This window comes from Moschus berezovskii, chromosome 16, assembly GCF_049115385.1.
Source record: "Moschus berezovskii isolate FMDL1 chromosome 16, NW_MosBer_1.0, whole genome shotgun sequence".
NCBI classification, from domain to species: domain Eukaryota; kingdom Metazoa; phylum Chordata; class Mammalia; order Artiodactyla; family Moschidae; genus Moschus; species Moschus berezovskii.
The window spans coordinates 68,247,053-68,823,768 of record NC_142475.1 but is presented as its reverse complement, the minus strand read 5'-3'; the positions used below and the strand labels follow the sequence as shown (position 1 = coordinate 68,823,768).

Genomic DNA, 576,716 nt, shown 5'->3' with positions numbered 1-576,716 from the left:
ATCATTTTCAAAACCTTTTCTCTGAAGTATTTCTTTCAAAACACGTACTCTTAAAAAGGAGGGTAGATAAAGTTACTTTCTCACTCATTGCTTCAACTTTACCTTGAAAGGAAAGTACTAATCCCAGAAAAGACAGGGGAATTTGGATTCCTTGTATTTTCATCAGAGGAAAATGCATCATTCATCTGGATATTTAACTACTCCATGGTGGCTCAGATGGTAAAGAATCTGCCTGCAATGCAGGAGACCTGGGTTCTGTCCCTGGGTTGGGAAGATCCCCTGAACATGGCAACCCACTCCAGTATTCTTGCCTGGAGAACCCCCATGGACAGAGGAGCCCCAAGGGCTACAGTCTATAGGGGTCACAAAGAATTGGACATGACTGAACGACTAAGCATAGCACACTAAGTAATAACAACTAGAGCTTATGTAAAGCTTATTTTGGTGGTAGATTTATATATTCTCTGTTCTGTTCAGTCGCTCAGTCATGTCCGACTCTTTGCAACCCCATGGACTGCAGCATGCCAGGCATCCCTGTCCTTCACCATCTCCCAGAGTTTGCTCAAACTCACGTCCATTGATTTGGTGATGCCATCCAACCATCTCGTTGTCTGTCATCTCCTTCTCCTGCCTTCAATCTTTACCAGCATCAGGGTCTTTACCAATGAGTTGGCTCTTCACATCAGATGGCCAAAGTATTGGAGCTTCAGCTTCAGCATCAGTCCTTCCAATGAATATTCAGGGTTGATTTCCTTTAGGATTGACTGGTTTGATTCTCCTTGCAGCCCAAGGGATTCTCAAGAGTCTTCTCCAGCACCACAGTTCAAAGGCATCAGTTCTTCAGTGTTCAGCCTTTTTTTTTATTGTCCAGCTCTCACATCTGTACATGACTACAGGAAAAACCATAGCTTTGACTCTATGGACCTTTGTTGGCAAAGTGATGTCTCTGCTTTTTAATATGCTGTCTAGGTTTGTCATTGCTTTTCTTCCAAGGAGCAAGTATCTTAATTTCATGGCTGCAGTCACCATCCACAGTGATTTGGAGTCCAAGAAAATAAAGTCTGTCACTGTTTCCATTGTTTCCCCATCTATTTGCCATAAAGTGATGGGACTGGATGCCAGGATTTTAGTTTTTTGAATGTTGAGTTTTAAGCCAGTTTTTTCACTCTCCTCTTTCACCTTCATCAAGAGGCTCTTTAATTCCTCTTCATTTTCTGCCATAAGGGTGGTGTCATCTCCATGTTCGAGGTTATTGATATTTCTCCTGGCAATCTTGATTCCAGCTTGTGCTTCATCCAGCCTGCCATTTCACATGATGTACGCTGCATATAAGTTAAATAAAGAGGGTGACAGTATACAGCCTTGACATACTCCTTTCCCAATTTTGAACCAGTCTGTTGCTCTGCTGAACTCTAACAGACTGGAGTTCAACCAGTCTGTTGAACTCCATCGGGTTCAAACTGTTTCTTCTTGACTTGCATACAACTTTTGCATATACGTAAACTTATTGCACCCTCAGTACAACCCAGTACAGTAGATATTATGATGATCTTCATTTTACAGATGAGGAAACTGAACCCAGAGATGTGAAGTAACTTGCTCAGGGATACATGCCTGATGATGGCAGAACTCTGGTCAGAACTAGACTGTGTGGATCCAGGAGCTGGACTTTTAATCCCAAGCATCCTGAAAACATTGATGGAAGATAAAGAATTCTCCATGATTAATCCCCATCTCAGTACAAAGTACTATATAAAGTACTCTATTGAGAGGATCTGTTTTTACAAAATTAATCATATCAATGACTTCCGATAGTGCACAAAACTGCAACACACTGATGGTGGATGAATGAGAGTTTCCATTCAAGTGGAAGCCCACCCTTCTCAGGATACCCTGCAGAACAGAGAAATGACTTACAAAGGACTGTATGAGCACGCTAGTGGTAGTGTGTATGTTAAATAAGCGTAAGCGTATAAGTGTTAATCGCCCTGTTGTGTCCAACTCTTTGCGACCCGGTGGATTGTAGCCAGGTAGGCTCCTCTCTCCATGAAACTCTTCAGGCAAGAATATTGAAGTGGGCTGACGTTCCCATCTCCAGGGGATCTTCCCTGGCCCAAGGATGGAAACAAGGTCTTCTGCATTGTAGGCAGATTCTTTACCATCTGAGCCACCAGGGAAGCTGATATATTAAATAATAAAGCTTAATTTCTTCCTTTTTAGGTAAAACAAATACAGATGGTCCCTGACTCACAATGGTTCATCTTAAGATTTTTCAACTTCCAGATGGAGTGAAAGCAATACGAACTCAGTAGAAATCAAACTCTGACTTGGGAATTTTCGTCTTTTCCTAGTCTAAGGATATGCTGTATGATCCTATTGGTGATGGCGTACAGCAGTAGCCAGTGACAGCTTCTGAAGAGTCATGCGGTCAGAAGGGTGAATAATCCATACCAATCTGGACCCAGATAAGTATTTGCTTTTCACTTTCAGTACAGTGTTCAATAAATTACATGAGATATCCATGAAGCTTTGTGTTGGAGAATTTTACCCAACTGTTCAGTTCAGTTCAGTCGCTCAGTCGTGTCTGACTCTCCGCGACCCCATGAATCACAGCACACCAGGCCTCCCTGTCCATCACCAATTCCCGGAGTTCACTCAAACTCATGTCCACAGAGTCGGTGATGCCATCCAGCCATCTCATTCTCCGTCGTCCCCTTCTCCTCCCGCCCCCGACCTAAATGTAAATATTCTGAGCAGGTTTAAGCTAGGCTTGGCTATGATGTCTAATAGGTAGGGTGTACTATGTGTTTTCAACTTACCAGAGGTTTACTGGGGATGTAATCCCATCATGAGTTGAGGAAGATCTGTTAGACACTGGGATATTTTCTTTCTCAACTGTGGTAGATTGTCTTGAGTACTCCTAGGATGTGTACCCTCTGCTTTGGATGTTTTTGGTCTTAAAGAATTTGATAAAATTTAAAAAAACATCGAGCCGATGACTTCCCTTGTGGTCTAGTGGTTAAAACTCTGCCTGTACTTCCGCAGTGTAGGGGGCCTGGGTTAGATCCCTGACCAGGGAACTAGATCCCCCATGCCACAGCTAAGACCCAGAGCAGCCAAATAAATAAATAAATATATATTTTTAAATCATAAAATCAGGAAAAATAGAGGTCTGGTAAAACAGGTGCAGAGGAGTGCAATAGGATAATCAAAATAACCCCTTAAATATAATTTGAGAAGTTATAAGTAGGCTAAACAAACATTTAGAGTTCTGATTTTAGTCTCAGTTCAGTTCAGTCGCTCAGTCATGTCCGACTCTCCGCGACCCCATGAATCACAGCATGCCAGGCCTCCCTGTCCATCACCAACTCCCGGAGTTCACTCAAACTCATGTCCACAGAGTCGGTGATGCCATCCAGCCATCTCATTCTCTGTCGTCCCCTTCTCCTCCCGCCCCCAACCTTTCCCAGCATTAGAGTCTTTTGCAGTGAGTCAACTCGTCGCATGAGGTGGCCAAAGTATTAGAGTTTCAGCTTTAGCATCAGTCCTTCCAATGAACACCCAGGATTGATCTCCTTTAGAATGGACTGGTTGGATCTACATAATATTAAATGTGGTGGCTCAGACAAGAAAGAATCTGCCCACAATGCAGGGAGACCCGGGTTTAATCCCTGGGTTGGGAAGGTCCCCTGGAGAAGGGAATGCAACCCACTCCAGTATTCTTGCCTGGAGAATCCCATGGATAGAGGAGCCTGGCAGCCACAGCCATAGGGTCATACAGAGTCGGACATGACTAAGTGACTAACACTTCACTTCAATTTTAAATATAAGAATAATTCCAAATTGCATTATAGGAGTGTGAACTGAAAAGCTGAGAGAAAGCTCTCATATGTTACCAGTTTGCCCGATCATTTCCAAGAAGATTCCATGACTCATAATGGCATCTCATCTAAAATAGAAAGTGGAGAATTTGGAAAGAAGTTGTATGAGCGTTGTAAAACATCAGAAAGAGAAAGAGTAGAAAAAGTTAAAATGGTGTTTATTCTACAAAACCTAGGGAATTTAAGGGTCTTTTGGTATCTGAAGAGTTATAGTCCCTTAAGTTTTATTAAGCCTTTGACACAGATTCCTTGGAGAACTAGGTGAGGAAATGACAGCTCCTCCTTAAGCCAAAGGCTATGAAGCCTTTGCCATCTGAAAGGGGTTCAATCATTAATCGCACATAATTGACAGTAAGTAACTGAGTCACCAAATGAATGGTGTTTAAGAAAAGCTATTATTCCATACTGATAAGTAACTAAAATAATTATTATCTTCAAAGTTCACCTAGTAGGTTGGAGCTCAAAGGCCTAATACGATTCTCTGAGGAACATAGGAACTGCTGACTGACTTAACATAAACAAGTTATGGTCAACTATTAACAGACATGGTTTACTGTACATAACAGACTATCCAAACCAGAGACATAAATAAACGAAGAGAAAAAATGAGAAAGAAAAAGGAAGCAATTTACATTTTGTTCTCGATACTCACAACTAGATTGGAAGGCAATGAGATTTCCTTAATAGGGGAAGATAATAGTCTTACTTCAGATAATGAATGGTCTTAGCAGGGTTTAAAGCAATTTCTAGCAACTTTTTAATCAAAAAGCTGATGCTAGCAGTTTAGGGAGTTTGATCTGACACTTCCCCTTAGTTTTTCTCTTGAGTCTAATATAGAAAGTAAGAAAGTTCTGTGATCTGGAAGCTTTTTATTTATCCCCCATATAGTCTTTTAAAATAGAGTTTTCTCTTTATTACCAATACAAAACATGCCTGAACATCAGGTATTTCAGTTTTGAGTTTGAACATGGCCAAAGTACTCTTGCCTGGAAAATCCCATGGATGGAGGAGCCTAGTAGGCTGCAGTCCATGGGGTCACTAAGAGTCGGACACGACTGAGTGACTTCACTTTCACTTTTCACTTTCATGCATTGGGGAGGGAAATGGCAACCCACTCCAGTGTTCTTGCCTGGAGAATCCCAGGGACGGGGGTGGGCTGCCGTCTATGGGGTTGTACAGAGTGAGACACAACTGAAGCGACTTAGCAGCAGCAGCAATCTGGCCCAAGAAAGACTTTGAGCTTTGAGCCACTCCCACCTGCAACATACAAAATTATCATGCTCTGAACCAATTTTCCAGATCAAAAGTGTCTGACTCTTTGCCACCCCATGGACTGAATTCTCCAGACCAGAATACTGGAGTGGATAACCTTTCCCTTCTCCAGGGGATCTTCCTAACCCAGGGATTGAACCCAGGTCTCCTGCACTGTGCGCAGATTCTTTACCAGCTGAGCCACAAGGGCTCAAGGAAACAGGGTAATTCCGCTTTGTGCTAAGGCAGGATAAACCAGTCTGTTTCAGTTCCAGTGAGTATTGGAGTTTTTCTAACTATACTTGCATTGCTGCTGCTAAGTTTCTGCTAAGTTGCTTCAGTTGTGTCTGACTCTGTGCGACCCCATGGACAGCAGCCCACCAGGCTCCTCTGTCAAAGGGATTCTCTAGGCAAGAATACTGGAGTGGGTTGTCATCGCCTTCTCCATAATTGCATTGCTTTGTGTTTTATTAAATTACTTTACTCAGAAAATTCAGTAAGTTGGTCACTTTAATTCTCATATTCTTACCTATTTTTACAGCTAGCTTTTCTTGTTAGTTATTTTCTGAACCAATTCATGGCTAGGACTATGCCTTAAATTACTTTCTCAAAAAAAATGGTTTTTCTCTTTACTGAAGTTGTGGGAGACTGTAATTGGCTTGGGGCTTCCCAGGTGGTTCTAGTGGCAAAAGACCCGCCTGCCAAAATAGGAGACAAAAGAAACACAGGTTTGATCCCTGAGTCGGGAAGATCTCCTGGAGGAGGGCATGGCAACCCACTCCAGTATTCTTGCCTGGAGAATCCTATGGACAGAGTAGCGAGCAAGCTACAGTCCATGGGGTCACACAGGGTCAAACACAACGGAAGGGACTTAGAACGCCAAGCACAGAGATGGTTGGTATATCAACGGATAAACATAGCTGGAAACTATAGCAACAACTCACCATGTCTGACCCACTTAAGTAGATGAGTATGTAGTAGAAGGAAGGAAAAAGTATAAAAAATTTATATAAAAACTGTACAAATAACATGCATCTAGAACATCTTTCCTTTTCTAATCATGTAGTTGGTAGTATTATTTTTACATCTCTAGTCTTGGTGAGTTTCCTGCTATAAAACAAAGATTCTAATGAATACTGGCCCTCACTTCCATTTCCAGCTGACTTATGAATAGAGTCATTCAGGTCCTGTGACTGCCTATTTTATCAATTTTTTTTCCCCTAAGGGAAGTGATAATCTTGTATTGTTATGCTCCTCATGGTTACAATAAAAAAATTATAAATAACACAGGACTTTATTATGATATAAAAAGTCATGATGGTTCCATATCAGACACTCTATTAGAGAAAAGGCTGTCCATTTTGAAAAGAGGATGAAAACCAGGCACTCATCTTATCAAAATATATTATTTAAAAAGAAATATTGTATTCCCTGGTTGGACTTCCCTGTTAGCTCAGTTGGTAAAGAATCCTCCTGCAATGCAGGAGACCCCGGTTCAATTCCTGGATCAGGAAGATCCACTGGAGAAGGAATAGGCTACCCACTCCAGTATTCTGGGGCTTTCCTTGTGGCTCAGCTGGTAAAGAATCCTCCTGCAATGTGGGAGACCTGGGTTCAATCCCTGGGTTGGAAAGATCCCCTGGGGAAGTTCTACCCACTCCAGTATTCTGGCCTGGAAAAGTAAAAAAGAGTCAGACACAACTGAGTGACAAAGCCTTCCTTCCTATTCCCTGGTTGCTGCTGCTGTGTCACTTCAGTCGTGTCCGACTCTGTGCGACCCCATAGACGGAAGCCCACCAGGGTCCCCCGTCCCTGGGATTCTCCAGGCAAGAACACTGGAGTGGGTTGCCATTTCCTTCTCCAGTGTGTGAAAGTGAAAAGTGAAAGTGAAGTCGCTCAGTCGTGTCTGACCCTTAGCGACCCCACGGACTGCAGCCTACCAGGCTCCTCCATCCATGGGATTTTCTAGGCAAGAGTACTGGAGTGGCTTGCCATTGCCTTCTCATATTCCCTGGTTAGGTAGGTTTTTTTAAATATATGGGTCAGTAGTTTACAGTATGGGAGAAGGCAATGGCAAGCCACTCCAGTACTCTTGCTTGGAGAATCCCATGGATGGAGGAGCCTGGTGGGCTGCAGTCCATGGGGTCGCTAAGGGTCGGACACGACTGAGCGACTTCACTTTCACACACTGGAGAAGGAAAAGGCAACCCACTCCAGTGTTCTTGCCTAGAGAATCCCAGGGATGGGGGAGCCTGGTGGGCTGCCATCTATGGGGTCACACAGAGTCGGACACGACTGAAGTGACTTAGCAGCAGCAGCAGCAGCAGTTTACAGTATTGCCAGTCCAATTTTCTAAAATTCTGAACATAACTATGTCTCAATATTTTTCTTTTTCTTTAATGTGAGACCCTTAATCTATTTTTATTTATTTATTGGAGTATAATTGCTTTACAATGTTGTTAGTTTCTGCTGTACAAGGAAGTGAATTAGCTATATGTGGTTTTTCCAGTGGTCATGTATGGATGTGAGAGTTGGACTGTGAAGAAAGCTGAGCGCCGAAGAATTGATGCTTTTGAACTGTAGTACTGGAGAAGACTCTTGAGAGTCCCTTGGACTGGAAGGAGATCCAACCAGTCCATTCTAAAGGAGATCAGTCCTGGGTGTTCATTGGAAGCACTGATGCTGAAGCTGAAACTCCAATACTTTGGCCACCTCATGTGAAGAGTTGACTCACTGGAAAAGACTCTGATGCTGGGAGGGATTGGGGGCAGGAGGAGAAGGGGACGACAGAGAATGAGATAGCTGGATGGCATAACTGACTTGATGGACATGAGTTTGAGTGAACTCCGGGAGTTGGTGATGGACAGGGAGGCCTGGTGTGCTGTGATTCATGGGGTCGCAAAGAGTCGGACACGACTGAGTGACTGAACTGAACTGAGCTGATACATATATCCCCTTCCTCTTGTGATTTTTTTTTTCCTGTTACTTTTTGGACTTCTACAAAAATCTCAAAGCTCTAAAAATTGACCATTCTATATAGTGGTGGTGGTTTAGTCGCTAAGACATGTCCAACTCTTGAAACCCCATGGACTGTAGCCTGCCAGGCTCCTCTGTCCATGGGAGTCTCAGACAAAAATACTGGAGTGGTTGCCATTTCCTTCACCAGGTGATCTCCCTGACCCAGGAATCGAACCCAGGTCTCCTGTATTGCAGGCAGATTCTTTACCAACTGAGCTACATGGGAAGCTCCATTCTTTATAGTAGTGCAAATAAAATATGAAAATTGGCATTTTTATATCTGTGTTAAAGCTATAATAATGTGAAGACAATCATCAGTCAGTTGATAATATCTTCTAGCCATTCTACTAGGTTCATTTGATCCTGATAGCAATTTCATGAGATAAGCACTATTACTATGTATTTTGGGCTTCCCAGGTGACTTAGTGATAAAGAATCCGCCCACCAAATGCAGGAGTCGAAGTTCCCTCCCTGGGTTGGGAGGATCCCCTGGAGAAGGAAATGGCAATCCACTCCAGTATTCTTGCCTGGAGAATCCCATGGACAGAGGAGCCTGGTGGGTTATAGTCCATGGAGTTGCAGAGTTGGACACAATTAAGCATACACACATACTATGTGTTTTACTGAGGAGAAACAAGTACTATCATCATCCTTAAGTTTTTGATGAAACCATTGTTCAGAGAGGTGAATTTGAAGTAGAGAGTGGCAGAGCCACAGCTTAAATCTGAGTCTGATTCCAAAGCTTGTGCTCATAATTTCTACATTATAAATATAACAGATGAACAAAATATTTGCTCTATCTCATGAAATGAATCATATTTGCAAACAAAATATTGGAACCCAGAGTCTAACAAAAAAACTATATTTTAAAAAAAACTCCTTACTTGAATGTACATGAAACCTTTTATAAAGACATAAACATCAGCTAGATATTGCTGAAAATTCAGTGTAAACTTGGAAATTGGAAACGTAAAAGAAAATGGAGATATGACCTATATCTATAGGTGAATATGATTAATCAAAGCGATTGGCCTTAAAGTGTGTCCTTTTAATTAAGTGAAAGAGTCCTTTAATAGTTCTTGAATATAGGGACGGGGGACCTGGTGGGCTTCCGTCTATGGGGTCACACAGAGTCGGACATGACTGAAGTGACTTAGCAGCAGCAGCAGCAGTGTTCTGAGACGGAGCAGGCAATGGCAAGCCACTCCGGTACTCTTGCCTAGAAAATCCCATGGATGGAGGAGCCTGGCAGACTGCAGTCCCTGGGGTCACTAAGGGTCGGACACGACTGAGTGACTTCACTTTCACTTTTCACTTTCACACATTGGAGAAGGAAATGGCAACCCACTCCAGTGTTCTTGCCTGGAGAATCCCAGGGAAGGGGGAGCCTGGTGGGCTGCCGTCTATGGGGTCACACAGAGTCGGACACGACTGAAGTGACTTAGCAGCAGCAGCAGCAGTGTTCTGAGAAATCAAGCTATTAAATTGCGGCTCTCAGATTGTAAATGCAAAATATCCAAAGTCTTATTAGCTTATCAGTTGAACATTGCCCACAAACCTTCCTGTCTTGGAATGTTTGTGGAAGATGTGTGTGTGTGTGTGTTGTGTTCTTCACAGTAGGAGGACAAATTTCTCTTGAAAAGAGAATGGTTCCCAGATGCTTGTTTTTCAAACAAAAATTTTAAAAAGTTGAAAAATAGTAATAGCTAGGTATTTGTCTATCATCTCACTTGGAGTTCATTGTCACAAAACTTCCTTTTGTCTGAGAAATTTTTCAGTCCAGTGAATATAGCTTTCATTAAGAGATCACAGTGATCACTTGATTTTGTTACCAAAGGAACTTCTTTAGCTTCTCTGTGCTTTATTGTGTGGATTGCTTTGTGTGGACCACAGAAAAAATATACAAAGGACCACTGGCGATATGTTGATTTGTATCTATTGGATTTTAATATCTACTGTACTTTATGCCCATTTTCCCAACATATACATATATATTGAGAGAGAGGGATCCAAAAATAGCTGTGGAAAGGAAATTTCTCTGTACACAGGATGTGCCACTTTGTGAAAGCGCTCTCCCGTCTTACAAAGGCCAAAACTCTGCTGATGAAAAAGTAGAAAATTGTGCAAATAATGCTAAATGAAGCACAGCTTTTCCCCTAAAATTATCTGGATACTTCTGCATTACACCCCTACACATGCCCACCTGGCCATTCCCGGGTGGCTCTAGGGGAGCCTCCGGGGGTCGGGCGGTCCTGCCCTCTGCGCGCACCAGGGTCAGAATCCCCAGTCGGGCCGGGCAGGATGGCCCACAGCGCTTCTAGGGCCCAGGGCAGCGGTCACTACAAGCGGAGCAGCGGAAAACCCCGGGGAGTCTAGGCGGGTTACCGCGGGGTCCCCCGAACTTGGCGCCCCGGGCGAGGCGGGGGGCTCTCGCGGGGGTCCTCGGGGAAGCGGGCGGAGCGCGGGTCTCCGCGGCTGGGGTCGCGGCTCCGGCCCGGGGCGGGCCGCCCCTCAGCCCGGAGCTGGCGCCTTCCCCGCGCGCTGCCGCTCGCCCGGCTTCGCCCTGCGGGAGGAGCCGGCCGCCGTGACGCGTCTGGGAGGAAACGCCAGCGCCCGGCGGCCCTGCCGGGAAGGAGGAAGCACGAGAGCGCTCGGCTCCGCGACCGCCGCGCGGGGAGGCAGCACCGCGGAGCCGGGTAGGTGCGGGGCGGCGGCGGCCCGGGGCTGCGGGGTGGGCGGGCGGCCGGGCCGCAGTCGGGCCCTTGGACGGGTGGGGCCGGGCGGGGCGAGGGGACCCGGGCCTCCTCGGCTGCCTCTTTCTGGAGCAAACGTGACTTTCCCGGGTCCCGTGGCGGCGCCCCCGTCCTTCAGCCAGGAAACCTCCGCTTTGATCGGGTGGGAGAAGCAGTTCCCTTGCCCAGCCCTCGACTCTGAGAGTTTGTGGTCTTTGTTTCCTCGAGGTGAATTCGGTTTCTGCTTTCCTATTTCTAAACGCCCGAGGGGTGTCCCCGGGGACGGATGTTGTTAATCCGAGTGCAGCTTCGGAGCCAGGAACCGGGAGGGTGGGAGACCCCGGGAGAGTGGGAGACCCACCTGAGTTCGAAAGTGGGTGCAGGTTACCTGTGAGAATCTGCGAGGGCACGGAAATCCTTAACCTGTTGTCAGCGAACCTGCCGTCTGAGACCTTAATGCGTGGCTGTCCTTTAAGCTCTCTGTGGTTTGAAACCTTTTCTGTCCCTTTTAACGTGCATTTGGTTCTGTTGATTCCCAGTTGAGCATTGGTATGTGCCATCTAGAAATGCTTTGAGATTTTTAGATTTTGTCATTTTTAGTGGTGGTTACAGGGAGAGACAGAAAAGAGAAAGAATTCATCTGTTGAAACTTAAACTCTTAGGTTATTTAATTTAGTAGTGATTTCTGAACCACGACTAGCGTTTCAGTTCTGCACAAGACTGTACAGGGTACACTTGAGATGCAGAACACGACAGTTTCTAAATCTTTCTCAGGGTAAAAAAAAAAAAAAGAGTAGACCGTTGTGTGTTTTGATTCTCTACTTTGTCAGTAGGTTGATCATTGACCCAGCCAACCTCGGAAGTGCTTTTTTATTTATCAAACACTTAGGTAGCTCTGACATGTGTTAGGCTCTTTCTAAGTGTTTTATAAATATTAACTCAAATTATTAACTCAAAATGTTAAATTATAGCAGTTCTAGCAGTGTCCAGGCTGTGCATACTTCAGTTCCTTGAATGTCATTGCAAGAGCTTTTAGAAACAGAGGAAGTTTCAGGCATATTTTAGGACTGGGTGTGCCTTCTAGCCGGCTTGGCTTCCAGTCCAGTAAAGCAAGCCATCACCCATCTACTCCCCTGGGGGAAGAGAGTCTGGAGAGAAGGGAGTGAGAACTCTTCTTACATATTTCTGGCCAGATCGCTAGCATCTTCAATATCATGGTCCTTCTCAGCGGACAGAGTGCCCATCCTTAACTAACTCTGAGGAGACCAGAACTTCCCCTTTCTTCAGTTGCCACTGCCCTGAGCGTAATTCTGTTTCCTTCCTAATATATTTGACAATTAGTTTGACTGTAGTTTAGGTTTCCCTGGTGGCTCACATGGCAAAGAACCCGCCTGCAATGCAGGAGACCCAGGTTTAATACCTGGATCAGGAGGATCCCCTGGAGAAGGGAATGGAAACCCACTCCAGTATTATTGTCTGGAGGATTCCATGGACAGAGGAGCCTGGCAGGCTATAGTCATGGGGTTACAAAGAATCAGACACGACTGAGCAACTAACATATACACACAGACATGACTGTAGCTTAGATTTGAGGGTCAGACTGAACTTGAAATGTACTATAAAACAGAACATTTTCCTTTGAACGCATCCACATAACAAACAACACTTTGTAATTTTACTACCATTTGCTGTAAACTGTAAAACTCAGGTAACACTGAGTTGATGGGTCAACCTTCTAGGTAACCATTTTGTGATTTGCAGATATATTGAGAGAATATTTTCCAGAGTTAAGCACCTTCTTCAAATGGGTGCCTTAGCCTGATGGCCAGATGGAAACCCAGAACAGTGACTGAAATAAATATGGTTCTTGTCATTATGGTGATTATGAATCTAATGTCAAAATCCGCACGTCATACTAGCTTTCTCTGTTTCATATATTTAAATTTCCAGGGAGATGATGAAATGACACTCTGAGCCTTATTTAATAAGATTATGAAGTGTCTTCTGGAAGCAAGAAGGCTCACTTTCTTCTGATATAATTTTATGGTACATAGACATTCTTGAGTTCAGTTTAGCCAAATGGCAACCAACACTTCCATGGGTTACAGAGTGCTTCCGCATATACTTATTTGCTCTTCAGAGAGACCTCATGAGGTGGATAGCCAGTTTTCATTCCTGTTTTTACAGATGAGGAAACTGAGGCATAGAAATATGAAAGTGCTTTAGCCTGGATAGTACAGCTGGTAAGAGGCAGAGCTTGAATGGAGAGCAGTTGTGTGATCAGTGCCTGGCACGTGCCAGCCTGTAATAAACATTTGTGGAATGAATGACTCCCAATGACTTCAAACTTCTTGCTGTATTTAAAACATTATGTGTTGAGTTGTCACACCATAGATGAGTTGTGACTAACGGATTGCCAGGCCTCTTTTTCAAACAGTATCTGCTACAACATAATTTCTATAAAAGGGATGAGCTGGAAAGCCCTTTGAACTCATTTCTTGGAACTGATCATCTCTGGTGTTTGAAAAAGCAAATAAGTTGGTTATTTTTTTCCCTTTTTCAAGCATCCTACTTTCCCCGCCTCTGATTTGGAGTTGCCATTGGACACATGGTTCTCATGGTTGTGTTGACAACTTTCTTGTCTCTTCCTGATCATTCGAGATCATTTTTAAGGACTGCCAGTCACTGTAGGTTTTCATTGTAAGTGAACTCAATTAAGCCACCTGGGTTTATGAGCAAGTTCAAACACAGAGATCATAGGTATTGTAATTTTTTTGAAGTGTTTGACATCACTGCCATGTTTTTTGAAGTGTTACAATTACCGTAGTATTTCAAAAAACAAACAAAAATCCTCATCTTTTCTCCTTCAAGTGTAACTGTGTATCCTAAAGTATGTTTCCTCTACATGGATAACCTTCAGTGAGAGAGGAAAATATGGCTATTACCTGGTGGGAGGAACTGGGAAGGGCTATGGAGGAAAATGAGAGATGGGGTGGGCTTTCCCATGAGGAATTTTAGGTGTTAAGAAACCCTTAATGAAGCCAGACTGAGTCATCTGCCTGTCAACGTTCTTTTGTATGGGGGTGGAATAAAATACTTTTGAAACCTGCCTCGTTTCAAAAACTACTTTACCTTTTCCAATCCTCAGGGATTTTTTTTTTTTTCTTCCCTTTTTGAAAAATTCCTGTAATTACAGGCTAAAATTGCTGATTCATGAAACTCAAATTATGTAACATGTTATTCCTGACAGAAACAGCCCCCACATTATGTTAAGGGACTTAGTGTCTCCGTTTTCCTTTACCTGTTGCATTCTTTATGGTGGAGTCTTTGTTCTCATGTCACTTTTTAAAAAATTTAATGGAGAAAGATAGTACTGATTCCACATCTGGGAGCTCATGTCAAAGAAATTTTAACTCCATACTAACTCTGAGTTGTCATTGCTGAAGAAGACAACATGGAAATCCGATGTTGGAGGCTGTTTCAGAGTCTCAAGAAGTAAAATGTTATTGCCTGTCTGAAGCTGAGCCAGAGAGTTTTCAAGGAGAACTAGGCAGGGTCAAATCTTCTTGCCCTTGACCAATTTCTCAGGGCCTTTCCTGTGTCTGACAGGTCCCGAAAACCTGCTTTAGTTCATCTCCTTGTAGCCACAGTTTCTTCCATTATTCAACACAGAAAACTGTTTTCCTTGGGTGGGCAATGAGGGTGAGTGAAAGAAGGGTGATTATGTAAGGCAAATTGTGCCGGCTTCCCTGATAGCTCAGTTGGTAAAGAAATCACCTGCAATGCAAGAGACCCCGGTTGGATTCCTGGGTCCGGACGATCCGCTAGAGAGGGGATAGGCTACCTACTCCAGTATTCTTGGGCTTCCCTTGTGGCTTAGCTGATAAAGAATCTGCCTGCAAAGGGGGAGACCTGAGTTCAAACCCTGGGTTGGTAAGATCCCCCAGAAAAGGGAAAGGCTACCCACTCCAGTATTCTGGCCTAGAGAATTCCATGGACTGTATAGTTCATGGGGTTGCAAAGAGTCAGACAAGACTGAGTGATTTTAAAAAGAAAAAAAGAGAGGGATAATATGTAAGATGGAAAGTGAGCTTCCCTGGTGGCTCAGACGGTAAAGAATCTGCCTGCAATTCGGGAGACCTGGGTTCCATCCCTGGAAGATCAGGAAGATCCTCTGAAGGAAATGACAACCCACTCCAGTATTCTTGCCTGGGAAATCCCATGGACAGAGGAGCCTGGTGGCCTACAGTCCATGGGTTTGACACAACAGTGCGACTAACACATCTAATATATTCAGATGCACAATTGAACTCACTGATGGACTAGCCAATCTACTGGCTGCTGGATGAAAAGTCCTCAGTCCAGTGGGGTTTCACTAAGGACTTGACTAACTGCTTCCTTGAGTTGAAAAATGAGAAGGAACTTTATTATTCTAGTTATTTACCTCCTTGTTTTTTAAAATAAAAATAGGTCAAAGTTAAAATAATCTGATTTCCAACTCAGCATCCACACATGCAGACAAATGTGTATAAGGACCAGTATATAGACTATATAATCTAATGCACATATATATTACACACGTGTGTGTGTGAGTTGCTCAGTTGTATATGGTCAGCTAAAATGGAATATAGACATGCTCTTCTTAATTTCTTAGTTTCCCAAGAAAACACTGTATGTTGTCTTTTTTCCCATTTTTATTTTAGTTTGTCTCATATTTTCTAAATATCCTTTTTAATTAAAAATGTATGCCCTTAAATTTAAGCAGTTGAGAAGTGTGTGAAATAAAAAAATAAGTCCTCTTCACTCTAATCTTACTGACGAAGGTAACTGCTGGGTTTTTATTTTCTTCTAGTCTTGAGCCCATGCTTAAATAAGTATGTATATCTGTAAATATACACAGAGTTTTTTTAAAATGGGATTCATTCTATACAGTTTGTCCTTTTATCTCTTATTTAACACCTTATCATGGACATCTATAGGTCTGCACCATTGGTTTTGGCAGCTGGATAATATTCCACTTTGTAATTAATTTATCCATTTTCTATTTCTCTTATCTATATGTTCACTCTTTTGTATCTTTTAAAAAATATTAAATCACCAAAGTAATACATTTTTAAGAAAAATTAAAAGAAGAAAAAGAGGAAATAAGAATCATCAGTAAACCTACCACTCAATCACTGTTAGCATTTTAGAGTATATTTTGTAAACTTTCATATCTATGTGTATGTCCATATTTCCAATGCCGTTAAAAATTTCCCTTATACAGGGTTGTTTTGTTGCTTAGAGAATCATGTTTGTTTAGTCAGCCAACGTCAGAGATTCCAGGCACTTTGGAGCCAGTTATTTTACTGTATTTCCTGGCCACCTGCCATTCCCCAAACCTGAATAACACTACTGGAAATTCATACTGGTGCTCATAAAGGGGATGAGGTGAGGGTGTGGGATGGACTGAAATACCCATCCAAATCAGCATAAAGCATGTATCCTGTTGATGGAGGTGAGTCAACATTTGTGTTCTGTGCACATCTAAAATACAAGATATTTAAGAAGAGAAATGATAGAATATTCATATATCATCAATTATAATCATAAAAGGAAAACCTGAAATAATGGGCCTGAACCAAGGGAAAAGTGTTGAATTCAGTTGAAGATTAGAACAGTTGAACTTTAGATGTTTTGAAATAGTTTCCTAATGATAAGTACGTTGTGTGGAGTAATTGTCTTAACAGAGCTCCCTCCAATGGTAGGAATAGGTGACCTTGAAGTTTCTTGTGATCCTCATGCTTTAGGCTGTCTTAGAGTTAGTAACAGTTGATTTAGAATAATTTCATGCATACAGCTCTCTAGTTACTAACCCCACCAGCTTTTCCAGACAGTGTCTGTCTGGGCTAATCTCTCCACCCTCTTTTTCTCCTACACAAGCTGTGACCCACACTTTCCTCCTGTATCCTTCTGTGGCTTCCCCCACTTTCTGAGAGTTTAGTCCCTCTTTTAACCTTTTTCTCTTTATTCTCTTTTCCTGCTTTTGCTTTAAGAATATTTCTCTCTGTCCTTTCTCCATTCCACCCTCTTTATTTTGGTCTTGAGCAAAAAAGATACTAATCATGGTGATGCTGTTAAGAACAAGCCTTTAATAAGGAAAAGGAAAGCTTTTAGTTTGGGAAGAAAGGTAGACATTATAAAGAGCTAGTGTTTGAGAATACCCAGTAATTCCTTCCAAAATTTCCACAGAAGTCTCCACCTACCTCTTCGTCTCTAAATAAGCTGTTTTTTTCCTTAAGCATTGGCATGTATGATAAAATTTAAAACTATTTATAATTTTTTTTGATTCATGTCATGTCAGTAGCATTATTTTGTGCTACTTTTTTTTTCTCATTGAAGATGTTAACCATGTTATAGATTGAGTAGAGAGTGTTTTGGTCTTAAAAGCTTACTTCTAGATAAGACCACTGTTCCCTTTAGAAAATATTGGGTAGGCCAAAAATATTGTACGGGGTAAGCTTAGACATCTGGTTTAAAAGCAACCTCTTTGTCTTTAAGTAGAAGACGAAGAAGGCTCAGTTCAGTCATGTCCAACTCTTTGCAACCCCGTGCAAAGAATGCAGCATGCCAGGCTTCTCTGTCCATCACCAACTCTTAGACCGAAGGTTAGCAGTCTTTGAGAAGTGTTATGTCAGGGTTCCAAACTCTTTTCTTCATCAGCAGAGAAAGGCATTGGTGAGAAGCACATGTAGATCAGCCTTCCATTCTTGGGAGTTAGAGAAGTGGTGCTGGATGCAGGAATATCCCTGGAAGCTCACTTAAGAGATACATGTGGGTGATTAAGCCCAGGTAGCTGACTTCATAGCAACTTCAGCTCACCTATAACGGGACCTGAGCCAAATATTATAAGGAGCTCAGGACCAAGGCAATAGCTATTTAGGCTGCACTGAGAATTAAGACCTATTTTTTCATAAGCAGGAATGAAAAAGGTTTTTAAAAAGATATTTTTATCCGGCTTCCAGACAGCCTGGTGGTAAAATTGATGATGGCTTAAACATGAAAGCACTGTTTTATTTGCTTATTTGAACCTGGACCACTGTAATAAACAGTCAGAAGTTAAGACTTTACTGTAATTTTTAAAAAATGGTTCTTAGTTTTATATTTCTCAGTGTACATATTTGTTCATAGTTTACATTTTAGTCCATTTCAACATCAGTACTTTTCTTTTTCTTTCTAATTTATCTGCTTTTACCCCCTACTCTCTCTTCTCATGAATTTTTGGTTTAATTTATTTTTTGTTTGTTGGGAAATGATCTTTTTAATCAATTAATGAAAGATAAGATGCTCCTGTGTTTGGCTGCAAAGGATTTTTCAGAGATTTATGAAACTATGCCCCCTTCCTTGAATTTTGTGTCTGCCATATGCTGGGCTGTGCTTAGTTGCTCAGTTGTGTCCAACTCTGCAACCCCATGGACTATAGCCCTCCAGGCTCCTCCGTCCATGGGAATTCTCCAAGAAAGAAAGTATTCGGTATCCAGGAGTATCCAATAGACTGGGTTGCCATGCCCTCCTCCAGGGGATCTTCCGAACCCAACGATCGAACCCAGGTCTCCTACATTGCAGGCAGATTCTTTACCATCTGACATGCTGCTGCTGCTGCTAAGTCGCTTCAGTCATGTCCGACTCTGTGCAACCCCATAGATGGCAGCCCACTCGGCTCCCCCGTCCCTGGGATTCTCCAGGCAAGAACACTGGAGTGGGTTGCCATTGCCTTCTCCAGTGCATGAAAGTGAAAAGTGAAAGTGAAGTTGCTCAGTCGTGTCCGACTCTCAGCAACCCCATGGACTGCAGCCCACCAGGCTCCTCCCTCCATGGGATTTTCCAGGCAAGAGTACTGGAGTGGGGTGTCATCGCCTTCTCCGCATGTCTGACAGATTTTCTTTATTTCTAATTCCTACTAACATTAACGTCATTTATTTCTGTTCCTCCTTTTAAAAGTCCACTCAAGTGTGAACAGAAGCCCCTGTCCCATTTAATTTATTTGTTGCTTTAATCAGTCTACCACAAAGAGGTAGGTGACTTAGCCAGCAAAATCAAATTCATTCAGGCATAGCAAAGGAATTTTAGTTCAGGAGACCTGGATTTGATCCCTGGGTTGGAAAGATTCCCTGGAAAAGAGAATGGCTACCTACTCCAGTATTCTTACCTGGGAAATCCCATGGACTGAGGAGCCTGGCGGGCTACAGTCCATGGGGTTGCAAAGAGTCAGACACGACTGAGCGACTAACACACTTTATAGTTCAGGACATGCAAACTATATAGAACTGCAGGTGAGTCCAAAGACAAAGGAAAAGAGAGGTCTTTTCTCCAGAAAAGGAAGAGAAGTTGAGAGGGACTGTTTTTGAACAGAAGTCCTTTGGAGGAGAGAGAAATCAGGGTTATGGCAGCCCCTTATTGGCTTAGTTGTTGACTTCTCATTGGCTGGGCTGATGCTGAGCAAGGAGAAAACTTCCTTCCTCCTGCAGGGGTATATGAAGTAAGCATCCTGTTGAGGTCTGCAAGCAGCCACCACCAGGATAATGTGTGAAAGCCCCCGCTTCAGGGCTTCCTGACTATAGTTTATCTTATTTTAAAATTTTATTATTTTTTTAAACAATTTTTTCCCTATTAAATTTTTTAAATTGAAATATAATTGACTTACAGTTTTATATTAGATGTAGGTATATAACCTAGTGATTCTATATTTTTATACAATATAAAATGGTCACCACGGTAAGTCTAGTTACCATCTGTCACCATACAGAGTTATAGTTTTATTGGCTGTGTCCCCTATTCTGTACATTACATTCTCATGACTTATTTTATAGCTGGAAGTTTGTCCCTTTTACTGTTCCTCACCTATGTCACTCATCCCCTCACCCTCCTCCCCTTTGGCAACCACCAGTTTGTTCTCTGTATTTATGAATCTGTTTTTGTTTTGTTATGTTTTTCGTTTGTTTTTTAGATTCTACTTATAAAAGTGAAATCATATGGTATTATCTTTCTGTCTGACTTATTTCACTTAAGCCTAATACCCTCTGGGGCCATCCATGTTGTTGCAAATGGCAGTGTTTCATTTTTTGTGACTGAGTAATATCCCATTTGGGGTCACAAAGAGTCAGACACGACTACAACTTAGCAACTAAACAACAACAGCAAATTAGGGTTCCAGCGCTGATCTGAAGCTGGTCTGGTCTACTTAGCTTTACCAGGGGGTCCCCTCTGCCTTTGAGAAGGGGATAAAGGCTGACTCCTTTCAAAGACCCTCATCAGAGAGAACAGGCAGAATTGATTTATAGGTAACTCTGATTACCATCTACTGATGAGGCTGTGGTAAATGAGTTTTGAAAACTGGCCTTTCATTTTTACTGTATGGTTCTGATATGGTATTCATTTTTCATCTAGAAACTGCTGCCAGACCTCAGGAAAGAAGAGGACTGAAAATGTTTTAAATATATTACTTCCCTAATAGGAGCTAAAATCCTAAATTTAATTCCTGAATATGTTAAATTCTGAACCTACAGAATTTGAATGTCTTATTTGTGATCTGTAGAGTTGTCAAGTTTCTACTGTTAGCAGCCAATATCCAATGAACTTTACCAACTCTAACAAATGCTGTTGCCATATTCTAAAATCCTGTATTGGTGATAGCCAGCACCATTTATATTAATCCTTGGAAACAGAGCCATCCGCAGATACCATCTATCATTTTGCTGATTCTTGTTGGGTATTAGCTAATGCAAAAATACTGTGTCTTGGCAGAAAATATTCTTTAAAGGATGAGCTCCTGTTAACTAGTAGGAATGAAAGAACATTTTATATTTCTATTATCTAATAAAATATACTTATGTTTTGAACAAATGGTGAGAAAGACACTGAGGAAATTCACATGCCTAGAAAAGTTTAAAATGTCACAGAGGTGAATGGAGAAGACAGAATAAACCCATAGCATATTCTCTTACATTTAATATTTTAAAGAGAAAAGCAGCTTTATTGAGACTTAATTGATATACCATCAAATTAATCACTTTAAAGTGTACAATTCGGTGCTTTAGTCACAGAGCTGTGCAGGCATCATCACTATCTAATTCCGGAACGTTTTCATTATCCCCGCCAAAACCCTGGTCTCATTAGCAGTCTCTCATCTTCATTTCCTGCCAAACTCCCCCCACTACCCCCCCCCCCCGCCGCCGCCGCCGCCGCCGCCGCCGCCGCCGCGCCTCTGGCAATGATCAGTTTACTTTCGGTAGGTGTATGCTTAGTGGCTAAGTCGTGTCCGACTCTTTGCGACCCCATGGACTGTAGTCCTCCAGGCTCCTCTGTCTCTGGGCATTCTCCAGGCAAGAATACTGGAGTGGGTTGCCTTGCCCTCCTCCAGGGGATCTTCCCGACCCAGGGATCGAACCCAGGTCTCCCTCATTGCAGGCGGATTCTTTACCACCTGAGCCACCAGAGAAGCCCCTTCGGTAGGTGTGTTTGCCTATTTTGGATATTTCATAAAAAGTGAAATCTTACAGGAATTTGCTGGTGTTCCAGTGATTAAGACTTGGTGCTTTCACTGATGTGGCTCGGGTTCAGTTCCTGGTTTAGAGAACTAGGGAGTGCCTAGAAAGTTGCTTGGAGTGGCCAGAAAAAAAGTGGAATCTTAAAATATGTGGTCTCTTGTGACTGGTTTATTTTACTTAGCATAATGTTTTTGAGGTCCATCCACATTGTAGCGTATAGTACTTCATTTATTTTTATTGCTGAAAATATTCCAGTTTTTCAGTATATCATATTTCGCTTATTCATTTATATATTAGTGGATAGTTGGGTTGTTTCCACTTTTTGATGATTATTAATAAGGCTGCTGTGCATATTCATGTGCAGGCATTTGTATGAACATGTATTTTCATTTTTGGGTGTATACCTTGCAGCAGAATTGCTGGGTCATGTGTAACTCAGTTTAACTTTTTGAGGAATTGCCACATGGTCTTCCAGTGTCTGCACTGTCTTCCAGTCCCACCAGCAAGGTTTGAGGGTTCAAATTTCTCCGCATCCTCACCAACATTGATTATCTGTCCTTTTTGGACTTTTGTCATTTTAGTGAGTTTGAAGTGGTATGTCACTGAGGTTTTGGTTTTCATTTTCTTAATGGCTAATGATATTTGTAACCTTCTTCTGAGAAATGTCTATTCAGTTCCTTTGTCCATTTTTTAATAGGGTTATTTGTCTTTTTTGTGGAATTGTAAGAGTTCTCCGTATATTTTGGATGCACAGATTATATGGTTTACAAACATTTCTCCTATTTTGTGGATTTTCTCTTTTACTTTCCTGATGGTTTTCCCTTGAAGCACTGAAGTTTTTAATTTTGATGATGTTCAGTTAATTTTCTCTTTCATCACATGTGCTTTTGATGCCATATTATTCATCTAAGAAATTATTGCCTAGCCCAAAGTCACAGTTTTACTACTGTGTATTCTTCTAAGAGCTGTTTTAGTTCTTACTTTTAGGTTTTTGATCTGTTTCAAGTTACCTTTTAGTTATGATGTGAGGTAGGGGTTCAACTTTATTCATTTGCATGTGGATATTCAGTTGTCCTATGTTGGCATTCATTCGAAAATCAAATGACCATAATTATAAAGGTTTATTTCTGTACTTTCAATTTTATTCTACCCGTCTTTTTAAAATTTTTATTTTTTGAGGTATAGTTGATTTACAATGTTATATTAGTTTCAGGTGTACAACATAGTAATTCAATACTTTTTTAGACTATACTCCATTTAAAGTTATTATAAAATATTAGTTATATTACCTGGGCTGTACATTACATCCTATATCTTATTTATTTTATACCTAGTAGTTTGTACCTCTGAATTCCTTAATCCTATCTTTCTCTTCTTCCACTGTTCTCTCACTGGTAACTAGTAGTTCTGTGTCTATGAGACTGTTTCTTTTTTAATTGTACCCATTAGTTTTACTTTTTATTTTTTTGAGGGAGAATACTTACAAGTATTTTACTTGAATAAAACCATTATAATGGCCATTAAAATGATGGGAAATATGGTGCTCATTATGAAAGGAAGTTACAGCATCACTGTATTTACAGAAGCGGAGGCAGCAAAGGTGTACATCTGGAGGTGAAATAATATTGTAAACTCAACCCACATTAAATGCCATAAAAGTAAATAGAGTCAAAACACACCATTATTTACATGTGACTGAGAAGGAAGAGAACATTACAGAGTTAAACTTTTGCATAACGTGTAATGTTTATGTTAGCAAAAGACTTTGAGTTTGTGTAAAATGACTGTATTCCTTAATCTCACCCACCACTCGATTGAGACACTGAAACCAAGATTGAGTCCTTCCTGATTTTACAGCTTTATTCTTGATATCCCTCTAAAAAGGCACCAATATGATTGTGAAGATGACTCATACCTATAGAGTAATTACCAAGTACCACACTCACATAACAACAGAAGCCAAATGAAATATACTACGATTGTTTTACCTTTCAATTACTACTGTGTACAGTACATCATAAGTAGGCATAGGGGTGCATTTAGGAGCTGATTGTACTCCCTGTGTAAAATTGTAGGAATGAGCACATCCGAGTGTAGGGATACTTCGTATCTTACAAATTAAAAGCAAGCATTTTCTACATAAATTTTTTATTTCTGTGTAAAATAAAGACAACTCCTGAAGGTCTAACAAGGAAAAAAATAGACAACATTCAAAGCACTATTAAGTCATGAAACAAAGACAAATCTGAGGTAGAAGTCAAGCAATATAACACACAACCTTTTTAGGGGAGTATTTTTTCCCAGCAACCATCATGTCTCTCCAGTAAGATGTAATTTTTAAAAAGTCCCAAGTTCCAAAAAAATAATTCATTTTCTACAATCAGATGTAAAACTATGACCAACAGAAAATACAACACAAACTTTTGTCATATTAGCAGAGTAAATAATTTTACTAAAAGTTGCTGACACTTCTATCAGTAGTTGCCACAGGGAGGCCTTTGGTTGTAACCATAGTGTCCATATTGACGGAGGTGGTAAGGTTCTTGTCTGTGCTGGGGGTAATTGTTACCCCAGAATCATCCATGCCATTTATTGGATCGATTGTCACTTAGCCATCCCTGCCTACTGTCCCTACCTCTAAACTATTATCTCACAGCCGATTGCCTCTATTTCTCAGGTTGCCACCAGCTCTGCTATTCCATTCCTCAACCATCAGAGGAGACTCAGGAGGGTGTTTCAGGTATTCTTGGTATTCCTTGTCATCTTTTGTGAATCCGTTGGCAAACATCTCTTCAAAATTTGGAACAGCTTCAGAAGTGTCAGTCATTCTGAAATTCCCAGGGATCTGAGGTGGCTGTTGTGTTTAATGTTTAGATTGTGTAGATCTCTGGTCCAGGGTGCTGGCACAGGACCTCTGTGTACACTCCTTCAGCTTTCCCAGGTAGCAGTTAGTTTTACTTTTTAGCTGCCACATATAAGTGGAAAGCTCTTTTTGTCTTAATGCCGGTGCCACACTGTGTTAACTAGCTTAGTGTGGCTTTGTAGTAATTTTACAAACAGGAAGTATGAGTCCTCCAACTTTGTTCTTCCTTTTCAAGACCACTGTATTATTTTGGGTCAGTTGCATTTTCATATGAATTTTAGGATCAGCTTGTCAGTTTATGAAAAAATTGGCAAGGAATTTTGACAGGGATTGAATTCACTCTGTAGATCAGTTTAGAGAGTATTGCCATCTTAACCGGAGAAGGCAATGGCAGCCCACTCCAGTGCTCTTGCCTGGAGAGTCCCATGGACGGAGGAGTCTTGTGGGCTACAGTCCATGGGGTCACTAAGAGTCAGACATGACTGAGCAACTTCACTTTCACTTTTCACTTTCATGCACTGGAGAAGGAAATGGCAACCCACTCCAGTGTTCTTGCCTGGAGAATCCCAGGGATGGGGGAGCCTGGTGGGCTGCCGTCTACGGGGTCGCACAGAGTCAGACACGACTGAAGCGACTTAGCAGCAGCAGCAGCCGCCATCTTAACAGTATTTAGTCTTCAGATCCATGAACCTGGGTTGTTTTTCCATATCTTGAAGTCTTCTGTAATTTTTAAAAATTTATTTTTATTTTTGGCTGTGCTGGGTCTTCTTTGCTCTGTTTGGGCTTTCTCTAGTTGGTGAATGGGGGCTACTCATTGTTGCAGTGTGTGGGCTTCTCATTGTGGTGGCTTCTCTTGCTGTGGAGCACAGACTCTAGGCTGCATGGGCTTTAGTAACTGCAACACACAAGCTCAGTGGGTGTGGCTCGTGGGCTCCAGAGCACAGGCTCAGTAGTTGTGGCACATTAACTCAGTTGCTCCATGGCATGTGAAATCTTCCAGGACCAGGGATCAAATCTGTGTCCCCTGCATTGGCAGTTGGACTCTTATTCAACAGGGAAGTCCTATAATTTCTTTTAACAATTTTCTATTGTTTTCAGTGTACAAATCTTGCACTCCATTAAAATTTATTCCTAAGTATTTTATTCTTTTTGATGCTGTTGTTAATGGAATTATTTTCTTAATTCATTTAATGTTTACTCATGCTACTGTACTTAATTTTTTGAGTATAATTTATATAACAATATATTAGTACAATGATTTTTGAATATTGAACTTGTGTTCTTCATTCTTTAAAAAAATTTTTTTATCTTTAAAAACTCTTAATTGGAGGATAATTGCTTTATACTGTTCTGTTAATTTCTGCTGTAAAACAATGTGAATCAGCCATATATATACATATATCCCCTCCACATTGAACCTCCCTCTCACCCTTCCATCCCACCTCTCTGGGTCATCACAGAGCACTGAGCAAAGCTCCTTGTGTTATACAGCAGCTTTCCACTAGCTATCTATTTTACACATACTAGTATTCACACCTACTGAACTGATTTATTAGTTTGAATAGTTTTTTTTGAGAATTGATTAGGATTTTTTATACAGTCAGTCCTCAATATCTGGGAGTTTTGCATCCCCAGATACAGAGGGTGGACTGTATTCATGTACTGTTTTATATAAGGGCTTCTGAGTCCAATTTGATATCTGCAGGGCCTCCTGGAACCAATCCCCTATGGGTACTAAGAGACAACTGTATAGAAGATCTTATCATCTGCTCATAGAGATAGTTTTGCTTCTTCCTTATCAATCTTTTAATCAAAATTTTATAATTTTTTCTTTTTATAATTTTTTTTCTTGCTTGGTTGCTCTGGTTAGAACCTTCAGTGTTAAAGAGAAGCCTTGTCTTATTCCTAGTCTCAGGGGAGGAGTATTCAGTCTTTCACCATTACATGTAATGTTAGCTGTGGTTTATTTGTAGACACCTCTTATTAGCTTGAGGAAATTCTATTCTATTCAAAGTTTATTATGTTTTTATAATTAAAGAGTGTTAAATTTTGTCAAATGCCTTTTCTGCATCCATTGAGATGATTATGTGGTTTTTATCCTTTATTCTGTTAATACAGTATATTACATTGATTGGTTTTCAGATGATAAACCAACTTTGAATTCCTGGGATAAATCATATTTGGTCATGCTATATAATCCTTTTCATATGTTCCTGGATTTGGTTTGCTGGTATTTTGTTGAGGATTTTTGCACCTATATTGATCTATAACTTTCTTTTTCTTTTTTGTGATATCTTCATTTGGGTTTTGTAATATCTTCATTTGGGTTTTGTATCAAGATAATACTGGCCTCGTTGATGAGTTCCTTTCTTTTCTTTTCTATGGGTGGTGGGAGATTTTGTGAAGGATTGGTATTAATTCTTCTTCAAATATTTGGTAGAAGTCACCAGTAAAGCCATCTGGACTTGGGCTTTTCTTTGTGGCACTTTTTCTTTTTTTAAAATTACTAGTTCAGTTTCTTTACTTGTTATGTATATATTCAGAGAAGTACTATTTCTTTTTGACTTAGCATCATAGCTTTTTTCTTCCAATGAATATGTTCATCTGGTTATCTACCAGATAATTTGTTGTATACAATTGTTAATAATATTCTTTTAAAATTCTTATTTCTGTGAAGTTGGAAGTAATGTTCCATATTTCATTCCTTATTTCACTTCAGTTCAGATGCTAGTAGTGTCTGATTCTTTGTGACCCCATGAACTGCAGCATGCCAGGCCTCCTTGTCCATCGCCAACTCCTGGAGTTTACTCAAACTCATGTCCATTGAGTCAGTGATGCCATCCAGCCATCCCCATCCTCTGTCATCCCCTTCTCCTCCTGCCTTCAATCTTTCCCAGTATCAGGATCTTTTCAAATGAGTTAATTCTTCACATCAGGTGGCCGAAGTATTGGAGTAGTCTTCTTTCTTTTATTCTTGATCAGTCTACGTAAAGATTTTCCAATTTTGTTAAAATTATCTTGAAGAACTAGCTTTTTGTTCCATTGATTTTCTCTGTTGTTTTTCTATTCTGTATTTCATTGATTTGTGCTCTAGTCATTATTACTTTCTTCCTTCTGGGGTGGTGGGGAACAGCAGTTCAGGAGAAAGCATAGATCAAAGAACAGACAACAACTACAGAAGAATCAAAAAGAATGTGAGAGTGGAAAATGTATAGAAGTAGAAGAAGGAAGAGGAGGAAGTAGTACTGAAGTCTTTATCGGTCCTTGGCAGAGAGGCCAGTAACCAGAAATGAACTCCTAGGCTTTCTAAATCTATATATGCCTCTGGAACGGAAATTCCTGAGCGTAAAGTGTGTTGTTGGAACACAGCCTCTTCTGTAGTGTAGTTATTGCAGTAATTGAATTACCTCTTTCCATTTATTTCCTGTAGCATGCTCTGTTTTGGCAACACTGGATGTCCAAATGAGAAGATGTGATTCTTTTATTAAAATCTTTTTAGCTGACTTAGGGAATAGATAATAGATGTGAAAATGCTTGCCATAGTTAAGGGCACAAAGTAGGCACTTGATAAATGTTGGGTGATATTAACTTGTCCATAACATTCTATAGTATTTAATAGCCTACATTAGGGAATTTGCAGTGCCTAGGTTATAGTGTTTGATCTACCAGTAATTTATTAAATGATCCTTAGCAAATGACTTTATTTTCCTTGACTTTAAATTACTCAAAATTCTATCTACCTCTAAAATTTTACAGTTCTATTCGTGTAGAAAAAAAGCTTTAACTATAGATTCTTCTTTTAATAGAGGTGGAAGTTGTTATTTTTGTTCTCAACTTTTACAATTTTGACTAGGGTACACTGTGTGAATAAGATTCTTTATAGCATTATCTAAAGCCAACCACTGATTTGTTTGAAAACAAAGGGTTTCTTTGCAGTGTCATTTAGCCTGGCATTGCCATGAATCCAGGAATTATTCTACACTAATCAGAGAACAGTAATGTAGTTGTATTTAAATTTAGAGTTCCACTGTCATTCACGAAGATGAATGGAGGTGAACAAGTACTTCTAACTTAATTTGCAAAAGTTCTAAATGTATTGGTGGAATTTTCTGCAGGAATCATAGTGAAAATCAGATTGGAAGCTTGGCTGAGGTCGTAAGAGGCTGTTGGAGAAACTGTTGTTACTTTTGTTGTATTTGTTTCTGAATCTGTGTGATTTTTAATTAAAAAAATTCATGGTCATGTAGATTTTAAATGTTGATATATGGTGTGACAGAGAATGAGACTGTGTGGTTGGTTACCTTAGCTTTTAAAGGAAGCCAGTGCCTGACTTTCAAATGCTGTGCAGAATCAAAATCAAATCAAAACTCCCTTGTTATCCTTTACACTCACTGCATGTGATACTGACACTTGTGTATTCTGGTTCCTACATGGGTGCTAGTTTTTCCCACACCAGCCAAGCCTGAGACATGAGCTGGATGTCCTACAGTTTAACTCAGTATTGACACTGTCTTCTTGAAGCTCCCACAGGTTAAGGGTTCAGTTCTGTATACCTGCACTCCCACCTTTCAACTGCCAATTGCGAATCCAGGTTGTTACCTGGGCTTCTGACCAGAGGCTATAAGTTGTTTTTCCACCACTCCTTTAAGTTCAATTAATTTGCTAAGTGGCTCTCAGTACACAGGAAAACAGCTTACTTACTAGATTACCTCCAGGTGCACCAACTTGGAAGCTCTCCGAACCTTTCCTGGGATTTTTTTGGAGGCTTCATTGCGTAGGTGTAGTTGATTAAATCATTGACCATTGGTGATCAACTCAACCACCAGCTTCTTTCCCCTCCCAGGAGGTGAAAGGAACTAAAATCTCCAAGTTTCTAATTACTCAGATTGATTGTCCTGGAAACCACTTCCCAGCCTTAAATTACCTAGGGGCTTTCTAAGAATCACTGCATTAATATAAAGTCAGGTGTGACTGAAAGAGACTTATTATATGAATAACAAAAGATTCCTATTTCACCTTTATCTCTCTTATCACTTAGGAAATTTCAAGGGTTTTAGGAGCTCTGTACCAGAAACAGACGAACCGAGTGTGTGTGTGTGTGTGTATATATATATATACATGAAAGTGAAAGTTAAACACTACATTTTATTTATTTTTTTAAAATTTATTTATTTTTTATTGGAGGCAAATTATTTTACAATATTATATTGGTTGGTTTTGCCATACATTGACATGAATTCGCCCCGGGTGTACATGAGTTCCCCCTCCTGAACTCCCCTCCCACCTCCCTCCTCCCTTTATCCTCCCTCTGGGTCATCCCCGCACGCCAGCCCCGAGCATCCTATAACATGCATCGACCCTGAACTGGTGATTCGTTTCACATATGACAACATACATGTTTCAATGCCATTCTCCCAAATCATCCCACCCTCACCCTCTCCCACAGAGTCCCAAAGACTGTTCTATACATCTGTGTCTCTTTTGCTGTCTCGTATACAGGGTTATCATTTGTATCTTTCTAAATTCCATATATATGTGTTAGTATAAACACTGCATTTTAAATTGAAGTGACGTGTTCATCACTCAGTCATATCCAACTCTTTGTGACCCCATGGACTGTAGCCTGCCAGGTTTCTCTGTCCATGGAATTTTCCAGGCAAGAATACTGGAGTGGGTTGCCATTTCCTTCTCTAGGGGATCTTCCCAACCCAGGATTTAATGTGGGTCTCCCGCATTACAGGCAGATTCTTTACCATCTGAGCCACCAGGGAAGCCCTGTTTATCCTGCAGTATAATTAAATAAGAGCTGTAACCACCTTATGTGACGCACATTAAAATATATCAATTTTTATATTTATTTGTATATATTATAAATATGTAAATGTATATTTATAAATCTTAATAGAAATCACAGTCTCATAGTACTGTACCTTGCTTAAAAAATTATTAAAGTTATGAGAACTAAAAGTTTTTTTTTCTACCTCTATTAAAGAAATACAATTTAAATATCCATTTGAGCTTTCATTGGAAAACCAGGAGGCAATCATCCAAGTGTAACTGTGGGTTTTTCTTTTTTTTAATTTTAAATTCTTGCTATTAAAGTTCATTTACCATAATTCTGTGTACACAGAATTATATTCAAACTTAAGTTCAGTTTTAAAAGGAGGGAAAAGTGGAAAACAAGTTGCGAAACAGTAACTTAGGTAATGGATGTTGGTAATGAGTCATTACGGTTGTTGTGTAAGTATGTACAGAAATGGGAGGCTCTATCAGGCATGCATCATGCATGCTAAGTCGCTTCAGTTGTGTCCAACTCTTTGCGATCCTATGGACTATGGCTTGCCAATCTTCTCTGTCATGGAATTTTCCAGGCAAGAATACTGGAGTGGGTTGCCATGACCTCTTCCAGGGGATCTTCCTGATGCAGGGATCGAACCCATGTCTCTTTAGTCTCCTGCATTGGCAGGCAGGTTCTTTACCAGTAGCTCCATCTGGGAAGCCCCTATCAGGCATACAGCTCTCCTAAAATAACAGATTCCCCAAATCCTTAGTGAAAAGGACTGTGTACACGTTCCATGGAAGTCACTTCTCATGCACTTTCTAATCATTAAAACATAAAGCCTGGGTCACTTGGGAAAGGTTTTGTGTAAGTGGTTGTGTTGAAAACTAGGTATTTGTAGGGTAATTCTACTCTGCTCTACCCTGGTCACCACTACCCACCTGATATAACCCTGTCTTCGTGGGTAGGATTGACTTTCAGACTTGTTTTTCTTGGTTAAAAAAAAGATGCAGGAATAATAATCAAGGAGCACTTTCTCATTTCCTCTGAGGTATTTAGCTACAGACTTAACATTTTCAAGTTAGAAAGCAATTTTATTTTATTGTCTGTCATTAAAGTTTACCACTCAGGTTTCAATTTTTATGTTTCTCTTATAATTAAAGCAGAATGAGTCTTTGGACTGTGGTATTTAATAGAACCTTTAATTGAATCTTTAAACTTTAGTGTAATTATATGTAAAAATAGAATGTTTATTTAAAATGGGTATGTTATAAAATGGAATGAGTGTCATTGACAGGCATTGTTGTGTACAGAAGTAGCAGGTTGCCTCTGGTGACTCATCTATTTTCAACTCCTATGACAGATTATACTAATAGTGGCTAAGAATGGGGGTCTGGATGACTCCAGACCGTAGTTCAAATAGTGGTTCATCGGTCACTTAGTGTAGAAACTAACTGAGCCTTTGTAGTTGACTGGTCACCTCACATCTTTAAAAACAGGCTAAAAAATGGAGGAAAAGAATTGCCCTTATTCTATCCTGCATACCAGGAGAGGCTAATCTTCTCAAAGCTCTTTTTAAAAATTGCATGCCTACATGTCTTAACCTACAATAGCTCTTTATGAGTTCAAGTCCAAACTCCTCACCCCATCCTGCCTATCTAGACTGATTTTGGGCAGCATTTCTACAGAATCAGTCTGTGCAGTTAGATCAGTTTACTTCATAGACAGAGGAGGCAGGAAATCTGGATTAGTTGTTCTCCTTTGGAGCAGATTTTGACTTTTCAAATCTAGGCTTTAGCATCAGTGTATAAATTTTAAAGGTGTGTGTTGGTAAACTAAACAAAATCTTTGTATTCACTAAATATTTATTGAATCCTGGACTGTGAAGTCAAGTGGGCCTTAGGAAGCATTACTACAAACAGAGCTAGTAGAAGTGGTGAAATTCCAGCTGAGCTGTTTCAAATCCTCAAAGATGATGCTATTAAAGTGCTGCACTCAATATGTCAGCTAATTTGGAAAACAGAGATGGACACAGGACTGGAAAAGGTCAGTTTTCATTCCAATCACAAAGAAAGGCAATGCCAAAGAATGTTCAAACTGTCATACATTTGTACTCATTTCACAGGCTAGTAAGGTAATGCTCAAAACCCTTCAAGCTAGGCGTCAACAGTAGTGAACCAAGAACTTCTAGATGTACAAAATGGATCTGGAAAAGGCAGTGGAACCAGAGATCAAATTGCAGACATCCGCTGAATCATAGAAAAAGCAAAGGAATTCCAGAGAAACATCTACTTCTGTTTCATAGACTATGCTAAAGCTTTTGTGTGGATCACAACAAACTGGAAAATTCTTAAAGAGATGGGACTTACCACACCACCTTATCTGCCTCCTGTGAAACCTGCGTGAAGGTCAAGAAGCAACAGTTAGAACCATAAATGGAACAATGGACTGGATCAAAATTGGGAAAGGAGTACATCAAGGCTGTATATTGTCACCTTGCTTATTTAACTTATATGCAAGCACATCATGTGAAATGCTGGGCTGGATGAATCCCAAGGTGGAATCAAGATTGCAGGAAGAAATATCAGTGACCTTAGATAGGCAGATGATTCCGCTCTATACCCTCAAGATGGCAGAGTGGAAGGATATGTGCTCATCTTCTCCTGCAAGAACTCCAAAATCACAACTAGCTGCTGAACAACCATCAACTGGAGACTGTTTGATCCCACCAAAAAAGGTACCCCACATTCGAGGGTAAAGGAGAAGCCCCAAAAAGATGGTTCGGTTCAGTCACTCACTCTTGTCCGACTGTTTGCTACCTCATGGACTGTAGCACGCCAGAACTTCCGTGTCCATCACCAACTCCTGGAGTTTGCTCAAGCTCATGTCCATTGAGTTGGTGATGCCATCTAACCATCTCATCCTCTGTCATCCCCTTCTCCTCCTGCCTTCAATCTTTCCCAGCATTAGGGTCTTTTCTAGTCAGTTTTTCGAATCAGGTAGCTGAAGTATTGGAGCTTCAGGTTCAGCATCAGTCCTTCCAATGAATATTCAGGACTGATTTCCTTTAGGATGGACTGGTTGGATCTCCTTGCTGTCCAAGGAACTCTCAAGAGTATTCTCCAACACCACAATTCAGAAGCATCAGTTTATGCTGGATCTTAGTTCCCTGACTAGGGATCAAGCCTTTGCCCTTTATAGTGGCAGCTTGGAGCCTCAACCACTGGACTACCAGGGAAGGTCCCTCATTATTTTCTTAAAAAAAAAAAAATCGTATTTTTCTTTCATGCATATAATATTTTCTGTCTCTGTGAAGTTTTTTTTTTTTGTAAATAAAAACCTTTGTCTATTCCTAGTATTCTATTTCCTATTTTTAATGTATTCTAGTTTTTTTTTTTTAATTTTTGTCCTTTATGTTAGTTCAGTTCAGTTCAGTTCAGTCGCTCAGTCGTGTCCGACTCTCCGCAACCCCATGAATCACAGCACGCCAGGCCTCCCTGTCCATCACCAACTCCCGGAGCTCACTCAAACTCATGTCCACAGAGTCGGTGATGCCATCCAGCCTTTATGTTAGAGGTTTCCTTTAAGAGCTTGATAATTATTTAAGAGTAAGACATTACTTTTTCAACAAGGTCCATCTAGTCAAGGCTATGGTTTTTCCAGTAGTCATGTATGGATGTGAGAGTTCTACTGTAAAGAAAGCTGAGCGCTGAAGAATTGATGCTTTTGAACTGAGGTGTTGGAGAAGACTCTTGAGTCCCTTGGACTGCAAGGAGATCCACCCAGTCCATCCTAAAGGAGATCAGTCCTCGGTGTTCATTGGAAGGACTGATGTTGAAACTGAAACTCCAATACTTTGTCCACCTGATGTGAAGAGCTGACTCATTGGAAAATACCCTAATGCTGGGAAAGATTGAGGGCAGGGGGAGAAGGGGATGACAGAGAATGAGATGGTTGGATGGCATCACTGACTCAAAGGACATGGGTTTGGGTGGACTCTGGGAGTTGGTGATAGACAGGGAGGCCTGGCGTGCTGCGGTTCATGGGTCGCAAAGAGTTGGACATGACTGAGCGACTGAACTGAACTGAATTGAACTGAAAACACTAAAATAGGGGCTTTCATGGTGGCTCAGACAGTAGAGAATCTGCCTGTCAATTCAGGAGACCTCAGTTTGATCCCTGGGTCAGGAATACATCCTGGAGAAGGAAATACCAACCCACTCCAGTATTCTTGCCTGGAGAATCCCATGGATGGAGGAGCCTGGCAGGCTACAGTTCATGGGGTCACAAAGAGTCTGACACGACTGAGCAACTAACACTTTCAAGACACTTACAGAATGTATTAAAAATGGAATAAAAGTTCTGTGATCTGGATGGAACTTGTTAAAGATGGAGACCATCACAGATTTCATCGGCAGCCTCTCTTTTCTCAGGACTGTACAGTTTTCCCAGGTAAGAAGCCTCCAGAGCCTGCCTGTTGTTGCCCTAAAGCCTGAGCCTCTTTTCAGGTCCTTCAGGCTAGGTCATTGCCATCCTGCCTGGCACCCCTCTCAGGCCCTCAGGTTTCCCCTTCTGCCATTCTACCCGCTTCCTACTCCTCCATAGGCTTTCTGTCTTCAAGTAGGATGATGTTTGTGTTGTGTCTTCCCTATTTTGAGGTGATTTCTGAGAAGACGAGGTGAGACATCTTTACACCAACATTTTAAAACCAGAAATTCCTTATTGAACTTTTCAATTCACAAGTTTCTCCATATACATTATTTAAAAAATGGAGGGAATATGCTATTGTTTCTCCCACATGGGGATGTTGAGACCTAATCAATGTTAGTGCTTTTATAAAGATGAAATCTTCTCAAAAGTATTAACTGGCATGCTGTTTCCCGAGAGCATAGATGGAATGCTATATATATTTTTAGATTACCTTATGTGGTTTACTATTTCAAAAAAAAATATGAAAATTTAAATTTTCGTAGGCCAGTCTTTGTTGGTCTCTCACGGTCAATTCAGATATCCAGTGTATGACATCAGGAGATGATTCGTAATATGAAACATGCTGAATCTTTGTGAAAGTTGTTAGTTCTCATGATTTTAAAGTGTGAAGTTTACTTTTAAAATAGACTGCTTTATTCCCTAACCCCATTTTAATATTCTTATTCTTTTTGAGCATATGACCATGGCTTTTCCTCTCAGTAAGTTCAGTAAGATTTCTTACAGAGTAATGCTTACAAATAAAAGACTGTTTTTAAGTAATTTAAACAGCCATACAGTTTTTTAATTAAAGGGCACAGAATGCCTGTTTTTGAAAGGCCAGGTCTTGACTAGTAAGAGAATGGGGGTGTAGCAGGGAGACTGAAATCCAGTATGATGCCATGTTATGGAATAATGGTCTTAAGTTCTTTGACATGTGTGCTCTTTTAGGATAAAGCTAAAAAGCCTCTTGTCTTTCAAACTTTTAGCCACTTAGCAGTTCAGTTTTTTAAAAAGCTGTTATCAAAAATTAATGTGGTGTGTTTTACAGCATAATATAGACAGAGCAGCCAGGCGGGCTACAGTCCATGGCGTTGCAAAAGAGTCAGACATGACTTAGCAACCAAACAACAACAAAAAATGGCAGATAGAACACAAGCATAAGTATTGGACTTGAGCCCCAGCACTGCCAATTGATACATGAATCTGAACAAGTCAGTATTTCATTTCCTGGATCTGTAAAATGGAGTTTATAAGGTTTCCTCATAGGGATTCCATGAGAGAATGCATATGAAGTCCTTAGTACAATGGCAGCTCGTTCTGTTGAGCTATGTGAAGAATCTGGCAAGCACCCTTTCCTCCTACTGTGCTCCTACTTACTCAGGATGTTCTGCAGAGTCAAAACTACCAGTAGGAAGTTATATAATATAGATCCTTTCTTCTACTAATTCATAGAAGATTTAATTTGGAGATAGTTTCGGTAAATTAAGAAAACCACTGCCACTAAAGTAATACTTATGCCCAGAGCTTTCTAAAGAGTCACTCCTGTATGTGCTGAATGAGCAACCTATAAAAACAATAGTGAGTTGCTGGAGGAACTCCAAATTTTTGGAATAATTTATTTCTGAGGCTACTCAGGATTTTGGGGGTTACCAAGGAGAATTTATCAATATGTCAAGCCTTGATAGATTCTTCCTTTTTCTGTTAATGTACTGTAAGTATGCTGGGCTCATCCTGCCTGTGGGGCATGCTTTGTTCAGACTGTTGTTGGTATCGCCAACACTGCTATTCCTCTGGGCCTGATGTAATGCCTACTCACGCTTGTGACCCATAGGACCAGTCCAGCCCTGCCCTGACTTGCATTTTCCTGTAACATCACTGATTTTAAGATCAATAAACTCTCTATTCTGACAAGTAAAAGGAGCACACTCATCAATTTTAATTGTGAAAACTGCCTACATACTATGGTCATTAATTTGTCTGGGTTACTTTTACAGAGATGATAGACTCATCAATTTGAAACCTGTCATGTCAGAGTTGGCCATTAGGGATTTCCGACTTTGCTATTAATTATTTCCAGTGAAACTCTCAGTAGATATCCCTGTTGTATGAATGTTTATATGAGAGAATGGTGAAGAAAATATGAAGTGAGGGATGGATCTATTTTATATTGTTCAGAAAGTTATTCTGAATAATACACTTTATGAAATTAGTTACCTTTGGTCACCATACAACTGAATGGGCAAAATTTTATTTGTTTCATCTGATAGGAAAGTTACTATTTCGGTTGTTTCTTTTATTTGGAAGACTTATTCTAAATTTTGAAGGTAGATAATACACAACTTTATAGATCCATTTCTTATTATACTATCAGTCTCCTTGTATGCTTTTTTTATTTAAAAAATAAAAGATTTAATATTCAGGGACATAGTGGACTTAGATTTGAATTATTTAAAATATTTTTGTAAACTGTTCATTCCTTTAACATACTTTTAAACATATTAAGAAGCAATCTGTAGCATGTATACATAGTATAGAGAAACAGAATATTAGCAATCTGTTAGTTTCCCTGTTGCCCTTCCCCAATTCAGTTTACCTCCCTCTGTCCCTCGAGTAACCATGACCAAACTTTGTATTTGTATTTGTGTTGTCCCTTGACTTTTTGTAAAACTAATTCTTGTTTATCCCTAAACAATAAATTGTTGAACTTTTTCATTTTTGAAACTTAAACAAATGGAATGATTTCTCCTGATACTTACTTTTAATGTAATCAAAGTAACACGGTGATGTTCACCCATGTTGATGTATACAGATATTCATTAATTTTCAATTCCGTATAATATTCCACGATTCAGTTACCTGTTCTTCCCTTGATGGACTTTTGAGTCATAGCTAGATTTTGGCTAGTACAAACATTAACTTTTTAAAGAATTTGTTTGATATGGATTTTTTTTAAAAAAAGACTTTATTGAATTTGTTACAATATTGCTTCTGGTTTATGTTTTGGTTTTATTCATTTTTTTGGGTATGGGATCTTTGCTCCCTGAGCAGGGATCAAATCTGCACTCCCTGCATTGAAAGGCAAAGTCTTAACCACTGGACCACCAGGGAAGTCCCAAACATTGACTTCTTATACATGTGCCATGAGCCAAAGCGGAATTGCTAGGCAAATTGCTTAATCTTTGAATTTCATGAAAAATGCATTTGCTTTTCTTTGAACTTGAGGATTTGCGATTGAGATCATTTATTTCAAATCAAATAAATTGGTATAATTTATTTCAAAATTATACACATTGATAATTTTATCAACTTTAGCAGTTTTTCTAGGAAAATTGTTTGCTTTTAAAATTAGAGATAATTGATTTATTCAAAAAGGTCAGGAAGTGAGAAATTCATGATTATTTAGATATGTTTATATTATAGATGTGAGGACTTCCGTCCAACATGGCACTAGTGGTAAAGAATTGCCTGCCAATGCAGGAGATGTAAGAGACATGGGTTCAATCCCTGAGTCGGGAAGATCCCCTTGAAGGAGGGTATGGCAACCTACTCCGGTGTTCTGGCCTGGAGAATTCTATGGACAGAAGACCCTGGAGCGACTTAGCACATACATAGTTGTGGAGATATAGATTATATAAATAAAATAAGATAGAATCAATTTCAGAAATCAGAATGTAATATTAATAATAATGGCTAACTTGAATATATACAAAACAGAATGACTGTCCTTGTGTGTGCCACATGAATAACTGAATATCAGCCACTGCCTGGAAGTAGTTTCTTTTGTGTGTGTGCATAAATGTCTGAATATGGAAAGTGAAAAAATTGCCTTCAGACTTCTTGATTTGGGGATAAAAGGAATTTTCTGTTTATTCAGCCTGTTTTGATTCCCAGTGCATCTTCTACTGTCTGGAAGTAAGATGGGCTATAAGAGGCTGAATTAATTCTTCACGGTGATGCTGAAAATGATACAAATTCAGGAAAAGATGAATCAATAATAGCTATCATAATTGTCACCTTCACCATTAGTGTTTATCGCCAGTGCTTTCCTCTGTATATATTTGAGAATGTTTTACAAGTGAAATTTTGCGCATTTCTGATATAATGTCCTTGCTTCTGAAAAGTCCTTGTTTTACAACAATGTAAAATTCACTTTCTTTCTAGATTTCTTTTCTTCCTCCCTGCCTCCTTACTTAAGACCTTATGTTTACCCTTGCCTGGGCCAGCTACCTGTTTATGTAAGTAGCAGAGATGCAGTAAGAAACAAGATCCAATCCTGCCTGCACAGAAGTAGGTAGAGCTCATTGGAAGAGAAGAAAAGCAGGTAGTTCACAGGCATCTTTTTTTTTTTTTTATGAGTTGGTTCGTATTTAGTCGTAAGGGATGAAGAAAAGCCTCCACTATTAAGATATTTTTAAAAACTTGTTCTTTAATTAAAAATAAATACTCAATAAATTTTAAGTACTTGTTTTATTTTTTGGGGGTCATTTTTATACATATATTTTCAGAGCTTGAAAGAAAAAGAAAAATCATTATGAGTTTCCTAAAATACCATCCTGTATTGTTTGGATTGCACTAGAAAGAACTGCTTTTCTTATTACTTCAATAATTTTTTTTTAATTCCAGGAGTCATGACTTCTGGAAACTTCTTATTTAGAAGACATTTAGTGGTCATTGATCATTTTGTGTGTGTGTGATTATTTTTATGAAATCATAAGTATGACATGCCATGTGGAACTATATAAAAAACACATAGGATGGTTTCCTGAATCCATGTTGTACTCAAACACTTAATAACACAAAAATGGGCTGTGGTTGGGGAGGAGAGGGCAGAACAATTCAGGCAGAGAAAGTGTGCAGCATGCAGTCTATAGAGAAACACAACTAGCTCTTTCCAGAAAGAGAGGAGAATGTTGCTGGAGGGCTGGGGGAAGAAAGCCCAGGTGCTCCCACCACGGGGATGCTGGGGGAGAGGAAGTCTGGTGGCCACTCTGTTTTAGGTAAGACTGGGGGCAGTGCTGAGGGAGACAGAGAAGAAAGAGGGGTGAGGGGGTTGAGGTGAGTGGGAATCACAGGTTTCTGAGATGGTCCAGCATGGAAAAAGCTCTGAGAATTACACAGCATTAGAAGAGATAGCTGGGCTTCCCTGGTGGCTCAGACGGCAAAGAATCCAACTGCAATGTGGGAGACCTGGGTTCGATCCCTGGGTTGGGAAGATCCCCTGGAGGAGGGCATAGCAACCCACTCCAGTATTCTTGCCTAAAGAAGCCTGGCAGGCTACAGTTCATGGGATCTCAAAGAGTTGGACATGACCAAGTGACTAAACACACACACAGAGAAAATAAATAGCTAATGCTTACTCAGGGCTTCCTTTGTTTCAGGTACTAAGTATCTTACAGATGTTATCACATTTATTATCGCGGCAACCACAAGAGATAGATACCATTATTTTCTCATTTTACAGATGAGGAAACAAAGAAAATGATACTTGGAACATCCCTGCCAGTCTAGTGGTTAAGACTTTGCCTTTCAATGCTATCCCTGGTTGGGGAGCTAAGATCATACATGTCTCGTGGCAAAAAGTCGAAAACATAAAACAGAAGCAGTATTGTAACAGATTCATTAAAGACTTTGAAAAATGGTCCACATTAAAAAAATCTAAAAAAAACAGAAAAAAGAAATTAATACTTACCCAAAGTTACACAGTTCCTAAGAGGCAGAAGCCAAAATCCTGTAGTTCCTATGGAACCCTTCACTCTTTACCTCTGCAATGAATACATTTCTGCCTGTGACTTCACGTGACAGTCACAACCACCTCTCTGGCATTATTATCCCCAGGTGAGTCATGTGATGGTCAAGATACATGATTAAGCAATGTGTAGGAGAGGGCAACTAAAGATTTAAAGATTATAAATTGCTGAGTCTTTCCCTCCCCATTACATACTTTTCTGACTTTAAAATAAAAGGGAAAGATTGTGATCCCACCCCTTCTCCATATCCCAGAAATAGTCTAGCCATTTATTTGTATCTTCGGTTTTTTAATTCAAATGCACTTTCCATAGAAGTGGGTTGCCATTTCAGAAGTCATGGATATCACTTCTTAATTCCTAACCAATTTGAAAGACAGTTATTAATAGTGGGCCTAACCCGTTGAGCTCCAGTTGCTCTCGGAGTCTCTGAGGCTTTGGAAAGTGGGAATGACTCTTTAGGGCTTTCCTGGTGGCCCAGACAGTAACGAACCACCTGCAATACAGGAGACCCAGATTTGATCCCTGGGTCAGGAAGATTTCCTGGAAAAGGGAATGGCTACCCTCTCCAATATTCTTGCCTGGAGAATCCCATGGACAGAGAAGCCTGGTGGACTATAGTCCATGGTGTTGCAAAGAGTTGGGTATGACTAAGTAACTAAGCACCCAGTGACTCTATAAAGTTTTGTTTAGTTAGTGTGAGAAAAAACTGTGGAACCCTGGCTCTCTCAGAGCTTCAGTAGAATTGGCTGTTAAAGGTGGCATTGACCTTCCCATCAAAAGCAGACAAGGCTCCCAGTAGCATGGGGCAGAGTTGGTTTGTATCTTTGGGACATTCAAAGATCAGGGTTTTTCCATGTAAATTGTGACAAGTTTTGACTTTTAGATAATTTCTGCATTTACAGATGAAGAATGAGAGATTAAGCGAAAGAAAGAACATTGCCTCATTTTTATATTGCTAGTTAATGACTGGACCTAGGGTAGAGTTAAGTCTCTGCCCCCTTATCCTAGCGCTCCAGTGGGATTAAAGCCAGTGAGACTTTACTGCCTTTTTCTGGTGCATCATGAATGGCAGCCGCCTCAGTACTCAGAATGCTTCCCAGGCAGCCTTGTAGACATGTAGCATTCATTGGTGATACTCTGTATGCTCTGATGCCAACAGTGTTCCCTGACTCACTCTTTGAGGGACCCTAGGATCTCAGGCATGCACAGTCCCTGCCCCGAAGTACTTAGAGTTTGGTGGGAGAGACAGTCATAAAACAATTAATACTGTGTGTTTAATTATATTTGTGTGATAAACAACACATAGGATAAGTTGTTGTTCAGTCGCTAAGTCATGGCCGACTCTTTGTGACCCCATGAACTGCAGCACACCAGGCTTCCCTGTCCTTTACTATCTCTCGGAGTTTGCTCAAACTCATGTCCATTGAGTCGATGATGCCATCTAACCATCTCATGCTCTGTCTCCGCTTCTCCTCCTGCCCTCAATCTTTCACGACATCAGGGTCTTTTCCAATAAGTCAGCTGTTTGCGTCAGGCGGCCATAGTAGTGGAGCTTCAGCTTCAGCATCAGTCCTTCCAATGAATATTCAGGTTTGATTTCCTCTAGGATTGACTGGTCTGATAGGTAGTGGATGCTGGTTAAGTGTAACAGCATTCACTTAGTTTAGGGCTGTAAGTTCTAACCTAAGTCTAGGTTCAAGGGCAGCTTCTCTAAGGAAGTCTGATTCAGATTCCCAAAGGGTTAGTGGGAGGAGTTAACCAAGTTTTGTGCACTGAAGTATGCCCTCCTCTTCAATTCGTATGCTGAAGACCTAACTCCCAGTACCTCATCAGTTCAGTTCATTTCAGTCCCTCAGTCATGTCCGACTCTTTGCGACCCCATGCCAGGCCTCCCTGTCCATCACCAACTCCCAGAGTTCACTCAAACTCATGTCCATCGAGTCGGTGATGCCATCCAGCCATCTCATTCTCTGTCGTCCCCTTCTCCTCCTGCCCCCAATCCCTCCCAGCATCAGAGTCTTTTCCAGTGGGTCAACTCTTCACATGAGGTGGCCAAAGTATTGGAGTTTCTGCTTTAGCATCAGTCCTTCCAATGAACACCCAGGACTGATCTCCTTTAGGATGGACTGGTTGGATCTCCTTGCAGTCCAAGGGACTCTCAAGAGTCTTCTCCAACACCACAGTTCAAAAGCATCAATTCTTCGGCGCTCAGCTTTCTTCACAGTCCAACTCTCACATCCATACATGACCACTGGAAAAGCCATAGCCTTGACTAGACAGACCTTTGTTGGCAAAGTAATGTCTCTGCTTTTTAATATGCTATCTATGTTGGTCATAGCTTTCCTTCCAAGGAGTAAGTGTCTTTTAATTTCATGGCTGCAATCAGCATCTGCAGTGATTTTGGAGCCCAAAAAGTCTGACATGGTTTCCACTGTTTCCCCGTCTATTTTCCATGAAGTGATGGGACCAGATGCCATGATCTTAGTTTTCTGAATGTTGAGCTTCAAGCCAACTTTTTCACTCTCCTCTTTCACTTTCATCAAGAGGCTTTTGAGTTCCTCTTCACTTTCTGCCATAAGGGTGGTGTCATCTGCATATCTGAGGTTATTGATATTTCTCCCGGCAATCTTGATTCTAGCTTGTGCTTCTTCCAGCCCAGCGTTCCACTCTGCATGTAAGTTAAATAAGCAGGGTGACAATATACAACCTTGATGTACTCCTTTTCCTATTTGGAACCAGTCTGTTGTTCCATGTCCAGTTCTAACTGTTGCTTCCTGACCTGCATACAGGTTTCTCAAGAGACAAGTCAGGTGGTCTGGTATTCCTATCTCTTTCAGAATTTTCCACAGTTTATTGTGATCCACACAGTCAAAGGCTTTGGCATAGTCAATGAAGCAGAAATAGATGTTTTTCTGGAACTCTCTTGCTTTTTCCATGATCCAGAGGATGTTGGCAATTTGATCTCTGGTTCCTCTGCCTTTTGTAAAACCAGTACCTCATAATGTGACTTTATTTGAAGAGAGGCTACTTAAAGACGTAATTAAGGCTACATGAGACCATTAGGGTGGGCCCTAAGCCAATATGGCTGGTGTCTCTAAAAGAAGAAATTAGGATACAGACACACAGAAGGAGGACCATGTGGAGGCACAGGGAGAAGACATCTGTCTACAAGCCATGGAGAGTTGCCTCGGAAGCCACTAACCCTGCAGTCACCTTGATCGTTCACGTCGAGCCTCCAGAATCGTGAGAAAAGAAATTCCTGTTGTTTAAGTCACTCCATCTGTAGCGCTTTGTTACTGCGGCCCTGGTTGACTAATAGGCAAAAAGCAGGTTTGCGAGGCTTCAGGTGGAGTGAATGTAGGGTGACCTGGGGAGGACTGCGGTTGGCCATTTCAGTATTTAACATGACTCAATCCATCTGCTTCCCTGATGCCTCAGATAGTAAAGCGTCTGCCTGCAATGCGGGAGACCTGGTTTGATTCCTGGATCGGGAAGATGCCCTGGAGGAGGAAATGGCAACCCACTCCAGTACTCTTGCCTGGAAAATCCCATGGACAGAGGAGCCTGGTAGGTTACAGTCCATGGGATCACAAAGAGTCAGATATGACTGAGCAACTTCACATCGTCATGGTCACTCCATCTGTTTGGAGCCCAAGAAACAGGAGAAGAATAGCATGTCGCCCACATTCACAAAACCAAACAGCTTTTCAAGTTCAGTTCAGTTCAGTTCAGTCGCTCAGTCGTGTCTGACTCTCCGCGACCCCATGAATCACAGCACGCCAGGCCTCCCTGTCCATCCCCAACTCCTCAAGTTACGCAAAGATAAATGAAGAGTTCTGAAATTGAGTCACACATTTACTGTTTTAAAAAGATAATACTATGGGACAAACTGAGAGAGTAGCATTGACATATATACACTGCTGCTGCTGCTAAGTCACTTCAGTCGTGTCCGACTCTGTGTGACCCCATAGATGGAAGCCCACCAGGCTCCCCTGGGATTCTCCAGGCAAGAACACTGGAGTGGGTTGCCATTTCCTTCTCCAATGTGTGAAAGTGAAAAGTGAAAGTGAAGTCGCTCAGTCGTGTCCGACCCTTAGCGACCCCACGGACTGCAGCCTACCAGGCTGCTCCATCCATGGGATTTTCTAGGCAAGAGTACTGGAGTGGCTTGCCATTGCCTTCTCCGCATACATACACTACCATTTGTAAAACAGATGGCTAGTAGGAAGCTGCTGTATAGCATAGGGAGCTCAGTTAAGTGCTCTGTGCTGATGACCTAGAGGAGTGGAGGGGAGGGAAGTCCCAGAGGGAGGGGATATATGTATACTTTAGCTTATTCATGTTGTTGTAGAGCAGAAACCAATACAACATTGTAAAGCAATTATCCTCCAGTTTTAAAAAAAGAGATCATACTAATTTGATATGTGAAATTCCAAGTTTATTGGTGTCCCACTTTCCCCTGACCTTACTGTGTGTAGACCTGCTTCTTGGTATGTTACATGCTCACAGGGTTCTTTTGCCAAAAGCATCTTTCTCAGCCTTTTCCTGCCCCTGAGAATCCAATATATAGTTCAAAATACCCAAAAGTTTACATATGTGATACCTCTGACTATTCAGGTCCCTAGTTTGTCCCTTTTACTGATTATGTAAACCAATGGTTTTTCACAGAAAAGTCTCAGAACCACTTACACTCTTAAAAATTTTTGAGGATCCCAAGGAGTATTTATGTATTATGTTATTATGTTATATACATATATAACATATATGTGTTATGTTAGTACTTATGTATTAGATATGTATTATATATCTATATTATATATCTACTATATAAGTTAAAACTGAGAAATTAAAAATACTTTAAAAAGATACTCCCATTACATATTATATAAAACATTTTTAATGAAAAATAAATTCCCCCCACCTAAAAAATTAGATTAGCATAATTTTACATATTTCATATCTTTTTAGTGTCTGACTTGATAGGAGACAGCTGGATACTTATACCTGCTTCCTCATTCAAAACATCACAGTATGTTGTTTTGATTGAAGTATGTGTAAAAATCAGGCCTCACAAAGCTGTGTAGTGAGAAAAAGCAGGGATATTTTAGCCGCCTTTTCTGAAAAATATGGAGATTCTTCTTTGATGCTATACCAAGACTTGGCAAGTGGTAGTTTCTTAAAGATTAGATGTAGTGTGCGTCCATATCAATAAACTTTTGTATTCAGTTATATTAAAGTCCAATGGTCAAAAAAAGGGGGGTTGGCGAGTTCCCTGGTGGTCCAGTGGTTAAGACTTCGTCTTCTAATGCAGGGGGTGCTGGTTTGATCCCTGGTTGGGGAGCTAAGATCCTACGTGCCTCAGGGCCAAAACCCCAAACATAAGACCAGAAGCAACAAAACTTTAAAATTCAACAAAAACCTTGAAATACTAAAACCACCTTAAAAAAGTCCAGTGGTCATTATATTATTTTCCTACGACTGCTATAACAAATTAATACAAACTAGGTGTCTTAAAACAACAGAAATTTACTCTCTCACACTTTTCAGGCTAGAAGTCTGAAATCAAGATATGAGCAGGGCTACATTCCCTCCAAGGGCTTGAGTGGTTCCTTACCTCCAGGGGCTGTCTACCTCTGTCTGTCTTCACATGGCCGTCTCCCCCATATGTCTCAGTGTTGTCTCTTCCATCTCTTTTAAGGAAACGTGTCCTTGGATTCAGGGCCCATGTGGATGGTCCAGATGATCTATATCATGATCCTTTTGGGACCCACCATTCCACCCATGGCAGTCCTCTTTCATTTTGAATAGGTCCTTGATGCTTGCCTGGTTTTGTAACTTCATGTGTTAGTCATTTGGAAAAATACTGGCTCACTGATTTATGCAGATCTTCCAAATGTTGACACATTTTGTTTTAACAACATGTTAAAAAAATCATATTTGTTAATATCACCAACCAAATGAATCAGAAAGCTCGTTCAGAGGAGAAAAGCAGTCAGGCTCATGGTGGCAGAAACAAATTTTCCCAAACTCTAAGTTTCACTTGAGCTCTAGAACTTTATCATTGCCAACAAATACATTGAGTTGTTTTCCTTGATGTGACAGGCTTACTTTGTTCATTTCCAAGAAAATGTCTGCCAAGTACCCAAGTTTGGCAAATATTGTCGTTTGTTAGTTGTCCTTTTGAGTAAATATGGTGTTTTATGTAAAAGCAGCTAGTTCAGCTTTTTGAACTTCAGCAACCACTCAGGGATCGACTTTCCGTCCAGACCATCTTTATCATACAGCAGATTGCCTTATGCACACTTCCTATTTTGTCACAGAGAAAGGTACTCAAAAGTTGAGATTCAATAAAATTAATAATTTTTACTGCTCTGTCGGGGCCATCCTTAAATGAACTAGAGAATGCAATGCATACTAGTACAGCAGTGTGACTGCCTTAACTCAGGCCAGGGCACCAACCATTCTAGCCATTATATTACTTTTACACCATCGGTGCAAATAGCAACACAGTGAAAAAAGGCAAATGACACCTTAGTGTTAGTATGAAAATAGTTTGAGCTCACAGACCCCCTGAAAAAGTCTTAGCACCTTCCAGGGGTCCACAGACTATACTTGGAAGTCTGGTGTATTCCATTCAGTTACAACTAAATCATCATGGACTGGTTAAAATTTTAATGTATGGGTATTTCTTACATCATTAATAGAACTGGTTCCTTAGAAATGAAATATATGCATGTACCTAAAAATAAATGTAAAAGAAGCTTATAATGAAAAAGTCTCTCACCTCAGCATTCCTCTGAAGCAAATACTGTTTTAGGGAAAACAACCTTTTTATTATAGAAAATTTCAAACATAGACAAAACTAGTGTCTGAGTTGTATAGTTAGCTTCCATAAACATGTTGCCCAGTTACAACCATTGTCTACTTATGACTAAATCTTATTTTGGCTAATCACTATCCCATCCCCCCATGTACGTAATTTTGAAGCAAATCTGAGATATCAGGTCATTTCACCATAAATATTTCAGTCTTATCTCTAAAATATACACTCTTTTAAAAAACGTAACACAGTAACATTATCATACCTAAAAGGAAAAACACAGTGAATTCTTAATCAGATGTTTGAATATCCCGAGTTGCCTCATAATTTTTTCAGTTTGTTTAGTCCAATCCAGATAGACATACGTAGAATAATATGCATTCATTAGAATTGTAGTTGATACACCTTTTTGTCTTTTAATTTTTGTTTTTTGTCTTTTTTTTTTCTTTCACAAGTTGTATAATAAAGAAACAGATCCTTTGTCCTGTAGAATTTCCCACTAAATTTTATTAATTGCATTCCTGAAATATCATTCACCTCTGATACCTTTGTTGCCTATAAATTGGAAGTTAGAGCTAAAAATTTGTGAGATTTGGGTTCAGGTTTTTTGGCAAGAACACTTCATAAGTGCTGGTCTGTTTTTCCATCAGAAAGCTTGAAAGATCTGGCTGGTTTACCTTTTATGAGGTGAGTAGCTGTCAATGCCCGTTGCCTTGATGCATTAACTCGTTGCTGTGGTTATAGCCTCCAAGTCGTGTCTGACTCTTTTGAAACCCCATGGACTGTAGCCTGCCAGTTTCCTCTGTCCATGGGGTTTTCCAGGCAAGAATGCTGGAGTGGGTTCCATTTCCTTCTCCAGGGGATCCTCCCCACCCACGAATCAAACCCGCATCTTTTTTCTGCATTGTCAGGTGGATCTTTATCACTGAGACACCTGGGAAGTCCCGCGGTAACTCATTAGGGGTTGCAAAATGGTATTTTAATTTGGTTCTTCATTCATTAGCTGGAATTCTATAAAGAGAAACATCCCCTCATCAGCTCTTTGGTTAACTTAGGGTATAGTTTGTATCGGAAAGGCATGACAAAGGCTTGATTTTTATTCTCTATTTACCAGTTTTTTTTTTAATGATTTAGTTCCTTAGCATCATTCAAAATTAATCCTTAAGGTTTGTTTTGTATTTTTTAGTATCTTTGTAAACTCCCGGACTTAACATTCAGCGTGTTTCAGTTCATCATTGTCATTATTATTGCTTAGGGTCTATTTTCCATCTTTGGTTAACTCTTTCAGTGACCTCTTGGGGCTTTGATGTAACTCTAGTAATCACTGACATCATACCAGGGAATAAGGAAAACCAGGCTCGTCTGTACATAGACTGTAGCCCACCAGGCTCCTCTGTCCTTGGAATTCTCATCTGTACACTTCCTGGTCAGCCAGTTCTACAAGGAGTCTTAACTCATTTTATGTGTGTGTGTTAGTCACTCAATCATGTCTGACTCCTTGTGATCCCATAGAATGTAGAATTCTCCAGGCAAGAATACTGGAGTGGGTAGCCATTCCCTTCTCCAGGGGATCTTCCCTACCCAGGGATTGAACCCAGGTCTCCCAAATTGCAGGTAGATTCTTTACCATCTGAACCACCAGGGAAGCCCTAACTCATTTTAATGGTAAATATTTAGACCACTATCCAGATGCAGGTGGTGCTCATTTCACTGGAATGGTCATTGATTTTAGACGTTTTCTGCCAGAGCTGAGTAATACTATATATATATGTGTATTTTACAGATAAAATACAAAACAGAATGTTACTTCCAACTGAAAATCAGTACTTTAGATTTGTTTTTTATTTTAAATCACCTAGACCTCTTTTTTCCCAAGAATCAAAATTCTTGATTCTACACAAAGGTAGTTACTTATTTTATTTACCCCACCGACAGTATGATTGCTCGAATTTAAGATTTTAAGGTTTTTTTTTTTTAATTCCTTTTGTCCTTAGGGTTTACCCTCCTAGAAATATACTTTTTTTAAAGTCACTTGAAATAATTCCTCTAATCAGCTTAGCTAGGTCTCTTGAGAAGGTCTAATCTTGAGAAGGAACCATATTTAATCTTCTCTGCTTTTAGTTGCTGTTTTATCCCTGCATATCTCTAGATAGTGAATGTATACCTTTCTTGATTTTTGTCAACTTTGAACGTACAGTTACATATAATAAATAAAACTTGAACTCCTCCCCTCACAGTAGTAAGGTCACCATTTAAAAATACTCCATTTATCACTCTATAACTTTTATATTTAAAAACATTTGTTTCTTTTTCTATCAACAATAGATGGTGGAAGTGAAAGTTTTTGAAATTTTATACACTTCATGTACTATCCATAGGGCCCAGTGGAGAGCAGTGTGCATATTAGGTAATCAATACTTACTAAATTGAGTATTTATTATACTGTTTGCCAAAAAAAAGTTAGTCTTTAATTAATGCAGATATTAGCTAAATTAATAATTAGTTTTATAACTCATGATGTCAGATTAAAGAATTAGAATCAGGAATAGTCATCTTTGTCGCCTTTCCTTTTTCCCTCATTCTCTGTAAATGATTTGGATGTGGCGTCGCTTTTTTAATGTTTGTGTTATTCTGTTTTTAAAAGATATGTTATTGTGATGCAAATTTGGTATGAATAGAGAAAAATTACAAAGGAAGAGAACTTGGAAATGTTTTAATTAGGTAAAAGGTTAATCTACAATAAAATCTTAGAAAGTAAATTCATATGAATAAAGTTGTTAATGCTGAACTCTGGGACCCAAACTGGAAAAAAGCAAAAAACTTTTCCTTATTTATAACATAATCTATTGAATCATGAAAATAAGGTAGTAAATTATTTCCCCCCCTTAGCATATAAAAGAATGCATAAAAATGACCTTGTGATCTCTGTGTCCATTAATGGAATCTGAATTAGGCAGCATTTTAAAGGAAACATGGGTAATTAATCATGGATTAAAACTTACTGACCATATCATATAAATCATTTTAGACAAATTTAAACCCAAAGGCCTACTCCAAATTCCAGTGTCAAATAAAATTATAGAGTACATTATTAATAAGTGACTTTCTACATGCAAGATTAATAGAAAAGACTTCTGAGAGTTGAGAAAATGATTTAATTGGATGTCGAATTCAAAGATTTTATTTCCTAAGATGAACAACCTCTAATTGTTATTTTGGTCCACTGCTATATGAGATGAATGTAATTACATCATAGGTTACTAATTCTCTTTTATAGAGTTAGAGTCCTTCACTATAACATTTATGTTTATGTAAACCAACATGCATTTAAGCAAAAAGATACATACTCCCTGTTTTACACAAGAATTATATTGGAATTTGAGATACAGAAAATCACACTTTACAATTATATTGTCAGAAGTCTTTATCAAATTATCAGGCTCCTTTATATTTCAGTGTCTATAGTCCCATTGTGTACTTATACTTTTATTGTGTTCCTTTATTATATACAGTTCATCCAGTTACATCTTTAATCGTGTGTTACATTGTGTTCTTGCTTCAAATTTGTTTCTCAGTCAAAATGCTTTCAGTCTTCCCTGATTGCTCAGATGGTAAAGAATCCACCTGCAATCAGGAGACCCAGGTTCGATCCCTGGGTTGGGAAGATCCCCTGGAGAACCATATGGCTACCTGCTCCACTCCAGTACTCTTGCTTGGAGAATTCAATGGATAGAGGAGCCTGGCAGGCTACAGTCTGTGGAGTCACAAAGAGTTGGACATAAATGAGCAACTAACACTTTCACTTTCAAGAGACTTTCAATACAGTGAAATCAAATGTAGTTCTAAAAGTTATCAACCATCTCAAAATTTCAAACACAGTCTGAAAAAAAGTGAAAGTTTCATATTAACCTGCTCTGAAATATTAGGAAATGTTTTATTGGACACTCACTGACCTTTCCAAGCCATTTTATTATGCACAGTAAAACTCCTATTGTAGAGAGGTGACAGGGCATAGTAGTTAAGTGTATGGACTCTGGGGGAGTCCAGTGGTTAAGACTCCATGCTCCCAATACAAGAGACACAGGTTGGATCTGTTAGGGAACTAAGATCCCATGTGCAGTGCAGTGCAGTGCAGTGTGACCCAATAAATAAATAAATAAAAGCGTGGACTCTGGAACCAAAGTACCTGGGCTCTGGGACTTCCCTGGTGATCCAGAGGTTAAGACTGCACTCCCAATACAGAGGGTGCAGGTTTGATCCCTGGTCAGGGAACTAGATCCTACATGCCACATTTAAGAGTTCATATGCCGCAACTAAAGATCTCATGTGCTGCAAGTAAAAAAAGAAAAAAGATCCTGCGTGCCACAGCTAAGATCCAGTACAGCCAAATAAATAAACATGTTTAAAAAACAAAGTACCTGGGTTCTAATCCCAAGCATACTAGTTACTGGCTAAGTGACATTTGGCCACGTTACTTGACTTTGTGTTTTTTCACCTGTAAAATAGGGTGATAATTTTATATAGCTGCTCTATATATAAAGTGCTTGGAGAGTGCAGCACATATGTGCTATAGAACTGTTATTAATGGAAATTATTATCATGACTTGTACTGTTAGCATTAGAAATTATTAAGGATACAAACAATTCTAGTTATTTTATGTTAGTGTTCAGAAATATTTTAATAACCATTTCATCAGGAAATTGTAATATTCTGTGTAATTGTAAAATCATGTGTAATTTTCAAAGTGTTTTAGACATTCTGGAGCCAAATATATTCCCAGGAAAACACATCTCTAGTCTTGTAGTGAAAGCTGAGAGGATTCATATGCAGAAATTCATTTTCTATTCATCTTTTTCCTTTAATAAGTATTTAGGTGTCTTTTCTGTGTAAGAGTGTCCTAAGGATCCTGGGAATAACAGGGTGAATCACTTATGGATCTTGTTGACAATTCCTGGATAACAGAGGATATATAGATATAAAGAAATATGCTGAAGTGGAAAACAAAAGGTGCAGATAAATGCTCATAGGAGCTTACAGAAAAGAGAGCATCCCCACTAAAAGATTAAAAAAAAATCCTTAAAGGAGCTTGTATTTGAATAATGCCTTGAAAAATCAGTTATATATAGAGAGAAATGAAGTCTATGTTGCATATAAAGGAAAGGGCTTGTTTTGCTTAGAGCACGAAGTACATGAAGGGGAAGTAAAGGTCACATGATAGTCAAAATATAGAGGATCTAGGAGCCTAAGCTGATAAGGTCTCATTCAGTCATCATTAAGGTTTTTTTTTTTTTAATTAAAGTGAAATCCATGTAACATAAAGTTAACCATTTCAAAGTGTACAGTTCAGAGATATTTTGATTATTTACACTGTTTTGCAACCACTACTTCTGTCTAGTTGCAAACATTATCATCACCCTGGAATTAAACCCCATATGCATTAATGAGTTATTGTCCAGTCCCTCAGCCCCTAGCAACTGCCAGCCTGCTCTCTTTTCCTTTGGACCTATCCTGAATATTGTATATAAGTGGATTCATTCAGGTTGTAACCTCTTGTGTCTAACTTCTTTCACTTAGCATGATGTTTTTGCATTCACCCACCTTGTAGCATGCATCAGTGCTTCATTCCTTTTTATGACTGACTAGTATTCCATTGCGTGTATGTACCACAGTTTGTCTATGTGGATGGACATTTGGTTGTTTCCATCTTTTGGTTGTTGTGAATAATGCTATTAACATACATGTATAAATATTTATTTGGGTAACTGGTTTCAGTTCTTTGGGATATATATCTAGGTGTGAAACTGCTTGGTCACATGGTAATTCTATATTTAACTTTTTGATGAACTGCCAAATTGTTTTCCCCAGCAGCTGCACCATTTTACTTTCCTACCAACAATGTACGAGGGCTCCAGTTTATCCACATCCTCACTAACCTACTAAGTTGATTATTGATTATTGTTTATTATTTTTACCCTAGTGCATGTCAAGTGGTATCTCTTTGTAGTTCTGATTTCCTTTTTTCTAATGACTAGTGATGTTGAACATCCTTTCATGTCCTTATTGGCCATTTATATATCTTCTTAGGAGAAATGTCTATTCAGGCCCTTTGCTGACTTTTTAATTGTGTTATTTATCTTTTTGTTGAGCTGTACAACTTCTTTATCCTGGATACTAGACTCTTATCAGATATTTGATTTGCAGTTGTATTTTCTCACTCTAGATTGTTATGTTAATTTCCTGATAATGACCTTTGATTCACAAAAAGTTTTAACTCTTTTTGGCATCATATCTAAGAATTGAAGTCTAATTTACCTATTTTTTCTTTTATTGGTTGTATTTATGGTGCCCTATCTAAGAATCCATTGTCAAATCCAGTGTTGTAAAAATTCACCCCTGTGTTTCCATCTAAGAGTTTTAATAGTTTTTAGTCTTTTAAGTCATTGATCCATCTTCAGTTAATTTTTACATGTGGTGTGAGGGAGGGGTCCAGTTTGATTCTTTTACATGTGAATAGCCAGTTGGCCAACAACCATATGAAGAGACTGTCCTTTTCCCACTGAATCATCTTGGCACTCTTGATGAAAATTAGTGGGCCATGGATGTACAGGTTTATTTATTAACTCTATTCTATTCCAGTGGTCTATAGAGCTATCTTTATGCTGAGATCATGCTGTTTTGATCATTATAGCTTTCTGACAAAATTTGAAATCAGTAAGTGTGAGACCTTGTTCAGTATTGTTTTGGCTATATGGCCCCCCTGCAATTCTATATGAATTTGAGGATTGGTTCTTTCATTTCCGCAGAACAACAAAATTATCAAAGATTCTCAGAACCTAAATGGGAAAGGGAAGGAAGATTTAGGGAGAAATCCAAGAAGAATCCAAGGTTTTGTACTAGTGTGACTGGGTATGAGGAGGTACTATGAATAAAAGATAATTGAAGGGAAACCATTAACTTATTCATTTATGAGGGGAGATATTTAGCAGGTAGTTAGAAATTTGGAACTACAGTTGAGAAAGAGGTAATGATTCAGATAGACTTCCCAGGTGGCACAGTGGTAAAGAACCCACCTGCCAATGCAAGAGATGGGGGTTCAATCCCTGGATTGGGAAGATCCCCAAGAAAAGGAAATGGCAACCCGTACCACTGTTCTTGCCTCGAGGATTCCATGGACAGAGGAGCCAGGTGGGCTACAATCCATGGGTCTCAAAGAGTTGGACATGACTGAGTGGGTGCGCGCGCGCGCGCACACACACACACACACACACACACACACACACACACACACTTTCCAGTACCAAAGCAAGATCTTTCTGAATACTCTCCTGATTGAATTGAATTGGGAGGTTTTCTAGTTGGCCTGGTGTGAACAGCCACTATTCCTGGCCCTCTGTGAGTGCTCAGTATTGTTCCTTCTGATGCTTCAGTGGCTTGTTCTTTCCTCAACCCCGAGTATAGTTTCCTTCCATGCATGCACTGACCAGCTCTGCTGAATTCTCAAGGAGGACCCTTTGCAGATCTCTGGGATTCTCTGTTGTTTGTCTGTCTCCCCGACTTCGTCCTGTGAATTCCAGCCATCTTGTTCTCCCTGAACTCACAGCTCTGTCTCCTCAGCTCAGGGAATCTGCTGGACTTGCCTGTGATTCTCCTTTCCTTTCCATCGCCTGTAATTTCTCTGAAGGTTATAAACTGAGGTAAACTTTGTTCACTTCCCATCCATGAGGGCTCACTCTCCTTCACTGCCTAATATGCAATATCTTAAGAACTGTTGTTTTATATATGTTGTCTGTTTCCTTGTTGTTGGTTTATATGGGAGGGCAAATAGGGCCTTTGTTACTCCATCTTATTCTTCTGGATTCAGCGGTTTCCCCAAGGCTCTGCTTTTTTTTTTTTTTTGCTGTACTGGGTCTTTGTTGCTTTGCACAGGTTTTCTCTCGTTGCGGTTAACGGGGGGCTACACTGTTGTGTTGTGCTGCCTTCTCATTATTGTGGCTTCTCTTGTTGTGGAGCACAGGCTCTAGATGCGCGGGGCTCAGTAGTTGCAGTTCCCTGGGCTCTAGAGCACGGGCTCAGTAGTTGTGGCACATGGGCTTTGCCGCTCCACAGCATGTGGAATCTTCCTGGATCAGGGATCGAACCGTGTGCCCTGCATTGGCAGGTGGGGTCACGAGGTAAGTCCCAAGGCTCTGCTCTTAATAGTCACCTCACACTCTGAGGAGAGGAAAAGTTCCAAGAGTCTATAATAAATAGCCTCTGGTACAACCACTCTGTAAAATGAAGTGTGACTGTTGTTTAGTCTGCCTGTTTAATACTTCTTAAATCTCTAGAATATTAGAAAGGTTTGCTGTGACTGGTGATTTATAGATGTTTAGGCCAGACTTCAGAGCTCTGCGGCCTCCCTTAAACATGCCAGTGACATTTTCAAAACACAAGGAGCCATTGATAGATTGCAAATCAGTTTTCACTCTTTTACTTGGTATAGTTCTGCAAACTTGGTTCTGCTTCTACTTGTTTCATGTGGGTAAGGTTGCAGTGAAGGAAATTTTACTTTCTAAAGATCTTGATAGTACCTAGGGCCCCCTAACACAGGGCAGTTTACTGTGAATTGAGGGTTTATTTCTGGAATACTAAAACCTTTTCTAGTCCAACACCAAGAGGTGCTGTGTGATTCTTGTTTATCTTATTCTTGAAAGTTTATTTGAAATTAGAAAGGGAAACTCCTTCAGCTTTATTTGCATGAAAAAGAAAAGGCCAGTATTTTAATTATAGCAAGCGAGGGAGAGAACTTAAGAAAAACTGAAAATAATCATAATCTGATGAATATATTTTTAAGCACTCACTATAGGGGCTTCCCTGGTAGCTCAGACAGTAAAGCGTCTGCCTACAATGTGGAAGACCTGGGTTTGATCCCTGGGTCGGGAAGATCCCCTGGAGAAGGAAATGGCAACCCACTCCAGTATTCTTGCTTGGAAAATCCCGTGGACTGAGGAGCCTGGTAGGCTACAGTCCATGGGTTCACAAAGAGTCAGACACGACTGAGCGACTTCACTTACTCACTATAGATACATTGGGCTTTCCAGGTGGCAGTAGCAGTAAAGAATCCGCCTGCCAGTGCAGGAAATGTAAAAGGCATGGGTTTGATCCCTGGGTTAGGAAGATCCCCTGTGGTGGGCATGGCAACCCACTCCAGGATTCTTGCCTGGAGAATCCCATGGACAGAGGAGCCTGGTGGGCTACAGTCCATGGGGGTCACAAAGAGTCGGACACAACTGAAGCTACTCAGCACACACACAGAGAGGTACATCACTTATTTGGCCATGGGGTGACAAAGAATGGGTAGGCTACTTTTTGTTTTTATGTAGCTCCATGAATCTCAAAGATTTGGTCTTCAAAACAAAGTCTTATTTAATAATAATTTATTTTCCTGTGTTTTTGATCAGTCACATATAACTGCCCATCAAAGCTTTGGTTGTTGTTGTTTAGTTGCTAAGTTGTGTTCAATTCTTAGACTCTGTGGACTGTAGACCACTAGGCTCCTCTGTCCATGGGTTAACTTGAAGTAATTGTGTAACTTCAGCATTGTATAATTTCAGACAAAAACAGAGAATCTTTCTGTGATAGGTAACCTGAATAGCTTAATTGTAGATGAATATATAGTTTCTTTGAGGATGCCAGCAGATTTGGAAAACTCAGCAGTGGCCACAGGACTGGAAGAGGTCAGTCTTCATTCCAATCCCAAAGAAAGGCAATGCCAAAGAATGCTCAAACTACCACACAATTGCACTCATCTCACATGATAGTAAAGTCATGCTCAAAATTCTCCAGGCCAGGCTTCAGCAGTATGTAAACCGTGAACTCCCAGATGTTCAAGCAGGTTTTAGAAAAGGCAGAGGCACCAGAGATCAAATTGCCAACATCCGCTGGATCATGGAGAAAGCAAGAGAGTTTCAGAAAAACATCTATTTCTGCTTCATTAACTATGCCAAAGCCTTTGACTGTGTCGATCACAATAAACTGTGGAACATTCTGAAAGAGATGGGAATCCCAGACCACCTGACCTGCCTCTTGAGAAACCTGTATGTAGGTCAGGAAGCAACAGTTAGAACTGGACATGGAACAACAGACTGGTTCCAAATAGGAAAATGTGTACGTCAAGGTTGTATATTGTCACCTTGCTTATTTAACTTATATGCAGAGTACATCATGAGGAACGCTGGGCTGGAAGAAGCACCAGGGGGAATCAAGATTGCTGGGAGAAATATCAATAACCTCAGATATGCAGATGACACTACCCTTATGGCAGAAAGTGAAGAGGAACTCAAAAGCCTCTTGATGAAAGTGAAAGAGGAGAGTGAAAAGGTTGGCTTGAAGCTCAACATTCAGAAAACAAAGATCATGGCATCTGGTCCCATCACTTCATGGGAAATAGATGGAAAAACAGTGGAAACAGTGTCAGACTTTATTTTTTTGGGCTCCAAAATCACTGCAGATGCTGATTGCAGCCATGAAATTAAAAGACGCTTGCTCCTTGGAAGGAAAGTTATGACCAACCTTGATAGTATTTTAAAAAGCAGAGACATTACTTTGCCAACCAAGGTCCGTCTAGTCAAGGCAATGGTTTTTCCCGTGGTCATGTATGGATGTGAGAGTTGGACTGTGAAAACAGCTGATCGCCGAAGAATCGATGCTTTTGAACTGTGGTGTTGGAGAAGACTCTTGAGAGTCCCTTGGACTGCAAGGAGATCCAACCAGTCCATTCTAAAGGAGATCAATCCTGGATGTTCATTGGAGGGACTGATGCTAAAGCTGAAACTGCAATACTTTGGCCACCTCATGCGATGAGTTGACTCACTGGAAAAGACTCTGATGCTGGGAAAGGTTGGGGGCGGGAGGAGAAGGGGACGACGGAGAATGAGATGGCTGGATGGCATCACCGACTCTGTGGACGTGAGTTTGAGTGAACTCTGGGAGTTGGTGATGGACAGGGAGGCCTGGCGTGCTGTGATTCATGGGGTCGCGAAGAGTCGGACACGACTGAGCGACTGAACTGAACTGAACTGAACTGAGGCTTTTTGAGATATTGAAAATAGCTTTTTCTTCCTGGATTGGCTGGAGCTTGGGGACATTCAGTAAATAGCTTATGGTTTACTTTTGAAGATAAATATGATAAATTACAGAGAAAACAAAACAAGCAGTTGTTGCTGAGTGCCAAGTGGAGCAGTACAGATTCTAAGCACTGCAGCCATTTTATTACATAGAGAAGTTCCTGAGCTGAGCTATTGTAGTCCTGACAGGTAACTAGGACTGAGGAAAGGTATTCTGAGCAGGGAATAGTGGCTATAAGTGTGCCATGGCAGAAGCGTTGGCTGTTTATTGTGTGTACCATACAATGAGAAGACAGTCTGTCAGACAAATGTGTACATACACAGAGAACAGTTGGAGATTGTAGGTGGAAAAAGTAAGTGAGGGTCAGATACAAGATTCTGAGTTCTTTGCATTTGTACTCTGTACAGAGATGACAGTGAAAATGAGAGGGGTCATTGAAGAGACCTTGAAATGGAGAAAATCAAGGACCTAGTGACTAGTTGTGAGGATTAAGAAGGAAGAAGCCTCTAAACTTTTGAGCTAGGACTGGAGTGTTACTATTATAACAAATAGAAAAGTCAGAGAGGAGTGCTTCAGTGAAATGATGCCAGAGATCTCTGAGGCCTTTTCTAAAAATTCTCAATTTCTCTGTGTGTCTCCTAACTGGACAGCACCTTTCCCATGGCCCTTCTCCCTTAATCACTGAGCCTGGCAGGATAATGTGGAGTGAGGAAGGATATTTAAGAGATCATGAGGTCTCTAGGCCTAATCACTTCACCTTACAGATAAGGAAATTGAGGACTTCAGATATTGTGACTTCCCTTCAGGCCACACAGCTAGGCTGGCCTCTTGGCACTATTTTCAGAAAATCTTCTAGTAAAGGTTTCTGTATATCATTCCTGTTTGTGGTAAAGTGAGTTGTGTGTTTCCCCCCATAATTCCATTAGTTATTGACTTGATTCCTTAAATCGTTTTTTCACCTTCCCAAATCAAATAAATTAGTAATTAAAATAATTCCTTTCCAGAGGTCTGATTTTTTTTTTCTCTTTATCCATACACACCATGGCAAACTTCATAGTAGTACACAATGGGCATTAATGCAAAACTCGGGTCTGCTCTGTTTAAAAGTTGTTTGAGGGGAGCTGTTTGAAGGGAAAAGGAATGATTAACATTAATTTAAATCTGGAATGATGGTTGGATGGCATCACCGACTCAATAGATGTGAGTTTGAGCAAACTCAGGGAGATGATGAAGGACAGGGAAGCCTGGCGTGCTGCAGTCCATTGGGTCGCAAAGAGTTGGAGACAACCGAGTGACTGAACAACAAATCTGGAGTGAGAATTTTTTCTGGGAGTCCTTTCCACAATTTTTAAAACAAGGAGGCTGTGTGATGAAGATCAGTAAAGGAATTGCTTCCTTTCTTTGCCCCTCGAAAACGTTCCCTATGACTTCTCACGCTTGGAACCCAGAATTCTTGTGACTGTCCGAAGAGAATGAGATTAGCCAATGCCCTGAATAAGTGAACTCTTGTTATGTTACGTTGTCTTACCCAGTCCAACACCTTAGCTGGAGCCCGGGCAGAGTGGCCTCTCTTCCCTTTCCCAAGCCTCTTTCCTCATCCTACCCGCCAAGGCTGTTTCTCTCCTTTCACCTTTTCCCTCTGCTAGCGTCCCGCCCTTCCTCCCTCGGGGTCGGACAGCCCCAGGCCCTCCTGGGCTGCTACCCGCCTACAGCTCCTCTTGGAAGCTCCGCCCCCGGAGGCTGAGAGGGTGGAGCTGAGTGGGCAAAAGCCCTGCCCCCCGCGGCTTGGGCGGGGCTAGCGGCCGAGACGGCGCCGTTGATAGGTGGGGGCGTGGCTTGCCGCGGGGGCGGGGAACGCGGCGGGGGCCGCTGGGGGCGCGAGGCGCGGCGTGGAAGCCTGTGGAGTGTGGCGCAGCTGTGGCCACGCTTCCCGCTCGCCACGCGCTGGGCGTCTGTCCCCGAAGGTAAGCGTGGGCAGGCGGCCCGGCGCCGCGCCGACCCGGTGGAGGCACCCTTGCGGGGCGCGCCAGAGGCAGGTGTGGTTTGGCCGGACGGGTCCCGGTACCACTTCCGCGCGGAGCAGTAGCGCAGGGCGCGGGCGGGCGGCCCCGTGGCGTGAGCCCCGGGAGGGAGGAAAGGAGGGAGACAGGGTCAGGCTGTAGCTTCGGAGCGCGTGTTAACCGCACTAGCTCCGGGCCACGAAACTCTTCCCTCCACCCACCACGCAAATCTCGAGAGACCTCAGGTACTGCAGAGACTTTATACTTTGTAACGTACATGTCTAGTTCGTGGTTCAGAAACTGTAGGAGAAACTCGGCAGAGAGCTTACTAGGAGCCTTTATTTTGACTTCGTGTTACAAAGTTTACAAGAAGAGTGCGGCTGGTAATGGGGCTGTTATTTCAACAAGGACACGGAGGTTTGCACAGGCAGTGGATTGTGGAGATTAAGCGGGCAGGCTTTGAAGCTGGAATGTTGGGGTTTGAATCTACTTATTAATTATGAAAACTCCTGCAGTTTGCTTGACTTTTCTATGACTTTGTTTTTGCATGTGTATAGTGAGAATAATAATAGATCCAGCATTATAGGATTTTTTTCCTGAGGATTAAATGAGTTACTACTTAGTAGTGTCTGGCTCACGTTAGTCGCTCAGTCGTGTCTGACTTTTTGAGGCCCCATGGTCTGTCCATGGGATTCTTCAGGCAAGAATTCTGGAGTGGGTTGCCATTCTCTTCTCCAGGGGATCTTCCCGACCTAGGGATCGAACCTAGGTCTCCTGCATTGCAGGCATAGTCCACAGTAACTTGGGCCGTTTTCTTTATTATGCAATCAGATGGGCATTCATCTTCAAAACAGTAGAAAGAAAAACCTTCCTGCAGAACCATTGCTTGGAGGTTGCTTTGGAACAGTTTTCAAAGACTGAATCCCACTGGAAAAGGTCTCATTACTATTCTGTCGTGCTAGAGATATGATCATCTGCTGCTGCTGCTAAGTCGCTTCAATCAAAACCACTCTCGAATGATACTGAAACCTCAGCATCTTGAGGGTTGTTCTCAAAGAGGCATGAAGAAAGGCAGCACTTTTTCAGTGAGTGTAGCCTCATTTTAAGCACTAAACTCTGGTGCTGAAAAAGAAGTTCATCTCACTTTATACAGAACTTATAAGTTGTACTCTTTTTGGTGGGTACTTATTTGTAATATTATTGCAAGATGAAGTAAACCAGAGTACATAAACTAGCCATCATAAGAATCCTAACTTGCCAGGTTGAAACTCAGTATTGAAAGGAATCTGAAAAATCAGATGGGCTGCCCTTCATAGATGAGAATCAGACCCAAAGATCCAAAACCAGTAAATGACAGGGCTTAGACTAGAATTCAGCTCTGCTGAGAAGCAGATTATAAAATCAAAGGATGATATTACTTCTGGTGTTGATGATAGTACTATTTTTATTTTTGACAGTTTTATGGTGCTGTGAATGATTTTTCTCAGCAATATCCTGCTTCATAGCTTAATTGCATGATTCATAATCATTCTTTAGCACCTTTGATTTAAATCACAAGTCTCAGAGTTGCCACATCAATGATTGCTTTGAGAACAAGATGATTGTCTTCAGCTTTGTACAAACATGTTCTAACAGCGCTTTGGTTTTGTTATTTTATACAGCCCTTTTCTCTCATGTAAGGAATGTAAACAGCCAGTGTAAGCACATTGACCTTCTAGGCAGTTTATTATCATTGTGTTATTGGTGAAGTTTCCTTGGTTGAGTAAGATAGTTACCAAATGCTAGCCCAAGGAAATCAGACTTGAGTCCCAGTCATGAAAGAGATACGTTGCAATTGCTGCTAACTTCAAAAGCATCCTGAAGTGAAATTATTTGGAAATACTGGTCTGTTGCTTGCTGACACTTCCCTGGTTCCTTGTCAAGTCCACTCCCTCACCTGTAGGTATTTGTTCAGATGTTGCTATATCAGTCAGACCCTCCTGTTTAAAATCCCATTCGGCCCTTCTCTTCCAGTAATATATATTTGCCTATTTACTTAGCTGTTATCTGCCACGAGACGGTAAGTTCCATGAGGGCAGGGGTGCTTGCCAGTTGTGTCCACTGCTATTCCCAAAGCACCTGGAAACAGTGCCTGGCACCAGGGAGGGTCACATGCAGGCATTTCCAGCTAGGACTAGTAATTACTTAAGCCAGTTCACCATTCATTTTGCCATGTTCCACCCTCCCCCCCATTTCTAGTTATTTGTCCTGTTGTGTTAGTCGCTCAGTCATGTCCAGCTCTTTGTGATCCCTTGGACTGTAGTCCATCAGGCTCTTCTGTCCATGGAATTCTCCAGGCAAGAATACTGGAGTGAGTTGCCATTTCCTTCTTCAGGGGATCTTCCTGACCCAGGGGTCAAACCCAAGTTTCCTACATTGCAGGCAGATTCTTTACCGTCTGAGCCACCAGGGAAGCAAAACCTGGAGGCAGTGTTGATTCCTCCTTCTCCCTGGCAGTCCATGTGCAGATAATAGCTACTGACTTAGTTCTCTTGTCAGTTTTTCACAATCCTGCCGTTCCTATTGCTGCCACGTTCCCGTGTCTTCAAGCCCTCCTGCATTCCATTTCGTCCTCTACACCTTCAGCTCTACTAGCTCCCTTCTCGTTTGCCTTCACATCCTTACCTGCAGGGTGAAATCCAGAGTGAGAAGGCTGGCGCTGAGTTCTCTGTAACACTATCTCAAATCCACTTTCCAGCCTGTGTCTCCCACGTAGAAGAAAAGTGATTTCCAGCCTATACTTGTAAATGTGAAAGTAAAATAAGGCTTTGATGGTGATTCCCTATAAAATTCCAGGGTTGCCTCACAACAATTTCTCTTTCTTTTTTTTTATTAATAAGTAGGTCTTTTCCTCCAGGTGGGCAGGAATTATGACAAATGGGACTATATGACTGTTACCTGTTTGTCCTGAGGATTTTTGCTGCTGTTTCTAAGTGCCCAGCCTTCAAAATCTCTCACGTGTTACCACTACTGCAGATACCTATATAGGTTTCGTTGGAAAATGTGTTTCCTGCCTCTGAAGTCTAGTGACTTTTCGTGATTTTTAAAGAACTTACCACACTCTTGATTGTAGTTCTAAGGACATTTGTCTTTTCTTTTTTGGTACATACATGCTCCTGGAGGATGGGAAGCATGCACACACAAATTCCAGTTACTTTTTTGAGGAAAACAAGCTATGCACCCACTTAGCTCTTTTTTAAATAAAATAAAGTTCACATTAATAGGTCTTTAAATCATGAAATATTGAGCCTCAGCGATCATTTCTACAAGATGGACACTCCAGGAAGAAGGCAAAGGAAGCTCAGTTCTAGAAAAATTGTTAATGAAGTACTGAGGTCTGGATTTTTGGAAGGGAGAGCAACAGACCCAACACTCATGTAGGCGGCCAGGCCCAAGTTTAAAAAAAAATACACAGGCTCACTCAGAAAACCATTAGAACAAGATAGATTCATGGAGCCATCTGCAGCTTTGGATTTTCTTGTGAGGAGTAATTCCTAAGTTGTATTTTGTGTTTGCATCTCTTGACATGAATAATACTGTCTCCCTTTGTTTTCTGAGCTGGAAGACTGAACATTCTCTTCTTTCTGACCTGCAGAGAGCAGTTTACCTTCTTTTCCTTCATTGTTTCATAAAATGTTTGTGCTTCTTTTGTTGTTTATTTTCTGGATATATAGAGAGGATATATGCCAGAAGCTTTTAAATTCTTCAGAGAAAGGTGATAGATACAAGATTCTTGAATTTGTTTGTTATTGAAGCTTCCGGTTTTATTAAGTCTTCTCTCAGCATTTGGTTTCATATATTTAGCTTCATTTCATTATAAACATGCCCTTGCACATATTCTAGCTGAGTGATTGCTTTTATTTTACATGTGATTTTTTTTTCCCTAATAGATTAAAACTTGTTTACAGAACTTGTGTAGACGTTTCTGCAGTTTAATTTTCTTTCCTTCTCTCTTGCCTCTCAAACCTCAACTGGAGTTTTTCCATTCTAGGGCACTCATTAGCCTAATTTATTTTCTTACAACTGTCTTCTGAATTTATTTTACCATTGCTGGGATGAATCTGTAGTTTCTATTGACAGGAAAGAGTTGGTAGGGAAAAAAAATACACGTATGTTAAGTCCTAAGTTTTGTGGATTTTAAAAATAATTATTCTTGGAGCATAGCTGATTTACAGTGTTTTATTAGTTTCAGGTGTACAGCAAAGTGAGTCAGTTTTACATATACATATATCTACTCTTTTTAAGATTCTTTTCTCATATAGGTCCTCACAGAATAACGAGTAGAGTCTCCTATGCAAAACAGTGGGTCCTTGTTAGTTATCTATTTTATATATAGTAGTGTATGTATGTCATTCCCAGTCTCCCAGTTTATCCCCCTTCCCTCCTGTAGGTTTGTTTTCTGCACCCGTAGGTTTGTAGGTTTGTTTTCTACACCTGTGACTCTCTGTTTTGTAAAGAAATTCATTTCTACCATTCTTATAGATTCTACACACAGGTGATATCATATGATGTTTGTCTTTCTGTGTCTCACTACAGTCAGTGTGACAATCTCTAGGTTTATCCATATTGCCGTAAATGACATTATTTCATTCTTCCTTATGGCTGAGTAATACTCCATTGTATATTTGTACCGCATCTTTATTTACTTCTCTCTTGGAATTTAGGTTGCTTGCATGTCTTAGCTATTGTAAATAGTGTTGCAGTGAACATTGGAGTGCATTTATCTTTTTCAATTATGGTTTTCTCCGGATATATGCCCAGGAATAGGATTGCTGGATCATATGATAGTCCTATATTTAGTTTTTTAGGAAACGTCCATACTGTTCTCCATAATGTACCAATTTACATTCCCACTAACAGTATAGGTGGGTTCCCTTTTCTCCACACCTTCTCCAGCATTTATTTTTTTGTCAATTTTTTGATGATGGCCATTTTGACCAGTGTGAGGTGATAGCTTTGATTTGCATTTCTCTAATAATTAGTGATATTGAGGGTCTTTTCATGTGTTTATTAGTCATCTGTGTGTCTTTGGAGAGATGTCTGTTTAGATCTTCTTCCCATTTTTTGATTAGGTTAAGACCTAATTTTTTAAATGTTAGAACTTTAAGGTAAAAATCTGCATCTTTACTAACAACAGCTAATTTAAGGTCAGGATTTAAAACAAACATGCTACAATTTAAATTGAAAGTGTACTATAATTTAAATTTGTAATTGAGTGTAAATTTTGTCTTTGGGAAATTTCTTCTAATGTGCTAACCAGTGAAATTTTACTGTCAGAAAAAGAACCTTGAAAGCAAATATTTGCTTTGGAGTAAAGTATCCTTTATCACACTGTATAATCACCTGTGTTTACCTTGAGTTTTCTTTGTTTATAAAACGCCTTAGTTAAGGGTGTTATCAAAATCATTCATGCAAATATTGAAAGTTGTAGCATAGACTAATTATATATCTGTGGCACTTGGTAAGCACTGTGTAACTATCTATTAAATTAAGTAAATCTATATGTTTAAGGAAAATTTTATTAAAATACTGTAGTATATTAGTATGTATGGTAATAGAATTGATCTAGTGAAAGGGGAGAAATGGGTGATTCTGGAGACTGATGAGGGAATAATGAGGCCATGGCTGCTTTGAAGATCTTACATTCTTTGGCAAATTGGAATTCCCAAGTGTTTCTTTCCACACGTTTGTTGAAACAGTAAACAAGCTAATGTATATTGGGGTTTACTGAGTGCATGTAAAGAAGTCACAGTTTTTGCACTATAGTCAGGGCTTCTCAATAAACAAGTCACATGCTATCTTAGATGTAAATACAAAAATGGAAAGCCCGGGATGATGACAGGAGATTAATTTGGGGAAGGAGCACTTTAGTTAGGGTGATTGTGAAGGCTTATAGGAGAAAGTGACCTTTGAACAAAGGCCTCAGTGTAAAAGGCTGAAGAGAAATCCTTCCATCCAGGCAGAGGGGACCCAGGGACCAGAGACCGGAGTTAGGAACATGCTCAGTGAGTGTGAGCCCTGGGGAGAGGCTGTTCTTATTGGAGTCTAGTGACCGCAGGGGTAAGAGCCCTGGTGCAAGGCAGCTGGAGAGGTAGGAAGTGGTTAGGTCACATGGGTGCTTGTAGGCTGTTGACAGTAATTCAGAGTTTGGATTTTATTCTAAGGGCAGGGAAAGAGTTTAAGCAAAGGAGTGGAATTATCAGATTTACAGTGATTTAAAAAATTGCTCTGGTTACTGTGGGAAGAATGGATTGAAATGAGGTTAGAGCAGAACAGAGATACAAAGCTGAAGGTGTTCCCAGGACGCTCTGAGATATGATGATTATCGTTGTCTTTGTGGGGGTTTTTTTGGTTGGTTTTGTTTTCCTGTGTGGTTTTTTTGGAGTTTTGGTGCTTCCTCAATCTGAATTCTGCCAGCCTCCCCAGTCAGAAGCAGCTTTATCCTCGGCTTCCTAGGGCCTGCGGCGTTTTATTACCACTGCTGGTTCCTTGTCAGTTGAGCCTGCACTTTTCTCTTGCCTCATGTAGGCACCCATCTACCTATTTCCCTGCCAGTGATCATAGTCCCCCAGAGAATTATCTCTGGAAGTGTTCTGGGTGGGAATGTGCCCCCCCGCCCCAACAGTGCAAAACCATGGGAAACTGAGAATAGGGCAGGTGTTCTGGTGATGGGGACACCAAGATAGTGGCTTTGGGAGGCTGATGAGGGTAGAGCAGAGCATTGCTGCTGCAGTTCACATCCTTGCCCTGTCAGTTCTGGAACCAGTGAAGGGACATGTTAGTTGCCTTGAGTTTAAGGCTTTCCTCTTTCTCCTAGCAGTTTTGATTTTAATACTGGAGAACAAAGGACTGTCACTCAGTCCCTTCCTTCAGTTCAGTTCAGTTCAGTCGTGTCCGACTCTTTGCGACCCCATGAATCACAGCACGCCAGGCCTCCCTGTCCATCACCAACTCCTGGAGTTTACCCAAGCTCGTGTCCATCGAGTCGGAGATGCCATCCAGCCATCTCACTCTCTGTCATCCCCTTTTCCTCCCGCCCCCAATCTTTCCCAGCATCAGAGTCTTTTTCAGTGAGTCAGCTTGTCGCATGAGGTGGCCAAAGTATTGGAGTTTCAGCTTTAGCATCAGTCCTTCCAATGAACACCCAGGATTGATCTCCTTTAGAATGGACTGGTTGGATCTCCTTGCAGTCCAAGGGACTCTCAAGAGTCTTCTCCAGCACCACAGTTCAAAAGCATCAATTCTTCGGCGATCAGCTTTCTTCACAGTCCAACTCTCACATCCATACATGACCACGGGAAAAACCATAGCCTTGACTAGACAGACCTTTGTTGGCAAAGTAATGTCTCTGCTTAAGTGTCTTTAATAAAATGCAGCCAGTTTCAGAAAACCAGCAAATTCGTGTAACTTTTGTCCAGATTCTGGAGCACTCCTATCGAATTGCTGAGTGCAGACTACTCTGTATTGTGTCTCTACATTGGATAGTGTGCAGAAACTTTATTTCTGATTCTTGTATCACTGCTCTTTATTGAGAATTAGGATAAAAGGTGTCTCAAATAAGAGTTGCAGTAAACCTAGGGGAAACTGGGACTGTTCTGTGACTACAGAATGAGAGCAAAATCACAGAGGACAGTGGGGTGGAAATTAAAGTAGGAAAACAGGAAAAGTTGTAACTGATTCATCATGTGTTAGGCTGGGGAGGTTACCATGTATCTTTCATTGGCAGATCCTGTTAGATTTTCTTAGTTCTTCTGCAATTAATTTATAGATGTGACAAAGAGGTGCTTTGTTTCTGTTGAAACATTTCCAATATATTTGGAGCTGGTAGTCTATGAGGGGGAAGTAAACAGATTTAGATTATATACTCTTACGTAAACTCAATGAAGTAACCAGTTGGCTTGGGGTAAGAATGTTCTAGGAAGGTGCCTTTAATATAATTTAAAAGCAGACCTACCCACTTGACCTATAGCCTTCTCAGGAGTAATTCCTGCCCTCATCCCCTAATTATTTTTCTTGAATTCTCTAGGTAAATCCCCCTTCCCCAGAGCAATTCTCATACCAGTCCCCAAGCCATGCCCAGGGTCTGCATGATTTTCTCTTTTCTCTTCCTCCACCATTTCTGTCAGTTCCCTCCTTTGGATCCTTGTTTCCAAACACACAGTGTCCAGTCGTGTCCCTGCTGATGAAGAAAACCTGTAGGTCCTCCAGGCCTGCTCCTTCTGCTCGGAACAGGATCATTATTACATTCCCTTTGTGCTTTGGTATGAATCACTGACCCCTCTCTGCCGTGTTGAGTTGAATGGATGCTGATAGTTATGAATGCACCTACCTTGTAATTTTGGGTAGGGCCCATTAGTAAATACTGAACAGTCTTTGTGATTGTGGAAGAAATGAGTTAAGAAGGGCTCTGCTTTTATTGTAGAGAGAAAAGCAGAAGACTCTTTTGACTTTCTTATGAGCTTGGTTTTTTTTTTTTTTTTGCTGTCTGAAACAAAGATGGACACAATCCAGGCCAGTAATTGCATACAGTGGACAAAAAAGGTGAACGTGGTGATGAAGGGGAAAATAAGTCTTAATTAGTATCTGTCTATTTTAATCAGTATTTATCCAACATTTTAAATATAACTTGAATTTGGAATTTTCTATCATGAAATTTCATCTTTTTTCATATTTATGCTTTTTGTAGGCCCCAATTTTTTTAAATTTTTATTTTTTTAACACCAAAAACATTGTGTATTGGGGGTATAGCCGATTAACAATGTTGTGATAGTTTCAGGTGGACAGGGAAGGGACTCAGCCATACATATACAGGTATCCCTTCTCCCCCGAATCCCCCTCCCATCCAGGCTGGCATATAACATTGAGCAGAGTTCCATGTGCTATACAGTAGGTCTTTGTTGGTTATGCATTTTAACTGTAGCAGTGTGTATATGACCATCCCAAACTCCCTAACTATCCCTTCCCCTGCAACCATAGTTCATTTTCTAAGTCTCACAGGCCCAATATTTTAAAAAATTGAATTTATTAATGCTCAAAAAAAAATCCTGTGATAAGATCTATTTTGGTATTTTCTTTATTTCATAATTTAGCCCTTGATTGTCCTAGTGATGGGACCACCCCCACTCACAGCCCACTCTGTACCAGACTTTTGATTAGATGTTGAGGTGATGGTCTCAGCAGCACTCCCTGTTGCCTCTTGGTGGCAGAGTTGAAAGCTGCTTTTCCTGTGTGCGGCTCTCTTTCTGTAACTCCATGGCTAATGGGCACTTGGTGCTCCCTTCCTTTGGCTCCAAAGGTGATTTAGAAGGGATGTGTGCAGCAGAACTGTAGGAAATTGAGAGGCAGCGTGTGCACACTGGGCTCTTGGTTAGAGATGTGTTCACATCACAGTGAGCTCTGTGAGGATGTATACCTGGTAGCCTCAGTTTCTTCATCTGTAAAATAGGAATAATGACCCCTGACTTCTTGGGTTGCTGTGAGAAGTTATGTGTTGGATGTGAACACTTGAAACAGTGCCTGGTGTTAGCACTCAATAAACATTACTTTCTCACCCTTAACAGTATTGACAGTGTGGGCCAGGTAATTTTTTTTTTCCTGGCTAATGCTGCCCAGCATGTGAGATCTTGGTTCCCTGACTAGGGATTGAACCTGCATCCCCTGCTTTGGAAGTGCAGAGTCTTAACCACTGGATTGCCAGGAATGTCCCTTTTATTTATTATTGTTACTTATTTGTTAATTTTGTTGGGGAGGGGAACCAGGTAACTTTCTGTTGTAGGAGCAATGAAGGATGCATGGCATCATCCTTAACCTATAGTCACTAGCAGCCCCCCAAACTATGACAACCAAACATGTCTCTATTCGTTGACAGATGTCCCCTGTTGAGAACCACCATACATACAACATTTACTAGCTGTGACACTATCTTGGCAAAGCATTCTCACTCCTAAGATCCTCTGAAAGTTCTGTTCTCATCTGACCCACTTCGTTTTGTTATGTTGAACATGTCTGAGCTCATTCACTGTGTCAGGGCTTCCCAGATGGCTCTGTGGTACAAGAATTCGCCTGCCAGTGCAGGACACACAGGAGACGTGGGTTTGATCCCTGGGTCGGGAAGTTCCCCTGGAGAAGGGAATGGCTACCCACTCCAGTATTCTTGTCTGGGAAATCCCATGGACAGAGGAGCCTGGCAGACTGCAGTCCATAGGATCCCAGAGTGGAAATTGACTGAGCAACTTCACACACACATCTGAACTAAGTCTCCTTAGAACCATGTGACCTCCCTTAGGCAAGCCAGCTGCCCCTGGGAACCAGTCTGCAGGATGATCTTGTGACTCTTCAGCAGAACGAAAGCAGACTCTTTTCCTGTTCCTTTTTGAGAGGCCCTCCATACCTCTAAACCTGCCCCAAAGTTCCAACTTTGAGTCTCAGTGAACACACAGCTCTTTGTTCTTTTCTTTCTTAGTGTGGGATTCCTTTTTTAAATTAAACTTCTAATTTTAGAATAGTTTTTTTTTAACTTACAAAACTGTAACAAAGATAGTAGTACAGAAGTACCCATGTACCCAACATCCAGTTTTCTCTATTAATATTATTATTTGGCTGCACCCTGCAGCAGGATTTTATCTCCAAGATCAGGGATCGAACCCACACCTTTGGCAGTGGAAGCACAGAGCTTTAACCACTGGACTGCCAGGGACGTGCCCAGAGTGAGATTCTTATATCAGTCCTCTTCTCACTCCATTTTATTGAGCTGCCTGGCCATTAGATTTTTAATTGCTTCAGTTTTACAGAATGAATACACTTTAAGTATACAGTCATAACAAGATTGCTTTTTCAAAATTTTGCTTCTGACCATTTAAAAATGCGTCCATGAATCTTCTTCATTGCTTCCCAGAGGGCTCTTTAGAGCATACATGTGTTGTTGAGGTAGTGTGGTTTAAAGGATAATGGTCCTAAAGTCAGACCATGCTGGTTCTAACCCTGACTCCACCGCCTCAGGAGGTTACTTCATCTTTTTATGCTTCAGTTTCTCCTTGGTTTCCTCTCAGTGGAGCTGTTGTAAGGAGCAATCAAATTAACACATTTAAAGCACAGTCTGGGTTATAATCTTGTTTAGACACTAAATATTAAATATTGTTAGGTTGCAGGTTTGACTCAGCTTAAGGAGAGCCAGTGTGGTATAGCAAATGAATACATATAGATTTGGGGAGTCACAGATTTGAGTTGGAATCCTAGCTCTGTCACCTGTTTGCTGGATACTAGCATGGACAAATGATTTGATCTTTGTATGATTTCTCCACAGCAATAATTCCATGATTCTAACTCCCTTTTCCAGAGAAAATTGAGGCAGACAAGTGTGATATCTTTCAAACATCTGTTCCCATACATACCTGCCTGGCTTTATAATTTGAAAAATAAATTTATTTATTTGGCTGCACATGGATCTTTAGTTGCAGCATGGGAACTCTTAGTTGTGACATGTGGGACCTGGTTCCCTTACCGGGGATCAAACCTGGGCCCCCTCCATTGGGAGCTCAGAGTCTTAGCCACTGGACCACCAGGGAAATCCCTGCCTGGCTTTATCTTTAACAAGACTGAAGATCCATGACAGTCTGTGTGCATGTCCCTTTTGTGTGTTCTCAGAGTGTACCATGAATACATCTAAAATCATACTTGACCAACTATCCTAAATTCTGTATTGCTTACCATTCTATCCCATTAGTCAAGTTCCTTGCAGGTAGAGTTTTCTCTGTCTTTGTGTTGCTTCGTGCGCAATGAAAGCTTAATAAGTATTTGTTGAATGAGGAAATAAAAACTCATTTGAAGCAAATTGTAATGTATTTGATCCAGTTTACTGGCTGACTGACTGACCAGTGCTAGGTTTTTGACACTCCTCGCAAATCCTTAAAACAACCTTATGAAGTAGGCGTTGCTAGCTTCATCTGCCGGATTAGGAAATTGGAACTCCGATCATTTAAACTTATGTAAGGACTCAAGGTAGAAAATTGTGCATTTCATCCCCATAAGAGCTGTGGTCATAGAAGAAAGGATCCCCCGACAGGAGCTTCGGCCTTAAGAGAGAGAGGAGCATAGCAGCTGCTATGCCACAGCCTGCCCAGGAGGGAGCAGGGCGAGGAGATGCATGTCCTGATCCCCTTCTTTCCACCCCATGTCCTGCCAGTGCCTCTCTGGATTAAATAAGCCGGCAGCCAGAGGGCCAGGGAATCTGTGTGGTGCGGGCTGTGGTGGTCCCTGTCCTGGGTTATGGAGTGTGGTGTGGAGCAGGGTGGAGTCTGGAAAGAAAAACAGAGAATGTCAGTGCAGTCTTCCTCTTTCTGTCCCTTAGCATTCGCTCACACTTGGCGCATAAAGCTTCTGTTCCTAACTCAGGAAACTCAAGGTCCTGTAGTCACTTCAGCCAGTTCATTCATGTTCCCATGTGGAGTCACTGCTAGTGTTCTTCACGTAAGGTGATAGAAAAAAAGCAAAAATAAAATGAAGCCGCTGTAGTCTCTAGTCCTCTGGCTCAAATTGCTCATCATTCCTTTTTTTCTTCTAGTACTTACTTTCTGTTCCCCTTACCCTCTGCCTGGTCAGTGGTTATTTACCGGATGTCAAGGATTGTGCTCATTTTCTCCAGCAAAAACATCCCATTGACATCACCATCTGATTAAATTTAGAGTCATCCATAGTCGTGCACTAAGATCTTTGGGCCAGGTAAACAGACTCGTAAATGTGAGTGTAGTAGGAATCAACACTCATATATCCTTCAGGTTTTTGACAGTGGCACTGGTTTCTGAGCTTCTCCAGGGATGTGGTGTAGTTTTCGATTTGCTTTCTTAATGGGGAGACGGGGGAGAGGTCCAAAGATTCCTTCACCTTTTTTTCCATAATGGATTTTATGACACAGAACAGGGAGCCAGTGTGGGGATCTGGCCGGTGACTAAGTGTATCCTTTTCCACTAAAATTCTAAGACTAGGAAAATAGCCACAGGACAGGCCAGTGCTCCCATTGGACCCACCATGCAATAGATACCAGGGTTGACTTTATCTCTCACCTGCTCTCTGGAGTGAGGTGGGTGCTCTGACTGGAGGGCCATGTTTTTTTTTAGGTCTCCTGGGACTAGAGTCACTTCAGAGCTAGTGTCTGGTAACCTTTGGAAAATCCTCGCTCTTCTGTTTCCCAGTAGCCAGTCACCCTTGTGAATGGCTGCAGGTGCTTCTTAAGTAAGGTCTGGAGAAAGTGTGATGGGGTGCATGCGTGGGTGTGTCTAGGGCCACAGTAATCTTATGTTTAGATTGCTGTGAATGTACTCCCATATGTGTTCCTCAGACTCATGGTAAAGTTGTTGAGATTCTGCACATTTTTTGGTGTAAAGTTGATCTCCTCTCAGAGTAGGGTTTGAACTTCTTTCTGAGCTCTTTTGGCGTCTAATTCCCATTAGGAGGCAGTGAGGGATGGTGGGGTAAAGAGAAATTGTGAAACAATTTGAAAGGGCTTATGGGAGGGGAATTAGGAGGCCGTGTCTCCTCAGAGGGCAAGTTGCTACTTTCAGCTGAGATGTTTGGCTGGATGTTAAACACCCTTGTTGTTGTTCAGTTGCTTGGTCGTGTCCAACTCTTTGTGACCCCATGGACTGCAGCACACCAGACTTCCCTGTCCTTTACCATCTCCCGGAGCGTGCTCAAGCTCATGTCCATTGAGTTGGTGATGCCATCCAACCATCTCATCCTCTGTCATCCCCTTCACCTCCTTCCTTCAGTCTTTCCCAGCATTAGGGTCTTTTCCAATGAATCAGCTTTTTGCATCAGGTGGCCAAAGTATTGGAGCTTCAGCATCAGTTCTTCCAATGAATATTCAGGGTTGATTTCCTTTAGGATTGGCTTGTTTGATCTCCTTGCTGTCCAAGGGACTCTCAACAGTCTTCTCCAACACCACAGTTCAAAAGCATCAATTCTTTGATGCTAAGCTTTCTTTATGATCCAACTTTCACATCCATACATGACTACTGGAAAAGCCATAGCTTTGATTATATGGACCTTTGTCGGCAAAGTAAATGTCTTTTTAATATGCTGTCTAGGTTTGCCATTGCTTTTCTTCCAAGGAGCAAACCTTATCTTTATCTGCCCAAGTGCCTGCATCTATGATTTAGGGTCATTCACCTTTCCAGCTCTTGCCTTCATGTTAGCATAAGAGATTTTACAGCATTGCCTATTTAATTGGTTTTGCAACCCTTGTCATCAAACCATGCCTTGATTTTTAGTTGTATGAGATTAGCAGCTATTAGGGGAAAAGGACTCATTTAGAACAGCCATAGATCTTCCATTCATCTATTTGGGAATTCTCAGCTTTCAATTGGTTATTTGTTTTGTGCATATTCTCAGGGACAGTCCGAAGCAGCTGCAGTCCAAGTCACTATTTTTGAAATCAATATTTTCATCATATACTTGATCTTATGGCACCTTGCTCACCACCTGTACTTCATCCTGGGGCAGGAAGTTTGAATGGTCTTGGTATCACTGTGTGCCAGATTGTCAGTTTCCCCTCCCCTCCCTCCATAGTAATGTTATCAGGATATTGATCAAGCAGGCATTTCATTTTTGAGGGTCAGTTTTCTGGGTTCATTCTTGGTGCAATTACTGGAGTAGAAGGGACTCGAATTAAGGGACTATTGACTAAGCAGGTGGGGGCAGAGGTGAGAGAAGCAACAGGACATGGGGAAGCACCCCTTCTCACAGTGTTTGGAAGCTGTTACTGCTCCCAGGCCTTCAGCTGTAGCTTGGGAGAGGGGTCACCTGGTGGGAGCCAGACAGCCTTGTTTCAAGTCCCTTAACCTCTCTGTGTCTCAGTTGCCTCATTTGTAAAATGGGAGTAAATAATTGGTTACTAGACAGGTTCCCAGTCAGAAAAAAACTTCATCAGTTCCTCGTGATGCTAGGAACTTACCACCCTTTGAAAACCCTACTCTCTCAGTCCATCACAATAGAGTCCTTTCAGGTGAGAGTTAACCCTTGGTCCATAGGAAATGTGGTGCAAATGCTCCCAGAAATTCTTAGTAGAAAAGAAGGTAGATGGGACCTAAATGCTTGATTGTGATTTAGCTACTGAAAGGGACATAACAGAAACTATGTCTCTAACCTGGGCTGAGACTTAAGAGCAAAAGTTAAATTCCTGCAAGAAGGAGGATAAAATGGGTTCTGTGAGCCAGGAATGACAAATCAAGTTATTTTAAAGTCATTTTGCTAATCAGTTCTTTTTTTTTTTTTTCTGTTGGTTAAGGTTGCATGATGGAGTTTGAACATTACCTCAAGAGGTTTTATGTTTTGGATTAGCTAATTGTGTTTGTCCTCTGCTGACTGTTTCTTTGGACTCACTTCTTCGTGTCCTTCTGAGGCAATAAACTCAAACGGATTATACCATGGACTACAAGGAGAGCTGTCCAAGTGTAAGCATCCCCAGCTCTGATGAACACAGAGAGAAAAAGAAGAGGTTTACTGTAAGTATGTAATGTGAAGTTCATGAGACAAAATTGAATGTAGAGAATATTTCCATTTCTGCTTTTCTTCCTGAACCTAGAATGGCCTCCCCTAGACTTGGAAGCTTATCTTTCAAATGATGTGTCCTCCATGGTCTTCTCTGTACTGTGATGGAATACAATTTCCTTTTCAGTGTAGATTTTTTCCTGTTTCCCTGTCCCTTCAGAGATACTTGTGAACTGTCCAGTAGACCCTCTCAGTCAAAAATGTGCGTACGCATGGTTCTGTGACACATGCGCTTCTCAGGATCTGTGGACTCTGAAAGTCATTGATTCCATGTGAAGAACCACTGTCTTAATTTCCATGTATCTTTCTTAAGAGATTTGTCATTTTAAGGTTTTTTTTTTTGATGTGGATCATTTTTAAAATATTTATTGAATTTGTTACAGTTTTGTTTCTGTTTTATGTTTGGGGTTTGTTTTTTTTTTTTGGCCCTAAGGTGTGTCAGATCTTAGCTCCCTGGCCAGGAATCAAACCCAGATTTCCTGCATTGGAAGGTGAAGTCCTAATCACTGGACTGCCAGGGAGGTCCTGACAGGTCCGTCTAGTCAAGGCTATGGTTTTTCCCGTGGTCATGTATGGATGTGAGAGTTGGACTGTGAAGAAAGCTGATCGCCGCAGAATTGATGCTTTTGAACTGTGGTGTTGGAGAAGACTCTTGAGAGTCCCTTGTACCACAAGGAGATCCAACCAGTCCATTCTAAGGGAGATCGATCCTGGGTGTTCATTGGAAGGACTGATGCTAAAGCTGAAACTGCAATACTTTAGCCACCTCATGCGACGAGTTGACTCACTGGAAAAGACTCTGATGCTGGGAAAGATTGGGGGCGGGAGGAGAAGGGGACGACGGAGAATGAGATGGCTGGATGGCATCACTGACTCTGTGGACATGAGTTTGAGTGAACTCCGGGAGTTGGTGATGGACAGGGAGGCCTGGCGTGCTGTGATTCATGGGGTCGCGGAGAGTCGGACATGACTGAGCGACTGAACTGAACTGAACTGAACTGAACCTCATTGGAAAAATATCTAGTATTTATCTCTTTTTTCACCATAAAGGCAAAGTCCATTTCTAATTTTACTTTTTATCATCATGGTGGTGACTCAGTGGTAAAGAATCCACCTGCTAATGCTTGAGACGCAGGAGATGTGGGTTCAGTTCCTGGGTTGGGAAGATCCCCTGGAGGAGGAAGTGGCAACCCACTCCAGTATTCTTGCCTGGAGAATCCCATGGACAGAGGAGCCTGGCGGGCTACAGTTCAGGGGGTCACAAAGAGTCAGAAACGACTGCGCAATGTATCACCTTCTCCTTATCATCTACTATAGGACTTTATAAAGAGCAAACAATGGGTAATTGGCTGAGTCAGTGTATCAGTGACTGGTATTGGGAAACAGTCACTTTTCTATTTAGTGTAATGCCACACTATTAGTATTTAGTCTAGTAGTCTTGTTAGTATATACAGAGATCTGCTGTCTTCCTTTTCCTCAAAAACTGTCATTTATCTTGTCTGTAACAGATCTGTTCTTCCTTGTAAGGCCCCACTCACTGAACACCATGAAGAAACTCATTTAACCCAATCCTGTTTAACAGTTTGACTGAAAATGTAAGCAGTTCTTTTAAGGAGAAACTGTCTTCTTCATTGTGATCTCTTTCTCTTCTGTGAACACATGCTCATTCTCCAACTTGGCATTGTGGTTTGTGACAGGAGAGGTGTTCCCTTTCATAGTGTTTGTTCAGTGGATAACTGACCTCATGGTAGCCTGGCAAAGGTCGGGCATTCTTGTCATCTTCTAGATCTTTACCATTCCAGGTGTATAGTGACAGGTCTGGTGGATCTCTGGCTGTGGTTGACATGATCCAACCCTGGGCTTCATGCCTGCATCCACCACTGGCATCCACCGTTGATGGACTGATCTGTAATCTGTTCTTTGTTGGCTTGGCGAGTGGGGGTGACTGACTGCTGATTCAGCTTCCCCTTGGCCCCATGATGGCTGTGGAGCCCACTGAGGCACAGGGAGTGTGTGCCCTCCACTGCTTCTCACTCGAGTGGTCTGCCCTGGGCTCTGACCACTGGGTCACCTGGCCCCTGCCAGAGTCCACATCACAGGAGGGGTTGAAGAGTTAAACTAAACCCTCTGACCACTCCAGTCTGCCTTCTTAACTAGATCAGTTCAGTCACTCAGTCGTGTCCGACTCTTTGCGACCCCATGAATCACAGCACGCCAGGCCTCCCTGTCCATCACCAACTCCTGGAGTTCACTCAAACTCATGTCCATAGAGTTGGTGATGCCATCCAGCCATCTCATTCTCTGTTGTCCCCATCTCCTCCCGCACCCAATCCCTCCCAGCACCAGAGTCTTTTCCAGTGAGTCAACTCGTCTCATGAGATGGCCAAAGTATTGGAGCTTCAGCTTTAGCATCAGTCCTTCCAATGAACACCAGGATTGATCTCCTTTAGAATGGACTGGTTGGATCTCCTTGCAGTCCAAGGGAACCTCAAGAGTCTTCTCCAGCACCACAGTTCAAAAGCATCAATTCTTCGGCGCTCAGCTTTCTTCACAGTCCAACTCTCACATCCATACATGACCACTGGAAAAACCATAGCCTTGACTAGACAGATCTTTGTTGGCAAAGTAATATCTCTGCTTTTTAATATACTATCTAGGTTGGTCATAACTTTCCTTCCAAGGAGTAAGTGTCTTTTAATTTCATGGCTGCAGTCAGCATCCATAGTGATTTTGGAGCCCCCAAAAATAAAGTTTGACACTGTTTCCACTGTTTCCCCATCTATTTCTCATGAAGTGATGGGACCAGATGCCATGATCTTCGTTTTCTGAATGTTGAACTTCAAGGCAACCTTTTCACTCTCCTCTTTCACTTTCATCAAGAGGCTTTTGAGTTCCTCTTCACTTTCTGCCATAAGGGTGGTGTCATCTGCATATCTGAGGTTATCGATATTTCTCCCTGAAATCTTGATTCCAGCCTGTGCTTCTTCCAGCCCAGCATTCCTCATGATGTACTCTGCATATAAGTTAAATAAACATCCGCTGGATCATGGAGAAAGCAAGAGAGTTCCAGAAAAACATCTATTTCTGCTTCATTGACTATGCCAAAGCCTTTGACTGTGTGGATCACAATAAACTGTGGAAAATTCTGAAAGAGATGGGAATACCAGACCACCTGACCTGCCTCTTGAGAAGCCTGTATGCAGGTCAGGAAGCAGCAGTTAGAACTGTACATGGAACAACAGGCTGGTTCCAAATAGGAAAAGGAGTGCGTCAAGGTTGTATTGTCTTAACTAGATAGGGGCCCCCTAATGGTGGTTTTCTCCCAGAGTATCATACAGGGAGCTGGGAACAGCCCTTCCATTTTATGTTCTCCCTTCCTTAATGAACATGCTTCCACAGCCTGCATGCAAGCCCAGAGCAGAAAGATTGCAGCATGGTCTGGCCATTTGACTCTCCTCCGACATTGCAGCATTATCTTCAGTGTTTATTTCACATTCATATAAGCCAGTTTTAGAGACATCATACTGGATTTCCCTGGTGGTCCAGTGGTTAAGAATCCACTTGCTAATGCAGGGGAGAAGATTTTGATGCCTGGTCTGGGAAGATCCCACATGCCTCAACAACTCAGCCCTCTCTCTGGAGCCCACATGCCACAACTACTGAAGCCCATGTGCGCTAGAGCCTCTGCTCCGCAACGAGAGTAGCCACGGCAGTGAGAACCCCATGCACCACATCTGGAGAGGAGCCCCCACTCACTGTGACTAGAGCAAGCCCGCGCACAGTGATGAAGACCCAGCATAGCCAGAAATAAATGAATATTAGAGGAAAAAACCATCATATTGATGTTAATCCAGAGATCGGTATATTTGGGTAGCAGAGTGGAATGTGTAAGGTTTTCATTCCTTCCGTCTCCTTATTTTTAATCTTTGGGAAGTTCTCTCCTTCAAGGACAGAACCTCCTGCTGACTTTGTTGGAAGCTCATCCATAGCAGATACACACAGTAGGTTATCTCAAGGGTCCTGTTTTTCATGGTAGGAGTATTTCCTTGTCTTCTGTGAAAGGGTGAGGGAGGCCTGTAGCGTCACTCTTACCAGCTGTTCCCAGAGCTGTCCCTGGAGTTCTCCGAGGCTCCCTCTAGATCACCTTGTTCACTGCCTTCTATCGGATGCTCAGATGGTACCTTGTCAGAGAGGACTTCACTGACCACCTGATATACAATAGCACCTTCACACCTCACCCTGCCCCTCTCACACTCTGTCCCACTTACCCTGTTTAGTTTTTTAATAGCAATTATCACCGCCTGACATGCCTTTAGGTTTTTTTATGTGCACTTCTCCTGAACTTGTTCTTTGAAGCAAGAACTTCCCTCGCTATCATTTCACCAGTATCTGGATCAGACATGGACATTTAATAAGTGCTTGTGGCATTGAAGTTGAATGAGAAGGAGGGTTAAGTTCATGTGTTTGTTGCTGACCACTGTAGTACAGTCCTCGGTCCTCGACAAGCTTGGTTTTAGTCGGCGCAGATAGACCTCACCCAACCCAGCACAGACTCTGTCCAGCTTCAGCACGTCTCTGTAATGCTTGGGGACAAAAATAGGCACTGCATTAACTCTTCAATAATATTTTTATGAATAGTTCTCACATGCCTTTTAAATGACTTTATTCAGTTCAGCTTCTCCCAGAGAAATGCACTGCATTCTAGAATGTCTTGACTTAAACTAAGTCTAAATTATACTTTCATTTATCCACTCAGAGAACTGTCCTTGAGCTTTTCTCTTATGCCAGCTGCTGTTCTAGGAGTTGGAGATAAGTGGGTAGCAAGCATGATGGCAGTCCTTGCTCTCAAGGAACTTACATTCTGGTGCAAGGCAGACAACAACGAAATCTTTTTTTTTAAAAAAAAGTCATATAAGATTTATTGTACTTGTTTTTGTTAAATTCTGTGTATTTTTGCAAATGGGAGTCTCTTTTCAAATTTGAAAGCGTTTTTTTTCCGCTTACTGGTATTTTATTAGAACTTACTTAGTAAGCTCTTGTTCATAAATCATTCCTGCTAATGAGTAACTTCACAGGGCTTTATCTCAGCTCCTATAAATAGGGTTATAGCAGAGCTGCCTCAGCCTGGAACCTAGGTTTGGTTCCAGTCTTGGCTATACTCGAGTATCCATGGGAAGCCACCTTATCCTGCCAGGAAGTCAGCACAGACAATGTTGTTTGTTCAAGAAGCTCATAATCATATAAAGCTAAGTCTCTGATCCTTTGGTAGGAGTGCTGCTTCCAGGCCCATCTGATGCTGACTACCATGGGAGATAAAATCTGTAGTCTGCTTTTAGAAGCATGGCTCTATTTTGCCGGCACTCTGGTTAGGTTCTTCTTCCTCTGCTTCTGCAATCTCTCCAAAGGGAGCCATGTCATCTTATAAACAATTCTGACATCTTACACCCAACAGCTTCCTGTAAGACAACTTACTGTCCTCTTGGTTAACACCAGAGGTAACACCAAAAAGCTCTCTTACCCTGGAGGTCATGTAAGGTGCCTGGCTGGTCTTATTCTCTCTGCCTCAGTGATTCATCACTTATCCAAGTAACTAATGCAGTGGGTTGGCTTCACCTTCCAGGTGAGACTTTGTCCCCTTTCTCATGGGAGGGAGGGTATGGCTTTATGTTGTGGGGCCCTTCTTACTGTGGGTCTGTTAATGTGACCTTATCTTTAATAGTACTGCAGAGTTCATACTTCATAAACACACACAGTGTCAGAGAGATCTTTGCTCACAGTATTATCTAACTATGAAGTGGCGAGTGGAGCTTTCCAGTCTCTCATGGGAAAGGATAGTTTGTGTAAATGCTTGTCTGGCTATTTTCTGAAATAAATTTACTGTGTTATCTACAGACCGTGGACAATTGTATTGTAAACCTCTCTTTCCCCTAATCTTCACTGTAAAATAGTGACTTTGATAACCCAAGACATAACATCAGTTGGGTTTTTCTTCATACACCTAGATACTTGTTAATTTTAGAAATGATAAAAAGATCTTTGGGGTCGAAATGGTTTTCTCTGTGTTATGTTGAATTATATTCTGAGCCTCTCTGTGGGATGGACTATGAAAAATAATTCTGTATTATAACTTGATTTGATTCTTGTTCTAGTGCATAAAAGGTTAGAATATTTAAATTTTAGTCTCACAAATCTGTGAACTTGGGCAAGTTATTTAACTTTGTGGGGCCATCATTTCCTCCTGTCTGCAATAGGGGTTGTAATATTTTTTCTGTTTACTTCATAGGGTTGTTGACTATGGTTATATGAAATTATGTATGTATGAAAATGTTAAATGCAGGCAAGAAAGTAGTAGGAAATATGAGAATAAAGGCTTAGTTTGAAAAATACTGTGTAAAAGATGCCCTGAAAGGGGGAGAACTAATAACTGAGTATTTACTATGTGCCAGGCATCACTTTTGAAAATACTTTTATCATTTCAGAGTAGTGGTTACCTTTGGGAAAGAAGAGAGCAGGGTCATCCGTTGAAACTGTGTTTTATTCTTGGGCCAGGAAATCTGAAACAAGAATTGCAAAATGCCAGAATTCAGAAGATCTAAATGAGTACACGGGTGTTCATTATGTTACTCTCTGAAAACTACAGAAAATTTTTCCTACCATTTTAAAAATAAAACACCTTTCAACAAGATAAAAGAAGTGTTTGAGTTGGTATACTTGTGTATCTTGGAGGATCGTGTATAAATATTAATGTCTAATTATCAATTTCATAGGTATGAAAACATTTTATTTCCATATGTAAATAGCTAATGGGGGGTTTCCCTCAAATTTTATTTTGTTATTTTTAATTTCCACAGGTTTATAAAGTTCTGGTCTCAGTGGGCAGGAGTGAGTGGTTTGTCTTCAGGAGATATGCAGAGTTTGATAAACTTTACAATACTGTAAGTAACAGTCTACAAGATTTTTACTTAAAACATCTGAGAAAACTGGAAGCTGAGGGAATTATTTGATAATTAAACAATACTTACGTGTATATCAGACAAGCGGAAAAGAGATTCTTCAAAATTATCCTAATTTTGGAATGCTTACTAAAAAGGGTGAGAGAGGACTTCAGATAAACTACTGAAGATATAGATGTGTATTCTAAAATACATTTCAGTGTCATAGACTATTAGAAATAAATCCTTTTCTATCTGCTGTTCTAATAATTGTTAATCATCATGCTATTTCTAGTTAAATTGCCCAACTCTTAGCTTTAAGTGTTAGAGCAGGGAGATCGCAATGTGGGTGTGGCCATTTTTGCAGCAGTGTCTTCAGCATTTATTCCACGTTCATGTAAGCTAATTTTAGAAACATCATGTGTGTGCGTGCTAAGTCGCATCAGTCGTGTCCAACTTCTTGCGGCCCCATGGACTGTAGTCCACCAGTCTCCTCTGTTTATGGAATTCTCCAGGCAAGAATACTGTAGTGGGGAGCCATCCCTTCTCCAGGGCATCTTCCCAACCCAGGGATCGAACCCATGTCTCCTCCATTGCAGGCAGATTATTGTCTGATCCACCAGGGAAGCCCATTTAGAATAAAAGGGAAGAGAAAAAGTAACATTTTCAATCTGTAAACATGTATTTTTTATGTCTGTAGTTTACATTTGGAAGCTTTTTATTATAGAACTTGTTGAACAGTATGGAACTAGACTAATACAGATAGAGAACATCATATAATGTACCATCCATCTTCAAGAATTATTGTACATGGTCATTCTTGTTTCATCTCTATCCCTAGCCAGCCCACTATAATTATGAAGCAGATCTCAGACATCATATCTTTCTGTTTGTAAATATTTCTGTGTATATCTCGAACAGTATCTAAAAAGATAGATTCTTTAAAAATATACAATGTCATTATCACAGTAATTAATGATAATGCTTTAATGTCAAATACTCAGTGTTCATATGACTGGCTGATAATCCTGTGAAGTCTTTCTTTTTTTAAAACAAATCATTATAAATTTTATTTTTTTGTTTTAACTCTTTTCAAAAGTTTTTATTGAAATATAGTTGATTTTATGAGTTGTCTTTTAATCACTTAAGTTTCCACCTCTCTTTTGTGTACAATTTTTTGTTGGAAAAGACAGGGTCGTTTGTCTACAGATTTTTTGATCTGAATTTTGCTGACAGCCTGCCCATGGTTTAGACTGATTAATTCACTCTCCTGTTCTTTGTATTTCCTGTCAGTGAAGGTATATTTTTATACTCTCACACACACACACACTCTGTGTGTGTGTGTATACATAGTATGTGTTTGGGTTTTTTTGTTTGTTTCTAAAACATTTAAAGTTACTAGAGGAATGTAAGGATTGGTAAGACTGTGTAAAGACAGTGTATGTGTGGTCCTTTGATGTCAAGTGATGTCAAGCTTACAGTAAAAATAAGCATTTACCCATTTTTATGGCCTTACTGCCCTAAATTGAACTTCTTCAGGACCAAGTTGTTCTTCTCTGGGGATAGGCAAATCTGAGAGACAGATGTGTTAGAATATTAACAGGAGGATGGATTGAGCAGAGGAAACTGAAAATTCATCAGCTTTCTCAGAAAACAATTGCCAGTCTGTTAGAACACAAAAGTCACATCTCCTGACGTCATAAACAGGGAGTAACAGGTATTCAAAACCTGTACCCCAGGTTCTTGTCCGAGTACTAAACTTAAACGATTTTAAGCCTCGCATTAAATCTGTGAGTGCTAAGATTATCCCCATTTTCCGCAAGAAAACTGAAGCAGAGAGATGTTAAGTAGCTTATCCAAGGTCACAAAGATACTAATTGTTTTACTGGGACAAAAGTGGATTAGCCAGATTAATGGTATTTTATTGGCATAATTTAATATTGTATACTTAATCATGATATACTTAAAAGTATGATGGATTTTTTTTGAAAATTAGATTGTATTTTATTTTGGCATGTGCATAACTAGAAGACCTATGTAATAAGTTTATGTAATATTATTTTTTTCAATTCTAGTTAAGGAAACAATTTCCTGCTATGGCCCTGAAGATTCCTGCCAAGAGAATATTTGGTGATAATTTTGATCCAGGTAAGCAGTAAATTCTTAGACCAGCCATGAGTAATGTTAAAGTTTGAATAAGCAGTTAACATATTCATTGCCCTGGATAGTAGTGTAAGTCTGCAAAGCTGATGGTTCTCAGGCTGTATGCCTGATTACCAGGCATTGTTTTAAACACTTTATATGTTTTAATTCATTCACTCCTCACAGCAGCCCTTGGAGGTTGGTATTATCATCATCACTATTTTATAGATGAGGAAGCTGAGGCACACGTTAGATAATTTGCCCAGGCTCACATACAAATTAGTAAATAGCAGATTTGAAAGTTAAATTCAAGTGGTCTGACTTCAGATAAATCTGTTGATCATTAAGGATAATGTTCAGTACTTTCCTAACCATGAGAGGCATTCCTTGTTATATCCAGAAACATTTACTAAATGTATGCTTGTACATGGCACCTTTCAGGCCTTTGAATGGGATACCAAGTATCCTATTGTTCATCTTTGGGAAGCCTAATGTCACATAGGATCTCAGAAATCTGGAGGCTGTATGTATGTCTGAAGCCTCAACTGCAAAGAAAATTTTTTTACTAGACTTTAACAAATCAACCTAGTACACAAATGTCTACTTATTAGACATAAATCTCTATCCACTAGAAATTCCATACGTAAATTTATCTATCTATGCCACAGGTGGATCCTGACAAGCTGTTGAGTTTCTTCCCTCCCCACCATCTTGCCTCCTCAGCTAATTTGCTTGTAACCATCAGACCTGTGATTCCTGAGTGTCTGCTTTCTTGGTTGTTACTCAGGATGTGAGCTCTCAAACCACTTATCTTGCTTCCTCTCTGCAGCCTGATCTAACACTGTTCCTTTGTCTCCCTGACCTTTTCACCATACCTGGTGCAGTTCTGCCCACGATGAACAAACTCCTTTACCCTCCATCTTTTTCATATTTCTTTCACATTCTTGCTTTAATTAAAACTAACTCCCCCCTCCAGCCCCAGGCTGCTGGAATCTCCTGTAATCCTCTCAACTGAAGACGCTTTATTCTTTTATATTTTCTGAACCTTTTGATTGGAAAGGATTCTCATTTCCCCAATTTTTTTTTTCACTTCTCCTATTTTATGTAGATTGTTTTCCTCTTGGCACACTTAGCACACTTTATTGTCCTACCAGTCTGTTTTATCTGGATGTAGATTTTACGAAAGTGGATACTTTATCTTTTTTATTTATGGTGCCTAGTAAATATTTGGTTCTCAATAAATATTACATGAATTCATTAATAGAAGATTGAGTTGGCACAACACTGTCAGGTTACACATTCCATGGGTTGACTCTGTAGACCAGTGACTTTTGAGCTCTTGTTCTCTTGTATTCTATTTAGCTGCAGAATAGTGAAATCGTATGCAGAAAATGTCATGTGTAGAATAAATAAAAATGGAACTGCTTTGTTGGTGCAGCAGTGTATGTCTGTGGAGCGTGGGTTGAAAAACATTGTGGAGGGCAGCATGGGGGCCTTAGAGTTACTTGAGCAAAATGGCAATATAATGTGAAACCCACAGTGTATCTATAAATATGCACAGCAGAGGGAAGACAAGATAGAGACTGGGAGGCTGGTGAAGGAAATAGTCCAGGAGTCCTCCAGTTAGATAATGAGAGCTGCAAGTAGGGTGGAAATGGGGCTAAAACTTGAGTCAGATGTAAGAACTCTTTTAATGAGAAACCTATAAGAAATCTTGGTGATTGCTTGGGTACACCAAGCAATAAAGGAGACAGAGTAGAATCAGAGACAACTGATGTGTCCGACCTGGGGGAATGAGAGAATTAATTAATTTGAAGTGACAGACACTTAAGGTGACTCAAACCACATATTAGTGATTAATATGAGACCAGAAGTAGGTTTAGAGTTTTGTGGAGCCCTCAATTAAACCCTGAAGTCAGAATCATTTTATCCAGGGAAGAAGGCAAAGGGATAAAGACCTGCAACATTGCTATTTCATTGTTAAAGGCAAAATACCAGACAAGTTCTTGTGGTATTGATGTTTTGTGGATTAACTATTTGACACTAAAAATTGATTTTTATTGAACATTTGGAAATCAGTCATGAGGATATTTTATATGACTTGGCAACAGTTAAATAGACTACATGCCATAGATTTTTGGAAAACCCAAGTTATACTCAACAAAGCAAAGATTGATAGAATGCTCATTTAATTAGGCTTTAGGGAAACAGACATTCTCATGTTTTGCTGGTGGGAATACAAAGTGGTACAAAGCATATGAAATTTGGTACTATTTAGCAAAACTATCATGCATTTCACTTTGATCAAGAAATCACATTTCTAGGGATCTGTTCTAAACTGCATAGGAAATGGTGTATGTATAAGACTGTTGATTGTGGCACTGTTTTTAATAGTAAAAACTGGAAACAACTGAAATAGCCTTCCAATATTGGAATATGATGCATCTGGGAAAAGGAACAAAAAACTCTTTGTACATTACTGTGAAGTGATCTCCAGAATACCTGGTTAAGGGGAAACAACAAGGTGCAGATGTGGACACTGTATGTTTTTTGTGAAGGAAAGGATGTGAATATTCAAAAGGAAATAATGGAAGAATAAATCAAAAACTGAAAACTGATGACTTCAAGGAGAGGTCAACTGAAGACACCAGAGGTGGACATTAGACACACCTGGATGAATCTTGTTCATAGCTTTGCATATGTAAGCAATTTAAAAGCAAAAATAAATGCAATAAATGTCTCTAACAATTGAAAACAAACAAGGAAAAAAATCTATAACCTAATTGGTGGTGAAACGCATGGAGAATAAGTATTTTAAATGACTTTAAAACATGGGCATTAACCTGTGTATTCCTCATGGGACATATGCTGAGGGCAAAAAAAGCACACAAAGCAGTTTTACTCTGCATTCAATGGTCTTATTGTTAATTTGTATAGAGTTGTTCTTTTGTGATTATGTTAGTGTTATGAGAACCAAATTTTTAAGCAGAAGATGAAAGAGATACAAATATAAAACCAGAGATTTTCAGTTAAAAAAATCCTGTGATTTTTAAACTTGATTTGGGAATATAGTATGAAGTCACAATTTATTTTTCCCTTTCTAAACAGTACACATTTAGAAATGTCTAAAAAGAGTAACAAATAAGGAGCAGCAAACACCCTTCAGTTCAATCCAGTTCAGTTGCTCAGTCGTGTCCCACTCTTTGCGACTCCATGAATCACAGCATGCCAGGCCTCACTGCCCATCACCAACTCCTGGAGTTCACTCAGACCCATGTCCATCGAGTCAGTGATACCATCCAGCCATCTCATTCTCTGTCATCCCCTTCTCCTCCTGCCCCCAAAATCCATCTAAATGCCATTTCCCCTTTAAAGGAACCAGAGTTCCATGGAAAAGTGCCATTTCCAGGTGCTGGGCAGGAAATGTGCAAGATATCCTAGGACAGCTTGCCAGAAGCTATATAAGAATACTGACTGAGGTTTTATCAAAAGGACACAGGAGCACAATTGATGGGGGCTTTTACTAGCCAAGGAAGTGAAGTAGCTCAGTCGTGTCCGACTCTTTGCAACCCTGTGGACTGTAGCCTACCAGGCTCCTCCCTCCATGGGATTCTCCAGGCAAGAATACTGGAGTGGGTTGCCATTTCCTTCTCCAGGGGATCTTCCCAACCCAGGGATCGAACCCAGGTTTCCTGCATTGCAGGCAGATGCTTTAACCTCTGAGCCACCAGGGAAGCCCTTACCAGCCAAAGTTGGGACAATAAAAACATGAAAAAAGAAGTTGCTCTTTTAACCTTGTGTTTGACAGCTACCATGTAGATCAGTCCTGGGTGTTCATTGGAAGGACTGATGCTAAAGCTGAAACTCCAATACTTTGGTCACCTCATGTGATGAGTTGACTCACTGGAAAAGACTCTGATGCTGGGAAGGATTGGGGGCAGGAGGAGAAGGGGACGACAGAGAATGAGATGGCTGGATGGCATCACCGACTCAATGGACATGAGTTTGAGTGAACTCTGGGAGTTGGTGATGGACAAGGAGGACTGGTGTGCTGTGATTCATGGGGTCGCAAAGAGTCGGACACGACTGAGCGACTGAACTGAACTGAACTGATGTAGAGTTTTCCCCACACATCTTTCTGAGTTCTTATGCTGCAACTTTTGAGTTCATATGTGTCATTTCCTTTTTCTTTTCACTTTATTTTGGTGGTTACCAACCTCTGTAAGATAAGTTTTACATACCTGAGGCAGAATTTAGGATTGTTTCTGCCAATACTTCATGGCAAATAGATGGGGAAACAATAGAAACAGTGAGAGACTTTAATTTTGGGGGCTCCAAAATCACTGCAGATGGTGACTGAGGCCATGAAATTAAAAGATGCTTGCTCCTTGGAAGAAAGGCTATAACCAACCTAGACAGCACATTAAAAAGCAGAGACATTACTTTGCCAACAAAGTGCAAGCTATAGTTTTTCCAGTAGTTTTGTGTGGATGTGAGAGTTGGACTATAAAGAAAGCTGAGCACCGAATAATTGATGCTTTTGAACTGTGGTATTGGAGAAGACTCTTGATAATCCCTTGGACTGCAAGGAGATCCAGCCAGTCCATCCTAAAGGAAATCAGTCCTGAATATTCATTGGAAGGACTCATGCTGAAGCTGAAACTGTGATACTTTGGCCACCTGATGCGAAGAACTGACTCATTTGAAAAGACCCTGATACTGGGAAAGATTAAAGCAGGAGGAGAAGGGGACAACAGAGGATGAGATGGTTGGATGGCATCACTGACTCGATGGACATGAGTTTGAGCAAGCTCCAGGAGTTGGTGATGGACAGGAAGCCTGGCATGCTGCAGTCCATGGGGTTGCAAAGAGTTGGACACAACTGAGTGAACTGAACTGCCTATACTTTTCAAAGTTAAAATTTCACTTTGAATTTGAGGATCTTTCTGTAGAGTACACACAGTTAGGTATACTTTTTTATATTCTGAATAGTTTAATATCAAACCTTTTGCTGATTGAATCTTGGAGTCAATATATAAATTACTTTTGGGGATACTTTTATAAAAAGAAGGATATCTTTACCACTGAAAAATAAAATTACAAAGGAACAAAAATGATGTAAGTTAGATAAGGATTGGCATATGAAATTTAGAGATGACAAATGCTAAAGTGTGTAATCATTTGTTTGGTATTTTATTTATTCATTTGCAAGCATCAGTTAAGTATGTTCCAAGACACTGTGTTAAGGGCTAAAGTTAAAAATAAATTTAAAGGCATGACCCTTGTCTTCAGTGGCTTACATGGAAAGCACTTTTATTTCTCAGTTTTAACCTCTGAATAGAAATAGGTTTATACAAGATAAAAACCTATTTTTAGCAGCAGAGTTTTCATAATAGTTAACCAGTTATTCATCATTCCCACTTGCACGGTTTTCGGTATTTCTTGATTTTACTTGTTTTTGTTTTTTGTTTGTGTGTATTTAAGTTAGTATGACTTTTCAGCCATCAGTATCATAGTTTTAATTCTTATTCATTATTTGAAAGTATACAGGGAGTTGGACAAAGCAAAGTGGTGACTCCAGGTTTTATAGTGAGTCTGTTTAGAACCTAAAATAGGCATTTTTGTGGGGGAGAATTTTCTTCTGCAAAATATGTTACCTGCTTTATTTTAATGTGTTAATCATATTTATAGATTAAAATATATTTGTTAAATATTTATTCCTTATTTTATATCAAGAAGTATGAATTAAGAAATAACTTCTTAATCAAAATTCATTCTCTTGTGTTGGTCTATTCTTGTATAACTGTATTGATGATAATTACAGTCTGATGTAAATAATCCTAATAGTATCGTCTCTCTTAACAGATTTTATTAAACAGAGAAGAGCAGGACTGAATGAATTCATTCAGAACTTAGTTAGGCATCCAGAGCTTTACAACCAGTAAGTAATTGTCATTGTGTTCTGAGGACACACTGAAACCCAGCCTCAGATCTATGGAATGTTATTTTGTGCTGTATATTTTTGTGGAATCTTCCTCAGGCGTTTTTCCCCTGGTGTTTTTAATCCTCTAAGAGTTTTCCACCTGGTGTTCTTACTTTTCTTTTCCCTCCGTCAACTCAAGGTCCTAGTTACTTTCTTTCTTCCTACTGTACTTGTATTTGTATTATAGATTTAGCTTGAAAAGACTTTGCACAGTTAAAACATCTTGCTGATTATTTGATGTTATATTTATTCATGCACTGAGAAAGCATTTCCTCATGTACCTCTGTGTGGGAATTAAAGAAGAAATGAGAATAAAAGGAGAAATGAGTGTTACCCTTACCTTCCAGAGGCATTGGCTCCTGTGCTTTTAACAGACTTTTCAGTCACAACACGGGAGGACTGTATTTTTTAAGTATTACCCTCGTAACAGTGATTACTATTTTACAGTTCTTTTACAGTTTATAGAGGATTTCTATCTTCTGAGCAGGTGCTCTGACCTCCTTTTTAACTTAATTTACTAAATTAGTAAAATACTGGAGGTGGACCTCCTCTGACCAAGGTCTTCGGCCCAGTGCTCTGGATTTCCTTTCCCCTGGTGCTCACAGATAAGATGAGGGTCCGGGGAAGCCCAGCCCCTGCTATAGCTCTGAGATTGGCCTCTGCAGGGAGGAGCAGGTGGCGGAGGGGCACAAAACTGGGTAGGATCCTTGAAATCAGGATTCCTATGTGTCTTGTGTGTTCCTCGGCAAAGAACCTTTTATCACTTGGCTCTTTGTATAATTATTTTTTAAACATTATGCCTTTTCCCTCAGACAAATTCCGTGTTATCTTCAGCTTAGATCATCTACCCTTCTAAATAAAAACAAAATAAAAATTAGTTTTTATTTTTTAACTTGTATTTATTTATTTATGGCTCTGCCGGGTCTTCTTTGCTGCAAGGGCTTTTCTCTAATTGTGGTGAGTGAGGGCTCTAGTTGTGGTGTGTGGGCTTCTTGTGGCAGTGGCTTTTCTTGTTGCGGATCACGGGCTCTAGGGCATACAGACTTTGGTAGCCAGGCTCCCAGGGTCTAAGAGCACAGGCTCAGTAGTGTGGTGAGTGGGCTTAGTTGCTCCATGTTATTGTGGGTTGTTCCTGGATCAGGGATCGAACCCATGTCTCCTACATTGGTAGGCAGATTCTTCACTACTGAAGAATATTTAATTATTATTATATGTGCTTGAGATTACTTCGAATTGACATATTTCTGACTTGTTTGAAATTCGTATGCTAAGAGCTTGAATTTGTCTCCTTTGACAGAACTTCACATGAAGTAAGTATAGAATAGATGGTGGTGATGTTTATTATTTCTGCTGGTATTTTGAATGCTGTTACTCAGAACTTCTGACAGTGTATGTTAAATTTTAAGTATTCATTTTGGATCTGGAAGTATGGTATTATAAAGATGTTACATTTGGTATTGAAATTTAACCAAAACCAATTTGGTTATTTCAGTTTAACATTATACTATAAAATACACAATTCTTAATTATACAGCCCAATAGATTTTTGCGTATGTATGCACCTCTTCCATTTAAAGTAGAAGACTTTTCCAGCACCCTCAGATTAAATAGCTAAGAGATTTTTTTTAAATTTTCAATTTAATGTTTAACATTTTCTTTTTAATAAAAAGTGACATTTCACGTTTTCTGGATCTCCTCTGTTAATGGAACTTTGTTAGTTTTCACGTTCTCCATTTGAACATCAAACTGTTTATAAAAATAGTATAAGTTTAAGAAAACAGAAAGAGAAGCCAATCAGCAAATGTATCTTGAACACCTACTATATGCCTATTCTTATTATGTGTGGAAAAAGCACTTCAAAAGTAGCTTTCCGTTAGTAGAGAAAAGGTTATTTTTAAGATAGCGTCTATTAAAATGGAATTTTAAAACTCAAATAAAATATTATTGTTTCTCTGACCTGTGGATAGGAAAGGGTTTTCTGATCATATTGGCAGTGAGTGATATGTTACAAAGTAAAACACTGATAAATTTGATTAATAAAACCTTTTGACCTCCAAAAATTACAAGTGAAATTTAAAACCAAAAATATAAAAAGTTTCCCATGAATAAAGGACAATAGATAAATAGACTTCCTAAAAGAGCTCATGTAGATAATACACTCTTAAGAACCTCCCCCAAATAGAGCACATTAACAGATGCAAATAGCTGATTAATTACTAGAGAAACTGAATGTTTCCTTATCTATTTAAAAAATGCAAGTGAACAAAAATATTTTAGCTTTATTGCAGCATAACACAAATAGAAAAGAGAACAAATCGTGACTGTACAGCTTAATGAATTATGAGAATGTGAATATATCTGAGTATCACCCTCTCCAGGCCAAGGAATAGAACATTATTAGCACCCCAGTGTTGAATATGGTTCCTTGTACTATGCAGTAGGTTCTTGTTGTTTATCTTTTTATATATATAGTAGTGTGTATATTGGAAAAGGAAATGGCAACCCACTCCGGTGTTCTTGCCTGGAGAGTCTCCGGGACGGGGGAGCCTGGTGGGCTGCCGTCTATGGGGTTGCACAGAGTCGGACACGAGTAAAGCGACTTAGCAGCTGCAGTAGTGTGTATATATTAATCCCAAACAGTATGGAGGTTTCCTTAACAAACTAAAAGAAGTTAGTTCATGATCTACAGTCCCACTCCTGGACATATATCTGGAGACTAATTCAAAAAGATATATGCCGAGGAGTCGATCTGGGAGTCAAGTAGCTGACTTTGAGGCCTCCTTGTTCTCAGCCCCACCGCTGAGCCTGGATGAGAACAAGGTATCCGAGGATGTGCTGGGGTCCACTACACAGTCCAGCTGTCAAATGGACGTGGCAACCCACTCCAGTATTCTTGCCTGGGAAACCCCATGGAATGAGGGGCCTGGCGGACCACAGTCCATGGAGTTGCAAAAGAGTCGGACGTAACTTACTGACTAAGCAACAAAAATGCAGGACTTCTGTGATGATCCAGTGGTTAATAATCCTCCTTGCGATGCTGGAGACACAGGTTCCATCCCTGGTTGGGGATCTGAGAGCCTGCAAGCCTCAGCTAGAGCGAGCAAGCCGCATTCTACGGAGACCACGTGTTGGATCACAACCAAGAGAGGCCCATGGGCCAAAACTAAGGCCCGGTGCAGCCAGAAAGGAACAAATAGTGAAAAAAAACAGAGCGATTCACAAGTCAGTTCTCTAGAGTCTCAGATTTCACTTCAGGATAATTACCTGATCAGTTACAAGATTCAAGGTAGCCATCATGGAAAAACCTATAAATGGTGTAAACAAAGAGTCACAGACTTTTCCTGTTGGTCTCCCTGGAAGATAGCGATAGTCATCTAAAGGTATTTTCAGAGAAGCAAGACCCAGCAAGCACTGGGTAGCGTGCATTCAGAACTGCGAGTGACACATATAACTATACCCCTAGAATAGACAGGTTGCCCCGGGACCTCTCCTTCTGTTTGATTGACATACGGCCAGGTCCACTTAGGGAATTTGGGTTACCCCCGAGGAGTATTAAAGCGCCCCAGTCTCCGAGCCATTGGGAGGATGTGCTCAAGGCAAGAAGCCTCAAACATGATCACACTGTCAAAGGGCTTTCAAGCCCTGGTTTTGGGGTGTGTACACCATCTTTGCACCTAGTCTGCCTTCATTTTAACTTGTCCAAATTCTGAAAGTATTATTAAAGCCGTGGGTCTCTGGAATTTTCTCCCAAGACAGGAAGAAACATCTGATTCCTATGTCCATGACAGAATCACACTATTTTTGCCAAACTCTGAAATAAAGGTAATGTTAAAAGATCCAGTAGCCTTATATGCCTATAGGTGGCTAAAAGAAAAATGGGCAAGATCTTTTTAAAGGGAAAGAAACTTCTTGTTACTTGGTTGAATGTCTCAAAAAGATCCAGAAACACTGTTTATGTGATTTGAGTGTCATGTTCTTGAAAGTTCTATACACACACACACATACACACACTCACTCTCCCTCTGAGTCTCTGTCTGGGGTTTCTTCCAAAGAAGTTTGTCTAGACTATAAGAGTTGGCCATCTCCGTGGCCAGGCATAGCTGCAGGATCGCACCTGGGGTTTCCAGGAGGAGAAGAATGTTCTAGCTCCATTCAATCCTCAGGTCCTTGTGGGAAAAATGGGGAAGGCGGGACGAGTGGCTAGGAGGGCCCCATCTCTTGTGGTCCCCACAGGCATGAACAAGGAGGACGGGTCCAGCGTTAGAGGAACAGCCACCAGCCCCTCACTATGAGGTCGCTGCTAGAGAACATGGCGTTAGAATAGACACGGGATTTGTGAGCTGACTCCTTGGAGTATCAACCATTCCTACAAACTTCTCTGCTTTATTTTCATAGTGCTAACTCTCTTTATATTCTCTTATATCCCGCACCACTGTAGGAGTAAGGGTACTTATTTAGTATTTATTAAGAACTGGAAGATAGCTCAGTAATATGATATCAATTCAACTTGACAGGTAATAACCATGTTGGCTTTAATAGAGGTTTTCTGATTTGAGCCAAGGTTATCTTTTATGTTGGAGTAAATATAACTGCATTACCCACGCTAGCAGAGCACGGTAGTTGCTACAATTAAGAATATTTTTTTCCTCCAGGTATGAGGTTGACCTTACCTCCCTCCTTTTAAAAAAATGGACTTAGAGGAAATTCCCTGACAGTCCAGTGGTTAAGGCTTCCCAGATGGCTTAGTGGTTAAGAATCTGCCTACCAATCCAGGAGATGCAAGAGCCTCAGGTTCAACCCCTGGGTCGGGAAGATCCCCTGGATAAGGAAATGCCAACCCACTCCAGTATTCTTGCCTAGGAAATCTCATGGACAAAGGAGAGTGGCAGGCTACAGTCATGGGATCACAAACAGCTAGACGTGACTGACATGCACACCAGTGGTTAAGACTCTGCTTCCGCTGCAGGAGGCACAGGTTCGGATCCCTGGTCAGGGAATTAAATCCTTCATGCCTTGCAGCAACCCCCTCCCAAAAAAAAAAAAAATTACACTTAGAGAAATAGCACTGGAAAGAGGAAGGAATTAGACTTAAAAATCAGATTTACCTGGATCTGAAATCCAGCTCTAAAACTAAAACCTTCATGATCCTGAACAATTTTCTGGGATTCAGTTTATCCGTAAATAACTAGAAACAACAGCCTCCAAGTCATAGGATCATTGAAAAGAGAAAATGATCTACAACATGCATGCTGCACTGGAGATAATAAATGAAAGCAAACATTAATTATCTTTGAAAACTTGAGTGCAGCTCTGATGGGTCATCTGCCCAGTCCATTTAACTTACTTTCCATAAAAGATAGTTTGGGAAATGAATGGATGGCTAACAGGAGAGATATCCTTTCATAGCACAGACTAAATTAAGCAGTAGGATTCATATTGCGGTCACTACCGTTGGGCTTTACGTAAACCTTAGGAGGTGAGTAAGGCCCTGGGTAAGTCAAGCCCATTAACAGTTGCTAGCAATTAGAATGTACATACTTCCCCTTAGAAAACAGTTGTGTTTCTGAATACTGTGCCTGTCTGATGTTTATATATTTTAAAGCAAATCATGCTGTAAATGTATGCCAGGAACTGGCTAGTTAAAACCCAGCTGTGGTCGGTTCTAGAGTGGTGTGAAGAGTCTCTTTAAAAAAAAAAAAAAAAAGATATATGCCCCCCAGTGTTCACAGCAGCACTATATACGATAGCCAAGACATGGAAGCCACCTAAATGTCCCTGAACAGACGAATGGATAAAGAAGATGTGATGTGTGTGTGTGTGTAATAGAATATTACTAATCCATATAAAATGAAATAATGCTACATGGATGGACCTGGAGATTATCATATTAAGTGAAATAAGTTGGACAAAGACAAATACAATATGATAGAATTTATATGTGAAATCTAAAATAGTGATACAAATGAAATGATGGCAAAATAGAAATAGACAAAACAAACTGATGGTTACCAGAGAGGATAGCAACAGGGTAGGGAGTAGGGGGAAGATAAATTAGCATTTGGGGATTAATATATCTCAAATTTTTAAAAGAAAAAAAAGGAACAATTTAGGAGGAGGTACCCAGATGTAGAGATTTAACCATTCCTCAGGATCGTCATTAATCTGTGCAGTCTTATTTCCTCTTTATGGGCTTCCCTGGTAGCTCAGTTGGAAAAGAATCTGCCTACAGTGCAGGAGACCCCAGTGCTATTCCTGGGTCAGGGAGATCTTCTGGAAAAGGGATAGGCTACCCACTCCAGTATTCTTGGATTTCCCTGGTGGCTCAGCTGGTAAAGAATCCACCTGCAATGTGGGAGACCTGGGTTCTATCCCTGGGTTGGGAAGATACCCTGGAGACGGAAAAGGCTACCCACTCCAGTATTCTGGCCTGGAGAATTCCATGGACTGATAGTCCACGGGGTTGCAAAGAGTCAGACACACTGAGTGACTTTCACTTTCTTTCCTCTTTATATCCATTTGTTCATACCCACTGTTGATGACCGCGTCAGCAGGTTTGTTATGTGTCTTTGGGTATATACTGATTGACTGTTGCTTTGTGTCTGAGTGTTTAACGTGTACACATAATGGTGCTTTGCTGTGGTTCCTTGTTTCTGACTGCTGACTGGTCAGTGTTCTTTGCAGCCAGTTACCGTAGCTTGCTTACTCATTTCCCTAGTGGTGGATGGCTGTTCTGCTTCTGATTCACAGCTATAGAGAGTGTAACAATGAGTCTCCTGGTTACATGTCTTTCGCTGAACTTGTACATAATTTTTCCCTGTAGTTGATTCTTAAAACTGAAATTTCTGGCGCCAGAGAAAATGTATACTCAGTTCAACCAAATATTGCCAAAATGCTTTTCAGTAAAGTTGCCTCATTTTACATTCTTGTGAGCAGTACATGAGAGTGTTCCTTTTCCTTCATCCCTGCCAACTTGGGGTTTTATTTATCTTTCTAGATTTTTCTGGTTAGTGGATGTAAAAGTGACTTCTCACTGTTGTTTTGTTTTTTCCTGATAATTAGTGAAGTTAGCCATCTTCCTAAATTTCATTACCATTTGGATTTTTCTCTTCTGTGAACCTTTGCCCATTTGTTTATTGGACTCCCTGTTTTTAAAAATTAATTTGCTATTACAATACAATAATGATTATTATTGGATTTGGTTTGCCTTTCTTACTATAAATGCTACAATGCTTACTTTTGTTTTCATGTTAAAAGAGAGAAAAGGTGTAGAAATGTAGTCATAATGAAGTTAATTTTTGTTTTTAGTCCAGATGTCAGAGCATTCCTTCAAATGGACAATCCAAAACATCAGTCAGATCCATCTGAGGATGAGGATGAAAGAAGTACTCAGAAGGTAGTAAGAGGAATTGTATTTTTTAACAGAAAAAAAAAATACCATTCCCCAAAGATGAAATTATTGGCAACTTTAGGAGTCACATTTACTTAAAATAATTTCCTCCATTGTAGATTTTCTACTCTGTGGAAAACATAAAAACAAATATGTATACTTCTAACTGATCACCATTTCTTGTAAAATTGATAAAATGAGTACTTTTTATAACAAAAAGTAATACAAAGATTTGAAAATAGTAAGTTATAAATATCCATATTATCAACAACCAGACCTATTTTTAATATTTCAGTGATTTTTTTCTAATATATGAAAGATTTCTTTATATATGAATTTTTAAAATTAACTGATTTTAATTATAAGGCATATAAAGGTTTGTGTTCTGCTCTCTTAACTGTACATCATACTTTTGATCATCATGTTATCTTCATCAAGATCACTGTAACTTGAAATGGTGAATTTTGACCAGCAGAAGAGGGCTTTTCATCCAGAACACTACATACCTCTTTCTCTGCTTTGTCAGTTTTTGATGTGTACAGCAGTCAATATACATGTGCTGCTTGGTGTTGACTAAGTTTTATTGCTGTAGTTATATGCACATAATTAATATTTATTCTGAATAAAAAATAGGTATTCTTATTTTGTTAATGAATTGTGATATAGTAAGTTTGTGCTTTCTTACGAAGACATTTTCAACATATACTTTAAAAGGTTATATTAGAAAAGTAAATTACCATAATTTAACTCAGGATTATTATGTAGCAGTTAAAAGTACATTATAAAAAAGTATAATTGCAAGTATTTATAAATATAATGCCTTTATAATTCAAAATTGATTCATACTATTGGTAAACACATACATGAAAATGAGAGATGTACAGTTTTGTCTTTATAATGTTTTAATTTTGTCATGGTGCTGTTTTTCTGATTTAAAAGGTAATGTCATTACCCACAGCTAAAATCTTCATTTGAAAAATAGACATGACTACTGGAAAGTAGTTCTGATTCTCTAAGAGGGACCTCAATTAAGAGAATAGGTTTAACTCTTTACAGGTGTGACAGGGTTGCTCTAGGACAACGTAAAAGGATATTTTAATTTCATATATGTGCAGTTAGTCAAAAGAGAAATAACCAGCTGGGAAAACATAGTAAATAAAGCATAAGAAGCAAAAATATCTGTGTAAAAAAAAAAAGCTCATACAAATGGATTTTTGAAAAGAATAATATTTAAGACTGTAGTAGATGAAAGTAACAGGACCATGAAGAAATAACTCGGTAAACAAATATATGGGAAAATGTTCAACCTTGATGCCAGTAGCAAATAAAAGTTTTAAATGACAAGTTTTTTTCCTTTACCAAATTAACAAAAATGTCAAGAAGCTGAAATACACCATAATTTAAGATGGGCATCCTTGGGCCTTACTGGTGGTATCATTTTATGCAGCTCTTGGAAAGCAATTTGGCAAAGTGTATCAAACATGAAAATAATTCATGTCACTTAGGAGTTGATGTAAATGAAACAACCCTTCTCACAGAAAAAAACAAAGATGTTCACTTTAGTATGATTTCTAATGAAAAGTTAGAATCAGTTTGAACATTCATCAAATAGTGATTGTCCCTATATATTGTACATTTAAAAAATATTTCTAAGGATGATATTATTTAAAGTTTCGACATACCATTAAATGAAATCAGGGTATAAAACTTTTTATGCAAATTTACAGTGTGAGCACGGTCAGTTTTTAGAAGTTAATGCAAAGACTATATGGAGGTGCTAGAAGTATTTGTAGTCAAATTACTTGTTAGTATGGATTTTTAAAGACAGCTTACTACTATTCAAAAAATATTTTAAGGAGTAAAATTTATGTAACCATGATTTTCTTTGTTAATCATGTTGAGCATGTGTAGGTGTACGTCATGTAAAGAATATCTTGCACTGCTGTAGGAAAATGCTTTTTGAAGAAAGAACCAGACTAAGAGAAATTGCTGGGTTCTGGCTCCTGTTCTGTCTCTGTTGACTTTAGATCCAGATTTTGTTTCTTGTTTCATCCATAAAAGTCTGGAACTTGGACTAGGATCTTTTGCTGTTTTAAAATACCAATAGAAAGAACCTCTCCAAAAAAAAAAAGAATCCTTGCTTCATCTTATACTTGTAAATATTTATTTTTTTTATTTTTTAATTAAAATTTATAGGAAATTATCAGTTTGGTGCCAACATTGTTACTTTATAAGAAACATATACTTTAGACCTTTTGCCCTTAATTTAAAAAAATAACTTGTTTTCTAGAGATTGTAAGTTGCAAATGAAGTTAAGTGGGAATATATGTGACGTATGTCTCTAATAAGAAATTTGCTTAGATGAAATTGTTGATTCTGATTAAAGAGAATGTTTTTTAAAACTTATATAATCTTATATGATGTATAATTGTATAGGGCTCTGTAAATGTGCATATTTGAGACACCTCTGATTTAATTCTTTGACTATATTAAGAATTTCATAGTGTATTTTTTGAAGCAGAATTCACTTCCATTTGGCTTTTGTGAAAAGTGCTCACTGTAAAAGGATCACTAGTTTAATCTTTTGGGATTTTGAGTTAAATTTCTAGCTAATTATTAGTGAGCTAGAATTTTATTAGTTAAATTGCTTTATGGTATACTATATTAATAGGTGAGTAAAGATTTGCTTCTAAGTTAATGGGAGAGATTAAAGGTACTTTACTAACTGTTATAATAAGAGAAGCCTATCTAAAAATTAGGTACTATCACAGTAGTGGAATTAGGTAGAAAAGCAGTCTTGGTTTTATGTGCTTGCTTTAGAAGTAAATTTACCTCCTCCCAAATTAAAACTTTAATCCAGCATTTTCAGTTATAATCATCATCACATTATCATTTCTTATCTTTAATTATAGCTTATTAAAATATTTCAAAATTAAAAAACAAAAGCTATCTTAACCAGTTTTTTAATGTAAAAAAAATGATTCCTCTTAAATTATCTCAGTGCCCACCTCTTCTAAGGAGCTTTCTGCAGTTTACTTCATTTATTTGCCATCTTTGAGCTTGATTTTTGCCTTACCTTTTCCCTTACAACTTCTCTTGAAATTTATCATTAAAATGATTGCTTATATTGATTGTGTATCTTTCCAAGACTCTACACATTTATTGAGAATTAAAACTTTGGGTTTAATGTGGAAAATATCTGTGATACAGTTATGTGTATTTTACTTCAGAAATATTCATTGACTGATAACCTTTGAAACTCCAGTAAGAATGTTAAATTCTTTTCTTTTTTTCCCACCCCAACAGCTACTCTCTACCTCACAGAACATCAACCTGGGACCATCTGGAAATCCTCAGTAGGTTTAACTTGTTTCAACAGTCTAAATGGATTTGAGGAAGATCTTTTTTGGTTACTGTGCAGATGTACACAATTATACCAGTTTAACTGGAAGCCTGTGAAATAGAACTGTGGTTACAGTGACTGTCGTACTGTCATGCGCTTTTCTGATTCACTGCTCTAGGTTCTCTTTGTTATAGTAGAGCTGTGAGGAGTTTTTAATCCACACACTGTTGGTTGAGTTCTGCTGTTTTGCCATTGTCACTTTCCTGGGGGTGTGTGTGTGTGTGTGTGTGTGTGTGTGTGTGTGTGTGTGTGTGTGTGTGTGTGTGTGTGTGTGTGTGTGTGTAATCCACACACTGTTGGTTGAGTTCTGCTGTTTTGCCATTGTCACTTTCCTGGGGGTGTGTGTGTGTGTGTGTGTGTGTGTGTGTGTGTGTGTGTGTGTAATCCACACACTGTTGGTTGAGTTCTGCTGTTTTGCCATTGTCACTTTCCTGGGGGTGTGTGTGTGTGTGTGTGTGTGTGTGTGTGTGTGTGTGTGTGTGTGTAATCCACACACTGTTGGTTGAGTTCTGCTGTTTTGCCATTGTCACTTTCCTGGGGGTGTGTGTGTGTGTGTGTGTGTGTGTGTGTGTGTAATCCACACACTGTTGGTTGAGTTCTGCTGTTTTGCCATTGTCACTTTCCTGGGGTGTGTGTGTGTGTGTGTGTGTGTGTGTGTGTGTGTGTGTGTGTGTGTGTGTAATCCACACACTGTTGGTTGAGTTCTGCTGTTTTGCCATTGTCACTTTCCTGGGGGGGTGTGTGTGTGTGTGTGTGTGTGTGTGTAATCCACACACTGTTGGTTGAGTTCTGCTGTTTTGCCATTGTCACTTTCCTGGGGTGTGTGTGTGTGTGTGTGTGTGTGTGTGTGTGTGTGTGTGTGTGTGTGTGTGTAATCCACACACTGTTGGTTGAGTTCTGCTGTTTTGCCATTGTCACTTTCCTGGGGGTGTGTGTGTGTGTGTGTGTGTGTGTGTGTGTGTGTGTGTGTGTGTGTGTGTGTGTGTGTCTCTGTAAGATGACAGAAGTGTGTGTGTGTGTGTGTGTGTGTGTGTGTGTGTGTGTGTGTGTGTGTCTCTGTAAGATGACAGAAGTCCTGGGAGGCACTTGGGAAGTACTCTGGCAAAAACATGTCTGCAGGCCTAATTGATATTCTCCTGGTACCCGATGTCATCGGTACAGCCCTGGTTGTTAGCCAGCTTGGTCCAGAGGAGACGATGGAAATCAGCATATGAAAAGCTATTAAACTTTTTTTTTTCAGCTTTCTCCCATAGTCCCAAATTTATTTGAACCCAGGGGAAACATTTTGGAGAACAGCAGGAGTGGCAAATGTAGGCTTCACTTTAAGGTTCAACTCTAGCAGTTCATTGGGATACAGAGGAGTCCAAGGCCACTTCCTGGCTCAGTTTGAGGAGGGCCCTGACAGATGAGTGATGACTGCTGTGGGTTACAAGAAGAGTGTAGTGTGGCCTTCCTCATAAGTATCCTTTCAGGCTTACCAGATTAATTCTAAAGAATTCTCTCTTAGCCCAGCACACTGTGCTGCTTCTCTTACCCTTTTGGTTCACGTAGAGAATGAGTATGAAGTGAAGTGAAAGTCACTTAGTCATGTCTGACTCTTTGTGACCCCACGACTGTACAGTCCATGGAATTCTTCAGGCCATAATACTGGAGTAGCCATTCCCTTCGCCAGGGGATCTTCCCAACCCAGGGATTGAACCCAGGTCTCCGTTATGCAGGTGGATTCTTTACCAGCTGAGCCACCACGGAAGCCAGATGAGCATAGACAGGAGAAATGATAAAGGAGACTAAAGAAAGAATAATTAGTAAGGTAGGAAACCAGCAATGTGGTGTCACAAAAGCAGATGAAGACAGGGACTAAATAACTCTTGCCATTGCTGATAGGGTGGGTTAGATGACAGTTGAGAATGGACCGTTGAATTTAATGTCACCGGTGACTTCTATGAGCAGTTTCAGTCATGTGCTGGATACAAGAGAGTTTGTCAGGCAGCACAAAATGGAAATATGCTTCCAGTTAGGGTTTATCACCAACAATTACTATAGGATTATAGTAATTACAACAATTATAGGATTATAACAGTTAGAACAATTAACTATAGGACTTTGGCTGTGGCCTCGGTGTGTTTACTGTGTTTGAAGGATTTGCGTGTTTTTTCACTGTTACATTTGTTCAAAAAAGTATTTAAGTATTTCAGCATATCATTAGAGAACAAAATAGTTCAAAGAGCAAGTTCTAGAAGAAGAAAAACACCTAAGCTTAGTTAAGTATTTATCTCCCTAATCCTGACCTGTTATTATTTAACCCAGACCTGGTATTACTCTCATGTTTGTATTGACTTTCTTTTGGTAATTAATTGAAGGACATTTAAAATGTGAATGGAGTCATTTTACTCTCCCTAGTCCAATTTAGGAATTCATCCTCTGGTAAAGAAAACAACTCTTCTGGCTACTCAAGTTCAACTTTGTGCTGCCATCTGTTTTTGCTTCCATACAGGCAATACTGCTTTTAACCTGCCTTTAAGATAAATAAAAAGGCAGTCATAGTATTCTTTCTGCCTTCTCGACTCCTGGCTTTTCTACATTACCATCTGTTAGAATAAGGAGAAGGCAATGGCAAGCCACTCCAGTACTCTTGCCTAGAAAACCCCATGGATGGAGGAGCCTGGTGGGCTGCAGTCTGTGGGGTCACTAAGGGGTCGGACACGACTGAGCGACTTCACTTTCACTTTTCACTTTCACACATTGGAGAAGGAAATGGCAACCCACTCCAGTGTTCTTGCCTGGAGAATCCCAGGGAAGGGGGAGCCTGGTGGGCTTCCGTCTGTGGGGTCACACAGAGTCGGACACGACTGAAGTGACTTAGCAGCAGCAGCAGAGAGTTCTTTTATGTTTGCTGCTGCTGCTGCTGCTGCTGCTGCGTCGCTTCAGTCGTGTCCGACTCTGTGCGACCCCATAGACGGCAGCCGACCAGGCTCCACCGTCCCTGGGATTCTCCAGGCAAGAACACTGGAGTGGGTTGCCATTTCCTTCCCCAATGTGTGAAAGTGAAAAGTGAAAGTGAAGTCGCTCAGTCGTGTCCGACTAGTAGCGACCCCATGGACTGCAGCCTACCAGGCTCCTCTGTCCATGCGATTTTCTAGGCAAGAGTACTGGAGTGGCTTGCCATTGCCTTCAGCATGCAAGTAATGTGTATGCAGAACACTGTGGTGACTTTTTCTCCATCAGAAAATTTTCTCAGTGACTTCACCAGGTATTCCTACTAGTAATTTTGTTTTCATAATAATTTCCAGACTACTTAGTCCTTGAACTATATCACTGTTTTATGTAGTCAGTTTCCTCATTAACAATATTGTGAGGTTTATGGTTAATAAAAGTGATTTGCTACATTGAGTTCAAAACGACAGATCATAGATAGACAGACAGACCTTTTTCTCCCAAAAAGTCTATTACTGAAGCCCTTCTTAAACCAAACTTAACAAGGCTTAAATAAAATGACAAAGTCTCTTATCTAACCAGAAAGTAGGTATTATTACTATTCATTATTACCCACTCCAGTATTCTTGCCTGGAGAATTCATGGACAGAGGAGCCTGGAAGGCTACAGTCCATGGGGTCACAAAGAGACACGACTGAGTGAGTATCACTTATTCACTCATTACCTTTCTTATAGTAAAGATGAGATCCTACCAGTGTAAAGGCTGGAGTTCTCATGCTGAAGTGTACCCCAGATTTACTTATTAAGGAGTGAAGTATTAAAAACTGTTGAAAAGTTAGCATCTTATCAGTTTTCTTGGAGGCTAATTCTTGTCATTTTTCATTTATTTCAGTGCTAAACCCACAGACTTTGATTTCTTAAAAGTTATTGGAAAAGGCAGCTTTGGCAAGGTAAGAGTATTTTTATTTTTTCTTCAGTAAATTAATACTTAAAAAATGCATGCTTTTTAAAAATTAATTGTAAAGAGTCCGCCTTCCAATGCAGGAGACACAGGTTCAATCTATGGGTCAGGAAGATCCTCTGGAGTAGGAAATGACAACCCACAACCCACTCCAGTACCCTTGCCTGGAAAATTCCATGGACAGAGTAGCCTGGTGGGCTATAGTCCATGGGATCACAAAGAGTCAGATGTGACTAAGCACACACACATAGTTGATTTACAATGTTGTATTAGTTTCTTCTTTATAGCAAAGTGATCAGTCAGATAGATAGAGATTGTGTTTCCATATAGGTCATTACAGAATACTGAATAGAGTTCCCTGTGCTATACAGTAGGTTCTTACTATCTATTTTTATATAGTAATGTATTTATGTCAATCACAATCTCCCAATTTATCTTCCCCCACCCTTTCCCCACTGATAACCATAAATTTGTTTTCTAGATCTATGACTGTTTCTGTTTTGTAGATAGGTTCATTTGTACCAGTTTTTTAGATTTCACGTAAAAGTGATACCATACAATATTTGTTTTTCTCTCTTTGACTTATTTCAATCAGTATAACAATCTCTAGGTCTTTCCATGTTGCTGCAAGTGGGATTATTCCATTCTTTTTTATGGCTAAGTATTATTCCATTGTGTATTTGTACCACATCTTTTTTATTCATTCCTCCATCAATGGGAAAGACATTTAATTTGCTTCCATGTCTTGACTATTGCAAATAGGGCTGTAATGAACATTAGGTGCATGCATCCTCTTGAATTCTAGTTTTCTTTGGGATAAATGCTCAGGAATGGGATTGCTGGGTTATGTGGTAGCTCTATTTTTAGTTTTTAAGCAATTTCCATACTGATCTGCATAGTGGCTGTACCAGTTTATAGGGAAATGCATGCTTTATATATGGGATACCATGGGGCTTCTTGGTATGCAGGATATAGAATTAAGATGCTTTCTCTACCTTTAAAGAACTGACGGAATAATTCAAGATACAAGGCATCTACTCAGATTCTGACCTAAAGTTTGTTTGTTCAATGAGTATTTTGTTGAGCACCTATGTGCTAAGCACTGTTCTGGTCCCTGTTAGATAGTATTAAACAAAAATGACATGCTTTGTACCTTTGTGATGCTTACATCCTATTCAGGGAAATAGTGAATTAAAAATATGCAGTCAAGTAAATAATTACATGTAGTAATGGAGCTGTGAAGGAGATGAAGACTAGAGTGAAGAGACAGGACAGTAGGCAGTCGGGGGAAGCCCCTACTTAGGTGAGTTAGTCGAGGATAGCTTTATACATATATGTATACACATACAGATATATTTTGGCTACACTGACACATGGGGCCTTCTTTAGTTGCAGGCATGGGCTCAGTTGCTCCATGGCACCTGGGATCTTAGTTCTCCAAACTGGGGATTGAACCCCCATCCTCTGCATTGGAAGGTGGATTCTTAACCACTGGGCCACCAGGGAAGTCCCTAAGGATGACTTCTTTGAAGAGGTATTATTTAAGTTGAGGCCATAAAGACATCAGTGAGCAGCTGTGTAAACAGCAGATGGAGAAGGAAAGGGAAGTTTGAGGCCCTTGTCCCTCTTCATGCAGTGAATACTGAGTGAATCACGAAACTTGACAGTGTGCCACAGCAAGCAAGAAGAATCCCTAAAGCCAGAAGCATCATAGATGGGAGTTGTCAGAATCATCAAATGTATTTAAGTTCCTTTTTTGCATTATACTTCAATCTGTAGTAAAAATAAATATGTATGTGGTTAATTATAGTGTGCTATATTCATAGCTTCCAGTATCTAGATCTGGTTTGTTTTCTGAGTTCCCTAGAGACCAGAAACTGTGACCATAAAATTAAACCCTTGTGTGTTCATTAATTCAGCAAATATATGTTTGCCACCTGCTACATGCTGGGCATTGTGCTAATATAAGCTATAGAAAAGTAGAAGTGCATCTTGCTTTCAAAATGCTCACAGTCTGTTCGAATGTTAGAGATAGTCCGTTGTTAAAGACAGAGAGCATTATCTTTCAGAAAGCTCACGTTTGGACCTAGAGTCAAATAGATCTATCTAAAGCCTCCTTGTCCATCACCAACTCCCGGAGTTCACTCAAACTCGCCTCCATCGAGTCGGTGATGCCATCCAGCCATCTCATTCTCTGTCGTCCCCTTCTCCTCCTGCCCCCAATCCCTCCCAGCATGAGTCTTTTCCAGTGAGTCAGCTCTTCACATGAGGTGGCCAAAGTATTGAAGTTTCAGCTTTAGCATCAGTCCTTCCAATGAACACCCAGGATTGATCTCCTTTAGAAAGGACTGGTTGGATCTCCTTGCAGTCCAAGGGACTCTCAAGAGTCTTCTCCAACACCACAGTTCAAAAGCATCAATTCTTCAGCGATCAACTTTCTTCACAGTCCAACTCTCACATCCATACATGAACACTGGAAAAACCATAGCCTTGACTAGATGGACCTTTGTTGGCAAAGTAATGTCTCTGCTTTTTAATATGCTATCTAGGTTCGTCATAACTTTCCTTCCAAGGAGTAAGCGTCTTTTAATTGTGATTCATGGGATCGCAAAGAGTCAGACACGACTGAGGGACTGAACTGAACTGAACTGAACTGAATGTATCTAATGTGAGGCATAGGGTCACACTTCACTTTTTTTCTCATAAATGTCAGCTGGTCCTACACAGTTCATTGAAAAGATTTTTCTTTCCCTTCTACTCTGCAGGGTAACCTCCATCATAAATCCAGTATCCATATATGTGTTGGATCTGTTTCTATATTTTGTTTTATACTTGTTTCTAGATTTTATATTTTGTTTCATTAACTGATTTGTCTATCCTTGCATCAGTACCACATTGTCTTGAAAATGAAGGTTGATATTCAATAGAACATCTTCTCTCCTTGCTCCTCTTCAAGAGACTCTTCTTAACCCTTTGTGTATCAGTCTTAAGTTTTAGAATTAGCATGTCAAGATCAACAAGATTCTTTTGGATTTTGATCAATTGCTTTGAATCTGTAGATCAATTTGGAAAGAATTGTCATCTTACCAGTATTGAGTCTTCCAATCCATGACCATGGCATATCCCTTTGTTAATTTAATTCGTCTTAAGCTTTTGTTGGTAGTGTTTTGTGGCATTCTGTATTTAATTTTTACATATCTTTAATTGAGTGTGTTCCTTTGTGTTTCATTTTCTGTGCGGTGAGAACTGGTGTTAAACCTGGAAGCTGAATATATGCATTACCTGTGACACATTGGTTCTCCTACAAGCTATGTAGCCACCAGTAAAACTTGCACATACCCACTAGGAAAGGCATGTGCCAGAATATTCATAAGCTTCATTGTTCATCATCTAAATGTCACTGAAAGAGTGGATAAATTGTGGTATGTCTGTGGAATGCAGTACTCTGCACAGTAATGAAATATGAAAACAGTGCTGTTGGGTTGGCCAAAAAGTTCATTTCGCACTTCTTAACCAATCCAATACATGTCACAATGTGAACATGTTATATAGAGTGAAAGAAGTCAGGCAGACATAACATTATCTATGTGACTCCAGTTATATAAAATTCATAGACGAAACTCACCTGTTTTACTGCAAGTGAAAATAGTGGTCATCTTTGAGGAACAAAGGGGATGAATCATTTCTGGAATAGGGCAAATGGGAGGCCTCAGGCTACTGACAGTGTTTGGGTTTTTTGACCTGAAAGTGATTATATAGTGTGTCCGTTTTGTAATAATTTATTGAGCTGTAATGTTTGTGAGTTTTTCTACATGCATATTATGTTTAATAAAAGCTTTAAATCTAGCAAAATGTTTAGACACCAGCAAAGTACAATAAAACAAAAGCAGAGTACACAAAAGAAAAAAAAAGCAAGCAGAAATGCAGATTCACAATGAATGTGAAAAATAGAAAAATATGTATGACAAACTAAAATAAATAATGGGAATCTCCTATTCTAAGCTTTTCTGCAAATGGTGGTCTTGGTTCCACTTTCCATTTGCCCATCTGTTTCTTAATTGTCTGTCTATTCTCCGTCTCTACTAATCTGCTAAAAAAATGCCTGCCATCACGGTACTTCCTAGTTGCCACATTCTTTGAACTACTTTCTCAGAACATACTTGAAGATGAACCAATCAGAGTAGAGAAGGGAAGGTCAGGTGGGTGGGAGCTGTCAAGGAAAGAAAAAAGAAAATGTAAGAAAGAAGGAACATTCAGTGGAGTCAAGTATTGTAGAGAACAAAAGCCTGAGAAATGAGAGAGATGCCAGCAGTTGAACTGAGGAAATGTATACCCTGAAGGTATTTTTGACTTTGTTTTTGTGAGTAACAAACATTTCAATCAATAGACTTTATTTTTTAGAACCATTTTAGATTTACAAAAAAACAAAAACTGTGTAGAGAGAAAATTCGGGGGGACTTCTCTGGTGCTCGAGTACCTGAGACTCCAAGCTCCTAATGCACGGGGCCTGGGTTTGATCCCTGATCAGGAAACTAGATCCCACATGCCATAACTACAAATCCTACATGCCATAAGAAAGACCCAGCACAATCAAATAAAATAAATACGTAAAAAAATTTTTTTAAAAAGAAAGTTCAGAGAATTTCCAAACCACCACTTTGCTCTATTTAGTAACATTTTACATCAGTATGGTACGTTTGTTCCAAGCAATGGGCCAATGTTGATCCATAATTGTGGACTCAAGCCCATCATTTATTCAGATTTCCTTAGTTTTTACCCAGTGTCCTTTTTTTTGTCCCATCCAGGACATTTAGTTGTCATGTCTCCTTAGGACTTTTCTTGTGTTTGAGGGCCTTGATGGTTTTGAGAAGCACTGGTTAAGTGTATTGTAAGACGTCTGTCTGTTGTTGGAGTTTGGTGTTTTTCTCAAGACCAGACCGTGATTACAGATATAAGCGAGGAAGACCACAGATGTACTGAAAAGTAAGGCCCAGCATTGTCTCCAGTGGCAGATAATCTCAAGACGTTTTGAAATGTATCAGCTTATAGTTACACAACTTGTAGGGTGTCTTGAATTCCTTAAAATTTATTTCTAAAACTTTGGAGTATGTCTGCCTTTTTTCTGGGGCAAGATCTTCTAAGTTTCTTCACATCCATGAAGTGTCTGTGTACACCGCAGCCTGTTATAGAATCTCAGCTACATACGGTGCTTGTTTCTCTGAGTGCTTCTAAATTTGAAACCTATAAGAGAAACCCAAATGTTAAAACAAAAATGGATTTGATCACTGAGAAACCATTTTCTTTTCTCTTTTTTTTTAATGTAGCCATGGAATTTATAGCCTTAGTATTTTCCAAAGACACTTTGGGACTCAGGGCTAGCATACACACACACAAACACACACGTTTCTCAAGCAGCATAGATTTTGACACTTAAACTTAGTAAAAACCTCAAGCATTAGCATGTTACATGACAAACGATGCCCGGCTCATTAAATCATCAACATTTCTTTAGTTTTAGTAAAATATCTAAGGAAAAGTGGAGTTGTAGAAACAAATTAGGAATTTTCTGTTTTCAAAATAAAAACATTACATTATCTAGGTCTGTTGTGGCCTTTATTTTTATAAAAATTTAAGTATTGACTTAGTGGTAACTGAATTATCTCTTTCAAAACATTGATACTTCTAACAGCACAATCTTTAAATATAACAGGTTCTTCTTGCAAAACGGAAACTGGATGGAAAATTTTATGCTGTCAAAGTGTTACAGAAAAAGATAGTTCTCAATAGAAAAGAGGTAAAATAAAATAGCTTTGTTTCCCCTATATCCATCTTCTCAGTTAACAGAATTGTTTTCTGGTGTATAATGCAAGTTGATTTTTTTTACCTTTTCTTTTTATTTTTTTAAACAGCAAAAACACATTATGGCTGAACGAAATGTGCTCTTGAAAAATGTGAAACATCCGTTTTTGGTTGGATTACATTATTCTTTCCAAACAACTGAAAAGCTTTATTTTGTTCTGGATTTTGTTAATGGAGGGGAGGTGAGTAATTTGTGTTTCATTATTGATGATGTTTAGGGAAAGAAAAATAGAATTGAGTTAGTTTTTCTTAGCAGTTTTGGAAGCAAAGCCCAGCATAGACAACTATTTGTTGAGTAGCAATAGTATATAAGATGCTGGCTAATCAGCACAGTGCAGGATGTGGAGAAGTGAGACATAAAGTTCTTTTCCTAAGCAGCTTACTGTGTAGATGGGAAGCTCATAAAAACCTTGTTATGAGCTATGTATCAAGAACGTATATTGAAACATTGGAATGAAACTTGATTTGTAACTTTTGATAATTAACATTTCAGCAGTTGCATATAAACATTAGTGTGTCATTTTCCAAAATGTGCAACTATTAATCAGATGAGATGATCCTGTAATAAAGGGTTCTGTGGTAAAGCTAGTTTGGAAAATGTTTCATGTTATGGCCCCTTGGTGGTTTACAATACATTTCAGCATATTTGAGACTTTGAGACTTTAATACCTTAAAGACAGCCAGGATTTATTTTTTTAAAACTTTTTTAAACCACACAGTCACCTTTTGTTTGTTTGAACTAAATCTAATAATAATATTCCCCAAAACTCTGAATCAGAGGGATATTGAAATACATTTTTGAGAAATGCTTCTGGCCAGTGTTCTTGCCTGGAGAATCCCAGGGACGGCGGAGCCTGGTCGGCTGCCGTCTATGGGGTTGCATAGAGTTGGACACGACTGAAGCGACTTAGCAGCAGCAGCAGCACAGCTGGTAAGATAGTAATTCCAGTAATAGCTAACTTGTATTGAGCATTCTTATGACTCTTTATACATACTATTTTATTCTCACAACAATTGTGTTGTATAAGACAAAGAAATTTAGTGAGGTACAAAGAAGCTAATAACGTGATTAAGTCATATGGGTTAGTCCATGTGAAAGACATCCACATAAAGGTGGTGGTTAAAGTCATTGGATTGAGTTAGCTGGGAAGGTATCCAGAGAAAGAATAATAGTGGAGAAACCGAGGACAGACACCTTATCAATCCTTGAAGCATTGGGGGTAGTAAGGAGCAGAGGTGGAACTCTCCAAGGTAGAAGAAAGCCCAGTGAGAGAGATCCTTGTTTTAGAACCTAAAGATTTAGAGTAAGAACCTAGGGCAAATTTTTCCTAGGCAGGTAACCTGATGACTAGAGGGTGGGTTGTAAGAAATACATGAAGAATTAGGAAGTGTAAGAAGTGAACTGAAGAGACATCCCTGGTGATCCAGTGGTTAAGAGTCTGCCTTCCAATGCAGGGGACACAGATTTGATCCCTGGTCAGGGAACTAAGATCCCACATGCTGTGGGGCAGCTAAGCCCATGTGCCACAAGAGAAGCCTGTGTGTACCACAGTGAAGACCCAGCACAGCCAAAAAGTAAAATTAAAAAAAGTGAACTGGAGAATCCAGCTGCCACTGAGCTTCAGCCAGTTGCTACCATGCTGAATTTAGGCTTAATGGTTCAGAGACCTGTCCCCCCCACCCAATTTCCCTTTGCCCCCTGCCCAAACTAAAACTATGAATTTTTACCCAAAAAAATTTTCCCAGTTTTTAAATGTTACCAGTTATTTTAGATTTTTCTGAAAGCAGTATTTGGTTCAAACAGATTATATCTGTGGGTTCTGTTTGGCCTGCCAGCCAGTAGTTACCAATTTCTGAATAGTATTTGGTTTAATTCAAATAATAGTCCAAAAAGATCAAGTAAGGTAATTAACATGGCAAAATCAAGATCATTGATCTTGATTAATAATCTTTTCTAGGGGGATTGCCTGATGTGATGAGGATACTGCCACACTTGTGGATTGAGGGGTAAATAGGAGATGAGTAAGTTAGCAAGAGCAGGGAAAGAGTTATGGTTGAAAAGAGAATGATTGCTGGCCGGATGGGGGACACAGGCAAGGGAGTGTCAAAATTCTGTACTTTGGTGCTTTTTTATCTCATGTTCAAAGTAATGAAAATAAATCCTGTTTTTATACCTACAGAGTATATTTGTCTCACTTTATGTGTGAATTATCTTAGTATTCTTTTTTTACTTCAATTTTATAGCTGTTTTTTCACTTACAAAGAGAGCGGTCCTTTCCTGAACACAGAGCTCGGTTTTATGCTGCTGAGATTGCCAGTGCATTGGGTTACTTGCACTCCATCAAAATAGTGTACAGGTAAATTTTTAAAATTGCACTTCTGAAAATCTTTTTATTATTTTGTTTCAGTTCAAATTGAGTTTTGCTTTTCTTTCCTTTTAATTTCATAGAGACTTGAAACCAGAAAATATCCTTTTGGATTCAGTAGTAAGTATTGGCTTTTAAAAATCTGCTGGTTCATGATTCTTGTTGATGTTATGCTTAATGGAAAAGAGTCAGCCTCAAAGGTTCCACACTGTGTGATTCCATATAATGGAACACATGTTCCATTCATACATGAGTGTTTTATATAACATTCTTGAAAAGTCCAAACCAGAGATATGGAGAACAGATTAGTAGTTGTCAGGGTACCAGGGACTAAGGGATAGGGGAGTTCAAAAATAAAGCGGTAACATAAGAGAGTTCTTTTGTTCCTTTGGGTTGATGAAAGTTTTCTGATTGTAGAGGTAGTTACACAAATCTATATATCTCTATTGCTTAGAGCTACACACAGGGCTTCCCTGGTGGCTCAGAGGTAAAGAATCCACCTGCAGTGCAAGAGACGTGAGTTTGATTATTGGGTCGGGAAGATCCCCTGGAGAAGGAAATGGCAGCCCACTCCAGTATTCTTGCCTGGGAGATCCCACGGTCAGAGGAGCCTGGCAGGCTATTTTCCATGGGATCACAAAAGAGTTGGACACGATTTAGCAACTAAAACAACAACACATACACATACACAAATGCATACATATGGAAGAGTGAAAACTGAATAAGGGTAGCAGTCTAGCTAACGGTATTGTACCAATATCAATTTCCTGATTCTGACACTGTACTACATTATATAGGATGTCAGCCCGGGTTGGGTGGGAGGAGGGAGAAGCTGGGGGAAGGGGACGTGGAGCTTTGTGTACTATTTTTTGCAGTTTCCTTTTGGTCTATGATTATTTCAAAATCAAATGGTCTTTAAAAGTGTCAATTTATATCCATGCATTGTTTTATTTTACTGCCCCTGTATTTGTCAGGGACATGTCGTCTTAACAGATTTTGGGCTTTGTAAAGAAGGAATTGCTATTTCTGACACCACAACAACATTTTGTGGGACACCAGAGGTAAGAAATTTATCTCATTTGTCATTCACGGAATCATATGTGAAATGCAAAACTGAATCACGAATTGTATATATAAAATTTGAAATCAGAAAAGTAAAGAGACTTCTCTGGTGGTCCAGTGGTTAGGACTCTGTGCTTCCACTGCAGGGGTCGTGGGTTCAGTCCCTGCTTGGGGAGCTAAGATCCTGCATGCCTCATGCTGCTGCTGCTGCTGCTAAGTCGCTTCAGTCATGTCTGACTCTGCGACCCCGTAGATGGCAGCCCACCAGGCTCCCTCGTCCCTGGGATTCTCCAGGCAAGAACACTGGAGTGGGTTGCCATTTCCTTCTCCAATGCGTGAAAGTGAAGTCGCTCAGTCCTGTCTGACTCTTAGCGACCCCGTGGACTGCAGCCTACCAGGTTCCTCCATCCATGGGATTTTCCAGGCAAGAGTACTGGAGTGGGTTGCCAATACCTTCTCCGACATGCCTCATGGTGCGGCCACCAAAAAAAAAAAAAGGAAAGAAAAGTAGAATAAAATGTTTTCAGCTTCCAACAAGCTGGGAATATCTGATAATCATCTCTTCTTTTAATAAACAAATATTTAAATAATAAATAAACATTTAAAATTTATTGGTAGTTTTTTTTTAATTCTGATTTTGTGATACCACCAGTAACCAACAAAGATAAATTACACTTCTTTGTGCTTATTTGTTTTTAATGTTAAAAGTTTATCTTCGATTTCTTCAAGCATTTGATTATATTTCTAATCCTTAAGAAAAAAATCATGAATCAGTGATGAAAATGTTCACAAATTAATTGTGGTAATTTTGGACCAACTCTGTAAATATATTAACAGCCATTGAATGGTACACTTTAAATGGGTGAATTGCTTGGTATTTGACTTAATAAAGCTGCTTTTTTTTTAAAGGAAACAAGCTAAAGCAAATATGGCAAAATGTTAGCATTGCTTATGTTTGGACGGCAGCTCTATTGGTTTCTATGACATATTTATAGTTTTTATATGGTTAAAATATTTGATAACGACGATATTTAATGTAAGAAAAGAAATCATTGTGTATGGGGGGGGTGGGGATTACAAATCAGAATTTATTAACCAGAACATCCTATTCTCTAATCATGTTAGCTAGCAGAAAATGTATCTTTCCATTTGAGACAATAATAATAATCCTTAAAATTTATGTTAAAGCCTTGTTATTCTAATTTTACACATACACACATTTAAAATATTCTATCATGATCTTAAGTGCCAGGTAGTTTTTTTTTGGTCATCTAAATTTTAATGTGATTGGAAACTATTAAACCCTTTTTATTTTCCCATTTATTTGTATCACATAAAAAAGCTGAAGAATGTATCTCCTTGTATATATTTCATGTGGGAAGAGGAAATATATATTTTTGAATCTAAAATTCAAATTCACTGTTTTATATGTGCAAAATCATGATGCTTAAATGTTTTATAAGTTGAAGTGTAAATAGCCATCTAATAACTTACACAACTTTTTAAAATAATACATTAAAGAATTGCTGTCATAATTCTTAAGAATATAGTTTATTATTTTTTCTTTCACTAAAAAGAAAAAAATGAATTATAATTGTCATATTAATTCTTTCTTCAGTAATGACTTGTTTCTTCAAGAGAAACAAGAATAAAGAGAAATAAGATTTAATTAATTAATCTAAAATTAATTTTGTGAAAGACAACCCCCTGCAAAATACCTACTTTATTAGGGTTTCTATACTTGTCATCCTTTTCTGTCTTAACTGCATCATCATTTCTGGGGAAAATATTTGAATATGTGGTTTTTGAAAATTATCCCAGTGGACTCTCAAGTACCACTGCCCAAGAACCACTGATAATACCAAACCAACTGAAAATCTAGATAAAATATTTCATTTAGTGTGATATAACACCTAAGATTTATTAAATTTCTCAATTATTCCTAGGTTTTGTCTTGATTTGTTTCAGAGTTGTTCTAATAGTTAATCTTTTCTGTAGTATCTAGCACCTGAAGTAATCAGAAAGCAGCCCTATGACAACACTGTGGATTGGTGGTGCCTTGGCGCTGTTCTGTATGAGATGCTCTATGGATTGGTATGTGTTTCTACTCTGTCGTTATGATTCCAGTACATTGTAATCGATTTGAGTTTTCTCTTTTGCCTTTCAGTAATCTTGTGGACGCTTGTTAACTAGATAACACTAACAGAACAGTAGTAATCTGGTTAAATGAATCCAGAAACACATTAGGGGTATGAACAAAAAGAAAACCTGTCATTTTGTTGCTGATTTTTTAGAATTATTTCTTTGCCACACTAATCACTACTTCAAATAGTCTCATCCCACTAGCATTTTGCAGAAATAGATACCTGGTTATAACATTAAAATGACCCACTTTCATTCAGTTTACTCAGGCTATTCTGCCTAATTTCTAATTTTCTTAATTTCAAAAAGATAGAAAAAGATTTTATTTATCAGAAGATAATAATACCTTTTGGTTTTTGCCTTGTGTTTTGTTTTCATAGGATTTAATTAGGTGCTCTGCTTTTTTTTTGTCACTGGGAGTCCTTTATTCCCTTTACCATAAACATCTTGTCTTGAAGATTTCATTGGGAAAAAAGTGATGTTTAGTATGTAATCAGTTTCCCCAGTTTTTATTAATTAAAGACATTATCAGCCAAAGCTTCTGATTAACAAGTCAAGTTGTTTTACTGCATTGAGTTAATATCATTTCAACCAGAACAAACGTTTTTAGGTTCTCTTTGTGGTCCTGTGAGTGGCCAGCAGCCTCCTGCTGGGAACCATGCACTCAATGCTGCATGGTTGCATCATGGCCCTCGATGCTGCCCTCACGAAGCCATGCCCACCATCACTGAGACCTGAGGTGGACGTGGCTTTTCTGTTTGCTGTGTTTGAGTGTGTGTGTCCCCTGAAAACAAGGGTGATGACGTTTAACCCCTGAGGTATATTTTCGAGAATTTGTCTCATGTTGTTAAGTTTGAATGACAGCTGCCTACGACAGCCAACACTCTCTTCTCTGCCCTTGACCACAGTCCGCTTGTTAAAGAGACTCAGTTTTGCTTTGTTAACACAGGGAGCTCACCTTGGTGCTCTGTGACAGCCTAGAGGTGTGGGATGGGGGGATGCTCAAGAGGGAGGGGATATATGTATACTTACAGCTCATTCACATTGTTACTAATACAACATTAGAAAGCAATTATACTCCAGTTGAAAAAAAAAAAAGACCTAGTTTTCTGTTTATGCTGGTAACTTAGAAGACCTGCTAACCACATTATAGCTTACATTCTTTAAATGTTGAGTGTTTCTCATCCTGATATTTTCATTTCCTTTTAATTTCTTTAGAAGTCTTCGAGAGTATAAAATATCATTGCACGTAAAATGCAACTGACTCAATAGGGAATATTTGAATCACATATTTTATTAATCAGGCTTATATTTAATGATTCAGAAACCAAGTTATATTTTAAAAACTGAAAAATGAAGTTTTTCTTTCCTGTACAAAAGGGGAAAAAATGACAAGCCTGTAACTTCTTTAACTTTAAAAATTATTTTTCCTTTAAAACTTTTAACTAATGAACTGGCCAATCCTCACATTGAAGCTGTACCTCAGGTCTTTAAGCTGTTACAGCAGCAGGACACTGCCACTGCCACAAGTTCTTAGGAAGAACACTTTCTAGAAATCCGTTTTAATTAGTATATTACTGTGTCTCAAGAAATCATTTAATGTTTCAGTTCAGTCATGTCCGACTCTCTGTGACCCCATGAATCACAGCACGCCAGGCCTCCCTGTCCATCACCAACTCCCGGAGTTCACTCAAACTCATGTCCATAGAGTCGGTGATGCGCCCTGTGTCAAATCTCTGTTTCCAATAATTCTATCATTATGTCTTATGATGAAGTTGGAGGTTGTTTTCTTTAAAAGTTATTATTACCTTTATGCAATTCACACCTGTCTGCCCAGTGTTATTGAATAAACCAGCCCTTATTTATTCGGTGACCATGAGTGTGCTGACTTTTAAAATCTCTTCCCATGGGAGGCCTTTCTGCAAGGGTACACAGGCCCAGAGATGCCAGTGCTTTTCTGAAGCTGCTGGACACAGACTGCTCTCTTGAGGTCAGGGCCAAATCTATCAATTTTAAACCCCATTTGTGCATAGTTCAATTAATACTGACTGACTTTCTCTATCTTGTTTTTGTTTTAAGCCTCCTTTTTATTGCCGAGACGTGGCTGAAATGTACGACAATATTCTTCATAAGCCTCTAAGTTTGAGGCCAGGAGTGAGCCTCACTGCCTGGTCCATTCTGGAAGAACTCCTAGAAAAAGACAGGCAAAATCGACTCGGTGCCAAAGAAGACTTTGTATGTACATCTTTCTCAGTACCCTCTTTATTTATTTATCATTTGAAGAAAAATCCTTATTTTATGTAGTATTTAATGGGATGAATACAGCTTCTAAAGAATAGTACCATGATAAAGAAGCATGCTTGTCTCCAAAATTTTCACCAGGGTTTATATAAAACTGTACAGTGTATAAAACTCCTGCACGTGCATTTTTTTCATTTGACCTTCAGAATAATTTGATCCTGTCTTTTTCATCCTCCATATCCAGCTTTCATATCCTGTTATTTGATTTCATTTATTAGCATTTTTGCTCCCCGCCTTCTTCCTAAAAAAATAATGTGTGGCTTGCTTTTTGTGATTGCCTAAACTTTTAGCTCATTTTGTTTAGGAAGAATTTAAGTGCCTCTTGACTGCATGAGGTAGTACCTTTTGCTTGAACTATTGTTCAGTGACTTTTTTTCCTGAGAATGTAAATGTGACACCTCCTTGAAAAAATTATGGGATCTGCAGGGGTTTTTTCTTTTTTGTTTTTCACTTCAAATCAGAATAATTTAATTGCTAACAAAGTTACTGGTGTTACATTAGTGAATTCATGAATTACTGAGGAACATGAATTTTAAATTCATTAAAAGTTCTCAGGAATTCTTGAGGGCTGTTTGTCAGTCTTGAGCTTGAACTGTGAATAGTGAACTCCCAGGTGGAGTGCAGGACTTGGGCTCCAGAGTCCACTGTTTCAGGAAGCCTTGCTAATGCTCCCTCCCTCCTTGTGCCTCAGTCCTTTTGTTGAATTCACTGGCAGGAATTGGAACCCTGGATGAGTCAATCCATCTGCCATCCCTTGGCTGGTGGACGGTGCTGACGGAAGTTACACAACTGATAATATTAGAAGCACTGTGAAGTCTAGTCATTAGACTCTTGGATGCCTCTCCACCTAATGCTCCTGCTCTCTGTAGTGACTATGTTAGGCTTTCTCTCCAAATTTCTGGGCTTCACTGGTGGCTCAGATGGTAAAGAATCTGATTGCAATGCAGGAGACCCAGGTTCGATCCTTTGAGTCAGGAAGATCCCCTGGAGAAGGGAATGGCTACCCACTCCAGCATTCTTACCAAGTTTTTATGTTCTTTTCCTTCTTCACTTTTAGCAGATGCTGTTGCCTTCTGTTTTATAGCGAAAATAGAATCAACAGAGACAACGCCTCACGTAGACCTGGTGTTGTACAGCCCATTTACCTCTTGAGCTCCTCTGTGTGTGACAGTCCCCATCTTTTCCTCTACTGCCGCCATACTGGGCTCTTGTTTTCTTTACCAAACTAATCTCTCTGCCACCTCAGGCCCTTTGTATGCCGCCTGGAATATTCTCCCCTCATTCTTCTTTGTCTGACTCCTTCTTACTGATCTTCCAGAACTCTGGTCAGATATCACTTCCCCTGAGAAGCAGGATAGGGATCCTACTTTTTATACACTTTGTGGCTCCTTGTAGGTATGAGTACTTTGCCAGCTTTCAACAGTAGTAACCCAGAGTGGAATTGTTTTTGATAGTAGAGCTTGTCACCTGAATTTTACCTCAGCCTCACCATGTAAAAGTCTCATTCGACCGACGTCTTTATCTCCACATTAAGTAGTAATAATAATTCTTTGTATCCAGGTAGTACTTTATTTCTTTCATACCACTTTTATTTCCATATTTGCCAATGATTCTTACAACAGCCTATGAAATATATAGGGCAGAAGTGTTAACCTCACTTTACCTGTGAGGAAGCAATGACTTGAAGAGGACATAACTTAAGTTGGTCATTCTGAGTTAACTCTCCCACGCCTCCTCTGGGCGTCTGTCCACTACACTGTTTTGCCACATTAAATGACATGAACATGTGCCTAGAAAGAACTTTGGAAAGAGTGGGACCAAGTGGGAATGGTTTGGCTTCCTAAAATTCTTCAGTGAGTACTCAGTATATTTTTTAGCATTAGTAAATAATAAATCTGTTTCTTTACAATTCTAGCTTGAAATTCAGAATCATCCCTTTTTTGAGTCACTCAGCTGGACTGATCTTGTGCAGAAGAAGATTCCACCACCGTTTAATCCTAACGTGGTAAGGTTACATCTAAGTCTTTCTTTCTAAATAGTGAAGTGTGGGACTATAGCTCCTAGTAATTTTAGGACTAGATCTCAAAATCTAACCTGAATAAAACTGAATCAGTGCTGAAATATTTATGAAACAGGTCAGGCACAACTGGTAACTTCAAGATGATTCCTAAGATTTTAGTTACATTAGATTGATACAAATATCTTCCAGCCCAGTATCTGTGAAGTGTTTTCTTTAAAGCATATGTGAAAAAGGAATGAGCACAGTAGGTTAAAAAAAAACAAATTAAAGTGACCATGAGGTATCAAATTCATATCTATTAGAAAAAACATTTTAAGTAACACTAATGCACTTTTTCCTAGATTGATGTAAAACCAGCTACAGTCAAACATTATTAATTATAATGTAAATTGTTACATCCTATTTGGAAAACAGTAAGACATTATTATAAAAATGCTTATGTTAGCTTGACTTGTTAAATCTACTGATGGAAACATTTTACTTAAAGGATTAACAGTGTTGAAATGTTTGGAAATAAATATATAATGATAGGGAGATTATTAATAAATCATGAGAAGGCCAATAGTGATGTTACTAGTGATAGCTTCCTATGTGTAGGCATATTATACTTCTTAGGCATTATAGCATGTAATTTATGTGTCAAATAAGCTGCCAAGTTACTGCTATTACTGTTCTTACTATACATGTTTGATAAATGAAGAAATGGAAACTCAGAGATGTCATGTAGCTGGTTAAAAGTAGTAGAGCTGCGATTCAAAGTTGTGCCTGATTCAGGGTCATTATTCCTTCTATGCTTTCGTACATGGACAAAAGACACAAAAAAGCAATTACAGAAAACTAAATACAGATGGTTTTTAAATGTCTGAGAAGATGTTCAAACTCACTGACATTTAAGGAAAGCAAAATAAAACCCTAACATGTTACTGTTTTTCACCTAACAGATAAGCAAAGATTAAAAAATTAGCTCCTATACTGTCCTCAATACTAGTGTCTTTTACTCAAGCCTGACAACAATCCTATGAAATAGTACTGTTGTTTTCCATATAATACATATGAATTAACTTGGGCCCCAAAAGGTTAAATCACTTGCGAAAGTTTAAAATTAAAATTGTAGAAGTAGAACTTGAGCTTGGGTGCTTTGAAAAGAGTCCTTTCTCACTCTTGACATGAGCCATGCAGTATTATCCCTCTCAATACTAGCTATGAACCATCAGGGTACTCATAAAATATTTATAAAGTCAAGTGAAGGAACATTTGTCATCATTTATTGAGCACCTTCTACGTGTCAGATTTGGGAAATTTTATGGATTAATTCATCTAGTCCTTACAATAACCTTAACAGATTTATGGTAATATTTTTATTTTACAGAGAAGAAACAAACTCACAGAGATAGGTTAGTTTATATAAGGAATTATAGCTAGTAGCCTTCATAGCCAGTATTCAAACCTTAGTCTTGTTCCAGAGTCCATGCTTCTAGGGTTATAAATGAGAATTTGATGACTTTTATATACATACATGAATATAATTTTTAGCATTCTTCTCTGTTGGAGAATCTCTCATGTGGAAGGATCTAGCATCCTGGATTTCCCTGGTCTCTGCTCTGCTTGTTTGTAGACCTGCTGGGCTAACTCTATCCTTGACTTCCATATCTGCTGTGAATCCATTTACCTTGGTTAGAGTTGGTGACTGGGACATTTTAAGGATTCCATTCCCCCGAGTGGAAGATAACCCAGAGTTTCAGGGATGGGCTTGAAGAGTGAACCACCTGAGTTTGTATCCCAGTTTTGATCTGTAAATACATTGGAAGGCAAGAGTCCATTAGCTTGTATCAGCTTCCTGAAGGAAAGTTAACCACTGCCTTTGAGCCTAACTAGCCACGATACTTCACTTCCCAGGTTCCAGTCCCCTTACGTCTCCAGAGCTAAAGGTGTCACAGCCAGATGTTGAATGAATGACCTCTGTAGAATCACCTTTCACAATTTTACTTAATATTCATTTCTTCATCAAAAGGTATCAGCCTCCCCAGAATTGAGAAACTGGATGGGCAGGCATTTTATGGAAGAGCAGATGCAAAATGCTCTCTTGAAAACCTCCCAGAGCCCCTTTTCTAAACTTAGAGGTGATGGTGGGTAGAGAGTAAGCAGGTCAGTTACAGGACCTGAGAGTCACGTTAACAGAGGCAAGGACTCTGTCTTACTGGCCTTCCTCACCCTTCTGTCCCCTCCCCCTACCCAACAACAAGAACCTTAACTGTGAGAAGGGCATGAATAATGAAAGTCAAAAAGGAAAAAGCAGGAAATGTTTCAGAGACATGATAGAGTAGGAAGACATCTAAACTTGCCAGGAATAAACAGACAGATGCCAAAGGGGGCTTTTATGGGTGACTACATTAGTGGGAAAAAAGATATGGTGAATAATGGTATGCTTTTCAATGTTTTAGGTGGGACCGGATGATATCAGGAACTTTGATGCAGTGTTTACAGAAGAAACAGTTCCATATTCTGTCTGTGTGTCTTCTGACTATTCTATAGTGAACGCCAGCGTACTGGAGGCAGATGATGCCTTTGTTGGTTTCTCTTACGCGCCTCCTTCAGAAGACTTATTTTTGTGAACAGTCCACGCTCCAGAAACCGTTAAGCAAATAGAAGCCTACAGATGAGACGGAAACTCCTGTTTGTGTGAATATATTCAAATATGTTTAACTAGTGCCTCATTTTTACATGTAATGTTTAAAACTATGAAAAATGTATTTTCTGCTGTATGCAAGAAAATAGGGCATTTCAAAGAGCTAAGTTTTGGATTAAAATTTGTATTCTTGTTTATTAAGCTTATTTTTAAACAAATTTTAAAAGCTATTGTTCTTAGCACTAACCTATTTTTTGAAAAAAAACTTTTTGCTAATGACTGTTTTTTCCCCTCTAGGTTTACACTAACATCTACCCAAGATCGGCTGTTTTTCAGCAGTCTGTTTCAGTTCAGTTCATATATATTAATGCCTTTGTAGCTTTCTACTTTGACCTTTGTTCTCTGATCACAACTATGCAATAGGTACATGGTTGTTTAAGAAAAAAAACGTATCTTTCCATAATGAATCACTGTTTGACATAATCATTCCTTGGTAGGATTAAAATATAAAAGCATAGTTAATTCATTGGCTGCTAGCTGATGCTTTGGATAACTGTTAATTCTACAGATCAAAATAAGAAGTAACAAGAGGAAATTCTATGTTTTTGAAATACCAGTTCAAATTTGTGAATTATTTTTCCTCTGGAGGAAAAGTGAAAGTTTAATAGTTAGAAAATTTAAATATTCCCAAAGATCTGAAGGGAAATAAAGTAACTGCTGGATTTTTTTTTTTAGGTGGTGCCAAAAATGAATGTCTCTGTTTCATGTATTTATATTACCAATACATTCTATTTATGTTCTTTTTGCTCTTTTGAATATTTAATATATTGTTAAGTAGGTCTAAATCTTGGTATTTGCTTTTGCAAATAGCTGTTCGAAGCTGTCTTCCTAATTGGTTGATAAGTAACAAGAATATTGCACTGTCTGTTTACCTAATTGGGAATTAAAAGAATAGCAAATTATGGGTCAGTATAAATCTATACAGTTTTACTACAGTGTAACAAAAGTTAAAGATAATTTAGGCAGATACATAGTATCTTATTTATCTTAGAAAAAGTACAAGAAATTGACCTTTAAAATCATACTAAAAACGAACTTGTGTACTTGTAAAAAAGGAGTATCTACAGAAAACTAAAAATTATGCTTACCTTGGGGTTCTGATTCCTAGTTTAGAGATTTTTCAAGTCTTGTAGGAAACTGTGAAAGAGTTCAGTGACACAGTTTTGATGCCTCAAGAACAAGCGTTCTTTCATGTAATTTTCTCTTGAGAAAGAAATTCTAGAATTCCCTTTAGTTTAAAATTATTCAGCAAAAGTGGGGATGGGAGAGTGTACTTTTGTTAGATTAGTAATATTTGCATCCAATACACTGAATCTTCCTTTAGAGGTAAGACTTTAATAGCAACACTGTAAATATTTGGTTTATTTGGCACTACTGTAAGTTCTGCTTTTATACAAAGCTCTTTGCTTATTGTAAAGCAAAATAAAAACTGTAGTTTCTTGTATGATTTTTTTACTCAACCGTTCCTTAAACTGCCAAAAATTAAAGTGCAATATTGTATGTTTTTAACAACAGATTTTAAATAGAATGTTGATGTTTCTCGGGTCACAAGAAATGCAGATCTTATAAGTATAATAAAAATTAGCAAAAAGATTAATGATCATCTAATGCCTGCCATTATTTTAAAATTGGTCATGGTTACGATAGTCATTGCAAGCAGTAATTATTCATATATGTAAGGGAGAGAAGTATGACATTTTAAATATTTGGGCCTACACAGGAATTCCTAGATTATCTTAGGCTGACATGTTTAATATTCAGTGAGCAAAATCTCTTCCACGTTTCAAGATTATCTTTTTTCTCAGAGCATGCTGTCTTTTAGAAAATGTATGCCATTTGAATAGTTGAACTATTTCATGGTTATCGCCAAAATAAACTCAAAGGTTAAAATGAAGAAGCCCCAACATTGTTCATGTTATACATATCTCTTATTTTATTGCATATGGTAGAGGGTAGAGCTTCCGAACCTTTGTCATGTTACAGCACAGACTGAAAATTACAGAATTTGGCACACCCACAGGTAGGTGTTAACTGACACAGATACTGGCAACAAGTACTCTGCTCAAAAGTTTTCTATGCCAAAATAATTTTTGAACTTAGGAGCCAGCAAACACTGTCAGGATATAATTTCAGTAAACATTTGAAAAGTGATTTAAATATTTATTACTATAAAATTTTATCACTATTAAAATTTACCATTACCAATCTCTTATCACTATAAAAATTTACCATTACCAATGCCTGTAACTTTTGTAGTGATTTATCCATAGACGTGCAGACCTTTACACAGATATTTTATGACTCATTCTTTTGTATATCACATTCTGTATGAAAAGTGGGAGTAGTTATAAAGAACATTTTTGGTAGTGCCGGAATGATTTTTAATGAAGTGTGTTAAAATTAATAACTTATTTCCTCGTGTGTGTAGTTTGGAAGTTAGCTGTTTTTTGAAGTGGGATTTTCTGCCACTTACCTGTAATAGCAGTTTCTACTTTTACTTACAGAAATAAAAGTTAAGTCATTATTCTGCCATCTTTAGTATTTCAGCCATTGACCCACGTTACTGATAAGTGAATCAGGAATTTGGACCAAAGAGAAAGTGGAAAAGAGATAGAAACAGCATCACCTAAGCAATGCAAGTGCACAGGAATGTGTGGTAGTGACTTCCGTTTTCCCAGTTCTGCATGTATGGAGCTTAGAAGTTTCCTAATAAAAAGCTGAGCAGACTGAAACATCAACAGCTTTTGTTGTATACACATGACAGTGGAGGACACAGGGCAAACGGCTGCCCCTAAGACTGGAGAGACAGATGGCTGAGTATAAAGAGCTGTGGTTTACTGGAGCAGACAACCCCTGCAGGAGGCACTGCAGGGATGGCAAAACCTATATAGCAAATGCTAGAGATTACGTGCACAACTCTTTGAGAGTTCAAAAGTCCAGGGGAACCTGGTCACAGGGGTCCCCACAATTTTGTGAGATTTACCTCCCAAGGGTGAACGTGCTACTGCTAAGTCGCTTCAGTCGTGTCCAACTTTGTGCGATCCCATAGACGGCAGCCCACCAGGCTCCCCCATCTCTGGGATTCTCCAGACAAGAACACTGGAGTAGGTTGCCATTTCCTTCTCCAATGCATGCAAGTGAAAAGTGAAAGTGAAGGCCGAACCAACTTCTCACAAATACTAAGAAAAACATTTCCTTGTACTTCCAGTATGAGGAGGGAAAATGAACCTTTTTCAAATATGCCAGAGCACTGTGTTCTTAACAAGGCTTGCTCCCAGAAGGAACTAGTTAATCTGAACCTGACCCACAGCAGTTTTATCAGAGCCTAACTGACGGGAGGGAAGGGAAGTACCCAAGTCCAGTCCATTCTAGCAATCCTGTCCCACCAAAGGGGTGGAGGTGGGAGGAAAGGAAACAAACACACTCAGTCTGTTAGACAACTACAAAAGATGTGACTTAAGTGTAATGAGAATACCAGAAGGAGAGAAAAAGGAATAGAAGAAATATTTCTCCAAATTAGACACCAAATCACAGATCCAGGAAGCTCAGAAAACACCAGAATAAATGCAAAAACCACAAAACAAAACTATACCTAGGCGTAAATTAGGGACAAAAAATCCTAAAAGAAGCCAGGGGAAACAAAGGTATGAATTACATGTGACTTCTCCTCAGGAACTATGATAGCAAGAAGAGAGTGAAGTGAAGAGAGGAAAAAGCCTACCAGCTTGGTAAAGGAGAAATACTTTCTCAGATAAACAAAAACAGGTAATTTGTTGCCAGTAGACTTGCCTTTCAAGAAAAGTTAAAAGAAGTTCTTTAAAGAGAAGAAGGGCCCCCTGGTGGCTCAGGTGGTAAATAATCTGCCTGCATTGCAGGAGACCCAGGTTTGATCCCTGGGTCGGGAAGATCCCCTGGAGACAGAAATGGCAACCCACTCCAGTATTCTTGCCTGGAGAATTCCAAGGTCAAAGGAGCCTGATGGATTACATTTCATGGGCTTGCAAAGAGCTGGACACAACTGAGTGACTAACACTTTCAGAGAAGAAAAATTATATAATTCAGAAACATATCTACGTAAAGGAAGAGCATCCAAGAAGGAATAAGTGAAGGTAAAATAAAAACATTTTTCTTATTAATTTATCTAAGAAATAATTAAATTTGTTCAAAATAATAATGTTATTTGAGTATGTATATAATGTGTAAATATGCTTACTCATACTTTTACATAAGTAAAACAAATGACATCATACAAGGGATGCGAGGGAGAGAGTAAGATTAGTTTGTTGTTATAAAGTATTTGCACTAAGGTACTTCACTATACTGCGAAGCCGTTAATGTTCTTTGAATGTGGGCTTTGATTCATTGTAGATATATATTGCAAACTCTAGGACAATCAATTTAAAAAAGGAAAAAATATAACATGCTAAGAAAAGAGAAATTACAAAAGGCAAAAAAAGAACAGAAGACAAAAGCAAGAGCCAGGAAATGAAAACAGTGACAAATGTGATAGATATTAATCCAACTATATCAATAATCACTTTGAACATAAATGGTCTTAAGTGTACCAATTAAAAGATTTTTTTCAGAGTGGATCAAAAATCAAGACCCAACTATATGTTGTTTGTAAGAAATCCACTTTAAATATAAAGACATACAGATTAAAAGTAAATAGATGGAGAAAATATATAGCATGCTAATACTAATACTAATTAGTATTGCCAAAGAAAGGCAATGCCAAAGAATGCTCAAACTACTGCCCAATTGCACTCATCTCACACGCTAGTAAAGTCATGCTCAAAATTCTCCAAGCCAGGCTTCAGCAATATGTGACCTGTGAACTTCCAGATGTTCAAGCAGGTTTTAGAAAAGGCAGAGGCACCAGAGATCAAATTGCCAACATCCGCTGGATCATGGAGAAAGCAAGAGAGTTCCAGAAAAACATCTATTTCTGCTTCATTGACTATGCCAAAGCCTTAAACTCTGTGGATCACAATAGACTGTGGAACATTCTGAAAGAGATGGGAATACCAGACCACCTGACCTGCCTCTTGAGAACCTGTATGCAGGTCAGGAAGCAACAGTCAGAACTGTACATGGAACAACAGACTGGTTCCAAATAGGAAAAGGAGTACGTCAAGGCTGTATATGGTCACCCTGCTTATTTAACTTATATGCAGAGTACATCATGAGGAACGCTGGGCTGGAAGAAGCACAAGCTGGAATCAAGATTGCCAGGAGAAATATCAATAACCTCAGACATGCAGATGACACCACCCTTATGGCAGAAAGTGAAGAGGAACTAAAAAGCCTCTTGAGGAAAGTGAAAGAGGAGAGTGAAAATGTTGGCTTGAAGCTCAACATTCAGAAAACAAAGATCATGGCATCTGGTCCCATCACTTCATGGAAAATAGATGAGGAAACAGTGGAAACAGTGTCAGACTTTATTTTTGGGGGCTCCAAAATCATTGCAGATGCTGATTGCAGCCATAAAATTAAAAGACGCTTACTCCTTGGAAGGAAAGTTATGACCAACCTAGATAGCATATTAAAAAGCAGAGACATTACTTTGCCAACAAAGGTCCATCTAGTCAAGGCTATGGTTTTTCCAGCGGTCATGTATGGATGTGAGCGTTGGACTGTGAAGAAAGCTGATCGCCGAAGAATTGATGCTTTTGAACTGTGGTGCTGGAGAAGACTCTTGAGGTTCCCTTGGACTGCAAGGAGATCCAACCAGTCCATTCTAAAAGAGATCAATCCTGGGTGTTCATTGGAGGGACTGATGCTAAAGCAGAAACTCCCAATACTTTGGCCACCTCATGCGATGAGTTGACTCACTGGAAAAGACTGATGCTGGGAAGGATTGGGGGCGGGAGAAGAAGGGGACGACAGAGAATGAGATGGCTGGATGGCATCACCAACTCGATGGACATGAGTTTGAGTGAACTCCGGGAGTTGGTGATGGACAGGGAGGCCTGACTTGCTGTGATTCATGGGGTCACAAAGAGTCGGACACGACTGAGTGACTGAACTGAACTTAACTGAATACTAATCAGAGGAAAAGAGGAGTAGCTATATTAACTTCAGACAGAGGAGACTTCAGAGAAAGGCAACTTGCCAGGAATAAAGGACATTACATAATGAATGATAAAAGGAGTCAATTCTTCAAGACATAGCAATCCTTAATATGTATGCACCTAACGGAGTATAAAACTATGTTAGACAAAAATTGATAAAACTAAGGAGAGAGAAATGAATTCACCGTCATAGTTGGAGACTAGAACAGTCCTCTCTCAGAGATGGACAGGTCCAGCAGACAGAAGTCTGCGAGGACTTAGTTGAACTCAACACCATCCATTGACTGGATATAATTGACATCTATAGACTGCTTCACCCAAAAATAGCAGATACACTTTCTTCTCAAGTTCACATGGAACATTCACCAAGATAGGTCAAATCATGAACCATAAAAAACAGTTAACCAAATTGAAAAGTATAGAAATTATATCATGTCTGCTCTAAAACCATAACAGAACAAAGCAAGAAATCAATAACAAATATAACTGAAAAGCCCCAAAATACATGAAGATTAAATAACATATAATAACACATAGGTAAAAGAAGAAATATCAAGAGAAATTTTAAAATACTTTGAACTAAATGAAAATGAAAACAATTATCAAAATTTGTAGATAAGAGAAAACAGTGCTTGGAGATAATTGCTTGAATTGATATAATTCAACTTATATCACTGAACGTATATATCAGGAAGAAAGATCTAAAAATAAGTTTCTACCTAAAGCTTGTTAACTTTTGCTGAATTTTGCTGTGAAAAAACTGCTCTAAAATTTTTAAATCTTAAAAAGGCATGACAGCAGGTCCTGTGTAAGTTAGTTGCTGAAAGAGGGAAAAATGGAAGAGAGGATGAGAATGGAAAGGACTTTGATTTGCATAAAACAGTCCTCTTTCACACCACCACTTTCAAGTTAAAAAATTAAAATGAACCAATCACTTACAAAGTATTTATAAATCTTCCCAACAGATGCCCTATATGAGTGTACCTAAAAATAAGTGTTGCTTCTTGCAAATCATACTAGTTTTACATACTGGATGTCTACTTTAAATTTTCAAGCCTCCTATTGGGATGCTTCTAATTCTTAACCTGCCACTGAAATTTTGTTTGTGATATTCAGTGATCTCCTAAAGCAATAAAATTCTATAAGTATTTACAATAATGTAGCAATCAGAAGCAATGAAATTTTGACTGTAGATATCATTTTCATTTTCAGAGAATTTGCAACAGGCAGTAATGCACTGAATACTTAAATTTTTAAGTGCTTTTTCAATGTCTAACATACTTTAAAGGATATACTAGATACATAAAAACCTATTGGAAGATTTTATTGGACTTGGTTGATTTAAAACTCCATTATTACTTTGCATGGAAATGAATCATTACAGTTAACTGATTAACCAAAACTTTTATATGTATATTAATAAATACCTTTCCAAAGAATCGATTCTACCTTAAAACAAGATCCATCAGCAGCCCATAGTCTAGTTCTTCTCATATAAAATAGTATTCATAACCATAGGATTTTAGTACAAGACAGTTTTAACAGACCTTTGCTATTGCAGATTGATTTCTAGTTCAGCAAAACATTTTCTTCACCTCGTCGCTCACATAGATTATATTCCCCCATAGGAACAAACTCTGTGGTGTTTTGTCAACCCTATTAAATATTGAAAGGAGTGGATTCTACTATTTTCCCAAGGAAAGTGGTCCAGGCTTCCAACTCCTGGATCCCCCCAACCCAATGAAATACAGCACGATTGTTCAAAGTAATACTAACAGGGAAGGACTCAGCACAAGCTTTGGTTTTTTGGTAACAGCTTTATTGAGATTTAATTCACATACCATAGAATTCACCCATTTAAAGTGTAAAATTCACTGGCTCTTAATTTATTCAGAGATGTGCAACTATCACCACAATCAATTTTAGAACATTTTCATTACCTCAAAAAGAAACCCTATATGGGTCAGTTCAGTTCACTCAGTCATGTCCGACTCTGCAACCCCATGGAGTGCAGCATGCCAGGCTTCCCTTCTATCACCGACTCCTGGAGCTTGCTCAAACTCATGTCCATCAAGTTGGTGATGCCACATCCAACCATCTCATCCTCTGTCATCCCCTTTTCCCTCTCCACCTTATAGGGGTGGATAAACAAAATGTGGTATATACATACAATAGAATATTATTCAGCCTTTAAAAGGAAGTTCTGATATGCTATGATGTAGATGAACCTTGAATACATTTTGTTAAGTGAAATAAACCAGTCACAAAGGACAAACACTATGATTCCACTTATATGAGGTACCCAGAGTAGTCAAACTCATGGAGACAGAACCCAGCTCGCTCTCAGGGGCAGATGGGAAAGTAGAGAGCCAGGGAAATGGAGAGTTACTGTTTAAAGGGGACAGAGTTTCAGTTTTGGAAGGGGACAAAGTTCTGGAGGTGGATGGTAGTGAGGTTTCACAATGTGAACGTACTTAACACCAGTGAACTGTACAAATGAACTGTACACTTAAAAACTGTTAAAATGGTTAAGTTTTATGTACATTACCACAGTTAAAAAGTTATACCCATTAGCAGTCACTCTCCATTTCCCGTTAAAGCCCCAGAAAACCACTAATCTATTGTCTCACTTTCAGATTTGTCATTTCTTAACATTTCACATAAATGGAATCTTACAATATTTGGCTTTTCCTATGTAGCTTCTTTTGCTTTGCATAGTGTTTCCAAGGTTTATGAATGTTGTAACATATTTTAATACTCATTCTTTCAAGTATTAAAAGTCAGTTCAGTTGAACTGACATTCTTTTGAACTGACAAATAACATCATGTTATATGGATATACCAGATCTTATTTACCCATTTATCAGTTTCCACTTTTTGGCTATTGTAATACAACAAACATTCACATGTAAGTTCTTGTGTGAACATACGTTTTGCATTCTTTCTCATACTATCTATATATAATATGTATAATATGTAATATGTGGCACGAAATTGTTGGGTCATGTAGTAACTCTGTGGTCCTTTATCAGGGAATGTTTTCCGAATTGTCTACACCATTTTGCATTCCCACCAGATTTTTACCTAAGCTTTTTAACAAACATGAACATCCTTGGCCGGTGAAAACCAACGGTTTTTTATCTTTCAGTTCTTTACCTCTTAAGGAGCAAGCAAGAGCCGTTATATTAAAGAGGATGGAGTGCAGGTCAGACTAGTTGCTCTGGTGACTGGAAGGGACAATCCCAGCAGGCTCTGCGCGACCAACGGCCCAGAGGTGCGCGCATGCGCGCGAGGACATTGGTGGCTCCCGGGCTCCAGGTGGCGCGCGACAGGAGAGGTTCGGTGGGTGGAAGGGTGTCACACCCTGCTGGACTGGGGTCCACAGGCACAGCCCAACAGTGCCTCTGTGGGTGGAAGAGGTCCTGGAGCTCAGGGTGTGAGGCCGGACTTGCTTCCATCCACTTTGATTGTGAGGTGTTTTCGTGCTGACTCGGTCTGGAGAGGAGACCCGACCTGCGCCTGTTTCTAGTGAACCAACACTTGGGTTCTTTAGGCTGCGGGAAGACCTGTCAAATTTTATCCCGGTTGGCTTATTTAATGCTTTCCCAAAGGGTTCCATGTCTTTTCCTCCACTTTCCGCTTCCTTGATAATGCCAGTACTCCAGGACCTCCGCTTTACACTGGTGATACCCAGAGCGTTATCTCTGGTCTTTTTAAAATTACGGAAGGCCAAGCCCTGGTTTCAGTTCAGTCGCTCAGTCGTGTCCGACTCTTTGCGACCCCATGAATCACAGCACGCCAGGCCTCCCTGTCCATCACCAACTCCCGGAGTTCACTCATACTCACGTCCATCGAGACGGTGATGCCAGCCAGCCATCTCATCCTCTGTCGTCCCCTTCTCCTCCTGCCCCCAATCCCTCCCAGCATCAGAGTCTTTTCCAGTGAGTCAACTCTTCGCATGAGGTGGCCCTGGTTTACGTCGCCCTAATTCTTCTGTCTGTCTGGATGTCCTCAGAACCGGTCAAAGTCAGCATATCTGAAAAGAATTTCACCTTGTCATTTCCCTACCCTTCACCTGACTTCTGTATTCTATTAGAGCAGCAGCCTTCACCCACATCCGTAGACCGGCGTGAAAAATTTAAAAGTCTATAATCCATCCCCTCCATTCTCTTTCATTCCTAATGCCCTAGGTTGGGCTACGTATCTCCAAAGACTAGAAACTGATCATAGAATTCCTCTATTCCAACCCCTCTTTCCACTCTGGCAGCAGGCACTGATGTCCAACATAAAAGTATGACCATATTCAGTTCAGTTCAGTTCAGTCGCTCAGTCGTGTCCGACTCTCCGCGACCCCATGAATCACAGCACGCCAGGCCTCCCTGTCCATATTACTCCCCTGTTAAAAATGTTGATGATTTCCCTTTGTCTGTATAATCATTATGGACTTCCATATTTTACAATCCGGTTGAACTTCACCCAAACATTTCATTATTAGCAGTCTCCCATCATTTGGCCGCCGAATTATGGTCTGATGAAACACAAATGGAACGTTCTGAACACAACACACGCTTTGAGATCGTTTTGTTTAGGTTAGGGGCACTGAGAAAGAAACTCTGAAGTTACCCGCCTCCCTAACTGTGCCTCCGGCCCCCCCCCCGCCCCCCATGTAATAGCCAAAAGGGCAGTCTCACTTTGGAAAATGAGCTGAACTCCAAGTTGTGGGGGTGTGGTTCAATAGTGTAGGCGTGAAAATTGGGAGAAGGGAGATTACCTCTATCCTTGAAAAAATTTCTCTTCTCTTCACCTCTCCTCTAATTACTGAAATCTCACGTAACTCTCCTCCAGTTACTGAAATGTCACCTTTAAATGTCTATGACTCAACTATATTAAATCAAAATGTCCTAAAACAATAGAAAATATTATTACCCCTACACGAGGCAGACCCCAAGTTTAGTGAACTCTTTCATATACAGTTCCTTCTGTGCTCTCTAGTACATTAATATTTCTCTTATAGCACATAAATTGTACAGAATTTTAACTTTTTTACATGTCTGCTTTCCCTCACTGTACTCTTGCAACAACAGGGAACTTATTTTACTGATCTTTGTATCCCCAGTGCCTAGGACAGGATGATATCCGTTAAATAGTAAATGCCTAATAAATATTTGATAATGAATAAATGTGATAGTCATTATTTTTTGCCTCTCTAAATTGGCACCTCATTGAAGGCAGAATTCGATCTTAATCATCTTATCCCTAGCACCTAATACAATTTTTGGCATATATTGTTTCCAATTTTTGTTTGCTATCTATCTTTAAATTAGTTTTATGTATTCCATTCTCATTGCTATGGTTTAATGTTTTATGTTGGTCACTGATACAAAATGTAAAGCCAGAAGAGGCCTTATCATCTAATACAAGCCCTTAATTTCCTAGAGGTGAAGATACTTAGCCAAGAGAGGTCGAGTGATTTCCCCACAGCAACTAGAAAACTCTGGATGTAGAACCAGGTTTTCAGATCCCTTAGGCCAAGACCTCATTATCTCATATTTTTTTTTCAACAAGTGTATTTTGGTATAATTACTCTGTAAAGAGACATTTGAGGATCCTGTTCTTAAATTTGCAGTCTTGTGAAGAATTTCATAACCTAGTCTTGAATAAAATATCATTTAACAAAAGAAGCTGAAGTGTGGTTTCCCTTTGGGTAGGATTTTTCTGCACTGCTCAGCTTGTGGTATCTCAGTTCCCTGACCAGGGATTAAACCTGGGTCAAGTCAGTGAAAGCTCAGAATCCTAACCACTAGGCTGCTAGGGAACTCCTAGGAATTTTTTTAAGTTGGAAATTTTACGTCATTTTATTTCACTCTCAGTTTTACTTTTAATAGTGTAGTTTTATTTTATATCCTTAAATGTAAACTTAATTTTATTTCTAGGTGTTCTCATATTTTCTATGAGTATTAGTCTCTGTAGTCTTCACCAGCAATTGTGATTTAAGCAGTCAGCAAAAGAGAAGAATCATTAACTAGAAGAAAATGTCAAATCTAAAAATGAAAGAGGCAGCCCTTATCTATCTTGACAGAAGTGGAGGCCTCCAGAAGTTCATAGATGATTGCAAATACTACAATGGTATGTTCAGCAAAGGTGACTTTATTTTAGAAACTTTAAAATAAAGTCCTACATATAACAACTTCATTTTTAAATTTGTGTATTTTTACAGATTTAAAACAAAGTTATGCTGTCTATCGATTCAATGTTTTAATAAATCCCTCTGATATTGTTGAATTGGATGCTGAACTTGGAAATCACATTTTACACCAGCCTTTAAAAGCTGCTCAAGTTTTTCAATCAGTAAGTTAAAGAAAGAAATAATTTTATGCCACATGGAATCTTCCATAACTTCTTTGGTTTTCTTGTTTGAAATCACAGGTCTGTTATATTGCTGTTAAGACTCTCTCACTAATTGGACAGTTGCAGACTGAAACTCAAGTAAGTTTTAGTTAAATTTAACAAAGAAAACTAAGGTACAGTACTTTCAGGATAACTTGTAAATAAATATTTTTATATTAAAATGTATTTTTTATTAAAACATTTTTTCAAAGTTCAGTGAACTACATACACATCTTTACTTCCCGCATTATCACTTATAATATTAAACATTTTAATAATAAGACATTTCAAACATACCCTAAAATAAAGAGAATAATACAATGAACCTCCATATTATCTATTGCTCAGATTTAATAGTTTGCAATATTTTGCCATGCCTGCATCATCAGTTTTTTTCTGAAATACTTTAAGGCAAATCTTTAAAATACATTTGATATTTCACCCCTACATACTTTGGTTAAGGCTTCCCTGGTGGCTCAGACGGTAAAGCATCTGTCTGCAATACGGGAGACCCGGGTTTGATCGCTGGGTGGAGAAGATCCCCTGGAGAGGAAAATGGCAACCCACTCCAGTACTCTTGCCTGGAAAATCCCATGGACAGAAGAGCCTGTTAGGTTATGGTCCATGGGGTCGCAAAGAGTCGGAGACTACTGAGCGACTTCACTTTCACTTTCACATACTTCGGTATGTATCAACCTCTAAAAATTGTGAACATTTTTCTTTCATAGCCACAATGACACTATTACCCCTTACAAAAAACAGTAATTTCTTAGTTTCATCTAATATCCTGTCCAGCCCAGATTTAAATTTGCCCAATTGGGATTCTCAAGAATCTCTCACAGCTGATTTGTTCAAGTCAAGGTCAAAACAAGATGTACACTTTATAACTGGTTCTTATATCTCACTATGTCTTTTTTGATCTAGAGGCATTTCCTTCCCCTCCCTTTTTATGCCATTGAATTTTTGAAGAAGCTAGTTAGTTGTCCTGTAAAATGTCTCAATCTGGGCTTGTCTGATTATGTTCATGTGGTATTTAACTTATTCCCTAGACCCCATATTTCTGAAAAATAGCAATTGCTTCTAAATATTATACTTGCTTAGATTCAAATTCAACTCATTTTGATAAGAATATATTGTAGTGTCACATGTTTCATACTGCCCTACATTAGAAGTGCCCTCTCTGTTGTCCCACTTTTAGCAATGCCACAATTGATCGCTGGGTGCAGATGATGTCAGTCTGACCCCTCCAAATCACAGTCTATCATCAGCTTTCACCTCCGTTTTTGCAGTCATTGATAATCATTGCCTGTGTGTGTGCTAGTCACTTAATCGTGTCTGACTCTTTGTGACCCCATGAACTGTAGCCTGCTAGGCTCCTCTGTCCTTGGAATTCTCTAGGCAAGAAGACTGGAGCCAGTTGCCATTTCCTTCTCCCGGGGATCTTCCTGACGCAGGGATCAAACCCAGATCTCCTGAATCATTGCCTAGATTCCGTTATTTCATTAGGAGTTGCAAAATTGTGATTTTCCAGATTTTAGAAAACTTTCAATGTTTATTAGCTAAAATTATCCTGCAAGAGAAGTTTTTCTCTCATCAACTGTTTAATTACCTTGAAATACAATTTGTACAGGAAAAGCAGAAGAAATGTTTGATTCTTTCCATTTATAAATTTTCGGAGTGATGAGTTGAAATATAGCAGCCTCCAATGTTGAACAATATTTTTTGTTTTTCCATTTTTAAATTATAAGGAGCTATTAATGCATGAATTTTTTTATTATATCTGATATGTTTCAGTGAATTGTTGTCATTTTTTTTTGATGTTTATATTCTCTAACTTTGGTCACTGGGAGCTTCTTAAAGTTTGTTCTTATTTCCTTTTGATAGATTTCATTAGTGTATTTTCTGCCCCAGACCTGAAACTAGCCATTTTTCCGAAGGAGCTCTGGTTCCTTTCAGTGAGAAATTATATTTAGAGATCTGGGCATTAGAAGTATTTATTGCTATGAGGTTGTCATTGTTTTATAAATAAGTTTTTCAGGGAATGGTGAGGAAATGTTTGTGTATGTATATATATATATATTTTTTTAAAACTTTTCCCTGATTTTATTTTTAAAAATTTTAATTGAAAGATAATTTCTTTACAGAATTTTGTTATTTTCTACAGAAATGTATATTTTTAAAGAAAGATAATAGTTCATAATACTTTTAAATCAAATATCAGATTATAAGGATTTTGCATTTTAATTTTACATTTAAATATATTTTCTCTTAATGCTCAAAAGATTGGTTCCTAATACTAAAATAAATCATTTATTTGACTTAATGCTACAAATATATTTACTATATTGTAATGCAAGTCCAATTGGATCTGTACTTTTTATTAATACTATTTTTTGTGTTCTTATTAGATTAATATAGTGCTGAAGTTAACACATTTACCTCCTCTGCCAAGTTATTGTCTTGATCTTTGTGAGTTTCCACGTGATTATACATCTCAAAGATTTTATACAATGCAAGGAATTGTGATTGCAATGACAACTGTAACCAAGTATACACAAGGTGCCAGATTTCTTTGTTCAGATGAAGCATGCCCTCTTTCAAAAGGTAAATATTAAAATGTAAAATCAAAATAATTTATTGTTTAATCTTAAATCATGCTTATAATTAGTTATGAAACATTCATAGCATGAAAAGAATGGGATAAAATTTGGTGTCTCCTAGGTTTCCCTGGTGGTTCAGATGGTAAAGAATCTGCCTGCAGTGTGGGAGACCTGGGTTCAATCCCTGAGTTGGGAAGTTCCCCTGGAGAAGGAAATGGCAACCCACTCCAGTATCCTTGTTTGGAAAATCCCATGGACAGAGGAGCTTGGCAGGCTACAGTCCCTGGGGTAGCAAAGAGTTGGACTCGGCTGAGCAGCTTGACTTTCACTTTCGATGTTTACAAGGGCTTCCCTCAGAGCTCAGCTGGTAAAAAATCTGCCCACAATGCGGGAGACCTGGGTTCAATCCCTGGGTTGGGAAGATCCCCTGGAGAAGGGAAAGGCTACCCACTCCAGTATTCTGACTTTAAGAATTCCATGGACTATACAGTCCATGGGGTTGCAAAGAGTCGGACCCGATTGAGTGACTTTCACAATGTTTACATGTCTACTTTGTATAACCTTGAAATTCATTTTTTCTTCCCCATCTTTCCCCTATAATTTAATAGGTGTACTTGTGTTGTTGATGAACTTGTTCTCTCACACAATTTCATGACTGTTCATGGTGTTCCGTCTCCATGTAATGTCCTCTCTCAACCCTTTGGCTTAACTCCATTCAGTCTTTCTCCAGGACAACTTTTCCATTCATCCCCACCTCTCACTGGGTTGGTTGCCCCTCCTGTCATCTCTCTGAACACTTTGTAGATGAATACTGCATATTGAAATTGTCTGGTTTTGGTCACCATCTATTGAAATTGTGTGTTTAAATATCCATAAAACTAGTGCCTTAGCACAGTGCCTGGCAAAAAATAGCCATTGAACTGCTGTGAACTCACATCCAAACCCAATTTAATTAAATGTTGAATTAGATTCATTTTAAAGGATTGAAAATAGAAAGCTAAATCTGAAGGCAAATTTAGCTTAACTCTGTTTTCTTTCAGGATTTCAGTATATAAGAGTGCATGTACCTGGTGCTACAGAATCTGCAACAGTAAGAAATGACTTTTTGTGTAATCTGTGTTCATCTTCACTTCAAGAAGACAGAAAATTTAGAGTACTTGGTGGTAAAATGCATTTATGTTTTATATTTATAATTTTTAAAATAATGTCTGATATTTTAATGTAGAAATTAAATTAAATATATATCCTAATAACTAATTCTTTTTTGCTTTTTGCATTCAGATAAACAGATAGTTGAAATAATTACTGCAAAGTCACTTCATGCTTTTCAAGGATATTGTAACAACCAGTCATTTAGGTTTCAATCTCTTACAGTCTTCCTCAGAGGTAAGACCTTTTTGCACTAAAATGTACTTGACTTTATGCTTGCTATACATGGTATAAACATGGTATTTATACATGGTACTTGATAATCATAGGTGTTCTCTTTCTTGAGTATTTTAGAGTCATATACAGCTAATGTACCAATTATTCAGTCACACAGCATTCACTTAAAAAGATATTAGCACATGCTATGAAGCACTATGTTAAATCTCAGGGTGACAGTTATTTACAGTAATAATTCCCATTATTGTGTATGTATGTCTTATGTAAGTATTGGAGTTAATGTTTTAAAATATAATGTTCATGAAGGTAGGACATGAATTTTTACTGCACATAGTAAAAATTTAGTAAGTAAATTCATTCAATAAATGAATGAACTCCATGAGTTAAGACCTGTGAGTAGACAGATTCTGCAATAAAGGAGGAAATCATTATCAGTATCAGTCACCCAGGGAAGAGTGAGTCTTCGTTAAGAAGCCAGAATTGTGAAAATGAAGATTTGTTCAGCCTCTTTTCTTGGGCTAAAATTGGAAGAATTCAACTGTTTTTAAAGAGAGATTTTGGATGCAACCATGTGTAGGGGACTCAAGAGTTTGGAAAGTAGAGACTCAAACAAGAATTATTTTCACCATGACTTGACAAGGACAAGGCAGGCATGTAAGCCCAGATGACTATAATTTTTAATACCAAGTATTGTGTGCCACCTCATGCGACGAGTTGACTCATTGGAAAAGACTCTGATGCTGGGAAAGGTTGGGGGCTGGAGGAGAAGGGGACAACGGAGAATGAGATGGCTGGATGGCATCACCGACTCTGTGGACATGAGTTTGAGTGTACTCTGGGAGTTGGTGATGGACAGGGAGGCCTGGCGTGCTGTGATTCATGGGGTCGCGGAGAGTTGGACACGACTGAGCGACTGAATTGAACTGAACTGAACTGAACTGATTGTGTGCCAGACACTTTACATATATTAACTCATTTAATCAGAGCAACTCTCAACTCTTTCAATTGTTGTCTCCATTTACACTGTGGAAATGGGTGAACAGAGAAGTTAAATAACTTTTCCAAGGTTACACAGCTAGCACATGACATAGCCATGGTTCAAACTCAGGCATTCTAGCTTCGAAATCTATTATTTTAACTACTTAATTCTACTAAATACAAACCATATATTACAATATAGAAATAAAAGTAACTATCCAACATATATTTTAGTAGAAAATCCTTTCTTCAAATAAACTTTTAATAGAACCCAAATGAATTTTTTAAAAATAATTAATAACAGGACGCCTCTGGGGATTATCAGAAGAGATACCCAGACTTCCCAGTCTCCTAGCCTTCCTCTTGATCCTTTCTTGACCTTAGGATACATTCACCAAACTAAGAGTCCAGGGAACAGCTAAAAAATGATTTGTTTAATTTTCCTCTTGTAATTCATACTATATCCTTCAGGGATTTTGGCGGGTAGGGGAAGAAGGAGTGTTGGTTTGTTTATTTGGTTTGGGGTTTTTATTTTCTTAAGTCTTGGGCCTGATTCTTCACATCTAGGTCTACAGGATTTACCAATATACTCTCTGGAGCTGGAGAGAGAGAGAACGAACAGAGAGGGAGAAATAGAGATCATTGTTTACTCACAGAGGGAGGTTAATCCTTGCCCCTGCTTGCAGGCCAATCTTTCACAGCTTTGCTGCTGCTGCTGCTGCTGCATCACTTCAGTCATGTCCGACTGTGTGCGACCCCATAGACGGCAGCCCACCAGGCTCCCCCATCCCTGGGATTCTCCAGGCAAGAATACTGGAGTGGGTTGCCATTTCCTTTACAGCTTTCAGTTCAGTTCAGTTCAGTCGCTCAGTTGTGTCCGACTCTCCGCAACCCCATGAATCACAGCACGCCAGGCCTCCCTGCCCATCACCAACTCCCGGAGTTCACTCAAACTCATGTCCACAGAGTCGGTGATGCCATCCAGCCATCTCATTCTCTGTCATCCCCTTCTCCTCCCGCCCTCAACTTTCCCAGCATCAGAGTATTTTCCAGTGAGTCCACTAGTTGCATGAGGTGGCCAAAGTATTGCAGTTTCAGCTTTAGCATCAGTCCTTCCAATGAACACCCAGGATTGATCTCCTTTAGAATGGACTGGTTGGATCTCCTTCAACACCACAGTTCAAAAGCATCAATTCTTCGGCGATCAGCTTTCTTCACAGTCCAACTCTCACATCCATACATGACCACAGGAAAAACCATAGCCTTGACTAGACGGACCTTTGTTGGTAAAGTAATGTCTCTGCTTTTTTAATATACTATCAAGGTTGGTCATAACTTTCCTTCCAAGGAGTAAGCGCCTTTTAATTTCATGGCTGCAATCAGCATCTTTACAACCATCCAAATTCTATCTGTGTAATGGAGGATTAAGGTTTTTTAGTTTTTCAGAATAAATTTTGAACTTGTGCAAAGGCTTTGCTCAATCCGTAAAGGTGAGAGGAACCTAGTAAAGTGTCTTGTGGGTAGACTTTAGACAGGAGCAGACCCGGACGGGAATTTCAATTCGGCTACTTAACTACTTGGGCTTCCCTGGTTGGCTCAGACAGTAAGAATCCACGTGCAATGGGGGAGACCTGGGTTTGATCCCTGGGTTGGGAAGATCCCCTGGAGGAGGGCATGGCAAGCCACTCCAGTATTCTTGACTGGAGAATCCCCATGGACAAAGGAGCCTGGCAGGCTACAGTCCATGGGGTCACAAAGAGTCGGACATGACGGAATGACTAAGCACTTAACTACTTTCAGTTAAGTTCAGTTCAGTCGCTCAGTCGTGTCCGACTCTTTGTGACCCCATGAATCACAGCACGCCAGGCCTCCCTGTCCATCACCAACTCCCGGAGTTCACTCAAACTCACCTCCATTGAGTCAGTGATGCCATCCAGCCATCTCATTCTCTGTCATCCCCTTCTCCTCCTGCCCCCAATCCCTCCCAGCATCAGAGTCTTTACCAGTGAGTCAACTCTTCCCATGAGGTGGCCAAAGAATTGGAGCTTCAGCTTTAGCATCAGTCCTTCCAATGAACACCCAGGACCTTGTATAAGTCACTTAACCTCTTGGTTTCTTCATATATAAAATGGGGATAACAATATTTGTCTTAAAGTTTATAATTATGTAGTGTGTGTAAAGGTACCTTACCCATATTATAGACAGTACATAATACTTTTAAAAATAATTTTCTTCCCAAATAAAATTATTACTTATAAAGTCTTTTATTAACATTTTTGTTATTTAATGGAAACATGTTTCATTTAAACAGAGTTGTCCTGTTTTGCCTCTTGACTATATTATAGGAGACTGTTTAATTGCTATGCCACATACTTCTTGAAGTTAATTCATCACTGGCTCAAAATGATGTATCAAAATTTATCAGCAGTAAAATTACCTCAATTTACATTATTCATGTCACTCAGTATGCATGTTATACTAAACAAAAGTAAATCTTTAGCAGCTAACTGAACTATTAAATTGTTACTGGTTTTAGATCTTTGAACCATATCATCAGTAAAAGTTTCATTTAGTTAACACATATTTTCTTTTGTCTTTAATAATTTTAGATGAATCAGTGAATAAAATGAACATAGGAGATGAGTATAAGGTTATTGGAATTCCAACCTGTGTAAAAACATCACAAACTGCTCTCTGTATAGAAGCAAATAGTATCACTTTTTGTATTCCAAAAGGTAAGGAAAATGTTAATATCATTTTTAACAATACTTGCAAGTTTAAATCCATTCATTCAGGAAATAAGTATTGGCTGCTTGTGGACACTCTTCAAAACACTAGGGATAGAGTTGTGATCAGTACAGTCAAGATTCCCACCCTTAAATCATATGAAGAAGTGAAGTGAAGTCACTCAGTCATGTCCGACCCTTTGCGACCCCATGGACTGTAGCCCACCAGGCTCCTCCATCCATGGGATTCTCCAGGCAAGAATCCTGGAGTGGGTTGCCATTTCCTTCTCCAGGGGATCTTCCCAACCCAGGGATTGAACCCAGGTCTCCCGAATTACAGGCAGATGCTTTAAACTCTGAGCCACCAGGGTGGACTCTTAAATCATATGGTAGATAGTGAATAAATCTAATTAATAAGACAATTTCAGATAATAAATGCTATGAAGGAAATAAATCAGGATAATGTGGAAACTTGCCCCTAGGAATGATTCTTTTCTTTTGGCTAAACTCTATTCAGATTTTTAAAAAATTAATTATCAATGAGAAGAACGTTTTAAGATGCCAGGAGTTAGAGAGTAGTCTAAAAATTTTTCTTCCCTTTGTTTTCTAGCTAAGGCAATGCTGAGTAACTTATAGTGGTCTGAGAAAAAGAGCTGGATAAAATGGCATCCTCTTCCTCATCTGAGTTTTTTTTTTTTTGCTATATTCCATATATATGTGTTAATAGACTGTATTGGTGTTTTTGTTTCTGGCTTACTTCGCTTTGTATAATAGGCTCCAGTTTCGTCCACCTCATTAGAACAAATTCAAATGTATTCTTTTTAATCGCTGAGTAGTACTCCATTGTATAAATGTACCACAGCTTTCTAATCCATTCGTCTGCAGATGGACATCTAGGTTGCTTCCATGTCCTGGCTATTATAAACAGTGCTGCGATGAACACTGGGGTACATGTGTCTCTTTCAATTCTGGTTTCCTCGGTGTGTATGCCTAGGAGTGGGATTGCTGGGTCGTATGGCAGTTCTATTTCCAGTTTTTTAAGGAATCTTCACACTGTTCTCCATAGTGGCTGTACTAGTTTGCCTTCCCACCAACAGTGTAAGAGGGTTCCCTTTTCTCCACACCCTCTCCAGCATTTATTGCTTGTAGACTTTTGGATAGCAGCCATTCTGACTGGCGTGAAATGATACCTCATTGTGGTTTTAATTTGCATTTCTCTAATTATGAGTGATGTTGAGCATCTTTTCATGTGTTTGTTATCCATCTGTGTGTCTTCTTTGGAGAAATGTCTATTTAGTTCTTTAGCCCATTTTTTGATTGGGTCATTTATTTTTCTGGAATTGAGCTGCAGGAGTTGCTTGTATATTTTTGAGATTAATCCTTTATCAGTTGCTTCATTTGCTATTATTTTCTCCCATTCTGAAGGCTGTCTCTTCACCTTGCTTATAGTTTCCTTTGCTATGCAGAAGCTTTTAATTTTAATTAGGTCCCATTTGTTTATTTTTGCTTTTATTTCCAATATTCTGGAATTTTTTTTATGGTAGAAACATTTATTTCAATTATACAAAAATAACACTACCGCACAATTGCACTCATCTCACACGCTAGTAAAGTCATGCTCAAAATCCTCCAAGCCAGGCTTCAGCAGTATGTAAACCGTGAACTCCCAGATGTTCAAGCAGGTTTTAGAAAAGGCAGAGGCACCAGAGATCAAATTGCCAACATCCGCTGGATCATGGAGAAAGCAAGAGAGTTTCAGAAAAACATCTATTTCTGCTTCATTGACTATGCCAAAGCCTTTGACTGTGTGGATCACAATAAACTGTGGAACATTCTGAAAGAGATGGGAATCCCAGACCACCTGACCTGCCTCTTGAGAAACCTGTATGCAGGTCAGGAAGCAACAGTTAGAACCGGTCATGGAACAACAGACTGGTTCCAAATAGGAAAAGGAGTGCGTCAAGGTTGTATATTGTCACCTTGCTTATTTAACTTATATGCAGAGTACATCATGAGGAACGCTGGGCTGGAAGAAGCACAAGCTGGAATCAAGATTGCTGGGAGAAATATCAATAACCTCAGATATGCAGATGACACTACCCTTATGGCAGAAAGTGAAGAGGAACTCAAAAGCCTCTTGATGAAAGTGAAAGAGGAGAGTGAAAAGGTTGGCTTGAAGCTCAACATTCAGAAAACAAAGATCATGGCATCTGGTCCCATCACTTCATGGGAAATAGATGGAAAAACAGTGGAAACAGTGTCAGACTTTGTTTTTTTGGGCTCCAAAATCACTGCAGATGCTGATTGCAGCCATGAAATTAAAAGACGCTTGCTCCTTGGAAGGAAAGCTATGACCAACCTTGATAGTATATTAAAAAGCAGAGACATTACTTTGCCGACCAAGGTCCGTCTAGTCAAGGCAATGGTTTTTCCCGTGGTCATGTATGGATGTGAGAGTTGGACTGTGAAGAAAGCTGATCGCCGAAGAATCGATGCTTTTGAACTGTGGTGTTGGAGAAGACTCTTGAGAGTCCCTTATACTGCAAGGAGATCCAACCAGTCCATTCTAAAGGAGATCAATCCTGGATGTTCATTGGTGGGACTGATGCTAAAGCTGAAACTCCAATACTTTGGCCACCTCATGAGACGAGTTGACTCACTGGAAAAGACTCTGATGCTGGGAAAGGTTGGGGGCGGGAGGAGAAGGGGACGACGGAGAATGAGATGGCTGGATGGCATCACCGACTCTGTGGACATGAGTTTGAGTGTACTCCGGGAGTTGGTGATGGACAGGGAGGCCTGGCGTGCTGTGATTCATGGGGTCGCGGAGAGTCGGACACGACTGAGCGACTGAACTGAACTGAACTGAACTGAACACTATTCCAAACTCAAGGTAACTAAGATGTATATTTTTGCCTTATATACCCATACTCAAATGTAACATATGGTTTCAAGACATTCTTAAATTAACAAGAATCAATTTAGAATCAAAGTAGTAACTGTCAATATAAGAGACGTGCTAAGGTTACATATATGGGAAATGGGAAAATACAAAATGATCTCATTCAGTGATTCTCAACTTTAGTGTGCTTCAGAATCATCTGGATGGTGGAAAAATTACCTTTAGGAGACTGAAGGCAAATCACCAGATTAAGTAAACCCTTGGCCTCAGAATAAATACCAAAACGACTGACTAAAGATACAAACATTGTTTCACAGGGAGTAACAAAAACAAAATGCATCATGGTATATGAAATCAGTCATTTAAGTGAAGTGTGAATTCTCTAAGCCTCAGGTTCAGGAATACTACTACTCTCAAGACTTTTCCTACAGATTAGGTCAGATAGTGTGCAATAGTGCTTCCCTAATTCATAATACACCACTACTATCATTATTTCATCACCATCATTACTATTGGATGCAGAGGACATTCTCCCCTCTGGCATACTCTTCCTCATCTGAGTTTTGAGCCAATCGAGAAATAAGACGTGAGGCAAAGGCAGTTGGGGGCCAAAATATCTGCTTTATTACTGATAATTTTCTTCCAACTTAATTAAGTACTAAATAAACAAAAGTGAAGAGCAGATCTACTCTTTTAATTTGGCAAACAAATATCTAAATGTAAGACAAGCTAGTTAAATCTCAAATAATAGATTTTTTTTTAATCACTAGATAGCTTTTGAACTGTGGTATTGGAGAAGACTCTGGAGAGTCCCTTGGACTGCAAAGAGATCCAACCAGTCTATACTAAAGGAAATCATTCCTGAGTATTCATTGGAAGGACTGATGGTGAAACTGAAACTCTAATACTTTGGCCACCTGATTTGAAGAGCTGACTCATTGGAAAAGACCCTGATGCTGGGAAAGTTTGAAGGCAGGAGAAGGGGACGACAGAGGATGAGACGGCTGGATGGCATCACTTGACTCATGGACATGAGTTTGAATAAACTCTGTGAGTTAGTGATGGACAGAGAGGCCTGGTGTGCTGCAGTCCATGAGGTCACAAAGAGTTGGACACAACTGAGTGACTGAACTGAACTGAACTGAGATGGCTATCTAGAATAACAGCGGCCCATGTTGAATTTAGGGCTTCCCTGGTGGCATAGATGGTAAAGAATCTGCCTGCAATGTGGGAAACCTGGGTTCGATCCCTAAGTGAGGAAGATCCCCTGGAAAAGGGAATGGCTACTCACTCCAGTATTCTTGCCTGGAGAATTTCATGGACAGAGGAGCCTGGTGGGCTATAGTCTATGGGGTCACAAAGAGTTGCTCACTACTGAGCAACTAGCACTTTCACTTTCTTTCAAGTTGAATTTAAATACAATGGGTTCTAGATACCTCTGCTTATTTTGAAGAGAAAAACTTATTAAAAGAATAAAAATATTGAAGAAAGAAAGCATTAATGAACAATAGACATTTTAAAGATCCTTTCAGTATTTTCTGCTGTAAAATGTTTTAAAATTTGCTGATTTGGTAGCAGAACGTGACTTATATGTAGGTGAAGTGTGCTTTCTCCTGCTAAACTCTAGAATTAGGCCGATTTAACCACCTAAATGTGGCAAGACCTACTCTAGGTAGGCCTCCCTTGGTCCATGGTCATGGCTGAATAGAAGAAATCATTGCTTTGTGATGACAGCCCAAGAGGAAAGAGAAAGGGACTGAGTTATATGTGCACAGCTCTTCCCAAACTGACCCATTGGATTAAGTTGCTGATCCCTTTCAGGAGTTGGACAGAATAAGGGAGTGGAGAAGGTCTAGAATGTTACAGTCTATGTTAAACTAGAAGGGTATAAATCTTCCATTTTAACAGGAACATTCAAATATATCCCGTTCTGCTTTTTCAGTTCAGTTCAGTTCAGTCACTCAGTTGTGTCTGGCTCTTTGCAACCCCATGGACTGCAGTACACCAAGCTTCCCTGTCCACCAGCAACTCCCAGAGCTAAGACTCATGTCCATCGAGTCGGTGATGCCATCCAACCATCTCATACTGTGTCGTCCCTTTCTCCTTCTGCCTTCACTCTTTTCTAGCATCAGGGTCTTTTCAAATTAATCAGTTCTTCGCATCAGGTGGCCAAAGTGTTGGAATTTCAGCTTCAGTATCAGTTCTTCCAATGATTTTAGCCCTTGCTAAAGCAGAATATTCAGTTCTGCCTTTTAGCCCTCACTAAATGTGATACTGTTTCAAACACAGAAATATAAAGGAAACACCGCAATACAGGAGCCTCATGATCTGACTTTGCTCACATAGGTCTTAAAAGGAAAAAATGAGGAATTTACTTGCAACCCACAGGCAATCTATATGGACACACAGGGTGTGCATCCTTTTTTATTATGTTCCTTGGGTAGAAATGATAGACTAGAGTGACCTCCAATCATAATTTATTATCATTGTAATAATTTGAATGTGGCATCATTAAAAGAACTGCAATTTGATATTTTAGGTTAATGGAATTAGATGTCTGTATACCATTTGCTTGTTTTAAAGCCCCTTTTAATATGTGTATTAATATTTACTTTCAGTTCCTTCAGGAATTAGTGACAGTTTCAGGTGTCTCCTCTCTCTGACTTCCAGCTCACGCTGGAAATTTACAGCCATACTTGCCAACATCTTTGCATCACAGATTGTTCCTCCTGGGACTTACAATTTGCTCAAGCTCTGTTTGCTGATGAGTCTAGTACAGACAAGTGACCGTAACAAGGAACTGGAAAATTGCTTGGATATTTTAATTGTAACAAGTGATACTCTACTCATAGACAGGTAAAATATATGCTGTTACAAATTGATCACAGATTTGCATAAATCTTTTCCATAAAGATTATTATAAGACAGATATTTAGAATTTATCTGATATAAATTGTTCCCCACTAGCAAGTACTCTTTTTAAAAAGTTTACTTAAATGTTCAAAAAGCTAGGAATGAACTTCATATATTAATATAGTATGTGCAATTATAAGGCAAAAACAAATTTGTAGAATGAAATTTAAATCAAAAAAATAAAAGTCCAATTAACTCTAACTTAATTGGACAGATGATGTTTTGCTAAAATTAAAATTAAATCATAATGTAAATATAGTGCTAACTGCCACAGATTGCACCAATTTAATCTTCCACTAATGAGCATGAGAATATTTGTTTAACAGTCTCACCAGTACTGGGTATTATTAGACTTTTAAATTTGGCCCTCTGATGGGTGGAAACTGGTATTTTATTTTAATTTTCATTTCTTTAACTAGAAGTAAGCTTTAGCATCATTTAGAATTTATTAAACACTTTTTATTATTTTTCTATGAACACTGTGACCATTGTCTATTTTTAAATTAATCTGCTTATTTCTTGATTTGTGATACCTCTGTAAATTAAAGCCCTTGTCTTTCTTTCTGTTTGTCATTAACCTTCTTCTGTAGTATTTGGGGCTGTATGAGAGATTTGGTGTTTTGTTTTTTAGGTAAGATTTACATAAATAAAGTGAAGTAATAAGATCTTAAGCATGCAATTTGATGAATCTTGACAGATAGTGCATTCCTATAGCCATCACCTCAATAAGATATGAAACATTTTCATTTCCATCACTTTGGAAAGTTCCTTTATTCTCTCAGTTAATTCCTATTTCCACAGGTGATTTCTGTCACCATCAGTTAATTTTCCTGTTCTTGAATTTTGTTTAAATAGAATCAAACAGTGCATCCTCTTTAGGATCTAATCTCTTTTGCTCAGCATGTTTTTGAGATTGGCCCTGTTGTGTGTGTGTCAGAAGTTCACTTGTTTTTATTGATGAGTCATGTTCCATTATATAAATGTCCCAGAATTTGTTTCTCCATTTCCCTAGTGATGGACATTTGGATTTTGCATGTTTTGACTATATAAATAAAGCTGCAATAAACATCTCTTGTACAAGTCTTTTTGTAGACTTGTGTTTTCATTATCTTGAATAAATATCTAGGAGTGGAATTGCTGTGTCATAAGGTAGGTGTATGTAACTTTATAAGAAACTGCTAAACGGTTTTTCAAAGTGGTTGTGCAATTTTACATTCCAGCCAACTAGGTAAGGTTCCAGACGTTTCTCTCCTCACCAACATCCAGTGTTGTCAGTCTTTCTCAATTTAGCCATGGTAGTGTGTGTGAAATGGTATCTCATTACATTTCTAAGTTGCATTTCCCTGATGACCTCTGGTTTGAACTCTTCTTCATGTGCTTATTTGTTACTCATCTTATTTTGTGAAGTGTCAAGTTGTTTGCTCACTTTTAAATGGAGTTCTGAATGCACATCCATTGTCACATATGTATCACGAAACTTTTCTTCCAGGTACAAAAATAGTTTGTATTTTTTTTCTTAAAGATATATTTGATGAGCAGACCTTTTGGTTTTGATTATTATTTTCTTTTATGTTTAGTGTTTTCTGGTTTCTGTTTAATAAGTCTCTTCCTACCTCAAGGTCATGAGGATATTATTCTATGTTTTCTTCTAGGAGCATATAGGTTTAACTTTTATAGTAGGTCTGTTATCTATTCCAAGTCAGTTTCTGTATATACCTTGTATATATGCAAGGTAGAAGTCAAGATGAATGTTTTTCCTATGCATTTATCAAATTTTTCCATACTAATTGTTGAAAAAACTTTCCTTTCTCCTTTGAATTGCTGTGGTACCAGTACTGAAAATCTGTTAAACTGGTTATATGGTTATAAATTTAGGTATACAGTTTAACTGGGTATACATCTATTTGAACTTTCTTTTGTGCTGTTTTGAATTGTTTGTCTACGATGATGCCTCACATTCTTGATTGCTGTAGCTCTATATTAAGTTTTGAATCAGGTAATGAAACTTTATTCTTCATTTTTAAGATTTGTTTTCACTATTTTAGGTGCTTTGCATTTTCTTAAAAAGTTTAGAATCCATATGTTACTACCAACCTTCATCACACCAAAAAAGCCTTTAAGGATTTTGATTGGAACTGCTTTTAACTTATAAATCAATTTTGGGGAGAATTTACATCTTAACAATGTTCAATCTTCTAATCCATGAATATGGTATATATCTCCATTTATTCAAATCTTAATTTCTTTCAGTAAATTGCAAAGGTCATGCACATAATTTGTTGATTACTAAATATTTGGTATTTTTGATACTTTTAAACTGGAGACCCAGTTTCCCCCTCAGTCTATCCCATCAGGAAGCTTCCATAAGTCTCTTATCCTCCTCTGTTAGAGGCTGACAGACTGAAAACCACAATCACAGAAAACTAACCAATCTAATCACATGGACCACAGCCTTGTCTAACTCAATGATACTACGAGCCATGCCGTGTAGGGACACCCAAGAAGGACCACCCAAGAAGGGTCATGGTGGAGAGTTCTGACAAAATGTGGTCCCCTGGAGAAGGGAATGGAAAACCACTTCAGTATTCTTGCCTTGAGAACCTCATGAATAGTACAAAAAGGCAAAAAGACAGGACACTGAAACATCAACTCCCCAGGTTGGTAGGTGCCCAGTATGCTACTGGAGATCAGTGGAGAAATAACTCCAGAAAGAATGAAGAGAGAGAGAGAAAGCAAAAACAACACCCAGTTGTGGATGTGACTGGTGATGGAAGCAAGGTCCATTGCTATAAAGAGCAATATTGCATAGGAACCTGGAATGTTAGGTACATGAATCAAGGCAAATTGGAAGTGGTTAAACAGGAGGTGGCAAGAGTGAACATCGACATTTTAGGAATCAGCAAACTAAAATGGACTGCAGTGGGTGAATTTAACTCAGATGACCATTATATCTACTACTGTGGGCAGGAATCCCTTAGAAGAAATGAAGTAGCCATCATAGTCAACAAAAGAGTCCAAAATGCAGTATTTAGATGCAGTCTCAAAAATGACAGAATGATCTCTGTTTGTTTCCAAGGCAAACCATTCAATATCACAGTAATCCAAGTCTGTGCTTTGACCAGTAATGTTGAAGAAGCTGAAGTTGAATGGTTCTATGAAGACTTACAAGACCTTTTAGAACTAACACCCAAAAAAGATGTCCTTTTCATTATAGGGGACTGGAATGCAAAAGTAGGAAGTCAAGAAACACCTGGAGTAACAGGCAAATTTGGCCTTGGAGTACAGATTGAAGCAGGGCAAAGGCTAATAGAGTTTTGCCAAGGGAACGCACTGGTCATAGCAAACACCCTCTCCAAACAACACAATTGAGAAGACTCTACACATGGACATCACCAGATGGTCAACACTGAAATCAGATTGATTATATTCTTTGCAGCCAAAGATGGAGAAGACAGTCAGCAGAAACAAGACCGGGAACTGACTATGGCTCAAATCATGAGTCCTTATTGCCAAATTCAGACTTAAATTGACAAAAGTAGAGAAAACCACTAGACCATTCAAGTATGACCTAAATCAAACCCCTAACTATTATACAGTGGAAGTGAGAAATAGATTTAAGGGACTAAATCTAATAGAGTGCCTGATGAACTATGGACGGAGGTTCGTGACATTGTACAGGAGACAGGGAGCAAGACCAACCTCAAGAAAAAGAAATGCAAGACAGCAAAACGGCTGTCTGTGGAGGCCTTACAAATAGCTGTGAAAAGAAGCGAAAAGCAAAGGAAAAAAGGAAAGATATACCCATTTGAGTGCAGAGTTCCAAAGAAGAACAAAGAGAGATAAAAAAGCCTTCCTCAGTGATCAGTGCAAAGAAATAGAGGAAAACAATAGAATGGAAAAGACTAGAGATCTCTTCAAGAAAATCAGAGATACCAAGGGAACATTTCATGCAAAGATGGTTCAATAAAGGACAGAAATGGTGTGGACCTAACAGAAGCAGAAGATATTAAGAAGAGATGGCAAGAATACACAGGAGAACTGTACAAAAAAGATCTTCACGATCCAGATAATCACAATGGTGTTTTTACTCACCTAGAGCCAGACATCCTGGAATGTGAAGTCAAGTGGGCCTTAAGAAGCATCACTATGAACAAAGCTAGTGGAGGTGATGAATGCCAGTTGAGCTATTTCAAATCCTAAAAGGTGATGCTGTGAAAGTGCTGCACTCAGTATGTCAGCAAATTTGGAGAACTCAGCAGTGGCCACAGTTTTCATTCCAATCCAAAAGAAGGCAATGCCAAAGAATGCTCAAACTACTGCACATTACACTCATCTCACATGCTAGTAGGGTAATGCTTAAAATTCTCCAAGCCAGGCTTCAACAATACGTGAACTGTGAACTTCCGGATGTTCAAGCTGGTTTTAGAAAAGGCAGAGGCACCAGAGAGTGCCAACACCCACTGGATCATAGAAAAAGCCAGAGAGTTTAAAAAAAAACCCATCTATTTCTGCTTTATTGACTATGCCAAAGCCTTTGACTATGTGTATCACAATAAACTGGAAAATTCTGAAAGAGATGGGAATACCAGACCACCTGACCTGCCTCTTGATAAACCTGTATGCAGGTCAGGAAGCAACAGTTAGAACTGGACATGGAACAACAGACTGGTTCCAAATAGGAAAAGGTTGTATATTGTCACCCTGCTTATTTAACTTATATGAAGAGTACATCATGAGAAACGCTGGGCTGGAAGAAGCACAAGCTGAAATCAAGATTGCCAGGAGAAGTATCAATAACCTCAAATATGCAGATGACACCACCCTTATGGCAGAAAGTGAAGAAGAACTAAAAAGCCTCTCAATGAAAGTGAAAGAGGAGAGTGAGAAAGTTGGCTTGAAGCTCAACATTCAGAAAACGAAGATCATGGCATCTGGTCCCAACACTTCACGGGAAATAGGTGGGGGAAGAGTGGCAGACTTTATTTTTTGGTGCTCCAAAATCACTGCAGATGGTGATTGCAGCCATGAAATTAAAAGACGCCTACTCCTTGGAAGGAAAGTTATGACCAACCTAGATAACATATTAAAAAGCAGAGACATTACTTTGTCAACAAAGGTCAGTCTCGTCAAGGCTATGGTTTTTCCAGTAGTCATGAAGAGAGTTGGACTATAAAGAAAGCTGAGTGCCGAAGAATTGATACTTTTGAACTGTGGTGTTGGAGAAGACTCTTGAGGTTCCCTTGGACTGCAAGGAGATCCAACTAGTCCATCCTAAAGGAAATCAGTCCTGAATATTCATTGGAGGGACTGATGTTGAAGCTGAAAGTCCAATACTTTTGGCTACCTGATGCGAAGAACTGACTTATTGGAAAAGACTCTGATGCTGGGAAAGATTGAAGGCAGGAGGAGAAGGGGATGACAAAGGTTGAGATGGTTGGATGGCATCACTGACTCAATGGGCATGCTTTTGAGTAAACTCCGGGCATTGGTGATGGACAGGGAGGCCTGGTGTGCTGCAGTCCTTGGGGTCGCAAAGAGTTGGCCACGACTGAGAAACTGAACTGAACCAAGGCTGTTAAAGTGATAGTGCTTTGTTAATTTTATTTTTCAAGTATTTGTGTCTTATACTCTGTGACCTTATATCAGTAGTTCGAAAACTTCCTCAGTTAATTCCAGTAATTCTCCAATTTTGAGGCCAACAGTTCTTGCCAACAATTGGTTTTGGGGTTTGTGTGTGTTTGATGACTGTCATTCTGATAGGTGTGTTGTGATATCTCATTGCGTTTTTGATTTTCATTCCCCTGATGATTTTTTATGTTGACCATCTTTTCACATGACAGTTGACTCCCCAGGTGATTTTAAAGTGAGCTAAGGTTGAGAACCACTGCTCTATAGACTTGCAAATTTTCCTTCTACATCTTACCCATTTTACATATCTTCAAATTAACATCTAAATTCCTTGGAATGACACATATTCTAGACATTTTATAGCGTCTACCTGTCCATTCTTAAGAGATATTGCTTCACCCTCTTTTGCACTGTATGTTGTGTCTGGTCATCAAAGAAGATCACACCAGCAAGCTGTGATTTCTGCAGCAAGGATTTAAAAGCTGCTGCTGCTGCTAACGGAGAAGGCAATGGCAAGCCACTCCAGTACTATTGCCTAGAAAATCCCATGGATGGAGGAGCCTGGTAGGCTTCAAGCTGTGGGGTCGCTAAGGGTCGGACACAACTGAGCGACTTCACTTTCACTTTTCACTTTCACACATTGGAGAAGGCAATGGCACCCCACTCCAGTACTCTTGTCTTCTCCAGGCAAGAGTACTGGAGTGGGGTGCCATTGCCTTCTCTGATTTAAAAGCTAAGCTAAACTAATCATATTCTTTTCTTATAATTTAAATTTGAGAAACGAAGAGGCTTGAGGCAATTGGCAAAGATATTAGAAAGCAAAAGGATGTATCAAGAGTTATGTTGATACATAGGTAGCAGGGGTAGTCATGAGGAACTATTTGCAAAACCTAAATGTGGAAGTTTTGAATAAATGAAAGAAAGCAGTTCATCAAAAGAGAAAGTCTTGGTTCAAATGTCATCTCTGTATAGCTTTCTCTGATTTTTTTCCAGGAAGAAATGATTCTTTTATGGATGTCCTCACAGCATTATTTTAGTACTCATCATATCATGTTTTACATTTTTGTTTTAATCTCTCCAGGGTGTGAGCTTTCCAAGTTGAGGACCAAATTTCATATGTGTTTTTATCCATAGGACTAGTGCTCAATAAACATTAAATCAAATTAAATCTAATTGTATAGCTATTATACATTATGACTTCTGAAAATCAAATATTAAATAATTGTAATTAATGATTTATTTTTTCCCTTAGGCTTTTGAATTTTAGTATAAACCTTGTGCCCCGTGGCATACGTCATTCAGTCTCTACTGAAATTTTCCCTACTCTATCCAGAAATAAGTATGGAACTGGAGCAGTTAGCATTCAAGCTGGCAGTGCTTTGCTAGCTAAAGGTGGTATCTGCTTTATAGGAGACTTGGCTTCACACAAAAAAGATAAACTTGAACAGCTCCAGTCAGGTAAACAATATTTTTTCAAATTAATTTTTACCTATTTAACTTTTCCATCAGTGTCATGGAGTTGGGTGTGCTAAATCACGTCAGTCATGTTTGACTCTATGCGACCCTATGGACTGTAGCCCTCCAGGCTTCACTGACCATGGGATTCTCCAGGCAAGAATACTAGAGTGGATTACCGTGCCCTCCTTCAGGGATCTTCCCGACCCAGTGATCGAACCGAGGTTTCTTGCATTGCAGACCTATTCTTTACTATCTGAACCACCAGGGAAGCCTAGGACTTACCTAACAATAGAGATTATATTGTACACATTTTAGAAATAGAGAAATTATATTAAATGACATTTTTCATTTTACCTTGATAAATAAAAACAGGAATTTAATGTGTAAATGCACTATTTAAGCCTTTGCTCTCACGTGTAACACATGAATTTGTATTAGTTGCTCAGTCATATCTGACTCTTTGTGACCCCATGGACTGTAGCCCACCAGGCTTTGTTCATGGAATTCACCAGGCAAAAATACTGGAGTGGGTTGCCTTGCCTTCCAGATTTATTTCCTCTTCTTGTGTTATTGCTCTAGTTAGGATGTTCATGATGATGTTGAAAAACAGTGGTGAAAAGGAACATCATGATCTTGTCTTGTTCCTGATCTTAATAGGAAAGTTTCAAGTTTCTCACAATTATGTATGATGTCAGCTGTAGGTTTTATGATGAAGTTCTTTTTCAAGTTGAAGGAGTTCCCTTCTATTCCTAATCTACTAAGAGTTTTTAAATAAAGGGTGTTGAATTTTACCAAATGCTTTTTCTGCATCTGTTGACATGATAATGTGATTTTTTTTCTGTAGCCTGTTGATATTATGGATTACATTAATTGACTTTCAAATGTTGAACTAGCTTTGCATACCTAACATAAATTCTACCTGGCTGTGTTGTATATTTATTTTTATACATCATTGGAATTAATTTGCTAATATTTTGTTGAGAATTTTTGCCTATATATTCATAAGAGATATTGGTCTGTAGTTTTCTTGTTATATCTTTTATCTGATTTTGGTATTAGGATAATGCTACTTGAGCCAGATTTATAACTAACAAGGACATAGAGAGATAAGTATTGGACAAAGAAAAGTTAGGACCTTGCATTCTTGGCATACCAGCAAGCATGTGCAGCAATACACAGGAGACATAGCATATTGCCTCTGCCTGCAAAAATAGACTCACACTCATATGTTCAACTGATTTTTTATCACAACATCAAAGCAACGGGGAAAATGGGGAAAGTTTTTTCAACAAATGATGGTGGAACATCTGGAAAAGAATTAATATTTACTCATACCTCACAACTATATACAATAATTAATTAAAGATGAATCACAAACCTAGATGTAAAAACTTAAATTATAAGGCTACTAGAAGAAAACATGAGGAATCTTTACGACTTAAGGGTATGTTGTGTGAATGCTCAGTCATATCTGACTCTGTGACCCCATGGACTGTATCCCGCCAAGCTCCTCTGTCCATGGGATTTTGCAGGCAAGAACACTGGCTGCTGCTGCTGCTAAGTCGCTTCAGTCGTGTCCAACTCTGTGCGATCCCACAGACAGCGGCCCACCAGGCTCCTCTGTCTGTGGGATTCTCCAGGCAAAAATACTAGAGTGGGTTGCCATTTCCTTCTCCAACGCATGCATGCATGCTAAGTTGCTTCAGTCGTGTCCGACTCTGTGTGACCCCATGGACAGCAGCCCACCAGGCTCCTCTGTCCATGGGATTCTCTAGGCAAGAACACTGGAGTGGGTTGCCATTTCCTTCTCCAGAGGATCTTCCCTACCCAGGGATCGAACCCTGATCTCCTGCATTGCAGGCAGATTCTTTACCATTTGTGCCACCAGGGTAGGCAAAGATTTTTTAGACAAAACCCAGAAAGCAATTAACAGAAAATAATAGATGAATTGGACTTCATCAAAACTAAAAAGTTATACATATCAAAAGGCCATTTAAAAAGTGAGTTGGCAAACAAAGGAAAAAAAAATAATTGCAATACATATATTTGACATAGGACATATACCTAGAACATAGAAACAATTCCTACAAGTCAGCAATTTAAAAACAAAATATATGTGTTAGCCACTCAGTCATGTCCAACTCTTTGTGACCACATGGACTATATATAGCCCACCAGGTTCCTCTGTCCATGGAATTCTCCAGGCGAGAATACTGGAGTGGGTTGCCAATCCTTTTTCCAGGGGATTTTAACAACCCCGGAATCGAACCTGAGTCTTCCACACTGCAGGCAGATTTTTTACCCACTGAGCCTCCAGGAACCTCCCACCTTCCACCCCCACAAAAAAACACCTAAAGAACCAGACACAAAATACCAGATTGTGTGTATTGTCTCACAATCTTTTCCTCTTTCATTCTTAACTTAGATGATCTGCTTTCTTTTTTTTCCCCCCACAAAAGAACATTGCTTAATTTCAGCCTCCTTTGCAACATGCATGATATGACCAGTCTCCTTCAGTTCAGTTCAGTCGCTCAGTCGTGTCCGACTCTCCGCGACCCCATGAATCACAGCACGCCAGGCCTCCCTGTCCATCACCAACTCCCGGAGTACACTCAAACTCATGTCCACAGAGTCGGTGATGCCATCCAGCCATCTCATTCTCCGTCGTCCCCTTCTCCTCCCGCCCCCAACCTTTCCCAGCATCAGAGTCTTTTCCAGTGAGTCAACTCGTCTCATGAGGTGGCCAAAGTATTGGAGTTTCAGCTTTAGCATCAGTCCCTCCAATGAACATCCAGGATTGATCTCCTTTAGAATGGACTGGTTGGATCTCCTTGCAGTATAAGGGACTCTCAAGAGTCTTCTCCAACACCACAGTTCAAAAGCATCGATTCTTCGGCGATCAGCCTTCTTCACAGTCCAACTCTCACATCCATACATGACCCCGGGAAAAACCATTGCCTTGACTAGACGGACCTTGGTTGGCAAAGTAATGTCTCTGCTTTTTAATATACTATCAAGGTTGGTCATAACTTTCCTTCCAAGGAGCAAGCGTCTTTTAATTTCATGGCTGCCATCAGCATCTGCAGTGATTCTGGAGCCCAAAAAAACAAAGTCTGACACTGTCTCCTTACCCTCTGCCTATTCATTCCAGTTCACAATTCCAGCTTCATGTTTTGGACTAATGGTTCTCATCGTCAGGGGATACAGAAACATTCAAATATTTTTCTTGCCTTGTTCTTTTTATGGCAAATCCTCTAATTTAGCCATATCCTGCAAAACCATCAAGTTTTCCTGTATCTTTGCTATCCAAAATTTAGGTCATAAAATTCATTATAATAATATTTCTTAATTTATAGCTATATTGACCAAAGTGAACTTAAGTAACAAATGGATAATGTCTCTTGACTTAGCTGTGGAAAGTAGAAGCATCACAGTCTACATCTCGGGAAAGAAGTTTGGGGATGATGTGGATCAACAAATGACATTTCCAGTTCAGTGCAGTTTTTGGTCTTTTCTTGATATGGATTCATCTTCAAGGAGAAATATACAGAAAACCAATATGCTAATTGGTCAGATGGTAAAGTATATGTGTATTTTATTATTAGAATGTTGTTCAAGGAACTTAGTCATGGATTTTAATAATTTAATGTTTTATTTTTATTTCTGTGCTTACTTTCTATACTTACTAAGATCCTGGAACTAAATAATGACACAGTTGTTTGCAATTTTTCGTTTTTTAGTCATACAAAGCAGGTATCTGCTCACTAGAAATTATTATTTGAGTATGTAGTGGGGGAGGTTTTCATGAATAATGTGTAAGAAAATACTCAATAAAGAGCATTTAAAAAAATTGGTTACCACAAAGATCACATGCTATTTGGGAATCACTTTAAATGAATTATTGTTTATAATTATTATTTAAATTATTAATAGAATTATATTACTATAGTGTTAATTACATTAAATTATGAAATTATAATTATAATAATTATTTTATTTTGTTATTATTTAAAGTGTTTGTGAAAATGCCAGTGTTTAATATTTGCCTTCTACATTTTTGTTTGAGGTAGGATTGCAGTTTAATTCCAGCTAATCTTGTAGAGGCATTTGCATTATTGATTAACTGCAATGAATCATCTCCTTGCCACCCACTTCTTCCAACTGTGCAACATACTTTAAAGAAAGCCATTGATCCTGAAAGGCTGCTTTATTTAGCTTCTAAACAGTTCACAACTGAAGATTTTGAAAAGGTAAAGGTAGAAAAAATGAGTGCCATGAATACTTGTGCTAATGTTTCTCAATTTAAATAAAACTCCCTTTGAACATTCAATTTTCCTTATTTAGAATTTTATTTTATTGCAATTTGCTTTCAGCTTTTAAGCTTTTTAAAATAGAAAATATTTTAGATTAGAATTAAAAGCTATAAGGATATAGATATTAAAATGTTGAGTTTATTCTTTGAATCACTAATCAGATCACCATGGTTTATCTTTCCATTAAAACATTCAAAATAGAATATTTTTATAAAACATTATGATGAGAGGCTTTCTAGATACACAGTGTTTTACATTTTACAGACTATTCAAAGGGAATAGTTCTGACTATAGGGAGTATCTATCATGACTCACAAACCCATTTATTTTAATGTCTTGACATGAAAACATGTGTGGCATGTTCAGAGAACCTGAGAGTTGGATGATGCAGATTTAGTAATGACTCTCATAGCTATTAAAGGTACTCAAGTATTTACAAGTGAAGCCCTTTTATATTAACTGTTGAGAAATCTGTCCACAATAGAGTTAAAGTAACAAAGATCATGGCATCTGGTCCCATCACTTCATGGGAAATAGATGGAAAAACAGTGGAAACAGTGTCAGACTTTGTTTTTTTGGGCTCCAAAATCACTGCAGATGCTGATTGCAGCCATGAAATTAAAAGACGCTTGCTCCTTGGAAGGAAAGTTATGACCAACCTTGATAGTATATTAAAAAGCAGAGACATTACTTTGCCGACCAAGGTCCGTCTAGTCAAGGCAATGGTTTTTCCCGTGGTCATGTATGGATGTGAGAGTTGGACTGTGAAGAAAGCTGATCGCCAAAGAATCGATGCTTTTGAACTGTGGTGTTGGAGAAGACTCTTGAGAGTCCCTTATACTGCAAGGAGATCCAACCAGTCCTTTCTAAAGGAGATCAATCCTGGATGTTCATTGGAGGGACTGATGCTAAAGCTGAAACTCCAATACTTTGGCCACCTCATGAGACGAGTTGACTCACTGGAAAAGACTCTGATGCTGGGAAAGGTTGGGGGCGGGAGGAGAAGGGGACGACGGAGAATGAGATGGCTGGATGGCATCACCGACTCTGTGGACATGAGTTTGAGTGTACTCCGGGAGTTGGTGATGGACAGGGAGGCCTGGCGTGCTGTGATTCATGGGGTCGCGGAGAGTCGGACACGACTGAGCGACTGAACTGAACTGAACTGAACTGATCTGTGTAGGATAGCTAAATGGTCTGTAACATTGGGAAGTGGGAATCCACATGTCAGTAAATTTTTTGTTCATACCTGCCTTTTTTTGTAGCCCAAATTGCATGGATAAAAGGTTGAAAGGTGGAGTTTATTCACATAGATTAAAACAGAAAACGAACAATATGTATGGTAAAATAAGGTCTTTTCATTTGTTTTAGTGTGTATAAAAAAAGGCAATTAGTCTTTAGGAATTAGGGTACTAAATGATATAGACATGCTAATAACCTGGAAAATTTTTTGCCCAGTTTTTCCCTGAAAAACAAAAAGTCTATGGATTTATTAATTAGTCAGGCATTTACTGAGTACTTAATATAGGTGAGCCTCTTTCTGTTCTTTATATTCTCCTAGAAATGTACATTTTTCTTTCTTAAATAGTTTATCATTTAATTGAGATATATGAAACAAGGGACAATTTAAAGCTATGCTAGGTGGTGCTGACTATAAGTATTGCATGACTTCAGAAAGGAAGCTATCAAGTAGAATGCAAGAATTAGGAATAACTCAAAAGGCGGTGAGACTTTAGTTGGGCCTTAAGAAAAGGTAAGATTTAAATTATCCTCCAATTAAAACTAAATTTTACAAAAAGGAAAAAAGAAAACAAAAGATTTAAATGACAGGAAGGATGGACATTCAAAAAAAATAAGCTAAAAATAAGAGCAAAGACATAAAAGTAGAGATGAGTATACATGGAAAACTATGAGAAGACCTGTCGACTGGAGCAAAAATTATATTATGTAGTCAAGATTAGGCAAATGTTGAAGAAGTTGACAACTGGAGGCCAGCGCTGGCTCTCAGTGCTACATTCTCAATAGCAGAGACAACAGGTCTTTTATGAAGGGGGATGTGGATGTCTTATCACTGTGACCCCATAGCTTAAAACCTAGAGAGAACTATCAGTGTTATTGATAGTATTGTTATTCTGTTCTGAAGGCCTGGAGGGAATTGTGGAATGTAAGAAAACTAAAGGGAGAAGGAAATGGCAACCCACTCCAGTGTTCTTGCCTGGAGAATCCCAGGGATGGGGGAGCCTGGTGGGCTTCCGTCTGTGGGGTCACACAGAGTCGGACACGACTGAAATGACTTAGCAGCTAGCAGCAGCAGCAGAAAACCAAAGACAGGACATATCCAACCCAGGACATATCCAGATCTTTTTAAAAAGTTATATTTAAAATACAGATATAATAGTTAATAGCAACTTTATTATGGGTGGTTTTTCTCTTTTGTTTCCTCCTGCTGTTTTTCTGGTTTTACAACTCACAGAAACAAAAGAAATGATGAATGGTGAAAAGTCTGGAAATGGTGTCATAGAATAAGGACTTGAGGAACTGGGAATCACTGAGAAAAAAAGCACAAAACTAAGAGAAAACAGTGATAATCATTAAGCTGAAGGTTTATTTTCTATCCAAAATCTTTCTGAATCTCCAAGGCCCATCTTCATAGTAGTTAACACAGTACTTCCCACATCACTGGTCTTTAGATGTGTTTTTTAAAAGGAAGGAAGGGAAGGAAGGAGGCCAATGAGAGAAAGTTTTCTAGAAATAAATTGTCAGAGAATTAAGACTATTCAAAGGGAAATGAGATTCTGAGGGAAGCTGTCTCCCACTAGAAGGCTCTGAGTAAGCCTTTATTCCACTGGAAGCAAAGACTTGATAGTCATTCAAATACATTGCACAGAACATTTCTGTACTGAGAGGGAAGAAGAGGTTATTCTGGGTAGACTGTAATATTCTTTGTAAGTATAATATGATTTAAAGTGCTCAATGGCTTTTTAGATAGCTCAGATATTTAATCAGTTTTGATGTAAATAAAGTATGCAAACTTTAAAAAATAAAATGACCATATACTTTGGATTTTTGTAATATAGGTTCTCTTAATAAAGTTTGAATCTCTTGAATTTTCACACTTTCTATTTAGCTGCTTGCTTTTGCAAAAAATTTGAATGTCGAATTCAGCTTGGAGGCAGAAAGAATGATTCATGGCTATTACCTAGCAAGTCGCAGAATCAGAACAGATTCTATATGTGGATCAAAACTGTCAGCATCTGCATTAAAATATTTGTAAGTATTCAATTTTAAAATCATTACTGACTTTAAAAAATCTTTACTTTTTTTTTTAGCTGTGCTGCGTTCTCGTTGTTGTGTGGGGTTTACTCTAGTTGCAGAGAGTGGGGGCTACTCTTTAGTTGAGGTACACAAGCTTCTCATTGCAGTGACTTCTCTTCTTGTGGAGCATGCACTCTAGAGCTCATGGGCTTCAATAGTTGAGACATGAGGGCTCAGTAGTTGTGGCTCCCTGGCTCTAAGAGTACAGGCTCAATAGTTGTGATCCAGAGGCTTACTTGCTCTGCTGCATGTGGGATGGTCCTGGACCAGGGATCGAACCTGTATCTTTTGCATTGGCAGGCAGATTCTTTACCACTGAACCACCAGGGAAGTCCCCATTATTTACTTTTAAAGATGCGTTTAATTAACTGTCTCACTTGCTTTTTGATTGCTGGGTGGTTTATTTACCATATATACTTTGTTCCAAAAGAATTTAAGGTAACTTAATTATTTCTTCTGTTATAGCCTTACATCATTTGAACCTCCAACAACTTGTTTTCACTAAATTTTTTATTAGATACCTGGTACATCTGAAAAAAATGCACTGAATTTTTTAATGCAAATGATTATTTTTTTAAATGTGGTTGCTTCAGTTCAGTTCAGTCGCTCAGTTGTGTCCAACTCTTTGAGACCCCATGGACTACAGCACGCCAGGCCTCCCTGTTCATTACCAGCTCCCAGAGCTTACTCAAACTCATGTCCATTGAATCAGTTGACTTTCTAGATATTTTATAGTTGAGCTTAGAAAAAGATTTATGTTATTCTTTGTGCTTTTAAACAGTTTAGTACACTCATGTACTATTGTTCCTTGAGAAGTTTTTTAAAACTAATTTTTATTATAAAAGTAAAGTATGGACATAGTTAAAGAAAAGTCTAAAATAATGAGTTAAGTCCCTTGCTAACCCTCCCTGTGATTATCACTCCCTGGAGATGATCCCTGCTAACAGGTTTTGTGTGTCCTTTCATAAATTATCCATTCAGATACTAGCATATACAAATATATAGTTTAAATATGTGATATATGTTAAGTACATATTTTACTTGAATATGTTATATATATTTTAGATTAATATGTTATTTAACATATTATATAAAAATATTTTTATAATACATAAATACATATGTAGCCATATTGATATTCTCTTTTTGCCCAAATGGAATCATGCATACATATCATGATATCTTACTATCAACACATAAAGAATTACCTCATTCTGTTTTAATAGCTCCCTTACAGTTTTACTGTGTTATGATGTGGCTATTCCATAATTTAAACAGTCCTCTGTTGATAGACCATTATTTCATTTGATATAGGTTAATATGTAATCTCAACCGAAATTATGAAGTAGGACCAGGGGTAAAAATAATCTATTAAATAAATAAATATTTTGTTATGACTGCAGTATAAAATAAGACAAGTGGAGGACTGATAGGAAATGTCAAGTGTAGGACTAAAAGAGATACATATGTTTAGTTAATTTCTCCAACTCTTCTTCATAGAACTAAAAAATTGTGACAGAAAGGGAACGTAGAAATTAACTGTGATGTTTTAAAATGGTAAACAGAATTATATAATGCTGTTTTCTGAAGTAATATGTCAAATACTCAGTACTCAGAGCTTAAAAGGTTTGAAAGCCCTATTATCTCATTTGCTTTTTCTGTCTTAAAAAGATATTTTTAATTTAAACTCACATAGCCTCAGTTTACATTTGACTCTACTAATCCAAGAATAAGACAGAATTAAGTTTAATATGACAACTCTACTTTTTTCTCTTGTAGAAATAAATACTAGAGATGGAAATGGGTCTTATGAAATAGTCAAGTAAATGAAGCACTTCTCAGAAGAGTCATAAACCTTGACTTTTTCTCCTGCTTCTATAGACAGATGCCTATTAACACCAGCCATGCTTAATCTGCCTGCAATGCAGGAGACCGCGGTTTGATTCCTCGATCAGGAAGATCCCCTGGAGAAGGGATAGGCTACCCACTCCAGTATTCTTGGGCTTCCCTTGTGGCTCAGCTGGTAAAAATCTGCCTGCAATGCGGGAGACCTGGGTTTGATCTCTGGGTTGGGAAGATCCCCTGGAGAAGGGAAGAGCTACCCTTTCCAGTATTCTGGCCTGGAGAATTCCATGGACTGTATAGTCCATGGGGTTGCAAAGGGTTGGACACGACTGAGTGACTTTCACTTTCATGCCTTTCTAGAGAAGTGGAGCTGAACAGTGCTCTTTGCTTTCCCTGAAAAGCTATATGTATATTCTGTCCTGGTCAAAATTTTTAGAAGAAGCTTGGGTGAGGACATCAGGAACATGATAATCAAATTTGTAAATAAGCAACTCTGGAGAGATCTTCACAGACTCAAATTATTATTTTAGTCTAGCAACAAGAAAATTAATAGGACAAATGTAATGTCTTTAATTAGGTCCCAACCTCCCTGGTACATGTGTGAATGCATGGGAAAGGGGTGATCTGCCTTAATATGAAAAAGATTTGAGATTTCATATTTTTATGTTTAATATGAGTAAGTAATGAATAGGGCTGTAAATAATACTGTGATTTTGGGTTGTATTAATAGAACATAGTATCAAGAGTGAGAAAATGCTAATTCTGCCCCAAGTCTACTCTACTGATCAAATCACACCTCAGTACTGTACTGAAAAGGAATATTAACCAAATCTGGTCACAAGGAGAACAGCCTGGATGATAAGGGGCATGAAAATCATGTCACATGACATACTAAAAGAACTAGGAGGGACTTCCCTGGTGGTCCAGTGGTTAAAACCTTACACTTCCAAAGCAGGGGGTATAGGTTTCTTGGTCAGGGAACTAAGATCCTGTATGCTGTGGAATGTGGCCAAAAGAAAAATAGAACTAGGAATATTTATCTTGAGGAAAATAAACTATGGAGCAACTAGAAAAGTTGTCTTTGAATATCTGAAGAGCTGTCTGATTTAAGAAGTGTTAGATTTGTTTTGTAATCCCAGAGGACAAAACAGGGACCAGTGGGTGTAAATTGCAGTGAAAGCAATTTCAGTTTACATTTATATAATCTTTGTGGGTGAGTCCCCAAATTTTCAAATGCGTTATTTGAAATCACAATAACCCTATTAATTTTTATTATCCCCATTTTATAGCAGAGCTTCAAAACAATCTCAGAAATTAAATGATTCATACATGAGCTGTGTGACTCACACAGCTAGTAAATTTCTAGAGACATAGTTCAGATTTTCTGATTCCCATATCCAACAATCGTTCGAGTGCCTTAAAGCTAGTTTAAAAATAATAAAGGAATGGATTGCTTCCCGAGTCTGAGTGAATCCTAGGGTAAGTTCAAAAGAGACCAAATAATAAGTATCCTGGGATGCTGTATAGAAAATTCAGTTATCTGATGGGATGTTGAAATTTGCTGTCTAAAATCTCTTCCAACACTAAAATTTCAAGACTGTATGAGGGCTTCCAGTGGGTTAAGAACTGGAAGAAAAGACCAGGGACATGTCTATAAGAGATATTTAGTTAATTTTCCAGCTGTGTGTTTAACTGAACAGAACTTGGGGAGGGTAATGTGTAGAAAAACCAGGATAAAAGCCAATTCTTTGATAACAAATCAGGAGACTTCCTCGTTCTGAAACAGTCTGTTCAACTTGGTAGAAAAAAAATGCTTTGTAAATAAACTAAAATTGTTTTAAAAATAAGAATATGCTGATCTTAGCTGGGAAGGATTGGGGGCGGGAGGAGAAGGGGATGACAGAGAATGAGATGGCTGGATGGCATCACCAACTCAATGGAGGTGAGTTTGGGTGAACTCCGGGAGTTGGTGATGGACAGGGAGGCCTGGCGTGCTGTGATTCATGGGGTCTCAAACAGTCGGACACGACTGAGCAACTGAACTGAACTGAATGCTGATCTTTAAGTTGTGGCTTATGTTCACACATATCTTGTTTTTTTCCTGCAAAAATATATATTGTCTTTATAATATCAGCATATTTTGATTGGCCTCAATTTTCTCTTTTAGAGTTTCCCTATCTGAAGCTCATGCTCGACTGAACTTAAGGAATAAAGTGCTTAAAGAAGATGTACTAATTGCAGCCTTATTATTTGAAACATCTCTAACACTGAAATATGGTAATCTATTAAGTTATTAATGATCAATACAGATAATTATATTTAAACTTAAAGATTCTTAATCTGTTAAGATGTTACACATATATTAAATATTATTTTAAAGAATAATAAATTTCTACAAGATAAGTCCAGTTTGAATTTAAACATTTAATTATTGTTTACAGGTCATATCATTATCTGATATTAGGTTCCTAATTGTGCATGGTTATTCCTATACTTTAACTTTTGCATTGCTTAGAAAATTCTGAAAAAAAAAGTACTTAATATGATGCATGAAATGATTTTAAATTTATCTTCCTTTTAAATTAGCATGCAACATATAATTGTCAAGCAAATCCCCCACAGTAGAATTAGACACTAAACCAAAGAAAATATGATCATCTTGTATCACCACCTTTTCTGAATTACTAGTTATAATACTGTGACTAAAGCATTTAATTATCTGAAATCAAAGGAGCTTATTATGGTTTTGCTAATAAAAACATAAAAAGAACTTAAAGGTGAGAGTAAAGAGAATTATCCTTACAAAGTTCTTTTTGAGTTATTCAGCTCAGTTCAGTTGCTCAGTCCTGTCCGACTCTTTGAGACCCCATGAACCACAGCAAGCCAGGCCTCCCTGTACATTACCAACTCCTGGAGTTTACCCAAGCTCATGTCCATTGAGTCAGTGATGCCATCCAACCATCTCATCCTCTGTCATCCCCTTCTCCTCCTGCCTTCAATTTTTCCCAGCATCAAGGTCTTTTCAAATGAGTCAGGTCTTCCCATCAGGTGGCCAAAGTATTGGAGTTTCAGCTTCAACATCAGTCCTTCCAGTGAACACCCAGCACTAATCTCCTTTAGAATGGACTGGTTGGATCTCCTTGCAGTCCAAGGGACTCTCAAGAGTCTTCTCCAACACCACAGTTCAAAAGCATCAATTCTTCAGCGCTCAGCTTTCTTTATAGTCCAATTCTCACATCCATACATGACCACTGGAAAAACCATAGCCTTGACTAGATGGAACTTTGTTGACAAAGTAATGTCTCTGCTTTTTAATATGCTGTCTAGGTTGGTCATAACTTTCTATCCAAGGAGTAAGCATCTTTTAATTTCGTGGCTGCAATCACCATCTGCAGTGATTTTGGAACCCCCAAAAATAAAGTCAGCCACTGTTTCCACTGTTTCCCCGTCTATTTCCCATGAAGTGATGGGACCAGATGCCATGATCTTAGTTTTCTGAATGTTGAACTTTAAACCAGCTTTTTCACTCTCTTCTTTCACTTTCATCAAGAGGCTCTTTAGTTCTTCACTTTCTGCCATAAGGGTGGTGTCATCTGCATATCTGAGATTATTGATATTTCTCCCGGCAATCTAGATTCCAGTTTGTGCTTCATCCAGCCCAGCGTTTCTCATGATGTACTCTGCATATAAGATAAATAAGCAGGGTGACAATATACAGCCTGGATGCACTCCTTTTCCTATTTGGAACCAGTGTGTTGTTTCATGTCCAGTTCTAACTGTTGCTTCTTGACCTGCATATAGGTTTCTCAAGAGGCAGGTCAGGTGGTCTGGTATTCCCATCTTTTTCAGAATTTTCCAGTTTATTGTGATCCACATAGTCAAAGGCTTTGGCAGAGTTAATAAAGCAGAAATAGATGTTTCTCTGGAACTCTCTGGCTTTTTCGATGATCCAGCGGATGTTGGCAATTTGAATTATTATGAGACATTAATTTTGATGAGATATACCATCCTTCAAACATTGGTTCTGCTAACATAACAATAAAACAGCCAGTTATTTTACCAGGAAAATGGTTTTTATTCAGGAGCAGGAAAGAATTGCAATTCAGGACATCACAAATCTGGTAAATCACATGTAAGTCTGGTAAAGCAAAGAAAAAGAAACTCTTCTATAGAGGAGAAGAAGAGTTGGGAGGGTTGTAACAGAAAGTCCATTGGAGGAAACTGGGAATTCCAAGTTTAGTGTCTTTTCATTGGCTACATTGTGACAGTCTCTCTTTGGCAGAGCTGTTGCCAGGCAAGGAGAAAAATCTTTCAAATCTTTCTTCCTCCTGCTGGTGGTAATAGAGTAGTGTCACTTCTTGTTGGAAATGCAAGATATGTTTCTTCCTGTTGGGATCTATGTTGAGAGGTACCTGTATGAGAGCTCCCTCTTCTGGTCTCACGACTCCATTTTAGTGAGATATTTACTGTTTTCAGTTCCAGCCCTGGGCAATAAAGTATTAACCCTGACTTTTCTGTGTGTATATATTTAGTGTTTTAATTTGCTTCAGATTCAATTTATAATAGTTTTTCACAGACATCCATTAGAACATTATAACTTTGTTCTTATCTAAATCAAGAATTCTTAACCTAGGATCCATGGATACTGAGAGAGTCCTAGGGGCTTGTGAATCCCTAAGTTACATGTGAATTTGTATATGTATTTGCTTTCTACCTTCTTGCTTAGGAAGAAGAATCATTAAGTTTTATGGAGTATGTCTTAGAGTTTCATGACCCTCAGAAAATGTTAATTATCATCCTGAATTAGGAACTTCCCTGGTGACTCAGACAGTTAAGAGTCTGCCTGCAATGCAGGAGACCTGGGTTCAATCCTTGGGTCAGGAAGATTCCCTGGAGAAAGAAATGGCAACCCACTCCAGTATTCTTGCCTGGGAAATCCCATGGACAAAGGAGCCTGAAGGGCTACGGTCCATGAGGTTGCAAAGAGTCGGACATGATCGAGCAACTAACACATTCACTTACCAAAAAAGAAAATGACTTGTTCCCAACCAGCAATAAATAAGGATATGTAGTTTTGTTTGTAATTTGCTTTATCTTTACATTCTTATTCTGTATTTTAAAATGTACTTGATAAAATCTAAGACATTATTTTATGTACTATGAAGAAAAAATGCTGCCAATTTTACTATGACAAACTATCACCATCAAAATTGTTAAGACAAAACTAGATTTCAGTAAGAAGATACAAATGTGTTTTTGAATTTAGGAACTATGGTACTATAATGTTCAGGACTCCTGTGACTGAATATGGCTATTTTCACTTGATAACCATTTGTCAAGACTTTATTGAAGCATTTAAGAAAGCTTTTGTTGAGGGAAATAAAGCTATGTGAAGTTTTTCCTTTAGTTACTTTTGTTTCCATAATGAGTGTCAGTTAGGTATATTCTTTTTTAAGTCTTACGCAAAATGATGTTAAGAACTCCATAAGTATTACTTTAAAGATAGGAAAATAATCCCTACTCAGGGATGTTTTTCTTGGATGAAAAAACCAATACCTCTGCTTGTGAACTGGATTTAGGAGTTGGGGCAGTGGTGAGGACGAATTAAAGAAAACTCTCTAGTTTCTGCCTTGAGCAACTGAGTGGATCATGTTGCCATTTACCAAGACTAGAAAGAAAGAGAAAAAGGCTTGGGTCCAGTTGTTGCTGTTGCTGTTCCATCCCTAAGTCAAGTCTGACTCTTTACAACCCCATGGACTGTAGGATGCCAGGCTCCTCTGTCCTCCATTCTCTCTTGAAGTTTGCTCAGATTCATGTCCATTGAGTTGGTGATGCTTTCTAACCATCTCATCCTCTGCTACCCCCTTCTCCTTTTGCCTTCAGTCTTTACCAGCATCGGGGTCTTTTCCAATGAGTTGGCTCCTCATCAGGTGGCCAAAGTATTAGAGCTTCAGCAACAGTCCTTCCAATAAATATTCAGGGTTGATTTCCTTTAGGACTGACTGGTTTGATTTTCTTGCAGTCCAAGGGGCTCTGAAGAGTCTTCTCCAGCACCACAATTTGAAAGCATCAATTCTTTGGCACTCAGCCTTCTTTATGATCCAACTCTCACATCTGTACCTGACTACTGGAAAAACCATAGCTTTCACTATATGGACCTTTGTTGGCAAAGTGGTGTCTCTGTTTTTTTAATATACTATCTAGGTTTGTCACAGATTTTTTTTTTTTTTTCCAAAGAGCAAGCGTCTTTTAATTTCATGGCTGCAGTTACCATCTGCAGTGATTTTGGAGCCCAAGAAAATAAAATCAGTCACGGCTTCCACTTTTCCCCCTTCTATTTGTCAGGAAGTGATGGGACCGGATGCCATATACTTAGTTTTTTGAATGTTGACTTTCAAGCCAGCTTTTTCATTCTCATCAATAGGCTCTTTAAGTTTCTCTTTGCTTTCTGCCATTAATGGTATCATCTGCATATCTGAGGTTATTGATGTTTATCCCAGAAATTTTGCTTCCAGCTTGTGAGTCTCCCAGTCCAGCATTTCACATAATGTACTTTGCATAGAAGTTAAAATAAGCAGGATGATAATATACAACCTTGTTGTACTCCTTTTCCAATTTTGCATCAGTCTGTTGTTCCATGTCCTGTTCTAACTGTTGCTTCTCAACCTGCATACAGGTTTCTCAGGAGGCAGGTAAAGTGGTCTGGTATTCCCATCTCGTTAAGAATTTTTCACAGTTTTTGTGATCCACACAGTCAAAGGCTTTAGCATAGTCAGTGAAGCAGAAATAGTTTTTCTGGAACTCTCTTGCTTTTTCGATGATCCATCAGATGTTGGCAATTTGATATCTGATTCCTCCGCCCCTTCAAAACCCAGCTTGTTGGGTCAGGGGTGGAGAATCAAATTATAGGTGTAAGTTTAAGACAACCTAGAGAGATATCAATAGACATATACAATAATCTGGGGTTTAGAAGAGTTTTAAACTAGAATTATAATTAAGTGTCATCAGTACAGAGATGGTACTCAAAGCCATGGAGTGGATGAAATCACTGAGAGACTATACAGAGAACCACAGGACTGCCTTTGAAGAATTCCAGTATTTAGAAAAGCAGTTGAGGGGGAGAAGCCAACTAATGAGACTGAAAAGCAGTTGTATTAGAGAAGTCAAGAAAAAAAGAGTCTTTCAATAAAGGAGTGGAGTGGTCAACTGTATCATGTGTTGAGAATTTGAGTAAGATCAGATTTGGCATCTAGAGGTTGTGGATGGTCATGATCCGAGTTATTTCAATGGAGTTGGGATTTGGGTGGGGTAGGAAGTGAGGCTATGGAGATAGCACTCACAAACTTTGAGATGTTTGACTATGAAGAGGAAGAGAGAAATAAAGAGTATTAGCTAGAAAAGGATGTGTGGTCCTGGAAGGGATTTTTTAAGATGGATGATAATAGTTCACATGATGTGCAGTAGAAAGTAAACTAATGACAGAAAGAAGCGTGAAGTCTTTAAAAATGTGAGAGAGGATGGGATCTACAGCATGTGTGAAGGTAAAGGCCTCGGTTTGAAGGGAACAGAATGGAATATAATAGTCGTTGTGGGGGGGAGATAAAGTGTGCTAGAAGAGAAACTTAGGTTTTTCAGGCAGTGCAACTGCCCACTTGAGGCTTATTTAAAATGAAATCAATACCAATTATTGTTTTTCTGCCTAGCAACCTGAATGCAGCCATAAACATTTTTGTTTAAAGCATGCTTTCACATTTAGCATTTGAAGTATTTCTCATTTTTACTTTTTCCTTCTTCACTTAGGGGCCGCTGTATTTTGTGTTGCTCCAAATGCAGTGTTTCCATTTGAACAGTATAATGAAGAATATTTAGAGCAAAGGGATGTCTATCTGACTCAGTGCCAACAACAGCTCCAACAGTTTATTGCCACATATGGACCTGGGACAGCTATTTTTGCTAGTGATGAATAGGCAGTGTGAGGAAATTTTTTTCTTCATTCCTTTTTAAGCAATGGAAAAAAGTGTGAATGATTTAAGTGATGCTTCAGGCAATCTTGTGTGTAGGTACACTAGAATGTACCTACATTGTGCAGGATAATTAGAATGTCAACTTAAAAAATATAAAATATTTCTTCAAATTGCTAATGGAATAAATACTAATCTAAATCTCAAAGTCAGCAGCAGAAATTTATGTTAGGAGAATTTTATTAAAAAAAACTTCTGGACTCTGTGGGAGAGGGTGAGGGTGGGATAATTTAGGAGAATGGATTGAAACATGTATATTATCATAAGTGAAACGAATCTGACGTGGTTGGGGGTTCCCCACCTCAACACTCTGTGGATTTAAGAGGCCGTTCCTTCTGGAAGTGTATAAATTAGCCTGGGATAGAACCTGCACGCTGAAGTTACTAATTAGGAAATGAGAAACCAGAACTATAAAGGTGGCATAGAAATACAAGAAACTATTCTTAAGTAATCTTTTAAAACTTTGAACAGAGTTATAGATTTTTACCATTTGTTATAAACTGGTATATATAATTTAACCAGAACCATAAGAAAATTAGTATTGTGTGAATTCTGAAGCACCTTCAACATGTTGTAGGAATAATGTGGACTTTCTTGAGTTTTACACATTCATAAGTGAATGGTCTGTATCTCGTGCCTTTGTTGGTTTTCTGTGAGCTGTAGTTTATGGGAGAGCAGCTCTCATTCCTGTAACTCTTGTAATCCAGTCATTTGTGTGCCTCCTTCATGAGGATTCAGTGCGGCTGTGGTGCTGTTATCCCTCTGATAGGAACTCTAACTCGGTGTAAAGCCCCAAAGGTCTGTTATTTATTTTTATTTTATATTGTACTATATTTTATTTACAGTGTTGTGTTTCAGGTGTATAGCAAAGTGATACAGTCATATATATATATGTGAATTAACAAAAGCAGTTCCCGTCTTTTGATGGGGTGCTCATGGTTTATAACATAAATGGTATTATTTTGAGAGAGGGATAACTTAGGTATGGCATTGGGTTTTTTTCCTTTTTGCAGCTTGAGGAAGTTGTAAAATAACTTAATGTAGCTTTTTACAACTGTGTATTCTATAGTATTTTTTCATTTGGTGAAATTTTAACTGTTAATGTTTTTGGCATTGTGCTTTGTACCATTTATTAAATAAATTAAAAAAAAAAACAAACTTCTGGTTAGCCCAGTATACCGGTGGCCCACAGATTAAAATATAAAGAATGTTACAAACTATGAAAAAAAAAAAAGGTAAGTTTTGTGTTTTTGTGTAGTTCCCTCTATTTGTCTCAAGATGGCAGTAACACTTTAAATATTTACTTACAGTTAAAACCATTTTTTTCTTAATTTGTAAACTTGACAAATTGATGGGTAAACAACAGCATTTATATAACCAAAAGCCTTCAATTTAAGGACTTTTCATGCTTTACCAGATATTGTCATGCCTATTACATTGTTTTAGAAACCCTAATTTTAGGATAAGAAAAGCTTTGGAAATTTTCCATTTTTCAGTTCAGTTCAGTTCAGTTCAGTTCAGTCGCTCAGTCGTGTCCGACTCTCCGCGACCCCATGAATCACAGCACGCCAGGCCTCCCTGTCCATCACCAACTCCCGGAGTTCACTCAAACTCATGTCCACAGAGTCCGTGATGCCATCCAGCCATCTCATTCTCCGTCGTCCCCTTCTCCTCCCGCCCCCAACCTTTCCCAGCATCAGAGTCTTTTCCAGTGAGTCAACTCGTCGCATGAGGTGGCCAAAGTATTGCAGTTTCAGCTTTAGCATCAGTCCCTCCAATGAACATCCAGGATTGATCTCCTCCAGAATGGACTGGTTGGATCTCCTTGCAGTATAAGGGACTCTCAAGAGTCTTCTCCAACACCACAGTTCAAAAGCATCGATTCTTCGGCGGTCAGCCTTCCTCACAGTCCAACTCTCACATCCATACATGACCACGGGAAAAACCATTGCCTTGACTAGACGGACCTTGGTTGGCAAAGTAATGTCTCTGCTTTTTAATATACTATCAAGGTTGGTCATAACTTTCCTTCCAAGGAGCAAGCGTCTTTTAATTTCATGGCTGCAATCAGCATCTGTAGTGATTTTGGAGCCCAAAAAAATAAAGTCTGACACTGTTTCCACTGTTTTTCCATCTATTTCCCATGAAGTGATGGGACCAGATGCCATGATCTTTGTTTTCTGAATGTTGAGCTTCAAGCCAACCTTTAGGGAATGGCAAACCACTTCAGTATACTTGCCTTGAGAACCCCATGAACAGTAACAAAGGGCAAAATGATAGGATACTGAATGAGGAATTCCCCAGGTCAGTAGGTGCCCAGTATGCTACTGGAGCTCAGTGGAGAAATAACTATAGAAGGAATAAAGGGATGGAGCAAAAGCAAAACCAGAACCCAGTTGTGGATGTGACCAGTGATAGAAGCAAGGTCCGGTGCTGTAAAGAGCAGTATTGCATAGGAACCTGGAATGTTAGGTCCATGAATCAAGGCAAATTGGAAGTGGTCAAACAGGAGATGGCAAGAGTGAACGTTGACATTCTAGGAATCAGTGAATTAAAATGGACTGGAATGGGTGAATTTAACTCAGACGACCATTATATCTACTACTGTGGGCAGGAATCCCTTAGAAGAAATGGAGTAGCCATCATGGTCAACAAAAGAATCCGAAATGCAGTACTTGGATGCAATCTTAAAAATGACAGGATGATTTCTGTTCGTTTCCAAGGCAAACCATTCAATATTACAGTAATCCAGGCCTATGCCCCAACGAGTAATGCTGAAGAAGCCGAAGTTAATCGGTTCTATGAAGACCTACAAGACCTTTTAGAACTAACACCCAAAAAAGATGTCCTTTTCATTATAGGGGACTGGAATGCAAAAGTAGGAAGTCAAGAAACACCTGGAGTAACTGGCAAATTTGGCCTTGGAGCACGGAATGAAGCAGGGCAAAGGCTAATAGAGTTTTGTCAAGAGAATGCACTGGTCATAGCAAATACCCTCTTCCAACAACACAAGAGAAGACTCTACACATGGACATCACCAGATGGTCAACACCGAAATCAGATTGATTATATTCTTTGCAACCAAAGATGGAGAAGCTGTATACAGTTAGCGAAAACAAGACCAGGAGCTGACTGTGGCTCAGATCATGAACTCCTTTCCATTTTTAAACCAGGTTAAATGAAAATTAAGTTACACAGAATTGAGGAGCAGTAATTGGCTCCTTAAACCCAGTTGCAAGATACCAAAATGCAAACAAACCAATGTTCAAACACTGTATTCGTTTTTAGAGGGATGATATCTACTCTGAAAAGGTAGGGACACCATGAGAAAATATACTTATAGAATCCCCAAAACCTTTACATTTTCCAAAGTTTTAGTAAAAGACTACTCACTAAGAGGGAAATGTCATCACAAAATTGCCACCTTATCAACCAAGACACTATCACACACCAGTTCTGTAGAAATGGGTACTTCATGGAGTTTAACCATGAAGGCAGACAGCTCTCTCTCTAGAGGACTTTAACTCTTCATTTATTATTTTACTTCCTAGCCGTTCACTCAGTTGTATTTACTGAATACCCACTAGTGCTAGAGACTATACAGTATTTTCAGAAGGCAAACCTGGTCTTAAAAAAAATGTATTTATCACAAATTGAAGACATTACTTTGTGATTTATGTATTTAGGTTTGTTTTTTGTTCTCTATGAGATGAAGGCAAAACACATTTCTTTATAAAACTAGGATCTATAAAATGGCCTCCTCTTTACAATTAATTGTGAGGTGTTCTGTTGATGAGGGCTAGTATCAAATACAGGTGAAAATGGTTTTCAAATGTCACCCCTGATGGGAAGGCATTATAAAGATATTGCTGTACACTTAGTTTACTGATTTACCAAACTGAAATTATAACCCTGATAAAAGCAAGGATTTTATGTACTGTGGGACACAACAGGGGAAAAGCAAGATTCAGCTAAATTTAAATCATCTTGGTAGGATTTCAGTTGTTTTCAAATTCGCATGCCCTGGACAGGCTGGACTGTCACTACTTGCTTTAATTGAGTATATTATTATATATACTAGAATTAGGAAAAATTGTAATTTTCCTTAGATTAACTCCCAAATCCCTTTTTTATTCATAAATGTAAAAGCAAACCAAGAATAAAATTAAAATTTAAAAATCTGTAGGTCACAGGTGAAACCTTTACTTGTAAGGGGTCATTTAAGGAGTTGAGAAAATTTCAACTAGTATACCCTTCAACACAGGTTTGAACTACATGAGTCCACATACAGGGTGCGTTGTTTTTTTTTTTTTCTGGTAAATACATACTACACTATACAATCTACAGTTTACTGGACCAGAGGATGTGGAACCTTGGATACAAAGGGTGGACTATAAAGCTATACTTGGATGTTTGACGCTGAGAAGGGCTGGTGACCCTAAGCCCTTTTGTTGTTCAAGAGTCCGCTGTACTTGTTTTTCAGATACACAGAGGTTCTGAAGGGGGCTGGCCCTCGCAGTTATCTAGTACATAGTGATGAACCTCTGCAGAAACCCCCTAAGGCAAAAAAAGGGAGTGAGAACTGGATGTACTAAAAATGTCTCCCCAACTGCCAGCCACCTGCTACTTCAGAAAGAATCACTATCCAGAGGAGCTGGTTATTGACAAGAATATACTATCCCTAAAGTACTTTAAAAACAAGTCTGACCAGTAACTATGAAAATGAAGCTATTTAAAGACCTGATATATTTTAAAGAGAACAGACTTTATTGTCCAGCAATTAAAATCATTCAAAGATGTATTTTTCTCCATAATTTATTGTGAGATGAACGTTAAATAAAATTTTAATTTTTATCACTTGCTTTAATGCATGTCTTCTTGAACAACTCTTCATTTTTCCTTCGAAAACATCGTGTGCCACACCTCTGGGGAAAAGTCAGAAACCAACAGTGAAAATCATCCCATACTCAAAACTTGAAAGTCATACACCTGACACACAAAGATAGGCAATGGCCTCAGCTTTCTGGAGTTTATCAGATACTTTCAAATTGTCAATAGATGTGGCTGGGTGACAAATCGTAATCACTTACTTGAGGTAATGAGTTTTTAAGCACCACTGCTAAGGACTTGAACATTCATCTGCAGGTACTTATCTGCTGAAAAGAACAGTTCACCCATTTTAATAAAAAACTGCATTAGATTTGAGTAATTCACATAATATATATTACTGGCATCTCAGTCTTAAAGTTATTTCTTCAAAGATACCCTCAGCTGGGTAAACGGCAAAAAGTAATTTGTCATCACTGTGCCAGTTATTAAACATTTTGGTATTGTGCTTCAGGAATAATACCACAAACATAAAAAAAGCACACAACTTAACATTATAACTTTTGGTACCTTGTTACATGCACAGCGGTCCTCTTGGTGTTTTCTCAGCCATCTTCTGTGACAGGTTTTTGGAAAACATTTATCACAGTGATCTTCATCTTCAACTCATAGGCTCTGCTGCACCTAGAAATTAAATATATTTCATCGTGAACTCTCATTTGCACTTGTATCTGTTTGGCATCTTATATCTAGTATGGTCCAGTAGGCTCTTTTCCCCATACTCATTAAGAACCATTTAAGAAAAAAAAAGAAAAATTTACAATCTTTCTGACTCCCAATCAACTTTTAATAAAAACCACTAACAAGTGGAGTAATTTTCTGCTGTTTAACACATCTCTAAAGGAACAAAAGAATGTGCTTGCTGCTTAATTATTCCTTTTTTGGTAATCAAAACTGATAAGGCTCCCAGTTTAATACCTATAATGACTTGGTTATGTCTTGATCCTTTTGATTGGTTAGGCCCTAATAATTCCATAAATGACTTTTCCAAGCTGGAAATGGATTCACTAGCATAGGTAAAATGATGGATGTATTTATGATGTTCTTTTACTGTGGCAGCACAGATTTTAAGACATGATGGTCCTAATGAGTATCTAACCATCGCTTTTCTGTCTCAGAGCTTGACATGGATGAGGTGAGCCAGGTTAAAGGTTAGATATATAAAAACACGTGTGCAGACTTCTAACTAAAAATATTATTATGGCACCTCTAATATAATTTCAGAGCAGAGATACATGATGTTGACATCATTACTGGATACAGTCCTGTAGAATTAAGTCCCAAGTTGCCTGAAAGCGTATTTATGTACTGCAAAGGGCATGGTCAGGGCCACAGATCATGTCCCCTAGAACCCCAAGAGGATAAATCATTGAACCAGACAGCTACTGGAAATGATTTATGAGGACATAACAAATGCTGGGCCTTGCAAAACAATTAATCACTTTCAAGTCTTGAAATGTTGAGATATTTCACATAGTATTAAGAACACAAACTACTGGTTATGAATATTTTCAACTTAGAAAACTTCAGTTTAATATATGATACATAACACTTCTGACAACTACATACAAGTTCTATTTAAGGCCTAAAACAACCAACACTTAGGGATATGTATATATAAAGCTGTGATCCACTCTACTCCCCTCAAAAAAACCCAAGTTTGGACACAAAATCCCAGATGATGGGCACCTCAGGAGAGAAGGCATGGGATAGAAAGAAAGGAATGGGATAGGGAAGCAAATGGATATTATGGTATTAATAATATTCCAGTTCTTAAATGGATCACTGGAATCTTGTGTATTTATGCTTGTGTGTGTTAGTTGCTTGGTCATGTTCAACTGTTCACGACCCCACGTACTGTAGCCACCTGGTTCCTCTGTCCATAGAATTTTCCAGGGAAGAATACTGGAGTGGGTTGCCATATTTTACTCCATGGGATCTTCCCGACCCAGGGATTCTTTACCACTGTGCCACCTGGGAAGCCTTAATTATTCTTAAGGACTTGCATAAATTATCAAAATTTTAATCAAACGTTTATTTTGTAAAGTTTTTAAAAATTCCAACACTTAGCAATGAAAATAGGGTTCCAGTCACTATGTCTCAAAAAGAATGACTGAAATACCAAATATAAGCTACTTCAAGCCATCACATTTGCTCTGGTGAAAGTTAACTGTTGGGATTGTTTGAGATGAAAAAACGTGTATTTCAAATCGGGGGAGGAGCGGAAAAAAACCAAACACCTGACTATAGCAAGTCTCATCGACGAGCACTTGTAACTGTGCTTTTAAACAGACAAAAGGTCTTCCAGCTCTTGCCCAGTTTCTTCTGTATCAAGTTCAGAACACACATCTCTACGTAAATCCAAGCATCTAAGGCTACAGCCGGCATTTATAGCCTAAGGGTCTTCTAACCCCTACGGATTGTTCTCTAACTTCAGTGCCACGTCTCTAGAGCCTATTTCCAAAGGAAGATCCAGGAACAAATGCCTACAGTGCGCCACTGCGCAGAGCCCAGAACTCATCGTTAGCAGATTAACCGTGCTGCGTTAAGAAGTTAAAAGTCCAGCCAAGTCAAGACTGCCTTAAGATTTAACAGGTAATCCCTTCCCCCTTTACAGAACGTTTCCTTAGAAAGGATAAACGAGCGCACATTTAAGAGGCCCCGAAACCGAAAGGCCGCACACAAAGCTTTACTTGGGATACAAAAGGTCGAGGCCTGGGCTGGGCGCGAGGCCACCCGCCTCGGAACCCAGAAAATGGCAAAAGGCCCTTCGTTAATCTGAGCTGAGAACAGTCGAAATCTGCTTTTACTCACAAGGGTCGGCTAAAACTCACAGGTAACGGTTACTCACAAAATGCGACTGAGCAGAAGACACGGAGGAGGGCTCGAGACGGCGTCAAGAGGCTGGGGGAGGGGAAGGTGGCCTCCTGGGACGACTTGGAGGCCGAGGCCGCGCCGACCGCTGGGCTGTGCCAGGCAACGGACGGAGGCCAGCGGGATGGGGGTCCCGGGGGCGGGACGCACAAGGCGGAGGGGCCCGAGGCCGACCTATAGACTCTGGCACGGAGTCGGGTTCCCAGGAGAAATAAGAAAATGATCTAACTCCGCGGGGCCGTCCCCCCTCGAAAAGCCGGGCACGTATCCGCGGGCTTTGCCGCCACGCCCGTAAGGCCGACAGTGCCTCAAAACCCCTCCTCCTCCCGCGGCCAAGCGGAAAAGAAAGCGCCGCGGCCCGGGTTGGCGCTCCGACGCTACAGGCCTGACCCCGCCCCTTCCGGCCCTGGCCCCGCCCCTCAGCCGGCGCGTGTTTGCCCTGCGGAGGGTTTACACCGAGAGCTGAGGGGTGCTTTTGGAATTTCCGCATTGACCTTTAGGGCTGCTGAGGACCCCATTGTGAGCTGGTCTGTAGACTATGTAAGTGATTAGTCTACCTGTTTGTAATGGATCCAAGTAACCAGAAAATGCTGGAAAAAAGAAACTTCCTCCCATTCCTGGTTTCATTTGCTTGGTCTTTTACTTCCTCAGGTAGTTCAGTACTTAGAAAAGTGGTATTGGAAACCCCGATATAGAGTAAGAGTACCAGGAATCGACCGGTTAACACTCACAGAAGAACTAGTTACCAGAAAAAAAGAAGCTGTATAGTTCTTTATATTATGACAATAGTTATTGTTGCTAATTTTATTGATAATAATAGTAGAGGCTGAAGAGAAAGCATTCATAAAGCACTTGCCTTGTTTATAAACTTACCATTCGTTAGTTTTCGTGCTTTGCGTTTTATTACGCTTGTTTTTCTCAGTCTATTATATCTTGAATCTTGACTGCATAGCACTAGGCTTAGTGGTAGAGACAGGCTGATGATCTTGTCAGAAAGAATACACATGAAAGCATATAATTAAACAATAATCAGTAAAAGACACATCATCTCTCCTTTAAAAACCGGAAGTTGATGACATATTTTACATCGTTTAAGAAATCAAGATGTAGTAACTATGGTGTCAGGCATTCATAATTGAACCGGGTGGACATAGTTGGGTGTGGTTTCAGACATGTTTCTGTATCAGAGAGAACTTGAATTTTCTGAACTGTGTCAAACTCAGGACACGATCAACCGGTTTCAAAATAATAATGTATTAGAAGCAGCAGCAGCAGCTACAACTTTGTAGTTTAAAAGGTTATCCGCTTTCTCAGCTATATATCATTTCAGTCCCAAAGCAATCTTTATCAAGCACCCTTACTTCTTGCCAACTCCAGTCCTAATTATTGACACACAATTTATGTAATTTTGTGGTTTTCTGCCTTTATGAGCTTCCCCCACGTTGCAGTGTGGCAGAACATAACTCAAGTGCTTTTTGGCTGTAGGTCCCAGGCGGCAGTCCCAACATACCCCAAATGAACACCTCTTTATTTCTGCCAGGTCTCTGTTCTTGGAATTCTTGGGTAACAAATCCTAAGAAATTGATACAAAATCCAGGGCAGGATAGTTCAGTTCAGTCGCTCAGTCGTGTCCGACTCTCCGCGACCCCATGAATCACAGCACGCCAGGCCTCCCTGTCCATCACCAACTCCCGGAGTACACTCAAACTCATGTCCACAGAGTCGGTGATGCCATCCAGCCATCTCATTCTCCGTCGTCCCCTTCTCCTCCCGCCCCCAACCTTTCCCAGCATCAGAGTCTTTTCCAGTGAGTCAACTGGTCGCATGAGGTGGCCAAAGTATTGCAGTTTCAGCTTTAGCATCAGTCCCTCCAATGAACATCCAGGATTGATCTCCTTTAGAATGGACTGGTTGGATCTCCTTGCAGTCCAAGGGACTCTCAAGAGTCTTCTCCAACACCACAGTTCAAAAGCATCGATTCTTCGGCGATCAGCCTTCTTCACAGTCCAACTCTCACATCCATACATGACCCCGGGAAAAACCATTGCCTTGACTAGACGGACCTTGGTTGGCAAAGTAATGTCTCTGCTTTTTAATATACTATCAAGGTTGGTCATAACTTTCCTTCCAAGGAGCAAGCGTCTTTTAATTTCATGGCTGCAATCAGCATCTGCAGTGATTTTGGAGCCCAAAAAAACAAAGTCTGACACTGTTTCCACTGTTTTTCCATCTATTTCCCATGAAGTGATGGGACCAGATGCCATGATCTGTTTTCTGAATGTTGAGCTTCAAACCAACCTTTTCACTCTCCTCTTTCACTTTCATCAAGAGGCTTTTGAGTTCCTCTTCACTTTCTGCCATAAGGGTGGTGTCATCTGCATATCTGAGGTTATTGATATTTCTCCCAGCAATCTTGATTCCAGCTTGTGCTTCTTCCAGCCCAGCGTTCCTCATGATGTACTCTGCATATAAGTTAAATAAGCAGGGTGACAATATACAACCTTGACGTACACCTTTTCCTATTTGGAACCAGTCTGTTGTTCCATGTCCAGTTCTAACTGTTGCTTCCTGACCTGCATACAGGTTTCTCAAGAGGCAGGTCAGGTGGTCTGGGATTCCCATCTCTTTCAGAATGTTCCACAGTTTATTGTGATCCACACAGTCAAAGGCTTTGGCATAGTCAATGAAGCAGAAATAGATGTTTTTCTGAAACTCTCTTGCTTTCTCCATGATCCAGCGGATGTTGGCAATTTGATCTCTGGTGCCTCTGCCTTTTCTAAAACCTGCTTGAACATCTGGGAGTTCACGGTTTACATATTGCTGAAGCCTGGCTTGGAGAATTTTGAGCATGACTTTGCTAGCGTGTGAGATGAGGGCAGGATATGTTTGCCTCAAAGAAACATGGTGTGGAAATCTAAACCAAGCAAAACAAATTGTGATTGTGTGAAGTCGCTTCAGTCATGTCTGACTCTGCAACCCTATGGACAGAAGCCCGTCAGACTCCTCTGTTCATGGGATTCTCCAGGCAAGAATATTGGAGTGGGTTGCCATGCCCTCCTCCAGGGTATCTTCCTGACTCAAGGATCGAACCCCTGTCTCTTAAATCTCCAGCATTGGCAGGCAGGTTCTTTAGTGCCACTTGGGAAGCCCTGTGAATATTCTTAATCTCTTTGAACTATACACTTAAAAATTGTTAAAACGGTAAGTTTATGTTATGTATATTTTATAACAAGTAAAATTTTAAAAATATTTTAGAGGAAAAAATATCTGCACCTTCACGTGACTTACCTCACCTTTTGTTACCCCTCTCTTGCTGCACACCAGTCACCCTGCCCGACTCTTAGTTTTTAGAACATGGCAAACAGTGTTCACATCTCAAGGCATTTGCTCTTGCCTGGAATTTTCTTATCCCAGTTTTTTGAGTGACTAACTACTTTCTTTCATCTTAGCTTCTAGGCCAATTTTTCAGTGAGGCCATACTTGCCCTTCCTATCTAAAGTGTGGTGGTGGTGGTGGTGGTGGTTTAGTCACTAAGTTGTGTCTAACTCTGGCAACCCCATGGAGCCTGCCATGCTCTGTCCATGGGATTTCCCAGGCAAGAATACTGGAGTGAGTTGCCATTTCCTTCTTCAGGGATCTTCCCAGCCAAGGGATTGAACCCAGGTCTCCTGCAGTGCTGGTAGAGAATCCACATGCAATGCAGAAGACCCCGTTTTGATTCCTTGGTTGGGAAGATGCACTGGAGAAGGGATAGACTACCCATTCCAGTATTCTTGGGCTTCCTTGGTGGCTCGGCTAGTAAAGAATCCACCTGCAATGAGGGAGACCTGGGTTCAATCTTCTGGTTGGGAAGATCCCCTGCCCTGTAGAAGGGAATGGCTATCCACTCCAGTATTCTGGCCTGGAGAATTTCATGGATTATATAGTCCATTGGGTCGAAAAGAGTCAGAGGCAACTGGGCGACTTTCACTCACTTACTCCTACAGTGCAAGAGATGTCCTTCACTGCAAGTGGATTCTTTACTGACTGAGCCACTTATTTAAATTTAAAGTGGGTCCACTGTAAAACATATCCCTTTTTGTTTCCTTCATAATCTGTAGTTACATTAAAAAAAAGAAATTCTATACTTTTGCTGCCCTCACTGGAATATACATTCTGTGAGAGGAAACATCTAGTCTGTTTTGCTGACCATGTTATTCCTAGTACCTAATATAGTCTCTGCTGCTGCTGCTAAGCCACTTCAGTCGTGTCCGACTCTGTGCAACCCCATAGACGGCAGCCCACCAGGCTCCCCCGTCCCTGGGATTCTCCAGGCAAGAACACTGGAGTGGGTTGCGATTTCCTTCTCCAAATATAGTCTCTAGCACTTAGTAAATAGCTATTGATTGAATAAATAAATGGATCTGTATTTGCTGATTTGGAAATTATTTCAAGATATGTTAAATTTTAAAAGCTAGATGCAGAAGGTGTTTAATAAAATCCTATTTTTTCCTAAATAAAAAGAACATGCATTTATTTGACTATATATATATTTTGAGAGGTTCAGAAAGAATGTTGGCAATGTATGTCTCTAGTTAGTTTTGGAGGGAAAGTAATATTTAAATTTTTTTTTTTTTTGTATACCATTCACCTCTGTTTGTATATTTACTGTGTGTATGCAGTTTTATGATTAAAGTAAGTTGAAAAATTATTAAAATAGTACATTTTCTCTTCTGACCGCAAAAATATACCATTTCTATTTGCCCCCTTTCTATTTGAAGATTTGCCCCCTTCAGCCATCATTCCCTTATTAACATCATGACAAGTGTTCAGTGTTCTCCAGCAAGGAGCACCATCTTAGGGGTTGCTGGTCTCTAGGTTGCTGAAGTGAGTTAATGCTGCCAGTTACAAATACAACTAAAACCACTTCAAAGGGAAAGTTTCATGGTTTATATGATATATGTGCGCGCATGTGTTCAGTTGTGTCTGAATCTTTGCAACCCCATGGACTGTAGCCCGCCAAACTCCTCTCTCCATGGAATTTTCCAGGCAAGAATACTGGAATGAGTTGCCATTTACTCCAGGGGATCGTCCCGATCTAGGAATTGAATCCTCGTTTCTTGTGTCTCCTGCATTGGCAGGTAGATTCTTTACCACTGTGCCACCTGGGAAGCCCTAAATATAACGGTTTATCCAAATGTAACTTAAAAAAAAAATAGCTATTTTTTTGACAGTGTAACTTGGATTATTTTAGAAAGTTTACATTTGGTAGACATATATGTGGATTCAGGGCATATAGGGTATTATTTCCTTAGAAGCTGTCAGAATCTATCGTCTGCACTTCCACATGTAAATCTCATTAGTAAATTAATACATTTGGCCTTCAGTCCTTTTTCATATTAGTGAATGACTCGGAGAACCTGGTTCCCCTCGATGTTTGCAGCAGAAAATGAGGTTGGAACTGGAAGGAAGTGGCTATAATAACCATATGCTTGTGCTTTCCCTGGCTCAATGGTAAGCATGTCAAAATAGAGTTAAGCAAGAGAAATGTAAATGACCCTAGTCATAACTGCATGACTTTCATATATATGATCCTTTTACCTCCGGCAAGATTATTTTTAAACATAATATTGACGTTAAGATAATCATAGCATTTATACCTCTCGTCAAGGTTAAAGTTCTAAATCTGTGAAAAATACATTAAATTGTCAGAAAATAGGGCACTGATCTGAATGAAAGTTGATTCTTAAACACTTGAAGTACATGAACTTTACTGAGATAATTTCAGTGAAAATTACCTAAATTACTTACGATTTTTGCCCGGATCTAAAATAATGAGTGGCTTTAATTGTCAGTGTGAGACTCTAGGGTTTTCCTTTTCTGTTTAAAACTTTAACTTTTATGTGAAGAGTAAGGCTTGCAAACAACTACTTCAATCCTATGACAAATTCTGAATGTAATAGAATTAAAATTTAACTTATTCAAGCTGACCAATGGGACCTGAGGGGAAGTCTGGTAGGGGAATTCAGGGAAAGTTTTGTTCTTTGATGAAAAGGCACAAGTGGGAAGAAGTAGCTTTTCATCCCCTACACATGATCACCATCGATCATCAGTGAAAGAATTCCTGGCATCGCCGCAGCCCTCTTGTTAAATGAGGGGCACTTCTGTTGATGGCAAAATGGGAAGAGAAGGAACCAAGCAACTTAAAAATAGTCAGCAAGTTAAGCAGCCAGGGAGCCTCTCCAGCTTCTTCTTATGTGAAATAATATACTTTTTTTTCTCTTACTGTTTAAACAAAAATTGTTTAAGAATGACTACATAGAGAGTAAAGAATGTGGAAGTAATTGAAAAATTCAAACTAAGGTTAAAGTATGATGTTATGGTACCTCTGTGATGATCTAATACGAATTATGTCCTGAAATTAACACCCCATTAAATGTAAATACAGTGGAGATTCTAAATGTTTTTTCCTATGATGTCTCCTTGTACTTAGGCATGAGTTTCTCTATGTCTGCTGGTGTTTCGGTAAATAAGAGCTCAAAACAACAACAAAAGAGCAAAACCCAACTTCCGCCAAACAAAACCCTTATTTGTAGTATTTGCAGATATCCATGCTGTTAATTGGTCCTCCCTGGTGCCTCGACAGTAAAGAATCCACCTGCAACGCAGGAGACGTGAGTTCGATCCCTGGGTGGGTAAGATCCCCTGGAGAAGGAAGTGGCAACCCACTCCAATATTCTTGCCTGAAAAATCCCATGGACAGAGGAGCCTGGCAGGCTACAGTCCATGGGATCACGAAGGAGTCAGACACGACTTAGCAACTAAACAACGAAAACAACAATGCTGTTAATATATCATGGTGATTTCAAGCTACTAACAACTGGCCCACAAGATACCTGAATATTTGAATAATTAACAACTAGCTTTCCTAACATACCATTGTCCCTAGAGGCTGAACTGCTGGGTTTAAGGATCCAAGGATAAATTCATCTTCATATTTAATAGTCAGTTGCTTTCCAAATAGTTGCTTTATACCCTTGTCAAAACTTGCTTTTTTCAGAATTGAAGCAATTTTTTCAATATGATAAATATGAAATGGTGTTAACTGTTATTTTAATTTGCACTTGCTATGAGGTTGAAAAGATAATTTTATAAGTGTTTTGTTTTTCCCTTAATTTTTTTTCAGATTTTTAATCATTTGGGTTTTCCCTTCTGTAAATCATAGCCTTCAGAGCTTTGCCCAGTTTTTTATTGAAGTATCTGTAATTTAAAAAATTTGATTTATGGGATTTCTTCCTATATTCTGGATACTAATCTTTTGTCAGTTAATAGTCACATGCATTGCCAATAACTTTTCTCAATCTGTTTTATTTTTTAGTTACAGTTATGGGGTTTTGTGTTGTTTGAAAATTTGTACTTTTCTCTCTGCTTATGAATAGCTCCTTGATACCCAATACCTCTGCATTTCTATGCAAGATTTCTGGCTACCCTTAAATCCAAATCCTTTAATGTACATTTCAAAGTCTTCCTTCATTTGAAAATTGGGAATAATGTAACTTATTCCTAAGATTTTTGTGAGGATTAAATGTGATAATATATGTGAAATACCCATCCTTCTTCCCCAGGCACTTTCTTTCAAAGCAGGACATTCTTCTCACTTGGTTTCTCCTAACTAGAATGCTCTTCTTGTCCCTCTTTATCTTCTCAGGAAGCCTTCCTTGATTTCTTAAGACTGGGTCAGGTTCTTTGTTAGCATCCTGTATCCATCCCCAGCCTTCTTCCCTGATAATGAAACCCTGATTTTGTTTGTGTTATGTGCCTAGTCCTAGAGTTAAGCCTCTTGTTTCAATCTGTTTGCCTGCTTCCCCGGACTCCTTTTATCTGTTTCTATACGTCAGAGGATGAAAAGCTAAGTATTACACAGCATTCCAAAACTCTTTAGCAGCTTAGATTCTGGATGTGACTTAGATCCTGCCAATGAAACACATTTGTGTAAAACCCAGACTCTAAATTGAGCTACATGAGGAGAAAAGCACGCTGCGAGGCATCCGTTGTGCTGGCCTTTACACAGCAAAGGCTGTGTGCTTCTGGAGTCAGTCAGCTTCCACTGGGCAGGCAGAGTCCAGGTCGTGGCGGAAGGTTCAGCTGCTTTGGCAGCCAAGTTCCATGGAATGACTTAGGAAATTGTTCCTAGAAATCCAGCTCAAGTTGGTTTCATCCCATTTATGAAAGTCACTAATCCTTTGTAAGAAGTCCAACTGTTTTTAACTGAGCAAGAGCAGATAACCATCCCAAACCCAGACTGATTGATACACCTTCCTTACACCTAGTGGCGACCTTGTAACCCACTTCTGGCAAAGGAGAAATATGTAGAAGCTTTGGCCCTTGATAAATTTACAAAGCCATCTTACCAGCCCTGGACCTCCTACTTGTAGATTTCTTTTACAGGAGAGAATAAAGCCCTAATTTATTTAAGCCAGTATGGTTCAGACTTTCTAGTTAGCAGTTGAATGCAATTCCTAACTGATATGACAAACAGTGAACAATGCATGCCATAGTATTAAGAAAATATTTGTGGACCAACTGATGATTGATGAACAAAAGCAGTGAAGCATGAAACAGCTCTGTGTGTGTTTACTATAACCTGAAGTATAAAATGGGTGGGCTTCCCAGGTGGTGCAGTGGTAAAGGACCCGCCTGCCAATGCAGGAGACACAGAGATGACGATTGATCTTTGAGTCGGGCAGATCACCTGGAGTAGGAAATGGCAACTCACTCCAGTATTCTTGCCTGGAGAATCCCATTGACAGAGGGGAGCCTGGCAGGCTACAGTCCAAGGGGTCACGAAGAGTCGGACATGACTGAGCACACAGGCAACACACACACACAAAGTGTAAAATAGGCAGTGGTAGAGGACTGTGGGCAGTTATATAGACAGAGGTTTCATAAGCCAAGTTAAGGGGTTAGACCTGCTCTTACACAGTGAGGAACCATTGAATGGATTTAATCAAGTACATTATATCCTCAGGTTCGCACTTTTGGTAGGTTACTTGGGTGCAGCCAGTACAGAAGGCAGAGGAAACTTTTAAGTATACAGATGATGAGACAAAAGATGATGAATACCTGCAATAATTATTGTTATATATTTCTATGACTGTGTATCATTAGGCAAATTCTTTAATGTAGAATTGCTAAGTCAGGGTGTGTACACTTAACATATTGAGAGAGAGATGGTGAAACTGAGTTTAAAAAGCTTGTATACTCCAACAGTGCTATAATTGTCATTTCCCCACCCTCACTAAAAATGGGTAATTTACATTTGTGTCATTCTTTTTTGGTCACATTTATCCATTTAATTTAACCTGGGAGAGAAAAGGCAGGAGGATAAAAAAGACAAAGATTAATTTTCATCAAAAACATAAATACTCAAGCATTATGGTTAAAACAAGTTAACTCTAGTATACCAGAAAAATTAGTCATCATCACTTACACCTTCTCCCTCCCAGTTTTATTGAGATATAATTGACATATAACACTATATAAGGTTAAGAGGTATTATGTAATGATATATATCAAGATGATTCCCACAAGTTTCAGTTCAGTTCAGTCGCTCAGTTGTGTCCGACTCTTTGCGACCCCATGAATCACAGCATGCCAGGCCTCCCTGTCCATCACCAACTCCCAGAGTTCATTCAAACTCACCTCCATTGAGTTGGTGATGCCATCCAGCCATCTCATTCTCTGTTGTCCCCTTCTCATCCTGCCCCCAATCCCTCCCAGCATCAGATGCTAAAGCTGAAACTCCAATACTTTGGCCATCCACAAGTTAACATCTATCACCTCACATAATTATAATTTTTTTCTTGTGTTAAGAATTTTTAAGATCTACTCTTTTAGCAACTTTCAAATATACAATAAAGATATTACTATATTTACCATACTGTATATTACATCCCCAGGACTTATTTATTTTCTAATTGGATAGTTTACAGCATTCAGATAGGTGAAATATTTTATTTCATTGCTTTTTAAATTTACATTTCTTATCTTAGGTGAGTTTGTGTGTCTTTTCATAAAGATACTGGGTGTTTGGTTTCTTTTTATGAACTTCTTACTCATATCATTTGTGGCATTTTTCTGAGTAGCTGGTCTTTTTAAATTCTGAGAGCTGCATTATATAAAGGAAATTACTAGTGTGGCTATCGAGTGTTGTGGCTTTTTTCCCAAGTTTTTTTTTTTTTTTTGGTCTTTTTACCTTATTTTTTTTTCGTTTTATGAATTTTACATAGTCAAAATTACCCAGCTTTTCTTTTGTGGCTTCTTGGTTTTTACTTATTCATTTATTTAAAAAATTTATTTATTTTTGGCTATGCTGCGTCTTTGTTGCTGCTCTTTGGCTTTCTCTAGATGCAGAAAGCAGGAGTTACTCCCTACTTGTGGTTCGCGGGCTTCTCATTGCAGTGGTTTCTCTTGTGGCTCACAGGCTGTAGAGCACTTGGGCTTCAGTAGTTGTGGCATGTGGGCTTAGTCGCTCCACAGGATGGAGGATCTTCCCAGATCAGGGATTGAACCCATGTCTCCTGCAGTGGCAGGTGCATTCTTTGCCACTAGACCACTAGGGAAGTCCAGCTTCTTGGGTTTTGTGTCACGCTTCACCTTATCATCTTTAACCCTTTTTCTAACATCTAACCAGCCAGAAATTACATACCTGACTTGCTTTGAGCTGCCTACATGTACTTTCTTAGCTATTGCTGTGCTGTGATTGGTCACTCAGTCATGTCCGACTGTTTGTGATCCCATGGATTGTAGCCTGCCAGGCACCTCTGTCCTTGGGATTCTCCAGGCAAGAATACTGGAGTGGATTGCCATGCCCTCTTCCAGGGGATCTTCCCAACCTAGGGATTGAACCTAGGTCTCCCGCATTGCGGGCAGATTCTTTTCTGTCTGAGCCACCAGGGAAGCTCAAGAATACTGGAGTGAGTAGCCTATCCCTTCTCCAGGGGATTTTCCCAACCCAGGAATTGAACCGGGGTCTCCTGCATTGCAGGCAGATTCTTTACCAGCTGAGCTACCAGGGAAGCCCTTCTTAGCTATTATTTCACATCAACTGTGAGCTGAGGGGAAGAGGAGAAAAGGCAAGGGGCAGTTTGTTGAGGGCAAACACTAAGCCTGGTGCTTACTGCAGTGATGAATTGGTCTTAGCTGGAAGTCAGGTTCCTTTCAAGGCAGTCTTTCCTGTATGTACCAGAACATCACACCTGTAGCCTGACTGAACATGGGTGGAACAGGCCTCCTCCTTCTGAGAGGAGGATCTGGAAATAGCTTCCTGCTTCTCACCTCTCTCCCCTCTCTTGACTCTCCTGTCTCTGCCATTGTTGTTGTTCAGTTCAGTTCACTTGCTCAGTCATGTCTGACTCTTTGCGACCCCATGAATCACAGCACATCAGGCCTCCCTGTCCATCACCAACTCCTGGAGTTCACTCAAACTCATGTCCATCGAGTCGGTGATGCCATCCAGCCATCTCATTCTCTGTCATCCCCGTCTCCTCCTGCCCCCAATCCTTCCCAGCATCAGAGTCTTTTCCAGTGAGTCAACTCGTCGCATGGCCAAAGTATTGGAGTTTCAGCTTTAGCATCAGTCCTTCCAGTGAACACCCAGGACTGATCTCCTTTAGAATGGACTGGTTGGATCTCCTTGCAGTCCAAGGGACTCTCAAGAGTCTTCTCCAGCACCACAGTTCAAAAGCATCAATTCTTTGGCGATCAGCTTTCTTCACAGTCCAACTCTCACATCCATACATGACCACGGGGAAAACCATAGCTTTGACTAGACGGACCTTGGTTGGCAAAGTAATGTCTGTTTTTTAATATACTATCAAGGTTGGTCATAACTTTCCTTCCAAGGAGTAAGCGTCTTTTAATTTCATGGCTGCAATCAGCATTCGCAGTGATTTGGGAGCCCAAAAAAATAAAGTCTGGCACTGTTTCCACTGTTTCCCCATCTATTTCCCATGAAGTGATGGGACCAGATGCCATGATCTTTGTTTTCTGAATGTTGAGCTTCAAGCCAACCTTTTTACTCTCCTCGTTCACTTTCATCAAGAGGCTTTTTAGTTCCTCTTCACTTTCTGCCATAAGGGTGGTGTCATCTGCATGTCTGAGGTTATTGATATTTCTCCCAGCAATCTTGATTCCAGCTTGTGCTTCTTCCAGCCCAGCGTTCCTTATGATGTACTCTGCATATAAGTTAAATAGCAGGGTGACAATATACAACCTTGACGTACTCCTTTTCCTATTTGGAACCAGACTGTTGTTATTCAGTCGCAAATTGTGTCTGACTCTTTGTGACTTCATGGACTGTAGCACAGCTCTGCTGTTGAACCCCACTTTTTTCACTTGCTATTATTGCCCGGTTTCAAGTGGGCTCTGGTCTAGGGGCTTACTGTCAGCAAGAGGTGCAGGTGTGCTACACACAGTAAGGACAGTCTTGCATGGGCCTTTAAAAAATATAAACTTAATTTAAAATTTTTGACATGCATGACATACTTACATAGATAAGTATGTAAAGCATTTAGGTGCCTTATAATAGCACACATTTAAAGGTTGTAAATTAAGTGACTTCAGAACTTATTTGAAAATAAGAACGTTTAAAATCAGTTCTTATTTAGACCTCACATTGTTTTAAAAGGCCCCCAGTTTTTAATGACCATGAAAACAGAGACAAGTGATTTAAGTTCATCCCCAGACCTCCCCATGGACATACTTCTTGGTCCTGAGAGGGCAGGAATGCATGCGTTTCTTCAATAACATTCATGTGTACAGGAAATGACTATTGACATAATCTTTAAGCCTAATAGTTAAGATTATTCTTCAGTTTATAATTTAAAAGCTTCTGACAGCTATGTGCTATGGTATAATTTATAATGAAAGTCTGAGTGATTGAGGTATATTTCGCTGAACTGGCTTCTCTTATGAGTTGAAACTAAGGCTTGTGTAAACATAGGAAGGGAAGCCTTTCCCGGGCTTATGTAGTTGGGCAAGAATATTTAATGTCCCTCATTCCCAACTGTGCTGCAGTACCATCTGTGCTGTATTCAAAGTTTATAGAAAGCAAATCTACAGGATTTAAGGGGCATTTATTTTTTCAATAAAATAGCCACATATAAGACTGCCAGCTACCAGTGTGCAGCAAAATAAAAGTACAGTATTTTGAGATATGCAATTTTGTAGTACTCCCTTAGTGCTTCTTTAGGAGTCAGATTTTGTACATTGTCCATTTATTTGGCTTTACTCTTTTGTATTGATTTAGTGTTGGAAATCTTTGTAATATTGTTCTATATTTTTAATGACACATACACCATTATTTTAAAATTTTATATTGCCATTTCCTTCTCCAGAGGATCTTCCCAACTCAGGGATCGAACCTGAGTCTCCTGCATTGGCAGGCGAATTCTTTACTGCTGAGCTATCAGGGAAGTTCCAGCTTTTGTATATTTTTGGTTATAAGAAAAACAAAACTAAAAAGTCAAAAGTGTGTACCATGGAAAAAGACAGCACTAGTGTACTACTAGTTGTAAGTTCGGAGAAGACAATGGCACCCCACTCCAGTACTCTTGCCTGGAAAATCCCATGGATGGAGGAGCCTGGTAGGCTGCAGTCCATGGGGTTGCTAAGAGTCGGGCACGACTGAGTGACTTCACTTTCACTTTTCACTTTCATGCACTGGAGGACATGGCAACCCACTCCAGTGTTCTTGCCTGGAGAATCCCAGGGACGGGAGAGCCTGGTGGGTTGCCGTCTATGGGGTTGCACAGAGACACGACTGAAGCGACTTAGCAGCAGCAGCAGTTGTAAGTTATTTGGGAAACTGGTATCATAATATCCAGCAATGATTAAGAAAAAAAAGAAAGAACTTGTCATCTGATTAAGACAATCTGCATTGCTAGAAGAGTCAAAGTTTATAACTTTTCAAATGAAATACATGATTGATATAATTTGTAATACCAAGACTCTGATGCTAGGAAAGATTGGGGGCGGGAGGAGAAGGGGACAACAGAGTGAGATGGCTGGATGGCGTCACCAACTCGATGGACATGAGTTTGAGTGAACTCTGGGAGTTGGTGATGGACAGGGAGGCCTGGCGTGCTGTGATTCATGGGGTCGCAAAGAGTTGGACACAACTGAGCGACTGAACTGAACTGAACTGATACAGAGCTAGGAAAGAGCATTTAGGTTAAACTGCCCTCTCAAGGTATCGAATATATGAATTTGGATCAGAAGCCATCTGTTTGACTTATCATTTCTTCTCCCTGCCAGCTAAGAATACAGTTTCATATACAGCCAGCAGGCAAAGTGTCTTAAAAGATGCCAAATACAATTCATGTGTTGATTTCTAATGGAATTATGTTGGCCATGGTGGAGATGTTTGGTCTGGATTGGATTATTTCCTCAGAATGGCACTATTGATACACTGAAGACTAAAGAAAAAGATTAAAAACTGCTGGAAAATATATATAGAATTACCTCTATAACCCACCCTCCTCTGCCTGCAAACAAACACAAAAAACTAAACCAAAAAAAGAGATCTTACTAGAGCTTGAAACCTTTCTTTTTGATAATAACTGGCTAGCTTCCTTCATGAATATAAAATGAGACCCTTTGGAAAAAGGAAAAATTATTGAATAATTTAACCTAAAAAGCAATTTCAACTAAAATACTGTGCATTTCAGTGAGGACAACTAGCATTTATTTTCTTTTGTTACAGCTTCTTCTTACTTTAAATAAATTCTCCATGAGTAGATAAGAAAATTACTGTTTGCTGCTGCTGCTAAGTCACTTCAGTCGTGTCCGACTCTGTGTGACCCCATGGACGGAAGCCCACCAGGCTCCCCCATCCCTGGGAAGGATATCAGTAATTCTGCAGATTGAAGTAGTTGGATCAAAAAAAGCCTTATCAAAATGTAAAAACAGTTTTTTAAAATATTTATTTTTATTTACTTGACTGAACTGTATCTTAGTTGTGGCATATGGGATCTAGTTCCCCCAACCAGGGGTCAAACCTGGGTCCTCTGCTTTGGGAGCATGGAGTCCAGGCCACTGGACCACTAAGGAAGTCCCTAAAACCAGTATTTTCTATCACTAAATAATGTGTGAAACAGATACTTTCACCTTTACTCTATTCTAAACAACCACCTCCACTGTGAGACTTTTACCTTTCCACTTCATTCCTTTTCGTTATTAAGTTTATTTTTTAAAACAGGTATGTATATACTTTTTAATGTAGCTTTACTGATGTATAATTGACACACAAACTGCACTGTAAGTATTTTTATAATCAGAAAAAGAAGCAATAAATATTTTAAAGGTCTCTTATCCACCCAAATTATCACTACAGAGGAATCATAAATATATGACTATTACTGAGAGAGGTGAGTGAGCTGAAGACACTTAAGGGAGGATTTTCCCTTGCAGATTATGGGTTAATATGGTGATCCAGTATACCCTCTTCCCTCAATATTACATACTTCACTAAAGATAGCATGGTGAAGAAGCTAACACCAAGTAGGTATCTATCTTCTAGAAAGATTTTCAAGTGTTGCCATAGTATCTGTTAAATAACTGCAGAGATAGATAGAACAGACTAAATTACTTTTCAAATTGGTGCTTTATTTTAGTAATATCCTTTATCTTGACCATGCACCATTAATTAAACAGCATACTTCTTTTAAACTTTGGGTGAAAATATGCAATTTCACCTCAAGTTTTCCAACCTACCAAATGCTGGTAGTGTATTTAGCAATTTAATAAAATGTTATAAAGCTTATGACAGAACTATAGTTCTTTGGAATTAAAACATTTGTAACTGGACAAGAAGAAATAAAAAGTAATACTGTTAAGACAATGACTAACGATTTAGAAGGAAGATTTAGAAAAGCCTGATAATTCAACAAAAATCATAATTATTCCCCAACTAAATGCTTTAAAAACAGCATTTTTTTCCCCTAAAATTCTTACTATCACATTTAGTGTCTTCAGTTCAGTTCCAGGTAAATTTAAAGAAGTTCTGATTTCATTCCTTAAGAGAAAAGATTATTTTTAGCACTTATTTATTCTAATAATGTATAATAATGAATGGCTGAATCCATCTCATTTTATTTTGTATTCCTTTCAATGGCATATGAGTGGGTAAGTATACTCACAAATATTTAAATATACAAACATTTTTGCTACATATTAATATGTAGACATTTTTTATTATATGCCTTTTCTTTTTAAACACATGCTTTGGTCACATTACAATGAGTATATTCACATTAAAATAAAAGTTACAAACTATCAGACATGAGCCAAGACATGATCATCCTGAAATCAACTTTGCCTTTCAATAGTCTTTTATTTCATTTCACTGCCAAAAGCTGGAATTAAATGGAGGAGGAAATGAAATGGTGGTTCAGCTGCTATTAATTCAACCAAGGCCATTCATACACAATTCTATTTAATAATCTTGGACCAAACCCAGAAACTTTAAAACTGCGGGTTATCAAGAAATGAATGACCTTTACACACCTGGACAGTGCAATAGTAAAGAGTGAGGAGAAAAACAAGAAAGGGAGATAAAAGGGAATCTAAATCAGCAAAGATGACAAAAGAGACTAATAACTTTTTTTTTTACAAGTGTCTCTACTACACTCTGTTGTTTTGAGATTTGATGTGTTCCCTGATAAATATCTCCACTTCTCAGCTAGGACCACCAAGCTCCTGCCAGAACTGAAACCACTGGTTCTGTCAGGCAAAAGAGCTGCTTTGTGTGCAGGGCAGTGGGAGAGACCCAGAGCAGAGGGCTTTTCCTGCTTGTGGGTCCAAATCGGAGCATCTTATGTCTCAGTATGGTCACCCTGTGCCCTTAGACATCCTCAAGGTACAGATCAGCCCCAGAAGTCCCAAGTCAGAAAGGACTTCTGTTTCATAAGGGTCAAGCAGGTTCACTGTGAATAGCAGCTGACAAGGGGAGAAGGAACCTGGCCAAGGTTGTGACTATGAAGGTCAAGGGGTTCACTGGAGGCCCCCGACAGGCCTGAACATGCCACTCTCTCTAGGGGCTACAGCTGAACCTGTTTACCTAGTCCAGGACCTGAGAGTGGGGTGGATATGGAGTGACTGGGGAGCAGGGAGGGTGGCAAACCCTGCTACCCAGTGACAACCATCTGCTGTTCACACAGGGTTGCAGGGAGGCCCAGTGCCTTCCATAATTTGGAAACATAGTAAGATATTTAATAATCCTCTAGGAAAGAGGCCAAGACTTGTCCTAGGAAGCAAACCATTTCTAATATTCCAAACAAGTTTTCTAAGAGGGAAAAACAGTTACAGAAGTTACTGCGTTGCCATATAGCTTCAGCTAAAACTGAGTAAATGATGTAGCACCTTCCAGCTGGAATGGCTTCTTAGACCAATTTTAAGCACAGACTGGTTTTCACAAAAATGAAATACTGGTGTTTTACAAACCCAGTTTTTATTTTTTGAAACCAGGAAGATTGTATAGATGAGCTTGTGATAGATACACTACAGAAAACATATGTATTCTTTGGCTATATACACAATTCTTTGCTGTCCTATGGGTTTTTTTTTTCCATTAGTTTCTCCTGCAATTTATAGTAATGACTCTCTCACAATGAATAGACAAGCTATGTATTTTTACATTCGACTGAGGATTTCATTTCACATTTACTTCGATTAGATAAATCAGAATATCCAACTATGGATTCACGTGAAAACTTTCAGAAATAATGCTTTTATGTCTGATGTAATAAATATAGTTATTTCATATCATTTAAAAACAACAACATCACTTTCTACCAGCCCCCATCAGGGAAGAGCCTAAGGCTGAGAGTCTGTTGGAATATTGTCAGGATTTGTTCTTTCTCCAGAGACAGGATGCTTCAAAAACTGACCCGTAGCACCAATGTACAATCTTGATCGCATGGGCCATTTCTGTAAAAGAATATTTAAACAATAATCCAAAAGTTAGTATCTATGACAGACAGTGTGCAATAATAATATTAAAAATTCCTAATGCTCAATACAAATAATACTATATAGCTAGTAACAACTTTGATTATGAAGTCTAAGTGAAGATCAAAAAAATGTTTATTAATGCTGACAGCAAAATTAAAAATATACCCAGACTCTGATTATAATTTTATGAAATAATATGCGTGCATGTGGACCAGAACTGCAAAAAATTATGAAGAATAAATATATTTAGATGTAGGAAAATTTATCTATCTACAATGTTTTAACTTTGCTGCTAAGTCACTTCAGTCGTGTCCGACTCTGTGTGACCCCATAGACGGAAGCCCACCAGGCTCCCCTGTCCCTGGGATTCAACAGGCAAGAACACTGGAGTGGGTTGCCATTTCCTTCTCCAATGTGTCAAAGTGAAAAGTGAACGTGAAGTCGCTCAGTCGTGTCCGACCCTTAGCGACCCCGCGGACTGCAGCCTACCAGGCTCCTCCACCCATGGGATTTTCTAGGCAATAGTACTGGAGTGGCTTGCTGGTAAACTCAACCTAAAACAAAATCCCTGGCTTTAAAAATGTTTTAAAAAGTTATATGTGGTATTATGCATCTACATCTGTCAAAGGATTACAATGAAAAGTGACTAATTCGACTACCTAAGTATTTTATCCTGCTGAAAGCAATATCTGGAAGTTGCAAATATTAGAATGTTTGGGGTTACACAGCTAGAACATCTAGATTAAATGTCTGCTTGTACTGGTATCACACACTCTAACCTTCAGTCATCATCACATTTCTATTCTGATTGTGACTTTTCTAAATTCACCTTTAAAATGGGCAGCCTCTCAAATAATATAATTAATTTCCAAACACGATGATGATGAAAAAATATACTACACAGGTAATACTTTCAGGATGGACTTTTTTTTTTCTTAGAGGGGAGGGTCATATAATTTTGGTTTAAGGTCCTTGGAATACTAATCAGAGAAACACTGCTTTTTTTCTTTTTCTAATACAAAGATAAGTCTTTAGACTAAGTGCAATTCTTTGAGGTGAGCAGTGGGGTTCCCACACTCTCCAAAGAGTAAACATTGCTGTGAGCAGCAGGCTACTTTCACCAGTGAATGTTCATGGGCAGACTGCTGGTTACACAGCACCATGAAATGTTCTTTTTTTAAAAAAACTTAAAATTAATATATTTATTTGGCTCTGCCAGGCTTCAGCTGTGGCACATAGGATCTTCAATTTTTGTTGCAGCATACAGGAGTTGTGGCATGCAGAATCTTTAGTTGTGACATGTGGGATCTAGTTCCCCTGACCAAGGGTCAAACCTGGGCCTCCTGCATTGGGAGCACAGAGTCTTAGCCACTGGACCACCAGTGGAAAGGGTAGTCCTTAAAATGTTCTTAAATGCCTGGCAGATAATCCATGGTGCTCAAACAGAGGTACAATTATTAACAATCCAAAGTCCATAAAAGGACTTCCCTGGTGGTACAGTGGTTAAGAATCTGCCTGCTAATGCAGGGAACATAGGTTCCCTGATCCAGGAAGATTCCACATGCTGTGGGGCAACTGAGCCCATGCTTTAGAGCCCGTGCTCCACAAGAGGAACCACTGCAATGAGAAGCCTGACCAGAGAGTAGTCCCCATTCACCACAACTAGAGAAAGTCTGTGCACAGCAATGAATGAATAAATAAATAATTTTAAAAAAAGTTCATAAGAGCTCTGGCTTTTCAACACACATTGCACATTAGGATCACATGGGAGCTTTGAAAAAAAAAAAAAAAAACAAACTCATGGCCAAATCACACTCCAGACCAATTAAATCAGACTGGACCTCTTCAGAAAAGTATAAGGTAGAGCCAATTCTTACCTGGAATAATATAAGCCTGCCTTATAAGCCTTCCAAATACAGGGACTGTCACCTCAACTGGGATTCCAGATGTAAAATGTAGCATAAGGAATAATAAGTAAGCATGTGAGTTTTATGCTTCCAGATGTGATAACTGAACTTGCTCCAACGTGGTTTAGGTCATTTCAAGTCCTAAATTCAGATTATTCTGCTCGGAATCTAGCAGAACTTCAACACAGATTAAATACAACATCTGTGTTACTTGGAATTTAAAATGTTCCATTCCTATATAATCTTCCTATAAACAAACTTGTATTTTATATTCAATACAGTAATAAGACTGACTGTGTTATTTATTTTTGCAAATCCATTTCAGGTTTTGTTTTAAATCATAGAAGTGCATTCATGTATGCTCTGGATGTATCATATTGGTCCTATTCCTGGGATTCCCTTGACCAGTTACAAATTTGCCTGGGATTTTTTGATATGTCTGAATTTGGCATTGTTAGACCAGAATTAAGGCCTGCATTATACTGAAGAATCCAGTGTCATGGTATTATGGAGTGAATGTTTGTGTTCTTCCAAAACTTACTTGTTGATGGTCTAACCGTCAGTGCAATGATATTTGGAGAGGTAATTATGGTTAGATGAGGTCATGAGGTGGGTCCCTCATGATAGGATTAGTGGCCTTTTAAGAAGATGTAGAGCTCCCCTTCTTTGAGAAAGAGTGAAGTTGGCCAAATGCAAGACAGGAAGAGAGCTCTCGCCAGGAAGTGACTTGGCCAACACCATGATCTTGAATTTTCCAGCCTCCTGAACTGTGAGAAAATAAATTTCTGTTGTTTCATCTACCTAGTTTATGATATTTTGTTATCACAGTCTGAGCTGACTACCACATACAACAAATAGTATAGGGCATAGACTGTCAATTTGAAGTGCAGATTTTCAGGCATATCATAAACAAGTGCTTTTCTTTCTTTTTAAAAAAATTAATTTGGATGTGCCAGATCTTAGTTGCAGTACGTGCGATCTTCGAACTTTGTTGATGCATGCAAGATCTTTAATTGCAGTATGCAGGGTCTTTTAGTTGTGAAAGGTGAACTCTTAGTTGCAGCATGTGGGGATCTGGTTCCTTGACCAGGGATCAATCCCTGGCCCTTTGCTCTGGGAGCATGGAGTCTTGGCCATTGGACCACCAGGGAAGGCCCTAAATCTGCACTTTTCGATCTTTTACACTACTGCCACATTTTCATGAGTATAAAAATCTCATGCTCAAACCTCAAATGTAATTTTAGAATTCTACACTTGAGAATGTAGATAATAATAATTTGAGAATGTGAATTAAAACACATCAAAAAATAAATAAAATAAAAATATTACTGAATGCTCCCTGTTAGTTCTGTGTGTTACCTGGGTTTCACTGTATATAGAATCACTCTAAAGCATGCAACCAAGAGTGGAGACCAATGAAGGCATCTGCTCTTTACAGCCTTGCTAGTAGGTAAGTGGCCTTCCCAGGTGGCCCAGAGGTAAAGAATCTGCCTGCCAATGCAATGCAAGACATGAGGGTTTGATCCCTGGGTAGGGAAGATCCCCTAGAGTAGGAAATGTATTTCCACTCCAGTATTCTTGCCTGGGAAATTCCATGGACAGAGAAGCCTGGCAAGCTACAGTCACTGGGACTGCCAAGAGTCAGACACCACTGAGTGACTGAGTGAACACACTACGTAAGTAATTTATATGTAATTTATGAAACAAACCTAAAAATGCTTATGTGGATTTTTGCCTGATATTTCATGGACTAAGTAAAGTTCCCTTTTTAATAATTTTGTGTCCCTGGATTTTCAAAAAGGCTACTAATAATTTTTTTCAAATGAATTTAATGTAGACACACAAATAGTTTTAAGAGTCAGAAATAAACATATAAATAAAATATTAAAATAAACATAAATAAAACATAAATAAATAAAATAACCTATTGGTTAGGTTGCATGGCAGCATCACGCCAAAAAAAACCAGGTGACTGATTTACATCACTTTTCAATGGTCTGTTTTAGCATTGTATAGATTAATACAATCCTGATTTTCTACTTTACCTAAGTAGGCATATTTAAAATTATGTGGTTTCATTAGCTTAGAACAAGCTAACAGTGTCAGACTTTATTTTTTTGGGCTCCAAAATCACTGCGGATGCTGACTGCAGTCATGAAATTAAAAGACGCTTACTCCTTGGAAGGAAAGTTATGACCAACCAACCTAGACAGCATATTAAAAAGCAGAGACATTACTTTGCCAACCAAGGTCCGTCTAGTCAAGGCTATGGTTTTTCCAGTGGTCATGTATGGATGTGAGAGTTGGACTGTGAAGAAAGCTGATCGCCGAAGAACTGATGTTTTTGAACTGTGGTGCTGGAGAAGACTCTTGAGAGTCCCTTGGACTGCAAGGAGATCAAACCAGTCCATTCTAAAGGAGATCAGTCCTGGGTGTTCATTGGAAGGACTGATGCTGAAGCTGAAACTCCAATACTTTGGCCACCTCATGCGATGAGTTGACTCACTGGAAAAGACTCTGATGCTGGGAGGGATTGGGGGCAGGAGGAGAAGGGGACGACAGAGAATGAGATAGCTGGATGGCATCACCGACTCAATGGAGGTGAGTCTGAGTAATCCCCGGGAGTTGGTGATGGACAGGGAGGTCTGGCGTGCTGTGATTCATGAGGTCGCAAAGAGTCGGACACGACTGAGCGACTGAACTGAACTGAATGCACTCATACAATAACCAGAACTAAATCTGAAACAGAAGACTTTAAAAATATATATTCTTGATTTTTGGAGCTAAATGATTCCAAAATAACAAAACAAAGTAACAAAATTAATTTTTTAAAACTACTGTTTATCTGTGTTATCAACAATGATTCTCCAGGGGTAATGCAATTAGTAAGGCCAACTGTGCTTTTCTTACAATGTAATTATCTGAAATATAGCCCTGTTCTCTTGGAGTTCTGCTCTTTCCGATGCTGGTGCTGATCAGAACTGTTCACATCCCAAAGGCATATAAAGTGTTGTTTTAGGCTATCCTCTGGGATCCCCGTCTCTTAAACCTTCCAGTTTCATTTGAGATATTCTTTTTTTTTTTTTTTTAAGATTCTCAGGAGAGTTTCTTTTTTAAAAATTTATTTGGCTGTGCCGGGTCTTAGTTTTGGCATGCAGGTTCTTACTGGTATTCAGGATCTGGTTCCCTGACCAGGGATGGAACCCTGGCCCCCTGCATTGGAAGGTAGAGAATCTTAACCACTGGACCAATGGGGAAGTCCCTTGAGGTACACTTACTGTAAATTCCCAACAATGCTAACAATGCTAAATCCCCAATACTGATAATAAGATGATTATTTTGATGATTCAAAATTATGGCCTTGAAATTTTTGTTAATGGATCTTTGATCATCAAAGAAAGGCCTAGTAATACTATGTTGTAAGAAAAAGTCATTTTGGAACACTCTAACTAAAGGTTACAGTACCTTTTGTAGATTAAAAAGTACAAATAATCAATATTTCTTTGGCATTAGATTAATCAACAACAGACTTAATATTTAAGCATTTTGGTAGTATCTGTAAAATAAAATGTTACAGTTTCAGTTTTGTACACAGAATCTTTTTCGTCTGCATTGCCACAGCACCGGGTTATATAGTCTCTTATAGCACGTATAGCGTTCTCTCTTAAAATTGCTGTTGTTCAGTTGCTAAGTCCAGTCTGACTCTTCTGCAACTCCATGGACTATAGCCCGCCAGACTTCTCTGTCCATGGGATTCTCCAGGCTAGAATACTGGAGTGGGTTGCCATTTCCTCCTCAAGGGGATCTTCCCAACTCAGGGACTGAACCCACATCTCCTGCATTGGCAGGCATATTCTTTATCACTTAGCCACTGGGGAAGCCTGTGTCTTATAATACTGTTACTGTATTTCTTTTTCTCCATTTTATGTTCATTTAGGGAAAGGATTTAGTCTTACCCTTAATTATATTCACTCTCCTAACAGTGCTTTGCACTTAGCAGGTACTCAGTAAATAATTTTAAAATAGACTAGTCATTTGTTCAACCACGATCAATTTCATTTTTTAATATTTATTTTTATTTATTTATATGCCCAGGTCTTAGTTGTGGCACCCGGGATCTCTGATCTTCCTTGCCAGCATGCAGGATCTTTAGTTATGGCATGTGGGTCTAGTTCCCTGACCAGGAATAGAAACCTGGCATCCATGCATTGAGAGCACAGAGTCTTAGCCACTGGACTACCAGGGAAGTCCTTCAATTTCATTTTAAGAGGTAATCTTTGGCTGTCTTTCATTATCCCTATAATTGTCTTTTAAAATCAAAACAATTGATTCAGAGAACAAATGAGATTTAATTTTTCTTTAAAGAGTTATAAGACTACAAAAAATATTTGATACAGGAATTAGGGCAAAAAAAACCCCTCTTGTTGAGCTTATTGTTACATGAAAATTATGGTTTTAGCATTCATGTAATTTATGGTTTTAATGTTACTCATTCAAAAAAGCACTGCAAGAAACAAAAGTGAAAAACAACTGGATTTCTCATATGATTTCTCTCTCCCACAAAAAGGCATTTAACAGATGCCTTTTGTATTAAGCCTACTTAATGATTCATGGGGTTGCAAAGAGTCGGACACAACTGAGCGACTGAACTGAACTGAATGTTGAAATAAACTTTCTTAGAGTATACACTCAAGTCAAAAGAAATCTAATATAAATGATACATTTGAATAGCAATCTGAGGTACCTAATATTAATCTAATATTAATAGATTAATAACATCTAATGGTTATATAAAACCCCTTAATTAGTAATGAATAAGTTTCCAGCTGAGGTTATATAACACATGAATGGAATGGAATAGGCTTCATAATTATGAATAAATGATACTTCAAATTTTTACACTTAATATTTCAACTAGTTTGAGTATCATCATGTTGCTTACATTTGCAAAGTAAATTTTGTTAAAGCTTACCACAGAATTTTAAGTTCAGTTAATATTAGAGGATGTATTTTACCTTCATTTCAATAATGATTATTCAATAATTTACTGAACATTGATACACTTAAGGCAAAGTCTTAATTTTATATTTGTGTGTGTGAAATACTTCAGAATAGTATAATAAAAATTTTGAATAGTTTTAGAAAATATAGGGAAGGTGATTCATTTTGAACAGAAAGCCTGATCGATGTAATGTTTAAAAACAATTAGATCTGGGAGAAAAGGATGACGAGAGTCTAAATATTGTAATATAGGTAATAAATCATAATCATATAAACCCTATTAAACAAAACCCCGACCAATTTTGTACATTACTACCTACATGTAATGTAAAAAATAATATAAAAGAGGAGCTGTCTTGGCTAATTTTGTACATTAAAGAATTTGAATATAGTATTTAATCCGAACACAACATACCAATTTATTATGAAAATTACATAAACTCATTGTAGTTTTTCTAACATTCTTGGTAGTTGCCTAGTTTATGATAGTTAACATTAAAATGGACTGAAAATTTACCATATGGGGATCCAGAACGGTCTCATTTTACAAAAAAATTTCAACATTGGTTTCCTAGGGTGAGTTAGCAACAGATAATACCATCACCCTATTTAATTCGTGAAATTTAAAAAAAATTGATAAAAATCACAAGGGGAAACATAATTATGTAAATTTAAAACCCTCAAAGGCTCTGATAACTAAAAATTATCAGGATGTGCAACCAAGCATCCCATCAGGCACCCCCGAAAAACTTCTCATCTAGGAAAGGTATCCTGAAGGTTCCATCATCCTATTAGGGGCATTAGATTCCCCCTACCCAAGCCACCCCAGGTTTAAGCCACTACCTGCAAACCGTTAACGAGTAACCTAGTGCAGTGGGGACCTCCCTGCTGGTGAGTTCGCGGGCGAAGATCGCTCTCCGGGTCTGTCCCCTGCCTCAACCCGAAGGAGCGGTGACAGCTCGGTGGTATCTGCCCAAGCAGTGGAAGACTCGGCAGGTCAAAGTGCCTTGCTCCCAGGCCCATGCTCCTCAGCGCCTACCTTGACCGGGTGTAGGTAACCATCCCCGCGAAGGGAGCCCAGTCCTGGGTCCGCCGGCGCCTCGGCGTCTTCCTGCAGGCTGCGGGTGAGGTGCGCAATATAGGTGGTGGCCAGCAGCAGCACGTCCAGCTTGGACAGCTTTGTGTCCGGCGGCACCGACGGCAGCGTGCGCTGCAGCTCCAGGAAGGCGTGCCGCAGAGTCTGCACGCGGCTGCGCTCCCGCGCCGCGTTCGCTGCTGCCGGCCGCCCGCCTCCCGAGCGCGCGCCGCCTCCTGGGCCCGAGGGTCCCGGCCCGGTCCGTCCCGGGCTCAAGTCTCGCGCGGCGGCTACCGGGGGCTCGGGCTCGCTGCTGGTGATCAGGGGGCTGCCTGCGGGGCCGCCGCGGTCCATACCGGCTTTCCTGCAAAGGACCGAAGGCGCGGTGAGGCCGGGGCGCTGGTCGAGCTTAGCCGGGGTGGGAGCGCAGCCCTCCCGCTCCCCCTGCGCGCCCGGCCCGACCATCCGATGTGGCTCGGGGAGATCTCAGAGTTGAGCACCTTTTGACTGGGGGCACTTTTGCCTCCCATCTTCTGGGGAGAGGGGTGGGGCCCGAGGATTCCGGGACTGCTTAGAGGGCTGAGGAGGGCCCCGGTACCAACCAGTTTTGTGTTCTGTGCTTAGTCGCTCAGTCGTGTCCGACTCTTTGCGACCCCATGGACTGTAGACAACCAGGTTCCTCTGTCCATGGGATTCTCCAGGCAAGAATACTGGAGTGGGTTGCCATTTCCTTCTCCAGGGAAATCTTGACCCAGGAATCGAACCCAAGTCTCCGCATTGCAGGCGTATTCTTTACGTCTGACCCACCAGGGAAGCCCAACCAGCCTTACTTTCCACCAACAATTTAGTCAAGAGGGCTACGATACTGGGGGAAGGAAGATTTCAGGTTCAGAACTTGTTCGCTCGTCTGGATTATTAGCCTGACCATCCCGCGGGAAAGACGAAGCGGGTCAACTCGTGGAGCTCGCCGTGGCCCGCGGTGCCCGCGTCGGCCGCCCTCGCATTATGCGTTCCGGAGGCTCGGGGTCTTCAGGGGCGACGGCAGGAGCCCGGGGCGGTTTCTGCTAGAGTGAGGGACCTGTGGCCTCACCTCAGACTAAGGCACCCGCCACCCATGCAAGTCCGGGAACTGCGCGGCACGGGTAGGACCAGGGTCCTTACCTCTCCTGGAGGGGCTGTGCGGGATTCGGCTCCGCTGCACTGGAAGAGAAGCGTCCAGCCGGGTCTGCGTGGCCTGGACCTCGCCGGTTACTCCATCTTCGTCCAGCGGGTCGGGTGCGCTTTTTACGCGGGCTCGTGCGAGGCGAGGACTGCTTGTGGGCCAAGCTAGGCGCCGGGATCACCACGGCAGGACCCGCCGACGTCCTCCGGCACCTGCGGTGCTGCGTTGTGGGGCTGAGAGCTCAGGGAGCCTCTCTGCTTTGGGAGACTCATTTATCAAACCGTCCGGCGGGGCGGGGCCAGAGGGGGAGGGGCGTCTTGCTGGCCCCGCCCTCCCGCGTTCAGGTTCTCCCCCGGGTCGGGCCCCGAGCGCGGTACCTCAAGCGCCCGCTGGGTTGGCGGCCGGCGGGGCCGGTGTCGCGGCCTGGGATGTAAGGACCCCAGTGCGGCCTCTCGAGTTACCTCGTCTCTCCGTGGGCCTTCCGCCTCGGGCGCAGGCTGAGCCCTGGGCACCTTCCAGACCGGTGCCGGGCCGAGGCGGCAAGGCGGCCGTTCTGTGGAACGCGCCTTAACTTTCTGTGAGGAAGTGTGGCGTGTGCCGCCTCGACGTGCTCACCGTTTGCTCCACCACAAGGTCAACGTCTCCTGCCGTCGTGACCGCTTGAAGCATAGTCCCGCCGCCTCGGGACTCCGCGACCAGTGTATTGAGCCGCCCCGAGGTAAACTGCACTGAGTTCGAGCGTGCCCACGGTCTGTGGTCCTTTTAGTTCCCCCAGTCGCAATCGCTTCTTCCTGAGGCCGGGGCCTCCATCGTCCCATCCCCCCCGGGACCCCCCCCCCTTTGTTTCCCTAGTTGGAACGGATTTGGGAGTTTCCCTGAGGGGAGCTCGCCCGAGGTGTTGTACCCTCGTGGCTCCCGGGGAGCGGGGATGGCGGCCGTGTGGGGAGGGGCTCCGTCCAGGCTCCTTGAGTAAAGAGGGCGCTACCCGGGGAAGCCTGGGCCCTGGATGCCCCCGACCTGGTGTGGCTTCCGCTCGTTTGGAACCATCACCTTCACGGGTGAAGTTTGAGCAGACTCTCATTATTTCCCAGCAACGTGATTAACGCATCCTTGAAAACAGTTCTTGCATCAATCTTCTTTGGGGGTTGAGACAGAATATCGAATTAAAAATATCCTTAATGAAACCGTTCTTGTACATGTGACATAATTTCATCCTTTCCCATATATTTAAAAATTGGAGCTGCCAACAAGTACAGGGCTTTCCTGGTAAAGAATCCACCTGTCAATGCAGTTTGATCCCTGGGTCAGGAAGATACCCTGGAGGAAATGGCAACCCACTCTAGTATCTTTGTCTGGAGAATCCCCATGGCCAGAAGAGCCTGGCGGGCTATGGGGTCGCAAGAGAGTCAAACACGACTTAGCGACTAAGCAACAAACCTAGTACATAGTAATGGTGGCACTTACTTTATTTGAGTATAAAGTTCCACACACTTTAAGTTTATTAGTAACTCAGGGTAATCCTCAGGTTTTCATCTCAGTTCCCATTCAATATAGTCAGATTTACACTTTAAAAATAAAGAAGCACACCAAAATACCGTGAGTTCAAAAAACGATTACTTCTGATGAATGAGAAAGCACATCTTTATTTCCCCAGAAAATTGTATGTAATGAGGAATAAAGCAATTGTAACGGATGGTTTCAGATTCTATAAATAAGCAAATCAAACAGGAATTGCAAAGATTTTTCTTATATAATGAGAGACTGTAAAGCTACAAACCACAAAAGATAATGTTGCCTAGTGTTATAAAGGTAAATAACGAAACGTTTCAGATCACTGAAGGTTGAATTTACTGTTTTTTTACAAACAAATTTACTTTCAAATTATGAAGAAGGTGAGGTTCACGTACATCATTTTGTGTCATCAAGCTTTCAGATGCCTTCAAAGAGAGATTTCTGTATTGACAGAAAAAAAAAACAGCATTTCAATTATTTCAAAGCTGAAAGTTATCCAAAACAGGTAGGAAACATATATAATCTAGGACACATTAACAACAGCGAAGGCCAGTGATTAGTTACTAAACTGTGAATCTTCTCAGGCTTTAAAGAAAGCAGAAACAAAGATTGTGCCCCTGAGGAAGGGAAGATTGTGGAAGATCTGTGAGTTGGGAGAGGTGTGGAAATAACAATATTGGAGCAAAGGTAGGGGCCAGGACTAGGGTAGGCAAATTAGGTGCTCAGGGCTCCTTATATTTTGAACCCTGGCATCTCACTAAGCCTCCCCCCCTAGCCTAGACTGCTAGAGTCTTCTACTCTAGGAGTTGGGGCAAATGTGCGGGCACAGTGCAGGCACTTCACTGCTAATAATGACTGGCCAGTTGCCTGCTGAGTTGCCCAACAGGTTCAAAAGGACTGATGTAACAAGACCTGCCACCTCAGGCCACCCCCTTGTCTTGTCTGCTGCCACTCTAAGCAGCCTCTGAATCCTCTGATGACTCTAGTCCTAATTCCTGCAAGACTCCAGTATTTGCAATTAAAGTTGAAATGGAGAATGCTGCTACTGCTAAGTCACTTCAGTCGTGTCCGACTCTGTGTGACCCCATGGACGAAAGCCCACCAGGCTCCCCCTTCCCTGGGATTCTCCAGGCAAGAACACTGGAGTGGGTTGCTATTTCCTTCTCCAATGTGTGAAAGTGAAAAGTGAAAGTAAAGTCGCTCAGTCGTGTCTGAAGTCGCTCAGTCGTGTCTGACCCTTAGTGACCCCATGGACTGCAGCCTACCGGCTCCTCCATCCATGGGATTTTTTAGGCAAGAGTACTGGAGTGGCTTGCCATAAACATCTTCAAATTTTCAACATTACATAAATTAGTAACAGGTATCTTTTTAAGTGCTAAGTGTTTTACAGAAAGCACTTTTATTTTCTTATTTAGTCCTTACAAAACCCTTTGAGGACCTTATAGTTGAGAAAATAAAGCTAAAAGAGTTGAAATAAGTTGTCCAAGGTCACACAGTTACGAAGTGGCAGAGACAGGATTCAAGCCAAGCAGACTGACCTTAACACTTGTGCTTTTTACCATACTATTTTATTTACTATTTGTAGGGATCTTATTTGCAAAACATTTTTTTGTATCTCTTATCTCAGTAAAGAGCATTAACTTGAATCCCTATTAACAATCCAAATACTATTTTCATTATACATCCTTCTTTGAAATTCTTGCCTAATCTGGTTTTAGAGTGCTATAGATTTTATTTCACTGAGTGTGATTAGGCCTTTTAAAAAGATATTTATTTATTTGACTGTATCAGGTCTTAGATGTGGCATGCAGAATCTTTATTTGCAGCATGCAGACTCTTAAGTTGCAGCTTATGAGATCTAGTTCCTTGCCAGGGATCAAAGACTGCATTGGGAGTTTGGAGTCTTAGCCACTGGACCATCAGGGAAGTCCCAGTGTGATGTAAGTCTCAAAATCATACTTATCTTTTAAAAAAATGTGTCAAATAGTTTATTATCTTTATAATGTAAAATGATCACATATACCAGTGAAGAAAATATGTTGTTTTGTTATCTGTCTGTATCAGTGGGCTTTATACAGTTGGTGCTTTTTTCACCTTTCAACTATTTCCTTCATTGTTTAATTAAGGTATAATTTACAGACTTAAGCTCAATCCTTTGAGTATATAGTTCAGCAATTTTGATAAAACATTTACAGTTATGTAACTGCTACCACAATAAAGATAGGCAGCATTTCATCACCCCCTCAAAATTCCCTTGTGTTGACCCTTTGTAGTCAACCCCAGGTCCTCAGCAACTACTCATGTTTTCTGTCTCTGCAATTTTGCCTTTGCCAGTAGGTCATGGAATCATACATAGTGTAGCCTTTTAAGTCTGGTGTCTTTCATTCAGCATAGTGCTTCTGAGGTCTGTGTCATTTCATATATTGCTAGTTCATTCCATTTTAATGCCAAGTAGTATTCCATTGTATGGATGTACCACAGTTTGTTTATCCATTCCCTGCTGAGGGACTTTTGGGTTGTTCCCAATTTTTGGTGATTCTTAGTAAGCCACTGAAAACATTAGGGTTCAGATTTTTGTGTGAGTATATGTTTTCATTTCACCTGGGGAAATACTTAGGAGTAGGACTGCTGAGTGTGTTGAGTGTGTGTTTAACTTTGTAAGAATATGTCAAACTTTTTTCCAAATTGGCTGAACTATTCTTTTTGCATCCCCACCAGTAGTGCATGACAGTTCTCGTGGCTCTATATTCTCATTAGCATTACTTGATTTTTTTTTTTTTACCCACTGTAATGGACATTTTTAAAGAATAAATATTGATCCAATATTTACAACATTTTAAAAATCAGATGATTCCACAATCTAGATATCTTGATTGCCAGATAATCTGATTTCCCAAGTTCAGCTTGCCTGCCTGGCTGTAGTGTTTTGGAGCCAAATAGCTACAGTTGCCTTTAGTTGGACAGCGTGCTCTCCAGTTTACCTTAGTCACATTCTCACCTGCTTCCCTTACTTATTTTATCTGCCTTTACTTTAGGGTGTTTTTGAGAACCCCTGGCAGTGTAATTAAGAACTTGACTTTTGGAGTCAATGACCTGGATTCATGTCCCAGCTCTGCCTCCTGGCAATCCTGTGACGTTGGGCTCCTCTGACTGGGTTTCTCCAACACTCATTTTCCCTATGTATAAGTTGGGGCTGATAGTACTGTTATCTCAAAGGGTCCTACTGTGTTTTATAATTTGTTTGGGTAATGAAGACTAAGCTTTCAGAATAGACATTTTAAAATGGAAAATAACTAGTACAATTCTTTTAGCTTACATAATTCTTGTTCATAGTAAACCATTGACAGAGTTGAGACTAGATATCACAAAAGCTAGCTTAGACTGTTCGAAAAAAAGTTTTGTTGCTCACTACTATTACTTTCTTCTTTTTTTTAGGGAGGTGGGGGTTCTCCTAATTTCAAAAAAGTTCTTTGAGAACTGCAAACCAAAATCTTAGCATTATACCTGTGTTACTGATGCATAGTTATTTTGCACATAAAAGTTAGTTAGGCCGAGATTGGATTTAACATGGCAAAAATTAAAATTAGTTAGAACTTTACAAATGAGTTTATATAAGATCATCCCAGAGTTTCACGACTAAAAGTATTATCTAAGTTTTAAAAAATTCTTCTTGAAGCACATAGAAGATCTGTTGTTACAACTGTTCAAACATAGCATAGCCTTAAACAGTGGTAAAAGCAAATTATTTTTTGCTGTTTTTAAAGATCACTTTTTAACTCAAAGAAGCCCAACGCTTTCATTTCTAACTAAAGTTAGTAGGTATTTTATACATAGTTAAATAACATATAGTGAACATTTCCTATGAATTATAGGTCCCAGGGATTCACATTCCTTAAAGGTATCTGAACCTAAGGGCATTCTAACCCAGCTAGGAAGTTATTATTTTTACATTAACAGAAGGGATGGATCGACTCTATTGACATTGCTTGGGCTTGAAAGATAGTTAATCAAGTAACAGTTTGCTCTTTTCATTGTACTGTGCTATGGGTACTGTATTCTCAGTGGATCTTATTTACAAAGTATAAATGTATTTAATGCCTATTTTTAAATTACTAAGGCTCAAATACCTCCTAGCCAGCTTGAAAAGAGAGGAAACATCTGTCAGAAAGTATTTACTGTGACAAACAGAGAAAGAGGCAATAATATGCACATTTTTTGTTCCATACCACATACTATTTTTAATTGAACAGTGAAGGCATTTGTTCAGAATCAGCCTTTAAATAAAAAAAGTGTTGAACTAATCTTTAATTAAAGTGCACACTGATAGTATCAAGTTCAGTTTGGGGGTCAACAGCAACGTCAATGAGTCTGACTTTTTCCTCCCTGTAGGGAAGGCAGGCTTGTGTAAATATACATGAGCACAGACGGCACGCATTTATAAAGGAGGTGGGAAACATTCCCCTGTCATTGGACAGATGTTGCTTCACTGTGTTCTACACAGGACACAGGCACAGCTCTCAGTGTGTAAACCTTAAAGGAGTGTGGGGCTTATACTTATAGAGTTTTGAAAAAAGCCTCTAAAGCTGCTTTCCACCTCTGATCAGGCTCCCCACCTTGAATCTTAAATGTAAACTGTAGGGGACTCTCCTGCTGATACCAGCTCATTAACCCTCCTTCAAGTAATTAAGGGAGGGAGTTGGTTTAATCGACTTTTTAGAAACTAAAAATCTGTTCTTAAGAGCTGTGTATTTTAATACTTTACTAACCTTCTAACTTTATTCTCTTTGTCTTGTGGTGGTAGTGGTGGTGTAATTTCTAAGTCGTATCCTACTCTTGGGACTCCATGGACTGTCTTGTAGCCTTACACTAAATTAGTAAAATGTTAGCAAGAGGCACACCCTAATAGTCTATTATTTAGAGCTTAATGAAATTCCATAATAGGTTTGGTCACCTTTGATTGAAGGTGATATTAACTGGTGATATTTCTGTTTGCTGCTGCTGCTGCTGCTAAGTCGCTTCAGTCGTGTCCGACTCTGTGCGATCCCATAGACAGCAGCCCACCAGGCTCCCCCGCCCCTGGGATTCTCCAGGCAAGAACACTGGGGTGGGTTGCCATTTTCTTCTCCAATGCATGAAAGTGAAAAGTGAAAGTGAAGTTGCTCAGTCGTGTCCGACTCTTAGTGACCCCATGGACTGCAGCCTACCAGGCTCCTCCGCCCATGGGATTTTCCAGGCAAGAGTACTGGAGTGGGGTGCCATTGCCTTCTCTGGATATTTCTGTTTAATAAGACTTAAAATTATTGTGATAAATCAATGTTTTGGCGTGCCCTTAGTGAAAATGTGCCCTGAGGAGATAAAAAATATTTAAAAGAAAATGTTGGGGCTTCCCTGGTGGCTCAGGGGTAAAGAATCCACATGCCAATGCAGGAGACTGGCTTTGATCCCTGATCCTGGAGGATCCCACCTGCCGTGGAGCAACTAAGCCCGTGTGCCACAACTACTGAGCCTGTGCTTGAGAGCCTGGGAGCCACACCTACTGAAGCTTGTGCACCCTAGAGCCTGTGCTCCACAACAAGGGAAGCCACCACAGTGAGAAGCCTGCACTCTCCTTAACTAGAGAAAAGTCCACACAGTGATGAAGACCGAGCACAGCTATACATAAATAAATGAAAATTTAAAATGAAAATTTTTATGTAATACTTTTTCACAAAATAAAACTTAAGAGTCAGGATTGAACATAATCAGCTTCACTGACAGTGGCAAAAGCAGGACAATATATTCTTCTCACAGGAACCCCTCTATGCTGGTGGTTTCTTTAGGGTAGCCTATCTCAACAGTACTTAGTATTGGTAGTTGAAAATGCATTTAGCTTGTGTTTAGCATTCCTAGTTAGGAACTAGGATTTGTCATTGCAGTCCTAGTGACTAGAGCTTTGTTTGGGGCTGCAGAATATGTAGTACGTGCCACAGCTCACAACTGATCCAACAGTATATGTGGCAACGTACAGATTTACCAATATTGTTTTCTGAGGCTATGTCCGTTTTTATTGTTTTCTTTTCCACCTTGATGATGCATTAGCAAGACCTTTCAAAATGCTTGGCAAAGAAACAAAATGCAAGAACACTGTTGTGGAATTGACGTTGAGTTATGTAAATCTTTAAGAAACTTTTGGGGTGCTATGAACAAACTTGCTACGGTTTTGATGGCAATGGACATAGTCAGGTATGGCAGATTCACACACAGCTTCTGTTTTGCGTGTGTGTGAATGGAGAAGAAGCAAGATCCAAACTAGGACTCCTTACTTATCCCTCTCCTTTGCTGTTATCCCTGCTCATTCATACTTCTTTACCTGCTGCTTTTGGGACTTGCCTGAGTCACCTGCCTTATTCCAGACCACATATCTAGTCTGTGACTCCCAGCTCTTCCTGAACCACTGCAACTTAATGACTGTTTTGGCAGGTGAACAGTGAACTTTATTTTTTTGTGCTTGGTCAAGAAGAATTGAGAACAGAGAACTAGTAGATGGATGGAGGACCTTTCTTCCTCTGTGTTGTTGACAGTGAGGGTGTCCCATCCTTCCCACCAAAAGATAAATCACACAGGAGTATTTGAAAGAACCTACCCCATGTCTTCAATAATTTTAGAGTTATCTTCTTGGGAGCTTCTTGGAGATGCATTTCCATTTGCAAGAAATCTCTGTATATCAGAGAAAAAAACTAATTTTGGTTTACCCACCCGTGGGTAATAAACGGGAACTATGTGATGCATTGTTTCAAAGTTACCTGTAGCGTACAAAGAATTAAAAGCATTCTGCTTTGAAACTAATAACTAAATTGTAAACATGACATAGAACAGCATTAGACTATCTATATTTTGAGAAATGGAATTAAATATGACTAAATAGTTTCATAGCGAAACCAATAAAAAGTTAATGTCCAAGATAAAAATATGACAGATTTTCATACATGAAAACCCACAAAGGAAAGTTCGTGGTCAACTCTCATAGACAAAATGGGTACACCAACATTAATTAATATTAACTACCCTTGTGTTTTGCTGTTATGTGTTTATTTTTTCAGTGTGTTTAACCTTTAGGGAATAGATTAGTCAATTACAGTTTTTGTAATCTGTTCAACCTTATTTCCACACTTAACATCATTTCCCTGTTTATAGATCCTTGTCCCTTTCTTGCAATGATTTTTCTTTTAAGTAGAAACTGCCTTATTCAACTCTAATTCTCAGAGCTTAGCATAGTCTTGGGCATATCCATGGTGCTCAGCAAGTGTTTATTAAAGGAATAAATGCATATTTCCATCAAAACACTACAAAAGTAAATGCTGAAAGTTATTAAGATATTTTGAACTTCGTTAAAGTGTTTGACTACTTCTGATTTTGAGACTGTATTTAGGACAAGATTTTTTATTGTAAGATCCTTGAAGTTTAAAGACATAATCCCTGTAATTTTATTATTATAGAGCTCCAAATTTACAGGGCTACCAAAAATATGTCAAAGGTCAGGAAATTTAAAAATGATCATCTTCCTAAGAATTCCTCTTCACTTACAATGTATTTGGTTGTGCAGAGGTATCTCTAAATGGTTCAGATTAACTCTTCTAAAGTCCTGAAGGTATACTGTAGATTTTAAAAAGCATAATATATCTTCTAGACTTAATTCACCCTTACCATTTCTTCTGAGCAGCAATAACAGAGACTTTACATAAAGACCATTGTGCAAGCTATTGACCAGATGAATAGTTAATTGTGTATTACATGCATGTGTCCAGGGATGTCACGGGTTGTAAGCCTGGGAGGCTCAGAAACTGTACCATTTGTTTGCAAAGGGTTCACAGAAGCATGTAGGTGACAAGAAAGGATATCTACAAATGACCAAGAGAAAATAACTAAGTACTCCTGAGGAAAGGGTTTCCCTGGTGGTTCAGCAGTAAAGAATTCACCTGCAGTGCAGGAACCACCGGATGTTCAGTGTATAATCTCTGGGTCAGGAAGATCCCCTGGAGGAGGGCAGGGCAACCCACTCCAGTATTCTTGTCTGGAGAATCCAATGGACTGAGGAACCTGACAGGCTATAGTCTATGTGGTCACAAAGAGTCGGACTTAGCACACGCCTGAGGCAAACTCAGATAATTTCTATTGCAGGTAGTCAGCTTTCAATTTCAATTTAATTTAATTGACCTTACAGTCTACTTTTCAATAGAGTAAATAATATAATCTATTTTGAATACTTATAAAATTTCAAAGTTCTTTCATAATATAGTCTCATTTTCTCCCTAGTTTCTTTGTATTTGCAAAAATTATATGTTTACATATCATATATTTATACATTTGCAGATTTTTCTAAATTCCTGCCAAACCGAAGTGAATTTCTAAGTAGGGCAGACATCATTGTCTTTATGTCCGAGCATGAGTCATCCACCAGTCATCAATAGAGTAATCACTAGAAACCAAAGCTCTTTGATAAAGTCAGATAACTTTGATTAATTACTGGGCTTCCCTGGTGTCTCAGATGGTAAAGAATCTGCCTGCAATGGGGGAGACCCAGTTTCAGTCCCTGGGTTGGGAAGATTCCCCTGGAGAAGGGCATGGCAACCCACTCCAGTATTCTTGCCTGGAGAGGAGCCTGGCGGGCTACAGTCCATGGGATTGCAAAGAGTTGGACATGACTGACCAACTAACATTTTTACTTTCTGCTATTTTTGTGACCTTAGACAAATTATCTCATCTTTCTGAAACTCAGCTTTCTCAGCTTCAAAATGGATATAATTTTCCCCACAAGGTAAAATGATTAAAGCAGTAATGCATATAAATATCTGAAACGATTGGCACAATAAATATTGGTTTTCTTTTCTTCCCTTGCCCCTCTTTTTGGCTTCCTAGACTGGAGTGCTTTCCATTTTAAATTATTAATGGTTATCATGATAGCAACTACAGTAAGGTATGTACCTTGTAGCATTCCATATGGCTTTTCAAAAAAAAATTGTGGTAAGAACACTTAACATGGAATCTACCCTGTTACTGTTTTAAATGTACAATAAATATATTACTGTTGACTCTAGATATAAATTTGTGGGCTTCCCAGGTGGCACTAGTGGTAAAGAACTGATTGCCAGTGCAGGATACATAAGAGACATGGGTTTGATCTCTGGGTCGGGAAGATCCCCTGGAGAAGGGCATGGCAACCCACTCTACTATTTTTGCCTGGAGAATCCCTTGGACAGAGGAGCCTGGTGGGCTGTGGTCCATAGGGTTGCAAAGAGTCAGACACGACTGAAACGACTTAGCATCATGCAGAACTTTGTACAGCATATCTCTAGAGCTTATTCATTTTGCTTGACTGAAACTTTATATCCATTGATTAGTAACTCCCCATTACCCTCCCTCCCACAGCCCTGGGCAGCCACCATTCTACTCTTTGATTTTATCAAATAGACTATTTTAGATACCTCATATACGTGGAATTATGCAGTATTTGTCTTTCTGGAACTGGCTTTTTTCATTTAGCATAAAATCCTCAAGGTTCATCCACATTGTTTCATATTACAGAATTTCCCCCCTTTTTTTTTTAAGGTTGAATAGTATTCAATTGTTTGTATATACCTTATTTTCTTTATCTATTCGTCAGTGGACATTTAGGTCTCTACATCTTGACTATTATGAATATTACTGCAATGAACATAGGAGTGTTAACATCTCTTCAAGATTCTGATTTCAGTTCTTTTGGATAAATACTCAGAAGTGGGATTGTTGGATCATATGGTCGTTCTATTTCTAAATCTTGAGGCACTGCCATACTTTTTTTCATGTTGGTTGTACCATTTTGCGTTCCCACTGACTTATGCAAGGGTTCCACTTTTATCCACATCCTCACCTACATTTGTTGTTGTTTTGTCATATGATAATAGTTTTTCTGACAGGTATGAGGAAATTCCTCATTGTGGTTTTGATTTGCCTTTCCTGGTTAATTAGTGACATTTGAACATTTAAAAAATGTTTAAAAAATATACCCATTGGCCATTTGTAGGTTTTCTTTGGAAATATGTCTGTTGGAAATGCTGTTGGGAAAATGGAATCAATTAACTTGCTCAACAAAGGGTTGCCACAAACCTTCTATTTGTATAAAATGCAGTATCAGGGAAGTGCAGTAAAGTGCAATAAAAAAATGTGTGCCTAAAATTATTTATTTATTTATTGAAATGTAGTCGATGTATAATATCTTGTTAGCTTCAGGAGTGTTACACAGTGATTTGACATTTGTATCATTGTAAAATGATGACCACCATATGCCTAAAAGCTCCAATACTTTGGCTGCCTGATGGGAAGAGTCGACTCATTGGAAAAGACCCTGTTGCTGAGAAATAGAGGGCAGGAGGAGCAGGGGCCAACAGAGGATGAGATGGTTGGACGGCATCACCGACTCAATGGACATGAGTTTGAGCAAACTCTGGGAGATAGTGAAGGGCAGGGAAGCCTGGTGTGCTGCAGTCCATGGGGTCACAGAGAGTCAGACACGACTTAGTGACTGAACAACAACCACAAATAAGCCTAGTAACCATATGTTCTCATCCAAAGTTACTATAATGTTATTGAGTATATTCTTTGTGCTGTATGTTCTATCCCTGTGGCTCATTCATTTTATAACTGGAGGTTTACCTTTTAATCCCCTTTACCTGTTCATTGCACTCCTCCTGGCAACCACTCTTCTGTATGAGTCTGTTTTCATTGCCTTGTTTTTTAGATTCCACATATGAGATCATTCAGTGTTGGCCTTTCTCTTTTTGACTTATTTTACTTGGCATAATACCCTCTATATCCACCCATGTTGTCACAAGTGGTAAGATACTATTCATATTGTTAATGGCTGAGTAATATTCCATTGTATATATCACATCTTCTTCATCCATTCTTCCATACCCAGTAGTGAAATTACTGGATCACATGATCACATGATATGTTCTATTTTTAAATTTTTTGCGACACCTCCATACTGTTTACCATGGTGGTTGCACCAATTTACAGTCCTACCAACAGTGCACCAGGGTTCCCTTTTCTCCACATTCTTGCCAACACTTGTAATTTGCCTTTTTGATAATTGCCATTCTGACAGGTGTAAGGTGATATCTCATTGTGGTTTTGATTTGCATTTCTCTGATGATTAGTGATGCTGAGCATCTTTTTATTTGTCTGTTGACTGTCTGTATGTCTTCTTCGGGAAAAATGTCTATTCAGGTCCTCTGCTCATTGTTTCATTGGGTTATTTATTTTTCTGATACTAAGTTGTGGGAGTTCTTTATGTATTTTGGATATTGACCCCTTATACGTCCTGTCGTTTGTAGATTTCTTCTCTCATTCACTAGGCTGTCTTTTCACCAGGTTGGTAAGTCTCCTTCACTTTGTAAAATCACTAGACTATCTTCTCACCAGGTTGGTAGTCTTCATCACTTTGTAAAAGCTTTTGAGTTTGTGTAATCCCATTTGTTTTCTGTTTCCTTGCCTGAGGAGACAGATTCAAAAAAATATTGCCTATATTTTCTTCTAGGAGTTTTGTGGTTTCAACTCTTACATGGAGTAAGCCTTAATCCATTTTGAGTGTATTTTTGTGCATAGTGTGAGAAACCAGTCCAGTCTGATTCTTTCGCATGTAGTTGTCTAGTTTCCTCACACCATTTAATGAAGAGGCTATCTTTTCCTCACTGCATATTCTTGCCTTCTTTGTTGTAAATTAATTGGCTGTATAGTTGTGAGTTTATTTCTGGTCTCTCTCTTCTGTTCCATTGATCTGTGTGTCTTATTTTTGTGCCAGTACCATACTCTTTTGATGACTGTTGTTGTTTAGTCACCAAGTCATGTTCAACTCTTTTGTGACTCCATGGACTGCAGTATACCAGGCTTCCCTGTCCTTCACAGTCTCCCAGAGTGTGCTCAAACTCATGTCCACTGAGTCAGTGATGCCATCCAACCATCTTATCCTCTGCTGTCCTCTTTTCCTCTTGCCTTTAATCTTTCCCAGAATCAGGGTCTTTCCCAATGAGTCAGTTCTTCGCACGAGGTGGTCAAAGTATTGGAGCTTTATTAGCTTCAGTATCAGTCCTTCCAATGAATATTCAGGACTGATTTCCTTTAGGATTGACTGGTTTGATCTCCTTGATTACTGTAGCTTTGTAGTACACAGCTGACCCTTGAATGACACAAGTATGAACTCCTCAGGTCCTCTTTTACATGGATTTTTTTCTGCAGTATATACTACAGTATTACATGATCTGAGGTTGGTTGAATCCTCAGATATGGAACCAAAGATATGGAGGGCTGACTGTAAAATTACATGCAGATTTTTGAGATTGGGGAGGGTTGGTGCCCCTAACCTCCTCATTGCTCAGGGTTCAACTGTAGCTTGAAAACAGGGAGCATGATCCCTCCAGTTTTATTGATCTTTCTCAACATTGCTTTGGTTGTACTTTGGCATCTTTGAGGTAATATTGAAAACAGGTAAAGCCTTACCCTAAGTCTAATTTTGCCTTTCACAGCCAACCACATATAAGCAGAGAGGGGGAAATGCTTCTTGTCCATTTTATAGGTTTCAAGTCTTGAGAAATTCGTATTGCTAATACAGTATCATCACTCACGTGAGATAAAAGTAACAGTTCATATTCAGTGGATACAATATGGCAAAATCATCAGAGCTTTCCACCTCCTTCTCTTCACCTCAACCTCCTTGTCCTAGAGTGATAGAGCTCCTAGCATATGCTGTCTATGCATAAAGCCACACTACACTGTTTTAATTCCTCTTTCCCTGTTCGCCTGGTCTCACTTCTTCCCATGTCTCCATCCCCTGTGAGCTGTGGAACTAGAAAACGAACATGGAACAGAGGAAGTGGCTCATTCCAATGTTGTTGACTACAGAATTTAGTGAAGAGTGAATTTTGGGATACTCCCCAATATGATAAAGATGATTATTACACATTACACTTAGCTACAGTTAGTTTCATTAGTTAGGCTATACTTGGGAGGTCACCATATCCTTGTAACATCACCTTAGGCATATTATAATCAAAATATTCAAATGATAGGGTATGTGCTTAAGAAAGGGAACAGGCCACCAAGTATAGGCCACATACATGATTGTGATACATCTTTATTTTTTATCCTGATGAAAAATGTGATTTTTGTGCTGTTACTAAATGAATATACTTGTGACTTCAGTTTCACAAGTTATATAGCTGATTGTTGTTTCACCATTTAGTAACTATTATCATGCATTTTTAAAAAAATTTTGACTGCATTGGGTTTTCATTGCACCAACCACATGGACTGTTCCTTGTGGCATGGGCTCAGTAGTTGTGGCACTCAGGCTTATCTAGTTGCCATGTGTGGGCTCAGTTGCAGTACATGAGATCTTAGTTCCCTGATCAGGGATGGAATCGGGGCCCCCTGCATTGGGAGCATGGAGTCTTATCCACTGGACCACCAGGGAAGTCCCCATGCACTTTTGCCAGATATAAAATTATACATTTTCCCCACCCTCATGGCTCTCTGTTTATATAGCCAACATAATTATAACTCAGTATGAACTAAACACAGCTCTTTTTTGATAGTAGCTACCATTTTCATATATAAACATTATAGGAAAATTTTTCTAGAAATTGTAATCAAGTTAAGAAAAAAAGCCCATTAAAAAAATGAAACAAACCCTCCTAATTTTTGGCATTTTTTTTGTTGTTGAGTATAATATTCCTTTTGCTGGTAGGAGTGACCAACTAATGAATGTCAGCCTACTTACTGTTGCATGAGTTACGTGTATCCTCGTTCTTACTGTTCTTTTTCTTGCTGGTTTTCTTGGCATCTTTGGATGCTTTCCAGTTCATTAAGAATTGTCTTTCCATGTTTTTAATTTCTTTTCCATCAAGGAATTCTAGAGAAAAACAATATATATGTTTAAAATGTAATATATACATGTTATAAATGCTATCTATCAGTACAACATAAATATTACTATATAATACATAAATATTATAATACATATACAATATATATACCTCTGGTTTAGGACACATGAACTTAAGTTACACTCTAGACTGAAATAAATTTATTTTTAAAATACCTTATTTATACAACTTCTTGTATTTGTACAACTTCTGTTGAACTTTTAATTATTTTTTCTGATTTCAAAAATAATATGCGCTTTTTATAAACTGAAACTTGATGGCAAAAACATAAAATGACTCCATAATTACTATCCATATCTCTCCTTTCCATGACTACAAAGAGAATCACTATAAACAATTAGATGTCTGGTTGCCCTTCTTGAAGCATAAGTTACATTGTTATTTTACAAAACAAAAATGTCATACTTAACAAAAATTAAATATTTAATAATTTTACGGTTATGCATAGAAAAAGGAAAGTATATTTTATGTTAATGTCAATAAAAAGTTTTATTTATGGAACATGGTATTTTAAAAGTACATTAAGATATAGGAAATAATAGGAATAATACACATAGCTGGCGTCTTTATTCTATGAATTGAGATTTCAGCTATTTTAACGTTTTGTTCCTTTTAAAAAGTTTTGAAAATTGAGCATATTCAGTTACACAAATAATTTTTGTATGTTGTATGTATGATATTTGGAAAATTCAAAGAAATGGGAAAAAACAAAACATTGCCTGTATTTCACAACCAGAAATAATCACTGAAAACCACTGATAATACTTTATATATTTCTTAGCATTGGTTTGTTTTCTAGGTATGTACCATGTATATATATGTATATTATATAGAAATATAATACAAATATCTATACAATATTTCATCCTACTTTTTAATATTATATTGTGAACATTTTATCATGTCTTTCTTTAAAGACAATTTTTAATATGTCTTTTAGACAATTTTTAGAATGATAGTATTCTAAATATAAATATACAAGTAATTTACTTTAACAGTATACCTAATATACATGATCGTTCTTCCTGTGTGTTCTCTGTTTTCTACTCTTGGCTGATGGGGTAGAGGGTAGGCAGGGTGTGATCCTCCCATATGTGTTTTGAAAAATCATCGTGGATATTTTTGATACATCTCCTGTCAACCCCTCCTTCCCTCAAGAGAACTACTGTACTAGTGTTGTGATTAACCAAGGTTTACTACAGCCATGAGCTTTGAATTGTTTTTGCCATATGTTAGTTTTTATACCAAAGTACAGCATGTCAGGTGGCGCTAGTGGTAAAGAAAGTGAAAGTGAAAGTCGCTCAGTCGAGTCCAACTCTTTGCGACCCCGCGGACTGTATAGTCCCTGGAATTCTCCAGGCCAGAATATTGGAGTGGGTAGCCTTTCCCTTCTCCAGGGGATCTTCCCAACCCAGGGATCGAACCCAGGTCTCCTGCATTGCAGGTGGATTCTTTACCAGCTGACCCACAAGGGAAGCCCTAGAATACTGTAAAGAACCCGCCTGCAAATACAGGAGATGTAAGAGACATGGGTTTGATCCCTGGGTCAGGAAGATACTCTGGAGGAGGGCATGGAAACCCATTCCAGTATTCTTGCCTGGAGAATCCTATGGTCAGAGGAGCCTGATAGGCTACCTTTCATGGGGTTGCAAAGAGTCGGACATGACTGAAGTGACTTAGCATGCATGCATGCATGCACAGCATGTCATAGAAACTCTCCCACAGTCTTCCTCTGTGAGAGGGCAGTGCTTATCCTTCTGATACTGTGTAAGCTGGTCCCTATTGAAGAGCACTGGTCCATTTCCCCTTATATAGTGCATATTCAAGAGTGTTATTATTTGTAAGGGTCTCATAAAGGGACTCCCTACTTTGCTCGCATTTCAAATGAAAGGAACTCCTATATGTTCTTAAGGTGCCATTTGGCAAATGTCAAGCAATGAAAACTTTGATCAGTTTTACCTACAGAACCAAGAGTCTTGTGGGATCTTCAGAAGATTTGTGCCAATGAGAACTTGGCAAAAGGTCAGCAATTTGTACACATTTATGACTAAATATTTTTTGTTGGAAACAGCCACATTTTCTTTTTTAAAGAAAGTGTTTGATATCTTAATTATTTCTGAACAGAAGATATTTTTCATGTTTTATTTCTCAATTTTAACTTTTGTTCTTACTAAAATATCAAATTTAAAGTTGACCATTTTTGTAGGTCCAATGTTATATTCGTATTTCTGAAGGCTTGCTGATACATTAACTGAAGAGTTAACCAAGTCTCTTTCTCTAGGAAAATTATATTAATATAATAGAAACATGTACCCAGTGATTTGGACACCAGTATCAGTCTATCTCTGTATTTTGGTTTGAGACAAACAGGATTTCTGTTTAGATCCATTTTCCACAGCTTCATCAACTTGTTCAATAAAAACTCCAAATCCTATAATTAGAGGAGAAAAAAGCAAGACACAGGTATTTCATACTTATCAATATTTTTTTCATGTCAGTTAACTGTTTTTACAGGTAATTACTGTTTTCCGTTGAGTTCTAGCTCAGTGCCAGGTACTTAGATGATGTACAATAAATCTTTTTTTGATGAAATAGTCTGTAGTAATAATAGAAAGGGCTAAAGATGAGGCAAAAAGTAAGGTCCTGAGTTGGGGACCACAGAATTGTACTCTGTCACACTAGCTTAAATGGACCCAACCTGTATCTCAGGAAACACTTTGCCTTTCTGGCTATCCATGCTATAGAAGATGCCTTGTTCTTAGCAGAGCTTATGGAAATTTACAGATTAAGGCCATTGTGGAGTAGTAAGTAAGCAGTCCATTGATATTGCAAACAATATAGGTGCTTTTCTTTTTAAAACCTATAAAAAATGTATCAGTGGGAGAAAATGGAGAAAAAAAATCCCATGTGTGTTTATTACCCAAAGATCACTTAAAAAAATATTTATTTTTGGCTGCGCTGGGTCTTTGTTGCTGAGTGCAGGCTTTCTCTAGTTGCTGTGAGTAGGGGCTACTCTCCAGTTGCGGTGGCAGCTTTCTCATTGTGGTGGCGTCTCTTGTTGTGGAGCACAGGCTCCAGGGCACACAGGCTTCAGTAGTTGTGGCATATGGGCTCAGTAGTGGCAACTCACCAGCTCTGGAGCATAGTTTCAGTAGTTGTGGTGCACGGGCTTAGTTGCCCTGTGGCATGTGGACTCTTCCAAGACCAGGGGTCAAACTGGTGTCCCCTGCACTGGCAGGCAGATTCCCAACCGCTGAACCACCAGGGAAGTCCCAAAGATCACTTTTAATGTGTTATGTATCCTTCAGTCTTCTTTTTTGAGCATAGGGATTTCTTATTTAGTTGTCAGTCATACGGTGTGTACAGTTTTGTTTTATGTGCATCATAAACATCATAACATATTAAACATTTTAATGTTTTAATAGCTTATAAGAAAATCAGCTTATTGATATTTAAAGGGATGATTAAGTTTTTCTATGGTTGAAAATCCAAATAAATGTGAGAAAAACAGATTAGTCACCTTTAAGAACAAGCTTTCTGTTTGCCCTCATCACCTCCTCTCTCGCCCTGTTTTTTTTTCAATCCAGTGTTACTGTCTTTCTCCAGTGTCTTGTCTTTCTGTCATTCCTTTTCTTGCTTTCTCCCCTCTTTCTACTCTATAGCCCATAATTGATTTTTAATAATTCAGTGGCCATAGGCAAAAAAATGGAAAACTACCTTCAATAGGGCAAAACCATTATTTTAAAGCAAATGTTTTGCTGACAATAATAATAAATGCTGATAATAACTAATTCTGTGGAGAGCTTTTGGTTTTCTGAGCACTGCTGTATACATATGATATTGTACATATCCAAGAGGATTGCTTTTCATTAGAATATGAGAATTACAAAGTTAATAAAAGTTCCAGAGGATAGCAGCAGGCAGACACCTATGATTCTTTTGTTTTCTTCAGGCCAAGACCAAACTTATCATAGGTTATAAGGGAAAAATTAGGAAATATAACTTATACATACATATTCTTAATTTCTAAGCTGAAAGTAATTGTTAATGCATTGGCTGGTATTTTTATTCCCCATAGCATTTCCTCACCTTCAAAGCTTGATACTATTTAGCACTGTATATCTGTTTAACTATTTGTATCTTCCACCTTATTCTTTGGTTGATCCATGTTTACTGTTGCTTAGATATTTCATTTTTCCATTTTTGGAAAAAGTCTCATATAATAAGACTACATTTATTCTTTAGACTTTAGAATACACACACACATATATTACACACACACACACACATATTTACCATGAAGCTTAGGTAGCAGGTCCCTTCTACATACTAAATATCCTCCCAAAACTGTAAAAGGAGATAACAAAAATGGGACATCCAGATAGGTGCCTGTGTCTACATGAAGAAATGCTGTCTTTTGGGGAATAATTGGAAGCACATCTGGGTTTTCAGAACCCACTGCAGAGCACTTTAATCTTTCAGAGACCAATGTCTTCCCATATAAAGTAGTATTTCTAGTTCTGCTTACTTCATTATTCATCAGGTATGTATTGAGTTGCGGGTTAATTTCTGTGCTAGACTCCAATGGATTCAAATAAATAAGTTATGTGAAAAATACAAGGAATTATATAAGCATATTGTACAAGCCATCCTAAACTTTCTGACATTGCTTCTTACTATTTGACCATAGGCAAGTCTGTGACCTCGTTTATAAAGTGAGGGTATAAAGAGAGGATTAGTTGCTGTGGCATGTAAAGTGCGTGAGGCAGAGCAGATAGGGAATACATGTGTTACTTCTCTGCCTCTTTGTCTGCCCTGCTACCCCTGAGCTAATTCTCTCTTAATTTTGGTCAACAGAGAGAAAAAGTGACGTTGAGAGAGAGTCAAGTTCTGATCCACTGACAAGTAACTGATGCCTTAAAAGAAAGTTCTCTTCAAAAGTTGTAACTTCATCCTTCAGTCCTGGGTCATGGGTTATGCCCTCTTCCCAGCATTTGTTCCACACCTTTTGATACAGCCATAATTATTTTCTGTGAGAATTTCACTATATTTCTCTTATTTTAAAAACCTCTGGAAGGATGGAACTATGCATTGCATCTTTGTACTTTGTTGAATATGATGCCCATTATAGTAACAATAAGAAAACTTTAAAATTTATATGGATAGAGAGTCCTGTAGGTTTTTATTAATTGTTCGTCACTTGATAAATGACCCTCAGCATACTCCTCCTCCCAGTGTATGTTTATTTAAGACTAAACTAATCCTGTGTTGAAATATGATTACCCTTTGGATACGCTCTGGTTGTGCATTGCCTTCCTGTCTTTCATAAAATGCTTTCACTTTTGTGCCCTTCAGTAAGTTGCTAAAGGGAGCAGACACTTCTCTGGACTGTCTTGGTATGATAAATGATCATGTCATGCTATCACTTAGAAGAGTGCTGCAAAATACTAAGGAGCTGATTTATTTCCCATGCAGGGTTGGTGTCTAAGCTCTAGGATAGGAGCCTGCTGCACTGGCAGTGCTCTTGCTGCAATTAATGATGGCCACTGATGAACCTGTATTTGACCAGCATGCGCCAATCTTTATTGGAAACGTCTCGCCCAACTGTCCTAACTAAATCTAAAGACAGCCATTTGTCATCCCCGAGACTGCCTGTCATCATCTGCCTGGGAAAATCTATAATTTTGGGCTTGTTCCTGACTAAACTGTAGAGTGAATAAATTTATCTTTTGAGTTACTTTGCTTGTCAGGATCAATATTGAGCAGAGGTTGAATAAATTAGAAACTGGAAATACATGACAGGCCATAGTGGTTTATCTGTTTGTATCTTATAAGTCAAATATTTAGTTTTTATAAAAGGCAAGCATGTCAGATTTTTGATTTCCACTGTTCATTCTAAGATGCTTTACCTCATGATAAATGGGCATCAGAAAACCAATGAAGTAAATCACTGATATATCTGAGTGTGATATGAACTTTTCAGATCATTTTATTGATTTAGCAAACTTTGCAGACATAAAAACTGAAGGTAAAGATTAAACTTTTTTTCAAGTTGTTATACATTTTTGCAGCCATGATATTTATTTGATTTAATAGTATCAGCAAGATATATAATGTTGGCCTTTTACTGGTTCATGGCTCATCAAGTTACTTGCAGAAATCCAGGTTTTATTATAAATGGTTATTCAGTAATTTAATATTTTTAATACATTGTTGCATTCTTTTTAAAATATTTTATTGAGTTGGGTGTGCTAGGTCTTAGAGTCATGCAGGATCTTTAGTTGTGGCATGCAGACTCTTAGTTGCACTATCAGTTCAGTTTAGTCACTCAGTCGTGTCCGACTCTTTGTGACCCCGTGAATCACAGCATGCCAGGCCTCCCTGTACATCACCAACTCCCGGAGTTCACTCAAACTCATGCCCATCGAGTTGGTGATGCCATCCAGCCATCTCATTCTTTGTCGTCCCCTTCTTCTCCCGCCCCCAATCCTTCCCAGCATCAGATATGTTGCATCTATTTCCCTGATCAGGGATCGAACCCAGACCCCCTGCATCTGGAGCATGGAGTCCTAGCCACTGGACTGCCAGGAAGTCTCAATTTGCATTCTTATTTAAAGGAGTTACAGGGAAAAAAATGCAAATAAATTATTAGTCAAAAGTAAATATTTAAACTAGAGCCCTATGAGTTAAAGAAGGGAGTTTCTAAAGTATGGAGTATTATTTGGCTTAAAATGTTTCTTTCTCCTCCTCAGTGATTGATTCTGCCACCATTTTTATTAGAGAGAACTGGGTCATCTAGCATAGAGTTTTCTCAGTTGTCTGCCTTTGGTCTCACACTTCCTCTACCATTCCTTTTTACAATTTTTATCAGCAAAGGAAAAGTCCCACCTCTTTTCCCAAATGAATCAATTCTCTCATCCCTTCCTCTCTCCATAGGCCTCCTACTCTTGGCATCATCCTTCTCTTCAATTTCCAGTCTCTCCGCCTCCTCTGGGCTTTATTCTATCTCTTACCCACCATCACTACACTTCCTTAAAGAGTAGTCCAGACCAGCTCTTTTCAAACTTTTATGTCCTTATGAATCATGTAGGGATCTTGTTTAAATGTAGGTCCTGGTTTAGTAGGTCTGGGAGCAGAATTTGAGATTCTGCATTTCTGATGCTGCTGGTTCTAGGACCACACTTGGGAGTTATAAGGGTCCTGGTCACTGCCTCTGCTTCCTCAATCATTGGGCACTCTTGCAGCCTGGTGCATTTGATCAGGCACCACTAACATTACCACTGAGCCATACATTGACAATTTTGTACTTTCTTTGTCTCAGTTCTTGGGAGCAACTTACCCTACTTGACCATATCCTTTATGGCTTTTCTTGCAGGCTCCCTGGGTCCTACTCTTACCTTCCCCAGGGCCTTTGCACACTTTATTCTGTCTACTTGGTAAGCCATTCTGTTCTTTCAGAGCTCAGCTCAGCACTGCCTTCCTAAGGGAAGCCTTCACTCAGCTCCCTCAGGTAGTTCCCAAGTTATAGGCTTTCACAGTAACAAACTGCTCCTTTATAGCACTTGCCTGGGGTACAGTTTTACTTATGTTTTTGGACAATTATGTGCTTAATGTTTCTCTTCCTCTCAATGCTGAGAGCTCTTTGAGTTCAGGGACTGGATCTGGGTTTTTTTGCTCACTATTGTCTTCCCTTTGTCTAGCAAGTGCTGCCACATGGTAGGTGTTCTGAATGAATGAAAAAGAAGAAATGGTGAACTCCTGCATGAATGAATGGATCTGAGGTTAGAAGCAGAAAAAGAGTTTTAAGCAAGAGATTATATGGAGCTTTTTTGAAAATTCTGCTGATTAGAAGTGCTGCAGACATAGAATGGAAAGATAGGATTTATCTTCTATTTTGTTTTTTCCTCTACTCCTCTTCTACCCTCACCTCTTCTCCCTTACCCTGAGTCTCTGCCCTGGACTTTGGACCAGGGAATAGGAGAGATGATGGCAGGGCTAGAAGATCTTGGGGGAAGGAGTCCGTGGCAGCTGTTGGTGAAAGGGAAGGAAATGAAATCCTAAATAGCAGGGAGGACAGAAGCCATTTGCCCGTGCCTCCAGGTCCTTATGCAGCCATCCTAAGGGACCATTATTTTTTTCATTTTTTAATTTCATGTATTTTCTGTAGATGCATTTGAGGAACCTACAGTGTCCAAATAAAGGCAGCTGGTTTGAGTGCTAAAAGCCATGGTAATTATAGTGGTTTGGTTAGAATTCTCTAATGATGTACACTTCTTTTTCCCCATGGCACAAAGCTGTCTGTTGTTGAAGACTCTGAGGATGGATGTCAGTGACTTTATGTATGGCACATTGAGCTTTCTCTCCCATGGCACAGGGCTTGATGTCAGCAGCTTTGGGGCAACTTCGATCAATGAGTACAAAGAATGGAAAAATTAAAGCCAAAAAATGGAGACACTGATCCCAGGAATATATAAAGAGAACTAAGTTAATATTCTGATGCTAACTTTCCTGCCCTTTGATTAAGCCTTCGGAGGATAATTTAAAATGACCATAAAGGCACATTTCAAATGACTCCTGGGCAAGTCTGTATTCAGGCATCCAAAAAGCTGTGTCTAAGTGTTTTTAATTGTGTGTATCTTCTTGCTGGAAGCAAAAGAACTTGAGATTTCATCCTCACACTGTGAATATCTTTTCTCTATGGGAAGAAAAAGCAACTTTTGGTGTGTCTCAGCCTCTGGAACTTACTAAATGATTTTCATTCCTTCCACACATGGTTGAATATTCTAAATTGTTCTTGTATTCATTCATTTTATAAACACGTAGTAGGTGTCTACTAGAGCTCTAGGTCATCCTGAAATTGACAAAAAGTCCTTGCTCTTAAAGGCATTTCAGTATTTGGGGGAATTCATTTGTAGTAGAATAATATTTATTTTAGTAATTATCTACTGCTTACAGTAATGATGACAAACCTAGACAGCGTATTAAAAAGCAGAGACATCACTTTACCAACAAAGGTCCATATAGTCAAAGCTATGATTTTTTCAGTAGTCATGTATGGATGTGAGAGTTGGACTATAAAGAAACCTAAGCACTGAAGAACTGATGCTTTTGAATTGTGGTGCCAGAGAAGACTCTTGAGAGTCCCTTTGACAGCAAAGAGATCAATCCAGTCAATCCTAAAGGAAATCAACCCTGAATATTCATAGGAAGGACTGATGCTGAAGCTGAAGCTTCAACACTTTGGCCACCTGATGTGAAGAACTGACTCATTAGAAAAGACCCTGATGCTGGGAAAGATTGAGGGCAGGAGGAGAAGGGGGCAACAGAGGATGAGATGGTTGGATGGCATCACTAATGCAATGGACATGAGTCTGAGCAGACTCTGGGAGATAGTGAAGGACAGGGAATCCTGGTGTGCTGCAGTACATGGGGTTGCAGAGATGGACACAACCTAGCAAGTAAACAACTATAGCGGCTATGAGATGAGCAAGGTAATGGTACTAAATTTGGAAATAAGACCAGGAGTAACTGTTTTAGAGTCAGCGATAGCTTTCTTTGGTAAGTGTGTTTGAAATAAGAGTTCTATTTATGGGGGAAAGAAGCCTATTCTTCCTCCTATGGTCTTATATAAAGGAATTATATCACAGCCACCTCATTGCCAAACCAGAAACTATGAGGTCTTGGCAGTGGTTCAGCTCACAAATGACTGGTTCCAGGAAGTCTTCCCTAGCCCTAGGCTAAGTTAGTGATACCATAATACTTATGAAAACAGAACCACATTGTAGTCTGATCACTTGTTGATTTTTTTTCTTTATTCCCTGGGACTGTACTCTTTCTTCTTCTGAGCTACATGGAGTAGGATAATGCCTGGGAAACATGTAGATGCCCAGTATATGTTTGAATGAATGAGTAATTGAATGAATGTGGTATGATATGGCATAATATGGCCAGAATATAGCTAGTGTAAGACACAGGTGTTTCCCTTGGAGGAGCAGCAAGGAGAGAGTTCAGGTCTAGTTACAGTTACTGGAAACTTGTTCATTGGGAGATCAGAGTTAAGAGGCAAGAGATCTAGTGTCTTGTTCAGTCACTCAGTTGTGTCCGCTCCTTGTGACGCAATGGATTGCAGTACCCTAGGTTTCCCTGTCCTTCACCATTTCCTGGAGTTGGCTCAAACTCATATCCATTGAGTTGATCATGCCATCCAACCATCTCATCCTCTGTCATCCCTTTCTCCTCCTGCCTTCAATCTTTCCCAGCATCAGGGTCTTTTCTAATGAGTCAGCTCTTCACATCAGGTGACCAAAGTGTTGGAACTTCTGCTTCAACATCAGTCCTTCTAATGAATATTCAGGGTTGATTTCCTTTAGGATTGATTGGTTTGATCTCCTTGTAGTCCAAGGGGCTCTCAAGAGTCTTCTCCAACAGTTTGAAAAGCAGCATTTCTTCGGCACTCAGTCTTCTTTATGGTCCAACTTTCACATCTGTACATGACTACTGGGAAAACCATAGCTTTGACTATACGGACCTTTGACAGCAAAGTATCTAGAGGGAAACATTTGATAGAAAAATAACATAGAGTGGAAAAAGCATATACTTCCTTCTCAGAGAAACATCTGTCTGTTGGTGAGGGATAGAGATCTTGGGGTATGGTAGAGAAAATCAGGTAAGAGCAGAATTATGCAAATAAATACATTACAAAGTAAAGACTCATAAACTAGTTTTAGAACAAATTTAGAATAGTTTTAAAAGTAAGTTTATAGCTATAGTAAAATAACTATTTTCAATCACAATTTCATGTAAATATTGAAAACTTTTTTCTTTACCTTACCTTCACGTGCAGAAGTTGGTTGTCAGCTGCTATGAGCTGATTAAGATTCTCCAGTATTTCTAAGTCTCTTATGTCATCAATATTATTATTGCTGATATTCAATATAGAGAGGGATTTCTGTAAGAAAAGGAACTAATTTAGGATTAATGAATAATCTACTTAATGCTATACGTAGAAACTAGAAATCCCAATCTGTGAAAAATTTTAAATTGATCAGTCCAGGCTGTTTTCCTCTTTAGACAAGAAAATAAAAATCCTTGGAAATTTTGTTTTTATGCCATTTTTTTTTTCTGATGAAACTTTTAGGACTATAGTAATTGTAATATAACTTACTATTTTTGCCTAAAGTTCCTTCATAAGTCCGATTTTTCTCTTCCAAGATATGAGAGAAATTTATAGATAGAAGCCAAGAAGGAAGGAGAGAAAAAAGATGTCCCAATAAGAAAATAACACATTGTAGAAAAAATGCTTATTTTAGTTTAAGCAAATTATCCTTTTGTGTTAAATATCACTAAGATTAGGGAGAAATAGTTTTCATCTTTGTTCTTCTAAATAGGAAATATGATCAAGAATTGAAAGAATATCTTGTTTGTATTTTTATCTGTATCTCTCCATATAGTTTTCTCTCGGTAATTTGTATGTTCAGGAGCCAGGTAAAATAATAATTACCTAATTAACAAGAACTTCAAAATCAGCTGTTAATGAGGACATAAGTATATAATAGAGCAACACTAAGTCAGAGGCATCTAAACTCTAAGGCCCAGGATTCTCTACCAAGATGGAGACCAACTCACTCAGGTATCCCACCTTTAGAGAAGATAACTTCTTGATACTTTTCAGGACTTGAAGTATAGCTTTAAAAGTATGCCTTACATATAGGATTTCAGAATCTGCCTGAATCTATGCCAAAAATGAGCATGCAAAAGTGTTTTTAGTGGCAATTTGTAATAGAACTAGCCATCCCCACAGTGGGGTGAGTCTACTTGGTTCATCTGAGGTTGAGCTGAAACAGTTGTTTCTATAGGAGAGTAGGGAGGATAGGATAGAAATCAGGTCATTCTTTTCTTTTAAAATTTAAAGCACTACCCAGGACTTCCCTGGTGGTCCAGTGGTTAAGACTCCATGCTCCCATTGTAGGGGAAAGTGGAAGGGTTAGTCGCTTAGCTGTATCCGACTCTTTGCGACCCCAGGACTAGCCTGATAGGCTCCTCCTTCCATGGAATTTTCCAGGCAAGAATACTGGAGTTGGTAGCCATTCTGTTCCCCAGGGGATCTTCACCACCCAGGGATTGAACCTAGGTCTCCTGCATTGCAGGCAGATTCTTTACTGTCTGAGCCACCAAGGAAGCCCCAGTGTAGGGGGCCTGGGGTTCAATATCTGGACAGGGAACTGGATGTCCCATGCTGCAACTAAGATCCCACGTGCTGCAACTAAGACCCAGTGCAGCCAAATAACTTAGGTAGGAAAAATTAGTTTTAGCCCTCAAATTTCTCAACTGACCATATAAACATGCACAGTATGTACAACATCCAGATAAACCTTCACCACCTTCCTTTTTTTTCATTATAACCATTGGTCACTATAGTCTTTGTCAGAATACTCAAATGCAGCCTCACTGCCAAAGAATGAAGGGTTCTTGGATCAAACACGAGCTTTTCTCCAAGGGGAAGCCTCTGACTCTCAACATGAAGCTCTCTTAGTCCTTCTAGTCCTTCTAAGCCTTCTATGACAGCAATGTAATTGCCTCCCAGATATCTGCAAAATATAAAACAAAATTTTAAGTAGGCTTTCTGAGACATCACGGTCTATATGTATGATGAAAACATAACAAAGTCATTGAACTATTTGAAAAATATACAGTTGACCAATGAATATTGGGTGTGTGTATGGGGTCTGGTTAGGGATGCTGACCTTCATGCAGTGAAATTTGCATATCACTTCTTGTGGTCACTCTTTATCCCTGATTACTTCATATTTGCAGATCTACCAACTAGACCATGGACCATGCAGCTCTATAGTGTTTTCTATTGAAAATCCTCAGTAGTCAAAGGTCATCTGTACATGCTCGGGGCTGGCATGCGGGGATGACCCAGAGGGAGGATAAAGGGAGGAGGGAGGTGGGAGGGGGGTTCAGGAGGGGGAACTTATGTAAACCCAGGGCGAATTCATGTCAATGTATGGCAAAACCAACCAATATAATATTGTAAAATAATTTGCCTCCAATAAAAAATAAATTAATTAACAAAAAAAAAAAGAATGTTCTGTTTGTATTGAATCAGTGAAAGGTTTGTTTATTTGATTCTTACAATTAATTAATCCTGAGAAATGTTCATTTTTAAAATGAGATAACTGGAATAATCCTGTCAGTGCTCCTCTTGTGTTAGAGTGCATAAGAACCATCTGGGTTATAGGTTTAAAAATGAAGATTTCTGAGCCTAACTGCCAGAGATTCTGATTTGGTTACCTAGGTTGGAACCCAGCAATCTGCATTTTTAAAATTGATATATAGTTGATATACAGTATTGTGTTAGTTTGAGGTGTACAGCAAAGTGATCCAAATATATATATATATATTTTTCAGATTGTTTTTCTATTATGGGTTATTACAAGATATTGAATATAGTTCCCTGTTATATAGTAAATCCTTTTTGCGTATCTGTTTTATACAGCAATATGAAGTTTTAATAAGCATCTCCCACCTCACTTTTTCCCCCCATTCTGAGACTTTGGCATGCTTTTTGGAAAGCAGTGATAGTTCTTCCAATCTGGGGAAATTGGATCCACTGGGTCCATTGTTTAATTAAAATCATATATGGATGTGAGAGTTGGACTGTGAAGAAGGCTGATCGCCGAAGAATGGATGCTTTTGAACTGTGGTGCTGGAGAAGACTCTTGAGAGTCCCTTGGACTGCAAGGAGATCCAACCAGTCCATCCTAAAGGAGATCAATCCTGGGTGTTCATTGGAAGGACTGATGCTAAAGCTGAAACTCCAATACTTTGGCCACCTCATGCGACGAGTTGACTCACTGGAAAAGACTTTGATGCTGGGAAGGATTGGGGGCGGGAGGAGAAGGGGACGACAGAGAATGAGATGGCTGGATGGCATCACCGACTTGATGGACATGAGTTTGAGTGAACTCCAGGAGTTGGTGATGGACAGGGAGGCCTGGTGTGCTGTGATTCATGGGGTCACAAAGAGTCGGACACGACTGAGCGACTGAACTGAATTGAATGCCTTTTACAGTCAAATCTACATCAACATTATCAATTCTATGACCCTGCCCTTTTGAGATGTATGATTCTGAAAGGCACAGAACTCATTTGGGTTCCATGGACACTTTTTTCACCAGTTGAGCCTAAATAAGCATGTTTTGGGGGGCGGGAGGAGAAGGGGACGACAGAGAATGAGATGGCTGGATGGCATCACCGACTCTGTGGACATGAGTTTGAGTGTACACCGGGAGTTGGTGATGGACAGGGAGGCCTGGCGTGCTGTGATTCATGGGGTCGCGGAGAGTTGGACACGACTGAGCGACTGAACTGAACTGAACTGAACTGATGAACCCTTGAGACAACTCACCCTCCTGCAAAAGAAGCATACCAGGGCTTACAGAACACAAATTATCGAGTATTACATATGTAAAGTAACAGCAATACTGCGGAGGAGTAAAAATGAGGCAGATAAAGGAAATGCTTTCATGCAAAAATATTACTGTAATGATGACAATTACATTACTGAGAAATAAAAGCACTTACAGTTTTTCCAGTTTCTTTAATGACCTGAGGCTCTCTATACATGAAATACAATTGTTTTGTAGGTATAAGTGGGTCAGATTGGTGGCAAAATTCAGGTTAGTGATTTGACTAATGCGGTTATCATACAAATATAAAACACTAAGATTTTTACAAAGAGAGAGGTCTTCCTAAAAGGAAAACAGAAACAGATCATACTTAATTTCTTCTGAAAACTTAGAGGGTCGTTTTCAAGAAAGCTTTTTACTCAATCATTCTACACATTTCATTAAGGTTAATATAAAAGATCAGAATTCCCCCATTCTTAGCACAGTCAAAATAAGACCGGAATGATTACAATATTAGTTCTAGGCTTTAGTATTCTGTAACCTTATCAACAAGTTTGTGTTTGCTAAGAAGGGTTTTCCCAGTGCAAGCAGTTTTCCTTGGAAACAGTAAGACTCCTCTGGAAGTTAAAGCATCTAACCAATTATTGCTTCAACGTTATGAATCAGGGCTTAATCTTTCTGTAGGATTGGAAATAAACTGTGTGGTTTGTGATACTGAAAAAACACTGGAAGTCATCTAGATGGTCAAGAACAGTGGATTAATAAGCTATAATAATGCTATTGAAGGGAATACCATTAAATATCCTTTAATTTCTTTAGTAATATCTTGTAGATCTCATTAAAAAATGAAAACAGTACATTCAATATGACCCATTATTGTAAAACTATATGACTATATGTCTAGTATGTATAGGGGGCTTCCCTGGTGGCTCAGGTGGTAGAGAATTTGCCGGGGTAATGTGAGAGACCTGGGTTCAATCCCTGGGTAGGGAAAAATCCCCTGAAGAAGGGAATGGCTACCCACACCAGTATTCTTGTCTGGAGAATCCCATGGACAGAGGAGCCTGGTGGACTACAGTCCATGGGGTCACATAGAGTTGGACATGACTAAGTGACTAACACTTATGTCTAGAAAAAAAAGGGAGAAAGGACATCACCCTTGGTTTTCTCTATGTGAAAGAATTACAAGTCAATTTCTTTCTCTTTATATGTCTTTATATAAATGAACACTACTTACTTTTGAAGGTAAGAAAATAATTAAAGATATTTTAAAGAGTCTATCATTTTTTGTGTTGTGGTAGAGTTAGAGTAAGTAGGCAAGAGGTAGCAGTGAAATTCTGCTCAAAAATATCCCAGCTTTCATTAAGATCTTTTAAAATACAGCCACATCTTGGATATACTAATTTCTATACTTTACATTGCTAATTATATAAAAATAGGAAATAATTTCAGAGTTCTTACAATTGCATCTATATTTTTATCTGAAAAATTTATATGAGTTATTTTCCTCAGGTATTGTAGAGTGTTTTCTTCTTTTCGGGGTTTAAGATTGCTGTTCTTGGCAATTAGATCCAAAGTCAGTCGAACCATGACTTCTCTATAAATCAAACTCTTGGCAATAGCTCTCTTCTGATACCATGTTAAGAAGCAGTTTAAGTATTGTTTTATGCCCAACTTTCTACAAAACACAGAAAAAAAGGAGTATTATGTACACAGCAATTTAGGAAAAATTACCTTGACTTTTTAATATATAAAACTATTGATAAAGTGGAGAAGGCAATGGCACCCCACTCCAGTACTCTTGCCTGGAAAATCCCATGGACAGAGGAGCCTGGTAGGCTGCAGTCCATGGGGTCGCTAAGAGTCGGCATGACTGAGTGACTTTACTTTCCCTGTTCACTTTCATGCATTGGAGAAGGAAATGGCAACCCACTCCAGTGTTCTTGCCTGGAGAATCCCAGGGATGGGGGAGCCTGGTGGGCTGCCATCTATGGGGTCACATAGAGTCGGACACGACTGAAGTGACTTAGCAGCAGCAGCATTGATCAAGTAGTTCACAAGCAGTTTTAGGGTTATGTTTTTTCTAAGTTTATAGTTTTAATTATTTTCATAAAAAGATATAAAACAACAAAATTAAATTAAATTACAGTGCACATTCAGTTTTACTTTTAAATCTTTTAATCTCCCTAGTGTTGATTTGTTATTGTGGGTGGAGCCTTTTTCTCTCTTTGAGTTGAAAAAGACCTCAGTATCATTTAGTGTTCTCCCACGAAGAAATTAAGGGCCAGAGATTCATCTTGAACCAGTCAAGTTAGTGACAGTTGAAAATGAGACCAGGCCTCCTGGCTCTTTTTTTCATAGTACCTTAGTACCATAGTACCTTAGTATCTAAAATCAGAACACATGGTGTGAAAACTTTGAATGTATTCATAGGACAGTGGTGAAAATACTTCTAGATAAGACTAAAATGTGCAAAGCAAAACTTTAATATATTTAGAAGAAAATATAGGTCTTTCTCTTAAAATTAGGATACAGAAGGAGTTAACTTATGTGGTACAAAAAGCATAAAACACGAACAAAAAATTTCTTGATACATTTTACTATACTAAAAAAATATAGCTTCTGCTTAATAATATCTCTCCACCTTGATTAGTCTTGGTTCCTAACTCTTTTTTTCTTTTATTTTCCAATTTTTTTATTGTGGCAAAATACAAAGTTTATCATCTTTAGCATTTTATAAGTGTACAGTTCAGTTTTGCTAAATATATTTATAATGTACAGCCATTGCCATAGTCTATCTCTAGTATTCTTTTCAGTTTGTAAAACTGAAATTCTGTTCCTGTTAAACAATAGTTCCCTATACTCTCCTGTCTTCCATGGCCCAGGCAACCACTGTTCTACTTTGTCTCTGTGATTTTGATGATTCTAAGAACCTCATATAAGTGGAATAATATTTTATTTTTGTGACTGGCTTATTTTACTTAGCATAATGTCCTCAACATCACTGACTCAATGGACATGAGTTTGGGTAAACTCCGGGAGTTGGTGATGGACAGGGAGGCCTGGCGTGCTGCAGTTCATGGGGTCTCAAAGAGTTGGATGCAACTGAGTGACTGAACTGAACTGAACTGAATGTCCTCAAGGTTCATCCTTGTAACGTAAGTCAGAACTTCCTTCCTTTTTACTATTGAATAATAGTCCATTATATGTGTATACTAGATCTTGCTTACCATTTACTCATCTATGGACATTTGAGTTGATTCTGTGCTTTAACTATTGTGAATAATGCTGCTGTGAACATGGGTACACAAAAATCTTTTTGAGATTCTGTTTTTAATTCTTTTTGGTATATGTATGTAAGCAGAATTGCTGGATCATATGGTAATTCTACTTTTGATTTTTTGAGTAACTGCTGTTGTTTTCCACAGTAGTTTTACCATTTTACATTACAACCAACTGCACAAGAGTTCCAGTAACTCACATTCTTGCAACACTTGTTATTATGTGTATTTTTTATAGTATCCATCCTAATGGGCGTGAGGTAGTATCTTATTGTAGTTTCAATATTCATTTCCCTAATTAGTGATGTTGAGCTTCTTTTTATGTGCTTATTGGCCATTCGCCTATCTTCTTTGGAGAAATGTATTCAAGTCCTTAGGCCATTTTTAATCAGGTTGTTTTCTTACTGAGTTGTAGACCCCTATCAGATGTATGATTTATAAACAGTTTCATGTTCTTTGCCCGTTTGAGATTTAAGAGTTCTCTACATATTCTGAATATCAATTCCTTATCAGATATATTATTTTCTCCCATTCTCAGTATTGTCTTTTTACTCTGTTGATAGCGCAAATTTTAAATAATTTTCATGAAATATAATTTACCTTCTTTTTATCCTGTTGCCTGTTCTGTTGATGTCATTTCTAAGAAATCATTGCCAAATCCAATATTGTGGAGCTTTTGCTCTCTGTTTCCTTCTATGAGTTTTATAGTTTCAGGTCTTATATTAAGGTCTTTGATCTATTTTGAGTTAATCTTTGATTTGATGTTAAATAAGGGTCTAACATCATTCTTTGTATGTGGATATACAACTTTCCCAGCTTCATTTGTTGAAGACTGTCCTTTCCCCATTGAGTGATCTTGACACTCTTGTCAAAAATCATTTTGACTATATATGTGAGGATTTATTTCTGTCTTTCTATTTTATTGCATTGGTTTATGTCTGTCTGTATTCTAGTACCATGCTATTTTGATTGCTATAACTTTGCAGTAATCAGGAAGTGCAAGTCCTCTAGCTTTGTTCTTTTTCAAAATTGTTTTGGATATTTGGACCTCTTGAGTTCCTTATGAATTTTAGGATGCATTTTTCTATTTCTTAAAAAGAAACACAAACCCATCATTGGGGTTTATATAAGGCTTGCAGTAAGTCTATAGATTGCTTTGGGTATTATTGACATCTTAACAATGTTAAGTCTTCCAAGCCATGGAGAAGGGATATGTTTTCATTTATTTCTGTCTCTTAAATTATTTTCCAGCAGTGTTATATAGTTTTCAGTGTATAAATCTTTCACCTTTTTGGTTAATTCCTAAGTGTTTTATTCTTTTTGATGCTTCTGTAAATGGAAGTTTTTAAAAAAATTTCCTTTTCAGGTTGTTCATTGTGTATACACATGCAACTGATATTTGTTGACTTTTTATCCTGTTACTTTGCTGAATTCATTTATTAGTTCTAACATTTGTGTGTATGCATATATATAATCTTTAGCGTTTCTATGGTTTAGATCCTATTACCTGCAAACAGAGATAATTTTACTTCATCTTTTCCATTCTGGATGCCTTTTATTTCTTTTTCCTGCCAAATGTTTCTGGCTAGAACTTCCAGTGTGCTGTTGAATGCAAGTGTTGAAAGTGAGCATTCTTGCCTTAGAGGAAATGCTTTCATTATTGAAAATAATGAAATTCTTTCATTATTAAGTCTGATGTTCACTTTGGGTTTTTCATATGTGGCTTTGATTATATCTGGGTAGTTTCCTTCTATTACTAGCTGGTTGAGTATTTTTATTGTGAAAATTGAGGTTGTTGAATTTTGTCAAATGTTTTTTCTGCATTATCTGTTTTTTTCTTTCATTCTGTTAATATAAAATATTATATAAATCAGTTTTTATATGTTGACCATCCTTGTATTCTAGGGATATATCCCACTTATTCATGGTGTATAATCTTTTTAATATGCTGCTGAATTTGGTTTGGTAGTGTTTTGTTGAGCGTTTTTGCATCAGTGCTTGTAAGGGATATTAGTCTGTAATTTTCTTTTTTTTTTCAGGCTTTTGCATCTTCTTAATTTTTTCTTTTCTTTAACTTTTTATTTGGTTTGGGGTATAACTGATTTAACTAACAATGTTGTGATAGTTTCAGGTGAACAGCAAAGGGATTCAGTCATACATATACATGTGTAGTTTTCTTTTGTTTCAGTGTCTTTGACTTTGGTATCACAGTAATGCTGGCCTCACAGAATGAGTAAGAATGTGTTCCCTTCTCCTCAAAGTTTTGGAAAACTTGGAGAAGGTTTGGTATTTTTCTTAAAATGGTTGGTTGAATTCACCAGTGGAGCCATCAGAGCCAGGGCTTTTCTTTGTTGGGAGATTTTTGATTACTGATTCAATTTCCTCCCTAGTTACATGTCTATTCAGATTTTTTATTTCTTTATGATTTAGTGTTGGTAGGTTTTATGTTTCTAGGGTTTTTTTTTCTATTTAATCTAGGTTATCACCAACTCTGTGGACATGAGTTTGAGTGAACTCCGGGAGATGGTGATGGACAGGGAGGCCTGGCGTGCTGTGATTCATGGGGTTGCGGAGAGTCGGACACGACTGAGCGACTGAACTGAACTGAACTGATCCAGTTTTTGACATACAGTTGTTTATAGTATTCTCACAATACTTTTCATTTCTGTAGATTGATAGTAATGTCCCCACTTTCATTTCTCATTTTAGTTCCTTGTGTCTTTTTTTTCTTCTTAGTCCATCTAGCTGAAAGTTTGTCAATTTTGTTGATCTTTTCAAAGACCTAGCTTTTGATTTCATTGGTTTTCTCTATATTATATTCTCTATTTCACTTACCTGTGCTCTAATCTTCATCATTTTCTTCTTTCTACTAGCCTTAGTTTAGTTATTTTTCTAGTTCCTTTAGTTGTAAAGTTAGCCTGTTGATTTGAGATCTTTCTTGTTTTTCTTGTCAGCATTTATAGCTATAAATTTCCCTCTTAGTATCAATTTTACTGTGTCTCATGAGTTTTGGTATGTTGTATTTTTCATTTTCATTCATCTCTAAGTATTTTCTAATTTCTCTTGTGATTTCCTTTTTGATTGGTATGTGTGTTGCTTGTTGTTAATTTTCCAATTTTCTTTTTGTTACTGATTTTTGACTTCATACTATTATGGTTAGAGAAGATACTTTGTATGACATCTATCTTTTAGAATCTATCAGAATTTAATTTGTGGACTAACATATGGTTTATCCTGGAAAATGTCCCATGTGCATTTCAGAAAAATATGTGTGCTGTTGTTGTTGGGTGGAACATTCTGTATATGTCTGTTAGACCCAGTTCTTTTATGATGTTATTTAAAACCTCTATTTCCTTACTTCTGTCTGGTTGTTTTATCCATTACTGAAAGCAGAATATTGAAGTCTACAGTTAGTACTGTAGAATTATCTGTTTATCTCTTCAGTTGTCGGTTTTTACTTCATATATTTTGATGGCTTCTCATTAGGTGCATAAATGTTTGGCTCTGTCATCTTGTTATTTATTTTCTATATGCCTTATAGCTTTTTGCCCCTTGTTTTCTGCTTTCCTGTCTTATTTTTCGTTGAGTTGATTTTTTGTAGTAAAACTAAATTCCTTTCTCATTTTCTTTTGTGTATATTCCAGAGCTGTTTTCTTTATGATTACCATGGGGATTACATTTACCATCCTAAAGTTATATCACTCTAATTTGAATATGTGCCAGCTTACCTTAAATAAAGGGGCTCCCCCAGTGGCCCAGAGGTAAAGAGTCTGCATGCAATGCCAGAGACACTGGAGACATGGGTTCAATCTGTAGGTTGGGAAGATCCCCTGGAGGAGGAAATGGCAACCCATCCCAGTATTCTTGCCTGAAAAATCCCATGAACAGAGGAGCCTGGTGGGCTACTGTCCATGGAATCACAAAGAGTGAGACATGACTGAGCAGCTAAGCACAACTTAAATAATATGTAAAACTCTGTTCCTTTATAGCTCTCGCCCTACCTTTTTTGATTGTTGATGTCACAAAATTACCTCTTTATACACTGTGTACCTAAAAACATAAACCAACAGTTCCTTTAAATACATTAGTTACTTAAATCATATAATAAAATATGGAGAGTTAAAAACTAAAGTTACAATAATACTAGATTTTAGACTCATGTTTTAAAATATCTTAGTCTCTTAAGTTACGTGGAAAAACAAAAAGTGCAATTACTAACTGCTGTTACAAAAATTCCAGCTTTTATAATGGTCCATGTATTTACCTTTATTGAGATCTTAGTTTCTTCATATAGCTTTGAATTACTATCTTCAAATCACTAACTAGTGTTCTTTCATTTTACCTTGCTGGACTCCCTATTGCAGGGCAGGTCTAGTGCAATGAGCTCCCTCAGCTTTCGTTTACCTGGAAATGTATTTTTGCCTGACTTTTGAAGAACAGTTTTGCCAATACTGGATTCTTTGTTGGCAGGTATTTTTCTTTAGCACTTTGTATATATATACCCACTGTCTTCTGACCTGAACATTTCTGATGAATAATGTGTGGATAATCTTATTAGGGGTTCATTGTATGTAATGAGTTATTTCTTGCTGCATTTAAGATTTGTCTTTTGAAAGTTTGATTAAAATGTGTCTCAGTGTGGGTCTCTTGAGTACATCTTACTTGGAGTTCAGTGAGCTTCTTGCATCTTTTGATTCATGTTTTTCATCAAGTTAGGAAAGGTTTCAGCCATTATTTCTTCATTCTCTCTGCTAAATCCTTCCTCTCTCCCCTTCCTTTTTTCTTTCTTCCCGCTCTCCTTTCTAGGACTCCCACAAAGCATATATTGGTCTGTGTGATGCTGTCTCACAAGTCCCTTAGACTCTGTTCACTTTTCTCAGTATTTTTCTTTTTCTATTCCTAGACTCAATACTTTTCATGATCCTCTTTTCAAGTTCATTGGCTGATTCTTATGCCTGTTAAAATCAGCCTTTGAAACCCACAAGTGAATTTTTAATTTCAGTTATTGTACTTTTCACCTCCAGGATTCCTTTTTAGGTTTTCTACCTTTCATTGATATCTCCATTTTGTTCATGTATCAGCGTCTTGACTTTCTCTACCTCCTTAGTTTTTTGAGCATCTTTAAGACAGTTGTTTTAAAGTCTTCGTCTGGTATATCTGCCATTAGGTCTCTTTCAGGGACAATCTCTGATTATTTTTGAATAGACCATACTTTCCTCTTTCTTTGTATACCTTTGTTTGTTGTTGAAAACTGGACATTTTAATCTAATAATATTGTAGCCCTGAAAATCAGATTCTCCTCCTTTTCTAGAATTTATGGTTTGTTCTTATTGTTTTGGTTATTGTTTTTGGTTTTTTGATTGTTACAGACTATTTCTGTGCTGGGGATCAGCCTGAGATGTAAACTTAGATCTTCTCAGGTGTTTCCTGAGTCTGAAACCTTTCTTTTGGCATGTACAGGTCAGTTTCTGGTTTTCCCTGTATGTACAGCTGCTTTTGAATGCCCTAGTGTTTTAATGTCTTGTTCCAAAAAAGGAAAAAAGAGAAAAATAAATGCAAGTTAGTGGAAAGGGAGGCAGTAGCCCTTTAAATCCCCCTGAAAGTCATTTCAGCCAGAGGGAGTGGGGTTTGTAAGAATGGGGAGAGGTGCCACCTCTTTGTCTGCATCTCTGTAACCAGAAGCAGCAGTCAGTGATAGGAGGGCAGATCCTCAATATTTGGTGGATGGTGTGCTTTCTGCCCACCTGGTGCCTGTAAGCTGTGTGCAAGATGCTACAGAAACCCCTGCCCAGCTTCCTTACAGGGTTGGGTCTGGGGGATGGGTAGCTATTGTAGAGGTAGGATCTGAAATTGACCGAAATGAACCACATTTTATGCAGTTATCATCTAATTCTTCTTGGAAGTTGTAAGCCTTCAGCAGACTCCAGCATTCTAAAATAGTTACAGTGGACATGTTCTACCCATGTAGCTGCTGTTTAGGCTCCCTATTCTGCTGCAGTTCCGGAATCCTCGCCTCCTTAACTCTTTCATATACATGTTTAAAAAAAATTAACTTAGCATGTTCCATAAAAAAATCTTATCAGAATTTTATTAGGAATTGCATTGAATTTAGAAATAATTAGTGAAGCAGTAACACCTGGGCTTCTTAGGCGGATCAGTGGTAAAGACTCTACTTGCCAATGTAAGGACACACAGGAGATGCAGGTTTGATTCTTGGGTCAGGAAGATCCCCTGGAGGAGGAAATGGCAACCCCTGCCAGTGTTCTTGCCTGGAGAATCCCATGGACAGAGGAGCCTGGTGGGATACAGTCCACAGGATTTCAAAGAGTCAGACACAGCTGAGCAGGCACACATGCACACATCTCTCTGAATTATCTTTTCCATTAGTATGGTATGTGTCTCCATTTTAGAAGTGCTTCTTTAAATGACTTTCAATAGTTTTATAATTTTCTTCTAATTAAGGCCACACATAAGGCTTTTTTTTTTTTTTGAGTCATTTTTAGGGATCAAATTTTTTGTTTATATTGCAAATGTCATTCTTTTAGGAATTATATTCTCTGTACCTAATGTGTTGAAATGCACTGTTTTAAAAATATTTAAAGTGTTTTAAAAATATTTAAAGTATTTAAAACATATGATTTATTTGGCCCATATCTTAAAATTTTAGAAACTTCTGGAAACTTCAAATACATTTTTTACACTGATAACTACGGTAAAAATGCATATCGTAAAGAAGTTATACAACCCAAGGTTTTTCCCTTACAGCTGAGGCAGGAGACTTCTATACAGGTGGCCATGGAGGAGAAGCCCTATACTATGAAGGAAGTGATGTCTTTTGAGAGTGACTTTGACTAATGGGAGACAGGAGCCATGAATGACTTCTCTCCTCCTCCCCCGATGGACTTTTAGGAGACACATCAGTTTGAAAAGGTCCCTTTGAAAACATGTGGTGTTCTTCTGGGTTGCTGCTGCTGCTGCTAAGTCACTTCAGTCATGTCCGACTCTGTGTGACCCCATAGATGGAAGCCCACCAGGCTCCCCCATCCCTGGGATTCTCCAAGCAAGAACACTGGAGTGGGTTGCCATTTCCTTCTCCAATGTGTCAAAGTAAAAAGTGAAAGTGAAGTCACTCAGTCGTGTCCGACCCTTAGCAACCCCACGGACTGCAGCCTACCAGGCTCCTCCATCGATAGGATATTCAAGGCAAGAGTACTGTAGTGGCTTGCCATTGCCTTCTCCGTCTTCTGGGTTATAAACTCTTAATTTGCTCTCCTTCCGTCTCTTAGTCCTTTCCTGCCTCTCTCCTGCTTCCGTGAGATTACAACCCCTGCAAAAGTGTTATCACATGAGTTTTTCCTTCAGGCTCTTTTTTCTAACCTGGGCTAAAACATAAATTTTGGATGATCTGAATCTTCATGAATGACCATGCTATAACTGGCCTTTGTCTCTACATTCCAGTGCACAAGTTGGTGTTTGTACAGAAATTAATTTCCTCAGAGAACTAGAAAAGGAAAGAGTCTAACGTCATATATAAGTGAAGTATGTATTAAACCAGAGGAAGGCCAATGGACCTCATCAACAAGTCATAGGCAAGCTTCCCAAGGGTTTGAATATGGAAAGGGAGATAATTGAATCAACCGGTAACACAATAATAGAGACTGTTGACTCAAAAGAATGTGCATTGTAGCAGTCAGATCCGCAAGAGAGGATTTGGTTTCATCAAAACACCACCATTGATCTCCTGAATAGAATATCCCCTTTATTGGTTCTATAGTTTGTTATAGAGAAATTATAAGCTTCAGGAGTTTAAACTGAACCTAGTTTGGATTTGAATACACTTTAGAACAATATAATAAAAATAGTTATGTCAACATTTGTGAGATGTCCCTGATTTTCTTTTAAAAGAGTTTCATTATTTTCTAAAGTTTTGTAAACTGCTTTTTCATAATTTATCCCTTCTATATATCTCTGTTATCTCAGGCATCCACTTGCTAGGATGTCTCTGTCTCTCCAGATCACTAAGTGGGGACAGCTTAAAGTGAAGTTGCTCAGTCGTGTCCTACTCTTTGTGACCCCATGGACTGTAGCCTACCAGGCTCCTCCGTCCATGGAATTTTCCAGGCAAGAGTACTGGAGTGGGTTGCAATTTTCCTTCTCCAGGGGATCTTCCCAACCCAGGGATGGATCCCTGGTCTCCTGCATTGTAGGTAAATGCTTTTACCATCTGAGCCACCAGGGAAGTTAGCTTAGACCTGCTCTACTACAAGTGCTTGGGGAATCCACTTTAGTAGACCCCTTGACTTTTTATCGTTTTGGGCTCCAGCTGGCTAGGCCAGATGCAAGGGACCTTTCTGAATTCGGTTTGTATATTTCCCTTGCTGCTGCTAAGTCGCTTCAGTCATGTTTGACTCTGTGCGACCCCATAGAAGGCAGCCCACCAGGCTTCCCCCGTCCCTGGGATTCTTAGGTAGCTCCAAACTCAGAAGCTGTAGACTGCCAGCTATGAGGCTTTCCCTTTTTCAAACCCACTGATCCCGCTCCCTCAGCTTAGCGGCTACCCCTCCACCCTTGTTTCCCTGTCCTAGAGCTGTTTCCCAGCCTTGCCTGATTCTAGCCCTCCGTTTAAAATACAGACTTTAAGACTTTTTTCTGGAAATTCTAGATATCTGGAGAAAAGGGTTAGGAACCCGCATTTTAACAAGTGCTCCAGGAAAGTCTCACAGGCAGGCAAGTTTGAGAAACATGGCTCTAGGGCCTCCTTGGTTCCCACACTTCGCCCCAGAAGGCATCTCACCGTTCGTGGGACGCGCCAGGTCGGTAACTCAGGTTTGGTAAATATCGCGGGTGCCAGCCTCCTCCCTGGTGGGGTTGCTGAGCAACCAGATAGACGCTCCTGGTCGGCTGCGGCTCACGGGAAATGTCGCGCGGTCTCCGGAAGCGCGCTTCTCTGTGGCCATGCGCCGACCTCCCTCCTCTGTGACATAGCAGCCGGGGGTGGATGGGTATTCACGAGGCGGAGTCCGAGTAGATGTCGGTTAGCAGGATGAGGCCGCAAAGCATCGGTCACATTACTGTTTTCGTGGACCAGAACAGTTTTTGGCAGGTCACCATTTCCCCCTACTGGATTCTCCTTGCCATCAGCTTTGAACGTTTCAGTGCTGTTACCACGTTTTCCCAATAATAGGGCAGGAAAAGAATTGTCTTAAAGTATAGCCCATACTTCACCTTTCCTCTGATAAAATCCAAACTCTTCAGGGTGACTATCCAGTCCGTTTATAATGACCAGTTTCACTGCTTGCCTCTTGCCCTCTGCAGTATTTACAGTTTGGCATTTGGCCCTGTATGCCCTGTTCTAAAGAAAAGTTTATCCCTTCCTCCTTAATTCTTATTTTGCCTTTTGAGATTCAAGGAATCAGCTTGGAATTAGCACATTTTTTTTTTTCCTGAAGTCTTCATAGGCTCTGTCTTGTTAAATGATACTTTTATCTGTCTGCCACCCTCCAACCAACTGGGATGTGGTAACTTCTTTAGTATAGCACAAACACACTACAATATGTTTGTTATCCATATCTCCAGAAAGATAGTAAATTCTTTGGGGGTAAAGATTATGTCTTTTACCTTGCTATTCCCAGGACCTGGCAAAATGCCTTGTACCTTAGCAGTCACCCCCAAGTATTTAGAAAATACATAATGTACCAATGAAGGAGAAGAAGAACAATAGAACAAGAAACTGACATTGACAGTGGAAAGACTGGGGCTCATTCAGTTTAGTCGCTCAGTCGTGTCCAACTCTTTGCAACCACATGTACTGCAGCAAGCCAGGCTTTCCTGTCCATCACCAACTCCTGGAGCTTGCTTAAACTCATGTCCATCAGGTCAGTGATGCCATCCAACCATCTCACCCTCTATCGTCTCCTTCTCCTCCTGCCTTCAGTCTTTCCCAGCATCAGGGTCTTTTCCAATGAGTCAGTTCTTCTCATCAGGTGGCCAAAGCTTGCGAGTTTCGGCTTCTGCGTCAGTCCTTCCAATGAATATTCAGAACTGATTTCCTTGAGGATTGACTGGTTTGATCTCCTTTCAGTCCATGGGACTCTCAAGAGTCTTCTCCAACACCACAGTTCAAAAGCATCAGTTCTTTGGCGCTCAGCTTTCTTTATAGTCCAACTCTCACATCCATACATGACTACTGGAAAAACCATAGCTTTGACTAGACGGACCTTTATTGGCAAAGTAATGTCTCTGCTTTGCTCATGTGTCTCTGCTTCACTCATGTGTCTCTGCTTCACTCACCTGTCTCTGCTTCGCGGGCAGTTTCCTGGAAAGGGGACTCATTAGGGATTTGGTAAAGTGAGCAGTCTGCATTAAGGGACTCTACAAGCTGGAAAACTGTAATAGCTCTGATTTTTTGGGTGGGGGTACAGTGGAAAAGTTATTGCTGTTCCTTGAACAAAGAAGTGTTAGAGTAGAAGATTGTTAGAATTACCAGGTGGCTTGGAGCCCATGTGGACAGTCCAACTTATCATTTTGCAGATAAGGAAATTCTCAGACCTAGAGAGAGGAAAGAAATATGCCGAAGGTGTTATCTGAGGTGGCAGAGAGAGAATTTAGCCTTGAGCTCCTAATTTCAATCAAAGGTTTCCCGTCCTTATGTTTCACTGACTGTCTCAGTATGAATAGCCTAGAAGGAGGGACGGGGGATAGGGACAGATGTACTAACCCCCTTCAGGACATTGTTGCTATTGTCCAGTTGTGAAGTAGTGTTGGCCTGGATTAGGGTTAAGGCAAAGAAAGTGACATGGAATGAACAAATTTAGGAGGCTTCTTGAAGCATGATTTAATAAAGAGAGATTGGATAGGATAAGGGGAGGGAGAAGTTGAAGATAATTCCTGGATGTTAGTTAGGATAAAGGAACGATACTGGTGAGGGTGACAAGTAATTTGGGCAGAAGTGGATGAATTTCCTTTGCACATGTTAAATGTGAGGTGAGAGGTTCAATAGTTTGTAGAATAGAGCTAATCATTGAAACCATGGAGTCATAACTGGTGGTGAGGGAGGAAAGGGGACAAACAAGTTAATAACTAAGCCAACTAGTTTGAATGGAAAAGGGAAGCAAAACTAGTTACCAGAGAAAGATTTGTCAGAGATAAGATCTGTTCTGAGAAGAACAAATAATTAGCGATTCAAAAACCAGTAAATTAGATTCAGATACTAGGGAAAGAATTGTAGGAGGAGGGTATCTAAGTGAATGAACAGCTACAGAAGGATATTATGAAGTAAAAGAATGATCAGAACAATGGGGCTAAAACACTACAGTACAAACTGAGGTTGTTCTTATCTATTTTAAAGGTCATTTGGGAACAATAGATCTGGTGGTATATGCAGAGCCGTCCTATTCCTCTGTGTAGCCCTCATTGAATTTGCTAACATTATCTTATGGGAAACATGTTTAGCAAAGCCTCACTGAAAACCAGTTGCTCTGTTAATCTTTGTATTATAGCAGTTTCATATGTCATTGTAAAAGGAGTATGAACTCCTTTTTTAAATAATTTTTGCGGAAAAATTATATGTATATTTAAATGTATGAAAAGAAAAATACCTATGTCTGTGTCTATATTGTTCTTTAGTTGCTAAGTTGTGTCCGACTCTTTTCGACCCTGTGGACTGTAGCCCACCAGGCTCCTCTGTCCATGGGATTCTGTAGGCAAGAACACTGGATTGTGTTGCCGTTTCCCGCTCCAGGGGATCTTCCCAGCCCAGGAATCAAACTCGTGTCTCCTGCATTGGCAAGTGGGTTCTTTACCAGTGAGCCACCAGGGAAGCCCATCTGTGTCTATACATGTATAGAATTAGATACAGATATATTCTTGTATCTATATCCCAAAATATTTAATTGTGGTTATTTTTTGGTGGTGGGATTATGACTGTTTAATTTTTCTTCTTTTTTTAAAGTAATCAAGGTTTTTAAAAATGATAACATTATATTCTGAATGTTCATGTTGGATTCTGCTCTTTGTAGAATAGAAAATCTCTTTGAGACAGCTAATATTGAAATAGGTTAAAATGGTTGAATCACTAATTTTTTAATCCAACAAGTTCCCAGGTGACTGGTTGATGATTATATAAGTTCTAAATAAAATGAACCAAGGTATTTCTCCTGAGTTCCAGACGTATGCATCCAACCAGCTGCCTGACACTCATTCCCCATGAATATGAATGTCCTAGAGGCCAAAACCCCCCCGAACCTGTCAAGAATTGAACTCATTTGTATCCTACACACATCTGCTCTGCCTCCTCTAGTTTCTGTCTTGCCCACAGTCCACCCTGCTACCCAAAGAAGAGCCTGAGAGCCATCTCCAGGATTCTCATGTATTAGTACCACGGTATAGAGTCAGCACATCAAGTCCACTTAACCTCAGCAGCTGCTGCTAAGTCACTTCAGTTGTGTCCGACTCTGTGTGACCCCACAGACGGCAGCCCACCAGGCTCCCCCATCCCTGGGATTCTCCAGGCAAGAACACTGGAGTGGGTTGCCATTTCCTTCTCCAGTGCATGAAAGTGAAAAGTGAAAGTGAAGTCGCTCAGTTGTGTCCGACTCTTAGTGACCCCATGGACTGCAGCTTGCCAGGCTTCTTCGTGCATGGGATTTTCCAGGCAAGAGTACTGGAGTGGGTTGCCATTGCTTTCTCCACTTAACCTCAGAAACGACTTTAAATCCAGCAGTGTAACCATGCTTTCATCAGTACCTAAGAATGGACTGGAAAGGACTTTGACAAGTTCTATTAATTTTTTAAAAGTTCTTTTAATATTAGTACACTAAAGTTTCTCAAGTTATATTTTGAAAGTTATATTAGATGTGACTGTAAATTAAACGATCTAAGCTGCAAATCAGTTTCCTTATCTTAAAGTCACATTTATATCTAAATATATTTTAGTTAATGTATTTTAGAGTAAAAATGTTTTCTGGGAAGTATTTCTGTTAACGTTGCCACAGATGTTCTAACTGAAGCAATGTTTTATTATGTTTTATGCAGGAATGAAGATTCCTGAAACATCTAATGTCAGTAGAGCCTAACATTTTAGTTTGAGTCTTTCAGGAAGTATTTGCAAGAAAAGGACTTATAATTTTGGAAAAAGTTTAGATTTCAGGAACAGTTCATTGCTTATGTTTTAGGAATTAAAAAAAAATTTGTCTCTCGAACCACGGGTGGGGAACCTCTGTCTTCTAATAGAGATCCAAGACACTGCTTAAGTTTATCAGGCCAATAATAAGTTCAGCAAAAGTTTAATTAGTTGATGATGGATTGAGGCTAAGAGCAAAACTAAGCAATGTAATACACTGTAGTCCTGTGTCTTTCAAAACAGTTTGTGAAAATCATTGAAAATGTCTTGTATATTTGTATTTGTTTTGTTTTTTGGCTCCTGTCTGCTTTTTTGGTTGTTTGTGTGTGTATGTCTGTGTGTGTGCTCAGTCGTGTTTGACTCTTTGCGGCCCCATGGACTAAAGCTCACAAGGTTCCTCTGTCCATGAAATTTTCCAGGCAAGAATGCTGGAATGTGTAGCTATTCCCTTCTCCAGGGACTGGTCTTGACCCAGAGATCGAACATGCATCTCTTGTGTCTCCTGCATTGGAAGGCAGATTCTTTAGGTGTTTGAAAAGGTTTTCATCCTTCATGTTTGTTTTGAAAATGACTGGTGCTTTTTTTGTTGTGGTTTTTTTTTTTTTTTAACTAGTGTGCATTTCCATTTGCATATTTCTGCAGTAGTGATCCTTTATTGAAAAATTTTAAAAAGCTTTTTTTCACTCTTGTTTTAAATCTGCTAAGATGTTTGGGAAAAGATTTTCATTTTATCATAATCTTATAATGAAACAAGTCAGCTTCCCATAAAAAGGCATACATATTTAATTTTGTCATCCTAAAAACATATATTGTTAATGTTTCTTAAAAGTAAACTGAAATGTCCATTGCATTTATTTCTTCATTGAACAGATACTTACCAACTACATGTAATGTTCTTGTAGTGTGATATTAATGCAATGAATATAGTATTATCAAAGATGCTTTTAGCAGGAGCCTGAGAATTAGAAAGTGTAATTTCAACTTGTGCTCCCAAATCCCAGATTTAATAGAGCTTTTGTTTCAGTTTGTTCTTTACTGAAATAGATAAAGCATTTTTTAAACTGAGTTATAGCTGCTGTATAGTATTTTTATTTATTTGGCTGTGTGGATCTTAATTGCTTCGTGTGGGATCTTCTGTCTTCATTGTGGCAGGTGGAATCTTTAATTGCAGCATGTGGGATATGGTTCCTTGACCAGGGGTAAACACGGGCCTCTTGCATTTCGTGTGTGGAGTCTTAGCCACTGGACCACTAGGGAAGTCCCAATATACAATATTATAATAGTTATAGGTATATGATATAACAATTTTTAATGCTTATACTCCATTTATAGTTATCAAAATATTGGCTATATTCCCTGTGTTGTACAATATATCCTCTAGCTTATTTTATACGTAGTAGTCCTGCCCCTTTCCACTCCCCACTGCTTTTCTGTATCTGTGAGTCTGCTTTTTGTTTTAGTAACTAGTTTGTTATATTTTTTAGATTTAACATACAAGTGATTTCATATAGTATCATCCTGGTATTATACAGTATTTGTCTTTCTCTGACATTTCATTTAGCCTAATACCCTCCAAGTCCATCCATGTTGTTGCAAATATATATAATGTATATATATAGTATATATTATATATATATATATACACACACATATACACCACTTCTTTATCCATTCATCTATTGATGGACACATAGGTTGCTTCTATTTCTGTTCTGTTCTGTTCTGTCGCTCCGTCGTGTCCGACTTTTTGCGACCCCGTGGACTGTAGCCTACCAGGCTCCTCCGTCCATGGGATTCTCCAGGCAAGAATACTGGAGTGGGTTACTGTTTCCTTCTCCAGGGGATCTTCCCGACCCAGGGATCGAACCCGGGTCTCCCACATTGGAGACAGACGCTTTAACCTCTGAGCCACCAGGGAAGCTAGATAATGTAAATAATGCTATGATAAACATTGGGGTGCAATTAGTGTTTTTGTGTTTTTTAGATATATACCCAGGAGGGGATTGCTGGGTCATATGGTAGTTCTGTTTTGGGGTTTTTTTGAGAAATCTCCATACTATTTCCCATAATAGCTTAAAGCACTTGTTAATAAATTATTTTTAGATCTTGAGATAACTAGAAATCCATAGTATTGATGTCTGTCTAAATGAATTACTATTTCAACAGTCCATAGTTCCTTAGTTTTAGGTAATGTGTTGTTTTCCCTTGAATATTAAGACTAGTTAGAAACTTAAAAAATAATCTCCCTTGGAAAGTGATGTTTGTGTATAGCTCTTACATTGGTGGCATATCAAGTTAACTTCTCTGAAGGTATAGAACTTTTCAGATTGTAATTTTTCAACATGGTATGCCCTCTCATATAAGATCATATTTATTTAGTCTTAATTTATTTAGTCTAATTTGTGTTATTTAAGTCCAGAATCTTAATATCCTCAAGTATACTAGAAACACATGCAAGAAATGATAGGATTACATAGGAGTTGAAGTAGAAGATTTAAAGCTAAACACATACATGTTTTAAAGGACTTATTTAGTATCATCAATAATATAAATAATAAATTGAAGTTTATTTAAGTAATACCTTGAGCATGGAGTATAAAATGAAAATTCTAGAAACAAAAATGAATCATTTAAATAAAACATTTTTTTAGAGATGTACGTATACATACTTAAATTTTCAGGAAGGAAAGTAGTTTAAAGTTACGTTTTGTAATGGTAAACATATTCATAGTTATGTAATAGATATTTATAACCCCCTTATAACCTAACATAAAGGTCACAAAGCTCTATTCTTAAAAATATATTGCTTTATGCATATTCCTCTTAGGTTATGAAAAGTACAACTGCAGTTCATCAAAATGTGCCCCAAGGCACAATACCATTTTACTCAGTCATTAGAAAGTTTAGCATAATTGCCTAGTATAATCCAAAGAAAATATGAGTACTGACATCAGGGACTCTCCAATTTGTTAGGCAGTTGTTCCATAATTTTTGGCACCAAAATAATCCACATGTTGAAAAAGCAATTAATCACTGGTGTTAGTTATCAAGCTATGATTTTAGCTGTTTCCTCCCAAAGTTGACCTAAAATGGCAGAGTTCCTTATTTTATTTTTGTAATATTCTGATTTCTGAGATCAAAAGTTTAAATACACCAGTCTGGTTACAGTTGACCTGATTTTTGTGTTACTAGTTTTCTAAAATAAGTAGATCATAACTTTATAAAGATAAATGGCATTTCTTCCAGTAATATTTGGATAGAAGGGTTAGAAATTTTTAGAAACTTCAAACTGATTACTTCAGAACAGACTGATTATTTGAAATCCTTAAACTAGCATTTGACTCTAAGGAGGTAAATTTATCTGCTGCTAAAACTTGTATTGAAGATAGACTAGAATGAGAGAACATACAACTTGATATTTAATTTTCAAATGCAGTGACATAGACACATCAATTATTAAACAATGAGTGAAATAATTACCCTATCATAATTTAATATAATCAACCTTTATATCAAACAGATGAGCAAAACCAAAAGCCATTATTTGGTGTAGTATATTTTTATATCTTCAGAAAAACAAAAAACCACATTGCTCACCCATGTGCGTCTCTTTGGAGTTTATAGTTAAAACAATCCAGAAATTTAGAAAGAAATTTTGGAAACTCAACAGTCTGTGTTCCGTTCATTTTAGTCAGCTGCATGTGGATACAGTGCAGACTTAGTAATATAAATGAACTCTTCTTTGCATGCATGACTTATGCATCTGTACCTCATCACTCACAGAACGGTTTTTGGAAACTCTGAAACCTCTGCAATATGCAGCTCTCCAACACTCAAACAGTCCCTCTGACTCACTGTAAAGTTACTTACGCTCCTGCTCTTCAGTGTTTATTTTCAAGTGGCTGCACTATAGGGCAGTTTATTATTCTATTGTGTGATGCAGTGATTTTTCAAAACCCTGAATACCAGGTAGTCATACTAATTTGTAACAACAGTCTTCAGACTTGATCCCTCAGATGGAGCATGTGATGTTTGGTTTCAGAGCTGATTTTCCAAATTAAGAAACAGTGGAGCGCAAATGGTTTCTCTGCCCCTGTTGGCTGTTTGTTCTTGGCAGTACAGTTGATTTCAGAATAACTTGTGTGGTGTCTTATTGTTAATTGATAAACAAAATGTGTAGATTGAAGTCCTTCTATAACTGGACAGTGTAACCTAAAATAATACTAAATGCATAAAGTCTCAACAATATATATAGAAGTTAATGTCAAACTGTTTGGAGCTGGGACCTTGAGATGATTTGTTTGAAACTGGGACCTTGAGATATTAAAACAGTCTGGAAAATTTGGAGCAGCCTTAGTTCTGGGATCTTGCTGTCCCTTCATGGGTCCCAATCCCCAGTGCATAACGATTGACTTCTCTCTCCATCTCTGCTCCAGCCTGTGCTTCTGGCTCTGGCTTTATTACTTGGATGTTGGGATTAAATTTTTGATGATGACATTCCCTGTATGTTATCAACAAAGAACTTGAGAAATTATCTCTGAAAAAACTTGAAGCTGAACAGAAACCAGACTTCACTTCGAAAATGGCCTTTTTAACTCCTGAATAGCTCAAGGCTATAAGATAATACTCCGTAGGAAAAGGCAACGCCAGTTCATGACTCAGTTTCTGAATAATGATGGCTGCAAATTGAGCCTTGATTTCCTAAAATCTCAGTATTATGAATTGGATCACTTATACCAAAAATGTTCATGACAACACATTAAAATTTAAAAAATATACTTCAGAAATATTAATAAAGGTTTTTGCTTTTTAATAAAGTAACTGCATTTACAATAAAATGCAAATACTCTTTTCTGGGGCTATTTTCGCGTGGACGGGACTATAAAGCAGAGGGGATATTGTTGGTTGTCTCTGTGGTATCCGTTTAGCGTCAGTGTGTAGTAGTCCATGAATTTGGTGTATTACTGACCCCACTCCCAACTGCAGGGGTTGCCTTTAATTAGTCTAAACCAGTCAATATAAATAATCTTACATAAATTATATTTATGTATATAAATAATCATATATAAATAAACTTAATTGGTCTAAACCAGTCACTATATATAATCCCAGGGGTAGCTCTTCATGACCCTAGTTAGCCAGTCAGAGTGAAGACAGAACCTTAATTGTGACAGCCGTGAGCAGCTCTTTCCAGTGACTAGATGGTGTGGTGTGCAGTCATTTGAGAGGTATCCAGCTTGAGACTTAGGTATGTGGAGGGCAGAACTTGGGAACTATTCAGTTCAGTTCAGTTCAGTTCAGTCACTCAGTCATGACCGACTCTTTGTGACCCCATGAATCACAGCACGCCAGGCCTCCCTGTCCATCACCAACTCCTGGAGTTCACTTAAACTCATTTCCATCGAGTCGGTGATGTCATCCAGCCATCTCATTCTCTGTCGTCCCCGTCTCCTCCCGCCCCCAATCCCTCCGAGCATCAGAGTCTTTTCCAGTGAGTCAACTCTTCGCATGAGGTGGCCAAAGTATTGGAGTTTCAGCTTCAGCATCAGTCCCTCCAATGAACACCCAGGATCGATCTCCTTCAGAATGGACTGGTTGGATCTCCTTGCAGTCCAAGGGAACCTCAAGAGTCTTCTCCAGCACCACAGTTCAAAAGCATCAATTCTTCAGCGATCAGCTTTCTTCACAGTCCAACTCTCACATCCATACATGACCACTGGAAAAACCATAGCCTTGACTAGACAGACCTTTGTTGGCAAAGTAATGTCTCTGCTATTTAATATACTATCTAGGTTGGTCATAACTTTCCTTCCAAGGAGCAAGCGTCTTTTAATTTCATGGCTGCAATCAGCATCCGCAGTGATTTTGGAGCCCAAGAAAATAAAGTCTGACACTGTTTCCCCATCTATTTCCCATGAAGTGATGGGACCAGATGCCATGATCTTTGTTTTCTGAATGTTGAGCTTCAAGCCAACCTTTTCACTCTCCTCTTTCACTTTCATCAAGAGGCTTTTGAGTTCCTCTTCACTTTCTGCCATAAGGGTGGTGTCATCTGCATATCTGAGGTTATTGATATTTCTCCCGGCAATCTTGATTCCAGCTTGTGCTTCTTCCAGCCCAGCATTCCTCATGATGTACTCTGCATATAAGTTAAATAAGCAGGGTGACCATATACAACTTTGACGTACTCCTTTTCCTATTTGGAACCAGTCTGTTGTTCCATGTCCAGTTCTAACTGTAGCTTCCTGACCAGCATACAGGTTTCTCAAGAGGCAGGTCAGGTGGTCTGGTATTCCCATCTCTCAGAATTTTCCACAGTTTATTGTGATCCACACAGTCAAAGGCTTTGGCATAGTCAATGAAGCAGAAATAGATGTTTTTCTGGAACTCTCTTGCTTTCTCCATGATCCAGCGGATATTGGCAATTTGATCTCTGGTGCCTCTGCCTTTTCTAAAACCTGCTTGAACATCTGGAAGTTCACGGGTCACATATTGCTGAAGCCATTACCAGAAGCCTAATCCAACTATGATTTTGGACTCTGAAGTTAGGTGAACCAACAAACTCTCTGTTCAAACAACTGTTTCTGTTTGCTTTTGTTGCTACTTGCAACCAAGGCATCATAGCTGAAATACTGAGTCCAGTGAAGTTAGGACTGACAAGTTTTCTTTTTCTGGCAATTCTCTTTGTTGTTAGCTAGGCATTTCCCATCACACCAAGATGACTCAATTGATTAGATCACCAATGTCAAATTAAATATGGATAATAGTATTCACATCTTAGAATGAAAACTGAGAGTTTGTTTTCATGGTGACTCCATTGACTCCTTACTCTTTCATGTCAAAGCTTTAAGCCTTCAATCTTGTCTGTCAGAGAAACCTCAATGACTTTGTTATTGTTTCTAATTGAATGGCTCAGTATGAGTTGGTATCACTGAAGGCTGTGGCAGTAAACAGATTTTAGCTGCTTATTGGGGGTGTGCATGCGTGTTTGATTGCTTCAGTTGTGTCTGACTCTTTGCGACCCCATGGACTGTAGTCCACCGGCTCCCCTGTCCATGGGATTCTCCAGGCAAGAACACTGGAGTGGCCTCCTCTAAGGGATCTTCCTGACCCAGGGACTAAATCCACGTCTCCCATGTCTCTTGCACTGGCAGTCAGGTTCTTTACCATCAGCACCACCTGGGAAACCCCACTCATCGGGGGCAGTCATCCTTTATTTTAAAAGGGCCTAAAAATGAAGGTCAGGTTGAGCCATCTGAAACTGGGATACCTGCTTTTATTTAAAGGAGTATAAAATGAGACCAAAAATGCTACTATATTATCAACTGTCTGAGAAAGTATTTGGGTACTAATGTTAATTGGCTTCCTCATTTTACCAAAGACCACTTCATTGGTAAATCTAATGAAAAACTTAAAGACTTTGTTTTCCTTGACCTCTGGGTCACACGTGAAGTCACTCATAAATTACTTCTTAAAGATTTCTTACTTCCCCTTCTGCTAACCATTTTACATCTGATGTATGCCAAGTCTTGGGCCCTCTTCTCATTTTTTATTTCCACAAATCATCTCATCTGATCTCATCTAGCCCTCGTCAAAACTTAACCTAGTGCTCTTAGAAACATCAGTGTAATACATTTCTGTTGCTTAAAACTCTCATAATTCCCTATTGCTATTAGGATAAAGTCCAAAAGGCCCCTGCAGAATCTATACTTACCTTATTGACCGAAGTCATCTCTTATCACTCCCCATGTACTACTCCACTCTCAGGTGTAACTGAATCTCAGTTCTTAATGGTTCTAGATTCTTGCTCTCTGCCTCAGGCCTTCCACATATCACTAACTCTTTGCTTAGAAAAGTAATCGCCTGTTTTTTTTTTTTCTGGCTAGTTCTCCTATCTTTCAAATTTCAGCTTAATGTCAGATTACTTCCTTCAGGAAGTTTACAGGGGTAGCTTCTCTTTGGGGGAGTATTCCTCCTGAGAGTTCTGTTCAGTTCAGTCACTTAGTCGTGTCTGCTTCTTTGCGACCCCATGGATTGCAGCATGCCAGGCTTCCCTGTCTATCAGTAACTCCCGGAGCTTGCTCAAACTCATGTCCATTGAGTCGGTGACGCCATCCAACCATCTCATCCTCTGTCGTCCCCTTCTCTTCCTGCCCTCAATTCTGCCAGCATCAAGGTCTTTTCAAATGAGTCAGCTCTTCATATCAGGTGGCCAAAGGATTGGAGTTTCAGCTTCAACATCAGTCCTTTCAGTGAACACCCAGAACTGATCTCCTTTAGGATGGACTGGTTGGATCTCCTTGCAGTCCAGGGGACTCTTAAGAGTCTTCTCCAACACCACAGTTCAAAAGCATCAATTCTTCTGCACTCAGCTTTCTTTATAGTCCAACTCTCACATCCATACATGACCACTGGAAAAACCATAGCCTTGACTAGACGGACCTTTGTTGACAAAGTAACGTCTCTGCTTTTTAATATGCTATCTAGGTTGGTCATAACTTTCCATCCAAGGAGTAAGCGTCTTTTAATTTCATGGCTGCAATCACCACCTGCAGTGATTCTGGAGCTCAGAAAAATAAAGTCAGCCACTGTTTCTCCTTCTATTTGCCATGACGTGATGGAACTGGATGCTATGATCTTAGTTTTCTGAATATTGAGCTTTAAGCCAGATTTTTCTCTCTCCTCTTTCACTTTCATCAAGAGGCTCTTTATTTCTTTGCTTTCTGCCATAAGGATGGTGTCATCTGCTTATCTGAGCTTATTGATATTTCTCCCGGCAATCTTGATTCCAGCTTGTGCTTCCTCCAGCCCAGTGTTTCTCATGATGTACTCTGCATCTAAGTTAAATAAGCAGGGTGACAATATACAGCCTTGACGTACTCCTTTTCCTATTTGGAACCAGTCTGTTGTTCCATATCCAGTTCTAACTGTTGCTTCTTGACCTGCATACAGATTTCTTAGGAGGCAGGTAAGGTGGTCTGGCATTCCCATCTCTTTTAAGAATTTTCCAGTTTGTTGTGATCCACACAGTCAAAGGCTTTGGCATAGTTCCCTTAATTCTCCCTTTACAGCAGTATACTTAGGTTCTTGTTAACTTAGCTTTAGACTCCATTGTTCAGAGAATTTACAAGGTCTACGCTAGCAAAGCCATGCTCAAAATTCTCCAAGCCAGGCTTCAACAATATGTAAACCGTGAACTCCCAGATGTTCAAGCAGGTTTTAGAAAAGGCAGAGGCACCAGAGATCAAATTGCCAACATCCGCTGGATCATGGAGAAAGCAAGAGAGTTTCAGAAAAACATCTATTTCTGCTTCATTGACTATGCCAAAGCCTTTGACTGTGTGGATCACAATAAACTGTGGAACATTCTGAAAGAGATGGGAATCCCAGACCACCTGACCTGCCTCTTGAGAAACCTGTATGCAGGTCAGGAAGCAACAGTTAGAACTGGACATGGAACAACAGACTGGTTCCAAATAGGAAAAGGTGTACGTCAAGGTTGTATATTGTCACCTTGCTTATTTAACTTATATGCAGAGTACATCATGAGGAACGCTGGGCTGGAAGAAGCACAAGCTGGAATCAAGATTGCTGGGAGAAATATCAATAACCTCAGATATGCAGATGACACTACCCTTATGGCAGAAAGTGAAGAGGAACTCAAAAGCCTCTTGATGAAAGTGAAAGAGGAGAGTGAAAAGGTTGGTTTGAAGCTCAACATTCAGAAAACAAAGATCATGGCATCTGGTCCCATCACTTCATGGGAAATAGATGGAAAAACAGTGGAAACAGTGTCAGACTTTGTATTTTTGGGCTCCAAAATCACTTCGGATGCTGATTGCAGCCATGAAATTAAAAGACGCTTGCTCCTTGGAAGGAAAGTTATGACCAACCTTGATAGTATATTAAAAAGCAGAGACATTACTTTGCCAACCAAGGTCCGTCTAGTCAAGGCAATGGTTTTTCCCGGGGTCATGTATGGATGTGAGAGTTGGACTGTGAAGAAGGCTGATCGCCGAAGAATCGATGCTTTTGAACTGTGGTGTTGGAGAAGACTCTTGAGAGTCCCTTATACTGCAAGGAGATCCAACCAGTCCATTCTAAAGGAGATCAATCCTGGATGTTCATTGGAGGGACTGATGCTAAAGCTGAAACTGCAATACTTTGGCCACCTCATGCGACGAGCTGACTCACTGGAAAAGACTCTGATGCTGGGAAAGGTTGGGGGCGGGAGGAGAAGGGGACGACGGAGAATGAGATGGCTGGATGGCATCACCGACTCTGTGGACATGAGTTTGAGTGAACTCCGGGAGTTGGTGATGGACAGGGAGGCCTGGCGTGCTGTGATTCATGGGGTCGCGGAGAGTCGGACACGACTGAGCGACTGAACTGAACTGAACTGAACTGAACCTTGTTCAGAGTATCTCCAGAGAGTAAAACTGGGCCTCATTCAGTAAAGGAACTTTGGTGAATGTTTTAATGAGTTAGATACCTGTGCTAGACTGTCTCAAATAACTTATTTGACTTTCAGGAAAATAATTTATGGTGTGACATGGTTAATGTTTTATAGGAACATAAAAATGTTATGTTAAATTGTACTTAAGAAGGTTTGTATGCATGCATGATAAGTCACTTCAGTCGGGTCTGAATCTTTGTGACCCCATGAAGCGTAGCCCATCAGGCTCCTCAGTCCATAGGATTCTCTAGCAAGAATACTGGAGTGGGTTGCCATGCCCTCCTACAGGGGACCTTCCTGACCCAGGGGCTAAACCTGTGTGTCTTACATCTCCTGCATTGGGAGGCTGGTTCTTTACCACTAGCACCACCTGGGAAACCCCAAAAATAGCCTTCAGCACCCCGTATTCCCAGGCAGACTCCCATCCACGTACTAACCAGGCCCAACCCTGCTTTGCTTCGGAGATCAGGTGCATTCTGGGTGGTATGGCCATAGACAAAGAAGGCTTAGGCAAACTGAAACTGGCTCTGATAGTACAGCAAGTGAAATGCTTAAATCCTTTGACTAATTTAAACAGGCAAGACTCTTTTAAAACAGAAAAGTTCTAATATTTCTTTCCCTCATATTTTAGAAAATTAAAGGATACTAGAAAAATAATGTAAAGCTTCCCACAAAACAACAAAAGAACAATTTCATTTTAAAGAATTTTATTATAGGATGTTAATATTCAGGACACCTTCAGAGCACCTTATTCTTCTAATCAGATTTTTGGTAACTGGTTTTAAAGTGTTACTTGAGTATTTTTCCTCATACTGGCTTTCAGGCAAAAGTACTACTTGGTGCTTGTTTAAGAGATGTTAATTTGATTAAACAGTTTATCCTTAATAACCTGAGACATCAATCCATGGATAGCTTCTATGGTAGTTTTGCAGCTAGAAAGAAAAAACATATCACATAATGTCACAAGAACTGAGAACTGTTTCAAACATGCAACTTGTATGCTCTCCCACCCCCACTCCCCTGCAATTCCATCCTTGCACCCCTAGTAATGATTCTGGTCCTATTCATACTCTGCAAAACATACTGTATACCATTACCAATCTACAGTTTACACTCTATAGTATACCATAGTGATTTTTAGCCTTCCGCATGTATTTTGATTGTTTTCTACTTACTAAATTTTCCCAAAAGAATGACAATGTAAATATCTGATAAAATTCAAACATTATTTTATTATTTGTGAAAAGGTTTGGGAAAAATTCTATTTTAGAAGGTTACTGAAGTTATTTATAATTCAGAAATACAGATTGATTCCAATATTACACTAAAATCTGCTTTTTCCTTGCTGTTCATTAGTTGGAATTGTTTTTAAAAATGATTTTAATGAACCTTATGCTTTTTTCTCCTGAAATAATCACAGACATCCTTCAAACAACGCAAAGGTAAAGTTAGATTAGTTGATGAAGGACTTAGATTTTAGAACTGATAAAAAAAAAAAAACCCACCAGTATTCAGAAAAGATGCAATTCTTGTAAAATTACCCCCCAAAGGAAAATTCTCTACTATTGTACTATTACTCTTCTCCTTCCTACTTTTCTTCCTATATAGTTACATTCCCACAGTGACATTTTTGCTTCATAAGAAATTGAGGTGTAAATGCAGATAAAACTATAAATCAGACACATATAAAGATAGATGAGCAAAATGACATATTCAGAGCAAGTATCAAAAGTAAGCCCTAATGTCAAAGAAAAATGTAATTTTTATCCAGGCTGCTACCTTTATACCTTTTATTACTCACAGAGAAGAAATAAATGAGGTCATTCTAACCCAAGATAGCTTCTATTCCAACACATTTCGGCCTTCCGTCTCTGTTTTCTTTCCTATCAACTAGTTTAGTTCTTCTCAAAATGGATACCAAGATATTGATTTATATAGATGTCAACATAGTCTTCCTTTCCTCTCTACTCCTGTCATATTAAAATTCAAATTTTTGTGAAAGTGAATATTATATTAGTCTTCCCAATTCTGTATGCATCTGAAGGATCGCATAATTATTTCATGTTATCTCAAGTTTGTTCTTAATAAATTCTTTACTGAGATTTGAGATACTAAATTACTGTATAAAGGATTATTTCAGGAAAATAATTTGAGCAATAACAATCATTTCTCTGATATTTAGGGCTTAAGACTTTATAAAAATTTGAAATCTGATAAACTTAAGAAATCCTAATTTAATCCTACACAAAAGGATTAGATTAGAATAGATTAGGACATCTTTTTGCAAAATTTTGTTTTGGGTTTTGTTTAAAGACCCAGCAATGGACTGGTTTTCTTTCTTATACTTTATGGCTGAAGCTGGAAAAGGTGAAAGGGAGTTTTTCACATCACCTAGACCCACAAGCCTTTAATATTCTTACCTGCTGTCTCCTAAATTTTCAAAGTTAAAACCTGCATCTGACAACCTTAAAGGTCCAAGTAAGTTAACATTAGGTACCACTGTAAGTTATAGGTTGAACTGTAAGGAATTTGAATCCTGTTATTTACAAATCTTGAAGAAAAAAAAAGTTAGGGGTAGTAACAGATTTGCTCTCACCTGTCTCGTGTAGCTTTGGCAAGTTTGTCTTCTGACTTTCGGTCATGTGTTTCTAAACCCAACATGAAACTTCCTCGTCCCAGCTGGGCTTCTGACTGTTCTAATTTTTCAGACAAATCAAAGACCTGACCGGTGGTATAGTCTGCATTCTATGGGGAAAATGATATCGTATCAAATATACTAGTCTATCACGTAAAAAAAAAAAATGTAAATTTTCTTCCATATAGAATATTTCATTTACAAATAATTCTACTATGAAATCTAAGTGGATAGTCAGTGAAGTAAATCAAATTATACTTGGAAAAATTGATTCCAAAGCTCAAGCTGAAGTATAGAAATTTTCCCCTTTTATAGTTTAAAGATTAAATTTGGAATTGTCTTTTTTGACTGCTTAAATCTAATAATTTGTTATTATGAGAGGCTTTGAAGTACACAGATTTGAGTCCAGATTGCGGTCTCCTGCAGATTAGCTGGGAGGCCTTGGGAGAGGTCCTTTACTTTTCTATGTCTTCCAGTCTTCCTGTGAAAATGGGAGAGGAGGGTGATAATTTCTACCTTAAAGCTATTGTGAGTGATGTATACAAAGCTTGTAGGGCTGTTGATGACACCTAGCAAAGTGTTCTTGCCTGGAGAATCCCAGGGATGGGGGAGCCTGGTGGGCTTCTGTCTATGGGGTCACACAGAGTCGGACATGACTGAAGTGACTTAGCAGCAGCAGCAGCAAAAGCTTAACAATTATTAGTTAATTCTGTTACTTTTTCATGTTGAACTTCCAGAATTAGTACTTATGACACATTTTAAAAATTACATTTTTTTTAGCTTTTCTAATTACGAAATAGTTATACAGAAAATCTGGAAAATGTAGAGCAGTACATATATATATATAAAAGAAAATACCTACCATTCCCTCCACCTAGCTATAATCACAATTTTTTTTAGACTACTGCTATATATTCACATGAGCTTCCCAGGAGGTGCTACTGGTAAAGAACCCGCCTGCCAATATAGGAGACTTAAGAAACACGGGTTTGATCCCTGGGTTGGGAAGATCCCCTGGAGGAGGGCATGGCAATACTCCAGTATTGCCTGCATATTCCCATGGACAGAGAAGCCTGGTGGGCTATATATAGTCCACAGGGTCACAAAGAGTCAGCACATGCACACCCACATTTGGTAAGTTGAAATATTCTATATACTGCTGATATTTCATACATTTTAAAAACCAAAAGTTTAATAATTACATATGTACACTTAAGTGTACTTAAGTGTAATATTTTTTAAAAGTTTATACTGGAATATCTTTATGTTATTCTATTTGCTCAGTCTGTAAGATACTATAAAGGCAGTACAGTTCAGTCACAAGACATTTTAAAAATATTTGCTGTCATCCTAGTTACTACAAAAAGCCCTTTAAAATGCTACCAGCTTTCCAGTGATTTTACAGACTTATGATAATTTTTTAAACATGCAATTATATTCACTTTGTCTGTATCTAAATGGTTTAGGTCACCAATACACCCTTCCCTAACAGGTTTGGAGAAACCCTAATGTTTGTAGATGACTTCACATCTAGAAGATTTAGCTGCAGATATAAAAATGTGGGATGGCAGAAACAGTTATATTATTAAAATGAAAAAAGAAACCAATTACATTTCAAACAGAGAAAACTAATATAAATCAAAAAGTAACTTTTTTCTGGTAGCTTTTAGATTACGTGCTTTAGCTGTAAAGGGAAAGAGATGACATACATTTATTTATATATATTTTTCTTAGAATGCTGTAATGTACTAGGTATTAAACTACACAAAAAAAGGAGGAAATATAATTTAACCTTTTCTTGATTATTAATGTCCTCAGTATATGCAGTGCTGGAATACAGGGACAGCCACAGGCTGAATAAGTAGAGCTGGCTGCTTTTGTACAAAGGTTCAGACAGCTCCAGTCTTACTGCTTCCTGCCCATGCCATCATGTGTCACTTCTGGCTGCTATCAGCATACTTGCCTCTAAGGAAACATGACACATGAGGCATTTAGCAGTGCTAGATACATAGAAAACATTTAATAAATGTTTGCTATTATGAGCACTCTCCTTCTTTCTAATTTACTATTTCTGACTGTTGAGGATAAGAAATAAGAAAAAAAATCATAGTAAATTTATAGTAAATATGCTCAAGTGAGGTTTTAACCCATGAGTACCATGAATCAAATGAGCAAAAAATAATTTATTGAGGCTTTATTATATGCCTGCTGCTGCTGCCGCCGCCAAGTTGCTTCAGTCATGTCCAACTCTGTGTAGTCCCATAGATGGCAGCCCACCAGGCTCCCCCATCCCTGGGATTCTCCAGGCAAGAACACTGGAGTGGGTTGCCATTTCCTTCTCCAATGCATGAAAGTGAAAAGTGAAAGTGAAGCCGCTCAGTTGTGTCCAACTCTTCGCGACTCCATGGACTGCAGCCTACCAGGCTCCTCTGCCCATGGGATTTTCCAGGCAAGAGTACTGGAGTGGGGTGCCATTGCCTTATTATATGCCTAGTACTTTGCTAATTACTATATATATATATTTCATATAATTCTCAGTGTACTTAACAATGTGGGTATTATTATCATTGGGTCCAAGAAAGGCTGAGACACATTAAATAATGCTGTGAAGGTTACACACAGCTAGTAAAATGGCAGACTTGTTTCTGAACTGAGTTTATCTTATTCCAAATTTAGTGGTTCTAACCACTGTGCTAGACTATATTATATGAAGTAGCTTACTTTAAAAAAAAAAGTTAAAACTGTTCCTTAACTGAGATCTAGATAGAAGTTTCTATCCTCTTCTAGGTATTAGATTTTAATGATATATTGAAAATATTGACTGTTTCTTTATTTTTTTTTGGCGGTAGCAGCAATCTGCTTGGAGAAGGAAATGGCAACCCACTCCAGTGTTCTTGCCTGGAGAATCCCAGGGACGGGGGAGCCTGGTGGGCTTCCGTCTATGGGGTCACACAGAGTCGGACACGACTGAAGTGACTTAGCAGCAGCAGCAGCAGCAATCTGCTTGCTATAAGATAGTGATATTCTGATTTCTTTTGGGGACATTCTTAGTCCAAGTGCTCCGGAGAGTTTCAGAATTCTACTCCAGCTCAGCAGTAAAGCAGTGATGCACTTGCCTTGGCTCAACCACTCATGGTGTTCATTCCCTTGGCCCAGAGCAGGTACACAGTGAGGCTTTGCCTGGGAATATGTTGAGTGGGGTGGGGTGGGGTGTGTGTGTGTGTTGGGGGGGTGGGGTGTGTGTGGGGGGTGTGTGTGTGTGTGTTATCTTGATCTTTTCTTTTGAATGTGGAATTGGGAGGTCTAAGCTAATACTGCCATCTTGATTTCACATGAAGTCTGAAACTGAAACCAACTGACCTGAAATCAAAGCTGAGAAAGGAAGACCAAGACCTCATAATATTGTCTGAATGCAAACTCAGGCTGTGCCTGAAGTCAGCCCTCCTCTTGTACTCCTGGACTTTGCAGCTTACATGATTCTCCTTTTTGTTTTAGCCAGGGTGGTTGGGTCTCCTGTCACTTGTAACTAGAATCCTACCTGAGACACACAACAAAGAACACTATTGGCATTTTTCTCTAAGATCTCACTCTCATCTGGTCTCATTAGTACACAATACTGATCCGGGCTTGGCCTAGTATTCCAATCCACCTCTGGTAATGCAGAATCTGCCCCCAAGCCTACCATCTTGGCAAAGTCAGTCTTTCCATGAAAAAGAATTTCAGACATTAAACAACTTACGTAGATTGATAAAATTCAGACACATTCCTTGCAAGCATAGTACTTACCGTAAGCAAGCTAGAGGAACTCAGCGTATTCACCCAGTATTTATTCCACAAAAGCTCAAGCAATTTCCGATCCAAAGAGGATTTGAAATATGAGACTTCTAAGGCATAGTATCTATGAAACAAAACCACAAATCTAGTAAGTAAAAAACATTCAACCACATCACATAAAGGTTATGGCCAAATTTAAGTTAATTACATTTTATATCCAAATGCTGCTGCTAAGTCACTTCAGTCGTGTCCGACTGTGTGACCCCATAGACGGAAGCCCACCAGGCTCCCCCGTCCCTGGGATTCTCCAGGCAAGAACACTGGAGTGGGTTGCCATTTCCTTCTCCAATGTGTGAAAGTGAAAAGTGAAAGTGAGGTCAGTCAGTCGCGTCTGACCCTTAGCGACCCCATAGACTGCAGCTTACCAGGCTCGTCCATCCATGGGATTTTCTAGGCAAGAGTACTGGAGTGGCTTGCCATTGCCTTCTCCGTTATATCCAAATAGTCATGCTTTAATTTTTTCCAACAGAATAACAGGTAAACCTGGTTTCCTTACTCTTCAAGGGGGTGATTTCAATTCATTTAAGCAAATATTCTCATGTTATATTTCTCTCCTCTGTAAAGCCCAGAAATTCTCAAAAAATTATTAATAACTAATCAAAATTTCTGAGTGATAGGTATTTTCCCATGCCACTGACTTCATAAAATTTCAGCCAACAGTAATGAACTTCCTCTCTCCAAGGTTAGCTATTACTTTTGTTAGGCTTTTAAAAATACCAAAAACTATTTGTGGATTCTCGATTCCTCCCTTTCTAATCCCCTAATTAGGACCAACTGCTTTTTGGAAAAGCTAAACTTTAAGGTTGGTCATTAAAGCATATAAAAGAATTGCTGCTGCTTCTAAAGGTGCCTAATTTATAATCAGGGATAGTAAGGGAAATTTGGTTAAATGTTTGAAAAACTTATTTTTTTTAAAGTAATAAATACTTAAATATTTCACTATGTTACAAAGAAACACAAGGAACTTCTTCACCTTAAGGAGCTTACCATTTTCATGGGACACATGGGATGAATCCATGAAAAGTTATAAATATAATGATATATGTTGAGTAACAGTAAGTGATGCTGTAGTGCATATTTAAAATTAATCATCTGCCAATTAAATGTTAGCGATAATGAGTACTCTTAGTATAAACAGAACAGTCTGAGAAGCTCCAGGGAAAAGGATTTTGAGTAACCCTGACATGAGTCTATAGTGTGGCTATGTTAAGAGCAAGGAGGAAGCATTAGGCAGAGAGCCCTAACTCACAAAAAGGAAAGTCATGAAAGGAACAGTAAGTTAATCAGCCTGCCTGGACAGTTCTAGCGGGAGCAGAAGGATTTTGTAAGGGAAACCTAGAAAGCTATGTTGGGGTCTAGCTAGCAGAGGACATTACATAAAAGGTTAAGAAATTATCTTCTAGATACTTGGGACTCATGGAAGGTGTCTGAGCAGATCACTGATATAGCCGTTTATATCAGTGTTTGAGAAAGCCAGCTGGGGTAAGATGTGTCAGAGGAGAAACGGGAGGCAGGGAGACCACAAAGGATGCCACTGCAGTGGGGCAGATGTCAGGAGAAAAAGGCCTCACTCTTAGGTTAGTGGTGTCGAAGATAAAGGCACAGGGACACAACAGAAATGTGTGATTTTTCAATTCAGGAGTGAAGAAATTTAAAAAGAGGAAGAATTTAAAGACAATTCTAAGTAAGGGCTTTATAAATAAGACACCCCTGCATATGTGAAGATGAAAAGGACACAGCTATAGTGAAATGTGGACGTGGGCTGGGGAAACAGTGTATTTCTTGAGCATTTACTGTGTCCTGGCACTTTATATATATTCTCAGTTAATTCTCCCTACAGCCACAAAAGGAAAGATTTATTATTCCCATTCTAGACAGAAGAAACAACTCTAAAGACTTGTTCAACACCACAGAAAGTGGCAGCAAAAGGATATGATATTATGTCTGTTATCAAAACCTCATGGTCTAATTTATTGTTATATCCAGAGTGTAGACATTTAAGACACTGTTTAAGAAGTGAAGCCCCAGGAGTTGAGGCAGTTAAGTATGGGGAGAGGAGGCAGGGGCTCAGGTGGAAAGGTCAGTTTTAGAAATGACAGGTTGCACCTCTGATACTTTAGGGGAAAAGAGAGGATGAGTAGAGCAAAAGATGTAGATTATAAAGGATGGAAAATAAAGGAGCTCAAACTGGAGGGTCTAGAATAGACTTCTATGTTTTAAAACTTGTGGATCACCTTAATGTTATTACTCTCTTAATTCCGTAGGCTGATGCAATGAAATTTTTTGGTCTAATATTAGCTGCAAATCTCAGTAGCAGAGTTGAAAGCAAGAAGAATATTCAAAATTACTCGTGGAGCTAAATCCTCATCTTCTGTACAGGAAGTCAATAATAGATACTGCCTAGAACTGAAAATCAAGAAGTAGCACTATCAGCATGCTGTTTGAAGTTAATGGGGTAAATACTTAAACAGAGTATAACTTATAATAGTTTAAGTGATTCCCTCTGGGGGTGGGGGAAAGGGAATGGTATTTTCATAGAACCAGTTGACTCTTTAAACTATGTGCTTGTATAACATTGATAACATACAAGCTAATTTAAAAAATCTGTTGTGTCCTATTTTTTACTAAGGCTCTTCAAAGTTAAATATATTTAATATCTGTATTAGATTCTATGTTGAAAATGAACTTTGGATTATGATCTAGAATTTAAAGTAGGAAAGAAAAAAGATCAGTGTAAACTACAAATTATAGCTCATTGTCAAATGATTTAGGAAATGATCTATAATGAGTCTGCTCTTAACTTAGGACTATGTTTCACTGAAGATTTGAAATAAAAATAAGCAACTTATTTGCCCTATTAAAAAAGTTTATTCTTTATTTAGGAACTGGTCCTAAGTAAGAGAGTATCTTTGAACATCCTTATTCCAGGTTCAAAATTCTAGGCTCTAGCAGTGCAGGTGGTTAGAAAGCAGCAACTCCTCTTAGACAGGCTCAAAAAAACCAGGAAATGCAGGTTTGTTTGGGTACAGAAAGCACAGTATGCCTCATAGTCTTGTTTTGTTTCAAAAGCTGCTGCTGGTGATGAGAGAAGTAGAGTAGGTATTAAAGGTATAAACTTTTGAAACTGCAACTCAATATAAATGGAAAAAATTGACTGTTAACTCTGAAAGTGAACGTATTACAGCAAAGGTGTTTTCATGCTTAGGAGCAATTCTCTCAAACAGGAATGGCTTAAATTCTTTTCAATAGAGCAAATTAAGTGATTTAATTACAAACCTCTCATTGAAAAATAAAAATCTTTTTTTCCAGAAGTATGCCAAGGATGACTGAAAATCAGACATATTTAAAAATTAAATTCTAGAAATTCTGGTATTTTCTAGGAATTCTAAACAGAAAAATAAGAGCAGTAGTAGCACATGAGTAGTAAAGTATTCTTTGAAGTTAGGATAGGAGGTGTGGAGAAAAGGACAGTAGTAATCAGTTAGGTAAAACTTTTTTTTTAGGGGGTTGCCCACACTTCTATGTGCCATGCCCTATTTTAATTGTTATGATATAGCAATGAATTGATTTTTCTCTCATGAAGTTCACATTCTAATGAGGTCAATAACAAGGAAGCAAAAACATATCAGATGGTCATACGTGCTAAGAAGAAAAATGAAGCAGGGAAAGGTAACAGTGACTAGAAAGTATTAATTGAAACAGGGTGACCAGGGAACATTCTCTGTTAAGGTGACCCTTAAAGAGACACTCGACTGAAATAGTGAGTCACATGGAAAAAAGGAAGAATGTTCCAGGCAGAAGGATTAGCAAGTGCAAAGGCCCCATGGTAGGAGCCGGCCTAGTACATCTGATAATCCATAATGAGGCCACTATGGCTAGAACAGACAGAGAAAGGCTTAGTGACAAGAAGTAGAGTCACTGAGAAGAGCTCAGAACGATTGTAGGGGCCAGTCTACATAGGGTTGTGTGGTCCATGGTAAGCACTATAGATCTTATTCTTAATGAGACAGGAAATTACTATGAGAATGACAAACATGATCAGACTACATTTTAACAGAATCTGTTTGGCTGACAAAAGACCTTTAAGGGGTGGGGTGAAGTGCAGAAGCAAGAAGACTAGCTAGAAAAGGCTAGTGCTCTGATTTAAGTTCCAGATGGCTGGGGCCTGGGTCAAGGTGATAGTAAGAGAAGTGATATATTTAGAAGGTGGAGAAAATTGTCTTCACTTCACTGGTTTACCAATTTAAAAAACTGAGATGTAATTCGCATAGCATGAAATTCACTGTTTTAAAGGAGTATACAATTAAGTAGTTTTTAGTATGACTTTAACTCTTGGAGTAAAAATGTTTAGGGAGAACTTTTGCTATGTGGAAACTGGGTACATTGAGGGCTGTAGAAATTGCTAGTGTCAGGCTGGCCCTGCATACAGCTTCCTTCAACTTTTACTTTTATTAACAGGCCAAGTATCTTATACATTGATAAAACGTATATAGATGGGTGAAAGGCAAATAATATGTTAGATTAAAACAATTGTTAATAAAGATTCAAACGTTATCCTAAATTTATATATTCTTACTATTATTTTAAAAGGTATTATGAAATGCATTTCATCTGAATTTTTTTTCTCATCTATAAAATTAGGGGCTTGGTCTGGATGATCTCTGAGGTTTCTTACGATGATTCTGGCATCAGATACATTTTTAAATGACTTACTGTTTGCAGTGTACACCAAAGTCTTCTATTTTATTAAGTGGGATGGTCTGGTACTCAGAAGGTCCTTCATCCGGAGGCTTGTAGCCCTAAACAAAAATGAAGAAAATAGAAGACTTAAACACAAAAGAGGAAAAACATATGTTTTCTATGTGACTTTCTGTTTACAGAAACATTTATTTGGGGGAGCCAATTACTGAACATAAATGCCTAATAAAAAAAAAGTATATTGCTTATACTCTTCCTCAACCCCATTTGGTGGCTGAAGGCTAGATTTGGCTTATAGGTTAATTTTTCCTGTCCTTAGGTGATATTCACTTGTGCTCATATCTATTTCAGATTGCAGTAGATAGTAGATGGCCATGACACACAAATCCTTATTAACAAAAGAACACTGCTTTTCTAGTAGAATTAACAACATACAGCACAAATGTATTACCTTTTTGCCAAAGACAATTTGTGGTAGTTGGGCTTCTATTTTGTAAATATCGTTAAATTGTTTTAGGACAAAATGAGATACTAACTATAACACATCTTTAAAAATAAACCAAATATTTAAAAATTGAAAAACTATAAGAACTTGGAATTTTTCAAATTACCTTTGGATATGTCCTGAAGGCTCCAAGATTCACTTTCCCTGCAGATATTGTTCTTGTTGGGTCAATCTACAAGAAAGATATATTTAATATCTCCTGACTTATTTGTTTAAACATTATAAGCCTAGAAATACATATGTACATATAACACTATAGGCACAGACACATAATTAAAAATAACCAATAGGGAAAAAAATAGCCAAATTGGAAAATCATATAAGTTCAACAGAATGGCTAAATATAGAAATCTCATCATTAATTTAGAGATCAGATCTAGTTATTACACTATTTAAGAGTATTAATTAAAGATTTGCTCATCTCTTTTTCAGAAGTCTTTTTAAACAGATGAACAATTCCTACCTTCCTTAGAATAACCTGAATTACATCTAAAATATTTTAAGCATAGCAAGAGCTGTTCTAGCAATTCCTGATTTAATCAATTCACTCAACATCGACCAAATGCCCACTGTGTGCAGGGAACTGAGACACAGGTGCTGTGTACATTCTCATCTAACAGAGGGTGGGAAAAGATGCAGAGAAGTTACATAACTTGTTCAGAGTCCCAGTTACAAAGAAGTGGAATTTAGATTCAAACCTAGGCTGGCACCAGAGCCTTGCTCTTTACTGTACTGTTTTTATTTTCCTGTATACCTGCTTTAGTAAATCTTCATGAAAATTAATTACAACTGGTTGTAAAAATACTTACTACCACTGCTACAAATGGTTCCTGAAACTGCTGATTGAGCATCTGAGTACTAACATCAATTCCAGAAAGCCAGCAGCCATAGCCAGGGTGGCTATGATACCAGCCAATTGCATTTTCAAGGCGGCCAACCTAACAAATGAAGAGAGCAAAGGAGCTTGAGGTTCCTGTTTAATCTGAGAGATGCTTGTGATTTGTCTATTTATACAGCCCTACAGTTAAATAACAGTATGCAGAATAGTTATAGCATCTGCTGCTTTCAAAAAAAATTTAGATAATACATGCTCAAGGCACAAAATTAATAAGATACATGTACAATAAGGTCATTCAGTCTCCTTCCTACCTCTTTCCCCTCAACTAGTTTCTCACCCCAGATGTTACTGTTATAGGCTTATACACCTGTCTTCCAGAGTTATTCTTTGCATATATGTAGATTAATAAAAACACACAATGGCATACCACCAACAGTATTCTACACTTTGCTTTTTCACGCGACAAAATATTCTGGGATTTGTTTCACATAAATAAACATATAGATAGCTACCTTTTAATTTGTTTTAAAGGCTGGCTGGCAGTTCATTATGTGGGATATAGTTTATTTAATCAGTTTGATATCCAGTTACATTTAGGTTGTTTTCAATTTTTTGGTTTTAAACACACATAATGAATGTGAAAATTAAAATTTCTTGCAGTTACAAATTATTTTTCCTTGTGATGAGACCTTTTAAGATCTACTCTCTTGAGAATTTTTTAAAAAATCCATGCTAATCTCATATATGTTACATATAGTTGAGAATAACTTAAAATATAAACTCTAATGTAGGAGGATAGTTTTAAGTTTAGAAACTCAAAAATAACTATGAGACTCTTAACTTGAAGTAACCAAATTTTAGGGAACAGCATTTTTACCTGTTTAGCATTTTCTATGTATGCAGCCATGTACTCATATGCAGCAGCCTGAGCGTTTACTCGGGTTTCAGTGCCCTCTACTGGCAAAGCAAAGCTGTCCATAATGATCATGGTCTCACCATCCACTTTTCCCAGCATCAAGCCCATCACTTCCAAGTTGCCTCCTGATCTGGCATGCATCACCATTTTCAGTAGAGCCAATGCTGAGATTTTGCAGTACTTAAAGTAATGGTGACTACAAAAGAAAGGCATGGTGTAATTAACTTTCTTATATAAGTACAATTGTAAGACAGTTTTTGTGGAGATTAACAAATAAGTATTTGAAGCAATTTACACTGATGGAATGGGGAGAAAGCGTATATATAGAATGAGGGAAAGAAAAAGTATAAAAGGACAGAGTTCCTGAAGGGGGATGGAAATGATAAACATAATCCTGCAAATTACTCCACTGGGGTAAGGTAAAAGTATGAAATAATTTTAAAATACGCTATTCGAGTAGACAGAAGGGAATTACATGACCATTTCAATAGACTTTTTCTCCATTAATTTTGGAACCACCAAATCTAGGTTTCTGACCCTGGCTGGTCAGTTTTGCCTCATTATTCTCCCACTTAACCTTCCAGGCCTAGCAGTTAAGAATGTGGGCTCTGACATCCATCTACCTAGGTTTGAACCCTTTTACTGCCATATCCTGGCTGTAACCTTGAGACAGCCACTTAATGTCTGTGCCTGTTCACAGAGTTGTTGTTTGGAGGAAATGCATAAAATAATGTACGTAAAGTGCCTGGCTTGGTGCCTGACACATACAAAACTTTTTAAGTGCTAGCTACATTATTAACCTATCTTTTATAGTACTCCGAGAGAACAATGTGTTGAGGGTTGCAGCTTCTCTCTGTGGTATCAGTCTAAAAATAGAAAATATAGCCTTAAAATCTTTAGTTCTATTGTGATCAGTATTTCAGTTTGTCATCTGTGTATGTGACTAAACTGTTTAGTAGTTTACACTTCAGTAACTACAGTAGTAAATTTACTACAGTAGTAAATTACACTTCAGTCTCATTGATGTAGCCGAAGACAGCGAGGATGACTGTAACTGGAGATACAATCACACAGTGAGGCTGATAATTTAAAACATTCAATAGGCTATATCAATCTAAGTATGCAGCCTGCTATAGAAATAGCAGACAACCAGGCAAAATAACCAGTCTGTAAAGAGTGTCAGTGTCTTTGAGAAATCTTTTTAAAATATCTGCCCACAGATTTCAATCACAGCTGAAAAATATAGAGACCTGTCCTTGGGAATCAAGACATGAATTAAAATCTTCACTCCTCTGTCTACTGGGGAAAAAAGACAGTCCATTATTGTGCTTCTGTTACATGCATTCTGCTGCTGCTGCTGCTGCTAAGTCGCTTCAGTCGTGTCCGACTCTGTGCGACCCCATAGATGGCAGCCGACCAGGCTCCGCCGTCCCTGGGATTCTCCAGGCAAGAACACTGGAGTGGGTTGCCATTTCCTTCTCCAATATGTGAAAGTGAAAAGTGAAAGTGAAGTCGCTCAGTCGTGTCCGACTCTTAGTGACCCCATGGACTGCAACCTACCAGGCTCCTCTGTCCATGCGATTTTCTAGGCAAGAGTACTGGAGTGGCTTGCCATTGCCTTCTCCGACATGCATTCTAGACCCTGTTTTATACATGACCTCATCTAATCTTTATAACATCACCAACAGATAGGTCTTTTTTCTCTTTTACAGATTAAAAAAAGAAGTACATTTCAACTAATCAGTTATAGCTGTGAGATTTGATTTTAGGTCTTAACTATTGTTCACTTAAGAATTCATTGCCTCTGTGTAATTATGAAGTAAGTTATTTACTGTATTTGCTTGTTTTCATATATGCAGAAAAGGAATAAAAATACAGTACTGTGTTGGCATAAAGATTTAGTGGGATATGGAAATTCCTAGCTCAAAACTCAGCCTGTAGTAAGTACTCAGTAAACACTGCTGAATTTGAATACCCACAGTTACAGCTTGCGTTGTAAAAAACTGTGAGACAGATGAAATATGGTTTTTGTTGTTGACCACTACTTTCCTGTCTATCCATTAGAGAGACTGTGTGATCTTTTTATTCTTTCCATACAATATCTGCTGTCAGGAAAGGATAAATACTGCTGCAAAAAAACCTTGACCTGTCATCACTCCCAGGGACACATGAGTTTTGCTTAGGGGCAAAAAACCTTAAGTTCTATTGATATAATTTACAGCTTCTGTAAAAAAAAAATAGTGGAGTAAACATTGTGGGAGACTGAGTAGAGCCTCTTTGTTGTTTGTGAAATAATTATCAGCAATCAAGAAGCAGTTATAGATCTAAAAGATTATAGAGTAAAAAAAGCTGGCTCATAATTATTTTAGAGACCATTGGATTGACTCAGTATCTGAAGATAGCTGTAGTCCCAGTCTGAAATCAGCTGAAGATCCCAATAAAGTGTATACGGACACAAGGTTCAAGGCATCTGTAACAATACGGGGGCTGAGAAGTGAAAGCCTAAACTACCGCTTGTCGTTTTCCTCTTCCATTCTCCCAGGGCAAACGAGACAGGAAGGGGGAATCAAGCAAGCCCCAGTGGAGGGTCTTACGCTTTATTTGCGGGGATAAAAAGGTAAAACAAAATGTCTTAGACGATTCCTCTTTCTCCTTGCTGCAGAGGGAAAGACAAGCTCTCTATCCCCAACTCCCACTACCCCGGGTCTCTTAAAATCCCGCCACCCCACCCTCCCCTGCGTTTCGCCAGGGACCTCCTCACTCCTTAGTCCAGGGCTTCGCCGCCAGGATTTCTTGCTGTTGTTTCTTGTCGTATTTGTAGATTTCATCGATACTCTGGGCTTCCTGCATGTTGTTGGCTAGCTCCCACGTTTTCTGGGCCATGCCACTCCCGGAAGCCGCCATCGCCGAGGAATCGAATAAGCTGTCGCCTCCGCAATCGAGACGCAACTTTATCTCGCTAGGTTTTCGGGCGTGGGCTCCAGACCCACCCTACCACAGGTGCAAACTCACACTAGGCTCTCGGGGCAGCCATGACACCCAGCACCGGAGGTGAAGTTGGTACGGACCATCCGCGGGATGGCGGGGGTCCTTGGGGGACACGGCTATATACACAGCAGTTACACAATAGTTAAGAGGCAGAGGAGTCGTCTCATTACTGAAAAGAGAACTTATTATCTTGGAAAATTATATGTGTGAAATAGGACGAAAACAGTAATTACCTAGGGAATGGTATAGCCTTCTGCACCGGAAGAAGGGCATGTAACGCTATGCCAGAAACTGGAATTGACCCTCCTTGTTCGTTCTGCGCAGGTTCGGCTTCCGCCATATTAAAAATTGGTAGATACTTAAAGCTGCGACGGGGCAGAGAACTGTTTTTACGTAGGTAGGGACGGGGGAGCCTGGTGGTCTTCCGTCTGTGGGGTCGCACAGAGTCGGACACTACTGAAGCGACTTAGCAGCAGCGGCAGCAGGTACTCTTAAGATTGTTGAAAGCCAAAAAAAAAAAAAGGATGTTTATGGAAAAGTTGACATAGAAGTAGTTCTGAATGCCGCTTTTGAGAGAATAACATGGCATCCTAGTTTACTTCCAGATGAATCATTGCACATGCGTAAAGCTCTTTGACTTGTAGTGGTTTGGCGCTAAACTTTCCTAGCGGGGCGTTCTCTAGCGTCCCAAGGTGGCCATGGAAACTCGTGGATGGCTATGATCGTGCCTTTTGGCGCGTTTGTAAAAATTAACATCCATACAAGTTATTAGTGTTTTGCAAGTGTCCAGTACCCACTTCTTGAAACAGTTTAATCTTCTACATTCCACTGTGGAACCACTTCTGTCCCCTAAGCCGAATTAATCTAGGGGGAATATGTTGTCATCTAAGAGTTAATACAGTGTTTAATTATTTCATTTATTTGCTTGTTTTAGGTATTCTTTCTTCTCCTATCCCCCGTTCCACACTAGATTCTAAGTTCCAAAACACAGGTACCGGGTCTCTATTCCTTGATTTATCCCTGATACCTACCATAGATGCTCAGTGTTTATATTACTGGGAAAAATAAAGGCGGGGGAGGGAGTTTCACCTCTGCAACTTCAACTTTTAGTTACCTTGAAACTTTGCATAAGTGGTCAGCGTTGCCTGGAGTGCTTTCCCCTTACTTTTCTGACTGGTAGCTCACATTAGTATTTAAAAACAGAGCTCAAAGATCTCTACCATACAATCATTCTCAACTTCTTTTTCTCTCCAGTCATCTTTCTTCCATGACGTCTCTAAATGTCTGTAGGTGCTTCTGTAACTGTTACACGTTGAAATAATGTATTTGTTTACTTGGAAGTTTTTCTTTGCACTGTAAGCGGGTGCACTCTGCTCTGGGTTGTATCTTCCACTCCTAGAAAGGTGTGTGACATTTAGTTAAGACAAATATATAGGAATTACCTGATCCACAGCCCCGCCTGCGGTTTTGACATTATCTTTCAAACCCTCATACAAGGTGACTTCAGATAAAGGACCCTTAGCCCCACTGGCTTGGGAAGCTAGAGATCTCTTTTCTAGTGGTGATATATGGCCACTAAGTATTCGGGTGAACTGAGTATTTTGAAATTAGTAATAAAGCCTAGGACAAAACGTTGACCAGACTCCTGAGGGAGCAATAGTGCCCGGAGAGGTGTGCCAGCAGTTTTTCTCTACCAACCCTGCCTTGTCCCCCGTCTGCACTCTCCAGGCACCCCCCACCCACCGCCCCCAGGCTTTGAACAGAGGCCAGCTGGGGCTTGGAAGGTTTGAAGTGGGCAGAATCAGTTTAGCTTGGGAAAGTGGCTCCCGCAGTTGAATAGTCTCAGGCGGAGTCCCAGTCCAGATACAGGCGAGCCCTGCGAACCGCCGGGCGTCCATGTGGCCTCCGGGGCGACAGGGGGCGCCCCCGGCCGCGAGCCTCTGCCCCGCGGCCGTAGTAGGGCGGGGCCACGCCCGGCCGTTGGCGAAGGGCGGGCGGAGGGCTCGGCCCGAGAGGCGGAGCCCGGGCGGCTTGTCACAACCGTTCCCGCGCTGGGCGACCGCCGTCACTTCTTCGAACAGCGGCGAAGAGCCTCGCTAGAACTCTGTGCTGTTCCCCGACGCCAGCCCGCTTACCTGAGTAAGCGTCCGTCGGCCGCGGTGGGGAGCGGGCCTGTCGGGGTGTGGCCGGGCTTGGGGAGCGTCCCAGGGCTGGGTTCACGGCTGAGGGCCTCGCTGGGGGTGGAGGTCTTGCGGCCGCAAGGAGGGCCAAGGACCTGGGGTTACCTTGGTTGGGGTGGGGTTCCCTGCGTTCTGGGGTCTCGTGGCCGCCGGGCTGGGGTTGGAGTCTAGCAGCTGCGGGCCCGGCGGTCCCGGACCACTCGGGTCTAGCTGCAGCGTGGCAGAGGGCAGTGCTCGGTGCCCTGGTTGCCCTGTGCGTGAGGGTCTCGCCGTTGCCAGACCAGCCCGGGGCGGTGCCTTGGTTACGCGGTCTGGACTCCGGGCCGCAGCTACCAGCCGCCGCCCCGGCTGCTGTCGAGACCCGGTTGCCTGACAACGCGTTGACGCTTCCCGAGAAGACTGCCACCCACGGCGCCGGCGCCCGGAGACCAGCTGCGCCTCGGTTCTCGTGCCTCCCCTCCCCATCAGCCTCCCTCCGCTGCTCGCCTGTGCCTGTCGAAGCACCTTTCTTTTTACTGGGGACTGGTTAATGGTTAACGTTTATTGAGTGCTTGTGTACCAGCGCTGTTTCTCAGTGCTTTGCTTTGCAAGTAAAATTGGATTCCCATAGCCCTGTGAGGTCGGCGCTATTATCCAGTTTTCCCCGGCCTCCTTGAGCTTGAACCTGTTGTTTCTAGTTGCCTTGATTTTAGGATAGTTACCTGCGATTGGAATCACATTTGCAATGACTTAGCACTGGGATTCATCCTTTGAGAGAAGCTGGGTCTCAAGATTATAGGATGAAGTTTAGCTTGGGTTTCTGGGAAGACTAATTTCTATAGTAAACCACTACCTCGATTCTAAACACCTCGGGAAATACAGGAGTCTAATAGTAACCAATATGAGTTTGTTAAAAGCCAGTTATCCTCAGACGGGGTTCAACTTTATATGAAAGAATGGTTTTTTCATGTTCATAAACAAAAAGGAATCCTATGGTAACCCGTAAAAATGTTGCTTTCTTTTCTGCATGTTCTTGCTAGGAGTGCACTGACTTTCTGATGGTTAAGTGTATGCTGAAGTGCTCCCCAGGGATGAAATTTTGAGTCTCCTTTGCACGTGGTTCTAGTGGTAAAGAACCCCTCCTGCCAGTGCAGGAGGCCTAAGAGAGGGGAGTTTGATCTCTGTGTTGGCTTGGCAACCCACTCCAGTATTCTTGCCTGGAGAACCCCATGGACAGAGGATCCTGGAGGTCTGCAGTCCATAGGGTCGCACAGAGTCGGACATGACTGAAATGACTTAGCACCCAGGCACGCAGTACAGACAACCCGGTGAAAGGGAGCCTGTGGTTTTAGATAGGATAAATTGAAAAAGGGTGCTTTCACTGAATGGATCTGGTTGTGCCTTCCACACAAACAGACACACACAGAGGTATAATGATGGATTGCTTAGAATGAGTTCCTCTAGGATTGCTTTTTCCCTCTAGTTTTTTCTTTAAACCTCCAGTTTTGAGTCACTTAGTTGGCTGTTGCATCAAATGATTCTTTGGTTTTACAGGCTGTCTTCTAGTGATGGCAGATGGGATCAGCACAGCTCCAGGTGCTCTGTTGCTAATATCTATACTATGAAATAACATCTCTCCCCACCCCCCACTGGAGAATCATCTAAGAGTTCTTTGGACTTCATCTACCAAAGTAGCCAGAAAATTCAAGTGACAAGTTAACCCAGAAAATCTTTTGCAGTTAGTGAAATTAGGGTATAACTAAGAACATTCGGAGAAGGCAATGGCAAGCCACTCCAGTACTCTTGCCTAGAAAATCCCATGGATGGAGGAGCCTGGTAGGCTGCAGTCCGTGGAGTCGCTATGGGTCGGACACGACTGAGTGACTTCACTTTCACTTTTCACTTTCACACATTGGAGAAGGAAATGGCAACCCACTCCAGTGTTCTTGCCTGGAGAATCCCAGGGACGGGGGAGCCTGGTGGGCTTCCGTCTGTGGGGTCACACAGAGTCGGACACGACTGAAGTGACTTAGCAGCAGCAGCAAGAACATTCAGAATACCACACACACGGTTCAGGTGATGCTGGTATAGTGATGGGACAGCAGTGGTTGTAGAATGAAAGTAATTAGCATGCACATTCTCTGTTGGCGAAGACTAAGGGGAAGCAGGTGGTCAGCCTAGAAAAACATTTCTCTGTGAATTTCCTGTGAAATCAGTGTGTCTTGGGTTTAACTTTGAAATAAATTTAAAAATTGGCAGGGCAGCATTTTTCAGATGAAGTTTTTAGGCTTAACCTGATTAACTATTACAGACTTTGAGCAGATTGCAGATTATCCTTTATCTTTCTGACTTAAGTTCTGATTGCTTTCCTGAGTGGGAGACAAAAGTGTTTGAATAAATGTTTTGGAAATTTTGCATAGCCAAAAGTTTATCTAATTTATGTTACTGTTCTTAGCATTAATGATGTATTATTAACAGTTACTAACAGACTTAGTCATGCGTTTATAAATTTGTGTGCTCTCTCTATCCTAACCCTCAGTTTCCTTTCTCCTTCCAGTAACATGGTATTTACTTCTTAGCAATTGATGCTAAAGCTGAAACTGCAATACTTTGGCCACCTCATGCGACGAGTTGACTCACTGGAAAAGACTCTGATGCTGGGAAAGGTTGGGGGCGGGAGGAGAAGGGGACGACAATGAGATGGCTGGATGGCATCACTGACTCTATGGACATGAGTTTGAGTGAACTCCGGGAGTTGGTGATGGACAGGGAGGCCTGGCGTGCTGTGATTCATGGGGTCGCAGAGAATCGGACACAACTGAGTGACTGAACTGAACTGAATATTTAGAGAGATTTGTCAAAGTTTAGATACACCCTTGGAAGTTATTCATGTGGATGTCATCTGCCAGGAGAAAAAGATTTAGCACCTTTCATTAGGTGGAAAGATCTTTACGTGGATCGGAAATTAAAAACATTGTCTTGGTTCAGCTCAGAACTCCCTTTTTATCTTCTAAGGCTTTTTCACAGGCTCCCCCCTCCACCTCACACCCGTATATAATCACTCCCTGCTATTCTGTTCTCTTGCACTAGGGTCTCTTTTTCCTGACAACCTCTTCTTTTATAGCTTTAAAAATCATTAAAAAAACTACTAACCCTTTTTTACCAACATGGACTCTACCCTGAATTACAGACATACTCAGATTGTTTTTTTGATACCACTATTGGATCTTTTATGGATGGGTACCTCACATCAACCCCAGTCTGGGTAGATTGTGAGCCAGTGTGGCAGGGGACATAAGTCCCCAAATTTGAGGGCAAGGATCATATATTACACTTTTTATTTCCCCTAGCATCTAGAACGATGTCCTCCTTTGGGGTGGGAATTACTTTCCCTTCCATAGAAGGGTGGAAATTTGCACTTCATCAGAGAGAGAAAGGATGGGAACAATATTTTCCCTTCCCTTTGTGGTTATGAGATTGGGAGAAGGCGTCAGGCATCCTCAGTTCTTTCTGGATTCTCTGTTTTTTGGATTGACTCAGGTTTTTCAGAATGAATATGTTTCTGGTGAGCTTATATTACTATCTATATAATAAGCATGAAGGGCCTGTGTTTAAAATTTAAAGATATTGATCTGGATTATGATAAATAAGTATCATTTGTTGGTGACATGAATCCCAGTATACTTTGGATGAGTACTGACATGTATACAAATACTATGAAGATACAATAAGAATTTATAAAACAGTTGTGATTTATTGATTTATTTTAATTAGGCTGTGTCAGGTATTAACTGTGGCATGTAGAATCTTTTTAGAGTCACGTGAGATCTTTTGTTGGGGTCCTTGGACACTCTATTTGTGGCATGCAGGCTCTGCAGCACGTGGGTTCAGTAGTTGCACTACGCAGGCTTAGTTGCTTCACAGCATGTGGGACCTTAGTTTCTCAACCAGGGATGAAACCCATGACCCCCTGCATTGCAGGGCTGATTCTCAGTCACTGGACCACCAGGGAAGTCCCTGGTTATTGCTTTCTGTGTGTCAAAGGTACTGTACACTTTGTAAGTACTGAATCATTTCATTTTTTCTTTGTAACAACCTCTGGAGTAGATAGTTCCACTTTAAAGGTGAGGAAACAGAGGAAAAGAGAAGTTAAGGAACACATTGAGGTCAATCATATAGAGTCAATTAGTGATAGAATTGGTTTCAAATCCATGTCTTTCACTTAAACTGATTTTCTGAAAACTGTTTATCATCTACATACTATATACATATATACATACAGCTACTGGGGAGAAAAACTGGTAATATCTTGGGAAATGTGTGAGCGATGTTACATTGTAGAGTGAAGGAAGAGTGAAGAATCTCATTTAGATTTCCTTAGGTTGATCTTCCTTATAACTTAATCTTGAAATTGTAAACCTTTTTTCTCTATTTTGTACTTAGACTGTATCCATTAATTCAGTCTCTGTGATTCATTAAGTAATTCTTGAATAAATTTTTAGTTTAAATATGTTTTATGAAAGTTGTCACATGTTTTTAGGAGTGAGAAGGAGAAAAATGGCCATGACAGCTAGAGACTGGCATGTAACCAAGGGTTTGGTGTTGCTAGAAACTGGCCTGACGATTCTGCTTAGACTTGGTATTTTTCTGTTGAAGATACACAGTTGCACAGAACATCAATATCAGACAAAGCTGCTCTGTGTCCATGGTAGAGCAAGCGAAAAACAGTACTACTCCACAGTCATGTCCAAACACAGATGAAACAAGAATGTTGTCCCAGCCACAAAGTAACTAACTCCCAGTTGGTTATGATTGCTGCTGCTCTACTAGTTACATCTTTAGCCTCCCTGTGGGTAAGATTTACTAAAATGTCCAATCATAGAATTATGCTCACTTCCTGACAGCATGGAGGAGGCAATGGCAAACCACTGCAGTACTCTTGCCTGGAGAATCCCATGGATGGAGGAACCTGGTAGGCTGAAGTCCATGGGGTTGCTAGGAGTTGGACTTGACTGAGCAACTTGACTTTCATGCACTGGAGAAGGAAATGGCAACCCACTCCATTGTTCTTGCCTGGAGAATCCCAGGGACGGGGGAGCCTGGTGGGCTGCAGTCTAAGGAGTCGCACAGAGTCGGACAAGACTGAAGCGACGTAGCAGCAGCAGCAGCCTGACAGCATTTAGTCCTGAGCAAAACTCTGTTTCCTTAAGCTAGCTAGCTAGTGTGTGCTCAGTCATGTCCGATTTTTTGTGACTCCATGGACTGTAACCTGCCAGGCTCTTCTGCCCATGGGATTTCCCAGGCAAGAGTACTGGTGTGGGTTGCCATTTCTTCCTCCGGGGGGTCTTCCTGACCCAGGGATCGAACCCGTATCTCTTGCATCTCCTATAAGAAAGAGGTGGGTGGATTGTTTACCACTCAGTTCAGTTCAGTCGCTCAGTTGTGTCCGACTCTTTGCGACCCCATGAATCACAGCACGCCAGGCCTCCGTGTCATCAACAACTCCCGGAGTTTACCCGAACTCATGTCTGTTAAGTCAGTGATAACATCCAACCATCTTATCCTCTGTCATCCCCTTCTCCTCCTGCCTTCAATCTTTCCCAGCATGAGGGTCTTTTGAAATGTGTTAGTTCTTCGTATCAGGTGGCCAAAGTATTGGAGTTTCAGCTTCAGCATCAGTCCTTCCAATGAACACCCAGGACTGATCTCCTTTAGGATGGACTGGTTGGATCTCCTTGCAGTCCAAGGGACTCTCAAGAGTCTTCTCCAACAGCACAGTTCAAAAGCATCAATTCTTTGGTGCTCAGTGTTCTTTATAGTCCAACTCTCTCATCCATACATGACTACTGGAAAAACCATAGCTTTGACTAGGCTGACATTTGTTGACAAAGTAATGTCTCTGCTTTTTAATATGCTGTCTAGGTTGGTCATAACTTTCCTTCCAAGGAGTAAATGTCTTTGAATTGCATAGCGGCAGTCACCATCTGCAGTGATTTTGGAGCCCAAAAAGATAAAGTCTCTCACTGTTTCCATGTTTCCCCATCTGTTTGCCATGAAGTGATGGGACCAGATGCCATGATCTTCGTTTTCTGAATGTTGAGCTTTAAGCTAACTTTTTCTCTCTCCTCTTTCATTTTTATCAAGAGCCTCGTTAGTTCTTCTTCACTTTCTGCCATAAGAGTGGTGTCATCTGCATATCTGAGGTTATTGATGTTTCTCCCTGCAATCTTGATTCCAGCTCGTGTTTCATCCAGCCCAGCGTTTCCCATGATGTACTCTGCATATAAGTTAAAGAAGCAGGGTGACAATATACAGCCTTGACGTACTCCTTTTCCTATTTGGAACCAGTCTGTTGTTCCATGTCCAGTTCTAACTGTTGCTTTCTGACATGCATACAGGTTTCTCAAGAGGCAGGTCATGTGGTCTGGTATTCCCATCTCTTTCAGAATTTTCCACAATTTGTAGTGATCCACACAGTCAAAGGCTTTGGCATAGTCAATGAAGCAGAAATAGATGTTTTTTTGGAACTCTCTTGCTTTTTTGATGATACAGCGGATGTTGGCAATTTGATCTCTGGTGCCTCTGCCTTTTCTAAAACCAGCTTGAACATCTGGAAGTTCACGGTTTACGTATTGCTGAAGCCTGGCTTGGAGAATTTTGAGCATGATTTTACTAGCATGTGAGATGAGTGCAATTGTGCAGTAGTTTGAGCATTCTTTGGCATTGCCTTTCTTTGGGGTTGGAATGAAAACGGACCTTTTCTAGTCCTGTGGCCACTGCTGAGTTTTCCAAATTTGCTGGCATACTGAGTGCAGCACTTTCACAGCAGCATCTTCCAGGATTTAGAATAGCTCAGCTGAAATTCCATCACCTCCACTAGCTTTGTTAGTAGTGGTGCTTCCTAAGGCCTACTTGACTTCACATTCCAGGATGTCTGGCTCTAGGTGAGTGATCACACTATCGTGATTGTCTGGGTTGTGAAGCTGTTCTTTGTACAGTTCTCCTGTGTATTCTTGCCACCTCTTCTTAATATCTTCTGCTAGGTCCATACCATTTCTGTCTTTTATTGAGCCCATCTTTGCATGAAATGGTCTCTTGGTATCTCTGATTTTCTTGAAGAGATCTCTAGTCTTTCCCATTCTGTTGTTTTCCTCTATTTCTTTGCACTGATCACAGAGGAATGCTTTCTCACCTCTCCTTGCTGTTCTTTGGAACTCTGCATTCAAATGGGTATATCTTTCCTTTTCTCCTTTGCTTTTCACTTCTCTTCTTTTCACTGCTCTTTGTAAGGCCTCCTTAGACAGCCATTTTGCTGTTTTGTATTTCTTTTTCTTGGGGGTGGTCTTGCTCCCTGTCTCCTGTACAATGTCACGAACCTCCATCTATAGTTCATTAGGCACTCTATCAGATCTAGTCCCTTAAGTCTATTTCTCACTTCACTGTATAATTGTTAACACCTTCTTAATAAGATACTCCAGAGTTCGCCATGGTGGCATTGACATCCATCAGTTTGATGAGTAATAAACCCAGCTATTTTAACTGTAGTCATGTTCCTGGTGTTCTTTGGAGGGTATTACCAGAAGAAAGCTTATTAGTATTTTTGACTCTTCCATTTAGTATTTGAGATGTTATACTCTAATCAGGTTAGACAGCAGGGCAAAATTAGAGATAATTAAACATGTACTTATATCTGCTAAATTTTATATTTTAACTATGGCATCTTTTAAAAAATATTTACTTATTTATTTTGGTTGCGCCTTGTCTTAGCTGGGGTATGTGAACTCTTAATTAGTTGCGGCAAGGGGGATCTAATTTCCTGACCAGGGACTGAACCTGAGCCTCCTGCATTGGGAGGGTTGAGTCTTAGCCACTGGACTACCAAGGAAGTCCCAGCTAAGGTATTGATATATTTTATGCTCACTACCACTGCTTAAAAAATGTTTTATTGCTATGATAGCTGTTCAGTGAAATCAGTTCTAGAATTTATAATTGATGTTAAGTTATTGTAATAAAGAGAAATCCACTTATTTATAAATAAAAGTCTGGTTAGAATTAAGAAATGAATATGTTAAACTGATAATTATTAACAGACCTTAATTAACTCTTTAATAGTGTGAAAGAGGCCTGTTAAACAGTTTTTGTTTTTAGATTTAAAGACATTTTTGCTTAAATTCTTTATAAAATTGTATAGCAAATTATATTATTATGTATGTATTATGCCATCATTATCTTTTATTTTTTTCAGGCATAAAATGCTTAGGAAAACTAGGAGGTTTTAAAAAGTGACTTTTTCATTTGAAACTACTGTTTGCTGTTGAACTGTTTTGAGTTTCTATTAGGAAAAGCTCTTTTGTGAAAAACTGCACTTAACTATTCTTGCTTTGCAATATATTTTGCTAAGGCCACATTTTAAAATCAGTGTTCTTTTTGGAAGTAAATAATAAAAGAAGTTCACATTATGTACTACTTAACTATAGTAATATAAGTTTCAACATACTTCTTTTAGGTAAAACTTGCTTTTCTACATTTCTTCAAATTATTATTGTCCTCCTTCAAACATTAAGGGCTTCCCTGGTGGTTCAGCTGGTAAAGAATCTGCTTGCAATGTGGGAGACCTGGGTTTGATCCTTGGGTTGGGAAGATCCCCTGGAGAAGGGAAAAGCTGCTGCTGCTGCTGCTAAGTTACTTCAGTCGTGTCCGACTCTGTGTGACCCCATAGACGGAAGCCCACCAGGCTCCCTGTCCCTGGGATTCTCCAGGCAAGAACACTGGAGTGGGTTGCCTACCCACTCAGAATTCTGTGGACTGGAGAATTCCATGAACTGTACAGTGCATGGGGTCGCAAAGAGTTGGACACAACTGAGTGACTTTCATTTTTCAAACATTAAATTTTGTGGATGCCTTTTTGTTTAGCTCTCTTGCATTTAATATTGTTTAAGACTCTTGAGAGTCCCTTGGACTGCAAGGAGATCCAGCCAGTCCATTCTAAAAGAGATCAGTCCTGGGTGTTTATTGGAAGGATGCTGAAGCTGAAACTCCAATACTTTGGCCACCTTATGCAAAGAGTTGACTCACTGGATAAGATTCTGATGCTGGGAGGGATTGAGGGCAGGAGGAGAAGGGGACGACAGAGGATGAGATGGCTGGATGGCATCACTGACTTGATGGACGTGAGTTTGAGTGAACTCCAGGAGTTGGTGATGGACAGGGAGGCCTGGCATGCTGTGATTCATGGGATCGCAGAGTCAGACACAACTGAGCGACTGAACTGAACTACTTGTTTTCTCAGTTTTTTCTTCTGTAAATTACACTGACTGGGTTTTGCTTTGTATACTCCTTTAATTATTCCTTCTTTGTACCCCCCACCACACCCCAGCTTCAGTTCTTCTGTTACTACCTCAAATGAACATTCCTATAATTTAGTTCTGGATCATCTTTTGTCCCTGTTTGCCTTAATTTTCCAGATCTTCAACTATTATCTTTAAAATTATTAACTTTTAAACAAAGATTTCTAATGTGTTTCTCTTGAATCTGTTGGAAATTTCCTTCAGCTAGTTGGTCATCATCAGTGACTGCTGCTGCTGCTGCTAAGTCACTTCAGTCATGTCCGACTCTGTGTGACCCCATAGACGGAAGCCCACCAGGCTCCCCCATCCCTGGGATTCTCCAGGCAAGAACACTGGAGTGGGTTGCCATTTCCTTCTCCAATGTGTGAAAGTGAAGTCACTCAGTCGTGTCCGACCCCCAGCGACTAACTATAACTTAACACAGTGAAACCAAACCTGGCCAAACCACCCAGCTTCTTCTGACTTATTTCTGTCCAAGAGTCTATTAATGTTTAGTTTCCAGTACTTAAAAATTCAGTTATCACTGGCTCCTTTCTTGCCACACATTGAATTAGTCATTAATTTTTGTGAATTTTTCAGGGATTTATTTAAAAATAAATTAGTTTCAGCGAGAAAAAGATGGTTTTTTCAAAAACTGGTACTGGAATTTATATCCAGATGCAGACAATTGAACATTGATGACCCTTACCTTAAACATTTGAAATGGATCATGGGTATAAGATGTAAGAAATAATACATGTAAGAGAGGTGGTTATAAAAGTTATGAAAGAAAACATTGTTGTTCAGTTGCTAAGATGTAAGAAATAATACATGTAAGAGAGGTGGTTATAAAAGTTCTGAAAGAAAACATTGTTGTTCAGTTGCTAAGTCGTGTCCGACTCTTTGTGACCCCATGAACTGCCGCATGCCAGGTTTCCCTGTTGCTTCTTGACCTGCATATAGATTTCTCAGGTGGCAGGTGAGGTGGTCTGGTATTCCCATCTCTTTAAGAATATTCCATACTTTGTTGTGATCCACAAAGTCAAAGACTTTAGTATAGTCAGTGAAGCAGAGTAGATTTTTTTTTGAATTCCTTTGGTTTTTCTGTGATTCAGCATATATTGGCAATTTGGTTTCTCATTTCTCTGCCTTTCCTAAATTTGGCTAGTACATCTCTCAGTTCTTCGTTCATGTACTGTTGAAAACAAGCTTGAAGGATTTTGAGCATAATCTTTCTAACATGTGGAATGAGTGCAGTTGTAAAGTAATTTGAACATTCTTTGGTATTGCCTTTCTTTGGGATTGGAATGAAGACTGACCTTTTCCAGTCCTGTGGCCACTGCTGAGTTTTCCAAATTTGCTCGCATATTGAGTGCTGCACTTTCACAGCATCATCTTTCAGGATTTGAAATAGCTCAGCTGGAATTCCATCACCTCCACTAGCTTTGTTTATAGTGATGCTTTCTAAGGCCCACTTGACTTCACATTCCAAGATGTCTGGCTCTAGGTGAGTGATCACGCCATCGTGATTATCGTGGTCGTGAAGATCTTTTTTGTAGTCGTTAGAGAAATGCAAATTAAAGCCACAATGAGAAACTTTAAAAATACCCACTGGTGAAGTGAAAGTCGCTCAGTTGTGTGCGACTCTTTGTGATCCCATGGACTATATAGTCCATGGAATTATCCAGGCCAGGATACTGGAGTGGGTAGCTGTTCCCTTCTCTAGGGGATCTTCCCAACCCAGGGATTGAACCTGGGTCTCCTGCATTTCAGGCGGATTCTTTACCAGCTGAGCCACCAGGAAAGTCCAACACACCCACTAGAATGACTGTGGAAAAGACTTACAAAGCGTTAGCGAGGATATATAGCAGTTGCAACTCTCATACACTGCTGGTTGGAATGAGGGAAATAGTTTCTCAAAATGTTAAAACAGTTGCAGATGACTCAGCAATTCCGCTCCTAGGTATTTATCGAACTGAGTTGAAGATACATAAAAGCCTTTGTACATATATTCATAGCAGCATTATTCTTAAGCAGGCTTTCAAATGGAAACAACTCAAATGACTAGCAAGGTATGAAAAGATAAAATACATTTCCATATAATTGGATGCTATCTGCCTGCTATGCAGGAGACACAGGAGACGTGGGTTTGATCCGTGGGTTGGGAAGATCCCCTGGAGGAGGAAATGGCAACCCATTCCAGTGTTCTTGCCTGAGAAATCCCATGGATAGAGGAGCTTGGTGGGCCACGCAGTTCATAGGGTTACAGAGAGTTGGACACAACTGAGTGACTGAACACACACAGTAGTAAAAAACAACTACTTACTGATAGATGCAACTATAAGGATGAATCTTGGAAAGATTACATTAAGTGAAAGAAACCACATAAAAAAGACATCTATATGAAATTTCCAGATTAGGGAAAATTAGACAGAAAACAGATCTTTGATGCCCAAGTCAGGGGTGGGATTGAGGATTGACTACAAAGGGGCATGAGATAACTTTTTTGGGTTAATGGAAGCATTATAAAGTACGACTGTGGTGAAAATTGTACTACTGTGTGAAATTTACTAAAACTTCTATTCACTTAAATGGGTGAATTGTGTGGCATGTAAGTTATTCCTCAAGAAAACCAACAACTTTGGATTTAAAAAATCCAGGACTTAAAGAAAAAAAAAAACATTTCATGAAGTCTTACAATAAACTGAAAAATCAGTGGCAACTGATAAATGTATATGTAGGGAGTGATGAAATTGGAAAATTAGCATTTTGCAGGTGTCAGGAATCAGAGATTAGATCAGTTAAGAATGCTAAATCTTGGAAATTTTGTTCAGGAGCAGAATATTTGCATGGTGTAAAAATACCATTTTATAGACTGCTTATTACTTACAAGGAAACAGTAGTGCAGAGATCAGTCTTGACCACCGTGTGATAAAAAGTAACATTACTAGTAAAGAGCAGTGAAGGTGTGTCGCGTCATTGTTGACACCTTTAGGACACATCACCTATGTAATATTTCTGGTGATGCATAACCTGAATTTAGTCATAAAGAAACATTAGGCAAACTCCAAATAAGGACTGTTCTGTTAAAAGTATAGGTGGTGGGTGGGTTGTATTACAAAATATTAGTGTCGTAAACGACAGTAAGGTTGTAGAAATGTTCCAAAGTGATGGCTAAAGAGATGTAACAGTAAAATGCTATACCTCACCTAGACTGGATCCTGGATGGAAGAGAGAGAAAAATATGGTGTAGAGGATAGTATTAGGTCAGGTGACAATGTTGGAACATGGACAATAGATTAAAAAAATATTATTGAAGTTGACAAGTATATTGAGGTTATGTAAGAAAATAATTCTTAATATACACTGAAACATTTAGGGGTAAAGAGCACTGATATATGTAATTCATGCTGTGAATAACTTTAGAAAAAATTGAGTAAAGACGACAAACTTGTATGCACAAAGGTAAAGGAAGTGGTGCCAAATCTTAAGCAACAGTGAATGGATAAATACAGGTATTCTCTGTACTGTTCCTATTGTAACTTTTTTCTAAGTTCAGAATTATCTCCAAATGGTTAAAATAAATTTTGATAAAGGTGTTTTGATTTAAGGTTCAAAGTTTTGTTTTTTTTTTTCTGATGTGGTGGTGGTAGTTCATTTTCCTTTTTATTTCTTTTCTGATATTTTAAAGTATGTTGTAGGTTTTGGGGGGAGTTGAGATTGAAAGCTGGTAGGCAAATTTCATTCAAGCTTGTTTGATGTCCTCAATTTGATAACTGACACTGCGTACTAAATGTAGACTAAACCTGCATGTTAATAATTAGCCTAAAGATATTCTGATATAGCTATGCTCACTGAAAGGTTTTTAAATATTTAGACTGTGATCTTTTTAAAAAGATAATTTTATTTATTTTTGGCTGTGCTGGGTCTTCATTGCTGTGCAGGCTTTTCTCTAGTTGCAGAGAGTGGGGGCTACTCTATAGTTGAGGTGCTTGGGCTTCTCATTGTGGTGGCTTCTTTTGTTGTGGAACATGGGTTCTCGGGTGCATGGGCTTGTTAGCTGTGGCTCTCAGGCTATAGAGCACAAGCTCCGTAGTTGTACACAGGCTTAGTTACTCCAGGGCATGTGAGATCTTCCCATATCAGGGATCGAACCTATGGCTCCTACATTGGCAGTTGGATTCTTTACAACTAGGCCACCAGGGAAGCCCTAAAAATTTATTAAAAAATTTTTTTTTTATTTTTAGTATCTTCAAAATGGCTGATAATTTGGATGAATTTATTGAAGAGCGAAAAGCCAAATTGGCCAGAGACAAAGCAGAATTGGAAAGTGATCCACCGTACATGGAAATGAAGGTAAAGTTAATCATTTTCTTCTAATATGTTTCATTAAATTGTCTCTGCAGATTACTCTCTTTAAATGCAAAACATCTTCTGGGAGTCAGAAGCTTCTGTTTCATATTTTAGTTTAACTCTGCTGTTGTTCTGAGACCCTGAACCTGGATAAGATTTCAGTAATTTTGAATGCAGTTTTTCTTCTGTGGTGTTTTGTGCCTCACAGTTTCTCTTCTCTCTTATTAGAGTTTTAATTAATAATTTATGTGCTTTCTAACATGATTAGGAGACTAGTTCTAATGCAAGGAACTTTCAGAATATAAACAGAATAGATATAAAAGCAATTTCTTATATTCTTTATGAAACGGTTCTTTTTTTAATGAATCAGTATCAAACATTTTTGAAATCTGCAAAAATGAATTTATAAGGATAGTTTCTTTTGTGTATTTACTTTTCAGAATATAAATCTGTTAAAATGTTTCTGAAAGCAGTGTCTGAAAAGCTTTCTTAAAACTTTTCTAACTTTGATATTTATTGAGACTGCTGGGCACTGTGCTGGGCTCAGAGAATATAGCTGTGGTCTAGACAGATGTGGTGCTTTCTCCCGTGGGCTCAGTGTATGTAATAAGAAACAGGATGTATGTTAATCTGTGCCATATGGGTCATCCTAATTAAAGCAATCTGATATAATGACTTGCCCAAGACAGTCTTGCTTTTCTTGTTGTCCCAGTGTGTCATCTGGTTTAGCATTTGCCCTGGACAAAGGTATCCTGGTGGAAATGATAACATGGACACCATAATTATAAAATAATTTTATTCATATAGCTAACATTTATTGTGCGCTAACTATGAATGAGGCATAAAGTCTTTAGTGGTTATACTGATAATTTGCATCATGAATCTATGAGATAAGTACTGTTGTCATTTTCCAAATGAGTAAACTGGGACATAGTGACGTTAAGTATGAGACTTAGGTGATAGAATAGTAGAACTAGGCTTTGACCCCTGGCAACCTGAATCCAGTGTTTATTCTCTTAAGTATCTTTCCTTCCATAGTTCCTGCCATGTACAAGGAGCTGTGCCAAGGACTTTACATGTATGATAGCATTTAATCATAAAATCCCAGTGAAGTAGGCAGAATTTTTGTTTTACAGATTCCAAAAATGAGGCTTAAGGGGTTAAGTAAATCATCCAGGCATGTACAGGATCGGATTCATGTGTCCAGCTCCACATTTTATGCCCTTAACCATTCTCCAGTACTGAGGACTGACAGGTTTAGGAGAGAGTTATTAGATAGTTTTAAATATAGCTTTATTATGATTTCTACCCACTCCAGTGCTCTTGCCTAGAGAATCCCAGGGACGGCGGAGCCTGGTGGGCTGCCATCTATGGGGTTGCACAGAATTGGACACGACTGGAGAAGGCAATGGCACCCCACTCCAGTACTCTTGCCTGGAAAATCCCATGAACGGAGGAGCCTGGTGGGCTGCAGTCCATGGGGTCGCTACTAGTCGGACACGACTGAGTGACTTCACTTTCACTTTTCACGCATTGGAGAAGGAAATGGCAACCCACTCCAGAGTTCTTCCCTGGAGAATCCCAGGGACAGGGAAGCCTGCTGGGCTGCCGTCTATGGGGTTGCACAGAGTCGGACATGACTAAAGCGACTTAGCAGCAGAAGCGACTTAGCAGCAACATTATGATTTCTAATACTATAGCAGATAGATAATAATCTTCAAGTCTTAGATCAACTATCACTTACTCAGTGAGGCCTTGCGGTTCCTCCGTTATCATTTCTGGGCCTCCTTACACTTGTTCTTTTTTGTTTGTTTGTTTCTGTTTCTCCTCTGTATCACTCACTACATATAACATAATCTAATTGTGCGTTGTGTTTATTGTTTGTTATCACAGTTTATAAGCTCTGTGATGGCAGAGATCCTTTAGTATTTCTTCACTTACCTGTTTTTGATGCCTAGAACAATATCTGGTGGGAACTCAGTTAATATTTGTTGATAAGTCAGTGAGCTAAATAATAGAACATTGCAGCACCAATTAAATACCTTTGAGTAATTCCTCAAACCTTACACTTAAATTTAGTTTTACTAAAAATACTGAAATTAATTGTACATTTTTGGAATTTTTCCCCCCACTGCTTTTGTAAATATTATGTCTCTTTCAGGGAAAAGCATCAGAGAAGCTTTCTGAAAACAGTAAAATATTAATCTCCATGGCTAAGGAAAACATACCACCAAACAGTCAACAGACAAGGGGTTCTTTAGGTATGTCTTTAGGTGTGCTAAACTGAATTTAAGATATTCTTAGCAGGCTGTCATGAAGGAGCTTTCAGAAAAAAAGACAATTTTTGAATCCTAGTGACTCCTTCCTTTCTGGAATCTTGTATGTAACAGTGTGGTCTACATATGAAATATAATGTATACTGAGAAACTTGTTCTCATTGTAACTGTTATTGTCTTAGTTATGATTTATGGAACTCATAGCAATAAGTATATATCATAATTGAAAAATTTGAATGGAATTTGTATGAGAAAGTGTGTTAATTGTTGAATAATAATGGTGGACTTGCTTTTACTTAAAAATCAAAGAACTGTGCTTAAACGATAGACAGTACTACTGATGACTGTTTTGAAATTGTAAATAAGTTAATATTTAGCTATATTGAGTCTTTGATTATGGTTTGGTATGAAAATATTTGGGATACTACCTCATTTTAGCTTTTTGGTAGGTGTATTTTTTTTTTTTTAAGAAAACATATGAATATTTAAAAATTACCTTGTGAATTACTGATGATAACTGAACCTTTTTCACATTAAAGAAGTCAAATATGATTAATCCATTTGGTTAAAGCATTATTCTCATGTGGATGACTTTTCATGGCCATGAGTATACTCCTAAGTTGTTAGTTGCTTTGCATTTGTATTCTACTAGGAGTACATGGGGATTTTGGCCAAAAGACTGCTGAATAGTTTAGTGGGCTCTCTATCTCTACTAGAAAAACAGTTCAAAGTGAATGCTGTACTTTTAGTATCATATATATAGAAAAACTTTTCCATTCTGAGTCTGTTACAAATTATTGGCTAATATACAGCTTTTAGAGGAGGAAATAGCAACCCACTCCAGTATTCTTGCCTGGAAAAATCCCATGGACAGAGGAGCCTGGCAGGCTATATAGCTCATGGGGTTGCAGAGAGTCGGACACGACTGAGCACACCCGCACCTGCAGCTTCAGTGAACTAAGTATTATATTTTGGTTGAGTGCCTTAATCTCTAAGGCACTCAGTTTCTTTGTAACATAAAGAGGTTAGATTATCTTCTAGCCCTAAATTTTTATGAATTGAAAATTTAATTATTCTGAGAGATAGTTTTTTGAAAGTTTGATAGTAGGTTCTCTCAAGCACTAAGGTGAATCACTGACTTTCTGGAGTTATGAGTTGCATTGGAATGTGGCTGTCATGCCTTTGCAACCTCGCATAAATTATTTAAGCTCTTTGTTTTCTCTTCTGAAGAATTGTGTCTGTCTTAAAAGGTTATTGTGGCAATAGTTGAATACGTATGAAAAGATGATTGGCGCATTATTGATGGACAATAAATATTAATTTCCATGACTTTTTACATTTTTAAACTAGGTTTTTTATTTTTAAGAACTATATTAAAACTTATTCTTTATTACATTTACAAATCATGTAGAGTTTAAAGTCCAACATAACAGATAATGACTTCTCCTTCTTCCTTAACTGGTATCCCTTATTCATTCACAGGGCTTTATTTACCATTAGTGTGCTCATTACTCCTTAATCTCTATCCTGATGAATTCGTTTCTTTGATGAACTCCAGACCCACATGTCTAATGTTTTAATGACATCTGTACTTGGATGTCTTGGACTCAGAATCAACATGTGCAAAATTAACTTGACTCCTCTGAAACTTCAGTGAGCTGGTTTTGTGGTCATCTTTGACACCTTTTTTCCTTTTTGTATCCCACAGTGAATAATTACATAGTTCAGAGATTCTAACATCTAAACCTCAAATGAGTTGACTTTTCTCTAATTCCATAGAGATCGTTTTATGTAGGCGTCCATTGGCTTTCACTTAGATTTTTTTTTCTAGTGTTCTTTTTGTTGTACAATCTAGCCTTCTCTATTAAGTCTCTGCACTGCCAGTTGATGTTCTCCCCCAAACCAAATCTGATCATGTTTGTCTCTATTTCAAACCCTTCAATGGCTTCTTGTTTCTATTATGGTGATTTTACTCTTGTATTACCTTTACCAGATTGTGTTGGTCATTACTACCTTATACTCCTGTGACATTGGCTCTCCCCTTGAAGAACAGTTTTGAACTTGTTCAGCTCTCTGTTTTACCCCAATAGCACCCCAGCTTTTCTGCCATTGTACGTTCATTACCTAACACAGTGTTTGGCACTTTGGTGTTTAGAAAAGATATTTTGAATGAATGAAGGTCCCATGGCAAAAATAAGCAATTTTGTTAGGTGTAGGTGTGTAGAATTTAATTTTCATGGATTATGTTTTTAATTGCCAACTGAAGTATAATTATTTTTGATGCACATTGAATCTTTCTAAAGAATAATAATTTGATTTTGTATCTGTGAGCATTCAGTTACTGATTTCTTGCCTGAATAATTGTGGTCTTAAGATTAGGCCAGATACTTAATTTTTGATGTTAGGAAAAATGTAAAGTAACTTGGCAACAGTTTTCCATAAGTGATCTCATTGAGGAATTATAAAACAAACTGGTCTAAAATTTATACATTGAATTAAGATCAGTGACACCATACTTTGAATGAGTAATTAAGCATAGCAGCTATCAGTGATAGGTAAACTGGCAATATTTGTTTTAGCCAAGGAAGACAGCCTATTAATAGCTCATTGTACAGCTGTCATGTACCACTACATTTTTTATGATTATGTAAATTCATTTCTGTTAGATGATGATATTCATGATAATGCTTATCCATGTGGCTCCTTCTTCCACTATTAATACCTCTGACCAAAGGATTTGAGGAGTGTTAAGACTTCTGCACGTCTTGATCTACAAGACTTCTCTTACTTCAAATACCAGGTGCAAGTGTGGGGTTCACGGGCCATCTTTCCTTCAGATGAACTGTTTCTACCACCTCCTCAAGTCTGATAACTCACTAGATGATTCCCAGAGCTCAGGAAAGTGCTGTACTTATTACAGGTTTATTATAGCAAAAGGATACAGAGCAGCCAGCCAAAGGAAGACACACACAGGTCCTGGTCTGGGAGCATCCAAACGTGAAGCTTCCCTCATCCTCAGGGATGTGTTACCCTCCTAGCACATCAATAGGTGACAGTATAGAGTACTGCCACCTAGGATGCTCACTCGAGCTTTGGTGTCTAGCATTTTTACATTGTCTAAGCATGAATGATTTTGTCACTGTCCATAAAGAAAGCTGAGCGCCGAAGAATTGATGCTTTTGAACTGTGGTGCTGGAGAAGACTCTTGAGAGTCCCTTGGACTGCAAGGAGATACAACCAGTCCATTCTAAAGGAGATCAATCCTGGGTGTTCACTGAAGGACTGATGCTAAAGTTGAAACTACTAATACTTTGGCCACCTCATGCGACTAGCTGACTCACTGGAAAAGAGTCTGATGCTGGGAAGGATTGGGGGCAGGAGGAGAAGGGAACGACAGAGAATGAGATGGCTGGATGGCATCACCGACTTGATGGACATGAGTTTGAGTGAACTCCAGGATTTGGTGTTGGACAGGGAGGCCTGGTGTGCTGTGATTCATGGGGTTGCAAAGAGTTGGACATGACTGAGCGACTGAACTGAACTGAATGTGGCTCATTCTCTCCAGACCTCCTACTTTCCTGAGGTCAGGCTGATGTCACATGGGTCAAAGGACCAACCCTCCAATTACATATTTGATGTTTTTATTATCTGTATTATCTGTTTAGCTTAAACCATGTGGGGACTCATTGTGAGTCACCTTATTAGTATCAACTTAGAGATTTGTTTCGGGGACCTGTCATGAGTAACATGATCTCATGACTCAGAAGATTCCAAGAATTTAGAAGTTACCTCCCAGAGACAGAGGCTAGCTAGATTCTTTCTTATATACAGCATGCACATGGCTTTAGTTGATATATGCTGATTAAATGGTGTCATTGATAAGGAGTTTGTTAGAATTACTTAGATTTAATGAAATTATGAGAAAATCGGCTGAAAACAATCTGTAAAAGCAAATGCAGTTTTCCATCTCCCTAAACCATTTCTAGGCATAATACTTGTTAAAAATCCTTAAACCTTTCTGACCAGCTCATTTTCATGTTTCATAAGCATTATTGATGAGAAATGCTTCCTTTAATCTTTTAAATTTAATTCTGTCATACCTCAGTCAAAGATCATCCCCTCATCCTTTCTCTTCTTTAGAGAAGTTGAACATTTCCCCTTAGACTGGTTGAGGATTATTCCTTTCATTTTGATGTTTTATATCCTGGAAGACATTTTTATTAAATGAAATAATACAGTAAATACTTTCAACATTTTTTTCATACATGTGTATTTTGACTCTACATCCATTGATTTTGTACTGCTTTTAAAGTGTAGTTCCTGGCTCAATGATAAGGATGAGAGCATTGCTGTATTTAAGGTTTTTCCCCCGTGTTTTTCATTAAAGAAATAAAGGAAAACGTGCACATGGTAAAAAAATGACACAGAAGTATATAGCATGAGAACTGAGATCCTCCGAACCTTGTCCTCTAGTTATCTAGCAGTTTCTTGTATACAGTTTCATGACTAGACTGCACACATGTGTATAACCCTCTCTTCTTTTTCTGTATATGGTTGCATTAATCCTGTTGTGCATTTGAAAATACCACCATTTACAGCATAGGGGCATGACCATGACCTCTTGAGATTAAAAAGAACCTTACTGTTTGTTGACAGACCTGGAGCAGTTACTGTGTGCTGCTAGGGTTTCCACTGCAGACTGACTGTTGGCTGCTGTCTGGAACTTAGCTTGTAAATAGTTTCTTACACTGATAAAAAGAATGGCTCATTGTGCCTAAACTTTATATAAACTATATGGTTTATGTAGAGTACCTGCTTTCTGTCTCTAGAGTCTGGAATTTTGGTACATGCTAGGCAGAGGGTGCCTAAGTGACCAGCTCCTATTAAAAACCCTGGGCACTGAGTAGGGAGCTTCCCTGGGAGACGACACTTCATGTGTGCTGTCACAGCTTGTTGTGCAGGAATTAGGCACATCCTGTGTGATTCCACTGGGGAAGAACTCTTGAAGTTTGAACCTAGTTTACCCTGGACAGTGCCACTTTCCTTTGTTAATTTTGCTTTGTATCCTTTCAGGGTAATAAACCATAATTGTGAGTATAATGGCTTCTGCGTTCTGTTTGTCCTGTCAGGTCACCAAACCTGGGGATGGCTTTGAAGACTCCCAACACAGTCCTTTTAGTCTTTATGTTTTCTGGTTCCTTTCTATCTCCCTCACCTCGAAACTTTGGATACTCCAGAATCCATCTTTAATGTTGGTATTTTTTATCCATCCGCCATTTCTAGGCAATATCTCTCACTTATATCAAAGTGCCATTAATTTCAGGCTCCAGAATGCCCACAATTTATTTTAGCTTTAATTCTCAGAAGTCAAGTAAATCTGCAAGCAAAAAATTTGCAGATTATTGAAAAAATTTTATTCTTGTTGCTAGAAATTAGTATGATTTTTAAAAATTCGTTCTAAATACAGTTGTACTTGTGGAAATTTGGAAAAGAATTATAAGGAAGTTACATTGCTGCAATTTAAAAATAATATCAGAAAAGAAGCAGCAGCAGAGTTACATATTGGAGCGTCATTCTAGGGTTTAAGCTAAAAAATATTTTGGAAATTAGACAAAAGAAAAGTAAATTGTTTTTACTAATTTTTAGTAGTATTTTTAATTGTCACTCATTGTAGCATATGTGGTCTTAGGTTTCTCTTATTCCAAGCTAAATCCTAGACATTCTACCTCTTTAGTGCAGTTTGTACAAATCAAATGGGTCCTTTGTAATAATGTCTTTTAGCTGAAGTTCTCCTCAAAGTATTTGTATCTCTTGATAAGTCACTTGCTTATGGAAAGGCTTAGTATTATTTCCTATAATTTGTCCTTTGATTATTTTGACATAATACTTTTTGATGGTAATATAATACTGACAAGAAGAAACTAAGTGTTCCATGGTAATCTGTAAAGTATTTAATATGAGTGCTGTTTAGAAAATAAAAACTAATTTAAAAAAAATTACACACTGTAGTTTTAAATATTTAACCCATAGCCACTATGGAAACCAGATACCTTTAATTGCTCTAGCTCTGAAGCATAATGTTAACTTAGAGTCACTGATGTTGTATGTGGTGAAGTGACATCACTTCAACTGACCCTAAGGTGACACTGATGCTTTACTTGCCCCTGGAACAATCAGAAGACAACTGCCCTGAAAAAGTGAGTCTCACCATATTTCTCAGTTCATTAAGTCAGTTAGGAACCCATTGTTAATACCTAGTTTAAAGTGCACAGAATATTTAAATTGTTCTATACAGTTCTTAATTTTATGTCTATGACCTACCTCTAAATTGTAAAATATTGGTACCAGATAACAAAAATAATTAAAAAGTAAATATTTTCTGTTGACTGAACATTTAGTTAATAAAATTTTAAATAATTCTGAAGGCATTATTCTCACTCATCTTTTAAGACAGTTATTACAAATACTATTTGAATCAATAGTGAAAAGCTGATACTCATGATAAACTTCATGTGAATAGTAATTATAGATGAAAATGAACCATATTTTTCTTTATTTTCTTTCATATAAACCCACCAAGCAGAGTTGAAAATCAGCAGTAAAAGCCACCCTAATTACATGACTTAAAAAGCTGTAAATTACTTGTTCTGCTGAGTAGGAAAGCTGAGCACATTGAGGGGCATCATCCTTGTAGCATTGTTTTCTTTTCCTCCCTGACACAGTAGTGCATCCATTGTGACCCTGTGTAACTAGAGACATGTAACTCTGGTTACTAGTCATTATGCTTACTCTTTCTATGCAATCATACTCCTAAAAGCTGAAATGAAATACTAAGAATAGTGTTTTTCTTCTTGATCTTTCTCTTACTCAGGCATTCATTCGTATATTCATGTACACATTAATTGTAAAGTTGAATAAAGCATGGACTGTGCGTTCATGGATTTTATAGTTTAATTTCATGTCTGAAATTCCTTTCTGAATGTGAGAAGCAAACCATTTTTCTCTTTGGGCTTAAATTCTGTCTCTTTGAAAATAGGTTTTTAAATTTTCTTTGTGAGGAAAGAATGTCTTTCTCAGATGAATTTGTATGGAATGCTTTAGATTCTTTTGGAAGAGAATTGGGAGCATGAGTAAGAGGTGTCTTTAAGGAGTCCTCTGTTATCCTCGTCATTAGGAGTTAAGTAGGCCTTACAGTTTATGAAGAGAATTTGGATTTTTATGGTAGAAAGGGGAATTTAGTATTACATAAAAATCAATAGATGTTCATTTATATTTATACTACTTTGGTTTTATTTTTGCTCCTGAAACATTTTAGTGACGTAACAAAGCAGTGATATGACACAGTCATGAAAAGTTTCCATCATTTAGATGCATTATGAGGAATAAGGCAGAAAAAATGCTAATATCCTTGTTGGTGTATTACCTACAGTCGTTTCATCTGTATTTCTTGTAGCTGACTTTGAGGAAAATTTATTTTGTTCAGAAATAATATTTTGTACTTTAGTATTTCCTAGTAGGACTAAAAAAGTGAAAGAGGCTTCAGAAATTGAAACACGTGATATCGGTGCTTTACATAGTGTTTTAGCATTAAAAAATATTTTAAAAGTATATAATTTGATTTTAACTGTTAAGATATAATTTACATACCATAAAGTTTACCCATTTAAATTGTACATGTCAGTGGTCTTCAGCGTATTTATAAGTTGTGCAGTGTGTTTACGAGTTTACATCGCTATGGTCATCACCCCAAAATGTAATTCGATTTTTGAACTCTTGTGTAAGAAAGCCCTACTCAAAATGGAAGTTTTTCTTAGAAAACTAAGATTCTTCTATAGAATTTCTGTTTGGAATGACAAAACTCTGGAAATGAATGGTGGTAATGATTGCACAACATTTTGAATGTACTTAATACCAGTGAATTGTATGCTTGAAAATGGCTAAAATGTCTGTTTTACCACAATACAAATTAATATCCATTTATATGAAATCAGAATTGGCAACTTTAAAATGTTTTGGAAATTTCAACCTAAACCAAGCATGGCTGGTTTTTTCAGACATGATATATTCAATATCCTGTGATAAACCATAATGGAAAGGAATATGAAAAACTGTCTGGGTTGGGAAGATCCCCTGGAGAAGGGAAAGGCTACCCACTCCAGTATTCTGGCCTAGAGAATTCCATGGACTATACAGTCCATGGGGTTGTAAAGAGTCGGACATGACTGAGCAACTTCACTTTCACTTTCATATGTATATGTGTAACTAAATCACTTTGCTCTACAGCAGAAATTAACACAACATTGTAAGTCAGCTATACTTCAATTAAAAAATTGTTATGACATATTCTTTTATGTCAGAATATCACATTATTAATTTTCACAGACTGAAAGACACATATTAAAGTTGTTGTAGGTATTTTAAAAGAAATTTCAGCAGAATTAAATGAAGAAGTAAAGCAAAGAAAAGCCATTTACCTTTCATTTTGCTGTCCTTCAAAAAGCAAGGTGGCAGGGACTTCCCTGGCAGTCCAGTGGTTGAAACCTCACCTTCCAATCTAGGGGGTATGGGAACAGATCCCTCCTGTTTGGGGAGCTGGCATCCTGCAAGCCTTGCAGCCAAAAAATCAGAGAGCAGAGACAATGTTGTAACAAGTTAAAGACTTTTAAAAATGGTCCACATAAAAAAAAAAAAAAGAAAAGCAAGATGGCAAACAATGCAGAGCCATCTATCTAAAGGGGGAAGAACTAAATATAACACACACACACACAGTACTATGAAGATACCTTTTATAGATGTATAAAAAACCTCTGGAAGAAGACACAGATACAGCAGTGTTGGTGGTTCTGGGCAGGTGAAGTGGGTGGGAGGGATATTTTCCATTGTTTGAATGTATTACCTATTGAAACATTTCAAATAAAAAATTTATCCTGATCCAAGTTTCAGAATCCACATGACTGTGTTCCTTCCTACTGTGCTTTGTTACAGGACATTGCATTGAAATTGAGATTGGGTTGCAATGAGCTACATTGCTTAAGAAGTTGTTTTCTTTCTAGGAATTGATTTTGGATTAAGTTTACCACTTGGGGAAGACTATGAACAGAAGAAACATAAACTGAAAGAAGAATTGCGACAAGATTACAGATGCTATCTTACTCAGGTAATGAGTTCTAGTAACTTGTTTGGTTTTGTGCTTTAGAATTTACCTCCTGAATTTATTTTCATAAGATTTTTTAGTCATATACATTAATATTTACGTTTTTAGGGGTATCTAGCAATGTACCGTAGCAAAAGTTAAGTGATATATATGACATTGATAGAGAAAAAATGGTTCTGAGAATTGGTGCCATGAAATAACACAGACTCTTGACCTTTTAAGGAGGGCTGCTGCTGCTTAGTCACTTCAGTCGTGTCCGATTCTGTGTGACCCCGTAAACGGCAGCCCACCAGGCTCCCCCGTCCCTGGGATCCTCCAGGCAAGAGCTCTGGAGTGGGTTGCCATTTCCTTCTCCAGTGCATGAAAGTGAAAAGTGAAAGTGAAGTCGCTCAGTCCTGTCTGACTGACTGAGCGACCCCATGGACTGCAGCCTACCAGGCTCCTCCATCCATGGGATTTTCCAGGCAAGAGTACTGGAGTGGGTTGCCATTGCCTTCGTGGGCTCAAATTTTAAATGAGATTGTAAATTCTTGTTGTTCATGTTTTTTGTAAAGTAGTCACGGTGTAAAATAGCCCAGCTACCTACTCTCCTCCTCTCAACCATGTATTAAAATGATACGTGGAGTTCTAGTTTCTAATTATTTTCCTAAGAACTAAGCTTATAAAATGTCATTCAGCATATTTCCTTAACCATCAGGTTTTGCTTTATGGTTTAATCTATTTACGTAGTGGAACTCTTGTTTTAAGTATTTTTCGTTAAATTATATGATAACCAATTATTATAGGTTTTAAAATATAGTTTACTAGGTTATAAATGTATCTAAAACAGTCATGATGTTTCTAGTCATCCCAAGAGATTCTTTAGTTTCTTCCTACTTTGTAATGTTTATTCCACATATAAGAATCGTCTCTTACTTATTCTGATTTGACATAAAGAGAGAGGACTTTGAATACATTTTACCAATGGTTTGTTTCCCTTGACTTTAGGGTATTACACAAGCAAAAAGAAAGGTAGGGTTGCCTGCAAAATATTCTTTACTGTTTTGTTTTAGATCTAGTAGCTTGTGATTATTTGCGTATATGATATTGTTGTTCGCAAACTAATAAAAATAACTTCATTTGTGATTCAGAGACTTTAATGGCACCATTTTGGATCCTTGCTTTTAGCAAAATTACAGTCTATACATCTTACATTTCCATTAGTACAATCAAGCATTCTTTTTGATTCCTGCTTTGCATTTGTTTTCGTTGCTTTCTTATGCATCTTTTAGAAATATTCTGCAGCTATTGTAAATTCATTTGTTCTCAGCATGCACGTTTTTGTTCTTCAAAATAATTATAATTGTACTAGTTGCATTAAGATTAATAAAACAACAGAATATTTAAGATATTCTAAGATATTTTTGAACTGCTTGTTGTCAGTCTGGATTACTCGATATTTTGGTTCCCAAACCTGTGGATTACATTTGCAAACTTATGTTGGAAAATGAAGAAAACATTTTATAAAACTGTTTTTAAAATGAATCTCACACATCCATTTATCTTTCAGCCAACACTTTTTAAACACTTGTCATGGAGATGAATCTGGTATGAATTTTGTCTTCAAGGGGCTTAGAATATAGTTGTAGAGATAACATTTATACAGTTCAGACAGTGATAACTCTTAACAAGGGTAGGTACTATAATGATCAGGAAAGGCCTCCAGATTTTTGACTGATCTCCTTGCCCTGATTCTCAATCCATTTTCCATGCTACTTTCCAGCATAATCCTGTCCCTTACCAGTTGAAATCCTTCTGGGTCTCCTCTCTGCCTTCAGGATAAAAATCCAAGTTCCTTAGCTTGACATGAGTAGTCTCTTCACGATCCAGCCTGCCTCCCTGGCCTTGGACCTCATTGTCCTCTCCCCTTCCCTTGCACTCACTGGGTGAGGTTTTCCTTTAGTATCTGCTAGTTCGTGGGGCCACAAGAGTTGGACAAAACTTGCAACCAAACCACCACCACTTTCACTTGTGGATTTTACATTATTTTATAGACACAACATTTTTAAAAAAGAATGGCAATGGAAGGTATAAGAAGAAATTGCCTTTATGAAAGAGAGGAATCGAGGAGCACAAATCTTTAAATGTAAAGGACTGTGAAGGGATTTTTGGTCTTAGATTATTAAGAATATAGTTGTGGTAGAGGAACAGTAGTTCCTTAATATGACAAAGGCAATTTTTGGTTGACATGTGAGAAGGCAGGAGTGGAGAGGAAAGCAAAGGAAAAAAAATTACGTAGGATAGAGAGAGGCGGCTGCCATGACTTCCTTGACCCCTGGAATATGTACAGTTTCCAAGGCCCATTCTCTCTGGATTTCTTGTGGCTTCCAGACTTTTGCAATAGTATTAACTTGAAAAAAAATGATCAAATCTTAAAGTTCTGCCAAGAAGAGCCACTTAAACAGTTAACTATCATCTTCTTTCTAGTCCTTAGAATAAAAAACACTTGGCCATCTAAACACAAAAAGAACATATTCTCAGGAGAAGTTTTTAAATTGAGTCAGTAAATTATTTCCAACCCAGACCTCTCTCCTGAACCTCAGACTCTTGACATTTTCACTTAGAAGTCTAGTGAGTATCTTGTGTTGAGCATGTCTAAAAAGGGAACTCCAGATTTCCAATCTTTTGACTCCCATCCTTTAGAAGCCTGTAGGCTACCTGTCAACTATTCTTTTCATTTTATTTATTTATTTTTTGGCCACAGCACTTAACCACTTTCTACCATACTGTAGAATTACTCTTCATTGTGTTTATTATTTCTTGTCAGTTTCCCCTGTTTGGAATGTGAGCTTTGGGAAGGCAAAGATCTTTTGTTTTCTTCACTGATAAGTCCCAGATGTATCAAACAGTGTAGACATATTGGGCACTCATTATTTACTAAATGAATGAGTGAATGATTAAAGTTCAGCGAAGCTCACTGTGTCATCCTTATTATTAATTTTTTTCATTTTATTGAACAGTACAAACATCATTCTGGGCCCGTGTTTGGAGTGGGGCATGGCTTAATGAAGGAATAAGGATGCACTATCTCTGTAGGCTCAAGATTGGAACTCTGTGTTTTTTGATACATGTGTAACTACAGAATGACTAGGTTTATATTGTACTTTGGTATATAGGGATCAAACTGACTCAGGGATCCAGTTGTGTGTCAAATTGTTTCTCTTAACAAATAAGCTTAGAATTTATATAACCACCTTTCAAATTAGCTTTTGTAGCATAGCTTTATTTCTAAATTCAAATTAGTCTGTTTTATCAATTATTTTTTTCCCATGATGTTTTGAATGTCACTCTGTTGCACTACATTATATTGTAGTTATTTGTTTCCATGTTTGTTTCTTCATTTGAATTATAAATCTGTTAAATATAGGGAACATATGATTATCTCTTTCTCCCTACCACCTGTAAAAGTAACAGAAAAGTATTAGATTGCTCTTTTTATGAATACTGAAAAGTCATAGAATTAGGTGAGTAAGTATTGGTTGATTTAATCCTCATTGCCTAATAATATAGATGCTATTATTATTGTTTTACAAAGAAACAGAAGCAGATCAATTAAGTAACTTCTTCAGATTATAGGACTACTCAGCACCAGTACCAGAAAGTTGGGGATTGTATGTATTTTTTATAAATCCCTTGTGTTTGTTTTATGGTGTTCAAAGAGATTTTACATTTTTTAAATCCTTCTTGATCTTGTAGCAGCTTTGTTAAAGCAGAGCAGATTCCAGTTTCATTTTACAGAATAAGGTCTGGATCAGACAGATTAAGTGCCTTGCTCAGTGTAGCACAGCTGAGAATTGTTGTAGCTGGTCCAAGAGCCCAGGCCTTTGGATTCCTAGTCTGATGCTCTGTCTGTCACATTGCATTACATAAATGCTTAATGGACAGAAATGGAGAGGCTCAGAAAGAAATAATGTTCATAGTTTATGTCTTCTGGCATTTAAATAGATATCCATTAATTGCAGAGAAATTAGAAAATTCTCTTTTTTCTAATTTTGGTATAGTCTTTGCACATTTGTAGTTTCTGTCTTCATCTCCATTTCATTCTGTTGCTTTGTATAATGTAATAATTTAGACTATATTAATAGAATGTAAAGCACATTTGTGAAACACTTTATAAAGGCAATTAGGTAATATATTTTTTTAATGTGTGTGTCTATATACAGAAAAATTTTCTATCCACAAGTGAAACAGATCCATCTACTCTGGGAGTTTCTCTTCCTATTGGTGAGAGGTTATCTGCTAAGGTAGGTGGATAGGAATAGTTGTTATGGATAGCAGTTTCTTGAGGCATCAAAATCATGAAAGAGCATAATCTTGATTTAAATGAGAACAAGTTTACGTCTTTTTCCATACTTGATATTTTTCAAAATCTGTTGAGTCTCTCAGTTCACTTCAGTTCAGTCGCTCAGTTGTGTCCGACTCTTTGCGACCCCGTGAATCACAGCATGCTGGGCCTCCCTGTCCATCACCGACTTCCGGAGTTCACTCAAACTCATGTCCATTGAGTCGGTGATGCCATCCAGCCATCTCACTCTCTGTCATCCCCTTCTCCTCCCGCCCCCAATCTTTCCCAGCATCAGAGTCTTTTCCAGTGAGTCAACTCTTCGCATGAGGTGGCCAAAGTATTGGAGTTTCAGCTTTAGCATAAGTCCCTCCAATGAACACCCAGGATTGATCTCCTTTAGAATGAACTGGTTGGATCTCCTTGCAGTCCAAGGGACTCTCAAGAGTATTCTCCAACACCTCAGTTCAAAAGCATCAATTCTTCAGCGATCAGCTTTCTTCACAGTCCAACTCTCACATCCATACATGACCACTGGAAAAACCATAGCCTTGACTAGACTAGTGCTGTTTAAAAAATATTTTGGAATGTTACATTTGTAACCATGTAATATGCTATATTCCTTTAATATATTGATTAATTGAATATTCAGAATTCATTTTTTAAAGCATTGGTTTCTAAGCTAAAAAGTTCATGGTGTATGAAAAAAATCATCAGTGAGATGAGTGGATGAGAGTATACTGAGCTTTTATATGGGTGACTTTTGGGCTATTTGAATATGTGTTCCTATCACAAATAAGTGTATATTATCTTAATGGGGGTAGTGATTAAGCACGGTATTCCTCTTGTAGATATTCAAATTCCCAAGCTAGATCAGAATCGTGATATAATATATAAGGCAAATGGACAGTAAGTTTCAAAAGACAGCCTCACTTCTTGCAAAACTTTTTTAGATTGTGCTGTTTCAATGATGCTGAAGGTATTGGGGCTTAAGAACATTTCCTAAGACAACATATTTATGTGTCAACAGAACACTGATGTTATAACATTTTAGTTACTATGATAATTTTACATTTTTATGTTTTAAATAGAACAAAGATCTTTCCTTAAACTTGGGAAGGAAATGGATATAAGCAGGTCTTTCAAGGGTGGAGTGTGAGGAATTGGAGGCAAGAGATATCCTTGAGAAGGAAAGTAGGAAGGTAGCCCAGTCAAGTCTTGGAAACATGTTAATGACAGACCTACTGGCAAACACATTCATTTACTTCCTGATGGAAGAGATTTATTTATGAATGCTTTTGGCAGAGTGCACCGGGATTCTCTAGGATTGCTGTTGGTAAACAAACCTAGAATTCAGGGACACTCTGGTCACAGCTCCTAGTAAGGTATCATCTAAGTCAAGTAACTATGGGAGTGTAAAATGCAGGTGTTTCAAAATCAAAGCCGTGCCCTCATGTTAGAGATCTCGTGTGTTAATTGGAGCTTAAGCATGTAGTAACCCTTATTTTAATGTGGCCAGAATGGACGAGGGGAACTGCGCTGGTGGTCTCTGATCTCTTCCTACATCTCCTATGCCTTACAACTATTCCTGCCTTTGATATTATTAGTAAAGTTTGATGCTGAGTAGGATCTCTGAATTGTATGAGTCTGATTTGACTGTTAGGTACTTTTTCCTAATGTTGAAATTAGCATTGCCTTTTTTTTTTTTTTAACATTACCTTTTGATTTTCTGTTTTAAGGAAAGGTTGAAACTTGAACGTAACAAAGAATACAATCAGTTTCTCAGGGATAAGGAAGAATCCACTGAAAAGTTCAGACAGGTAGAAAAGAGTACTGAGGTAGGTTTTGCTTCTAAATTAAATCTTTACCACCACATGCTGAATATTTGTACTCACTTGAAAATATTTTTATATTATTAAACATTTCACTTAGTTTTTATATAAATATTTAAAAAGTTAAGCCAAGCTGAACCAAACACAGCAGACAGATTTAATTTTGCAAATGGTTTTATCTCATACTGAAGAACTGCTTTTTAACTTTAACTTCATGGAGGAGATTTAATTTTAGAGATTGGTTTTAAGTAATGTTTGTTTATATTTTAAGTGATTTTTTGTACTGACAAATTTCTAGCTATATGTGTGTGTGTGTGTATATATATATATATATATGTAAAGAAATATAACCAAATTTAAGAGTGGTTGAAAAATTTACTGCATCCTGTATTCTTTGTGTTGAGAAGGCATTTAATTTGAAATATTCTGAACTAATATTTAACTGCCAAAATATGTGTAAAATCTCCTTGGGATAGTTTATCTTCTCTTTTTGTAACCATCTATCCATATTATTGTTACCTATTTATCTTGTATTTATTAAGTTTTATTAAAGGATAACACTTCCTTGAAGGTTATTTCCTGAAGAAAAGATATTTCTTATAGGTGATTAAGCCTTTGAGTTGAGATAAATAGATGAAGCATCATTTGAGAATTTAATTACCTTTTAGGAAATAGCATCTCATTAAGATCTTTTTCTTCTTTTTTTATTAACCAGCAGAAGAATCAAAGAAGTAAAAAACCTATCAGTCAGGTTAAACCTGATTTACCTTCACAAATACAATCATCTTGTGAAAACTCAGAGGGTCCTAGAAAAGATGTCTTAACTCTTTCAGAGGCATATGAAGAACTTCTAAACCAAAGACGACTAGAAGAGGACAAGTACCGAAAAATAGATGATGAAATTGAATTAAGGAACAATAGAAGAGTCATTAAAAAAACTGATGAAGAAGTGGGTGTTTCCAATAAAAAACATCAAAGGTTTGACAGCAAGACCGACATTCCAGATAGAAGATTTCACAGGTTTAATGAGGATCGTGCTTTTGATAAACAGTATTATAGACCAGGCTATGATCCAGAAGTAAGTGAAGACATGGATGAGAGGTTTAGATATGAAAGTGATTTTGATAGAAGACTTTTGAGAGTTTATACAAAAGACAGGTATTTACAACCTCATTTTTATTTTCTTTATTTGCTTAATATTACTCTTTTTACTTTTTATCATTATGTTAGAGAGATGCTGTTTCATTTGATGTACATAGTTGATTAATTTTAGGATGCTATCGTTTTTATACTATAATTTATGTGTCACTGAAGAACAAAGAAAACAATCCATGATAAGGAAAAAGGGACCCAATTAAACAGCTAGGACACTGAAAGGCTACAACTTAGGTAAATATAAAATTAAAAGGGAAATAAACTTTCCCACAGAAAAGGAAAGGAAAGAAACTTCCACTTCTCAACCTTGGCACCGAGTGGAGGGAGTTAAAAAGAACTTCCCTGAGAATTTGAACTGTAAGCCAGTACTGATTCAGGTTTTCAGCCTGAATTCATGCTTCAGTATTGTCCAAAACCGGAGAAGGCAATGGCAACCCACTCCAGTACTCTTGCCTGGAAAATCCCATGGACTGAGGAGCCTGGTAGGTTGCTAAGAGTCAGGCACGACTGAGCGACTTCACTTTTACTTTTCACTTTCATGCATTGGAGACGGAGATGGCAACCCACTCCAGTGTTCTTGCCTGGAGAATCCCAGAGACAGAGGAGCCTGGTGGGCTGCCGTCTGTGGGGTCTCACAGAGTCAGACACGACTGAAGCAACTTAGTAGCATTGTCCAAAACAGCCCTGAGGCAAGAATTCAGTTATCTCATTCCCATAGGGCGCCATGGTGACTGGCATGAGAAAAATAACTTCTTCCTGCAATAATTGACTTAGAACCAGATTCAAGGCTGTTTGAGTTTCAGATGTTAAAATGTGGGGGGGAAAACACTTTAAAATAGATGAAATACAGTTCATTCCTTTAATGTTTCTATGCTCTAAGTACTTTTATCAACATTTTTGCTTTTAAGTTACTTATTGAACATTTTTTTAAGTGAAATGGCACTTACTATTTTTGATCAGATTTTTAGGTGCTTTTCAGTTCCTTTGGATGTTGTTTCTGTGACACTATTTGTAATTTACTAATTGCTACAGTGGGGTCTTATTAAGTCATTTGTCTTAATACTCAAAGCTTGCTTTAATCTAACTTTTGATTTGAAGATAGACATATGATAGGATCTGATATTTTCCTTGATTAGGTAACCTGTAGGGATTAAATGTAAATATTGAACAGTTTATGGGACTTGTTTCATTCATTTATCCAAATAGATTATTTTTTAAATTATCTTAGAAAATTTTCTGAGACATAATGCTACATAATAATTATTCTAATTATTAATAATCATACAAAGCCTTTGCAGTTCTTTCTCATCTCTTTATTCTGTAGTGATTACATTCCGCTCATATCCAGTCTTTTTTAATTTTTAGTTTTTTAATTGGAGGATAATTGCTTTATTAGGTTGTGTTAGTTTCTTCTGTACAGCATATTCATTTTGATTTAGGTAATCTGATTGAAGGATTGGAATTTTGTAATGCCAATTACAGTTAATTTCTTGTTTCGATCTAATTGTACCTCAGAAAATGCTCCAAATTCTGTAACATGTTATATTTGAAAATGTTTATATCTGGAGGTCGTCAAAGGCTGCCTGAACTACAGGAAGTCTCAATTGGGAAAATACAGATATTTTTGGACTCTTAGTACTGCCTTAACTTGTACATGAGAACTATTTTTCCTTATGGTGTCAGTTTACATTTAGAGTATAATGTATACCTTTTAAGATTGGAAATTTCAAAAAACTTATTATGATGGTTGTTTTGTTTTTAACATATATTAGTCTATTAATTTTGTAATTATACCTTGTGATAATTTTTACATGAGCTAACAAATCAATTTCAGCCCAATTATTTGAGAGCAATTTTTTTTCTTATGTATCCCACGAGTGAAATGAAATTTCTACATACAATCTTCCCCAAGCAGTAGTTTAGATTAAATATATAGGTCAGTGAGACTAATTCCTGTTCTATATTTTAATGTTTTTAACAATATTTCTTAAAAATGTGGATCATTATTATACATTTTGTTATTGTGTAAGCTTTTACATCTCTAAATGTAAGGTTTTTCACATATGTCTCAATGGCAATTGAGGTTAAAATTGGATTTCTGTATTTCAGATTTGTAGATTTCTTATTTCCAACAAAAAAGAAAAGATTTCACATTGATCACTAGATTTATTTAGCAGGCAGAGTGGTTGCTAGGAAAAATGGCTCTGCTTGTTAGTGAAATTTTTGAGACTAATGAAATGTGTACCATTATTTGGTCTCTTGCTTTAACTATTCTTAAAACTGTTGATCCTTGGTATTCAAGGGGGATCCATTTCAGGACCCCTCAGGGATATCAAAATCTTTGGATGCTCAAGTCCCTTTGGTAAAGTGGTATAGTGTTTCTTTATAATCTGTGTACATCTTCCCTTATGCTTTAAATCATCTCTATTTATAATATCTAATACTATGTAATGGAGAAGGCAGTGGCAAGCCACTCCAGTACTAATGCCTAGAAAATCCCATGGATGGAGGAGCCTGGTAGGCTGCAGTCCGTGGGGTCGCTGAGGGTCGGACATGACTGAGCGACTTCACTTTCACTTTTCACTTCCACACATTGGAGAAGGAAATGGCAACCCACTCCAGTGTTCTTGCCTGGAGAATCCCAGGGACGGGGGAGCCTGGTGGGCTTCCGTCTATGGGGTCACACAGAGTCGGACACGACTGAAGTGACTCAGCAGCAGCAGCAGCAGCAATACTATGTAAATGTTATGTAAATAGTTGTAAGTGCTATGGAAATAGTTACCTGTTTGCACGAAATTGCAGTTTTGCCTTTTGAAACTTTCTGGAATTTTTTTTCCCCTCAAATACTTTCTATCTGAGATTGGTTGCAGAACCCACAGATACAGAAAGTGAAAGTGTTAGTTCCTTAGTTGTGTCTGACTCTTTGCAACCCCAGGGACTGGAGCCCATCAGGCTCCTCTGTCCATGGAAATCTCTAGACAAGAATGTTTGAGTAGTAACCATTCCCTCTTCCAGGGGATCTTCCCGACCCAGGGATTGAACCTGGGTCTCCTGTACTGCAGGCAGATTCTTCACCGTTTGAGCCAGCAGGGAAACCCCCACAGATACAGAGGGCTGACTATATACTATAATCACTTTTTGGCTCTGCAGGTCATTTTCTTTATTGGAGATTATAGTTAGTTTATTGTCTACTTAACCAAAAGTTCTTGAAAACAAATAATCGCTGCTGATTGTGAGAAGTACAGAGTTCTTCTTCATACTTCTAAATTTCCCATTTTCTTTTTTTCCCTTTGAATAGTCAACATGCAGTGAATTCTAGTTTTGATTTTTATTTTTAGGTTTTTAATCTTAGTTCTTTTCTAATTACCCTATTAACTTTTCCATATACCATTATGTATTTATTAATGAAATATTTCCCTCACTTTAAATATGAGAAGATAAAGCCCAGGAATGATTTTACTTTCTTAAAGTAATCAATCACTGACAGTGTTTTAAAATAGGTAATACAGATGGTTAGCATTAGCTTGACAGTTACACTGTGTGTGTGTATGTGTGTGTAGTTTGATACATATTTACCAATTTAAGTAAATTAATCATGTTTTAGGAGCTTTCTGAAGCTGAATATAATACTGTTTTATAATACTTTGAAACTTTTAAATGCTTTTAAAAGAGATAGTCATCCTAAGTCTTTATTGTTTATTAACTTGAGCTGTAGAAGTTAATATACTACCTTAATATGTTTTACTTTACAACCAATGTTAACGTAATGGGTAAAGGAAATTTTTAGCCTTAAAAATGTTTCTTTTTTAAAGTTTTTATGTGATTAAGGCAGTTAGCACTTCCAGTTTAACTTTTGAATTTGTTAGTTTGTAATTGTGATTTTTATTTAAGAAAATTCTGAAATTATGAATTCATGTGAAATTAGAATCTGAGGTAGAATCTGACTCAATAGACTAAGTGCTTGCTTAGTGTAGGACACTCTTTAAGTGTGCATGCTTAATATGTAAGATATGGATAAGGAGAAATGGCTTATTAGAACATGAGTTTATTAACCTTGGTATTTTTTTCTTAGTTACTTTTCATTTATATTTGGAAGGACCATTTTTATGTCATTTTCACCACTTTAAAGATGGGATCAATATTAGAATAGCCCATTACTGAATTAAAGTGAATATGAAAATTGGAAAAGAACAGAAAACAGGAGAAAAATAGTGACCAACATTTAACAGCTCAGTAGTTTTCTTATAATTTCTATAGTTGAGAGTCCCCCTAGGAAAATTCATTTAGAGAAATTTTTGATATGAAAACAAACAGGTGGTGTAACCATTATGAATGTTTTGATTTAAGTAAGGAGGAACTTGATTCTTTCTCCCTGTAAGTTGTGTCAGGACCAACAGGTGGTAAATATTTTATTTTTATGTCATTCTTGATAGCATAAACATTGTAAATTTATTCCTGAAGGAGTTTTTTGATTCTGTGGTTTATTAACGAAAAATGTTTTTTATTATCAGTTAGAAATTGTTCATTAACATTTAACTTAGCTAAAAATACTCGTGGTTTTAAACAACTTACTTTTTCTTCTGTAAGAGATTAATTATTTTTTAAAAGATAAATGTGTTGATTTTTAGAGTAAACTTGGTCTCTAGCCCATACCTGTTTTCTTTGGGCCTTGAAATTTGGACCTAATTACCTAGAATTACTGACCTATGTCTTCAGGGAAATAGAAAAAACTTTTTCCATTTAGCATAGGTTTAACTTTTTTTGATAGTAAGATGGTGAAATATTTTGTAATTATTTTATTCCCTCAATCAAATCTGATTTGATATGTCAAAAGAAGTAAAGTTCTCCTTTTATGAGATCTGTCCCTTTATGAAAAAAACCTCAGTGGCTTGAGGTGTAGTAAGTGAACCTGTGGATCAAAGGTGGTAGAATTTTAGATAAATTAGTTCTGGGTCACAGGGATCGTTTTAATGTGGAACTGGCTCCCAAGTTATAGCTAAACAGAAGGAAGTTACTGGCCCTAACTGGAATCCCTGGATCTGAATAAAATTAGGCTGTTCTTAGATGATTGATAAGTTCATTACTTGTGGATTTTATCATCTGTCAGTTGCCCCTAAATGTGAAGAGGGCTGAAGAGATAAGAAGATACAAATGGTGAAAGTGTTGCTGGCTCTCACTAGTTCCCCTGTCTTGGGACTTCATTTGCTTCAATAAAATAAAAATAAATTGTGAGAGCCTCATGCTGCTGCTGCTGCTAAGTCACTTCAGTCGTGTCCGACTCTGTGTGACCCCATAGACGGAAGCCCACCAGGCTCCCCCGTCCCTGGGATTCTCCAGGCAAGAACACTGGAGTGGGTTGCCATTTCCTTCTCCAATGTGTGAAAGCGAAAGTGAAAAGTGAAAGTGAAGTCGCTTAGTCGTGTCCGACCCTCAGCGACCCCATGGACTGCAGCCTACCAGGCTCCTCCATCCATGGGATTTTCTAGGCAAGAGTACTGGAGTGGCTTGCCATTGCCTTCTCCAAAGCAGTTAAAGCCAACTCACTGGGATAGTTGAGTGATTAAATGCTAAATTTATTGTAAATATGAAGGAGAGTTCAATAAATGAAGGAAATTCCATTATAATTATAGGGACATTTTAGTAATAAGTAAGGGAACTGAACTGAACTGAAGGTGGTTAACTTTCCAAATTATAATTTGACTTCACAGCTTGTTAGGTTGCTTTCTAGGTTTTATGTTTGCTTTTTTGCTTTTTTTTAAAGGTCTTGTATTATTAATTTAAAAAATATTTATGAATCTCTATTTGTAAGTAGTAATTTTTCCTTGATTTAACAAAGAAAGCGCAATCATGTCATCAGTCATTTCATAAAATTGAGTAGGATGTCTTAAGATTTTATTATTTTAGTGAAATGCATATCTTTGTTCTTTTTTGGCTTCTTAAATATTTCCCCAGTCTTGAATTTATTATGATTATAAGTGACAGAAGGGGACTTTTATGATTTAATTAATTTTTTTTCTTTAGTGAAAGGGTATACTTTGAAGTATCTTTCATATGGTCTTTTTGTTAGGAAATCTGTGTGGTTTTACTGTAGAATTTAGCAGAGATCTTGACCTTATGCATACATAAAATAATTTCTTAAATTTCTTTAATTTAGAATAATCCTTGAAATTTCTTTTAGCAGTTTTGGTGGTTGCTTTATTAAGATACATTTCTGTATACTGAAGAGCTGATAAAACATTGTAGGTGTGCTAAATATAGCATACTTTGGGTGTGCTTTATTGCTCAGTCGTGTATCTTTGCAACCCTCTGGACTGTAGTCAGGCTCCTCTGTCCATGGGATTCTTCAGGCAAGAATGCTGGAGTGGGTTGCCATTTCCTCCTCCAGGGGATCTTCCTGACTCGGATCAAACTCACTTCTCCTGTGTCTCCTGCATTGCAGGCAGATTCTTTACCCACTGAGCCATCAGCGAAGCCCATACTTTGGGGACAACTGTATAAAGATAAGCCACAATTACAAGTCCAAATGTTGTTTTTAGACAACTGAAAATACAGGAAGCCACAAAATTTTTGATAAATTTTAGAATTTTTGTATGTTTTAGTCTTTAATTCTGGTTAATTCTGATTTAATCCCAAATTGTGTCTTTTAAAATGTGTAACTTTAAATGTCTCTATTTGAGTACTTTCACTGGTATATGCTCTGCTTTATCACGTTAACCAATTCACTTCTGTCTATTGTGTTGTGGATTTGTAAGACCACCCCCAGGTTTGGCAATTAGCTAGAACTCACAGCACTTTGTGTATGTAGTTATGTTCATGGCTGTGGATTATTAACAGTGGAAGAATACACAGTAAAATCAACAAATGAAAAAATTGCATGGGACAAAGTCTGTGTCCCAAGGAAACCAGGAGGAGGCTTCCAGGAGTCCTCTGCCAAGGACATGCTTAATTCCTGCAGTATCAAAGTGTGAAAACAGGGGTGAAGTGTTGTCTACCAGGAAACTGCATTAGAAGCTCAGTGCCCAGTATTATTATTGGAGGCTGGTCATGTAGGCACCCTTTTCCTAGCATTTGCCCAAATTCTACACTTGCTAAGAGAAAGCAGAAGTTCAGCATAAACTCTATTGCTTGTACCAACAGTTGAGGCACAGTGGGTCACCCTTGCCAGTTCTGAGAATGGTGAACTCCTCCCATAGTCTGTGTTCCCAGGTGCCACCTAAGGGCCATTCTTGCAAACAGGCCTTTGTTTTAAGGGTGGTGGTCTCAGGCCTGCTGTTTACTCTTTTCTGCACATGTGTGTTTGTATAGATGCAGTATAACTAAATCTGGTTGCCTGGGACTATTAACTACAAAGTTGACTTAAAATTTATATATCCCTGTTCTTTAAGTGGTAGAAGTAAGGAATAACAGTAAACTGATGTGTCAGTTTAAAAGAGAGATTTGAGTCCTTTGACTTTAGATATAGAATCAGCTGTGTTTTGAGAAATTGAAATAATTTGAAATTGTGTTTTGAAAGGGATTGGGGAGGATTCTGTTTTAGATGTGGATAAAAAATGGAAGCCATATATCTGTTCTGCCACAGTTCATATAGTAGTAAGGTTACAGTTCTGGGTAGTCTTTCCTCCACAGGGGATATTGAAAAGTGAGATGGAAACAAAGAGAAGATTTTACATGCTGGCTCTGTGGAGAGTGATAAGTTCCTTTTCTTCTGAAAATTGCTTTTTCTTAATATGATAATGAAATTCACATAAAATATTGAATAATACTTTAATAATCACATTTCTTACCAGTTGACCTCATGAGAGAGATGATAGTTTGTTAACAGCCATGCAAAGAATATGACTTACGAAATGCTGATTTTCATGGGTGCTGATAAAAGTTGGTGCGAAAAGTCATGTTGGTTTCTTGATGTGAGAAATTAAGCTCAAGGAATCCTTGTTTGCCAAGTGGAAATAAAAAATTAATTAAAAAACACTTAAAAGTTATTTTCAGTAAAGAATTCTTAAGAAGAAAATAAATTAAAAAATTCTAATCTTCCTTTTTCTTGTTCATGAAATTGTGAATAAAATGAACTAATCACTTTATACTCATGTATCAGCCTATTTGCTTATATTGTTCTCTATTCACCTATGGGTATTATTTAGTATTTCATGTGATTTACAGTGTTAGCAAATGTTGTGGCTTGCTACATTTGGTTTAATTTCATAGTAAGACTGATGGTGTATTTGTAAGTTAAAAGGGTTGCATATGCAGTGAAATAATTCTCAGAATCTGTGAATTCTGATGTAAAAAAAAGATCTCAGTTTGAAATTTGACTTACCTTCATGAGAGCAAGGACCATGTCCACATACTCAGTGCCTGGAATAGTACTTGGCATGTAGGAGGTGCTCAATAAATATTCTTTGACTAATTGAATAGTGAAAAAGTCTTCTTAGTATTTTCATGTTTTTAATATTAAGATTTTTCTAGAGGTTATATTGAAATAATTTATAATTGATCTCCCTTTGTTTTAAAGACTATTGAATCTAACATCTTAGTGTCTCATTAACCAGCAGATCATATTGTCAGATGTCATTTGAGTTAATTTTCAAATGTATTTACAGTAAAACTTCATTATAACGCTTTGTTCCCTTTAATATTTCCAACATCAAATGTAAAATCACCAAAGAAAGATAACAGAAGTCCACTGTATGTGGAACAAACTCTATAAGCTAATATGTTTTTAAGGATGTACGGGAACAGTCGAGGCAATGAGCCTCCTATGGAGTATGATGGTGATGTCACAGAACAGTCAAACATACGAATTTCACCTGCTGGAAATCAAAGGTATAGTATGTAATATAAATTCTGCCCTTCAGTAATTGCACTGTAAAACAGCCACTGCTAAAACTGGTTTGCTGGAAAACTAGAAAGGTATAGTATGTTAACAGCCTTGCTTATTAGGGAGGATTTAGGGGAAAGGCAGGGGAGGGAAGAATTGTGTTATATGAAACTTTTTGGTACTTTACAGCATTCTCTTAAAGGGCAAGTTTTGATTATAAAGTGTGCCAAGGTGTTCTGAGTCCTATCATTATAAAATCTATAAATTTGAACTAATGAAATGAAAAATAAGCGTATAATTTAATGGACCAAAGATCAGTTTAAAATATCTTGGAGTTATGGAGGGGACATAACTTGAAAGAAATTGAAAACGTTCTTGTAATATGAGTTTCCTTTTCAAAACTATCATTTTCAACATTGAGTAGATAACATTTTTGCTTACTTTGTAAAGTTAGTGCTCATACATAATTGTGTTTTATTGGGGTAAAAAAGGAAATTATATGCATTTTATATTCATGTTCTTTTTCTATAGTTTTTTATCTTTTGGTGGCTTTCTTGTGTTGTACAATAGTGGTTCTGAATTTATAGTGCATAATGAGGATAATATTGTGTGTCAGGAAAGTTGTCTATTTTGAGTCTATCTGTATTTGGGTTTTCTATTTGAGTCAAATTAAATTTACTTTGAAAGAGTTGTTCCCCCCCCCCCCCCGCCTTGATTCTGTCTTTTAAGGAAGGAGTTTCTTTTAAACATGGTCTTCTTTTCAGAGTGTGGGTGGTATAGATATCATCCTCTTTTTTTAGGATTTATTTATATGTACTTATGTTCATTTTCCTTATTGGGATAACTGTTCTTAAGAAGAAGGGTTTTATTGGGAATCTGGAGTCAATGAAGCTGGCTGAAGAAAAAGGTCACATATTTATGTGACTGCCTTGGGGTCCCACTGTATAAAGAGATAAAATGCCATGATTTTACATTTTAAAAACATGTAATAACTGTTATGTTAGTAATATCCACAGTATGTTGAAAGGCCAATAAGTCACACCACATTTCACTTTAACTTTTTTTTCCTGAAAATTGTTTGAGCCTTGATTCTGTTTTTTTTGTTTTTAGTGCTCGAGACAATGAACCATCCAAACCTACTAATCGAGAGATGTGCAGTCCTTTTGCGGGAATGCTCTTTGGTGTGTACATGCCCTCCAGTTAGTTAGATTTTTGTGGAGTGTTTTGTAAAAGGTCTTTAGTGAGAACTCAGAGTTGTAATTAGTACCATTCTTACTAATAATAGGAAAATTTCTCTAGTGCTTACTCTGTGATAGGCACTATTCTAAATATTTAGCACGTATTATATAGCTCTGTGTATAATTTTAAAGCTAAATAGTTTCTCTTTAGTGATGAACTTTCTGTAGATGATAAATGAAGTATTAAGTTAGTAAAATCTTTAAAATTCATATTTTACTTTATTGTAGTATTGCCGTTTCTTATATTCTTTTTTATGTGTAATCGTTTTTTCTTGATTCTTTTTCTTTAGCTCACACAAAAGTGCCGTACATTTTAGTTTAGTTCCCCTGAATGAAACCTTTTTATCTCTTGATAAAATCCTTTCCCATGTTCTTTCCATTTAGTTTCTGAGAAAGTGTTTTGGTCAAATAATGATTATAATCCAGATATTCTGTTTATTTTGTCAGAAATGAAGGTCATTGCTTAAGCATGTTGATTTGTTCTAAAACTTGTTACATTTAATTTCAGAAATGGTGTGAAGAGAGTATATCCTGTGTGTAACTTTTAAGTAGAAAATTGGTCTGTTCTTTGTGTAAATCTGTTAGAAAAATTGCCTGATATTCTATTTCACTGATATATGAAGAAATCGGAGTATAATAATGCAGTTTATATTCATTCAACCTAAAATCAATCAGTAATTTAAATTTTGGCTTCAGTTCAGTTGCTCAGTCGTGTCCGACTCTGCGACCCCATGGACTGCGCACACCAGGCTTCCCTGTCCATCACCAACCCCCAGAGTTCACTCAAACTCATGTCCATCGAGTCGGTGATGCCATCCAGCCATCTCATCCTCTGTTGTCCCCTTGTCCTCCTGCCCCCAATCCCTCCCAGCATCACGGTCTTTTCCAATGAGTCAGCTCTTTGCAGGAGGTGGCAAAGGTATTGGAGTTTCAGCTTTAGCGTCAGTCCTTCCAGTGAACACCCAGGACTGATCTCCTTTAGGATGGACTGGTTGGATCTCCTTCAGTCCAAGGGACTCTCAAGAGTCTTCTCCAACACCACAGTTCAAAAGCATCAATTCTTTGGCGCTCAGCTTTCTTCACAGCCCAACTCTCACATCCATACGTGACAACTGGAAAAACCATAGCCTTGACTAGACGGACCTTGGTTGGCAAAGAAATATCTCTGCTTTTTAATATGCTATCTAGGTCAGACATAACTTTCCTTCCATGGAGTAAGCGTCTTTTAAGAAGTCACCATCCACAGTGATTTTCAGTTCAGTTCAGTCGCTTAGTTGTGTCCGACTCTCCGGGACCCAATGAATCACCGCACGCCAGGCCTCCCTGTCCATCACCAACTCCCTGAGTTCACTCAAACTCATGTCCACAGAGTCGGTGATGCCATCCAGCCATCTCATTCTCGGTCGTCCCCTTCTTCTCCCGCCCCCAACCTTTCCCAGCATCAGAGTCTTTTCCAGTGAGTCAACTTGTCGCATGAGGTGGCCAAAGTATTGGAGTTTCAGCTTTAGCATCAGTCCTTGCAATGAACACCCAGGATCGATCTCCCTTAGAATGGACTGGTTGGATCTCCTTGCAGTACAAGGGACTCTCAAGAGTCTTCTCCAACACCACAGTTCAAAAGCATCAATTCTTCGGCCATCAGCTTTCTTCACAGTCCAACTCTCACATCCATACATGACCACGGGAAAAACCATAGCTTTGACTAGACGGACCTTTGTTGGCAAAGTAATGTCATATTATCAAGGTTGGTCATAACTTTCCTTCCAAGGAGTAAGCATCTTTTAATTTCATGGCTGCAGTCAGCATCTGCAGTGATTTTGGAGCCCAAAAAAACAAAGTCTGACACTGTTTCCACTGTTTTTCCATCTATTTCCCATGAAGTGATGGGACCAGATGCCATGATCTTTGTTTTCTGAATGTTGAGCTTCAAGCCAACCTTTTCACTCTCCTCTTTCACTTTCATCAAGAGGCTTTTGAGTTGATTTTGGAGCCCCCAAAAATAAAGTCTGACACTGTTCCCCCATCTATTTCCCGTGAAGTGATAGGACCAGATGCCATGATTTTAGTTTTCTGAATATTGAGCTTTAAGCCAACATTTTCATTCTCCTCCTTCACTTTCAAGAGGTTCTTTAGTTCTTCTTCACTTTCTGCCATGAGGGTGGTGTCATCTGCATATCTGAGGTTATTGATATTTCTCCCTGCAGTCTTGATTCCAGCTTGTGCTTCTTCCAGCCCAGCGTTCCTCATGATGTACTCTGCATATAAGTTAAATAAGCAGGGTGACTATATACAGCCTTGACGTACTCCTTTTCCTATTTGGAATCAGTCTGTTGTTCCATGTCCAGTTCTAACTGTTGCTTTCTGACCTGCATATAGATTTCTCAAGAGGCAGGTCAGGTGGTCTGGTATTCCCATCTCTTTCAGAATTTTCCACAGTTTATTGTGATCCACACAGTCACAGGCTTTAGCATAGTCAATAAAGCAGAAATAGATGTTTCTCTGGAACTCTCTTGCTTTTTCGATGATCCAGCGGATGTTGGCAATTTGATCTCTGGTTCCTCTGCCTTTTCTAAAACCAGCTTGAACATCTGGAAGTTCATGGTTCATATATTGCTGAAGCCTGGCTTGGAGAATTTTGAGCATGACTTTTCTAGCGTGTGAGATGAATGCAATGGTGCAGTAGTTTGAGCATTCTTTGGCATTGCCTTTCTTTGGGGTTGGAATGAAAACTGACCATTTGCAGTCCAGTGGCCACTTCTGAATTTTCCAAATTTGCTGGCATATTGAGTGCAGCACTTTCACAGCATCATCTTTCAGGATTTGAAATAGCTCAACTGGAATTCCATCACCTCCACTAGCTTTGTTCGTGGTGATGTTTCCTAAGGCACATTTGACTTCACATTCCAGGATGTCTGGCTCTAGGTGAGTGATCACACCATTGTGATTATCTGGGTCATGAAGCTCTTTTCTGTACAGTTCTCCTGTGTATTCTTGCCACCTCTTAATATCTTCTGCTTCTGTTAGGTCCATACCATTTCTGTCTTTTATTGAGCCCATCTTTGCATGAAATGGTCCCTTGGTATCTCTAATTTTCTTGAAGAGATCTCTAGTCTTTCCCATTCGGTTGTTTTCCTCTATTTCTTTGCATTGATTTCTGAGGAAGGCTTTCTTATCTCTCCTTGCTATTCTTTGGAACTCTGCATTCAGATGCTTATATCTTTCCTTTTCTCCTTTGCTTTTTCACTTCTCTTTTCACAGCTGTTTGTAAGGCCTCCTCAGACAGCCATTTTGCTTTTTTGCATTTCTGTTTCACGGGGATGGTCTTGATCCCTGTCTCCTATACAGTGTTATGAACCTGTCATACCTGAATGGTCTAGTGGTTTTCTCCACTTTCTTCAATTTCAGTCTGAATTTGGCAATAAGGAGTTCATGATCTGAGCCATAGTCAGCTCCCGGTCTTGTTTTTTCTGAGTGTATAGAGCTTCTCCATCTCTGTCTGCAAAGAATATAATCAGTCCGATTTTGGTGTTGACCATCTGGGGATGTCCATGTGTAGAGTCTTCTCTTGTGTTGTTGGAAGAGGGTGTTTGCTATGACCAGTGTGTTCTCTTGGCAGAACTCTATTAGCCTTTGCCCTGCTTCATTCCGTACCCTAAGGCCAAATTTGCCTGTTATTCCAGGTTTTTCTTGACTTGCTGCTTTTCCTTTCCAGTCCCCTGTAATGAAAAGAACATCTGTTTTTGGGTGTTAGTTCTAGAAGGTCTTGTAGGTCTTCATAGAACTGTTCAATTTCAGCTTCTTTAGCGTTACTGGTTGGGTCATAGACTTGGATTACCATGATATTGAATGGTTTGCCTTGGAAAGGAACAGAGATCATTCTATTGTTTTTGAGATTGCATCCAAGTACTGCATTTAGGACTCTTTTGTTGACCATGATGGCTACTCCATTTCTTCTAAGGGATTCCTGCCTACAGTAGTAGATATAATGGTCATCTGACTTAAATTCGCCCCTTCCAGTCCATTTTGGTTCGCTGTTTCCTAGAGTCTTTCTTAGTGTTCTGCTTCTCCCCAGAGTGGTAGCCAAACTTTCCTTTGTGTTTGTGAGGGTCTTCTGTGTAAGAATTTCCTGCACCTCCCCTAGCAGTAGCAGACCTTTGCTTTGTGTGAGGGCAGCACTCTGGGTCCAAAGGTTTTCTGTCCTTCAACCAATAGATTTCTGTATATGAAAGAAGAGTCTGGAATGTGGCAATGGGCAATGGTTGGTTGGTTGGTTGGTTTTGCCTCAGAATGCTATCTTCCAGGTGTCTTGTGTTGCCCCATCTCCAGCCTCTCATGAGCGTCAGGTAAAGGCAGCAAGTGAGTGCAGATTCCCCTTGTGTCTGGGGCTTTCAGAGAAGCTACACTGCTCCTCCAACCCCACAGAAACCTTTAAGAATTCATTAGTATTTCAGTTATTTTCTTTTTACCTACTTTTAAAGTGAACGTATTAGTCACTCTGTCATTTCTGACTCTTTGCTACCCTGTGGACTGTAGCCTGCCAGGCTTCTCTGTCCATGGAATTCTCCAGGCAGGAATACTGGTGTGGGTTGCCATTCCCTTCTCCAGGGGAGTTTCCTACCCAGGGACCAAACCCAGGTGTCCTGCATTGTAAGTAGATTCCTTACTGTTAAGGCCGCTGCCCATTTCTCCATACTCTGGTAAAGGTAAAACACTTGTCTTGTCCCATCTTTCTATGAATTGGTTTTTATACTCTTGAAATTCATTTTACCTGGTTGCTTATAACCTCAGCTCTCTGACGGGCTTTTTAAAAGTTACAGTTTTGTAGATGAGCTTTTTCCTAGTGTAGGGTATGAACAATGTTCTCTTGTGGCTTTCTACTTTCTAAGCAGAAGTAGGACTCCCTATTTGGTTCTTTATAATAGTTTCATTTTATCCTTATTATAGTACTATTTTCACTTAAATATTTGGGCATAGTTTTGGTAGCTGTTTTAACATCTTTTTTCATTGTTCCATCATCTCTGTTTTTGTTTTTTTTTCCAACTGATTAACTTTTCTAATGGTTATGGGTCACTGTATTGCTTTTCTATTGTTGCATTACAGATTAGCAAGATTTAGTGGCTCAAAATGTCACACATCTGAGTTTCTGTGCAGCATGAATTTTATTGGATTCTCTGCTCAGGATCTTTTAAGGTGTCAGCCAGGCTGTTTTTCATCTGGGGCCTTATAGGGAAAGAAGCGCATTCAGATTTTTGACTCAGTTCATTTTCTTGTGCCTGCATTACTAAGGGCCTTGGTTTCTTAACTGTGTATCTGCTAGACACTGTCCTCAGTTCCTGGAGGCCATCTGCTGTTTCTTGGCACATGGACTTTTCCACCAAGACTGCTCATTTTATCATGCCACCAAGGAGAATCTCTGAACTCAGTGAGAAAGAACTTCTGTCTGCTTATGTCAGACCTACCCAACATCATCTCCCTTTTAATTGGTTCAAAGTTGATTTGGTGCCTTAATTAAATACATCTGCAAATTCCTTTCACCTTTGCCATATTCATTGGCTGGAAGCAAGTCATTGGTCCTGCCACACTCAGGGAAAGGTTTATACAGGAAGTTCGCGCTAGACGACAGAGAAAGAATGTAGATATGTCTGAGAACTTTGTCTGCCACATTGATGTTTTTCTGTTACCTAAGGACCAGTCTCTCTGAGGCCTTATTTTAAACTCAGCTGGAATATCTAAAGCAGCCTTCCCTCGAGGAAGATTGCTCAGCCTTCTTGCTTGCTCCTCTTCCCTGAATACTCTTAAAGGATCACTAAGAACTCCAGTCTAGCTGACTGGAGCTTAAATTTCTCCCCACTTCATTGGAGGAGGTCTGTGAATTCAGTTTATGGGTTCTCCATAATTTTTGCCCAGCCTAGTAGAATTTCACTCTGCATACACTGACTAGTTCACAGTAAAGTTCAGAGGAACCCCTTTACAGATTTCCAAAGCCCTTTTACGCTTCTTTTTGAATCTTTGGCTGAAACTTCTAGTCACTTTAGCTTTCCTAAATTTTGACCTTTATTTGCTCAATTTAACTGTTTCGCATGTTAAATTTTTTCCCTCCTTATACCTGTGAAGATTGCATGCAGGCAGAAACGGAGGGTACTTGAAAGGTGTTCACATTTATTTACCTTCTCTCAGGTATTACACTTGTGTGTCCAGTGTCTGAAAAACAGTTATTTCATATATTTTGCCTATTTTTATTATTATTTTTTTTAATGGAAGGAGGCTGAGTTTTGTGCTTGTTAATTCCATCATGATCAGAAGCAGAATGGACATATCTACTTTGATTGTAAACCATTATTATTAACCCTAACATAATTTATGTTACCTTATTGGAGCTTCAGTGTTGCTGACATCTGTGTTTAATGGACAAAAGGAAACTAATAATTAAGGTAGTAGAGAAGTTTCTGGTTCAGTTGCATTTTTGATATCCTGTGATTTGTGTAGTTTTCCAGATTTTGCATGACTGGATTTTCATGTAAGTGATACCAGAGTAAAAGGTTTACATATTTTTTTTCTGTAGAATTGAAATAACCATTGAAATTTTTTGAGCACGGTGTCATCATGATTAGTGTTGTATTTTAGGACAGTTAATCGTACATAAGTGTGCTCGATGTATTAGAATAGGGAGGGAAGAAGTTCTGGAGTCAAGTTGAAAGGTTATTGCTGCAATTCAGGTAAAATGTAGAGTTCCTATCCAAGGTTGATGGCCATTACAGTAGAGAAGAGGGGCCTCACATGAAATAAATAAGAAAGGATGAGATAGCAAAGTTATAGTGCGATTTTGAGGCTTGATTATTAGGCCCCTAACAGAAAACAAAGGGGCAGTTGCTTTTGTGATGTCCATTTGGAACATACTTGTTAAATTTAAGGGGCTTGTGGGAAATATTAGTGGAGATAGTATCCTGATTTTTGGAAAGTGGGAATAGAAACTATTCTCTTATTTAAGGTTTTTGACTAATGTAGAATTTTGGGAAGGATTAATGTGCCTTGTGTTTGACACATAGTAGTTATTCATAAATTATTAAACTAAAATTGAATAGGTAATGATACATATGATTTTACCTTCTATATTTGCTGCATATGTAATAATTATACTCATATAATTACAATGGAAATTAAAAAATTGGACTTTGCAGTTACATGTGTTACTTCAGAGTTAAAACTGCTTTTTTTTTTAACCATTTTCTAGGGGGTGAAGATCGAGAACTTATTCAGAGAAGGAAAGAGAAATACAGACAAGAACTATTGGAACAAATGGCTGAACAACAGAGGAACAAGAGACGGTAATGAAAGGTTTGCATTTAACAAAGATGTTTTGAATTTAAATATGTTTGTTTAAAATGACATGGTAGAAACTGTTACATGGTAAAGTAAGGGAATATTTTTCCTAATACAATTCTGTGTTTGTAAATCATTCTGTTTCAGTCTCCACATTGTAAATCAGCCAGGGTAATAAAACAGATACTTTGAGGGTGATCATTTTCTTTGTCACAGGTAACAAAAGAGACTGTGTGTTCATTGTGTAATAGGCCTTGTACATACTCTCATTCATTCTTCAATTTTAGGAGAGCATTTAATGTTATCTACATACCCACTGTATTATCCCATATATAGTTCAGTTCAGTTCAGTTCAGTCTCTCAGTCGTGTCCGACTCTACGTGACCCCATGAATCACAGCACGCCAGGCCTCCCTATCCATCACCAACTCCCTGAGTTCACTCAAACTCATGTCCACAGAGTCGGTGATGCCATCCAGCCATCTCATTCTCAGTCGTCCCCTTCTCTTCCCGCCCCCAACCTTTCCCAGCATCAGAGTCTTTTCCAGTGAGTCAACTCGCCGCATGAGGTGGCCAAAGTATTGCAGTTTCAGCTTTAGCATCAGTCCTTGCAATGAACACCCAGGATCGATCTCCCTTAGAATGGACTGGTTGGATCTCCTTGCGGTACAAGGGACTCTCAAGAGTCTTCTCCAACATCACAGTTCAAAAACATCAATTCTTCGGCGATCAGCTTTCTTCACAGTCCAACTCTCACATCCATACATGACCACGGGAAAAACCATAGCGTTGACTAGACGGACCTTTGTTGGCAAAGTAATGTCTCTGCTTTTTAAGTAGCAAGTATAAAAGTGTTTTGTCTTTTATCAATGAAATGGTAAGCACACATGTATGTACATGCCATATAAAAATAATCGTGAGAGATCCACAGATGTTTATACTGTATACAACTCTCAGAGTTTGTAATCATTCATGTAGAAAGACCTCTGAAATAATAATTCCAGTTTAAAATTAGGGATAGATATTTTGGTTCTAGAGAATTTGAGACCTGTCACCTTTTAGTTTTGCCTTTTTCTTAGAGGAAGCCATATATATACCATATATAAGATCATTTTCTTGAACACTTACTGGAGAGTATCATGTTAATTTTTAATTTTTTTATCCTCCCTTTTGTGAACTGAAGATATAATGTACCTTAAAAGAAGTTTTTATTTGTTTTACTAAGTAAAGACTTTGTTTTACTTCTTTATTCTATGTAAATTGCTTAGACTTTGAAGTATCCCAGGCACTGGTTCAGAGATATTTATTCCAAGTCAGTTTGCATGTGACTGCTTGTTTACTTTGCACCAAATCAAAAAATTTAGTTTTCAGAATTATTTAAGGTTTTATTGTTAATTAAAGACATTATTTACTATTTATTTTTGGAGATGTCATTGCATGGACTTTGTAAGTTTGTTTCAATAATGATTATGATTTTGATACTGTTTATTATAACCTTGTAACATATAAAACTTTAATTTTGTTTAGAGAAAAAGATTTGGATCTCAGGGTTGCAGCTTCTGGAGCACAAGACCCTGAGAAATCGGTAAGAGTTCTTGCCATCTTTTAATGTTTAATCTTTCATTCAAATAAGGCTCAAATGTAGTGGCAGGTAGAGACAGAGCATATTGGGGAAAATGTAAGAGTAGACAAGTTTGAATAGTAATAAACTAAATTCAGTAGTCCTAACTCTTGTTTGCTTCTCTAAGATAATTTTTCCCTTTTCATATATGTATTTCTAAAGTTTCTTATAAATTAGTCCTTTCACTTTATTTTCATGCACTATTTTAGTTTAATATACAATGAATGTTAATCTTCATTGTATTTTGATAATGTTTCTTGTATTAGAGGGTTTTTCAGAGAAATTGAAATCTTTAAGTTTAGTCTTTAAGCATTTTAGTAATTTTTACTTAGTGTAAATTTAGAGGTAATAACCATATATGACTTTAATTTTTTAATTTTCATAATTGGAATGAATTATACACATCATTGCAGTTGAGTAAGGAGAAGGTAATAATTTATTACTCTTCTCAAAAGCTCCTTTTTTTTTTTTATTTTAGTTGGATGTGTAGAATTTATTTGCTAGGGCAAGTTTTAGTTTCATCTCTGAGAAACTTTAATTTCTTTAAAAATTGCATTAAAAAGTTTGTTCTTAAAAAATACAGCAATTGAAAATAGCTCTGTTGTAGGCAACTTTTATCTTACTTTTTCTTATGCTAAATATAACCTGTGGATTCTTCATTTTAAAAAGCTTGATACTGCACCAGTATCACTCCTAGTGTGCTTTTTGACTTCTCATAGAGTAAAACTTTAAGATTAATCTGAGAAATCATTCTTGAGAAATTAAAAATGCTAGGAAAAAAGAGTAAATTCCAAAACTGAATATATTTTCCTCTGTCAATAAATACGTTCCAAATAGTTTTGACAGTCAAGAATTTCCTTCTAGAATCTTAAACTTTTTAATGTAATGTGGTGGCATGTTAAACCTCGCATTTATAATTACCTTTGTGTTTGATGGATCTTCTTATTTATATTTAAACAACTTTTAGAGTGTCAAGTTGCTTTTTATGAGAATAAATAAAAATGTTACATGTAATAGTTATTTAGACCATCACTTTTGGGTTTATATTTGATTTTCACATCTTAGAAAAGGGCACTTAAATGATGTTCTGGAGCAGAGGTTAGCAAACTATAACCTGTGGCCAAATCTATTTGCTGCCTGTTTTTGTAAAGTTTTATTGCATCACACCCTTCTCACTAATTTGCTTATATATCGTTTTGGTCTACTTTTAGAAGTTACCAAGAGATCACATGGCTTGCAAAGTCTGATATATTTACTAACTGGATCTTCACAGAAAACGTTTGCTCACTCTGCTCTAGAGAAACTTTAATGTTAGAATACTTTGATGACAATTGAAAGTAGTGAAGCAGCATAGTGTTGTAGTATAATAGAGTTTCATATTTAGAATTAATATCTGGCTCTAGGCTTTGGTTATTTATTAATGGTGAAACCTTAGGTGATTTGTGTACTTTCATGGAGACTCAGTTACTCATTTTATAAAATAAGAATTGGATCTTAAAAATCTCTTATAGCTGCAGCATTTGGCTGTGTGTGTTCAAAATCATGTCTTATTCTTTGTGACCCTATGGACTATAGCCCTCCAGGCTCCTCTGTCCATGGGATTCTCCAGGCAAGAATACTGGAGTGGGTTGCCATTTTCTCCAGGGGCTCTTCCAAACCCTAGGATCAAACCCAGGTCTCCTGCATTGGCAGGCAGATTCTTTACCACTGGCCACCTGGGAAATCCCAAATTTTTCTGTCTCTGCTCTGTGTCTAACTTAAGTGCCTGCTGGCAGTCTGGGATGGAGGGTCTTTTGCGATGTCTTCCACCTTTAAATTTATGATTACATGTGACACACAGATTTTTCTCTTTATTTTAGCCTGATAGACTAAAGCAGTTTAGTGTGGCACCAAGACACTTTGAAGAGACGATACCACCTGAGAGACCCAGAGTAGCTTTCCAGACACCTCTCTCTCCTCTGTCTGCCCCGTCTGTCCCATCTATCCCATCAGTTTACTCCATCCCATCTCAGAATGAAGATGTGCACAGTGGACTCAGCAGCACTCTTGGTGACATGGTGCCTCCCAGGTGCTTGTTTAAAATGTTTTGTGTTTGGGAATTAGGTAAGGTATCATTATATTTTATATTTAGAAGTAGTTGCTGAAGCAGATGATGGTATCCTTCAGAGATTTTCGTACAATTAATGGATTTTGTCAAATAATTTCTGTTGAAATGTGTTTTCATTGTTGATCTTTGCTCTGTTAAAAAACAAGGGAAATTCTTATAACGTTCTTTTATTGTTTAAAGATGCTTCAGTATTTTTAAAATGTATAACTAAATACATTTAGTCTTTAGTTTTAGGTCATATTTTGGAATGTCTATTTTTAATATCTTTTAACATATAAAACCTGGACATTTTCAATTTTGTAATTTCCACTTGGCAAACATTGAATACTTCCTTCAGTTAATGCAGAAAAAGTTTCTAATGTGACTGTTATATATATATTACTTTAGTTTTTATTTTCAACTCTTTTCAGTGTGATTACTTACAGGCTGTGCAACTCAAGTATCTGAAATAAAGTGTTGAGATTATAAAACCTATAATTTAGGTATTAGGGTAAAGATTTGATGTCATCGGTAAAAGGCATCATACTATATTGGACTAAACGTAAAGAAAATCTTATTAATATTGGTATTTTCTGGTCTATACTTTCTTCTCTCAGTAGGATTTTTGCTTATTTTTTGTTCACTACTAATGTATTAATTGATGGATTGCATTTAATTAGGTGTTTTCCTTTTTAACATTGATATTTTCTGGGCTATTCATTCCTTCAGTAAGACTTGGTATCATCTTTTATTTACAGCTAACAAATTGTCTGACCATGTTTACTGTATTTATCAGATGTTTGGTTCGTTTCATCTGATGGCTTCCTGACTCAAAAGGCTAGGTGGAATTGAAATTACAGAGCATGGTATGATGATATCAGCGTTGACTGAGGGATTAAAATGGCTGCTTCACTGCCTGGAGTTGGGGAAACCATACTTTTTATTGAACTTCAGTTTTCTCACTTGTGAAAGTAGAATAGTAACATACATATGTGTGTGTGAGTGTGTGTATATGTTTTTTAATCTACAGTTAGAGGATTGTTATGAGGATTAAATCTTGTATAAATCTAAAAATTTAAGCTTAAATGATACTGAAAGTTTCCTTTTATAGTAATTTTTCAGCTGTTTTGTTGATGTATCTACAGAGTGAGGATAGTAAAGATTAGACACATAAATGCTTAGTAAATATGAAGAGTGTTCATGACTGAAGAGAACTTTAATGTCTTCTCAGCTCTTCAGAATTAATTTGAAGTATACGAAGGAGAACCTAAGATACACACTCAAATGTGAAGATATTCTGGGATGCCTCCTTTCTCTTTCTGTTCATCTAAAGGAATCTGCTTTTTATCTTTTAACAAATGGAAAATATTGCCTTGGTGGAAATACAGAGATACTTCTTAATCATTAATGAAGTGCATTTTCAGAAGTTTTAACTTTATGAAGTGCTGAAAATTAAGTCAAACATTTACTGTTGATATTTAAGTAGTTTCTTTTTCACATTATAGTTTAATTCCTTTGAAAGAGCGATACATTTTTAGAGTTAAAAAAAAAATACAACTTTCTCTCAGTCACATGGAATCACTTGTAATCCCATTCTGTACTTCTTGTTGTATCCTCCTTCTCTGTGATTCATTCTGGCAGCGTGGCTGAAGCATTGCCTTTCCTGGAAACCCTTCCTTATACTTCCTCCTCTTCTCTATGTGATCTAAATGTTCCTGTGCTTTTAACACCCCATGTCTCCTTGTATTGCTTCATCTGCTCTGTGCTATGTGCTGTGCTAAGGTGCTTCAATCGTGTCCAAATCTTTGTGACCCCATGGACTGTAGCCCACTAGACTTCTCTGTCCATGAGATTCTCCAGGCAGGAATACTGGAGTCGGTTGCCAGGCCCTCCTGGAGGAGGAGGTAGGACCTTTCCTACCTAGGGATTGGACTTGTGTCTCATAATGTCTCCTGCATTGGCAGGTGGGGTGTTTTTTGTTTTTTCTTACCATTAGTGCCACCTGGGAAACTGCTTCATTTGCTATACTCTGCTATAATGGCTGTTTTATTTCTGTATTATTTCTGAGGGACAGAGACCATATTTGTTTAATACTGGCAGATGGTGACAAATTAGATACTCACTGAGTAACTGTGGTACCTTAAATTCTGAAATTTTATATTTTTTGCTTTTTTAACTATAATTTTTGATAATTGAAGCAAGATGGTGACTTTTCCTAAAGTAGCAATAGATTTTCAGTAAGATTTTTGTAAAAGAATAATATCTTGATTTTTTTTTTAAAAGTTGAAATGAAATATGAGAAGAATTTCCCAATTTTCTGTTGGTACAGAGTTGCACCTCTGCCTCCACCTCCCATGCTGCCCCCTTTGGCTTCGAACTGCCGAACTCCTTATGATGACATGTACTATTTCTATGGGGCCAGGAATACTTTGGATCCTGGTCTTGCTTATTGTAAGTTATCTGTGGGGTAAACATTATTGTCCATCAGTTCAGTCAGGAAAATTGGTTTCTGTGCAAGTAAAACTGTATCAATGAGAAAAAACACAGCTTTACTTAATTCCAATATTATATATTTATTGATTTAGTAAATGCTCTACTTTAAAACTCAGTTATAATTTGTAGTTATTTCCTTTTTATCTAGATTTAAGAAATAACTATTTCATGTTTTCTTGCATTATTCTTTGCTAACTCTTAACTCAGAAGAAAAGGTGGGTTTTTTTCCTTAGGTAGCATTTTCAGTATGTGACTTTTCCTTTAGGGATAAAGTGTTATTAAGTGAGTACTCTGACACAAATGTGTTTGTTTTTTTAGATGGTTCAGGGATGATGGGAGTACAGCCTGCACCTGCTGCTTATGTTACAGCTCCTGTCACCCACCAGCCAGCACAGCCTATCATCACCCATCAGCCAGTACAGCCTATTGTGTAAGTAGTTAAAATAATACTTTGTTTCAAGATTAATTTGTCTTCCATTGAACCTGTATTATTCAGTGTACTCTTTTTTCTTCAGAACAGATATAACTTATTTTAATTTCCAGTTATTACATAACCAGTGAACAATGCTAGAAAAGATTGAGGGCAGGGGGCCACACAGGATGAAATGGTTGGATGGCATCACCCACTCAGTGGACATGAATTTGAAGAAACTGAGAGAGGTAGTGAAGGACAGGGAAGCCTGGCGTGCTGTAGTTCATGGGGTTTCAAAGAGTGAGACACAACTTAGTGATTGAATAACAGTAATGTTATGTGTAGTGCTTTTAAGTCAGTGTTTCATAATTCATAGAAAGCACATTTAAAAAATTAAGAATAACCTCTCTTTCTTTATTAAAGTCATTTGTATGTCTTATTGATAAATAAGAGTACAAACAAATGTGTAAAAAACTGAAATCACCTAAAATCTCATTCATCCAGAGATAGATATATCTAAATATGTATTGAGGAACCCATTTTATGTACAAATACAACCACAAAAATATATACAGAACATACTATAGCATCATTTTTTTTTAAATGATCTTTTTATTTAGAGGTAAGCATAGATTCCTATGGTGAAATTATAAGAAGCAATATAGAGCCATCTTGTGTACCCTTTAGTTTCTTTCAGCATTTTCAATATTCAGTTGCTAATATTTCCAAAACTTGTTCAGTATCACTCAGATATTTAACACTGGATACAGTCAAGATACACTCCCATCATTGCAGGGATTCCTGAAGATGCCCTCTTATAGCCAGACATAGTTCTGTCCTACCCCTATTAGCCACTGGCAATAACTGATCTATTTTCTATTTCTGTAATACATCAAGCATGTTTTATAAGTGGATTTATATAATATATAACCTTTGGGGGTGACTTCTTAGAGTCAGCGTAACTGTCTGGAGATTCATCCAGGTTTTTGCATTTGTAAATAGTTAACATTTGTTTTAACTGTTAGTAGCATTCAGTGGTGGGGATGTACCACAGTTTAACCGTTCACTTATTAAAGATCATCTAAGTTATTATGAATAGAGCTGCTGTAGACATTCTTGTACAGGATCCTTTTTTTTGTAAACACAGTCTTTATTTCTTTAGGATATTGCCTAGGAGTGTTTGTTATTGTTGGGTTGTGTGGTAGTTACAAGCCTACTTTTGTAAGAAACTGCCAGACAGTTTTCAGAGAGACTGTACTATTTCCTTTTGTATCAGCAATGTATTAAAAACCTGGTTTCTTCATATCTTCCCCAGTATTTGGCATGTGACTTGTATTTAGGCCATTCTGATAGGTATATAGTGATTGGGGTTTTAATGTAGTTTCCTAATAATGATAATGTTGAACATCTTTTCATGTGTTTATTTACTATCTATAAATCTTTGGTGAAACATCTGTTGATGTGCCTCAGATGGTAAAGAATCTGCCTGCAATGTAGGAGACCCAGGTTCAATCCCTGGGTTGGGAAGATCCCTTGGAGAAGGGAATGACAATGCACTCTAGTATTCTTGCTGGAGAATCCCATGGACAGGGGAGCCTGGTGGGCTACAGTCCACGGGGTTGCAAAGAGTTGACATGACTGAGTGACTCAGACTTTCACTTTTCACTTTTTACTTTCTGTTGAGGTCTTTTACACATTTTCCAGTTGGAGTGGTTTTGCTTTTTTTAAATACTGAGTTTTTAAGAGTTCTTCATACATCCTAAATATTAGTTCTTTGCCAGATATGCGGTTTGCAAATATTTTCTCTCAGTCTAAAGTTTGTCTTTTCATCCTTTTAGTAGGGTACTTGTAAATTTTAAAGAAGTCCAGTTGATCAGCTTTTTTTCTGGGGATCATGCTTTCAGTATCAGATCTCTAGGTACTTGTTTCCTAGACCTGGATCCAAAAGATTTTCTACTGTTTTATTTTCCCTGAAAGTTTTTATAGTTTGACATTTAACTTCATAATCCATTTTGAGCTATTTTTTGGGTAAGGTGTTAGATTTAGGTCAGAGTACCCATTCCCTGCCATGTGAATGTGCAGTAGCTCCCAGAACCATTGGTTGACAAGATCATTTTTCCTGGAAATTGGTTTTACGCATTTGTCAAAAATAGCTGGGCATGTTTGTGTGAGTCTCTGGGATTATTCTCTTCCATTGTTCTATGTGTCTGTCCTTGTGTTGGTGTCACTTGATAATTGTAGCTCTGTGGAAGTTAGGAAACTGAGAAGTATGAGTTCTTCAAATTGTTTTTTTCCCCCAAGATTCTTGTTTTGACTCTTCCAGATCCTTTGTATTTCCATGTTAATCTTACTTGGGATGAGCTGATCAGTTTGAGATTTTAATATAGAGTATATAAACTCCGTAAATCTGTTTAGTGTTGAGTTCAGTCACTCAGTCGTGTCCGACTCTTTGCGACCCCATGGACTACAGCAAGCCAGGCCTCCCTGTCCATCAACAACTCCCGGAGTTTACTCAAACTCATGTCCATTTGAGTCGGTGATGCCATCCAACCATCTCAGCCTCTGTCATCCCTTTCTCCCGCCTTCAATCTTTCCCAGCATCAGGGTCTTTTCAAATGCGTCAGTTCTTCACATCAGATGGCCAAAGTATTGGAGTTTCAGCTTCAGAATCAGTCCCTCCAATGAATATTCAGGACTGATCTCCTTTAGGATGGACTGATTGGATCTCCTTGCTGTCCAAGGGACTCTCAAGAGTCTTCTTCAACACCACAGTTCAAAAGCATCAATTCTTCTGTGCTCAGCTTTCTTTATAGTCCAACTCGCACATCCATACATGACCACTGGAAAAACCACAGCTTTGACTAGATGGACCTTTGTTGGCAAAGTAATGTCTCTGCTTTTAAATATGCTGTCTAGGTTGGTCATAACTTTTCTTCCAAGGGGCAAGCGTCTTTTAATTTCATGGCTGCAGTCATCATCTGCATTGATATTGGAGCCCAAGAAAATAAAGTCTCTCACTGTTTCCATTATTTCTCCATCTATTTGCCATGAAGTGATGGGACCAGATGCTGTGATCTTAGTTTTCTGAATGTTGAGCTTTAAGCCAACTTTTTTACTCTCCTCTTTCACTTTCATCAAGAGGCTCTTTAGTTCTTCACTTTCTGCCATAAGGGTGGTGTCATCTGCATATCTGAGGTTATTGGTATTTCTCCCAGTAATCGTGATTCCAGCTTGTGCTTCTTCCAACTCAGCATTTCTCATGATGTACTCTGCATATAAGTTAAATAAGCACAGTGACAATATACGGCCTTGACGTACTCCTTTTCCTATTTAGAACCAGTGTGTTGTTCCATGACCAGTTCTAACTGTTGCTTCCTGACCTGCATATAGGTTTCTCAAGAGGCAGGTCAGGAGGTCTGGTATTCCCATCTCTTTCAGAATTTTCTACAGTTTGTGGTATTCCACACAGTCAAAAGGCTTTGACATAGTTAATAAAGCAAAAATAGATGTTTTTCTGGAATTCTCTCTCTCTTTTTTTTTTTTTTTTTATGATCCAGAGGATGTTGGCAATTTGATCTGGTTCTTCTTCCTTTTTCTAAATCCAGCTTGAACATCTGGAAGTTCATGGTTCACGTACTGTTGAAGTCTGGCTTGGAGAATTTTGAGCATTACTTTACTAGCTTGTGAGATGAGTACAATTGTGCAGTAGTTTGAGCATTCTTTAGCATTGCCTTTCTTTGGGATTGGAATGAAAACCGACCTTTTCCAGTCCTGCAGCCACTGCTGAGTTTTCCAAACTTGCTGGCATATGGAGTGCAGCACTTTCACAGCATTATCTTTCAGGATTTGAAATAGCTCAACTGGAATTCCATCACCTCCACTAGCTTTGTTTGCAGTGATGCTTCCTAAGGCCCACTTGACTTCACATTCCAGATGTCTGGCACTAGGTGAGTGATCACACCATCATGATTATCTTGGTCATGAAGATCTTTTTTGTTCAGTTCTCCTGTGTATTCTTGCCACCTCTTCTTAATATCTTCTGCTTCTGTTCAGTCCATACCATTTCTGTCCTTTATTGAGCCCATCTTTGCATGAAATATTCCCTTGGTATCTCTAATTTTCTTGAAGAGATCTCTAGTCTTTCCCATTCTATTGTTTTCCTGTATTTCTTTGCACTGATTACTGAGGAAGGCTTTCTTATCTTTCCTTGCTATTCTTTGGAACTCTGCATTCAAATGGATATGTCTTTCCTTTTCTCCTTTGCTTTTCGCTTCTCTTTTTTTCATAACTATTTCTAAGGCCTCCTCAGACAGCCATTTTGCTTTTTTGCATTTCTTTTTCTTGGGGATGGTCTTGATCTCTGTCTCCTGTACAATGTCACGAACTTCCGTCCATAGTTCGTCAGGCACTCCCTCCATCAGATCTAACCCCTTGAATGTATTTCTCACTTCCACTGCACAATTGTAAGGGATTTGATTTAGGTCATACCTGAATGGTCTAGTGGTTTTCCATACTTTCTTCAATTTCAGTCTGAATTGGCAATAAGGAGTTCATGATCTGAACCATAGTCAGCTCCCAGTCTTGTTTTTCCTGAGTGTATAGAGCTTCTCCATCTTTGTCTGCAAAGAATATAATCAGTCTGATTTCAGTGTTGACCATCTGGGGATGTCCATGTGTAGAGTCTTCTCTTGTGTTGTTGGAAGAGGGTGTTTGCTATGACCAGTGTGTTCTCTTGGCAGAACTCTATTAGCCTTTGCCCTGCTTCATTCCGTACCCTAAGGCCAAATTTGCCTGTTATTCCAGGTTTTTCTTGACTTGCTGCTTTTCCTTTCCAGTCCCCTGTAATGAAAAGGATATCTTTTTTGGGTGTTAGTTCTAGAAGGTCTTGTATGTCTTCATACAACTGTTCAACTTCAGCTTCTTCAGCGTTACTGGTTGGGGCATAGACTTGGATTACTGTGACATTGAATGATTTGCCTTGGAAACGAACAGAGATCATTCTGTTGTTTTTGAGACTGTATTGAAGTACTGCATTTAGTACTGTTTAGTATTACCATCTTTTTTTTTATTATTATGGTAACATACACATAACATTTAATTTATCATTTCTAAGCATTTGTGGTATATAATTCAGTCTTGTTAAGTACATTCATACTGTTGAGAAACCATCACTATCATCTGTTTCCAGAATTTTTCATCTTGCAAAACTGAAACTCTATACCTATTAAACGATATCTCCCTATTCCTTCTCCCCTATGTTCCTGGCAACCGTATTATGCTTTTTCCTGTGATTTTGGCTAGTTTAGGTACCTCATAAAAATGAAATCATACAGGATTTGTGTGTGTGGCTTGTATTACTTAACCATAATGTTCTCAGGTTTTATCCATGTTGTGACATAAGTCAAAATTTCCTTACTTTTTGCCACGTTACATGGCTTATGGGGTCTTAGTTCCCAGAATATTTCCTTCCTTTACAAAATTGAATAATATTTGATTGTATTTTATGTATTTACCACATTTTGCTTATCTACTCATCCAGTTGGGTTGCTTCCACAGTTTAAGTATTGTGAATAGGCTTCTGTGAATATGGGTGTACAACTCTCTGTTTGAGACTCTGCTTTCAGTTCTCTTAGGTGTATACTCAGAAGTGAAGTTGCTGGATCATATGGTCATTCTATTTTTAATATTTTGAAAAACCACTGTACTGTTTTCTGCAGAAGCTATCCCATTGTATATCCCCACCAGCTGTGCACAAGGTTCTGACCTTTACACATCCTCACCAATAGTTACTAGTTTTTGTTTTGTTAGTCGCCACCTTAATGGGGGTGATGTGGATCTCATTGTGTCTGTGATTTACATTTCTCTGTGATTATCGATGTTGAGCATCTTTTCATCTGCCTTTTGGCCATTTGTCTGTCTTTGGAGAATGTCTTTTCAAGTTATTTGCTCATTTTTGAATTGGATGCTTTATTTTTTTTTGTTGTTAATGTTTTTAAGAGTCTTTGTATACTCTGGATATTAATACCTTATCAGATGTATAATTTGCAAATATTTTCTCTCATTCTGAGTATTATCTTTTTACTCTGTTGATATGTAGCAATGCTTTAGATTCATACATAGTTTTAATTTTTGTGAAGTCCAGTTAGTCTGTTTTTTCATTTCTTGCCTGTGTTTGGTGTCATATCTAAGAAATCATTGCCAAATCCAGGGTTGTGAACCTTTTGCCCTGGGTTTTCTTCTAAGAGCTTTGCAGTTCTGGGTTTTATGTTGAGGATTATGATTTTGAGTTACCTTTTGTATACTGTGTTAAGTAAGGGTCCAGTTTCATTCTTTGCATGTGGGTATCCTTTTCGCAGCACCATTTCTTGAAAAGACTGTCCATTTCCCATTGTATGTTCTTGGCACCCTCGTCAAGAATCATTTGACTTTATATGTGTGAATTTATTTCTCAATTTTCTATGCTGTTCAGTTGTATCTGTCTATATGCCAGTCCTGTGGTATTTTGACTACTGTAGCTTTGTACTTTGTTTTGAAATCGAGAAATGGGAGTCCTCTAGCTTGTTTTGTTTCAAAATCTAGCTATTTGGAGTCCCTTGAGATACCATATAAATTTGGGGAAGACTTTTTCTAATTTGGCAAAAAAGGTCATTAGGATTTTTATAGGGCTTATGTTGAATCTGTAGATCATTTTGTGTAGTTTTGATATCTTAACAATAGTAAGTTTCCCAATCCATGAACAAAGGATGTATTTCCATTTATTTATGTCCTCTTTAATTTATTTCAGCAGTGTTTTGTAATTTTCACTGTACAAGTCTTTTACTGCTTTGGTCAAGTTAAATCCTAAGTTGTCTTTTTTGATGCTATTATAAATAGAATTGTTATTGTAATTTCTTTTTCAGATTGCTTATTTTTTGTGTATAGACACGCAACTGATTTTTTGTGTTGACTTTGTATTCTGCTACTTTGTCTAATTCATTTTACGAACAGTTTGCATGTGTGTGGACCACAATAAACTGTGGAAAATTCTGAAAGAGATGGGAATACTAGACCACCTGACCTGCCTCTTGAGAAATCTGTATGCAGGTCAGGAAGCAACAGTTAGAACTGGACATGGAACAAAAGACTGGTTCCAAATAGTGAATGGATTATGTCAAGGCCGTATATTGTCACCCTGCTTATTTAACTTATATGCAGAGTACATCATGAGAAACGCTGGGCTGGATGAAACACAAGCTGGAATCAAGATTTCAGGGAGAAATATCAATAACCTCAGATATGCAGATGACACCACCCTTACAGCAGAAAGCAAAGAAGAACTAAAGAGCCACTTGATGAAAGTGAAAGAGGAGAGTGGAAAAGTTGGCTTAAAGGTCAACATTCAGAAAACTAAGATCATGGCATCTGGTCCCATCACTTCATGGCAAACAGATGGAGAAATAATGGAAACAGTGAGAGACTTTATTTTTTTTTTTGGCTCCAATATTAATGCAGATGATGACTGCAGCCATGAAATTAAAAGACACTTGCCCTTGGAAGGAAAGTTATGACCAACCTAGACAGCATATTTAAAAGCAGAGACATTACTTTGCCAACAAAGGTCCATCTAGTCAAAGCTGTGGTTTTTCCAGTGGTCATGTATGGATGTTGGACTATAAAGAAAGCTGAGCACAGAAGAATTGATGCTTTTGAACTGTGGTGTTGGAGAAGACTCTTGAGAGTCCCTTGGACAGCAAGGAGATCCAATCAGTCCATCCTAAAGGAGATCAGTCCTGAATATTCATTGGAGGGACTGATTCTGAAGCTGAAACTCCAATACTTTGGCCACCCGATGCGAAGAATTGATGCATTTGAAAAGACCCTGATGTTGGGAGAGGTTGAAAGCGGGAGAATAAGGGGATGACAGAGGCTGAGATGGTTGGATGGCATCACTGACTCAGTGGACATGAGTTTGAGTATACTCCGGGAATTGGTAATGGATAGGGAGGCCTGGTGTGCTGGAGTCCGTGGGGTCTCAAAGAATTGGACATGATTGAGTGACTGAACTGTACTCTGTGTATGTGTAATCATTAGGCTTTTCTGAATATAATATCATGTCTGCCAACATAATTTTCCCTTTCTTTCTTTCCAGTTTGGCTGCTTAAAAAAATTTTTTTTTCTTGCCTAATTGATCCAGTACTGTATTTTGTAGAAATTGTGAAATCAGGCACCTTTGCCTTATTCCTGATCTTAGAGGAAGAGCTTTTATTCTTTCATTGAGTCGTAGGTTCACTTTGGATTTTACATATGTGACATTTATTGTATTAAGATGGTTTCCTTCTACTTCTAGTTTATTGTGTGTTTTTGTCATGAAAATTTGTTGAATTTTGTTAAATGCTTTTTCTTTATCAATCGAGATGGTTGTGTTCTTTTCCCCTGTCATTCTGTTAATATTATCTATTATATTGATGAATTTTTATATGTTGAACCATCCTTGTATCCCAGGGGTAAACCCCATTTAGCCATGATATTTAATCCTTTTAATATTCTGCTGAGTTTGGCTTGCTAATATTTTATTGAGGATTTTTGCATCTGTGGTCATAAGGGATATTGGTCTGTAGTTTTCTTTTTATGTAATGTTTTTGTCTTGTTTTGATATCAGGGTAATGCTGGCCTCCTAGAATGAATCAGGATGTGTTTTCTCCTCTTCAGGTTTTTGGAAAAATTGAAGAAGGATTGGTGGTCTTTAAGTGTTTGGTAGAATTCCCTGTCAGATCCATCAGTTCCTGGGCTTTACTCTCTTAGGGGATTTTTGATCAAGGAGTCAGTCTCCTTATTAGTTATAGTTTTATTCAGATTTTCTATGTCTTTGTAATTTAGTCATACATTTTAACTACATTAAGTCTCCAATCTGTGAGCATGGATATCTTTTAATTTATTTGAGATTTTAAAATTTCTTTCAACAGTATTCTGTGGTTTTTAGACTAGCTCTTGTTTAATTTATTCTGAAATATACTTTTCGATGGTGTTATGAATATTCTTTTCTTAATTTCATTTTCATATTATTACTGGTTTATAGAAATACAGTTGAAATTTGTATATTCTTTTATCCTGCAATTTTGCTGAATTCTTTTTATCATAACTAACAGTTTTTGGTTTCTTAGCATTTTTCTGTATATATAATTAGCTTGAGGAAGTCTCCTTGTATTCTTTGTTGATTGTTTTTATCAGAAAGGGGTATTTGGCATGTTCTTTCAACATATTACTGAGTTGGAAATTGAATTTTGTGAAATGCTTTGTTTGTTTGTTGAGATATCCTGTGGTTTTTAGTCTTCATTTTGTTAGTATGGTAGGGATATATTAATTGGATTCAGATATATATCACACGGTCAGGGAGTGCAATCCTTTTCATATCTTGCTGGACTTTTCAGTTTATTAAATTTTTGTTGAGGGCTTTTATCTCTGTATTCATCAGTGATACTGGTCTTTGGTTTTTGTTTTCTTTTGAAGTCTGTCTGATTTTGGTATCAGGATGATACTGGCCTAATAGAATTAGTTGAATGTGCTCTTCCGTTTTCTATTACTTTGGAGAGTGTGTTGTGCGAAGCATTGTTAATTATTTTGGTGAGGTAGAATTCACCAGGAATCCAGTTTACCCTCATCTTTTCTTTATGGATAATTTCCTGATTGCTAATTTAATCTCTTCCCTTGTCATTGGTTAATTCATATTTAAAATTTTTTTCTTGCACCAGTTTTGATAGTTTGTGTCTTTCTAGAAATTTGCCCATTTTGTCAAGATAATCAAATGTGTTGGCATATAGTTGTTCATAGTATTCGCTTACAATCTGTTTTATTGTTATAAGGTCAGTAGTAATGTTTCTTATTTTTTATTTCAATAATTTTAGTCTTGTTATTGTACATTTTGACTAAACATTTGTGAATCTTGTTGATTTTGTTAATGAATCAGCTTTTGGTCTAGTTGATTTTCTCTGTTGTGCTTTTAGTCTCCATTTCATATTATTTCTCCTTTCATCTTTTTATTTTCTTCTTTCTGTTTCCTTTGGGTTCAGTTTGCTCATATATTTTCTAGTTTTTGAAGGTGGAAGCTTAGGTTATTGATATAGTGTCTTCTTTTTTAATATGTATATATTACAACTACAAATTTTCCTCTTATTGTTTTAACTTCTTCCTTGAATTTTATACATTATCTTTTTGTTTTCATTCATCTCATTTTTCAGTTTTTCTTTTTTTTATTTATAAAATTTAATAAATGGTACAAAGCACAATGCCATAAACATTAACAGTTAAAATATCACGAAATGAAAAAAATACTATAGAATACACAGTTGCAAAAAGCTACATTAAGTTATTTTACAACTGCCTCAAGCTACAAAAAGAAAAAAAACCCCAATGCCTTACCTAAGTTATCCCTGTCTCAAAATAATGCCATTTATATTATAAACCACAAACTCCCCATCAAAAGATGGGAACTGCTTTTGTTAATTCATATATATATATATATTATCACTGTATCACGTTGCTATACACCCGAAACAAACACAACACTATAAATAAAATATAGTACAATATAAAATAAAAATAAGTAACAGATCTTTGGGGCTTTACACTGAGTTAGAGTTCCTGTCAGAGGGATAACAGCACCACAGCTGCACTGAATCCTCATAAAGGAGGCACACGAATGACTGGGTTACAAGAGTTACAGGAATGAGAGCTGCTCATTTCCCAGAAACTACAGCTCACAGAAAACCAACAAAGGCACGAGATACAGACCATTCACTTATGAATGTCAAAAAAGTCCACATCACTCCTACAACATGTCGAAAGTGCCTCAGAATTCACACAATACCAACTTTCTCATGGTTCTGGTTAAATTACATATACCAGTTTATAACAAATGGCAAAATCTGTAACTCTGTTCAAAGTCTTAAAAAATTACTTAAGAATAATTTCTTGTATTTCTATGCCACCTTTATAGTTCTGGTTTCTCATTTCTTAATTAGTAAATTCAGCGTGCAGGTTCTATCCCAGGCTAATTTATACACTTCCGGAAGAAACGGCCTCTTAAATCCACAGAGTGTTGAGGTGGGGAGCTCCCAACCACGTCAGATTAATTTCACATATGATAATATACATGTTTCAATCCATTCTCCCAAATTATCCCACCCTCGCCCTCTCCCACAGAGTCCAAAAGACTGCTCCACACATCCATGTCTCTGCTGTTGTCTCGTATACAGGGTTATCGTTACAGGGTTATCGTTATCCTCTTGCTATATTCCATATGTATGTATTAATATACTGTATTGGTGTTTTTGTTTCTGGCTTACTTCGCTTTGTATAATAGGCTCCAGTTTCGTCCACCTCATTAGAACTAATTCAAATGTATTCTTTTTAATCTCTGAGTAGTGCTTCATTGTGTAAATGTACCACAGCTTTCTTATCCATTCCTCTGCGGATGGACATCTAGGTTGCTTCCATGTCCTGGCTATTATAAACAGTGTTGCGATGAACACTGGGGTACATGTGTCTGTTTCAATTCTGGTTTCCTGGGTGTGTATGCCCAGGAGTGCGATTGCTGGGTCGTATGGCAGTTCTATTTCCAGTTTTTTAAGGAATCTCCACACTGTTCTCCATAGTGGCTGTACTAATTTGCATTCCCACCAAGAGTGTAAGAGGGTTCCCTTTTCTCCACACCCTCTCCAACATTTATTGCTTATAGACTTTTGGATAGCAGCCATCCTGACTGGCGTGAAATGATACCTCATTGTGGTTTTAATTTGCATTTCTCTAATTATGAGGGATGTTGAGCATCTTTTCATGTATTTGTTATCCATCTGTATGTCTTCTTTGGAGAAATGTCTGTTTAGTTCTTTAGCCCATTTTTTGATTGGGTCGTTTATTTTTCTGGAATTGAGCTGCAGGAGCTGCTTGTATATTTTTGAGATTAATCCTTTATCAGTTGCTTCATTTGCTATTATTTTCTCCCATTCTGAAGGCTGTCTTTTCACCTTGCTTATAGTTTCCTTTGCTGTGCAGAAGCTTTTAATTTTAACTAGGTCCCATTTGTTTATTTTTGCCTTTATTTCCAATATTCTGGGAGGTGGGTCATGGAGGATCCTGCTGTGACTTATGTCGGAGAGTGTTTTGCCTGTGCTTTTCCTCTAGGAGTTTTATAATTTCTGATCTTACATTTAGATCTTTAATCTATTTTGAGTTTATTTTTGTGTATGGTGTTAGGGAGTGTTCTAGTTTCATTCTTTTATAAGTGGCTGACCAGTTTTCCCAGCACCACTTGTTAAAGAGATTGTCTTTTCTCCATTGAATATTCTTGCCTCCCTTGTCAGAGATAAGGTGTCCATAGGTGCATGGATTTATCTCTGGGCTTTCTATTTTGTTCCATTGATCTATATTTCTGTCTTTATGCCAGTACCATACTGTCTTGATGACTGTGGCTTTGTAGTAGAGCCTGAAGTCTGGCAGGTTGATTCCCCCAGTTCCATTCTTCTTTCTCAAGATTGCTTTGGCTATTCGAGGATTTTTGTATTTCCATACAAATTGTGAAATTATTTGTTCTAGCTCTGTGAAAAACACCGTTGGTAGCTTGATAGGGATTGCATTGAATGTATAAATTACTTCAGGTAATATATTTGTTTTCACAATATTTATTCTTCCAATCCATGAGCATGGTATATTTCTCCATCTATTAGTGTCCTCTCTGATTTCTGTCACCAAAGTTTTATAGTTTTCTATATATAGGTCTTTTGTTTCTTTAGGTAGATATATTCCTAAGTATTTGATTCTTTTCGTTGCAGCGGTGAATGGAATTGTTTCCTTAATTTCTCTATTTTCTCATTATTAGTGTATAGGAATGCAAGGGATTTCTGTGTGTTGATTTTATATCCTGCAACTTTACTATATTCATTGATTAGCTCTAGTAATTTTCTGGTAGAGTCTTTAGGGTTTTCTGTGTAGAGGATCATGTCATCTGCAAACAGTGAGAGTTTTACTACTTCTTTTCCTATTTGAATTCCTTTTATGTCTTTTCCTGCTCTGATTGCTTTAGCCAAAACTTCCAAAACTATGTTGAATAGTAGTGGTGAGAGTGGGCACCCTTGTCTTGTTCCTGACTTTAGGGGAAACGCTTTCAATTTTTCACCATTGAGGATAATGTTTGCTGTGGGTTTGTCATATATAGCTTTTATTACGTTGAGGAACGTTCCTTCTATTCCCGCCTTCTGGAGGGTTTTGATCATAAGTGGATGTTGAATTTTGTCAAAGGCTTTCTCTGCATCTATTGAAATAATCATATGGTTTTTATTTTTCAATTTGTTAATATGTTGTATTACATTGATTGATTTGCGGATATTGAAGAATCCTTGCATTTCTGGGATAAAGCCTACTTGGTCATGATGTATGATCTTTTTAATGTGTTGTTGGATTCTGATTGCTAGAATTTTGTTAAGGATTTTTGCATCTATGTTCATCAGTGATACTGGCCTGTAGTTCTCTTTTTTTGTGGCATCTTTGTCAGGTTTTGGTATTAGGGTGATGGTGGCCTCATAGAATGAGTTAGGAAGTTTACCTTCCTCTGAAATTTTCTGGAAGAGTTTGAGTAGGATAGGTGTTAGCTCTTCTCTAAATTTTTGGTAGAATTCAGCTGTGAAGCCATCTGGACCTGGGCTTTTGTTTGCTGGAAGATTTCTGATTACAGTTTCAATTTCCATGCTTGTGATGGGTCTGTTAAGATTTTCTATGTCTTCCTGGTTCAGTTTTGGAAAGTTGTACTTTCTTAAGAATTTGTTGATTTCTTGCAAGTTGTCCATTTTATGGGCATATAATTGCTGATAATAGTCTCTTATGATCCTTTGTATTTCTGTATTGTCTGTTGTGATCTCTCCCTTTTCATTTCTAGTTTTATTGATTTGTTTTTTTTCCCTTTGTTTCTTGATGAGTCTGGCTAGTGGTTTGTCAATTTTATTTACCCTCTCAAAGAACCAGCTTTTGGCTTTGTTGATTTTTGCTATGGTCTCTTTTGTTTCTTTTGTATTTATTTCTGCCCTAATTTTAAAAATCTCTTTCCTTCTACTAACCCTGGGGTTCTTCATTTCTTCCTTTTCTAGTTGCTTTAGGTGTAGAGTTAGGTTATTTAGTTGGCTTTTTTCTTGTTTCTTGAGGTATGCCTGTATTGCTATGAACCTTCCCTTTAGCACTGCTTTTATAGTGTCCCAGAGGTTTTGGGTTGTTGTGTTTTCATTTTCATTCATTTCTATGCATATTTTGATTTCTTTTTTGATTTCTTCAATGACTTGTTCGTTGTTCAGCAGCGTGTTGTTCAGTCTCCATATGTTGGAATTTTTAATAGTTTTTCTCCTGTAATTGAGATCCAGTCTTACTGCATTGTGGTCAGAAAAGATGCTTGAAATGATTTCAATTTTTTGAATTTACCAAGCCTAGATTTATGGCCCAGGATGTGATCTATCCTGGAGAAGGTTCCGTGTGCACTTGAGAAGAAGGTGAAATTCATTGTTTTGGGGTGAAATGTCCTAAAGATATCTATTAGGTCTAACTGGTCTATTGTATCATTTAACTTTTGTGTTTCCTTGTTAATTTTCTGTTTAGTTGATCTATCCATAGGTGTGAGTGGGGTATTAAAGTCTCCCACTATTATTGTGTTATTGTTGATTTCCCCTTTCATACTTGTTAGTATTAGTCTCACGTATTGTGGTGCTCCTATGTTGGGTGCATATATATTTATAATTGTTATATCTTCTTGGATTGAGCCTTTGATCATTATGTAGTGTCCTTCATTGTCTCTTTTCACAGCCTTTGTCTTAAAGTCTATTTTATCTGATATGAGTATTGCTACTCCTGCTTTCTTTTGATCTCTATTTGCATGGAATATCTTTTTCCAGCCCTTTACTTTCAATCTGTATGTGTCCCTTGTTTTGAGGTGGGTCTCTTGTAGACAACATATATGGGGGTCTGGTTTTTGTATCCATTCAGCCAGTCTTTGTCTTTTGGTTGGGGCGTTCAACCCATTTACGTTTAAGGTAATTATTGATAAGTATGATCCCGTTGCCATTTTCTTTATTGTTTTGGGACCGAGAATGAGATGGCTGGATGGCATCACTGACTCTGTGGACATGAGTTTGAGTGAACTCCAGGAGTTGGTGATGGACAGGGAGGCCTGGTGTGCTGTGATGCATGGGGTCGCGGAGAGTCGGACACAACTGAGCGACTGAACTGAACTGAATGATCCTGTTGCCATTTTCTTTATTGTTTTGGGTTCGAGTTTATACACTCATTCTGTGTTTCCTGTCTAGAGAAGGTCCTTTGGCATTTGTTGGAGAGCTGGTTTGGTAATGCTGAATTCTCTCAGCTTTTGCCTGTCTGTAAAGCTTTTGATTTCGCCTTCATACTTGAATGAGATCCTTGCTGGGTACAGTAATCTGGTCTGTAGGTTATTTTCTTTCATCACTTTAAGTATGCCCTGCCATTCCTTCCTGGCCTGAAGAGTTTCTTGAAAGGTCAGCTGTTATCCTTATGGGGATCCCCTTGTGTGTTATTTGTTGCTTTTCCCTTGCTGCTTCTAATATTTGTTCTTTGTGTTTGATCTTTGTTAATTTTATTAATATGTGTCTTGGGGTATTTCGCCTTGGGTTTATCCTGTTAGGGACTCTCTGGGATTCTTGGACTTGGGTGATTATTTCCTTCCCCATTTTAGGGAAATTTTCAACTGTTATCTCCTCAAGTATTTTCTCATGGTCTTTCTTCTTGTCTTCTTCTTCTGGGACTCCTATGATTCGGATATTGGGGCGTTTAAAATTGTCCCAGAGGTCTCTGAGATTGTCCTCATTTCTTTTAATTCGTTTTTCTTTTTTCCTCTCTGCTTCATTTATTACTACCATTCTATCTTCTAACTCACTTATTCTATCTTCTGCCTCCGTTATTCTGCTATTGGTTTCCTCCAGAGTGTTTTTGATCTCATCTGTTGCATTATTTATTGTATATTGACTCTTTTTTATTTCTTCTAGATCCTTATTTTTAAACCTTTCTTGCATCTTCTCAGTCCTCGTCTCCAGATTATTTATCTGTAACTCCATTTTGCTTTCAAGATTTTGGATCAATTTCACTATCATTATTTGGAATTTTTTATCAGGTAGATTCCCTATCTCTTCCTGTTTTGTTTGGGTTGGTGAGCATTTATCTTGTTCCTTTATTTGCTGGGTATTTCTCTGCCTCTTCATCCTGCTTATATTGTTGTGTTTGGGGTGGCCTTTCCGTCTTCAGGCAGTTTGTAGAGTTCTCTTTATTGTGGCATTTCCTTGCTATGGATAAGGTTGGACGCGTGGCTTGTCAAGCTTCCCTGGTTAGGGAAGCTTGTGTCAGTGTTCTGATGGGTGGAGCTGGATTTCTTCTCTCTGGAGTGCAGTGAAGTGACTAATAATGAATTATGAGATGTCAATAGCTTTGGAGTGACTTTGGACAACCTATATAGTCACTTCCAAGGTGGTTCCCTCTGTTTTAGCTTCTGTTCGCTGGTCTCTTCAGTGTCTAATTTCTGCCCTGACACTGGGGGGTAGTGGTGGACACTTTTTAAAGCTCACTTGTTCAGTCCTGTTCTGGGAAGGGAGGAACACTGCAGAGAAACATCTCTGGCGTCTGTGGGGAGTGCTCGCAGTGTCCCGGCCACACTGGGTTTGCCCCCGCTCACAGTGTGTGTGCTGTCCCAGTCTACACTGCACAGGCTCTAAGTTGCTCTGCCGATAACTGTCTGAGGCCGGCACTGGGTTGCATGCACGTCCCAGGTCTAAGCCACTCAGGTTCAGGTACTCGGGTACTCCACAAAAGCGCAGACTTGGTTGGGCCTGCGTTTTGTGCCTTCCCTGGACTGAGCAGCTCAAGTGACCAGGTGTTTGGCGTGCGCAGTCGCTGTGACTTATCACCTCCTGGGTCCCTCCCGCTCAGTTTTCTGTGTATACAACCGGCGCACCTTCTCAGGCGGATGTTAACCAGCCAGAAACCCAAAAAGTCTTGGTTAACACTAAAGCCTGCCTGCAGATTGGTATTGGATGCCTCTCTGGGACTGCGATTGCCCCCTTCTGGCTCTGACTGCCCCTCCCTGTCTGTCTCGGCAGGGGATGGGCCGTCCGCAGCCAGCTAGCTCTGCTTAGTCTTTTGTTCTGTGAGCGGGGCTGGCAGAGTCTTAAGTTAGGGCTTTTCGCGGGTTAGCTACCCTACAGTCTGCTCTGCTATCTCCAGTCAGCTCCCCCAGACTGCCCTCATGGCATTCAGGCCCGGTCCTCTCTCTAAGCAGTTCAGCTGGCTCCTCCCTGCCCAGGCCCCGCTTGTTAATGGCGGATGCGGGCGTCTGCTCTGCTTCTCCGCTGGGAGTTACCTTTGGACTCCTAAGCTGTGAGGTTTAATTATTTATTTCTTTTTCTCCCGGTTGGTTGTGTTGTCCCCTGAGGTTCCAAGGCTTACCACCGCCTGTGAGAGTGTTTCCTGGTTTCAGAAACCTCTCTTTTTTTATGCCTCCCTTCCCGGGACGGACTCTGTCCCTACTTCTTTTTTCTCTCTTTTTTATCATTTATGTTTTTTTCCTACCTTCTTTTGAAGACAATGGGCTGCTTTTCTGGGTGCCTGATGTCCTCTGCCAGCATTCAGAAGTTATTTTATGGACTTTACTCAGTGTTCAATTGTTCTTTTGATGAATTTGTGGGGGAGAAAGTGGTCTCGCGGTCCTGTTCCTCTGCCATCTTGTTTCAGTTCCCTATTTTTCAGTTTTTCATTTGATTTGTTCGTTGATCCATTTGTTGGTTTGGAGTGTGTGGTTTAATTTCCATATGATTGTGGAAATTTTTAATAAAGCTTTAATATAATTCCATTGCAGTTAGTGGAGAAGGAAATGGCAACCTACTCCAGTGTTTTTGCCTGGAGAATCCCAGGGACAAAGGAGCCTGGTGGGCTGCCATCTATGGGGTCGCACAGAGTCGGACACGACTGAAGTGACTTAGCAGCAGCATTGCATTTAGAGAACATATTTTGTATTTTTAAAAAAATTTATTAAGGTTTATTTTATGGTTGAGGCTTATAACGTGGTCTGTGCTGTAGAATGTTTCATATGCACTTAAGAAAAATTAGCATTTTCCTGTTGTTGGGTGGATAGTTCTATCAATGTGACTTAGATATAGTTGGTTTATAGTGTTGTTCATTTTCTGTATTTCCTTAGTGAGCTCCTGTGCAGTTGTTTATTATTAGAAGTAGTGTATTGAAGTCTCCAGTTCTTATTTTTTATTTATTTCTCTCTTCGGTTTTGTCACTTTTTGTTTCCTGTGTTTTGAATCTCTGTAGTTATGTGTACATATGCTCATAATCACTATATCTTACTGATAAGTTGACCCTTATCAATATAAAAGATTCCTTTTTTGGTTCCAGTAATGCTTTTTCTTTAGTGTTAAATATAACATCCCATTTTCTCTTGCTTCTTTTAGTATAATTTGTGTGTCATTTTCTTTGTAGTTTCCTTGCAGACTGAAATTTATGTTTTTAATTTAAAAGAACTGAGTTCATATTAACACCAGTTTAATTTCCATAATATGTAAAATGTTTTCTCCAGTATAATGCCATTCCTTCCCTTCTTGATGCCACTGTTGCATACAAAGTATATTGTTATATATTTAAGCTCATCAATAGTTTTTAACTGTTCCTTCTTTCCTTTGTGTAGTTGTCTTTTAAATCAGAGAAAATGGCTGCAAATAAAAGCATATTAGTAATATCTTTAACCTTTACCTATGTAGTTACTGTTAACTGGTGTTCTTTATTTCTTTGTGTTTACTCCAGTTACTGTCAAGTGTTTTTTATTTCAACCTGAAGTACATCATTTACTATTTCTTATAAGACAGGTCTGTTAGTAATGTCTTCTCTGAGTTTTATTTAATAATGTTCTAATTTCACTTTTATTTGTGAGGCATAGTTTTCCTGGATATAGACTTCTTGGTTGACTTTTTTTCCCCCCTATCATCTCCCTGAATATGTCATTTTCTTGCCTACTGGCCTTCATAGGATTTCTGATGAGCTGTTAATCTTACTGAAGGTCCCTTGTATATGATGAGTTGTTATTTTCTTGCTGCTTTTGCAGTTCTTCTGTTTTTCTTTGGGCACATTGACCATGATGTGTATAGATATGGATCTCTGAGCCTTTTTGCTTTGAGTTTGATGAGTTCTGTATGCACAATTTCTAAGAAGTACAAGCCCTGGATTACCAGGAGAAAAGAAAAAAATAAAAAGGAAGGGTAGAAGAGGCCTTCAATTACTAGGGAATCATTGCTGTAACTTAACCCAACAGTTCGAACCTCTCACCTTTGACACAATTCCCATCCCAGGCCTCCATAAACAGGGCAAGGTTTTATGGATTTTATTAGTCTTATACCATCAATGCCATTAATAAAATCTGTGACTCAGTGAAAAAAATTTTATTTGGGATAGTCAGACTTTTTAGAATAATTGTTTTATTCTTAAAACGGCTAGGAAGTTATTATTTTGGAGTAAATTTATTAAGTAAATCATTGGTTATGATTTGAGGGACTTCCACTGCATTCAGAGAAGTGTATAAGTCTTGTGTATATTGCTTGATGAATTATCACAAGTGTTTTTATTTGTATGTGAATGTTTTACTTGCATGTAACTGCCACCTAGATTAGGAAATAGATTCAGTAAATTTGAAAGTTCCATTAATTTTGAAAGCAGAGATAGGGGTCATTTACTTAAAAATTTCTCTTTGAACTATAAAGAAAGAATTTCTCTATTTTGTGTGTGTGTTAGTCACTTTACCATGTCTGACTCTTTGTGACCCCATGGACTGTAGCCCACCAGGCTCCTCTGTCATGGGATTTCTCAGGCAAGAATACTGAAGTAGGTTGCCATTTCTCTATTTTAAATGTACTTATATGCCATGCTATTTAAAAGAAGTGTTGCATCTTCTCCTTGTTTTGTCATGAAAGGATTTAGATTATTAATTGTGTATTTGATGTAGGAGTACAATTGGACAGAATGAGCTGAAAATTACAAGTAATCAAGCAATAAATTCAGGATTGTTGTTTGAAGATAAACCAAAGCCTTCAAAACAGTCACTTCAGTCTTACCAGGAAGCTTTGCAGCAGCAGGTATCCATTCATTTTTTTCATTTGTTCATTCATGTAATGTTAAGCATCTTATGTGTTAGTGTAGTGGCCCTTTAAAACTCAGTGTGTGGCTAAGGAGAAAGAATTCCATTTATTTATCATTAAATGTGATAAAGTTTGATATAGACAGGCTGGAATGCATGAGATAGGGAGAGTAATTGCCTTGGCTATTAGGAAGGCTTCACATGGTTGATGGCTTTTGAGTTGCATGTTGTACAGTGAATAAATATGAAATTCCTGGTGTATTCAGAGAATGGAATTGATGTAGGAGAAGGGGCTGGAGTGTTAGATTATACTGGATTGTGAAATATAGCAAGTAAGGGGTTTTCAATTTCATGTTGTTATCTATCGACAGCCAAAGGGAGGAAATCTTAAGCCAAAGAGTGAAAGAAATATTATAATTCATGTGAGCAGATGTGGCTTTTAGGAAGATATCTGGTTGTGATGTGGACAGTTGGGAAAGAGTTGTGGTGGAGAAACCTTTTAGTAAAACTATTAGATAGTCCAGTCAGGAAGTAACCAGGTCCTGTACCAGGTGGGGAAGATGGACAGGACATCGGAAGAGACAGTTCTGGGGTTTCATTAATAGGACTTAAATTTAGGGACTGAGGAAAGAACAGGGCTTTAAGATGATTCTGAGTGTTGTAATCTAAGAGGATGATGAAGCTATGAACTCTTAAGGATAGGGAAAACAGAGGCAGAACACTTAGGGAGGAGGATGATATTCTATTGTGGTTTGAAATATTTGGAGAGAGTTTACTTAGGAATAACTGTATCAAATGTGTGGATATTTGGGGGGGAATAGTTCTATCTTCTCCAGAGAGGTCCCTGGAACTCTAGATATATATATTCACCTGAGGTACCCTTCTACAAAATTCCACTGGATTTCTTCTAAAGCTCAGCTTTTTGTTCTGTTTTCTACATGGGGCAACCTCCTTGAAAAGTGGCCTTTTTTTAAATTACAGAATTACCAACATTATTTTTGTGTGTTAAGAATCTACAAACAAGAGACTGTATTTATCTGTTTTCAAATGAGCATATTAAAAACACCACTGACAGAACCAGATTTCCTAACCCTAGAATTTTTTATATGTGATGACTTGCTTGACCTTCCTGGAATAGTTACTTAAATTGGCCATGCATATGGTAATGATTTTAAAAGTAACTTTCCAAAATGTAGGTCTTTATCCATTGCCTATTTATATGTCTTTGAAGACCAACCCTACGCTTACACTTGATGATGATAAGACCGTTTTGTGTGCTTTCATAAAGTGTACTTAAATAGTCTGGCATTCTCTAGAGAGCTTTGAACCTTCAATATCTTTGAACTTTGAGAATGGAGTTTGCCCATGGTAGAGTAGGTCTGGTGATGGGTGGGGAGTAGTTGGCCCAGGTCTCAGAGGTGTGGGAAGTACTTTGTGGCTGGCCAGGTAACGTGAAAGGGAAGATGAAGAAAATGAAGGTAGGGAGAGTCTGTTGGACCCCATGAAAATGGTGAGGTAGGGAGGGAATAGCTCAGGTAGAAGCTGGGAGTTGGGAAGATGAAGTTGCCTTAGTCCAAGTGACACCAGTGGCTGGAAAGGGCCCAAGTGACAGGATGTGAGGGAGTAGCAGCTATGTATCCAGCTACCAAAGTTTTTTTTAATTGCTTTTACATATATTTGTGATATTAAATTTATAATAAAGTATACTGGGGAAAAGTCTAGTTTCTAATAAAAATAAAATCTGATCGGGAGTTGGTGATGGACAGGGAGGCCTGGCGTGCTGTGATTCATGGGGTCGCGGAGAGTCGGACACGACTGAGCGACTGAACTGAACTGAACTGAACTGATCTTAAAACTAATTTTTTGTATCAGAATGCTTGTTAGCAGTTGTTACAAATGTTTCTTAATGTTGTTAAGATTCAAGAAAGACAAGAAAGAAGAAAGAAAGAACGTGAAGAAAAAGAAGTATATGAAGCCAAGTTAGAAGCTGAAATGAGAAGTTACAACCCCTGGGGGAAAGGTGGAGGTGGTGCTCCTCTGAGAGATGACAAAGGAAATCTGATAAGTATGTTATGTCTATCGATTTTTAAAACATATTTATATGGCTGCATCAGGTCTTAGTTGCAGCATGTGGGATCCAGTATACTGATCAGGGGTTGAACCTGGCCCCCTGAAGTGGGTGCACAGAGTCCTAGCCACTGAACAACCAGAGAAGTCCCTGATTTGTTGTTTTTAAAAGAAACTAAGTTTAACTTTTTAAAAGAATGGGGAGTAGAAAGAAGTGGGAATCACAGTCTGTAAGGAAAGGTCTCTTTTTATACAGCTTGATGCAGAAGAGGTATTTTGATAGTAAACATGATAGCATGTTAAAAATTCTTTCTTCATTTATTATTATTACAAATTTTTCACCCTCTAATAACTCAGTTGCAGAGAAAAGTTTGTGTTAGTTAGCAAGTTTTTACCCAAACTAGTAGTTCGAATTTTTTAAAGTTTTCTAGTAAAAATAAAGTCCTTACTGCAATATTTTTAAACTAATAAGGTGTCTTAAGTGATCTGATGTAGTTGTGGAATGTTGTTTAATTCATATATGCCATATACCTGCACAATGCAGGGACTCCTGACAAAATCCTGGCCTCAGAAATGTTTGGCAGATTTCAGAATTATATTGATTTATCTTTCAATTATATATTCTTAAAAATGTTTCATCTAGAAATCACACAATGGGTACTTTGAAAAGAGACTTTTTGCAACTTGTTATATATGTTGGGATGGTCTTCAATTAGCTTAGAATAAAAGCAGAGAAAGATAATGGGTTTTTAAAAATCATTTAACTAGAAATGGGAAATGAATAATTAGAAGACTCATTAGAATGATACAAAGTAAGTTTGATGTTCTTCAGGTTTATGCTTTATTGTAGGGATAACTGAGTGATGCAGTCAGAAGATATTGGGGGTATTGAGTTACTAGAGTTCTTAATGGCTATGCCTTTGATTTTCTGTTAAAGATGGCTTTTTAAAAAAGGTATATTTGAGGCCCACTTAGATTAATGAGGTAACTCTTTTCTTTCCCGATGGATTTATTCCTTTCCTATATTCACCTCATACTTTCTTCACAATTTTGAAGGTTAGAACTCTTATTCTGTTTATAAATGAGATGCTTTTAGGTGATCCATGGTTAACATTTTTAATGTTTGAAGTTAAATGTTCATTTGAATATATATTTAAAAATATATATATTACTGGAAAAAATATATGTTACTGGTTTTCCATTTATGGGTGGTACTGTAACATCTCCTTTGAAAGTTAAAGACATTTAAACAAAAAGTGGTCTAACAAAGAACTCCCATTTCTCAGAGGTTTAAGGCAGTGTAAGTTACTTCTCACTTAAACTGCGTTCTGATGCTGTTTGAGTGGTTCTCCAAGAGGTGACTTGGGAATCTGCCTCTTCCAGTGTGTCACTCTTACCATTTTGGAGTCTTTCATTTCTAGCTGCACAGACATGGTACAGAGGATGGGAGAACAAATTGAGAATTTTGATGGGGCCTGATCTAAAGGTGGAGAAATAACACTTTTGTCTTTGTTCAGTTGTTCAAACCTAGTTATAAGGTTCTAAAGTAACTTCTTGGAAGGCTGGAAAGGTTTCTTTATACCCAGAAGGAGGACATAAAATTTATAAGCACCTACCTAGGCTGCAGTCCCTGGGGTCGCTAAGGGTCCGACATGACTGAGCGACTTCACTTTCACTTTTCACTTTCACACGTTGGAGAAGGAAATGGCAACCCACTCCAGTGTTCTTGCCTGGAGAATCCCAGGGACGGGGGAGCCTGGTGGGCTTCCGTCTATGGGGTCACACAGAGTCGGACACGACTGAAGTGACTTAGCAGCAGCAGCACCTAGTCTTTGCTATAATAAATTTAAATTATGAATTGATAGAAGCTTAATTGTTACCATGAAGGAAGTGCTTATGTAACAGAAACTTTGGGAAACACTGGAATAATTTCCTAGAAGTTTCCAGCTTGCCTCAAAGATTATTTCCAGTTCAGACAATATAATTGTAGTGTCCTCTATATGTTTAATTGGTGGAAGTGAGTAGGATAAGTGTTTGTTATTGAATTATAAAATATTGTTTTAGAATTGTTTGACCTAACAGGAATGGAGCAAACCTTTCTGAGATTTTTATTTTTAATGGTAATGTTTAGTTAATGTTTAGTTTGCTTATTTAATGCTTCAGTTATGCCATGAAATAAAAAAGGGATGCTATTTTATCAAATGCATTGGAACTCTTTTTTAATGGTATTTTCAAAGCAAGTAAACTTGAAAAATATGTTTGTTTTGTATTTAGCTGTTATATTTGAGAGAAAGAAAGGGAACCTAATTTTCCTATTATATTTCCAATATGTAGTAAAAATTAGTGTTTTCTTTTACTTCATGATATGGCCAAGACCATAGAACAGGGATTATGTTGGATGACTTTAATTCAGCTGCTGTCTTTTCTAATTACTCCTGTTTCATCTTTCATCACAAAGAAATTAAAGAAATTGAATGTTCACTGTATTCTTAGCTCTCTGAGAAAGATCTCTTTGTAAGGTAGTTATTAATAAAATATCAAAATCTGGTGCCCATACAATTTTAACATAGTATCAACCCTTTGAGAGTAAGTACCTCTCATTTTGATTATTTGTAATACATTTAACATCTGTTTCCTTTCTCAGTTCTTTTTTAAAGTTCCCATAAAGAAAAAACAGTATATTCTATGGTGAGTGAATGGATAAACTGTGGTACATTCATATGATGGGATGCTACTTAGCAGTTAAAAAAAAGAATGAACTGTTGATTCACAGAACAATTTGGGAAACTCTAAAGAGAAGACCTAAGGGAAAGAAGCCCTTTTACATACACATATATTCTCAAAATAACAGAACTGTAGAAATGGAGAACAAATCATTGGTACCAAGATTATGGCTGAGAACAGGGAGTAACTGTGATGGAATTTTGGGGGGTGATGGGACTGTTCCGATTCCTGATTATGGTGATGTTACTTGACTCTGATTAAAATTTTAAACATTGTGCACCAAGAGAAAAAGTAAAAAAAAAATTAAAAATACTTAACCAGTTTGAAAGATAGCAAAAATATTTCGTAGTTCTAATTGAGTAATAGCAAGATTGCTTCACGTATATTTGATTAGGTATTTATATTTTTTTAATGTATTATATATGCCCCAGTTAGATTTATGTTTGTTTTTATGTGATTTATTGAGAGACAATTCGCATACGATAGAATTCACCCTTTTAATGTGTCAGTCAGGGCTGTAAGTCGTTCAAACGCTTGATTGGGACTAGAGAATCTGTTTTCTCTATGGCTCCCTCACATGACTCAGGAGGCCTTAGGTCCTTGCCATGTGGGCTTCCCCTTAGAGCGCCTTCTGGTAGCTCAGATGGTAAAACGTCTGCCTACAATGTGGGAAACCCGGGTTCCATCCCTGGGTCAGGAAGATCCCCTGGAGAAGGTAATGGCAACCCACTCCAGTACTCTTGCCTAGAGAATCCCATGGATGGAGGAGCCTGGTGGGCTACAGTCCATGGGGTTGCAAAGAGTTGGACACGACTGAGTGACTTTACTTTACTATGGAATGGTAGCTGGCTTTCTTGGAAATGAGTGAACCGATAGATCTAGCAAGATAGAAACATATTGTCTTTTATGAAGTAGCCTTGAAAGTTTTATACCATCATTGTGCAGAATCCTTTTCATAAGAAGTAATCCACACTCCAGAGGAGAATAGCTCCATCTTTTAAGGAATGTTTATATTAAAAACATTTATGAATATGATTTAAAACTCCACTCCACATGATATTTTTTCATTAGGAATATTAATGATGGGTAAATTTCACTGTGACTTGTTTTGAATTGCTACTATTTGTTCTATATTTTGATAGTCAAAGTTCTAAGGTAACATACATGTAAATGTGGTTTTTATGGATTGTCAAAAATGTGTACACTTTTTAAGTTCTCTACTAATTTTGAATTTATTTTGTAACATTATTTTTGAAAAATTTCTTACAAGTTTTGATAATCTTGTTTCTGTTTTCAGGGTACCAAGATACCATTTAATTATTCCAGCTCTGGTCCTGTTGGTTCTCTTCATTTCCTTACTTTAAGAAAATGTATTAAGCATATTAATTATAGGAATGTGTTTATTGAAATAAATGGCTTATTTTTTCCTCTCAGCTGATTTGAATATGATGCACAGACAAAATATAGATGCCTACCATAACCCAGATGCAAGAACATATGAAGATAAAAGGGCTGTTGTATCTCTAGACCAAAATTTAGCCACTTCAAATGCTGAGAACCAAGAAGATGCTGCAAATAAAAACTCAGGTTTTTAATCATATATATATATATATATTTACGTTTCTAAAGTTGTTCAGTAGCATTTCTCTTCTGTTCTCCAGCAAAGTTCTTATTAAGATTTTGAGAATTTGGTTATTCAGAGTCAGAAAGCATAACACATTATATTTGCTATTTACAATAACTTTTCTATATAGGTATTTTGAAGAAATGAATAAAGAAATACACTTTGCTCCTTAATATTATACTATGTATTTCTTCTCAGCTTTATTAGTTCTTATATATACTTTAGCTGCTGCTAACAGCTTCATTTTGCTAGTGGGAAGGACATTTCTTAAAATCAAGTAGTTTTTTTTTTTTAACCCATACAGAGTTTGGTTCTTAAACCCATAAGAATTAGTTAAAATTAGTGAGAACATACCAGATGTTGTATGATAAATTATACAGTGAAATTCATTTTTTTATTTATAAACATTTCCCTCCCTTATAAGCCACAGTGTACAAAAGAGTAAATAATTTACTTTGACTTCGGGTCACATTTCCCTTTCATAGCATATACCTTTGGTTTGGTATTAAACAGGGTCCTTTAATTAAAGATTCTGTAAATTGAAGATAATTCAGTATCTTTATGACTTGCCAGGAAAATTTGTAATCATCTTTATCAGGTATACGTGAAAATATGTTACATATTTAGAATTCAAGTGAAGTTTAAAGAATATACCACCTTATACTGTATTTTGATGCCTATAAAAATAAGCATTTATTTACAGCAAATTGAATTATTAAGGACTCAAGAGTGAGAGCCAAATTAATAATTTCATCAAAAATTCTACTTTTAGTAGTTCAAAAATCAAAACTAGATTCACTGTGTAAATATCCTCTGTGGATCAAAGTAGGAAAGTATTTTCTTATAATTAGAGGTTAAACAGTGATACAGGCTGTCCATGGAAACAATCTACAGTACATCTCTTAAAGTGTTCCAAAAGGCTGCAGAAATTAGTGCTACCATCAAAGACTTGAAAGATGTAAGGCTAGTAATTCGAATCAGAGCTCACCATTTAGTCTACCTGTTTGGCCAATAAGTCTTATGTATTAAACATTAAAAAAGTTTTTAAAAAGACTGTATGATCAGTCAGGGATATTTTGAATGGACTTTTTAATAGTGTTCTTGTCTAAAATTAAAATTTTTGAGAAAGCACAGAGCATTTACTGTAAATAAATGGGGAATGTGACCAGAAGTCAAAGTAAACTTTTTTGTTTATTTCGTCATACATCAAAACACCTTTTCATTTTATTTTAGAGAATTTTTGCTTCTTTCTGATTACCATTATTTTTCTCTTCATTGGTGGCTTCTTCTGGAGCAGTCTGTAATGAGATCAGTGGTACAGACCCTTTGTCTACTCCTTTCTTCCACCCCTGTATTGTTTGTACATAGTTCCCTCTTAGCTTAGAACTTTCTCTGTAATAGTAATAACACGTCAGGCATCTAGCTTTGCTTGTCAAGCAAAAACACAGGAAAAATAGAAAGTTTCCATGACTCTTTCCCAAAAAAGAGCACAACCTTGATGACTGAATATGCACAGCAGAATTTATCTATTTTTATTGTGTCTTAACAGCAGGGTTTTGGTGCTAATGTTGTGGCCAGGATGTGGTCAGGATGCTCTAGTTTAAGAAATCATGATATGTTTAAATTCCCCTTTTTTGTGCATTGAAATTCCCTAAATTAACTTTCATTTCCCAAGAATTAACCTAAAATAGACTTTCTGAATGCAAAAAACTATTGAGAGTCACCTAATTTGTTGCTATGCCATCATATATGTGTATGAGTGTATGAATATATGTGTGTATTTATATGCATGTGTGCACACATACAACATACATATGTGACATGTAGTATTTTAAAGGCCTTAAGGGAGCTCAGATATGCCTGGAAGTTGAATATCTTAATATATACTTGAGATTCACTATCCTCTAATATTTTGTCTTCATTAGACCTGTTTTAAAAGCTCTTCTTAACGTTTGCTGTTTTTCTTTCACTTCATGGTTTTTGGATGAAAAATCATGTTTATAAAGTTCATACTAATTTGGATTAAATTTATTTTTTTGCTTATTATGATGCCTGGATGCATTTTCATTTTCTTTGTTTAGAGCATGTCTTTCACTTTGGTTTTGTTTTTACAATGTTTTTATGTTTAAAAGAACTTATCTTGCCTGTCTCTAATAATATTTCTTCTCTAATTGCCTCAAAAGTTTAGAATTTGACAGATCTCAATGTGAAACAAACTACTCAGTTTTGTTTTGCTGGTCAGCTTTTCCACCATAACCCAAGATTTTAATGTTTAGGTATTGATTTGCCTTTCTGCTGATCTATTCAAGTAAGCATTAGTAAATTTAAATACAAAAGAAAAGAGACCTAAATAACAGCTCAATTGCAAAGCAGTTGGCTTACAACCACTATATGAGTGAGAGAAATAAATGATGGTATAAGGAAACTAAAAAATGATATATATTTTTATATAAATATAAAATGATATAAAAAAGTTATGTGAGCCTTAAATCTGCATACAGTTTTTTTCTGCCTTCCAAAGACTGCTGGGGTATACTTATTTTCCAGGCTGCTTTTATAAAATAATATTTTTCCTTTCCCAGAATGTTCTAGATAACATATATATAGCTTATTTTTAATCTTCAAATTTATGAATCATTAATTTTTAACTAAAAAGTATTGAAGTGATTAAAAATCATTTTAATTTTGTAAAAATTAAAAATGTTTTTAGAGCCAATTTTCTAATCTGTGTTTTAAACCATGGATAGGAATCCACTGATTTTTTAAAAGCAATTTTAGAAATTTTTTATATGTGTATACATAATACATTTTAATGTGTAATTAAGCAGTTTTCTTAAGAAAAGGATATTTACATCATACATAAGAACTTAAATGTGTGCTTTTTTTCCTCTTTATGAATTTTATTTTAAAGCCTTTGCTGCAGTGAGAGTTGCTTAGTTTACTAACTTTTATGTTTCCTTGGTGACTTTCAGATATAGCTATATTATGATTTTTCAACTGTATATTAACTTTATTTTAATTTCACCATTTTTTCCCCTCTGTTTTCCTGTGGTTTTTAGATTCTAATCTTAATTGTCTTCCGAGTTTAGCCTCTGGGCTTTCATATTTAGCGCATTTTTTCAAAATTTGAATTTATTTAGCAAAGTCTTTATTCTTTAACCTTTATGTTTTCTAAGCACTGGCTAATGGTATGTTTTTGCACAATTTCCCTTTCAAGGTCATATACAAACACAGAGCTCTCCTTTTGCTCGGGGAAATATTTTTAGTGAGCCTCCAACTGAACTTCAGATTAAACAGCAGGAGTTATACAAGAATTTTCTTCGTTTTCAGGTGAAATGCTTATTTGATCATGGTTTCAAAGTTTCATAAAAGTTTTAATAAACTTGCAAAGATTTTATCCACAAGATAAAGAATAAATTCTAAAATGCCATGCAGTTATCTAAAATATATAATTCATATTAGATAGAAATTATATTATTTATATTATTATACTGTTTTACTTATATATGAAAAAGGAATAAGGAGACATTTTAGGTATACCAGTTGACTTAATCTTTTAAAAATTTTGTTAAATCATTAAGTGTTAGAGAGTTCTGAAATTTCTAAAACTGAAACTCTTAAAATGTTCACCTATTTTTTTTAGGCATAAAATGAATCTTTCTAGATGTTTATGTGTTAATAGAAATAGTTTTTTTCTAAATGATTTTGTATTCTTGACTCAGTTGTTTAGTTTGTAAGTAAATCTTAAAAATACTCTCACATTTTGTATTTATTTGCTTCATTTATGTGTGTAAGCAAATTGTATTTAAAACACTGGAAGTGCCCAGAGGAAGACACTTGAGCATCACGTGTTTATTAAGCAAATGGATTTGTTGAACTCTCATCCTGTGTCCACCCTTGGGATGGAGCCTGAGGTGAATGAGACACCTGCCCATAGTGGGCTCATAGTATTTTCTCTTCTTACCATCCTTCCTTCCATACCCACACTTATAACCCAGTGTCAGATTAATTCTTTGACCAGGTTAATCTTCTTTTGATATAATTTCTCATGCTTTTCTTCTTTATTTACAATCTGTCAGTAGCTTTTCTAAATAAAATGTCCATATTCCTTAGTCTGACACGTAAGGCTATCCAGTCTGATCCCAGCCTCTTAAATTCTTCTTAAAGAGAGTCTGCTCAAATATGCCATCTTTCTATTCCTAATTATTATGGACTCTTAAATAAGGCAGTGACATAATGGATGTGGTCTTAAGGATAATTGATCTGGCAGTACTGTTGAAGTATTTTGGTTGGATTTAAAGGACTGGAAGCATGGGTCACAGACAGCTAGCCAATCTGATCATATGGACCACAGCCTTGTCTAACTCAGTGAAACTAAGCCATACTTTGTGGGCCCACCCAAGACAGTCGGGTCATAGTGGAGAGGACTGACAGAATGTGGTCCACTGGAGAAGGGAATGGCAAACCACTTCAGTATTCTTGCCTTGAGAACCCTATGAACAATATGAAAAGGCAAAAAGATAGGACACTGAAAGATGAACTCCCCAGGTTGGTAGGTGCCCAATATGCTACTGGAGATCAGTGGAGAAATAACTCCAGAAAGAATGAAGGGATGGAGCCAAAGCAAAAACACTACCCAGTTGTTGATGGGACTGGTGATAGAAGCAAGGTTTGATGCTGTAAAGAGTAATATTGCATAGGAACCTGGAATGTTAGGTCCATGAATCAAGGCAAATTGGAAGTGGTCAAACAGGAGATGACAAGAGTGAACATCGACATTCTAGGAATCAACGAACTAAGGTGGACTGGAATGGGTGAATTTAACTCAGATGACCATTATATGTACTACTGTGAGCAGGAATCCCTTAGAAGAAATGGAGTAGACATCATGGTCAACAAAAGAGTCCTAAATGCAGTACTTGGATGCAATCTCAAAAACAACAGAATGATCTCTGTTCCTTTCTAAGGCAAACCATTCAATATCATGGTAATCGAAGCCTATGACCCAACCAGTAACGCTAAAGAAGCTGAAATTGAACGGTTCTATGAAGACCTATAAGCCCTTTTAGAACTAACACCCCAAAAAGATGTTCTTTTCATTACAGGGGACTGGAAAGGAAAAGCAGCAAGTCAAGAAACACCTGGAATAACAGGCAAATTTGGCCTTAGAGTATGGAATGAAGCAGGGCAAAGGCTAATAGAGTTCTGCCAAGAGAACACACTGGTCATAGCAAACACCCTTTTCCAACAACACAAGAGAAGACTCTACACATGGACATCCCCAGATGGTCAACACCGAAATCAGACTGATTATATTCTTTGCAGACAAAGATGGAGAACCTCTAAACAGTCAGCAAAAGCAAGACTGGGAGCTGACTATGGCTCAGATCATGAACTCCTTATTGCCATATTCAGATTGAAATTGAAGAAAGTGGAGAAAACCACTAGACCATTCAGGTATGACCTAAATCAAATCCCTTATGACTATACAGTGGAAGTGAGAAATAGATTTAAGGGACTAGATCTGATAGACAGAGTGCCTGATGAACTATGGATGGAGGTTCGTGACCTTGTACAGGAGACAAGGATCAAGACCATCCAAAAGAAAAAGAAATGCAAAAAAGCAAAATGGCTGTCTGAGGAGGCCTTACAAATAGCTGTGAAAAGAAGGGAAGTGAAAAGCAGAGGAGAAGAGGAAAGACATACCCATTTGAATGCAGAGTTCCAAAGAATAGCAAGGAGAGATAAGAAAGCCTTCCTCAGCGATCAATGCAAATAAATAGAGGAAAACAACAGAATAGAAAAGACTAGAGATCTCTTCAAGAAAATTAGAGATACCAAGGGAACATTTTATGCAAAGATGGTTCAATAAAGGACAGAAATGGTATGGACCTAACAGAAGCAGAAGATATTAAAAAGAGGTAGCAAGAATACACAGGAGACCTGTACAAAAAAGATCTTCACGACCCAGATAATCACGATGATGTGATCACTCACCTAGAGCCAGACATCCTGGAATGTGAAGTCAAGTGGGCCTTAGAAAGCATCACTATGAACAAAGCTAGTGGAAATGATAGAATGCCAGATGAGCTATTTCAAATCCTGAAAGATGATGCTGTGAAAGTGTGCACTCCATATGCCAGCAAATTGGGAAAACTCAGCAGTGGCCACAGGACTGGAAAAGGTCAGTTTTTATTCCAATCCCAAAGAAAGGCAATGCCAAAGAATGCTCAAACTACAGCATAATTGCACTCATCTCACATGCTAGTAAAGTCATGCTCAAAATTCTTGAAGCCAGGTTTCAGCAGTATGTGAACCGTGAACTTCCAGATCACTGTAGAGGCACCAGAGATCAAATTGCCCGAACTTCCAGATCAGGCAGAGACACCAGAGATCAAATTGCCAACATTCTCTGGATCATGGAGAAAGCAAGAGAGTTCCAAAAAAACATCTATTTCTGCTTCATTGACTATGTCAAAGCCTTTGACTGTGTGGATCACAATAAACTGTGGAAAATTCTGAAAGAGATGGGAATACCAGACCACCTGACCTGCCTCTTGAGAAACCTGTATGCAGGTCAGGAAGCAACAGTTAGAACTGGACATGGAACAACAGACTGGTTCCAAATAGGAAAAGGAGTACGTCAAGGTTGTATATTGTCACCCTGCTTATTTAACTTATATGCAGAGTACATCATGAGGAACGCTGGGCTGGAAGAAGCACAAGCTGGAATCAAGATTGCTGGGAGAAATATCAATAACCTCAGATATGCAGATGACTCCACCCTTATGGCAGAAAGTGAAGAGGAACTAAAAATTCTCTTAAAAATGAAAGAGGAGAGTGAAAAGGTTGGCTTGAAACTCAACATTCAGAAAACAGAGATCATGGCATCTGGTCCCTCACTTCATGGGAAATAGATGGGGAAATAGTGGAAACAGTGTCAGACTTTATTTTTTGGGGCTCCAAAATCACTGCAGATGCTGATTGCAGCCATGAAATTAAAAGACGCTTACTCCTTGGAAGGAAAGTTATGACCAACCTAGATAGCATATTAAAAAGCAGAGACATTACTTTGCCAACAAAGGTCTGTCTAGTCAAGGCTATGGTTTTTCCCATGGTCATGTATGGATGTGAGAGTTGGACTGTGAAGAAAGCTGATCGCCGAAGAACTGATGCTTTTGAACTGTGGTGCTGGAGAAGACTCTTGAGAGTCCCTGGACTGCAAGGAGATCCAACCAGTCCATCCTAAAGGAGATCAGTCCTGTATATTCATTGTAAGGACTGATGCTGAAACTGAAGCTCCAATACATTCGCTACCTGATGCGAAGAGCTGACTCATTGGAAAAGACCCTGATGCTGGGAAAGATTGAAGGCAGGAAGAGAAGCGGATGACAGAGGATGAGATAGTTGATGGCATCACCAACTTGATGGACATGAATTTAAGCAAGCTTCAGGAGCTGGTGATAGACAGGGAAGCGTGGCATGCTGCAGTCCTTGGGGTTGCAAAGTTGGACATGACTGAATTGAATTGAGGGTAGAATTTAGGGAAAGATAAATCTTGTCATTTTGTAGTGTTTTATTGTTTGTAAGATAGTTTTACATATAGTCTCTTATTAAACCTCACAACCTTCTGAGGAAGGTATTACTATTTTAAGACCCAAAGAAGGCCGAGGCTCACCTGTGGTGGCAGAGCTAGCATATTGACCCCAAGTCTCCTGACTTTAAGTATCATACCTAGAGATTCCCACTCTCCAGTGTCTTTCTTCTGGGAAAGAACTAGTAGTCGTGTGGGAAACTTTGATTTAAGTAGTTTCAGAATAAGTTCAACCTTCAGTTATCCCACCCTATAAAATGGTGGTTTATGTATTTTTCTTTTAGCAGTCTGTTAAAAACTCCTGCTTTTCCCCCTAACAAAATCTGTTTCAGAGTTCCAAGAAAATGTATTAATACCAGCAATATAGTGTCAGACAAAAAGAATCCCCAAACTTAAGTGTTAAAAGAAATGTTATAAAATGTTCAGATCTGTGCACAAAGATGCAAGGTAAGCCTTAGCTCCATGTCTGGATAAATAAGTTTTAACACTGAAAAAGTTATACCATTAGTTTTAGTGCTTCAGAAGTCTTCATGTGCTTCAAATTTGGTGAATAATACATGTGAGTGTTTAGATGTCATTTTAAACTGCAGCTTTGAAAATAACAAGTTTAATAAAATATTTGCAGGACCATTGAACTACTTTTGTATTATATGGTTTGAAAACCATTGACCTGAGCAATAACTTTTCTCTTTCTGTTGAACAGCTGTATGGCATTTTTGTTGGAATGATATTTCTCTGGATTCATTATGTGAGAGATCATTTATGATTGTGACCCATTAATGGTGAAGTGAGCTGGTGATTGTGATTATTTTTTTCATGGAGGAGAAAAGGGGAACTGAGTGTTAAATGTGTGGTTTTATTGTAAGGTTCATGAATGATGTTTTCTTTAGGGCTGTTGTAGTTGAGGAGGTGATTACATACACACCACATAGTCCTGAATACTAGGACTATACATATTTAAAACTGTTGTGATAAATGTTGGAAAAAGTCCTAGCATGTAAAGTTGTGGCATAGGTAAGAAGACTGCAATTCTTATAGCTCAAAAGTTTGACAGCACTAAATATAGCAACCTTGAGACTAGAGGAAATGCAGACAAGAACTCTTAAAATATTGTGAATAGTCATCAATCCATACTTAGAAGGGATAGAAATTTATTTATATCCTTAAACCAGCATCATGAATCCTCAGGTCCCATGCTGTCATTCTTCTCTGTCTCATTCATGAAGGATGTAGACTATCTCTTAGAGTCTTCTTCCTGTCACATCTTAGACTTTGCCTTACAATATTCACCTAGAATATTCAGCACTGCAGGTTTCAGGTGGCATTCAAACAAAACTTATTTATGAATCCTTGTAGCTGACATCTTCATATGCCTTACATCTTGTCATTAGAAAGGAAATAAGAAAGGCTATTCTAGGGAAGAGATTTCTACTTAAAGAATGGTTGCTAAAACATTACACTGCTGTTGCAGGATACTAATCACAAGGAGCTTTGAGACATAGTAGTTTATAGAATAATATAATCATGAATTACTAAGTATTGGATCTTCTACATAGGAACTTTTATGTTTTTTACATATACTTAGTTTCATTTCAATCTTTGAGCACTACTTTGAGATATAGACGTCAGTAACTCGTTTTATCAGATGGCAAAACTGAACCATAAAGTTTCATAAGGTCTGCAGGAGCTGGAATTTTACTTAGAGCTCTTATCATTATATCATGTGGCCTCTCTAATACAATACAGGAAACTGAAAAATTTAGGAACTTACTTTTACTTACAAAAGCAGGATATAAAGGTTGAATTCATAGGATAACAGGGTAAATTAAGTGGTATTCTAACTTTTCAGTAGTTTCACAAAGTAATAACTAGGTTTAATTCTTTAGATTGAGGAAAAGAAGCAAAGAGAAGCAGCAGAGCGAGAGAGATTGAGAATTGCTGAAGAAAAAGAAGAAAAACGGCTTGCAGAACAGAGAGCTCGAATTCAGCAAGAGTATGAAGAGGAGCAGGAAAAGAAAAGGGAGAAAGAGGAGGAGGTGCATTTTTTCCCTACTCTCTCTTTTTGCTTAGTCTGAGAGTGAACTACTTACTTTGACTTGAAAAGATACCTATTACTCACAAAGGAGAACAGTCTTGGAGTACATTTAGAAAATATCATATCAATATGCATTTGTTAGATGTTATTTTATAAAAATGAAATACTAAATTAAGAAAAGAGATAAATGATGAATTTTTTTACAGCCAAAAAATAGTTTAGACTGATTAGCATGTTGTAATATTTTAGATGCCTAATATTTTATTGTTAAGCAGACCAGTATGTCATCTGTGGGCTTCCTTGATAAAACTCAGCAGTAAAGAACCTGCCTGCAGTGCAGGAGACACAGGTTTGATCCTTGGGTCGAGAAGATCCCCTGGAGGAGGAAATGGCAACCCACTCCAGTGTTCTTGCCTGGAAAATCCCATGGCCAGAGGAGCCTGGTGGGCTATAGTCCAAAGGGTTGCAAAGAATTGGACACAACTGAGCTATTTGAGCACATGTCATCTATACCCTCCGTTTTCTCTCTTTATTTCACACAAATATGAATGAACTGAATGTGTGTATGGAGTGTGTATTTTTTCTTCATTTTAAAGCAAAGACTGAAAAATGAAGAGCTTATTCGGTTAGCTGAAGAAAGACGAAAAGAAGCAGAAAGAAAGAAGAAAGAAGAAGAAGAAAAACATAACCTACAGCTTCAGCACTATTATGAAAGAGAAAACATGATTGGGGAAGATACCAAGGTAAGTTTCAGACAAAAATGTCTGTGGAACCCATTGTTTAACCCATTTTCCCTGTAAAAGTAGAGCGGTCAGCAAAAAGGAGAGAGCACAGGAGGTGCTTTTGTCTCTACTTTCGTCATGGTGCTTTTCTGGGTGCAGAGCACTGAACTTCCTGTACTAGATGACGTCACTGTGCTTTGTTGTATTTTCCCTGCTGTGAACAGAGTAGTCTTGTTCCCATAGTCCATAGAAACTGTTCCAGATAAGATTGAAAGTGTTTGGAAACTTTCGTAGCAATTTGTCATTATAATTTTATGTCTGTTGAATCTGTAAAAAAAAAAAAGTTGGGTTTGGATTTTGTAACATCTATTAAAAGTTTTTATTTAACTACAGTTGACCGTTGAACCAGGGTTAAGCCCGGGGGTTAATCCACATGTGTAGTTGATAATTGACCCTCCATACTTGCAGTTCCTACCCGTCTGTGTAATCAGCCCACCACTGCCTGTAGTACTGCAGCATTTGATACAGAAGAATATCTCTGTGGAAGTGTACCTGTGTGGTTCAAACCTGCATTGTTCAAGGCTCAACTATAATTCATTCTTACTCTTTCATGCATCTGTCCACGATGGATTGGAAATTAAAAAAGAAACTTGTGGCTCACTGCAGATTGATTTGAAATCCATGTTTCTGAGATGGGTGTTGCTTCACCCTTAGGTGCATGAATCAAAGTTATTAGGTGTTTTCTGTCTAGAAAATCAGTTGGCCCTTATGAAAATCCAGTTCATATCTTTGCTTATATTTCAGAGCTATATTTAAAATTTAGTATGTACAGTATCACTTGTTTAGTCACTGTCATGTCCATCTGTTTTTCAACCCCATGGACTGTAGCCCACAGACTCCTCTGTCCATGGGATTTCCCAGGCAAGAATGCTGGAGTGGGTTTCCATTTGCTTCTCCAGGGGATCATCCTGACCCACGAATTGAACCCACATCTCCTGTGTTGGCAGGCAGATTCTTACCAGTGAGCCCATAGTATCACTAGGGACTTAATAAAAATGCATCTTCCTGGTCTCATCTACAGTGTAGCTGATTTGTTGTTGTTCAGTTACTAAGTCATGTCCAACTCTTTGACCCCATGGACTGCAGCACGCCAGGCTTCCCTCTCCTTCACTGTCTCCCAGAGTTTGCTCAAACTCATGTCCATTGAGTCGGTGATGCCATCCAAGCATCTCATCCTCTGTCTGCCCCTTCTCCTCCTGCCCTCAGTCTTTCTCAGCAGTATCTGATTTACTCAGTGTGATTTAGTAACCCGTAGGGGTTTGGATGCAGTTGACTTGTGAACCATACCTTGGAAAACCCCATATCTTGTAGGTTTAGCCCAATTTAATTTTTAAAATATTGTTTTCAGAAAGTTAGATTTATGCAGACATTATTTCTTCTAAGTAGAGTTGACAGATTTCTTGGAACCCGTGTGCTACTCTGGTGTATTTATGGTATGTTTTGGTACATTGTTCAATATGTAATCTTCTGCAGATAACGTGAGCCATTTCTGACTGGTTCTAATATACTCTTTGAATTTCTCACCCCCAGGTTTTATGGTGATAGAAATAAGTATTCACAATTTGAATTTGCTTAAATGTTGTTTAAAGGGGAATCTGTGAGTCAGATCTGTATTTTCAGTGTTCCAGGAACATAAGGCTAATATCCTTCATTCTTAGGATATATAATTGGATATATATTTTCTCAGCCTTGTAAAATATATCAGTCAAGTGTCATATCATTCACATTTTTAATTGATAAAGTTTGTTTTTTAGAGCAGTGTTTCATTTATAGCAGAATTGAATGGAAAGCAGAGAATATTTTATTGTAAAATTGATCATTTGAAAATGAAAGTTGTTTCTCACAGTTCTGCTTCTGCCACTTATTACACCTAAAAAAGTGCTTAGGAATATGTAATTTTATGACTGTTTTACAGTTTAATTGTGATGTATAAGAAAGTTATAGAGCAGCTTTGTTCCTTTTAATGTATTTTACCCTCAATTTTGAAATTATCAATGCTAGCTGTTATTTTTTAATTTACGTAGACCTAAAATATATTTGTCTACTCTTTTACTTTTTACTTTTTTGTCTGCATTTTTCATTTTTAGTCTGTATATTTTAGTTAGTTGAAATTTGTTTTTTATCCTAATCTGAGTTATAATCTTAATGAGACATTGAATCCATTTATGTTTATCATAGCCAATGTATTTGATCATATTAATTGAATTTCTGACATTTTTGTTTTTGCTTCCTTGACAGTTATTTGTTTGTTATGTGGACTGTGCTTTCTTTGTTTCATTCTTTACAGTCCTTTAGAAGGTTTAATTTGTTGCTATACTTCTGCTTGTGGTCACCTAGAGTTTCTTTGTAAATTTTGTCTCTCATATATTTCTAATTGTATTAGTCACTAGTGAAAGTAATATTTGATTTTGTACTATGCAGAATGAACAATTTAACATCCACCTTTATAAATACACATTTATATTTTTACCCAGACAATCATTATTGCATTTTGTTGGGAGTATTTGTGTTTCCAGCATTTTGATTTTAATATGAAGTTGGGAGCTGTTAGCTTTGTTACACCATGACCTGAAACCCTGTTTTCTTCTCTCATGGAGATGCAGAGCTCTGCTGTGACTCTTGATGTTCCTGGTGACAAGGGAATCTAGATTTTAGAGACTGATTTATATCATTTTCCCAGAAAGGGTTTTTGTTTCTTTTTTGTTTTATCCTATTTCTTTTTATTATTAAGACACTTTTTTACTTTGGCTATACTTTTTTGTTTTTACTGCTTTCCCAATATCTGATATGCTATTGCTTTACTTCAGTTTGTTGAATTTTTTAATCCTAATCTGATAGTCATATTCTTTAATAATATGTAAATCCATTTGTTTATCCTAACCAATATATTTGATCTTACATAATTGAATTTCTGACTTCTTGGGTAGATATGTTTTTTAATGGAAGGTAGTTGATTTACAATATTAATATATTGGTTTTGAGTGTACAACATAGTGATCTAATATTTTTATAAATTTTTTGGTAAATATTAAAGCAATAGTAGTCCAAACCTCTTTGGTGGTCTTGTTTACTATTAGGGGTGTGTGTGTTTGCATATGTATATATATATACATATATGTGTGTGTATATGCACACACATACATGTTGGGGTATGTGTATACACACATAGATATATGTTGGGGAGTATGTGTGTATATGCATATATATATATATATATATATATATACATACACTTCCCATCCCTCCCCTGACATCAGCACTTGAGACAGCCTTCTCCTGTAGTTCCTGCTCTTCGGAATAAGATTGCAAGCAGACTCCAAAGACCTCCTTCAGTTGACAGCATTATAACTTCCTTTACTCAGGTATATGCTTTTTCTTTTGATTTGTTCATCTAAGATTAAGGGGATTGAATGAGATTTTCTTATTCATCTTAATTAGCTAGATTACTTTTTTCATATCTGAAACATAGGTGATGTTTACATTAATCTATCTGTTTCTTCAGTTGTAAATGGTAATACTTATAAATGATAAAACTTTGGTGCCCCAAAGTTTAAATTCTTTTGACAGCTCATAATTTAGCATGTGGCTCTTGTTCAGGTCCCTCAGGGAGGCTTTTATTTGATAATATATCTACTAGCTAGCTGTAGTTACGCTAATAAAATCCCTTGTACTTTAGACTGAATTACAATTAAAAGACAGCCAGGAAAATGTTCCAGAAAGGGTTGATCCTTGAGTTGACCTTGAAGAGTGAGTAGGAATTTGACAAAAAGAGGATGAGGAAGAGCAACATCCAGCACATGCAGAATCTTGGAGGGAACTGTAAGCCACGTGGCAGCATGGAGAATACATGGTTTGGTCTGGCCTGATAATGCCTGACCGTGAAGTAGGCGAGGTAAAGGTTAGAACATATGCAGGGTGTTGTATGGAGTTCTAGGGGGCTTGACTTCATTCTGTAGGATACCAAAGAGGCCAGTTACTAGAATAGACAAAGAAATGTATTAGAATGTCTTCCTCAACCGCACCCTCTGTGGTTCTGATTTAGTAGGTCTGTGGTCATGTATGGTGTTCATATAATGTTTTAAGTAGGAAAATGACATGGCCGTGTTTGTCTTGCATAATGTTCTCTCAGGCAGTGGTATGGAGATGCATCATGGAGGTGGAGCAAAGCTGTAAAGTTAAGATGCTTTTAAAGAAGTCCAGATGTGATTTTGAGGACCTAAACAATGGCAGTGACATTAAGAACTGAGAAAGGGTGACAACTTCAAGATATGTTTATGAAACACAGATAGTGGTATACTGACTATGTGTGGTGGGTCAGAGTCAATGACAACTTTATATAGAGTAGGCAGTTGAAAATACAAGTCGTGGCCGAGGAGGGAGCTCTGCACTGGATTTGTAGTTTGGAAACTACTAACATTCCTGCCTAAGTAGTACGATTGTCTCGTGTGTGTTCAGGGGAAGTAGAGGACTGAGGATCTAAGAGTAGAGAATTATCACCACTTAGAGCAAGGAAATAAAGTGTCAATGACAGTAGTTGCTACCAGCCAAGTGAAATAAGGGCTTAAGATGCCCATAGAATGCATCGCTGAGGGATCACTTGGTAGGTGCTGCAAAAGCAGTGGCTGCGAGGTGAGGAGTGAATGGGAATAAGGAAGCAGGCGCCATACTACTGCACATACTTTTTTTTTTCTTTAAGAAGAGTGGCTGTGAAGGAAGGAGAGAATGGATGATAGATAGTGAGTGATGAAGGGGGAGGTTAGCTTTTTAAGCACAGACTGATAGAAAAGTGGTAGAGAAAGAAGAGTAAGGGATGGAGGCGGTGGGGGTCACCTGTCAGATGCAGAGCACAGGTGAAAGTACTGTCTTTGCTGGGGCAAGTCCTCTCCCATTGTGGTGGGAAGAGAAAATAGATGTAGGTAAGTTTATAGATAGAGTGGTTGGGAATCTGGTTTCTCTTATTTTTTTTTTAGTTCCTCTTTTAAAGCTTCTGAGTAGGGAAGACATATATTGAATTTATCTTTGTCGTGATTGTTAAACAGGACAGTTCCATGTCCGTGGCACAGTCCCCTCCGGTACCTGCCAGGAAAAACCAGCTTCGTGCAGAAGGTAAAGCTGACTATTAAACCTGTAATATAGACTGTTTCTTTTTTTCTAACTTTTTCTTGTTCTGAAAAATAAGAATCACAGAATATTGCAAAATAGTGTAGAGAGGTGCTGTGCACCCTCCCCGTAGCTTCCCTCAGTGGTGCAATGTCACAGCCAGGAAATTGGCATTGGCATGCGCTATGGACCTGCGTCTGGTTTCACTTACACTAATTTATGTGTTTGTGAGTGTAGTTCTGTGTATTTTTATCATGTGTAAATTGTGTAACTACCACACAATCAAGGTTACAGCACTGTCCAGCATCACAAAGGAACTCCATTGTGCTACCTGTTAATAGGGGGAGGCACTCTCTCCCTCCCCTCAGGAATGTTTCTAAATGTTTGAAATTCTTGTATTATCAGAAGTGTGTTTATGGGTCTTAATAATGTTCATACAATGCATCTATGTATAAAGCCTTAAAAATAACTTTCCATAAAGATATAACTGAGCAGTTTAGCTTTATAAGTCAGGTGATGTTCAGTGTTTAACCTTTTATACATGTACCTCTCTTATTTTTCATTGATTGATGGGAATTTTCAGAGGAGAAAAAAAATGTAATTATGGAATTATCAGAAATGAGAAAACAGCTTCGTAGTGAAGAGCGACGTCTGCAGGGGCGGTTGCTACACATTGACAGTGATGATGACGTTCATATAAGGCAAGTTCCAAATTCCATATTTTTGTCTGTTCTTTTATTCTTTTCTGTCAGAATCAGGAATCAGAATCTGTCCAATAATTCTACAGTTTTGGAACAGGATTAATTATCATAAACCCACATCACATCTATTAGAATTTTGCAAGCTTGAAAAAGGTTTTTAACGGTTTATTGGTGAAATTGTAATGATTGAAAATACCTTCCCACCCCCTGCACCACCATCCCCCCTCCCCGAAGAAATAAGCTAAATAATTATAGTTTAGTGGAGGGACTTACTAGGTGGTGCTGCTGCTGCTGCTAAGTCGCTTCAGTTGTGTCCGACTCTGTGTGACCCCACAGACGGCAACCTACCAGGCTTCCCTGTCTCTGGGATTCTTCAGGCAAGAACGCTGAAGTGGGTTGCCATTTCCTTCTCCAGTGCGTGAAAGTGAAGTCGCTCAGTCGTGTTTAACTCCTAGTGACCCCATGGACCGCAGCCTACCAGGCTCCTCCGTCCATGGGATTTTCCAGGCAAGAGTACTGGAGTGGGTTGCCAATTCCTTCTCCAATGCATGTGGTAAAGAATTGGCCTGCCAGTGCAGGAGATGCAGGAGACATGGGTTCAATCCTTGGGTCAGAAAGATCCCCTGGAGTATGAAATGGCAACCCATTCCAATATTATTGCCTGGGAAACCTATGCACAGAGGAGCCTGGCAGGCTGTGGTCTGTGGGGTCACAAAGAGTCAGACACAACTGAGCACATTTCACAGGCAACAAGCAAGGGAGGGACTCAGTACAACTAATACAAAATAATGTGTAATTTCTTTAGTCTATTTGTGTTTGTAGTATATGGTATATTTTCTTTCTTATCTTTTTTTGGCACAAGAGCTCTTTAATTAGCTAATAATGCTTTTTAATTCACATTTTTGAATTTTATGTAAAGTTACCTTCATAAAATGTTTCATTACAGTTGTGAAATCTATTCACTGTGAAAATATGGGATATTTAATGAATATTGATATAACCGAATATAAAATATTTAAGTTGAGCATTTTAATTGTCCCTCTACTGCCAGTAATGTATTTATGGCAGTGGTGATGACAGTGGTAGTATTGATAGGAGGAAGAAAGAAAAAAAGAAAGAAGTAGGACATTCTTAAGGCAAGCCAAGAGTCTTATCTCTAACCATGACATTTTTGATAGGATTCAGTTCAGTTCAGTTCAGTCGCTCAGTCGTGTTTGACTCTGCGACCCCATGAATCACAGCACTCCAGGCCTCCCTGTCCATCACCAACTCCCGGAGTTCACTCAAACTCATGTCCATTGAGTCAGTGATGCCATCCAGCCATCTCATTCTCTGTCGTCCCCTTCTCCTCCTGCCCCCAATCCCTCCCAGCATCAGAGTCTTTTCCTCTTCGCATGAGGTGGCCAAACTATTGGAGTTTCACCTTTAGCATCAGTCCTTCCAATGAACACCCAGGATTGATCTCCTTTAGAATGGACTGGTTGGATCTCCTTGCAGTCCAAGGGACTCTCAAGAGTCTTCTCCAGCACCACAGTTCAAAAGCATCAATTCTTCGGCAATCATCTTTCTTCACAGTCCAACTCTCACATCCATACATGACCATGGGAAAAACCATAGCCTTGACTAGATGGACCTTTGTTGGCAAACTAATGTCTCTGCTTTTTAATATACTATCTAGGTTGGTCATAACTTTCCTTCCAGGGAGTAAGGGTCTTTTAATTTCATGGCTGCAGTCAGCATCCATAGTGATTTTGGAGCCCCCCAAAAATAAAATCTGACACTGTTTCCCCGTCTATTTCCCATAAAGTGATGAGACCAGACGCCATGATCTTTGTTTTCTGAATGTTGAGCTTCAAGCCAACCTTTTCACTCTCCTCTTTCACTTTCATCAAGAGGCTTTTGAGTTCCTCTTCACTTTCTGCCATAAGGGTGGTGTCATCTGCATATCTGAGGTTATTGATATTTCTCCTGGCAATCTTGATTCCAGCTTGTGCTTCTTCCAACCCAGCGTTCCTCATGATATACTCTGCATATAAGTTAAATAAGCAGGGTGACCATATACAACCTTGATGTACTCCTTTTCCTATTTGGAACCAGTCCATTGTTCCATGTCCAGTTCTAACGGTTGCTTCCTGTCCTGCATACAGGTTTCTCAAGAGGCAGATGAGGTGGTCTGGTATTCCTTTCTCTTTCAGAATGTTCCACAGTTTATTGTGACCCACACAGTCAAAGGCTTTGACATAGTCAATGAAGCAGAAATAGATGTTTTTCTGGAACTCTCTTGCTTTCTCCGTGATCCAGCAGATGTTGGCAATTTGATCTCTGGTTCCTCTGTCTTTTCCAAAACCTGCTTGGACATCTGGAAGTTCACGGTTCACATATTGCTGAAGCCTGGCTTGGAGAATTTTGAGCATGACTTTACTAGCGTGTGAGATGAGTGCAATTGTGTGGTAGTTTGAGCATTCTTTGGCATTGCCTTTCTTTGGGATTGGAATGAAGACTGACCTTTTCCAGACAGTGACAAATCAGTAGTGGAAACAGGCTATTCTTCAAACTCTGTCTTTAGGATAGATTGTCTCAGTACAGAGAAATCACTGCATGAAAAATAATTGACTAATTTAGGACTCAGACGAATTCAGAAGTTGCTTCATAAGCTAGTCTAGGTGATAAGGAATTCCAAGATAGGAAAGTAATAGTTGAAGAAGACATAGACTCAGTTCAGTTCAGTCACTTAATCGTGTCCAACTCTTTGCGACCCCGTGAATCACAGCACGCCAGGCCTCCCTGTCCATCACCAACTGCCGGAGTCCACCCAAACCTATGTCCATCGAGTCAGTGATGCCATCCAATCATCTCATCCTCCGTCGTCCCCTTCTCCTTCTGCCCTCAATCTTTCCCAGCATCAGGGTCTTTTCCAGTGAGTCAGCTCTTTACATCAGGTGGCAAAAGAATAGGAGTGTCAGCTTCAACATCAATCCTTCCAATGAACACCCAGGACTGATCTCCTTTAGGATGGACTGGTTGGATCTCCCTGTAGTCCAAGGGACTCTCAAGAGTCTTCTCCAACACCACAGTTCAAAAGCATCATTTCTTCAGCGCTCAGCTTTCTTTATAGTCCAACTCTCACATCCATACATAGACATAGACTAGACGATTATAAAACAATCTCGTTACCTCCCCTTTTTGGTCTTAAAGCGTCAGGCATAGAAACATGTTCCTTAAGGGAAAGTTAATAGCAGAAAACTCAAGAGATGGAATAACCAAAGACAGTTACTTTTTTTTTTGGCCTCCAGAGCTCACACTTTTATTTATTTATTTATTTTTATTTAATTTATTTTTTTTTTTTATTTTACAATATTATGTTGGTTGGTTTTGCCATACATTGACATGAATTCGCCCAAGGTGTACATGAGTTCCCCCTCCTGAACCCCCCTCTCACCTCCCTCCTCCCTGTATCCTCCCTCTGGGTCATCCCCGCACACCAGCCCCGAGTATCCTGTAACATGCATTGATCCTGAACTGCTGATTCGTTTCACATATGACAACATACATGTTTCAATGTCATTCTCTCAAATCATCCCACCCTCATCTTCTCCCACAAAGTCCCAAAGACTGTTCGATACAACTGTGTCTCTTTTGCTGTCTCGTATACAGGGTTATATTTCCATCTTTCTAAATTCCAAATATATATGTTAGTATACTGTATTGGTGCATTTCTTTCTGTCTTACTTCACTCTGTATAATAGGCTCTAGTTTCATGCACCTCATTAGAACTGATTCAAATGCATCCTTTTTAATGGCTGAGTAATACTCCATTGTGTATATGTATCAAAGCTTTCTTATCCATTCGTCTGCAGATGGACATCTAGGTTGCTTCCATGTCCTGGCTATTATAAACAGTGCTGCGATGAACATTGGAGTACATGTGTCTCTTTCAATTTTGGTTTCCTCGGTGTGTATGCCCAGAAGTGCGATTGCTGGATCATATGGCAGTTCTATTTCCAGTTTTTTGAGGAATCTCCACACTGTTCTCCATAGTGGCTGTTCTAGTTTGCATTCCCACCAACAGTGTAAGAGGGTTCAAGAGGGTTCCCTTCTCTCCACACCCTCTCCAGCATTTATTGCATGTAGACTTTTGGATAGCAGCCATTCTGACTGGTGTGAAATGGTATCTCATTGTGGTTTTGATTTGCATTTCTCTGATTATGAGGGATGTTGAGCATTTTTTCATGTGTTTGTTAGCCATCTTTATGTCTTCTTTGGAGAAATATCTGTTTAGTTCTTTGGCCCATTTTTTGATTGGGTCATTTATTTTTCTGGAATTGAGCTGCAGGAGCTGCTTGTATATTTTGGAGATTAATCCTTTATCAGTTGCTTCATTTGCTATTATTTTCTCCCATTCTGAAGGCTGTCTTTTCACCTTGCTTATTGTTTCCTTTGCTGTGCAGAAGCTTTTAATTTTAATTAGGTCCCATTCGTTTATTTTTGCTTTTATTTCCAGTATTCTGGGAGGTGGGTCTTGGAGGATCCTGCTGTGATTTATGTCAGAGAGTGTTTTGCCTACGTTCTCCTCTAGGAGTTTTATAGTTTCTGGTCTTACAATTAGCTCTCTAATCCATTTTGAGTTTATTTTGGTGTATATTGTTAGGAAGTGTTCTAGTTTCATTATTTTACAAGTGGCTGACCAGTTTTCCCAGCACCACTTGTTAAAGAGACTGTCTTTTCTCCATTGTACATTCTTGCCTCCTTTGTCAAAGATAAGGTGTCCATAGGTGCGTGGATTTATCTCTGGGCTTTCTATTTTGTTCCATTGATCTATATTTCTGTCTTTATGCCAGTACCATACTGTCTTGATGACTGTGGCTTTGTAGTAGAGCCTGAAGTCTGGCAGGTTAATTCCCCCAGTTCCATTCTTCTTCCTCAAGTTTGCTTTGGCTATTCGAGGTTTTTTGTATTTCCATACAAATTGTGAGATTATTTGTTCTAGTTCTGTGAAAAATATTGTTGGTAGCTTGATAGGGATTGCATTGAATGTATAAATTACTTTGGGTATTATACTCATTTTTACAATATTTATTCTTCCAATCCACGAACACGGTATATTTCTCCATCTATTAGTGTCCTCTTTGATTACTTTCACTAGTGTTTTATAGTTTTCTATGTACAAGTCTTTTGTTTCCTTAGGTAGATATATTCCTAAGTATTTAATTCTTTTTGTTGCAACAGTGAATGGACTAGTTTCCTTAATTTCTCTTTCTGTTTTCTCATCATTAGTGTATAGGAATGCAAGGGTTTTCTGTGTGTTGATTTTATATCCTGCAACTTTACTGTAATCACTGATTAGCTCTAGTAGTTTTCTGGTAGAGTCTTTTGGGTTTTCTGTGTAGAGGATCATGTCATCAGTGAACAGTGAAAGCTTTACTTCTTCTTTTCCAATTTGTATTCCTTTTATGTCTTTTTCTGCTCTGATTGCTGTGGCCTAAACTTCCAGAACTATGTTGAATAGTAGTGGTGAGAGTGGGCACCCTTGTCTTGTTCCTGACTTTAGGGGAAATGCTTTCAGTTTTTCACCATTGAGGATAATGTTTGCTGTGGTTTGTCATATATAGCTTTTATTATGTTGAGGTATGTCCCTTCTATTCCTACTTTCTGGAGGGTTTTTATCATAAATGGATGTTAGACAGTTACTTTTTAAAACTGTTTTTAAAATATTTTCCTTCATCAGTGTATTGCTCCCTGAAATACTTCAGTTCAGTTCAGTTGCTCAGTCGTGTCCGACTATTTGCGACCCCATGAATCACAGCATACCAGGCCTCCCTGTCCATCACCAACTCCTGGAGTCCACTCAAACTCACCTCCATCGAGTCGGTGAGGCCATCTAGCCATCTCATTCTCTGTTGTCCCCTTCTCCTCCTGCCCCCAATCCCTCCCAGCATCAAGAGTCTTTTCCAGTGAGTCAACTCTTCGCATGAGGTGGCCAAAGTATTGGAGTTTCAGCTTTAGCATCAGTCCTTCCAATGGTGAAACAGTGGAAACAGTGTCAGATTTTATTTTTTGGGGCTCCAAAATCACTGCAGATGCTGATTGCAGCCATGAAATGAAAAGACGCTTACTCCTTGGAAGGAAAGTTATGACCAACCTAGATAGCATATTAAAAAGCAGAGACATTACTTTGCCAACAAAGGTTCGCCTAGTCAAGGCTATGGTTTTTCCAGTGGTCATGTATGGATGTGAGAGTTGGACTGTGAAGAAAGCTGATCGCCGAAGAATTGATGCTTTTGAACTGTAGTGTTGGAGAAGGCTCTTGAGAGTCCCTTGGACTGCAAGGAGATCCAACCAGTCCTTTCTAAAGGAGATCAGTCCTGGGTGTTCATTGGAAGGACTGATGCTAAAGATGAAACTCCCAGACTACCAAACACTTCTGATCATTTTTGCCAAAAGGCCTCATAAGTTTTCTAAAGCAATGTTCTTCAAACTGTAGGTTGCAGTCTTTTAGTAGCTTGTAAAATCAGTGCAAGTGGGTTACTACCACATTTTCTTTGAAGAGTGTTTATTGAAAAGTTTATTTTGGCATAATTTTAGATCACAAGAAAGTTGCAAACATAGTTTCTATAGGCCCCTCACCCAGTTCTCCCTATTGTGATCATCTTAAATTCACAGGATATTTATCACAACCAAGAAGCTGACATTGGAATATTAACCACAATCTAAATTCCAGACTTTATGGATTTCTCCAGTTCTTCTCTCAATATCTTCTTTCTGTTCCAGGATTTAGTCAGTATAGGGCACCACACTGCATTTAGTTGTCATGTCTCCTAGTCTCCTCTGATCCAGGATAGATTTTCAATCTTTCCTTGTATTTTTAAGACTATGATAGCCTAGGAAGATATTGACTGGCTGTCCTATAGAATGTCCCCCAGTCTACATTTGTCTGATGTTTTCTCATGATTAGGCCAGGGTTAAGGGGTTTTGGAAATAATAACACAGGGTAGCCTTCTCATCACATTGTATCGGGGGTACAAGATGTGCATGTGACGGAACCAGTAATTTTAGCACACTCTGGAACCACCACTAAGTTTAGCACACTCGCAAGAATTGAGAGGTGGTGGGAATAAGCTTCATCTCCTGGAGAGAGTGTTATCTACGTATATTTAGAATCCTTCTGTTCGAATTCTTCTATGAGAAAGAATGTCCCTTCTCCTCCCTTTGTTTAGTTATCCAACCATTTACTTACATCACTGTTGTTTTGTGTATATTTATTTTGTATTTTTTATCATCCGATGTTATTTATGGTGTTGCTTAAGTTGTTGCAGCTTTGGCTACTGAGAGGTCTTTCCTGTTGGCTCCTGTGTCTCTTTGACATGTCCCATCCTTTTGTTTTTTGAGCACTTTTTTACTCTGTTGCTGTAGGAGGTTCCAGGATCCTCTTGTGTATTCCTTGCCCCTGCCCTGGAATCAGCCATTTCTCTTAACGAGTCCTGGTTCCTCTTGGAGAACCATGTCTATAAACCAGGCTCTTGGTGGACATAGCTAGATAATATACATATGTATATATACTAAGTCATAAACATCTGTTATTGTGTCTATCAATTTGTATATGCATTCAGTTATACTGATATTTATGACTGTAGTCCAGGATATGGTAGGATTTTAATGTAGCATGTTAACCTGCGTAGTTATGCTTCACTTAGATTTTTGTCAGCATTCTCTAGGCATGTTCTGGCTAAGTAAACAAGGTGATGAAATGTCAAGATATAGACTGGCTAGGTAATGGAATGTTAACCCAAGGTGGTAATTTTCAACAAAGAATTCTTCTGTAGTAGGTCAGCTACTTCGAAGTAATAGGTCAGTATTGGTTTTCTATATTTACTTTCAAGATGTTTTAAATGCCTTAACTGTTGCAACTTTCCATATTCCAGACATGCATATTCAGTTAAATGTAATGGATTGTTGACATTTTATTTCTTTTCTTTCATAAACTGAAGACTATATGTGCTCGTTTGGCAAATCAGTATAAGAGAGAGAAACCAGGCAGCTTTTCAGTTTTCTCACTTGCAAATCTTGCATAATAATTTCTACCCCATGAGATTCTAGTGAAGAATAAGTAGATGTATGTATTGGAAAGTACCTTGTAAATTCTAACTTAAGTTAGATAATATATGTTAGAATTGCCATCGTTTAGCAAGAATTGGTTAAATATATTTTACTTCAGTGTAGTTTTCACTGTGTATTGTGATCAGAGACATCTTAGTGTTGGTTCTTTATTCCAGTTTTATAAATAGTTTCACAAAAGGAATCTATTTGTTAATTAATTCACCATATTATTGAGTTCCTCATATATGTTAGGCACAGATGATGCAGTCAAATGTATAGTAATGCAGAGCTGATCTTTGAATCTTGATTTCTTTGACCAAAGACTACTGTTTCTACTACATGAACATTTTAAGGTAAAGCTAACTCATTCTATTCTTCCAATAAGATACTTTGCTTCTGAGCATTTTGCAAGATTACAGTGACCTTATAAATAACTTATTTTACTACAGGAAATTGAAATAACAGCTACTAGAATAAATTTTTATAAAATTTAGTGAAAGATGTCAGATTTCTTGTATAGGGAGTTAAGATTTTCTTCTCATAAAAACACCTTTATCATAATTTGTTATTATCTCTAGGAAAAGAGAAAGTTCCATGGATGTATTTGATATGGCCAGACATCGGTTACAAGCTCCCGTCAGAAGACTAGCACCCAAGAGCTTAGACTCTGCTTCTTCTCAGAATATTCATGACTTTAAGGAGTTGAAAGATAGAGGTAAGAATGCTGCTATTTTTAAGGTAAAGCCAGAGTGTTCTACCCATATTCAAGGGTCTTTAAAGACATTTGTATCCTTTTTCTCACGTAAAGTTTCATTTATGATATCTATTTTAAGTGATAATGGATAAAACTTCTGTATTACTCTAGTTCTTCAGTTTACCAGTCTGGTGGGGATAGAGCTTTGATGTAGCTATTTTCTTGTGCAGGGCATACAGCTCTTAAAGCTGCAGGAGTGGATTAGATCAGTGACATAGTGTGAAGAGTGGCACCTGGCATTTAGTGGAGGATGGACAGCAAGATGAGCTTAGGAAAGAGATGAAGAAAAGTCTGATTGGAGGAAAAGCAGGAGAATGTCAATCCTGAAACTGAGGGAACAGAGTATGCCGGGGAGGAGGGTTGTGTAAAGTGAATATTGGAAGGTGTCAGTCACATGACAGGTCACTGGTGACCTCAAATAGATGTTTTTTGGTGGAATTATTGGATCAGAAGCCAATTACCTTTGGAATGAGGATTGAATAATTAGGAAGCATGGTGTTGGAGGCAATAAACATAAGAACCCTTGGAAGAAGCATGTCTGGGAAGGGGGGAATCACAGGGTCTGGAACTGGAGGAACTTGTTAGGATGCTGATGTAAACGCTGTTAGAGAAGTAAGAGGCAGGGAGTATAGGGCAGGGAGGGAATGACCGCTGAAGAGAGCAGAGTCCCTGAGCAGTGGAGGAAATGAAGGATTGTTGAAGAAAGGGAGTAAAAAGATCTGATGCAGCCACTTAGGAGGAGGAAAGAAAACTAATTAGGGAAGTTGGCTTGCCAGGGTAACAAAGGCCTGGGAGACTGAAAATGTGTATGGGAACCAGAAAGTTTTATATGTGATTTTTATTCAGGAACACTCTCAGAGCAGCCTTTGGAGCAGAGGAGGCAGGCTATAACCTATACCAGATGAGTTTACTTCTGTTTCTCATTTTAAAAGTAGTATCTATTTTAGAAGTTTTGAAAATTTAGAAAGGGAAACATCTCTTTACTCAAATCACCTAAATATAAAAACAGTTGATATTTGGTACATTTACTAGTCTTTCTGAGCTTAATTAAAATGAGAAAGATAAAAGTTAGGTGTAATTATGTTATTCAGTTTTATTTTCCACTTAGATATACTTGTCATCAATTACATATCCCATAGTTATGTTTTTATGCTATCATTTATTGATTGCTTATTATATGCCAGGTGTTATATTAATCCAGTAGGTCTTGGTCAGGGGACTTTTTGAGGTCAAAACTATTTTTATTATAAACTAACACATTATTTGTCCTTTTAATTTTTATTCTCTGTGTACAGGTTTTTGAGAAAGTTATATGGCATGTGATAACTTCATTGCTCTGAAGCTAATAGAATGTGTATTTGTATTTTCATGTTTGAAAAGTTTCTTAGTTTTAATTTCTAATGTGATGTGTGGGACAGTGGTGAATAAAAGCTCTTTGGGGGTCCTTAACATTTAAGAAGGTAAGGAGGTCTTGAAAACCAAAAGGTTTAAACCATAAAATTGAGGCATTCATTTCCTTGTTACCACAACTAGTTCTCATTCATCATATGACTTAGTTGTTAATGTCTCTTGTTTTTACTGAGAGGAAACAGTCTCAAAGTGGGGAAGTCAGGTGAAGCCAAGTCCGTGTGTCCAGAGCCTCTTCTGTTAACTTTGCTCTTAATCATTTTCTGACTCTTAGATATTCAGCATGTTCCCATTTTCCACTGTTGTTATGGAATAAGGTCTGTCTGGCTGCTTGTTGCTTCAAAAAGTCAATACTTGTAAAAGTTTGTAGGAAGGAAAGTTGTTTTCAATCAGAATGCTGACAATCTAGGGAGGTGGTAGACTCAGTGTCCCCCTCAAAACCGTTCCCGAAGATTCTGCTGGACCATGAAAGTTCTTAAGTGGAAGAAGGGAAGTAATCTCAGTTAATCAGTGAGATGGGGGTCAGTCTTCACTCTCCCCCACTGCGTGCAGGCTTGTGGACTCCTCCTGATCTTTCTTTAGATGCTATCTGATTCATACAGTTTGTTTACGAGATTACTGAAGGGGAAGCTAGGGAAGAGATACGGTCATCTGTTAATCACCTGTTCTTCATTTCTGCTTTGATATATGGAAAGAGTCAACAAATTAGGCAGAGTATTGTGTGATCAAAAGATTTGAAAGGTGTGCTAGGGCTTGAGGTAAGTAGAGCTTGGGGTGCCTGGTTTAAGGTTAGTGACAAGACAAAGGGACCGCCTGCAGAGAATTCTTTCCTGCCAAAAGCTGCTTCCAAACCCCCACTTGTCAGAACATCTTTCCGTTTCTGTGGGATCACGTGTGAAGGTCCCTTTTCTGTAACTTCATGCTGACACAGGATGCTCTATTAGAGATGTTGACATGCTCTGTAGCATCTCTCTGCTGGCAATCATAGTTGCCCATTTACATATATGGGCAGAACAAGCTACAACTATTTTGATGCCCACAAAGATATCGATTAGTATGAGCAAAACTGTTAATCCCATTCTCTTGAGGCCAGTTCTTAGAATTGTCCTAGCCATAAATTCAGTACTGCTCAAGATGGACCAGTTTATGTCCTGGTTGCAGTCTGGTCATCATGCACTTTCCCTCTGGTGACAGTTAAGAGTATCTGTAGAACAACTCAGGAATTGCAGCAGACACAAATCTGACACTCTTGTCCTAATCATTAGCTGCTTGAGCCTGCTTTATGGTGACTCACGGAGGCCTGGGAGATTTCAGCCTTTCTATAAACAAAGGGGTAGGGGTGGGACACAGCATTCTGCTTGATTCTACTGTGGGTCAAAAGACTTTTTAAATGTGTGAACTATATCTTTATTCTCAAGATTTAAAAAGTTTTAACATTTTCATTCTGATCAGTTGATATTCTTGAACTTTTGCCATAGGTGAATTCTTAGACTGTCATTTCCTCCAGAAATGACGTCCCTCTTAAAGCTCCAGCCTGTATTTTTACCTTGTTTTTGGTTTTTGGCATGATATTTACAAATATTAATTGGCCAGTAACATTATGTTTTTGTTTTTCCAGTATATTTGATGGCTCAGCTGTGATTCAGTGTCTGGTGGCTGCCAGAGTCACAGCTATCTGACTGACTGATGGCTTGGATGCTCCTGCACATGGTTGCAGGCTCTGGGTAGCGTCTTGGGGAAGTGGGGAGTTGGGATGGAGTATGTGGCAGTAAGGTGCTGCTTGTTCTGGGGCTCCCTTATAATGTTGAGTTTGTGAAAACGTATTTATTTAAAGAATATTAATTTCATGTTCATTAGTTGTATGATGTGCTTTGACTTTGCTGATGTCTCATTATTTATGTTGTTCCTTGATTTTGAATTTAGGTTATTCATATTTTATCTATAGTGAAGTTTTATAAAATCTCATTTGGAAACAAGATTTAACTTGGTTATATAACTTATTTTTGTACCAGATTCAGAAACACGAGCTGATCCGAAATCTATGTACTCAGATGATCCAAGAGATAATGACACCTTGGAGATAGAACAGCAAGCCTTGCTAAGAGAGCAACAGAAGAGACTGAATAAACTAAAAATGCAGGAAGGTGGTAAAGGCAAAAAATAATCATTGCCATTTCAGATCGTTTCAGTGGGTTGTTTTTCTGTCGGCTTTCTTTCTCCATCTCTAATACTGATTTCAGTCCAAGGCAGGCTGCCTCCACTGGCAGCCCCACGCTCACATGCCCCTTTGGTCTGTAGTCCCAGAAGAGTAAGTCCCAGAGAGGACCGTGATTGGCTGTCCATGCATGAGAGGAGTCCATCCATTCACTGTAGCCAGAAGGGTTGAGTACCTTGACGAGGCCAGGAGACATCTGCACCAGGGGAAAGAATGCCTGACATACACACCAGTGTCCTGGGGGACATTTCTACCGTGTGTGTCTGTGGGTTTTGATAGAGTGTAAAATCTTTATAAATAAACTCCATACTGGGCTATATCTCTGTGTAATTAACTAATCAGCAGATAACTTACTGAGTGCCTATTATGAGTGTGGGTACTGCCCCATATCCAGGCAATATGGGGTTGAATGAAATATGCTGTTGCTCTTAAGGAATGTATACTCTATTGGAGAAGTTAGATGCTAAGTAAATGTAAGTGTGATGAATGTTGCAAAGGAGAAATCTAGGGTCCCTTGGGAGTGTGTAACTGGAGGTGGGATGGGCACCTGGGGTGGAGTGGCGCTAGTGGCCTCAGAGAACATCAATGGGTCCTGCATGACCCTCATAATATCTCACCAATTTTGCCTGCCTTCAGGCCATTGAGTGCAGCCATAGAAAATGAGTCATAAAAATACAACAGTTAAGTAACAAGAATAGAAGGAGACGGTCCTACCAGTTATTTTTAGGAAAATTCAGAACCCTACTTAGCAGGCTTGTCTGACCAGCAGAATCTGAGGAGCCTGTTTTGACCACATGAGAGGATCACAGGAGTAAGTTGTGTACCACTTCAGGCCCGGATCACGGGGCAAGACTTCAGTGAAGGGGATAGGGCACGTCCTCCCTCTGTCTGTACAGAATTTTTAACCGTGGTCTTACTGATCACCCTCTGACAGCAGAGTAACCCAAAGTCCGTGATAAATAGTAGGCATATCATCAGGAGAGAGGAGAGAAGCAAGTATAGTCTTCAATCGTTATACCCATTTTGGTGGAACTTTCCCTTAGGTGACCTAGCTGATGATCTGATCTGGTATGATCTTGGCAACTTGGGGACTACTTATGGGCTAATCTCAGCCTATGTGGATACAGGTCCATTTTGGCACTGAGGGTATACACCCCCTATGGCAACCACCCCAGTTTCTACCAAACGCTGTGATGACTTAATTCATAAGAATATGATTTAACTCACAACAATCAAAAACATGGCTATAAAATATTTTAAGAAGGAATACAGGCTACCATTAGTAGTCTATTTATTCCCAAAGGCAGTAGCTAAAAGGATAAAATGCGCTATTCAGAGGAACACATCGAACCCTAGTCAAATCAGAGAGGCCTTTGGGATAGCTGATCCAAAAATCTTCACCCCTGAAACCAGGTCCTTGGAGTTGAATTCATTTCCTTCATTTCCACATAAGGGAGTTGTTTAACTCTTTCAGCAATTTTCTACACAGATTGCAGAAATATGAGAGGAGATGGTTATGTTTCTATAGTCATCAGTTTTAAATTCACACTTTATTAAATGTGAATGGAAGAATTTTATGCAGCTGGAATGGACTGGATGCTGGGTTATATTTATTGATAAACAAGTAGTATCTTTAAAATATTCTGAAATGTGATCATTGAAAAGTAATTTCCAGTAAGGATTTAATTACAAAAGATGCTCTAAAATTTATTTGTAAAGTGTTTTATAACCTTTTATCTCGTTTTTACCCCTCACTGACTACAGTTGACTTGGATGCTGTCCCACGCACTAAAGTACGAGACCACAGAATGGTAAGAAAACAGTTATAATTTTTCAGGTTAGTTTTTGAGTGATAGAAGATTTTAGGAACGTGATAAGGGAGTATTCCAATTTTGAATTCTTCAGAAATACTGAGTTAAGAAGGAATTTAAATCTTGTCCTATCAGTGCTATGGGTAGCTAAAGTCTAATATGTAGAGAAAACATAGTGTAATGACCAAGAGCTAGGCTGTTTTAATGACCAAGAGCTAGAGCTAGGCTGTTCAAGTTAGTATGTTTTTAGCTGTGTGACTTTAGGCAAGGTACTTAATCTTTTATTTAATCTTTCTTTGCCTCAGTTTCCTAGTCTGTAAAATTGGATGATAGTACTTATCTCTGAGGGTGGCTATAAGATTAAAATCAATTAATATCTGCAAGTACATCAGGATAGGTCCAGCAAGTAGTAATTTCTCCATAAATGTTTATTATTAACTGGATAAAAAAATGGCTCAAAGGCTATTGTGAGGATTAAATGAGATAAAACATTAAAAACCCTTGTGTGGCCTGTCCCATAATGAATGTGATCAGTTTTAGTGTAGTCAGTAGTGGTGGGAGTAAGAGTCTGTAATACATGCAGTGGTGAGACCTGTAAAGGGCATAATTTATCCTGAGAAAGGGACATCTGTGGGAAGACTGAAGAGGGAGGGGACGAGCCATTTTCGTTCAGCAAATATTTGTGGAATACTTACTGTGGATCAGAAAATATTGTATGTTCCTGGGGGCACAGGAGTGAACAAAAATCTTTGCCCTCTGAGGGATTACTTTCACTCAGTTGTGTCTGACTCTTTGCGACCCTGTGGACTATACTGTCCATGGAATTCTCCAGGTCAGAATACTGGAGTGAGTAGCTGCTTCTTTCTCCAGGGGATATTCCCAAGCCAGGGATTGAACCCAGGTCTCCTGCATTGCAGGCAGATTCTTTACCAGCTGAGTCACAAGGGAAGCCAAGAAACAAGGAGAAATTATAAAATATTTAGTTGATAGGTCTAAGATGCCCACTAGACAGACATTTGGGAGGTGGCAAATAGATGGCTAAAAAGAGGAAAAGTTTGGGGAAGGATTGAGGTTGGAAATAAATTTAATCTTCCCCACATTAATAATACAGGTAATATTATCTCTATTTTCAGATTTTAAAAATAAGGCTCAGCTAGGCTGCTACTTGGAGAAGGCAATGGCAAGCCACTCACTCCGGGACTCTTGCCTAGAAAATTGCATGGACAGAGGAGCCTGGTGGGCTGCGGTCCATGGGGTCGCTACTAGTCGGACACGACTGAGCGACTTCACTTTCACTTTTCACTTTCATGCACTGGAGAAGGAAATGGCAACCTGCTCCAGTGTTCTTGCCTGGAGAATCCCAGGGATGGCGGAGCCTGGTCGGCTGCCATCTAAGGGGTCTCAGAGTCGGACACGACTGGAGCGACTTAGCAGCAGCAGCAGCAGCAGGCTGCTACTTGCTCAGTGTTACCAGTTGGTGCTGGTTTTGAACTGATAGTGGTGGTAACAGCCTCACAGCAGCAAGTCTGTACCCATACTACCTGCGAGGTACTTGGTGTGTGTTTGCTCTGAAGTTCACGACAAGGTCTGCCTACCCCCATTTTACTTAAGAGGAAACTCAGGCCGTGATCACACAGCCAGTGAGCAGTAAAGTCCATGTCTGGACGCAGGCTGAACTCCAGAGCTCTTCCCTGTCCCACATTACCTGAGACGTATGGACATCTTTTCTGAACACGCTGTAGGTTTCTCTGTATATGGCAACCACATTTCTCAGTGAAAAGGCCCTGAAATTTAACTACTGGGATTTTAGTTAAAATGCTGATTAATAACACCATTTTTTGCTGCATAGAAACTGAGCATGAGCCAACAATTTAACATGGCTGTTACAAAAGAAAAGCTAATAGATTTGGGGCTCACCTTTCTAGAGACTGGATTATATGGAAACTCAAGGTGAGACTGGGGAAGATTGTTGTGGAGAAGGTTGGGCTGAGGTGGTCACTCTTTCCAGTGTGGGAAGGACTGTGAAACAGAGGGGAGGCTGGACAGTGTACGCACAATGTTAAGGACAGCTGCTGGTTCAGACCATTTGGTAATTTGAGAAGCTATTATCACCATTACTGTCATTCTTGAAGGCAGAAGTAGAATCCTTGGGTGTTAAAAGAATTCAGTTCAGTATATGGAAGAACTCAGTGAAAGATAAGAACTTTCTGGTAACCAATACTGTGTCTCAGTGTGTGTACTTCCTTAAAGGTTAGTGGACAGCTTTTCACTGGAGTGTTCTAGCACATCCTAGAAATCTGGTAGGGAAGTGCAGGGAGGGGAATGGGGTGACTTTAGATTTCTTCCAGTGTGTAAGATGACTTTCTCTGTTGTAAACCCTAGATGTAAATTTCCTACCTCTAATCTGAGAGCTCATTACAAGCCCGACCCTAGCATTACTTTCCCTACTCTTACATCCCTGTCTATCTGTGCTGTGTCTTTGTGACACATGCCATCCCTCGGGGCTGTTGTTATCTGAGGGCATGCCTCTCCCGCTGGGAGCGTGACCCACTCCATAGCAGAAACTCCTACTCTTTCTAGCTCCAGTTCCTCACATGCAGGAAATACTGAGTGCACTCAACAGATTTGTTGAGAGAATGAATAAATCTTGACAATGATGTAAAGACTTTAAATGTTTAATTTGGCTCATTGCTTCACACTCTATTATATTTTTATCAGCGGTAATGTAATTCTTAATAATAAAAGGTCTTCCTGTGGCTTCTAGGCATTGGAATGTGGTGGAAAAGGGAACCAGCCAGTTCTACTTCTCCCCATTCACTTTTGCTAGTTTTGGGGAGTGTGGAGACTTGTGCCTCTTTGTACAGATTTGTTGTTTTTCTACACAGGACTAATAAAAATAGTCATTAATATATGATGTTTCTTTTAGCCCAGAGAGGACACTGATGATTTCCTGAAAAATTCATTATTAGAATCTGATAGTGCTTTTATTGGTGAGTATGTTTATTTGACCAATCTATTTGTTTAAATATTTAGCATTATTTATATTCAGGTGTTTTTCTCCATACCTAAAAAATCAGTACTTTACTCTTTGTGCTGTGCTTAATCGCTCAATCATGTCCGACTCTTGGGACCCCATGAACTGTAGCCTGCCAGGTTCCTCTGTCCATGGGATTCTTCAGGCAAGAATACCGGAGTGGGTTGCCATTTCCTTCTCCAGGGGATGTTCCTGACCCAGGAATCGAACCTGGATCTCCTGCACTGCAGGCAGACTGTTTACGACTGAGCTATGAGGGAAGCCCACTCTTTGTTTGGACCTCATTAAAATTAAACTTCATTGCTCTGCAAATGGTAAGAAAATAAAAGCCAGAGACAGGGAGAAAATATTTGCAGAAAATATGTCTAATAAAGGACTCCTATCCCAAGTACACCTGGAATTCTTAAAACAGTTAAGAGAACAGCCCTGTTAAAAGATGGGCAAAAGATCCAGACACTTCACCACAGACAGAGGATGGCAAGTAAGTGTATGAAAAGGTGCCCCATGTACATCATTGTCATTAGGGAAACACAGGTCATGTGTCATCAGGGAAACTTAAATCAACATGAGACACCACCACATAGCTATAGAATGACCCAGATTTGGAACATGGACATTGCCAAATGCTGGCAGAATATGTAGCCATAGGAACGCTAACTCATTGCTGGTGGGAATGGAAATCAGTACCATCACTTTGGAAGACAGTTTGGTGGTTTCTTATGAAAGTAGACATACCCTTACCATATATGATCCAGCATCCACACTCCTTGGTATTTACCCAAAGGAGTTGAGACTTATGTTCACACAGAAACCTGCAAACAGATGTTTTTAGCAGTTTTATCCATAATTGCTAAGATCTGGAAGCACATCTCTTAAGTAGATGAATGGATATACAGTGATAGATCCTGACAATGCAGTATTATTCGGTGCTAAAAACCGTTGAGCTACAAAGCCAGGACGAGAAATGGAGGAACCTTGAATGTAAGGGAAAGGAGTCAGTCTGAATAATCTACATATTGTATGGTTCTAACTATGACTTTCTGGAAAAGGTAAAACTATGGAGGCAGTTTAAAAAAAAAAAAATCAGTGGTTTCCACAAGGTTACAGAGCGGGAAGGAATGAATAGGTGAGACACAGAGGATTTTAGGGTGGTGGAGCTATCCTGTGTGATAACTGGAATGGTGGATATGTTAAAAGCCATAGTATGTACAACCCCAGGAATGAACCTTAATTATGAACTTTCAGCAAAATTGATGTGTCAGTGTAGGTTCATTGGTTTTAACAAATGTACCATTTTGTGGAGGCTGTTGATAGATGGGTGCTTAAGCTCTGAATATGTGGTGGCAGGGGGTTTAATAGGAATTCTCTGTGCCTTCCACTCAGTTTTACTCACCTTAAAAACTTGTAAACAAAGCCTTTAAAAAAGCAAGTTAGTTACTGGTGGGGTTAAATAAAGAAGTCAGAAAACTTTATTTTTGGAGTTTTAGAAAATCCCATATATCATTCAATAGAATATAGTTATTGCTGCTTTTAAAAAAAACTATACATTAAATTTCAGAAATTTGAATATCAATTATATATTAAATGATAGTATTTTATCAATGTCACATTTCCTGAATGTGGTACTGAGACTGTGGCTGTACAGTCTGTGGCCCTTGTTCTTAGATGGCCTCTGCTAAAGCATTTAGGGATGAAGTATCATGTCTTCAGCTTACTATTTTTTGTTCTGCAAAAAATAAGCCCCCACACAATATTACACTGTAGAATTCCATATGGAATCTTAGGGACAGTAAAACTCCAGACTGAAGGCAGATCACTGTTCACGTGGGCTTGGCAGGCGGAAGTGGGGAAGAGTGATTTTGTCAGTGGGCACAAGTGAGGTTTTTGAGGTGACCAAAACGTTCTAAAACTAGAGTATAGTGACTGTGCAGTTCTTTAAAAATCACTGTACGTTTATTGTGGGCAGATTTTATCATATGTAAATAATATCTTAATAAAACTATTAAAAGACAGTCTTGGATTAGCTCTGAATGGAGATGTGAAAGGTGGACGTTCACCGCTTCCCCTCTACGTGTTCTCTAGGTGCACATGGCGAGACATACCCTGCCATTGAGGATGGGGGCTTCCTGCTGCTGTCTCCGCTGCCCTCCGCCAGGGAGCGCAGGAGGAACAAACTGAAAGGATTGCACTTCGTATGTATGAAATGTACTTTTGTTTTTTCAAGTTTAGGAAGGAGAGGTCTGGGCTGACTCATGGCTAAACTGGTGTGGTCCAGTAAAGAAAGAAAACATGCTCTCGATTAAGCTGGACGTGGGTCTGAACAGAGGCTCTGCCACCAAATGCTGGACGACTGTGAGCAGGTTACTGGGACACAAAGGTCCTCTGAGTCATAACATATAATTGATTACTTATTATTGCCAAGTGATATTTCATTGTAAGGATATTCCACGTTATTTTTTTTTCCAATTGTTTGATAGACATTTGGGTTGTTCCCACTTTTTCTCTGTTATCAGTACAGCAGCTTTTAACATTAGCATACAGATGTTATGTTTTCTTTTCCTATGACATCTTGAGGAATTACCAGACTGTTTTTCAAAGTGACTGCTCCATTTTACATTCCCACCCACAGTCTGTGAAGGTTTCAGTTTCTCTACATCCTGGCCAACATTTGTTAACGAGTGTAAAGTATTATCTCATTGTGGATTTGATTTTCTATTTTTCTGACAAAATGATACTGAGCATCCTTTCCTGTGCTTGTTAGCTGTTTGGAGATCTTCTCTGGTGATAAATCTATTCAGATCCTTTGCCTGTTTTCTAATCAGGTCATCTTTTCATTGTTGAGTTCTAAGCTCTTTATAGGTTCTGGATACAAGTCTTATATTAGATACATGACTTAAAAGATATTTTCTTGATGGTGTCCATTGAAGCACAGAAGCTTTTGATCTTGACAGAGGTACAGCTTACCTATCTTATTTTTGCTTGTGCTTTTGCTGTCGTATCTAAGAAACCATTGCCTAACCCATGATTGTGAAAGTTATTTCTGTGTTTTCTTCTAAGAGTTTTAACTTTTAAATTTAGGTCAGTGAATCCATTTTGAGCTAATTTTTGCAAACGGTATGAAGCGTAGGGGTCCAGATTCGTTATTTACATGTAGATATTGTTATTCTGGTTCAGTTCAGTCGCTCAGTCATGTCTGACTCTTTGCGACCCCATGAACCACAGCATGCCAGGCCTCCCTGTCCATCACCAACTCCTGGAGTCCACCCAAACCCATGTCCATCGAGTCAATGATGCCATCCAATCATCTCATCCTCTGACGTCCCCTTCTCCTCCGGCCCTCAGTCTTTCACAGCATCAGGGTCTTTTCCAGTGAGTCAGCTCTTCACATCAGGTGGCCAGAGTATTGGAGTTTCAGCTTCAACATCAGTCCTTCCAATGAACACCCAGGACTGATCTCCTTTACGATGGACTGGTTGATCTCCCTGCAGTTCAAGGGACTCTCAAGAGTCTTCTCCAACACCACAGTTCAAAAGCATCAATTCTTTGGCGCTCAGCTTTCTTTATAGTCCAACTCTCACATCCATACATGACCACTGGAAAAACCATAGCCTTGACTAGACGGACCTTTGTTGGCAAAGTAATTTTATTCTGGTACCATTTGTTGAAAAAAATCCTAGTCAGTTTTATTGGTTTTTCTGCCCCTAGGTAAAAGGGCTTATTTCTGGACTCTCTATTTCTATCCCACTCATCTATGTCTACCCTTAGGCCAGGACCACCTGGTCTTGATTAGTATAGCTGGGCTGATTCTTAGCTAGCCCTCAATGTTTCAGTTTTTCCTTTTGTGTTTTGTAATTCCCCACCCAAATGCTTTACCTTCATCTAAACCTGCAAGGATAAACACAAGTTAGAATATAAATGCTATAGATTTAATTTTGTTCATCACTATACATTTATCAAGGTTAAGAACATGTTTTGATTCACTTGTTTATTGCGAACATATTTTATGTTAATGATCACTTCTGAAGTTCTGTTTTCTTAATTACAGGATAACAGTCACCCTTATGTGCCACCAGATGGTGTCTCTTTAAAATCTGTATCCAGTATAAATATTGATCAGCTTAGAATGAGAAATGAAGAACGAATTCGAAGACTGAATGAACTTCAGAATAAACCTATTACTACAGGTAAAAGGCCAAGTATAATAGCCAACAGCAGATTCGGTGAAAACTCAAACCTGCTTCATGGAAGTTTTCACTGATGGCTGAGAGAGGAAATGAGTTCTGAAATCCTTTGAGTTGTAGAGCCTGAGGATTAATTTTGCAGCAGATTCTTTCTACCAGAGGGAGTACCCCTTTTTAAGTGGATTCTAAACAGATAAGGTTTTTTTGTGTTAAACATATCCAGACTTTGCTTTCAGCAGGGAAAATGTTGGTTTATACTGGTGTCTAGCTTCCCTACTGAAGAAGTTGTTCCATTGCTCAGTCGTGTCAGACTCTTTGCAACCCCATCGACTGCAGCATGCCAGGCTTCCCTGTCCATCACCAACTCCAGAGCTTGCTCAAACTCATGTCTATTGAGTCAGTGATGCCATCCAACCATCTCATCCTCTGTTGTCCCCTTTTCCTCCTGCCTTAATCTTTCCCAGCATCAGGGTCTTTTCCAAGGAGTCGGTTCTTTGCATCAGTTGGCCAAAGTACAGGAGCTTCAGCTTCAGTCCTTCCAATGAATATGCAGGACTGATTTCCTTTAGGATGGACTGGTTGCATCTCCTTGCTGTCCAAGGGACTCTCAAGAGTCTTCTCCAACACCACAGTTCAAAAGGATCAATTCTTTGGTGCTCAACTTTCTTTGTAGTCCAACTCTCACATCCATACACGACTACTGGAAAAACCATAGCTTTGATTAGACAGACTTGTGTTGGCAAATATTGTCTTTGCTTTTTAATATGCTGCTCAGTTGGTCATAGCTTTTCTTCCAAGGAGCAAGCATGTTTAAATTTAATGGCTGCAGTTACCATCTGCAGTGATTTTGGAGCCCAAGAAAATAAGAGTCTGTCCCTGTTTCCATTGTTTCCCCATCTATTTGCCATGAAATGATGGGACTGGATGCCATGATCTTTTTGATTGTTGTATTTTAAGACAGTTTTTTCACTCTCCTCTTTTACTTTCATCAAGTGGCTCTTTAGTTCCCCTTTACTTTCTGCCATAAGGGTGGTGTCATCTGTGTATCTGAAGTTATTGTCATTTCTCCTGGCAATCTTGATTCCAGTTTGTGTTTCATTCAGTCTGACATTTCGCATGTTGTACTCTGCATGTGTTAAAGCAGGGTGACGATACACAGCCTTGACGTACTCCTTTCCCTATTTGGAACCAGTCTGTTGTTCTATGTCTGGTTCTAACTGTTGCTTCTTGACCTGCATACAGATTTCTCAGGAGGCAGGAAAGGTGGTCTGGTATTCCCATCTCTCGAAGAATTTTCCATGGTTTGTTGTGATCTACACAGTCAAAGGCTTTGGCATAATAAATAAAGCAGAAGTAGATGTTTTTCTGGAATTCTCTTGCTTTTTCTGTGAAGCAGCGGATGTTGGCAATTTGATCTCTGGTTCCTCTAACTTTTCTAAAACCAGGTTGAACGTTCATCTGGAAGTTCATGGTTCATGTACTGTTGAAGCCTGGCTTGGTGAATTTTGAGCATTACTTTACTAGCGTGTGAGATGAGTGCAGTTGTGTACTAGTTTGAACATTCTTTGGCATTGACCTTCTTTGGGATTGGAACGAAAACTGACCTTTTCCAGTCCTGTGACCCCTGCTGAGTTTTCCAAATTTGCTGGCATATTGAGTGCAGCACTTTCACAGCATTGTTTTCCAGCTCAACTGGAATTCCATCACCTCCACTAGCTTTGTTTGTAGTGATGCTTCCTAAGGTCCACTTGACTTCGCATTCCAGGATGTCTGGACTGAAGTGACAGATTATCAGAAGTCAACTTTAAAACCTTGATCTTTATATAATACATCTTTTATAAATTTGTAGTGGTACAAAGAAAACTTTAACCTTTTTACTTGGCTTTCTGTATGTGGATAAAGCAGAAAAGCTTCAGGATAGTGTTTTCTTTTTAAATATCAAAATATAGTCTTTTTTTTTATCATGCAAAGCATTGCCATATCTCACATCTTTGGTGAACAGCTGGTTAAAAGCTTGATCACTGAGCACAGGCAGGCAGGACACTTCCTTAGGCAACTCGTGAGCTCCTCTGTTGGCTCTTGGCCACCTTCTTTATGGCAGTGCTATCAGTCATGAAGATAATAGGATGATACTATAGTAATAAGCCCTATTATTAGCTTTAGCAAATAGCAGAGTGGTCTATTTGAACAATTCACCTTATTCTGTAAGACTACATTATAATAATCTTCTAATAGCTATTTTTTTAAGATTTTTGAAAGATATATTTTAGATCCAATCTTTAATGTTATATTAATTTAAAACTGTACTCATACCATCTCTGTCAAGATACCATGTGTTCTGATGGTAGGAATTTCTTACCAGACAACATGGTAGACTGACAAGAGAAGTACTTTTCATACGACACCTAGAAAACTGTGGACAGTGGGAAAGAATGCTTGCTTTCTGGCTAAAAGACATTTTAATCTGTACTGAGAATTACCTATTCCTCAATTTCTTTTAGAACCAGTAAGTTGAATTAATACTGAAGAGGGATATACTTAAATTGAGAGAAAATAAACCATTTGAAGTATCTTTTTCAGAAGACTTTCAACTTCTAAACCTTTTTAAAAACATTGTCCTTTCAGACAGCTTTTTAGTATGATGTAGATTGATGCCCATTGCATTGATTGCACATGTCCCTTTGCTGAACTGATGCTTCACAGACCAGGAGATGTAATTTAAAAAAAAAAAATTGACATTCACAGGGTAGGGAAGACAGATTTTCCTCTTATTATATCTAATGAGAAGTTAAACAGATATAGAAGCTCTGCGTATAAACAATTAAAAGAATGAAAAATGAGAGCTACGTCTTAATGGAATAAATACAACCTCTTAGATTAGGTATAAGAATGGAAGTAATTTCATCTCTGTCTAATGTTTTCCTAATATGACCTTATTTCCTTAAAACAGTGTTTCAGTTCAGTTCAGTTCATTTGCTCAGTCGTGTCCAACTCTTTGCGACCCCATGAATCACAGCACGCCAGGCCTCCCTGTCCATCACCAACTCCTGGAGTTCACTCAAACTCATGTCCATTGAGTCGGTGATGCCATCCAGCCATCTCATTCTGTCATCCCCGTCTCCTCCCACCCCCAATCCCTCCTAGCATCGGACTCTTTTCCAGTGAGTCAACTCGTCGCATGAGGTGGCCAAAGTATTGCAGTTTCAGCTTTAGCATCAGTCCTTCCAATGAACACCCAGGACTGATCTCCTTTAGAATGGACTGGTTGGATCTGCCTGCAGTCCAAGGGACTCTCAAGAGTCTTCTCCAGCACCACAGTTCAAAAGCACCAATTCTTCGGCGATCAGCTTTCTTCACAGTCCAACTCTCACATCCATACATGACCACGGGAAAAACCATAGCCTTGACTAGACGGACCTTGGTTGGCAAAGTAATGTCTCTGCTTTTTAATATGCTATCTAGGTTGGTCATAACTTTCCTTCCAAGGAGTAAGCGTCTTTTAATTTCATGGCTGCAATCAGCATCCGAAGTGATTTTGGAGCCCCCAAAAATAAAGTCTGACACTGTTTCCACTGTTTTTCCATCTATTTCCCATGAAGTGATGGGACCAGACCATGATCTTTGTTTTCTGAACGTTGAGCTTCAAGCCAACCTTTTCACTCTCCTCTTTCACTTTCATCAAGAGGCTTTTGAGTTCCTCTTCACTTTCTACCATAAGGGTGGAGTCATCTGCATATCTGAGGTTATTGATATTTCTCCCAGCAATCTTGATTCCAGCTTGTGCTTCTTCCAGCCCAGCGTTCCTCATGATGTACTCTGCATATAAGTTAAATAAGCAAGGTGACAATATACAGCCTTGATGTACTCCTTTTCCTATTTGGAACCAGTCTGTTGTTCCATGTACAGTTCTGACTGTTGCTTCCTGACCTGCATACAGGTTTCTCAAGAGGCAGGTCAGGTGGTCTGGTATTCCCATCTCTTTCAGAATGTTCCACAGTTTACTGTGATCCACACAGTCAAAGGCTTTGGCATAGTCAATGAAGCAGAAATAGATATTTTTTCTGGAACTCTCTTGCTTTCTCCATGACCCAGCGGATGTTGGCAATTTGATCTCTGGTGCCTCTGCCTTTTCTAAAACCTGCTTGAACATCTGGAAGTTCACGGTTCACGTATTGCTGAAGCCTAGCTTGGAGAATTTTGAGCATTACTTTACTAGCGTGTGAGATGAGTGCAATTGTGCGGTAGTTTGAGCATTCTTTGGCATTGTCTTTCTTTGGGATTGGAATGAAAACTGACCTTTTCCAGTCCTGTGGCCACTGCTGAGTTTTCCAAATTTGCTGGCATATTGAGTGCAGCACTTTCACAGCATCATCTTTCAGGATTTGAAATAGCTCAATTGGAATTCCATCACCTCCACTAGCTTTGTTCGTAGTGATGCTCTCTAAGGCCCACTTGACTTCACATTCCAAGATGTCTGGCTCCAGGTGAGTGATCACGCCATCATGATTATCTTCGTCGTGAAGATCTTTTTTGTACAGTTCTTCTGTGTATTCTTGCCACCTCTTCTTAATATCTTCTGCTTCTGTTAGGTCCATACCATTTCTGTCCTTTATCGAGCCCAGCTTTGCATGAAATGTTCCCTTGGAATCTCTAATTTTCTTGAAGAGATCTCTTGTTTTTCCTATTCTGTTGTTTTCCTCTATTTCTTTGCATTGATCGCTGAGGAAGGCTTTCTTATCTCTCCTTGCTATTCTTTGGAACCCTGCATTCAGATGCTTGTATCTTTCCTTTTCTCCTTTGCTTTTCGCTTCTCTTCTTTTCACAACTATTTGTAAGGCCTCCTCAGACAGCCATTTTGCTTTTTTGCATTTCTTTTCCGTGGGGATGGTCTTGGTCCCTGTCTGCTGTACAATGTCACGAACCTCCGTCCAGAGTTAATGATCTCGCTAAAAACAGAAAATAAGTTTGGTGTGGCATCCTTCAGGGGACACAGAGTAAGACTGTTAACACTTTTCTAGTCATCTGGTGTCATCTGCTGTCCTTGAATCCCTGTGGGTGCTGGGACCATACAGTCACCTTGCTCAGTTGATGATCCTGTTTTGTTCCATATTACTGGCCTGTTCCTGGGTTTGCTTTCCTATCTCTATAAGGAGAGGTGTGGACAAAACAGGACAATTTAGAACACAATGCTGTGGAGAAACGCAGAACTTAATGGGTTAGAATACAGGAGGTCTGTTCCCATCACCTACCTGCTGCTTTTGTTACCTGAGTCAAGTTTCTCTTGCCTCCTTTAGATGATGAGAGTTCACTGGTTGACCCTGATGACATCATGAGGCACCAGGGTGACGACGGATCAAACTCTGTAGCCACTGAGCCCTGGCTCCGCCCAGGCACCTCCGAAACACTGAAGCGATTCATGGCGGAACAGTTGAGGCAGGAGCAGCAGCAGGGTCCTGGCAAACCAGGCGCTTTCCCCTGGTAGGGCCTGTCTGCTGCACACGGTTAAATCAGTCTGTACTGGACCCAGTAGTGCCTTTGAGGGTGAAACGAATGTGAAACCTGAGCCTGAATAATATGTGCTACTTTTGGCCTGTACATGGCAGTTACTCATATTCCATCTGTATATAAGGTATATTTTTTTTCCATGATGATGTACATGATGTATTTATATTATGTACATAAATAAAAAGCCATGGCTATTAATTTATATAATGTAGAATTGTATAGAATTATTTTTGCACAACTTTGACATAAAGTAGGGTGGTAATGAACTCTTGGAATCAACTACCGTATGTGCATTATTTTAAATTCTGCTTGTAAGATGAATAAAATAAGTATCTTAACAGTACTGTAAGAATACTCTTTGCTATATGTACATCTCCTATTGTTATCACTATTCAAAATCATTTTTTCACTTAGTAAATATACTGGTTATAGCTGTTGCTCTGTAATCAGAATCAGATGTGCTATTTCCATTTCATTTATAACTACTGACTCAATATAAATGATAGTTGTTAATGATTATATTCCTGTGGGGCATGCACTTATATGTCACATCTTTCTGCCTCTATTTTTGTGCCAATGAAGGCAGTAAGTTTGCTCTTTGTATGATGTAACTACTTCTTGATAAAAATAAATTATTTTTATTACCAATGTCAGTTTCTTTCTTTAACTGGAATTGAGGTTTCTATATAGAAGTCGAGGAGAGGCAGGAGGACATGGGGTTGAGGATGGAGACCCCTTGCCACATGGGTGAGGACCCTGTGGTGAGTGATCAGCCCTCCTAAACGCTCCCTAAGAGGTGCGTTTAAAAAAGGGAAGACTAATTCAAATCCTTGGAAATATTTCTTGTTTAGATTCTAGTAATGAGAGCCGAGAACATGCCTAGGCACTGATGGTATGCTTCTAAGATCAGGTAAGCACACCCTTAAGTGGGAAACTTCTTAGATATTTGGAATTTTAGTTGCATGTAAATGCCATGCTAATTTTTGTAATCAAATCATTTATGAGAGGTTTTTCTTCTTATGTCGTCATCTGAAAGAAAGATGAAAGCCTCTGCTGGAGAAAAGTCCTGATTTTATACCATAAATATTAACAACACACAGCCAGGTCCTCTAAAATACCCTGAGACAGGCCTAGATGGTCATGGGGGCTCCTGGCTCTTGCAGCATCCAGCTGGGCATGCACAGGGCCAGGTCCTGGGGGTAACAAATGTAGTGCACTTACAAACGCTCTGTTCAGTGACTGCTGGTGACCTGAGAGATGCTAGAGGTAAGACTGAATGCTCTCCTGTTTTTTTTAACACAACAATCAAAATAAATAGTCTTTACATGTTCTCTTTTTCCTTTTCAGGCCATTGTACCACTCGAGTCTGAGGACACACGCCCACCACCCTGCAAGCTGCCACAAAGGTAACTTTAGCTCTTTCTCTCAGTGTTCGTTCACATGGTACTGCCCTATTCTGGGTTCATAAATGCACAAAATATTAAACTATGAATAGCCTATAGTTGAGAAAGCAGGATATGGTGGAGGATCAAATGCCAGGAGCTGGAGAGAAAATATCACAACTAAAGGACATTGAATCCACATGGAGCTGTGAATGAGAATATCGTTGCCCTAGTTAGGCTTTTTTTCCCGTGGTCATGTATGGATGTGAGAGTTGGACTGTGAAGAAGGCTGATCGCCAAAGAATCGATGCTTTTGAACTGTGGTGTTGGAGAAGACTCTTGAGAGTCCCTTGGACTGCAAGGAGATCCAACCAGTCCATTCTAAAGGAGATCAATCCTGGGTGTTCATTGGAGGGACTGATGCTAAAGCTGAAGCTGCAATACTTTGGCCACCTCATGCGACGAGTTGACTCACTGGAAAAGACTCTGATGCTGGGAAAGGTTGGGGGCGGGAGGAGAAGGGGACGACGGAGAATGAGATGGCTGGATGGCATCACCGACTCTGTGGACATGAGTTTGAGTGTACTCTGGGAGTTGGTGATGGACAGGGAGGCCTGGCATGCTGTGATTCATGGGGTCGCGGAGAGTCGGACACAACTGAGCGACTGAACTGAACTGAGTTAGGCTTTTAAGAAAAAAAAGTCAATGAAACATGGGGCTGTGGATGACATAGGTTTTGATTGCACTGATGAAATAATCCAAAAACTTTATTGACCTATAACCTGATTAGAATATGCCAGATGAGAATCAATATTGTACAGAAAGTTGTACAGAATTTTTTTACATAGAAAACTTTACATCTGTACCATATACATTTTATCCATCTGAAAAAATTTTCTACATCCACTGTTAATACGGAATGCTTGACAATCTTGTTTTTTTAACCATCAGAGCACAATTCACAGTATGAATACGTTTCCAGTAAATCTAACTTCCCCAAACCATGCCAGATTTGTTATTTTAATATATTCAACATTAAATTCTGTACATAGAGTAAAATCTACATCAAGCCCCACCACCCAAAAGAAAAGAAAAGGAAGTGACAGCAACCGAGATTCATTCTGCATTGATTCAAGTTTCGGCCCATGAAGGATCATTCTGTTTTAATGGCTCATCTTTCAAAGCCCTAAGAGAAGTGTATTACAGGTAGTTACGTCAGCAGGGGTATGTTCCACTTTTGTTGGTGTTGGTCGTGACAAGTGTCAGCCACAACAGCTTCTGGGCATGTTAAACCCTCAAAATAACCACCCCGTAAAAAGGGCAAAACCAAATCCCCACAAAATAAAAAAGACAAGAAGTTCAACCCAAATGTTTAGTGCATTTGACAAAATATTATAGGTATTTAGCAAATGAATAAGAAAATAAAGAAATAAAACAGTGCAGGAAGAACTCTATAATGTCTTAAGATTTTTATATTACAGACCTGCATCTCTGTACATTTTTCACAGAAGGATCATTACCAGTATCTCAGATAGCCTGAGTGTGCAAAAATCTTCGGAATAAGAATACCGTAGTTGCTAAATAACTTTTACCATGAACAATAATTTCTTCTTCTCCCCCCAACCCCAATTATAAACATTTTTATCCTTCAAAATACAGCTCTCCTGAGTTGTACTTCTTGCAGAAGTTCAAATCTTTACATCTAGAGTTCTTTGGGTAAGTTTCACTTCCCTACCTGCCAGAAATATGTAGGGCTCTCCCTGCCACCGCGGAGAGGGAAGGACATGTGAGCATACAAGCTGACACTGTGGGAACAGGTTTTTTGCTTGTGAGCCCAACACGACAAACAGAATCCACCAGGTTACAAAAGGGACGGACGGGAGCACTGCAGGTTTGAACTGAAATTCTAAGCTTCTTAGAAGTAACCCTTAGACACAGCAATCCAGAGAAACCATTTTTCAGGTAGGAAAACTCAGCTCCGGGGTCCTTTTAAAGAACGGAGGGATGTAAACGCCAACAGAAAAATATGAAGTTCCCATCATTGCTTGTTTATTCCAAGTTCCTGTTCAGGTGGTTGTGATATCTGAAAAACGACTCCAATTCTCAGAAAAAATCTTCTAAGAACAGCACGAAGTTCAGGAATCAAGTCAAATTGCATAATTTCACATAAGAGAGGGTAGTAGAATGATGCATGAGCTTTAAACTGGGGGAAAAGGAATTCTCTGTTAGTAATGCTCTCACTGCAAACCACAGAACCTCAAAGTGCCTTTAGAAAGAACCCACTTGGGGACAGTGCCCTGAGAGTGAAGACAGGAGACACATCTGCATAAAGCAGTGATTATTGATCATGCAACTCAAAGACTGAGATGTATTCTGAACTTAATATGTACATGATTCACTTAGTTATCCATCCTTATTTTGGATAACATTTTTCATTACATTTCCTTGACAAACTTACGGCAGACATTTAGTATTTATCATTGTTTTCCCTTGGGTAATAAGCAAAAGTAAGAAGCCAAGCAAGAATCACAGTTTTTATAAGCTATGACACTATTCTGTCTGGTAAATAGAGTTGTCTCTAAAACTTCAAATTCTATCTAATGTTGCAATGTAAAATATGAGGGCTCCATACATTCTATTTTTGTTGTAATCTCTGAATACCAGCTGTCTGCCTGTTTTCTCTCCTTGTCTGTTCTCCCACCTCAAAGCGTGAGGGAGCCGTGTGACACACTGGTAAGAAGGCAAACTGGGACAAGGTAGATGGATTAGAAGCCCTTCTCGTCCACCTGGCTGCTGGTTGCCGGAAGCTACTTCTCCAAGCTCTACCTGACCCAGGTCAGAGGGGGACACACATGGGCACAGAGTGGCATTACATGGCATCTGTGGGGCCCAAAGTGTCAGCCACCAGGTTAGGCATTTTTAAACCTATTTAGGGATCACAGGAACCCCTGTTTCCATTTATGTGGGCTGTATGTTGCTACATTTTTTAATGAGTAGTATGTGTATTTCTGAAAAGTCTAAATGGTATATATACAGCTATACATTATACATCTGATCTTTGTTTTCTACTGGTTAAAATTCTTAAATGTGTTTACAGCCCATCCCCACAGAATCAGTCCCTCTACCAGAGGAACAACGGGAGCCTGCTGCCCAGGTGCAACCACGATCGGGGCCACGCCTGGCAGCTGTCTTGGATGCGACAGAAGAGACTCCAGGGGTCGGGACGGGAGCCGCAGTGGGGGTGGGTGGGGGAACCTAGGCAGCTTGTCGGTGTCCTAACAGATTCTGATTCCTCCCCTAGTGCAGCCCTATAGGATCACTCACTGGAGAACAGAGTGGGGTGGGGAGGACCTGCACCCCCACCTCCCACTTGGGCAGGCACCCCTCAGGCTGGGGATGCTGGAAGAGAAGGTGCCCAGTACTCACCCTATTATCGCTGATCTTCAGGACTTTAGTCAGAAATAAGAGCAGTAAGTTAGTCCAGGCTTCCCGATGACTTTCTGACGTCAGAGTAAGAAAGTAACTGAGCGCTTCGCTGCAGACGCTGAAACGGAAAAGGCCCCCGTCACACTTGCTGGTGGCACACCTGCCGGCCTGACAGGCACTGAGCAGGGACAACCGAGACCAGGAGGGCCGGGAACGGTAACTGGTGTCAACTAGAGCCTCTCAGGAAACCCACATGTTCTTCATTCTGAGTTTTCTTACATGCTAAACCGCTGTGGAGGAGCACAAGCACAGGACTGGTGTCGAGACTGTGGCTGAAACCCAGGGTGGCCCTTCCCCTCCTGCACTGTGACCCTATGCTTTGGGGCCTTAACAGCCTCATCAAGAACTGGGGAAATGGCTCAGGTGACTCCCATAAGTTCTAAAATGAAATTAGTTGGTTTCTGAGAACATCTATTCCCTCAAGAAGACAAAAATACAAGGTAAGAGGCTGTATTCTTTCTGAAAGGACAAAATCTTAAGTTGTCATGGAGTAAAAATGGAATGCAAACAAAACTAAAACACCAACAGAAACTCCACATACTCTTTCAAACTAAATGTCAGCAGGAATGTTTTTCACTTTCAGAAATGGATCAGTTTCTAAAAACAAATCTGTGACATGAAAAAGAGCCTAAAAATTAAGACCTAAAACTCCCAATTGTCCTGTAACAGCAAAAATAGACAATTTGCTTACATCTCAACAACTCTGCAGAAGCACATTTGTCTGTAAGACTGTGTTAGCTTTTATAATCTCTTCCGCAGGCCCCAAGTCATCTGCCCAGCTGTGGACTCCCTGGGCGCGGCACTCTGTACTGAGCAGCCTCATGGGCTGAAGCCCCAAGTCTTACTTTAAGAGCCTCTGCTGGACCTCCTCCCAGGCGCTGGCCCGGCTCTCGTCCGTGTACATCCGGAAGAGAATGCGCAGCCCGCAGGCCAGGCTGCTCGTCTCTTGCTTCAGAAGGTTGGGCTTGGATTTGCCCTTGAAGCCTGCAGAGGGGAAGTCGGAGTTAATAAGAGGAGAGGCATCCAGTGAAGGTGCACAGGCTGCGTGGAACCCAGAATGGTCGAAGGTCAGCAGCGTGCAGGGCCCAGGGAAGTAAGGAGCCCAGTGCCCTTGGCAGGAACAGTCTCAGCTGAACAGTGGCCACAACTTGGGTTGAATAAAGGGGAAAAAAAGAGTACTGTCTATAGAAGTGAGGCTGTACAAGAAGGGAGAGAATGAACAGAGCCTGGTTGGGTTTAATGAGGTGGTAAAGAAAGTTGAAACTGCAATACTTTGGCCACCTCATGCGACGAGTTGACTCACTGGAAAAGACTCTGATGCTGGGAAGGGTTGGGGGCGGGAGGAGAAGGGGACGACAGAGAATGAGATGGCTGGATGGCATCACCGACTCAATGGACATGAGTTTGAGTGAACTCCGGGAGTTGGTGATGGACAGGGAGGCCTGGCGTGCTGTGATTCATGGGGTCACGGAGAGTCGGACACAACTGAGCGACTGAACTGAACTGAAAGAGACACCAGGGATGAAATAAAATTCCTAAGTGTACAGCACCCAGCACTGTCAGAGGACTTTGCTGTTTAAGGAACAGCAGCTTCCTTTTTTCTGCATATTCTTCAGCCTCTGACTCTCAGCATTGTTCTGCACCTAATTGGCCCCAAGTAACTATTTCTTTAAAAAATAACACTGTCAGTAAAATTGTTAAAAAGCTTACTTCTTACTTAAATTTTCCAACTTTTTCAAAAATATATCTCCCTCCCACTTCAAAACCCTGACTTCTGTTCTGGCCATGCCCTGGGGAGCAGGCACTCAGTACAGATGCCTTCATGCCTGGGACCCTCCCACTTTTTCTCAGCTCTAGTAAGCAGACGGTATCGGTAGGAAGACCCAGGCTGAGCACAGAAGGTGAAAAACAATGTGGAAACCAGTCAATTAACAGTGTGATTAAACACAGGGAGACTCATCCACCCAGGCAGTTACTCAGCATTTTCTAGACCAGAGAAAGACCCGTTGGTGGAGTGTTCGCCGATGACTGGTGAGGACTCAGCATTCACGCTGAGTGTCCCCTGGTGTGAATCCGCTGCAAGCCCACTAAGGGTGCAGCCCGCATAGCACGGCTTACCTGCCTTCCACAGAGCCGTCCTCTGTTCGTTGTTGGAGTTGAAAGCTTTTGCAAATCTGTGCGACTCTAACAAGCAGTCCAGTAATTTGAAGAGTTGTTGTGATGTTAAAAAGCGATACATTCCTTGGTCTTGAGTGTCCACTCGAACATCAAAGTCCACAGCGTCTCTCTTTGGAAAACAAACCACCACAGCACAGGCACCCACAGTCACAGTGTGACCAAAGACCACTTCTATTAGCAAGCCATAGAACTTAATCTGTCTCAACAGTAAAAGACCACCTTCTCTTATTAAATCTCCAGAATCTTTTATCCTTTGCACCCTTCTCACTGAGCACCACCCCCAATGTCTATGGCTCCCTGCCCACAACTCTTGACCCCAGAGCTCTGCCCCAGGAGACCCTCAGCCTCCACCCCCTTCACGTTCCTCGCCCTGCTTAGGTCCTCACTTCTGTTAACCAGTTTGAGGCTGTGGATGGTAATCATAAATATCCTTGTGCATAACCCACCCCTCACCCCTTTAGTAACTGGCTGGCAAACCCCCTACTCCGCAACAGATGAAGGATCACTTGCCCTAGAACAGCTGACTGCAGCCTTCTCAGCAAAGCTTCCTCACGGAGCTGCAAGGCAGCACTGGCTCATGGCTCCTCCTGCCTCCCTGGTTCTTGCCCCCAAGCTCTTCACCCCCTGCTTCATCATGAGCTTTCAACCACAAGGCCCCAGGCTCAATCCCTAACCCCCTTCCCCCGCCGTGTCCACACTCACAACCTTGGCCATGTCCTCAGTCCCATGGTCTGGACTGACATCCATGGGGTGATGGTCCCCCAAATGGGCCCTCTAGCTTGGCCTCTGCTCTGAAGCCCAGATGGCAGAGCTGACCCCCCGCACCCACTCACCTGGGCCGCGGCTAAGTTTTCTGCATCCTCCTTCCTACTTGTGGCGGGGAAGAACACGATGTTGTCGATAGTCTGGATGAGTTCCAGCTGCACAACACATTTAATCAACAGGGCAGCAAACAATTTTTGTTCTGGAAATTCTGTGAGGAAACCCACCCCAATGCACATGCAAACAAAAATTATTTTGAATCCTTTATAATTTCTGTGACATTACAATGCTAAGGAAACATTAACATGTATGAGGGTAACTTGCACACATCACATTGAAGGACAGCCTGCTTCTGCACATGAGCACTCAGTAAAAGCTGCATTTAATCAGTATTTAGAAAAGTCTTAAAAAATTCACTTCTTCAGTAAACAAAAATATTCAAAATAACTTTGAACAGTGAATACATTCAAGAAGGTGCCAGGATTAATTTTAAAGTAACATTTAGGTTATTCCTTAATAAAATGTATCAAATGGATTAAAAGCTACAGTTTCAATAGCATTTGCTACAAACCCAAGTTTGACCTTTGACTACAGTTCAGTTCAGTCGCTCAGTCATGTCCGACTCTCTGCGACCCCATGAATCACAGCACGCCAGGCCTCCCTGTCCATCACCAACTCCCGGAGTTCACTCAAACTCATGTCCACAGAGTCGGTGATGCCATCCAGCCATCTCATTCTCCGTCGTCCCCTTCTCCTCCCGCCCCCAACCTTTCCCAGCATCAGAGTCTTTTCCAGTGAGTCAACTCGTCTCATGAGGTGGCCAAAGTATTACAGTTTCAGCTTTAGCATCTGTCCTTCCAGTTGACTACAGGTAATATAAAAAAGCCAGAAGAAAACAACAGGAGCTAGATCTGTGAGGCAGGGAGTGAGGGGCTCAGAACTGTGACCAACTGGAAGGCACAGAGGGTCAACCAGAGTGCAGGCTTTATTTGGATCCAGGCTGATGGCTGCATCTAAAATGGCCTCCTATTTCTAAAGCATAATAAGCCCAGAAGTCCACGCAGAGTCATGCCTAGTGCAGGACTGTTAGAGCAACCACCCTGGAGGTGACCGGTGCTCAGACATGGCCTGGGGTGGAACATGGCTGCCTTCCTCTGGCCTGAACCACTGTCCTTGGAAGGGCTGTTTCTATAAGGACACACAGACTCATGGAAGGAAGGACTTTCCACCTCCATGGCATCAGGTGAGCAGATGTAGATAAACACAAGGTTAGGAAAGACAATTCAATTACTGAGATGCTCAAGAGCCAGCAGCACTGACCCAGCCAAGGTCAGTTCTCCAGGAAGCTTTCCAGGAGCTGGATGATAATCCTGGGTGGGGTGGGGTCGGGGGGGTCCATATACTGGCCTCAGGACATCAGCTCCAGCACTGGACACCTTGACAACCCTTCAGATTTTCTCTGCTTTGCTTTTATCACAAACTCCCTTTTCTGGCACCAATTTCTAGAATTTAGTTTTTTTGTTTTTGGCCACACCTTGCAGCTTGCAGGGTCTTAGTTCCCTGAACCTGAGCCATGGCAGTGAGAGCTCTGAGTCCTTACCACTTGGACCTGCCAGGGAATCTCCCAATTTCCAGAAGTTAAATTCAGGTTTTAGTAATTTGGGAAAGACAGCCAAACAACTTGCTTAAATTTATCCTCTATTATTCATGATGGCTCCTTTCCAGATAGTTTTCAGAAATGTTGCTGTACTGAACATTCAATTCTTAGTATTAGGTCTCAAGTCAAAAAATGTAAAAAACCAAAGACACCCCCAAGTCCAAGTTGTCCCTTCCTGGCCCTCCCTCATCCAAGTCACAACTACACTCTCAGGTTTCTGGGGCAGGACACGCTGGCCACACCCCAGACTCGGGGAGACTGAGGCTGAGGAGACATGCTCTCACCAGGCACCATGTCTGCGTCGGCATTCAGAGCTGTCGCGGGTGAGGAGCTGGACTCAGCCTCACCAGCAGGGGCCAGCAGTGTGTCTGGGGGACAATGTCTATCTGAACAAGTCTGCTTCACAAGGGCTACGGGTCATGTTAGGGACCATTTCACGGGCAGCACCAGCTTTTGAGAGTGAAGGAGGAGCGGAGCAGCCACAGTCTGCGCTGCTCTGAGCCACCTCCTTGGGCAGCACCGCCACCCCATCCCCTGCACGGAGGGCTCTTGGGGAACACGGGAGCTCTTCCTAAAGGACTGTGAGGGGGTGGCAGGAGGAACGAAACATGAGCCCTTGGATTAGAGGGGTAGCACTCCATTCCAGTTCAAGGCATGTGCCCAGATCAGCTCAGTGAAAACTTGCAACTACGTCTTTCCCTTCCAAGGTCCAGTCCTGGGGCTGAGAAGAGAGCAAAGCCATGTACTATGGCGTTTTCCAGGGTAGACTGAAGCTGGTATGGATTCTAACAGCTGTGCTCCAGAAAACAGGAATGAAAAACGAAAATGGACAACTCATCACCACCCATCTCCCTTCTAAGAAGCGAAACACAGTAGCTGAAGATAGAGCTCTTTTCCAGGAGGCACAAAATCTGTCTTCCCTCAACAATAAGTATAAACACCGAGGGTTAATAAAAATGCCCTGAAAACAGTAAACTGGAAATGGACCAGTTCCCTAAATGTAAGGAATAAAATTGTAAGTATAAAATTCTTGGAAGGCAACATTAGGTAGAATCTCCCTGACCTTAGTTTGGGCTGCGATTGGTTCCTAACCATGACACCAGAAGCATGAGCAACAGCAAGACAAACTCAACTTCAGCAAAATAAGAACTTTCGTGCAATCAGAGCATATCATCAGAAATGAAAAGATGACCTACAGAATGGGAGAAAATAAACCCTTGCAAATCATGTATGTGATATAGGGATAGTATCCAGAGTATGTAAGAAACTCCTACAACTCAACACCAACCAACCCAATTAAAAATTAGCAAAGGACACGAATAAGTATCCAAAAATGATTACAAATGGCCAAAAAGCACATGAAAAAATACTCAACATCATTAATCAATAGGGAAATGCAGAGTAAAAAACCACGAGACAACATTTTATACCCACTAGGATGGCTATTATTAAGGAGAGAAAAAGAAGACTGAAATGTTTGTGAGGATGTGGAAAAAATGGAATTGCTGGTGGGAATATAAAATTGTGCAGCCACTGTGGAACACATTTCCCGTTTTCCTCCAAGAAGGAGGCTGTCTTTTCTCAGTGTTGTTAACTTTTGTTCAGTAAATGAAACTGAACCAATTTAGTGAAAAAACGAGGGAGTCCCCCTTCTTTGTGAAAAGAACTAAAGAAGGTGAGGGGAGGTGCAGAGGCGCACCGGGGTGGGGGGGCGCAGCAGAATGCTCCTCGGACGCCCTGGCCGCTACCTCCCCTCTTGCCGAGGGCAGAGGAAGACCTGTTAGGCCCCTCCTCTGCAGGAAGAATACCCACGTGCTTGTAATAAAAATCAGCTGAGAGCGCTGTAGAAAAAAAATGAGCCTTGCAGGTGTCAGCACAGTCCTGACCACCTGCGAGACAGCCTCTATCAGGGATGTCCAAACTGCGGCAAACTCAGTAATGAAGTGACCACATAACCAACTACAGTACGTGTGTGTGAGTAAAAGCAAAACTTTCGTATCTTGCATAGACAAAACTAAATACACAATTAAGAGAAATAACTCACTTGCTGTGGGTTTAATTTTGCTGATTTCTTCATTCACAGTAGAGACAGAAGCCAATAGAGCTTGCTGTCTATTATCTGCAGATCTTGGTTGAATAGAGTCATGAATATCTACAGATTTCTGTGATATTGTATCCTAATAAAAAAAATTCATTTTAAGTACAACAAATAAAGCTTAATGATGAAAACAGTTTCTATTACGTTGTCTTTTAAAAAGTAATTTACATTGTATCCCTATGAAAATGACACTTCACACACTGCAATAATGGACATAATGGGGAAAATTATTTAATATCACTACACACAGATAAGAGCTGGTAATCTTTTAAAGAAAAGCTTGCTTTCTGACCCTCACTGAGATCAGGCCTGACATCACCCAAGGGCAACAGATAAAAACGCTAAGCTTCACTGTGTGGCAAACTTGTCACCAATATCCATGAACTGTCGTGAAATCCAAACAGAAGGTATGTAGTGGGTACAGTCTCTGCACACTTAGTGCAGGCTGAGCCCAGGAAAGCTCTGTAAAGGAAGGATGTTCTGTCACCCCAGACCAGCCTCCAGAAAGGTCAGTGAGAAGGTGACCGACAAGGAGACTGGCCCTGCAGAGAAGCTGACAGGTCCACAGAACCACACCAGGGTCCAGTTCCAGCTACGTGTAACCTTGGGAGAGCCAGGAATCTAGTTCCTAAGCTGAGGTTTTCTGGTCTGAAAAAGACGACGACACTTTATTTACAGGTTGTGGAGGATTTGGTAGTAAATGCAAGGCACTCGCAGTGTCAGACGGTATGTGGTAGCTGACAAGACTATTCTGCCAGCTCCACCTGGTTCCAATATGAGACCAGAAGTAGAGCCAGGGCGGTTACAGGTCTCAGACAGAGCCAAGGAAGAGACTGTGAAGATAACTGCCGGCCTCCACAAGTGACCCTTTTTATTTCTTTCAATTTTCGCTTTTGGGATGAGAATCTTTACCCACACTTGCCCACCGTTGTATTTTGCAAGGGGGTCATTTATTTTACAGGTTCAAGGATCCACAGAGAGAATTTTGCTCCAGGACAGACCATTTACCTGATCTAGATGACTCAGACGACAAGATCTGGAACTTCTGATACGATGATAGTCATATGAGATTTTGGACTTAGTGCTGATGCTACAATAAACTGAGACTTTGGGGATGTTGGAACGGGATAAATGTCTTAGCCCACAAGACAGACATGAATTTTGGGGCACCAGAGGGTAGACTGCAGTGGGCTAAATAGTGGCCCCCAAAAGCTAAGTCCAAGTCCTAACCTTTGGTAATTATAGAAATAGGGTCTTTAGAGTTAAGGAACTTTGAGATCATTCTGAATTTAGCGTGGACCCTAAATCTAATAACTAGCGTCCTTAAAAGAGGAGAGATCTGATACACAGATCTGACTTTACACAGCTATGTAAAGATGGAGACAGCGAATGGAGTGATGTGTGTACAAGCCAAGGAATGGCAGGGCTTGTCAGCAGCCAGTAGAAGCTAGAGGCAGTGAACCCGGGGAAGGAGTGTGGCCTTGCCGATGCCTATTCTCCCCCAGAACTGTGAGAGAGTAAACTGCTGCTGCTTTAAGCTGCTAAGTTTTATCATTGATTTGTGACAACACACCCAGGAAACAAATGTGCAGGGTGAGGGTCTGCTGGGATTCCTTATACTGCTTTTCTAACTTTAAGGTAAAATTTTTATCAAAATTTGATGTTTAAACAATATCTAATAACATCTTCAGCTTGGCATGTACACCCTTATGTAAACTGGTATCGTGCAGGCACTTGAGAAATCATTTGAATCTTCGTCTCAGAGTCATTTATATTTTACACCATCTTTCTAAAGGAGCTGGGCCCCTATCAAAGGATCTGCCCCATGGTAAAATTTCTTATCACGAATAGTTCAATGATTTAAAATAGGCTTGATTTATTTAAACTTACCAACTGGTTTTCACTCACAGGAGATGGGGTTGGGGGAGCAGTTTCTCCGGAATTGGGACGCCAGGTCAAGAGCCTTTGAAATGCCAAAACCATACCAATCACTGAGAGCGCGAGACATGCCACAGCCAACACACTTAAAATGAAATAAGCCGGGGAAGCTCAAGCTGTCCTACCGATGATTCGGGTGCCATCAACCGTCAGGCAGCAGGACTGTGTCTTAGTTTCCCTACTAGTAAAAACTCACCTACAATTCAATTCCAAACTTCTCCCTCAGAAAAGGATGACAAATAACTACAAAATACAGTGTTTACAAATAAAGTTTCCTTAGACTATTCACAGTAACTAAAATAAAGCTGAGATTTTTAAAAAATTCAGAACCACTGCTTGGTTTAATCTCCATGAATAAAATCTCATAAAAGCAGTTCAGTTCAGTTCAGTCGCTCAGTCATGTCCGACTCTCCGCGACCCCATGAATCACAGCACGCCAGGCCTCCCTGTCCATCACCAAAAGCACTTCACAGTGACCCAAATTTAGATGATGAGACTAAAGGTTCTGGTTTATAAAACAATTCATGTATTTGTTATGGTTTATAGGAGTTTGGTCTGTAATAAACACAAATTCATAGAACACTGAGATATCTGACAAAGCATTTGTTAAGAGAAGTCACTAGTTACTATCAAATCTTTTATGTCCATCATTCAATACACAATGTGGTATAAAATCTTACGCATGTGGGATTGTGGTTTTGAAGATGTCCAACGTGCAGTTGCAGGTTTTATCCCAGATTTCTAGTGTAAATTTTTCACCATTCAGAATAACAACATTCTCTAAGCAGTTTGTACCAGATCGTGCCAACTGCTCATTGTCTGGAAAAGAAAAGAGCAATTCATTTGTGTTATCACCAGGGTCACATTTAACACTGTCATTTATTGGGACACACCTACCTTGCTGCACACACCAGTAGAGCTGGGCAAAAATGTCATCCAAAAGGACATCACTGAGCACTTCCAAATACTGGGTGAACACGTCACAGATCGCATAGAGTGCATGATTACATGTTGTCGTCATCCATTCGGCTTTCTACAAGGGAGACAGTAATCACACAAAGGTCAGGCCACTCAGTAGTTACTAGAAGTTACAAAGAAAATGTTTGCATATTTAAAATAAGACTGTCCATGTTCCTTTCAGAGTGCTTAACTCCCTCTAGAATATACTCACCTCAACTTCATATCTGATACCTATTTCTCATTATCTCATAAATCTATGCATAGAATAACTATTTTCTGTACTGTTTTGATTATAAAAAACCATCACTGCATTGTCCTGTTATTAGTGTCTGCTACTGAAAAGTCATAGCATTAATTGCAACAGTTGGTCTTGCTCCAGAACATGGAAAAAAAAATAAGAGGAAGGAAATGATAAGAATTTTCCAAGTAGGGTTAGCATAGGTTTAAAATAAAACTGGTGTAAGTAATTTATTTTTCTCAAATGAATTTATCTGATTCATTCATTCATGGTTTTATGCCCTTGCATAAACATATGTCTACTTAATAACGTGTTAAGTAAAAGCCTACCTGTGGATCTAAAGTAAAACCTTCTGCAGGTCAGAGAGGCCCCCAGATTTGCATTTAACACACTATATGGAACGAAACACAAAGACCTGATGTTCTCTCCCCACAAACACTGAAATGCATTCTGTATTGGTTTGTAGTAAAAGACCTAACTAAACTTAAAAGTTTATGCACAGCAAAGGAAACAAACAAACAAAAAAACACCTTCAGAATAGGAGAAAATATTTGCAAAGGAAGCAACTGACAGGATTGGTGGTGGTTCAGTCGCTAAGTCGTGTCCAACCCTAGAGACCCCATGGACTGTACCCCACCAGGATCCTCCGTCCATGGGATTTTCCAGGCAAGGGTACTGGAGTGGGTTGCCATTTCCTTCTCCAGGGGATCTTCCCGACCCAGGAATTGAACCCAGGTCTCCTGCATTGCTGGCAGATTCTTTACCGACTGAGCTATGAGGGAAGCCCAACAAGGGATTAATCTCCAAAATATACAAACAGCTCATGCAGCTCAATATCAAAAACAAATTAAACAATGGACAGAAGATCTAAAGAGACATTTCTCCAAAGAAGACATACAGATGGCCAAAAAGCACATTAAAAGATTCTCAACATCATTAGTTATCAGAGAAATGCAAATCAAAACTATCATGACGTATCACTTCAGACCGGTCAGAATTTCTGGCCATCATCAAAAAGATCTACAAATTATAAATGCAGAGAAGGCGTAGAGAAAAGGAGACTCTCTTACATAGTTGGTGGGAATGTAAATTGGTGCAGCCACTATGGAGAAGATTATGGAGGTTCCTTAAAAACTAAAAATAAAGCTACGGCTACCAGAGGACCTAGCAATCCCATTCCTGGGCATATATCTGGAAGAAAACATGACCCAAAAGGATACATGTGCCCTGATGTTCACTGCAGCACTGTTTACAATAGCCAGGACACGGAAGCAACCTAGATGTCCATCAGCAGGGGAGTGGATAAAGACAATGTGGTGCATATGTGTGTCAGTCATAAAAAGGAATGAAATAATGTCATTTTCAGTAACATGGAGGGACCTACAGTCTGTTGTATTGAGGAAAGTCAGAGAAAGACAAATATACGGTATCACTTACATGCGGAATCTAAAAAAAAAGGGTACAAGTGAACTTACCTACAAAAAACAGATACAGCGGCACAGATGCAGAAAACAAACGGATGGCTACCAGGGAGGTGGGGGGGTGGGGTAGGGAGAGGGATGAATTGGGAGATTGGGATTGACATATATATACTACTGTGTATGAAGCAGATAACTAATGAGAATCTATTGAACATTACAGGAACTCTGCTTAATACTCTATAATGGTCTGTATGGGAAAGGAATCACAGTGAGTGGATAGATGTATAAATGAATCACTGCTGTAAAGCAGAAACTAACACAATATTGTAAATCAACCATATTCCAAAAATTGAAAAAATTAAAAGACACTGAAATAAATAAAACTTTCCATGTATTCTTTATTCAATTTAGAATAATAAGTCACTATGAATACTAAGTAGAACTATTGATGTTTTAGCTGTGACAGTATTAAAATGAGGAAAAGATACTGAAAGTTCAACAAAAATACTGAAAACCTTAACTCACTTCTGTTGTCAAAACTGCATTGTTCTGATGACAGAAAACATACTACAAAGATGTACTACTATATCATAATGCCTTAAAGAAGAAATCTCTAGGATTTTTTTTATGTTCACTGTGCTTAATGTGAAATACTAAAATGTATTAAGAAAAAAGAACCTTTTGACTTGACTATATTAAATGAAAATCTCTTACCTCTGTCTGCTGTTCTGGCAATTTCATGTTGTCAAAGATTCTGAAAACAATTCTAAATAAATCCTGCCACCAGTGTTTTTCATAAGTGTGGCCGTAAGTTTTCATTATTTCAAACATTACCGTTAAACCCCTAAAATGAAAACATATAATTAGAAAAGCTAGCATACTACATCAGTATCTCCCCCCTAAAACAGATTTTTATAAGTTAGTTCACAAAGTTACTGAAAGCTAAGTTTAAAACACTTGATACTACAACTTTTAAGAAATTTAAGTTGTAAAACAGGTTTTTTTAGGATGAACTGTTTAGGGAAAAACTCCAAAGGCCCTGGCCTTCAGTTTTTTTTCTTTTACTCCCACTCCATCACTGCAGCATTTAAAAAATGTACATGGGAACTACAGAATGAGAAAGACTGTGATTTGGGTGAATACTAATTCTGTGGCTCTATGACCATGGAAGAAAGTATACTGATATGTCTAAGAACAAATAAAATTAGATTTTGGAAAATCTTTTTCAAAGAACTATAGGAATTTTTAGCTAATACCCCACTTGTTCATATAATATTCTCAAACTAATGGACTTCTCAAACTAATTCACTAAGACCCCCACTCGTGTGGGCAGGGTGTCTATTCCCCAGTGTGCCAGGCCAGAGCAGCATGTTTCACACAGGGTGCATAATGAAGTGTTCCTTGAGAATATGATGCTTTAGAATTCCATTTATTCTCTTCCGAATAAGTGTTAAAACTGAAACTCAAAATTGCCTTCTGATTCCTTATTATCCTTCTTGAAATAATGCCTTCATGTAACCATGAAAAAGCTTGATCTTTTCTCTCTTGTTAAATTTCTTCTAAGAAAATACACGTACCCTTCCACTTAGAAAAGGTTTTTATTTCCCAAAGTCTGGTCATAAGTCAGAACAATATTTCCTGTGAAACATTCCTTGAGGACTTGAGATGGTCTAGCTCATTTGCTGCAATGTTACCCCCTGGGCCTGGTACCAATACACACGTGGTACACAGTAACACGCAGTTGTTCGATGGATGTAAAATAACATTACGGTAGTTTGGTCCTAAGGCAAGTTAAGTTTGTTTGCTCTGTAAGATGCCTAATGTGTAAAACTACAGTAAAGGAATTTCTGTGGAAGAAACACACTGTATGTTTCCCAGAAAACCCTGTCAGAGTTCCATGCCCACCCCCACCCGCCTCCACACACACACACACACACTGAGACAGGGCTGGTTCTTCCTCCCATTCCGAGTAACTGGATGCTAAATAACCCCCATGGCTGGGCTGAGAACATCCTGCTGCTTGCAGGTCCCCAAAGCAAACACTTAGGATTATACAGTGGAAGTGAGAAATAGATTTAAGGGACTAGATCTGATAGAGTGCCTGATGAACTCTGGACGGAGGTTCGTGACATTGTATAGCAGACAGGGACCAAGACCATCCCCACGGAAAAGAAATGCAAAAAAGCAAAATGGCTGTCTGAGGAGGCCTTACAAATAGTTGTGAAAAGAAGAGAAGCGAAAAGCAAAGGAGGAAAGGAAAGATATAAGTATCTGAATGCAGAGTTCCAAAGAATAGCAAGGAGAGATAAGAAAGCCTTCCTCAGCAATCAATGCAAAGAAATAGAGGAAAACAACAGAATAGGAAAAACAAGAGATCTTTTCAAGAAAATTAAAGATATCAAGGGAACATTTCATGCAAAGATGGGCTCGATAAAGGACAGAAATGGTATGGACCTAACAGAAGCAGAAGATATTAAGAAGAGGTGGCAAGACTACACAGAAGAGCTGTACAAAAAAGATCTTCACGAAGAAGATAATCACGATGGCGTGATCACTCACCTGGAACCAGAGATCTTGGAATGTGAAGTCAAGTGGGCCTTAGAGAGCATCACTACGAACAAAGCTAGTGGAGGTGATGGAATTCCAACTGAGATATTTCAAATCCTGAAAGATGATGCTGTGAAAGTGCTGCACTCAATATGCCAGCAAATTTGGAAAACTCAGCAATGGCCACAGGACTGGAAAAGGTCAGTCTTCATTCCAATCCCAAAGAAAGGCAATGCCAAAGAATGCTCAAACTACCACACAATTGCACTCATCTCACACGCTAGTAAAGTCATGCTCAAAATTCTCCAAGCTAGGCTTCAGCAATATGTGAATTGTGAACTCCCAGATGTTCAAGCAGGTTTTAGAAAAGGCAGAGGCACCAGAGATCAAATTGCCAACATCCGCTGGGTCATGGAGAAAGCAAGAGAATTCCAGAAAAACATCTATTTCTGCTTCATTGACTATGCCAAAGCCTTTGACTGTGTGGGTCACAATAGACTGGAACATTCTGAAAGAGATGGGAATACCAGACCACCTGACCTGCCTCTTGAGAAACCTGTATGCAGGTCAGGAAGCAACAGTTAGAACTGGACATGGAACAACAGACTGGTTCCAAATAGGAAAAGGAGTACGTCAAGGTTGTATATTGTCACCCTGCTTATTTAACTTATATGCAGAGTACATCATGAGGAACGCTGGGCTGGAAGAAGCACAAGCTGGAATCAAGATTGCTGGGAGAAATATCAATAACCTCAGATATGCAAATGACACCACCCTTATGGCAGAAAGTGAAGAGGAACTCAAAGGCCTTTTGATGAAAGTGAAAGAGGAGAGTGAAAAGGTTGGCCTGAAGCTCAACATTCAGAAAATGAAGATCATGGCATCTGGTCCCATCACTTCATGGGAAATAGATGGGGAAACAGTGTCAGACTTTATTTTTTTGGGCTCCAAAATCACTTTGGATGCTGATTGCAGCCATGAAGTTAAAAGACGCTTGCTCCTTGGAAGGAAAGTTATGACCAGGCTAGATAGCATATTAAAAAGCAGAGACATTACTTTGCCAACAAAGGTCCGTCTAGTCAAGGCTATGGTTTTTCCCATGTTCATGTATGGATGTGAGAGTTGGACTATGAAGAAAGCTGAGCGCCGAAGAAATGATGCTTTTGAACTGTGGTGCTGGAGAAGACTCTTGAGAGTCCCTTGGACTGCAAGGAAATCCAACCAGTCCATTCTAAAAGAGATCAATCCTGGGTGTTCACTGGAAGGACTGATGCTGAAGCTGAAACTCCAATACTTTGGCCACCTCATGTGTGACGAGTTGACTCACTGGAAAAGAGTCTGATGCTAGGAGGGATTGGGGGTAGGAGGAGACGGGGACGGCAGAGAATGAGATGGCTGGATGGCATCACCGACTCGATGGACATGAGTTTGAGTGAACTCCGGGAGCTGGTGATGGACAGGGAGGACTGGCGTGCTGTGGTTCATGGGGTCGCAAGGAGTCGGACACGACTAAGCAACTGAACTGAACTGAACTGAAAGCAAACGCAGATCCACAGAGGTTCCCAAGATTTTTTACGTATTGAAGGAGTTCTGCTGAATATATAAGTTGCTGGTATATGGAAAAGAATATGGAGAGCTCTAGGTTAATTATTTAAACCTAAATCTACAGAATTTTGAGAGACTCAAATGAGAACGCATGTGGAAGTACTCTATAACTAGTGTGTTATACAAGTCACAGTGCTGCATTTTTAGATGTAACTGAAATAACTGTCTTTACAAAATCAAAGCCATCCCTGGACAAAGCTTACTCACATTTTCTCTCTTTACCACCTAGAATACTTATTTTCTCTTCTTAAGAACTAAACGCATCCATAATCTGAACACAGGATACAGTGAAAAGCAAGGTAGCATGGTCCCAGACAAGGACAGGTAAGAGACTAAAAAAGCAGGTACGTCCGTCCCCCGCCAAAGAGATTTCTACAAATAAACACGGGCAGGGAGGGTGAGTTTCTGTGACTTTCAGTTACCGCATCTTAGTTGTTCTACTGAAGTGGCAGACATCTGAGAATGGTATATATAATCAATTAGGGGGTTAGCTTGAATTTTATCAAGTTTCCTAACAGGTCCACTGACAAAAACTCCTCAGGGCCTAAATGTGAAATTAATGTCAACTGTGCTTGTGGTGACTAAATTCTGTGACAAGTTTCCAAGGTTTGAGTGTATTTTGGATTATTTTAAATTTCATAAGAATCTGCTGTAACAAATAACACTCTAAAAATAAAAAACTTCTTAGGCTATAAAACAAATTTCACCATGGCTAGGGATGGGTGTGGTTCTGGCATAAGAGGAGGGAGGAAGGAGAGATTCATTCTTTTATTACATTCTATCACTGATTTCTTACAAGTCTGCACTACCTTTCTGATGTCCTGCTGACAGATATTAGGATACTCAAGTTGGTCATTTCAATTTGGCAGTCAAAAATAGAATGAGAAAAACTATATTACGGGATTGATAAGAATGCTAACAAATTCACAACAAGTTCTTGTAAGTATAAAATATGTGCACTGAGCACTTGTCTGGTTACATTACACCCATCGTAGTTTCTTTACAAATGGACTGGACAGTCATACAGATCTTTTATTGAGAATATACTTTTGAAAGAGTTCTTTTTCAACAGGCCTATGTTATTCAAAACTAGGTTACTGGCCAGTCTTCAAAGAGAAATGGTTCTTTACCTAAAAGCCACCAGGGACATGCATTTGGAAATTCTTTTCTCATTCATCAGAAAACAAAGTTTGGGACTAACTTCAATTTCTGATTGGAAACAAAAGTATGAAAACACAGACTGTGTAAATTAACATGGAATCTAAAATTCAAACTTGGAAATAATCAAAATTTAAGGAAAAGTAAGTCTATTTCCATTTTTTGTTGCTCTATTTAACATATTTTAAAATTTACCTATGTAATAATTACTATATTTGATCAAGTTAAACGTATGTTCACATAAGAAAGGTTAATTTGATTAAAGTCAAAATAACCCTTGCAAAGTTTTAATTACAAATACTGATTGTTACCTGGTTCTTACATCTAATTTGCATCTATTGATGATACATGATAACTCGAAGAGAATTGGGAACCAGCCTCTCACCCACACTCTGTCTTCAGGGGCCACATTCATGTCGTCACTTGTGTACTCCTTGAAAGCCTTTAGAAAGAAAGGCAGGTTTATTAAACACAAGGCGTTAATACCTATCTATACACATTTCTCCAAAGCAGTTTTTAAACACTTTGCAAATCAAAAATGAGCAATCTGATTTAAAAAACTTATAAAAAGATGGAGATTATAACTGCCTACAGAGCATGGAATAGAGTCCAAAAGCTACTTTCAGCTCCAACTCCATCATCAGCTTTCCATTTCAGGCATTTAAGTGGTTATAACATCACACAGCCACACCGCCACCCTGGGGAGGGATGCGGATCGAATGAATGTAAGAAGTACTGAACACGCCACAGGTCCATGTCAGCACACGACAGGAGATCTATGAAGCCACCTTTTCTCCTAATGACAGTTACACAGATACGCGAAAGCTGGCTGCCAGGTTGCCAATTCAAGCTTTCACTCCAATGCTCACAACCACACTCATCCACAGTTACCTTCAGTGCTGCAGAGCTTGACACACAACAAACAGTGTATCAAGGTAATGGCTGAATACACAATTCAGTTCAGTCGCTCAGTCGTGTCCGACTCTTTGCGACCCCATGAATCACAGCACGCCAGGCCTCCCTGTCCATCACCAACTCCTGGAGTTCACTCAAACTCATGTTCATCGAGTCGGTGATGCCATCCAGCCATCTCATTCTCTGTCATCCCCTTCTCCTCCTGCCCCTAATCACTCCCAGCATCAGAGTCTTTTCCAGTGGATCAACTCGTCGCATGAGGTGGCCAAAGTATTGCAGTTTCAGCTTTAGCATCAGTCCTTCCAATGGACACCCAGGACTGATCTCCTTTAGAATGGACTGGTTGGATCTCCTTGCAAGGGACTCTCAAGAGTCTTCTCCAACACCACCGTTCAAAAGCATCAATTCTTCGGCGATCAGCTTTCTTCACAGTCCAACTCTCACATCCATACAAGACCAGATGGACCTTTGTTGGCAAAGTAATGTCCGTGCCTTTTAATATGCTATCTAGGTTGGTCATAACTTTCCTTCCAAGGAGTAAGCATCTTTTAATTTCATGGCTGCAGGCTTGGGTTCAAATCCTGTCTCTTTAACTATCCCTATGAGCAAGGGGCACATATTGAGTTTCCTTGTGCCTCAGATTCCTTATTTAATGGGGCTATAACACAATCTATCCCATAAAGTTGTTATTGAAAATTAAACAAGTTTATACATGTGAGACATTCAGAAAAATACCCGATGTCTTCAATAAATGTGACAACTCAAGATAATTCTGAAAAATGCTTCATATCCCCTAGATTCCCAAATAAACTTAGATATCAGACTAGAAATAAATGCTAAGTCACATTTTGTTTACTAACTGATGCTATACCTGAGGTCTATCAGACACGTATTTTGCACAATGGCGAATAAGTCGAATTGCTTCCATACTTGTATCTGGGAAAGCTGCATTGCACGCAAATTCAGACAGACATTTCACTGCATCCTGGAAAGAATCAATGGTCGCTGGAAAGTGTTTTTCAAACACAAGGGCTATAAAGGAGAAAAATATATCCAAATAATTAAAGATTGTCAATTATTCCTAATTATACCTAATATACTGAGCTCTAGATGTAATGGATACTTCTTGAAGGTTAAGGGTTCTGATTCCAAGAGACATGGGTTCCAAAGTCTGTCTTGACTAGGCACCCGACTGCCATAGGTAGTGGGAACAGGGAGTTAGGCCTGTGTTTTGTTTACACTATAAACCCAGCACCTAACAGACTGGTACACTCAGATGGTAAAGAATCCACCTGCAATGCAGGAGACCTGAGTTCAATACCTGGGTGAGGAAGATTCCCTGGAGAAGGGAATGGCAACCCACTCCAGTATTCTTGCCTGGCAAATTCCATGAACAGAGGAGCCTGGTAGTCAAGTCTATGGGGTTGCAAAGAGTCGGACATGACTTAACGACTAAACAACAACAAAGTGCTTATTTTTAGCACAATACTTAATTTACTAAATTTAAGCAAACAACAAATGACAGCTATGGTGATGTCATCATTCTTGATGTTGATGACAACAATGGTCATTATTATCTTCTAAGAGAGGCTTAATTGACATCATAGGTATTTCAAAGTCAAAGGAGGTTGTGTAGTACAGTAGTCAGAAACAAAGGCTATGTCTTAAGACTCTGGTTTTGCACCTCAATCCATCACTCATTAGTTTTGTGTCTTTAGACAAATTATATAACCTCACTGGATCTGCGTTTCCTTATCTAATTAAAAAAAAAAGATAATAAAGATATTTTTCTCATACAGTTACTGTGAAAATTGAAGAAAATACATGCAAAGTGCTTATAGTGCTTGCCATGCAGTAAACATGCAATAAATGTTAACTATAATATTATAATAATGATAACACTATCACTTTTTACTCTGTTTCTATAGGCAAAACTTGGTAAAGCCCATGACAAGCCAATAATTTTACACTTGAGCTATCCTCTGAACATAATGAAGTTGTGTTGTGCTGTGTTCTAACTTGAACAGAGTTTAGGGGATACTCACTGACAATATGTCCCGTTGTCTGGAATGCAAGCTCAACTATGCTTTCATCTTGATCCGACGCAGCAAGATGAAACACAGAGAAGATGTTCTTCCATCCAGACCGAATGTTAGCAGCTTGAGAGTTAACCATCTGTGCTATACACCGTACAACCATATCACGAATTGTTGGAGACCTAAAATAGTAATATAATTGCTTGGATAAATCTCATCAGGTTTTTTTTTTCCCCTCTCTTTTGTCCCACCCCCTCCCCCCACTACTGTGGAAAATACACTATTTTCCTGATGTTAAGCAGTTCAACAAATATAATACCTGTTCCGTTTCATTATATGTTCAAAAGGTCTTAAGAAATCCTTCTGGAATCTGAAATTAGCAAGCTCCCCTTTCTCTAAGAACTTCATTGACAGCTGCCTCAGGGAGTCTACTGCAAAAATAGCTACATCTTCATTAGGATTACAGCCAACCTGTAACAGCAACAGAAATAGAGGATGCTAATATCACCTGAAAAATCAGTAATTTTCTAGAAAAATATATCATTAATAGCAAAGACAGGTAAATTCAAAGATTCTCCATAGAGGCACTAAGTATGCTAACAAATTTCTCAACAAGAAGAACATATTTTAACTAAATTCTTAAAACCTAGAACAATTATTTCTAGAAGAAAAAAACAAGACAAAGTGTTTTCTAATCTAATTACAAAAAAATATAATTAAAAAACTGCTTAGAAAGGACAAAGGTCTCAACTAGATTATGGTAAGGGAATTTTAAACAACAAAAAAACTACAAATTAAGCAAATTGTATAATTACTCAAATACCTTATTAAAATGATCTCCAATAACTTCCCAAATTCGAGACCACTGCAATCTTATTCTTCCCATGTTGTAATATGATATTTCTACTATTTTTTGCAGACTAAACATTCTTGGATGCGTAGTAGAAAGTAATTCATCCATAGACACAGCACAGAGCCAACGGACAAAATCCACTATAACAGAAATAGATTAACATTTACTTTAAAGCTTAAATTTAAAGTCTTTTAGCCCCAAAGTAAATTTTTTAACTCAATGTACATACTTACCAATGGCATTTCCATCTAGCCTTGTGGACCCTGTAAATATTCTAAAGAAAAAAACAAAAATCACAATGCAAAAATTAAGTCTCACTTCTGATATATCAATTCAAAAACAAGTGGCCTAGTTTACTAACTACTTTTATCTGTAACTGAATGGGTACTTTTTACCAGATAGTATAGTAACAAGTGTAGTTGGAATGTACCCCCTCGCCCTTGCACTGAATGACATTAGAGAATGAATACATTGCTGCAATTTTACTAGTAAATTTATCAACACTAGGATGGGTATTTCAAGAGCCTCAAAATAATAGACTATTAATTTGTAAAACTAATAACTGGCATACACAAAACATACTTCTCAATTTTCCTGAGTATTTACTAGTTTAAACATATTTTTAAAATGAAAACTTCTACTCTATTTTTATAAATAATGTACATCTGATTAAAAAAACTCATGTTGAATTACAAGTGATTAATAAAACCTTACAAATAGTTTGCAACAGTTTAACTAACAAGTAACTAACTCCTTTTCTCAGAGCATTCAAACATTCAGAGTTAAGCTATGCTATCCAGCTTTGCCCTGCCTTCTTCACTGAGCTCTTTTCCTGTGTTTCAAAGTTTCCTAAAAGATTTCAGCATAAACACATTAGTCCTCTTACTTTAAAGTCTGCATTTTTACCCATGTTCCGAGTTTATAACGAAGGGTTTGATGTGGTGACTTCAAGGATAAATTGATATTCCTCAATGTAAGCTGTACATGATAGGATTTGAACGATAAAAAAAAACCCTCAAAAGCAGGAGCAGGTCAAACAGTAAACTTAGAAACAAAGGGAATCATAGTAATAGTACAGCTACCAGCAATCACAGGGTGGTTGCTACCCAAAGTGCTTTATATCTGTACCTACCTGTCTGTCTATCCACTCATATAACAAATACAGATACCATGAAGCATGTTCGACTCCCAACTTTATCAACACAGACACTGAGGAACAAAGATATATAACAACTTTCTAAAAATTACAAGGCTAGTACATACTAGAGCCAGTCAAACCAGGACAGGCTGACCCCAGAGTCCACCCTCTCAACCACCCCACACTTATCCAAGCAAAACAGAATTTAAACATTTAAAATACATTCTAGTTTTTTCCTACTACCACAGTCTAAATGTTTTGAGTATATCATGATTTTTCAAACTCTATGCCCTTGAAGGTCTATGTGTCCTGGCAACAGTGAATAATGAAAACAAGAAGGAAAAGCAGCTTAAACACTGACAAGGTAATAACTCAGAATCTGATCTCCTGCTAAAGAGATATCTTCACATTTCCTCTATTGCTCTTCTGAGTAAAACAAAAGTTCAAAAATCTGCCTGAAAACACTATGGGTTGGGGGGCGGGGGAGAAGGAGTAAGAGTAATGGGGCCTCAGTGAACCTAGTGGTTAGACTGGATCCAGAAATTTAAAATAAAGGCTACAGACCTCTCACAGGAACAAAAATGAGAAGTGCTAGACTCTGCATTATGAATGTCATTAGCTGTTTCTCAAACTAGAGGTGTGCACCTGGAAGGCAGTGGCTATACAAACAATACCACAAACGAAGTCCAGCCTAAACAGCACGAGGAAAACAAAAGGAAAACAACAAAGGAAACCAAGACCCTTTCTGAAGCAAGGAGGAAGCAAGTGACAGAGAGCAGGGGAGGAGAGAACAGCAGCAGAGAACTCCAGGGAAAGCTGCAAGGACCCCTCTGAAGGCGGCCAGAGAGAACTGCAAGCAAACAGCCAGGCTCTGCAGACTCGGGTGACAGTGTGAGCAGGGGAGCATCCGTCGTGGGAAAGAGCATTTTGATTCCCACTCACTCTGGTAGCCTCTGAGCGGTCACTATATTTCTAGAAATGCTCCATGAAAGGTAAGTCATGAGACAGCAGAGTGGTCTGGGGAGGCATTCATAGTAAAGCCTTAATATACTAAGGCAGAAAAGAGCTATGCTTCACAACATCAACTATAAAATGGATTCCACATGCCTGTGTGAAAAGCAGAGAACAGAAGCATGAGAATCTTGTGTGTTAATATTAAAAGACACGCCCCTGAAAAGTACAAGTAGGAAAAAATGATTGACAGATTTACTGAATTCTTACACATTATGATAGTGATGAAACAATGCAAAAAAAAAAGATGAAACTTGCAGATTCTAGATCAAATCAACTTTAAGCTGTATGCAACACACAGGCAGATGAAATGACTGCGTATCTAAAGTCTTCATAGTGAAAACATCAGAGGTAACATTTATGGCTTAGACTCAATTGAAAGACGTTTATGAGAAACCAGTCAGGGAGGAGTAGTCCATATTTTCTGATAGGTGACAGAATATTTCAAAGTGTGGGACAGGTCAATATAAAGCCAGATCCAGTGTGCTTAAAAACAACAATTAAATAAAAAACTATGGTGCTACATAACTTTTGACTTTCAGGGGTAAATCGTTCCTGGACAAAATCCACCCCCATGAAGTTGAGTAACATTTAAGAAATAGCTGGTTTAACAACGCCTAGAAAATGTTTCCCTAGCAAATCTGAGAGGATCAGGGACTCCAGGTTAAAGTGTCCTTATACTCTTTAGTTCTAATGATACAGGATTCCAAACAGAAAAGTGAAGATAATCAGAAAATTTTACCATTTTAAACCTTTTGATGGAATCAAAATTTTTTCCATTAAAAAACAACCTATATATAATTAAGCAAAGAATTATTATTTTCATTTGCATGTTTAGTTCTTATACTTATCACAACAGATTATCCAGAACAAAAGGCCTAAGGTCAGAAAAACAATGTTTTTGCTGAACAAGTACAGGACTTTAAAGGATGATGCCTGACAATATTCTCAACCACCGTCCTGACTACCAGGGCTGTCTCACTGAGTCAGCCTATGGAATCAGAATATCACAAATAAAAATAAACTCAGATACTCAGAAAGAAATTCAGAAGTGATTTAATGAGAAATTGTGATACGTACCACATAAGAATAATATAAATCTTGTAACAAATCAAGGATGTAATTTTTTATGCTTTCACTATAAGGTAAAATGTAAACATTGAGGGTTGTGCATAAAACTGTGGACCCTGAATTTATGTTGTAGACGTATCTGGTGATGATGAGTTTGAGACAGTGATGTACTAATAGAATTTGTGTTAAGACTCCTCTGAAATTGCACAAACTCTTAAAATGGAGAGGCAGATCACCTGATCAAAGGAGTGACATGCTTCTCTGCAGCAAAGTGGCCACCTGGATAAATCAGAACTGGCTTTGGTCACATGAAGTATGCTATGGCAACAAGACTAGTAAGTAAAATTTGACTCTTGTCTGGGTAGATTCTCCTCATGGTGACGATGTGTTTTTGGGTGGCTAGAAAACCATCTGGAGGAGGTCTACCCTGGCAGCAGCAGGACAGACACTACAGTGCTCTGGAGCTGCACACACAGGCAGAAAGGCCGAGAAGCTGAGGGCAACCCTGGCGCTATTCCTCAGATTCTCTGCTAATGAAAGTGTCACTGTAATTAATCATCACGACCAGACTGGCCTGGCCGCGGGAAGGAGCAAGTTATCTAATTCCCCTTGTCTCAGTTTCCTCATCTATAAACTGAGGACAGTGATAATACATATCTTATAGGCTACTGAGAAGATTAAATGAGTAACACATGGAAAGCACTTTTTCTGTTTGTTTAATATAATATAATCAGTTACACATACATCCACTCTTTTAAAAAATTCCCTTCCCAGAAAGCACTCTGAAAAGCACATGTTAAGCCTCAGAGTTATATAGTAGATATAAAACGATACACAATCTTTTTCCATCACAAGAAAAAGGCAAATTAAGCCTCTCCCTCCACCTCTCCACCCCCAAAAAAGCAAGTGGGCACATGGACACTAAGAATTCTTTTCAAGTAAGAAGTTCCAGGGAGTACTGCCAGGGTCAGTAACAACTAAACATTCTAGTTTCATCTAAGAGCAAAAAGTTTTCATCTACAACAAAGTAAAATAATAGATCAGCGGGAGTCTCTAAGTATCAAGGAAAGATTATAATACACACTGTATTTTTGACAGTTCCCATCAGAAGTGTTAAAATGTAAACAACAGTGTTACAAAATGTCAGGTTTCAATTATTTGGGCATCCATATGGAAAACATTCACCTTCTTAAAAAAACAAAAATACTAGACATTATTTTGAATACTGGGGATTTTTAAATCTAGAATATTCTATAGTAAAACAAATCATAATATATTCTTTTAGAAATATTTAGAAATAATCTTTTAGAAAACCAGACTAGAGATGAGGAATATCTCTTAATGTATATACTATAAAATATAATTCTCCCCAGTGAGAACTGCCAGCAAACCCCTTCGTTTTCCCCATAATGCAATCCCATATCATACACTCAGGAAGATAAATTATACTCTATTTTCAAATAGGAATAATAAGGGGAGTACATTTTTTATAAAGGAAATTTTTAAAAAATAAAGGAAAAGAAAAACTGTGTTGTTTCTCATCAAGGTCAACATTTCCCTAATGCCCACTAATGTCTGCTGTCACTTAAATTTTCATACTGTTTATCTCCTTCCTATATTCTGCACCTTAAAAGCAAAATTGTAGGTACTTCGTCATTTAAATCATAGCATATCACAATATAGTCTTATATTACCTAAGATATTTTTGCAATCATTTTTTTTTCTTTTTACTAATGAGCAACACACATCTAAATGCTACAGAATTAAAATTGTATTCATCTGAAAAGGGAATAAAACAGATACCTTACCTATCTACAGCAACAACAACACTTTGAGAACTGGTTTCTCCAATGGATTCCTGAATACTTGCTATCTGCTTCCAGTCCACGTTTCCTCCAACTACCACACAGAAAAGAGAGTCATTTCAGTGTGAAAATAATTCAGTGAAAGAATGTAATTACAGTTCTAAAACACATTTCTAATAAAATCAGTTATTTTCCTAATGAAAGAAAGCTTTGGGTGAATAATTCTTTTCGGCATCAGTGACTGACTTATACTAAGTGGTATACAAACATGGGTAAAGACACAAACTTGTTTGCGAAGATCACACAAATTACGGACACTGAAATTTTTAATCACTCAATGACATTAGGCAGAATTTCTCTCAATGTTTAAGAGAAACCCCCTCCTCTGACCACTCACCCCTGCAACGCACAGCATACAGAACTTCCTCAACCAGGGACAGAACCTGTGCCCCCAGCAGTGGAAGCACGGAGTCTTAATCACTAGACCACCAGGGAAACCCCTCCCTCAGCATGTAAGAAACAGAACCAATGCCAGCTCCAAATGTATCGACTTAGGAGGATTCCCAGTTTCATACAATTAGGTCTCTCCTGTAATGTAATCTTCAGTCCCTTGTTTACAGATGTTCACTGAAAATTCAACTGGTATGCTATAATATCCTTATTCAAAAGAATAACTTGGTTTTTCCCCCAACACTGGTTCCATGTGTTTGTAGACAGCAAAAAAATTCCCCGAGTTCTCAAGCTCTTAATATCTTTCCCTTCTTCCATTATCACTAAATCTTTCTTCTGGCCTGTTTTTCATTTGATTCAGTCATTTTCATTCCTACTTAGTTTAGACCATTATCATTTCAGGACTGGATTACTGTTTACTGACTTTCTTTTTGCTGATTTCCCCCCCTCTTTAATCTCCTTTCTTTTTCTGGAGATTAATTTTCCTAAATCACCACCTTTATTTTGCTCACTATTAGTTTCAGGATAGAGTATAAGCTTTTCAGCCTAGGACTTAAGGCAGCTCCCTCCAACACGTCTCTATTCAGGTCATCATCTAAAGTTTATCTACTGAGACCCAACCTGAGTTCTCAATGAAGGATTCCCCTCCACTGCTTCACCTTCCTCTGAATGAAGTATTTACTTAAATAAATACTGCTCAACTCAGAATTTCTTCCATTTAGTTTCTTACTATAAATTACTTCAGGTGTGTCACTGCTGCCTTCTCAGCCAGATAAAAAGTTCCCAGGATAGGAAGCAAATCATACACTTTTTTCGGTCTTCCTCTAACCTTACTCAAAGCAGATGCTCAACAAGTACTTGTTGACTGACTAGACACTCAGATGACTTTCTGAATGCAGATGTAATAGATGGTGTTATTTAAACCAGCTGAACTCAAAATCTACTCCAGGAACTGAACAAAGGGAAAAGAATGTGATCCCTGTCCTCATGCGGTTAATGATTTACCAGGAGAGACAGACTTATTACCTACTTTAATATACTCTGATGACTATTAATATACTCTGATGATTAGCTGAACTCAACTAATTATATATAAAACAAGTGTGGCTAAATAGAACTAATTTTTATAGGGGAAGGGAGAATGCAGCTGTTAGCTCATGTAAAGTTTTCACATATGATGAAATATTAATTCAAGTTAGATCTGAAAGGATCATCATGTGGGAAAGAAAGAAGAAAAAGCAATTCAGGAAGAAGGAGCAATATGAAGGAATGGAAGCAGGCATGTGAAGTTCATGTTCCAACACACTCGGATGTAGCCATAAGGGAGGATGATCTGGCAGGGGACAAGGAGAGAGAAACAAGCAGTAAGAGATGAAGCTGGACAGACAGACCAGAAACAGAATGTGAAGAGCCTTGACCATCGTGTTTAACATTCTACTTTTGAAAACAGGGAACCATTCAGTTCAGTTCAGTTCAGTCGCTCAGTCGACCATCAGGTCTTTTAAAAGACTGACATGATCCAATCTATTTTCTGAAAAACAATTCTGGTAATATCTGTGGAACACAGTGAAACGTGAAGAGCCACTGAAGCCATGCAGACAAATTAAGGGTCTATTTCTGTAATACAAGTGAACAAGGCGGAAAGCCTGAAATAAGTGACTGAGAAATGGGGTGGTAGGAGGATAGTGTCAAGCAATATGAGGTATGTAGCATGTTACAGGAATTTAATGGAGAAAAATCTGAGAAAAAAATGCCAGTCACTACCTAACTTCGTCTGTGTATCAACTGAATGTCCTTCCCACAGAGATTTCTGTACTTTCTGTATTTAGATATAATAATTTGTAATCATTAAACCTATTTAAAGAAGATTTAAAATGCCTAACAATCCAAGAACCAATTTCATAAATATATGACATCTATCAAACATTTGTATGACAGTACAAGTAAATAAGCCAATAGTTTTGGTTTTACCAAAGAAATGACTCAAAAGAACAAACATTTAGATTAACTAAGAACAAAGATGTAAGATGTCATAATATTCACTTAAGATTTATATGACCAAGCAAATGATTTTTAAAACTTTAATACATATCATAATAGTATGCATATAATTCAAATCTAATAATTCATAAGCTTTCTTAATAACAAAAGTTTCCTGTTTCCAAAAATTAAAAGTATAGTCTTGTATCACATTTGTAAGGAAGTGAGATAAATATACACTCAGCCCTATTAACTTGGTTACATCAATATTTGGGGTATAGATTCTGTTAACAAAGGAGGCTAATAGTTTATTTTTAAAAAACAAATTATATACAGATGAAACCAGCTCAACCGTCTGCACCACAACCTCCTCTAGCTTCAGTATGGACTAAAGCATCCCAAGTAGATGCCAGGACACCGCTGCACAGGGTGGACACCTGCCACGCTGGGCGAGCCAGGAACCAACTACTGAGACGAGCTCAACTCAGGGGGTGCTCTGCCCAACAGGGGCTGAGTCAGCACAGGGGCTCCCTCTAGGATGCAGACTGGAACCTGAGACCTGATCCCTCAGCAGTGAGAGCAGAAGGGAGCAGGCCGTGAAGCAGAGAGAAGTGGATGACACAGAGAAAGCAGGAGAGGTGAATGGTGTGGTCAGTCGCTCGTGTGGCTTGGAGGCCTGGAATTTTTATCTCAATCACAGTTCCATATTCCAAACGTGTCTATTTTAAATTCCCTTTTCCTGAAGGGAGAAGGCAGGTCAGGTCACCTCTTCGCAACCTAATCAGTAGAGCAGCACAATGATCAAACTAATTTTAATTCATTTTCAAGTATTCCAGTAAACATGCTCAGCAAGTATGATTTCTCTTGTTTTACTAACACTGATAGAAAATAAAATAGTCCACTGGTATTTTATTTTTAGTGTAACCTACTTCTGTTACTTGCCAAAACTGAGCCCTGGCGATCTCACCCCTCTTTATCTGGGCTCTCCTCCACTCCCGAGGCCTTAGAAAGACTGTTCAAAAGCAGTTCATCAATCAATGCACATTCACTTCACTTGCCTGTAAATATTTTTCATCTGTATCTCATACTACTTTCTGGAACAATGAGAGTTCTAATGTCTGAGTCAGACTTCTAGGTTACATAAGTCACCAACCATGCGGGTGCTCAAGCAGTTCTAAATCCTGCAGCTGTCTATACCCGCACCTCCCAGAACCACAGAACACCACTGGTATTTTACAAGTGAGGTGCAGACTGCACTGCTGAGTTACCACTGCAAACTCACTCAACCTGAAGCCACACATGATCCTTGTCTTTATTCCTCTCCCGGTGGGTCGTTTTTCAAGCCTGAAATTCGTCTGAATTTCTTAAGACTTTTTATTGCTAACAACAACGGAGAAATCACTAAATGATAAAAAGAGAAAGACCAGAAGTACAATGTTACATATAGCACAAAGCCTTAAAAGGTAAATATAAGTATTCTTAGACCTCAGGTGTATTCCTTCATGTTTTTTTTTTAAGGTTGTCTCTCTAGATTTCTGTCAGAAGTGAGGTAGCGAGGTCAGATAAAGAATAATCCAGAAACATGCGAGAGCTGGATCATAAAGAAGGCTGAGCCCTGAAGAACTGATGCTTTTGAACTGTGGTGTTGGAGAAAAGTCTTGAGAGTCCCTTGGACAGCAAGAAGATCAAACCAGTCAATCCTAAAGGAAATCAACCCTGAATATTCATTGGAAGGACTGACGCTAAAGCTGAAGCTCCAATACTTTGGCTACCTGATGTGAAGAGCTGACTCATTGGAAAACACCCTGATGCTGGAAAAACTGAGGTCAGGAGGAGAAGGGGCCAACAGAGGATGGCTGGATGGCATCACAGACTCAATGGACATGAGTTTCAGCAAACTCCAGGAGATAGAGGAGGACAGGGAAGCCTGGTGTGCTGCAGTCCACGGGGTCGCAAAGAGTGAGACATGACTTAGTGACTGAACAAAAACAACAACAATCCAGAAACAGTATAGCAGCACTCAGCTCACTTATATGTTAATATATTGTAATCCTGACAACTCTGTAAGTAGATACTACTATTAGTTTGGAAAAGAGGAACCTGAAGCTCAGAGAATTAAAGTAACTTGCACACACATCTTGCACAAGTGCAGAAGCAGCACAAGTGAAGAAGAACCATGGAAGAATTCAAACACAGAAGTGCACATTCAAAGTCAAAGACATATTTGGGAGAATGTCATTGAAACACGTATGTTGTCATATGTGAAATGAATCACTAGTTCAGGGTCAATGCATGTTACAGGATGCTCGGGGCTGGCATGCGGGGATGACCCAGAGGGAGGATAAAGGGAGGAGGGAGGAAGGAGGTGGGAGGGGGGTTCAAGAGGGGGAACTTATGTAAACCCAGGGCGAATTCATGTCAATGTATGGCAAAACCAACCAATATAATATTGTAAAATAATTTGCCTCCAATAAAAAATAAATTAATTACAAAAAAAAAAACAAAAAACCAAAGTCAAAGACAGGCTAAACTTTGTTTCTTCCCCGGTTTAATGTTTTCCACTTATGACTAGAAATGTATGGTTTTGGTTCTTCTTTATCTGCTTTTGATAGTGCTTTCCTTTGTTAAACCTGGATGCTCCTGGCTGCACTGAACTCAAGGGGAGCCATGGGACAGTTTCCACACTGGCCTCAGACTTGGGTTATGTCTGCATAGTGCTGTTAAAAAAAACTCCTTGTGAGTGCTTTCTCCAGGTGCCCCCAACTATTTATCATTTTAAACAAGCCTTCATTCATTTAACTTATCTGCTTAGTCTTAAAAGCAGGTAATTCTTGAAAACATTTTTTCAGATTATTTTCCATTATAGATTATTATAAATATTGGATAGAGTTCCCTGTATTATACAGTAAATCCTTGTTACTTATCTATTTTCTGTACAGTAGTTTGTTAATTGCATACTCCTAATTTATCCCTTCCTCTCTCCCTATTCCTTTCGGTGACCATAAATTTGCTTTCTATGCTTGTGAGTCTGTTTCTGTTTTATATACAGAGTCACTTGTATTATTTTTTAGATTCCACATGTAAGTGATATCATATAATATTCGTCTTTCTCTGTCTGATTTAGTTCACAAGTATAATAGTCCCTCAGTCCATTCAGGTTGCTGTAAATGGCAGCATTTCATTCTTTTCTTTAATGTAAAGAAGGTAATTTTAAACTGCACCTTTCTCCCACCCTCAACTATGTGGTTAAGACTAAGGGTCATTTAATATTGCAAACTGGACCAGGCAGAAAAGACTTCCAATGTTATCTTGCTTAACCCCTGTAAGGTGAGCCAAAGGGCATTTGATCCTAGCCCTCTAATTACATTTCGCTCATACAAAGTTACTTACATTGAGCAAGTTAGAAACAACTGTGATACTTTACAAAAATAATTCAAAAAATTCTCACCTAGCCCTAGCCCCACAAATTCATCAGGAGCCTGATCTTTCGCACCAGTAAGTGATCCTTCTCTGCCTCGTACTGTTCCAGAAATGTACCGAGGCTTCACTCCAGTTCCTATAAGTTGAGCAAGCTCCAGCTGACTGATGCACTTGAGAATCTTAATTACAAAAAGGAAAACAAATTTAAATTCCGTGTTAAAAATCTTCATAAAAATATTTAAATGTACAAAGTCACAATTTAAACACAGGCTACATTATAAAGCAGCATATAAAAGTTAAATGTACTTAATCCTGAATGTACTAGATTAATTCTTTCCCCAAACACTTAAGCGTGTCAGTGATATAACATTTAGTGTTAGCTCATTTTATAAACCAAATTGCAAAAGAAAAAAGGAAGTGCTTATACCTCATGCCATGAATTTCCTAAGTAATTTCCATCTGTATGAGCCACTGTGATAAGTGTTTTGATTGTGTCAATGTTCTTCTGCTTCATTTCAGTAATCCCAGAACTCACTGTGAGTAAGGTAAATCTTGCCAGCGCCTGGACGTATGCATCTCTTTCCAGCTGTTGAAAGAGACAGAGAAAGAGAACTCACAGGGTTGTATGCACAACAGAGTAGGCTCCGGTTTCCTACTGATGAAATGTTTACTTAATTTAGTAAGTTTTCAACTATGTCATGAATTACATATGATACCTCAAAACTATAGTTCTTTAAATTTTAATATGAATGAAGCCAAAAAGGAGGAATTTTTAAAGCTGAAAGGCAATGGTGGTGTCAAATCAAGGTGAAATTTCAGCAACAATAATTCATCAAGTAAGAAAGCATTCATTGAACACATGCTTCAAGTGACTTGTGTGAAGTAGCAGAAACTCGATTTAAAATTTGCTCATGTTCCCCCTACAGTTAAGACTATACTTTTTATGCTATAACATTCATAATTAAATGTGAAATGGTTTTCAAAAAGAAAGAAGGCAAGCACTGGATAAAATTTATTATCAGAAAGCATATAATTTATTAGAAAGGACTATCTTCATAAGAATTATGTCCTTGATACTTGAGTTTCTTAAAGATAACCTGTTCTTAGGCTTAAGTTACAAAATAATATCTTTAAATATATAAAATATGAAAAAGTGTTATATGATTCAATAAATTAAGAACATGCAATATAAATAAGATATTCAAATTACAATACAGGAATTCAAACTCTTGGAAATTTTCCATACAGCTAATATTCTATACAGAAAAAAACTGCAACACAAAGTTATTATGATGAATGGTAGACACATCAACAAAGAACTACCTGGTTTTGTCACAGCTTCTTGGAAACTTAAAACATTAAGATTCATTTATAAATTCCACTATAAACTTGAAATTAGCTTTTTAACAGTGTCAACACAAGAAATAATTTCAACTATAGTAATGACATAAGTAATTTACGTTTTCCAGATGGCTACAAACGCAAAGTTCTGTTACCTGAATGCTGAAAATGCATGCAATTCTGATTGCACATCTTATACCTTCCAGGCAAAGAGAGGCTACTTCAGTATCATCACAGTCTTGCAGACCCACACTGAATGCAGCCAGAAAAGGGGTCCAAGCCAGCTAGAAAAGGTAAAAATTTTAAATATATTATGAACATCAAATGATAATCAACTTTCAGATAGGACTACATTAACATTTCTCAAAGCTTTCAGACAATAAATGATTTGTGGAAGTTCTGAAAAAGAGCAGTAAGTTTCTAGGCATAGTTATTTGGAGAGCTTTTTCAGAAAAAGAGGAGAAACTATATAATGCTGCCTGGGCTTAAGTAAGTGGGAGAGCAAAACTGTAAATTCAAAAGAAGATGGTAGATACATTTTGAGCACAGCACCTATGAGTTATTCACATTAATAAAAAATGGGGATAGTCTATATTCATAAATTAAATTAATTTTATCCCTGACTTCAGAACTCGTCTCTCTCTGCAAGCTGTGTCTCTTGCAATATTTCATGGACTAATTTTATTTCCAAAAATATCCTTTTAACCACTTTCTACTTGTAAGACTTACATTACTCTTTTTTCTTTAAGCCTGTTCTGTGGGTGTCATTTAGCCTTATTATTTTTTGTAGTAAAATATTAATATTTTACATTGAGACAGGAGTGATATCTCTGGTTGCTAGTTGGATAATATTTTAAAATACAGTTCAATACATCTTCTTTACAGACTATGAAAGCCAATAAACACTAAATTTTATCAAAACTGAATATCTTCTGAAACTGTAACGTAAAATTAAAAAAAAGAGAGGTACCCCTGACTACTGAAAGTCCTCATATCAAAACATATATGTATATACTGGTGTGTATATACTGGCATGTATATACGTGTGTGTGTGTGTAACATTTATAAGAGTATTTGTTGCTTTTAATAAGTCAAAATGAAGCAGAACTATATATAGCCATATAGATAAAGAGTATTTATGACAACATGGTACAGAAACAATACTTGGAATTTTTAAAAGATCTAAAAAAAAAGTTCTGCATTATTAAGACAGAATTACCCACAGCTTTGTAATCGCAGGAAGTTCAGAAGTTTAATTCCTAAACAAAGGAACATAAGTCACAGTACCTAACTTTTAGTCTTAGCCTTGTCACTTACTTCACCTCTTTTTTTCTGAACCTCATTTCTTCTTCTTTAGTACCTGGACTGCCACTACAATAAGATGCTATGGGAAGCATGTGACGGGCAGAACTATAAAATACAAAGCACCACAGGAAAGTAATGCATTACGCATTCTATGCTAAGTGAAGAAACAACACATGTCTATTTAGAAACCTATGTAATATATACAAGGAGAAGTATAAGCTTCTTAAGCCTGTGACAACCCCACTGCAAATTAATTAATGATCTATATTATCAAATTATATCTATTTAACATCCAGGGGACAGTGAAACTGTCTGCTCAAGTGTATAAACCTCTGTAGAAAACGATTTGGCCATATGTAAAAAGGTTCTTAACTACATCCCTTAATATCACATCACTTCTAGGCATCTTTCATTTATTCCTTGACTCAACCAATGCTTACTTACTGCGCCCTAACTCCAAGCTAGGGGCTGTGTCAGACTGAGAAAAGTCACCAGAACAGATGTACTCCCTTACCTCTCAGAGTTTAAAGTCTAGCATAGACATTAAGGTTTAAAACAAATAAATGTGTAAATACACATAAATACAGTGAAGGAAGAACAGAGCACGTATGAAAGGAGACCTGACTTTGACAGGCCAGGGCAGAACTCACTAAAAAGTAACACTGAAAGTAGAAACAACTTGGGCAAAGAAGGAAAAAGCATTCTCGACAAAGGACACAGCTGTGTGAATGCTCTGAAGAGAAAATAATTTAGGGCATTCTAAAACAGAAAGAATGCCAATGTGACTGCACCACGGTAAGAGGAAATCTAGTGATGAGGCTGGAGGCAGGTGGAGCCAGACCACACATGGTATTCAGACCCTCGGGTTGTGTTAGGTTTCACCACAGTCGCAAAATCAGTGAATGGCTTTAAGGAAGAGGTGACAGTTCATTTGTATTTTAAACATTCTGTGCTCTGTAAAAGGGTAAGAGAAGCACAAAAGGAGACACAGACACCAGATAGGAGAACACTCCAGCACTGAGTGGGAAATGAAGCACACTGTCTGAAAGGTAATGACAGGAGAAATGGCAGTGAGAGCAAAGGTTAATTCCAGCTCAGAGGATTAAACAAATGATACCTAATCCAGAGAAGAGATCATAAAAGCTATTTATGAAGAATTTCCAACAACATGGGAAAACACTTACGTGAGAAACAGCAAGTTACAAAATTCTATACACAGTAGGATCACAACTGTTTAACAAGATAAAAAGTAGTATGTAAATATAGTAAGAGAAATGTTCTGAGTGGCAGAATTATGACTGGTTCCTTATTCTTTTTCATCCTCCACCTCCCGTCTACCAAAAACATTTGCAAACAAAACAAAGGTATAAGATTATTCAAAACAGAACAAAAACTTGCTTTGTAATTTATTTCATAATAAGTGCTCTTAATTTCAATCTCATTTCCTATACCCATGGTAAAAGAGAGGCCGGCAATACTCCACTATTTCTTCTAACATTCTCTCCCCAAATTCCCACTCTAAGCCTGTAACTCTCCATCAACTTTTAGAAATATCACAATCACACAGACCTTCAAGCAAGGGTAGAACTATAACATATCAGAGCTGAAATATCATCATCTTTTACTATCCACACAAATGCAGTCTGAAGAACTCAAGTGATAACCTTCACCCTCCATAGACCATCTAACTGCACTGTCTCACAAATGGACATGTACTTGACCCATTTTTCCTTCTCTAGGAAAAATTCCCACTTCCCTTGACTAGACTCCCCTCCACTTCCCTATAACCCTTATGATGCACTGCTTACTCATTCTGGAATTTGAAGAAAGGACAGAAAAAAAGCATAGGAAAATGAAGAAGAAATGGAAAATCAAATTACAAAGAAGCAGTAAACCATCCTTACTAGATCTATAAGCATAAAAGAAAGCTCCCTTTTGTTCCCAATGCTACTTTCTGGGCCCCAGGAGCACTCAGAACCCTCAGATTAGCCCCTGGGCCATAGGCACTGGAAGACAGCAAGAGGTTCAATGTCACTTTGAGATGTCAGGGAACTTCCAAGATCTAAAGAGCACTCAGAGGAAACTGGGCCAGAGATTAATTCTCCCCAAACCTTTCTATTCTTAAGGTCACACACCTATCAATTACTAATCATGCATACCTAAATAATATGGCTTTCACTTCTGGGTCTATACTAATGGGCTGTATCACCATACTGCCTTAACTTAAAAATATGCTGAACAGCAGTATATATAAATGTATATACTGCAACCAAAAATTGTAATAACTCTTACCTTAAACATGGGTCTCACATGCTCCAAATGTGTTGCACTCGTGAAAGGTGCCTGAACATGGCTCACAGCCTCCATGAGAGCTTTAGCGGTCTTGGCCATCTGTTCCATCTCTAAGTTATACAGGAGTCTTCTTTGTTTTTCACTGGCTACATCTGAAACAGCAAACACTATTAGCATTTAATATATAAAGCCTTTAAGAATGATATTTTGATGTTTCAGCATAAAATAATCAACATGACCAATGAATACTAATTCAAAATGGTCCTAAGAAGCCAGATGCAAAGGCCACATAACATATGATTCCATTTAGATGAAATATCCAGAGTAGCAAATCCATAAGAAAGAAAGCAGACTGCTGCCAGCCAGAGGATGAGGAAAGGCAGGGAACGTGGAAGGACTGCTTAATGGATACGGGGCTTTACTGGGGGTGATAAAATATTTGGAAACTATATCAAGATGGTGGTTGCACAACACTTTGACGGCACTAAATACAAGTAACTGTTCACTTCAAAACAGTTCATTTTGTGTCATATGAATTTCACCTCAAAAATGGAAAAAAAAAAATCCTCAACCAGGCTTCAGGGATATGCAGAAAATCTATGAAAAGGGAAAAGAGTAGGCACAAATCTGTCACACTGAAAGTGCCAGGGAAACAACCCAAACAAGGGCTAGGAGAACAGAGAGGCCAGGGTACACCTGTATGACTTGAGGGATCTCCTGAGTTAACAAGAAAACAGAGGCCTCACATTCAGGATGACTGCAGAATTCAGCACACTGCCACCCGCTTCCCACACCCAGCTTTCTCAGGACTTCCTACCACTGTACACAGAACAGGCCAGAGAAAGAGGGACAGGAAGATGTCACCATGTGGGTATGAAAAAGAAAATGAAATCAGATAATTGGCATCTACTCAGGTATAAAAATGAAATCCTGATCAATACACTTAATGATTTTTTAAGTAGAAGAGAATGACGCTACCATGTGAACTGTTGACTGGTGCTGGACTGCAGTAAGAGCCAAGTATGCTGACTTCTGGGTCAGCCTTTGCCACTCGTCAGGTTTTAGGTACAGAGATTTAACAAAAGCTTTTGCACTGCACTCAGCTCATAGCCTCTCTGATTCTAAGTGTCCTAATCTCTCTTCACTTCTGATTCCTTAACTTACTAAAATTCCTCAGAATCACTCCTATACTCCCCCAAAGAGAAGGCCATTTATACTCCACTATTCCTTCTAACATTATCTCCAGAGTCTCTGACTCCCACCTTGTAATTCTTCATCAAAATCTAGAAACGCACATATCACAGAGGCCTTCTGGACTCTCTCTCTCCTGTCAACAGCCACAGTCTATGGGGTCGCAAAGAGTCAGATATCACTTAGCAACTGAACACCAATAACCTTTCAACAGCATTTTGCTGCTGAAATCTGTTCTTTTTGATAAGGCTTGAGATTTCATTTCCAAGTAGAAGCTGCTCAGAAAGGCAGGAGCTCTCCTTCTGTATTACTGAGCCACTACCCCAACCCCACATCTATAGTCCGATTTTAGCTCTACTTTAATCACCACTGTCTACACATATAGAAAGTTGAGAATGGAGCCAGGCACAGGTAGCTCCTGACGTCAGTGAGATGTAGGAATGCCAGAGTGATATAATTTGTGGTGCATGTCAAGCAGTGATTTCCAACCCCCCGAGCTCCCCCATGATTCTAACCTTCCCCATCTCCTTGAATCGCCCCTACTTCTAGCTTCTGTTAACGTGTAATGATAGGTGAACCAATGGAAATAAGTTGATTGTAGACAACAAGAAGGCAGAAGAAAGAAGAGTTGAAGTCTGACACTTGCGTTGCCTAACCAATCTGTGTGCTCTCCAAGTCCGTGCTGAGGTTAACTGCCTCATGAACAAGTGTATGCTCAATGCATGCTAATTCATGCACAGTATGTAGCACTTTCCATTTATCATTGGTCAGTGCTATCTTTCTTCAGGATATGGAGAAAGACATAATCAGATCATCTAACAATGTATTATAATACTTTTCATTAGAATAAGTGATACTTGGTCTACTCTAACTTAACTTTTTAAGAACCGTATTTTTTCCTCCTAAACAACCAGGATTCAGTTGATCTGGACACTTACTCTGTTTACTTGACTTTGCAGGGATTGTCAGCTCCTTCGTTTCTTTCATTGATATCTTTTTTCCAGCTATTTCATTATAGATGGCTGACAGATACTCTTCAGGGAGATCTTTACTGTCATTGATACCTCTGTTCATCTTAATGTACTGTTCCTTAGTCATTTTATTTTTAACCTAGAAATGAACAACTGTTATAATTCTTAAAAATGAACAGAAAAATACTCATATAAGAGAATTTATAAATACTTTGAGACAGAAAGTGGAAAATACTAAACAAGGCAGACATTAAAGTGAAATAAGGAAGTCACAGAAAATGAGGACAATGTAGCGAAGACCTAGGTTGGCAGTATGCTAATTCACCTTGCTGCGATGTCCCCCTGAGTGATCTGTGATAAGACAACAGGCAGATGGAATAATGAAACTGTTTTTACCCAAGGTTTAAGAGTTCTAGCCAGTCTTTAAAAAAGGATCATGACAATCATAAGAAACTTATGCTACCAAAAAGATTCAGATCTTCATTCAAAAGAACATAAGTGTGTTTGCTAATGACTTGAGAACTGATTTTATGTAACAGTGGATGTGAGAGTAACAAGAGCTGAGATTTATTTAAAATCAGATAACAACCTTGCTGACTGACTCAGCGTCGTTAACTAAATGCTAGGTGATGTGGGCAAAGCATTCTTTGAGCTTCTCATCTTGTTTAAGAGGACGCACAACAGGAGCATCATGCTGCACACCACGCTAAGTCTGTGGGGGACAGATCTGTAGCATGTAAGGTGGTGGTCCTGCCACTGAACTTGGTAACTAGCACAACCAAAACTTTTCTGCCCATGCATAAAACCCAGAAGTCATGGTATCTCTATAGTTACTTATTAGTTAAATATATTCCTACCACTTTCCACAAAGAATTTAAGGCACCTCTAAAGATAAGGCTCTTGTAAATTTTTAAGAAGGTACATAGAATAACAATCAACATCAGGAGTACATCATCAAAAGTTTGCAAAAATAACAACAGAGAAAACAGAAGGTCCAGAAGACATAATAACTGGGATATAAACACATAACGAGTTTTGTGTTTGTGCGTGCTCAGTCGTGTCCGACTCTTTGCAACCTCATGGACTGAAGCCCACTAGGCTCCTCTGTCCATGGAATTCTCCAGGCAAGAATACTGGAGTGGGTTGTCATGACCTCGTCCAGGGGATCTAACCCAGGGATCTAATCCATGTCTCTTACGACTCCTGCACTGGCAGATGGGTTCTTTACCACTGCACCACCTGTTCTGACTACTTTGCAAACAGATCTTTCTAGAATGTCAAAAAAGATGAGAGGAGCAGTTTTCCTACAAAAAAGTAAAAATATTACCATCAGTTCAGTTGCTCAGTTGTGTCTGACTCTTCACAACCCCATGAATCATAGCACGTCAGGCTTCCCTGTCCATCACCAACTCCCGGAGTTCACTCAAACTCATGTCCATCGAGTTGGTGATGCCATCCATCCATCTCATTCTCTGTCGTCCCCGTCTCCTCCCGCCCCCAATCCCTCCCACCATCAGAATCTTTTCCAGTGAATCAGCTTGTTGCATGAGGTGGCTAAAGTATTGGAGCTTCAGCTTTAGCATCAGTCCTTCCAATGAACACCCAGGACTGATCTCCTCTAGAACTGACTGGTTGTTTTCAAATGTAATCATTATTACTCAAGGGAAAAACGCTCTAATATACTAAAACTTTAAAAACTTGAGTTAAGGCACTTAAAAAAACATCAAAAGAAAGCCATTTCACCTAAATTTCTAATGAGTACTAAAAAGGCAATGACCCAGGGACATCAAAATAAATGACCACACAAGTGCTTCCAGTAAGAGGCTACAAGAAGATTAACATCACTGGAAATTCTGAACATGGTACAATATTTTAACATCATACCAATGAGAGACAGAGACGGACACAAAACAAATCATGGCAGAAAATCTGAAGTAGTAATAAAGTATATTTGTGGATCTAGGTTGGGGGGAGGGGAAGGAGTTCCCAGCACATTAGAGAAGAGAATACATTTTCAGGTACAGAAAATAAAAACACACTGCTCAAATGGAACACTTCTGTCACAGCGGGGTTCTAGGAGTAGGGGACGACATAATCCTACTTTTCTTCTCCGCTTCATCTTTTATGGAACACTTTACTCTTGACGTTTATTCTCATGTGCGTAAATTAAGCTATGCCTAATGACAACCCACTTCAGTGTTCTTGCCTGGAGAATTCCCAGGGATGGGGGAGCCTGACGGGCTGCCGTCTATGTGGTTGCACAGAGTCGGATACGACTGAAGCAACTTAGCAGCAGCAGCAATAAAGTTTTAATGCTTAAACCTCTTCAAACCAATTGTTACCACTGGTGAAAATGAATAAACAAAAAAATTTAACATGTTCTAAATATATCTCAAAATTTAAAAACTGATTCACACTATATATAAAAGGGAGTCTAACTATAAATGTTCTAGTTAGTAAAGGAACATAAATGACTTGTGAAATTCACTTATATTTTAATTCTGAAAACAAGAAAGTGGAGAATTAGTTTTGAGAAAATTCTTTAAAGTTACTTTTGTTCTTTAAAAAAAAAAAAAAGCTACCATTTGTTACAGTTCATCTGGTTCTGCATCATAAATTACATGGGGTCCTGATTATGGGGTTCAATTTTCTAATAGGCCACCTATCCTCACAGGGACTCCTAAGCTGTTTGAGAGCCGGCAGGCTGAATGGGAGCCAGGACACCAGCCTGACAGGGAGCAGCATCTCAGAGGCAGTGAGCACTGCTAGAGTGGGACTCCAGGCACATGGTCAGTGACAGCAACAGGGTCACAAAGATATGACACTGATCTTAGGAGAATGCTCCCTAACTGGTATGTGTCCAGAAATTTTTAATAATCTGGAAACTGTCAAAGAACATTCAAGGAAGTTTCAGAAGAAAATAACCTACACGAGAGCGTACAATATATAAGAATGTATGAGGAATCTAAAATATGGCACAAATGAACTGATCTACAAAACAGAAAGACTCAACAAACATAGAGAAGAGACTTGTGGTTGCCAAGGGGAAGGGAGGAGGAGAAGGAGAACTGGGAGTTTGTGATTAGCATATGTAAACTATTATATATAGGATGGATAAACAACAAGCCTGTACTATACAGAACAGGGAATTACATTCAATATCCTAGGATAAACTGTAATCGATAAGAATATTAAAAAAAAGAACGTCTATGTGTATAACTGGGGGTTCCCTGGTGGCTCAGATTGTAAGGAATCTGCCTGCAACGTGGGAGACGTGGGTTCTATTCCTAGGTCGGGAAGATCCCCTGGAGATGGGAATGGCAACCCACACCAGTATTCTTGACCGGAGAATCCCATGGACAGAGGGAGGGCTAAAGTCCATGAGGTTGCAGAGTCAGACACCACCGAGCGACTATCAATTTCACATGGGTATAACTCAGTCACTTTGCTGTATAGCAGCGATTGGCACAACACTATAAATCAACTACAATAAAAAAGAAAATTAAGAAGATATGACAAATGCGTTTAACATTATAATTCATTAACAGAACAAAATTTGTTAAAAGTATGACCTTCTAAAAACAAAGGGAGGCAGTGTAAAATGTAAAGTTACTTTGGTTTAGAGTGAAAAACCTGACAGAAAATTCTTGATATGAAAATATTCAAATAAGTCTTCATCTGTAGACTGCTTTATAAAACCATGGAAAAAGGTGTCATGCTAGATAATGAAAGCCCTGGAAGTGAGTTGCTTCTACAATACTGCCAGTAGTAAGCCAAAGACAAATTTTAAATGATTAAAATCTTACATGTGGTCAATACTTTCTGTATCAATACTGCCTTAAACATCTCAAAATACAAATCCAAAAAATTCCTATGAAGTTTAATCTCAAACTTTACAATTTGTCCAGTTCATCTCAGCTTAATAATAAGTATATAGTTTATTTCTTCTCTTAAGAGCAACAAGTATCATTAGGAGCTTATCCCTAAGAAGCATTAAGAAATTCTTGCAAATAGGTTTATTTATAAAGATAATTTTCCCTAAGTTTTTGGAAACTAAACCTAAAACCTTAAAAATAATGTTTTTATTAGTGGCTATCAGAAATCAAGTTCCTTAATATTTAAGAAGGAATTACAATTTTATGAAGCAAATGAAATGTAAACACTTCTTGGATGTCTCATATTTTAAAATTATGGTTAATACCATACCTGTGGACTGTGAAGATCTGTGGTCAGCATGATAATCGAATAAGCCAAAACATAAGCAGTATCTGCACTAGCAAAAAGGGTTTGTCTGCAAAAATAAATGTGTCATGTTATAAACTTATACTGTTTACGTGCATCATTTAATTAACTTACCTCTAACCCCACATCACTTTTCATTTTCTCTCTCAAGATTTATGTTCTGTCTCATAATATTTTATGGAACTGTCTCATCACTTCCAGGTCACAGACAGTCTAAGTTCCCTGGGGCAGGGGATTATGGATCACCCGAGGCTCCCAGAAGAGGGTCTGGATACAGCCAGCAATCAAATACATTTGAATCTGAATCCTGCTTACCCTTGGTTGCATTCTAGATATCTTGCAGCAAATTTTTCCATCAATCGATCAATTTTCTGAGCTTCCCCTGGAAGACGGAATCCTTCCAGAAACATACGAAGGGCTGAAACAAAATCTTTTCCTGAAAAGTCATGTTGGTCCACATAAGCATACATGACTTCTTTGTTAAATTTATCATTATCTCCCAGGAATTCACCCACTTGAGTCTGAAGAGTAAAAGACAGAAATTGATATCCTAGTGGAACGTTACATTTCCCACATGCCCAGTTTTTTAAAAAGCAAAGAAGTCCATAAGATCCACAATTAACTAGTCCATTAACCACAGGGTTAATTAACTATTTTGAACGTGAAGTTAAACGTACCAAATGCATTAAAAAACAAAAATTAAGATTTTTTTGAGTATAGAAAATTAATAAGCAAAATTAAGAACAGCTAGCTTATACTCCTTTTGGAGAAGGAAATGGCAACCCACTCCAGTGTTCTTGCCTGGAGAATCCCAGGGACGGGGGAGCCTGGTGGGCTGCCATCTATGGGGTCGCACAGAGTCGGACACGACTGAAGTGACTTAGCAGTAGCACCAGCAGCAGCTTATTTTTACATACTTAGGAGGGAATTTGAAAGGGGCAGCAACACATATTATTATTAACTTAAAAAGAAATCCTATAGAAAAGGCTAGGATGAAGTAACATGATGCTCTTACTGAGTCTAATCTTTCCTCTTGGTGTAAGAACTGGGCAATGTCTTCAGGGGTGGTGCCAAGCATCCCTTGTTCTTGGAGGTACTGGATTCCTCTCTTTGGTTTCTTAGTAAATCTGGATGATGTTAAAGTTAAAAGGAACATTAGAAACAGAAAACCACTCATATTCCCTGAAAAGATCTACAGCTACAGTAAATTAGCTTTCCAGCACTTTACTTAATCAATGAACAAATGCACAAAAAATAATATATTATGCAAAGTTTTCTTTATTTTTTCTTCTTAGACAAGAATCTCAAATGGAGGGCAATCTTTATCACTGATACAGATCATTTCACATGTTATGTGAGATAAGGCCCTTCAGTAGATGAACTCTGAGTAAGGAAATGAATACTAAATATCTCATGCTTTTAATATAGAGTCTCCCTAAGTGCTCACAGAGAAGGCAATGGCACCCCACTCCAGTACTCTTGTCTGGAAAATCCCATGGACAGAGGAGCCCGTAGGCTGCAGTCCATGGGGTCGTGAAGAGTCAGATACGACTGAGTGACTTCACTTTCACGCACTGGAGAAGGAAATGGCAACCCACTCCAGTGTTCTTGCCCAGAGCATCGCAGGGACAGGGGAGCCTGGTGGGCTGCCGTCTATGGAGTCGCACAGAGTCGGACACGACTTAAGTGACTTAGCAGCAGCAAGTGCTCAAGTAATCTTGGCTCATTCTCCTTTTATAATTCTAAGTTTCCTGCTTTTAAAACACACAACTGCAATTTTGGTGACTGTTTTAACTATAACCTGATGGCGTTATTTCCTTTATATAAAAAAATTATACACCCAGTGTTTTCAAAATAAAGTTCACACTGATTAGACAGACATACAAAACCTTCCTCCATACAGCTCGTTCCTCTCTCGTCCACCTCCACGCGTCCCCTTCTCATTCCCTGAACAAAAAGCATTTGCAGCGTCTTATTTCCTCCACATGCCCTTGTGCTCCATTCACTGGAGAATTCTCCTTCATGGTTTAATATCTAGGTCAAGTGTCCCCTCTGTTTATAAATCATTTCCTTTCTCCTTTCATTGGTCCAATAATTAGTTTGGGGCCCCATCACCTGGGTACTGCAAGAGCTCCTAACTGGTCTCCCTATCTCTTGTTTTGCTCACATTCCAATAATTTCTTCAGGCTGCTGGCAAAGTCATGAGTCAAAAACAGAAATCTATCGCTGCTGGTCCTCTGGCTTAAAATCCTTCCATAGCATACCAACGCCGAGAACAAGACAAAACCTCCTTTACACAGAGAAAAGAGGCCCCTGTAATCTGGATCCAACTCAACACTCTCACGTCACCTCCTGACACTACCCGCCCACCTCCACCCCTGCTGCACTTAAACATGGTCCTCAAACGTCCTCCTGTCCCTCTGCCAGTGCCATTCTGTCTAAAATGTCCTCCCCTGCTCTGTCCTCCCAACACTCCCCTATCAACTCCTAATTAAACTGCTGCCACATAAATAAATCAAAATCAAGCATTCTTTCTGGAGATAAACACAACCTCTGCTCTTGAGAAGCTCTCACTCTGAGGAAAAACTTTTTTAATTGCAATAGTAAAAATTATTTTTAAATTTTTATAAATTAAGAAAACATGTAACAGTGACAATGCAACAAATAATGTATTATTGAGAAGACAGCACAGCAGAGGAGGTGACTGGTTAAGAGAGATGACCATGATCGAGTTCCTGGCACTCGACTATGGAACTGAGCTTTTAAGATGCTTACAACTTTTATGAACAGTAAGAAAAATCATTCCAGAGAGGAAGAGGTCATACAAATACACAAAAGCATAAAACAGCATGATATTAAATAGCTCTGCGTTGTTGGAAAAATCAGGTGAGGTGAAGAAGTACCTAACAGTCCAGCAGATTTAAATCATGAGGGTATTATGTGCTATTAGAAAAAGCTGCGGCTTTATCCTCTGTAAGAGGGAGAGAGGAGGGAAACAGAAGCAGATTTCGTTCAAAGAAAGGTGACTCCAGCTAAGTGTAAGAAAAGATGAGAGAATAAATGAGACCAAGGAAAGGCAAGCCAACTAAGAGAGTTTACTAGTCAAGGCACGAAATGGTGATGGCATGACTTGAGAAAACAACTGTGGGACAATACAGACAATAAATTGCAGAAATATTCTGGAAGTAGAATCAACTGGATTAGTGACAAATCAGGTCAACTGAGGAAATCTAAGGTAATTCCTGGGATTATAGCTCATAATTTAGTAGCATGCTGGGGTTACTACCCTGGATGGGAAACAATAGGGTCTTCTGTTTGTCGTTTGCTTTGGGTTGTATTAGGGAGTTGATTATGGAGACTGATAAACATGGTTATGGACATGCCAAGTGTGAGAAGTTATGCAGTGTCCAGGGGAGATATCCAATGGGCAATTAGAGAAGAGTCTGGAGTTCAGTAGAGTTTCTATGTGAAAAATAACACTTCAGGGTTGTGAGATGTTAGCACACAGTAGTTGAAGTCATGACGGACAGACACTGGAAATGTTAAGACATGTGGTCTGGATGAAGAACCCACACCAAGGCTGAGATGGCATGGTGAGAAGGTAGGAGGGACCGGACAGAGTGGTGTCATGAAAGGAAGAGCTGAGGAAGAGTACCTTGTGAGCACACTGTGCTCACTGAAGGGTGAAGCAGAATGCAAGCACAGTGGCTGGGAGGAGAACTGGAGGCAGGGGAGATGTCCACTCAGGGGCCCAGTGAGTGCTCCCTCACTCCTGAGTATTAATATTTCAAACTGAATTTCCCTATCTTGCATAACTCTGTATAACACTCCACTATGGACATCACTCAGTACTAGTAGAAAATATATTTTGCCCTTACTTGGACTGTAATATCGAATATAAGGATAACCTCAGATAAGCAGATGACACTACCCTTATGGCAGAAAGTAAGAACTAAAGAGCCTCTTGATGAAAGGGAAAGAGGAGAGTGAAAAAGTTGGCTTAAAGTACAACATTCAGAAAACTAAGATCACGGCATCGGGTCCCATCACTTCATGGCAAATAGATGGGGAAACAGTGGCTGACTTTATTTTGGGGGGCTCCAAAATCACTGCAGATGGTAACTGCAGCCATAAAATTAAAAGATGCTTACTCCTTGGAAGGAAAATTATGACCAACCTAGACAGCGTGTTAAAAAGCAGAGACATTACTTTGCCAACAAAGGTCCATCTAGACAAAGCTATGGTTTTTCCAGTGGTCATGTATGGATGTGAGAGTTGGGACCATAAAGAAAGCTGAGCACCGAAGAATTGATGCTTTTGAAGTGTGGTGTTGGAGAAGACTCTTGAGAGTCCCTTGGACTGCAAGGAGATCCAACCAGTCCATCCTAAAGGAGATCAGTCCTGGGTGTTCATTGGAAGGACTGATGTTGAAGCTGAAACTCCAATACTTTGGCCACCTGATGTGAAGAGCTGACTCATCTGAAAAGACCCCAGTGCTGGGAAAGATTGAGGGCAAGAGGAGAAGGGGACGACAGAGGATGAGATGGTTGGATGGCATCACTGACTCAATGGACATGAGTTTGAGTAGGCTCTGGGAGTTCGTGATGGACAGGGAAGCCTGGCGTGCTACAGTCCATGGGGTCGCAAAGAGTCGGACACAACTGAGCCACTGAACTGAACTGAACCTTCATGGTTCTTGGTAAACAGTCCCAAGGACCAAACATGGGTTTGCTCAGTGACTTACAAAATTTCAATATGAGCATCTGTTTGCACATACTAGACCCTCTGACCCCAGAAACAAGGACTGTTTCACTCATCAGGTTTCCCAGCACTCTGCATAATGTCTGCAACAGATGGGACTTCAATAAATACTGACTGAACAGTTAGAATAAATGAAGTACTGATGGCTGTTTCTGCGGCTACTTTTGAGATTTTATAGTTTTATGACAATGAGTATGTGTACATTTTATCAACTTTTTTTCTTTTAAGTGAATAGGGACCCCTGAACATTTAGCAAAAGTTGCTGCTTAATATTCAGGAAGAAATGCTTTACAGTGGAGGCAGCAAGCCAAGTAAACATATAAGGAATTTTTTTTAACAGTTTAGATTCATGGATTGAGATTCATGGAGAAAGGCCAGCAAGTTCAGTTTTCCTTAGAGAATCTCTTTGAAAGAAGAGATGGGCGATAAGAGGAAGGAAAGCAGTATGGGCCTATTTAGACCCAAAACAGCCCAGAAGTTGATGGCACACAGCTTGGCAGGAAAACTGACCTCACAGGAGCAGGGTCTGGTATAGTATTCAAGTCTGAAAAGGAGGTGATCACCTTATCAACATATCAAAATGCAAGCAGTAACAATAAGTCACTGATAAGAGTAGCACATCCGTAACTGAAGTGAGGACAATATGAAACCTATAAAGGAGCAACACTAGCAGGAGACGTTCTATACTTGCAATTTTTTGAGTTCTCACCTGCTTAGGGAATACAATGGTGGATTCTTTAACTGAGCTAAATGAACAAAGCAGAACTTCTCGGATGATATTCAACAGCACGTAAAACATGGTACAAAATTAATGCACATCACAAGGGTCTGTCTGGGCTAGACTCCAATGAACAACGGGCGCGGACTAAGGAGTCACCGGAAGTCTTGGGTCTGGGAGAACTGTGCCCCATTTTATTCACTGAAGGGTAGGAATAAGAAGGGACTAAATATAAACTCTGATGCTGGGAAAGGTTGGGGGCGGGAGGAGAAGGGGACGACAGAGAATGAGATGGCTGGATGGCATCACCGACTCGATGGACATGAGTTTGAGTGAACTCCGGGAGTTGGTGATGGACAGGGAGGCCTGGCGTGCTGTGATTCATGGGGTCGTGGAGAGTCGGACACGACTGAGCGACTGAACTGAACTGAACTGAACTGAAATATAATCCAAAGATGTAAAGAAACCCAGGACAAGGTGGCACAGAACTGGCAGAGGAATATTCAGTAATATTTTTCCTTAAAATCGTACACTCACAGGTCTATCCCTTGTTCTATTATTTCTTTTTGCTGCTTGAGGACTTCGAACTGCTCCGGATTATCAGTGCCAGACATCTGTGTGCTGTAGCTGCCTATTCCTGATGATGACGTTGACTCCAGGGAATTTAAACTTCCATATCTGTTTATTGTCTCTGGGTGTTTTATTTCACTAGTCTCTTGCTCTGAGGGTTTTTCCTGACCTGTAAGTAGAAAAACTGCCTCAATAAATTATTCTGTCAAAGGAAAAATATTTCTCAAATAAGGCAACTTTCATGTTGCTTAATATCTATTATTTAATACAAGTAACGTATTAAGTGCCGTAATAGATCATACACACTGATACTACAACACACTGCAATTAGTAAGTATACAATTTGCATAGTTCTTTTCACAACTACAGTGCTGAGTATTCACTGGGTTTCTGCTCTCAGGTCAAGGAACAGTTTTGGAATAGTTTTCCCTCAAAGCACTCCTGACTAAGATAACACCAAGATGACCCTGCAGCTGAGTTTTTCTCTGAGTAAGGGTAAATGTCAAACATAAATGAACAAGTCAATCTTCTTAAAGTATTTCTGGTTTTTATATGTTTCTTCTATAATTATCCTCTAACAAAGCTGCATAAACATGATTCACTTTAATATGATATTCAAAATACTTCTGGAAGATTTAGAAAGAAAAAAGTTTGGATAACTAAGTTGGGAAATTCATAATTTTAAGTTTGTTATTTAACTCACAGAGAACTCTGCTTCACCAGCTAAATGGGAAAGATGTCATGAAACTGGTTCAGTGGCATCTGCAACCACCCTCCACAGTATCACTTACTTAAATGATGAAAAATTAGGTTCAAATATCAGCTTACCAAGAGTCGTCTGTGAGTTGGGATTCACATACTGATCCTTGCTCCATTCAACCATGCACTTCAAAATTGACACTAAGCATTCTAAACCTTTTTTCCTTAGGCTCAGTTCCTACAAAAGAATTAATAAAAGCAATTAAAACAACAACAAATCTTTTAAGGAAAACAAACAGCTCTTCCTTGGTAAAGTTCCAATTTGAAAATGTTTTTCAAGTTCTTACCTGAACATTACTCATACCAAGTTCTTGACTGCCTCGTCCTTGGGCAATTTTTGACAGATCATTTACTAGTCGTTCAAATATGTTTGCTGCATTTAAGTCACAATCATAATTTACATATATATCCACTACACTCTGAGCATCTGTAACAGTGCAATATGTTAATTTTAACAAAAGGCATCTAGAATATGGCCTTTTAAATATCTCACAGTAAGAAAGAGATAATAAAGAAGGGTAATTTCAAATACCTGCACAAATCCTTGTTAACGTCTGAATAACCATCCATTTGTGGTCAAATGAGCTGGTAGAGGTCTCCAAAATATATAGGAAAATTTCTTTAAAGAACACCTGTGATTAGGGAAAAACCTCTACTTAAAATATTGTTTATAATTCATATATGTGATCGCTTTGTAAATGTCCCTTAGTTGTAAAGCAAAGATCAGGACCCAGGGTCCTGGGGTTCAACTCCTTTAGAGTTCTGTTTCTGAAATGTTAGGACTTCAAAAATGTGAGTTGGTCACTTCCACTGGTCTTTGCAATAGAAGAACTGTACTTCACATCACTATATTTTGTGATCACACAGTCACTACAAAAGAAATCTGCAAAAATCTGGAGTTCTGGGAGATTATTTCTTAAATATATTTACAAAACTAATAAAACTCCTATTTCATTTTTTAATCCCCTGTAGACCATAAACTATATTCATCAGTTACATTTTTTCAGACATTATAGTACTGGGTAAGCCTGAGGGTTCCTAGATTTTAAAGTAAATAATGTTATAATCTACACAATAAACAGGATCTAATTCTCATATAGTTATATTTTTATAATTATTCACACAAGTGGAAATCTCTAAAAACTATAGAACTATTTCTAATTATTCTTTACATGAAATAATGTCAAGCACAAAGTGTTTAGTTAACCTAATTAATTTCAATTTAAGAGCTAAGAATTTTCAGACTCATATTTATTTTGAAAAAGTAACTAACTTAAGAGGGGACGAGTGATAAAGAAAACCTAGAACATAATAACTTTTATGGCACATGCTATTATGAATCCAAAAATTCATATTTATAATTTAGGAATACTAACATCTTCTCCAAAAATGGGTGATGTACCCTTGTAATGAGCTTTCCTTTCACAAAATTTAACATATCTCTATGACTTGCCCATTGTCAGTATTTCCTGTAAGACTGTAAGCTCTAAGAGGGTAGATACAAGGTGATTCTTGCCAAGCATTGTGTCTACACTGCATGGCAAATACAGTAGGCATTCAATGCATATTTGAAGCCACAGTTCCAGAATGCTGCAGCAAACTCAAGAGGGATGCCACGAGAATGTGAGGGAAAATTCAGAGGGAAATACAACAGTCCCTCTGAGTATCTGCGGATACCTCAAAAGACTGTTCACAGATTCATCATCAATTAGATCACACTACATTCCTTTCAATGACATCATCATTTTCGCAAACCTGGGGTTTAGTGGTTGCTATGAAAAGCAGCAGATAGTGTGTGAAAATCAAAGGAAGAAATGAGGGTGGCAGTGTCCAGCTTGATTTCAAGGTCTGAGAAGTTGTGCAGAGTCCTATACGCTCATACATTCCAGTAGTCAGTAACTGCTAACTATTTAACAAAGACATAAAACATTTTTTCTTTCAATTTATGTGTGCTTCCAACCCTGCCCCCAAATGCAGATTTCAGTTCAGTTCAGTTGCTCAGTTGTGTCCGACTCTTTGTGACCCCATGAATCACAGCACACCAGGCTTCCCTGTCCATCACCAACTCCTGGAGTTTACTCAAACTCATGTCCATTGAGTCGGTGATGCCATCCAACCATCTCATCTTCTGTCGTCCCCATCTCCTCCTGCCCTCAATCTTTCCCAGCATCAGGGTCTTTTCAAATGAGTCAGCTCTTTGCATCAGGTGGCCAAAGTATTAGAGTTTCGGCTTCAACATCAGTCCTTCCAATGAACACTCGGGACTGATCTCCTTTAGGATGGACTAGCTGGATCTCCTTGCAGTCCAAGGGACTCTCAAGAGTCTTTTCCAATACCTCAGTTCAAAAGCATCCATTCTTTGGTGCTCAGCTTTCTTTATGGTCCAACTCTCACACCCATACATGACTACTGAAAAAACCATAGGTTTGACTAGATAGACCTTTGTTGGCAAAGTAATGTCTCTGCTTTTTAATATGCTGTCTAGGTTGGTCATAGCTTTTCTTCCAAGGAGCAAGCATCTTTTAATTTCATGGCTGCAATCAGCATCCGCAGTGATTTTCGAGCCCCCCAGATAAAGTCTGCCCGTTTCCCCATCTATTTGCCATGAAGTGATGGGACCAGATGCCATGATCTTAGTTATCTGAATGCTGAGTTTTAAGCCAACTTTTTAACTCTCCTCTTTCAAATGAAAGTATTTCCCTTTCATCAAGAGGCTTTTTAGTTCTTCTTCACTTTCTGCCATAAGGTTGGTATCATCTGCATATCTAAGGTTATTGATATTTCTCCCAGCAATCTTGATTCCAGCTTGTGCTTCATCTAGCCCAAAGTTTCTCATGATGTACTCTGCACATAAGTTAAATAAGCAGGGTGACAATATACAGCCTTGACATACTCCTTTCCATATTTGGAATCAGTCTGTTCCATGTCCAGTTCTAACTGTTGCTTCCTGACCTGCATACAGATTTCTCAAGAGGCAGGTCAGGTGGTCTGGTATTCCCATCTCTTGAAGAATCTTCCACAGTTCACTGTGATCCACACAGTCAAAGGCTTTGGCACAGTCAATAAAGCAGATGTTTTTCTTGAACTCTTTTGCTTTTTTGATGATCCAACGGATACTGGCTATTTGATCTCTGGTTCCTCTGCCTTTTCTAAAACCTGCTTGAACATCTGGGAGTTCATGGTTCACATACTGTTGAAGCCTGGTTTGGAGAATTTTGAGCATGACTTTACTAGCGTGTGAGATGAGTGCAATTGTGCGGTAGTTTGAGCATTCTTTGGCACTGCCTTTCTTTGGGACTGGAATGAAGACTGACCTTTTCCAGTCCTGTGGCCACTGCTGAGTTTTCCAAATTTGCTGGCATATTGAGTGCAGCACTTTCACAGCATCATCTTTCAGGATGTGAAATAGCTCAACTGGAATTTCATCACCTCCACTAGCTTTGTTCGTAGTGATGCTTCCTATGGCCCACTTGACTTTGCGTTCTAGGATGTCTGGCTCTAGGCTGGTGATCACACCATCATGATTATCTGGGTCGTGAAGATCTTTTTTGTATAGTTCTCCTGTGTATTCTTGCCAGCTCTTCTTAATATCTTCTGCTTCTGTTGTGTACATATCAGTTTTGTCCTTTATTGTGCCCATCTTTGCATGAAATGTTCCCTTGCTCTAAATTTCTTGAAGAGATCTCTAGTCTTTCCCATTCTGTTGTTTTCCTCTATTTCTTTACACTGAATACTGAGGAAGGTTTTCTTATCTCTCCTTGCTATTCTTTGGAACTCTGCATTCAAATGGGTTTATCTTTCCTTTTCTCCTTTGCCTTTCTCTTCTCTTCTTTTCACAGCTATTTTTAAGGCATCCTCAGACAGCCATTTTCCCTTTTTGCATTTCTTTTTCTTGGGGATGGTTTTTATCACTGCCTCCTGTACAATGTCACGAACCTCAGTCCATAGTTATTCATGCACTCTATCATATCTAATCACTTGAATCTATTTGTCACTTCCACCATATAATCTAATGGATTTGATTTAGGTCATACCTCAATGGGCTAGTGGTTTTCCCTTCTTTCTTCAATTTAATGCAGACTTCATTGTTCAGAAAAGTAATTGTTTATTTGTTTGGACCTAATTGTTTAATGAATGGAACTGATGGATAGTTCGTCTGGAGTAAGTACACCATGGAAAGATGAGAAGCTCTAAATGGTGCTGTGAATCAGTGTGAATCTCTCTCATTTATGGGATAAATAAAAAACATAAATTTGGAGAAACAGGGGGAAAAGTCTTTAGTTACTATCTATGGGTTATTGAATTGCACTAATAAGCAAAAGACTATCAGAGTAATTTAAGACACAATGCCAATCAACAGGGCCTCTAAAAAAAAATTCTATAGATTTACAGAGCACCTATCATGAAATACATGTAAAATAACAGAAGTACTTTGTCTTCACATAATAGATATTGTCTTACAAAAGTGTGTATAAACTGTAGTTTCTGAATCTCAATTCTGTTTTGCAAATTTAGGTTGTTTTATGTTGGCTTTTCTCCATTTGGAACACAGTTCATCCTGTATTTGAATATGCTCAGTACTCTCAAAAGCGTATCTATATTTATCTTGTTTTATCTTCATATTCTCCCCACAGGGGACAATCAAGAGTGAAATAAACCTGATCGCTTAAAAAAAAGCAACAGCAGACTATTACTACAATAGTTTTAATGAGAATATACCATCTATGAACAGACAGGAAATTTCTGTAAGTATTTCCCTTTAAATTCATGCCTACACAAATTGTTTTAGATCAAATTTACTTTATAGAAACAGTAATCACAACTTAAATGAGCTTTATGGTATCTGGTTCCATAAGCATTTATACTTCACACAGTTATTTAAATAGTATTTAAAGTAGTCATCTCAGAGTAGTAGTGTTTGGAAGCACAAAAGTCTTCCAAAATTCTCTAATGTCAATTTAAATGCCTCATCATTAAATGAAATACTTTTGGTTTGCTACAGAAGCAAAAGTTCCACAAGTTTTTATTTTAAAGTCTCTTATTTGTAGTTCCTGAAGATGAGAAAAAACTATCTAAAAATAGTAACTTTCTAGTTTTGCCTTGTATTATTTTAACATATATATGGCAAACTTCAAAAACTTTACAACAAAAATGCACCAGAAACTGCTTCCTGTCCAAAAATAGGACCCAAATTAAAAAATTTTTTTTAAATTTTCACTTTAAATACCAAAGCCTTATTCTGTCTCATTCCCATAATAATGTTCTATATGAATTTTGATAAGAACATTTATAATAAAGGAGATATCAAAACTCTGGGAAAATAATAATTTATCCTTCCTGTGAGCTAATGAATTATTAGTTTTGAGTCAGGATTGAAAATTAAAATGTAACTTGCATACCATATCAAACAAAACATGAAAGTAGAAGTTGACTAGCAGAAAAGTGTTTCTAAAATATATTATATCCCAACCAAAACAATATTTCCACAAAGGACAAATTGTAAAAAGAAACCCATTAAATAGGTAAAACAAAAAATACTGTTTTTATATACTGACTTATTTGAAGGTATGAAAAAACGATCATGAATTGGTACACTTGCATAATACATGTCATGGTTGGAAACATTCCCTAATTTCATTTTGCTAAATCTCTGGAAATATTTTAAAATGATGTAACTGTTATTCTAGTTTCAAAGATGTTGAGAGAAAACTTGAGGAATACAATAAGTGCATTGGGAAAAAAATAGAAAAGTTAAATTTTCAAATCTCCTAAATATAACCCCTAAAATATAATTCTTCTTGATCACCTCTTTAAAGTACTAGAAACTTAAACAGCTCAAAACCACATAGACAAGTATTTATTTAGAGCTTCCTTTCAAGATAACCAAATTCACTATTATGTACCATACATACAATAGGAAAGTTATTATGAGGACCAAATTAATTCAAGAGAATTAAAATCATTTGTGGAACTACTATAAATTCCGTGAAGGTAGGAGCTATGTCTTAATTTGATTTGGCATTCTTAGTGCTTACTGAGTGCTTAGCACTTTGTAGGCAAATGTTACACAACAATACACAAATATTATTTCACGTTCTAAACAACTTTCCAGTGTGTTAAAATATGATTTAACATGAAACAAATGAAATATCCAACAATGCCTAAATGCAGAACATACCTCAATCTGCATCTTCAGATGTGTCTTGAAGTTTGACAACAAAGTAAGAAATATGGAAAGAGAAAGCTCAAAAACCTCTGGGACAGATGAAACTCCATTTTTTGAGAGTGCAACACACAGATACTGCTTTATAGCATTAATAAACATCTCATTTGTCCTGAAAATAGGTCCTGCATTCTGCAGAATGGATAGAAGTAACTGCAATGAAAGAATCTTGGATCGTAACTCATGAGACCTAAAATACAAAAAAGAAGGCACAGTATGTGGACAAGTTTAGCATCATGGTGACAATGGGTTGTTCCGAAGATATTTCCTATACCATATAATTTCATAAACCTTTACATGGAAAGAAAAAGAAAACTCTACAGCATAAAAAGAGAAAAGTACACAAATAAGTTTAGCCACTAGTAATAGGCAGTTCCAGGGGTGTTCTCTTCTACCACATAACTTCAAGAACTTTTTAAATGGGAAAACAATCATTCACACATATCTAACATCAGCTTACTGTTCCTTTGAACAAGAAAAGATTTACGCCTTATTCCCTTCTTTCACAAATATATTTCACTCTTTAGAAATCATTGTGAACTTCTCAGATGAAGGGCCATATTTAGTATAAATAGGTTCCAAAGTACTTTTTTCCAAGTTATGCTACTCAAAAATCATGAACCATAATAAAAAACACTATTAGGGCATTAACAAAGCATTATTTAAAGCTTACTTTTTCAGTAACCATTTAAACTTAAATAACAAAAAAATAGAGGCTTTTAGAATACTTGTACCTCTTAGGAGCTTACCCATTCACTCTATTAATAAATATTTTTATAATGAAAAGTTGAAAAATACATTTAAGCTTAAATTTAAACATTTATTTTTCTGATCAGTATCTAGAATTTTAATTATCAGGATTTCACAAATACAATTTTTCTCCCATTGAAACAGGTTTCTTAAGTCCAACAGACCAAGGAGATTGAGTGATTTATCCTTGGCAACTTTGCAAATACAGGACACATTTAAATGCTTAGCAGATGGTTCTTAATGTTTATTTATTCCAAATTATACTCAGTCACATTTCCATCATATAGTAAACTTAATTGCTCTTGATTTCTACAAAAATTTTATGGTTAAAGTGTCAAGTGACTCAAGGACCTAAAACTAACAGGGAATATTTAACTTTATGCAAATAGAACCACAAAAAATACTGCCATCTTTGAAATGAAACTGGAACCAATAATATCACAGCTCATTAATACGCAGTCATGTTTCCAAGATGGCCTATGCCTCTGAATCTAAGAATCTGTATGTACAGCAAATATAGTATTACCAAAACCAAAACCAACCACCCTGCAAAAAAGTAGATAAATCAAGTTAGAAACAGTGAGAGCTAAGACTGAATAGCTACAGGAAAATACAGAGTGGGCCAGGTATACCCCCTTGATGCCGAGCTTTCCCAGGCTTATCCACTACTGCTACTTCCTAATCTATCTCACATTTATTACCCTTTTTGCTCAGTTCCAACAGTAACTAAATCCTGTAGCTTACCATTCTCTAACAGAGGAGTTTTAATGTTTTACCAGTTGTATTCTCAGCATCTAACAGAATGCCTTGTTAGCATGGATCAAAATAATCATGGATTTATTCATGTACTTATCTAAACATTAAGTATCTACTAAGTATAAGATATCTATCAATGAAGAAATGAGCAAATCACTGTCTAATAACACAAGTATACTTCTGACAGGCAAAAGAAGCTGGAAATTACAGGTCTGCAGTTTTTCATGGGGTAGTTTCAAATTATTAATATGATTCCAGCTTAAAGAACAATTCTTGGATCATCATCTTAGAAAGGCCACAAAATATAAAGAGAAGCAAAGACAAAAAAGAAAATTATATACAAGAGATCATTAATTTTGGAAAAATACCATTCTAGATAGAAAATCATATATTCTGGAAAAAGAACAGTTTTAGGGGTGGAAAATCTGATCTCTTTCAAAATTCAGTTCCAGTATTTAATGACTCTGGTGTCAAGGTTTTTTTTAATGGTCCAACAAAATTTCCTAGTATTTAAGCCCACCGTGTAGGAGGATAATTTACATTAATCCTCATAATTATCTTTTGTAATATTAAAGGTTTGATTTAGGAAAACCAAATATGTAAAGCTTTTAAGGTCAATAATATTTTTAAATCATGGCAAAAATGGCCTTCAACACTAAGACCAAATTCTTATCTTCTCCTTAAAGAAAGTTTCATCAATCCAGAATGAGATGTCAAAACTGTCAGTTTCCGCCTCCCCTCAAACTAAAAATTTAAAATACATAGTTATAATCAACTTTTATATTGTAATCTGAACAACGTTAATCCTTTTTATGTAGCATCTGTATTTTCAAAATATGTAACAATCAATAAACTGTACTTCTGCCTCTCAGGATTTGGGCCTAAAAAGATTTGAGAGTTTCAGGTTTCTGGGCCTAAAAGATGTTTCTCACTGAATCAGTAATCTGTGACAAAAGAAAACAAAACTGTAGAAAGTGTAACAAATGTGGCTTCCCAAAACTTATATTTTTATTATAACTGTCTCCAGTCTTCTTCACAGTTGACATCTAGAAACTGAAATAGAGTTTTTAAAATGAATTTCCCCCTATTTCAATTTCTTTCTAAAATCACTTAAGGCCTTCTCTTCTCCAAGCTCTTATTCCAGAAAGTTCTCCTAAAACTGACGTTCTATATAACACATCATGGTGCAACATCAGAGGAGCAGAGCTCTCTAGTAACTCCCAAACTCAATCTTCAGCAGGAATCAGTTGCATTGGAATCATCTAAATGGAAAGACATTTGACAATTTATGACTTAGAAAAATGGCACTTCCCTATTGTTTAAACTAATACATACGATGAGAATCAGACAAGTGACTCCTATCTTAAAGTATTTCCTGCTCCCCACAGGAGGAAGTTATCTTATGGCATTTTTTCAGACCTTAATGAGTATGTTATTATCTTACATTCTGACTTTTAAGATTTATTTCTCTTAGGTTTTATTACCTTTCAACTGGTAGCTTTCAGATGCCTAGCATAAGGAAACATGTAAAGGGCTACATTACTTCCAGTGTTACTTACTATACTGAAAAAATAATTCACTCAGTCATTCAATCCCTGCTGAGCCATACACAATTTTATAATGCTGTTCATGTGATTTCAGAAATAGTGCAAGGCATCTACTCTAGCTAAATTTTGACACTCACTGTTTTTTAAGTCCTTTTTTTTTTTTAAGTAAAATAACCCTAAAAAATAATTTTGAAGGTCCTAAAAGACAAAAAGGAAAAAAGAAACCCCAAAGACACAAGTAGATTCAAGCTTCAAAACCTGCATCAGTCAGGCAGAACAACTGAGGACTTACTTTGGATCTGGTGGTCCATCTGATAGTGGTTTCATTGACAGTTTACACAATGACCTGAATACTAGAAAGGCATCCTTTTGTAAAATGTGGGAAAACTTAGCACCAGGTAAAGGTCCTGAAGAATTTCCAGATTCCTAAAGGAGTGAACATACCATGTAAATAAAGGCATTTGCCAGTATAAAATCATATCGGTCTTCGATATGCTTTACTCAATTAGTAGGGTGTGGGGTTCTACTGGAAGGAAAATCAGATGAGGAATGGGCCACATGGCTTTTCTTTACAGTGACATGCCATTCCCATCCCCAACAATAAATATCTCTTTTAAAATATTCCCCCAGCTACCAAACTCTTAACATTCGCTTGGTTTATACTATTACTAACAGAAACTATTAACAGCACATCATGCCTTGATAAGATACCTCATCCATGGCCTAAGCTATGCTTTCTACTACCTGGCTTTGGGTATTTTATCTTTTTGTCTTATTTTATATTTTGTCTACTCTGTGAAGATAAGACGCAAGACAGTTGAGACTATCCAGGCAATGTTTAAAAGTTGTTAACTGATAAAGGCCAGCAAGGCCAAGAAGATTTACCCCTATGTATGGGGCAGTGACACATGACATGAGTTTGAGTGAACTCCAGGAGTTGGTGATGGACAGGGAGGCCTGGCGTGCTGTGATTCATGGGGTCGCGGAGAGTCGGACACGACTGAGCGACTGAACTGAACTGATGGGGCAATGATTCAGGGTAGGACTCCCTTATCTAAAAAGGTAAGGAAAAAATACACCAAATATAGGGGAGGAAGGGTGAGGAGGACCTATCACTACTACAGTGTGGATTTCACTGTAGCCCTAAACAAAGACAATGTTCTCTAGCTAAAAGTTCTTTCTTCTCCTAGTATACTAGAATTATCCTATGAATATAAGAATTTTTTTTTAAATGTAATTTCAATGGAAGGGAGATGTGAACACCTACAAGACACACTTCCAAGTCGGAAATTTGGAAATTTAGCTATCAATAAAATATTGAAAGAATAAACTGCTCAGATTTATATCAATTAAAAAAAAAGTTTTTATTTCCTCAAACTGAAATCAGCCAGCACTATCAACCGGTGTTGATATTTACCACAAAGTGTTGGTAGCCTATCACTGTTTAAGATGAAGAGGACTTTTTCCTTTATTTCTACCTGAGTATCATTGGAAGAGACAGACAATCTGTCATCAGGTAAGGACGGTGTATAAGCAACAGAAATTGGTGTTCCTGGAATTCCGTTTGCTTGAATATTTTCACTGTCGCTACCATCCTCCATGGTTCCATTGTTGCCATCTGCACTTACATTTATGGTAGTCCTTTCTCCCATATCTGAAATGGCAAGAATAAAAAACATGCAAACATTTCTAACTGAAGTGTGCTGAAAAAGCATAGACTATTTAAAATGAAATAGTAGCAGAAAAGCAATGAGAAACAAGATGTATTGGCACCATTTAAAGGTTAGCATAAACGTGTAAGTATTCATTTGGAAAACATCCAAACATGATCTGTAAGTAGCTCCAGCAATGAAACACACTCAGCTGATGAAAGGCTAACCAGAATGTGCCAAAACAGAGGCTTACTTGTAGTCTACTAATATATTAGCATTTACTAAACTGAGTTGTAATGAATGCTAATGCCTTAAGACAATGAAAATTCTTCCAAACAAATTCCATTTTCAAGTAAATTAATGAAATGATGGAAAATATGTACCTTTATTATAGATTTTAATTCTCTAATAACGCAATGAGTTCTCCAAAAAGGAAAAACAATATGCAGTGTTTCCAAAATTCATTTTATCACAAGAAGCCCCCTTTTTTAGAACACCTATTAATACCTCTAATAACACACATTCTTTGGAACAATTATGGAAATAATGGCCCTGAATATACTGCAGTATGTCACTCTGAGTAATCATACTTGGAAGATAAACAGCAATAAATAACTTCTAGTAGAACAAACATAGAAAATGAAATAATACAAAGTTTTAGAACTACTCTAGGTATAATGTATGTTACTTTAAAAAAAGGAACACTTCATAGCAGCATTATTTACACTAGCCAAGGCATGGAAACAATGTAAGCAATTCCCTGAATCCAGTGGTTAGAACGTGACACTTTTACTGCCAAGGACCTGGGTTCAATGTCTGGTCAGGGAACTAAGATTCCACAAGCCCTGCAGTGCTGGCCAAGAAAAGAAACAATCTAAATGCTCATCAGTAGATGAAGGAATAAAGAAGATCTGTGTGTGTGTGGGAATGGGTGTGTGGGTGTGTAGGATTGGCCAAAATCTTCTTTCATGTTTTCTGGTTCACCAGTAGATGAATGAATAAAGAAGATGGTGTGTGTGCCTACAACTGCCCAAATGTTCTTTCAGGTTTTCTGGTTTGTGTGCGTGTGTAGGATTGTTCTTTCAGGTTTTTCAATTCATGTGTGTGTGTAGGATTGGCCAAAATGTTCATTGAGGTTTTCTGATAACATCTTATGGAAAGACCCAAACATTTTGGCCAACCTTACACACACACACACAGACACACACACACACACACTGCAGTAATACTCAGCTTAAAAAAAAAGAATGAAATAATGCCGTTTGATGCAACATAGGACCTAGAGATTATCATACTTAAATGAAGTCCCACATGACATCACTTATATGTGGGATCTAAAATACAACACAAATAAACTTATCTACAAAACAGAGAAGACCCACAGACACAGAGAACAGACTTATGGTTAAAGGAGTAAGGGATATGGGGGAGGGATACAGTGGGAGTTGGGTTTAGAAAATGTAAACTATTAGTGTTATATCAATATACAGAATGAATAAACAACAAGGTCCTACTGTATAGCCCAGTGACTATATTCAATATCTTATAATAAATCATAATGGAAAAGAATATGAATAAAAAAAGGAACACATATATGTCTGGGGTCATAACTCAGTAGTTGTCTGGCAAAGAACCACTCCTTTCATGCTACCAAGTAAAAGAAGTTACAGGCTAGCAGAAGGGCAATAAAATGACTAGAAGGAGCACAGATTTCGGAACATGAAAGACCCTTGTTTCACCCATGTCTCTACCATTTAACTGGATAAGTTACTTGTCATTTCATCTTCTTTTGCCTCAGTTTTTTAAGTAACGAAGATAACAATGTCTATAACAATGTCTGCGAAGAATCACCAACAGACACACACACATACAATACAAAAAGAACACAACTGGTTCTCAGTTAGTGGTAGCTATTATTAATTTTGCTGATAATTGAAAACATGTGCCCAATTTTTTTTTAACTGATTTGGGTAATGAAAGGAGTGTACCTGGTAATATGCTAATGTCTGCCACACTAAATACTATTATGGCTTTCTATATATATGTAAAGAATATAGAAGGAAAACCGGATGAGGGATTTATAAAGAACTCCTTGGAAGAAGGCACAAAAATTTTAATAATGATTATCAGAAACTGGTAATTGTTCCCCAAAGCACTTACTCCAAACTTTTTTTTCTGTACCCAATTACAGCTCTTCACACTGCCCTTCCCTTAATAAACAACCCTGACTTTCTACCTAGCCAAGTAGATAATTTAACACAGGCATCCTCAATCTTCCTCACCCCACCAGAAAGTTCCTTAACATCAACAATCATCTTTTTCTTCCCTCTCATTTCAGGGAAAAAAACATTCCTTCACATTTGTAAGGTACACCATTCATTCAGCCTCAAAAATTCATCTCTTCTTGCCTAATTTAGTAATATGTTTCTCCCCTGAATGCAATATTACATTTTCAATTTGAGCACATAACTGGATCTTCCCCAATACTCAACCAACAGACTCAAGTCTTTACACTGTAAAAACATAATCTTCCTTCAACTCTTGCTACATACCAGCTACTATTTTTCTTTTTTAAGCAAATTTCTAAAGGAATTAATAATCACTGATAATACCTTCCTTCTTAGGAAATTTCTCGAAAGAACTGAAAACATTCTTTTATTGTCAGGCTTTGAAGCCAGACATCCTTGGATTGGAGTCTTCACTTTACCACTTCTTACAGGTTACCAATCTCTCAGGGCTTCAATTTTCTCATGTGTAAAAAAGGGAATCATAATAGTATCTAAACATCTCCAAGTTTGGGGAGGATTAAATGAATAAACACAAGTAAATCACGTAAAATCATTAAGGATACAAGGAAAGCACTTAACATATTATTATTCTCTATGTTTTCCCTCTAATTCTCCTTCTAATTGTTCCCTAAACAATTAGTGCAGACTTCTGTTTACAAGGTGGTGAGCTGAGCCCACTAGTATATTTTCTCCTTTCATACATCTCACTGAAATTCCTAGGAAAAAATATAAATAGGAAAAATTGTTTTTAGTAGCACTGGACAACTAAGGAAGATACAATCAAGAGACCAAAATCTTGAAAGAATTCCTAAAGGTTAAGAAGAGTTTCTGGGAATTCCTTGGTGGTCCAGTGGTTAGGGCTCAGTGTTTTCACTGCTGGAGGCCTGGGTTCAATCCCTGGTCAGGGAATTAATATCCCACAAGCTGCATAATATGACCCCCCTCCAAAAAAAAGGTTCAGATCAATGGTAAAGCCAATGTCAAAAGCCTGCGACTGAACACGTACAAAGGACAGAGCTACCTGAGAGGTTGCTGAATTGCGCCATGTGGGTTCCAATAAACTCTGAAGCCTAGATAGAAAGAAGGCCAAGGGCTATGGCGTAGGAGGGGAATGCCTGGGGAACCATGCCAGTGTCTACCAGAAGAGCTGTCCGCAGCCGTTATCATGGAGAATGTATTAGAAATCAGCCTGTTAACTGAAGTGCAGAATTTGCATGGTAGGTCTTATAACCTAAGAAGAAGGTAGTAAGGGAGAGAGCAGTATCCCAGCTCATTCAGAGCACTGCAATAACAGAGGGAAAACCAACCTGGTAGAGCAGTGAAATCTCCTACAAGTTCTATGCTTCCAGTCTAACTATCTGTTTCTGCTTAACTAATGCTAAATAAAGCCCTAACTGAAGGAAGGCAGCCTAAGATTTCCTGGCAAAGGATGGGAGAATGGGAAAAAAAAAAAACAAATTGGAAGAACACCCCCCACTCCAAGTCCAGAATTTATGAAATGTTCAAAGAGCATTTATCCTAAGCTTCACTTGGCTTCAGTTTGTGCTTACAGCACAGCCCAAGGACCACTATACCACACTCTGCTTAAGGGAGACCTGTGCTTCTTATGGTTAGCTCTCAGCTCGGGAACAAGGTCTACCTTTGGAGAACAGTCAGCTTGCAAATTTTGGAGAAGAAAGCCTTGTGAGAACTGGAAACGGAGCACACACAAAAAAAGCTCTTTATATACTGATCAAATCTACCCTTTCTAGTCTGTTTTTTTAAAAATGTTTTCAGGAACCTCCATACTGTTTTACATAGTGGCTTTTAAAAATTAACATTCCCATCAACAGTGTAGGAGGGTTAATAGTCTTTCTACCCTCCAAATAGAAATGCAAAGTCTGTAGCTCAAAAGTAAGGACAAAGGTCAGCACTCTGAGCAAATGGTTTCCTGATGTAACAGATTTTATAGCTGGAACAATTTTAATTAGTACTCTCAGATATATGTAAAAGAATACTGTATCAAACAGGAACAAAGTGCTATGAAAAAAGAAGCTCAAGAAAACAGGATTCTTTGAGACAAAAACAAAATTACTGAAATAAAAAAATATGAAAAGCAGCAGAATGGACGTTAATGAATAACGTATTGGAGCCCCTTGTAACATTCTCTCTGAACATAGAATCGTAAGACAAAATGGCAGAAATTAGGAAAGATTGTCAGAGCAATTCAACATTGGATAAGAATAAATAGCTCAATGTAACTGTATAGAAAACACCAATAGATACATTTAGGATAAATCTGGGATTTCAAATAAAGTAATCCGCTCAAAGAGTAACACAATCACATCAAAAGGAGATGAGAATTACCCTGAAGGGATTCCTGATGGTAAAGAATTACAACACACTGAACAATAAAAGAATTTATGAGCTCACAGTATTTTTTTAAGGGAGATGCCCTTCTCCACAGAAAAATGTTAATTTACTAGAATTATGAAATCACTATACTGATTTTATTTTATTTTTATTTTTTATTGGAGGCTAATTATTTTACAATATTATATTGGTTGGTTTTGCCATACATTGACATGAATCCACCCCAGGTGTACATGAGTTCCCCTTCCTGAACCCCGCTCCCAACTCCCTCCTCCCTTTATCCTCCCTCTGGGTCATCCCCGCACACCAGCCCTGAGCATCCTGTAACGTGCATCAACCCTGAACTGGTGATTCGTTTCACATATGACAACATACATGTTTCAATGTCATTCTTAATCACTATACTGATTTTAAAGCCACTAAGTGAATGGATCTTCATATGATCTCAAAGTATCATTCTCAGATTACTTATTAATGATAAAGGGAAAAACGTTCCCTTATAGTGAAGAGAGCTGGTGGTCACTATCTTTACCAAGTGATCAAACATACCAACAGGTAGTAAATTCATTATGTACCAATTTATATGATGTAATATACCAATATTACCAATGCAGTATTTTCCCAAATATATTACTCTAAATTAAAATAAGGAAATTATCAGATCAATTCAAAATGTGGAATAGTCTACAATATTATACTCTTAAAAATAATTGTTATGAAAGATGGGAAAAGAGCCAAGAGGACTTGTTCTAAACTAACGAGACTAAGGAGAAAATCAAATGCAGCGAGTGTCCCTAGAATATGTCCTGGACTAGAAAAAAAAAGGACATGAGAAACACATTTGGGGACAACTGGGAACATTTTTAAATTTTATATTAGATATTCTTAAAAGAGTGTTATTTTTGCTAGGTGTAAAAATGGAATTGTGGTCATGTATGAGAATGCCCCTATTCTTAGAAGATATATGCTGAGTTATTCAGGGTGAAAGTGTCATGTTGTATACAGGCAATTTTCAAATGGTTCAGCAAAGACACACACACACAGGTCTATTTAAAGACAATTTTTAAAATGTAGCAAAATTGTTAATTAGTGCCCTAGAAAAGCACATATAGCTTTCACTGTACTGTTCTTTGAACTATTCTCTAAGTTCAAAAGCTTTCTAAATAAGAAAGGCAAAACAATGGAAAAAATTTTCACTCTATAGTCTGTATTCATATGTATTAGAAACTGGCAAGTTTTTTTGGTAAAGAGCCAGACAATAAACATTTAGGCTTTGCAGGCCATATGATCTTTGTTGCCACTACTCAAATTTACTTTTGTAGTGCAAAGGCAGCCATTATAGGCAATACATAAACAAATGAGCATGACTGTATTCCAAAGCCACTTTATTTACAAAAATAGGTGATGGGTCAAATTTGGTTCGCAGATCAGTCTTCCAACTTCTAATATACATGATGAGATTTTAAAAACAATGCATGGGTACCTAATGCTCTTTCTTTCATCTTTTATAAGTTCACGGTTTTTTTGGGAAAAATTCATACTCCCTAAGATCATGCTGTCTTCTTTAGCCTCTACACCTTTCTGTTTGGTAATCTACTTCCAAGTACTAATTTTAACAGAATGACTCCCACCTTAGAACTCAGGCCAGAGTTCTAAGAGATATCAAGGCAGGTGTTATATTTCCATTATATATTTCATGAACATTTTCACATGAATGGCACCCCAGAAGGTCAAGTTCAATGTCAAAATAAAAATTAGTCCCTTTTTTCCCATGCCAATTTCTACTTCAACAATTCTGTCAATACTTCTCTACCACCTACTTAACCATTTAGGCTCAAAACTGGGCAACTGCCTGGGCAGGAAGAGCTAATATAGCAGGCCTGAGACTGCCTATGCTCAGAAAGCCCTGCTTGTAAGGTTGACCCATGGCTGGAACCTCAGAACTTGTACTTCGGAAAGGTTTCTACCATCCCCAGAACTACTGAATAGGCTCACTGTGCCCCAACAGTTTGTGCAAATAATGTGGTTTATGCTGCAACACCAGTGTTCTCTCTGGGAATCTGGAATCTAGGAATATGCAGCTCAAGAGTGCCTATAGGACCACGTCCCAGTAAAAACTCTGGGCACCCAAGTCTCTAAGGACCTACCCAGATAGACAACACTTCTCAGTTCAGTGTTGGGGGAATTAAGTTTCTCAGGCAACTTCACTGGGAGAGGATTCCTGGAAATGTGCACCTGACTTTCTCAGACTTTGCTCTGCACACCTTTACCCTTTGATGATTTTGCCTTGTACGCTGATATGTAACAAATCATAGTGCTGAATATAACTGTATGATGAGCACCATGTGTCCTGCTAGCGAATCACCATATCCTCAGCTAATTCTGGGAACTTCTGATACCTAATTTTCTCTTTCACCTAGATGTCAAGCATCTACAAGCTCTTCTTGATTCAGCATCTATTATCTCACTTCTCATTCAGTTTTTCCTCTCCATTTCCACTGTTACTGTCCTATTTAACTTTAGATTACTACACACTGATCTTTTATAACTTTCTACTTCTCCACTTAAGCTTCTTAGAATGTTATTCTGATAAGTTCATTTCTTAGTTCTAAAATCTTCAGCGGTAATTTATTTTGCCCTAGGACAAAGTCCAAAATCCTAAGCCTGGAATGTATAACCAACCACTGGTTGGCTGGTGGCTCAGAGGTTAAAGCGTCTGCCTCCAATGCGGGAGACCCGGGTCCGATCCCTGGGTCGGGAAGATCCTCTGGAGAAGGAAATAGTAACCCACTCCAGTATTCTTGCCTGGAGAATCCCATGGACGGAGAAGCCTGGTAGGCTACAGTCCACGGGGTCGCAAAGAGTCGGACATGACTGAGCGACTGAACGGAACGGAATGGAACGGTTGGCTCCTAACTATTTCAAACTTATTTTCTACCATATGACACATCCTCTCCACTTTAACCAAACCAATGTGTGCTGATTCCCAAGTCATTCTCTCCAGACTTTAGCCAACAGTGGACAACTGTCACCACCACTCCTCACACCAGCATGAACAGTGTCTAACCATTAAACACCACTCCCTACACCTACATGAATCCATAGAGTCTAAGTTCCAGTGTCACCTCCTATATGAAGCCTTCCTGCATAATTTTAGCTAGAAATAACCATTCCTTTTTTCTGAATTTTAATAGGATTTTGGCTGTTTCTAATGGCACTTATCTTACATTCTTATACTCCGGAACCCCTTTCCTACAGAGCATGGTCTATTTCAGGTAAAATTTTGTATCTCCCTACAGAGCCATGCCACCACCAACCCACGCTTCCACCAGAGACTCCTGGACACTCACGGGCAAGTCTGAGTCAGTCTCTTGTGGGGTCACTGCTCCTTTCTCCTGGGTCCTGGTGTGCACAAGGTCTGTGTGTGCCCTCCCAGAGTCTGTTTCCCCAGTCCTGTGTCAGTTCTGGTGGCTCTATGGTGGGGTAATGACGACCTCCTCCAACAGGGCTTATGAATGGACTGGAATGCAAAAGTAGGAAGTCAAGAAATAACTGGAGTAACAGGCAAAATTTGGCCTTGAAGTACAGAATGAAGCAGCGCAAAGGCTAATACGGTTTTGCCAAGAGAACGCACTGGTCATAGCAAACAACCTCTTCCAACAACACAAGAGAAGACTCTACACATGGACATCACCAGATGGTCAATACTGAATCAGACTGATTATATTCTTTGCAGCCAAAGATGGAGAACCTCTAAACAGTCAGCAAAAACATGACCAGGAGCTGACTGTGGCTCAGACCATGAACTCCTTATTGCCAAATTCAGACTTAAATTGAATAAAGTAGGTAGGGAAAACCACTAGGCCATTCAGATATGACCTCAATCAAATCCCTTAAAACTATACAGTGGAAGTGACAAATAGACTCAAGGGATTAGATCTGATAGACAGAGTGCCTGAAGAACTATGGACGGAAGTTCATGACATTGTACAGGAGGCTGTGATCAAGACCACCCCCAAGAAAAAGAAAGTCAAAATGGTTGTCTGAGGAGGCCTTACAAACAGCTATGAAAAGAAGAGAAGCAAAAGGCAAAGGAGAAAAGGAAAGATATACCCATTTGAATGCAGAGTTCCAAAGAAGAGCAAGGAGAGATAAGAAAGCCTTCCTCAATGATCAATGCAAGGAAATAGAGGAAAAACAATAGAATGGGAAAGACTAGAGATACCAAGGGACCATTTCATGCAAAGATGGGCACCATAAAGGACAGAAATGGTATGGACCTAACAGAAGCAGAAGTGTTAAGAAAAGGTCGCAAAAACACACGGAAGAACTGTACAAAAAAGATCTTCAAAACCCAGATAATCACAATGGTGTGATCACTCACCTAGAGCCAACATCCTGGAATGTGAAGTCAAATGGGCCTGAGGAAGCATCACTACGAACAAAGCTAGTGGAGGTGATGGAATTCCAGTTGAGCTATTTAAAATTCTGGAAGATGATGCTGTGAAAGTGCTGCATTCAATATGCCAGCAAATTTGGAAAACTCAGCAGTGGCCACAGGACTACAAAAGGTCAGTTTTCATTCCAATCCCAAAGAAAGGCAATGCCAAAGAATGCTCAAACTACTGCACAGTTGCACTCATCTCACATGCTGGCAAAGTGATGCTGAAAATTCTCCAAGCCAGGCTTCAACAGTACATGAACCGTGAACTTCCAGATGAACGTTCAAGCTGGATTTAGAAATGGCAGAGGAACCAGAGATCAAATTGCCAGAATCTGTTGGATCATCGAAAAAGCAAGAGAGTTCCAGAAAAACACCTACTTCTGCTTTATTGACTATGTGGATCACAAGAGACTGTGGAAAATTCTGAAAGAGATGGGAATACCAGACCACGTGACCTGCCTCTTGAGAAATCTGTATGCAGGTCAGGAAGCAACAGTTAGAACTGGACATGGAACAGACTGGTTCCCAATAGGAAAAGGAGTACATCAAGGATGTATATTGTCACCCTGCTTAATTTAACTTCTATGCAGAGTACATCATGTGAAATGCCAGGCTGGATGAAGCACAAGCTGGAATCAAGATTGCTGGGAGAAATATCAATAACCTCAGATATGCAAATGACACCACCCTTATGGCAGAAAGCGAATAAGAACTAAAGAGCCTCTTGATGAAAGGGAAAGAGAAGAGTGAAAAAGTTGGCTTAAAATTCAATATTCAGAAAGCTAAGATCATGGTATCTGGTCCCATCACTTCATGGCAAACAGATGGGGAAACAATGGAAACAGGGATAGACTTTATTTTGGGGGGCTCCAAAATCACTTCAGATGATGACTGCAGTCATGAAATAAAAGACGCTTGCTCCTTGGAAGAAAAGTTATGACCAGCCTAGACAGCGTGTTAAAAAGCAGAGACATTACTTTGCCAACAAATGTCCATCTAGTCAACACTATGGTTTTTCCAGTAGTCATATATGGATGTACAAGTTGGACTGCAAAGAAAGCTGATCGCCGAAGAATTGATGTTTTTGAACTGTGGTGTTGGAGAATACTCTTGAGAGTCCCTTGGACTGTGCAACCAGTCCATCCTAAATAATCAGTCCTGAATATTCATTGGAAGGACTGATGCTGAAGCTGAAACTCCAATACTTTGGCCACCTAATGCAAAGAGCTGACTCATTTGAAAAGACCCTGATGCTGGGAAAGACTGAAGGTGGGAGAAGTGAACGACAGAGGATGAGATGGTTGGATGTCATCACAGACTCAATGGACATGAGTTTGAGTAAACTCCGGGAGTTGGTAATGGATCGGGAGGCCTGGCGTGCTGCAGTCCATGGGGTCACAAAGAGTCAGATTCAACTGAGTGACCCAACAGAACCATGAAATTGTATGTGCTGCTTAAGTATTTGTTGAATGAAAAGATGTATGAAAAATTAAGATGCAATCAGATGAATACATGATTCAAGTGTTCAAACTAGAGAAGGAAATACGATTAGAAATGATGCTATAAACTGAAATCGCGTATGGTTGAAATGTCATTCAAGAGCCATACTGTACATTTAATTATATTTCTAGAGCATTTGTAGCAAGGTACTATGCTTAGTCCTACGCAAGATATAAGAATTAAAGAAATTTCAATGGATTGGTCTTGAATCCAATGCTGTCTATAAATCTATAATATTGTTTACAAAAAAAGTGAGTGAAATTCCTAACAAACTTTAAAAAATTTTTATAATACAATCCACATGGTAGGACTTGACCCTATACCCTATATTATGACTTGGTCATAATAATAAAGGTATAAGAAATCACAATTTTTTCAAAGATATAAAATACTAAAGACCAAATAAATTTAAACATTTTCTAACTTATAAATAAAGCCTAGCATATTTAGGAGGATGAAGACTATACCCTGCCTATATCCCACCAAACAAAAAATAATAATAAAATGGTATCAACTTTTTTTAATGTAGTGGAAATAGTGGATTTTTACTTTTTAAAAAAATTATCACTGAAACTGGAGAAAAAGGAACTACTCTTTTATAAGCAAAGAAATTTAAATTTTTTTTCTACATACAATTTTAGCCTTTTTTGTTCTACACATTATAAAAACTGTCTCCATTGTTAGATAACATAAGAGAATAAATTAATTTCATGTCAGATACACTACCTCCAACAACGATGTTCACCATTTCTTCTACAATGCTCTGTACAATGTCTTGTGGCTTTTCCTCACAGTCATGGTTTTCTCCATCATATAATACATCATTCTTAGACAATGCTTTAAAAGAGAAAAAAATTTAAGAAAATATTATTTTAGCTTTTTGGAAGTTTTTACTAAACATTTATAATGGAAAAAACCTAAGAAACTAAAAATAAAAGAAAAAAAATCAGATATACTAAACTAGATGCAGTTATTCTTTAAATCTTCAAAATTTTAACCAAACCATATTTTTAAATGTTTTATAATATCAAATCAACTTCAAAAATGATTTGACAAGCTATTAATATTAAATAATTATTCAACTTCAAGTTTTCTAGAAGATTAATCCTTTAGATTAATCCTACAGATTACATTAATCCTTTAAAAATCAAAAATTTTTAAAGTATTCTGAAGGAAACATTTCTAACATGTCCCACATGCTAATCAAATAATATTAAATGTAATTAAACCTTGTTTTGATTAATGAGGCCCACCAATAACAACAAGCTCATTACTGTGCTCTAACGTAACGAGGTCACTGAAGAACCAGAGACAGGGCTATCTGGGCCCTTCCTTCCTATTTCTTCCCCAACAGACTCCACATATCCAATGTATTAATAAAACTAAATTTAATAAGTAAAAAAGAATTCATCCCTCAATTTAGCACTAATTTAAAACAGATATAACTGCCAATCAGAAATTCTGAACACACAAGAAACTAATAAAACTTGATATAGCTGGTGAGCCTGTACAGACTATTGCAGATAAAAGTGGGATTTCCACTGGGTTTTCTGAAATGCTGAAAATATCTCTGGAAGGCTCAACCAGCACTTTATGATGCTTTGGGAACTGGGACCCTGTTCTGGGAGCCACTGCCTACACCAAATGGCCTCAGACCGCATGCGAACCGACAGTGCTACTGTCTACACACCCCGATCTCCACTCACCCTACGATAAAGAAACACTACTTATAACTCTGGCTTCCAGAAGTCCATTCTTCCTACTGTTCACTGCTCCTAATCTACTGTTTGCTGCATTCTGCAAAATACTGAATGTCACAGAAGAAAGTTGATAAATAAGCATGTCAAGTCAGTAACTTTACAAAAAATTCAATACAACAGCATTTAGATTCTTCCGTGGAGTAAAAACATAAATGTCTTGAGAGAGAATCTTTTCACCACTCTTAAGGTGTGTGTTTCTGCACTCTACTTGGCTAAAATTATTCCCAAGAGCCTAAAAATTAATAGTTTCAATGTAACTAAATATAGTCACTAAATTTTGCACAAAATGATTAGTGAATCAAAAGTCAATTCTCTTTTAAGTCATTTGACAGAAATAGATTAAAGTAACAGTGAAAAATATTTATTACACATGGGAAACCATTACAGAAGTTATCTGTTACATAACAGAAGTCACATAGCCAGGAAGTCTCAGGGATGTGATCCAAAGCAGATGATCCCACTCCAGAGCATACACTCTGAACCAATGGCTCACAGGCAAAATTTTCATTTATACAGCTATCGGGAGAAAAACACCTTTAAAGCCAAAGTAATCACAATATGATGCAGAAATTATGTTGTATTTGTAGCTCTGCATCCTGAAAGCACCTACAGTGGTGTCTACTACACAGTAGGTGCTTCCATTCCTTGGGTCTCAGCCTATGTTGTTTTTTCTGTTAGAAAACTTCCTAACTTTTCTAGCCAGTTAACTCCTACCTTACCCGAACAAGATCCAGCTAAAACATCATTTTCTCTACAAAAGTACCTCCTAACTTTCCTTGACAGAATTATCTCATGCACGCCACTTGCAGGGTATAACTCATTTATCCATGCCTGACCTTCCAGGCAGATGATGGACACCCTAAGAGCAACGGCTACACCTTTATCAGCTTTTTAACCCCAATTCCTAGCACAGTGCCTGGGACACAGTATGTGAAATCAATGTTTGCTGAATGCATGGATGAAGAAATGGAAGAATAAAGTTATAGATTATAGCTCTTTAAATTTTATCAAGGGCAGACTAGAAAAATGTAAATCATATTATAGGCAGTATGGATTCACTATTAGCATGAGTACTGAGAATGCTTGGTTTATCAAAAATGTCCCTTTTAAAATAAACACTAAGTAAAGCACTATATAAGAAAGTAAAAAGCCACCTATTCATGTCACTGCCAATGTTCACGCCACTGTTACAGAAAAAGATGTGGTTTAAAAAAAGTCAAGAGCTGAAAATATACTATTGAAGATTTTCCTCAAAGGAAAGTGAAAACAGAATTCAGATGAACTGTAACTAAACCCTAACCATCCTAACTCTATTGGAAAGGTAACAGAATTTCCATCATTTTTTGACACTAAGCTAAGGAGGGATGAAGGGAAGAAACTCACTGCCTGGCAATTTTATAGAATAGCTAAAGCTGAGAACAATGTTTAAGGGGAAAAATGATTGCATGTGATTATTTTTAGAGAAACAAATTTGTAATATAAATAAATATAGTTTAATTTTTGTAATCTTATAACCTTTTTCTTATAAATAAGTATATTTAGAAAAAATACTGCCAGAGAATATGTAAATATCATTGACTATTACATGTCAGGATTTTTATATGTCAGGTGGTTACTCAAAAGATTTCTTTTCATATTTAATTTCAGTACTCTTTTGACAATAGTATTTTGTGAATTTAAAATGATGTCCTAAAATTTTCAGTCACATTCCAGAAAACTTTACAAATAAATAGGTCTCCTGTTTGCTATAAGCTAATTTTAAGAAACCTGAAGCTCCTATATAACATGCTCACAGACATTTATGACCCTCTTTAGCAACATATCTCTTCCAAAGCCCATCTGTAAATCATCCTGCTTGTGAGATACTAATGAATGCATAATATCGCTAACAGATGTCTTATGGGCTGAAGTGAAATTAACTTTACCGACTAGGCTGGAAAAATCCACAATTACCACAATGTGTCCGATATCCATTAGGTCATATTACTCTTTTCACAACTTTACCAGAATTGCCTTCCTAGATTCTTCCCTTAATACACACTCCCCCCGCAAACCCTTTCTCAAAAAGATTACTTTCAGCTGCAGTTGCCTGATCAGCTTCAGTCTGCTCATTTTCTGCACTGGAAATATCAGATCCATTTTCGGGCTCTGTATCATCCTGAAGGCTTTTATCCACATCATTTGTCTGGGGATCAAGGTCCCCTTCATGTTCTTGGGATATGTGATCAACAGTCTGAGGTGGCAAGTATCTGAGTTGAGGTGATTCAGGCTCATGATGGCTTACTGGAGACTGCAACAGATGGTGGTGCTGTCGATGCCTTTCTTTTTCCATTTGTTTGGCTTCCTGCAACTGCAAAGAAAGAAAATAATTTCCTGTATTTGGCAATAAGAACAGAGATGGACGTCTTTCACTATATCCTCTTGTCAGTATTTTTGGTGTCTAAATGATGTAAATGTATTACTTAAAAGAAAAAACATTTTTTTTTAATAACCTTAGGATGATAACTAGATTGTTGCCAATAGAAAAGCAGACTTACCTAAAATCAAATAAAAATTTCACCAAGAGAGGAAGAAAGTAGACGGGGAAATAAAATACACACACGTTCATTTTTACTTATATATACAGAAACAAAGTCTAGACATACATATAAGAAGCTAGTAATAATAGTTACACATGCAGAGTACATCATGAGGAACGCTGGGCTGGAAGAAGCACAAGCTGGAATCAAGATTGCTGGGAGAAATACCAATAACCTCAGATATGCAGATGACACCACCCTTATGGCAGAAAGTGAAGAGGAACTCAAAAGCCTCTTGATGAAAGTGAAAGAGGAGAGTGAAAAAGTTGGCTTGAAGCTCAACATTCAGAAAACGAAGATCATAGCATCTGGTCCCATCACTTCATGGGAAATAGATGGGGAAACAGTGGAAACAGTGTCAGACTTTATTTTTTGGGCTCCAAAATCACTGTAGATGCTGACTGCAGCCAGGAAATTAAAAGATGCTTACTCCTTGGAAGGAAAGTTATGCCCAACCTAGATAGCATATTAAAAAGCAGAGACATTACTTTGCCAACCAAGGTCCGTCTAGTCAAGGCTATGGTTTTTCCCGTGGTCATGTATGGATGTGAGAGTTGGACTGTGAAGAAAGCTGATCGCCGAAGAATTGATGCTTTTGAACTGTGGTGTTGGAGAAGACTCTTGAGAGTCCCTTGAACTGCAAGGAGATCCAACCAGTCCATTCTAAAGGAGATCAATCCAGGGTGTTCATTGGAAGGACTGATGTTGAAGCTGAAACTCCAATACTTTGGCCACCTCATGTGACGAGTTGACTCACTGGAAAAGACTCTGATGCTGGGAAGGATTGGGGGCGGGAGGAGAAGGGGACGACAGAGAATGAGACGGCTGGATGGCATCACCGACTCGATGGAGGTGAGTTTGAGTGAACTCCGGGAGTTGGTGATGGACAAGGAGGCCTGGTGTGCTGTGATTCATGAGGTCGCAAAGAGTCGGACACGACTGAGCAACTGAACTGAACTGATAGTGAATAGAAGTTAGGAAGAGTGGAGGAAACTTTTCAGTGAATACCTTTCTGTAGTATGTTCTTCTGTCACCTTGTCAAATGTACTAAAAATAATAAAATTACAATGAATAAATAAAATGGCAGTAAGTACTTAAATGCCTCTGCCCAATCAGTCAAAGAATGAAAATACTATCTATAAATGTTCCAGTTTTATTTTAGGAGACCTGTCATTTTTATGTATATAATACCACGTGTAAAACTGGCTCACAGGATGTTAAAAACAGTAATAATCAAGATCACAAGGTTTCATTTTTTAGCACTTTATTGCTTTTAGACACATCTCTTTTGGTCTTCATGACATAATAAGAAACATTCTCACAGAATTAATTTCCACAAAGATAAATACTTCACAGTGTCAAATATGAACATTTCATACTCCGAGTAACATTCCAGGTTATGTGTATCATAAAACTAAAAAAGAGGGAATATGTGTGTATATATATATATTTTTTTCTTTTTGATTCACTGAGTTGCACAGCAGAAATTAACATGTGAAGCAACTATATTCCAATAAAAATTAATTTAAAAAAGTTAAAAATTCTAGGTTATGTGGAAATATCCGAATTAGTTATATGAATTTATAAATTAAAGCTGAATTAAAATATTTTAATGCTCAAAAGGTAAGAAGAAACTTATAATCTACATCACCTAACTCCCTTGTTTTACAGGAAGGAAAATTTGTTTACAGTTTAAGGAAACTGATGGGCATGAAGAGTTGCACACAGAATCAGAATAGACCTCTCAAACCAAAGCTTTAGCCCATTTATGAGAAAGTCAATTTCCAAATTAACAGTGAGGAACCTATGACCTGCAGTCCAATTTCACCCTCAGCCTAACCTCAGCTAATCTGTACCATGGTTTAGTAGGGCAAGCACACATTTTGGAACTACAGACAAGCACAGTGTTGAATTCTAGCTTTTTTCTACTTATCCTAGACTTGTATAAACTCTAGAAAGGTTCCTGAAAATAACCTTTAAACATTTTCTATATACTCTCATAGTTTCTAGAGCAGGATTTCTCACCATCAGTACTACTGACATTTGGATCAGATAATCCTTTGTTATATGTGAGTGGGGTTGGGATGGGGTGGACACTGGCTGGTGTACTGAATGGAGTTTAGCAACATCCCAGTCCATGACAGGTCATGACTCATCCCAGTAAGTATCTCAAATGTGGCTTTGGGCACCTCCAGTTGAAGACGTCCACTCTAGAGAAGAAACTAGCATTTTCTCCTTTAAAATTTTAGAAGTGAACACTTCATAGTGATTTTATTTGGAAAGGCGAGGAAAAGTTATCAGTAGTATATATAAGTGAATTACACTTCCCACTTAGAATATTTTAGCGTACGTGGACAATCACTGTGTCCCCCTTTTAATTTTCACTCTCTTCCCTTTCCTACTTTTCTCTAATTATCCATAGCACAGAAGTAAATATGCTTCATGACTTGACACATGTTCACAGCCTTTATCATAATTTAGTTATATATTTATTTGTGTGATTATTTAAAGACTCACTTTTCTGTTTATGCTCCACAGATTTTAAGCTCTTTGACAGTAATGGTCATCCAGTGCTGGTTTTGTCCAGCACTGGATAACTGAGAACAAGAACAGTGCCAAGAACATAAAGAGAACACAGCAGAATTTTCTGATCGAGTCAAACCAATAAAATTTGTATTTCTTATATTTCTGTTATTAAAAAGTGATAAAGTGAGTCTTATTCACTTTAATATAAATTTATTTTAATTGGAGGCTAATTACAAAATTGTAGTGGTTCTTCAAAAAGCAGTGTTCTTCTTCAAAACTATCTTTTGTGGTTGTAAAATATGAGCAATAATCCAATGCTAATATTCTAAAACACAGGAAGAGTGACTGAATAGACCATGGTACATCCTTGAGTACTATCCCATCTGTCAAAAAGAATGAGGAAATTCTTTAAGGACAAACATGGAATGCTTTCTAGGAAATACTGCTGACTGAAAAAAGTAAAATATGGAAGAGTATCCAGAGCAGTGTGGAAGCCAGTCTTCCTAGGACGGCCACCAACCATCTCCACTTCCGACCCTCACTTCCCAGTAGAGTTCCCTCCCACACCGGGCCAGGTGATCTGGCACCGTGGTCTGGGTGATACTTCAGATCATGAGATAGACAATGTATAATGGCTTCTGCCTTGTTTCTCTTTCTTCTCATTCTCTAGCCCAGTAAAGGCTTTAAATGACCCCATCCCCAGTTAATACTGTGATCCACACAGACAACTAACTGCAACCTCATGTGAAATCCAAGCCACAGCCACCAGCTAAGATACTCGGGTTCTGGACCCTCAGAAACTATAAGAGATGATCAGCTAAACTGTGAGGTTTAAGCAGCTGAAGTTTGGGGTGATTTGCAATGCAGTGATAGATAACTAATACAGTATGCTACCTTTCATGTAAGAAAGGTGATACATGAAACCATACATATATGTGCTCACTTGTGCTAAAGAAATGCAAAAGGATAAACCAAAAACCATAGAGATGAGCTACATCCAAGAGGTGGAAAGGCAGGAGGGAGAGGACTGGCATGATAAGAATGAGTATACTTTTTGTAGATCTCTAACTCTTAAGGCACAGTAGGGTTTAATATACTCAAAAAATAAGCAAGCAATTAAACCAGAGCGTGAGAGGTATTGAAATGGGAAACAGGCAGTAATAAATGAACTTAACTGTATTATAAAGTAATAACATTATCCTATTGAAGAGTATGGAGAAGAAAAGAACTAACCTAAGTAACTCAGGGAAACCTTCTAAATGGATACTATAAGGCTGAACACAAACACAAAAAAACAAATATAAATGTTATAATGTACCCAGTAAATTTGCTTCTCACAGTGGAATGAGTCAGCAATTCAAAAACTATCATATGTATGTAATAGGCCTGAACAAATAATGTATCAGAGGAAATGAAAGCCTTTTATCTCACTGTATAAAGAGAGGAAGTTACAAATAAAGAGAGGAGGCTGCAATGAACCCTGTGGTATTGGAATCAGAAGTATCAGTATGAACACATTAGTTTTAACATATATGGATGGGTAGTCAGGGACGGGGGAGCCTGGTGGGCTGCCGTCTATGGAGTCACACAGAGTCGGACACGACTGAAGTGACTCAGCAGCAGCAGCAGTCACATAGAGATGTGGGGGAGGTAGGGAAGGGCAGGTAGTTAGTATGCACACATGTATTTCCTAGTTCAATCTACTGAAGTCGCTCAGTCATGTCCGACTCTTCGCGACCCCATGGACTGCAGCCTACCAGGCTCCCTTGCCCATGGGATTTTCCAGGCAAGAGTACTGGAGTGGGTTGCCATTCTGCTGAGAGGGAAGCAATAACAACCCAGCTGCAATGAACACACCTAGCACTCAGATTTTGGTTTCTATTACAATTCAAAGGAGCCAGGGTTCCCTGTTTGTGTCTACTACTCCAGACGTAAAGCAGAAAAAATTCAAAATAAGTCAGGAACATCTTGAGATTCCAGAAGTACTCAAAAAAGGAAAGGGGCTTGTCAAAAAGGGCAGAAGGCCAAAGCTGGAATATTTGGGGCAACAAAATAATGACAGAATTAGATTAGAAACCACAAAATAAACACCCATGAATACAGACAGATAAAATTAAAAATTGAATGAAAAAATACAAAAGGAGAATTAACTCTGGTGGCTCAGAGGTTAAAGCGTCTGCCTCCAATGCAGGAGACCCGGGTTTGATCCCTGGGTCGGGAAGATCCCCTGGAGAAGGAAGCGGTAACCCACTCCAGTATTCTTGCCTGGAGAATCCCATGGACGGAGAAGCCTGATAGGCTACAGTCTACGGGGTCGCAAAGAGTCGGACACGACTGAGTGACAGAACGGAACCAAATGGAATAAATATAGAAGGAGAGAGAAACAAAAACCCGCACCAGGAAAACACTACAGTAGTAACTGTTGCCAACAAGATCTATTGAGGGATACTCAAATTGGGTGTGGGGGAGTGTGAAAGAATCTCCAAGATATTTATTAAATGTAAAAGAATAAATTTCAGTAGAGGAACCTGGAAGATATCCTTTAAGCAAGTAATCAGGGTTACTGTACTTAATAGTATTATACCAGTGTGAATTCCTGTTTCTCAACATTGTAATATGATTATGCAAGACATCGGTATTAAGAAAAGCAGAATAAAGAGAATCTCTCTGTAAATACCTCTGCAATTTTTAAGTTTAAAATCAGTTCAAAATAAAAAGTCAGAAGTTGATTTTCAATTATGAAGACCTAAACAATTAAAAGATTCTCTAGCTGTTGGTCTCTTACTTTCCTCCCCAAATATATTCCATTACTACAGAAATTTATTTTACTTTTTAAAGGCTCAATGAATAATTTTCTATAAGAACAGATCAAACTAGGTAACTTTCTAATTACATTCACTCATCTAAGCTTGACAGCAATAATAATATCAATTCATAAACACTTCCATGAGGATGATGCCAATCAATCTGTACCTTTCAAATTCTATTTGTGATGAGAAAAAATAACATTTTAATCCAAAACCAAACAAGTCAGTAAGCCAGTCAAAACAAAACCACAGATCTCCAGTACATAAAACTGTAAATGAAGATATTTTCTGCACAGTCACAAAAGATTTTATTATAATTTTTGCAAAATCTTTTCTATAGTTGATGCCTATGGTGTTCTCTACCATCTCTCTCATTTTTTAATACTTACTGCTTGGTTTTCCATGCGTGCAAAGATAACATTTAACATCTGAGTAAGAGTAGCTTTGGCTGTTGTCTGATTGATGAGATTTTTGCTTGCTAGATATATATTGTAACATGTTCTCACAGCTTGAAGTACAGTTCCTTCATGAATTTCTATGTGTTGAGATGTTACTGCAGTTAGTAAAGCCTTAAAAAATAGAAAAAGAAAACTAAGATAAAGCAATTTTTCACATGCAGAGTTTCAGCACAAAAATACATGGCTATTTTTGTATCAGAATTAAAACTTTCAGACACCATTATCACTTTAAGGTAAAGTATACAAGAGTTTCTACCTACCTTAAATATATCATCAACTGTGTTATTTTAACAGAAATATTATTTTAGTCTACTAAAATGCACAGCATTAATACTGTCATAGTATAGCACAGATATATGCTTCATATGACATATCTGCTGAGCTAAATGTTAACTTTACAGAATACATATTGTGTCCTGTTCACTTTCAAATTTTTCTGAGATCTGACTTATAGGCTGAACTCAGTGTGTCGTTGTTATTGTTGAAGATATTTACAAATGTTTTAAAATAAAACACTTAAAATAATCCTAAGGTGAATTCTCCAATAAAACGAACAGCTTTAATTTATGTGAACTGTCACACGTTACTCCATTTCTCAAAAGCAAGGACTCGAATCTCTTGTCCTTCCATTAACATGCTGTTGAGTGCTATGCAGGTCAGCACTGAGCACACACTAAACAAACAACTGACAGAAAACTGCAAGTGAGAGGCCAGACTGGATCGCTTTTTAGAATCAAGATATTTTATGACTTATGAAGAGAATGCTGCTATGAGACTGAAAAGCTCAGAGGGGTGATAACCACACATAAAGGAACACATTATACATGCAAAATAAAGTAGTAATAGTACAAGAGAATTTGCTGACAAACCAACATACCACCACTACTATTAGCAGTAACATTAAAAACTGAGTATTTACATGCTGCTGCTGCTAAGTCACTTCAGTCGGGTCCGACTCTGTGTGACCCCATAGATGGAAGCCCACCAGGCTCCCCTGTCCCTGGGATTCTCCAGGCAAGAACACTGGAGTGGGTTGCCATTTCCTTCTCCAATGTGTGAAAGTGAAAAGTGAAAGTGAAGTTGCTCAGTCGTGTCCGACTCTTAGCGATCCCATGGACTGCAGCCTACCAGGCTCCTCCATCCATGGGATTTTCTAGGCAAGAGTACTGGAGTGGCTTGCCATTGCCTTCTCCGGAGTATTTACATAGCAGACTGAAAACACAAACGAGTGATTTTTCTTTAAAGGAGTTTAATGATCCAGGTGTATCAGAGCACAAACCTAGGACAGGATTACCCGAGCAGGTTCAGCAGACTGACAGGTGAAGGAAAGCAGGGAAACTGGTGCACAAGTGTTTCACATGGTGAAGCCTGGGACTAGAAAGCAGACTACAAGGGGTATGACAGGAGAAAAAGAAACTAGAAGGGTCACAGGACATTCACATGGGACCCTAAAGCTCAAAAGATAGAATCATGCCAGAAACTGAAAAGCTTTGGAAGATTCTGCGGGGCCTAACCTGGGACCTTCAAAATTAAGAGTCTTCCCCTAGTGAACTCTCAGCATTTAACAATAAAATCCCCTGAAATAGAATCGAAAAAGCTCCCAAATAAACTTTATCTTATCTGGAAAGAACATAAAATGACTTTTCCCAATGCTCTCAAGGTAAAAGTGAATGTGAAGTCGTTCAGTCGTGTCTGACTCTTTTGTGACCCCATGGACTGTAGCCTACCATGCTCCTCCGTCCATGGGATTTTCCAGGTAAGAGTACTAGAGTGGGTTGCCATTCCCTTCTCCAGGGGATCTTCCTGACCCAGGGACCGAACTTGGGTCTCCCGCATTGTAGGCAGATGCTTTACCATCTGAGCCACCAGGGAAGTCAAGGTAAAAGGCTTCAGATTTTAAAAAGTACAGATAAAGAATAACAAATTCAGTTCTTATAATTGATTACCTTTATTATTTGTAACTGAACTCCTTCATCTGTTTGAGGACCTTGGAAACAGCCACAAATTGTTTCAATAATTCTATCAATTAATTTTTTGCCTGGTGTTGTACTATCCGGAGCATTGCCAGTCAAGTGCCCATAAGCAATAAGTTTCTGAAACCAAGAAAGAAGATAAAGATCCTAATTAAGCTAACAAATATATATATATACACACACATACTAATGAAATACACATTAAAATTATAATATACAAACTGATTATATGTTAAACTTTTTACACAAAAATATTAAGATATAGTAAAAGTCAAGGCTATACCAACTTTTCCTGAAGAAAGCTTTATTAGCTATAAACATGTGAAATCATTTACACTTGTAATAATCACAAACACAGGAAAATAACAATAACAAAACCATCAGGCAATACTTTGACAAAGGCAGGCCTTAGAACTTGTCTCTGATGAGTTGTAACAACTCACTGCTTTCTATCCAAACATTAGTGATACTGCTTTTGTGAAAGCTATCTTAACACACTCAAACGACCCAAATCTCTTTCCAAATTAGATCTGTAAATATGCTGAAAACCCAGTTTCCACACACTGGCCACAATGTTAGACAGATTTGTTCATGTATCATTACCATTACAACCCTAGAAGGAAGGCCTTAAATACTATAATTTTAATTTTTCAGAGAAAACAAGGCCACAAATCAAATGAACTTATCCTTAACCTATCTTAACAACAAATCATATGGATATGATCTTTTCCACTCAACTGTTAGTTTAAAAGGTATAATCCCCAAACAGTGAAAATACCTGAAAAGAGAAGTACTCTCTCTCTGGAGGTTTGTCTCACAAATATCTAAGAGAATCTGCATACACACGTGCACGCGCACATGTTTATGTGTGTTAAGTAAAACAGGAAGACAAAAGAATTTTCTGACATAAATAAAGGTCAGTGCTAAAGTTTTGTGTAAGTATAAATACTGAACTGTTAATATTAACCTACTGCTTTACATATAACAACAAGCATCTAGTAAAATCACTGCAGATAATGAAGTATGCAAAATCACCAGCAAGTTAACTTTCATTATTAATAACCTTAGAAAAGACTGCCTCTCACTAAGCTAACCAATGATTTGTATTACCCTTAACCTAGAAACATCTTTTCGCAACTACTGTTTCTCTTGAGTGTAAAAAACCATTTAGTTTCTTACCACAAAAAGAATAATCAAGGTTTTCACAAAAAATGCCTGAGCTATTCATCAACTGTAATATATAGAATACATTCAAATAGTGCCATTTCAGATAGTGCCATTTTATACATACCTGTAAACAATCTAGAGATGTACTGACTATGCGGGGACATTTGGACTGGCATGCCAATTCAAAGGGGAGGAAGTACTTGTCTGCTTCGATAAAATTTGTCTTTGATTTCACTGGTGGAAGGGTGCCTGATCCAGCTTTTGCTTCTCCATGAGGAGGACTAAAGGAAAAAAGAAGAGTTTGATTAGAATATCATATTCATCATCTTGATGATATTCTCACTCTAATTCCAGTTCTAAAAGGCACTGTGCTAAACCAATCTTCATTTTCTCCTATTTCATGAGGAGACCAAAGCTCAGAGAAGTTAAGTGATTTGCTACAGGTCATAAGGTAGTCATCAAAGCTATAACTAAATGTAAGAAAATTATTTAATTAATTAAACAATTAATTTTTAAATTATATAGGTTAACTAAATATTTAGTAATCTTTCTAAAAATGAATCAGTCTTTAAGCAAAGACAAAGCATATCTTACGGTATTTCAGAAATACCCTTATTTATAAAATCTTTTTGTATTCATGTTTATATTTCTCAAAATCATTTTTTAAGAATTGATTTTATTATAAAGATCACATACAGAAAATCTGCCACATCCAAACAGATATGATTATTTTATTTTTACTGAAGGAAAAAACCCACAAACCTCTGCTTTTCAGTTTCCGCTTTTATTTCCTCTGGTTGGGGGCGGGGGAAGAAAAGAAGCATACATTAGAAAACTTGACAAGAGAAAGATCATTAACTAATTTGATTACAGGCTTTAATTTATAACTTCTATAAGATGTTGGGAAGAATACAATTTCAAAACAAAAATTAGGTACTAAAACTCTGTTCCTGCCAAATGTATTAATTTACACAGATAATATAATTCTATAAGACTTATGAATAACATACATTAACAACAAGAATAGGTACAAATTACAGACTACTAATTTTCAAAGCATTTCTTTTACTCAAAGTAGTTTTTTCTTGGGGGAGGAGGGTCAAATTAGTATTTGCATTAACCAGAGGCATTAGTATTAAGAACAGAATAATATGTATACTGTATTCAAATGACAAAATATAAGGCACGTGTGGGTGAGGAAAATAACTCAAGATAACCCCTTGGGATTATTTCAAGGAGATTATCAGGCCAGGACTGTAACTTCTTGATCATGTACAGATGTGTTGATATTTCACCAATTTTTCTACTTATGACTATCAGTTCAGTTCAGTTCAGTCGCTCAGTCGTGTCCGACTCTCCGCGACCCCATGAATCACAACACGCCAGGCCTCCCTGTCCATCACCAACTCCCGGAGTTCACTCAAACTCATGTCCACAGAGTCGGTGATGCCATCCAGCCATCTCATTCTCGGTCGTCCCCTTCTCCTCCCGCCCCCAACCTTTCCCAGCACTTATGACTATACAAGGCACTATAATATACACATGCCCAATTTAATGGGAAATTTTCCCTTTTGCTGTTTATAGAGATGAGGTAAATCTGAGGAATTGTACCTGTCACAGAATAACCTTAAATTTAATAATAAATTGAGGAATCTGGTTAATTGATTAACCTGTAGGAAATTTTAAGCATTCAAATATAACATTAATAATAACAACTATAATTACTGAGTATTTACTATGGGATAAACACTATTACGTTTTACATGGACTAACAGAAAGTGAAGAGGAACTAAAAATAAAAAGCCTCTTGATGAAAGTGAAAGAGGAGAGTGAAAAGGTTGGCTTGAAGCTCAACATTCAGAAAACTAAGATCATGGCATCTGGTCCCGTCACTTCATGGGAAATGGGGAAACAGTGGAAACAGTGTCAGATTTTATTTTTGGGGGCTCCAAAATCACTGCAGATGCTGATTGCAGCCATGAAATTAAAAGACGCTTACTCCTTGGAAGGAAAGTTATGACCAACCTTGATAGTATATTAAAAAGCAGAGACACTACTTTGCCAACCAAGGTCCGTCTAGTCAAGGCTATGGTTTTTCCCGTGGTCATGTATGGATGTGAGAGTTGGACTGTGAAGAAAGCTGATCGCCGAAGAATTGATGCTTTTGAACTGTGGTGTTGGAGAAGACTCTTGAGAGTCCCTTGGACTGCAAGGAGATCCAACCAGTCCATTCTAGAGGAGATCAATCCTGGGTGTTCATTGGAAGGACTGATGCTAAGGCTGAAACTGCAATACTTTGGCCACCTCATGTGACGAGTTAATTCACTGGAAAAGACTCTGATGCTGGGAAAGGTTGGGGGCGGGAGGAGAAGGGGATGACAGAGAATGAGATGGTTGGATGGCATCACCGACTCTGTGGACATGAATCTGAGTGAACTCCAGGAGTTGGTGATGGACAGGGAGGCCTGGTGTGCTGTGATTCATGGGGTCACAGAGACTTGGACACGACTGAGTGACTGAACTGAACTGAACATATTTCTTAACTTGTAATAAATGCCCAGTAACACCTCAATCAAGGAAATTGCCTCTCCGATGAATCAGGGCTTGAAAAGAGTTTGCTTCAGGTTGGCCTTCAACAGTACAATCGAGAAGTATAGTTGACCCTTAAACAAGGTGAGGGCTAAATTATAGTCAGCCCTCCACTTCTGCTGTTCCTTTGTATCCATGATTCAATCTACCAAGGACTGTGTGCCACTGCAGTATTTACTACTGAAAAATATCCATGGACATGTGGACTCATGCAGTTCAAATCTGCACTGTTCAAGGCGCAACTGTAAACTAATTAATTCTCAATTATTAAAGGGAAAAAACCCAGAAGAAACAAAATACTAAAGTATCAAATTAAGAAATAGTATACTCAAATTCAAAACCACTTGGTGCTTAACCGTGAAATATTTTCCCATTAAAGTCAGAATCATTACAAGGATGACTACAAACAGCAAAACAGTTCTGACATTGCTCTGGAAACACTAGATGATGCAAATAGACAATACCAGATGTGATAATAAAAGTCCTCACTCTTGAGCTGAAATAAGACAAAAACTAGACACTGGGTTTGTTTGTTTAGTGATATTTAGTTATTTTTAAATATGCGGTCATAACACTTTATTACTGAAATTCTTCCAGGAATAGTCTCTCTAGCCATTAACTCGCCCTATTCCTTCACAAGGTTTCTAAAACCTTAGAAACCACCACCATATTATATATAGAAGGAAAAGGTTAAAAAATGGAGGAAAATTAGCATAAAAAGTATAGATTTTAAAGTATTTTAAGAGAAACACAAGTTTTACTCCTTTCCAGTACATTAAGTTACTGAAACAAAGTATATTAAATAATCAGAACAGTTAATAAGGCACAGGACTTGTTTAATGAGCAGGAAAGAATGATTTATTAAAAAAAAAAAAAGCTGATCACATGCAAGTTATGTACCTGGTTCCCCAAGTATATTCAATATTCTCTCTCATAATATGATTTCCATCAACTTGCTGAGCAGTTTTCTTTTCCCCCACTGACAGTACAATATAAACTTCAAAATGACATTTATACAGATTTCAAGAAATTCTATTAAAATGCATATGTATGATACATGTGATTTACATCTACCTCTCATGACATCACTTCACTTCTCATGACATCACTAACTTACAGCTTACAGAGCAACAGCACTTACTCACTCAAAGCAAACTGATAATTTAAGGAAGTGAAGTGAAAGTCGCTCAGTAGTGTTTAACTCTTTATGATCCCATGGACTATATAGTCCATGAAATTCTCTAGGCCAGAATACTGGAGTGGGTAGCCTTTCCCTTCTCCGGGTGTTATTCCCAAACCAGGGATTGAACCCTAGTCTCCCGCACTGCAGGTGAATTCTTTACCAGCTGAGCCACAAGGGAAGCCCCAATTTAAGGAAAAGTGAAAATGAAGTTGTTCAATCTTGTCCAACTCTTTGCAACCCCATGGACTATAGCCTACAAGGCTCCTCCATCCATGGAATTTTCCAGGCAAGAGTACTGGAGTGGGCTGCCATTTCCTTCTCCAGGGGATCTTCCCGACCCAGGGATCGAACCCGGATCTCCTGCATTGCAAGCAGACACTTTTACCATCTGAGTCACCAGGGATGCTCCCAATCTAAGGAAAGACAAAGCCAAATGAAGAGTCTGTAATAAGCATATTAAAATTTACACGTCCAATGTACTGTCTCCTTCAAAGCAGTAACTGTGGGAGGTTATGCTTCGATTATCATAATACTGCCAGTATTCAAAAATATTTGTGGAATTCATTGTCTGCAGTTCTTTCCTGCCTGCTTCCTTCTTTTAAATGAATAATCTCATAGAAAAAAAAGTCTCTAGAAAAGGAATCAAATTCTAACCACCAATTAACCACAAGTGGTTTGGAGCCAAGCATGAAGAATGGTATGTGACCTCAAAACAAAAGTTCTTAACTTCAGTGCTTCTGCAAACCATGGCAAATTGTGAGTGTTCAAGCAGTGTTTGAGAAAAAGTATGTAACTTTCATTAGATTCTGAAAGAAGTCTGTAACCCAAACTATAAAGATGATACAGGATTAATTAAAGGCAGTAATTTGGATCAACAATGACTAAAGATGACTATGCTGCTGCTCCTGCTAAGTCACTTCAGTCGTGTCCAACTCTGTGTGCCCCACAGACAGAAGCCCACCAGGTTCCCCTGTCCCTGGGATTCTCCAGGCAAGAACACTGGAGTGGGTTGCCATTTCCTTCTCCAATGTGCAAAAGTGAAAAGTGGAAGTGAACTCGCTCAGTCGTGTCTGACCCTTAGCGACCCCACGGACTGCAGCCTACCAGGCTCCTCCATCCATGGGATTTTCTAGGCAAGAGTACTGGAGTGGCTTGCCATTGCCTTCTCCAAAAGATGACTATACATTTAAGCAATTTTAAACATTTCTAAAATACTACATAAATGTAAGGGATCACTTTGAAAAATAACATGCCTTTGGAGATATATATATTGTTAGGCTTACTTTTTCAAAGCCAATCCTATGACTTTAGCATCACATTTCATACAGTTAAGGATTAAACAAAAATACAGGCATTAAATAGAATGTTACAGTATTTACAGGAGAGAGAGATAATGGCTTGAACAAAAGCTGTGACACCAGGGATGAGTGAATGTGATTCCAAGGACATTGTGGGAGGAAAAACAATGAAACAATCTCATTTATCTAAGAGGAAGAGAAGGAATAAGAAGAGAAGATGGGGCTTGCCTAACTGGATAATAAAGGTACCACTAATTTAGACACCAGCTTTCTCCCTGTGCACAAGTTGGGGTGAAGGTGCAGGGGTGCAGAGGAGGAAAATTTTGGTTGTGTCTTGTTTTAAGCAATGGGGATGTTCAAATGGCACTATTCAGCTGGCACTCAGGTAGATGAATTTGAAGATCAAGAGATAATGTGACAGACTGTATTTTCAAAAATGGTCACTATTTTATTTTCCACCCCAACATGCCCTTCTGCAAAGTGACCTTGCACACCTCACCAAGAGAAGACAGTCTAATTTCATCCTCCTTATGTATGGCTGGCCTTGGAAATTCATTCATAACCAACAGCATACAGTGGAAGTGACAGGGAACAACACCAAGATTCAGGTCAGAAAAGGCCAAGCAGCTTCTGACCAATTCTCCTGGAATCCTGGGTCTCCAGACACCCACTCATGGAACACAAAGGCCCTGATGTGGGAAGTCCAAGCCACGGGAAACTGTATGTAAGTTGTTCAGTCAAAAACACCAGCTGAGACCAGCTTTCAAGTCACCACAGCCCAGGAACCAGACACGTTGAGTGAAGAAGCCTCCCGAGGATTCCAGTTCTCTGCCATTCATATCTCCCCCAGCATCTGCATCTTCTCAGCTGAGACTCCTGACACTGTGCAGCAGCAACATGTCTCACCTGAATTCCTGACACACAGAGACTCTGAGCATAATAAAATGGTCATTAAGTAAGTCTTGGACTGGTTTATCTTACAGCAATAGGTAAGTGGGCCTCCTTAGAAAGGGCAAAAGAGGCAGGAGGAGACTGGGGTTTGAGATAACTGGCAAATGGGAGAGACAGCTAACTGAGGAGCACACACACAAAAAAAGAAAACCTGCCAGGAATGTGGAAAGTTCCAGTGGATTCTGAGCAATTGGAATCCAGGTGGTTAACAGGTATAAAAATGCAGCCTGGACTTCTATCTTTGTAATATATTTATCAGCCTCCTCAGGACCTTTGTAATATATTTATCAGCCTCCTCAGGACCTGGAGGTCCTCTGCAAAATTCATTTACAAAATTATGACTAAATCATATATAAATAGTTGACAGCTATGAAGTACAAAGTAATTTAAAACAAAAGACCAGTTGAAGTTTCTTTTTAGCAGAAAACAGAAAGATAACTTTTTCTTACACTACTACTCTCACTACCATCTTCCTTCCAATCTAAAAGAAGCAAAAAGATCTTATACTGTAAGATTTTATCGATCGCCATGGCTTACAATAAAAACTGTCACAGCTATCAATGCCATAATGTAAGTACTCTTACACAGCTTAGAAAGTTTACTTATTATGTATTTGTAATCATTTTGCCCTGAGCTAAGCTAAAATTTACCTCACAGTATTCTATAAAAGGAAACAAGCACCATAAACCAAACTGAGCAGTCCTTTATATTACCAAATTTCCTGCTGAATTCCAAATAAATGTTTTTGTATCACAGTCAGGACTAGATAGGCGTGGCTATTTTCTGAAATATGAAAGGGAGAAGAATAGATTTTCATTCAAAAGCCAATATTCCTGCCCTCCCCACGGAAAGCCAGCAGAGCCCCATTTGATACTATTGCTCCAGTGGGCATGTGTGCTTAGTCGCTAAGTTGAGTCCAGCTCTTCTGTGACCTCAATGACCATAGCCTGCCAGGCTCCCCTGTCCATGGAATTCTTCAGGCAAGAATACTGGAGTGGGTTGTCATTTCCTTCCCGAGGGGATCTTCCTGACCCAGGGATCGAACACATGTCTCCTGCATTGACAGGAGGGATCTTTACCAACTGAGCTACCTGGGAAGCCTAATATGGTTCTGGAGGATGTGCCAAAAAGAAGGGCAAAATTCTGACTGCAAACATTCTAACTGTCCTCAATGGGTTGAATATTGGTGGAATTTTCAGAATAAAGGTATAAAGTGAAATTGCCACCATAAAACAGGAGAAGCCATCTAAGGGGAAGAGACGGGATATTCCCACTTAAATGAAAACTGGACACAAGAGCCACAGTCAGCCTACGATCACTTAAACTTACAATTCCCAAAGTTAACATTTGAAAAGACTGTTCACTACTTATAACAGAAAGACACTGTACAACTTTTAAATTTAGACCCTGATTTCTAGCCATGATTACATGTACAGTAGACCCCCTTTCATGGTTCCCTTTCTGAAATTTCAATTGCCCACAGTCAACTGCAGTCTGAAAATACTAAATAGAAAATTCCAGAAATAAACAGAAGCTTTAAACTGCATGACATGCTGAGCAGTGTGATGAAATCCTGCACTGACCCACACCATCCTGCCTGGTCCCATCAGGGGCATGAACCGTCCATCTCTTCAGAGCTCCCTGCTCTGACTTATCATCGCTCCTGGCTATCAGGATCAACAGTCACAGATGGCATCACACTGCTGTGCTCAGCTAACCCGTATGTGACTGGAAAATGGCCCCCAAGGGCAAGAACAGTGATGCTGGCAAAAAGAAGTTTTAGCTTCACTTAAAGTGCTTTCTTTTGGGCTTCCCAGGTAGTGCAGTAATAAAGAATCCTGCCAATGCAGGAGATGAAAGGGACACAGGTTTAATCCCTAGAAACAAGAGATGTGGGTTCGGTTCCTGGGTTGGGAAGATGCCCTGGAGGAGGAAATGGCAATCCACTCCAGTAATCTCTTCCGAGAAATCCCATGGACAGAAGGACCGGGCGGGCTATAGTCCATGGGGTCACAAAGAGTAGGACACAACTGTGCACGCATGCACTTAACTAAATGTGCTTTCTTTAAGTGAAAAGGTGTAATTTCCTGGCTTAATAAGGAAAGAAAAAAAACTGAAGGCTGAGATTGCTAAGATCTTTGGTAAAAACAAACCTTCTACACACAAAATTGAGAAGAAAGAAAAAGAAATTTGTGTTAATTTTGCTGTCACACCTCAAACTGCAAAAGTTACAGCCATAGTGTGTTAAGCGCTTAGTTAAGATGGAAAAGGCATTTTTACAATAAGATATATTTAGAGAAAGAGACCATATTTACATAATCTTATTACCTTATATTGCTTTAATTGTTCTATGTTAATTGTTCATAATTTACTGTACTTAAACTATATCATAGGTATGTATGTTTAGGTAAAAACACAGTATACAGATGGTTCAACAGCTACCCCAAGCATCCACTGGGGATTCTGGAACATTCCCTGAAGACATGGCATACTACTGAAATTTAAGTTCTCTAATAACTTAAAACTAGGAATGAAAAATTCTAATAGACTGAAACGGTTTCTTCAATGTGTGGTATATCAATAATACTGAGATCAGTGAGAAATGTCTTCTAAGATAATGAAAATTGTTGATTAGCTCACCCAAATCACACAAATACAAACAAGTCTAATAAACAACAAAAATATCTTGTATTTGTGTAGCATGTTACAATTTACCAAGACGTTCTACATATATATTAATTCTTAGAACAGCAGATAGTACTGTCAACATGTTCATTTTACAGATTAAATAATCTGAATAAAAAACCTGAAGTGACTTACCCAAGATGACAAGAAGGATTTAGAATGATTTAAGTATGACTCTGCTATGGAATAAGCCTAAATCAAAGGACTAAATTTCAATGACATATTAATTTAAAAAGAATATTAATTTTAGAACAACGCTGTTTTCATAGTTTTCCAATGTGCCCATACAAGTTCTAACAAAACAAAAACCACTGTGCTGCCTGTTAATTCAGAAATAGAAAAAAAAAAAAATCATATTTTGAAAATCAAAATTAGAAATGTAATTTGAATAGTAAATATTTCAACTCAATAATTCTTTTCATTTCCAGACTTCATGTATAAAATACAAAATAAAAAATCTCAGTAAGAATCAGATCAAGGGCCTGTCTAATGACACACAAGGGATAAATATAGGTAAGCCAAATTTAAAGAAAACTAAGTGAAAATAAACTTCTTAGAGAAATCATGAATTATGAACATGGTCCTTTAACAGAACTAAATATTTGGACAGAAAGGAATGCAGGGGCTGTCTTCCATCAACAACCTGCAGTGGCTACAGTGAAAATCAACAAGAACAGTTATTGTTCTCAGTGTTAACATCCCTACTGGTAAATAAACAATCGACATTTCACAGATTCTGCTCAAAGGAAGATATGCAGAAGCCACAGCTATGGGATCATGGAAAGAATACTGCACTTGTGTAAGTCAGGGCCTTGAGTTCTATTTCAACTTGGCTCCATAAGCAAACTACAGTAGCAAGAAATGGGTTAGAAGCCCCGAAAGACTGAGAGTCAAACCCGCGGTCTGCCACTGTATAACCTTTCTAAACTGCAGTTTATAGACTTTTCAAACAGGCGTAATAATATTTAGATTTCTGTCTCGTAAAAATGGGGCTTTCTGAGTGGCTCAGCAGTAAAGCATCTACCTGCCAATGCAGGAGACAGGGGTTTGATCCCTGGGTTGGGAAGATGCCCTGGAGAAGGAAATGGAAACACACTCTAGTATTCTTGCATTGGATATCCCATGGACAGAGGAGCCAGACGGGCTAAGGTCTGTGGGGTCGCCAAAGTGTTGGACACGACTTAGCAATTAAACCACCACTCATAAGAATATAGGAGCATCTAGGAAGTGTGAAAGTACTTTGTTTGGGGCTGGGTTTAATCTTTTTTGGGGAAAAGTTTTAAACATGAAAAAGTACAAACAACAATAAATAAAAACTCAGTAGGCAAGCACCCAAGCTTGATTTTATGAAAGCATTTCATAAATGTATACAAACACACCTCAGAGATTCCTGAGGGCTCAGTCCCAGACCAGATACCAGCAAGTATCACAATCAGTTCAGTTCATTTCAGTTGCTCAGTTGTGTCCGACTCTTTGCAACCCCATGAATCACAGCACGCCAGGCCTCCCTGTCCATCACCAACTCCCGGAGTTCACTCAAACTCATGTCCATCGAGTTGGTGGTGCCATCTAGCCATCTCATTCTCTGTTGTCCCCTTCTCCTCCCGCCCCCAATCCCTCCAAGCATCAGAGTCTTTTCCAGTGAGTCAACTCGTTGCATGAGGTGGCCAAAGTATTGCAGTTTCAGCTTTAGCATCAGTCCTTCCAATGAACACCCAAGATTGATCTCCTTAAGAATGGACTGGTTGGATCTCCTTGCAGTCCAAGGGACTCTCAAGAGTCTTCTCCAGCACCACAGTTCAAAAGCATCAATTCTTCGGCGATCAGCTTTCTTCACAGTCCAACTCTCACATCCATACATGACCACGGGAAAAACCATAGCCTTGACTAGACGGACCTTGGTTGGCAAATTAATGTCTCTGCTTTTTAATATGCTATCTAGGTTGTTCATAACTTTCCTTCCAAGGAGTAAGCGTCTTTTAATTTCATGGCTGCAATCAGCATCTGCAGTGATTTTGGAGCCCAAAAAAATAAAGTCTGACACTGTTTTCACTGTTTTTCCATCTATTTCCCATGAAGTGATGGGACCAGATGCCATGATCTTCGTTTTCTGAATGTTGAGCTTCAAGCCAACTTTTTCACTCTCCTCTTTCACTTTCATCAAGAGGCTTTTGAGTTCCTCTTCACTTTCTGCCATAAGGGTGGTGTCATCTGCATATCTGAGGTTATTATATTTCTCCTGGCAAGGCACACAAATGTTTGTTCTCCAGGGCCTATAAAAGTTATGTTTATACTATACTGTAATCTATTAAGTGTGCCATAATAGTGTTATGCCTTAAAAACATGTCCATACTCTAATTAAAAAATACTTTGGGGGAATCCCCTGGTGATCCAGTGGTTATGGTTTCGCTGTCTCAATGCAGAGGCACAGGTTCCATCCCTGGTCTGGGAACTAAGATCCTGAAAGCCAGGCAGTGTGGTGCTGCCCCTCCCAAAACAAAACAAAAAATGTTTTATTGCTAAAAAATACTATCAATCATCCAAACCTTCACCTTGTGGAGGGTCTTGCGTTGGTGTTGATGGCTGCTGACTGATCAGGTTGGTGGTGGCTGAGTGGGGTGGCTATGGCAATTTCATAAAATAAGATATCAATGAAGTCTGCCACATCAATTTACTATTCCTTTCAGGAAAAATTTCTCTGTAGCATGAGATGCTATTTTACAGTGTTTTACCCACAGCAGAACTTTCAAAACTGGAGTCAATCCTCTCAAAATCTGCTGCTGCTTTATCAACAAAATTTATGTTATATTCTAAATCCTTTGTTGTCATTCCAATAATCTTCACAGCATCTTCACCAGGAATAGATTACACCTAAAGAAACTACTTTGGCCACCTCAGGCGACGAGTTGACTCACTGGAAAAGACTCTGATGCTGGGAGGGATTGGGGGCGGGAGGAGAAGGGGACTCCAGAGAATGAGATGGCTGGATGGCATCACCGACTCTGTGGACAAGAGTTTGAGTGAACTCCGGGAGTTGGTGATGGACAGGGAGGCCTGGCGTGCTGTGATTCATGGGGTCGCGGAGAGTCGGACACGACTGAGCGACCGAACTGAATTGAAAGAAACTACTTTGTTTCGCTCATCCATAAAAAGCAGTTCCTCATCTGTTAAAACTTTATCATGAGACTGCAGCAATTCAGTCACATCTTCAGGCTCCATTTTTAATTCTACTTCTTTTGCTATTTCCACTATATCTGCAGCTACTTCCTCCACTGAACCCTCAAACTCCTTAAAGCCACCCTTGAGGGTTGAAATCAACTTCTTCCAATCTCCTGTTAATGTCGGTATTTGATCTGCTCCCATGAATCAAATGTTAATGGCATTTAGAATGGTGAATCCTTTCCAGAGGTCTTCATTTACTCTGCCCAGGAACATCAAAGGAATCACTACTATGGCAGGTATAGCCTTACAAAACATATTTCTTCACTAATAAGACTTGAAAGTGGAAATTACTTCTTGATCTATGGGCTGCAGAATGGATAATGTGTTATTAACAGGCATGAAAACAACATGAATCTCATTGTACATCTCCAGCAGAGCTGTGCGGTGACCAGGAATACTGTCAGTGACTAGTAATACTTTGAAAGGAATCTTTTGTCTAACCAGTAGGTCTCAACAGTGAGCTTAAAATATTCATTAACCCGGCTGTAAACAGATATGCTATCACCCAGGCTTTGTTGCTGCACTGACCGAGCACAGGCAGAGGAGTCTTAGCATGATTCTTAAGGGCCCTGAGGACTTTCATAATGGCAAATAAACACTGGCTTCAACTTAAAGTCACCAGCTGCATTAATTAGCTCCTAACAAGAGAGTCAGCCTGTCCTTCAAAGCCTTGAAACCAGTCACTGACTTCTCCTCTCTAGCTATGAAAGTCCTAGATAGCATCTTCTTCAATACAAGGCTGTTTCATTGATACTGAAAAGTTACTTTTTAGTGCAGCCACCCTCATTAGTGATCTTAGCTAGATCTTCTGGAAACTTCCACAGCTTCTACAGCAGCACTTTCAGCTTCTCCTTGCCCTTTCATGTTCTAGAGACAGCTTCTTTTCTTAACCCTCATGAACCAAACTTTACCAGCTTCAACCTTTTCTTCTGCAGTTTCCTCACCTCTCTTAGCCTTTAGAGAATTGAAGAAAGTTATGGTTCTTTACTACATATAAAATAGATAGTCAGGACCTAGCAGAGGTAACTGTAACTCAATCCTCTGTAATGACCTAAATGGGAAAAGAATGTAAAAAAGAGTGGATAGGGGCTTCCCTGGTGACTCAGAAGTAACAAATTCACATGCCAGTGCAGGAGACATGGGTTTGATCCCTGATCAGGGAAGATCCTACATGTCACAGAGCAACTTTGAGATAAAAAAAAAAATTGCTCTTTTTGGAAAAAAGAAAATCATCTTATTCTTGAGTCCTTTTTAAGTCTCCCATTTCACAGTGTACTCTTTCATTTTAACAGGTTTTTAAATTTTTTTATTACTGAAAATTCCAAACACGTTTGACAGTAGAGGATAATACACCGAATCCCCGTGTCCCATTATCTACCTTCAACAATGACCATACTCCACTTATACCCTCCACTCACTTCATGCTCCCCTCCCCAATGAGTTCAGTTCAATGGTACACAAATTCCAGGCATACCATTTAATCTATAAACACTTCAGTATGAAGTTACCTTTAAAATGTCTTTTAAAACATAATTTTAAAAGTAACCATGATCAGTTCAGAAAATCTGGAAAATATAGGAAAGTATAAAGCAGAAAAAAAAAAAACACCAACCATGATCCCACAATGTAGATATAAATCTAATTAACATTATACTGTAGAATAGTTTTAGAGTAATCTTTTTATTAAAGTATAACATATATGCTGGAAGGTGTACGAGTTATAAGTGTTATAAGAGTTATAAGCTCAACAGACTCTCCTTCACAAATAGTAAAGGGTAACTGGCACTTTACTTTGAAAACTCAATGACTTAAACTCAAATGACTTAAACAACTATTTTAATATTATGCAGATACTTAGTTGCATAAATAAATTGTATATACATTCTTCGAAAATCACAATATAGGGGGTAAGAACTTCACATTTATTGACTAGATATACTATCTCATTTAATTCTATAATAACTATGAAGGAGGCACTACAGATGAACAAAAGAGATCCAAAGAAACTTGACAACTTGGTCTCAGAGCTAATAAATAACAAAATCCAGATTAAAAATTGCCTATCTGGGTTTTTTTCCACCATACCATGAAATCTAGCTGAACACTATGAAGAAAACAAAAAGAGAATGCTGGTCCTTCTCTTATTCTATGATTACTTATTTTTCTGCTTTTTTATACAATACTGATGGCTACCATAGACAATTTAAACAGTAATATTATTTTTATAAAAGAGTAGCTTAAGTAAAAGAACTACATTTGTGTGCATTACTGCAGAAAGCCTTAGGAGGTCAGCAAAATTAAAGAGAGAGACATCTAATAACCAAACAACTCAAATTTGTTTAGAATTTTGTGCTTATTAACAACTTCTACTATTAAAGGCTTTTGTTATCTTTCTAAAACTAAGACTGATGCTAAAAGAGACAAATATATGAACTCTTACCTTACATCATATACAGAAATTAACTCAAAATGGATCAAATATCTAAACGTAAAAGCCAAAAATCATAGAAAAAAATTTAAAGGAAAAGCTTCATGACACTGGATTTGGCAATGATTTGTTGGATATGATACCAAAAGCACAGGAAACAAAAGAAAAAATAAATTAGACAACATAAAAACTAAAAACTGTGCATCACATAATATAATCAAGAGAGTGAAGAGGTAATTTAAGGAATGGGAGAGAATATTTGCAAATTATTTATTTAAGAGTTAATACCCAGAATATATAAGGAAATTCAACAACCAAAACTCTTGACTTAAAAGTGGGCAAAGGACTTGAACAGACATTTCTCCAAAGACGACAAATGGCCAACCAGAACATGAAAAGATGCTCGACTTCACTAATCATCAGGGAAACGCAAATAGAAACCACAATGAGATACCACTTCACAGCCATCAGAATGGCTACTGTCAAAAAAAAAAAAAGGTACCAAGAGGTGAGGAGGTGGAGAAATTGAACTCCTTGTGCACTGTTTGGGGGAATATAAACTGGTATAGCTGCTTACTGAAAACAGTATGACAATCCCTTAAAATATAATATGATCGAGCAATTTCACTGCAGAGTATAGACCCAAAACAATTAAAAGCAGGGTCTTAAATATTTGTACATCCAGGTTCACAGGAGCATTATTCACAATAACAAAAATGTGGAAGCAACCCAAGTTTCATCAACTGATGAAGGGATAAGCAGAATGTGGTCTATACAGTTGACCAATGAGCAATTCAGGGGTTAGAGGTACCAACTTTCCACTCAGTGGAAATTCACAAGCAACTTAAAGTCAGCTAAGTTGACTGACGTAGATATAATTCCTCCAGACCTGCGATTCCTCCCTATCCGTGGTTCCAAATCTGTAGGTTCAACCAACTGTGGCTCATGTAGGTCTGTAGTTTTTACCAACAGAAACAAAACTCGTATATGTGGACTCTCGTAGTTCAAACCTACGTTGTTTTAAGGGTCAACTGCACATACAGTGGACTATTATTACGCCTGATAAAGGAAGGGAATTCTGTCATGTGCTACAACATGGATTAACCTTGAAGATGTTACACTTTGTGAAATAAACCAGTCATAAAAAGACAAATACTGTACGAGCTCATTTATAAGAAGAATCTAGAGTAATCAACGGAGAAGGAAATGGCAACCCACTCCAGTACTCTTGCCTGGAAACTCCCATGGACGGAGGAGCCTGGTAAGCTGAAGTCCATGGGGTCGCTAAGGGTCGGACACAACTGAGTGACTTCACTTTCACACATTGGCGAAGGAAATGGCAACCCACTCTAGTCTTCTTGCCTGGAGAATCCCAGGGACGGGAGCCTGGTGGGCTGCCGTCTATGGGGTCGCACAGAGTCGGACACGACTGAAGTGACTTAGCAGCAGCAGCAGCAGAGTAATCAAATTCATAAAGACAGAAAGCAGAATAAACAATAGCTGCCAGGAACTGGGGGAAAGGAGGGAGGGTGGAAAATCTGTTCAATTTTAATAAGTATTAGTTTTACAAGATGAAGAAATTCTGGAGATGAGTTGCACGACAATGTGAATGTATTTAAGATTATTAAACTGTACCACACTTAAAAATGGCTAAGATAGAGAGTTCCCTGGTGGTCTAGTGGTTAGGACTTGGTGCTTTCACTGCTGTGGCCCAGGAGTCAACCTCACGTCAGGGAACTTAAGGTCCTGCAAGCTGTGTAGTGCAACCACAAAAAAACCCAAAAAAGATGATAAATTTTATGATATGTCTATTTAAGACTCATAGATAATTTGTTTTGGCCAAGATGGAGTAAACCCTATTCCTTGCCAGTCCTCCCACTTACAACTAAAAAATCCTAGGGCTCGTAACACAGCACACAAAGGAAGACTGAAAGGTACAAAGAAGGCAAATGTCTCAGGGACCCTGGGACTCTCGGAGCAGCACAGTGAATTCCCTGGATTTCTCTGAGTCTCCCATACAGCCTTAATGGCATGCCGAAGAAGCCTCCAACCTGTAACTGCCAACAGGCACATATCAAAAACAAACTAAAAACACCCTCAAGAAAAGCCCTGTCTCTCTAGCCAAAGGACAGGGAAAAGCATCCAACAGAACAGAAAACTTTTTGTTAGTATGTGCCCAGTTTTAACCAAAGACTAAGGGAAAAAAAACTACACTTGCAGAGCCAGTGAGGCAAGTTGGTCTTACGGTCCCACCTGGTGTCAGTGAGGTAGTACAAGTGACCATGAGCTTTTCCCACTAAGGTGATGTCAATGGGGCAGTTAAACTCCCAATCCCACAAAACAGCAAAAAGGCAGGATGAAGCGATGCATGGTGATGCTAGCTTGGCAATCCTCTTTCCCGACAGGGATAGTGTTAGAAGGGTCCAGTGAGGGAGAATTGAATTTCAACTCCCAGCCCACCTACTAGACAGTTTAAGTAGGTCCTCTGTTTCTATCTACTCTGAACCTGGGTACACTACACCTAAAGTGGGGGACTGCAAAGCGAGCATTAGATAGGCTCCAGAATCTCACAACATAACACAGAAAACACCCAGAATACAACTGAAAATCATCCATCATGCCAAGTACCAGGAAAATCTTAAATTAACTTCACTGAGCAAATAGAATTGACAGGTGCCAATGCCAAGCGACACAGATATTTGACTTATCCAACCAGGACTTAGGGCTTCCCTGGTGGCTCAGATTGCAAAGAGAATCTGCCTGCAATACAGGAGACTGGGGTTCGATCTCTGGGTCAAGAAGCTCCCCAGAAGAAAGGACTGGCTACCCACTTCAGTATTCTTGCCTGGAGAATTCCATGGACAGAAAAGCCCGGCGGGCTACAATCCATGGGGTCACAAAGGAGCTGGACACAACTTGAGCGACTCACACACACACACACACACACACACACAACCAGGATTTTAAAGTGGCCATCATTTAAAACAAAAACAGAGGAGGGGGCCGAAAGAGTACAGATAACCACGGAACAACATGGGCTTGAACTGCACAGGTTCACTTATACACAGATTTTTTTTTTTTCCAATAAATGCTACGGTACTACACTATCCATGGTTTGTTAAATCCATGAACTGTGGATACAGAGGGCTGACTATATAGCCACACATAAAGATGCCTGCACACAGCAGTGAAGAGACTGGTGCCCCAACCCCCATGATGTTCAAGGCTCAGCTGTATATGAAGAAGTCAAGGATGAAATCTTCCAAATGTGGCAAAATGTGCAAACCATAGATTCAAGAAGCTGAGCAAATCCAAACAGGATAGGGATTAAAAGGAACCCATGCCAAAACATATCATAATCAAACTTTACAAAATTAAATACAAAGAAAAAATCTTGAAAGCAGGTTAAAAAAAAAAAAGACATATTATCTGTAGAGAAGCATCATTCAAATGACAGTGGATTTCTCATCAGAAACTAGGGAGGCCAGTATTTGGAGGCAGTGTCACATTTTCAAGAGCTGAAAGAAAAGAACTGTCATCCAGGGTTCCATATTCAGTGAAACTATCAAAACCAAAATCTTCTCAGAAAAAGAAAAAAGAAAGTTGTCACCACTAGATCTACCCTAAAAGTTCAACTGAAAGAGAAACTGAAATGGAATTCTAAAAATCTCTTCAAGCAGCCCACATAAAGGCAGGAAAAGTGACACACAGGGGTAAAAAAAATAGAAGGAATAACAAAAAGCAAAAATAAAAGGCAGAATTAAGCTCTAACACAACAGTATTACATTAAATGTAAATGGTCTAAACATAACAATTAAAGACAGTTTGGCAGACTAGATTCAAAAAGTATGAACTAACTATATGCTATCTACATCAAACTACTTCAAATATGATGATACAAGTAAGTTAAAAGTAAATGACTAGAAAAGATATACCATATTAACACTAATCAAAAGACAGCAGGAATATCAATACCAGACAAAGTACTGATAGAACCAAAAAGAAAATGACCAGGAACAAAGGACATACATTACATAGTGATAAGAGTCCAATACAAGAACACATAGCAATCCTACATGCGCATGTAACAACAAAATCTACAATATCAATTGAAGACTTCAACACCCCACTCACAACAGAACTACTAGACAAAAACTTCAAAGATACACAACTAAACAATACCATTAATCAACATGATCTGAACTTACAGAACACTCTCCTCAACAACAGAAGAATACATTCTTTTCAAATGCCCATAAATATTCACCAAGGCACTCCATATTCTAGGTCATAAAATAAACTTTGACAAATTTAGAACAGAAATTATACAGAATATATTATCTGGCCACAATGGAATAAAACTGGAAATCAACAGGGATAACAGTAAATTTTCCAAACACCTGGAAATTAAGTAATACACTTCTAAACAATCTAAGGCTCAAGAAGTCCAGAGTGAAATTTTAAAAATACAGAAACTAAATGAAAGCAAAACTACAACAAATACATTGGTGGGACACAGCTAAAATGTACTCAGAGGGAGATTTACAGCTGTGAGTGTTTACATTAGAAAAGAAGATCAAGTGGAAGTTATTCCTGGGATGCAAGCATAGTTCAACATACCAAAATCTTAAGACACAGCACATTTACAAAATGAAAGATAAAAGCCCTATCATTTCAAGACATGCAGGAAAAAATGGACAAAACTCAACCTTCTTCCATGATAAGAACTCAAGAAATTGGATATAGAAGGAATGTACCCAACATAATAAAGACCATATATTATAACCCCCCAACTAACATCATATTCAATGGTGAAGTTTTTCCTGTAAAACAAGATAAGGATATCCTTTCTTGCCAACTCCATTCAACATAGAACTGGAAAACCTAAACTAGAGGTAACAGGCAAGAAAACGACATAAATAAAGGGCATCCAAAATGGAAAGGAAGAAGTAAAATTGTTCGTTTCCAGATGACACACTCTTACATATATATAATCCCAAAGATTCCACCCAAGAACTGTCAGAACTAATAAAAGAAATCAGTAGTTGCAGGATACAAAAATCAATATACAGAAGTTAGCTGCATTTCTATACACCAACAATGAACTATCTGAAAGAGAATTTTCTAAGAAATCAACCCCATTTACCTCAAAAAATACAATAATCGAAATAACCAAGGAGGTGAAAGATCCATACACTGAAAACTGTAAGACACTAATAAAAGAAACTGAACACAAACCAACAAAAAGATACTCCACATTCATGGACAGAAAAAATTAAATATCATTAAAATGTCCACACTACTCAAAGCAATCCACAGAGTCAATACAATGTCTATAAAAATTCTCATGGTGTATTTCACAGAAAAAGAAGACAATCCTGAAATATGTATGGACCAGCCAAAGCAATCTTGAGAATGAAGAACAGAGCTGGAATCATCATATTTCCTGAACTCAAGCTATATTATAAAGCCACAGTGATCTAAAGAAGTATGGCACTGGCATAAAAACAGACACACAGATCAAAGAAACAGAATTCAGGCTCCAGAAATAAACCCATTCATAAATTATGGTTAATGAATCTTCTACAAAGGATCCAATTATATACAATGGGGAAAGAAATAGTCTCTTCAAGTAACTGGTGTTGGGAAAAACTAGAGAACCATACTCAAGAAGAATGAAGTTGGACCCTTATCTTAACGCCATACATAAAAATCAACTCAAAATGGATTAAAGAAAAACAAAAGACATGAAACTATCAAATTCCTAGAAAAAAACAAAGAGTAAGCTTCTTGACATTGGTCTCATCAATGATTTTTTGAATTTGACATCAAAAGCAAAGGCAACAAAAGCAAGATAAAAAAGTGAGACTATATCAAACTAAGAAGCTTCTGCAGAGCAAAGGAAACCATCAATAAAATGAAAGCAACCTATGGAACGGGAGAAAATATTCACAAATCACTTACCTCATAAGGGTTTAATATCCAAAATTGACAAGGAACTCATACAACTCAACAACAAAAAAATAGACAATCCAATTAAAATGGGCACAAGACCTGAATAGAAATTTTTCCAAAGAAGACACACAAACAGCCTACAAGTAAGAGAAAAGGTACTCGATATCACTAGTCAATCAAATGTGCTCATCATCAAAATCACAATATTACTTCATATCTGTTATGGTGTCCATTATCAAAACTACAACTGATAAGAAATGCTGGCAAGGAAGCAGAGAAAAGGAAACACTGGTAATACTGTAGGTGGGAACACAAACTGGTATAGTCACCAAGGGAAATAGTATGAAGGTTCCTCAAGAAATTAAAAATAGAATTATCATATGATCCAGCAATTCTACTTCTGGGTATATATCCAAAGGAAACCAAATCATTATATCAAAGAGGTATCTGTTACAAGTTCATATTATTTGTAATAGCTAAGATATAGAAACAACCTATGTGTCTGTCCATCAACAGATAAACAGACGAAAAAAAACGTGGCATATAAATACAATATCATTCAGCTTTGCACAACATGAATAAAGCTGGAAGGCACATGCTAAGTGAAATAAGCCAGACAGAGAAAGACCAATATTGCACACTATCACTTACATGTGGAAAAAATACTGAACTCACAATTACAGAGAGGAGCCACAATTACAGGTGGCTGCCAAGGGCTGAGGAAAAGAGAGCTTGGTAAAAGGGTACAAATTTGCAGTTATAAGATGAATGAAGTATGAAGACCTAATATAATGAGGTAAATACAGCTGATAACACTATACAGTATAAATTTGCTGAGAGTAGAACTTAAGTATTCTTGCCAATCAACTTAAGCGTTTTTATAACAGAGAAAAGTTCTTAAATCTCACCTCTCATCTTAAGGAGAAGCAGAATAAACCTAAACCCAATTGACACTTCACTTTCACAGCTGAAAGAAATGAAGATGTGAGAAGAAATCAATGAAACTGTAAACAGAAAAACAATAGAAAAAAATGAATGAAAAAGCTGATTCTCTGAAAAGATTTAATTAACAAACCTCCAGCAAGACTGAAAAAAAAGACACAAATTACCACCAGTATCCAAATTAAGAGTATCACTACAAACACCAGACATTAAAGAGATTAGCACAAACAACTCTCAGTTCAGTCGCTCAGTCATGACCGACTCTTTGTGACCCCATGAACCACAGCACTCCAGGCCTCCCTGTCCATCACCAACTCCTGGAGTTCACTCAAACTCATGTCCATCGAGTCGGTGATGCCATCCAGCCATCTCATTCTCTGTCGTCCCCTTCTCCTCCCGCCCCCAATTCCTCCCAGCATCAGAGTCTTTTCCAGTGAATCAACTCGTCGCATGAGGTGGCCAAAGTATTGGAGTTTCAGCTTCAGCATCAATCCTTCCAATGAACACCCAGGATTGATCTCCTTAAGAATGGACTGGTTGGATCTCCTTGCAGTCCAAGGGACTCTCAAGAGTCTTCTCCAGCACCACAGTTCAAAAGCATCAATTCTTCGGCACTCAGCTTTCTTCACAGTCCAACTCTCACATCCATACATGACCACGGGAAAAACCACAGCCTTGACTAGACGGACCTTGGTTGGCCAAGTAATGTCTCTGCTTTTTAATATGCTATCTAGGTTGGTCATAACTTTCCTTCCAAGGAGTAAGCGTCTTTTAATTTCCTGGCTACAATCAGCATCTGCAGTGATTTTGGAGCCCAAAAAAATAAAGTCTGACTATACACATAAATTCAACAATTGAGATGAAACAGACCTATTTCTCAAAAAGGTACAAACTACTACAACTCACCCAATATGAAATAATTTGAATAGCTCTACAACTATTAAAGATACTGAATTTCTAGTTTAAAAACAAGCACAAATGAAATCTCCAGGATCAGATGTTTTCACTGGAGAATTCTACCAAATACAGAAAAATTAACACCAATTTTCTACACTCTCCTTCAGAAAATGGAACAGGAGAGAACACTTTTCAACTCATTTTATGAAGTATCACCCTGATGATAAAACTGGACTGCTGTATAATTAAGGATTTGGTTGGGTCTTGCCCCTAGTGCTGGAAGGAAGAAAGTCTCTAAACCCTTGGAATTTCCCAGTTAAAGGAGTATTTTTTTTTTTTGGCCTGCACTGTGCCACATGTGGGATCTTAATTCCCAACCAGGGATTGAACCCATTTTCCCCTGCAGTGGAAGTCCCAAAGGAGTACCCATTTTATTCATGATTGGCTTAAGGGCAGTTTCAGGATAGCTGCTAGTCACACTGGAAAGATCAACTAAGATCAGTCACGTGATCTCAGCCTGACCTCCAGAGAGGGGAAGAGGGGGACTGAAGACTGGGTTCAATCATGTGGCTACACAATCAATCATGCCCATGAAATGAAGCCACAACAAATATCTTGGACACCCGAAGCTGGGGGTGAGTTTCCCTGGTTGGTGATACACACTGACATGGCAGAGGGTGGTGCATCCTGAAGCCACGAAAGTTCTGCAATTGGGGCTCTGCCAGAGCTCACCCCAAGGGACTCTTAAGACTGTCCTGATTTGCATCCTTTCTAATAAAACTAAGTGCACTTTTACAACCCTAAGTAAAGCACTTTTCTGAATTCTGTGAGCTGTTCTGGCAAATGTGAGGGGATAGTGGGAACCCCCAATTTGTAGCCAATTGGTTAGAAGCACAAATGGCCTCGACACTGTGGACCTTGGGGCTGGGGTGTTAAATGAGGCGTTTTGTGGAGAGCGGTGCCCATAACCTGTTAAATCCGACCTAATCCCAGGTAGATAGTGTAAGAATTACACTGCAAGGATAGTACAGAAAAAGAAAATAGACACCAGTATCACTCATGAGTAAAAATATCAAAATCCTCAACAAAATATTAGCAAATAAAACAACCTGTTCTAGCAACCTATATGTGCTAAGTCGTTTCAGTCATCTCTGAGTCTTTGCAACCCCATGGACTATATAGCTTGCCAGGCTTCTCTGTCCATGGGATTCTCCAGGCAAGAATATGGAGTGCATTGCCATGCCCTCCTCCAGGGGATCTCCCTACCCAGGAATCAAACCTGTATCTCTTATGTCTCCTGCACTGGCAGGCGTGTTCTTTGCCACTAAGCACCACCTGGGAAGCCTCAGCAACCTACAGAAACCTATAGAAAGAATTATACATCATGATCGACCAATGACAAAGTCAACCAATGTAATCTACCACATAAACAGGCAAAAGAAGAAAAATCACATGATCAAACCAATTGATGCAGAAAAAGCATATGACAAAATTCAACATCCATTCATAATTAAAAAGAAACTCTCAGCAACCTATCAATAAAGAAACTTAAAGAAGTAACTATAAAAAACTTACAGCTAACACCAAGTTTAACGGTGAAAAATTGAATGGTTTCCCCCAAGATCTGGAACAAGGCAAGAATGGCTACTGTCACCATTTCTATTCAATTTTGTACCAAACATTCCAGTCAATAGGACAAGAAAGAGAAATAAAAGTCATGCAAATTGTATAGAAATAGATAAAAATGTTCTTATTCACAAATGACACAATTATCTAAAAAAAAAAAAAAATCCCAAGAAATCTGGAAGAAAAACACTTAGAACTTATAAATGCATTTATTGTGCAAGGTTTCAGCACACAAAAATAAATCAAATTTCTATATACCAACAACTGGAAACCAAAACTGAAGAAACTATACTATTTATAATAGCTCTCCCCAAAATAAAATTCTTAAGTATAAACCTAACAAAACAAGTACAAGATGTATACTGAAAGAAATCAAAGAAAAACTAAATAGGAGAGATGCATCATCGTCATGGATAGAGAACTCACAACAGTAAAGGCTGTCAATTCTCTCCAAATTGGTCCACGGATTTAACCCACAGACAGTAACGCTCCAGCAGAACTTCCCATACATAGATAAGGGAATGACCTATGTAACTACCTATGAAATAAGGAAAAGCAATGTAACATTGGTAAAACAGATAAAATAATTCTAATAAAGTAGGAGGAAACAGATTTCACTGTAGGACTTTAAAGTCACAATTAAACAATGTGGTACTGAAGAACAGATAGACACAGAGTCCAAAAAAACAGAATCGAGTTCAGATAAACACACACAGAAACATAACGAATTGTTTTTTAACAGAAGTGCAAAGGTAATTCAATGGAAAAAGGACTATCTTTCTGACAAATGGTGTTGGACCAATAAGACACAAGAAAAGTTAAATTGGACTTTATAAAGATTAAAATCTTTTGTTCTGTGAAAAGCACTGTTAAGAAAATGAAAAGGGAGCTACAGAAGACATTTGCAAATCACATATCTGACATAGGATTTGTGTTTCTGTATACATATTTAGATATACAGCATATATATATATATACTTTAAAACTTAAAATTCAATAGTAAGAAAATAACCAAATTTTAAAAAACTTGAGCAAGAGTTACTTCAAAGGGATACATGTATACCAAATAAACACACAAAAAGATGTTCAACATCATTAGCCATTTAAGAAACACAAATGAAAACCACAATGAAATACTGCTACACCCCTATTAAAATAGTTTACAGGGACATCAGCAAGAGTTGGTGAGACTGTGAAACAACTGAGCTCTCAGACACTGATGGTGGGAACGTAAGATGGCACGGCCACTTTGGAAAACACTTTAAAAGTTTTTTATAAAGTTGAATACATACTTACCATGTGACCCAGCAATGCCACTCCTGGGTACCTAATCTAAACAAATGAAAACTTTTGTTCAAATAAAAATCTATACAAAAATGTTTACAGCAGCTCTAGTCATACTGCCAAAAACTGGGAACAACTAAGATGTTCTTCAGTGGGTGATGGATAAACAAACTGTAGTACAGCCATACAGTTGAATATTACTGAGCAATAGAAAGGAACAGACTTAAAACATCCAACTATCTAGATGAATCTCAAAGATATGCTAAGTGAAAGAAGTAAGTCTCAAAAGCTTGCCTTCACTGTACACAACAGTCTCAAAAAGACAAAACTACAATGATACAGAACTTGCCAGGGATCAGAAATGGTGAGAAAGGTATTATTATAAAGAGATATCAATACAGAAAATTTTGGGGTGCTGGAACTGTTCTGTATCTCAGTTTTGACAGAGATTACACAAATCTTTACATGGATTAAAATTCATGGAACTGTACAGTAAAAAAAGAGTCAATTTTACTCTATGTTAATGAAAAATATAAAATTTAAAAAGTTTAATAGGATGTTCAGGCCCATGTTTAAACTTAGTGAATAAGGACGTCCAGTATTGTGATGCAGATGGTTGCATTTTTAAGATGCTCCACAGGTAATCTTGGTGTATAACCAAGGATGAGAACTATAACTTCTTAAATTTGATTTCTCCATTTTTCTACTTTAGGATGGCCCTCATCTCTCATCAGGCTGAGTGACTCCTCATCTCCATTCCTGAGCCTTCTTAGTGCCAGAGTGACCTTTACCAGGATAAAGTTCAAGTGCTTTAGCATGGCACACAAGACTCTCCAAGATCTGTTTCTGTCTGTCACTCTCATCTCTCTACATGCCCTCCCTTGAGTTCCACACTTCAATAATAAAAGAATACTCTAAATCCCCTGAAGTGATCCACACCTCTAGGCTTTTGCTCAAACCATATCCTCTGTCTGGAATTCTGCCCCACCAAGAATTTGCCTGGCAGACACTTTTCAGAGCAGCTTCTATGACGTGTTCTGTGGCACTCCCAACTGAAAACCTTCAGTGGTTCTTTGCCCATGCTCACCACCACTTACACTGTCCATGTACCTCATCTCCTCCATTCCCACCTCATGTTTAAGACCCTTAAAATGCTAATCTTCTGGGTAACTGTCTCCCACACTTCATGTTTTTTTGTTGATCAAACCTTTAGCTAATGATGCTCCTCTCTCCCCAAAATTCTTTTCCCACCCATCTTTTCCTGGTACATACCCATTCATTCTAGGAAAAAAACAGCTGTCAAGTCCAAAAAACTCTTTCGATGCACTTCTAAGCTAAAGTAATTATGCTTCTCTATTCCATACCTCCCTCTGGTTATGACTATTACCAATACTTACCTTATTACACTGAAATTATTTTGTGTGTTCATTTCCCTCAACTAGCTCCTTAACAGCAAAGGTCATCCTCTTTAAATTTCTATTTCTCAAGCTTAGCATAAACTCTGGAATAGATAGGTACTTAACAAACAAGTGTTTCTGAAGAAAGAGTAAATGAGAGTAACTTTGCTGGGCAAATTAATATACATCTCCTTTTCTCCAAAAGGACCTAAGTGGTTCACTGCATACTGGTAATAGCTAAACTTCTCTTTGCAGCTCAGTTCTCTCTCTCAAGCTTCTGTCATAAACTTAAAAAACAAAAGCTACTAACAACTGTCAACAAAATGAAACATTTTTACTTAGATGCTCCTCCATATGCACCTCAAAATTATTTTAACCTTAACTGAATTCATTTTCTTCCTCAATTCCTGCTCTCAAATGTGCTTTATTCCTATACTGCCATTTTTGGTGAATGAAATCAAACAGACTGAAATCCCCGGTTAGAAATCTCAGACTCATCCTAAATGCCTTCATTTCCTTCACTTCTTATACCCAAACAGGAAGTCCTGTTGGTTTACTGAGATCTAAGCTCTCAATACAAGGCCTTAAGTTCAAGCCCCTGCCTCTTCGAAACTGGGCTATGGCAAATGTTTATCAATACAATGAGGAGGTCGGGGAGGCTAGAAGGCCAAAACTAGAAAAAAAAAAAAAAATTACAAATGGGAAAGTGAACTGGTAAAGCACACTTACAGCAGAAGTAGGAAATCATCCACACACAAATATGGCATATAAAAGAAAAAATATGGCATCAAAACCAGCAACTGTGAGAAAAGAGTACAAATGCAGGAAATGGAAAATATATTTGAAATTAAGAGATTCAGCAACATAAAACAACCTTGTGTATATATGGACTGCTATATCAGAACCTCATGGGAAATGCAAACTACAAAAAATACACACATAAAGGAGAAAAAACAACCCAAACAACAATAAAGGTGGTCATCAAACCACAAGAAAAGAGCAATCAGAGAAGAAAAAGAAATAAAAGGAATCCAGATTGGAAAAGAAGTAAAACTCTCACTGTTTGCAGATGACATGATCCTCTACACAGAAAATCCTAACGACTCCACCAGAAAATTACTAGAGCTAATCAATGAATATAGTAAAGTTGCAGGATATAAAATTAACACAGAGAAATCCCTTGTATTCCTTCCTATACACTAACAATGAGAAAACAGAGAAATTAAGAAAACAATTCCATTCACCACTGCAATGAAAAGAATAAAATACTTAGGAATAAACCTACCCAAAGAAACAAACAGTGTCAGACTTTATTGTTTTGGGCTCCAAAATCACTGCGGATGCTGATTCAGTTCAGTTCAGTTCAGTCGCTCAGTCGTGTCCGACTCTCCGCGACCCCACGAATCACAGCACGCCAGGCCTCCCTGTCCATCACCAACTCCCGGAGTTCACTCAAACTCATGTCCACAGAATCGGTGATGCCATCCAGCCATCTCATTCTCGGTCGTCCCCCTCTCCTCCCACCCCCAACCTTTCCCAGCATCAGAGTCTTTTCCAGTGAGCCAACTCGTCGCACGAGGTGGCCAAAGTATTGGAGTTTCAGCTTTAGCATCAGTCCTTCCAATGAACACCCAGGATTGATCTCCCTTAGAATGGACTGGTTGGATCTCCTTGCGGTACAAGGGACTCTCAAGAGTCTTCTCCAGCACCACAGTTCAAAAGCATCAATTCTTCGGCGATCAGCTTTCTTCACAGTCCAACTCTCACATCCATACATGACCACGGGAAAAACCATAGCTGATTGCAGCCATGAAATTAAAAGATTCTTACTCCTTGGAAGGAAAGTTATGACCAACCTGGATAGCATATTAAAAAGCAGAGACATTACTTGGCCAACCAAGGTCCGTCTAGTCAAGGCTATGGTTTTTCCAGTGGTCATGTATGGATGTGAGAGTTGGACTGTGAAGAAAGCTGATCGCTGAAGAATTGATGCTTTTGAACTGTGGTGTTGGAGAAGACTCTTGAGAGTCCCTTGGACTACAAGGAGATCCAACCAGTCCATTCTAAAAGAGATCAGTCCTGGGTGTTCACTGGGAGGACTGATGCTAAAGCTGAAACTCCAATACTTTGGCCACCTCATGCGAAGAGTTGACTCACTGGAAAAGACTCTGATGCTGGGAGGGATTGAGGGCACGAGGAGAAGGGGACAACAGAGAATGAGATGGCTGGATGGCATCACCAACTCAATGGACATGAGTTTGAGTGAACTCTGGGAGTTGGTGATGGACAGGGAGGCCTGGTGTGCTGTGATTCATGGGGTTGCAAAGAGTCAGACATGACTGAGCGACTGAACTGAAAGAAACAAAAAACCTATATACAGAAAACTATAAAACACTGATGAAAGAAATCAAAGATGACACAAATAGAAAGAAAAATATACCATGTTCAGGGATCGAAAGAATCAATATAGTGAAAATGAGTATACTACCCAAAGCAATCTATAGATTCAATGCAATCCCTATCAAGCTACCAATGGTATTTTTCACAGAACTAGAACAAATAATTTCACAATTTGTATGGAAATACAAAAAACCTCGAATATCCAAAGCAATCTTGAGAAAGAAGAATGAAACTGGAGGAATCAACCTGCCTGACTTCAGGCTATACTACAAAGCCACAGTCATCAAGACAGTATGGTACTGGGACAAAGAGAGAAACACAGATCAATGGAACAAAATAGAAAGCCCAGAGATAAATCCACGCACCTATGGACACCTTATCTTTGACAAAGGAGGCAAGAATATAAAATGGAGAAAAGACAATCTCTTTAACAAGTGGTGCTGGGAAAACTGGTCAACAACTTGTAAAAGAATGAAAATAGAACACTTTCTAACACCATATCCAAAAATAAACTCAAAATGGATTAAAGATCTAAATGTAAGATCAGAAATTATAAAACTCCTAGAGGAAAAGCACAGGCAAAACACTCTCCAACATAAATCACAGCAGGATCCTCTATGACGCACCTCCCAGAGTAATAGAAATAAAAGCAAAAATAAAAAAATGGGACCTAATTAAACTAAAAAAGCTTTTGCACAAAGAAGGAAACTATAAGCAAGGTGAAAAGACAGCCTTCAGAATGGGAGAAAATAATAGCAAACAAAGCAACTGACAAAGAATTAATCTCAAAAATATACAAGCCGCTCATGCAGCTCAATTCCAGAAAAATAAACGACCCAATCAAAAAGTGGGCCACAGATCTAGACAGACATTTCTCCAAAGAAGACATACAGATGGCTAACAAACACGAAAAGATGCTCAACATCACTCATTATCAGAGAAATGCAAATCAAAACCACAGTGAGGTACCATCTCACACCGGTCAAGAATGGCTGCTATCAAAAAGTCTGCAAACAATAAATGCTGGCGAAAAGGGAACCCTTTTACACTGTTGGTGGGAATGCAAACTAGTACAGCCACTAGGGAGAACAGTGTGGAGATTCTTTAAAAAAGTGGAAACAGAACTATCATATGACCCAGCAACCCCACTGCTGGGCATACACACCGAGGAAACCAGAACTGAAAGAGACACGTGTACCCCAACATTCATTGCAGCACTGTTTATAATAGCCAGGACATGGAAACAACCTAGATGTCCATCAGCAGACGAATGGATAAGAAAGCTGTGGTACATATACACAATGAAATATTACTCAGCCATTAAAAAGAATACATTTGAATCAGTTCTACTGAGGAGGATGAAACTGGAGCCTATTATACAGAGTGAAGTAAGTCAGAAAGAAAAACACCAGTACAGTATACTAATGCATATATGTGGAATTTAGACAGATGGTAACGATGACTCTATATGCAAGACAGCAAAAGAGACACAGATGTAAAGAACAGACTTTTGGACTCTGTGGGAGAAGGCGAGGGTGGGATGATTTGAGGGAATAGCATTGAAACATTTATATTATCATATGTGAAACAGATCACCAGTCCAAGTTCGATACATGAGACAGGGTGCTCACGGCTGGTGCACTGGGATGACTCTGACGGATGGGATGGGGAGGGAGGGGGGTTCAGGATGGGGAACACATGTACACCCATGGCTGATTCATGTCAATGTATGGCAAAAACCACCACAATACTGTAAAGTAATCAGCCTCCAATTAAAATAAATAAATTTTTTAAAAAAAGAGTAAGGGGGGGGGGAAAGACCTACAAAAATAAACTCAAAACATTTAAGAAAATGACAAAACGATCATACAGATCAATAACTACCTTAATTGAAAATAGATTAAACACTCCAACCAAAAGACAAGACTGGATGAATGGATACAAAAACAAGACCCAAATATATGCTGTCTACAAGAGACCCACCCCAGACCTAGGGGCACATATAGGTTGAAAGTGAGGAGATGAAAAAAGATATTCCATGCAAAGAAGAAAAAAGAAATAGAAATATTTATTGAATATTTCTATTCAAGTAGAAATATTTATATCAGACAAAACAGACTTTAAAATGAAGACTGTTACAGGAGACAAGGACACCACCCAATGATAAAGGGATCAATCCAAGAAGCTATAACTGTATATGTACCCAGCACAGGAATCCCTTAATATGTAGAGCAAATGCTAATAACCATAAATGGGGAAATTTACAGTAACACAATTAACAGTCAGGGATTTAACATCCCACTTACACCAACAGACAGATCATCCAGACAGAAAATCAATAAGGAAACACAAGCCTTAAAGGACAGATTATGTCAGATAGACTTAACTGATATTTATAGGACATCTCATCCAAAAGCAGCAGAATAGTTTCTTCTCAAGTACACATGGAACATTCTCCAGGACAAATCACATCTTGGGACACAAATCAAACCTCAGTAAATTTAAGAAAAATGAAACCATATTAAGCACCTTTTTCAACCACAACACTATCAGATTAGAAATCAATTCTAGGAAAAAACCTGTAAAAAACACAAACACATGGAGGTTAAACAATGCTACTTAATAACCAATGGATCACTGAAGAAATCAAAGAGGAAATAAAAAAAAAAACACCCATAGACAAAATGACAATGAAAACGCAACAACCCTAAACCTATGGTACACAGCAAAAGCAGTTCTAAGAGTGAATTTTATAGGAATAAAATTCTACCTCGAGAAACAAGAAAAATCTCAAACAAATAACCTATCCCTACACCTAAAGCAAGGAGAGAAAGAAGACAAACAAAACCCAAATTAGCAAAAGGAAAGAAACCATAAAGAGCAGAAATAAATGAAACAGAAACAAAGAACATACTAGCAAAGATCAATGAAACTAAAAGTTGATTCTTTGAGAAGATAAAATTGATAGACTTTTAGCCAGACTCATCAAGAAAAAAGGGAGAGAATTCAATCAATAAAATTAGAATGAAAAAAGTTATAATGGACACCACAGAAAAGCAAAGAATCATAAAAGATTACAAATAACAATATGCCAAATAAAATGGACAACTTAGAAGAAACAGATGAATTCTTAGAAAGATACAGCGTTTACCAACAGTGAACCAGTAAGAAATAGAAAACATGGAACAGACCAATCACAAGTATACTGAAATTGAAACAGATTAAGAATCTTTCAACAAACAAAAGTCCAGGACCAGATGACTTTACAGGTGAATTCTATCAAACATTTACAGAAGAGTTAACACCTAGCCTTTTGAACTCTTTCAAAAAATAGCAGAGGAAGGAATACTCCCAAGCTCATTCTATAATACGACCCTGATACCAAATCCAGACAAAGATATCACAAAAAAATAAAATTACAAGTGATGAACGTATACTCAAAAACTGTCAAGAAAATACTAGCAAACACAAATTCACAACACATTTAAAGGACTGTACAGGACTTTCTTGACGGTCCAGTGATTAAAACTCCACGCTTACAACGCAGGGGGCAAGGTTTGATCCCCATTTGGGGAAGTTTCACATGTCACATCGCATAGCCAAAGAAAAAAGATCATACACTCTGATCAAGTGGGATCTGTCCCAGGGACGCAAGGATTCTTCAATATAGGCAAAATCAAAGTTATATACCATATTAACAAATTTTAGAATAAAAATCATATGATCATCATCTCAATAGACACAGAAAAGTCTTTTGACACCCATTTATGATTTAAAAAAACAAAAACTAAAAACTCTCCTGATGGGCTTAGGGGCTTCCCTGGTTGCTCAGACGGTAAAAAATCTACTTGCAATGCAGGAGAACCAGGTTCAATCCCTGGGTTGGGAATATCCCCTGAAGAAAGAAATGGCAACCCACCCCAGTATTCTTGCCTGGAGAATACCACGGACAGAGGAGCCTGGCAGGCACAGTCCACGGGATTGCAAGAGTCAGACACAACTTAGCGACTAAAACACAACACACACATAAGGACCAAGACAAGATGTCCACCTTCACCACTTTCATTCAACACAGCTTTGGCTGTCCTAATTATGGCTATTAGAAAAGAAACAGAAGTAAAAGGAATCCAAATTGGAAAAAAAGAAGTAAAACTGTCACTGTTTGCAGATAACATGATACTATACAGTGAAAATCCTAAAGATGCTACCAAAAAAACTACTAGAGCTCATCAATGAATCTGGTAGAGTTGCAGAATACAAAATTAATACACAGAAATCTATGCATTCCTATACACTAACAATGAAAGATCAGAGAGAGATTAATGGAGAAACAATTCCATTTACCATCACATCATAAGGAATAAAATAGCTAGAAATAAACCTACAAGGAAGGCCTGGTGTGCTGTGATTCATGGGGTCGCAAAGAGTTGGACACGACTGAGTGACTGAACTGAACTGAAGAAGGCAAAAGACCTGTACTCGAAAAACTATAAGACACTGATGAAAGAAATCAAAGATGACACACACAGATGGAGAGGGAGACCATGTTCTTGAATTGGGAGGAATCAATATTGTGAAAATGACTATACAACTCAAAGCTATCTATAGATTCAATGCAATTCCTATCATATTACCAACGGCATTTTTCACAGAATTAGAACAAAAAATTTTACATTTTGCATGGAAACACAAAAGATTCTCAATAGTGAAAGCAATCTTGAAAAAGAAGAACAGAGCTAGAGGAATCAGGTTCCCTGTCTTCATACTATAATACTAAGGTAATCAAAACAGTATGATATTGGCATGAAAACAGAAATATAGATCAATGGAACAAGACTGAAACTCCAGAGATAACCCATTCACCTGTGGCCACCTAATCAGTGACAAAGTAGGCAAGAATATACAATGGAGAAAAGAAAGTCTCTTCAATAAGTGGTGCTGGGAAAACTGGACAGCTACACGTAAAAAGAATGAAATTAGAATACTCCCTAACACCATATACAAAAATAAAATCAAAATGGATTAAAGACCTATCTGTAAAGCTGTATACAACTCTTAGAGGAAAACAGAGGCAGAATACTCCTTGACAAAAATCGCAGTAAGATCTTTTCTGATCCACCTTCTAGAATAATGTTTAAATAAAAACAAATAGGACCTAATTAAATTTCAAAGCTTTTGCACAGCAAAGGAAACCATAAACAAAAAGAAAACCAACACTGCAAATGAAGAGATGGACGAGGGTTTAATCTCCAAAGTATATAAACAGCTCATGTAGCTCAAAAAAAAAAAAAAGTCAAAACATGGGTGTAAGATCTAAATAGACATTTCTTCAAAGACAACACACAGATGGCCAAAAAGTACATTAAAAGATGCTCAACATCACTAATTATCAGAGAAATGCAAATCAAAACTAGAACAAGGTATCACTTCACATCAGTCAGAATGGTCATCATCAAAAAAGGGAACCCTCCTATATTGGTAGGAATGTAAATTTGTACAGCCACTATGAAGAACAGTATGGAGGTTCCTTAAAAAACTAAATAGAGATACAATATGATACAACTATCCCACTCCAGGGCATATATCCAGAGAAAATCATAATTCAAAAAGATATATGCATCCCAGTATTCATGGCAGCACTATTTACAATAGCCAAGACATGGAAACAACTTAAATGTCCATCAAGAGAGGAAGAGATAAAAAAGATGTGGTACATATACACAGTGGGATATTCAGTTCAGTTCAGTCGCTCACTCATGTCCAACTCTCCGCGACCCCATGAATCACAGCACGCCAGGTATCCCTGTCCATCACCAACTCCCGGAGTTCACTCAAACTCATGTCCATCGAGTCGGTGATGCCATCCAGCCATCTCATTCTCTGTCGTCCCCGTCTCCTCCCACCCCCAATCCCTCCAAGCATCAGACTCTTTTCCAGTGAGTCAGTGGGATATTACTTAGCCATTAAAAAGGAATGAAATAATGCCATTTTCAGCAATATGGATGTACCTATGGATGGACCTAGAGATTGTCACTGGAGAAGGAAATGGCAACCCACTCCAGTATTCTTGCCTGGAGAATTCCAGGGACAGAGGAGCCTGGTGGGCTGCCGTCTAGGGGGTCACACAGAGTCAGACACGACTGAAGCGACTTAGCAGAGATTGTCATACTTAGTGAAGTCAGTCAGAGAAAAACAAGTATCATATGATATCACTTTTACGTGTGGAATCTAAAAGAATGGTACAAGTGAACCTATTTACAAAACAGAAATAGAATCACAGAAATAGAAAACAAATTTATGATTACAGTGCGTGAAGGAGGAAAGGAGAGGGATAAATTGGGACTGACATATACACACTATTATATAAGATAGATATAACTAATAAGGATCTACTTTAGAGCATAGAGAATGCTATTCAATATTCTATATTGACCTATACAGGAGAAGAATCTTAAAAAGTGGATATAACTGATTCACACAAGATTGCAAATAAAAGACGGCTCAAGAAAAAAATGTTAAATCACAAAGATGAATAAATCTGTACATTTATCTTCACAACATGCATCATTATTTTCTAACAATTTTTTAGAAGCAGAATTTAAGATAAAAGGAATGAGAGGAGTGGAGATGAAGGAGATAGGAGGAGAGGAAAAAAGAAACAGGGAAAATAAAGAGGTGGAGTAAGGACTATGAAGAAAGCTGATCACCGAAGAACTGATGCTTTTGAACTGTGGTGCTGGAGAAGACTCTTGAGAGTCCCTTGGACTGCAAGGAGATCCAATCAGCCATTCTAAAGGAGATCAGTCCTGGGTGTTCATTGGAAGGACTGATGCTGAAGCTGAAGCTCCAATACTTTGGCCACGTCATGCGACAAGTTGACTCAGTGGAAAAGACTCTGATGCTGGGAGGGAATGGGGGCAGGAGGAGAAGGGGACGACAGAGGATGAGATGGCTAGATGGCATCACCGACTTGATGGAAGTGGGTTTGAGTGAACTCTGGGAGTTGGTGATGGACAGGGAGGCCTGCGTGCTGTGATTCATAGGGTCGCAAGGAGTCAGACACGACTGAGCGACTGAACTGAACTGAAGATCTATTAAAAAAAAAATGTAAAACAGTGTATCTGAATTTATTAGCAGAGCTGCTATTCTATCATTTTCAGCACATTTCTATTATTTAGGTTTACCTAGGGTGAAACTTGCAATCTTAACTAAAGACTTACAATTGCTTCTTTGAAAGCTTATTATCTTTGCCTAGAAATTCATAGGATATTTTTTTTCTCTTTAATTTTAAATAATACTGCTAGACTGAAACTTGTAAGTCTCTTTACATTGAGTTTTCTTCCTCCTGGGATACGGCAGTTTTCCTACATAGGTGTTTCTTGGTGAAGAAGTTTTCTTTATTATGTCTGATTATTCTCCTGTTTGGAATTTCCAATTTCCAATTTTCTTGTTCTGTGTGTAGGAAGCTATTCACATGGAACAGTTCTGGTGTTCGTCCTCCATGCCTGTGCTCTTTTCTCTCATTCTTTTAGTTTCATTCATTCTTCCTGGGTCTACTATCAACATGGTTTTCCACAACATAGTAAATTTTCCTCCATTTCTACAAGTTAGTGGTCATTTGGAAGGTCAAATCAAAGGTTGCTAACCAGATGTCAGATTACCCACTGATTCTCTTTAAATTGTTTCAACTGCTTTAAAATATGTCTTTATGAATCAAGAATGTTTTCATACATCAATGCTGATAAGAGACTCTGAAGGTTTGAGAAGGAGAAAAGAGAATCAGGTAGGAAATGAACATAAAAGGAATGGTTCCCAAAAATCGAACTGAAATACTGTGATTTTTTTTTTTAATGAAAAGTTCAGGATAAAAATTAATTTTTTAAAAAATGGAAAAACTGAGGAAAAGCAAACATTCTTGACATTTAATTTCCAAACTCAAAGATTTTTGTTTTTTTAATCCATCTTCTGGAAAGCCAAATTATTAACAGTGACTATCCTAGACAAAATATTTGGGGACATTAACTTACTGAATCAACAAAATATACATTATTAAGAAGCTTTGGTCAAGCAAACTAGTGAGAGATAACTTTATGACACAGAAGAGCAGGAGGCATACATAAATGGCAAAAATCAAAGCTCCTTGATATAAATGAACAATTATACAACCTTAAGAAATGTTAACAATAAAAAACTTCAATAAGACCAAATTAATAGAAACCAAGTGTAGAAGCATTTAAAAAAGATAATCAATTTGACATAAAATCCTAAACTGTTCAGGAAATATTCATGAATATAATTTTAACTTAGTAATAAAACAGAAAAAGACTAATCTTTCCTAAAGACATTTTTCATTCAAAACAAGAAAAAACAAAAAGAATTATAAGGTTATGATTTGAATTCCCAACTTTATTATAAGGAACCAGATTGCAGCATATTGATCACCTAATCAAGTGTGCTTTTTGAAATGTACAAGAAAGTTAAAAAAACTGAAAAAAAAAAAATCTTTGACTATTTCAAAAGGAAAACAACTCAATGAAGATATGACAACATAAAAAAGCTTTGGCTCTGGCATGTTCATTGACTTTGTAAGGAAGCATATGCTGCACACTGGGGCTTCCCAGGCGGCAGGTACAGTGGTAAAGATCTGCCTGCCAATGCAGGGGATGCAAGAGACGCAGGTCTGATCCCTGAGGTGGGAAGATCCCCTGGAGTAGGAAATGGCAACCCACTCCAGTATTCCTGCCAAGCAAGCACGTGTGTGTGTGTTGCTACACATTACTAACAAAAGTACCTTTCTTTCTAATCTGCCATTCAAAACTTCCCCAATAGCCATAAAAATGACAGTTGAGATGGGAACAGAGAATAAAATACTTTTTCACTTCATATATCCAAACACAAAGATTTATCACTGCATTTAGGAAAAAAGTACATTCTGATAATATAAGTTTACCTTCTGTCCATGTCTCTTCTGGCAAAATAATCTGCAGACACAGTTTTTACTATAAAACTTCTGCTCTCTAATCATTATACCCATTGTGGGAAAAGAATACCCATTTTGGAACTGGTATATGCTTTAAAAGCTTATTTATTAACAAATGCTAACTTAATTATTAACTGGTATCAAACATTACATCTTATTTCTGTTCTATTAATAGGTTGGTACAAAAGTGTGGTTTTGGACTATGAATTTTAAATCATTATAACTCAATAACTTATATAACTAGGCTCAAACACATCTTTATCAATCAAAATAGGAACAATTACAATCAACACATTTTTGCCAATGAGAAATGTTTATTTCTGTAGCATGAAAATCTGTGCTTTAGGATTTGACGAACTCTTGGAAAACCTTTCCCGCATCCTGCTGGTTGTGGAAGCATTTTCTCTGCAAAAAGTTGTTGAGATGCTTGAACAAGTGGTAGTCAGTTGGCAACAGGTCAGATGAATATGGCAGATGAGGCAAAACTTCACAGTCCAATTCATTCAACTTTTGATGCACTGGTTGTGCAACGTGCAGTAGGGCATTGTCGTGGAGAATTGGGCCCATTCTGCTGACCAATGCCAGCTGCTAAGTCACTGCAGTTTTTGGTGCAGCTCATCGATTTGCTGAGCATGCTTCTCAGATGTAATGGTTTCTCCAGGATTCAGAAAGTTGTAGTGGATCAGACGAGCAGCAGACCACCAAACAGTGACCATGACTTTTTTTTTTTGGTGCAAGTTTGGCTTTGGGAAGTGCTTTGGAATGTTTTCTCAGACCAACTGGTTGTCGCCGGTTGTCATATAAAATCCACTTTTCAGTGAACGTCACAATTGGATTGAGAAATGGTTCATTGTTGTTGCATAGGATAAGAGAAGACAACCCTTCAAAGTGACAATTTTTTTGATTTGCAGTCAGCGAAGCCACTCCAGTACTCTTGCCTAGAAAATAACATGGACAGAGGAGCCTGGTGGGCTGCAGTCCATGGGGTCGCTACTAGTCGGACACGACTGAGCGACTTCACTTTCACACATTGGAAAAGGAAATGGCAACCCACTCTACTGTTCTTGCCTGGAGAATCCCAGGGACGGCGGAGCCTGGTCGGCTACTGTCTATGGGGTCACACACAGTCGGACACGACTGAAGCGACTTAGCAGCAGCAGCGGCAATCAGGTACCCACTCATTGAGCTTTTTCACCTTTTCAGTTTTCTTCAAATACCAAACAACTGTAGAATGGGCAACCTTGAGTTCTCTGGCAACTTCTCATGTATTCGTTAAGAGGATCAGCATCGATGATGACTCTCAATTGGTCGTTGTCAACTTCTGATGACCAGGCATTGTGCTCCTCATCTTCAAGGCTCTCATCTCCTTTGCAAAACATCTTGAACCACCATTGCACTGTATGTTTGTTAGCAGTTACTGGGCCAATGCACTGTTGATGTTTTGAGTTGTCTCCACTGCTTTACTACCCATTTTGAATTCAAGTAAGAAAATCGCTTGAATTTGCTTTTTGTCTAGCATCATTTCCATAGTTTAAAGTAAATATAGGATAAACATCAAGTAATAAGTCATTAGCAAAAAAACATAAAGCAAGAAATGCACATTAAAATGATATATAACATAACCACATTTAAGAATGCATTCTAATATCAAACGGCAAATTTCAACAATGCAAAAATGTAATAATGTTTGCACCAACCTAATACTAGACGATGCATGTGTTCCATCTCCATTTCTAATGATACAAACAAGCACATTAGAAATTACAGTTAAGCTTTTGCTTAGCACTGCATTAAATACATTCTCAATTATGTAAGAATTAACACTTAGAGACTAGAAGCATGAGGACCCAATAAAATAGATGAAACAAAATAACCAACTTATTCCCAAGTGTTTTTTATCTGATACACAAGAATAAGGTAAGAAGTGCTGATTAAGTATTATGTTAATAAGTTACTAAGAGAATATAAAGAAAACATTAAAGAATAAAGAAAATCCTAAAATTATCTGGGAAAGAAAATCAAACGTTATAAAAAAGTTAAGGGGCAATGAGGAATAAGTAATCATATTTGATACAATTTAAGCACTAAACAGAAATACTGGAATAAGATGTGATAAAATGCTTTTCTAATTTAGTAATTGTTTTCAATACCTGATTATCAATTCTGAGACAAGGTGAACTTATTAAATATAAAACTCTCTATACCCTAATAAATATCAAGGAAAAAAGTATGAAAAATATTAATAAAATTTATAGAAAACAAAATTATACTTATCCTAACTATAAAAACAGTTTTTATGTCTTTAATTCCTACTTTTAGAACAAAAAAAAAGTGCAAAGAAACAATGAAAAAGAATGTTTACAGTAAAAATGGATCAAAAGCAATAATCTAAAGAGGATGAATACCCTGACTTATTCTCCTCATACTGTGCTGTATGTATAGTTATACCCAGCACAACTATATTTATGATAACTTTGCCTAAGGAACGAGAACCATAAGTGACCACACTCTAATAACCCAGTCAGCTCCATCTTAATGTTTAGATAATTCTGCATACATAATAAAATGCTCAAAGAATTTTGCAGGGATTAATAAAAGAAAAATCTGTGAAGCAAATTTTATATGTAAATACTCCCAAAGTCAAAAACATTTAAATAAACGACACCTTATTAAAATGCTAGGTAGGAAGACACACAGATACAGCATATGAAATAATGAGACTATACAACCAAAAATTATGACAATTACACAATAATTACATTTGTATACTTATAAAAGAAGCCACTGAGATATACAACCAGTTATTTTTAGGTTAAATCTTATTTGTAATTTCCCATAAGATGACATTTTAATAAGATCTTGCTTTCATTTCAATTCTTAAAATGATCTGAAATGCTATAAACATTAAGAAAGAAAGCACATGACAGTAGTGTATTTTTACAGGGTTAGGACTACAGATACAATGAAAGCTAGCCTGGCCAGAGTCCTTGGGAGTCAGAGCACAGCTGAATTTTTCAAAGAGCTCAAATAAAAATCTTACTTTAAAATTTTGGTAAAAATCTTCAAAAGACACAGAAAAAAGGACAAGAATCTCCCTGACTTTCTAAGTAGAACATACAATAAAATGATTTTTTAAATGATGTACTCAGGGACGCCATTATGACCACACAGTACGTAAACACCCTCAAGACTCACTGAAATGTACAGAGCAATAATTTCTTCTGTTGCTGTTGGTTGACTGTTTCTCTTTTATGTATTTTGGTCTCTATCTTTTCTTAGCATGCCTTTCTTTCTGTGATTGCTCTCTTATCTCATTTTGTAATTTGTTACTTGTAAACAGTTCTGTGACTTAGGGTGCAGTTCAGGACGGCCACATTAAGCCAAAAGGCACACACATTTCAACTGTACTAAACACAGCTCTAAACCTCAGTTTCTTCCTTTGCAAAACGCAGAGAATAATAGCACCAGAGCACATAGGATTGTTCTGACAACTAATTGAGATATAGCTAATGAAGTACTTAATTGGCAAACAACTTGGAATACAGTAAACATTAAATTCTTTCCCTCCTATTATCACCTCAAGTTAAATAGCTCAACTTTTGGAAGAATTTATCTGTTTATGTGTATGTGTACAAAGTCTGGGGGAAAAATGCCTCAAAAAGCTAACACTGTTTCAGTGAAATAACTTCATATTAACTAGGATGGCTAAAATCAAAAACATAAGAAAATAAAAAATATTGACTGGCAAGGCTGTATGAGAAACCCAAATGAAGCAGTCACTTTGGAAAACAATTTAGTTTCTTTAAAAGTTAAACAAAGTTATCATATGACCCAGGAATTCCACTTCTAGGTATTTATCAGAAGTAAAATATTAGATCTGCATAAAGAATTACACTTGAATATTCATAGCAGCACTGTATGTCCAACCTAAATGCTTATCAACTGTGCAAAGACAGGCAAAAAACTAAGGAACATCCACATTATGGAATACTATTCAGCAATTAAAAAAATGATACATGCTACAAGAATGAACCTCAAAAACATTATGCTGAGTGAAGTCAGGCATGAAAGACCACATATGTATAACACACAGATTTCTAGAAAAGGCAAAGACATGGATTAGTGGATGTCTGAAAACTGGGATTAACCATAAATGGGCATGAGGGCCCTTACGGGGTGATGGAAATGTTTATAAAACTGGATTATGGTGATGGGTGCACACTTCAATGAAATTTAGTAAAAATTAGAATTTAAATGGGCATATTTTATAGACTGTAAATTGTGACTTCAATAAAACTGTTTATAAAGGTAACAACAGTTACCTCCATTGTGATGGGTGATTTTTTTACCCCTAGTTCTACTTTTGAAAATGGTTTGAAGAAAAGTATTTATTTTTTTTTAAAACGTAAACTGCCAAATTTATTGGACTTACATGTAATTAAAAGTAAAAAGAGTAAAGGCACAAGGACTCTCCTATGAAAACAGTCCTTGGTTTTGAAGATACTACTTTGCTTGCTTGCATTTTTGCTGATTAATTTCTCAGCAAGGTGTGGACAGATGAGTGTTATTAAACAGCTGATTAGTGAATTCTTATCAAAAGTAGAACATAAAACTTTTAATTAAACACTTGGACCCAGGACTCTTTTATTAAAGGAGGTTTCTTAAGACTCATGAACATTAAAGCCTGAGAATAACTCCTTTCTAAATTTATGAAAGAGACCAAAGACAGTATTTGGTTATTTAAACATGTTTGATCTTCTGAACTTATATGCAGATTTTTTTTAATAAACACTACATGATCCAAAGCTGGCTGAATCCAAGGATGCGGAGTCATGGATAGGGAGGGCCAACCGTAAAGTTATACTTGGATTTTCAACTGCTTGGAGGGTGGGAGCCCTAACCCTCATGTTGTTCCAAGTACACCCTGCATTCTAAAAAGAGAAGCTCAAATAAGTCGAAGTGGGTCTAAAGTCAGGATAAAGACAACTGTTCTTAGTTTCCTAGGGCTGACTCAACAAACTACCACAAACTTGGCCTAAAACATTAGAAATTCGTTTTCTCTCAGTTCTGGAGGCTGGAAGTCTGAACTAAAGGTGTAAGCAGAGCCATTCCACCAATGAAGGCTCCGGGAAGCATCCTTCCTCGCCCCGTCTCATCCTGGTGACACCTGGCATCTCTTGGCTTCCAGCAACATAACCTCGATCTCTGCCGGCCTCCATTTCCACATGCCTCTCTTCCTCTGTGTGTCTCCCTCTACACAGAACACCAGTCACTGGACTTAGGACCTACCCTTAAATCCAAGATGATTTCATCTCAAGATCCTTAACTGATTACATCCGCCAAGTTCCTATCCCCGAAAAGGGACCAGATCAATTATTTACTGTAATTGAAACAATGTGAAAGGCATGCTCTCTTAGGAAAAAACCTCAGAGAAAAAACTGACAACTCAAATCTGAAATTTTTTTGTGCCTTCTCACTAGACTATGTTCTATCATTTTAAGTGTGCCCTTTTCTCAGTAGAAAATATCCTATTACATCAGCAGGAAATTCTATCATTAAAAAATTCTAAAATACACAAAGAGCTGAATAAAATGTTTTACTAATATGTTTTCTCTCCTCGTGTTCCCCATCATAGTGAACGCCTTCTCCAACAGCCTGGAAGCTCTGGCTGTTTGTTGTCACGCAACCAACCCATCAGCAAATCCTGTCAACTCTAAAGTACATTCCAGGACTTCCCAGGTGACAGTGGATAAGAATCCGCCTACCAATGCAGACGGTTTGATCTCTGGTCCAGGAAGATCCCACGTGCTGCAACTAAAACCAGAACCAGTCAAATCAATAAATATTAAAACAACAACAACAAAAAGAAGTGAGGCTTTGAACATGGCATGATGAACCCCACAGGAAAAAAAATACATATTTCAAATGCAACCAATTCTCATTCCCTCTACCACCATCAGCCTAAATCACTATCACCTCTGGCCAAAGTGAGCCTTTTAACGTGTAACCCTGCTTTGTCACCCCCTGTAAAACTCTCCAGGGACTTAGAGCACAGATGTAATAAAACCCAAAGTTGTTCTCTTCTCCTTCTCCCTCCTCTCACTCTCTAGCCACACAAGCTTCCTTTTATCCTGGAAGGTACCAAGCACAACACCCACATTGCTGTTCCCTCTGCCTGTGTCACCCAGGTATTTGAAAAACTGGATCTATCACTTCTCTGCTGAAATGTCACCTCCTGAAAAGGCCTTTCCTGACAGCCCTACCTATACCTGCCCTCCTGGTCATTCTACCTTTACCTTTCTGAACTATTTCCTCAGATAATAACAATTATCAATTTGACAATACAAAACATTAGTATTTTACTCTCAGCCTCAACTAGAAAATACGTTCCATGAAAGCATATTTGGCTCATGGCTCTATGCCCAGCGCTGAAACACTACCTGGCCCATACTAGTTCAACCAAGTATCTGAATGAATATACTTAACTTGGAATGGCAACAATAATTTGTTCATGTGTTTTCCCTTTTCAGATATTCCCTCATCCAATTTGTGATGAATATTATGACAAATATTCCCCAAATTATTTCCCATTCACAATACATTTTTATTCTGGTTTGAAAAAATAATTACCGACAGAAGTTTCTCTACGAGTTAAAGACGAACACTGGAGATGAGCAGTTGCTTGCCATTAGACAGGATAGGAAAGAAAGAGCTAGAAACCACACGGCCCTCTGATCTGGATCCCACTCTGTCCAACTACACCTCATTTCTTCACATACTATCAACAAAACTCCTGCTTTCCAAAAACATAAGAATGGTTCCCTCAGGAGTTAGGGCCATTCTATCTGCATTTTCCGTTTTTCCCTTGAACAGTGTCCCAAAGTAAATTTCAAGGAACAACGTTTCCAGGGGGTGTTAACAGATACTGAAAAGGGTCAAATTTAGGGAAAACTTCATCAAGCAAAACTGAGCAGGTTTTTTTTTCATAGAGGACTCTTCAGAATCTTAACTATGTTAACGTGCAGTATAAATCTCCACAATGGAAAGAGTATATACACTGTAACCCAAACTTATTTTTTTCCACTCAAACCTAATATACTCTCTTTCAGTCACTTCATTCATCATGCCCTTCTTTCCTAGCTACCTCAAAAATTCTGGCAGCCTGACTTACTGAAAACACCTTTTATTTTAGATACCAAAGAAGGTTTAAAAAGAGACTTGCTAATGGATTTAAATTATAATTAAGATAATTCACTGTCTGCAGGGTATTATTTGAGACAAAGTCATTACCTGGTAAATAGTCAAGAGTGACAAAAATTAATAAAATTACCAGAAGTAGCATAAAACTGAGGTCAAATGCATTCAAACAACCCTGCCCCCACCGACTCATTACTTCTTTTTTAGAATGGCACTAACCAAAACAAGGGCGAGACTGGAGGTGCAGAACAAAGCAAGTTCTGTAAGTTTTTAGTCTAAATATGATATTGATATCTACATTTCTGGAAAAGACTATAAGCCTAGATAACAAACTCATAAAAAAAAATCAGTAGGATAACTTTAGAACATGAACACAAATTCACACCCTGTATGATGCAAAAATTACTTTCCTAGTAATCCCTCTTTTTCTCCAGCATTCCCCAGTATCTCGGCAGGGAACTCAACCTTAATGCTGCCTCTGCAGGCCTCCCTTGCCTCTTAAAACCTTCTTCTTCTGGTCACCTCTTTCACTTCTATTCTCTATCAGTGCCAGCTTCCAACCTTGAACTCACTCATCCTAATATTTGCAGGATATCTTCACAGATATTCTATGTTAGAGGCAAAAGATGAACTAGTCATGGCCCTAACATCAAAGAAACTCTTGAAACTTAGAGGCCTGGCTGGAATATGGCCCAACTGCACCCTCCTCTCCCTGTAAGACAAACAATGCTACCTTCAAGCCCAATCCCTCAACAATCCTAAATTCTTTAAAACTAAAAATAGTTCAGCTGTTGTCTCATCTGCCAGCAGATGGCCAGACTATTTTTAATTCAGGATTCTAGAGAGCAGGAATGGATCAAGCTAAGCTAGGGCAGCTTGGAGGCCCTGACTCTGCAGAGTTCAGTGGTTGCTGCAGAAAGCTGGTGTGGGGCAGGTACCAAGAGAGGGCAACCTGGAGCTGTTCCTGGGCCTGTGGGCTTCACACTGGAGATAACAAAGTAGGTGGGAGGGGTTTTCTTTTTTTTTTAAAAAAAAAAAAAAAAAAAACCACTTTACCTCAAAATAGTCAAGGTGGGAAGGGTTTTGTTTCTTTTTCTTTTTTTTAACCACTTTACTTCAAAACAAAGTCTGAAATGTAAGATAATTTTACAAAAGTTTCCAATAATCTACTTTAGAGGTTTCATTATCTTTCTTTACATGAAAATAAAAGCTCCTTTATGTGGTGTTTTTGAGATTGGCTTTTCTTTTAATAAAGTAAAACCTCCCCTTATCTAGGTAAGGTTTCCAAAAAGCTATATTGTGACCAAAGAAAAAAGAAAAAAATATAGTATTCTTAAGAACATGAGATGAACTGTAATTTCATGAGTATAATTTACAGAAAATCAATTTATTATAGGTCATATTGTTAAAAGGTAACTGAATTTGAATACCAGTGCTCTGAAATCTACTCATACCACTAACATGATTTTAAAACACAAAAGGATTAGATGTATTCTCTCATTCCCTTCAGCTATACGGTAGGTGCTCAGTAAAAATGGTGTGTCGGGGGGACACACAGAATAAATGCAGGCAGGTGTATTCAGATGGGTTATTTGCAAAGTCTATTTAGAAGAGTCAGAGCAACACCCACCTCTCTACCACTACCAGCCAACTCCTCAGTTCAGTTCAGTTCAGTTCAGTCGCTCAGTCGTGTCCGACTCTCCGCGACCCCATGAATCACAGCACGCCAGGCCTCCCTGTCCATCACCAACTCCCGGAGTACACTCAAACTCATGTCCACAGAATCGGTGATGCCATCCAGCCATCTCATTCTCTGTCGTCCCCTTCTCCTCCCGCCCCCAACCTTTCCCAGCATCAGAGTCTTTTCCAGTGAGTCAACTCGTCTCATGAGGTGGCCAAAGTATTGGAGTTTCAGCTTTAGCATCAGTCCCTCCAATGAACATCCAGGATTGATCTCATTTAGAATGGACTGGTTGGATCTCCTTGCAGTATAAGGGACTCTCAAGAGTCTTCTCCAACACCACAGTTCAAAAGCATCGATTCTTCGGCGATCAGCCCTCTTCACAGTCCAACTCTCACATCCATACATGACCACGGGAAAAACCATTGCCTTGACTAGACGGACCTTGGTCGGCAAAGTAATGTCTCTGCTTTTTAATATACTATCAAGGTTGGTCATAACTTTCCTTCCAAGGAGCAAGCGTCTTTTAATTTCATGGCTGCAATCAGCATCTGCAGTGATTTTGGAGCCCAAAAAAACAAAGTCTGACACTGTTTCCACTGTTTTTCCATCTATTTCCCATGAAGTGATGGGACCAGATGCCATGATCTTTGTTTTCTGAATGTTGAGCTTCAAGCCAACCTTTTCACTCTCCTCTTTCACTTTCATCAAGAGGCTTTTGAGTTCCTCTTCACTTTCTGCCATAAGGGTAGTGTCATCTGCATATCTGAGGTTATTGATATTTCTCCCAGCAATCTTGATTCCAGCTTGTGCTTCTTCCAGCCCAGCGTTCCTCATGATGTACTCTGCATATAAGTTAAATAAGCAAGGTGACAATATACAACCTTGACGTACACCTTTTCCTATTTGGAACCAGTCTGTTGTTCCATGACCGGTTCTAACTGTTGCTTCCTGACCTGCATACAGGTTTCTCAAGAGGCAGGTCAGGTGGTCTGGGATTCCCATCTCTTTCAGAATGTTCCACAGTTTATTGTGATCCACACAGTCAAAGGCTTTGGCATAGTCAATGAAGCAGAAATAGATGTTTTTCTGAAACTCTCTTGCTTTCTCCATGATCCAGCGGATGTTGGCAATTTGATCTCTGGTGCCTCTGCCTTTCCTAAAACCTGCTTGAACATCTGGGAGTTCACGGTTGACATACTGCTGAAGCCTGGCTTGGAGAATTTTGAGCATGACTTTACTAGCGTGTGAGATGAGTGCAATTGTGCGGTAGTTTGAGCATTCTTTGGCATTGCCTTTCTTTGGGATTGGAATGAAGACTGACCTCTTCCAGTCCTGTGGCCAGCGCTGAGTTTTCCAAATCTGCTGGCATATTGAGTGCAGCACTTTCACAGCATCATCTTTCAAGACTTGAAATAGCTCAACTGGAATTCCATCACCTCCACTAGCTTTGTTCGTAGTGATGCTTTCTAACCCAGAGATAAGGAATGACCAGACCAGGCCATTCCAGTTTACTTTCCCATCCAGCTTGCTAGCCATACAGATTATCAAGAAACCAAAGGTGGCCTGACCTAGGTCTCAATAGTGAAGTGGAAGAGGGAGGTCTGTGATAGTTTCCAGGGATGTATTTGGGGATACTATCTACTACAGGACATTATACTTTCTGCAAAGATAAAAAGTGTCATCCCTATTAAATTATGTTTGGGCGGTAATGTACATGGATGACTAAAAGGGAAGAAACAAAGGTCATCAGGGATTAATTACCATGAGATTGCTCAACGAGATTTTGTAGGAGACTAAATGTAACTAGTCCCTTGGACTGCAAGGAGATCCAACCAGTCCACTCTAAAGGAGATCGATCCTGGGTGTTCATTGGAAGGACTGATGCTAAAGCTGAAACTCCAATACTGTGGCCACCTCATGCGATGAGTTGACTCACTGGAAAAGACTCTGATGCTGGGAGGGATTGGGGGCGGGAGAAGGGGACGACAGAGAATGAGATGGCTGGATGGCATCACCAACTCAGTGGACATGAGTTTGAGTGCACTCCGGGAGTTGGTGATGGACAGGGAGGTCTGGCGTGCTGTGATTCATGGGGTCACAAAGAGTCGGTCACAACTGACTGACTGAACTGAAATGTAAATAAAAGGAAAAAGCTCTATATGTCTCAAGTAAAGAAAGTACTCTGGGACATTCCTCATAAGCGTCTGCTAACTATGTGGAAGGGACAAACAAGTAAAAACTGGCAAAATCTAAAATTATCTTTGTAGAGCCGAGGCAGCCACGAGCAAGTAGTCCCTCCCTCTCAAAACAGCAAGGACCAAGCCATTAAAGACTCTAAAGATGCCAATCAAGAGTGACAGGAATACTCTCAATGTACAAGTTAACAAAACAATGGTGTTCACATTCGTGGCACATTAGAGGGGGCCTAACATTACAACAATTATGCTCAAGATCCTAACTGTACAGAGAAGGAAACAGGCCCAGAGACCTGACTATGCTGCAATGTAAAAGAACTGCAATTTAAAGCCAGGATCTGTTCTCCTTCCAGTAAGCATTCCATTTAGAACAGATACTTATATTAGCATTTTAGAGAGGGGAAAAGAAAAAAAATATATATATATATACATATATGTATACACACACATAACACTCCATTTCCTTAGTCTAATACTCTAATACTTATAATTTAGTATATGAAAGGTATATTTTAACACAGAAAATCTGACCTCAAAAACTAAAACTTTAGTTTGACCTCTTAACTTCTTTAACCTACAGGTTATTCAAAAACCTACACATAACAATTTCACTCCTTCCCTCATCCTGCCTCAACTTAATTATTTCTTTCACGATCCAGCTATAAATTCCATTTTTACCACTGTACAACATCCTCTCATAAATCTGGAATAGTCTTTTGCTAGCTACAAGAATAACAAAAGGTGAACTTCTGATCCATGAAGTGTTAAAAAAATTTTTAATTCATTATACATAAAATTCAAAAAAATTTAATGAAAATTTCTTCAATAATCCTTCTCACATCACTTTAAAGGATCCAAAAAGGAGATAAAAACCCGCTTATTGCAGTAAGTTAAAAGTCTTTTTATTTTAATAATTAAAAGGCAAAGTTGCTTTTGAGCTATCTTGACCCTTTAGCATTCATCCAAGTTATTCTGGATTTTTGCCCCTTTTAAGAATGCTTTTTTCCAAGCCCACTTAACACGCTTCCTTTTCTCCTCAACTTAATCTAGTCTGTTTCCAGCGCTATAAGCTAAAGCCAAGCATTAGGAATTCATCTTTGCGTTTAATGTCCCGGTCCTTCCTTAAAGGATTTCATTCCTGATGAATGCAAAAGATCCATCAGTGGTCCCCCTTAACAATTCCTCATCTGCCAGTCCTCGCTGTAGGTATTGTTTGCATTTACCCTGCTATGGGCTTCACAACACTAGATGTCTTTCGTCTGAACTGTAAATCACAATTCAAGCTTGCGAGCAGCTGTCACGGTCCAGACATGTGGCTGGTGGGTGTCATTGTCTTGCTCATTTCCCCCGTTTCAAAGCCTCCCTTCCTTGTCCCTAAAGCCATCTTATCTAAAGGTCCTTTCCTTCCCCGCTTTTATCTCGCCACCCCCACCCCTTAACCTCAGGTCTTGTTCTTCCAGGTCAGCCCAGTCGCATGCAACATTACTCTGTTTTTCCCGTGGCGGAGGCGGAGAGATATCGGCACAGGCTGCACCTCTCGCAAACCCCTTCTCAACAGTCAACAAGGGAACAACTTCAGCCTCTCTTCCCAAAGTACCACGCCACACGAAAAGTTATTTGAAATTACGAGACGGAACCCTTCCCACGCCCCATCTTGACAAGTCAGCTCCACCTCAATTTTCTCAGCGAATAAACAGCAGGTCCTCTCCTGCCTCTTCACAAAGGGTGATGCCCCGGCCGCACCGCACGGTTCACCAACCAACCCTTCACAGATTCCCCAGGCGACCCCCGCCGCTCCCCAGCCCGGCCGCGTTGCCCGGGCCCGGCTCACTGCCATTCCTCCTCCACCCTGCCCCTGCCCCGCAGCGAGCCGAGTTACTGTCAACTCCTGCCACGCAGCCCCGGAGCTTCGCCCGGCCTCCCGGAGGTCAGCGCCGCCGGCCCAGGGGCGAGCCCCTCGGCCGCGGCGACGCCACCTCCCGCGCCGGCCGGCCTCCCCGCGCCCCGCACCCTCCCCACCCCCAGCCCTCGGGCCTCCTCCCCGCTCACCTAAAGCCACCTCGCACGCTTTGCGCAGCTGGGAGTGATGCGCCTTCTTCACTTCCTTGTCGGCCAAAATCTTCTCCAGGGCCCGGGTCAGGAACATGTTCTTCGTCTTCTTCCCCTCATACATGGACGCAGAGAAGGAGGCGGCGGCTCGTCCGACCCGCGGATCCCAGCGGCTGGAGGGGAGGAGGACGAGGACGAGGGAGAGGAAGAGCCGAGAGAAAGGAGAGGGGGTGGCGGTGGGGGAGAGGAGGCGGCGTGAGGGCAGCGGCGGGATCAGGCAGGGGCGGGGGAGCGGGGCGGGCGAGGGGCGCGCAGGTCGCAGCCGTCCCGCAAAGGGCCGCGCCCGTGGGACCTCCGCTTCTCCCGGCCCGGGGGTCGCTTCCCGGCCACCACCACCACCACCACCTTCCCCCTCACTCGCCCCTCCGCCCGGGAGACGGCGAGGGAGCCCAGCCCGGCGGCCGTCAGGCGGGGGTCACCGAGGACCGAGGCGGCGGATCAGAGGCCCGGCGAGAGCAGGGCTGCCCTGGCTCCTGTGGGGACGAGCACCCGCCGCGGCCGCGGACTGGCCTCCATCACCGCCGACCTGCCCCGGCCGCCATGTTGGGAGGAAACGACGCGTCACGCAGCGGCCGAACGGCTGCAGAGGAGGAAGCGGCGGCGGCGGCGGCGTTGGCTGCCCAGAGCTGCCGCGGCGCCGGGAGGCAGGGGGCGGAGGGCGGCGCGGGAGGAGCGGCTCGAGCCGCAGCGCTACGGCGGCCTGGCGGGGCCTCGCCGCCTCCCGCGTTCGCCTGCAGGGCGGCGCGGGGCGTGGCGGGCGTCCTGCGGCGCGGCGCTGGACGCTTCGGGCTCCGATGACCCCCGGCGCCGCCGAGGCCGCCGTGCGGACGCGGCTCCGGGCTCCGCTGCGGGCGCTTCGCCGACTTTCCAGAGTCTCGGTGGGTGGGCGCGCGCGCGCGCAGCCCCTTCCGCCCCGGGACTCACGGAAACACTCTCAGGGCCCGAGCTCCACCGCACGCGTTCCACCTGCCGCGTGGCCGGTGCTCGGCGGCACTGTTTACACCTGCCGCGCTCGACTGTTAAATTACCAGCTGCACCAAACTGCTAGATCCAAGACCGTGTCCCCCGACTACCTCAGGATTCTCTCTTGGGAAGAGTACAACCGATCTGACGAGGTTGCACGAATGCTTCACTTTTTCATCTCTGTAGGGTAAATCGGGAAACTCTAGGTTTGAGATTTCTCCTGAATTGAGACTAAAGTTAAGGAACAGATGAATGCTTCTGATTGATGAGGCCCTTTAGAGCTTTGTGTTTTCTGTACCTTTAATAGTAAGGTTCGGTCGAGGACATGAAAACCAGTTTCAGAATGGAAAAGCTTTAAGTACAAACATTACCGAAGACACACAGGTGACCGTGTGCCTACTTTGATACCAAAGAATTATTCAGATTCCCACAGTGTTTTCATTCAGAGCAGAAAATAACAACGAAAACCATTAAATGGGAAGAATTCGTTTACATGGTGATCTAGGTGCACATCTTTCCAAGTTCAAAGCTACTGTGTGGCTCTGTCAATACTAGATCTCAAATTATTAGAATGTGCCTCTAATACTGTTCTGATCCATTCGATTCCCTTGACTGTGCTGCTGCTGCTTAGTCGCTTCAGTTGTGTCCGACTCTGTGGGACCCTGTGGACTGTACACGCCAGGCTGCTCTGTCCTTGGGATTCTCCAGGCAAGAATACTGGAGTAGGTTGCCATGCCCTCCTCCAGGGGCCTTGACTATGGACTTGTCCTAATGCAGCCAACTAAACTCAGAAGGAGAGGCTGTGATTTGGGACAGGCTAAAAACCATGGGAAATAAAAATGGAAACCTTGAAGGTAATCCAGAATTAAAGTGAGATAGTATTAATAAATTAGCTTTTTTAAACTTTCTTATCCTAAGAGACAAATCCATAAATTGATTAATTTCATTCCAATAGCTGTTTCTATATAGATTCCTGGAAGTTAGAGATTTGGTATACTAGATCAGACATAATATTGCTTTCTGTCTTCACTCTCATATTACCTATGAGAGATCTGAGAACAAGCTCCATTTATAATTTTTATTTATTTGTCATGCCAGTGTTGTAACAGGTATTGTTGAAGGTGCTAGCTGATCACTGAATCTATTTACTCTTCTTTACAGAGATATACTGTTTCCTTGTCTCCCTTGCAGTTACGTGTAGCCAGATTTGGGTTTAAGTGTAACCCAGATTTGGGTTTTCCAGGTGGCACTAGTGGTAAAGAACCTGCCTGCCAGTTCAGGAGACAATAAGAGATATGGGTTTGATCCCTGGGTCTGGAATACCCACTGGAGGAAGAAATGGCAACCTACTCCAGTATTCTTGCCTGGTGAATCCCATGGACAGGAGCCTGACCAGCTGCAGTCCCTAGGGTTGCAATGAGTCAGACAGGACTGAAGCGACTTAGCATACAGATTTAGCTTATTTGAAAAAAAAAAATCATCCAGTCTTCCATGCTCTTTCCCTTCAGTGGCCACATGCTAAAGACAGCAGAGCCACAAGTTATAAGGAGCCAAGGTCCTTGGAATTACAACTTGATGGAGAGTCATCCAATATTTGTTTTGGACTTTACATGGGCAAAATAAAAGGGTATATTTAGCAGCTGCTGCTGCTGCTAAGTTGCTTCAGTCATGTCCGACTCTGCGACCCCATAGACGGCAGCCCACCAGGCTCCCCTGTCCCTGGGATTCTCCAGGCAAGAACGCTGAGTGGGTTGCCATTTCCTTCTCCAGTGCATGAAAGTGAAAAGTGAAAGTGAAGTCGCTCAGATGTGTCCGACTCTTCGGGACCACATGGACTGCAGCCTACCAGGCTCCTCCGTCCATGGGATTTTCCAGGCAAGAGTACTGGAGTGGTGTGCCATTGCCTTCTCCGATTTAGCAGCTAGCCTTATCCTAATCAATGCACTTGACACTCATTAATGAATAATACAGAGCAAAAACGTCATCTATCCATTTCTATAAGCCTAGCATCTAGTGTAGTCACTGCACAGAAAATGCATTTGGTAGAAACTTGAAACTCAGAATGAATGAAAGACACTAGGTTAAGTCAAGATCACATGTGACTTAGGAGCTTGCAGTATATAATAGGGGAAAAGATACTAAACAAGTAAATCACTAGTGAATATATAATTACAAATGTATGATTAAGGTACTATGAGGAGACCTACTGTAGATTTGGGGTTCAGAGATGATTCCCTGAAGAAGTAACATTTAACTGAGGCCCGAAGGAAGAGGAAAAATTAGTCAAACTAAGTCGGGAAAGAACATTCCTGGCAGTCTCTTGGAGTTGGGGAGAAGCTTGCAAGTTTCAGGAACCGAAATAAGGCAGCATGGCTGAAAGTTATCAAGGGGAAATGGTGCTAGTAAAGATAAAGAGGGAACTAGGTCATACAGGCATGTTAAGGGTTATGGACTTCATGTTAAAGGTTTAGGATTTCATCCCACTAGCAATGGAAATCTGTTAAGTTACTAAATTGGCAATATAAAAGTAGTCCCTCTATCTGTAGAATGAATTGGAAGGGGAAGAGATTGTATGTGGACAGAACAGTGAGGAGATGATTACGACAGTGCCACATGGTTTAGGCTGGGGTCCTGGACTATCATGCAAAGCTTGGAAGACTAGGCCCTGCACAGAGCAAAATGGGGCTGGACTTGAGCCCCAGCATCTGCCAAGAGGAAGGAGCTCCTTTTTCTAACTTGGATAAATGTTAGCTCGACCAGTGCTGCGAGTGATGGCAGTGGAGATGGAGCAGAGTGGACAGATCTGAGATGTACTTTGGTAGCAGAATGGACAGGATCTAGTAATGAATTGGAGTGAAGATAAGAGAAAGGAAGAGATCATGATGAATGCCATGTTTCTGACCGGAGTCCACGGGTGAGTAGAAATGCTGTTTATAGCGATGGGATAGACTGGGATAAGAGCATGTCTGAAGGTGAGGGTACAATTTTTAGAAGAATCTACGCCTGTGAAACATGACCTGATCATCAGAAGTAATGGCCTTCACCCTCCTTTCTTCCAGAGGACAATCCATCTTCCCCCTTTGCTGAGTCTAGGATGTCATCCAAAATGTGGTGGGGATAGGGGTGGGATGGGGTGGGTTATGGGGGCTTGTTGCACAGCCTTGGGAGTTGGACACCTGTTACCCAACTTGAAACTCAAGATATTAACTCTTACCTGTCTGGAGCAAAAGTATGACTCTAAAGCAGATGCCTTTTAAAAATAAGGGAGAGATAATATTTTTACTCTTTTATTCTCAATTATAGTGGAAGGGATGTCAGGCTCAGGCAATTTTTACACTAAATTTGATTACATTTCCCTGTATGTATATTTCCTTTTTTTTTTTTAAATTAATGTCACTGCTTGGTGCTTATCCAATCTATTTAAATAAGTTTGATTTCAGTATTTACTTATATTTGACTTATTGTTTTCCACACACTTAAATTTTACCAATTTCTATCCTTTAAATGTTAACATATATTTTTCTTATACATGGTTGCTTTATTGAGTCTATTTTTGCCTGTCTGCAATCTCACCTTCCTATCATTAATTGCCACTCATCATTTTCTCTTTCGTCTATAACTTTGTTGTATATTAGTTGCCTTGATTTTTTGGGTATTAGTCCCACCTTGGTTCCAGATCATTAAATAATATCAAAACAATTAAAGACTTTGACCCAGATCTTAGAGTCTTCATTGGTGTGCTTTATCATCCTTTTAAATATAGATGTAGCATGAAAATTAAAATAAAACATGAATAAAATTTTAATTAATGCTCAGTATATCTGATGTTAAAAGCCAAGATTTTTTTAACATCGAAAAATAGCATCATATTTACTTGACTAAAAAGAAGCTTTGATGCCTCTAGCAGTCTTTCACATAATCTCAAAACATTCTGTAATCTGACCCTTCTCTGACTTTCCAACTAATATCTCAATGACAATGGCAATAATTGTTAACATTTATATAGAGCTTATATATATATATATGGGATTCCCTTATGGCTCAGCTGGTAAAGAATCTGCCTGCAATGCAGGAGATCTGGGTTCGATCCCTGGGTTGGGAAGATCCCCTGGAGAAGGGAAAGGCTACCCACTCCAGTATTCTGGCCTAGAGAGTCCATGGACAGTCCATGGGGTCACAAAGAGTCGGACACGACTGTGTGACTTTCACTTTCACTTTATATATATATGTATAAGCTTCCTTCATAGCTCAGTCGGTAAATCATCCGCCTGCAATGCAGGAGACCTGGGTTCGATTCCTGGATCAGGAAGATCCCCTGGAGAAGAAAATGGCCACCCACTCCAGTATTCTTGCCTGGAGAATCCCATGGACAGAGGAGCCTGGCAGGCTACAGTCCATGGGGTCGCAAGAGTCAGACACAACTTAGTGACTAAACCACCACCACATTATAAGCCAAGCACAATAACTCAAATGAAGTTTCCATTATTATTTCTGATTTATAGATAAAGAAACTAAGACATAGAGAATTCAGATGAGTTGTCTGCAAATTATATGTGGTAGAGCCAGGATTCCAATTTGGGAAATCTGGCTCCAGAGCCCATACTCAAAACAACTAAGCTATATTGCCTCTGAACAGTCTTGTAACCTCCTTCCTTGTCCACTCCCTCCTCCACTGAAATACAGATGTAGGTTCTCAAGTTCCAACCCATTCCTCCATGTCCACCTCCTTCATTTCCCCACACCACATGTCCATACAAACACAAAGCTTTCCTGCCCCTGTATGCCTTTGTTCATCATTCAGCAGTCCAGAGCACCCACCACCACCTCTATTTTTTTGCTCTCCCCAGGCTTCCCAACCTTCCAAACCTCGGTGAAATTCATCCGCTTCTAAGTTTTCTCCTTTAACCTCCAACAGCACAAATCCCTCCCTTTTCTAGCCTTATATAACTTTGGGCTTCCCAGGTGGCTCAGTGGTAAAGAATCCACCAGCCAACTCAAGGAGAAGTGGGTTCAATCCCTGTGTAGGAAGATCCCCTGGAGGATGAAATGGCAACCCACTCCAGTATTCTTGCCTGGGAGGCATTGCAAAGAATCGGATACAACTGGGCAACTGAGCACGCACGCATATCTTTGTCTACATCATACTTTATACCTAAGTATATAACCATGGTGGTGCTTAATCAGACTGCAAATTTTTTAGATCAGGGATTTAAGAAAAAATATAGAAGGCAACAGAGAAGGAAATGGCAACCCACTCCAGTATTCTTGCCTGGAGAATTCCATGGACAGAGGAGCCTGGCAGGCTCCAGTCCACGGAGTTGCAAAGAGTCAGACAGGACTGAGCAACTAACACACACAAAGAAGGCAACTTAGTAAAAGATAGGAAACATGGATTAAATCCAGAAACATATCGGTTTTGCTGAGACCACGATAATGACATGAATCAGAGAGGCCATCTCCAAAGTCACTCAAGTCTCTTTTCTCGCTTTTCATTTAAAGTGTTTAGTCTGAAAACGTGATATTCCTTATTTATCAGTCTGTTTGTTTTCATCTTGTTTATTAAGGAAGTAAGTGAATAAAATGTGTCATTAAACTCAGAGGTCCTGCTCACTGTTCTGCAGAAAAAGTGTCAGTTACACTGAACAGCACAGATAAAAGAAGAGCATGGTAGCTTGAAGAAACTCATCTAGAAACTATAAGAAGAGCAAACAAATTTGTAATTAAATTTTTATCTATATCAAATACCAAGAGGTGGTATTTGATAAAGTGAAGTTTCAAAAAATTAAATGTGGTAAAAAAAATTACAAATCTAGAGCTGGAAGTTGGAAGTAATATAATTTTCCATAACTGTTAAATCATTCAGTGCTAAATATTTACAGAATAATAAAACTGAACATATAAGCACTTCAGTTCAGTCGCTCAGTCGTGTCCGACTCTTTGTGACCCCATGAATCGCAGCATGCCAGGCCTCCCTGTCCATCACCAACTCTGGGAGTCTACCCAAACCCATGTCCATCAAGTTGGTGATGCCATCCAGCCATCTCATTCTCTGTCGTCCCCTTCTCCTCCTGCCCCCAAATATTTCCCAGCATCAGGGTCTTTTCCAATGAGTCAACTCTTCGCATGAAGTGGCCAAAGTATTGGAGTTTCAGCTTCAACATCAGTCCTTCCAATAAAAACCCAGGACTGATCTCCTTTAGGATGGACTGGTTGGATCTCCTTGAAGTCCATGGGACTCTCAAGAGTCTTCTCCAACACCACAGTTCAAAAGCATCAATTCTTTGGCAATCAACTTTCTTTATAGTCCAAATCTAACATCTGTACATGACTACTGGAAAAACCATAGCCTTGACTAGACTGACCTTTGTTGGCAACATAATGTCTCCACTTTTAAATATGCTGTCTAGGATGGTCATAACTTTCCTTCCAAGGAATAAGCGTCTTTTAATTTCATGGCTGCAGTCAGCATCCGCAGTGATTTGGGAGCCCCCCAAAATAAAGTCTGACACTGTTTCCACTGTTTCTCCATCTATTTGCCATGAAGTGATGGGACCAGACGCCATGATCTTTGTTTTCTGAATGTTGAGCTTTAAGCCAACTTTTTCACTCTCCTCCTTCACTTTCATCAAGAGGCTTTTGAGTTCCTCTTCACTTTCTGCCATAAGGGTGGTGTCATCTGCATATCTGAGGTTATTGATATTTCTCCCGGCAATCTTGATTCCAGCTTGTGCTTCTTCCAGCCCAGCGTTCCTCATGATGTACTCTGAATATAAGTTAAATAAGCAGGGTGATAGTATACAGCCTTGAGGTACTCCTTTTCCTATTTGGAACCAGTCTGTTGTTCCATGTCCAGTTCTAACTGTTGCTTCCTGACCTGCATACAGGTTTCTCAAGAGATGGGTCAGATGGTCTGGCATTCCCATCTCTTTCAGAATTTTCCACAGTTTATTGTGATCCACACAGGCAAAGGCTTTGACATAGTCAATGAAGCAGAAATAGATGTTTTTCTGGAACTTTCTTTCTTTTTCCATGATCCAGTGGATGTTGGCAATTTGATCTCTGGTTCTTCTGCCTTTTCTAAAACCAGCTTGAACATCTGGAAGTTCACAGTTCACGTATTGCTGAAGCCTGGCTTGGAGAATTTTAAGCATTGCTTTACTAGTGTGTGAGATGAGTGCAACTGTGCGGTAGTTTGAGCATTCTTTGGCATTGCCTTTCTTTGGGATTGGAGTGAAAACCGACCTTTTCCAGTCCTGTGGCCACTGCTGAGTTTTCCAAATTTGCTGACATATTGAGTGCAGCACTTTCAAAGCATCATCTTTCAGGATTTGAAATAGCTCAACTGGAATTCCATCACGTCCACTAGCTTTGTTCATAGTGATGCTTCCTAAGGCCCACTTGACTTCATATTCCAAGATGTCTGGCTCTAGGTGAGTGATCACGCCATCGTGATTATCTTCATCGTGAAGACCTTTTTTATACAGCTCTCTGTGTATTCTTGCCAACTCTTCTTAATATCTTCTGCTTCTGTTAGGTCCATACCATTTCTGTCCTTTATTGAGCCCATCTTTGCATGAAATGTTCCCTTGGTATCTCCAATTTTCTTGAAGAGATCTCTAGTCTTTCCCATTCTCTTGTTTTCCTCTATTTCTCTGCATTGATCACCGAGGAAGGCTTTTTTATCTCTCCTTGCTAGTCTTTGGAACTCTGCATTCAGAAGGGAATATCTTTCCTTTTCTCTTTTGCTTTTCACTTCTCTTCTTTTCACAGCTCTTTGTAAGGCCTCCTCAGACAGCCATTTTGCTTTTTTGCATTTCTTTTCCATGGGGATGGTCTTAATCTTTGCCTCCTGTATAATGTCACGAACCTCCGTCCATAGTTCATCAGGCACTCTGTCTATCAGATCCAGTCCCTTAAATCTATTTCTCACTTCCACTGTATAATCATATAAGCACTTAGATTTCATTAAAAATTTAAAGTTACATAATTCTCTCTAGAGGGATGGAAAGCACTTACTTTCAATCCGTGGTGTTGTTCTTTTCTGTATGCTGCTGCTGCTGCTAAGTCACTTCAGTCGTGTTCAATTCTGTGCAACCCCATAGACGGCAGCCCACCAGGCTCCCCCGTCCCTTGGATTCTCCAGGCAAGAACACTGGAGTGGGTTGCCATTTCCTTCTCCAATGCATGAAAGTGAAAAGTGAAAGTGAAGTTGCTCAGTCGTGTCTGACCCTCAGCGACCCCATGGACTGCAGCCTTCTAGGCTCCTCCGTCCATGGGATTTTCCAGGCAAGAGTAATGGAGTGGGTTGCCATTGCCTTCTCCATCTTTTCTGTATATATTGTTATAATTTTTTTTCCTGTAAAGTCACACTAATGTTAACTACTACTTATTAGGTGTTTACTTTGTATGAAGCCCTTGACAAGCATTAACTCATTTAATTCTTACAACTCAGCCATGTACATGTTATTATTCTTCTTTTACAAATGAGGAAAAAATGGTTAGAGAAGTTAATTGTACCAAATATAAACTTGTCCCTTGCCAAAGTTCATGCATGCACTTATCCATTGTTCTATCCTGTCTTTCTTTTTAGTCACGTATTTGAATAATCCATTTGAAAGTGCTTTTTGACCAATGCTGTGCCATAATTATATTAAGGCCAGCCCATATCTTTCTTTCCTTTGAAACTACTCTCAATAACTAGTACACATTAATTACGCAGTTGCTTAGTCGTGCCTGACTCTTTGTGACCCCATGGACTATAGCCCTCCAGGCTCCTCTGTCCATGGGGTTTTCCAGGCAAGAATACTAGAGTGGGTGGCCAATCGAACCGATGTCTCCTGCATTGACAGGTGGATTCTTTACCACTGCGCCACCTGGGAAGCAGACCCATATCTTTTATTTCCTTTGAAACAACTGCCAACAACAAGTACACATTAATTACTAAGTGAGAATTAATTTTCTGGAGGTCAGGCTTTTTAAGAAAATTTTTACATGGAGATTTTTATTTAAAGCCTGTCTTTTAAAGAAACTATAATCTGAAGCATTCTGAAAAAAGAAATTTCTAGGCCCAGATAGAATTTACTAGTGAAACTATCAAACATTGAAAGAAGAAATAACATTGACTCTATCTCCTTCAAAAAATAGAAGGGGGGAACACTTCTCAAATTGTAAGACCAGCATAAACCTGAAAACAAAGCTAGATAAAAATAATACAAAAAGACAATTACAGACCATATCCCCTGTGAATATTGATGTAAAAATCCTCAACAAAATATTAGCAAATCAGATTCAGCAGTATATGAAAGTTCACCACAACCAATAGAAGGGGTTCTTCTTGAGGATGCAGATAGGTACAATATTAGAAAAGCAAGCAATGTGAATGACCACACTGACAGATGAAAAGATTAAAACTACATGATCTTATCAACAGGTCAGGGGAAAGCAAGTGGTAACATTCAACACTCTTTCACTATAAACACTCTGAGCAGGCATCCTCAACTCAATTAAGGACATCTTTTAAAAAAGCCAACTATTACCCTCCAATAAAAAAAATGGTCACTGCTCAATAAGTATTGAATGATGAAGAAAATTGAAAAAATATATATTCTTGAAAAAAATTTTAAAAATGCTATAGTCAACATCATACTCAAATGTGAAAAAATTCAACAGTGAAAACCTGAATGCTAATATTGGAAACAAGGAAAGGGTATACATTCTCACTATTCCTATTTAGTATCACACTGAAGGTCCTAGCCAGCACAGTAAAACGAAACAAATGGCACACAGAATGGAAGAAACAAGCTTTCCTCATTGACAGCATAATTGTCTATACAGAAAATCCCAAGGAATCTACCAAAATATATCTAGAACTTATCACTGAGTTTAATAAGGTCATATACAAAATCTATTTTATGTTAACATATTATTCATATGCACTGGAAACCAAAATTTTAAAAATATTGTTTAAAATAAAAGCAAAAATAAAAGGTTTAATTGTAAATCTAACAAAATATACAAGATCTTATGATGAAAATTTTGAAGTGTTCACGAAAGAGCTCAGAGAAGACCTAAAGAAATGGGGAGACGTCATATTCATGGATTGAAAGACATGGTAAAGATGTCATCTATAGGTATAGTATAATTCTAAATCTGTAGTTATGGAGAAGCTGATTCTAGGGTTTATATGGAAAGGCAATGTAACTAGAAGAGTAATAAAATTTTTTTAAAGAATAGAAATGGATGAATCATAATACCCAATATGAAGTCTTAATATAAAGTTGTGATAATCAAGACATACAGCATTGGGTAGCAGGTAGACATTCAGGTCACAGAACAGAATATAAAGTCCAGATATAGACTCGTAGAAATATAGCCAGTTGATTTTTGACTAAGGTTCAAAGACAATTCAGTGAAGAAAGGATAGTCTTTTCAATCAATAGTGTTGAAAAAATTAAGACATCCATATGTAGGAGAAATAAACAGCCTCAACCAAAAGGTCATACTTTGTACATAAATGAACTCAAAATAGGTCATAGACCTAAATGTAAAATATAAAGCTATTAAACTTTCAGAAATAAACATAGGATAAAATCTTTATGAACTAGGGTTAGGCAAAAGTTTCTTCTTCATGACACCAAAACCATGATCTATAAAAGAAAAAAATTAACAAATTGGACTTGACACAATTTAAAACGTTTGCTCTGTGAAAGACATTGCTAAAAGACAAGTTACAAAATGGAAGGAAATGCTTGAAAATCATGTATCTGTCAAGTAACTTGTATTCAGAATATATATTTTTAAAATTCCTGAAACTTACTAAAAAAACAACAACCCAATTTTCAAAAATGGGTAAAAAGTTTAGACATTTCACTAAAGAGGATATACAATGGCAAATAAGCATTAAATGGGCTTCCCTGATGGCCCAGCGGATAAAGAATACACCTCCAATGCAGGAGACAGAGGAAATCCCTGGTCAGGAAGATCCCCTGGAGAAAGAAATGACACCCACTCCAGTATTCTTGCCTTAAAAACCCCATTAACAAGGAGCCTGGCAGGCTACAGTCCAAAGGGTCACAAATTAACCATTAATGCAAATTAAAACCACAATGAGATACTACTACACAGCTATTAAAATGACTAAAAAAAATTGACAACATCAGGTGCCAGAGAGCATGTGGAAGAATTTGAACCCACATTGCTGTCAGAAATGCAAAATGTACACAGTAACTTTGGAGAAACAGTTTGGTAGTTTCTTATAAACACTTACCCTGTGACCCAGCAATCCCTCTCTATTTATCCAAGGGAGATAAACAGTTATAGCCACAAAGAAGCATGTACACATATTTTTTTGCTTCCCTGATGGCTCAGACAGTAAAGAATCCATCTGTAATGTGAGAGACCTGGGTTCGATCCCTGGGATGGGAAGATCCCCTGGAGAAGAGGATGGCTACCCACTCTGATATTCTTGCCTGGAGAATTCCATGGACAAAGGAGCCTGGTGGGCTGCAATGCATGGGGTTGCAGAGTCAGACACGACTGAGTGACTTTCACTCATATATCTAACACACATGTTTATGGAAATTCTATTCATACTCACTAAAAATTGGAAACAACTCACATCGCTTTCACTGAGTAAATGAGTAAACAGTAGTACAAAACTACTGGAGTGAAAATATGTGTTTATGGACATATGGACAGTACAAAGGAGGTTTTCAATTTTATTATTTTGTTTCCTTTTGCAGGTGGAGGGAGGATGTCAGTGCTTAAAATGTTCTGTATTCTGATTATGGTGGTGATTACATGAATCTGTACTTACATGTGTTCACATTTATAGAAATGCTCACTGGAAAAAGTCAGTTTTACCGTATGATAATTTAAGAAGCCCTCTTAGTTGCTTCGCCGTGTCTGACTCTTTGTGACCTATTGGCCTGTAGCCCACCAGGCTCCTCTGTCCATGGGATTTCCCAGGCAAGAATACTGGAGTAGGTTGCCATTTCCTTCTCCAGGGGATCTTCCTGACCCAGGGATTGAATCTGAGCCTGCTGTGTCTCCTGCATTGCAGGGGGATTCTTTACCTCCTGAGTCCTTGGGGAAGCCCTCTATTTTTAACACCAAATATCAATTTTACTTCAATGAGACTACTAAATCAGGACCCATTGGACAGAAGATAGAGATAAATGGCATTCTAAAGATATTTTAGGCAATTGAAAGAGACAGATTTGCTGTATCAAGCAGTAAAAAGAAAAATATGTAAGTAGGATTGGTGAGGGCAGGTGTCTGGTTAATCAAAGAGTCTCTATCATCCAGATAGGCCATGAATGGAATTTTTTGGATCATTACACAAGATCCCACTTACCTGTAAGTAAGACTCTTGAAGTGCATAAATAATTCCACTGCAATCAATTACATTTTTTGAAACACCAGGTGGCTCAGTGGTAAAGAATCTGCCTACAAAGCAGGAAATGCAGGTTCGATACTTGGGTTGGGAAAAGAAATGGCAACTGACTCCAGTGTTCTTAGAGAGGAAAATGGCAGCCCACTCCAGTATTCTTGCCTGGAGAATTCCATGGACAGAGGAGCCTGGCAGGCTACGGTCCATGGGGTCACAAAGAGTCAGACATGACTGAGCAACTATCAGTCACTCCAGTATTCTTGCCTGAGAAATCCTGTGGACACAGGAGCCTGGTGGGCTACAGTGGCAAAAGAGTCAGACACAACGTAACGACTAAACAACAACAACAACAGGAACACTTACTTCCAAATCTCATTTTGGTGATTTACCACTGTTTTCAAACTGAAAGAGTTTCTGCAATTTTCTAACACACTATTCATAATCCCAAAGGAATTTCTTACATACTAGAAGATGTCAAAATTATTTTCTTTTCAAAATATCACTGCTGATGTGCAGCTAAGTAAAATCTCTTAAGTTTTTAAAATACTTAAGAAAAATTTGCATTTATTATAGAAACAATTTAGTCTTTAACTTGTGTATAAATATGTTTCCTCTGTGGTTGGAAAACTGAATTATAATTGTTTTCATTTGCAGTTTTTAGAGCTGTCAGTTCCAATTATATTAATTTAAAGCTACCTTTTGAGACTAGTTAAATAAACTATGGCACATGCATCTAATGGCATATTCCAAAACCATAATAAGGAATGAGAATGCTTTTAATGTACTGATATGAAATTACACCTAATACATATTAGATGTAAAAAAAAAACAAACCAGAATAGTAGACTTAATATACTATGAATTGTGCAAAAATGGGGGAAAAGTTTGTATATATACATACACACACATGCATGTGTATTTACTTATAGTATTTGCTTAGACTGTTTCTGGAAGAATATAGAAGTGGGGAATTAAGTGTTCAGGAGTTACAGTTGGGATATATCACTGATGACCATTTTATGTATTTTATATTTTGAACCCTGTAAATACATTGCTTATTACAAAAATAAATGTTATTCCCTCTTTTTTGCAAAAAATACCTGTGCATTTTACAAAAACTGCCTATAAAAAGAAGAAAACAATAATTTGATTTCTTTATTGGGGCCAAAAATTCTTACTCAATAGAAACATACTGAAGAATAGATTTCTCATAGTGATTCCAGTACTGAAAAGCTGGAATAAGGTCCTTGGTTCTTATCTTCTTTGAAGAAGGAATTCAGCAAAGAGACCAAGATTATGAAAAAGATAAAAGTTTTTATCAGCAGCAAAGTACGTTCGGAAAAAGCAAAATACATATGAAGGAACACACAGCTGAGCTCAGAGTGAGTTGCACCCAATGGGGTGGTTTAGACTGCTTACCTGGGGCAGGTCTCTGGGTTGTCTCTGGCCAGTCATCTCCACATTTGATCCTGGTGTGAGCACACATCTCTCGGTTAAGATGGATTCCTGCTGTCCTTCCTCTAGACTAAGGGCCTTCTCTGTGCATGTGTTGGGTGGGGAAATTCACAAGAATGCACCCAAGTGGTGCCAGTGCTCCTCCTGGTACCCCATCTTGAAGCATCGGCAGGAGACCAGCTACAGCTGCTCAGCCTGGGGCCTCTCTATCTACTACCTCAATTGTATACATTTGTCTGATTTTTTTCTTCACAAAAAGAATATCTAAAGTGTGTAAAATCCTTGGAATCATATTTTGCTCTTCAAAATACTGGCTGAGGATAGGTAGCACCAGGAGCTGGCTAGAAATGCAGACACCTTGTGACCTACCCCAGATCTATCTCAGAACCAGCATGTTAATTAAAGACTCTCCTAGGGGATTTATGTGCACCTTCAAGCATGAGAAAATACAGCCAAAGGAAAGCTGGAATTGGAGGAAGATGGTGCCAACAGCCCTACAATGTTAGGCAAGTTGATAATACATCAGAATAGAGAAAGGTCAGTGAGCAGACTTTGTGAAGTTTACTGAAGAACCAAAAGGAATCCTAGAAAGACCCGGAACCAAAGGTCCAAAAAGAAAATCCAAGCTCCTGGGTGTAAGTGTGTGCCTGTGTGCACGTGCTAGCATCATGTGCTTGATTACTCAGTCATGTCTGATTCTTTGAGGCCCCTGGACTGGAGCCCACCAGGCTCTTCTGCCCATGGAATTTTCCAGGCAAGAAAATTCTGGAGTGGGTTGCCATTTCTTACTCCAGGGAATCTTCCTAACCCAGGGATTGAACCCATGTCTTCTGCATTATCAGGTGGATTCTCTACCACTAGCACCACCTGGGAAGCCCTGGGTGTAAATATATAGTCTCCTTCATTTGAATAACCCAAGATTCAAACAAAATCATCTTTGAAGACTCCTAAATCCATGCATCCATTAGCTGTTTCAAAAGTCAAACAAAAATAAGTAAAATCTCTTAGTTTAAGAGTAAGATTAGAGCCTTCTCTCCACCTTCCATCCTCTCCCTGAGTATGGCCTTTTCCCCATCTACCACCATTTCCCCAGCAGTAAGAATGATTCTAAAATAGAAGTCAAATCTCATCACTCCTGTAGTCACAGACTTCAATGGTACCCCGTTTTACTCAGAGTAAGAGGCAGAGTCCTGAGGCAGACCTACCGGTCTCTGCATAACTCACCTCCCCCCAACCACCACTCAACCGCTCTTCTTGGCTGGCTTAGCTCCAGCCACCTGGCCTCCTTACTATTCCATGAACTTGTCAGCTTCCAGATCTTTGCACTTGTTCTTCTGCTTAGGATCCTCTTCCTTCAGAGAATCCAAGGTCCACTTCCGGTCTCTGTTCGAGCTTTATCTGACCACACTGCATGAAACAGCCACTCCCCACTTCTCTGATCCTCTCACTCCTTTACTTTCCCCATGGCAGTTACCATTTCTCACACTAGGTATTGCTTTGATTTTTGTTGGCTTTTTGCCCCTCTTTAGAATATAAGCTCCTCAGAGGCTGGGACTTTATTTCCACAGTGTCTAAAAGAGAGACAGTTGTTGAATAAATGAATGAACAAACAAATGATCCTGTCTTAGCTCAGGCCGCTGTAACAAAATACCATAGACCGTGTGGCTTAAACCATAGAAACCCATTTCTCACAGTTTTGGAAAATGGAAATCCAGGATCAAGGTGCTGGCTGATTTGGCTTCTGGTGACGACCCTCTTCCTGGCTCATAGGTGGCCACCTTTTTCCTGTGTCCTCTCTTCACTTAGCCTTTCCTCAGTGTGTGAGCATGGAGACATCTTCCCCTCTCTCCTTTCTTTCTTCCTTCCTTTTTTTGTTTTCTCTCTTTCTCCCTCTCTCTCTTCTTATAAAACCACTAATCCTGTTGGATTAGGATCCTACCCTAATGACCTCACTCACCCTTCAGTTCAGTCGCTCAGTTGCATCCAATTCTTTGTGACCCCGTGGACTGCAGCACGCCAAGCTTCCCTGTCCATCATCAACTCCCAGAGCTTGCTCAAATTCATGTCCGTCGAGTTGCTGATGCCATCCAACCATCTCACCCTCTGTTGTCCCCTTCTCCTCCTGCCTTCAATCTTTCCCAGCATCAGGGTCTTTTCCAATGAATCAGTTCTTTGCATTAGGTGACCAAAGTATTGGAACTTCAATTTCAGCATCAGTCCTTCCAATTAATATTCAGGACTGATTTCCTTTAGGATGGACTGGTGTGATCTTACAGTCCAAGGGACTCTCGACAGTCTTCTCCAACACCACAGTTGAAAAGCATCAATTCTTTGGCACTCAGCTTTCTTCATGGTCCAGCTCTCATATGTATACACAACTATTGGAAAAACCATAGCTTTGACTACGTGGACCTTTGTCAACAAAGTAACGTCTCTGCTTTTAACCTTAACATTCAACCTTCAGTTCAGTTCAGTTCAGTTCAGTTCAGTCGCTCAGTCGTGTCCGACTCTACGCGACCCCATGAATCACAGCACGCCAGGCCTCCCTGTCCATCACCAACTCCCGGAGTTCACTCAAACTCATGTCCACAGAATCGGTGATGCCATCCAGCCATCTCATTCTCCGTCGTCCCCTTCTCCTCCCGCCCCCAACCTTTCCCAGCATCAGAGTCTTTTCCAGTGAGTCAACTCGTCTCATGAGGTGGCCAAAGTACTGGAGTTTCAGCTTTAGCATCAGTCCCTCCAATGAACATCCAGGATTGATCTCCTTTAGAATGGACTGGTTGGATCTCCTTGCAGTATAAGGGACTCTCAAGAGTCTTCTCCAACACCACAGTTCAAAAGCATCGATTCTTCGGCGATCAGCTTTCTTCACAGTCCAACTCTCACATCCATACATGACCACGGGAAAAACCATTGCCTTGACTAGACGGACCTTGGTCGGCAAAGTAATGTCTCTGCTTTTTAATATACTATCAAGGTTGGTCATAACTTTCCTTCCAAGGAGCAAGCGTCTTTTAATTTCATGGCTGCAATCAGCATCTGCAGTGATTTTGGAGCCCAAAAAAACAAAGTCTGACACTGTTTCCACTGTTTTTCCATCTATTTCCCATGAAGTGATGGGACCAGATGCCATGATCTTTGTTTTCTGAATGTTGAGCTTCAAGCCAACCTTTTCACTCTCCTCTTTCACTTTCATCAAGAGGCTTTTGAGTTCCTCTTCACTTTCTGCCATAAGGGTAGTGTCATCTGCATATCTGAGGTTATTGATATTTCTCCCAGCAATCTTGATTCCAGCTTGTGCTTCTTCCAACCTTAATTACCTCCTAAAGCTGTATCTCCAAACAATCACATTGGAGGTTAGGGTTTCAACACATGAATTTCAGGAGGACCTAATTCAGTCCTCAGCAGATCCCACAAAGAATTCCACTCCCACCATCATCAAAGAAATTGCCCTCTTAGCCTACCTGTTCTTTGGAATTCTTATCCCAGTCAAGACTGTGCTTGCTGTCTACACACGTATGCTAAGTTGCTTCAGTCGTGTCTGACTCTTTGTGACCCCATGCACTGTAGTTCGCCAGGCTCCTCTGTCCATGGGATTCTCCAGGCAAGAAAATTGGAGTGGACTGCCATTTCCTTCTCCAGGGGATCTTCTTGACCCAGGGATTGAACTTGTGTTTTGTAGGTCTTCTGCACTAGAAGGTGGGTCCTTTACCACTAGCACCACCTGGCAAGGCCTGTGCTTACTGTTTATTTAAACATAATTTTCCCTGAACAAAAATGCTGCAGCCAGGGGGTGTCACTTGGTTTGATTTTCCCTGGGAATGTGTAGCAGTGGCTCTGGGCTTGGGAGACACAGGGGCTTGGCCTAGGTCTTCCACAGTTAGCAATCACATGTCCTTAAGTACATATTTTTAATATTGGGGGAAAGTTTCAGGGTGTTTTTGGCAGTTACTTCTCAGTACCTTATCATCCTTGACTTGGAACTTCTTGAAATGTTACTTTATAAAATATAAGGTGACTGCAGCTGCTCTGAAATGCTATGTGTCCACACCATAGAGAAGTGCAGAAATCTTTCCTGTTTGCCAATTACCCCTGAAGTTGTGTAAGTATTAGGAACAACTTATAAAATAATACATTTAAGCAAACCTTACCTCTCACCTAGAATTGTAAATCTCCTTACTGTACGAATTGCTTTTCAACCCTGGTCATTAAAATCATCTATGGACAGTCTTCACAGTTTCAATGTACAGATGCCTACACTAACAAAGATTCTTTCCTTGACCAAAGTCCAGTCAGGCTCTTCTGATGCCTGTTCTTAACCAGACTCTCAGCATAAATGATTTGCTCTTTCCCACCCCATCAACCTCATATTCTAGAGAACTGAAGAAACACTACACTAGTTTCTAAAAACTCAAGGCTGTGTCCTCTTAAATTCCTTCCTGAGCAAGCTCAGGGCTGCCAGGACAATTTACTGTTTGTTAAAACTCAAGCTGGTAATAGGCAGATAGACCCCCTAAATCCTTTCTTAGAGCAGTTACTTTAGGAAAAATGTTAGTTGCTCAATCGTGTCCGACTCTTTGTGACCCCATGGACTGTAGCCTGCAAGGCTCCTCTGTCCATGGAATTCTCCAGGAAAGACTATTGAAGTGGGTTGGTTGCCATCCCCTTCTCCATGAGATCTTCTTGACCCAAGAATTGAACCCAGGTCTCCTGAATTGCAGGCAGATTCTTTATCATTGGAGTTACCAGGGAAGCCCTACTTTAGGAAGCTTGCAGTTATAAATCCTCTCACTGCCACTTTGAGCCATTAATCACTGACATTTTGAGTCATTAATCTCTACCACCCAGAACTATTTTCTCAAGAATCTCAAGAAAAAAAAGAAAGGTGTGGGTAGGGGGATGAGGAGGGGAAAAAAAGGAATCTCAAGAATCTTTCTTTGAAATGTAAACTTTTAAGGAGCTACCTCTCAATCTGGCTCCCAGTCCTTTAGGGAGAGTAAGGGCTGAACTTTGGTGGGTTCAGGGCATCAACTTGCACCACTGCCTCCTTTCTTTTTAAGACTTAAAAAAAAAAATGTGGACCATTTTCAAGTCTCTATTGAATGCATTGGGCTTCCCTGGAGTTGCAGTGGTAAAGAACCTGCCTGCCAATACAAGAGACGCAGAAGACTTGGGTTCGATCCCTGGGTTGGGAAGATCCCCTGCAGCAGGAAATGGCAACCCACTCCAGTATTCTTGCCTGGAAAATTCCATGGACAGAGAAGCCTGGTGGGCTACAGTCCATGGGGTTACACCAAGTCAGACTTGATTTAGCCACTAAACAACAACAATTGGATTTATTACAATGTTGCTGGTCTTTACTATATATATATATATATAAATATATATATATTTACATTTTGTTTTTTTGGCCATCAGGCATATAGGATCTGAGCTCCACGACCAGGGATAGAACCAGCACCCCTGGCACTGGAAGGTGAAGTCTTAACCACTAGGCCACCAGGGATGTCCCAACCTCCTGTTGTAAACCTAAGAGAAGTTTGCTTCTCCCCTGGGTAAGCACCAATTAACAAACACAAATGGCCTAGTCACGTGGACCCTTAACACCCCTTGATTCTTTTCCCTATGATACCCTATCTTTAAGAAGTCTCTTAGGTTCTTGCCTATTGTAAACAGTGCTGCAATGAACTCTGGGATAAAGAAGATGTGGTACATATATGCAATGGAATATCACTCAGCCATTAAAAAGAATGTTACTGCCATTTTCAGCAACATGGATGGACCTAGAGAGTGTGATACTAAGTGAAGTCAGTCAGAGAAGGAGAAATATCACAGGACACCCCCAATGTGTGAAATCTACAAAGAAATGATACAAATGAACTTAAAAAACAGAAAGAGATTCACAGACTTAGCTGGGAAAGTCACCCACACACTGCTATATTTAAAATGGATAACCAACAAAGACCTATTGTATAGCACGTAACTCTGCTCAGTGTGCCAGCCTGGACGGGAGTTTGAGGGAGAACGAATACATGTATATGGATGGCTGAGTCCCTTCACTGTTCACCTAAAGCTACCACAACAACAAAAAAAAAGAAGTCTCTTGCCTTTCAGTTCAGTTCAGTTCAGTCACGCAGTCGTGTCCGACTCTTTGTGACCCCATGAATCGCAGCACGCCAGGCCTCCCTGTCCATCACCAACTCCTGGAGTGCACTCAAACTCATGTCCATCGAGTCGGTGATGCCATCCAGCCATCTCATTCTCTGTTGTCCCCTTCTCCTCCTGCCCCCAATCCCTCCCAGTATCAGAGTCTTTTCCAGTGAGTCAACTCGTCGCATGAGGTGGCCAAAGTATTGGAGTTTCAGCTTTAGCATCAGTCCTTCCAATGAACACCCAGGAACTGATCTCCTTTAGAATGGACTGGTTGGATCTCCTTGCAGTCCAAGGGACTCTTAAGAGTCTTCTCCAGCACCACATTTAGTTTCAACGAAGTTGATTTCCATTCACGCTGGACCCTCTTCCCTGGTCCGGTTGTTATTACTGAATAAACTCTATCCTCACTGCTTTAACCGGTATATAGATTTATTTATCTTTGACAAGAGTTACCCCTCTATTTCTGTGGATCTAGGATGGGGCCTAGGAATTATGATTTTATAAGCCCTCTAAGAGGTATCTTCTGATGCAAGGCAGGATTGGAAATAGCTGCTGCTAAAGGACAGCGGCTCTCAAAGTGGGGCTCCTGGACCAACAGCAGCATCATTACCTGGGAACCCGTTAGAAAGGCAGATGCTCTGGCCCTGCTCCAAACCTGCTGAATCTGAGACTCTGAGGTTTGTTGTTGTTTTAGTCACTAAGTAATGTCCGACTCTTTTGTGACCCCATGGACTGCAGCCCACCAGGCTCCTCTGTCTATATGATTTCCCAGGCAAGAATGCTGGAGTGGGTTGCCATTTCCGTCTCCAGGGTTCTTTCCGGCCCAGGGATGGAACTTGTGTTTTCTTCATTGGCAGACAGGCTCTTTACCATTGAGCCAGCAAGGAAGTCTGATTCTGAGCGTACGGCCCAGCTGTGTGTTAACAAGATCCTGTAGTGATTCTGATGGCTTGAGCACTACTGCTGTAGGGGGTTAAATTTGCTCCACGAAATATAATTAGGACTTGGTTAGTTAACTGTGACTTGGAATCTAGTTATGTTGATAAACGTTAGCCTGAAGAATATGGCTGCAAACTTTCCTACTCCTGCTCCACTCCTTCCCCTTCCTTTTATCCATTTTTCTTTTTCCTTCTAAAATGAAAGCTAGAAGCATCCTGGTCCACCAACACTCTTGGAAACCATTCGTTTTTGAAATTGTAACACAATTGCTAAATGACAAAATTGGCCTTTGGCAAGGGTGAGTAGAATCCAGAGTTCATAAAATGGACTCTCATTTTCCTTTCCTTTAAAAATTCCTCCATATTCTAAAATGTGCCCAGGGCCAACATGTGTATAACTGGTTATATATTTCAGAGAGAAAGACTGGGGAAGAAAGATGGTGGTGTTCGTATGTGATTGCCTTTCCTTCTACTTTTATAGTTGAAGATTAAGCGTGTGTTGTTCAGAGAATTCAGCACCAGGTCTTTGTCAGCTTCCTCCTTCTGACCACAGAGATCACGGGGTGTGGACGCTGGGATAATCATGCCTTCCTGATGGAGAAGAGGAGGTCATTGAGAGAGTGTAGAGGAAAGAAAAAAAAAAAAAAAGACTGTTTTTTCCTACTTTCTGCTGTAGCCAGCAACAGACAGTTATGGCTCTTTTAATTCATTCCTTCTCGCAAGTGGAAAAACACATTCCACAAAAAGAAGTCTCTGTTTCTGGAAACACTTGCTTTAGAAAAAAGAAAAAAATCTGGTATGAGGAAGCTTTATTTTTGGGGAAATATATTCTCTTTTTTATTTCTAATTTAAATATTTATGTAGTTTTGCAAAATACATGATATGGTAAAATAAATGAAAAAATATTTACTTTTACACACATACACACAAAGAGAGAAAGAGGAAGAGAAATTTTTCAAAGCGTAGAATTTAACCCTGAACTTTGGAAACAAACAGATTTTGACAAAAGAGCTATCTCTTTGTGTTGCTTATGTTAGAATTTTTACTTTGTAAATATGTACTTGTTTCTAGAGTCTTGCCTCACTCAGCAGCAAATGAACAAAATAATTTGAGGAGATGCCATTCCTGAAAGGCATCTACAAATTATTTCTTCTAAGAATGATCAGACCCCCTTGCTCTTCAAATGATGGAAAATGTTTGTGTGAAATTGACATGTTAATAGTTTTCATTTATATCAGTGCTGCTTTTAATTGGCTTTGAATCTTTTTAATTTCCCAGGTGGCACAGTGGTAAAGAATCCGCCTGCCAATTCAGGAGACACAGGAGATGTGGGTTCGATCCCTGGATCAGGAAGATCTACTGGAGAAGGAAATGACAACCCACTCTGGTATTCTTGCCTGGAAAATCCCGTGGACAGAGGAGCCTGGTGGGCTATAGTCCATGGGGTCACAAAAAGAATCTCTTTAGTAAATGCATGCAGAGTCTCAAATCTGGTTTGTACTTCCATTGCTTTTATTTGTCTGAATATTAGAGCCAACAGGTTAAACCAGTCTCCCAGAATCTGTCATCCCCAATCCCCTCTTCCTCAACATGTTTTATAAGAGAAAAGTAAGTTCACCTGGTAGGGGTGGGAGTGGTCTCTTCTTGGTCATTGAAGTTAATTAATTCCCTATACTTCCCCCAGGGCTTCCCTGGTGGCTCAGTTGGTAAAGAATCTGCCTGCAATGCAGGAGACCAGGGTTCGTTTCCTGGGTCGGGAAGATCCCCTGGAGAAGAGAATGGCAACCCACTCCAGTATTCTTGCCTGAAGAATCCCATGGGTAGAGGAGCCTAGCGGGCTACAGCTCACTGGGTCACAACAGTAGGACACGACTTAGCAACTAAACCACCACCACCATACTTCCTCCAGTGATGTTATCTATGACTCCACCTTGAAATCCTAGAGCCATTTCTCCAAAGTTCATTTCTCCACTTCATTAAGCAACAGGTCTTACTAGCTCAAGGCTTTACACAAAATAGTAGCAGCAAGCAATCATCTTAGTACCATTTCCTGACTCCAGTGTGTGACACATCAATGAACTTTCTACATTAATTGGCAGTGGTAGCACAGAGGGAAAATTTGAACCTTTTTGAAACCTTGTGACTCTGTCAAAATTTATGGTTAGGAGAAGAAACTGGAGAAGAAACCCCTGATCTGTAAATATATTTGTGTTTTCTTTGTACGCATGTATCACCAGTGAGGTCCAAAGGGAGAATGCAAAGATGTAAAATGGTAACTAATTATGAAACGGTGTAAAATCAATGATAATACTTACGCTTTGAACTACGGGAGCAAAGAGGTAAGAGAGACCCACTGAAGGGAGACTTTATGCAGCCATAGGCTATAGCGGACCGACCCCAGGTTAGAATAAACATACTGTCAGATGAGAAAGCAATGCTCAAATCTAATGGATCCAAAAATATACTGGATATCAAAGTCCTCAGCACACAGTTTAACTTACTGTTGCAAGAAGCCGTTGGTTGGCATTGGAGTTGAGCAGCTCCGAAGAGTAAAATAATTTTTAAATAGGGAGAAGGATATTCCAAGCTGAAGGAACAGCCTGGAGACAGAGGACTGCATATGTGGGGCTCAGGTGTGAGGGCTTGAGAGGTTGATGGTGTCCTTTCACCAAACGGTGCCTGGAGAGAGAAGACAGGACACGGAGAGTTATATTAGACAAAGCTTTGTGTAATGTGCTGTGGGGCTGAGAGACAATGAAGGAAAAGGTAGTTACTTTACCTCTCCCTTCAGCCATCTCAGTAGCTTCCCTCTGGTCCTCCTGACCTGGCCAGAAATTACCAAAGGACAGTAAGGAAATCAACATGTTGCCATAAGCAAGGCTATCTTGGAGGTGCCTTTTCAGTATCCTTAAATAGGAATTATGAAGTAGTCCATCATCTCTGCTATCCCCTCTCCTGCCAGTGCCATCACCTCCTCCTCTGTCCCAAAACCATCGACTCCCCACCTGGCCATGTCTGACAACCTCCTCCCCAGCAGCTCTGACTGCTGGAAGCACCACCACAGCCACTAGGCACAAAGCTCAGGCACTGGAAATATTTCAGAAAGTGGATGCACACTGGCTTGTGCAGAGAGAATGTTATATTCTGTCCTTTAAAGAAGTCTGTTAAAAAGATACACCTGATGGATCCAGATAGTGCCTGATACCCAACAGGTCCTTGATAAATGTCTAATAAATTGAGTTTTATTTGTTTATGAGCTCTTGATTAAAATAAACTCTGTCACTTTTTGTTTCATGAATCTCCATAAGTTGATTTTCTCAATAAATGACACTAGACTCTAAGGATTGGAGTGTTGTCAGTTTGAGCCTCAGTGCTTAAAACTTTCTGCCACAGCTCTCATTACCATTTTAGTATTTTGGGAGAAAATAATAAACTTGATATTTTTCTGATTATGAAGGTAATGCATGCATACATATGTATACCTGTGGCTGATTCGTGTTGCTGTATGGCAGAAACCAACACAATATAGTAAAGCAATATCCTCTGGTTAAAAAAGAAGGACCTCAGTAAAAAATAAATAAATAAAAGTAATGCATATACATCATGGGTATACCTCAGAGATATTGCAGTTTCAGTTCTAGACCAGACAATAAAGCAAATATTGCAATAAAGTAAGTCACACATTGTTTTTTGGTTTCCCAGTGCATATAAAAGTTAAATTTACATTAGAATATATAATTTAATATCTAATGTAATAATTACATTATTCTAATGTAAATTAGAATTCCATCTAAAAAACATAGTGGACACACTTTAATTTAAAAATACTTTCTTGCCAAAATTTGC

General features: G+C 38.9%; 8 protein-coding genes, 1 non-coding gene and 2 pseudogenes across 25 annotated transcripts; 4 read left to right on the top strand and 7 right to left on the bottom strand.

The window, feature by feature from the left end:
• Positions 1 to 10,710: 10,710 nt before the first annotated feature.
• SGK3 (serum/glucocorticoid regulated kinase family member 3) lies at positions 10,711 to 126,815 on the top strand. 3 transcript variants are annotated; one of them, XM_055432581.2, is made up of 17 exons: positions 10,711 to 10,846; positions 75,514 to 75,730; positions 82,628 to 82,711; positions 84,784 to 84,856; positions 90,716 to 90,791; positions 98,139 to 98,226; positions 101,527 to 101,576; positions 105,450 to 105,507; positions 111,229 to 111,312; positions 111,428 to 111,559; positions 113,622 to 113,734; positions 113,827 to 113,863; positions 114,718 to 114,804; positions 116,804 to 116,899; positions 119,027 to 119,182; positions 121,164 to 121,253; positions 123,710 to 126,815. In XM_055432581.2, the coding sequence occupies exons 2-17, from the start codon at positions 75,653 to 75,655 to the stop codon at positions 123,878 to 123,880; spliced, it is 1,473 nt and encodes a 490-aa protein (XP_055288556.1). In that variant the 5' UTR covers positions 10,711 to 10,846; positions 75,514 to 75,652; the 3' UTR covers positions 123,881 to 126,815. The 3 variants fall into 3 exon arrangements, with proteins under 3 accessions (XP_055288556.1, XP_055288555.1, XP_055288554.1); XM_055432580.2 differs by lacking the exon at positions 10,711 to 10,846 and adding an exon at positions 60,046 to 60,158; XM_055432579.2 differs by lacking the exon at positions 10,711 to 10,846 and adding an exon at positions 60,337 to 60,439.
• LOC148775273 (RNA guanine-N7 methyltransferase-activating subunit-like protein pseudogene) lies at positions 23,883 to 24,238 on the bottom strand (annotated as a pseudogene).
• Positions 126,816 to 136,056: 9,241 nt separating the features above from the next.
• MCMDC2 (minichromosome maintenance domain containing 2) lies at positions 136,057 to 174,446 on the top strand. 2 transcript variants are annotated; one of them, XM_088844444.1, is made up of 16 exons: positions 136,057 to 136,154; positions 136,246 to 136,376; positions 136,455 to 136,514; positions 138,824 to 139,019; positions 139,224 to 139,393; positions 139,458 to 139,506; positions 140,034 to 140,105; positions 140,297 to 140,401; positions 143,989 to 144,114; positions 149,626 to 149,863; positions 156,801 to 157,006; positions 160,417 to 160,583; positions 161,077 to 161,256; positions 164,447 to 164,589; positions 168,647 to 168,756; positions 174,280 to 174,446. In XM_088844444.1, the coding sequence occupies exons 1-16, from the start codon at positions 136,061 to 136,063 to the stop codon at positions 174,444 to 174,446; spliced, it is 2,214 nt and encodes a 737-aa protein (XP_088700570.1). In that variant the 5' UTR covers positions 136,057 to 136,060. The 2 variants fall into 2 exon arrangements, with proteins under 2 accessions (XP_088700570.1, XP_055288557.1); XM_055432582.2 differs by lacking the exons at positions 139,224 to 139,393; positions 139,458 to 139,506 and having other exon boundaries at positions 140,056 to 140,178.
• A 4,800-nt stretch (positions 174,447 to 179,246) lies between these two features.
• On the bottom strand, positions 179,247 to 189,774 carry LOC129560445 (uncharacterized; annotated as a pseudogene). The gene is made up of 5 exons (XR_016039297.1): positions 189,698 to 189,774; positions 182,239 to 182,700; positions 179,898 to 180,011; positions 179,591 to 179,656; positions 179,247 to 179,425 (listed from the first exon to the last, which is right to left on the bottom strand). The product of XR_016039297.1 is annotated as an uncharacterized LOC129560445 (transcript).
• Positions 179,727 to 179,813, bottom strand: LOC129560584 (small nucleolar RNA SNORD87). The gene has a single exon (XR_008686813.1). It is a non-coding gene; the product is annotated as a small nucleolar RNA SNORD87 (small nucleolar RNA).
• A 10,180-nt stretch (positions 189,775 to 199,954) lies between the features above and the next one.
• Positions 199,955 to 208,754, bottom strand: TCF24 (transcription factor 24). Its single transcript, XM_055431619.2, has 2 exons — positions 208,200 to 208,754; positions 199,955 to 200,228 (listed from the first exon to the last, which is right to left on the bottom strand). The coding sequence occupies exons 1-2, from the start codon at positions 208,698 to 208,700 to the stop codon at positions 200,115 to 200,117; spliced, it is 615 nt and encodes a 204-aa protein (XP_055287594.2). The 5' UTR covers positions 208,701 to 208,754; the 3' UTR covers positions 199,955 to 200,114.
• Positions 208,755 to 210,916: 2,162 nt separating this feature from the next.
• PPP1R42 (protein phosphatase 1 regulatory subunit 42) lies at positions 210,917 to 251,524 on the bottom strand. The gene is made up of 9 exons (XM_055432596.2): positions 251,357 to 251,524; positions 240,743 to 240,959; positions 239,457 to 239,623; positions 237,316 to 237,454; positions 235,699 to 235,815; positions 227,181 to 227,298; positions 224,702 to 224,833; positions 217,532 to 217,691; positions 210,917 to 211,350 (listed from the first exon to the last, which is right to left on the bottom strand). The coding sequence occupies exons 2-9, from the start codon at positions 240,869 to 240,871 to the stop codon at positions 211,245 to 211,247; spliced, it is 1,068 nt and encodes a 355-aa protein (XP_055288571.2). The 5' UTR covers positions 240,872 to 240,959; positions 251,357 to 251,524; the 3' UTR covers positions 210,917 to 211,244.
• A 15,304-nt stretch (positions 251,525 to 266,828) lies between these two features.
• Positions 266,829 to 282,626, bottom strand: COPS5 (COP9 signalosome subunit 5). 3 transcript variants are annotated; one of them, XM_055431729.2, is made up of 8 exons: positions 282,326 to 282,625; positions 279,526 to 279,760; positions 278,620 to 278,748; positions 277,917 to 277,982; positions 277,321 to 277,406; positions 272,560 to 272,671; positions 268,735 to 268,883; positions 266,829 to 267,070 (listed from the first exon to the last, which is right to left on the bottom strand). In XM_055431729.2, exons 1-8 carry the CDS (start codon positions 282,466 to 282,468, stop codon positions 266,986 to 266,988), a joined length of 1,005 nt encoding a protein of 334 aa, XP_055287704.1. In that variant the 5' UTR covers positions 282,469 to 282,625; the 3' UTR covers positions 266,829 to 266,985. The 3 variants fall into 3 exon arrangements, with proteins under 3 accessions (XP_055287704.1, XP_055287706.1, XP_088700569.1); XM_055431731.1 differs by having other exon boundaries at positions 282,318 to 282,450; XM_088844443.1 differs by lacking the exon at positions 278,620 to 278,748 and having other exon boundaries at positions 282,326 to 282,626.
• Positions 282,627 to 284,536: 1,910 nt separating this feature from the next.
• Positions 284,537 to 411,244, top strand: CSPP1 (centrosome and spindle pole associated protein 1). Of its 10 annotated transcripts, XM_055431723.2 has the most exons (31): positions 284,537 to 284,691; positions 298,285 to 298,393; positions 300,552 to 300,651; positions 309,720 to 309,823; positions 310,808 to 310,831; positions 314,023 to 314,103; positions 315,881 to 315,979; positions 316,689 to 317,131; positions 325,853 to 325,951; positions 327,057 to 327,127; positions 334,416 to 334,509; positions 336,031 to 336,088; positions 337,984 to 338,192; positions 340,540 to 340,661; positions 341,022 to 341,133; positions 361,145 to 361,274; positions 363,194 to 363,341; positions 367,502 to 367,654; positions 370,909 to 371,021; positions 377,172 to 377,321; positions 377,917 to 378,063; positions 381,360 to 381,464; positions 383,142 to 383,208; positions 383,786 to 383,903; positions 392,576 to 392,712; positions 396,171 to 396,302; positions 398,138 to 398,184; positions 401,111 to 401,174; positions 403,301 to 403,410; positions 405,264 to 405,402; positions 410,694 to 411,244. In XM_055431723.2, the coding sequence occupies exons 2-31, from the start codon at positions 298,295 to 298,297 to the stop codon at positions 410,879 to 410,881; spliced, it is 3,663 nt and encodes a 1,220-aa protein (XP_055287698.2). In that variant the 5' UTR covers positions 284,537 to 284,691; positions 298,285 to 298,294; the 3' UTR covers positions 410,882 to 411,244. The 10 variants fall into 10 exon arrangements, 5 of the variants coding, with proteins under 5 accessions (XP_055287698.2, XP_055287699.2, XP_088700567.1 ...); XR_016039261.1 differs by lacking the exons at positions 403,301 to 403,410; positions 410,694 to 411,244 and adding an exon at positions 403,443 to 404,171 and having other exon boundaries at positions 405,264 to 405,401; XR_016039258.1 differs by lacking the exon at positions 410,694 to 411,244 and having other exon boundaries at positions 403,301 to 404,171; positions 405,264 to 405,401.
• Positions 411,245 to 413,011: 1,767 nt separating this feature from the next.
• ARFGEF1 (ARF guanine nucleotide exchange factor 1) lies at positions 413,012 to 551,466 on the bottom strand. Of its 2 annotated transcripts, XM_088844439.1 has the most exons (40): positions 551,325 to 551,466; positions 550,908 to 551,080; positions 500,708 to 500,738; positions 500,070 to 500,226; positions 498,752 to 498,898; positions 496,737 to 496,916; positions 490,509 to 490,785; positions 487,402 to 487,512; positions 475,918 to 476,093; positions 474,732 to 474,865; positions 471,342 to 471,576; positions 465,696 to 465,795; positions 465,451 to 465,590; positions 465,233 to 465,341; positions 464,372 to 464,573; positions 459,371 to 459,482; positions 458,671 to 458,876; positions 458,320 to 458,404; positions 454,081 to 454,252; positions 451,952 to 452,103; positions 448,510 to 448,638; positions 447,441 to 447,599; positions 447,042 to 447,192; positions 441,167 to 441,257; positions 436,372 to 436,412; positions 436,109 to 436,278; positions 435,605 to 435,756; positions 435,295 to 435,467; positions 434,121 to 434,281; positions 432,646 to 432,776; positions 427,739 to 427,868; positions 425,303 to 425,438; positions 425,086 to 425,224; positions 424,358 to 424,430; positions 422,414 to 422,546; positions 418,784 to 418,923; positions 417,891 to 418,059; positions 416,618 to 416,756; positions 415,713 to 415,830; positions 413,012 to 414,489 (listed from the first exon to the last, which is right to left on the bottom strand). In XM_088844439.1, the coding sequence occupies exons 2-40, from the start codon at positions 551,029 to 551,031 to the stop codon at positions 414,325 to 414,327; spliced, it is 5,550 nt and encodes a 1,849-aa protein (XP_088700565.1). In that variant the 5' UTR covers positions 551,032 to 551,080; positions 551,325 to 551,466; the 3' UTR covers positions 413,012 to 414,324. The 2 variants fall into 2 exon arrangements, with proteins under 2 accessions (XP_088700565.1, XP_088700564.1); XM_088844438.1 differs by lacking the exon at positions 551,325 to 551,466 and having other exon boundaries at positions 550,908 to 551,178.
• On the top strand, positions 551,030 to 574,773 carry LOC129535516 (uncharacterized). Its single transcript, XM_088844586.1, has 3 exons — positions 551,030 to 554,844; positions 571,198 to 571,334; positions 574,149 to 574,773. The coding sequence occupies exon 1, from the start codon at positions 551,030 to 551,032 to the stop codon at positions 552,119 to 552,121; it is 1,092 nt and encodes a 363-aa protein (XP_088700712.1). The 3' UTR covers positions 552,122 to 554,844; positions 571,198 to 571,334; positions 574,149 to 574,773.
• The last annotated feature ends 1,943 nt before the right edge of the window (positions 574,774 to 576,716 follow it).

Coding starts and splice junctions, on each gene's coding strand:
- SGK3 (XM_055432581.2), top strand. CDS start 75,653: ATGGACTACAAGGAGAGCTGTCCAAGTGTAAGCATCCCCAGCTCTGAT. Junction 98,227..101,526: donor ATGAAAGAAGTACTCAGAAG/GTAGTAAGAGGA, acceptor CCACCCCAACAG/CTACTCTCTACCTCACAGAA. Junction 113,864..114,717: donor ATATCCTTTTGGATTCAGTA/GTAAGTATTGGC, acceptor TGTATTTGTCAG/GGACATGTCGTCTTAACAGA.
- MCMDC2 (XM_088844444.1), top strand. CDS start 136,061: ATGTCAAATCTAAAAATGAAAGAGGCAGCCCTTATCTATCTTGACAGA. Junction 136,155..136,245: donor TGATTGCAAATACTACAATG/GTATGTTCAGCA, acceptor GTATTTTTACAG/ATTTAAAACAAAGTTATGCT. Junction 136,515..138,823: donor AGTTGCAGACTGAAACTCAA/GTAAGTTTTAGT, acceptor TGTTCTTATTAG/ATTAATATAGTGCTGAAGTT.
- TCF24 (XM_055431619.2), bottom strand. CDS start 208,700: ATGGTCGGGCCGGGCGCGCAGGGGGAGCGGGAGGGCTGCGCTCCCACC. Junction 200,229..208,199: donor GTTACCTACACCCGGTCAAG/GTAGGCGCTGAG, acceptor ATTCTTTTACAG/AAATGGCCCATGCGATCAAG.
- PPP1R42 (XM_055432596.2), bottom strand. CDS start 240,871: ATGGTTCGACTGACTTTGGATCTAATTGCCAAGAACAGCAATCTTAAA. Junction 237,455..239,456: donor TTAAAGAAACTGGAAAAACT/GTAAGTGCTTTT, acceptor TATATTTTGCAG/ATATCTGGGAGGCAATTACA. Junction 235,816..237,315: donor GAACCCTTCATTCTTTGGCA/GTGAGGCTGCAT, acceptor CTTTTCTTACAG/AAATCCCTCTCTATATTGAA.
- COPS5 (XM_055431729.2), bottom strand. CDS start 282,468: ATGGCGGCTTCCGGGAGTGGCATGGCCCAGAAAACGTGGGAGCTAGCC. Junction 277,983..278,619: donor AACCATTTGTAGCAGTGGTA/GTAAGTATTTTT, acceptor TCTTTCTTGTAG/ATTGACCCAACAAGAACAAT. Junction 277,407..277,916: donor CCTTCAGGACATATCCAAAG/GTAATTTGAAAA, acceptor ATTTTTGTTTAG/GGCTACAAGCCTCCGGATGA.
- CSPP1 (XM_055431723.2), top strand. CDS start 298,295: ATGGCTGATAATTTGGATGAATTTATTGAAGAGCGAAAAGCCAAATTG. Junction 309,824..310,807: donor ACAGATGCTATCTTACTCAG/GTAATGAGTTCT, acceptor CCTTGACTTTAG/GGTATTACACAAGCAAAAAG. Junction 336,089..337,983: donor CACAAGACCCTGAGAAATCG/GTAAGAGTTCTT, acceptor TCTTTATTTTAG/CCTGATAGACTAAAGCAGTT.
- LOC129535516 (XM_088844586.1), top strand. CDS start 551,030: ATGGACGCAGAGAAGGAGGCGGCGGCTCGTCCGACCCGCGGATCCCAG.
- ARFGEF1 (XM_088844439.1), bottom strand. CDS start 551,031: ATGTATGAGGGGAAGAAGACGAAGAACATGTTCCTGACCCGGGCCCTG. Junction 500,227..500,707: donor GCGGAAACTGAAAAGCAGAG/GTTTGTGGGTTT, acceptor TTTTTCCTTTAG/TCCTCCTCATGGAGAAGCAA. Junction 414,490..415,712: donor TGAAGATCAGCGATAATAGG/GTGAGTACTGGG, acceptor CTTTTCCCCCAG/TTTAAAGCTCATGCATCATT.